The sequence below is a fragment of the Petromyzon marinus genome, chromosome 17 (genome assembly GCF_048934315.1).
Source record: "Petromyzon marinus isolate PM22_M1 ecotype Great Lakes invasive population chromosome 17, UKy_Petmar_22M1.pri1.0, whole genome shotgun sequence".
NCBI lineage: Eukaryota > Metazoa > Chordata > Hyperoartia > Petromyzontiformes > Petromyzontidae > Petromyzon > Petromyzon marinus.
In genome coordinates this window covers 11831966-12317441 of record NC_133683.1, presented here as the reverse complement: position 1 = coordinate 12317441, position 485476 = coordinate 11831966, and the positions used below count along the sequence as shown (strand labels likewise).

The window sequence follows — 485476 nt, the reverse complement described above, 5'->3', positions numbered from 1 at the left end:
GCTGATGTTACTATTGCTGTCCTAGTATGCCTGTTCATTCAGGAAAACTCCATTGGGTCTCAAATATTGTTAAACCCCCCCTCCCCCCCACCCCCTCACAACATAATGCCACTGAATAAACTATTCATGCACACACAGAGGGCGTGTATGGGAACTTGACACCGGGCGAGTTGCTGTTCAGCGAGCAACTACGATGGCCGTCCCGGGCACGCGCAGAGGCGGTGTGACCCCGCACCTGGTCAACGTTTTTGTCTTCCCGGTCCGGATGGTTCACCCACCCACGCCGGGCGCTCGTTTGAGGCCCAGTGATGATCTCGGGAAGGCCGAGGAACCGGTTCAGATCATGAATCGTCACAGGTGTTGACCGTGAACTTGGCGGCGGCGGTGGGGGTGGGGGTGGGGGGGGGTTCGTCGCGCAGTGCGTTAACCGCTGCGCCACCGCTCCCCACTCACACACGCACGCAAAAAATACAAAAGATCCCCCTCGTATGGCGTATCGCAGAGGCTGAGCTGTAACGTGTAACATCATGAACACACACACACGGGCAGTGGCCCCATACTTACAGACTCACACAAAAGATAAAGGTGACCCGTATAGCATTGAACAGGCTTGTTGGGCAAGTGCTCTGAGCGAGCACCTATAGGCCTGCGCTCAGCAATCAAGTTTAACCATTACAACGACAACAGAAATAACAACAGCATTTTATTGCTTTCCCCTCTCCTGACCCAAACCTTCACCCTCAGAAGTTCTGCGCCCTGTAGTTCCTCCATTCGGTCACAGTCCCTATGATCATTGTTACATTGCATTTATGGCTTTATTTTGGTGATTTCGAAAACGTTTCTGGGTTTGGCCATGTGTTTGTTTATTGTAGTACGGAGTGATGGCCTTAATCTTAGCTGTCTTGTGGTTGTTGTTGTTGTTTGACTTGCATCCCACTGGGATTGTTGCACACAGCGTTGGTGTACGGTGCTATTTCAGGAATATTTTGCTGTTTTTTTTTCCTGGATTTTCTGTTTGCACAGTCACACATAGTCACTGTAAGATGTTTTCTTGTTAAATGTTTTTGTTTTTTTGTTTGTTGCGGTTGCACCCGATTCAAGAGCCGAATGGCTCACAGGGCTATACCAAAATAAATGGAACTATGAAACTATGAACCACCAAAGACAAAGATCCTCCCCTCGTGTAGCCTTAACAGCCTGTTGGGGCAAGTGCTGTTCGTGGGCACCTAATGAAGGCCGGAACGGTACACGGTCATGGGTGGTTGTTGGTCCAGAATTCACCACTCTGGTCAGTGCGGATTTGTGAATGCAGGTGGGGGGTGGTTGCACAACTTAGGTTATCATCAGGGCAGATACATATATCACTCGCCGCAGATGTAAGTGAGCCAGGATCCGGGAATCAAACCCAGGTGGCCCATTTCACAGCACAGTGGGCTCACCACTGCGTCACCACTCCCTGCCATGGACGCACGCGGTGATCGTGCAGTATTGGTGTCATCACAGCGCTTCAGGCAGGAGGCTTCATTTGGTGGTGGTGGTTTGTTTTTTAACCGAACCACAGCTGCTGCTGCTGCTGCCCCTACCAGAAGATGTGCGTGTGTTGATGTTCGCCGCTTTGTGTTCACATGTGGAGGTTGTGAGGCGTGGGAGGAGGAAAGGGGTGGGAGGGTGCAGGATGGAGCATTGAGAGAGAGAGAAAAAAAAGCAACTACAAAAAAAGTTCATTGTTTTCACGCGCGGAAGGATATCCATCGTCGGAGGGTTGTGATGGGGCGAGGCTAGCGCGTGTGTGGAATGTGAGATGGTGGGCAGTGTTGGGTGTGTGGCACATTATTATCAGCAGCAGTATTACTACGACCACTGTAATTATCAGCAGCAGCAGCATCACTACTATTACCACCACAATTATCACCAGAATTATCATCAGCAGCAGCATTACTAGCATCATCACAATAATTTTAATAAACACCACAATCATTACCACCACAATTATCATCATCAGCAACAACAGCATCATCAATGCCACACTCATTATCACCACAATAATTAGCATCAGCACCATCATCGCACGCAAAAATGATCATCACCACAAATCATCAGCAGCATAACCATTATCATCAGTAGTCACAGAATCATTACTGCCATCAGTAGCATCACTAAATCCTTAACCACAATCGTCATCACGATCCCAATTTAATTATACAACGGAAATGTGTACAATATCTGTTCCATATGAATTGGTATGACCTTAACAAGTATACAATACACAATCACTTATTGGAACAATGGCAAATGTGAATATAATCCTGTAATAAGCTTATATTTAAACCAAGTGCATCCCTAAATTCATTTTAATATTCCCATTACGAGAAATACATCACAGAAAATTAAAGACACGCGCCAGAGTCGCGTGACCGTGGCCATGCAACCCAAATTGTGGACCGTGCAGTAAACCACTGTAGCCTGCGCCCCTTCAACGGACGAGGAAGAGCAAAACGACACGAACGAACTCTCTCTCTCCCTCCTGAAGCCCTCTCGTCGTGGCAAGCAGACCTCGCCATTGGCATTTGGCTCCTGAACACACAAATATATAACAAATGCGCACGAATACTGTATAATTCACATCCTTTGAATCGTCACCATAGTCGTACAATTTGTTTCATTGGTGTAATGGTAAATCATCAGCATAAGCCATATACCAGGTTCAGTTATCGTTCATATTAATAGTAAAGTACAAACGTGTGCTAACCCACTGTTTGATGAATGGGGACTGTTTTACTATACAGGGTGTTTTAAAGAGATGGACCCAATTTCAAAGCAGTATATTTCACGATGGCAACATGTTACAATTACACAAAAAGTTACAAACGGTTTAATGAGTTACCAAGTTTTACAAACCATTTTATAAATGCTCCATGTGCCTTTCACCTGCTGTAGGACAACATCGAGACGATAGTTTAATTCGTCCCAAACGCCTCTCAAAGTGAAGTCTTCTTCCACTGAAGTCACCGCTGCCGTGATTCTGTTTGAGGTCATCAGGATTAGTCGCTAACGGTGGCACAAAAACACCACGGGTCTTTGACGTATCCCCACAAGGCACAAAAACACCACGGGTCTTTGACGTATCCCCACAATAAAAAGTCGCAGGTGGATCTTGGGGGCCAAGAGTGTAGCGCTAAGTCTTGGGGTCCCATGCGACCTATCCAACGTTGAGGCGGTGTTGTCTTGCGAATGACTGAGGCTAGGGGCTGTTTGTACGCCGGGAGAGGCATCTAGCGGTAATCATGTGAAACTCTATGTCTCGCCCTTTCAAGTGGTAAGAGTTTCATTCATGGGCGGTTCGTGGTTGCAGAGATATAGCGATTTCAAATCGGGTCCATGTCTTTCAAAACACCCTGTACTTCACAACGCCGGTCAGGGGGTGCCCTAGGATTAGTTCAGATATAACTCAGCGTTGATGTTCGCCGTGGCCTGGAATCGAACCCAGATCACTCAATTAATCGTGCATTCAGTCCTACAACCGTCACTTCACTCCTAGAATCCACATACCATCTCTCGAAATCAGTTCAAGCCTCCCGTAAATCACGTGACTCTGCATCGATCATCTTGCTCTCCCTGCCGCCCCCTGTGAAAACAGACGCCGCTCCGTGCAGCAGCGTCGAGGCCCTCACCGCGTCGCCTCCTCTCCCTCCCCATCAACATTCCTCGTTCCTCCCGTGTTTACATTAATTTGCCTCCCATTCCCCACTCTTTTCTCTGCTTTCGTCTCTTTCCCGTTCCCTTTTTCTGTTGTCCATCCATTACATCCTCCACTCCATACTCCCATTCCCGTGGTGCGCCACGGGAATGGGAGTTGCTAGTCATTCACAAAACAGGCCAAAAGATTATATGCAACACATTCGTCAGCAACACTGCCTTATAAAACAAGAAGATATGTCATCGGCGACGTTTCGGGCAATGGCCCTTCTTCACAGCACGTTTGAGAGGGCAGAGAAGATAGCGCGGTTGGTCAAACGTGCCATCTTCAGCATCATCATCCAGGGGCTGTGATTCTATTTCCCACTAGAACATCAATAATCCACATTATAATATTGTTTCATAATTATCATCGTCGTCACCATTGAGGCTCAAGCTTAAATTATTGCCGCCATCATCATCACCGCGTTCGTCAAGCGAGGTCTCATCATCAACATCGTCATCCATCCCTGCGTGTGCTCAAGAAGACGATTATCTGAACTGGTGGTAGGGCTCCCCGTAGGTCCACTCCGCCTCAAACGAGTACCCGGTGCGGTGTGTAGTAAACATCGCCACTGGGGAGACAAAGGCGGCCGGGTGTGCTGTTGGCCACCCACCCCCTTGGTGTGCCGCCCCGGCCTTAATAGGTGCTCGCTAACAGCACTTGCCCCATAAGTCTGTTGAGGCTACACGGGGGATCTTTGTCTTTCTTAAAATTGAAAAAGTTTATTTGTACATACGTTAATGTTAATGGTGGTCAATTTGGACATTTGTCAAAATAAATATCATAACCCTTTGTCATGAGTTTTGGGTCAACCTCTATATATTTAACACAATCCCTGACCACAGGCCCAAAGGTTCAAGCGGCCGGCAACAAACGGCACTATTATTAAAGTTCTAAGAGAGTAGAGTTAACGTGATTATTTAATTGAGCGGGGTTATTACGCGTTCACGAGGCAATTCAGATTTACAAACACAGACACAATTTCAACCGAGAGGATGGTTTCAAATTAAGCAACCATTGGAAAGATGTTCTGAATCAAACCAAACATTAAACAAATTTTCAATGGTACAGTATATTTTTTCAAGTAGTGGTATCCCAAACTTTCGCAGCTGCTTAAATTCCCTTTTCACACCATCAATATGTAAACTCCCCCCTCCCCTCCCCCCCTCGCCGACCTGCACATGTTCACCCCCTCTACACCTTTCATCACGCTAAGTCCGCTAATTAAATGCTAATTTTTATGCTAATTCCTTTGTCAAGGCGCTCTGTTTCTTCTCACACAGCTTAAAGGTCGCGGTCTGAGCTTGGCTGTGTTCACTCCAGCGTTGTCCTCTAGACAGTCTGGTCCCTTCACCTGATAAAGGCCACTTGTGTTGTGGCCGAAACGTCGTAATTTTTGTTGTTTTATTTTTTACCTACGTGACTTTACCGAATAGAACCAAAGAGTATGTTATTACGCGAGGTTGGGTAAACAGAGACGACGGTGGTAGGAGGGAATTCCATAGTGGAGCAGTGCTCGGGGAGAAACAGAGAGAGAGAGAAGTGTTGTGAGCTTGCAGTGTGGTGAGTGAGCGGTTGAGTGAGTGAGTGAATACACTTTTTTAAAGAGTGTGTGTGGGTGAGTGGGCTGAGTCTGTAGGTGGGTGAGTGAGTCTTTGAGTGGGTGAGTGAATACACTTTTTGAAAGAGTGTGTGTGTGGGTTATTGGGGGAATGGGTGGGTGAGTGGGTGGTGAGGGGGTGAGTCTGTAGGTGGGTGAGTGAATCTAAGAGTGGGTGAGTGAATACACTTTTTGAGTGTGTGGGTGATTGGGTGAGTGAGTGGATGGGTGAAGGGGTGAGTCTGTAGGTGGGTGAGTCTTTGTGTGGGTGAGTGAATACACTTTTTGAAAGAGTGTGTGGGTGGGTGAGTGATTGGGTGAGTGGGTGGATACGTGTCTCGGTGGGAATGTGAGTTAGTAAATGAATACATTTTTGAGTAATTGTGTTATTGTGACCTGCAGTATGACGGATCAGACGAAACAGTCAGTGTCTGGTAGGCACCAAGTCCTAAAACATGGGTTCGATACCGACCCTGCGTTTTCCCTCCCCATTTATAAACATGCGTCCAGATTATTTCGATAATGTTGCTGCTATAAATTTCCACGTGATAAGCCACTTCGTTGAGCGATCATTTGTGGACACATTGCTTCTGAAAATAAGCTAATAGCTCAAGATAAAACATTGTTTATTTTTATTTGTATATTTTTGTAAGTGATTTGTTTGGCGTTCCAATAATGTGCACTTCTCTTGTGTATTTGTATTGTTTTTTTTGTTGTTGTAAAGTTCTGACCTGCTCCGACTGGACATCCGTGAAAAAAGAGCTTAATAGCTCATCAGATTTCTCCAGTATAAATATTCTTATTCTGATGGGTTGAGGAATCAACGAGTGAAGTCCACGAGAACAGTAACCATGTTATAAACCACATAAGAGTGATAAAGTATGTGTGTGTGTACGTACGTGTGTGTTCCAAATGATGAGCACAGTGGCTCTGCAAATTAACATAGCGATCCCACGTGTGCATCTGTGTTGTGTCCCACGTGACACATGGAGGGCTGATCGACACGAATCAGCTTAGTCGACGTCGCGCGGAATGCGTTTCGCATCATCAGGCGTGTGCAGCGCGTAACGACCCGACGTGAACCTGAGCGCGGGCCAGTGGCCAACCCCAAAAGCTCACGGGTCGTGAGGAGCAGCAGTTGTAAACGGTAAAGGCGCAGCCCTGCAATATCTCTCTCACGCCACTGCTGGCGGAAGGCCCTCCACGAGAGAGAGCGCTCTAGAGAGAGCCGACTCTTCCACACTGCTCAGACGTCTTGGAAGAAGTAAGAGTACCCACACTTTACCCCACCACACGCGACCAGCCCGTGTATATATAGTGACATTGAATTAGTCACTGTAGCGCGTGCCGCTGGGAGATTGGTAGACAATGGAATTAGGGCGCCAGACAATGGCGGATAAGATGAAGACTGGTGGAAGGGGCCCTGCGGCACATCCCAAACGCCTTTAATATCGGGGGCAGTAGAGGCTATGTGGTCTGTGCGGGGCAGCCCAAGCTCTACAGGAGATGTGGGTGTAGAGGACGCCTGGCCGCAGCATGCGAAGCACGGGTGTGTTAACGCTGCAAGGTGCAGGACCATGTCGTGGAGGACTGCAGCGGCGCCCTGGCACAGTGCAACCTTTGTGGCAGTGGGGACCATTTATATAGAAGCTGCCCAGAGTTCTCAGCGAACATGGTCCGGGCGCACACGGATCGGGAAACGGAGGGCGGCGAGGGAGAGGTGACTGAGACAGAGCCGCAACAAGCGCCGACCAGCCGGGCGACGGATGGCAGTGGCGGAGGGATGGCCAGGCAGGGTGAAAGGGAGGAGGGGGAAATATCAACAGAAGAAGAGGAAACACCCACGAGCCAGTAGCCGTAAGGCCACGGAGACAATGAGGAGGTGGAGGCCCCTGGATCAACCATGGCCGAATGGGCGGAGGAGGTAGAGGCAAGAGAGGGCGGGAAGGAGCAGCGGGGAGCGGAGTATGGGGGACGATGGGAGTGGGACTTTGGAGAAAGTGAGGAAAAGAAAGTGGAGGGCGCCGATGCCCTCGAGGAGATCTACTCCCGCACGTGGTCCGAAACCGGCTGGCTCTTCGCCGGACACAATGACATCGGAGGAGGACGTGGTGGCGGCAAAGGTGGGCCAAGGAAGAGGAACCCCTCCGAAGTTAGGGAACAAGGGATAATTGCTCTACCTAGGGGATCAAAACTGTTACCAAGTACTGGAAGACGTATCGGAATCAGATTAGACACCACAGGGCATGGAACTTACGGTGACGTAAGTAAATGTGAGAGGTATCTGGGGCAGGGCCAGACGACCGGTGGTAATACAATACTTGCAAACCAGGAAAAAGGACATAATATTCCTGCAAGAGTGCCACCTGTCATATTCCCTCGGCCGGGTGGAATTGATAGAGCCCTGGGATGGTCATTGCTTTTGGTCAGTGAGTAACGCAAGTAAAAACATCGGTGTCGTCATACTCCTAGGCAGCAGAAAGGTGGAGATGCTGGAGACCCAAGATGTGGCCCCCGGCCGACTCCACTACGTTGACGTTTCATACGATGGCACAGAACTCCGATTGATCAACGTATACGCCCCTTCACGGTACACTGAGTGGGATGAACTGTTGGATAATGTAGCGGCCCTGCTGGTGACGTGGAGGCCCGTTATCTTGGGCGGGGATTTTAACTGCCCGCTCTGCCTGGCAGATGTCATACAGGCATCCGGAAGCAGGAGACTTGACCCCTCCACCAGGAAACTGAACAAGCTGATTCAGGATTTCAAACTGACTGATATCTTTAGATTGATGCACCCAACACGGGCAGGGTATACTTGGTCTAGCAGCACTGGTACATCGCAATTGAGAATAGATTTTCTTTTCGTTTCCGCCAAAGTCAAGATGGAGAGTGCAGGGATAGAGCCCTTTTCTTTTTCTGATCACAAGTTGACGACCATGAAACTTCGAATCCCGGGTGGCCTGAGGTTGGGGAGGGGGATCTGGAAAATGAATATAAGCCTTCTAAAGGATGGGAAAGTGATCGGGGATTTTGTCAGGAGGTACGAGGAATGGCAGAGCCTGCAGGGTTACTTGGGAGCTGGCACCCAATCACCCTGCTAAACACCAACTACAATATCCTGGCCAAATCCATTGCAGCACGACTAGAGAAAGTGGTGAGGAACTAATACATGCATACCATACATTTGCAGTCCCAGGTAGGCATATTTCGGACAGCCTTGTCTTACTGAAGGAGGTCCTGGAGACCACAATAGATGGGAGGGCCACTGGGGCTCATTAGTTCAGACCAAGAAAAAACCTATCGCATGATTATTTGTTCTCGGTTTTCGCATGCATGGGGATAGGAAAGATTCTGGGTGGGTGCATATAAAAGCTATATAGTAATATCTCCAGCAGGCGTTTGATAAATGGAGTCATTTCCACAGCAATCCCAGTCAGATCGGGCGTGAGACAGGGGTGCCCCATGTCGCCAGTCCTTTTTGTCATGTGCATGGTCCCGTTTGTCCAGGCGGTCAGAGCTAATCATAAAATGCAGGGGGTGCACATTCTGAGGTGTGGAGAACAGGCAAAGATAGCAATGTATATGGATGATATTGTGGTCTTCTGCAGGAATGTCTCCTCGGTTTGGGAGGTACTGGAACTTGCACGACTTTTTTATTTTGCCTCAGGATCCAGGGTTAACCTGCGTAAGAGTGAGATCATGATTTTTGGGGACCCAAGGCTGTTTGAAGGTTGGCCAACACAATTGAGAGTGCAGGTAGAGGGGATCAAGATCCTGGGGGTCCCCTTCTATCGACAGGAATCTGCAGATAATAACTGGGAGGGGAGAATAAAGGATGTGGAGGGCAGGCTGGCCAGATGGTCGGCCAGACGCCTCGCCATGGACGGGAGGGTATTGGTGCTGAAGGCAGAAACCCTACCTGCACTCAGCTATCTGGCGCACATCTTCCCGCCAGATGCGAAATGTTGCATTCTATGGAGACGTTTTTCAAGTTCATTTTGGGAGGCGGGATGGACCGGGTAAAGAGGGAGACCGTCTACAAACACCCGGCGAATGGTGGGAGGGGAGCCCCTAACGCCGCGCGTATCCTGACTATGATCTTTGTCTGTAATGCACTCCGCTTATCTTTTTTCAGATGGGTCCCAGGCAAAGGCCTCATATTTTTTTTTACAATATAGGCTGGCGTGGCTCCTTCGTAGGTTAGGGATGTCTCTGCTGCCTCACAGCAAGCCCATGGCCTGGACGCAAAGGTGGCTGTGTGCCACGGTGGACAAGCACATTGCGGAATACGTGCCGACCCTGGCAAGGGAGTCGTGGCGCCCACGAGAAGTCCTTGTCGAAATGGGCAAGAGGGAAACCTGTGCAGAAGTACCTGGCGAACGGAGTACCCGCCACCATCAAATATGGGAGAACGTAACGTCTGAGGTCTTAACTAAGACGCATAGGGTCATATCTTGGTTAGCGGCCTGGGACAGGTTGCCATGTAGGGCATTTATGCACTCTCGCCGTATGGCCCGCACCCCTAAATTCCCAAAGGGCTGTAATTCGGATGAGTACACAAGCCATATTTTTGTGCAATGTCCCTTTGCACTGGAGGTGTGGGAGATGTGCCGGCCTTTGCTAGCCCGTTTCCATCCAGTCGAGGTCACGATGCCAAATATTATTTGGGGATTCTTTCGGCGGAAAGTGGGAAGGGCTTGGGCCCAGGCACGGACCGTTGTGGGGGCTATAAAAGAAGCCTTGTAGAAGGCGAGGGGTCTGATGCTCCAAGGCACCTACATGACGCTGGCCGAGGATTACCACCAAACCTGTAAGCTGATCGGCCGGGTGGTAGAGGTAGACGGGGCAAAATTGGGCTGCGACACAGCAAGAAAGAAATGGCCTCCACCCCCATGTAGCACGGGTTAACACAAGCAGCACTAGGAAAAGTCCTCACTCGCAGCACCGGGAATTGAGTAATCGAGACTAGGTTCGGTGGCTGCGGACCTTTTACTTTGAAATATAGTGGATGTACCGGCAAAGGTTTTTCTCCACGATCGGTACACTCCATGCACCAAGGTGTTGTAAGTGACCCTGTGTTCGCGGCAATGTCCCTCGTGCGGGTTGTTGTTATTGTTTCGGAAATGGATCGATACAGTGGATCGTACATAGTTGGAATAAACTTTTAAATACCGTCCTGATCTCATCTTGCGAGCCGAGCTTGCCTGCGTACCTGTCTGCATACCTGCCCGAGTACTTGCGAGGGACCCTGGCCATCGGGCAAGAGGTTGCCTCGCCAATTCCGGGGGGTATGGAGACCGACCGTGCTGTCAGGAAGAGCCAAGGTGACCGGGTCGACTGCTGCCAAGGCGGAAACGGCTGCGACGCGACTACCTGGAGGACGGAGGTCAGTGGAGGAGGGCGATGCAGCCCAGGTGGCAACCCCGACCGGTAGGCAGCGGGGGGGGGGGGGGGGGGACGCCTGGAGGCAGCTGCCAGAGAGGACGGAGGCACCGGCACAGAGGGGGTGGTCTCTGACAGGCTGAGCGAGAATGCTCCGGAAACTGAGGCCTCTGCTGGCCAGCGGACGCAAGGCAATCTGAGCGAGGCCATTTAGGTAGATGTTGGACCTGTGGGGGCAGGACGGAACCAGGAACGAGCGGGGCATTGGCGCGGTGGACTGGGGGTGAGCTTCACACCGGTCCATGCTAGGCGGCACAACTGCATATGGGTGGCCTTCAAGGAGAATGTGCCAGATGAAGTGACCATGGGCCGTTCGATTTTTGTACAAACAGTAATGGTGAGGATGCTACAAGTCGAACCAATTGACCTGTTTTGTTTGATAACCTTGCTGGGCGGCAGGGCTTTTGGCGTTAGCTTTTGGACGAGTAACCTATTGCAGAATTTCCTGACTCGTTTTGAGGAAAAGGCAGGAGAGAGTCGCTGCTTAAGCTACAACTATTGCAGAACTGGACACGAAAATAGTGACGGGTTTCCTGTACAATGAGGCACTGCCAAATCACGATGTAGAAGTGTGGTTGCGACAACACTGCCAACTGTTGTCGAGTTGCAAGCGGACACAAGACTCGTTAGGCATCTGGATGGGTGCCAGACAGTGGCGAGTGAGGCTGAAAGCGGCGGACGGGGCCATGCAGCATGTCCCGAACGCCCTTAAATTGGCGGTAGTAGGGGCTACATAGTGTACGAGGGGCAACCCAAACTCTGCAGGAGATGTGGGGGAAGAGGTCATCTGGCAGCAGCGTGCGAGGCGCGGGTGTGCTACCGCTGCAAAGCGCTGGACCACGTAGTGGAAGAGTGTGACGTCCCTCAGTGTAATCTTTGCTTCCGCACAGCACACCCCTCGCTTGTGTGCCGTGGTCAACAAATACATTACAGAATATGAGCCTGCCCGGGTAAGAGAGTCGTGGTGCCCACGAGGAGCCCTTGCTGAGATGGGAAAGAGGGATGCCTGTGCAAAGCTGCCAGGTGCACGAAGTGCCGTACACCAACAAATATGGGAGAACGTTTCTAGATTTAAAGCTTTCGTGACTGCAAGGATCCATACTCTTTGGTTCTATTCGGTAAAGTCACGCAAAAAAAACAACAAAAAATACAAAAATTCACGACGTTTCGGCCACAACACAAGTGGCCTTCATCAGGTGAAGGGAGCAGACTGTCTAGAGGACAGCGCTGGAGTGAACACAGCCAAGCTCAGAACGCAACCTTTAAGCTGCGTGAGAGAGAGATCCTGGTCCGGTTCAATACAGTACACAAAATCCGTGACCTGATCCTTTCCGTGAAGGATGTCATTCCTGACTTACAGTACCCCGGAGTTTACAAATTGATCTGCACCTGTGGTGACTGCTATACCGGGGAGACGAAACGACATGTCTCTGACCGAATTCACGAGCACAAATCAGATTTGAAACACGGCAGAACGAATTCTTCTGCCGTAGCTGATCACTGTTACAACACTGTGGGTGATCACGATATAATTTTCTCTGATACCAAGGTTCTTTGCAAACCCACGGGTTTTTATCAGAGATTTGTTCACGAGGCAATTCAGATTTACAAACACAGACACAATTTCAACCGAGAGGATGGTTTCAAATTAAGCAACCATTGGAAAGATGTTCTGAATCAAACCAAACATTAAACTAATTTTCAATGGTACAGTATATTTTTTGAAGTAGTGGTATCCCAAACTTTTGCAGCTGCTTAAATTCCCTTTTCACACCATCAATATGTAAACTCCCTCCCCCCTCCTCCCCTCGCCGGTCTGCACTTGCTCCCCCCCTATACATCGCTCATCATGCTAAGTCCGCCAATTAAATGCTAATTTTATGCTAATTCCTTTGTCAAGGCGCTCTGCTTCCTCTCACACAGCTTAAAGGTCGCGGTCTGAGCTTGGCTGTGTTCACTCCAGCGCTGTCCTCTAGACAGTCTGCTCCCTTCACCTGATGAAGGCCACTTGTGTTGTGTCCGAAACGTCGTGAATTTTTTTTATTTTTTGTTGTGTTTTTTTTTTTTACGTGACTTTACCGAATAGAACTAAAGAGCATGGGAGAACGTGTCATCTGGGGCCTTAACCAAAAGGCAAAGGGACTTATCCTGGCTGGCAGTCTGGGACAGGTTGGCATGCAGGAAGTTCATGTATTCCAGCAATATGGGCCACACCCCTAAATGCCCGAGAGGCTGCGATTCGGATGAGTGTACGACTCACGTCCTTGTGCAATGCCCCTTTGTGTAGGAGGCGTGTGGGAGCTATGCCAGCCTGTGCTGGCTCGTTTCTATTCGGTCAAGGCTACAATGCCAAATATTATTTGGGGGTTATTCCGATGGAAGGCAGGAGGGGCTTGGGCTCAGACATGAGCCGTCGTAGGGGCCATAAAGGAAGCCCTGTGGAAGGCGCGTGGATGGATGATTAAGGGTGCCTACAGTGAGGGAAAAAAGTATTTGATCCCCTGCTGATTTTGTACGTTTGCCCACTGACAAAGAAATTATCCGTCTATAATTTTAATGGTAGGTTTATTTGAACAGTGAGAGACAGAATAACAACAACAAAATCCAGAAAAACGCATGTCAAAAATGTTATGGATTGATTCGCATTTTAATGAGGGAAATAAGTATTTGACCCCTTTGCAAAACATGACTTAGTACTTGTTGGCAAAAACCATTGTTGGCAATCACAGAGGTCAGACGTTTCTTGTAGTTGGCCACCAGGTTTGCACACATCTCAGGAGGGATTTTGTCCCACTCCTCTTTGCAGATCTTCTCCAAGTCATTAAGGTTTCGAGGCTGACGTTTGGCAACTCGAACCTTCAGCTCCCTCCACAGATTTTCTATGGGATTAAGGTCTGGAGACTGGCTAGGCCACTCCAGGACCTTAATATGCTTCTTCTTGAGCCACTCCTTTGTTGCATTGGCCGTGTGTTTTGGGTCATTGTCATGCTGGAATACCCATCCACGACCCATTTTCAATGCCCTGGCTGAGGGAAGGAGGTTCTCACCAAAGATTTTACGGTACATGGCCCCGTCCATCGTCCCTTTGATGCGGTGAAGTTGTCCTGTTCCCTTAGCAGAAAAACACCCCCAAAGCATAATGTTTCCATCTCCATGTTTGACGGTGGGGATGGTGTTCTTGGGGTCATAGGCAGCATTCCTCCTCCAAACACGGCGAGTTAAGTTGATGCCAAAGAGCTCCATTTTGGTCTCATCTGACCACAACACTTTCACCCAGTTGTCCTCTGAATCATTCAGATGTTCATTGTCAAACTTCAGACGGGCACGTATGTGCTTTCTTGAGCAGGGGGACCTTGCGGGCGCTGCAGGATTTCAGTCCTTCACGGCGTAGTGTGTTACCAATTGTTTTCTTGGTGACTATCGTCCCAGCTGCCTTGAGATCATTGACAAGATCCTCCCGTGTAGTTCTGGGCTGATTCCTCACCGTTCTCATGATCATTGTAACTCCACGAGGTGAGATCTTGCATGGAGCCCCAGGCCGAGGGAGATTGACAGTTCTTTTATGTTTCTTCCATTTGCGAATAATCGCACCAACTGTTGTCACCTTCTCACCAAGCTGCTTGGCAATTGTCTTGTAGCCCATTCCAGCCTTTTTTATGTCTACAATCTTGTCCCTGACATCCTTGGAGAGCTCTTTGGTCTTGGCCATGGTGGAGAGTTTGGAATCTGATTGATTGATTGCTTCTGTGGATAGGTGTCTTTTATACAGGCAACAAGCTGAGATTAGGAGCACTCCCTTTAAGAGTGTGCTCCTAATCTCAGCTCGTTACCTGTATAAAAGACACCTGGAAGCCAGAAATCTTTCTGATTGAGAGGGGGTCAAATACTTATTCCCCTCATTAAAATGCCAATAATTTCATAACATTTTTGACATGCGTTTTTCTGGATATTTGTTGTTATTCTGTCTCTCACTGTTCAAATAAACCTACCATTAAAATTATAGACTGATCATTTCTTTGTCAGTGGGCAAACGTACAAAATCAGCAGGGGATCAAATACTTGTTTCCCTCACTGTATATGACACCATCCGAGGTATACCACCTAGTCTGGAGGCTGATCGACAGGGTGGTGGAGGTTGTAAGAGTAGAAATAGGCAGCAAAGATGCAAAAGCGAAATGGCGGTAACCTCCATCTCCATGTGGCGTGGGGTAAAGTAAGCAGTGCTTGGGAAAGTTCTCCGCCACGGCACTGGGAAGAGGAACGAGTGTTTAATTTATTCGACAGCCGCGGACTCTTGTTTCAAAATGTAGTGGTTGGATCGGCAAAGTTTCGTCTTTTTCAACGGTTTTGCTTAACTTGATTCCTCTGTTTGTCGTGGTCAAATCTTGTAATCAACATTTCGTCCACTTCCCGTTGTCCAATCAATTCCACATTTTGCACACGTACTCAGATCCGGTGACAATGCATGCCTGTATCAAAATCGGCATCAATTAATTCGCTACTTTAAAGCAATTAACATTTTGTATGGACGCCTTATTATTTATATATATTTGTGTAGGTCAAACTGTGGAATCGGCTCGCACAAAAAGCAGGCGCCGCGTGTCTCAGGCGCCACTGACGTACTTCTCGACCGGGAGTTTAACCAAGTTGTTAATAATAAAAGCGTTCATATTCTTAGTTTTTTCGGTAAAGTCACGTTGAAGAGAAACAACAAAATAACAAAATATATATAAAACAATAAAAAAAAAATTCTCACGACGTTTCGACCATAACTCAAACGGTCATCATCAGGTGTGTCGGTTTGCATAAATTTATTTCAAAATAAATTTATGCAAACCGACACACCTGATGATGACCGTTTGAGTTATGGTCGAAACGTCGTGAGAATTTTTTTTTTTTTATTATTGTTTTATATATATTTTGTTATTTTGTTGTTTCTCTTCAACGTGACTTTACCGAAAAAACTAAGAATATGAATTACTGCAGTCACGAAAGCTTTAAATCAAAATAAAAGCGTTGTTTAAAAAAAACACTTTTTTAAAGGCGTTTTTTTTCGTTATCGGTGCACTTGATGTGTGGGGGTTGTGGTATGGGATCCTGATATCGCAGAAAGGTCCCTTGTGCGGGTTGTGGTTGCTGTCACGAGGTTTTTTCGGCTGTCCGTGACAGTGGACTATCCATGGTTGAGACAATAATAAAACTTTTAAATAGTCGTCGTCGTGATCTTCGCCCTCTTCAAGCTGTGTGTCAGGCAGCATGTTGGCTGTCCCGACCCAGCATGTGGTTATCCCCTAAGGCTGTCAAGGCCTGGAATAAAAGAGAGTACCTCCTACACGTGTAGGAGATGCAAGCGAAGCGGTGGATGGCACTTCCGGGCAGGGAGCGAGCGTGAGTTTTTAGGAACCCCCCCCCCCCCCCAAAGGAGCCCCCTCGAAGCTCGGAAGTTTCCAGGAATTTCTCCCGCTGGCTCTCCGCAGTGGGCGAGACTCCAAATAATAATAATGATACAGCAATAATAATAATACTGCTACTGGAATGTCAACTTTGAACGCGCTCGCTCTCCCGGAGATAGTGAGAGAGAGAGAGAGAACGACTTGGAGGCCCGAGGAGGAACCACACACGTGATGCAGGCAGGCGTTGAGCCGGCACCAAATCCCCCTCCGAGCTCCGCGGTCCTGTATATATTAAGATGTTTATCGGACAATTTCTGAAGGCTTGCATGTGAAAGGAAACATGGGCACCTGGAGAAAACCCACACGAGCGTGAGGGGACAACGCTCTATCCCATACTGATGGAACAAACAGGCAGGGGGTCAAACATTTTTGCTGTACCGCGTTCTCCTTGGCAAGTCCAGGGTACTGCACCTCCTGGGTATTAGTCCACATGTGCTGTACAGCATCGTCTTCTCCTGGCAAGTACAGGCAGGGTATGCCACCTCGCCGAAGCCCATGGGAATGACGTTGGAACAGATGGAGATTATGTATGTATGTAGATCTTATTTCGAACCGTACGTAGCCAACCGTGTTAATCAGAGGCGCGGGAGTAAGATAACAAACTAATCAATGAGTCCACATTTATCTTTGGTTTCTTTCGGTAAAGTCACGTAGAAATAGAAAATAATAATTGCATAATATCATACGACGTTTCGACTGCAAAGCAAGCGATCATCATCAGGTATAAATGAAAGAGAAACAAACCTGGCAAACTTAGAAATATAATGCAGTAAGCTCATATAGTCGACTAATATTACAGTTAACACCTTACCTGATTGATTACACTCTTCTAAAGATTGCTAAATTTAAGAGCGAGATAAAAACACAGAACCGGAGACACATATACAGACACATAGCAGAGAGAGTTAACACGGACACAGAGAGAGAGAGACACACAAGCATGGTCACACAGAAAAAACAACGCCTCTGTGTCGTGGCCTTAAATAGGTAGAGAGAGAGGTGGGGTTAGATAAATTAGAGTCCACATTTGCTGTATCGTCTTCTGGCAAGCCCAGGGTACGTCACCTCCCACCCGACGCCACACGGGAAGGGAGCTTCACAACGTCTGTGTGTGATCCACCAACCCCCTCCGCTAGGAAGTGCTCAGCGGCTCCAGCTGAGTCTCCGCGCCCGAGACTCGGGAGGTCATTCATCCGTCCATTGCCTTTGCGAGGAGCGCAGAGCAACGTTGTGGGAATGCCTTCCAGACTATCGCTTGCCCTGCCACACATCGGTTCAATTCGTCAACGGCCAATTGGTGACACGTGTAACAACAACAACAACCACACGCGCGCGCGCCCGCACGATGTATTGAATGTGGTTCGGGTTTTTTTTTTGTAAACCCCTTCCACCCCCACCCACCCACCCCGCCGTCTCTGTATGCGGCTCCTAAATGGTGGAAAACAAACGACATCATTTTCAAATTGCTTGCACAAGGATAAACACGCGCGCAGTTAGTTGGTGACGGCGGTGCTGACGTCTGCTGGCGGCGGAGGAGGAGGAGGGAGGCAGCACGCTTAATTACGCAATTTCATTAATTACCCAAAAATGAGGTCACGCGAATTCCAGAGCAAGTGGCTTCATCTCACGGGCAACGCGCGCGTCGGATGGCTAGTTGAGAAACAGTTGTGCCAGGCAACTTGACACGAAGTGAAACTCCGCTCATTCGGGCTTGCATCGCACGCCACAGATGGCGGGGCTCGCTGCTTTTACAGCTGCTGCATCACCGCGCGCGCAAGTGGTCCAGCAGTCGTGCTTATCAAGTTCCCTTGCTGACTGCGGCAGCGTGTTAGGAGGAGCTAAAATGCCAATGTCCAGAGGGAATGCTGTTGGCGGTGTTGAGTCTCGCCCGCGATTGTGAGACGCGCAATTGTTCCATACGACCCGCGTTTGCCACGGCTATGTGTGTGGTGTTCCCGTTGGGGCGGCTGGGTAAGGGCCCGCGACTTAATTTCGAACACTCAGAATTCGCCTTCCCAATCCATCAGGACCTCAATAACGTCCCCCCCCCCCCCCCACCCTTATATACTTGAAGTCACGCAAGTTTATTTGTTTTTCACGTTTCATTTATTAGGCATAGCCCTGTGAGCCATGCGGCTCTTAAGTCGGGTGCAACCGCAACAAACACAATTTGAACACAGAACATCTTAAAGCGACAACGCGTAACAGAAACATCCTGGAATAAACCAGCAAATATTCCACACACACAAAAAAAACTTATTAAAACGCTGTGTGCAAAAATCACAATGTGGTGCAAGCCAACAACAACAACCATAAGACAATTTAGATTAATCATATGTTTTCGAATCACCAAATAAAGCTATAAAAACAATGTAACAACAGTAATCATAGGAACTGTCATTTTAAATTTAACAATAAACGATATACATAACACGTACGACAAAAACCTGCAGCCATAGCTGGCAGCACGACACTCCAAGACCCAAGTGTATGATGTGTGAGTGAGTCAGCAGCAGAGTGAGTCAGTGTATGATGTGTGAGTGAGTCAGCAGCAGAGTGAGTGAGTGTATGGTGTGTGAGTGAGTCAGCAGCAGTGTGAGTCAGTGTATGATGTGTGAGTCAGTGTATGATGTGTGAGTCAGTGTATGATGTGTGAGCGAGTCAGCGGCAGTGTGAGTGTATGATGTGTGAGTCAGCGCACGATGTGTTAGTCAGCGCATGATGAGTGATTGTATGATATGTGAGCGAGTCAGCGGCAGCGTGAGTCAGTGTATGATGTGCGAGTGAGCCAGCACACGATGAGTGAACCTGTGTATGATGAGTGAATGGGTCAGTGGTTGTGCGAGTGTATGATGTGTGAGTGAGTAAGCGCATGATGAGCGAGTCAGTGCATGGTGTGTGAGTGAGTCAGTGCATGATGTGTGAGTCAGTGCATGGTGTGAGTGAGTCAGTGTATGATGTGTGAGTGAGTGAGTGTATGATGTGTGAGTGAGTCAGTGCATGGTGTGAGTGAGTTAGTGTATGATGTATGAGAAAGTCAGTGTATGATATGTAAGTGAGTCAGTGCATGGTGTGAGTCAGTGTATGATGTGTGAGTGAGTCAGTGTATGATGTGTGAGTGAGTCAGTGCATGATGTGTGAGTGAGTCAGTGCATGGTGTGTGAGTGAGTCAGTGCATGATGTGTGAGTGAGTCAGTGTATGGTGTGTGAGTGAGTCAGTGTATGATGTGTGAGTGAGTCAGTGTATGGTGTGTGAGTGAGTCAGTGTATGATGTGTGAGTGAGTCAGTGTATGATGTGTGAGTGAGTCAGTGTATGATGTGTGAGTGAGTCAGTGTCGGCTTCCTCTGCTCGCGCCGTCGCCCCCCCCCCCCGGCTCCGTCGCCCCCCCCCCGGCTCCGTCGCCCCCCTCCGACTCCATCGGCCCCCCCGCGCAAGCCTCTTTTCAACCCGTGCGCTTAGCTTGCAACAAGGTGCCTTCAACCCCGATGAAGATTGGAGAGCCTAATTGAGTACAAAAGAACTCGCAAGCACCACCTTGTGAAAGACCCAACACAGAAGATCCCTGGGTTTGACCTTCCACAAAGCTCGCGGTCCAACTCTAAACCACTGCCACTGCACAAACCATGGCAGCAGATGCAGATACCTGATGCACAAGTGGAACAATGAAAAACTCTCCAGTAGTAGTGTGCGACTGTGGTCATCCAGAACAGACCATAATACAGGTGTTTTGGGTTAGATGGCGAAAATATAAATGTGTCGTTAAACCCGCCACCACCCGACACAGCCAATTAGTAAGGTTTGTCACGTTAACAAAACGTGCCAATTCGTTACTAGTACAGCACACCGGTGTGTTGGAGAGCAAAGCCACAACATTTACTATCTGAGCACGACGTTTCGCCAGTAATGACAACTAGCATCATTAGGCGGGAGCCGGAACAGACCATAACGTTATAACGACGCCACTTAGTGGCGAATGGCGGCTGTTTTGTGTGTGTGGGGCCCGTCAGTTTGAAGGCATTCGCCTTCCAACAACAACGGAAAGCAGAGGAGCGACGCTCACAACAACGAGTGGAGCGCCGGGCGGCTAAAACGCAGCAAGTTGGCACGGTAGGGGGCACAGCGGGTAGAATTTGCCAGTCATCTCAGTCATACAACCCATGGCACCTGCTGGGTGTGTTCCGTGACCTCCTGTCAGCGAGCCTTCGGACACTTCACGTGGCCTCAAAGTGCACCTGGCCTGGCACAGACAGGCGCCGTGGTGACGTCACCGCCGCTTAGCGGCTGCTGTTGTTGTCGTTGCTGCTGCGTTGCCTGTCGGATGTACTCAACGTCCAAATCGGAGCCTCGGCAAGATCAAGGCGTCCCGCGTCTGCCGCGCGAGCAGACTAATGCCGAGCGCTCTGCTGCCCGGTTTGCTTTGCTGTGGAGAAAGACGCAGCGGGTAAGAGGCGTCCCTTGTAGCTAGGCGTCGAGCTTGTGCGGACACTGCTATGTGGCCCACGCAAGCTTGAGTGGCTGCTTTGATGAGAGAAAATGGACTTAAAATTGACTGCGAGTGCCGCTGTAGGGACGCCGCCCAAGCGCTGCATTGTACGGCTGCAGTAATCGATGCCACGGGGATGTGACTGCAGCACGGATCCTCGAAGTGCGGGCTGTCGACTGCGCAACAGAAGAGGGGGGACCTGGCAGACGGGAGGAAGCGATGGCGAGCTGTGGGTGGCATCAACGGCATTGGACACGGTGGCAACTTGACCTTGACCGGGATGGGCATTGCTCTCATATGCCGGGCGGCTGGGAAAGTGTTGTCTGCCTTCTACCGTGTTGAACCGGAGGTCACTTGAAGGAATCTCAGGGGTAGCTCTGTAGTATCCGCTTACGCGGGCCGTACTCCGACACTGAGGGTTGCACCGCTCTGTGACAGAGATCCGAGTAAATAATTAATCTCACGCCGTGACGCCAAGTGGTACAATCTGGTTACTACCGCAGGGGAAATTACCAAAACGAGTTAATGCTTTAAAAAGTGAATGATTCAAGGAACACAATATAGTGCTTCGTGGACATTCGTGTTCTGAGCTGCACACATTAAGAGTCACGGACACGCACTTTGTCTTTGTGAAGATACTGGTGTCAACTGTCAAGCAAAATCACCTGGAAGTCACGACCAACTAGACACGTAATGATTCATTCCCCTTCGCAATTCAATTAGTTGCCACAATTGTGGAGTCATGGATCGATGTGCGAATCAATTATCTGTGTCCCGTTTGTGCTGTCTCATCTGCGCTATCTCGTCTGTATTGTCTGTCCGCCGTGTGTCGTTATGTCACGTTGACTTACACAATCCGTCTGCAGGTGTCGGTCTTGTCTGCCTCGTCTTAATTCGACACGTCAATTTGTCACGCTCGTGCCGCACGACAACAAAGGCCTTCTTCTAGGGTTCGATTCCCGACTAGGGCATCCCTTTTCCGTGCGGAGTGTGGAGCGTCTCCCTCTTTCCTGCATGGTTTTCCTCCGGCCTCTTTGCTTTCCTGCCAAAGTAAAACGTAAAAAAATGTTCAACAAAATACAACGTAAATGGCATTGGCCAAACATCCCAATGCTGACTTTTTTCACCCGCAAATTACACAGCAGCAGAAGCGTCGCTTCCCTTAGGTGAAAACTTGGCAGGACCGTCCTGAAAAAAGGAGACTCCGTGAGGCTTGCCTTGGGTAAACAAAGCGCGCGTGCCCACAGAGAGGCCCTGAGACGTCAGGTGTGGTCAAAGTAAGACGAATGTGGGCAACAATAATAGAGAGACGTAGTGGCGTGAGAGAAGATAGACCCCAGCCAATGATAGGGAGAGGAGACAGATTTTGAAGTTGGCTATTATCACGGTAATGCTCGCGTTATTGATTGGGTTTTAAAGTCGAGCTGATATTCTGCTAGGCACCTACGATTCTGCAGCGCGTGGCCAGCAATATCCAGACAAAGATTCCCCCGTGTAGCCTTGACAGACATTTATGGGCAAGTGCTGTTAGCGAGCACCTACAAAGGCAGGCGCGGCACACGAGGCGGCGGTTGGCCAACACCACGCCCGGCCGCCTTTGTCTCCCCAGTGGCGATGTTTACCACACACGCGCACCAGGTACACATTTGAGGCTGCGTCAACCTTGGCGGAGGCCCAGGGACCGGTTCGGACAATCGTCACTGGTGGTGTTGGCCGTGGGAGCGGCAATCGAAGTCGCGTCTTAGCGCGGAGCGCTGATCGCTACACTCACGACTGCTGGGACGTCTGCGAAAAAGAGAATCATGGTTCATCGGATTTCTCCAGGGCAGAATAAAAGATTCCGATTCTGAGACGCGCTCTGCGATCAAGGCGGCCGCAGCAGATGCGTGCGTTCTGTTGAACTTCTTTCGCACTGCTCCGTAGGTGCGGGGAAGGACAACAAATGGAACGCGAAAATCGGTTCCAGATCAAACGAGTTTTCGAATCTAGACGCTTCAAAAGTACAACGCTCCGCTCGCGGTGACAATTTACACCTCTCCATTGTAACAGAGGCCCCCCTACTCTTTGGTTCTATTCGGTAAAGTCACGTAAAAGTATAAAACAACAAAAAAAATGAAAAAAAATTCACGACGTTTCGGCCACAACACAAGTGGCCGAAAAGTCGTGAATTTTTTATATTTTTTATTTTCATTTTTTTATTTTTTGTTGTTTTATACTTTTACGTGACTTTACCGAATAGAACAAAAGAGTATGGATCCTTGCAGTCACGAAAGCTTCAAATCTAAAAGAGGCCCCCCTCTCTGCTCGTGCGGTTTCACGTTGAATAAGTCAACACAGAGGGCTTCAGTGGGGCCCACTCCACTCAAGGCACCCAAACATCGGGGGCGACCTTTTGGTGAACTTCGCCGTCGCCTCTGTGCGAGGAGGAGGCTCGTGAAGGACGCTGCTGCTGCTGGGCAGTTGGGAGGCAGTTGCCCCTCCAGCAACAACGGAGGGCAGAGGAGCGACGCTCACAACAACGAGCGGAGCACCCGGTGGCTAAAACGCAGCGAGTTGGCTGGCACAGTGAGGGGGGAAGCGGTGCAGGTGGTGCATCAGCCAGACATCTCAGTCATCTCAGTCATCTCAGTCAGGTGGTGCATCAGCCAGTCATCTCAGTCATCTCAGCCAGTCATCTCAGTCAGGTGGTCCATCAGCCAGTCATCTCAGTCAGGTGGTGTATCAGCCAGTCATCTCAGTCATCTCAGTCAGGTGGTGTATCAGCCAGACATCTCAGTCATCTCAGTCATCTCAGTCAGGTGGTGCATCAGCCAGTCATCTCAGTCATCTTAGTCACCTCAGTCAGATGGTGCATCAGCCAGTCATCTCAGTCATCTCAGCCAGTTATCTCAGTCAGGTGGTGCATCAGCCAGTCATCTCAGTCATCTTAGCCAGTCATCTCAGGTGGTGCATCAGCCAGTCATCTCAGTCAGGTGGTGCATCAGCCAGTGATCTCAGTTAGGTGGTGCATCAGCCAGTCATCTCAGTCATCTCAGCCAGTCGTCTCAGTCAGGTGGTGCATCAGCCAGTCATCTCAGTCATCTCAGCCAGTCGTCTCAGTCAGGTGGTGCATCAGCCAGACATCTCAGTCATCTCAGCCAGTCATCTCAGTCAGGTGGTGCATCAGCCAGTCATCTCAGTCATCTCAGCCAGTCATCTCAGTCAGGTGGTGCATCAGCCAGTCATCTCAGTCATCTCAGCCAGTCATCTCAGTCAGGTGGTGCATCAGCCAGTCATCTCAGTCATCTTAGCCAGTCATCTCAGTCAGGTGGTGCATCAGCCAGACATCTCAGTCATCTCAGCCAGTCATCTCAGTCAGGTGGTGCATCAACCTGTCATCTCAGTCATCTCAGTCAGTCGACCCCTGGCACCTGCTGGGTCTGCCCCGTGACCTCCTGCGAGCGGGCGCTCAACACTTCCCGCGGCCTTAACGTGCACCTAGCTTGGCACAAGCGACGTAGTGACGTCACCCCCAATGTCGGCTGCTGCTGTTGTTGTTGTCGAGGACGCATTGAGAACATCCCTCGCTGAGTGGGGGTGGGACGGGGAGCGCCTGACGGGTGACTGCGACAATGAGCGAAGCGCCTGACAAGTCGCGGCACCCCCCAGGGCGGCTTGGGCCGTGCCGCTGATGGAGTCGGCGGAGGCCCTCGGAGCCGGCGAGGCGCCGTCCACCGCGACCGGCGGGGAGAATCCGCGCCGCGCATTGCGTCCACGTTACCGCCGCCCAGATGCCGCAATCTCCTTTCTTTACCACTCCGTTGCATCATCGTCGCCGGCGTCGTCTTCGTAATCGGCCAAGCTGGGACTCCGTGAGGCTTGCCCAGATACACATCTGTGAAAAAAAAAGCTTTATAGCTCATCAGATTCCTCCAGTATAAATATTCTGATTCTAATGAAACATACATATTCTGAAAGAGCATTACAGTAACACCCCGATTCACGTCTTTAACGTCGCCTTGCAAACCCGTCGTCACTTTATTACGAACACCGCCACCCGATTTGCATTCGCCTCAACCCCACGCTCACGTCGCTGACAGCACCGTCGTTCGTCCTTTCTCGTTATCCGTCGCCTCTCAGCCTTCACCTGCACCACCTGACTACCCTGCGAGTCGCTTCGATTGACGTCGTTTCGATATTCGTCGTCGTCGCACCGTACAGGAACGCATCCCCGGCGCAAACCGGGGCGGTATTGCTAGACTATTATTCCGGAAGTGATGGTGAGCCATGGTGACATCAACTGCATTGCCACGATAAACTGCTGACCTCACCCTTGATAAGTGTTGAACATTGGTAACAACGTTAGACACACGGAGAGCAAACGCACGAGCTCAAGACCAGTGGGTGCAAATTCTGCAGCGAACAAACCGCGCCTCTTGAATGCCATTGTGATGCCAAGTTTCCACATTTCCCATTGACAGAAAAGTCCACAATATCTATTACACCCCCCCCCCCCCCCCCCACTGAGAAAGAACGTCGCTGGTTATGCCCTCGCCACGACTACAATGAGACGCGAGGACCTTCATCCACACCTCTCGTGTTTTTATTGAAAAATCCAACTCCATGCCAAGTTTTATAGACACGTGATCAATCTGGCCACCATCCTGCAGTTCATGAACTAAATTGAACTTGTATGTTACCAAGTAAGGCCAACTGAGCTATACAGCTCTATTGCAGAGCTATATAGCTCAGTGGTTGCCTACGTACGGTGCGACAGAAGTTCAACATACATAGCGCAACGAAGTGGCTTATTTCAATGTGGACATTTATAGCAGTCAAAGACTCTAAACGCCTAATGTCGATTCTACATTTGGAGGGGAAAACCGGGGAACCGGGAGAGAGGTCCGCACGCGACCACGGGGGAGAGAGACATGCAAACCCCAAATGTACAGGCGTCAGGTTCGGGAATTAATCCACGACCTCCTGTATACCAAGCTGCGAGGTAGTTAACATTTCACCACCTGTGGCGCCCTTAAAAAAATGTAAAACTCATCATGCGGCATCTGCACGTCGCGAACCAAGTGACCGCGTGGATGAGTCGCGTCTTGCCCGATGTGTCCTCGTGCTTTTGTCAAGTTTCCACGTTCCCACTCGGCGATGTCCTGCAAATGCCACCACCACCACTATGGTCGGCGGTCCGCGGTGGCTGCGGTCGTCCTTGTAACAAAAACAAAACAACAACAAAAATCTGCTTAGCTCAATGGGGCCTGAACAGTTGAAATGAAGACAGAGTCTGAATCCGAGACGTCGGAAGCTAAGCAGGCTCGAGGCCGGGTAATGCACTGCAACGTTGAACATATTTCGCGCCGTGCCAAATCGGAGGTGCGGGTGGAGGGACAGCAAGCGAATGCGGGCACTGGTTTCCTTATTAGCGTCGTGCAGCCAGTCAGGGCAAACAGTCGGCACACTACGCGTGGACACTGCGGTCACGATCGTGGCGGTCACGGCTCACGCCGCTGGGCCGCTCTCAATCTCCCCCCCCCCCGCCCCACCGGCCCCCCGCAATGCCCCCGTGAGACCGAAGCTTCCTCTCCCCCTGCGTTTCGTCACGGCGAGGTATCACAATGGTCGGAAGGAAGGACCCACAATTGCCAGGAAACTATAGACCGAGCAGGAATGTTCTTCATTCTGAGAACAATAAAAAAAACGCGAGCATCCATGTCAACCCGGGACCTTCCACAATCACAGGCACGCAGTTCCACTGATACCCCTATCTCAATGTTTTTTTTATATATAATTGCGTATTTGTGCTTGCAGATACAATACAAAAAACTACGTGGATTCAGATAGTGCGTGGCGTCAACACGTGACCCGCATCTCGAGATGCTGTACAGAAACGGTGGGCATTTATTTTGTTTTTGTAGAGAAAGGGGCAGAGACATTGATAGGTGGAGGACAACATGAAGGTCTTACGCTGGACATGAATAGGCGGCAGGCAACTGACAGCGCGGATTGCTGCGGGAAGCGAGTTCCACGCTTTTCGTGTGACGACGAACGGCCATTACCCGAAATGTCGCATATATTTTTTTGTATGTTAAGGCCACACACACGCACTGTTATTATTGGGGTGCTATGGTGGCGAGATGTCAACAACCTCGCCTGGTTTACGTGAAGTCGTGATTCGATCCCGACCCCGTAGTCACATTTAAAATCAACGTGCATCTAGAGTATTTGGCTGCTGTAAATTTCCATGTGACAAGCTGCTTCCTTAAGCTATCATTTGTGGCCAGGTCGCTTCTGAAAAAGAGCTATACAGCTCAGTGGACCTTACCTGTTACCAAAGTTTGGTATGAGTTCAGTTTTTTGTTGTTAATTGTGCTTGTGCACCACCGCCAACGCTGCAGCAGCAGCATCACCAACTATGCATTAATTCCACACTCCGGTGATAGATGTTAAATGTTCTATCACTCATTCGAGCAGATTGCGAATCATTAACCATGAACGGGGGGGGGGGGCGGAGGGGGGTTCGTCTAATCAAGGACACACGTGTCCTCTACCAAAATTAACAATTAGGTGGTGTTCACCTCCATGATAAGTCCCCAGCCAGTGGTGGTAATTCCACATTGGCACGACGGAAGGGACCCGTTAATCCGCATCACAATCATTGCCCAGTTTACCACCGATATGTGCAGCCAGACGTTGTCCCCTTCACACGTGCGGGGTTTTCTCTGGGCACTTTGTTTTCCTCCCACATTGAAATGATGAAAGTTGAAATGGCCAAACGTCCCAAAGGAAAACCCTCCTAACAATGGAGTCACGATGCTCGATGCCGGATTAAAAAAAAAAGATTTGTATACGTTGGTGCAATGTTTTTTTGCTGCAATGTTAACGATAACTGTTCGACCATTAGCTAATCACAAATAAGCACGCACGTTATTGTCCAAACATGAACTGCAGGTTCACGCACAAAGATGTGACTCCCTCCATCACAGGCGTCTTGGACGAGCAAGGGGGGGGGGGGGGGGCCTTGTTCACAAAGTGGACCGGGTTCTCGTTGAGGGCTGAGTCCACCTAAAGGAGGTTCAAGACGTCCTGACACAACTCGCCACTGGTGTGATCTATGGCTGCATGTACGCATGTTGAACTTCTTTCGCACCCTACGTATATCAACCGCGGTAATTGGTGGTGCGTCAATCGAACTCCGGTCACCAGGTTGGTAGCACAGTGCTCTAACTTTTACACCACCACACAAAGCTAAAATAATTATGATAAATAAAAATGCACGTGTGGCCTTTATAGACAAGTGCTGTGTCGCGAGCACCTCTGCAGGCCGGCACAGTAAACGAGGCGATGGTGTGGCCAGCACCGCACTCTGTCGACTTGATTGTCTTCACCCCAGAGGCGATGTATCTGCGCCACACCCTTGAAGGCCGAGTCTACCTAGGGGCTGCCCAGAACCGGGAATCGAACTCAGGTCACTGAATTCATAGCAATCACTAACCCCACGGCTCGAAAGGTATCGCACCACCACCACGAGACACGCACACAACAACCGCCATTCGCCACTAAGTGGCGGTGACGTCACCACGGCGCTTGTGCCAGGCTAGGTGCACGTTGAAGCCACGTGGAGTGTCGAACGCCCGCTGACAGGAGGTCACGGGGCAGACCCAGGTGCCACGGGTGTCGACTGACTGAGATGACTGCTGGCCGATGCACCACCTGTGCCCCCTACTGTGCCAACTTGTGATGCTTTAGTCAGCCCGGCGCTCCGCTCGTTGTTGTGAGCGTCGCTACTCCGCCCTCCGTTGTTGCTGGAGGGCGACTGCCTCCAACTGCCCGGCAGCGTCCTTCACGTGCCTCCTCCACAGACGCCGATCTTGACACCGCTGGTACCAGTCATCGGCAAGTCCACTCAGCTCCACGTCCTCCTGTACCACATCACTCCATCTCTTCTCTAGCCTGTGCCGCGCCCGTTTAGCCCCCTCGATCCGGCCGAACAAAAGCTGTTTCGGCATGCGGTGGCTGGGCATGCGTGCTACATGACCCAGCCAACGCAGCCTTGCCTGCCGGAGGAGCTCACCGATGGGACCTTGCCCAGACCTTTCAAAGATTTGTGAGCTCCTCACACAATCCAGCCTGGTTAAACCCAGGAAGGATCGTAGGTAGGCTAGCCTAAATGTTTCTAACAGACACACACACACACAGACACACACACAGACACAACAACAATAACAACCGCCATTCGCCACTAAGTGGCGGTGACGTCACCACGACGCTTGTGCCAGGCTATGTGCACCCTGAGGCCACGTGAAGTGTCGAACGCCCGCTGGCAGGAGGTCACGGGGCAGACCCAGGTGCCACGGGTCGACTGACTGAGATGACTGGCTGATGCACCACCTGTGCCCCCTACTGTGCCAACCTGCTGTGCTTTAGCCACCCGGCGCTCCGCTCGTTGTTCTGAGCGTCGCTCCTCCGCCCTCCGTTGTTGTTGGAGGGCGACTACCTCCAACTGCCCAGTACCATCCTTCACGAGCCTCCTCCACAGAGGCCGATCTTGACACCGCTGGTACCAGTCATCGGCAAGTCCACTCAGCTCCACGTCCTCCTGTACCACATCACTCCATCTCTTCTCTAGCCCGTGCCGCGCCCGCTTAGCCCCCTCAATCCGGCCGAACAAAAGCTGTTTCGGCATGCGGTGGCTGGGCATGCGGGCTACATGACCCAGCCATCGCAGCCTTGCCCGCCGGAGGAGCTCACCGATGGGACCTTGCCCAGATCTTTCAAGGATTTGTGAGCTCCTCACACAATCCAGTCTGGTTAAACCCAGGATGGATCGTAGGCAGGCCAGCCTAAATGTTTCTAACCGGCGAAGATGTTCCATTAGGGGGGTCCACGTTTCGCAAGTGTAGAGAAGGGAGGGAATGACCGTGGCCGAGAAGACCTGAAGCTTAGTGCGGAGCGACAGACCAGGTAGCTTCCACACAGCGTTACGCAACCGATGAAAAGATATTGCCGCTCGACTGATTCGGAGTGAGACCTCTGCTGTTAAACTGGAGCCAGTCATAAGCACACTGCCCAGGTATGGGAAACTCTCCACTCTCTCCACAACTGCCCCATCACCGATTGGGAGTTGTGGGGGTGGAGTGTCCGATGGTACAAAATACCCAGGCAGGGTACACACAGACACACACACACAGACACACACACAGACACACACGCACGGGATATTTGCTGAGACACCCCCCCACCCCCCAAAAATGTCTCTGACAGTTGGAAAATATTTTCAGGAGCTCAGCCCAAGACAGCTCCGGCTGAAGTTAAGTCCTGCGTTCACATCAGACGCATCATCGGTGTTCACCGCGCAAGGGGATGCGATGTTATCAGTGCACGTTGCACGCTCCCTCGCCCACGCTGGGCGTGGTCGTCCTGGGCCGCATTACAGCAAAACGCAGTGTCAGGCGCCTCCTCCGTCAGCCTTGCTCTCCAGCCAGTCACCCACCCACCCAATCATCCACCCACCCACACCCATTCATCCACTCATCCATCCACCCACCCACCCACTCATTCATCCACCCACCCACCCACTCATCCACTCATCCATCCATCCACTCATCCATCCATCCACCCACCTACCCGTTTACCCACCCACTCGTCCACCCACCCACCCACTCATCCACCCAATCATCCACTCGTCCACCCAATCACCCACTCGTCCACCCGCTCACCCACTCGTCCACCCACTCGTCCACCCACCCACCCACTCGTCCACCCACCCATCCAACCACCCATCCACCCACCAACTCATTCACCCACACACTCACCCACCAACTCATTTACCCACCCACTCATCCACACACCCACTCATCCAACCACCCAAACACTCATCCACTCAGTCAACATTTCACCCATTCAGCTATCCACCCATCGAACCACTCCTCCACCCTGCTCGCCAGCCAGCTACATAAACCATCCACCCACCCACCAAACAAATCATCCACCCAGCCAACCATCCACCCACCTAACCATCCACCCACTCATACCCACTGATCCACTCAGTCAGCCAGCCACTCATGCAATCATCCACTTTCCCATCCACACAGCCAGCAATCTACCCAGCTCGCCACTCATCCAGCCAGCCAGCCATCCACCTTACCATCCACCCACCAAAATCATCCACTCACACCCTCTCATCCACCCAGCCAGCCAGCCATCCACCTTACCATCCACCCACCAAAATTATCCACTCACACCCTCTCATCCACCCAGCCAACCAGCCATCCACCTTACCATCCACCCACCAAAATCATCCACTCATACCCTCTCATCTGCCCAGCCAGCCAGGCACCCACCCATTCAATCACTTCTCCACGCAGCCACCCAACAATGCATCCATCTACCCACCCAGCCACCCAGCCAGGCACCCAGCCATCGACTCGTCCACCCCATCATCCGGTGTTCCGCAAAGGGTCACTGCGGTATCGCTGGGACGTTCGCCAGTAAAAATGCGGCGCGGACTTTATTAGCCGGCTGTACGACGGCAATGAGCATCCTAATAATCGCAGGATTGGGCATTAATTATTGACCGCGCGAAGGGACGAAACCGCTGACATCGGCAGGGCGAGTGACTCGCGTTTCGCCGAGCTAAGCGTTTGGAAAGCAAAGGCTCTTACCACGCAGCTTGACGAGCGAGGGAGCGAGCCGGGCGAATGAATGAAAAGGGGTGGGGGGGGGGATGACGGTGAGTTATGCGTCGAGATGGGCACCTTAAGTGAAGGGTAGTGCAGTTCGCTTGCAGTGGGTATAGTCTGGAGCATGCCGAACAGAAAGAGCGGCATCGTCGTGCCTTGTTATATATATCACGTACGCATTCGGCATCAACGGGAGTTAATCTTTTCCCGAGAATCGACGTCACTGCGTCAGAATCTGCAGCAGCAGCAGCAGCAATCGCAGCGAATGCACCAGCAGCATTGGCATCGTCATCAACAGCAGCAGCTTAATAATAATCACATTGGTATCATCAACAACAAAATAATAATCATACAGGCATCGTCATTGTCACCAGCAGCAGTAACAACGTAATCAGGGAAGGCAGCAGCAGCAGTAGTAGCAGCAGTATACTACTTATAGGTATCATCATCACCTGCAGCAAAGTAAACAGTATTGGTATAATGATCATGATCAGCAGGTATAATGATCATGATCAGCAGGAGCAGCATCGAAATAGGCATCCTCATCAATAAAATCTCATTCATTATAGAAGCAGCAGAATCAGCATTCATATATAGGCAACATCATAACAAAAACCAACAGCAGTATGGGGCATCATCAGTATTTACAGCGGCAGGAACATGAGTAATGCATTATCATCACCAGCGCCATCAGCAGCTGCAGGAATGTACTACTGTATATAAATGTATCTGCACAACAATAAGCAACAGCAGAACGGGCATCATGAATGTTAATAGCAGCAGCAGGATTAGTTACTTCAGAATCAGTATCACGAAAAGCAGCATTAATTTCCCGCATCTCCGATAAGCGCGGTTGGCTACGTATGGTGAGAAAGAAGTTCAACAAACATACAGTGCCGGATTAAGCTAGTGCGGGGGCCTGTAGCATATGTTGTTATAAAGGGATCCTAAATTAAAAAAAACATGTACATATTAAAACACAACATTTTTTTACTTGCATAGTAAAGTAATTGTATTTTTTCATTTGCTATACAGCCTTAGATAAATACGACAAATCGCTAACCTTAAACACCCAGTCGTTCGCAAAAGTTGAAGGCGGTATAGTACTATAGTGATAGAGCAAGTGCAGAATCACTGAACCGGAATTGATAGCTCGAAAGCATTTTAGCGCGGGCCCTTGAAAGTGCGGGGCCCGTAGCTACTACTACACGTGTTGTAGTGTTAGCTACTACTACAACATGTGTAGTAGCTACTACATGCGTAGCTACTTTTGCTGCTAGGATGATCCCGCACTTGCCCCGCCCCGGTGCCAGCGCTGACACAACACGTGGGAGAACGTGTCAAACGCACGTGGCACTTTGCAGAGTTCATTTCGCGTTCCCGATCTATCTCGAGTCCCTGAACAAATCGGACGCTCCCTGAGGGGGGGGGGGGGGGGCTTGAAGATTAAGCTCTGGGGAAGAGAATCAACTCCCAGAACGTCATGCAGCTGACGGGTGCTGTAAGAAATACTTTTATTTATTTAATATATATGGAGCGGCAGATATGTGGAGATAAACTGTCTTGTTTTTTAGCCCCTCGAAGAGCGAAACATGATTTCTACACAATTCTGGGTGTCGCCTGATGAGGCTGGTTGTAATTACCGGCGAAACGTCGTACTTGATTTGTAAATATGGTGGGTTTACTTTCCGACACACCCGATGTGCTGAACTAGTAAATCGTTGGCATGTTTTGTTTGCTAGACAATCCTTACTAATTGGCGCTTTCGGGTGGTGGCGGGTTGAACGATACATTTATATTTACGAGATATAACCCGAACAAACGATTATGGATACCATCTGCTTATATATTTTGCTAAATTCAAAGTTCTGTACCACACACGCAGGGCATGTAGCTTGATAGCCACACATAGGGGCCGTCCATGAATGACGTCACGCGATTTTGGACGATTTTTGACCCCCCCCCTCCTTCGTCACACGGCGTCACAAAACGTCAGACTCCCCCCTAAAATGACGTCACAAAGCTCTGCCACCCCCCCCCCCCCTCCAAATTATTGTCATTGTAGTGCGTATTTAATGTGGCGCTGCACTCTGATGTTGTAGGAGAAAACATTTATTAAAAAGTCTATTTAATTAAGTAGAACGTGTTGTCTATATTTGCGCATTTTGATGTGACGTCACATTTCTCAAACACCCCCCCCCCCTCGTCACACATCGTCACAAATGTCTGACCCCCCCCCCCCCCCCCCTAGGTGCATGACGTAATTTATGGACGGCCCCTTACACACTGTGTGTAAGTGCACACAACATACACAGTCCGAACAGCCCATGTATCCAAGGAGAAACTCGGCTCAGACCGTGAGAATAAAAACTAAAATCCGTGTGTAAATGGAAACAACCTCAGGGTCTTGAGATGCAGTTCCATTCGGATGATTTACGCAAGTCCAAACAATGTACTTGGTTGTCAATTTGTTGTCAATATTGTTGACGAAGGGTCCTTAGCATTCCTCGGGTGCGGTAGCACGGAGGCCGGGCAAGGCGGACAGGAGCACGAGTAGGGGGCAGCCACCTGCACGTCCAGCAGCTACGCGTTTGCACGAGGCAGTGCAGCAAGTAGGTCGCCGGCTTATCCGTGCGCGTTTGCTTGGGACACAAATACATACCAATGCGCGTGTGTGTTTCTTTTTGCCGTCTCACCTACATTTGGTGCGTTATGTTTCAGACGTGTGAAAACATTTCCACCGTCTTAAACGTTCAGCCAGTGTCTCGACCTGAACGTGTGCATTTGTGAAATGTATATATCGGACAATTATTTATTGCATTCGCTTTACGTAATAAAGGTCTCCCTGGAAAACGGAGACTCGAAGTCTTAATGAGCTCTCACTTATTGTTGAACTCTCACTTGGTTAATAAGATTGTTGTTTCATCATCGTTAGACCTTCTTTGCCAGTACCAAAATGTAATAATAGGGTTTTTCCCCTTTTTTTTCTGGCAACAAACCTTTTTTACGAGGATTCATGTCTGCATTAACCACAATACCTGCAGTTAAAATGCAAAAAACATACTATGATAATATATGTGGCATTGTCCTTGAAACTGATTGGTCCACACCAAGGGACGGCTTTCTTTTGAGCCTCGACCCAATTGGTGCTCGACCAGATGACGCCAAAAGGCCAAAAGGCGTCATCTGGTCGAGCACCAAATGGGTCGAGGCTCAAAAGAAAGCCGTCCTTTGGTGTGGACCAATCAGTTTCAAGGACAATGACAATATATTATCATAGTATTTTTTTGTTTGCATTTTGACTGCAGGTATTGTGGTTAATGCATACATGAATCCTTGTAAAAAGGTTTCAGCTTTGTTTCCAGAAAAAAGGGGAAAACCCCTATTATTAAAGATTGTTGTTGTTGTTGACGTGGAGGTGCTCTTGCATCGCTCGCCACTGATGTTGGCTATCACCACGAATCAATCTACACTAAACTGAAGCAAAACGAAACACATTTTTATTTTACGAGGTAAGGGCCACTAAGCTATTTCGCTCTTTTTCAGAAGCGACCTGGCCACAAATTATATCTCGACGAAGTGGCTTATCGTGTACAGCAGCCGAATACTCGGATTGCTGATTCTAAATGTGGAGAGGAAAGACGGGTGGACCCGGAGATAAATCCACACGAGGACGGAGAGAGAGAGACATACAAACTCCAACTAGACAGACAGCAGGCGTCAGGATCGGGATCGAACCCACGACCTCCTGTATACCATGCGAGCTGGGTTCATGAGTGCAGCTCCCGAGCCACTGATCCACTGCTCGCTCCCGTGGAACATTAAATGTTGAAGAAAGAAAAAACCTCCCAAGTATCACTCCTCCCAAATCTTACACCCCCCCCCACCCCCAACAAGCACAGATCTGGAAATGACTTGAAGTGGTAGATGTCATAGGGATTGGTTTAGTGGGTTTGTATATTTATTGAAAATAAGTGCAATGTCCTCGGATGGGCAGACACATTTCATACAGTGTACTGTAAAGTTCCCCGGGTAAACGTATCAATAAAAAAAACCGTCAGCTGCCATCATTGCAGACAAAACATGGGCATCTGGAGCCTCGGCAGGCACGGATGCCAGGAATGGGTTTTTTGAGATCCGATGCAATTCACAACGCTCCGAGTGCGTAGTTAATGACACGGGAGACGGCGCAAAACTCCCTATTATTAGAACCCCGTTAAATATTTGGGAAGGACCAAGTGGCACGGGACACCCATTGGGGTGTTGCCCTGCCCCCGAGTTTCTTCTTAGCCGAGATAACGCAACATGGGACGGAGATAACGCACGACAGCTGTTGCATTTCACGGGCCGTGTTTTGCCGTGGTGGAGAAACGAGACTCAAAATACTATTACTGCCACAGCCAATTAAAACAAATTATTCGGCGATGCTGCTGCGTTGGCAGTGGTGTACAAGTACAATTAACAGGAAACACTCATATTCTTCAATAACACCGTGGCCTTAAAAGGAAAAAAAAACAAATATAAGAGGCGAGAGTATGGGCCATGGCTCTTCGTCATAGCACATCAAATAATGCCTCGAGAGATCGAGTGGATTATAAGAGTTGGAGACTGCACTTTCAATAATTGCAAAGGTCAAGAGGTCATCAAAGCTAGATGCTTCCATACGGCGCCTTCACTTCCTTCCTTCCGCTAGGTTCTGAACTTATTGCAGAGTTGGAATCAGCCCTCTTCAGGTATACTCTGACAGTCTCCCGCCACCTCACTTTAAGTCTGTTATCCGTCTATCTATTTATAACAAACACTGCACAAACACTAATTCAGTACTGGAATGTCCGCCTAATAGCTCAACTGGCTGATAATTGCCTAATGAATGAACTGAAATAACCGAATGCAATGGCAACAACGGCCCTTCTGCGGAGCAGAGGGCCGGCCAAAGATTGCGACATCGTTGGAGGCCGATGTCGACATTGTGCCACCTCTGCATTTAAGAAGGGCAATTGCCAATGCACGAGCTTATTGTACGTTTAGAGAATAAAGCAATAGTCATCAATGGCAATGGTGATGAAGACGTTTCACATGTTTGGAAACACCTTTTTTTCCCTCCCTTGCTACATGACGATAGTTTTCCTGCAATGTTTTCAGTAACGCATCTCTCTCTCTCTCTGAACGGGCTTGTTTATTTTCATTCACAAAGGGACAGGGGAAGGGGTGCCGGTGGCAGGGGAAAATGTGGACTCATTTCTGTCACATCTGCATGGGATAGTGTGTTGCCATCTCGCATGCGTATCCTCCCAGATGTAAAAAAAAAATACGTGTAATTGGTGGAACATCTTAATAGAGGACCGCAGAGCTTTGGCAATTGTTGGCAGTGGCCGGCTCACCGCCTGGCTGCTGCCCTTCCAAGTCATCTGTGGTTCCTCGCACCTCGGTGTCGCTCGCTCTCTCGCTCTCGGAGCGCGAGCGGAAACTGTGTGGTGGCGCGCTACAAGTTGACATTATTATTATTACGAATACAACTTGTGGTCGTGTTTCTATTTTAAAGAATTAAAGTAGGAAATGCATAAAACGACACTGCAAAATCGAAACTTTTCTCTTTCTGCCCCTTCCCTCGCACCGCTCGACTCTTTGACATTCGCCACCACCCTCCTCTTTCGCCAAGCTCGTTGAACCCTGCCCAAATCAAGAAACGTGTCACCTCCTGCCTATTACAACTCTGAGTGCTGTATATTCTTGGTTCTTTCGGTAAAGTCACGTAGAAGGGAAACAATAAAGTAATAAAAAAAATATCCCTGCAGTCACGAAAGCTTTAAATCAAAATTTAACTCCGAGTGCTGTTTACTGCCGGCCGCTTGATGGTACAATTGTCGTGGAAAGGTCTGTCCTTGAGCCAATCGCCACTCTTCGTGTGACTATTCACGCGCCAGTTAAACAACCGGTCGTCAGAAATCATAAAAAAAAGAAAAACTGTATTCTCATTTGGCTCCTGATTACCCACCGTCTCCTCTCGCCTATTTGCCATACGCCAACTAGTATGTACATTCCCCCCCCCCCCCTCCTTTCAAGGCCACGGTGTTTTTGACGAATGTGTTGATTTGTTTTGTGAAGTCAAGGGATATATAATATGTACGTGGTAGCGGCGGTGTGGTGTGGTTTGCAAAGGGGGCTATGTCAAGAACCGTGCTTGCTTAGCGCCCCCTAGCGCAGACACGTGCTCGTAACACTGAATGGAAGGTCGAAATCGGACCGGAGAGTTTGCTTGCTTATTATTTGAAAACTAAACTAGATTTTTTTTATTTTACCACGCAAGGCCCACTGAGCTATATAGCTTTTTTTTTTACAGAAGCCACCTGGCTATCACAAATGATAGCTCAACGAAGTGGCTTATCGCGTGAAAATGTATAGCAGTCAAATACTCTAAACGCGTATTTTTCTAAATGTGGAGGGAAAAACCGAAGAACCCGGAGACCATGGGGAGAACATGCAAACTCCAAATATACGGGCATCAAGGTCGGTATCGAACCCACGACCTCCTGCATACAAGGCGAGGGAGTTAACATCTCGCTGCCACCGCTTAAACAAATTCCTCCGGATTTTGATCTGGAAAGGCAATGGGCCAATGGACTATACATTTTTTATTCATGTGGACACAGACGGGAACGCTGCTTGTATCTTTCTTTTACCGGTCCAATCACTCAAGCGACCTCCCATCGCAATTGTCTGTGGGGGGGGGTGATCTCGGCAGTGATGTGCAATCCATTTAAGTGACACTGCGTACCCACATTACCAGGATTGGTCCTTACCTGCAGGCAATCCAATAAAATGCTACCAAAAAGAAAACACTAAGAGCTTTAATACCTTCTAGATACGCAACTGGGCTGTGCGTTTGAATTGTCGTTAATTATAAATATGACGCTGCACTCATTGTTTTTTTAGAGTTGCTGAGCACAAAGCCCAAAAGGAGCAAAACATCAAACGGCCAGCATCAAACAGCACTCTATCGAACGTGTAATAAGAGGTACGTGGGTGACACGTTTGTCATCTGGCCACATGGCCAACCGGCTCTGAACCAATTCCTTAATCACATCAATTCCATCCACCCAGCAATCAAATTCACCATGTTGGTAGAAAAGGATGGAATGCTACCTTTCTTAGATGTCCTTATCAAAGAGACCAGATGGCACAATGAGCCATTCGGTCTACAGGAAAGTAACCCATACTGATGCCTACATAAAACCTGATTCCCACCACCATCCATCCCAGAAGAATCCCCTGATCAAAACGCTACACCATAGAGCTCAATGTATCTGCGACCATGAACACCTAGCCAGTGAACTCAAACACGTACACCATGCTCTCAAGGTGAATGAATATTCTGACTACACAATCCGCAAAGCCATCACCCCAACCGAGAGGAAGGAGCCATCTGAAGATCCAATCAAAACCATCACCTTGCCATACATAGTAGGGGTAACCAAAAATATATCCAAAATCATGAACACACGATCCAGGTCCGATTTAACACAGTGCATAAAATTCGTGATCTGATCCCATCTGTGAAGCACAAGATTGCTGACATGCAATATCCCGGCGTCTACAAACTAAGCTGTATCTGCGGCAGCAGTTACATTGGGGAAACTAAGCGACATGTCTCGGACCGTGTTCGTGAACATAAGGCAGATTTGAAACATGGTAGGACCAATACTTCTGTCGTGGCTGATCATTATTTTAATGCGGCTGGCTCACACGAAATAGATTTTTCTAAGACGATGGTTCTTTGCAAGCCTACTGGCTATCAACAAAGATTCATTCATGATGCCATCCATTTTTACAGACAATTTCAATCGAGAGGATGGTTATAAGTTCAGCAATCATTGGAAATGTCATCAACCACTTTGGGTCATGACTTGATTTGTGTTTTCTTCTCAACCTCCACCGTCAGCAGTGTGGGTGTGTGGAGTGAGGTGCAATGATTGCCTGGTGGCCTTTTGATTGGTGTAGACCCACTGCATTGGCGTTGCTTTCTCCTACATTAACATTAGCTACCCCCCCCCCCCCCCCCATGCTGCTGACACACTTAGGCCACGCCCATCTCTAAACCTTTATAAAGTTTGCTTTTAGAGGCTAACCCCTCTTTTCCTGATGACGACCGCTTGTGTTGCGATCGAAACGCCGTGGTTTTTGTTTGTATTTTTTCACTTAATTTTTTATTATTATTTTTTATCCACGTGACTTTACCGAAAGAACCAAAGAACATGAATTCCTGCAGTCACGAAAGTTAAGTCAAAAATAGTTGGAAGGTTTCTTCAATGCATACAAATTATCTTACAATAAAACTGGGGGGCGGGGGGGGAGAGATAGGGGGAGGGAATTCTTGAGTCGAGCGGTGCGAGGGAATAAGCAGAAAGAGAAGTGAGGTGACTGGTAGCGTGGCGGTTGAACAGTGTGGACGAGATTAAACAGTCAGTCTGCGAGACTGGTTGGTTCCTCAACATGGGTGCGTGCGGGGAATGTGAAGAGATGCAACCATCACGTCAACTTTTATACACTGCCGACGTCAGCATACTTGATAATGAAGCTTCAACGGCCCGGGACGCGCAGCCTAGGCATTTATCTACAATAAAAAAAACATTTTTACACTGAATCTTCCTTTAATAGCACCTACAGATAGTTAGTGAGCAACTATGAATAAGGCCGATCGACAGACACACACCACACATCATCCGTAAGTTAGCAATCTATGCTAACCGTTATGAACCGCAACCACCTTTGACACGATGATCAAGCAATTGTACAAGGATGCACGCGGCCATCCAGGTTTGTATGAAAATTGTCCATTTATTCACCTCTTACCCTCTCTCTCTGTCGCGCTGTCTATTGTACAAACGTCCCCGCTAGCTCGTGCGGACACGAGCGGCATCGCTTTGAATGCTCTCTCAGTGCGCGCGCGCGCACGCCGAATGAAATGCCAAGACAAGAGCTCCAAAAAAAAAGTGGTCACGTAAAAAAATGTTTACACTTATACCGAAAACATTTTTTAACCGCGGCGCTTACGTGCAAAGAACAATTTGACTAAGAGCACCAGCCGAGCGGCAGCTGGAAAAATCCGTGCACTATCAAGTGACACACACACTGGACACGAGTTGGGATATTGAATGCAATAAATTTGAAGTTTAATTTATGCAGCGTCTAAGTAAAGGATGCCGTGCAGGGAAATAATTCAAATAAGCACTGAACGAAAAAGAACAATGAGCAAAAAATAACGAGAGTTTGGCCAATTAATGCAACGGCATCATTTTACTTTTTAAAAGGACGACCACCGCCATAAACTGGTAAATTGGACGCCTAATTTGTAATGACAAATTCGTTCCTTGCATTTCTCGTGATATATTGGAACGAACGATTGGCCGGTCGTGAGTGAGAATTTATCATGACATTGTGCCAGAGTTCAACCAATGAAACAGCCTGTGCAGTGACCTTTCACCCCCCCCATCCCCCACCACCCACATGACCGTCCAGTGGTTTTCGCTGTCAAGTGAACCGGATTGTACCAACTGACGCGTTCAGCCGAATCAGCTCAAGAGTTCCAGTGTAAAACAAAATGACGCGTTCTTTTTGAAACAACGAAACTAAATGAAGTTTACAAAAAAAGAACACCACCTTATAGCTTTTTAATATTTTTTCTTTCATTTTTTTAAACCACAATAGGATGAAAGTAGATTTTACAACGTACGGGCAAAGACAACTGACGCGCACAATCACAACTTTGTACAGCATGTGGAGAGGGAGTGGAGATTAAAAAAATAACGATCGAAAAAAATATTCTCACAACTGACGTCGTTTTACAACTGCACCTGCAACAACAACAAAACAGAACAGCAGTGATGACAACATTCAAGACAGTGAAGTGGTAGTTTCAGCACCCTGGACAAGATCGCACCGAGTAAGCGAGGAAACGTTGAACCCCGCTAGGGAATACAAATGACTGAACGGTGGGATTGGGCATCGTCAGGATCGAGCAGGTGACCGCGGTGGCTCGAAAATCTGACAAGAGAATCAGCGGGTTTTTTTTATGTATTCCCCAAACAATTAATTCGCCGATCACCGTCATGCCGGCGTGAGCCGATTGGCCAAGCAAGATTTCGACTTTTCAAGAAAAACGTTTTTCCCCCCTCTTTTCATCAGCGGTAAACAGAGTTACATTCCAGTTTTGTGTCAGCTTTAAGGGGGGGGGGGGGGGACCCACATCAAATTGTAAACCAATTATGTTCTCCATGCAATTGTAATATCGTAAATATATCTTTATAATCGTAATTTTTGCGTCAATAAATAAGTCCAGTTCAACTACGATATCCGTTAGTTTGCTTACACCTAAATTTATTTTTTTGCAAAAGGATCGTTCTAGAACAATAAGCATCAAGTGCGTATGGTGCGCTCCTGTAATACCCGATAGCTCATACCAAGCGACAATTGGGGGGGGGGGGGGGGTGTTTCAGCCCATCCCCGTGTGTCCCTTTTTGGATGAGCTCGTGAGAGTGGCCATCGCATTGGAAGAGACAAGTTACACAGGCATGGAAGCACCTTCAACGCGATTTTCCAGTGCGCGCACAACATCGACGCGGCGATGCGGACACAAGGGAAGTCGTAACTTTGACGTTGGCAACAAGACAATAACGTTGCACACAATAACAAGTTACTGCAGACAGTCCAGTGTAACTCATTTGCATTAACAGTGCAGCAAAACAAAACGCACCCTCGTAATTTCACTCGTCTCTGGTGGTAGAAGTGAAATTGCACGCATGACATCACGTCGCATCACCGCCCAACCACCCCCAGCTCTTCATACAGCACCATTCAAGGGTCCCCTACCAACCCCCCCCCCCCCTCGCCCCGGACACCCATGTAGGATACGAACACTTGGGAGCATTCGAACAGGGCGCCAAACTCCGCTGGCGGCTGGAGAACTACGATCAGGGACGAGTTCTTCGGCACGCCGGTGATCGCGCGCAGGCAAGCGGTAAAACGAGACGAGCCTATGCATACGCACGTGCGTTCTTACGTCCGTCCGAGCGTGCGTTCCTAAGAGCGTGCGTCCGTGCGTGCATCCATGCGTGCTGCTTGCTAAAAAAATTCACGGAAGCCTGAACTGAGCACGCACGTCGAGTCGCCTCACACGCACGGCCGCTGGCCGAGCTTGGCCCCGTTGGGCAGTAACCACGACACGCCATGACGTACTAAGGTTCTATGACTTTTATCGTACTTCCCCCATCGAAAATGAACACGCGGGGTGCCGCTGTTGTATAGCATCGTGCAGAGGGGATTTTAAGATAATTGGTGGAAGGGGAGAGGATTGGGAGTAGCAGCAGCCGGGCAGCATGGAGAGAGAGAGCCACAAGATGAGTAGGGCTGAAAAGTGACAGCAGAGAGTTTCAGAAATGTAAAAACCCAGCAATATTCTAGGTTAGCATTTGTTGGATGTTGATAAACTTTGTTGATGAAATCTCGTTGCAGGGCTCAAAGCATCTTTAACGCAGAATCGGTCGAGAGTGTATCTGCTGATTAAGACTTGTACCGTAGAGTGCCGTAAATATTTCTAAAGTATAAATCAAAGGAATGTTTTTTTATTGTGCCTTTTGCAAAACAGTCCATGGTATGGTGATGAAGACTTCAACGTACGTGATAACTCCAACAAAATCAACCAATAATTGTACCCGCTCTCATCAGATCTCAGGAACTAAGCAGGTGTGAGAGCCTGGTTAGTAATTGGATGGGTGACCGCCAGGGCTTGTGCCACGTGTTGGGAGGCGTGGAGATGTGACGTGTGGCCAGGAGAGGGGAGTGTTGAGTGTCCCTCGTCTGTGTGCATTTTTTCTGAGCACTTCCGTTTTTTCAGCATAAACACATAAATGGAATTGGCCAAAAAAATCTAAATGCTGGACCCTGAACTTTAAGACTCAAATCAGGCTTTCTTGGATAAATGAGCATTATCATAATCATCATTCACAATAATTATCTTTAAACATTGACGACGAACTGAAAACCAGGTTACAGCCCACCATCGAGACACACTATTTTGCTTGGGAGATCTGCTTCAGGTGAGGGCCAGCAGGCCTGCAAAGCGAAATAGTTCATACAATGCAACTCGACAAAATGTGGTCTTGCTGCTGCTGTATGTAGAGTAATCGTGGTAATTTTTTATTCGAAAAAAATGTCACTCGGACACCGTTACCTTGGTAGCCTACATGTACCAATGAGGATGTGTGGTCTTTAATGTCTGCTCGGCAGCAGCCACTGTGGCTTGCCCCCAAAATATCCAAACACGGTTGTTGGCGAATCGATAGCCGAGAGCACCACGACCCGTAACGCAGAGACACCAAAAGCAAAGGTTCCCAACGGGGACAGCAATCCCGCATGGGAGTGCACGCAACGCGATCTGCGTTCTCGTCGTCACAACCCGCTGAAAATAAAAAAAGCAAAACCGAACGTGGTCAACGGAACACACACGGAGCTCTTTTGCAAACGCAGGCGCGCGTGCTAAAAACCGCAGTACTGCTTGCGACTATCTTTCTACCCTCAATCAACTCAACACGCGGAATAGGACCCCCAAACACCCCCCCCCCCCCTCCTCATTGTAAACGAGCTGTACGCAGCTTTATGGAGCTACAACCCTGCGGAGACTCAATAGCAGCCAACTACGCGTATTGGACGCGTTCGGTTACACGTAGGCCTTGCCATACGCAGTCGTAACACTATGTAATACAATTTTTGTTCCTGGGTAGTGTCATTTCGTAATTGCTTATGCCTAAAAAGTATAGAAAATGGCTATTATTCCCCACAAACTTTGATTTTGTGACCAGGACAGTGATATTTTGAAATGTACATATTTTCAATGAGAAAGCGGGTCTTTTCGTTCACATAAAGTTAGAAAAAAAACTGATTAATCAAAATTAACATGTATTTATAAAGAGTAGAAAAATTACTACAAAAGATTTATAAGTGAATAGTTTATCGAGATTAACGATTATACTGTAAATAACTTTCACGAATCAGCCCCCAAATGTCGTCTCAAATCATGTTTTCGACCTTATGATTTCCCAGGAAGCCACGAACCACTGCGACAAAGCTGTTCCAAGCTGCTTTCTCCTTACTAGTGAGCTTCTTGGGGAATTAATTGCACTCCAGGATCTTCTTTATCCGTGATCCGATGAAAACACCGGCTTTGACCTTGCCTCAGACAGCTTAGGGAAGAAGTCTTGAAGGTACTTGAAGGCTGCCGACTCCTTATCTACAGCTCTGACAAATTGTTTCATAAGGCCCAATTTGATGTGCAGTGGTGGCATCAGCACCTTCCGGGTGTCCACCAGTGGCTCCCCCACTTGACGTTGTTCCTCCCCACAGAGAACTCGGTCCGCTGTGGCCAGTCCCGCCTGTGGTCGTGCGCCTTGGTGTCTAAATCTTTTGTAGTAATTTTTTATTACTTTAGTATAAATACATGTTCATTTTTATTCATGTTGTTTTTTTCTGACTTTATGTAAACAAAAGGACACAAATTCGCCCGTTTTCTCATTGAAAATAGGTAAATTTCCAAATATCACTGTCCTGGTCACAAAAGCAAAGTTTGTGGGAAATAATAGCAATTTTCTGAAACTTTTGAGGCATAAGCAATTAGGAAATAACACAGGAACAAAAAAAATTGTTACAGTGTAATCAACCGAAGCATTGCTCGAATGTTACGTGAACACACAATTGTGCGAAGTCCATCGCACACTCGGGATAAGTTGGGGGCACAATCGTCGGCCAGCATTCATCACGCGGAATAGTTGCCGCAAGATCATACAATTTGTATTATTTGTTTTGCAAATCTGAATAAATCCGATTGCTGCTTTCCCTAAAAGCAAACAGGATGGCAAATTCCAATTATATCTTAGAGATGGGGGAGGGGGGGGGGGAAATCACATGACAACCCAAGGTTGTTCACTGAATATCTACGAACTGTCTTCATTGGCTAGACATAACTTTCATGACTTTGTGCTGTTGTCATATCAAGTTGCCATCGCTGCCCAGTCAATGTATTGCAAGGTCAGATTTATGGCATTAACTGCCACGGCATTTCCCGAGCGTATCACGGTCCGAAAGTTTCAGATGCCAGACTTGAGATGACAGCTAAAAGGTGGATCCAGTTACTAGTGACACACAATCACACTCCACTGTTTAAATACCAGTTTCCCACAGATAACGACGTCTTTCTAACTTTCAAACAATAAACATGAGGTTAACTTTTTTTATCCTCTGGCGGAAAAAAAAAACACAGTTCAAAGACCCGCAGTGCGTAAAAAAATGTAACGTTCCAACTAAACCGCACGTTAAACACACTATATACAACAATATACATTTAAATACAATACTCCATATACTGCTTCCGTTTTATATATATATACACAACGAGGAACACACAAAGTACAGTCCTACAGCTGTGCGTTATATTGAGTATTCTGAAATTTGGCGTGAGCTTGAACCGTTCTGGGTAACGTAAAAGCGCGACGGGAATTTAACCGTTCCACTTCGGCCGTTTCACGAAGATTACAGCCGTAAAAAGGAAAACGCAGGGATTGCAATCAGCCCACTCTTCAACGCAGACTTGAAGTTAACCGAGTGAACATTTTACAAAGTAGACGTTTATTGCTTTTTCAAGGTTTGCGCTGATAACCCCACTCTTGATGCCGCCCCACCCACCCCGCCACCACTCCGTATAATTCCCCGTCTTAGCCGCTCCCCCGCTAATGGTTCTGCCTATGGGTGTATTAACGTAGGCCTGCCCAACAAAAGATGGCTCTTGCAGCATGTCCTGGATAACGCTCATGATGAAAACAAACAAATAAACAATTTGAGTTCTATGGTAAATCAGAACGTACACAAATATTAATTAAATCGGTGGCAACGAAAATACCAAATCGCGAACGTTTCACTGTTGGTCCTATATGGTCAAATTGGGAATGATTGGAGAGTAGCTAACTCTTGCAAGGAGCCACGTTTCTGAACGAGAAACGCTCACTAAAATGTAATATTTATAATATATTTATATAGCGTCCTGAAACACCTGCCCCACCAAACCGATTGGCTACCAGTTGGACTTTACTTAAATACCCATGTGTTGTTAAGACATTGGTCATGTTTAAATAATTCTCCTGCACTATTATGATTGTAACAAATGTATACACTGCGTGCATCGTAACCTTGAGCACAGTATTCTGTAAATTAATTTTTAAAAAAATAACATTTACTGATAATACGACATCCAGCCTCTTCATCTGTCGGACTGGCTCAAAATTTGTTGAATGAGACGAAACGTCGCGTGTTCAAACAGTGGCATGCGTATTGCGTGCACGAGTCAACGGGAACGCCTGACCACCATGTGGTGTAAAACAGGGCGAACGCCGAGGCCGGGCCTGGTGACATTGCACGGGGTCAATTGGGCAACCCGCACATCAACCAGTGAAACGAGACGAAACGATAGAACGAAACATTTGCGCCAATGTTAAAATGTAAGAATGTAAAAAGGAGAGCTTTGCCTCAGCATTACACGTCTTTTTTACACAAAAGCATACGTTTGGAAAACGTATAAGAAGTGTTCAATTGTAGGAAGGGTATTACTCCGCGGTATGACCGCATGGGCTGTATACTAGTGTGTATTAACTGCATAAGTCATACGAATGCAACGACTCAACGGATTAAAGGTGAAGCTTACTCTCACATTACACACAACAAAACTTGCGTAGAAGGATTTTTATAATGTTCCATTAAAATTTTGATCCAACCAAAGATTTACAAAGGTAATATTTTAGAACGTTCGGTGTCCGTGCCATTCTTCTAGAGCAAGGCAATCACGAAGGTGCTATGTTTAACAGTAGTTTCACAGTAGGGGGCGATGCTGCTACGCGCAATCCCGATCGAGTAATTTGCTCTAATTATTTCTATCGGAAAATTTGGACCGTGATGCCGGCACACAATGGCCTCTATTTAAATGACGTTACGGGATTTTTACTGTCCACTGAGAAGCAGACGCCACGTATTGTACGGTTAACACACCGGCGGTATTAACAAGGGCAGTCCGTCAGTCTTGAACTACAAACCTCTGCTATGAGCTACCAACACACACCCCCGCTCGACCATGTAAATCTGCAATGGTTCCGTCCTTCGTACCATTAGATTCTGGAATGTCATACCGCTGTTATAGCCGTGCCGCTATAGAGCGTAGATTGATCAAAATGTCATGTAAAGACAATCAACGCAACAATAAAACTGTGGAGTTGCGTTATCTATAATTCCTCGACTTGTTTAAGAGGTGAATCGTTACATCCGATAACAAATAAGAACACAACCAAACATCGATACAATGCATACGTGCTTGTGTACAGATGTACGCCCACCTATATACTATACTTGTATGCCATATGTACCATTGTTTGCTTTTTAAAAGGGCTGTATGAATGTTAAGATTATATAGAGGGCACTCCCTTTGCTGTCTGTGTCGATATATTACATGCAGAAGCATACGCATGCATACTCCGCATGTACGTATATACAGTATATACATATACACACATCTGCATGTACACATATACAGAAATATACAATTGTACATGTGCACATGCACGGCCACTGCAAAATTAAAAGTTGACGTAAGGTGTTGTTCCATGTGAAAAATAGTTGCATCTTTAAAAACCTCGAGCAACATTTAAAATGCAAACGCATACGTTTCCAAAATTCTACGGAGCAATACGCGGGTGATGCAAAGAATAGGAATGCAATTGGGTATAGTTTTCGTGGTGGGTGTTTTAGTATCGCCACGCCAAGTGGCAACTTGCAAGCCTGGCGCCCCAAGCGCAAAGGCTTGGAATGTTCCATTTAATTTGTATTCTTTTTTTTTCCAAAATGTATTTTCACCTAGGAAATCCCCTCCAGATGGAACATCTCTGCTTGAAAGGGTGTCCAGGGAAATTGTAGGGCATTCCTAAAAAGGGCACAACATCTACTCCTTTCTCTGGCACACAGTACAGGGCAGACCTCGCTTAGAGCTCAAGATGCGTTTCTGGAGAAGTGAACGCTAATCGAATCAGCACTAAAAGGGGCCATTATACCATTGCATATATGGGGATGCGTTCCTGGCGGCATTTTCATTTGTATGAGCAATATATGTGGGCTTCATTGGGGTATCAGTAATAGCGCTATTATGAATACAGATAGTAACCATTATTTAATAAATAAAAATAATTTATAACATCGGTATTACGTAACTGTACTCAAGAGTGCATTCTATTGTACTCCTCCGACAAGGCAGCGGCGGGAGATGAGGTTTGAGGAGCTGCTGTGGCGCTCCAAATGCGGGTCACTCACCAAAAAACTCCAGAACCTCAGTGATCTTAGCGATGCCCTCGGTCTCAATTTCTGTGGCGAGGTTAATTTTACGTGGAGCCTGAGACTCTATCCTGGTCTCGTGAGCTTTCACCCAGCTAACAATATATTTTTTTTACTTACGCAATCGTGATGACGAATCGTGGCAATTGAATCGCAGGGGGAGCGGTTTGGATAGTTCAGAGCCGTACGTCGCTCTCTTTGGCTGAGCGAATAATGGGGGGCGGGTACGTTTCCTCTGACAGCGCTGCATGTTCTCACTCGGAAGGGCTTCGAATATTTTTTTCCCCCACATTTTGTTGTTTTTTTTACAAAATTTCTCCAGAACAAAGAGCACCAAAACGAATCGGCGTTCTCCAGGGTCACGCGAAGCGAGGTCCTGCCTGCACCCTAGCAATTGGTTGGACCCAAATCAGTAACTCGGTGAGTTCAAGAGGAATGAAGACAAATTAAAAAAAATGGAAATGTGACCCTGCGCAGTAATGCTAACGTATGGGATAAGGAAAATGCTGTGGACGCTGGCAACGACAAAAAAAACATTAAACACAATAGGTCTGCATAGTAGTGTTAAGCGACAATGTACGGGCAAGGGTACACTCCTATACTTCACATTTCTTTTTTTTAAGCTGAAAAACCCGAAATATTTTTTGGCAACATCAGGCATGATAACAATTTCACTCTCATGGAACATCCTAATATAATACATTAGTTTTTTTTTTACTATTCAACCATGCATGTCTGGAACATTTATGGCACACAGATGGACCCTAGTTTATTGTGGTAGAATAGGCAGTTTCCCACGAATAATTCGTGGGAAATGGTCAATTTCCACTGCGTTACGACATTCGGAAGTTTTTCAGCCACAAATTGGAATGAAAATTATTTATGCCAAGATACAAATCGGGTCCAACATACGGGACGTATACACACAGTGCGCACTGTCAGCCATCACTCGTCAATCAAGCTGAGAGAGCTCAGAGTGAAGAGTTAAAATCTTTAGTTGGCCAGCCTGAGACAAACGATTAAGTGTACTGGAGCCTCATTGTGAAGGGCATCGATTCACAAAAAAATTACTAAAGGGGAAGCAACTATGACACATTCATAAGATATTTCCGCTGAACACACCTTAGATCCACTCGTCTGAAATTGTTCCACAAACAATACTATTTTAATGAGCCACATTAAAATTACATTTTACACCCCGTGTGGCCAGTGACTGCAGGCAAATATCAAGAGGGGCAGTACTGCATCACTGACTCTCGGCTAACAATGTCAATCTGGGTTAAAACTTGCTAAAACTGTGACAAAAACGACTCTCATACCAATAGTTTGCCCCACCACCTCCTACTGGGCTGACTCACACCCATCTCTGAGCCCAGGTGCTTAGTCACATTTTACCGCACAGGGGCAGCTGTCAAAAAGGGGGTTCCAGGCTCCGAGATGTTTCATTACGTGATAGGGAAAGCGCAACATACATGCAAGCACCATTCATTCACGTTATGCCCATGTCAAATATCTCAAAGAGGGCAATGTAAATGCGAGTTGTTTGTTGTTGTAATTTGTCTCGGTTTTTTTTGGGCATAAACCGTATTTGAAAATATAATGCTTAAAATGTGCTTATGCAGCAAAAATGAACACGACACTTGATATTTTCCCAAACCCATCAACGCAAGTCCATACCCTCTGGGATCTTAAAAAACCCAAAACCAACACCATTGCCGCCAGCTGGTGACAAAATATTTCCCCCATGAGAGAAATCCTTTAAATGTTTCATGGGACCTCCTTTGCCAGTACCAAAATATTGTAGGTTTTCCCCTTTTTTCTGACAACAAAACAGGTGTTAAGATGTTAAAACACCAAACTAAAACATTTTACAAGGAACCATGTCTGCATTAACCACAATGTTTCTGGTCAGAATGCAAACAAAAAACATACTCTGATAATATATGCATTGTCCTTGACGCCTTTTGGCATCCTCCGGTCTAACACCGTTTGAGACGAGGCTCAAAAGAAAGCTGTCTCTCGTGTGGACCAATCAGTTTCAAGGACAATGCATATATTATCACAGTATGTTTTTTGTTTGCATTCTGACCACAATACTTATGGTTCCTTGTAAAAGGTTTCAGTTTGGTGTTTAAACATCTTAACACCTTTGACTTAAAGCTTTCGTGACTGCAGGGATTCATATTCTTGGCTCTTTCGGTAAAGTCACTTTATCGAAAGAACCAAGAAGATCTTAACACCTGTTTTGTTGCCAGAAAAAAGGGGAAAAACCTACCATCTCATTTAAATGATGTGTCATACTGCATTTACAAACAACTGCAATTGTGGTTTTTACTACGTTTTGTAATTCCGTCAATGAGGCAAGGGGATTGTAATGTGTAAAATATGACTTGACGGCGTGACCATCTGGGAAGGTCGCTGCCACGTTCATGGTTGCTTAAATGGGTCTTCGACTATAATCTGCCCCTGTCTCCAATTAAAACTGTCAACACGATCACACACTGCAAAGTGGGTCAAGCCAGGTTCTAAACAACAATTCTAACAAAACGTCCTGGGACGGCAGCTCACAAGCCGTACTGCGTGCGATAATACTGCGATGTATCCCACTGAGTCGAGTGAATGCAGACGGCGGTACACAGGAACAATACAGCTTAAGCGGATTTGGCCATTTGTAATGCCCTGCTATGAGTGGTGTGTGAATTGCTCAAAGGATGAGAGAGTTTTGGGGCTATCTGGGGGTTATGAGAAATGGCAAGATATTCTAATCTGCTCATTTGTTCAACTTTTCCAAATCACATCAATGTGATCTATTTGTAATGCAATTAATTACGCGAAATTCAATTCAAAGTTCAATTCGTTCCTTAATTTAAACCAGGTGAAAGCCCTCCGAGATTTGCACCTTCTTTTGTGAAAGACACCTCAGTAAAATATAGCTGCAAAGGAACGCAACGCAGTAACAAAACCAATGACGGCAGTGCGATTAAAGCCTGTAAACGACACAGCCGACTACTCCCGCAAACGATGCCACAGGATCCTCGATGTCCATCCATAATACTGCATGCGATCCCCACGCTATTCACCGGCAACCAAGTGATTAAGATGTGATAGGTTTCTGGAAGGGAGACAGCACAGATTATGACGACGGGGCACACAAACGCTCGTCCTTAAACCGCCCGTAAGGTCTCCGTCGCGCTCCCTGCATGAGCTGTCGCGGAGTGTGCGTGCGTGCTTTGTCCGGTGTGCGAGTGGTGTTTAAGGAGGGGGCGAGTGGAAGCAGACGGTCAAAGTGGAACACGTGGACGGACATGTGCGTGCAAGTGAGCTGCTGTAAACGCACCACACGGAGTTGCGCCACGCTCCGTGTCTTTCAGAACCCCCGTTCATCGAGCCATCGGTCAGTGCCATCGGAAAAAAACCACATCGGCGATAGGAAAGGTACTGTCAGAATAAACCGGCATTCTTACGAAGGTATTACATCACATGCCCCGTGGGTCTCCTATCTTCTCCTTTAACGAATGCCTTGGCATGCTTCAACAATTATTCGTAAAATTATCACCGCCTATCATGTCTTGTCCGAGAAATACGTAAAACTTAACCTACTTGCGAAGCTATTAATTATCAGTGGGCATCATAATATTTACTTTAACTCATGTCGTACCCATTAAGACGTGAAAATGTCATTTTGACGCAAGCAAAACGAGCAAGTACTGACTATTCTAAATTTGCCTTCAGAACAACAACACCTGAAGCAACGGAGTGCGGGGTTGCGAAGGAGGAAGGAGGCTGCATCGCTAAGAGGAAGGTGTAAACTCTTCAGCATTCTCAGCAAGGTGTACTCCATCGCTTACTTGTTAAAACATTACCCATCGGGGGATTGAACGGGCCCAATAGGTGGGCAGGGAAGGGAATTAAATAAAAACGAAAAATAAATAACATTATCTTTTACGACAGGATCTTACGCACAAACACGTTTTGTCACAGGCTACAGACCCAGTCAGGTTCCTTTTTAGGAATAATTTAGTGTTTCAGTAGTTTAAAATCTGAGCAGGAGAAAATTAAATTAAATTGAACGCAAGCTGCTACAAAGTGCATAGATGCGACTCAGACCAGTTTAAGAATTCTTGAGTAGCATGGGTGACGATGTTGGTTCAAACATTGCCCCATTTCTTAACACGCTGTCCTATGCCACACGACTATGCATAACATCTTACTGTCGGACAGATTAAATGATGAAAGACAATAACAAAACGCTGAAAACAACCTCAACAGACATTTCAACACAGGAATTTGTAATTGACCACTCTATTGGTGGGATCTGGGAAGCACAGCGGAACAGTTCACAGTTGTAGGCAAAACACCCATCGCGATAGTTAGTATTTCAAGCAGTTCCAATCCACAACGAAAATGGGTCCGTTCAAATTCACTATCTTTTTGCTACAGCGAGCTCTTTGAATGGTGAGAGAGCGTGTGGTATAATTCAGCTCAATCAAGTCCGGTTCGAGGCACCAGATAAAAATCCACGGTCCACGCTGCTGCAGTCAAGCGCAAAGTTAGACACGTGACGTTTTGTAGGCCCACCAACGATGGTGCTGCTACGTTCGTGATCAAAACAGGAGGGGGGAGCAGTTGGGGACAAGAACGATCCGAGACATATGCGACAATTATCCAAACTGAAACCACCCAAAACAAACACTTAACACTTGAACTTAAACTTTCAGCATCGACCAGGGGAGCAGTTTAAGACTTTAGAAGAGAGCTGTGCTGGAATGAGTTGGGGGGACTGGGTGAGCAGTGTCACGTGAATGCACGTGTGGAAGCAAGGCTTTTCTGGCATTCGTGGGAAAAGCCTTGTGCGCCTTGCATGGGAGGAAACCTTCACTTTATCTTTGAGCAATGGTCCATTGATAATAACAAAAATATTTAGAACCCAATTTTTGTCTGGTGTAAAGCCTAAAGGCCGTGATCCACTCGGGCAATCGATGCCGGCAATCGCCACCGGCACTGGTTGCACAATCATTTCACAGCGTAAAAATCGAATTGCCCAAAGTCTGAATAATTCTGACCAAGCTGCCCCCTAAAAGCGGGCAGCCGGGGCGGCAATGTCCATTCAGATCAGAGAAAGAGCACACGTGACTGCCGAAGAGTGTCGTGCTTTCTTTGCCTGACAAAACATGGTGGGGCTTCCAAATCCAGCATGAGTGGGATCTGGACAGATTAAAGAGAACGCTTTCTGACCAAATGATTTGATCTGGTATGTAATGCATTGTATTGACGAAGTGAATGGCTAACTGACTAGTAATAATGGACTGCATAAGCTACTGAATGACCAGTTTACATAACTAGTGACGAGTACTAGGCCTACCCCATACACAATCAACAGTTTCATTTACAGTCAGTAGATCAATCATTGTTCGGCGTACACACTTATTATCTAGGCTTGCTTTGATTGGCTAGAGAAAGCTCTGTCACTCCATTCTATTGCCCACCCAAGCTTCCATCGTCGCTCATGGTTAATGTATTGCCGGTGATGATTGCTGGCCACGATCGCCCTGCAATTGCCAGAGTGGTTCATGGGCTTAAAGAAACTGCAAACTATCCCCCTTAACATGTCAAGGAATGCTACCATTGGAAGCGGTCTCGGCAACTTTATTTTCAAACGTTTAGCCAACCCTAAAATGGCCACGGCTAAAATGCTCCCCCCCCTCTGTTTATAGAAATAAAAAGGGGATAAAACCCAAAACAGCAGTGCAAATCAAGCTACCTGTGAGTGCAGCTTGCGCCAGCTAGCCCGGAGTGAGCGTGCGAGAAAGCGCCATCACACGAGACAAGCGGAAGGGGGATCCGCTCGCCGCGTTCCACGCGGGCGCCGCAGCAGCACTTTCAAGGCAAAAAGAATGGCAGTGCAGTCCAACGTTGTGGCCATAACGTAACCCGCTCTTGCAGAATCGACTAAACACGCGCATTGCTTATCATTGGGTTGCGATCAATATCACTGACTTATTATCAGGTTTCTCGTCATTTTATGTTTTGCGCCATTGGCAACGCGGCAACTGAGCGATTCCGTAATTTCCGTGCGGGTCGGCAGAGGGAGTTTGTCGCTTGTTTTGTTTTTAGTTCCCATCACAGTTTTCCAAGGGATGCTAGCAGGGTGCGGCCCCATGGCCGGCAAAACCTCACCGCTCGCTTCGCCCTCACTCCACAGCGACCGCACCTCACGCGCAAACAGTTCTTGCCCAAAGGCCCCTCCTCCCGCCGCTTCGCCCACCCGGCGGGGAAAATTCACAAATTCGGCTCGCACAGCGGCACCGTCCCGTCCTGGCTCTGCCCTTCCACGTCCATGTCGAGCAGGGTGCCCACGCTGCTCGACGTGCAGAAGGGGTCTCCGGCGGCAGGCGATAAGGCGCCGCCACGACCGCCGACACTAAACGCCGGCTCGGTGGAGCGACGCGCCAGCAGCAGGTGTTGCGGAGATACGGCGCCCAACGCACGGAACGGAGAGTGCGCCTCGGCCTCCGTTTCACCCGCTAGCCCGCGATGATGCTGCTGGCGCAACACCACGCCCAAGTGGTGATCGCCGCCGGTGGCGGCACCCAACTGCCAATGCGGCTGGTGCTGGTGGCGATGGCAGTGGTGCTGCGCGTCGCCGTCGAAGCTCGACTGCCGAAAGGTGGGCGGCAGCGCGTGGTGTGCCGGCGAAGAGTAGCTGGCGCGGAGGTGCGCGGGCGCGCCGAAGTCGCCGGCACTGCCTGTCGGTGTGGCCGTCCCGGAGTTGCTGGCCGGGGAGTCGGTGCCGCCGTCATGGCGGCCACCCGGCGACATGAAGCGCCAGGGGTCGATGCGGCTGCGTGCCGTCCCCGCCGCCGCGGGGCCGGCCCCGCCTGACGCCGAGCCGCCGGTGCCGCCGCCGGGCGAGGGTCGGGGCCGCGGCGTGAACTCGAGCGTGCGGGGGCGCTCCAGCGCGGGGTCGTGAGAAGCGTCGTCTGATGGGTGGCGCCGCGGGGCCGGCGCCAGCATCGACCGTGGATCCGGCAGGCGCGGGAGCCCGTGGCATGGGCCCTCGCCCACGCCGTTGGCTACAGGGAAAGGGGCGGCGAAAAGAGCTAGATCGCTACCGTGCCGGTGACGGCGGAGGGGGATTTCTGCTGCGAGGGGATAAATGTTTTGAACAAAGATGGCGCTCAACCATGGGAATGTGGAATTTCCAGCATGGGCCTCATCGAGCCGAACCTAAATTGCTTGAACGTTATGGGAATCACTCTTAACTTTACTTAAAAACAACACCGAGAATGGAATTATGAATAAAGAATCACAAAACTCACCGGAGAATATCATTAATTATTGCCTGAATTAAGCAGTGAAAATTTGCTAAATGCTTTGCACTGCTGAAATTACACAGCAACAACCCTGCATAAGGTTTCAATTAAACTCGCGTAAGTTTGCTTTTCATTTGCTATGTTACTGTGCTGTGCACCAATACTACCGCATTCCACATTTCATGGATGATTCTGTGATTGTCCTTTCAAGGTTTTTCTGCACAATTGACATCACAGAGAAATCTCTGTTCCTTCACTCGAGACATCCTGCTGACGAGAGATACGCACATCTCATTTAACGGAGCACGAACGGATCTGAGGGTTACAAAGAGCATGGGATTGTGGGTCACACTCTCCTTGTGAGAGAGGAGGGAGAGGACTCTAAGAGGAGGGAGGGATTTCAGTAGCCAATAAATTATTTATATTCAGGGAACTGCATTAAAAGTTACAAGGACAGAGAAATTGTGGGTAGGTGGGAGGTTGGAAATGAAATGCGAATGGGACCTTATGAGTAGGGGATCGCGGGGGCAAGAGGAAGTGGAATTGTGGATGAAGGAGTGGAGGAAGGAGGCAGCACTAACTCGTCGGAGGGAAACCCCCATCGCTGCCGTCCGATGGCGTGCGCTGGTGCGCCGGCCCGTTCTGCCCCGGCAGCGCGCCGTCCGACGGAGTCCTCCGGTGCCTCCTGGCCACGGCGCCGGCCGCCGCGGGGAGCAGCACGTGCGTGGGCGTGAGCGACTGGCCCGGCTCGCGCTTGAAGCTCTCCACGCGGCAGTCCACGAGCGGATTACGCGTGCGCGACACCGCCGCGGCCATCCCGGCGTCCTCGTACGGCGACGAAGACGGCGAGCGGGGGGCAGCTGCCGTCACGCGCAGCGCCACGCCGCCGCCCGGCGTCGGCGGAGAGTCGACGCTCGGCGGAGTCTCGATCTCGTCGCTGTCCGAGCGCAGCAGCGAGCGCGTCGAGTTGCACTCGGAGATGGACGACAGCGAGTCGAGCGTGACCGACGCGTGCGGCTCGCCGCCGGGCCCCGACGCGGCCGCCGCCAGCGCCGCTGCCGCCGCCTCCTCCTTCTTGGTGGGCTTGCGGCTCGGCGGGCTGGAGCTGCGGCGGAAGCGGCCCGTGCGCTGGAAGAGGCCCTCCTTCTTTTTGGTGGAGCCTACGCCCACCCCAACGCCGACCCCGACACCGCGGTCCGCCGAGCGGTCCCGTTCCGCTGGTTCAAGGTCATCGGGAAGCCCGCCCAGCACCTGCTGCTTCCACACCTCACGTATGTCCACGCCCAGCACCACCGATGCCAGCACGGCGGCGCAGTCCAGCAGCGCCAGCTCGCAGCGCTTGCGCTGGGTAGGCTGCCGCTTCAGGCTGTTTGTCGGGGTCACCTGTGGAATTGACACGAAGAAAAGTGTCTGTGAACAATATGAAAGACTTGGTGTGTGATCCAAGCTTCGTTTGGACACTGAGTATTCATAATTAGCATTTTTACAAGATGTTTAAGTAAACAACCACATCCCAATCGTGCCATTATGATGTGATACTAATAAATATGCCACTTAAAATTAGTGTGCCGTTCCAGCCGCACTCTCTTTAATGCTTTTGCAACTAAGGTTGAAAACGTTTATGCACTCTGTCCATTCATCCATAGTAGGAGGGGCACTATAACTATCACGAACCAAAATACAATAGGAACGGTACTTTAGGACGACGTCTTGGTGTTTAGGGCCTTACCCTATCGAAAACTGTCAAACCCGACCCAATGGTTTCCCAAAACGAGACACTAACCTGAGCATAATGGAACTAATTGCAAATACGCAGACGCCTTCGGCAGACAGCTTCCCATAGACTTACGTCCCGCTGATTAAATACACTTCCGCGGACAAACGCTCGACGGAATGCATGACACAACAATTCTGCGCGCGACGTTTGTTTCGAGAGGCCAAGCGGGAACCTGCGGCGTGCTGGAGGCCGAGTTAACGGGCGTGGGCTCCTCGGTGGTGTCGCTCCCTTGTCCGCACGCCACGGCGGGGGAGGCGGTGGCGACAGCGGCGGCGACGGCAATGGCGGCAATGGCGCCGTTCCCAGGCCACGAGTTGCGTGCGCCCGTGAGCGGGAGCTCGAGTTGTGCACCCGTCGCCTGAGGCGTGGGGTCCGAGCTGGCCTGGGGCTCGGGCGAGGGCACGGCGTCGCCACTCTCGCCTGTGGTCCCATCAACGTCGCGTCGCCCACACAGCGCGCGCCAGAGTTGGTCAGATCTCAAAAGGCTAAACAGAGTTGAGCCTGGTAAATATTTGTAACTGGGGCCACTTGAAGATCAAACCTCACTCCCTGGGTTTGATCTTCCATGAAGCTCATGATCGAACTCTAAATCGAACCCACTGCACAAACCATGGCAACAGATGCAGATACCTGATGCACAAATTGAATATTAACAACTCACCAGTTGTGTGCGACTGTGGTCACCCGGAACAGACCGTACAACTTACAACAACGAAATGCCCGATACACAATTACGACGGAGACATCACAGCCATACACTCCACTGCTCCTGACACGGTCATCTGACTTGACCACCCACCTGAATGTGAAATTGTAGTTGTTGCTGTGCAACTATATCGGCCATACGAAAGAAGAAAACTGTGGGAATAATACACTTTGTAGGCTCGAGCTGTAAGATGACCAGGCTATGGCAGAACAGCAATGGACTCTTGAAAATATCTGTGCATTGATTTGAGTCCGACCCACTCACATCAGTAGGTATCCTCTGGGTACTCCAGTTTCCTGTCGCAGGCACACCACTTACGACTGGAATTAGGATAAACATCCAATCCCCTGAGGACCCCAGTGAATGGGGTCCTCTGGGACCCTCGATGAGCCACGTAGATTTGACAAACCTATACTTACCAGACCTGAAAGATGGCCAGAAGATGGCAGTACAAGCAAGTGAATTTGTGATCCTACTGTATGGACCTCACAGTGTAATCAAAAATAAATCAAATCAACAAGAATTTGGCACACAATCCTCCTAAACATATATCCAGACACAGTGATGCTCTCTCGAAAACAGATCTATATTCTTATTCAAAGGCAGTGCTCGTCGCCGGTTTACACCCATGAGCCAGTGGGGGAAATTCCACATTTCTATGGTGGGGATAGGTCTAGGCAAAGGACAACTGTTGATAACCCCACAAGGTCACACTCATTTTATCAACTCAGGAGGAGTCTTCTTCTTTTGTATAGCTAATGCAGAGCAATAACTACAATTTCAACAACTACAATTTCCGATCATCCACCTGCTGGTCTCCAGAGCAACAACACAAGCCACGCCAGAGGCCATCTTCAGGGCCAAACAATGTGCCCAGGAGGAGTGATTCGCTCAGTCAACCCTCCCCCCCCCGACCAGAATTTGAACTCGCAACATTCCCATTGTAAGCCGCTCGCTCTATCACCGAGCGCCACCTGGCATATACTATCTATAATTTTGCACGAAATCTGGATGCGTTGACACGCAAGAGGCGGACAGATTGGGGAGCCGCGTCCAACTCAGCCACGCGAAATCAAGGCCCAGTTCCACATGTGGAACGGGGGTGGGGGAGAAGGCACGCACCCGTCTCGTGCAGGCATGAGAAGCCCACAGCCGCGGGCAGACCGGCTCGCTGCGGCGTCTTGCCCAGGTTGGGAGTGCTCGACGACCACTGCTTGTTCTCATCCGACAACGGCGTGAGCCTGTGGGTGGGTGGCAATGGGGACGGGGGGGGGGGAACGACAGGAGGGGGGTGTGCGGGACAAACAGTGGGGATGGTCACGGGCCAAAGGGGCACGCATGGATAGGTTAATACACTTGCGGAATACACAGTTGCGAATTAATACATTTTGAAGGAATCCAAATATAATGTGCGTAAAAGCAGACTGGTGATAGCACCGGAAGTCATGCATCCTGTATCGAGGGGTGTCCCTGAAAACAATAGCCCACGTCCACATTCAAATTCAGTCTCAAGTATCTTTTGTAGGAGGGTCCTGCCAAGTTTTCTCAAGTGGGGGGGGGGGGGGGTGTTAAAGTTGCTGTGTGTGATCTTAATTGAGTAATTTGCAGGTAATTTTTCAGCATTAGGATGTTTGCCCAATATCAGTCGCGTAGTGCATGCGTGTGTTTTTTAAGCTATCGGAGGAAACCGAACAGCTCGGAGCATACCCAGTTTTTACAAACTCCAGATGAAAGGCCAAGCTGCCGCCCAATATAACATTAGTGAGTGAAGAGGCAGTAAGAAAAATACTTTACATTCAGTTTGTTGCTTATCTGCAGACTCTAAGTACATAAAATATATAATACAGGCATACCCCAGTATCCACCCAGAATGCATTCCTAAAAAACACAACGTGGTGGTGAGGCGTTTCCCATCTGTGCTTGTACAGACTTAGGCAAATACACAAGAATTCAGAAGCACACAAAGAATGATTATTTAAGCAAAACAAGACTATTGGAGAAAGGTCTGCGATGGAGCATCTTGTAAGGCGAACAAGACACAAAATAATCAGAGGTGTGGCGTGCACCAAGACAGATATCCCTGCGATAACGTTCATACATTGTACAAGGTGCTAATTTAAAGCAAAATTTACCAAAACGGGACCCAAGTCCGATTTGGATACCATGTGCCATGGATGTAGCCTACGGGTGGAAACTGAACCCAGATTGTCGAGATCCTAAATGCAATCGATAACCAATGCGCCATCTCACCCCACATTAACCGCACACACAAAAGACAAAGAACCCCCACAAAGCCTCAACAGACTGTTGTGGCAAGCACCGTTCGTGAACACCTATGAATGCCTGCACGACACACGACGGGGGTGGATGGACATTACCGCGCCCGGCCGCCTTTATCGCTTCAGTGTTTACACACCGCACCAGGTACTCATTTGAGGCCAAGTCGAACACAAACACACTAAGTCACAAAGATACAAAGACACACACATGAGACACACCACCCGGAAATAAGAGGCAGGAACAAAGCAACAAAATCAAGTTCGGTGAGGAGGTCGCGCCAGCCAGCTGCTCAACTCAGCACGGCGGCATCAGAAAGGAAAGCGGCCGCTGCAGAGAGAAGCAAGAATAAAAGGTGAAAAGGAGGAAAAAAAAAATTTGTTTAAAAAAATTAACCGGGCCAACCTTTCGTCACTGCCATTCAGGCGTTGGGGCTCGGGCGACACCATGAGGGGTTCGGCAGCCGGAACAAACCTATGGTGGGGCGAGCCCGGGGCAAGGCAGCACCACGACGACAACGCAGAGCAAACGTGAATTACAAACACATGGCGACCAGCACCGACGCACACGACCTGTCCAACGATACAACACACACGCAAAACGACAATGCAAAAATGACCGCAAAAGAAAACAATAAAGCCAAATATATATGGTCAATGAAAATTAATACTGATAATGGCATCATTATGGTGTAGGAATTCGTTGGAATTTCAGTCGATCGACTAATCGTACTTGCACAACAAGTTAGCTATTGCTTGCTTCTATTGCAATTAAATCACAAAATTATAACAGAAAACTAAACATTAAATGGGGCACGATATGCTGCAGGTTAGTTGATAGCTAAGCAGGGCTCCCCCATTAATGTCGCACGTGAAATTAAAATCCCAGCTTGCCCTTCATCACCACATAGGGGTGAGTAAAATGGGCAAGCCTGATTAGACTCGACCACTATTTTCCCATTGAAATAAGTCTGAATGCCCCTCTCGATAGTACTTTAATTTCGTCAAGATCAATACCTTTCAAATAAGTTCCAGCTAGGGATGTAACTGTTCACTCATTGAAATATATTCTTACTTTCCCGATTCAGGGTCACGATGCAATGCAAAAATCTATCATATTTTTGGTGGTAACATAGTGGCCTTTAGTTATTACAGGGGTCACAAAGCCATCACACTCGTCCTTACGATTTTTTTAAACTGTCAAAATTGTTAGGCTTTCGCAACCAATATTATCCATAATAAACGTGTATTTTGGGTTACACTAACCCCCCTCTGGTCTTCGCACCTGATAGGCTCACTGTGATGACATTGTCTTTATTCTATTTAAGACCAAAAAAGGAAAAATTCTTCACAATTCTGGCTATCACCTAATCAAGCTGGCTGCAATTACCAGCGAAATGTCGTACTCGAATTGTAAATGTTTATGGGTTTATTCTCCAACACATCGGAGTGCTGAACTAGTGACTAATCGGCATGTTTTGTTTCTTTGACAAACCTTGCTAATTGGCTGTGTCAGGTGGTGGAGGGTTTAACGACATTCATATTCATGCGATCTAACCCAAAAAAACCTGGTATGGATAATTAATGAACGCATATATGTTCATATAAACATGATAAAAGTATGCTGCTTCTGGGCACTACAGAAGCACAAAATGCCAGCGTCAGACTTGCTACTAATTCGGACTGGTTTGGGCAGGGGCCTGTAACATCTTGCTACCTTTTGCAGGGATAGAGACAGGGTCCCTATTTGTCGCACACCTGTCTCTTTATCGGCTTTATAAACAATCATGACGGGTCAAGGGAATCACACGATGGGTTTAAACCATTGTGAGATAAAATCCGGGAGAGCTCAGACCAGGAGAAGAGATTTACGCGACAACTGTCGATTCTACATTCACCAGCACAGAAAGCCATGGAAATAAAAAGAAAAACGATCGATTCGTGAACAAGGTCATGACCCCGAACCATGAAAACTCATGGAATCGTGGAGGGGGTAAATCAGCACACCTCGAAGCTGGATGAATCCCCGTCTCACTGTTTGTGGTGCCACGGTGGCGAGATGTCAACTACCTCGCCTGGTATCCAAGAGATCGTGGGTTGGATCTCAACCCTGCTGTATATTTGAAGTTTGCATGTTCTCTCCCCGTGGTCGCGTGAATTTTCCCGCGGGTCCTCCGGGTTTTTTCCTCCACATTTATAAAAACACGCGTTTAGAGTATTTAGCCGTTAAAAATTTCCACGCGACAATAAGCCACTTCGTGTGAACTATAATTTGTGATAGCCAGGTTGCTTCTGAAAAAGAGCTACCTAGCTCAGTGAGGCCTTAACCTGGCAAAATAAAAAAAAGTTTATTTTTTTTTACAGTTTACCTGTCCTCCCAGGAGCCCCTCTCGCGTGGCTGCTGCATGGTGCTGGGCCCCCACGTGCGACCCTTCTTGCGCTGGCCCTTGCGCTCCGCCTCGTCTTCCTCATGCTGCGAGCGAGGGCGCGAGCACACCGACCCGTGCGCCCACGTCCTGGTCCCCTCGCGCTTCTCCACCGCGGCTGTGTCGTCCGTGCGCACGCACGCACGCACGCAAAAAGACAAAGATCCCCCTCCGTATCACGTTATGGTGATGGGAATTTCAAATCGAGCTGATATTTGATACGGCCTCATTCTTTCATGTGAGTCAGAGGCCCACTCTTGAGCTGCTGGCACCTATGATTCTGCTGTGCGTGGCCACCAACATCCAGACAGATCCCCCGTGTAGCCTTAACAGACGTTTGGAGCAAGTGCTGTTCGCGAGCAGCACCTATAAAGGACGGCACGGTACACGAGGGAGCGAGTGGCCAGCAACACGCACAACCACCTTTATCCCCCCAGTGGCGATATTTTTACACACAGCACCAGGTACTCATTTGAGGCTGAGTCGACCTAGGGGAAGCCCAGAAACGGTTCAGATAATCGTCACTGGTGTTGGCCGTGAGCAGGAATCAAAGTCACCAGGTTCGTAGCACAGCGCGTTAACCGCTACACTACCACTCTCACACACACAAACACACTAGGAGGTGGTGTGTCGCTGTATGTCACAGCTGGGGGTGCGGGTTTAATGGTTCTGGTAATTTTTTTTCCGTGACCAAAAATATACTGACAACTGTCATTGTCCAATCTCATTGGATTGTGGGTAATCAAGAAATATATCAATCACTACATGGGGAAGGAGCGTTTCATTGTATGCAGCACTTTTCTTATTTCACTACTGGATAAAAGTCAGTCCAACGTTTGCCTTTTTGACCCGAGTGCAATGAAGTTGAAATAAAAGCTATCGGAATTATGTCACTAGTGCCACTGCCATGCTTGAATTGAACTCTGGAGTCTATTTTCTCAAGACGCAGAGCCAAGGTACCAAACTAAGTCCTGTTTGTTATTTGTGTTGCATCTTCTATTAAACAAATTCTGCTGGAAAAAAAAAATTGGTCCAGAAGACTCGCTCATTGATGGACTCGTGGCTTTATTTCTTCGACTAAAAATACATTTTCCCTATCAGTTTGCAGTGAGTTTTGTTTTTGTATGGCCCAGCCATTAATTAATTGACGTGCCCTACACACCAACTCTACTTGACGTCGTTGGGACTCAGCTATGAGATGCCTGCACAGAAGTGACCAGAGCGGGGGGGGGCGGGGGGGGGGGGGGGGGGAGATGCAACCGCCACAGAATTCACGTGGTGAGCACGATCAACTAAGGAGGTGCGAGACACGATACCTGAGATGCCGCAGCTGGTGGTAATTAATCATTTCGCGTTCCGATCAGTTTTTCTTCCGATTCCGTTCCAATTCCGAGCATTTATGCCATCAGAACGGAATCAGCCATCATCAAGTGCGATCATGTCGCTACGGTTCTCTGCGGTGAGTACGGTAAAATGTATTTAAAAACAGCAGTGCTACGCCTCTCCAAAAAAAAATCGAAGCAAACTTCTTGCGCGTTCCGAGATTCAGGGACCCACCCTGCAACTTGCAGGCATCTTGGAACGGGAAAGGGTTAAGGTATGGACAACATGGCAACTGCTGTGTGGGGGGGGGCTCACCTTTCGCAGCGCCATCAGACAGAGCGCACTCGCTGGTGATGTCAACGTCCTGCTGGTACACGTAGCTGTTGCGCTGGGGGCTGGGAAACCCTGACTGCCCCTCGGATCCCGTGACTTGAGAAAGCAGAAGGGAATGGTGCGGAATTAGACACGAAGAGAAAAAAAGTAAACGCAATGCAAGTTAATTGATGCATATGCTTGAAACGTATGAATGTACAGATGTTCATCGATTCATATTGATACAAGCAGCGAATCGCGTATGAAAGAATCGCCGCTTTTACATTTTACGCAGATCATATGCTGATGTTACACTAAGGCTCATGGAGTGAACAAAGAGGTGAAAATGAGACTGAGCAAATAATTAAACAATACAATAGAGACAGTGAAAAAGTCAACGTGCAGTCCTTAAATTACTGCTGGTGGAAGGGCCTACCCTTCCGCAATGACCAGTCGTCTTGGAAGACTTAGGAGTACCCACACTTTACCCTACACCACTCGCGACTTATCGATCGATTTCACCGCGATAACAGTTTTTGGGATCACAATCCGGAAGATCAAATCCAACCGGCGGCATCCGGATGCAAGGCCCGGCGTGCAAACGAGGGACTTACATCGCAGAGTAAGAGACAAAAACAATGTGTTCTTTGGTTCTTTCGGTAAAGTCACGGAGAATGAGAATAAAATAATAAATTGATAAAATAAAATAACACAATAATATTTTCACGACGTTTCGGCCACAACACAAGCGGCCTTCATCAGGTCTATTTATTTTATCAATGTATGATTTTATTCTCATTCTACGTGACTTTACCGAAAGAACCAAAGAAGATGAATCCTTGCAGTCACGAAAGCTTTAAATCGAAATAAAAACAATGTGCTTCACGAATCTTACCGAATCCCGAAAATGCTAAGACGACGGGGCAAAACACGGTCGCGGAAGGAAGGCTACTCACGCTGTATGGCCCTGAGCCGCGGCTTGATGGTGGGGCTGCCCGGCGGGCTCGATGAGCTGCTGTTGATGAGGCTGCGGCGCTTCTCGACGGTGGGCGAAGCCTGCACCGTGATCTTGTGCTGGAAGTCGGACGGCAGGCTGATGCGGTTGCAGTCCTTGAGCTTGAGGCGACTGCGCTTGAACTTGCCCTTGCGCTTCTTGACACGCGGCTTCTCCTGGTTAAGCTGGTGGATGAGGATGTTGAGCTCGCGCTCCAGCACGTCGATCTCACGCTCCGCCAGCTCCTGCTCGCGCCGACGCAGGCACTCCTCCTGCGTCTTTTGCTGCACGGCCGCGCGCGTCAGTTCCTCCTCCCAGCTGCGAAGCTCCTGAGGGGCGCGCGAGCAAGCGGCCGTGAACGGTGGGATCCCGCGCCGCGACCTACGTTTACGCGGCGCACGGCGGTAGCCGGCCGAGGCCAGTTGTGCCCTGCCCTGCTCCCCTTCCTCCATTTACTGGACATCTGTGAAAGAGCTTCATTGCTCATCAGATTCTTCCAGCAAAAATAAAGGTCCTACAATCCACCGCGGAGGCGGAGGGGTCGGTGGATCGCACAAATGTTGTGAAACTCCCATCTCGTGGGCGTCAACGAGGTGCCATACCCTAAGGCTTGCCAGAAGGCAGGACAGAAAAATGTATGTTGGCCCCTCGCACGTGTGGGTTTTTTTCAGGGCGCTCCTGTTTCCTCCCACAAGTATGAACACTCATTAATCGTCCGACAGCTCCTCCTACCTAGAGAACCGCAGAGCTTGGCCAATTGTTGGCGCTGCCTCGCCGCGTCGCTGCTGCGGTTCCTCCTTACGGCAGTGAGCGAATACTGAGCGAACACTCTACGGGTCAAAACTCAAGGTCACAATGGCCAGTTCTGTTTATGCCATCCTACCTCGCTTGGTCATCGATTTTGCCAGACAGCTCAGCTTTATTGTTAATACCATTGCCATGCATGCCGGGAGCTGGAAACACAGCCACGTCACGGAGCCGGCACTATGGTTATTTTTGTGACACGCAGGGCACGACAAGAACTGGCATCACAGCGACATCACGAACTGCAGTGCAAGCTGCGAGTCGCACGACAGCCATGTCCCACGTCATGACAAGGTGTAAGTCAGTGCTACAACTATGTCACAATGCATAGTGTACAGCGGGAGTGAAAAATACGGCTACGTTATGATACGTGGACGCCTGGTGGGAGATGGCAGTACAGCTTCGCCAGTACGTGCGGTACATGATAAAAGTCGACCTTCAAACTTGGATATTGGCTCAGAAAATCAGAGGTACCTGGCAAAAGCGATGACAAAGTGAGGTGGGATGGCAGACGCAGAACCGGCCGTGAGGACCTGTCGAGTTTGACTCGATGCCAGTGTTAAATATATTGAAGAACTTTTTTTTTGTCCTCAGCCCATCGGGAAATAATGAATAGCTTTCAGTCAAAATAACGAAATGGGTAAATTCAGTTATCACACGAGGCAGGCAGGCAGGCATGCAGACAAGCTAAGCGACGGGATTAAATGGAACAGGGAAGCCACCTTCTCTTTGGCTCGGAGGTCGTCGAACATGTGCTGGATCTCCACCTTCCAGTCCTCCTGCATGGAGTGGAACGACTCCGGGGGCATCTCGAGCAGAATGGACTCTTCGATGGCTGTGAGCTGCTCCAGGATGGAGGCGAAGGAGGGGCGTGCGTGTGGGTCTGCCTTCCAGCAGTCTGCCGTGGGTGTGTCACAAATAAATGGCCATCATTTGTATCGGATGTGTCAATTTCCTCGTTTCTCTTTCACTTTGAGACACCTTCCAACAGGGTGCCCCTGTTTGGCTCAGAGATTACAGCGACGGGCACAAAAATGCAGGCAGCCACCTGCCATTAAACTGGGTGCTCAAGTCAGGTGATTTTTAGACGGAATCAACCAGCGCACAAAAAAAAACACTTTCAATTTGGTTCTGCACTGCATTCGGCTAGGTTTCAGCTCTGAAAATATTTTTTTAAACATATATGTTTGACTATATTCAGAACCTGTAATATGACGAATTATATCATGTTTTTTTTATATTGTGTAGTCTTTTGCGCAGTTATTGGTGGTCTTTGCCAAATTAGGTTACTAACTTTAATGGCATGGCTCTGATGGTGAACATTGAGGGCTGACAGACAATCGTGTTTCCATTGAATTCTGAGAGTGTTTTTCTGGCTTAATGCATGTAAACACATTGCACAACTTATAACAGTAATGTACAAAATGTGAACTATTGCCAGGCTCCATCATAACCTATGGGACAGACTGTGCAGCTCAGGCCATCGTCAACTCAATGAACTACCTCATCACATAGAAGGAACAAGGGAATTTATGACACAAGTTAATGCAATTAAAGGTATTAAATGGAAGATATGAAATGTGGTAAGAAATGTGGGTGAAAGGGTTGTACACACAAGTGGCTTTGAATGTGCCTACAGCCTGGGATCAGTGTGTGTGTGTGTGTCTATGTACGTACGTGTATAGGACTCGACCTCAAATGAGTACCTGGTGCGGTGCGTTAACATCGCCACCAGGGAGACAAAGGTGGCCGGGCGTGGTGCTGGCCACCCATCTGCTCGTGTGCCGTGCCAGCCTTCATAGGTGATCGCTAACAGCACTTGCCCCAAAAGTCTGTTAAGGGGGATCTTTGTTTGTCACCCATACTTCCTTGTGTACTCCTACTTCAAAGATACATTTCCAACCCAAAGCCACCGCCTTTATTTCCCGACATACGCATGTCCACTTGTATATGTTCAGGTGCTTTGAGGGTGACATTTATAATCTTTATAAATAATTATTCTTAGGTGGCTAAGGCTGCGCTGCACTGCAGTCCAGGTGCAGAGAAGTGAATAATCAATTGAGGGTCACAGCGGTGATAGCTCGTGGGCAGAGTAGGAATTTCAAAATAAACTCTTCTCTTCACTCAGTGCCCATGCTTGCAAGGAATTGAAAATGTATGTACGTATGAACCTTTTCCGCACCGTACGTAGCCAACCGTGTTAATCGGAGGTGCGGGGGAAATACAACAAACTAAAAAGAAAACGCAGTTCTAAAGAAATGCGTTTTCAATCTAGATTATTTAAAAGTGCATACAGCTCCAGCGGCTTCCTAATTTTGAAAAGAACACCGTTCCAGACGGTCGCAGGAGTGCATTTGAAAGCATCCAATCAAATGACCGGATAAAAAGTTGTGCAGGAGCTGATACGGACGGAAAAAATCCGTATTGTGACCAAATGACGTGCCGTGTTGTACTGTGTTGCAATGCCATCTTTACCGGCCATGAGCTTGGCAAATGGCTCTGGGCAGGTGGAGGGGATGGGCAGGGTGAGCTTGTTCACGGCGACGCCGTAAGCCACGGTGAGGCCGTCGATGCCGCGGTACGGCACCTCGCCGGTCAGCAGCTCCCACAGCAGCACACCGTAGCTTGGGGGAGTGACGTGAGCAGGAGAGGCAGACAAAGGGTAGGTGGGCAGTCGGGCATGCGTTAGGAGCTGCTCATTCGCCCATACATACAATCGCCTCGCTCACTCATACGGATGCTCGCCAACTTGCTTGCTTGCTTTCGCACTCACACACATTCCTTGACAAGACAATGATCCCCCCCCCCCCCCGTATAATCTTCAGAGACCTTTTGGGGTGAGTGCTATTCGCGAGCACCTATAAAGGCCAGTAGGGCACAAGAGGGGGTGGGTGGTCACAGCACCACACCCAGCCGCCTTTGTGTTCCTAGTGGCAATGTTTACATACTGCACCAGGTACTGAGGCCGAGTCGACCCAAGGGAGGGCCAGGACCGGTTCAAATATTCGTCACTGGCGTTGACCATGGGTGGGAATCAAACTCGGGTCATCTGGTTCATAGCGCAACGCAGTGCCGGATTAAGCTAGTGCAGGGCCTGTAGCATATGTTATAAAGGGGTCCTAAATAAAGAAATAAAGCACAAATATTAAAAATATCAAAACGCATCGTAAAGTAATTGTATTTTTTCATTACCTATACAACCAGATAATACGGCAAATCGCTAACCTTAAACACCCAGTCGTTCATAAAAGTCTAAGGCAGTATAGTACTATAGCAATTGCAGAATCACTGAACCGGAATTGATAGCTTCAAAGCATTTAGCGCGGGGCCCTTGAAAGTGCGGGGCCCATAGCATATGCTACTATTGCTACTAGGATAATCCGACACTGGCGAAACGTGCTAACCATTATCACAACCGCTCCCTACACGCGCACATTCCTTGAACACACTTGAACACTCACACGTTCAGTCAATTATTGACTCGATAAGAAGTCTGACTCATAAACTGACTCACAAGATGACTCTCCTTCAGTCACGTGCCAATTTGTACACACTCTCACTCACAAGTTAACACTCATTTGCACTCGTTCATCCTTGCTCATTCTTCAACTCACATTCAATCTTGAATACAGCACTCACCGTACATAATGCTAGGGTGGTGAAAGGACAGTAAACCAATTAACTATTATTCCGTCTATGTGGGGTTTTGAGTGCTATCCTCTTGTACGCACGGACATTCACCAGGTACCCAACCTCTGTATCCCACATGCAAAACCCTTATTATTGGGATTCACTCAACATGTCAGCAGTGGCAGAGACCCAGTAGTAGTGAGATGTTAACTACCTCGCATGGTATACAGGAGGTACATGGGTTCAATCCCAACCCTGACGCCTCTATATTTGGAGTTTGCATATTCTCCCAGTGGTCGTGTGAAATTTTCTCCAGGTCCTCCGGTTTCTCCCTCCACACATTTAGAAACATTTGTTTAAGAGTATTTGACTGCTATACATTTCCATGGGATAAACGACTTCGTTGAGCTATCGTCTGGGACCTGGTCACTTCTGAAAAAGAGCTACATAGCTCAGTGGGCCTTAGCTGGTAAAATGTATTTAAAAAATAAGTTTGCCATTCCCAGCGAGCAGCGTGCGCATGCTCACCTCCAAATGTCGCTGCCCTTGGAGAACATTGAAAACTTTATGACCTCGGGCGCCATCCACGCGTACGTGCCGGCCTGGCTCATCTTGGTGGTGCGGTGCCACTCTCGTGCCAGCCCAAAGTCTGTGATCTTCAGCGTCTTCTTGCTGATGTCGTCGTTCTCGATGCGCTCCAGCAGCAGGACTGCGTGCACGGGGGGGGGGGAGACACGAAGGGCGTTCAACTACAGCCATCACCACCGCGCTGAATCGAAATGCTCACGTTTCTGTTTATTTGTATGGCAGCTCGCAGGGGTTTAATGTGTTGAACAAAGTATTGTATTCGCAGGCGGCATCTCGATTAGAGCGGGTGCGCTGCCGATAGGACGAAATATTCACGTGCAATAATATTTTTCTCTTTTGATAATTGGTTTTTTACCCTTTTATCTGGCAACAAAACTGACACCTTTTTTTACAAGGAGTCATGTTTACATTGACCACAACACCTGCGGTCGGAATGCAAACAAAAAACAGCAACTCTGATAATGTATGCACTGTCCTTGAAATTGATTGGTCCACACCCGAGACAGCATTCTTTAGAGCCTCGTCTCACATGGTGTTGGACCAGAAGACGCCAAAAGGCGCACAACTCAAAGACAATGCACAATCAGAGTATGAGAGCTCGGGGTAAGCATTTACACCATTGGAAACCTCATTTGCCAGTAACAAAATATGATAATTGTTTTTTTACCCTTTTATCTGGCAACAAAACTGACACCTTTTTTTACAAGGAGTCATGTTTACATTGACCACAATACCTGCGGTGCCACAACCGCATTCGATCTAAAACATAAAGAATGTGAACATTTTTACCATGGTTAGGTTTGTTGGAAGGATATACATTAAAACTAGATTCTAAGCTTTCGTGACTGTAGGAATTGCTCTTTGATTCTTTCGGTAAAGTCACGTAGAAATAAATTAAATTGTATTCTATTATTATTTAATTTCTTTCTACGTGACTTCACCGAAAGAACCAAAGAAGATATACATTGCTATGCGTCTGAACACGTAAGTCAGTGGCAGCCAGACCTGGCTAGTATGGGTTTACTCCACATTTCTCTGAATGTTATCAGATATTTTTCTCTAGATTTCTTAGGGTTTTCAGACATCCATTTTTTTTCAGTTAACAATGATTTACAACACGCGTAAATCTACAAATATGATATTGGGTCATGTTTAAAAATAACATCATTCCAAAAAATGAACTTTCACTCTGTTCTAGCACCACTGCTTTGGAAGGCCAGGGACTTTTTTTATCACACTGCAAAAAACAACCGTGATAAACGTGGCTTTATAACAACAGATGGCATTCCTGTGATGTTTTCAGAGATCTATAAAATTCAAATCTCAAAGTGCACTAATGCTTGAACGAGTATTCAGCAGTGGCAACTATAGTTGCGAGGCTAAATACGCTGGTGGAAACTCCACATCTATATGGCAGAGACCGGTCCATTCAATATTTATGTCACACTAAGTGGTGCAGCCACAGAAGTTGGCATTCCTTTCACAGACTTTGAAGGAGTGAGGATCACAAAGGTTGGGTAAGTTGACTCTTGCTCGGATGGCCAAATACTCATAGAGAATGCTGTCCATCGCTTGTCAGTAAATCACACGAAACATAAATGGCCAACTGGTGCAATGCAGGGTCAAGATTCAAGCCAACAGTTGGTTCTTTTACATTATGTTTGTACTGTCCATTTATATTGCCTGCCTTGCAAGTGCCATCTCATTTGGTCCATGAGCCTAAAGGTAGCTTATACAAATAATTTGCACAAATCGTTAATACTATTTTAAATGCACGAGTTGAAGCATATATCGTAGGCAAAGATTTGATTTTAATCAATGAATTGTCATATGGCTAATCACAAGTCATAATAACAGGTGCATGTAAAAACATATCATATTCACTGTGATGTTAAACGAATGGATAATAACTGAAGAATTATAGCTCACAAATATTACTGTTAACGGGGAGCGGTAACGCAGTGGTTCACACGCAGAATTATGAACCTGGTGAAAAGAGTTCAATTCCCAGCCGCCGCTAACATCAGCGGTGAGTGAAATCTGAACTGGTCCTACGATACTCCCCACTTGACCAACCTGCACTTGACCAGTGTGGCGAAGTACGGTCAAACAACTCTCATGACTGACACAGCATGAAGAAACCTTCATTCAGCAGTGGATTAACAAAGGGTCACACATTATAATTACTGGAACTAGTAGCCCGCACGTCCTATGGACGTGACCGTCTGTCCGGCCGTCCCTCCCTACATGCAGCTAGCAAAACTTTTTCTGATATAGCATGATAGTACGATAGCTTATCCGGTACATTTGCACGGGATCCACAGCTGGGGTTGGAGGGTGAGTAGAGGGAGGCGTGACGTCGGCACGACGCACGAACCCGGCTCAATGCTGAGATGTAAGCGTGGTAACATCACCATCACGAAACTCGCACTTGCCCATACGCCAGCCATCCAGGCCAGCCAGGGAAGGGTCAGCCAGCCAGCAAAACTTTTTTTTCTAATATAGGATATCTTTCATAAATACAATGACTCACAGGTATACGACACCGTGACAAATTTTAACAAGGAACGCCAACAATAACGGTCACCGTGACACGATGAACAGTGGTGCCAGTGATGCAATGTTTGAAATGACCTGTCCAGGCAGTGACCTGGACCCACTTTGTACACAACAAAGGGTGCGACGAGTCTCGCGCCAGCGCATGTGCACATCGGCGCTTACAGGACGGTGCAACCGCCCAACCCAAAAAATGCCCACGCAGGCACAACTTTCTCAAGGCACAAACGTGCCCTTTGTATCAGACACGTCATTATTCACTCGCTGGCGATTTGAAGAATCGCTGTTGTTGTAATTTTGATTAAAGAATCGATATTTGTTTAACATGGATATTAGTGGTGGGCAGAGATCACAATGAATCCATTACACATAGCATATATTTTCCTAGCCCTTTGTTAATCCACTGTTGGCTGGAGGCCTCCCCACGCCGTGTTGGTCATGGATTGGGGGGGGGAGTTGCATGATCATGTCACCACACTGGGCAGTTTATGATTGGTGAAGAGAACCTGCCCAGGACCCCGGCTCAGATATCAGAATATTTAGTTATACTGAAGCAATCTGATGAGCTATAAACCTCTTTTTCACAGATGTCCAGTATGAGCAGGTCAGAACGTTACAACAACAAACAATACAAAAACACGATAGAAGTGCAGAGTATAGGAAAGGTAAACAAATCACTCAAAAGATTTTACAAAACTAAACTTGTTTTATCTTACCAGGTAAAGCCCACTGAGCTATTAGCTTCTACTTTAGAAGCGACCTGGCAACAATTTATAGCTCAATGAGTGACTTTTTCAAGTGGACATTTAGAGTAGCAAAATAATCTAAATAATATCACTTGCCACCGATGTTAGCCACAGCCTGCAATTGAACTCAGGTGATGAAGTTGATCGTGCAGTGCGTGAACCACTGTACGACCCTGTACAACAAACACAAAATTTTAAACGTATACTCTCTTATCTTAAAAATAAATATTAATCAGTTTTTTCCCATTTTTTCTGGCAACAAAAAAACATTTTACAAGGAATTATCTGTACTCTTTGGTTCTTTCGGTAAAGTCACGTAGGTAGAAACAATAAATCATAGCGATTTATTATTTATTTAGATTTCTGCAGTCACGAAAACTTCAAACAAGATTGAATCATGTCTGCATTAACCACAATACTTGTCAGAATGCAAACAAAAAACATTCTGATAGGATATACATTGTCTTTGAAACTGCAAAGGAGGTCCCATGATGTAGATGCTCACCCCGAGCTCTCATTACTCTGATAGTGCATTGTCTTTGTGCTGTCGACTTTGGTCTAACAACCGTTTGAGACGAGGCTCAAAAGAAAGCTGTCTCTGGTGTGGATCAATCGGTTTCAAAGACAATGCATATAATATTACCAGAGTATGCTTTTTGTTTACATTCTGACCACACGTATTCTGGTTAATGCAGACATGATTCCTTGTAAAAGGTTTTTTTTTTGTTGCCAGAAAAAAGGGGAAAAAAAACCTATTCTCATATTTTGGTACTGGCAAAGGAGGTCCCATGATTAATCAGTGAACTGGTGCATCGGTACACTTCTACTTGACTTTGTTGTGACATCACCATGCTCACTACGGCAGCATCCAAGTCGAAGTGAGAAAAACCACACTCTTAATTAAAGCTGAGCAATTAATTTTGCTAACAAGATTTTAGTCAAATGTAAGACCTTCATGTCACATATTATAAATCCCATCAACCAGCAGAGTGTAAAAAAAAATGGTACTCCAGTAACCGAGCTTACGCCGGGGGTGCGTTCCTGCGTCGAATATCGAAACGACATAGATCAAAGCACAAGTAGTCTGCACACCACGAGAGCTGAAACCAAAATAACGGAGGGTATTGATGAAGCTGTGTTCATCCATGCATCTTCATCCTAGACGTACCCACGACATTACATTAAATTACTAAAAACACTGTACTCATCACTCGTGTACAGCAGTAAACTTTAACACGAATTACGCAGGTACAATAACATACAGTTCATGTACAAAGTAGGTGGAGGCGAAGGCTGAGAGGCGACGGATACGACAAAGACGAATGATGCTGTCAGCGACATAAGTATGGGGTTGAGGCGACGCTAAACAGGTAGCGGTATTAATAATCAAAGTGACGACGTATTTGCGAAACGACGTAAAAGGGGGAGACGTAAATCGGGGAATGACTGTACATGACAAACATACATTTTAGATGGCAAAAGCCGAAATGGAAAGCCCCAGCATGCTTTGCAAGTCAAGATGAAAACATCATATCCTGCACAGCATAGATTGTGATGGCTAAGAGCACAAGAGCTGAAAGTGCAGCGCTTTTATTTTAGTTAACAATAGGATGAGAAAGCCACCTATGGACTGATTGAACTCTTATTAGAACTCATCGTTAGAATACAGCTATCACTTCTCCTCTTGCTGTGTGCAGAACGTGTACAATAATTATATTGTCACCTTGACATGCACAGCATTCTGGGACTTCCTGTTGTGCTTTGACCACCTAAAACATCTTATTATGGGCTGAAACATTCCAGCCGATGTATTCATAGCCGTCAAACAACCTGACGCTAAATATTCAACGCAACAGATTTCTGCGTGTGAATGTCACCTTTGTTATATCACATGTATCTTCTGATTTAAAGCTTTCGTGACTGCAGCAATTAATATTCTTAGCTCTTTCGGTAAAGTCACGTTGAAGGGAAACAATAAAATAATAAAATATATATGAAACAATAAAAATTCTCACGACGTTTCGACCATAATGCAAACGGTCATCATCAGGTGTGAAAAAAACAACTTCTTTCAAATGTTTCTTGCCGTTGGTTTTTCACACCTGATGATGACCGTTTGCGTTATGGTCGAAACGTCGTGAGAATTTTTATTGTTTTATATATATTTTATTGTTTCCCTTCAACGTGACTTTACCGAAAGAGCTAAGAATATGTATCTTCTGATTTACACTTTAGTTTCCCGAAATTGCATTGTAATTTTTAGTTTTTGTTTTAACAAAAACAGGCACATTTTCTCAATCTGATCTCTGCAAGAACCATCCAGGCAGGGCAAGAGGGTAGGCCAACTGAGCCACGAGCCTCAGGCCTACCAGCCTATGATATATTAATGATTAGACACGGACGGTAACAGACTCCCAACGACTCGGTAAAGTGCAGCCGAATAATAAATTTGTGTTGCTTAACGCAGGATGTTGCGTAACATTCAAAGATGGCAACAAAGTTATTTCGAGGAAAGCTGCAAGATTGATCTTCATATTTAAAACTAAACTATAAACTATTTTTAGTTTACCAGGTAAGGCCCACTGAGCTATATAGCTATTTTTCAGAAGCGACCTCACAACAAATTATAGTTCAATGAAGTTACTTATCATTTGGAAATTGATAGCAACCAAATACTCTAAACACACGGTTCTAAATGTGGAGGGAAAAACCGGAAGACCCTGAGAAAAATTCACTCGACCATGGGGAGAACACGCAAACTCCAATTATACAACAGGTGTCAGGGTCCGGGATCGAACCCACAACCTCCTGTATACCTGGCGAGGTAGCTTTCGTCATAAAGTTCAAGTGGCCAAACGAGCATGCAGTGGTGCTCATCTCTTGTCTACAGCCCTGAACCAGTGGCAGAAGTTACACATTACGATGGTGGAGGAAAGTCAATCCATGAGACAGCCACTATATACTTCCCTGAAATTGCACTAAATTTTATTGACCGTGGAGCAATTGAGGGCTGCGTCAGCCCCCAACCAGGATTTGAACTTGGGACCTTCTAACCATGATACCCGATCCAGTGATTCACGCATGGTGTTAAGTAATTTGCTTGCACAAAATTGAGGTCTTTATACTGAAGGAAACTGCCAAAACAGACCATCTGTCTGAATTAAGCAGACGTTAAAGGCCATGTAACATCAGCAATCTCAAGGAAGACCACGAAATACAATTACCAAACCTGCAAAAAGCATCTTTACAAATATATGCATTAATGAAATTGTGAGAAAAAAACACACAATACAGTAACTTATTATATACTTTAAATATATTCAGCCTCTTTTGCCGATAATACAAGGATAGTCAATGGGATGTCACCTGACTAAGCAATAAATATTAAAAAGCACTGCAATGCAACATCCTGCCAAACGCAGTGCTGGCTCTGCCACATTTGATGCAAATGCATTGTTGGCTCTATGGCGACTCAGGTCAAACAATAAATCCAGAGACAAAGCCATCATTCTGGACCCGCAGTTCTGCGCTATGCCCGCCAGCACCCACCTCCCTCCCAGTGCCGCAGTGTGGGACATGCATGATCCGGAGCCCGATTAAAAGCACGGTTGGCTACGTACCGTGTCGAAAAAGTGCAACGTACATGCATACATACAGCCCCCACCTGCCCCGTGATCCTGTTATGTTATTTTTCACCACTCGTGTTGTCCTGTTAGGCCTGCCTAATGAAATGGCTCTTTGTTTTAGTTTGGTTATCACCAGCATTAACAAATAATATGTAACACATTCCACACGCTATACAATCCTTAATCGCCGCATGCCCAATAACTACATCCTGTAACAAAGCTCACCCTAACAGATTCCAATGATCCTCTAGGAACCATTCCAATTTTGAATTGATCGCCACACTAAACAAGTATACAACATATTATTGGTTCTTTCGGTAAAGTCACGTTGAAGGGAAACAATAAAATATATATAAAACAATAAAATTCTCACGACGTTTCGACTGTAACACAAACAGTCATCATCAGGTGTGAAAACCAACGGCAAGAACATTTGAAAGAAGTAGCGGTTAGTATTTATTTATTTATTTTTAAACGTTAGCGCCACGGATAGCGATTTGCCAGTTTGTTTAAAAGGACGAGTTCATCTATGTTCGGAAAAGAGGAGGGGGGAGACGAAAAATTAATGTATGCTGTCTGAAAGCCACCGTAAGCGTGAACAATCAATTAAGACCCGAAATGGTTTTTCAAATCCTTCCAATCATTGCTAAGCCAGAATCCATCTTCTTGGTTGAAATTGTCTCTGTGTTTGTATATGTGGATAACCTCATGTACGAATCTCTCATGGTAGCCCGATGGCTTGTAAAGAACCTCTGTCTTGGAGAAGTCAATGTCATGTGAGCCTACTGAATTATAACAGTGATCTGCCACGGCCGAGGTGTTGGTCCTACCGTGATTTAAGGTCTGCTTTGTGTTCACGAATGCGGTCCGAGACATGTCGTTTGTTTTCTCCAATGTAACTACTATCACAGAGGCAACTTAGTTTGTAGACACCAGGGTACTGTATGTCCGGAATCACATCTTTTAGAGATGGAACCAGATCATGGATTTTATGTAATGTGTATACAAACAACCATGCAACACCACCCAACACTTTGTGCGCTAACTTTCCCAGCAATACTCTTCTCTCATCAGTGCCTTATACTCGATCGGTAGAGACCCCACTCCCAGACTGCCTGGCTTCGACCTCTCATGGGAACAATAGTCAGCACTAAACCAGATGTGCACAGACAACGGAAGACGCAGACACTTTATTCACAAGTGTAAAATAAATATTATCTCTCCGATATGGAGCTGTGGCTACAAACTCCAAACCATGGAGCACAATCTCGCAATGCCCCAAACACACATGTGAACGCGGTGGTTGGGTGGACCTGCAATTCACAAACGACCACACAAAATAAGTTAAATGGCTTAATCATATACAACTGAATCTCTCATTGTTGCACTTAATAGGCCGTACGAAAGAATAATATTGTGTTATTGTGTTATTTTATTTTATCAATTTATTATTTTATTCTCATTCTACATGACTTTACCGAACGAACCAAAGAAGACAGTACCTATGCTTGCAAAGTGAATGCGCCTCATGCAAGTCAGCCCCATGAGCTTAGAAAATGGTAAAAACACATGGGTCTTGGGGGTCAGGCTAATGTCCTTGCAGGGCTATAAACAACAACAAAAATCCGCAACAATAAAAGAAGCAGGCTGTGAAAAAGGGCGTGGGGGAGGAAGTATGTTTGCATGGGTTGAGTCAGTGCACACACTCGGGGTGGGGAACCTATGCCCCATGGGCTGGTTACATCCGTTTCATTTCATCGTGCCACTATGAGGCATGGCAGACAAGGTCACCTCCTTAATCCATGGAAAACGAAGAGCCCTCTGCAATGTGACTGCTGCGGTCGCGAGAGGCAGACCATCAATCGCAGTCTGACTGCCCTCTACACAGCCAATTCACTGAAAGCAAGTACATCGATTCAGAGCCAGCATTGCCCGCACCGCCGATTCACACACCATGGATCACACGTTCCCATACTGCCTGCACCTCCGATTCGCGGGCATTATCACCGACATCCACCAGGCCTCCAGAGGCTATTGAATGGATTAATAATCTCAACACACACAGACAGAATGTTGCAAATTTCACCTTGCCATAAAAAAAGAAGAACGATGAAGCCTACCAATTTGATATGGCTCACAAACATGACTTATCCGTTACCACTGGCATCTCAGCTGCGTAACGGGTACAAAGGGGGAGGCATTTCGACCCTGTAAGGCTATGTTTCTAATGTCAGTGTGCTCAGTCACTGTCACTGCAAGTGTCTCTTCACGTTTAGTCCACACGAACTAAACTAAAACTATTTTATTCATCAGGTAAAGCCCACTGAGATATATAGCTCTTTTTCAAAAGTGACCTTACCACAAATAACAGCTGAATTAACTGCCTTATCATGTGTAAATCTATCGCATACAAATAATCTAAACACGTTTCTAAATGTGAAGGGAAAAACCGTGAGGACCCGGATAAAAATCCATGCGACCACAGGGAGAAAGAACATGCAAACTCCAAATATACAGGTGACAGGGTCGGGATCGAACCCACAACCTCCTGCATACCAGGCGACGGAGATAAAATCTCGTCCCATGTTATTTTTCACATTGTAATTGAATAACGCTCAGGTTTATGTTCACGTGCGTCTCGCGAATGGTAAATTAAAGTCTTCGACATGTCACCACGTGACTAAAAGACTTGTGGTGTTTAAACAAGGGGTGGAAGCGAAGGGAGGTTGCAAGCTGTGTTCCTGTAGTTCTCCATACATCCCATTAACCATTAACCAAACACCTATCCCCCATTACAGATCGTATTTCTCTGAGATGTTCTGTTTGAGAGGAGACCTGATGGCTCACTGGGGCATTCTGTCTACAGGAAACCCACCCACACAGATTCCTACTTGAAACATGATTCCCACCACCACCCAGCTCAAAAGAATTCTCTCATCAAAACGTTATACCACAGGGTAAATTGCATTTCGGACCAACACCACCTGACCAGTGAATTAAAACATGTACACCTGGCACTCAACAGAAAAGGATACTATGACCGTACCATCCGCCAAGCTGTTTCTCCCTCCATACAGAAACAACCACTTGATGCTCCGGTCAAAACCATCACACTACCATATATAGCAGGCGTTACTAAAAAGATCTCCAAAATTCTAAACAAACACAAGATCCTGGTCCGGTTCAATACAGTACACAAAATCTGTGACCTGATCCCATCCGTGAAGGATGTCGTTCCAGACTTACAGTACCCCGGGGTTTACAAATTGAGCTGCACTTGTGGTGATTGCTATATCGGGGAGACGAAGCGACATGTCTCTGACCGAATTAGCGAGCACAAAATCAGATTTGAAACACGGCAGAACGAATTCTTCTGCCGTAGCTGACCACTGTTACAATGCTGTGGGTGATCACAATATAGTTTTCTCCGATACCAAAGTTCTCTGCAAACCCACGGGTTTTTATCAGAGATTTGTCCACGAGGCAATTCAGATTTACAAACACAGACACAATTTCAACCGAGAGCATGGTTTCAAATTAAGCAATCATTGGAAAGTTGTTCTAAACCAAACCAAACATTAAACTAATTTTCAATGGTACAGTAAAAAAAAATTCAAGTAGTGATATCCCAAACTTTCACAGCTGCTTATTTCTCTCCACTCCACTCACTCACTCCACCCACTCACTCCACCCACTCACTCCACCCACTCACTCCACCCACTCACTCCACCCACTCCACTCGCTCACTCCACCCGCTCACTCCACCCGCTCACTCCACCCGCTCACTCCACCCGCTCACTCCACCCGCTCACTCCACCCGCTCACTCCACCCGCTCACTCCACCCGCTCACTCCACCCGCTCACTCCACCCGCTCACTCCACCCGCTCACTCCACCCGCTCACTCCACCCGCTCACTCCACCCGCTCACTCCACCCGCTCACTCCACCCGCTCACTCCACCCGCTCACTCCACCGGCTCACTCACCCCACTCACTCACTCCACTCACTCCACCCGCTGCTGGTCCGTCATGGCCCCCACCCGCTCCTGGTCCATCATGGCCCATGCACCTCCTACGTACATCATGCTCATTTTTATACGAATTCCTTTGTCAAGCGTTTTGCTTCCTCCCACACAGCTTAAAGGACACGACCTGGGCTTGGCTGTTTTCACTCCAACGCTGTCCTCATGACAGCACGGTCCCTTCACCTGATGAAGGCCACTTGTGTTGTGGCCGAAAAGTCGTGATTTTTGTTATTTTATTTTTACCTACGTGACTTTACCGAATAGAACCAAAGAGTATGGATCCTTGCAGTCACGAAAGCTTCAAATCTAGAATTCTCTGAGAGTTGTGAGTGGGCTCATTGAAAGGATGCAAAGAAAAGGTGAACATTTAAACTTTAAATGATGCTGTAATGACAAAAAAACTCCAGGCATTCCATGATTCAAAGCCACAGCACTCGAGTGTGTGTGTGTGTTTTGCTCTTGTGCGATAATTGCATTTGGCTGCTTTGAAGGAAACGTTAGTTATTTTGAATGGCTATCAAACACCACAAAAAGGGAATTCCAGTTATATAGCAGCCAAGTCACTTAGCAGTTAGCGCATTGACGACTGAGCCAAATTATTGGAGTTGAAGGTTTGATTCCCACTGTAAATGCCCAGTTATTTATGCAGGAGTCCACCAAATTGTCAAGTGTGATTAAAGAGGGACATCAACATTTTCAAGAAAGGGTAATTTTAATTGAGGGTGCTGTATCCCATATTCCTAAACTTTGAAAAATATGTCAATAATGTATACCAATTGAATGGATCTCCGTTTGCTGCCAGTTGCTCATAAGTACAGCAAACCCTGGCTGGATGTCAGCTCAGTCTAACATGCCTTTGGGGTCAATAAAATGAGAACCTATTGAAGGCAACAGTAATAGCCTAACAGAGCGACTCACTTCCACCATGGGAATGTGGAATTTCTACCACCGACTCTAAACTGTCAAAAAAGATGAGCAACTACTTCCGCACACACTCACTTGTGTTAGAGATATTTACTTTTGAACCATTACCATCAACCATGACCAATGAATCCACATCTGGATGAAGGTGTCCCCAAAGCCATCGCCAATATCTCACCATCCTGCAACGTTGCAATTTTGAATCAAGTAAATATAAAACAAAAATGCATTTATTCATTTGGGCCCAAGGAGCTTGCTTGCAGAAAATGCTTTTTGCATGCACAGAGCTTACCACCCAGCGCTTTTTTTTCACAAGCGTGTGTCCGCGTGCGTGCGCCGAATGCGGACAGTGTGCCGCAGCTGGCACGAGCAATCGCGCACACGCACGGCGCCGCAACGGCCGCACAGGGCAGCTCACTTCACTAGCCAGAGGAAATGTGTTTTGTTTTTTTATATATATACCAAGGGTACCCCTCCTCCAACTTTCAAAACTATAACGAAATTATCAACGTCACGAGGGAAAGGGTTGCCTCGACCAAAAGACGGTGTGCCACATTGGTTTGCCGTGCCAACATCTTAATAAAGCCTTTATAACCCACCAGGGGCAAAGATTGCTAACATTACGCTTCGATACTTTTATGATCCTATCACAAGACAGGTTGAAGCAAAAAAAAGCCAAGGATCACCCACCAATGTGCAATGAAAACTTGCATCTGATTACGCAAACCCTAAGTAGGCGTGCCCCCTTTTTGGAGGTACAATAAAGCTTCGCATGCGGCAGTAGGAGCCAAGCAGTTTCAGACCTTGGCTCGGAGTTGAAGGGTGGATTTCTGGTCAAAATAAAATAAAGTTACGACACAATGTGCTAACAAAATGTGCCTAAACACAACTGCACCTCAAGAGGCTGCCCTTGAAATGAGACATGGGCATTATGAGACCGGAGAGAAGAGGGTGGATGTTTATTTTTTTGGATGGTAATGGAGGAGAGACCAGAACATAAGGGGGGGGGAGTAAATAAGGGGGCAATGGGAGTAAATGAGGGGGCAATGGCTTTAAGTACGGCTACAATTCAGAGCACGCAAAAAATATACCTCCGTTCCGCTGAAACGCAGCGAATCTCTCGCGCGCACCTATAATGGTGTTCAGTAGAGCAGACATCATACAGCGCTTAAGTCTAACACAAAGCAACGCTCAGAGATTACTGTGTCAATTTCCCCCTAGCCATCTGGCCAGTGCTGCTGGCTGGGCTGAATGAGGAACGAGACTTTAACCGAGCTTAATTCCTGGTGCATGCCCTTTTGAAAGGTGAATGAGTCCGCTCAACCGGGAGCGAAGGCAATCACACGCAACCCACATGACACTCTTGTGATGTTCGAATATAACAGGTGTCTTCACGCTCATCTCCACAAAGACATCCCCGAGCCAGCGGTGTAAATTCCACATTTCTGTGGTGGGAGCCAGACTCTCTGTAGCACAGGCACTGTTGGCCTGTTGGACAACAGTACGAATTTTATCAACCACAGAGAGATGACATGGGCTGAATGTTCCCCTCAAAATTTCGTCCACTACCCGTTGTCCAATCAATTCCACATTTTGCACACGTACTCGGATCCGGTGACAATGCATGCCTGTGTCAACATGGGCATAAATTAATCAATTAATTCGCTACTTTTAAGCAATTAATACTTTTAATGAACGCCTTATTATTTACTAGGACCCTGGGAAAACCCGGACCCAACGTCCTTCTAAGGGCCGCGACTGAGTGGGCCAGTGGCTGGGACCCGAGGACCTTGGATGGGTCGGGTCAGCTAGCATCCCCTAGGTCCCCCTAGCCAGAGGGCTGATATCAAGGAAGTAATCCCAGTGCTTAGGACACGCTAGCCCGGAGGCTATACCTCCCCAGGGACATCGGGTGGAAGGGGCCGATAACCCCTTTGTGTCAGGGACCTTGTGTTACCGTTACAATTGTTATAAATAAACGTGTTGCCTCCAGAGAAGACTGGGTCTCCATCTTTACACTACACTTGTTTCGTCTATCAATCGAGACAAAGAATCAGTGCGAAAATCTCACAATGCAGTGCACCCCATTGTATCAGAAAGAGGCGACAGTGAGCGAGAAAAAAACATGAATTGCCTCCATGGACTCCATCTTTCCTCAGCAACGTCCAAATCAACCAACACAACATGGCCAGCAGTTAAGTCTTGTGCTGCATGTACAGTGAGGGAAAAAAGTATTTGATCCCCTGCTGATTTTGTACGTTTGCCCACTGACAAAGAAATGATCAGTCTATGATTTTAATGGTAGGTTTATTTCAACAGTGAGAGACAGAATAACAATAACAAAATCCAGAAAAACGCATGTCAAAAATGTTATAAATTGATTTGCATTTTAACTAGGGAAATAAGTATTTGACCCCTCTGCAAAACATGACTTAGTACTTGGTGGCAAAACCCTTGTTGGCAATCACAGAGGTCAGACGTTTCTTGTAGTTGGCCACAAGGTTTGCACACATCTCAGGAGGGATTTTGTCCCACTCCTCTTTGCAGATCTTCTCCAAGTCATTAAGGTTTCGAGGCTGACGTTTGGTCACTCGAACCTTCAGCTCCCTCCACATATTTTCTATGGGATTAAGGTCTGGAGACTGGCTAGGCCACTCCAGGACCTTAATGCGCTTCTTCTTGAGCCACTCTTTTGTTGCCTTGGCCATGTGTTTTGGGTGATTGTCATGCTGGAATACCCATCCACGACCCATTTTCAATGCCCTGGCTGAGGGAAGGAGGTTCTCACCCAAGATTTGACGGTACATGGCCACGTCCATCGTCCCTTTGATGCGGTGAAGTTGTCCTATCCCCTTAGCAGAAAAATATCCCCAAAGCATATTGTTTCCACCTCAATGTTTGACGGTGGGGATGGTGTTCTTGGGGTCATAGGCAGTATTCCTCTTCCTCCAAACACGACGAGTTGATGCCAAAGAGCTCCATTTTGGTCTCATCTGACCACAACACTTTCACCCAGATGTCCTCTTCATCATTCAGATGTTCATTGGCAAACTTCAGACGGGCATGTATATGTGCTTTCTTGAGCAGGGGGACCTTGCGGGCGCTGCAGGATTTCAGTCCTTCACGGCGTAGTGTGTTACCAATTGTTTTCTTTGGTGACTATGGTCCCAGCTGCCTTGAGATCATTGACAAGATCCTCCCGTGTAGTTCTGGGCTGATTCCTCACCGTTCTCATGATCATTGCAACTCCACGAGGTGAGATCTTGCATGGAGCCCCAGGCCGAGGGAGATTGACAGTTCTTTTGTGTTTCTTCCATTTGCGAATAATCGCACCAACTGTTGTCACCTTCTTACCAAGCTGCTTGGCAATGGTCTTGTAGCCCATTCCAGCCTTGTGTAGGTCTACAATCTTGTCCCTGACATCCTTGGAGAGCTCTTTGATCTTGGCCATGGTGGAGAGTTTGGAATCTGATTGATTGATTGCTTCTGTGGACAGGTGTCTTTTATACAGGTAACAAGCTGAGATTAGGAGCACTCCCTTTAAGAGTGTGCTCCTAATATCAGCTCATTACCTGTATAAAAGACACCTGGGAGCCAGAAATCTTTCTGATTGAGAGGGGGTCAAATACTTATTTCCCTCATTAAAATGCAAATCAATTTATAACATTTTTGACATGCGTTTTTCTGGATTGTTTTTGTTGTGATTCTGTCTCTCAATGTTCAAACCTACCATTAAAATTATAGACTGATCATTTCTTTGTCAGTGGGCAAACGTACAAAATCAGCAGGGGATCAAATACGTTTTCCCCTCACTGTATGTGAATCATGCATAGAAACTGACAGATTCATTGACACACCCCCACAGGGGAAATACACCGCGTTAAATATCTCCTCCAAAGTTATTTGGCTGCACTTCAGGATCCACATCAAGACTAAATTATGCCCAAAGTCAACGTATTATAGATTGTCAAGAGATTTCCCAAGGCTTTTTTTTTATTGTCACCTCACTAAAACAACGTGGTTGTCTCTGATGGTGGCACGCTGACCATGTGGAAAAAAATGTAAAAGCTCATTCACAATTTTAACACGTAAAAATTTTGGAGATATTATAAAAAGGAGCATGACAGTTTTAACAAGAGTCAGTCAATCTAACCAGTTACGACCAAGTTTGGCAAAATTCCCACAATTACTACTCAACATTTTACATGATAATAATGAACATAAAATGTACACCTGTAGTTGTACTACATTATAACATCAAATTATCAGTTTGAATGGTATGCAGTCAACTGTAATTGCATTGAAATAATGTGAGAAGAGCGCACCAGCACTATGACATCATATCACGTGACATGACAATGAACACACAGTTACATCACAGACATTACTGTGCCATCATTGTGACGTCACATTGCCGTACACACATCGACTGACAACAACCGCCATTCGCCACTAAGTGGCGGTGACGTCACCACGACGCTTGTGCCAGGCCATGTGCACCTTGAGACCACGTGAAGTGTCAAACGCCCGCTGGCAGGAGGTCACGGGGCAGACCCAGGTGCCATGGGTCGACTGACTAAGATGACTGAGATGGCTGGCTGATGCACCACCTATGCCCCCTACTGTGCCAACCTGCTGTGCTTTAGCCACCCGGCACTCCGCTCGTTGTTGTGAGCATCGCTCCTCCGCCCTCCGTTGTTGTTGGAGGGCGACTGCCTCCAACTGCCCAGTAGCGTCCTTCACGAGCCTCCTCCACAGAGGCCGATCTTGACACCGCTGGTACCAGTCATCGGCAAGTCCACTTAGTTCCACGTCCTCCTGTACCACATCATTCCATCTCTTCTCTAGCCCGTGCCGCGCCCGTTTAGCCCCCTCGATCCGGCCGAACAAAAGCTGTTTCGGCATGCGGTGGCTGGGCATGCGGGCTACATGACCCAGCCAACGCAGCCTTGCCTGCCGGAGGAGCTCACCGATGGGACCTTGCCCAGATCTTTCAAGGGATTTGTGAGCTCCTCACACAATCCAGCCTGTTTAAACCCAGGATGGATCGTAGGCAGACTAGCCTAAATGTTTCTAACCGGCGAAGATGTTCCATTAGGGGGGTCCACGTTTCGCAAGCGTAGAGAAGGGAGGGAATGACCGTGGCCGAGAAGACCTGAAGCTTAGTGCAGAGCGACAGACCAGGTAGCTTCCACACAGCTTTACGCAACCAATGAAAAGATATTGCCGCTCGACTGATTCGGAGTGAGACCTCTGCTGTTAAACTGGAGCCGGTCATAAGCACACTGCCCAGGTATGGGAAACTCTCCACTCTCTCCACAACTGCCCTATCACCGATTGGGAGTTGTGGGGGTGGAGTGTCCGATAGTACAAAATACCCAGCCAGGTGCTTAGTTTTTGTGGGGCTGATGGTAAGGCCCCATCTCTTAGTGGCACGCTCCAGTCTCAGCAGCAGCGTCTCCAACTCCTCCTCTGAATGAGCAGCTATTACCAAATCATCGGCATACATAACGTGGTTGAGCAATAGGGAGCCATCCCTTGACCGCACCCGGGCATCGATCAACCTCCCATTATATCTGTACCAAATGGAGTTTCCTCTGGTACAGCTATTGAAGGCTTCACGAACTACGTGGTCAAAATAGATGTTAAATAATGTGGGAGCCAGAGGACACCCTGTCGCACCCCAAGGTGTACAGGGAATGGCTCTGACTCCCGGCCACGTAGTTTTACCCGGGCCTGCTCACCATCATGAAGGTCCTTAATGATCGTGAGCAGAGGGTCAGGGACTCCAAAAGCACGAATAACAACCCAAAGCCCAGGCCTACTGATGGTATCATAGGCCTTGACCAGGTCAATAAAGCAGAGATGTAGGTCTTGCTGGAATTCCCTACACCTCTGCTGTAGCAGACGGACAGAAAATATGGCATCTGTGCAGGACCGCCCTTTCCTGAAACCGCATTGGGGCTCCGCAAGCCTCTCCTCAGCGTGCCTGGCAAGGCGATGTTGAATAATCCTTGCCAGGACCTTTCCCGGCACACTGAGGAGTGAGATGCCCCTGTAGTTGTTACAGTCTGTGCGGTCCCCCTTCTTAAAGAGGGAGACCACCAGGGCATCTTTCCAATCCTGCGGAACCCGTCCAGTGGTCCAGACTGTTGTTATGATGTCATATAGGGCAGTCTGTGCACAAACGCCACCATCCCTCAGCATTTCGCTTAGGAGATCATCTCTGCCCGCTGCCTTTCCTGGTCTCAGACTCCGGATCGCCTTCAGTACTTCCTTAACAGATGGCACCTCAGCCAGCCACTCAGAGGGGGTGACTTCTTCCAATATTTGAGGCACCGCAGCCTCAGCAGGGTCATCCTCACTTTGTGCCACGATGTTTTCCTGGCTGAGGGATTTTACCTCCCCCAGGACCTCACAGAAATGCTCAGCAAATCTGCAAACCTGTTCCTGGGGGTCGGAGATTGGATCACTGTTTTTTCCCCTAATGATGGTAATAGGTTTGGCGCTGCAGGTTACTTTTTTGATGGAGTTAAATAGAGATTTGTGATCGCGGGCCACTGAGGCAGACTCCATCTCCTCAGCAACCCGCGACCACCACCCATCCTTGCAGCGCCTCACGGCTCTCCGAACCTCCGAGCGAAGGTTGCGGTAAGCCTCCTCTTTCTCTGACGTGGGATTCTGTAGCCGATGACAGCGGGCCTGTCGCTATTTCTCAACTATCCTGAACACCTCCTTTGTCAGCCAGGATCCCTGGGGAGGTCTGGACCGCATACCCAAAGCAGCCAATGCAGCTGCATGAGTCACAGTCCTAAACCTCACCCATTTACCCTCGACATCAGGAGGAGTGGGGGACGATGCCAACCCCAGCGGCAAGCGATGATGAAATTCTCGCTTGCAACTTTCATCAGATAACTGAGACCAGGCCACTTTAGGTTGGAATGGGGTCCTGGGTGTACACCCACCACCGGAGTGGAAGAATGGCAGGCGCATCTTACAGATGACAAGTCGATGGTCAGAGGGCAAATCAGTTCCATGGTAGGTCCTGGTGTCAAGGACATGGGCTCGCATCCGCTGGTCCGTCACTATGTAGTCCAGCAGATGTTCTTGCTTGGACCCGGCATGCATCCATGATGTTGTGTGGATGCGCCGATGCCGGAACAGCGTGTTGGTAATTACAAGCCCATGGGCTGCACAAAAATGTAGCAGCCTCCTACCGAGTGACACGCACACATGTATGGACTTACACACACACGTGGACTAATATACACACATATGGACTGACACACACATACACATCGACGTACACACACACATCGACTGACACACAGACACACAAACGCACATTGACTTACACACTCACATGGAGCCATGCACACACATCTACTAAAACACACACATCGACTAACACGCACACATGGACTGACACACACACACACAAACACATCGACGTACACACACATATCGGGGGTTGTCCGTTCGAAAAAGACAGACACACACATCGACTTACAAACACAAATGAACTCAAACACACACACATCGACACACACACACACACATCGACGTGCACAGCAATCCCCGATGATGGCACAGCTATCAGCATCGCAGTACTACGTATCAGTAAATAGCTTGACGTGAGCAATCGAAAAAATTTAAATGCATTGAAGAAATAAGCTGAATTCAGTGTACATTAAAGAGCAGCAGTATGCACGGGTAAGTTAAGCAGGCTACAGTCTAGATTATAGACTGCCAGTACGCCGACTCAATGACATAAGCATTGCTACAGTCAACATAAAAAGCTGGCAATACGGTCAGCAGCTGAAAAAGCAGGATACAGTCGACATGAAAGGCTGGCAAGAGATTATAGACTGGCATACACTCGTAATGGCCAAAAGCAAAATTAGCAGTGTAGATAATAGAGTGCCAGTGCACTGACGTCAATTAATGAGCAGGCAGCAGGCTACAGCACAGACTGGCAGTACACCATCGCAGCGTCATAAACACACACTTAAAAAAGTAAATATTTAGCAACCTAATCATGAAAAATTTGTTTTCTGCACACAAACATTCTTATTATAATATCTGGCAAATTATTTGTTTCATAATAGTAAACAATGAACCTGAGTTGTCATCTGCACACAAACATTATTATTGTAATATTTGCCAACTTATTTGTTTGATAATAGTAATCAATGAACCTGTGTTCTTAGCGAAAAGATTCAATAACATTGTACTTTACACTGCCGTGGTGAGGCCTAGTCCCGTGCAGAGCCCGCGGCCTCGCCTAGATTGCCCAGGCTGGGGGCTGAGCCGCTCTCCCCACCCGCGCTGCAATAATGCTATGTAAGCGCTATAATATTAATATCTACGGCCTTTATATCAATAACTGCACGCATTTGGGTGGGGGGGGACAAGAGGACATAAGACTGTGAAGAATGAACCTCAGCGTTGTGTATATATTTTTTAAGCATTGTTAACGCGAATGAACATTTTTAGCGATTGTGTGTGCGTTGCTAGGGGCAACTACTGTCAGCGTTTCGCGCATGCGCAATTGCGTACTTTGTCCCGCGCCGCGTGGCTAAATTATATAAATAAATAAAGAGAAATCGCTAAAACTCTCTTTTAACAAACTTAAAGGTAATGGATGGCAAAACGGAATAGCGCTGGCTCACCACGGGGCTTACGGCGTGGTACCCGGCTACCTTTTTAAAACGTAAACCCCACGGTTCGCGAGCCAAATCCTTCGCAAGCGCGCGTACGCAGATAGACAGATGGACGGACAGACAGATAGACAAAAAAATACGTTTATAGGTAAGATATATATTTGTGTAGGTCAAAAACGCCGCAGTCCATAAACCGCGGAATCGGCGCGCGCAAAAAGCAGGCGCCGCGTGTCTCAGGCGCCACTGACGTACTTCTCGATCGTGAGCTCAACAAAGTTGTTAATAAAACCGTTGTTTTAGAGGGATGAGGCTCGCACAATACAATTTTCATACTAAACGTGAGTGTGAATTAGTTATATTTACGAAGCTCAAAACTGATGGATATAATTTAAACCCTTTAAGCATTAATTACCCTCTTATGGCCGCCCTGTTCCGTCTTAACCAGCAGCATTTTCATTCCTGCTAACCGACCATTTGCATCCCCAGTGTTCCGACAGCTTTTCAAAAGCTCCAAGCCAAATGAGCACTAGGCACCTTCCCGCATCCAACGATTTGGAGTCGCTGAGGCATAGTTTACGAGCAGCGCAATAAAGTACGATTGCTTTCCAGTTTGCCTTGGGTCCGTGGGATATCACCTGTGATCCTCCATTGTGTGTTCTTCGCAGCTATGCATATATGTGCAGAGTCAGTTTTCACTTGCGCCCTATTTATGTCGGGTGGCCTCCCAGAGGAGCTACAGCCTTCGAGGACACATTTTTTCTTCTCATCTCTTTATCAATCCACTGTTGAAGGGTTCCTCAAGTCAAGTCGAGCACAGGGGGTTGTTTTGATGATGCTTCACCCCACGCTACTCTCTGAAGGGGCCACCTAGGACTGGCTCAGATCGCAGTAGCCACTGATGTTAGCCATGGCCAGGAATTGAATTCAAGTCACTAATTACACAGTGTAGTACACTAACCATTGCAAAACCGCTTCTCCCCATGTACCCACAGCAAACATTACAATGGTGCCATGAACATTAATTATGCTATTGCCAAATACATTTAAAACTATGTGCATATTATGAATTTGTGAATGGAACCAAATGCTTTGAATTCAGACAAAAACAATATTATTAAATGGGAAACAAAATACAGTGGAATCGGCTAGTCTTAATAAGTTAAAACATCCCGCCAAATTATGAAACTGTTTAGCGTTTTGTGTAGGAAGGTTATGAACCAAAATATTGTTTTATATTACCAAACAAGGCACCACTGAGAAATATGTATCTCTTTTTCAGAAGCGACCTGGCCACAAATGATAGCTCAACAAACTGGCTTATCATGTGTAAATGTATAGCAGCCAAATACTCAAAATGCATGTTTCTAAATGTGGAGGAAAAGACCTGGAGAAAGATCCACGTGACTACAGGAAAAACATGCAAACTCCAAATATACAGGTGTCAGGGTCAGGATCAAACCCACGACATCCTGGACACCAGGCGAGGTAGTTAACATCTCCTATGAAATAAAGGAAACAGTTTATTCATGGGCATAAACAAAAGTTGAAAACAGATTGTAGTCAGTTTCAATTTCCTGTTTTGATTTTACAATATTCTGTTCCGAGACAGAGATTAAGCAAGGGCTTTTGGGCACATGCTTTTTTGCAGGGTTTTTTGCATTGCTAACAAACATGAAGATGCAACCAAACAAATACACAAGCTGCACACCCCAAACTGTGTCAACATGAGTCTGAATTCATAATAAAGGTTTTTGGGTTAGATCGCGTTATTTATAAATGTGTCGTAACCCTCCACCACCCGACACGGCCAATCAGCAAAAAAGTGTCACGTTGACAAAAGACAAATAGTTCACTACTTTAGCACACCGGTGTGTTGAAGAGTGAATCCACAACATTTACAGTTTGAGTACGATGTTTCACTGGTAATTACATCCAGCATCATCGGGGAATTCGCCAGAATGGTGAAGCCCTCTCCACTTGCTCCCGGTCTTAAATAGAGCAGCAGCAGCAGGGTGACGTCATCATTGAACTCATTCAGGTGTAGTGATTTGAGGCGGAGGGGGGGTAATTGTAATTATATAATCGATTGGTAATCAGTCAATGGTTATGATTAGTAATGAGTTGTAGATTAGTAACCCAAAAACCTTTATTACGAATAATATTGGTCGCTAAAGCCTACGTGCTAAAATGAGTCTGAATATTGGTGAATGGGAAAAGACATTACAATGAATGCCATGCGAATTAACGCGACACTTTGGTAACGTTACTGCAACGTCTCTCCAATACATTTTAACACGTCAATGCGGGGACGTTACTACACTGCGATGAAAGAGCAAGTGACCATGATTAAAAAATATTTTTTTTTTCCTAACGGAAGCTTCACGCTTTGTAGAACAGCCCGGAACGTTCGGTCGAGGTATATATCTAGAAGATAACAGCTACGCCGGGGTTGGCTCTTCTCCGAAACCTGCGCCGAAACCCTCTCTCTGCCAGCGGCACGGTCTCGCAAACAACTCGCACAAACGCGTGTGAATCGGCGCAACGGCCACGGCTTCCACTTCCCTCGCTTTTGTCGCGACGGCGCTCCTTCCCCAAAAGAATCCCCATTCACGTTCAAGCACGGTGCGAGCACGGGGCAAGCGCGCGCTAGATGCCATAAATACTCCCTTCTTACACGGTGACTTTACGAGCCATTCTCTCCGGATCTTGCGGAAGCCAAGCGTGCACCATCGGCCGAGCTTTAGAATGTGGCCAGCACGGGATAAGGCACGCCGAAAAGCAACAGAGCCGTAGCTTATACGTGAATGAATGGAGGATGTAAAGTTTTACAAGCTTACACTTTAAATATAACTTTTTTTCCTCTACTATAAACTACAGCTGCACGATATTAATGGAATAGCCAAACTGGGCCCGACCACAGGAACATGGAATTTACATCTCGGTTACCAACAGATGTTAGCTCCACCATCCCATTGCTCATTTAAAGAGGAATGTGCTCGTATGTCACGCGTGTGATGATCAACTGATTCATCGGTGATCGCAGATTCTTTTGCTGACAGTGCATGCACCTAATGGTCGGTCGAACAATCAATTATTTCTCATTCATATATCGTGTAGGGTGGAAAGGAAAAGAACAAGAGGAAGGCGAAGTATTGGGATGCTGGAGGTGATGAATGAAAGGGCAAATGTGAAATGAAGGAAAGGGCAGAGAATGTAGGATGGAGAAGATGGCAGCCAATGAACTGTCAAAGAATATATTTCAGATCATGGATTGACATGATCCCTGCAGCCACGAGGTTACTAAACTCAATTAGTTATTTTTTTCAACAGCAAACGCGGGGGGGGGGGGGGGGCACCGTGTCGTGTGCACTGGGAGACGATGCTGCTCGCAGTTCCCACACGGCAGCGGTAGGGACTTTTGGAACTCTCCAGATAACAGATCCAGGGAGGAGAGAGAGCAAGCATGGGCCTTGTAAACGTCTGTGTACGAGATAGCTGGCACCGCCTCACACCAATGCCCTTGAAATGCGACTCCACCGTGAGTGTGGTTACACAACTGCTTTGCGGACTTTACTGGAGGTGAAATGTAAGGAGTGCACAAGGAGTGGCAGCATGGTGGCCGGTGCATACCGATAGCACCAAGAGCAGGGGAATCATTCCTGGGTCAAAACAGGTCAGAGGGCAGTCGGTATCTGTAGAAATTGCTCGAGCTTAAATCAGCATTAGATTTGGCATTAAATGTATCCAATGTCAGAAAGCATGGTGCAAGCTAAAAGTACTTGACAACAGTTCAGACAGGTTTTGTGGGGAGCGGTCGTGCAGTAGTCTGTGCAATGCATTATCAATCTGGCGAGCTGAGATCCATACCATTGCCATGGATAATCTGTTCTGGACATCCCCTCGTTCAACTCAGCCTTAAAAAAGAAACCTAATATGGTGTGTTGACATCAGAACTGGGGAGACAAAGTCAGCTGGATATAATGCTAGCGACACCACCCCTTAGCTCGGTAACAGGACGTGCTCCAACAGTCTTTAAGAATATGGAAAATCTTTGTATTTTAAGTATAATGCAATGCAACGTGGTGGGTTGTTAGTGTGGTTATTTTAAGGAAAATGCATTAATGAATGCATATTAATGAGACTTCCGTTGCGTAAACAAACACAAGGTCAGGACTATTTTATTTTATTTATTTTTATCATTGCAGCTGACAAGCGAACGTGTTTACGCAAGCTTGCAGGTGCATTGATTTCGTGTCCATCAATGATGACAATTTGTGCATTGTGGCACAGGGGTGGCAGGGGAGTGGCATGGGGTGGGTGGGCATAGGCTCCCGTAAGGTCGGGAACGGAGCAAAAATTATCAGCTCTGCATGGCCCCTCGAGCGGACGACGCTAGGCCAGATGAACGAGGCATTGCCTGCTCTTTACCACAGACGCAGGTTGTGCTCCGAACCTGGTCGAGACGGCCCCCCACCATCTATATTTGGATTTGCAGAAGCCGATACCTGAATGCAGGCAGGGTTCATACATCGCACAAGGTTCTTCTGACCGTGGTGCTTGCAGTGTAAAGGTAAAAGGTACACGAGTCGCCACTTGACTTTGCACCCACGTGTATGCCATCACGCTTACACCCAGAGGTAGAACCGCATATGTGTATTCATATTGTGTACATCTGCATAATAAAGTGTAATAATAATGGCTGACATGGTTTAATCAACAAATCTTATGGAATTATATGAGTATTTGCAGAAAATGCTGTACATATATCTGCCAACAATCATTATACGAATTTACTAAAATACCATTGATCAATTCAACTAAAAAGTATTGGAGTCTAAATACTTTTTCAGGAGTCAGTTCTGTTTAAGGAAGTGATTTTGCATGTCGAAGAATACCAAAGTAACTTACCAAGTCCATGCGAATGCATACGGGGGCATAACGCGCAAAGCACCGCACAGATGAATTCATGAACCCACTTGCTGTAATACTATTATCCAACCACCTTACAAGCTCATTGATTTACAGCATTTTATAAACAGACATGATACAAAAACCTTTGCATCCAAAGTGCTGGACCACAAACGTCTGCCATTACACCCGGCCCTTGATAAACAAAACAAATAGCGATCCTCAATCGAACAATTCCCAGGTCTCCCTTGCTGCAAAGATCTTGAAAATCACCTGCTTGAAAAAGAAACGACTGAATGGTCGCGCCATTTGCGTGAAACTGCACGGATACCTGTGTTATGAAAGACTCGGAAGGCCAAGGTCAACAAAGAAAGACACCGGCTGCTTTGAAAACCTCCCTTGTAAAGTAGCAGTAAAACTCACAATGCCAAACATGTCAAGAAGGGCTTGAAATACTCCTGATAACAGCAATGCTACTTTATTATGCTGGGGCAGCAGCTTTAGTCTGACATTGAAAACAAAATACCCCCAGTGGAATTCCAACAAGCCCAGTTCTGGCACGGTTCACCGCTAATGCTTTCCTTTTGCTGGTACAAGTCCAATCATCTGCATGACACACAGAGAGATAAGCCGATTGTGGCTGAAGGGTGCAGCCCTGTTTGTGAAATGTTGGGGACCTTCCTTAACGAATACTACTATCCATATTTTTTTCTGTACTCCAGTTTCCTCCAACATGCAAAAAAACGGTATTTCAGCACCACCAGTATCACTATTATTTTCGAGGTATTGCGATGTTATTATCTATCCCTCTGCGTTCATATTTAGAACTTCCGTTTTTAATCATGAAGTTGCCGATTAAATTCACGCATCCACAAGTTAATTATTGTGCAGGGAATTGCCAATACGGTAAAGTGAACTTTAAACGTAATTTGCTAAACAATGTAATTTTGCTTAAAATGTATCATGGCCAATGTGCACACTAAAATGTATACCCATATCTAAATCACACTAAAAACATACCATCCTTATACAGCCACCACATCCCAGGTCTCACTTGCAAAGTAGATCATAAATCTCATTTGATTATCAAGCATTAAAATATAAGAAAAAAAACATAACTTTTCATCAGTTTAGATAACATTTATGTGCAGGTCCCACATTTTCCCAAACATCATCACCAATTTTGTTCCGTTACGTTACTTCAGAATTTAATTAAAGTCATTCCATACATATGGGTAGGTCATTCTCAGTCTTTGCGTACGTGCAAAAATTGACAAGTTCCCCAGGCTAGTTTTATTACACAAGTTCAATGTCCTTGCCACAGTCGTAGCAGGAAGGCCAAAACTGCATAGGTGTCCGATATATGCACGTGTGTGTATATGTATAACTCGCGTGTTTAAGACCTCTCCATACCCCACCGCCGCCCTCAAAAAGTTTACAAATTGACGTGCACGGCAGCAGATGCTCTGGATCCAGGACGTTTGACCTTTTAATTGCCCAGCTGTGCGCTCTGTAAATTTGCGTCACTCAGCATTTAAACACTGGGGCGCATTAACCTTACAGATTACAGGCACTCAATATCCGAGGTGCCGATGCTTACTTCTGTCCAAGTGCCGTTGTGTTGAACAATACAAATGACCCCAATGCCCGACTGCGATACTTACGCAAAGTAGCAATAAAATACCGATATGCATTTTGGCTGTTAAGACTGTCATTCCTTCAAAGAGTCCGTATCCATAAGAAGCACCGCAATTTGGATCGACTACGCCTGTCCGTCGTTGAGCAAGCATTCATATTTTCCAAATACAACATTTCACATTCAACTTTATTTTGTTTAATCAAGTGAGAACTCGAAAGACCAGGAATAGCCTCATTTGCAAGAGCAGCGACCTGGGCATTGACCACAGACCTGGCACTCAAAAGCCCCTCCCTTGCAAATAGTGTCAAAGGCACTTGTGCATCCACAAGTCAGCAGTGTCTGATGCACAGGACACAATGTTTATTTGATAGTTCCAGCAAGACTTTATTAATGAGACAAGACCTCAAAACACAAACCCTCTCTTTCACATACATCATGGATCTTCAATCATGTTTTCTGGCATGCCACTTCATAAAATTAGCGTGTTCTGGTGAATCATATAACGTAATGTATGTCACGTTTACAGACATTACGATGTTAGTGTTATGATGTCTTAAAGACTACACATGTTACCACAAATCTGTACCTCGTTTCCATATCTTTCATCTCTCCCTTCTTTATCTTGCTTTTATCTCACCAATATGTATTTATTTATCTCTCGGTAAGCCATATCTATCAGCATGCCACTCCAAGAGCCTTGGTGGGGCATACATAATGTTACATGATGCCTTCTAAGCTTTGCGATGTAAATGCCCCAGTCAGAAAAGTGAGCAGTTTGAGACTTAACCAAGCTGCTCAACACAAAGATAATCCACAAATAACACTGCAGCAGGGAACATTGATCAATGTATCCATCCCACACGCATTCTTAATGTCATTATCATTACTGAAGTTTATTGAGTCTTGCACACATGCTGAAAGGAGTACATCCACATGGGTCTTGCTGTACATTTGTGGCCTTTCATCTTTGAATAAACGAAACTATTTTTTATCTTACCAGATAAGGCCCACTGAGCTATATAGCTCTTTTTTTAGAAGCTACCTGGCCAAAAATGATAGAGCAACAAAGTGGCATATCACGTGGAAATGTAAAGCAGCCACATTCTATAAACGCATGTTAAAAAATGTGGAAGGAAAACCCGCAGGACCCGCATAAAAATCTACACAACCACGGGGAGAGATACATACACATTCCAAGTATACAGATGTCAGGGTCGGGATCGAACCCACAACCTCCGGTATACCAGGCAAGGTAGTTAACATCTCGCCACCATGCTTGCTAGCCTATCCACTTTCCTGCCCGTCTGGTTGCCTCCTTGTCTTGCTGCCTGCCTATCTCTTTGCCGTTATGCCTGTCCGCCTGTCCGCCCGCCTGCCATGCTGTTGAGTCATGTATTGCTCTTCATCTGAAATCCAGTCCACACTTGGGTGATAAGTGATGGCCACTGCACTTAGTGATGGCATTCTTGGATCATCCACAAGTCACTTCATTGCTCCCAGTTGTAAAATTGTAGAGAGCTCTTCTGGCAAAAAGCAATTGCACAGACCTGGGTATTGCGCAACAAATCCTGCCCGCCATCTGTCAAGCTCCGACTGCAATATATGAAGGTTTTTGCTACGACAAGCCATGTCTGTATACTGATTAATTAGTTTTGATTAAAGAAGGGATTAATATGAGGGGGATAGGGTCATGGGTATTTAATAACAAGAATACTACTGCAGAACTTAACACAGGGCTTCCTCCTTTTCCCAGGATGCCAGTGCCAAAATGTTCTGTAAAACATCTTGCGAGATTGCATTTAGGTGCCATACAAATTGTATTTTAGTCAGCGGGGAAATGACTGCAACTGGAATCATTATAAATGTACCTGATCTGGTCAGATCTCAGATGTGAATCAGGGTAGACAGCCTACTTCAGGGTTTGCAAGGTGTTTTCGACAAAGAGATACAAAGTGGCCGAGAGATGGCAGCACTGAGTGTCACCGTTTGTATGCAAAGTGCATTGTTTCATCCCCACAATCCAAAGACTCACTCATGGAATTGACCAAACATCTCAATGCAAGTCTGTCCTGAAAAAAAGAGAGTTGAGATGCAACAAGATTCTCCCTGAGAAATACCTTGAATTACCACGTTGAGTAAGTGCAAAATGAGACCATAATCACAGGAACCGGGCTAGTAATGGGATGGCACGCAATTATGCTCACGTGTCTGCTGTTGCAGTCCACTTCAGCACTGACAAAGAGTCCGCGTGAGCGAGCGCGACATCTATGCTGGGCGATGCAATGCGTGACATAGAAGTGAGCAACCAGTCCCCCCCCCATGAGCGACACATCACCCAGGTGCGTCACGGCCTTTTAAAACATCAGCGAGACACACCGAGACACCTTGACCAATCCCCTGCTGCCCCCCCTCCGCTCTTGGGGCTCGAGCACGACACCACCAGGGACCCATCACTCACGCGTATTGCTGCACCCCTCGCTCCCTTTCCCCCACCCTCACTATCACCAACGCCGCCGCCGCCGCCACCGCCACCGCCGCCACCAACCATGCTCAAACGCTGCTTCAGCACAACACGGCGTAAATTCGTGTCACTCAGGGAGCGAGCGTCGCCTACGCCGCCGTCTCCATCGTGGCTGTCTCGGGGCGATGCCTCCCTTTCACGAAGTCTACTTTAGCGCTGGCATGTGCCGCTCATCTCCGGGAGTGCCCCCGAGCACTAATGTTGTGCGCTTGGCAGAGCCGCACGCCACTAAATCAGGCCGGCAGGGCTGCTGGGGCTGGATGGGATAAGTCAACACACTAGCGCTATTGATTCCCTCCCAGGGCACGTAAAACTTGCGTGCCTGCCTCGGTTACAGTTTGCCAATAGTGATCAGCATCACGTGCGCCACAGCACAATTTTAATTGTAAATTTGATTGCTGTTCCAAATTTGTATTTATTTATTATTATTTTCATCGCAGCTCATGCATGTATACAAGTTCTTTGGAGGTATGGAAAATGGCGCAGACCGTGTGAATAACCCAAGCACACTGGGCTGCACTATACCAAATGGGTTTGCGAACACATGAGTGCGGATAGTCCCTAATATGCAAGAGGTTTTCTTCCACCGGAAATCCATTCCCTTCATAAGGAACTAGCCAAACTTCCCAATGAAAACCCTTCCTGAATAAGTGTTCAGCAAAAACGTGCTTTAATAAATGACATTGTCATTCAAATCTGTACCGAATTTTCCCGCATATAGCCCGCACACGCATATAACCCGCAATGTCTATGAAAACATAAAAGCATAAAATAAAAGGGTATCAAGTATTACATACAGTATTTGTAGCCCTATATTGGCTTTGAGGCATTTTGGCCATATGCTTTTGATAATATAGTAATAAATTCATTATAATGAACTACAGTGCAAATACGGAACACACACTGTCTGCATGGAATGTACACATATGGATAAGTGCAGAGTAATCATTTTATACGCACATCTCTTCTGCACACAAACTTCACAAGGCCTCATTATACCAGCCTCGGTGTTCCGATATGATCTGGTTTGTGAAACACAGGCCTACAAGCATATTAAAAGGAAAAAAAAAATATCCCAAACAACCTTTCCGAACGTAACTGCATGAGACGGTAAAGAGTTAAGAGTGAAGCTTGGGCCCCAACTGTAGGAGTCAAGGTGGCCTGGGAACAGAGAGTGTATCCTGCATGTTTGAAACACACTTTTTGCGATAAAAATCGACACGGATGCCAACGCTGACTGGATAAGGCCACCTTTCCAAACGCATCGGCAAGTGTGAAAGCAGGAATATGAGCGTGGGCGTATGTTCTGAGCAACAGCAGAATAACGATTAGCGCTACACTGCGCAGAAAGTAAACAGACCGAGGCGAGATTCCGCGGCATACAAACTAATAACTGCTATCTAAACCACCTTGGACTGAGGCTTTGCTTTGGTTTACACGGCCTAAATCGTGTTCCAAAAACAACAACAGGATGTCAAAGGTGACTGGGGAGTGCAATGCTGCTGGTTTCAATGCCACGTCACATGTGCCAAACAGGCCTTAATAGGTGCTCACCAACAAACTACTTGCCTCAGCTGCCAGCTTAGGCTAAAAACGGGCCATCATTGTGTTTGTGTGTGCAGTGAAAATCACAGGGGCTGTTTGCATAAGAGAATTGCCGTGTGTTTGCACGAGTTGTTTGCACATTCGTTTCTTCAGCCAAGGCTCTGCGACATCAGAGTACAACTGAGATCGGGTTTTTTCCTCTATTTTCCTGATTCGCATGTGGTTTCTCCTGCACCACACCTACTTAGCATTCCCAAAAGAGCAAACAGGGGCAAGAAGCCAGGGCAACTCTTTTTCCCTACATTTTTGAACCAAAGTCAGGAAGGCCAGAAGGGTAAGCATTTGCAATACGGCAGCACTTCCAAAAACTATTTCAGAAGATAACATGTAAATATAGCAATGCATCCATAACAGAGGTTTTTTTGGGGGGTTAGATCATGTAAATATAAATGTGTCGCTAAACCCGCCACCACAGGACACAGCCAATTATCAAGGTTCCCAATGTAAAATAAACATGCCAAATCGTTATTACTTCAGCATAGCGATGCACTTAACAGGTCAAAATTCAAACAATTACATTTCGTTTCAAGGCACACGTTTGTCAGTGACAAACAGTAAATAATAATAATGATGAACCGAGTTACCGTCCAGCTTTTTGTACAGAACCCCACCCCTTTCCATTTCACATCACTGTCACTGGCGACTGCTGCCTTAAGCCCCCGGGACTTTCACAAGGATAAGCCTGCTTATTACGTGACATTTTCTACATGCCATCGCAAGATTTGGACTTGCATGCTTATACACCCCCACCCCTTACGGGACCATTTCCAAAATGTGCTGGTGGAGCATTGTTGGTGCAGCTCATTAACTATAGCCATGGGTACAGATATGAGATAAAAAATGTGTGTATTGAGTCTTCCTCTATTCGTGTGTGTGGCCAATTAAGAGGAACGATTATAAATTCAGTTTTAAGTGAATTAGTCATTCAATTGCTTTGTCTTGAGAGTTGGTGCATCGCAGACATACCAACCGCTTTCAAATTTATATTTGGGGCTGTACGAAGTTGCATGGTCCGTTGTTTGGGAGTTGTCTTCCACCACAACCTCGCTTCCACTGTGAAGTCAACCTCGTTATAAACAGCATAGCTGCTCCGAGTAAGAGTGACCAATTGTGTGCCAGTGTTTGGAACACAGCCAACTTTTAATAAATGCTTGCAGAGGTCCGATTCTTCACTGCTACACTACGCTATGGGGTTACTTTGGGCCAAACTGCCACAAGGCAATAAACAGCACATCACATACAGCAGTGTTTCTTAACTCCAGTCCTCACCATCCATGTCTGCCTTTTCGCAATACCAATCATTTTCTATTCATATGCAAAGTAATTCATGGCACACCGCATGCACGTGATGGATGGTATCCATGGAATGTTATACACCTTGGGGATCACGGTTGATGCATACCGATATATATAGTAATACGCTACGGGCAAACCCTGCGATTACTGATGCATGGGAGGGTCTACCCAAGTGTTTACGAGTACGGTCAATTATAACAATTATAACGAAAAGGCATTAAGCTATAAACGCGGAATTAAATGACCGCTTACTTTGTGTAGCTTTTTATCTAAAGGACAAAATCTAAATTCGAGCATGAAGAAGTTTTATGAAACAGTTATTTAAATTCCCCCAGATGAAGCCCTTTACAAATGAAGGGGTTACAAGCCAGGGGGCTAAGAATATGCGAACTGCATGCTACGCTAACGACCAGTTTCTGGTATTTGAGCACAACCGCAGTTCATATTTCATCATAACAAGACAATACTTTCATCACCAGTGGGATTGAGAGCCATGGATCACTACCAGCTGCCTAAGCAGGATAATTAGGGGGCATTGAAAACATTAAAAACTCAATTAAACAAAGGCGACCTAAAATGTACTGCTAACGGTGAAATTTTGAGCCAGCCAGTTTGACTGCCTTGTAAAGATTGTACGCATTTCAAGATTCCTAAGATAGTTCATTACAAATTAGCATGCGTTTGAAACGCATTCAAGCAGCTGTTACAACAAAATCAATTCAATCAAGAAATCAATTAACCTTGCCAAGAACCAGTGGAAGCAATCTGCGTACAGAGTGAGAAGAGTACTTCCATAAATACATGTGACGCATTAAAACGCGAGGTCAACAACGTGGTCAACACTAAGAGCGTCCCAAGACACAGTGGCACACGCCGTGCACGCACAGCCAAACGCTCAGGGTAAAAGCCCTCCTTTACATAAACACAACCTGGTCACACGACAATTGCGTGGATTACACTCACACTTAAATAAACTTACCATGCCAAATAAATATAAGAGAGAGAGACAGGCCACCGACCCGGTAAAGGCCATTGCATGCCGGGGCAACCGAGCATTGGCGGATTGGCGGTCACGGTTGGCTGCAGTGAGACTTTTAAAGACCGGCTGGTCCAAAGGCATCTGCGTTTAAAGAACATAAAATCCCCAAAAAGGCTGGATAAAGTTACTAAGAAAAAAAGAGAGCTCAATTTGCCTTCATGGGACCTGCAACCGCTCGCTCCCTCGCTCTCTCGTTCAGAAAGTCGCACGCCTAACGAATCCATGTGCGCACGGCGTGGGCACCTTGCACAGTCAACGCAGAGGAGACACAAAGCTGGCAGGGTGGGGGGGGGGGGGTGTGCCTTGGTTTGGGTCGGGAACTTTATATAGCAGAAGACTACTTGCTACCCGCCGTGCCACAATTCGAAGCAGCGCGGCAAACTTACTCAGTCAGCGCAGTTATTAAAAAAAACAAATAAAGAAGCAGAAAAGTTCACTTCATATATATATTCGTCTGAATGAAAAAAAATATATATCAACGTTTTACTTATACGACCCATCAGCCGTGCGGCCTTGTGGGAGTGCATAATTTCAGCAGCAGACATGTCCACTTATTCATTTGGTTATTTATATTCTACGCAAACGACGCCAATTATCATTTAGAATTCTTAAAACATGTCGGTCAGACTGTTTGTCTATCCAGATGACTTGGGGAGTAGACTGCATGGGTTCAATGGCTGGAATTAGGCATGTCACGATTCAGCAATACGTGTCTATTTTTGTGTTCACAATCCCGCAGCCAAGGATAAATTATTTACGAGTTATGCCAATGACATGCTGATGTACTTTTTCGGCGTACAGAACCAATAAGAACAATGGCTGTACGCAAAAGTCAGACAACTGGAGGGCCAGACAAGAAGAATGCAACCATGACACCGAATTGTTGGAATGAATCAAAATCACCAGATGTCTGTTTGGAATCTTACAGGAAAGCCTCATTGAACCTGAAGCCCTTTTCAAGAGGGTCCCCTCCTTCAGGATGTTTAGTCGATTCCGTTGAGCATTTTTTTGTGTGGGGGGAGTGGGAGGGAGGTAAACCATGGCTTTTATTGTGATGTTATTACTCTGAATAGGAGAACTGAGAGATAAGCAAAGTACCAACTCAGCACAAACTTGCGGTGACAATGACGATCAGAAAAAAAAAAACCTCACCCGTTTAGGCTTCGGCTTAAACAAAGTTAACAGCAACAAAAATAAATCGGTGCGATTTCATTTAGTTACTACATCGATGCAAGAAAGCATGGCATTTTTACATCTCACACACTGTAAATAGAAAGAGCACGACAGTGGTGTTCCTGAAAGTCACGTGACTTGTCACTTACAAGTTCTTGCTTCCCACTAATAAAGCTTCATGTGTATGTCGGACAGTCCAATACACATAGGGGGGGCAGGGGCAGCAGCATGGAGCAGCCACATTTGACAATCAATCTCCACCTCCGGGCTCATTAATATTTGATAGCACGAGCCTCCGCTTATACAGTGAGGGAAAAAAGTATTTGATCCCCTGCTGATTTTGTACGTTTGCCCACTGACAAAGAAAAAAATCAGTCTATAATTTTAATGGTAGGTTTATTTGAACAGTGAGAGACAGAATAACAACAAGAAAATCCAGAAAAACGCATCTCAAAAATGTTATAAATTGATTTGCATTTTAATGAGGGAAATAAGTATTTGACCCCCTCTCAATCAGAAAGATTTCTGGCTCCCAGGTGTCTTTTATACAGGTAACGAGCTGAGATTAGAAGCACACTCTTAAAGGGAGTGCTCCTAATCTCAGCTTGTTACCTGTATCAAAGACACCTGTCCACAGAAGCAATGAATCAATCAGATTCCAAACTCTCCACCATGGCCAAGACCAAAGAGCTCTCCAAGGATGTCAGGGACAAGATTGTAGACATACACAAGGCTGGAATGGGCTACAAGATCATTGCCAAGCAGCTTGGTGAGAAGGTGACAACCGTTGGTGCGATTATTCGCAAATGAAAGAAACACAAAAGAACTGTCAATCTCCCTCGGCCTGGGACTCCATGCAAGATCTCACCTCGTGGAGTAGCAATGATCATGAGAACGGTGAGGAATCAGCCCAGAACTACACGGGAGGATCTTGTCAATGATCTCAAGGCAGCTGGGATCATAGTCACCAAGAAAACATTTGGTAACACACTATGCCGTGAAGGACTGAAATCCTGCAGCGCCCGCAAGGTCCCCCTGCTCAAGAAAGCACATATACATGCCCGTCTGAAGTTTGCCAATGAACATCTGAATGATTCAGAGGACAACATGGTGAAAGTGTTGTGGTCAGATGAGACCAAAATGGAGCTCTTTGGCATCAACTCAACTCGCCGTATTTGGAGGAGGAGGAATGCTGCCTATGACCCCAAGAACACCATCCCCACCGTCAAACATGGAGGTGGAAACATGCTTTGGGGGTGTTTTTCTGCTAAGGGGACAGGACAACTTCACCGCATCAAAGGGACGATGGACGGGGCCATGTACCGTCAAATCTTGGGTGAGAACCTCCTTCCCTCAGCCAGGGCATTGAAAATGGGTCGTGGATGGGTATTCCAGCATGACAATGACCCAAAACACACGGCCAAGGCAACAAAGTATTGGCTCAAGAAGAAGCACTTTAAGGTCCTGGAGTGGCCTAGCCAGTCTCCAGACCTTAATCCCATAGACAATCTGTGGAGGGAGATGACGGTTCGAGTTGCCAATCGTCAGCCTCGAAACCTTAATGACTTGGAGAAGATCTCCAAAGAGGAGTGGGACAAAATCCCTCCTGAGATGTGTGCAAACCTGGTGGCCAACTACAAGAAACGTCTGACCTCTGTGATTGCCAACAAGGGTTTTGCCACCAAGTACTAAGTCATATTTTGCAGAGGGGTCAAATACTTATTTCCCTCATTAAAATGCAAATCAATTTATAACATTTTGACATGCGTTTTTCTGGATTTTGTTGTTGTTATTCTGTCTCTCACTGTTTACATAAACCTACCATTAAAATTATAGACTGATCATTTATTTGTAAGTGGGCAAACGTACAAAATCAGCAGGGGATCAAATACTTTTTTCCCTCACTGTAAGCATAGCACGAGCCACTGTCCAAACACGTTCATTAATTTCCTGGACATTGTGCACACGTGCGATGCGGTGTACATTTGTCAAGAACATTATGATTACCAACGATAGCGCAGCATGTGATATCTTACAGTCACCTCTTTGAGTTTCGGTGACAACGTGAAAAATTATCAAGAAAAACCTCTGCGGGAACTGCCCGAGCACAAACACTCACTGTTGCTGGACTTGAGGTCGCGGTGGATGATGGAGACAATGGCCTCGTCGTGCAGGTAGAGCATGCCGCGAGCGATCTGCACCGCCCAGTCGACGAGGATGTGCGGCGGGATGCGCCGCCCTGCCAGAGCACGGTTCAGCGGCCCGCCACGCGCGTACTCCATGATCAGGCACAAGTTGGGCTCCTGCGCGTCCCCACATGAGTGCCACCAAAATATTTCAACTTTCATTTTAGCATCTAAAGGAAGCAAGAGTAAAACACGAGCTCATGAGTGAAATTAGGTACAGGTGAAGACAGAGATAGGTACGGGGGCCTTCATTGAGCAAATATTGTTTGATAATGGTCATGATGGTGGCAGTGATGATGGTGGTGGCGATGATGATGCTAATGATGAGGGTGGTAGTGGTTGTGATGATTGTGATATTAATGATGGCAACGATAATGACAGTGCGATGATGATGATGACTTTGGTTGATAGTTGTGGATGTGATGAAGATGATGAGGTGATGACAATCATGATGATGGCAAGAACAGTGATGTTTTTACTTGGTGGTGGTGCTGACGATGATAATGTAATGATAACGACACCAACGCTATTGGTCGTGAGGGTGGTGGTGGTGATGACAATGATTGGGCAGTTAGTACGGTTGTCTACGTACAGTGCAAAATAAGTTCAACAGTTCAACATACATACATTCAATTAACTTGATTTTGACACTGTGGCAACAATGACGATGATGATAATGCTGCAAGTTGGTAGTGACGGTGGTGGCAAGGCTACAGCAGGGATAGGACATGCCTGCAGGCAGACCCCGCGCAGCGCGATGATGTTGTCATGTCGCAACATGGAGAAGAGTTTTGCCTCCTGCCGCACGCTCTCGGCCGTGGCGCTGATTTCTTCGTCGGGGTCTTGCCGCGCTGCCTTCACTGCCACCTCCTCCTCCTGCCAGAGGCCTCGGTAAACCTGGCACAGGGGGAATCGCATGCAATGTCAGCAGACGCTGCCCAATTCTCAAGCTGCCCGCTCAAGGGATGCCAAGACTACTGGAAATATCTGGGTGGCTTAGATCAACGGTTCCCAACCTTTCTCTGGGCCCGCCGACCATTGACAAGTGCTTAAAAATATCTCGTGGACAACCATGGCCTTGCAAACCACCAGTGGTCAGCAGACCCCAGGTTGAGAATGATTAGCTTAGCTGATATTAATTGACCATACCTTAACATGCTGCTCAGTGCGGTTGGTAAAAGCTGAGAGAAAATCGCTGTGGGAGCATGGGAGCACGATAAAAAATTTACTTTGCTGAACAAGGCCTCTGCTGCCCAGCACACAATCCTACAGCTTGTAATATCTGTTTTGCATGGTGGTCACCAATCTAAGCACTATTCAGGCAAAAAAAAACCTTGCTTAGCTTCCAAGTTCTGCTGATATTGAACACATCCCGGGTGATTTGGTTACAGGCATACTATATATGTAAAGAAATACATAATTCACATTTAAGTGATTTAGCACAAAATGTGCAAACAAAACTTCTCAAATAGGAAAACATTCGACTAACATTATGTGATTTCCTATTGCTCACACAGACAACGGGATAGCAGTACCGTCGACTGCTGCTCCGGGGAGCAAAGACAAAACTTTCATCTTCCCATGGTAGGGGCCAGTATTCCTGGGAACCACGATTGTTTACTTTTCACGTAAAAATAATCATTTAACTCGAACCCAGAAGGATAACGTGCCTACCCCTGATGTGGCTTTAACTGATAAACTTCGTCCTGTAAAAGAGCAAGGTTGCAGGAATTAATATTTGTATATCCTTGGCACCCAATGATTTATCAACTCAACCAAGATTCATACAATCACGATACATGCACTGCATCGTGCATTCAAGTTTCAATTGTGTACAATTTGTGCGAATTATATTCTGATGTTACGTTTAGGGCTGAAGGACCGAACGAGACAGTGTGCGCACAACACGAGAGAGAAAGATAATGAGAAACAATATCTAACGAGAAATTAAAAACAAAAAAAGTAATTGCCGACACGCGGGCACGCCCGTTAAACCGCGACCCGCACACACTGAACATTCCTGGCTGTTGTGGCAATAAAGCAAGGGAGGACGGGCCAGCTTACTCATTAAGATATTTCAGGGAAGGCTGGCAGCTCTAAAAATAGCATAATCACTTTACAGTAGTGAGGGCGCCGCCACCTCCTCTTTCAATGCGGACGACAACAAAAGAAATGCCCAGAAAGGAGCCCTTTTTCCAAAGGTCGTGCAAAACCATGTCCTGTACGGCACATCGTATACCCTCCCCGTCGGCTTCTGCGATCTTCCTCCCAAGTGTATAACCTCGTGCCTGCCCCTCTTTTTGGTCTCGGCTGCATTTGCCGACCACAGAGTATTAGTTAGGGTCATTACGAACGGCCCGTATTGCCTCTCACGTGCACGCACACACGGCACAGTGAAAAGATTATCTGCTCTTGACGCATGCAGATGGGAACCGAACTGCTTTGGAGTGCCAAATCTAAGCCATTTTTTTTTGCAAGCAGTCATTGAGGTAATCATGAAATTCAGGTTGACTGTCAAGGGCAAGAGGTCATCAAGAGTCAAATGCATAATAATTAAAATAATACGGATATTACTTGTTTACATGAGACTTCAATGGAGTCAAGAGTAAGGCTCCTGCATTGGGATGTTTGACCAAATAAATTTACATTCATGTTTAGAACATGGGAGAAGATGCAATACTCACAAGTTCTTCAACGGTTAGTTCAAGAACCCACACTTTAGAGGAGATAACACTGAAAGCTCCACATAGATTAAAAACACCATTGCTGTTTTTCCATCTCCTGGGCACCTCACAGCCCATGCGTACAACATCTGGTATATCCCCAGGAAGTCTCCAATCCAAGTACTAACCCAGGCTGAAGTCCCTACTTAGCTTCTGAGAGTCAAAGAGATCGAGCACATGCAGGGCGATTTGGTCACTACTACCACCAGGGCATCCCTCCTCCTCCTCCTCCTCGCAGTCGTTGTGAAGGTGACACTATACTTCCTTGGATCACGATTACATAGTCTCAAACCATGTGGTTTTGGGCTTTTCATTGGCCGCCAACCTCAGGGTGCCGCCCTATCATCTGCTTCAATAGCATGGCCTCCTAAGTACAGTGGGTTCTGCTATGACGTGTTTTCATAACGAGAACTGGATATAACGCAATTAAGTGAACAGAACTACGTTGCACGAGTAGGAATAAGCCGTTGTACGGCTGCCTCGAGGTAGCATTACACAAGGCGGGATGCTGCTGGATGCTTCTAGATACTACCCACGCGCTTCAGTCTTTGTTCAGCCTGCATACAAATCTCATGTATTATCGTGGACTGTGCTTTACCCTACATTTTATATCATTTCCTATATTATAACGTGGTGTTCTCCAGGAATGCAACAACAGCGTTAACGGAGAACAGGCTGTACTGCTATTAAATGTTTGTGGTTGTGCTGTTAGTTTTCCGATGTATTTTCGGGTTGTATCGCAATTATTGTTCCGAATGAAAGTCTCCACGTGCCGGATGTTTCGTCAGCAACATTTCCCTTCCAGCACATGGCAGCAAAATCACCTCCTGTAAAAGCTCCCAGCACGTGGAGCGAGATATCATACATCATGGCCACAGTCACACTACTGCTGCTGTGTGTTGTGGCTCGTCTCTAATTTTCCATTCGTGAAAACGTGAATGTTAAAGAAGTGCTGCAAATGAACGGTTACAATGATGCAGAAATCAACAGGGCATTGAATGCCAAAACTAACTCAAATAACACAAGCATTGAAACTGCCCAAGTAATGAAAACGATAATTGTAGGAGTAACTGATAAACTAGCCAGATTGTACCTGATGATAGTTGCTTGCATTGCAATCGAAACGTCGTATTCTATTATTATTTTCTTTTCTTTCTATGTGACTTTACCGAATGAACCAAAGATTAGCCAGATGTTTGGAAAAACAAAACATCCGAGTCAGATTTGGCACGGTACATAAAATACAGAATTTAATATCTGGTACAAAAGATGTATTACCGAAACTGTCAACAGAAGGTGTGTACAGGATTAACTGCACGTGTGGTAAATAGCAGAACACGCGTGCCAACAAGGATGCTCAATTGATTTTGATAATGTTGAAGTTTTGTGCAAAACTAGCTCCTACTGGCCAAGACTAATTAGATAATCTATCGAAATTGAAAGAAATCAAAATAACTTTAACGTTCGGATAGCTACCGTCTTAGTGTTGCATGGAAGCGAATCATAAAATAATACATTATTTAAATGCATGCCGACAAAGGGCAGTGTACTTCAATAGGGATTACCATTGGTAGGGCTATTTTAATAAACACAATAGACAGGAAGGACAAGTTCAAAGGGCTCGCATAATGCACATGCATAATGTACGTTGCCTCAGTAATCCCGCCCCCCCCCATCATTGTGCAAGAGCGCAGAAGGGTGGTCAACACATCTACGCCTCTATATAAGGAACGAAACAGTAAGACTTCTCCACAAATCTGGCTGTCGCCTGATGAAGCTAGTTGTAATTACTGGCGAAAGGTCGCACTCAGTTTGTAAATGTTGTGGCTCGGCTCTCCAACACACCGGTGTGCTGTACTAATGACGAATTGGCATATTCTGTTTATGTGACAACCCTTACTAGTTGGCTGTGTCGGGTGGTGGCGGGTTTTAATGACACATTTATATATTTACGCGATCTAACCCAAAAACCTATATTATGGATGATATTGGTCACGAAAGCCTACATGTTAAACTCACTAAGTGAGCGTTTTGCACTTAAATTCAAAGCACCAGATGGAACTGTGGTGTGCACTGTGCCAGTATGTGCTTAAAAACAACAGATTGGAAAGTGTCAAAATGGGTAGAGAGCGTCGGTAGTCCTGCTATAACAAGTGAATGATTACGGAAAAGTATTCAGAAGTAAAGAATGCCACATCTCTACAGGGAGGTGTGCACGATGGGTGCTGTAACTCTTGAGCTGAGCCTCACTGCAGTGACAAGATGGAAGGACATGGTAGTCACTTTCCATCATATCCCCGCTGACAAATGCTTTGTTCACTCGGCAGATGTGATGAGTTTTGGCGAATGGTAATCAATGCCAGCGGAATACACAGCCGCATTGAATGACAAGGTTACTCGGCAGAGAAGTCACCGTTCAAATCGACGCCACCATTGCCAAGTGTTGTCCTGTGGCAGTTTCACCCTAAGATATCACCAAAATATAAGCTTGGCGCCTTCTTTTTAAAGCAGGCTCAGTGAAAGATAGAACCGAGGCAAAGAATGATTCACCCTCGCTATGATTCTTCAAAGTGAAGTTCTATTAATTCCTCTCTCATTTGTAGTCTGCCTTGTGCATTTGTTCTGCATTGCTCACTACATACTTACCGAAAAAGTAACACATGCATGAAATATGCATAAATCTCCAACAGAATCCTCCCACGCAGTTATGTGCTTGGATTGTGAATGTGCATATTGATTTTAACCGATTAATCCACGAATCATCACCAGCTTATAAGCTACACCTGTTCGAATTGCACCTCCGAGGAGCATGGTTGGCTACGTACGGTGCGAAAGAAAATAGATACGTACATACATCCTTCGATTCAGGCGTACGGCTGGAACAAAGTGCCTAAAACTCGCAAAAAAACAAAGATCTATTGTTTTTTTTACCTGAACAAATATTGCACGTTACATGTGGGCCAATTCAAAACAAGTACAATTTTGGGTTAACCGTCACTGGCTCGAGACATGAGGTTATATTGATGGAGCCGTGACAGGGAGTGCAATTTTCAGGAGACGTGTACCTTCGGCAATGCCCATATTATAAATGTAAACAATTATCCATAAAGGACTCTTTAGAAAGATAACTGTTTTAGATTAAGATATATTCACCTCCAATTTTACTCTCTCACTTGAATAAGATCTCGTCTATTGAATCACGTCTGTAGAGCACCGTTAACTTCATTAGCCTAAATGTAACAGAGAAAATATGGCATATAATCTGCATATATCGTTAATTACACATCCAAACACTCACAATTTGATACATGTAATATGAACACAAGTATCATCGTTATTCAATACATCATTACACGATTGATGCCTATGAAACTACAACTATTCGGTACTCCCTCGGAAAAGTATAATCACTCTCACTGAGCTTTCGCCAGGTGAAAGCAGTGACCCACAACCTCTAATAGGCTGAGTTCGTGTATACTAAGGTTTCGAGGACTCTAAACTAAGCTAAACTATTTTTATTTTACCAGGTAAGGCCCATGGAGTTACATAGCTCTTTTTCAGAATCAACCTGACCCCAAATGATAGCCAAATAACGCCGCTTATCATGCGGAAATTAATAGCAGGCAAATATTCTAAACGGACGTTGTTTCTAAATGTGAAGGGGAAAACTGGAGGACCCGGAGAAAAATCCACACGACCACCGTGAGAACATGGAAACCCCAAATATTCAAGCGTCAGGGTCAGAATCGAACCCACGAATCCCCACATACCAGACAAGGGAGTTAAAATCTCGCCACCATAACTCCTTGTCCAAGTCCCCTTGAGACTCCCCAGTAAAGCCCGCCGCAGCAAACAGTGCGGTATGAAAACATGCCTATAGCACTGTGATTTAGGAACAGAGTTGGTGGATGACTAATTGATCATTTATATGGGCACGGAGGAGTCTGCAGATAGCAGTACATCAGAAGCAGGTTACTCGACTAACTATAAAGAGTTTGAACATCCTTCCTTCATATCAGTCAAAAGTGCCCATCAGGACCCTCCTGAAAATAACCTTGAGATACAGTGACACTCTCCAGGCCAAACATCCAAATGTAGCTGAATAGTTATTGATGGCTGTGTCTTACTTTCAGGTGTTTGATGCGACAAGCAACTGATGCAAATCATCCTCCTCCTCCATGCTTTAATGTATCATTGCCACTTTGCAGACCCCTCCAAATAACACCTGCAGACTCCTGATTGAGCAGCCGAAAACCTCCAATTTTTCTGTGCATCTAATTTAAGGCAAAGCCATTGCCAACGTCTCCATTACCAACACTGGAGAAAATTGCCAAAAACTACGTTAAATTTTGATTTAAAGCTTTCGTGACTGCAGTAATTCATATTCTTAGTTCTTTCGGTAAAGTCACGTTGAAGGGAAACAACAAAATAATAATATATATTATTATTATTTTAGTCACGTTGAAGGGAAACAACAAAATAATAATATATATTATTTTATTATTTTGTTGCTTCCCTTCAACGTGACTTTACCGAAAGAACTAAGATTATAATATATAAAAACTACGTTTTTGGTCATTTGGTCAAGATTACAATCCGACCCAGGGAGTACAATTGTGGTGCAGATGGGCAGATGTCGTGCAGAAATGAGGAACGCAAACTGATTTCCAGTGATCACAAGGCTGGATCGTGTAAAAAACGAAGATCTCAGCAAGAAGATGGGAGCGGTGGTAACCATTGCAGACAGGCTGAAAACAAGAGGAAAACAGCATCGTGGAAAAAACGTGATGAAAGTGGAAACATCAGTGGAGCTGGAGAGGCAGGCCGAGAGGTGGTTTGTAGTGGTCAACCAGGTTGTGAAGGACTCAAGCGTACATGGAAATGGGCCAGGATAGGAATTAGTGGATAAAGGAAGGCAGACCAAACCCAACACGGGTGAAAGAAGAAATACATCAGAATGAAGGCGTAGTGTGGATAAGGGAGGGAGGGAGGGAGGCACCTTCCCAAATCCGCCAACGCCAATGATCTCCTCGAGCAGGAGCTGCGTGAAGGCAATCTCCACGGGGGGCACGTAGTCGCAAGGCTTCGTCCTCTGCAGCCTGTTGAAGCTGGGCTTCCGTGTGACGTAGTTGCTGGGGAAGATGCCAACTCGATCCTCGATCTTTCCCGTCCACCAGCCCTCGTCGCCCGACACCTTCGCATCCTGAAAGTGGCACAGGGCATGACGTGCATTTACGTTCAGTGCTTTTCATTTTAAATTTTGCACGACAGAATGTTTGTTTGTTTGTTTAACGCAAAACAATTTGGTTTAATATAGCTCCTAAATGCAAGCACATTTCATTAGATTGTACAAGACGACAGTAAGTACAGTGAGGGAAAAAAGTATTTGATCCCCTGCTGATTTTGTACGTTTGCCAACTGACAAAGAAATGATCAGTCTATAATTTTAATGGTAGGTTTATTTCAACAGTGAGAGACAGAATAACAACAAAATCCAGAAAAACGCATGTCAAAAATGTTATACATTTATTTGCATTTTAATGAGGGAAATAAGTATTTGACCCCTCTGCAAAATGTGACTTAGTACTTGGTGGCAAAACCCTTGTTGGCAATCAGAGGTCAGACGTTTCTTGTAGTTGGCCACCAGCTTTGCACACATCTCAGGAGGGATTTTGTCCCACCCCTCTTTGCAGATCTTCTCCAAGTCATTGTTTCGAGGCTGATGTTTGGCAACTCGAACCTTCAGCTCCCTCCACAGATTTTCTATGGGATTAAGGTCTGGAGACTGGCTAGGCCACTCCAGGACCTTAATGTGCTTCTTCTTGAGCCACTCCTTTGTTGCCTTGGCCATGTGTTTTGGGTCATTGTCATGCTGGAATACCCATCCACGACCCATTTTTAATGCCCTGGCTGAGGGAAGTAGGTTCTCACCCAAGATTTGACGGTCCATGGCCCCGTCCATCATCCCTTTGATGCGGTGAAGTTGTCCTGTCCCCTTAGCAGAAAAACACCCCCAAAGCATAATGTTTGCACCTCCATGCTTGACGGTGGGGATGGTGTTCTTGGGGTCATAGGCAGCATTCCTCCTCCTTCAAACACGGCGAGTTGAGTTGATGCCAAAGAGCTCCATTTTGGTCTCATCTGACCACAACACTTTCACCCAGTTGTCCTCTGAATCATTCAGATGTTCATTAGCAAACTTCAGACGGGAATGTATATGTGTTTTCTTGAGCAGAGGGACCTTGCGGGCACTGCAGGATTTCAGTCCTTCATGGGGTAGTGTGTTACCAATTGTTTTCTTGGTGACTAGGGTCCCAGCTGCCTTGGGATCATTGACAAGATCCTCCCGTGTAGTTCTGGGCTGATTCCTCACCATTCTCATGATCATTGCAACTCCACGAGCTGGGATCTTGCATGGAGCCCCAGGCCGAGGGAGATTGACAGGTTTTTTTGTGTTTCTGCCATTTGCAAATAATTGCACCAACTGTTGTCATATTCTCACCAAGCTGCTTGGCAATGGTCTTGTAGCCCATTCCAGCCTTGTGTAGGTCTACAATCTTGTCCCTGACATCCTTGGAAAGCTCTTTGGTCTTGGCCATGGTGGAGAGTTTGGAATCTAGATTGATTGATTGCTTCTGTGGACAGGTGTCTTTGATACAGGTAACAAGCTGAGATTAGGAGCACTCCCTTTAAGAGTGTGCTCCTAATCTTAGCTCGTTACCTGTATAAAAGACACCTGGGAGCCAGAAATCTTTCTGATTGAGAGGAGGTCAAATACTTATTTCCCTCATTAAAATGAAAATCAATTTATAACATTTTTGACATGCATTTTTCTGGATTTTTTGTTGTTATTCTGTCTCTCACTGTTCAAATAAACCTACCATGAAAATTATAGACTGATCATTTCTTTGTCAGTGGGCAAACGTAGTAAATCAGCAGGGGATCAAATACCTTTTTCCCTCACTGTATGTATGTTTTAATATAGAAAAAGAGTAATTCAGCCACAGCCAGAGGATAAAGTGAGTCTTCACCCTGGAGTTAAACAAGGGCAAGGAGTTCAACAGGATGGGGGAAGGGAGTTCCAGACTATGGGGACAGCAGGGGAACGAGCAACATTTATAAGAGTACCAATGAAGCAACTTTGACGTTTAGAATATAACTTTTGAAGAAAGCGCAGTGCACGGTCAAACCTCATCGATTCAAACAGCAACTATTTGGAAATATTTCGAATCACACATTTTACGTTGGACTTTTTGTAAAAGCTACTTGTGTGCAGAAATATGAAAGCATAATCATGGGGGGGGGGTGGCAATGGCCCAGTGGTTACCACCATCTGCAATAATCCCAACAACCAGAGTCTAAACCTTCACCAGCTTGCAATGACCCTTTAAGACTGCCAAAGGGCTGTCATTATAATTATCATATCCAAAAAATAAGCTGCATCAGCAAATCGTGTCCCCAAATATTATGATTTTTTGGCGTTAAATAAAGGTACACACATTGTTAGTGGAGAATTAGTCATTAATCAGTCATCAATTTGGTATTCGTTAATCATGTGTCCATATGGCTGTGTGACATACATTCAACAAAGTTAAGCAATGAACAATTCTCAGAAAAAGCTCATCAACCTCGTATTTGCTCATGCCCCCCCCCCCCTTGTAGCATTATTCCTAATCGATTAACGAATCAGAAAAAAAACGGTTTGTCACGAGTGGGACAGACAGCATTGGCGGACGGTGGGTTTCAGAGACAGCCGTTTCAGTGGCACTGCAAAGGTGGGTGATCGAGGGGGTCAGATAGTGGAATACTACAATACCTTAACCCTCTCCCGTTCCAATGACGTATGCGTACGTCATCAGTTTTTTTTTCCGATTCCGTTTGGATTACATACGTTTAGGTCATCGCAATAAAATGGGAATCGTATCGATTCCGAACGGAACCGGAAGTAAAAGGCCATGGGGCAGGGCTTATGGCACAGTTTGGCGGTACCTATTGTAGAGTGCCATAGTGTCACGACAGCTCTCTGCGGTGAGCACAACTGAATGTCTTCAAAAACAGCAGCACTATGCCTCTAAATAAGATGAACACCTAACCCCTTGAGCGTTCCGAGATTGAGCGGTGAACGGGACACACCGTGCAAGTTGCAGAAGTCTCGGAACGGGAAAGGGTTAAGAAGCAATCTTTGTAGGTCATGTCAACTGTGCATAAGGAACTGATGTTGTGGTGGCATCATCAGTCTTGGCAGCGATAACCTGATAACCTAAGGACTTAATCTTGGCATTGATACTCCAGTTGTGCTATCAGATGTCTGCAAACATCAAGCGCATTGTCTTGCATTTGGAAATGGCACTGTATGATGGAAACACACGACTACTTCAATGAAAGAGGTGCTCTGCGTAGTTGCCAAACAATGACAATTATTTTCACTATGCCAAGGATTTTCACCAAAATCACGACCTGTGAGGATATTTTGGATATTATTTTAGGAAAATGTGTGAAAATTATATCCCCGATTGCACTGCTACCGTTGGAAGACACCACTTTACCGCGGGACTCACTTCAACAACAGGCCTTTCAACATAATCGTCACCAGCAGGGAAGTCACCACAACCTCAAAGGGTAATGTTATTTACGTGTCCAAATAAGCCCCATGGTTACAAAACTCTCATTAGAAAGGAAGTTGAGGCCATTTATTGTTGAATTAGTTTTTCACTTGTGGGAGGAAACAAGTCTACTCCAAAAAAAAAGTGACCACATACCAAATGTTCCACACAGATAAGTTCATGAATCCACTTGCTGTAATGCCATCTCCTGGCCACCTGACAGCCTACCAGTTTAGGAGATTCACAACTCCGCATTATTTATTCATCCTTGCCTCCAGAGCACTGCATCACAGACGTGCGTCAGAAATTTTCGGATCATGCCTTCGGCGGCACAACCATATCCACAATCAGACATCCATGTTATTTAAACAACATCTCGCCACGGTGGCAAGATGTTCACAACCTTGCCTGGTATACAGGAGGTCGCAGGTTCGATCCCAACCCTGACATCTGTATATTTGGAGTATGCATGTTCTGCCCGTGGTTGCGTGAATGTTTCTCCATGGAGGTTTTTCCTCCACATTTAGAAACATCCGTGTAAAGAGTATTTGGCTGCTATAAATTTCCATGTGATAAGCCACTTCTTTGAGCTATCATCTGTGGCCAAGTCGCTTCTGAAAAACAGCTATATAACTCAGTGGGCCTTACCTGGAAAAATATAAAGTTTTAAATTATAAATAAAGGGGAGCGGTGGCGCAGCGGTTAATGCGCTGTGCTATAAACTCGGCGACCTGAGTTCCGATTCCCAGCTAGGTCTCAAACATTAGTGGCAAGTGATATCTAAACTCGTCCTACTTCTGCACCCCCAAACATCACCAACACGTGACATATCAACAAATGAACCACGGATAAACATGTGTCGCCACAAGTGACAATAAAATGTCACACACATACAAACCCATTTGTTCTGGATTTAATTAACAAGGAGATCGTTAACGGTGCTGGGGACGAGGCAAGCATCGCTATGCAACTCAATGGCTACATTGTAGTGCCTCGTTTATATTGCTTGTAATTTTTCATCTCATTTACTCCACGAGCCAAAAATGTAAACAGTATATCATCTGCCTATAACTCGCATACATTGAAAATATTCGATTCTTCCTCGCATGCTTTGCGAAGGCTTATATTCGTGATTATCGTTCATGCCAACGAGCAGCACAAAGTTTCGATATTGGTTGTGGACCGGAAGGGGGAACTTCGATGGGACATGCAGTCCCTTGAAGATCAGATTAAAATAGGAGAAAAAACACCGAAAGATGAAAATGAAAACATACACACGAATCACACATCTGACGAATGTCAAGAATGCACAACTGCAGAACAAAATGAGCATCACCAAACAAGGCCCCCCCCCCCCTCCCGAAATAAAGGGGCAATAAAAGTTCCCAGCAAGAGTTTATATGCACTTGGCGTTTGCTTGTAAATTATTTTAAAAAGTCCAAGTGCCCCCACGCACGACACTGGGTGGTGTCCATCTCTGTAGCTGGCCCTGAGCCACGGGTGGGAATTTCACATTCTTATGGCAGGGCCAAGTCTTTTCCTACTGTTGCCTTCACACAGCAAATAATAACGCAGCCTCGTCGGAACGCATGTAAAATATACATCGATACATCTGGCCGAGTTGATTCTTACACTCTTGAATCGTACGCATTACAATCGATTATTTTCAGTGTGTATATGTGGTCATGTCAAGAGGAGCAATTCCATTCGGAAACCCCGCACAGCAGCCCCCACGTGTCAGAATGGCTACAGAGAATGTTTACACTACTCCTGAAAAATCACTCAAGTGGCCTTTTAATCCTTCACACACTCTGCTTTTAAATTGCTTGTCACACAACAGCAGATAGTTCACATTCTCAGAGCGCAATTCAGCCAATTTTAATATGGGTTGGGTTTCTTGTATGCAGTCAATGGTGACCGGGCTGAGACCATCAACTCACTGCAATTGAGAACCCGGCTTAATCACAGGGAGCTGCCAGATTCAAACCCAAGATTTTAGTCGGGACAGCTGCCAGAGCCAAATACAAATTTTTTATCAAATTGTGACCTCCAAATAGTGACAATTCATAAAAATGTGACGCGGGCGAATCACTGCGTGCCTAATCACCAGGATATGGTCATTTTACCGACCCCTATACAAACAATTACGCTGAAATTAGCCTTGGCTCGGATGTGAATTCACAATATCACATCAAGGAGCCTCGTTCTGCAAACTTGAGGGTTGTGTGCCAACCATGTTTTGAATGCTGCATGCTATTAAAGACATGCGTTGTCCATATGCATGCTGTATTTGCGTTAAGTTAATTATGTATTTGCATTCAGTTCAGTACACTGTATTTTGTTCATCAGAACATTGTATTTCGTCCAGAATTTTGAGAATTGGTTGAATTTAGACACGATGTAAATATAAATTGTATTGTATATAGGCCACCAATCACACCAATCACTCACTTATAGAGCCAAACATTGTAGTTGCGAGATCGTAGGGAGATAGACGATAAAGAGATGTCAGGCATAGGGCTCCATGGTGTGCAGTGATATTTGGTTTAGGTCTTTAGTGAAACTCAAAAATGAGAATACTCTGTTGGGCGCATACACTCCTGCGATATAAATGTATAATCGGTGATGTCTCAGGCAATTGTCCTTCTTCTAGGCTCATGTGCTGTGAAGAGTGCTGTTTGTTCATTGTGCTTGTGCACCACCTGCTAATGTAGCCTCATCAAATAATTTGCAATATAAATGTAAGTAGAACACTTCAGCAAATTATACTCATTTGCTATTACTTGATCGTGACTCAGCAGAAATTATTAACCCCTTTTTAGCGTTTACCACTTATCTATTATTCTTTTTTTTAATAGGGGGAAATTACTGATCAATGTAAAATGTATCATAGTCAACAGTTGCAAAAATGTAACTCGTGTAGCCAAGTACAATGATGGCCACACCTTCCCCACGATCTTCATTGTGACAGTGACCCTAACGGTTGAATAGCGGAGGGGGGGGTTAGTCCTCCGTGCCTTGCAGCTATAGTATTGTGTTCCACAACCTGTCATATCCCTCGGAATGCGCTGTGCGTTTAAATAAGAAGTGTCGAAAGGTGGCAACTCCATTGTCACTTTCTCTGTCTCTTCAGTCGGTCCAGTTTGGCCAGATACGCCATGCCATAAAGTGCACTTCAATGGAAGGGCCATGTTTCACAGGGCCGCTCGGAATTGCAACGGAAAGAAATGGACTCGCTTTCTGCAGTTGTTTTTTTTTTAGCACTAAACGCGGTTGGCAAGAGAAGCCACATGATAAGCCCCCGCAGTCCACTCACGCAATTATACATTTCCCCCGACAGCCGCGTGGCACCTTCGAGCAATATATCTTTGCAAACTATCCTGGCCTGTGGCGGCGTGTGCGGTTTGTCGACTCGTTTGTCAGTGCCATGGGAACAACTAAAGTATCTCCCTCCCTCCGCCAGTTTCCCACATGGGCCCTGTGCATCATAGCAAGCGAGCATCGATTGTGTTTAACGAAGGCAAGTTGAATTGTGGACTGCTCCAAACAGTGACCATTTTCTTCTTTTTACGCAAAAATGCCACGTTAAATTCACTGTCGCTTTCACGAAATTCAGGAAGGCCCTGTTTTATAACACATCAGCCTTAAGTGCTTCCTGTTACACTGTGCATTGAGCTAACATCGTGCATTTCTGGGTTCAACAGCACCTGAGGCTAACAACGGAAAAGAAAATACATTCCTGCCGTCACCTGGTCATTTGAGCTGGGAATTATCAGTGCATGGCATCTGTGAAAAAGTGGTCGCAGAAGACCTTATGATATGATCATTCACAAGATAATGCCATTGTGTGCTTATACAATGTACTTCCACGGTAGATGAGATGTTTCGTACCATACTTTTTTTTGCACCATAAGTCTACCTTACTGAGCAGAATTATGGAAAATGCTCCACCAACCCCAATGACACAGTGGGGAGTCTTAGATTCACCAGTGGATTAAAAAAGGGCTGTAAAGTATCATTACATTTTAACCCAGGTTTTACTTGTAAAAGATGTTAAATCCGTCATCATGTCTGGCATACACCGACAGCTATATTTAAGTAATGGCCAACTACACTGGTGGCATCGTGGCCATAAAAGTTGTGGACATTGAATTCCTGGCATCTGCAGACTCTTTCCTTCCCTGTGAGTTATATTATTTTGAATGATTGTATTCTGTGGAAATTAATGTTGTCAATCACTACATGTCCAGATATTTACAAAGTAAAACTCACAGGAAAGGAAGGAGTCTAGATTCCAGGACCTCAATGCCAACAACTTTTATGATCATAACACCCACATATCCGACTACACATAACATACGGCCGTCAGCATGTCAAGATATTCTGATTGTTTTATTTCTGTATTGTACCTATTACGCAGTTTGAAAGACGCAGCATAATCGTAAAGTACACATCACGAAGTGTACATTGACACGTACAGCAAACGTGCGCATGTGCCCTCACAGCTATGACCTTGACAGATATGAAAGAGCATTACTCCCCAAGCAATACTAGCTATATTATACATTCTAAGGTATGCAATTACTTGAGCCACACAGCACACAGTATATTAAACAGCGATATACTGTTTAAATATGCACACACACACGTAAAAAGTGCAGGACGTAATAAGTTACATGGTGTCACAATTCACCAACCGCGGGGCTCTCGTTCTGTTTAATGACAAAAAAAAACTTGTGGCAGGTTGATCTGCGTTTTTGCTCTCCTTCACTTTGACTGTAACAAAGACTGACCAATTAACTTGTTAGCTGCGACCTTGGTGGAAGGCAACAAAGCGAGTAAGCGGAACACTAAAATAAACATATAAGCGAAGGCGTGGGTCCCGGACACTCCTAGCGGCATTATTCTACATTCCTGTGCAGCAAAACTCGCCTATATACCGTGTCCCATTTATCACACCCTGGTTAATGTGTTACCCGGTGCACAGGCACGCACGGGCGAGCACGCCAGCCAGCGCATCACCTGGCGCTGGCGGCAGACACGCGTATCACCTGGCAATGCTGCCACAAGACATCCGGCCGTGACAGCGGCGGAGTCACGGCAAAAAAGTGTCCCAACCCCCCCCCCCCACCCTCCAGTGACTTGCATCCCACTGGGATTTTTGCACACAGCATTGATATACGGTGCTTTTTCTTGTAAGACTTTGCTGTTTTTTCCTGGATTTTTCTATTTGCGCGTAGTCACTTTCAGATGTTTCTTGTTCATGTTTTTGTTTGTTGCGGTTGCACCCGATTCAAGAGCCGTATGGCTCGCAGGGCTATACCAAATAAATGAAACTGAAAAACTGAAAGTCACAATCAGGGGGTAGCGAGCAGGCCTGTTAAGAATCAACCTGCCACTCGCACGATCCAATAAACTTTCCCGATTTAGGATCACGATGCGATGCAAGAATCGATTCTATATTTGGCGGTATCATAGTGGCCTTTAGTTATTATAGGGGTCACATGAAGCATTACACTCGTCCTTGCGAATCTATAAACTGTCCAAATTGTCAGGCTTTTGTGACCAATATTAGCCATAATAAAGGTGTTTTTGGGTTACATTAACCCCCGTGTGGTTTTCGCACCTGATAGGCTCACAGTGATGACCTCACCTTTATTCTATTTAAGACCAAATCAGGAAGACTATTTCACAATTCCGGCTATATGCCTCATGAAGCTGGTTGTAAGCACCAGCAAAATGTTGTACTCAAATTGTAAATGTTGTGGGTTTACTCTCCAACACACTGGTGTGCTGAAGTAGTAACTAATTGGCACGTTTTGTTTATGTGATAAACCTTACTAATTGTCTGTGTCGGGTGGTGGCAGGTTTAACAACACATTTATATTTTTGTGATCGAACCCCAAAAAAACCTCATGGCCAAATGCCAGGGTTGCAAATTGATTGAAGAATCGATTATGTATTTGTGGTGAATAGTCATCAGCAGCTACGGGGACCACGTGATGCCAATACGCACATTCTAGTGAATCAAAAATACAGGTGCTCGATTCTAACAAGTACAATACAATGGGCATCTATCGTTGAGTGTAATTATCCATTCGAATTGACCAAATGATACGTTGTTACATGCCTTATTAAACAGATAAATAACTTAAAATTGGTGGGTGGGTTTTGTTAAAACTTCTGCAGTTAGTTAATGCCAAGCACGCACACAAACTGTATATCTTGAAGGTCAAAAGTTGACCAACTATTTTAGTCCTGTCAGGCTTCAAAATGTTACTGTGGTTTGAATCAGACCATTCAGGATTTCGTGGATAAATTAAAACCATCTCCGTACTCTCCTCCAACGGCTCGGGCCTGTTCCGTCCCCAGAGCCAATAGAAATTCGTTGAAAATCAAGTGGTCATCAAGTTATGTAGCAGGTCCCCGCCATGAAAATGTGGAATTTATACCAATGTCCTCTGGGTTGCCAACAGGGGCACTGCAAATTGTACATGATTCTTTTGAGCAGAGGTACCAACGTTCCCCCTCATATATAAATAAGCACGAGGTGCATGCCATAGGAGAAACTAACAAAATGTTTAACGTTTCAAATGAGCATGGAATATGGTGCTTATCTCCAAGAGCTGCCCTGAACCAGTCAGTGGTGGACATTCCACTTTGGCATGGCAGAGGGAAACCTATCCACTGGATGATCACTGATGACGTCCAACAAAGCGATACTCACTTCACAGACCCGAAAGGGACGATGGACTAAGCGAACCACTGACCGGGATTGAACTCGCAACCTTCCGATTGTGAGTCAATCACTCTCACCACTGAGCCAACTGACCACAACGCGCCACAAAAAAAAATCCTGCAAAATTTTAATCGGTTGTAAAATATGCCAAGGTGAATCACTGCCCCAAACACGGCTACAAGCAGTGGGTAAATTTGGCCGCGTCACTGTGGTGGTGCATGCCTCCAAACCAATACTCTGAATGCAAGAGTTGGTAGATCACACGCACATTTGTATCATTCTCAAACCCAATCCACCATGACAGCCGTATAGCAACCACGTTCACGAAACAATCTTTGAGGATCTCCTCAGTTTATGCGCAAGGAAGGGACGTTGTCCAAAACCTCATCTACATTTTTCGCTTTTACAGCAGTGCTGCTGATAAATGTGTTGAGTTCTTTTGTTTTTGAGTGCTGGCTAGATCATGGTTGACGAATTTGGAATTTGCCAAATATCCCAATGCTGAACAAAACCAAAAATAGATTTATATCTTAAATTGTTAATTTCAGGAAGGCTTTTTTGGATAAATAGTAAGAATTATCTGAAATGATCCTCCAGCATTAATGTTATATGTTAACAACATACATTTTATGTAATATTATTTAAAACTTTCCTCTTTAGGCACAACAGTATATCGCTTGTTGTTATAAAGTTTTTCATCAGTGTATGTTTCCTGCAATGACAGATAGCTCGGTAACATTGAAATGGATGAAGATAAAAGAACAGAAGCTGAAAGTACACAGTAGCATGAAGACATTCATGCTTGGAATCGCACTGAGACAGAAAGAGTAACTCATGGATCAAGGGACAAACTTGACTGCTCAGAAGGAGTGCGTGGCCTCGGGCAGGTCATGCCACCACAAGGGGTGATGGCTGATGGACAAGACGAGGGAGTGGCAGCTGAAAGAGGGAGCACGCCTGACTGATATGGAGCGATGAGATTGGTTCGTGTGCTGGAGTTAGGTGGAATGTTGCATCCTGGGAAGATAAAGGATGGCTACAGCTCTTAATCCACCAGTGGCTAGATCATGGCTAATGTTGATGCAATTTTGATTCCAGGAATCTCTTATTTCTGCAATTTCTCCTATAAAAGTCAAATAGGTTTCATTACAGATTTTACAAGGAAGATGTATATTACAAAAAAACACGCAGATAAGCAATAGCAGGGACAGTTGTTTTTACAATTTAGTTCCAAGTAAAAATTTCAATTTGGGATTTTGGTAACGACATAAGCCCACAATGATGTCTTGCAAATTATATCCCAAAGTCTTTTTCGACAAGTGAGTGGCCGAACAAGAGGACTTTCCATCAATATTCCAATTCTCCAGAGGAATAGACATGTGCAGTACAGGACGCTCATATACATATACCGACAGAACTCAATATTGTGAAAAACAACTTAAGAGTTATTACCATGGGCAGACCAGGGCATGACAGTAATTTCTACAGCCTTCATGATATCCTTATCATTGTCCAGCTTCCTATATTCGCCAATAATGTATAATTTCAAAATTACCGGGCTCTTTAATAATATAACAAGGACTATTGCACGTGCATTCATTGAAACATGTAAAAACTAATTTATATGGTTTTAAAAGGAAACACAATTGTGGAAACCAGGAGTTGAGAAATACCTATATTACACGCAGCTCGAGCTAAAAGATACAGACGATCTTAATACCTGGGTTTAAGGCCTATTGTGACAAATGGCACCTATAGCTCTCACAGGTATTATCCTAATATCAATCATTTATTTTTTAACAAATCCATACCTTTCAACCTGTCTATATTGAGCAAAGGCTTATTATATACGGAGTCAAAACCAACAACACAATTTGGATTTGTCGAGCCCTGAAATGCAATCACATCTTAATGATTACCATGGGGATTGGTTCTAAAATATGAAGGTATCGACGTGCTCTACAGTAGTCGTCTTTACTCACCGGTGCAGCAGTGGCAAATACTACCAGTAATGCTGTGCGCCCAAGACAGATGACTCCGTCTCTTGAGTCAACCAACTGCCTGTCACAATCTGTGACAGCAGTCACCGTGATGGACTCCGCTAATGGCTGGTTGACACGGGAAGGAATCCTGTTGGGACTGAGTGGACAGCAGGCGTTGCCCATACCTATAGTAATATCCTATGAGTGTGCTCCCTCGAGACCACACGTTTGTCACGAACCACGTGTTTGTCTTTGTGTGGTAGTATCTTGATTTGTTCTGGCCGACTCAGCCTTAAAGTACTACGTGGCAGTGTGATGATAGCATCAGCACTGGGGAAACCAAGATGGCCAGACATGGTGATAGCCGCACCACCGACTTGTGCCGGCTTTGCAAAGTGCAGCAATTGTCTCAACAGCCTACGTAGCTGCATGCGGGGTTCTTTGCCTTTGTGCCGACATGTGCATGCATCTGTGTGCTTTTATCCGAGTATGTGTCAGGGGAATGATGGGTAGCGGTCCTCACACTGCTGATTACCTGGTTTCATTTCGTGGCCACAATGTACGACACCACTAATTCTTAACCTCTGAACCGATCCCTGCCTTCCACAAATTCACTCAACCGAAAATCAGTAAATGAACACCAGAAATGGCTGAAGGTGTCCAGGCATGAACGCTTGCTGCATGACTTTGTGTACAATTCCAGTCTTTCCAGTACATAACCCTTGTTTCTTGCTGAATATACAATTACGGTACTTTGTTTTTACAATACAGTACATTACTTTATTAAATGTACATGCAATGGCACTGCTGATACGTGGCCAGCTAATATGCAACAATTCTATAGCTGCCCAAATACAATTACCAATGTACCTCTAACCTTGATATTTTTGTCGTGATTGTTTTTTGCTTGCAAGCAAGCCGAAGTGCAGTGGACAACGTACGTCTTGCAAAATATCAAAACCCATAACTTCCTCGTGTACTGCACTGCTAATTGACCTTTCTCGTTCGGCGTTTAAAAGATAAGAGGCAATGCTAGATGTGGCATACAACAGTAACAGCCATGTGGGGGAAGATTTATAACCGACTATGGTGGGAAGCTGTAATAAACACACGTTGCGGGAGTGCACGTACAAATGATATTACTGTAAAATGATACTTAAAACTAGTAGTGGACTGTGACACCTGGGTGAGACAAAGGGAAAAAAGCGAATAAACAAGACGATGAAAAGAGGTGCCAGATATTGGTAATTAAAGTATATTTGTCGCGCATTTACTGCACACAATATACTTCGTGATAGGAGCTAAGGCATAAAGGTCAAACCGTGATCTGGGGGTCAGGTTAAGGTCAAAATGTTAAATAAGCATACTCCTGTTACCAATTCATCAATTTGGTTTCTCTATTTTTACAGGAAGCTGCAGTGCTACAGCTTAGGCCCAATTCAACATTGTAATTGCCAAGATCTCTCGGCTCCTTTATCGGACAGAAAGCCAAGTGAAATACTCTTTGAGTCTTTCGGTAAAGTCACGTAGATAGAAAAATAATAGATCACGACGTTTCGATCGCAACACAAGCAATCGTCTTCAGGTGATGTTGCTCTCACAGTGAATTTTGGGCAAGGGAGTTGAGCCTTGTATGAGTAAGAAGACGGCTGAAATAAGAGAACAGTTCAAAGTATAACCTCTGCTCAATATCATATGTTCTTGCATATGAAATAACAAATATAAAAGCACAACACAACATATATATTTTTTTATATTATCAAAATACGACCATCCTTTGTTTAGTGTGGTTGGTTTGAAATTTACTCTTTGGTTCTATTCGGTAAAGTCACGTAGGTAAAAAATAAACCAAAAATCACGACGTTTCGGCCACAACACAAGCGGCCTTCATCAGGTGAAGGGATCAGGCTGTCTCGAGGACAGCGCTCTCGAGGACAGCGCTCGAGACAGCCTGATCCCTTCACCTGATGAAGGCCGCTTGTGTTGTGGCCGAAACGTCGTGATTTTTGTTTTATTTTTTACCTACGTGACTTTACCGAATAGAACCAAAGAGTATGGATCCTTGCAGTCACGAAAGCTTTAAATCTAGAATTAGTTTGAAATTTATTGAGAAAAACGAAATCTGTTTAAATACATATACAAATCAATAAGGCCTAATACGTCAAATAACGCTCTCCTTGTCTATACAGTTAATGTTAATTATGATGATACTGCCATTCCCACGAACGAGGTTGTATAACGCCAACGGCAGAACCACAGCCCCATAACTCACAAAACTGTAAACACAAACTAGGCTGACATTGTCGGGCCCCAACTACTGGAGGAACCTGACTTGGTCTGTGAACGCCATTGTCATCTCAACAAACAAGAATACAAAACAAATACAACTCTACCGACTTATGCTGGGGGCCACAATAGAGAAGGGATCCTCTCGAACCGCAGTGCGAAACGCAGACGGGACGAGTGGCGGTAGCTGTCGGGTGTGTAGGCGGTGAAACTGCACCGCGGCACCGCGGCTGAGAATGGTCCAGTTGCCAGGCTACTTAAATAAGTTAAATTGAACAGGGGGGAAAGTGGGGGTCACCCATGCCAACCGCACGACTACACCGCTGCTTATGATGCCGGGAACCTTTCACCGGCAGCGCATTCACACACGGGTCTATCCAAATGCACTGATCACCGTAGAGCACAATGTAACAAAAAATCCATCCGAATTTGATGGGGGCCACGTTGGAGAAAACACCTTCACCAGATATCCACACTGCAGTGACAACGTAATAACACTACGACGAGCTGCTCCGGCAATGCTGGGCCCCCCTGTAGAGAAAAAATAAACCTTCAAGGCATGCATTCACCATGTCTCCTAGCTGATGTGTGCCTTTAATGACTCTTGGGACCCAACTTGCAGAGGGCCTTCTTGCTGTCACCATCGCACTGCTACTCCAATACTAGCCCCCACCAAAGAGAGGGCAATCACCTGGTCTCTCATCTGCTGCGTGACCTCGGCCACACCAAACCCAGCTGATGTTGCCGGAGACCTACCTGCAGTTGGACATGGACCCCCCCCCCCCACCATTGCAGGCATCTCAATACCTCGGTACCCGTTGAAAAAGTCTAACGATGTTGTTGTTGCTGGGCGGGGGGGAGTGGTGGCCCACCTTGGAGAGGACTTCAACCTGGTCGCCCCGCCGCAAGGTGAGCTCGTCATCGGCGCTCGCCTCGTAGTCGAAGACCGCGGTCCACAGGAAGGGGTTGGTGCCGCCACGGGGTCTCACAGAGCCCTCGGGTACCCGGCTAGGGGACTCGGCCTGGACCCCCGCGGGCCCCGCCGCGTCCTCCTCCTGCATGGGGGGCGCCCAGGAGGCCTCGCCGCCCGGCCCGGCCGCGGCATCAAAGGGAGGAGGGGACGAGATGGAGGAGGGGACGAGATGGAGGAGGGTGGAGGAATGGGGGGGTAGGGGGGGTGCAGGAGAGAGGTGCAGGAGAGAGGGAATGGGCGCTGGTGGAGGAACCAGTGGCGGGGGGTGAGGTGGAGCGGACCGAGGAGGAATTACGAAGAAAGGTCCGAGGTGGACGGGGCGGAATATCTCCTTTGAAGATTCTCGTTAGTGTTCGTCTATAACGGGGAGCAAATAAAAAAAGGTTGTGGAAAAGACGCGGGTATCAAGTTGCTGCTCTGAGATGTTGGAGAGACGATCGGTGATGTGGCGAGGGTTGGAGTCTCTGGTGCGGGAGGGCTGCTGACGGTGAACCGGTCCCGGACGTTAACGACGACTCAAGAACACGCGAAGTGCAGAAACAAGAGGATGCCAATTAACGGGGAAGGGTGGCGGACTTTAAAGTGATGTGCAAAGAGTTGCCCAAAGACGTCCAGGGGACGACGACGGTGATGACCAAAGGGTTATGAGGAATCCCCAGTCCAGAGATCGCAGCCGGCGTACATAGCCCGTGGCAAACACCGCCACTACTGCCTCCTCCTTCAGCCTCCCCTTGCAGCCCAGAACCTTGCTCGCAGAGGTCCAGCCGTCGGAGGCGATGATGTGGAGGATGATGGAAAAGATGACGATGAGGACAACAGGGGGTATGGAGGTGATGACAGCGGCGGTGATTGAAAGAATGAAGAGACAACGGTCGGGTTGATTCGAGGTGGAGATGATGCCGATGCGAGGTGATGACGGAGATGGACTATACGATGGAGATGCCGTGATGGTGTTACTGATAAGACGATGCTAATGATGATGGTGGCGTTTATTCTTTCACGTCCACAGCCACGGCGCAAAGCAGTAGGCAAGCAAACACGACTATTGTAACGATTGCGGGCTCGATCGACTCTTGTGTTGCCGCTGCCTCTCTTGCTGCTGCTGGTTGCTGCTGCTCGTTGCTGCTGCCGCAACCAACCGCCGGAGTCCTCTTCGTCGTCGTTCTTCGTCGTCGTTCTCCTCGGGAGTCGCCGCGCTTTCTCCGGGGCTCGCCACTCTCAACTCATCCTCACATCGTCGGCCCCACGCACTCCCAGCCGCCGCCGCGATGCCGCCATTACGCGCGTACTCTGACCCACGTGACCCCGAGACCCACAAGCCCCGCCCCTCGCCATTTAAGTCCCGCCTCTCCCACAGCTAAGCCCCCGCCCACTCACCCAAGCCAACCTCTGCACCTCGCCTCACGTTAACCCCGCCCCTCATTAACCCCGCCCCTCGATTCCTAAGCCCCGCCCCTAGAGGCGAATCCCCACCCCCGTTCTCAGCTAAGCACAGCCCCAAGTCTATAGCCTCGGCTCATTGGGCGCAGCGTCCCCGTTTACTCTACAAGCCCCGCCCCCCAACTATCGAAGCCCCGCCTTCCTATAACTGTGCCCCGCCCCCCTTGTCACTCACTTTGCCCAGAGCTTGATAATACCGCTCAGACGCTAACGCGCCGTCAGGTAAATGGGCCGGAACACAGCGGTGGTCGGCAGTGGAAATTTGAACCCGACTGCGTACCCCAAAACAAACCAACAACAAAGTGTAGCGGCAGGTAGCCAATACATATATTTATATATACAGTATACACACCTTCGCAAGTGTACGGTCGTTCACGCTGTGGATCTCCCAAACATACGCGTTCTGAACCAGACGATAAAATGTGATTTTATCCGTCACCCGTGTCGTCTGCTCCCCCTTACGCTCAAGCTCAGTTGGTATGATCCCCCTCTAGTGGGGGTGGTAGTGGTATGATCCCCCTCTAGTGGGGGTGGTAGTGGTATGATCCCCCTCTAGTGGGGGTGGTAGTGGTATGATCCCCCTCTAATGGGGGGTAGTAGTGGTATGATCCCCCTCTAGTGGGGGGTGGTAGTGGTATGATCCCCCTCTACTGGGGGGTGGTAGTGGTTTGATCCCCCTCCAGTGGGGGTTGGTAGTGGTATGATCCAGCTCGAGTGGGGGTGGTAGTGGTGGTATGGTATGGGTCATGTAGCCCGCATGCCCAGCCACCGCATGCCGAAACAGCTTTTGTTCGGCCGGATCGAGGGGGCTAAACGGGCGCGGCACGGGCTAGAGAAGAGATGGAGTGACGTGGTAAAGTAGGACGTGGAGCTGAGTGGACTTGCCGATGACTGGTACCAGCGGTGTCAAGATCGGCCTCTGTGGAGGAGGCTCGTGAAGGACGCTACTGGGCAGTTGGAGGCAGTCGCCCTCCAACAACAACGGAGGGCGGAGGAGCGACGCTCACAACAACGAGCGGAGCGCAGGGTGGCTAAAGCACAGCAGGTTGGCACAGTAGGGGGCACAGGTGGTGCATCAACCAGCCATCTCAGTCATCTCAGTCAGTCGACTTGTGGCACCTGGGTCTGCCCCGTGACCTGCCAGCGGGCGTTCGACACTTTACGTGGCCTCAAGGTGCACATGGCCTGGCACAAGCGTCGTGGTGACGTCACCGCCACTTAGTGGTGAATGGCGGTTGTTGGTATGGTCCGGATCTAGCACAGGGGGGTGGCATTTACATGGCATATTTGTTGTTTTGTTTGATTATATTTGTTTTTTTAAATGATAACATTTCGTAAACTGATTTAATAAATCCTCAATTATTGACAACTCATTTAATAATTTTCAAGAATTACACATAGTGCGTGTGAAAATGTGGATTTCAAATAAATGTAAAGAATTAAAATAGCAACATGTCATGCCACACATGAGCTCCCGCAATGTTATTTTCTCAAATCACTGGCTATGAAGGGCTATTGCCCAAAACGTCGCCCAAACATACATTTGTGTATTTTTCAGACCCACAGCATTTAACGTCGGATGTGTTTGAATGCTGTTGTTGAATTGTTCCCGTGCACCATTTCACGTCAGCGGAGTAGCTTCTCCAAATTGTTGAATCTCTCTTTACGCCTTTCCACTTAAGCCTCGCCTCACCATTTAGAATTGAAGCTCGTCTTCATATACCGCACGTGAATACGCGAGTTTAAAAGATAAAATCAAGAATCATGCACAGTCCTGTATTAATACACTGCTGCACTGAGGTCATTTCCATGTTTTTTGTTGGTCTTCGGGGCTCTCGTTGACCATACTTCACCACGCAGCTCATTGCGGTTTGGCAATGAGGCAATAACGGAGAATAACGAGTAAAACATGTTTCATAAAACTCAACACATTCGTCAATAAACAGTGGGCCTTGAAGGGAAAGTGTGACGTTTTAAGGCAATGGCCCTGAACAAAACTGATTTCGAGGTGCCGTGAAGGACCATTGCCTAAAACGTCGCCTGGTATATATTGTTTTCCTTTTAAGGCCGCACTGGTATTGACGAATGTGTTGAATGTTGTTAATTTCGCTTGTGCATCACTGCTCACACAACTATAACAGCGGCATCACCACGACATTTGTTTAAGGGGCCGTCCATAAATGACGTCACGCGATTTTTGACGACTTTTGACCCTCCCCCCCCCCCCCCTTCGTCACACGGCGTCACAAAAAAGTCAGACTCCCACTCAAATTACTCATTGGTTTTTTCGGTAAAGTCACGTATGTAGAAATACCATAAAATTATATTGAAATAAATCAATCACGACGTATTTCTACATACGTGACTTTACCGAAAAAACCAATGAGTAATTTATGCAGTCACGAAAGCTTTAATTCTTTATTAACACACTTATACGGGCAAGTTACCTTTACAATTCTGTCCTAAACGTATTGCACCCCTTGCTTGCTCCTACCCCTCCCCCCGCCTCTGCTGCTGCCGTGCCCCCTTGCTCTCTCCGGCCCCTCCCCCCCACCTTATTTAAGGCCTCTGTCTGTTCATCCCTCCGGCCCTTTGTCTTTTTCCTTGCTTCTCTGTCCGTCTTTCCTCTCCTTGCCTCTTGGTGTCCCTGTATATGTATTTCTGCTGACTTGTACCTCGTATTTGTTCACTCTGTCTATGCTCGTATGTTCAATCCAGAGGATGAACACGAAATTTAGCACTCTTCTGGAATTCGTGGTCCGCCAGGCAAGTGTCTAACTGTGTTGTTGGCCTGACTGGTTTTGCATCACGTAAATTTTTCTTAGGTGTGTTGAATTCTCGTCTCTCATCTTCTTGTTGTATTTACCTCCGTGCAGTTTAACACTCTCTATGTGTTGCGTTGGTGTCGCCCTATGTGCTCCCTCGCTATTTGTTTTTTACACCTGATGAAGATCGCTTGTGTTGCGGTCAAAATCGTGATTGATTTATTTTAATATAATTTTATGGTATTTCTACATACGTGACTTTACCGAAAAAACCAAGGAGTAATTTATGCAGTCACGAAAGCTTTAATTCTTTATTCCCACTCAAATATGACGTCACAAAGCTCTGCCCCCCTCCCAAAAAATTAAAACATGCTTCAAATCGCTTTAAACTATTGTCATTGTAGTGCGTATTTAATGTGGCGCTGCACTCTGATTTTGTGGGAGAAAACATTTATTAAAAAGTCTATTTAATTAAGTAGAACGTGTTGTGTCTATATTCATTTAAAGTTGCGCATTTTGATGTGACGTCACATTTCTCAAACCCCACCCCCCCCCTCGTCACACATCGTCACAAATGTCTGACCCCCCCCCCCACCCCAGGTGTGTGACGTCATCTATGGACGGCCCCTAATGCCGTAATAACAGGGGCCTTCACTCGGGACTCAGATGATTACAATAATAAGTGTTGGGCGTGTGCGAGGAAACCCGAGTAATTGAACTTGAATCAGAAACTTGGAGATTGACGTAGAAAAAAGTTGAACAAAAGCTGAAATCTGGGATTACAGAGACACCAGGCTGGTTCGGCAGGCAGCTTAATTGCTAGCATGAGCCCGAGAGAAGTAATTCCGAACATTTTGCCTGTCGTGTATCCCCCCCCCCTACCAGACCTATATACTGTCCGCATATCCCTAGAAGCGTACACGATACCGCAAATAAGCAATTGTTATATACGGTATTAAAATCCATGATGCCTTTCAGAACCCGCAATATTTAGACACAATTAGCTAAGCCAGAGTACGATTAAAAATGTTAATATTAAACTGAAAGGCCCTCTAACGCGAGCATTAAATAATGTAATATAACTGATATCTCAACACGGCTGCCCACAGCTGAGAGTGGACGACTCTGCCAAGCTGCCCACAGCCTGCTTGCGTTACAGCCAACGGTAGGGGGGAGTGAAACGACATCTGGACGAAATTCTGTCCCTCCTAACTAAAGGTCCCTTTCAATAAATGCCCCTAACTGCCATTGGGGAAGGTGCATTAAAAATATGTCAGCAATGAGTATGATACCTCATCTATTGACCTCCATAACAATGTAAAATGTCACATTGATGTGTAAGTGACGTTGCAGTGCGTTTTCGTGTGACCAGACTTGAATGACCTCTGTTATGCTCAAGACGTGTTACGTCTACCCAACGACATTCGCCATATTGTCTGATCCACGTGTTCCTCTTCATTATCTCTAATTGCACTTTCAAGTACGCACCACTCCCATACTCGTGTGGGGACTTTTCAGATTTTCTTCCATTCTCTTTGTTAATGTCCACGTGTCTTAATGGTTTCTGATCGATGTTATAGCAGGTACTGTATGTAACCCGAATTAAAGGCTTATGAAAACTAAGAATAAGTTTGCCCATTTCTGGCAATAAAACAGTTTGTGTTAAGATGTTCAAACACCAAATAGAAACCTTTTGCAAAGAATCAAGTCTGCAATAACCGCGCGTACCTATGGTGAACATGCTCTGATAATATATGATGCATTATCTTTGAAACTGATTGGCCTACACCAGAAACAGCCCTCTTCATGGCCTAGTCTTACCAGTGAAGCGCCAGAGAACGCCTCAAGGCAGAGAGTACAAATACAAGATCCCACAGATATGAAGGTGTTCTTGTTTAGATGCGTTGCTTTTGACAAGTTTAGCCTTCCATGGTATCAACAGTAAACGTCATGAATCAACAATGTTGTGCCAATGAAGTACACAATGTTTAAGTTTTATTTGAAACTTTTTTTGACACTCCGTGTAGGACACAGACCTTTACTCACGAGGACGGCATCGCTCATTCAAAATAAAATTAAAACAAACAGTAAGAGGCGTTAACACGTCACACAGCCCATCCGAATTTGAATAAACAATATTTAAATATGATACAAATCTACAGAGGGAAAAACTCAGCAAGTATAAAAAAATAATTTATGTACAAAAACATTTATTTTATCATTTGATTCAGTGGCTTGGGCACCACGCTCAGTCATTGGCAAACAAATATATAACAATAAATTGATTTACATTTAACTCGCCTAAGAACACTTGAACACACACCTCAGTATTCACTGCATCGACACACGCGCACACTCACATCCAGGGGCTTATGCGAGGCATGGCATTTGATTGAGGGAGACAGTGGCCACCTTGCTAGAAACAACATCTCGTCTTGGTGTACGTAGTAGCGTGGGCAGGTCTCCAAAAGATGAGCAACTAGAGTTCAAATCCCAGCCAGGGTTGTACCTTAGCCCCATCATCACACTATCACGATCATCTCTCTCGGGTTTATATGAAAGAGAGGCACCACTTGGTGGGAAGTCAACCATGGTTTAGGCCAAGTGCAGACTTAGACCCGCCAAAGGAATTTGACATTTCCATCAGTGGCGCACAACTTGGTCGAGCTCAGTTGAGCATGAGGACACTCCCCGACTTTTACCGACCACCAGGAAATATCTTTCCAAGTTGAACTCACACTTCTCCACATGATCATGTTCCATGCAATTAACATTGTGCGGAAGTCTGTGCCAGGTATTAAGGCTAGTCTGACCTCATTAGCACTGATAATGATGCCTGCTTTATTGAGGGCGATATTGGCACGTAAAATAAAGATTGATTGATCAGCGTTCCACTATTTATAACTGGTCGTCAGGGGGCTGCAGATTTCCCAGGAGACCATAGTAATACACGTGAAGCAGGATAGTGTAGCTTGCAGGCAATTGTTTTTAAAAATGCTTTGATTGCTTTAAAAATAGCCAAGCTTAACACAAATCCTTGAAACATTCTGCGTCAATGATATTGACACCCATGGATGTGAGTGTGCATGTTTATACAGTAAATGAAAAACTTTTTGGTCATTACTACGATAGATAAACACACAATTGCTACATACTGCTAAAAACTCCAAACGCACCGCATTTGTAAAAAAAAATCGTTGGTTAACACAGGTAGCAGGAACTCTACATTTATTGCATTGCAAATGCAAACTGTCTCCTCACTATCTGGAAAATACCTTGACCAATTCATGCTGTATCTTTACATTGCTGGTGCTGGGTTTTTTTTTCAATTGTATAAATTGTAACAATAGAAACATTTCTTGGAATTCTGAACAAAATATCGCCTGAGGGTACATTAAAATAACAAAAACATTTACGTATTTAAAATTAGTCTAATTTTCAACTTATGGATTCAATCTATAAGCAAGGTTTCTGTATTTATCCACACGTACGTAAGAGTGCTTCTGGTCTTCATTTGAGGCACATATAACAAAGCATCTCCCCACTGTGTATTTATGTTTAACTTCTTTCGCACCGCACGTAGCCAACCGTGATAATCGGGGATGCACTCATGCCCATCCGTAAAATTCTCATGACTTCCTGGATTTTATTCTGACGTCCTGCATTTTGCCCTGAAAATACTTGGCATAGTTTCAAATGAAACGTTGTATTTAATCACAAAATTTGTATTTTGAGTATTTCTATTCAATTCACCAGTGACCTGAAACAATTATATAAGTGGAGTGCTAAACGTTCGTACACCACGTGACAATTTCATTCGTTTGGCTGTGTCAGGTGGTGGAAGGTCTTGTGACAGAAATTTGGTAATAATCAAATATGAACCCATGGAATGGCTACTTTCGTGAACTCCATCTACTCCTTATCCAAGAGTGGTTTCCTCCCATGTAACCTCAACCAAATGGGTCCTTCCCCCCTCCCCATGGAAGCTCATATGCCCATGGTGGCACGTCCCAGCATGTCCACTTAAATGAAGCATTGTCAAGGGCTCAGCAGTTAGCATTTATCCAATGAATCTTTGACAAGTTTTGCTGGGTTTAGCGGCCAAAGTTTGAAGTGAGTTGTGCAACTTGTGTTGTTCAATAAATCGCCTACTAAATGTCGGTAACACAACTACAGTAGATTGTCTTTCACAAAAAGGTTTGAATGCAAAACAATGCCAGCTGCTTTAAAAGTTAATTCGTAAAAAAAACAAGTGCTTTACACCGTACACAAAATCACAGCAGGTGCAATCTGCCAAAATGTAAATAATCATAATTAAATATAAAAACGAAAGCGTAGGTATTTGTGGACAGAAACGAGGATGGAGAGAGCTCCCCGCAGTCAGTAGTTGCAGAGAGACAAGCGAGAAGCTGGAAAACCCAGTGCAATAAACTGGGCCACTTCAGTTCACAATACAACTAGAGGTGTCATGCCTGCCAAAAGTTGGAACGGATCGTGTTAAAATCTGGCTCAATAGGAGAGGGACGTCAAAACTTTTCCATGAAATATTATAAATAGTGAATTAAAATGTTTACATTTTATTCTTTAGGTGTTTAAATGTCTCAATGGTAATTTTATTTTAACCCGGGCCTGTGTTCAAAATAAAACTCGTGGCATCAATCGGCTCCAGCCAGGTCATAACTGTATTACACCTATTAAGGTACATAACCTTTCAATGTCATAAGGCACAGAAGTAAAATCCATACTGCGAGTGTATAAAATACAACGCCGAGCTTCAGTATCTGCGTTGCTTTATTTTAAAGTCGCGATTGGGACTTTTTGACCTCCCAAATGTCCCTTTAATAGAGGTAGTTTGTTTTTAAAAGGTCACTGAAAAATTGTTTTTCTTCTGGTATGTCGAAGAGTGTTAAGGTACAGGTCTCAAGCGGATGAGACATTAACAGTTTATTCAGCCGTTTGGCAGATCAGACGCTGTGCTTACAGATTGGGGCCACTCGGCATGCAGTTGTGCTTTAATTTCACGCCTCTTCTGATAGATGAAGGACGGAGGAGGGTCGGTTACTGAGCCAGGCATTGGAGTGGTCATCTCCACGAGTCCAGTGACCAAGGGGGGAAGACCTAACAGCAGATAGTGGGAGACTATAAGGGCAGGTCTCAGAGGTTGTATGACTATTGTGCAGCAGCAGCTGCGGGAATCTTGCCAACGGTTTGAACGCAATGGTAATGTGTGGTGGCACCAACGGCTTAGTCAATGATGACGTCTTGGTCTGGGAGTTGATGATGATCTCAAAGCGTCTCCCTGCTTAAACGAGCAACGGGGCTGGCACTCGTATTTGTCGGCAGCCCTGAGCCAATGGTGGAAACTCCACATTCACATAGCAGGGAGGGGCCCAGCATCCCCTTAAGACAAGCAAGCACTGGTGACTTCTCACATCGCGGCTCTCGTGTTATCGGCCCCCCGGAGGGATGACAGGCTGATGCGATATGATAATAATAATAATAACGTATCAACTGCTGGAAGTAAAGCAGGATGACAGCGGTGGTTGGTAAACATTTCTACGCGTGGACATTTGAGCACTGCAGGCATGACACCTCTAAGAGTGTTTTGACAACGGCACGCAACCCGAGTAGGCTTCAAGGCAGCGCAAACGGCGGCAGAGCGAACGCACTTGCCCTTGCGCATCTCCCTGCGTCCTTACCCATAAATCCCCTGAGCTCTAACTCTTTAAGTCACCTTTGCGGGTGTTCGCAATTCGGGAACCAACTGCAACGCAGCGGCAGCGTGTGGTCCTCCGACGGAGCGGTGAAAACTAAAGCTGGAATGTAATTCACGTGCGTGTGCGCGTGCGTGGGTGCGTGCGTGCGTGCGTGCGGCAATGTGTATCCGAAAGCAGCCGCCATCTCCACTGGTTTTACTCGGCCTAAAGCGGCGACGTGTAAGCGGTGTATCATCACGAGTTCCAGGGAAGACAAAGGCGGTCAATTGTGAACAGTACTGCCCACACTGTCACGTGATGACTGTCCTGACAGTCTCAAAGGGAGATCCTCACTCTTGTGCGTGTGTGTATGAGAATATTTGTGCAAGAGTGCGTGCATAAGTCTTTGTGAGTGGGTGTGTATATGTACGTGCATCTTGGTGTGGGGAGCGGTGGTGTAGTGGTTAGTGCGCTACAAACCCAGCGACGGCCAACACCGGTGACGATTATCTGAACCGGTCCTGGGCCTCCCCTAGGTCGACTCAGCCTCAAATGAGTACCTGGTGCGGTGTGTAAACATCGCCACTCGGGAGGCAAAGGCAAGTCGGGGTGCTGGCCACCCACCCCCTCGTGTGCCGTGTCAGCGTTCACAGGAGCGACACGCTAACAGCACTTGCCCCAAAAGTCCGCTAAGGCTATATGGGAGATCTTTGTCTTTGTTTGTTCATCTTGGTATGTATTCCACAAGGTTCTGGTGCCACCCCAGGACTAACAGCCGAGCAGCCTGGCCAGGCGGGTGATGCACAACGCTTGCTCTTTGGCTGCCAGGCTGATGACGTGAGCAGGGAGAGCAGGAGCGCCCAAGTCCACCTGAACACACACACACACAAAGACAAAGACCCCCATAATAGTCATTGAGACTGATGGGGCAAGAGCTGTTTGAGGACGGTGCGCGATGGAGGTGGTGTAGCCAGCACTGCTCCTGGCTGCCTTTGTCTTCCCCATGCTGATATTTATACATTGTGCCCTGGTACTCATTTAAGGACGACCTAGGCGAGGCCCAGCAATGGTTCAGATAATCGCCACTGATGTAAGGGGCCGTCCATATATGACGTCACGTGATTTTGGCCGATTTTTTTTACCCCCCCTCGTCACACGGCGTCACAAAAAGTCAGACCCCCCCCTCAAATATGACGTCACAAAGCTCTGCCCCCCTCCCCCAAAACCATATTTCCATTTTGAAAATAAAAAATGATTCAAATCATTTAAACTGTTGTTATTGTAGTGCGTATTTGCACTCTGTTGTAGGAGAAAACATGTATTAAAAAGGAGGCGTTGGAAAGCTGAAATTTAGCATAAAATTTACTTGAAAATATTCAACGTATAACTAAAATTGCAGATGCTCAGAATATTATATTGAAATTCTCATATAATTATTAAATATTAAAAGTAATTATAACGATAAAAAATACTTGAAACTTTGTAGTAGAACGAACCAAAATGCAGAGTCAAATGATAACAATCACATATTCATTCCACGGAATGAGAAGCTTCTCCATTCTCCCATGGAGAGGCAAAATGCTCCTTAATGGAATAAATACATTTAATTAATCAAATAGTTAATAATTAAAATTAATCAAAATTAGTGTTGTTATAACAATTCTAGTTTTATATTTATTTAAAGCTGCGCATTTTTATGTGACGTCACATTTCTTAAACCCCCCCCCTTCCCCCCCTCGTCACATCACAAATGTCTGACCCCCCTCCCCGCCTAGGTGTGTGACGTCATTTATGGACGGCTCCTAAGTCGTGGCTGGGAACCGGAATCGGGTTGCCGGACTTGTGGCACAGTGAGATTGAACAAAGGCAGAATCCTCAGATCATGGCACCTGCCACTCATGAGGCTACTGGACTCACCGACAGATCAATAAGCTCCCTGAAAGCCTGGAGGGTCACTGTGTCAAACACAATGTCAAACACAATGTCAAACACAATGTCGACAAACATAACACAGGCTTGTCTCGTGAGATACCTGGGTGAGGGTGATGATCCTCGTGAGCTCCTGGCCCTGCCTCCTGCACGGCTGAACGAAGCACGCACTGGGCAGCAGCTCGGCCCGTACCATCTCACGCGCTGGGAGGGGGAACGCCTCGTTGTACACGGACTGCGCCACCTTCGCGTAGCCGCTCTCCTGCACCGCAGCGCATCGGGTGAAGGGCGCGCCCACAGAAGCCAAACACAGAGGGCGAGGTTACAGATTATTGGCAATGATAATTCTCACAAACAAATTTAGCTCGTGTGTAGATGACGGCGTTTCACTTGAAACTGCGCCAAGCAACTTCAGGACAGAACCTAGGCAGTTCGAGTCACTGTGTCACCTGACCCAGCTTCTAAAGCGGGTGTCACGACATTTCAGGAACAATGACAATTTTACAGCCAACCAATGGTGATTTTGAAATGCAGTCTATATCGGTAATTAAATGCAGAAAGTTAATGTGTTGCTCCTTTACCTCTTTGAAATCAGCTGCCAGGCAACAGAAATCACGCGGCTGCTTCAAATAGCAGGCGGATGAATCGTGAACAATGTGAACTGGAAACAAAGCAGAAACAAAACAACGAGGCATACGCAAACAAAAAACACAGCACAGACACACACTTTTAAATGTCCAAATCACCAAGAGGATACTCCTAAGCATTGTTAACTTTCGATGCGTCTCTGCGACCGTAAAACAGGTTATATAAAATACTGCGTGTGTCGAGCTGTAACAAAAAAACAACCATGCCTTTCGCCTCATTATCCTAAATCACTCGGAAGCAGATTTTGATGGATAAGGAATGGCCCAGTTCTGGGCTAGGATCAGCAACAGGGCATGTATGTATGTAAGTTGAACTTTCGCACCATACGTAGCCAACCATGCCAACCAGAGGTGCAGCCTGGGTCCATGTGCCCATGCTGCGCTAGCCGTGAGCCTCTTAAGCTAAGCCCTGGCACTCTGTACGCTCCCTACAACTCCTTCATCTATTCTGTCCTTGCCAATGATGGCAATACGTTCAGGAGCTAGATGCCAATGTCGAGGTCTGCTCGTCATGACGAGAGGGCTTCAGGAAAGAGTTCGTATAGTTCTGCTGTTCTTTCTCCTTTGACGGAGCGCAGACTACAGTGGTTTACTATACGGTACACAGTTTGGATTGCGTTGCCGTGATCGCACTTCTGTGGCTTGTGTCTTCAATTTTCCATTCATGAAGGAGATGCGCGCATCGGGTCTGTCGATGTTTTTATGCAGTTGACGGCACATCAGTGTCTCATGCGGGAGTAATTTTCAAAGCCAGGAGGTGCAATGTTTGGGTCTCGAATAAGGTGTTCATTTTTTGTTTTAAAGCTTTCGTGACTGCAGTAATTCATATTCTTTGTTCTTTCGGTAAAGTCACGTTGAAGGGAAACAATAAAATAATAAAATATATATAAAACAATAAAAATTCTCACGACGTTTCGACCATAACACAAACGGTCGTCATCAGGTGTGTCGGTTTGCATAAATTTATTTTTAAACGGTGTATTTATTTATTTATAAAAACCGTCAGCGGCCACGCGCAGCGATTTGGCAGTTTATTTAGAAGGACCAGTCCATCTATGTTCTGAAAAGAGGAGGGGGGAGACGAAAAATGTAATGTATGCTGTCTGAAAGCCACTGTAAGCGTGAACAATCAATTAAGACCTGAAATGGTTTATCAAATCTTTCCAATGATTGCTAAGCCAGAATCCATCTTCTCGGTTGAAATTGTCTCTGTGCTTGTATATGTGGATAGCCTCATGAACGAATCTCTCATGGTAGCCAGATGGCTTACAAAGAACCTCTGTCTTGGAAAAGTCAATGTCATGTGAGCCTACTGAATTATAACAATGATCTGCCATGGCCGAGGTGTTGGTCCTACCGTGTTTAAGGTCTGCTTTGTGTTCACGAATGCGGTCCGAGACATGGCGTTTAGTTTCTCCAATGTAACTACTACCACAGAGGCAACTTAGTTTGTAGACACCAGGGTATTGTATGTCCGGAATCACATCTTTTACAGATGGAACCAGATCACGGATGTTATGTAATGTGTTGAAACGGACCTGGATCTTGTGTTTATTCAAGATTTTGGAGATCTTTTTTGTGATCTCCGCAATGTAGGGTAAAGTGATGGTTTTGAAAGGCTCCTCAAGAGGGTCCTTCTTCATGGTTTGAGTGATAGCTTTGCGGATTGTATAGTCGGAGTAACCATTAGCCTTAAGAGCTTGGTGTACGTGCTTGAGTTCACTGCCTATGTGTTCCTGGTCGGATATGCATTGGGCTCTATGATACAGAGTCTTGATGAGAGCATTCTTCTGTGATGGATGGTGATAGGAATCCGGTTTCAGATAAGCATCCGTATGGGTAGCTTTCCTGTAGACAGAGTGGCTCATTGAACCATCAGGTCTCTTTTTTTATTAGGACATCCAAAAAAGGTAGCTTGCCATCTTTTTCGACTTCCATGATAAATCTGATGGCTGGGTGTATGGAATTGATGTGGTCGAAGAATTGGTCTAGAGCAGGCCGGCCATGTGGCCAGATGACAAAAGTGTCATCCACGTACCTCTTCCATAAGGTTGGGCGCAGAGTGGCAGTCTGGATGGCGTCAGTCTCAAATTTCTCCATGAAAATGTTAGCTATAACCGGAGATAGGGGGGAGCCCATTGGGGTGCCCTCAGTTTGTTTGTAGAAAGTTCCATTCCAAGTGAAGTATGTATTGGTTAAACAGTGTCTCACCAGGGGGGGTACCTCAGTGTTTAGTCCTTGATGAACCAAGTCTTCAATGATTGCGATGGTGTCAGGTACAGGAACCTTGGTGAATAAGGAAACTACATCAAAACTGACAAGCAGGTCGTCTGGGGACATGGAAATACCCTTGATTGTCGAATACCCTTGATTGATCGACAATCAAGGGTATTTCCCTGTCCCCAGACGACCTGCTTGTCAGTTTTGATGCAGTTTCCTTATTCACCAAGGTTCCTGTACCTGACACCATCGCAATCATTGAAGACTTGGTTCATCAAGGACTAAACACTGAGGTACCCCCCCCTGGTGAGACACTGTTTAACCAATACATACTTCACTTGGAATGGAACTTTTAAAAAACAAACTGAGGGAACCCCAATGGGCTCCCCCCTATCTCCGGTTATAGCTAACATTTTCATGGAGAAATTTGAGACTGACGCCATCCAGACTGCCACTCTGCGCCCAACCTTATGGAAGAGGTACGTGGATGACACTTTTGTCATCTGGCCACATGGCCGGCCTGCTCTAGACCAATTCTTCGACCACATCAATTCCATACACCCAGCCATCAGATTTACCGTGGAAGTCGAAAAAGATGGCAAGCTACCTTTTTTGGATGTCCTAATTAAAAAGAGACCTGATGGTTCAATGAGCCACTCTGTCTACAGGAAAGCTACCCATACAGATGCTTATCTGAAACCGGATTCCCACCACCATCCATCACAGAAGAATTCTCTCATCAAGACTGTATCATAGAGCCCAATGCATATCCGACCAGGAACACATAGGCAGTGAACTCAAGCACGTACACCAAGCTCTTAAGGCTAATGGTTACTCCGACTATACAATCCGCAAAGCTATCACTCAAACCATGAAGAAGGACCCTCTTGAGGAGCCTTTCAAAACCATCATTTTACCCTACATTGCGGGGATCACAAAAAAGATCTCCAAAATCTTGAATAAACACAAGATCCAGGTCCGTTTCAACACATTACATAAAATCCGTGATCTGGTTCCGTCTGTAAAAGATGTGATTCCAGACATACAATACCCTGGTGTCTACAAACTAAGGTGCCTCTGTGGTAGTAGTTACATTGGAGAAACCAAACACCATGTCTCGGACCGCATTCGTGAACACAAAGCAGACCTTAAACACGGTAGGACCAACACCTCGGCCGTGGCAGATCATTAATATAATTCAGTAGGCTCACATGACATTGACTTTTCCAAGACGGAGGTTCTTTGTAAGCCATCTGGCTACCATGAGAGATTCATTCACGAGGCTATCCACATATACAAGCACAGAGACAATTTCAACCGAGAAGATGGATTCTGGCTTAGCAATCATTGGAAATATTTGATAAACCATTTCAGGTCTTAATTGATTGTTCACGCTTACAGTGGCTTTCAGACAGCATACATTACATTTTTCGTCTCCCCTCTCCTCTTTTCAGAACATAGATGGACTGGTCCTTCTAAATAAACTGCCAAATCGCTGCGCGTGGCCGCTGACGGTTTTTATAAATAAATAAATACACCGTTTAAAAATAAATTAATTTATGCAAACCGACACACCTGATGACGACCGTTTGTGTTATGGTCGAAACGTCGTGAGAATTTTTATTGTTTTATATATATTTTATTATTTTATTGTTTCCCTTCAACGTGACTTTACCGAAAGAACTAAGATTAAGGTGTTCATTCTGAACGTCTGCGTCGCTCCACTCTGTTCACCGTCGTTCTTCCGGACCTGGGTGGGATTCTAGGATGGTGACAGCATCGCGATCCCGGAAGGAGGGGTGGGGGGGGGGGCGGAAGGATCAGCACTCGAGGCACTGTTGAGTTCTTGTTTCATGGGGAGGTTATCATTGGCAAGAATGTGTATAAACTCCCCCCCTACCCTCCACAGTTCAAGGCGAGGGTCAAGAAGCGATATTAAAATAAAGTTTGATTAGTATTACATTACACACATATATATTAAAAAAAAAACACGAATCTGGTGATCCCCTTACCGAGCTGGGAACCGTCACCCAGGTCCCGGCAGACAGTGACGCGCGTCACTCCCCCGTCGTACAAACTGCGCCGTCCTGGGTTGCGCACCAAGTCCCACACGGCATCGGCCGGCCGTGCCACCACAGCGGCCACCAGGAAGCCCCACCGTGTCGCCGAGGCCAGCGGCTTCACGAACACGAGGACGCCCGACTCCACGCTCGCCCGCCTGTGGCAAACGTCACGTTGCGGGCACGCCGCCGTAGTCATCATCATCATCGTCGTCGTCGTCACCTTCATCATCTTCATCAGACCCGTGGGGATTCACGGAGTTGCCAGTGATTCCTCGCCACGGTCATTATTTATATTATTTGGCTGCGATAAATTTCCACGTGATGATAAGCCACTTCGTTGAGCTGGCGTTTGTGGCCAGGTTGCTTCTGAGAAAGAAGCTAACAGCTCAGTGGGCTTTAGCTGGTAAAATAAAAATGTTTTTCACTTGTTTTTTTTGCTTTTTATTGATTTGTTTACGCTTCTTATACTTTACACTGCTATCATGTTTTTGTATTTCTTGTTATCAATTTCTGACCTGCCCCTACTGGACATCTGTGAAAAAAGAGCTTTATAGGTCATCAGATTCCTCCTGTATAAATAACTGAGTCCGCGGTGCGATGTACAGTTCTGCTCTGTCGTACATTCTTGAACGAAATCGCTGCCTCGCGTTGCTTGGAAGTGCGTTTTAATAAGGTGCTTGATAAATAAGAAGTCAATATGACGATGATGATTGATGATGATGATCATGAATGCCTGCATCATGCCAAAATTCCAGTGACTGATTTTTTCGACACAATACAAAAAAAAAACCTCAATTTAAATATTGAAAAATATTCATCACCGTAGTAGCATGAAGTGGACTCGAGGCAATTGCACAAGACACCATGAGCAAATGCTGATTTCTATTATGAAGATGCATAATAGGAGACGTTTCAGACAATAGCCCTTTTTCATCGGACATAAATTAGTCTTCTTTACGCTGAAGGGCCATTGCCAAAAATGTGACCTATTTAATATAGATATTTTAATTTTAAAGCAGCGTTATTGACGAATATGTTGAGGTTTTTTTTGTTAATTGTGCCTGTGCGCCACTGTCAACGCAAAAGCAACAGCATCACCAATTCATTGTTTAATTCCACACCGTGGCAGTAGATTTACTGTTCTAATTTATAAGAGGAGAATGTGTGCCGTCAACATCGCCACGTAATTTATTATGAAGATGGGGTGTACGGTGGAAGTCATGAACGGGACTCGCATCACAAGCCAGCAATTACAAACCTCAGATGCCTCCGAGGTCACAACAACCCCCGCACCTCCGATTTGCACGGCTGGCTAATCGGAGGTGCGGGGTAAGGACACCAAACTAAACACAATAAAACAGTTCTAAAGAAAAAAAATTCAATCTAGATATAAAAGTTCATAGCTCGAATGGCTTCATAATATCGGAAGAGCGTTCCAGACGGCCGCAGAAGTGCATCTGAAAGTGCACGATGCGGTGACCATCTTTGTTTGATAGCTAGCCAAAAGTCGCTCGGAGGATGACCGGAGGATGACCGTAGTTACGTATGTTTGTATGTTGAACTTCTTTCGCACCATACGTAGCCAACCATGCTCATGGGAGGTGCTCCTTGACGAGATCAGCAAGGTCTTCTGGTTCTATGGGACCTTTTTTTGTCAGTTTCAAAGTATGAAAAATAAGAAATAGGTTTTACCATTTCTGGCAATACAACAGGTGCTAAGATGTTCAAACACCAAAGACACCTTTTGCAAGGAATCAAGTCAGCATTAACCAGACGTACTTGTGGTGAACATGCAAACAAACATGGTCTGATAATTATTCTATATGCATTGTCTTTGAAACTGATTGAAACTCAAAGGTGTCTATTTGGTGTTTGAACATCTTAACCACCTGTTGTATTTCCAGAAAGGGTAAAATCTATTATTACTTTTTTCAAGTCTTGCAGTCCATTTGTGGCAAGCACTTTGTGTGTAAAGTGGCCCACGCAGCCCTCTGCAGTGCAATTCCAGTGGCGAGTGCGTGGGACTTACTGCCATCCTGCAGAGGCGACTCCCTCCAAGAGGCAGTCCACATCTCCGGCCGATGCCGCCTGAACCTGCACAAAAGACATAGATCCCCCGTATCGCTTTAACAGACTGTTTGGGGCAAGTGCTGTTCGTAATAAAGACAAATATCCCCCGTATCACCTTAACAGACTGTTTGGGGCAAGTGCTGTTCGGAATCAAGACAAATATCGCCCGTATCGCCTTAACAGACTGTTGGAGCAAGTGCTTTTACATCATAACCTTAACTCGACTCACCTTCCCGTGGAATTTCTATGGGTACAAAAGTTGCTAATAAGTACAGCAATTAAATAATGCACTTCAGCGCATTACGTAACATATTACACGGTGCACCTAAACATGCACCGCTATATTTCACGAGTCACATAGACATGCAGTGCATAATTACATTACGCAGTGCACATTGGCGTGCAGTGCTAGATTTCACAATTCACACGGGCAGTCAAGAGAGCGCTGACCTCCGCCCTGGTGGTGCTCAGGACGCCGCGAGCGATCGCTTGGTATTCGGCAACGTCCGTGGGCGGCGGCGGCGGCGGCGGCGATGTCGGCAGCGCCAGCCGCTCGTAGCTCCGTCGCCATGGCGATGGGGTACTCTGCGGGTTCATAGTTCAGAGGTCAAGGGTAGGTATGCAATAATTAAGGCACCCCCCCCCCCACCACCGGCAATTAAATGAATTGTCAATTCTACGCGAGAATCAGCCGGGGTTTTTTCATCTTGTCTTTTTTTCGGTCTAATTTTATATAGTTCTAGATTTGAAGCTTTCGTGACTGCAAGGATCCATACTCTTTGGTTCTATTCGGTAAAGTCACGTCTGGTCCTTTCACCTGATGAAGGCCACTTGTGTTGTGGCCGAAACGTCGTGAATTTTTTATATAGTTCGCTGCATAAGTCCACATTTCACATGAGCATACCCATTTAGAACTTAAGGGGGGGAACAAACAAACACAAAAAACACGGAAAGGCGCCTGAGTCAAGAATCGAACACAGGCTCTTCTAGCCGCAAGGCGAACGCGTCTGCGACTGCCCTGCCACCCTGCCGGCCTGCCACCCAAAGGCATCACCAATGCGCGGCCTGAGCGAGTCTCCACCTACAACTAAACGAAATTACTTTTATTTCACCAGGCAAGGCCCACTGAGCTATGTAGCTCTTTTTCAAAAGTGACCTGGCCACAAATGATAGCTCAACAAAGTGGTTCATCACGTGGGAACGTAAAGCATCAGCCAAATACTGGAAACACGTTGATTTTAAATGCGGAGGGAAAAAAACCGGAGGACCCGGAGAAAAATCCACTTGACCACGGGGAGAACACGCAAACACCAAATATACAGCGGGCGTCCGGGTCGGGATTCAATCCACAACCTCCTTCATACCAGGCGAGGCAGTTAACGTCCCGCCACCGGCTCCACGCCCCGTTCAAACCCCCCTCGCCTGCACCGCGGCGCCGATCGCGAACGACGGCCCGAGCCGCGGCGCCACTCACCGCCACGCCGAGACCACGGCGCTGCAGCGGGGGACTGCGGCTGCTGTAGCCGGACGTGGGCAGCGAGGCGAGGCTGCGGCTGCAGCTGGTGCACAGGCTGGCGGTGCTGGCGCTGACGTCGGCGGCGCCGGCAAGCACCGCGCGATGGTGATCCTGCGGGAACGGCGACGGTCGGTGGCGGATCGGTCGGGCCGGGCGAGCACATTTTTTGTAAACAATTGCTTAGCTTTTTTTTTGCCCACGTTCCGAGTTGATTTTGCTCGACCAGGCAAGGACCAGGACAGAGACTTATTTGCAAGAGTGAGTGAGTGAGCAAGCTCAAGTTTATTTTGTTTAACCAGGCGAGAACTCAAGGGTCCAGGATAGAGTCTCGTTTGCGAGAGTGACCGGGAGTTATTAGGCTGCCGGAGGGGGTGTGCGGTGATGTTTGGAGTTTAGAGTCCTTGGCTGCGATCAATTTACACGCGATATGCCACTTCGTTGAGCTATCATTCGTGGCCAGGTCGCTTCTGAAAAAGAGCAACATAACCCAGTGGGCCTTACCTGGTAAAATATTTTTAAAAATGTAAATAGTTCAGTTTATGTATAATGCAAATTGAGTAATTTGCACCATCACACCGGCACACAATGGCCTACTCTTGCGAATGACGTCACGGGAACTTTAACGTCTATCGTGAAGCGCACGCCGCATATTCTTTCGGTTAATACAACTGTGGTATTCACCAGGGCGGCCGGCTGGATTTGAAACGTGAAACTTCTGCAACGGGCGGTGATGTCACTGGCGTAGTAATACATTCCAATTGTGATACAGGGTGTCACGTAGTAGGGACAAAATGAATTGGAGCGCTTGCGGTGAGCAGAGCCTCTTCAACCCTTTGTCTCATTCACATCGAGTCTCGAGTTTTGTATCTCGCTTGTATTATGCGTGCAAGTTTGACAACCCACCTAAATAATTCAATACGTCTATCATGGGCATCAGAAGTGATTTTAACCGCCGACTCTGAGCACTGTTGCACACCTACCAATCAGTATTTCTGTCCGGTCACCCACCCGATCGATCGCCCACTCACCCGCTCGCCCACCCAATCGATCGCCCACTCACCCGCTCGCCCACCCGATCAATCTCCCGCTCACCTGCTCACCGACCTGACCGATCACCCAACTGCCCATTCGACCATTCGCCCAGGTCGCCCGCTAACTCGCTCACCCGCTCGCCCAGTTGGCCGCTCGCCCAACCGAGCGCGCGCCCCACCCACCCAGCCACTCACCGTGGCGGAGGGCGTGGAGCCGCGGTGGTGGCTCAGCCGGCGGCGTTCCTGCAGGGCGCGTTCGCGGAGGCGGTGGCGGGCGCGCTCCATCTGGGCACAGGCTTCGTCGCGCGCGCGCTGGTAGCCCCGCAGCAGCTGCTCCACCTCGGCCGCGCCGCGCGACGATCGGCGCCAGCCTCGCCCGCCGGCCACGCCGCTGCACCACGCCGGACCGCGCGGCAGAAGCGGAGAGCGGAGAGGATTACGCACCGGAGCGAGCGATTGTAGGACAACGACAACAGACACAGATGCCTCATATACAAGCCCACATTGAACCAATGCTGCTGATGATGTGCACTCCCGGAAGGCCATACAGCCAGACAACTATGGGAAGGTGTTATTTAATTCGCTGTACAGACCTGTGCTGTTAGCGAGCACCTATTGCAGCCAGCGTACGATCACGTGGCAGCAAATAGATTCCCCGTGTAGCCTACACCGACTGTTGGGGCAGGTGCTACAAGCGAAGGCCTCTTTAGACAAAGATAGGTTAAAAAACAAATGAAGAGATGGGGAGGAAGAGGGGCGGGCTGGGAAGAAGAAGTGCGGCAAAGACGAGAAGGCAGCTACAGGGCGCCACTGCTGCCATAAAAGTCATGGCCGGGCAATAGGCAGCGAATTTAACCTAGAACTATTTTATTTTAGCAGGTAAAGTCCACTGAGCTATACAGCTCTTTTTCAGAAGTGGGCTGGCCACAAATGATAGCCCAATGAAGTGACATATCATGTGCAAATTTATAGGAGCCAAATGCTCTTAACGCGTGATGTTGATTCTAAATGTGGAGTGAAAAACCGGGGGACCCGGAAAAAATCCACGCGACCACGGGGAGAGAGACACCGCAAACTCCAAATATACAGCAGCAGGCGTCAGGGTCGGGATAAAACTCATGACCTCCTGTATACCAGCCGAGGGAAATAACATCTCGCCACTGCGGCGCCCTAGTGAAGAGAGCATCCTCTACCAGGCTGAGCTGTAGGCATCGGCTTCAAGGCGCGGCACCATCTCGTCACCACCGTCGCCGCCACCGCCGCCGCCGGGGCCGCCACCGCTGGCGCCGCCCAGCCAAGGGATCGGCGACGGCATCCTCGTGGGCGGGCTCCAGCGTTGGGCGCGATCGCCGTCGGAGCCGCGACCGCCGGACGGGGTCTCCGCGGTGACGGGCCGAGGCAGCGCCAGCGGCGGGCTCGGCTTGCGGGGGCTCAGGCTCCGCGAGCGGCGGAAACGGCGGAGGCGCTCCTCACGCTCCCAGCGCAGCCCCTCGATGACGCTCGCGTGCCTGCGGTGGAGGAGAGCACGAGCGCACCGCCATTATTTTACCGCGCTACGTTAATCGTCGTCGTCATCATTGTCATCACCGGCAGCGGAGGCGGCGGCAGCAGCCACGAACGATCGGCCGTTGGGCGAAGGCCTCCCCAACTGAGACGTCGCCATCCGTCAGGCTGCCACGATGCCGCACGGTCCGTCTCGCTCCGGCGCACGGGCCGATCCCGCCGCTACACCTCCGCAGCGGGCGGCCCCTCGAGAGCGTTCCCCTCCTCTGGCTGATCTTTTCATTCCGTGACGTGAGTCTCGCCCCATCGGCCATCGACTCCTCGAGCGATGGGTCCTGCCCGGGCCAGTTTACGTTTCTTGACAGTCAATAACGATCCACCCAGATCATGCGCATGAGCTAATCTCGTTGCCCCGTTTCCACAGTCGAGGTAATCTGTGCTATTAAGAGTAAATGCATATAATATAATATTATTGATTTGCCCATAAAACCCACGGTCGGCCCCGAGACTTTTGTTCTACATTGGCATGTGTGGCCATTTCCATGAATGCATATTTGGCTTTTACGAGATATCCAGAGCACCTGGAGAAACCCCACGCATACTAGGCGATAATAACTCCAACGGATAGATCCACTGCTGTACTGCAATCTCTGAGCCACCTCCCGAGCCAGTAATGCCCAAAGGCCACGATGAGACCACGGGGCTCGGATAGCGGCCCAGTCTGAGAGGGCTTTGCCGAGCTCAGCCGGCAGAGATGGGACACCAAGGGTCCATTTGGTACGAGGTTATGCCTCCAGGTTTGAGGCAGCGCTTTGATCAATTTGTTCAGTTTTCTGTAGAGTAAGTCCTAGATAGCAACACGATTTTATAGAAAAATGTTGTTCACATTACACCATCCTGAGAGTCACCATGCCCACTTGTTACAGACAGATAGGCAAACATACAGTCATCAGGCTGGCAGACAGAGGTAACGTATTACAGTATTCCCTCGTTATAACAATCTTGCAATCCGATATTTCGGCTATCTGCGAATTGCATCTGGAATTCTACACGACTGCATCGAGAGAGAGGCAGAGAAAGAAAGGGTTGAGAGATAAAGTAATGAGAAAGATAGATACAGAGAAAGAACTTCTCGAAGCTTTAGAAACATTATCCGCAAAATTTGCAATTCACGAGCATCTCCGGAACTATTCCTCGCAAATACTGCAACACGTTTAACCTTGGCTGGAAAACGTAAAACATCACGGGCAAAAGCTAAACTATAAAACTAAACTATTTTTATTTTAACCAGGTGAGGCCCACTGAGCTAATACCGCTCTTATTCAAAATAGACCTGGACACAAATGATAGCTCAACGAAGTGGCTTATCATCACGTGGGAATGAATATCAGTCAAAGCCAAATGCGTGATGCTGTTTCTAATTGTGGAGGGGAAAAGCGGACCACGGGCAGAACAGGCAAACTCCAAATAAACAGCAGGCGTCAGGAGTTGGGATTGAACCCATGTCCTCCTGCACACCGGGCGAGGTAGTTAACATCCGGACACTCGGGCGGCGTACCTGCGCAGGAGCTCCTCCGACGCCGTTGGGGGCCGCGTCGCCCGCTCGGAGGGGGGCCCGTCGTCCAGCGCGCGCAGCATGGCGTCCGTCTCGCCCAGGGCGTAGTTGAGTTTGGCCTCGGCCAGCTCGACGCTGAGTGGCCGACGGCTGACGCCCCCCGCTGAGAGCAGCGTGGCCAGCACCATCTTCCGCTCGCGCCTCAGCTCCTCCAGCTCCATGGCTCGCGCCGCCATCTCGTCACCGCCGTCGCCGCCCGCCGGCTTCCCGCAGGCCACGTCTGCCCCCCGTGTCGCCAGCCCTTTGGCCCTGCCTTCTGTCCTCTCCGCTGTTGCTGATTTGTTGTCTTGGTGGTGGTGCTGCTGATGGTTGTTGCGTTGGTCGGTGCTCGATGTCGTCTGGTGTGTCGCATCGCGTTCAAGCGCAGCGTCAATCTTCCCTGCGGTTGGCTGACTGGACGGATTGTCGTCGGGCACGTTTAACTTCTGGACGGATTTGTCGGTAGATTTGGAGGACGGGGGCTTCGAGATTTCGAATCCTGGACTTGATCCTACTTTGTCACTGCCAGCTCCCGACCACGTGAGCTCTGTGTTCACGAGCCGCGGTTCTTCACCGGCTGACAGAGGCACCCTCTGAATGGGACTTGGTGAATCGGAGGAGCGCGTCTCTTGTTTGTGACAAGTTAAAATGACAGGGCTTGCAGAATCACCTTCCGGTTTGAAATTCGAATGCGCAAGCTTGACTTCGCCGTCAGAGTGCCGAGGAACTGGTGTCCAGATCACCCAACGTGGCTCGCCTGAATCAACATGAATTGTCGCATCAGCGTTGGCACCTAAAGCTGACCCGATCGTGACCTTTGTTCCCAACGAAAGCTCGCTAAGGTGCAACGAAGTCTCGTGGGGAACGGGCTTTCCCAGAGCCTCTTCTTCGGAACAGTCCGCAACATTTTCAGCACGGTACACTTCCGCAATCATGGGATTCGCATCACCATCAACCGGCGACTGTGCCGGCCCTGCTAGCAGGCTCACCTGGATGCCCGACCAACCGTGAAACTTGTCGTGCTGTGGCAGGTCTGACGGCAACGGGCTGAATGATTCGGCTCTGCTCGCGCCGCCCCCTTCCACGGCGTCTGCGGCCTCGTGCTCCTGCGGTGGAGAGGCGCCGATGGGCCGAGCATTGAGGAGCTCGTCGGTGTCGCAAGACCCCGTGGAAAGAACGCTTTCAGCCATCCTCTCTGCCTCCTCGTCTGGCGGCCGCGGCGGAACGGCGAGCGGTGGTGCCCCGCTGTGACGACGCGTTCGACCCGGCTCTCCGTCGACGGCGGCAGTACCCGAAGAACGTCCATCATCCGCTGCAGGAAATTCGAGCCGCGCTTCGAACCCGCCGTTGCCGCCGTCGCCGCCGTCTTCTACTCCGACTTCCGTCCTCATCACCGGCGACTCCTTCCGCTCCAGATCAAATGCGTCCGGCTGACAAACGTGGCCCGTGCATCGACCGGCGCTGCGGGCAGGTCTGCCGTCGACGCTGTGGCTCAACGCGTCCCATTCGGTCTCGTCGTTGGGCGAAGCAGATATACCGCGCGATGAAGACTGCCTCGGCTCTCGGCCTGACGAAACACGCTCGGTGAGCAACACGTCGGGCTCGCTCTGCCTCTGCTGCCGGCGTGGATCTGCCGCAGGCGCGGCCACGGAGCCATCGGTCTCCCCGGCGATCCCTGGTCCCTGCCGCTCTCGAGAAACCGGACAGCCCCGCTGGTTTGCGCTGACCACCAAGATGGGCGATGTGGAGCGGTCGACGAGGACTTTGGTTGCGATGGCGTCTGCATGCATCCTTGAGCGGGGGTCGGGCACCGGCACGTTTTCCGCCACTCCCCTCGCGGGCGTTCGTGGGCGGCTCACCCAGTCTCGGCCTCGCACGCTGAAGGTCGTGGGGTCACGGGGCTCTGTTTCCGCGTCCGATCCCGTCACCTTGATGATGACACTGAAGGTTTGGTTCTGAGACGTCTCAGCGAGTATCAGCTGCCGGTCCCCCACATACATGCTGCTGCTGCTACCACCACGACCACTGTCTCCATGACTGTCAAGCGAAGTGCACTTGTCCGTCTGTGTACCGACATCCGCGTGAGTTGTCGCGCCAGCGTCGCTCGCTCTCGGTGGGCGACGGAGAGACGAGGAGTCAGCAGAATTCACCACTAACTCGGACGGGCTGAGCAGGGGTGACTGAAGGCCAATGTTGCCCAGAAGATGAGTGGTGTTGATCAGAAGCTGTGACAGGTGGAGAGATAAATTGTGAAGGCTTCTCCACTGATGGCGGCCTAGGAGTTCAGCAGGTGGCAGAGGTGACGGCCCGGTGTGTTGACATCCTCCCAGTCCGACGTCGGTCACGCCAGCGCCGGCGATCCTCGTCTGCGTGCACCTCTCCACCGTGACGACGAAGTCCGAGGTCCCGGCGTCCGCTGCCGGCGTCACCGCGTCGGTCGACGACCCGCCGTGCCGTGATGGTGCGGTGAGGTCATAGAACCCGTAGCGAGACTTGTGCTTGCGGCGGCCACGATCTTCGGGCAACTCGTCGGGGCTGCAAAGCCACGGCCGCGAAGCGGCGCCGTCCGAGCTCCCCTCGTCACCGCTCCCGAAGGTTTTCAACAGTTCCCGGGACACCTCCCCTGAGCCGGAGCTCGTGCTGCCCCCCGAACTGCTTGACGGCTCACCCCGGTTCACGGCGTACGAGCTCAGGTGAGAATCAAAGGGCAGGCCCGTGCCGTTAAGGTCGTTGTCCACACTGGAGCTGCGGTAGCGTTGCACGGCTCCCTCCCCGAGGTCCCGGCCCGCGGCGGTGACCTCCGAGGAGCTGCCGAACAACGCGCGCCTGCGACCGGCGCTGCGCCTTCCGCGCTGCTCCTCCTGCCACCGCTGGCCGAACGGGTTGACGTCACTCGGCACAAAGGTCACGGCTTGCTGGCCGCATTCCTCACCGAGATCGTTGCCTGCAGAGCGCTGGGCATCGTCAACGCCGCCGCTCGAAACCGCGCCACCCACGACCGTTTGGCCGTTAGCGCCGCCGGTTGCTTCTGCGGGCGATTGCTCTTTCACTGGTACAGTCGCCTGACTATGTGTCATGTGACCATCTCCTGCTGTCTGACTCGGCGTGGCACTGCCTTCAACAAGCTGCTGCTGCTGGTTTCCGTTCTCTCCCTGTGACTCGCTTGTCAGACTCACATCTGCCGTACCATCTGTTTGACAGGACCTTGGCCCCGTGCCGAACTTTGGTTGCGCGTGTTGGCAGAAAGCCTCTGTGCTGCCGTCTTCTTCTTCCGAGGTGCTGGACACCACCGAGTGGAGTCTCGGCTCAAACACTGGCGTCACGATCATCTCGTCCCCACTCTCTGAAAACAAGTACGACCTCCGTTTCAACCATTCACCGCCCACGGGTGAGCCTTCGGACACCTGGGGATACGCCGACAGAAGGTAGTCGAGAGGATGCCCGATGCCCAGCGCTCGTTCCTCGTGTCCGTCAGGCAGAATGCAGCACCTGGATGCCTCGGCAGATCTCGGTCTGGAGCTCTTGGTATGGAATTTCCCTTTGCCCTTTGCGTCGGCTGACCTCGGTCGCTGTTTCAGCACCGAAGGCGGCTTCGACTCGTCCTGATGCCTCTTGCCGAATCTCGGATGCTCCATCGCACTGTCATATGACGCGCGAGCCGCAGCGATGGGCGCGGCGGTTTCACGGTTGCCGCCGGCCTGGCCCGCGTGGCCCGTGAGCACCGCATCTGCGCGCGGCCGTGCCACCAGCGAACACTCCGCGTGGGAGGGCCTGTGGTGAGGCCCGGAGAACGGCCTTCTCCTGTGGACTTGCGGCTCCTTCCTGACCTCCTCACTGGACGACGTCGACTCGGAGGCGCGGTTCCGCCTCGCCTGCTTGACGGGCCAGGCCGTGCCGCCAGCATCATCGTCCGGTAGACGGTGACATCCTACCGACAGCCCCCGCACCCCTCCATCGTTCTCGCTGCTTTCTGTGGAGAGAAGGCCACCGCTTCGGCTTGCCGCTGAGCTCCGCATGGTCTCGCTGCCCGAGTCGCCGCCTGCCACACACCCGTCAGGGCAGAGGCCCCCAACTTCGACCGTCGAAGCGCCCGCATTCGCATCCTCGCCACCGCCGCCGGTGGCTCTCACGGCCGAAGTGGGACTGGCGCCGCCCGCATTCACCGCGATGTCTTCCGGCGCGCTAACCAAAGCAGGGACCATCTCGACGTCGCTTAAGATGTCGATCGACGAGTCGGCCGTTACACTGCGGCTGCTTGACAACCGCCCGCCCGTCCGGCGTGGGAGGGGAAGGGAGGAGCTGCGTCCTTCGTCATCTTCCTCCTCCTTCCGGGCCGGGCTTTCTTCACGGTCGATGGCCCTCCCCTGGTGGTGCCCGATGGCCTGCTCCAGTAGGTGGCGCAGCTGCTCTCGCTTGGCGGGCGTGAGCTCCCCTGAGGACGACGCGAAGTCCTCGTCCCGCGGGTCCGCCATGATGTCGAGCCGCCATTCGGCCTGGGAGCCTCGGTGCTCTTGTTCACCAGCGGCATCTTCGGCAGGATCTTCGGCAGCGCGAGACCGTGCGGCCGTGGCCGGCGTGATCGCGAACGATGGCGCTTGCGTGGCGATTGTCGCCACGTCCGAGCTCCATTCCGCCGCCAGTGTCCGAGCGGAGCCGTCGCTCAGTGCCAAAATTGTTCCCTCGTCTCTTGGATGAACGTGCAGAATTTCCCCCGGCTCTTGCTTCACGTCGGCGCATTGCTGATCCGCACGCTCTGAGCTCGTGATGATGGATTCCATCAAGACACCTCGAGTTCCTTTGATGGGCAACATCTCTCGCTGCCTTTCCCCATTAGCATTAGCCTCTCCTTCGGGATCTGAAAAAGGCTCCTGTCGGGCTGTGTTGATGGATTGATCATCGGCCTCCTGCACCCTCTTCAAGGCTGATTCCTCTAGAGAAATGTTAATTGTACGACACTGCTCTTGTTTTGCCGTCGGTGAAAGGTGTGGACTCGCAGGCTTGACCCCGCCATCTGTAAACACACAGGCCGATCCAGGACCCCCATCGGAAGCAGCATTAAACTCTTCATCCGGCTGTACTGCAACACCATCGGAGGCACGGCCACCCTGAGTTTCGTCGCTGAACGCCAGAGCAGACGTTTCCCCCTCTGTGAGACCACCGCCATCCTTGCCGTCGCTTCCTGCAGGCCCTTGTGATGGAATGGCGGTGTCGTTTCTGCTACCACTGCCATCTGCATCATCAACAGCGCCGGCCAAGCTTCCGACCACTTCGGTGCTCCCTGCCAGCTGCACTGCGTCTGGTCGCGATTGAGCTTCACTGGACGGTGGACGATCTGAATCTGCCACAAGCTTTCCCGTTCTCTGCCGCTGCCCTTCGTCGACGTGAACCTCAGCATTCTCAAATGGAAAACAGAGGTCTCCTGCGACCGCTTCACACCCGCAACTCGCAGTTTCACCGTCGGCACCATCATCGCAAATTATGAAACTATCTTCACTCTCCTCGGGAGACAAGGGCAGGCTCTTTGGAAGCGCGTCAACATTTTCGCCGCTCGGCAAGTTGTCCACTGGTGTAACTTCCCCACCCACGTCGGGACTTTTATCGCCGGGGTCCTCGGAGCCTGAGACTCGTCGTGAAAACTGGACTCCTTCCTGCTCGTCCACCGGGACTGGCGATGGTAAACGCTGGGCCCCTCGCGCTTCAGCGGTGCCGATCATTGCCGCGTTTTCCTGCTGACGGGATTCACGGGTGACGTAGCGTTGGCCGTCTGCGCCGGCGAAATCTGCATGATGTACGTTTTCGCCTCCTGCAGAATTCTGCTTTTGGTTCAAGTCAAGATCTCCATCAGCGACTTCGTGGGGCTTGGGAACGTGGGAAATGTTGTCTTTGAGGCCGCACAAATTAAGAGCTTGCACTGAAGATGTCGAGGTCACATCATCTTCTGTTCCATCCGATACATTCTCATCTTCATTACCCTGAGGTTGGAGCAGGCTAAGGTCCAGTAAAAAGCTTGATTTATCAACATGCCCTTCACTGACGCCGTCATGAAATTGTGCTGCTTCTGTGTCAATTTGCTCAGAACAATCAGTGCAGTATTCCACATGGAGATCCATCTCCGATGGGTGCCTTGCTTCACCATGGGAAAATCCAATTTCTGATCCGGGGGTGCTATCTAGGTCATCTTCCCCATCATATGGATATTCAATAACTTCCATCGAATTATCACGCTTAAGGTCGACGTGCTCTGAAGAAATGCGTTTTTCACTCTCTGCTGAGTAAATGTGCTGCGTTTCTACACCAACGATTATGGTCTGCGTATCTACCCCTTCGTCCAAGAACTCGGCGTTGCCCTCCGTGTCAACAATGGCAAAAGAGCCCTCCTCCTCTTCCTCTTCGGGCCTCAGTCGTTTATCATCGCCGGAGGAGTCTGTCCCTTTGGCCAGTTTACTCGCGAGGACTGCGTCGCCGGCGACTCTCGCGCCGTCTACTTCCTCGACGACATCGTCAAACGAGATGCTCTGCATCCCGAACATGGCATGAAAAGCTTTCTTGAAGGCGGCCGTCATCGCCGGCGAGAGTCTCTTGTCCAGAAAATCGCTTCCCCCCGCCGCCTCCGACTCCTCCTCTCGTTCGCTGGCCCCGTCGCCACCCCCCGCCGTTGAGGACGCCGTGTGAAAGGAATCCACCGAGTATTCGGAACCTCTCGGCGTGTCTTCCTCGTCCCCGCTCACCGCCGCGAACCCGTGTCCATGGTCGACCTCTCCGGCGAGGTCGTACCCCGCGGTGAACGCGTGACGTCCGCCCCGGAGGTCACTCGCAGACGACAGCGAAAGCACGCAGTCGTCGTTCAGGTCGAACGAGCACTGGGAAAAAAGGGGGCTGGCTGCATCGTCGTCATAGTAGCCGCCACCGCCATCCCCGTCTATGCCGTCCACCGTGTGCTCGAACTCCTCCGGCACCGTCTGCAGACCTCGCTCCCAAACGCCGTCCCCCGCGGTTGCGCTGGAGGCCACCTGTGGCTCGTGCATGGAGGGGGCCTTTTTGAGCACCCCCCTCGCGACGACGTGTGGCAGCTCTGGCGCCACGCTCGTCCCTTTGCGGGGATCGTCGAAGCGGGAGCAATAAACGCCACGAGGCTCGGGCGGAACCGCGACAACGTAGATGCTGCACTCAGATTGTTTGGTGCTGTCGAGCGACAACACTTCCGGGCCGACCGCGGGCAGCGACGGTTTTTGGTCCAGATGTCTCGATTCCTCGTCCTCGCCTCGGCCTTTTGACCCATGTTTGTGTTCGCCGGTGCCAATGAGGGCTCGGTGAGGCCCACATTCCGGGCTCTCCAGCAGCGTTTCAGAGGAGGTGTACCCGCTGTCCTTACGGCTCTGCGTTGTCTCCAGCTTGTGATGGATAGCAAGGTGGTACCGAGCCTTCCTCGATGACTGCGAGATCTTGCCGACCTTTGCTTCAACATCCGTCCGATGATCCACGTGCCCACTTTGGTCACTTTGCATCTCGGTGCTCCCCACACTGATCACACCGAACTCATCGCAGACTCCACTGTCCTCGTGAGGCGATGGTAGCTGTGCATTCACGGTCAAGCCCGAAGAACTCCCTGGCCTCCCCGTTTCCTGTCGTGATGAGGCAGGCGGCTCAATGTGGATCGTAATTTCAACGGGGGATTGTGTTTTGCCGTCGGGAGGAGCAGGTGAGCAAATGTCTGTGATCTCAGGCTGAGGTCGGGTTGCAGACTGTCGTGCAAACGCGGTCTCCGGGTCGGATGTCGCTCTCATCGCAGTCCCACCCTGGACCACTATTTCCCCACGCCCTTCAACCCCCGCGTTCTCACACTCGGCAGCGAGCATCAGTGCCGAGCGTGCGTGTGACTCATCGTCCGTCCCCGCATTTTCTTTCGCGACGGCGGTGAAAATGACCCGGCCTTTCTCATCGCCAGGAGCGAGCAGCTCAGCTTCCCCATTGCCTTCGGCGGTAAGTTCCGGGCTCACGCCGTGCACAGCACCGCGGTCTTCTGATTGGCATTCTGGTGAAAGCGCTACTGAAAGCCCAAGAGATTGTGTTTTGCCTTCAGAAGGAGCAGGCGGATGACCCGCAGCGCTCTCGGGCTGAAGCAGGACAATGACAGATTCTGCGTGGTGCAGCGAAGAAACACCCTCCAGGTCGGGCATCACTCTCGTCGCCGTCCCATGCTGGATTACTATTTCCTCACACTCCTTAACCTCTGGGTTCTCACACTCGGTCGCGTACACGAGTATCAGGCGCACGCCTCGCTCACCGTCTGCCGCTACATTTTCTTCTACGGTGAAGCCGACTCGAGCCTCGCCGCCGGCGAGCGGCTCTGCTTCTTCGTTTTCAGCGATGGCGTCTTCAGTCAGACTGCGCGCAACGTTGCCATCTCGCATTCGATGCGCCGATGAACGCGGCGCAGAAAGCCCAAGAGAATCTGTGTGCGGCGGTAGCCCGCCGCACTCTACACCGTAGCCACGATTGCCACACGCCGTCTCACGATTGTTCACGTCGCCGGTTTCTGTTGTGCCATCGCCAAACACCTCGACGCTAATGCCAACGATCGCCTTCGCGTTTTCGTCATCCTCCATTGCACCTTCCGATGATGGAGCCTTTGCTCTTTCCACCGAATGAGAATCTGGTGCTGGCGATTCACTGCAGTGGGGCTGGCAGGTTTCAACGGGGTGGGTCTGAGATTGTGGGTTGTCGAAGTGAAGACCATCGTTTTGGTAGTTCTGAAGTCCTTCAGATGCCTCAGGGTCTTCCGTTAACACCATTCCAGAATCGTCATCGCTACGTTGTTCAGCAGTATTAAATGTTTTCTCCACGTCAGCTAATTCGCGAGTTTCTTTCACTGAGATAGAATCAACTGGTGGTTCCTCTTTAATATTATCTTCATCTTCTGTTGGAGATGCTACAATCATCCCAGCAACTTCATCTTTATCAGCGATGATATTTTCTGAACATGTCGTTTCTGTGTCCACGTCTACATCATCTGTTGTCACCTCCATGTCTGATATCTCACTTGCTTCTGATACACCTACGGTGGTAGCCATGAAGTCTTCTTTTAAAGCAGCGTTTTCTTTTAAAACTTCTGATGTGCTTGCTAAAGACAGCAAATATGTTTCCTCAGAAGTAGCAGCTGCAAGCAGTTGAGATTCATCTGATTGAGAAGTTGGGCATATTCCAAAGTACTCTATCTGAAGTTGGGGGCTGCCTGTGTCAAGGCCAAGGCGTTGGTTGAAATCGGTGTCTTCTGCTGTCCCAAGTTGCGTGGCATCATCTCTTTGTGTTATCACGTTGCTCCTAACATGGTCTTCCATTAACACGGTCACAGAATCCTCATCGCTATGGTGTTCCGCATGTTGTTCTGAATATACTGTTTCCACAGCAGTATTAAATATCTTCTCCTTGTCAGCTAATTCGTGAGCAGGTTTCACTGAGACAGCATCAATTGGTGGTTCCTCTTTAATTATCTCTTCATCTTCTGTTACAGCTGCTACAAATGACACACATCCTGTCGGTGATGAAATTATCTCACGATGTTGGTTCTGGTAGTTATGAAGTCCTTCGGATGGCTCACGTTGAGGAATACTGTCCAATTCTGAAAGTGTACCATGAACAGAAATGTCATCCTCTGTCTGAACCATCCCAGTGTCTTTATCTTTATCAGTGGTGAGATGTTCTGAACGTGTGGTTACGCTGTCCATGTCTACATCAGCTGTTGCCACCTCAATGTCTGATGTCTCACTTGCTTCTGCTATACCTGCCATGGCTGATAACAAAGAAGCCGCTTTTTCATAAGGAGCAACTGCAAGCAGTTGAGGTTCATCTGATTGAGGTTCATCTGATTGAGATGTCAGAAAAAATCTAAGACGTTCTTCCTGAAGTTGGGGGATGCCGGTGTCAAGGCCAAGGCTTTTCTTGACATCGGTGTCTTCCGCTGTCCCAAGTTGTGTGGCATCGTCTGTTAGTGTTATCACGTTCCTCCCAACAACAACAGGGTCTTCCGTGAACACCGTTCGAGAATCATCATCACCATGGTGTTCTGCGTGCTGTTCTGAATATACTGCTTCCACGGCAGTATTATATGTTTTCTCCTCGTCTGCTGATTCATGAATGTGCTTCACTGAGACAAAATCAGTTGCTGATTCCTCTTTCATAATCTCTTCATCTTCTGCTGCAGAATCTACAAATGATGCATATGACACATGCCCTACTGGTGAAAAAATTAGCTCACGATCTTCGTTCTGGTAGTTATCAAGTCCTTCAGATGTCTCATGTTGAGGAATACTGTCTGATTTTGAAAGTACACCATGAGCAGGAATGTCATCCTCTGTCTGAACCATCCCAGTGTCTTCATCTTTATCAGCGGTGAGATGTTCTGAATGCATCGTTTCTGTGTCCACGTCTATATCAGCTGTTGCCACCTCCATCTTTAATGTCTCACTTGCTTCTGCTACACCTATGGTGGTAGCCGTGACGTCATCTTTTGAAGCGGCGTTTTCTTTCAAAGCTTCTGTCGTGGCTGCTAAAGACAGCAAATATGTTTCCTCGGAAGTAGCAGCTGCAAGCAGTTGAGAGTCATCTGATTGAGATGTCGGGCAAATTCCATGGGACTCTTCCAGAAGTTGGAGGCTATCTGTGTCAAGGCCAGTGCTTTGGTTGAAATTGGTGTCTTCTGTTGTCCCAAGTTGCGTGGCGTCGTCTATTTTTGTTATCACGTTGCTACCAACAACATGGTCTTCCGTTAAGACCGTCCCAGAATCATCATCGCTACGGTGTTCTGCGTGTTGTTCTGAATATACTGTTTCTACAGCAGTATTCAATATCTTCTCCTTGTCAGTTGATTTGTGACCATGTTTCACTGAGACAGCATCAATTGGTGGTTCCTCTTCTATTTTCTCTTCATCTTCTGTTGCAGATGCTACAAATGATACACACCCTGCCGGTGATGAAATTGGCTCACGATCTTGGTTCTGGTAGTTGTGAAATCCTTCGGATGCCTCATGTTGAGGAATACTGTCTGATTCTGAAAATGCACCATTAGCAGCAATGTCATCCTCTGTCGGAACCGCGCCAGCATCTTCATCTTCATCAGCAGTGAGATGTTCTGAACGTGTCGTTACTGTGTCCACGTCTACATCTGCTATTACCACCTCCGTGTCTGATATCTCACTTACTTCTGCTACACCTACCGTGGTAGCCATGACATCTTCTTTTGAAGTGTCATTTTCTTTTAAAGCTTCTGCCGTGGCTGCTAAAGACAGAGAAGGCATTTCTTCATAAGTAGCAACTGCAAGCAGTTGAGATCCATCTGATTGAGATGTCAGCCAAATTCCAAGGGGCTCTTCCTGTAGTTGGGGGCTGCCCGTGTCAAGGTCAAGACTTTGTTTGACTGTTTCAAGTTGCGCATCGTCATCTGTTTGTGCTATCATGTTGCTCCCAACAACAGGGTCTTCCATTAACACCATTCCAGAATCCTTATCGCTTCGGTGCTCTGCGTGATGTTCTGAATGAACCGTCGCTGTGCCAGTGTCACATACGCCCTCCTCGTCTGCCGGTTCATGAGCGCGTTTTACTGAAGCCGACTCAGTTGGTGGTTCCTCTTGTACAGTATCATTTATTTCCTCTCCATCTTCCGTCGCGCATTCTAAAGGTGACACGCGGCCTACTGACAAGGAAACAAGCTCGCGAATCTGCGAGTTATCTGCGTGACATGAGCTGACGAATTCCGTTGACAATGAGGCGTTTGTCAATTTGAAACCCGACCTCTGTCCCGAGTTAAATTCTCCCTTCGCCTTCTGGTGGGAAACGTCCGCTTCCGTTACCATATGGGCAAGGACGAGCACTTCACCTGCTGGATCTGATGCCGGGAGTTCACCTCCGTTGGCTTCAATTCGTCGCAATATAGCTGATTCCTCGCCAATACCCAAAACACACGCGATCACTTGCTCAGCTGTTGCTTTGGTTTCTTGTTCCGTTGCACCAGTGTCGATTGGGGCCTCATCATGCACAACCCTCGTCTCAGATTTAAGAGACGAGTCTTGCGAATCGCCATGTTCAAGTAACTGGCATTCACGCTCACGGCACGTGTAGATGTAAAGAGTTTGTGGCAGAGACATTGGCTTATTTTCGAGATCTCGTGCTCCCGCACCAGTGGCATCTGTAACATCCTCTGTTGACGCCAGCCTGCCGTGATCATCTTTCAGAGTTCCTTGATCCTCCAGACGAATCATCCCTGAGACGCCACCCGAAGCATCGCCAACCTCCCCCTTTGCCACTTTAGCTTCCTCTACTGCAGCGGCCTCAATGAGAATTGCTCCAGATAAGGGTGTGTATGTGTCTCTATCGTTGGGTGTGTGTACGCCAATGCAACTTTCTTTTTGTCCTTGGCAACTCGCATTGATCCCCATGTGTAAAGTGGTGTCGTGCAATTCATCCTCTGATATGGCATCACTATTGATCGTTGCCGCCGATGAAACTGCTCCTGAGTCTTCTCCATCTTCCATCGACTTTTCCGAAAGTGCAGCATGACGCACGAGATTAATCATTCCTGAGACGCCACCCAAAACATTGTCAAACCCCTCCTCTGTCACTTTAGGTCCCTCTACTACTACTGCAGTAGTTTCAACGAGAGATTTCCGAGATTGAAAAGTGTCCGTGTCTTTATAATCATTGGCGTTCAGCTCTGAAAGTATGGCGTGACTGCATTCACCAGGATCAGATTCATTTGCTTGAGGTGCTGCTGTACGGGATGTCTGCACTGCAGCATCGCTGCTCTCGTGATGTTCTTGGGAACTCAAATCAAGTCCTGATGGTAGGACACCGTGAAGATCCTCTGCTGTCTTCTCATGTGTGATGTCACATGATGGCTCTGTTGTAATGGTGCCACCAACAGAAATTTCCTCCGATGGAACCGCTGCTGCTGGGTCTTCTAAGCCACCCATTGCCCTTTCTAAGGGAACATTGTGTCCAATTTCTGAGACGTCAGAGTCAATGGTTCGTGTTGTGTTAATGCGGGCAGAGACAATCTCAGGAGATCTTGACTGAAATTGTGGGACACCTGAATCAAGAGCAAATCTTCGGTTGTTCTGAACATCCTCTGCTTCCAACGCTGGCAGATCAAAACTCCCTGCAGCTCGTGTGTCACTGATGCTGCTTTCCGTGGTGTCCGCTTTATCTGATGACACATTCGAAGTCTCATCGTGGAGCTCAGGCAGACTGCGCAGAGCAGTAACCTCTTTAAATTCACTGCCGACCGCAATTGATTTATTGTCCAAAACTGCTTTCTCAACCTCAGGGTTAGCGATTTCCACGTGCATGCTTCTCTCTGCATCGTAATGAGTATTACTCATCTCATCACGCTGCATGCCACACTGCCCTTCACTAATTCCTACAGGACTGTTGGGCAGAACGTTTAAATTGTCTCGGACAGTTTCTTGCATGGCAACATCCTCATCCACACCCTGGTAACTATTCGTAACACATTCCTTGCCAGACAACGATAGCTCTTGGTCTACGGTCACATTTGAACTGCTTATAAACCCTCCATCTTCTTCGCTGAGCTTGATTAATTCACTTTCGATTTCAGTGGAGAGTGGTGCTCTGCTTTCGGAAAGCTCCTGAGAATTTAAATTGCTCTCGGCCTGTGAAGGGTTGTCAACAGATCTTATGCTATAAGTTGGGGAAACACCTCCGAGGTCAGAGTCTGCCACCTGGACATCTGTCACGTCTCCTCGAGGTGTAACATTTTGCTCAGGATCCACGCAAAACACAGATTTGCTTCCAGGCGAAGGCACGCACGTTCGCGATTCACTCGGATGGTCTGGACCGACATCTCCTGAATCTGTGAGATTACTCAACTCAGGTGAACACTTTAAGTCTCCGTGAGCTTTCTCACCGGCCTCCTCCTGTTGAGCAATCTCTACTTCTGCCACCGAGTGGGTAACAGCAGTATCCGTTTCTTTTACTGCCAGCCCAGCGTTTTCACCTCCATCAGACTTACACTGCTGTGGAAGACTCACTTCTGAAACCAGATGCTGATAATTCACCGTCCCCTCTTCCCCTTCTTCACCTTTCGCCATTGCAGTCGACTTTTCTATCACCTCCGCAACAACTGCCGATTCCGGTCTTGGACTATCAGCCTCAGCTATAGTTTCTGAGAGTACAAAACACGCCACTTCAGCAGACCCCAAATCGATTGTTTGTTGCGAAGTTGCAGGAGACGAGTCAGTTTCACTTGATTCGTTGGGAGATATGTTGTGGTGGGGAACATCCAAGTCTGCGCTTGGCTGGGCTGTGCTGTCAACTTCTTTCTGGCCCGGTCTCACCTCTCCTCTCACGGCCACAGCTGAGTCGTCACCTCCTTGTGCCGTCTCATCTGAAGGCGGCGGGTTATTTGATGCCCCTTCGTCTGCGAGTACGCTTGGTTGATTTGCGGGAGGCACGGCGGCTTCACGAGAGTCCGCATTCAAACGCTGATCGCCCAACCTAGGCCCAGGCTCGTGAACATCTGCTTCCTGTACAGTGACGTTAACTCCTCCTGTTGCAGCATCGCCACCACCTGAAGCAACACACTCAGCAGATTTGTCATTCTCAATCACACCTTGTTCTGCGCGCCCTGGCGATGACGTGGCTCGTCGGGCACCTGCGTTGGATTCTTCAAAGCCAAGTGGAATTTCTCCTTGCAGGCTGTCTTTTGAACTTTCACAACTTCCTGTGCCACCTCCTAGAAGCGCGCCACTCCCTGCTCGAGCAGAACGACAGGCGTCACTTCCTTTAGGTGGGTCTGATTGAGGAATGCTGGTTTCAAGTAAGTCTAACGAAATGGTCTCAGATGACTCGGCAATAGGTCTTTGGTGGTCATGGACCTCAACCATTACACGTGGTCGGTCGGCGTCGACATCTGCATCGTCTATGGCATCTACGGCAACTGAAATGTCCTCTGCTGAAACTGGCTCAGAGAGACTGGCCTCAGAGCCTACGGCCACTACACCTTCACGAGAGCTGCCGTCAGTCTGCCCGTAAAGCATTGAAGGGGACGGCTCAATTATTTCCGACTCCGCAGCATCTGCAGGCAGCTGTCGAACAATTTCATATTTCGCACGTGAAGAGCCATCCTCTCGTTCCTTCACACCCGCATCGGCATGGCCATGGAGATGTTGCTGTGCCGCTAAAGCCGGCAAGGAGGGACTTGGAGCGGCTCGATCAGCGACCTCGGCATTGTGCTCGCGGTCACCAAGCAAGCTGGATGGAGGCGTTTGTCCTTCCGTCGGCTTCGGCGTCCAGTAAAACTCTGTGGGCACATCTCCGTGCTGTCCGTCAGCACCATCCCCAGTCAGAGGGGCGTACGGCGAGTGAGGGACTTCAAAATCGACCAGCTCCGTGAAGCAGTCTGGAAGGGATGAGGTGCGCACCCGCGGCCCCTCCCGCATCTGGGGTGGCAGCACCGCCCGGCTCGAATGGCGCAGCGAATCCGGCGACAATGGCCCTTCACTGTCGCTGCCTCTGTCGCACGACCACGAGTGGCGCTCTGCCGCGCACAGGGCGCTCTCCTCTTCATGCAGCCGCTCCTCGAGCACCCTCAAGTAGGCCGAGGACAGCGAGTCCACCGAGTTGAGGCTGTCGTCGGAGAAATCACATTCGTCGTCGTCGTCATTGTCGTCGTCCGTGCCGTCGTCAGGTGCCTCCTCGTCCTCCAGAAGGACCGACGATCGGACGTCGCTCTCCAGCGGATCGGCGCTCTGCCACCGCCTCGGCCTCGGTGCCAGATCCTCGACAGGGCGAAGGTCTTCTTGGGAAACATGGGCGTCGCGGAGACTTGACAGCTCCACCAGGGAGATGGCCGCCTTGAGCGCGCACAGTCGTGCTGTGCCGGTGAGCGCGCGCGCCGGCTCCATGAGCCGCTCGCTCCTCGCCGGGTCGCGCAGCTCTGTGAGCGACACCGCCGCCGCCATAACGCGCGATCCGGCGACCTTCACCCCCCGGCGGGGCGACGAGGCAATCGGCTCCGCCAGGTTTCCCGTGGACCTTAACTTGACAAGGGCGTCGGCGCGGGCGGCCGGGCCACGGGACTCGCCGCGACACCCGCCGTCCCACAGTCTGTCCACGCTCTGTGAAAACGGACGCGGCGGCCTGGCGGGCGACACCCCCACCGGTCGGCCACTTCTCCCCGATGGAGGCTTCCTGTGCAAGGACGGCCCCGCGGAGGCCTTCCCGTCGCCGCCCCTGCGCTCGCCCGGCAGCAGCTTGCGCGAATCCCCCTTCTTCTTCCCTTGCGGCTTCTGCTCCGCAAGGTCATCTTTGCTCGGCTCGGGGGCTTTCCCCAAGCCACCGGCCCTAAGTGGCTGCACGGCCCTTTGCTCGCTGGGTTTCATCGAGCCCTTCATGGGCCTCATTTTGGGATTGACCGTCGGCACGAGTGGCGCCCTGCCCAGAGCTTCGCACGGGCTCTTTGGCACGCCGTCGGCCGGCGCCTCCGCCTCTCTCTCGCCGCGATCCTTCAAGCTGTGCTCCTGTCCGCCAGACCAGGACTTCGCCACCCGTGAATCTGGCCTTCCCTTGGGGCCGCGAATGGGCGACACCGCTCTCGGGAGGAATTCCTCGGAGCGAGCTTTTCGCGGGAGAGTCATGAAGTGCGGGCTCGGACGTGCTGCTTCCGGAGGCAACTTCCTCTTCAGATAGCTGTGAGTACAGAGCGGGAAAATAGCAGCACAAAACTGCACTTTAGTTCAACTCATGCACTCCTTAAGCCAAACGAAAAAACAGCAACAGTAAAGGTACAGCCCTGCGATTGCTTCCCCAAGCCACTGCTGGCGCAAGGGTCTCCCAGAGGGAGCTCAAGCGAGCCTCTCTAGAGGGAATTCAGCCTCCTTTTACATGTTGACCAGGCGACTTGAAAGAGACAGTACTCACCACCACTTTACCCCAGCACACGTGACCTGCCCATCGATAAAACTGTGGTGTACCCCTTTTAATACCGTCATTGTCAAGGGCGCACCATCATTTTTGTTTTTACAGACGAGTGCAGGCGCCCACCCGCCCTTTCTCCATACCTGTGCAGCGGCGAGTTGTGCGGATACAGCCGGGCTGTCACTTCGGCCGCGCGGCCAGCACCCCGCGTGCCCTTGGAGGCACCAGCGGGCCCCGAGGGGCGGCATGGGGAGCCTCTGCGGGCGGCGCGGGCCAAGCGGTTGCGCGCGAGCCGCCCCGCCGCCTCCAGCCGCCGCAGCTTCTTCTCCTCCTCCAGGATGTGCTGGCGCTCGGCCAGGCGGTCCAGCCGGTACTGCACCCGTCTGTGCGGCAAATGTGGAGGACGTCAACGACGATTCGTCGTGTTTATACGCGGAAAGCGCGGAGCTGAATGACGGCGGTAGATTCTAAAACGCCAGTCACCAGCGAAAGATATTTTGCACGGGACTTTAAAAAAATCCTTCACGTGACCTTTTGCTCCTTTGGAGAGGTGGGGCCGCTTATATTCCCTTACACTCTCCTTTGAGGTATGTTGTTGTCGCATGGCAAGGACGAAGCTCGAATTTAGCCAAATTATATGCAGAACTAAATTAATATGATGTTTTTTTGTGCAGTCATCGGTGACCAGGCTGAGACCATAAACTCCCCACACACAAGGAGCTGCCCACATTCAAACCCAGAATTTCAACTTTATTTTTGTTATATTTTATAAACTAAATACTATTTTTACATGGTTGGTTGGCACTTCGAATAACTCAGCCAATCCTCTCTCCAGGCTCATTTAAATTAGTACCACTCTGTAAAAACTAAAACAATTTTATTTTACCAGGTAAGGCCCCGCTGAGTTGCATAGCTCTTTTTCATAAGCAACCTGGCCATAAATGATAGCTCAACGAAGTGGTTTATCACGTGGAAATTTATAGCAGCCAAATACTCTAAGCTCAACAAGTTGGTAAGTGAACAAGTGGTTATCCTACGAATTCAGGACTGCCGACGGCGACGAACGGCCGACCCCATCGCTCGTTCGACACGGACGACGGAGGCGTTTCGAGCCACCTTCGGTTTTGTTTTGAGTGCGATGACGCTCCACGGTCACTCGACCCCAGCACCTGTGAGCAATGGTCCTCTTGACGCACTGCGCCGAGTCGAGCTGCAGCAGCTCCAGGTGCACCATCCTCTGCCGCTCCTTGTCCGGCGGCGCTAGCGGCGACGTGCGGGCGCTGACAGTGGCACAGACGGCGGCAGGCCGGGCCTCCCCGTCCACCCGCGCCATCAGATCCGGCTCGCGCGCCTCATCGCTGTCCGCCAGCCCAACGGCCCGCTCGGCCGTCGCCGCGATGCCGCCGCCGCCGCGACCGGTCGCTGCTTCTCGCTCGTCGCGCGCGGTCCCCTCGCGAACCATCCGGCATTCTCCATGGAACGAAGCCAAAGGCCGAGCGGCCGCCGCTGCCGCCGCCGCCACGACACCGCCTCCAAGGGCTGGAGGGGCGACGCTGTCGCCGCAAGCTCGAGAGCGGTCGGCCGCGTTTGTCGCCATCGCGGTGTCGGTGTCCTCGTCAGGAATCTCCGTCGTGGCTGAGCCGAAGTCGGTGCAAGCATTGTCCGTCTCGCCCTGACCAGCCGTTGTATGCTGCGCGTGGAAACAGTGGAAACAAACCTACTATAATCACCCAGGAATGTCTGTCTTTAATGCTCGTGACGTCACTCTGCATCGACCACCCCCCCCCTAATTAATATTCATGAGCAGGTGACGTCACTCCACATCGAACAGCCCCCCTCATTAATAATAATTATAAGGTGACGTCCTCCAAATAAACACCCCCCCCATTCATAATAATAAGCGGCTGACGTCACTCCACATGGGGGGGCGAGGCGCCTCCTCCCCCCTCCTCGGCCTCAACTTACAACCCTCACTGCAAAGGCAGAACCCTCATCACGTCACGTGATCTCCGTAACGCTGTTGTTGAGACATCGAAGTAAAAAGGACGTCATGATGAACGAGGGATTATAACCTTAAAATGAGATAGGTCTGTGTCACCGCGCCCTTACAAATTGCACACGAATGGATGCAATTAATATATCACGTCGCGGTCTGATTTTCGCTTTGCAAGTTTCAGATTTACTGCGATACACCCGTCCTTGGATGGGCAAAAGGCTAGTTCAAGAATATTTAATGAAATTACACGACATGAGAACAAATGTGTCCTTCAGGTATCATGATCATTATTATTAAAAACGCATTTACCGAATATGCCCATGAAGGTGGAGCGGCAATGCCGCTACGGCCGGCTAACCAATCGAGCGCTACATGAACTGCTTCCCCTCTTCATCGACCCACGCTGACCAACGGCGATGGAAGAAGAACGATCAACCAACCCCTCCGACTCGCGCGGCATTGCGAACACTTCATCCAGAAGCAGATTGGCACAGGGCTGTTACATGATGTATTTATGTATGTTGAACTTCTTTCGCACCGTACGAAACCCAACCGTGTTAATCGGAGGAGCAGGGGAAGGACAACAAAATAAACACAAAAAGCATTTTTAAGAAATTAGTTTTTAATCCAGCGCATGACTCCGGTGGGAGTGCGCTGGGTGAGATGTTAAGAGGCAGCGTCTGCACCCTCCACTGACCACACCCCGATCTCCCCCCACTGATCCCGCCCACCCCACTCCACCAGGCTTACCCCATTCAATTCGACCGCTCTTCATGAAGAATTCGATTTCTCAATGATTTATAAACGTTTTGCTCCCTTGTATTATGATTCCGTTCCATTATTGCGTATGGCAGCAATGATGATCAGGCGCTAACATCGAATGCCGTGGTCCGATTTGCCACTGCGAGAGGGCTTCAGGATAGAGAGAGTTCCTGTAGTTGTTCTGTTCCCTCCTTTAAAGGAGCGTAGACTACAGTGGTTAATGATCATGATGAAAGGAATAAGTGAATTCTCTGCTGTATGTAAGTTGAACTTCTTTCGCACCGTACGAAGCCAATCGTGTTAATCGGATTTGCAGGGAAGGACAACAAACTAAATACAAAAAGCAGCTCAATCTGGATAATTAAAAAGTGCATTTCCTAATATCGGAAGGAAGAGCGTTCCAGACGGCCGCAGAAGTGCATCTGAAAATGCGCGATGCGGCGACCGTCTTTGTTTGATGGCCGAGCCAAAAGCCGCTGCTGCGTAGGATGACCGGAGTGAAGCGTAAAATGGCAGAGAAAAAAACACACGAGAAATTATAGCTTGAGCGACGGCACACACATCGGAACATGGGGGACACTCTATGAGAGCCGGATTGGCAAATTGGCTAAACGGCCGAAACGCATCGCCCTGCTCCTTTGCCCCCCGTTGCTGGCAACGTACAAGAACGCTCGCCTTTACAGTTCTTTCACTTCCTTTGAATTCGACCGGACAAATCGATACAACTGCACACCGACTGGGCTGTTCGCGCCCACGTCAGAAAATTTTGATTAAAAAAATCTGGCAAGGCCGAGCCGTGCACTTGCGTGCGTGCGTGCCGGCAGTGACCTCTGTCGATTCGTCGCCGCCCTCTGCGAGCCGCTGCCCCCCGTACGGCGCTGGCCCGGTCCACGCGGCCGTGACGCCGCACGCTCCCGTCGTCGCCGCCGCTCCCGCCGTCGTCGCCACGCGTCGCCCGTGGCCGCCCGTGCCCGCCCCGGCCCGCACGGAGGCCTCGGCCGGGTCGGTGAGCGGCTCCGTCTGGATGGCCGACTCGCGCCGGTCCGGCGACCCAAGCTGCTGCAGGTGATGCGACTCATCCTCCATGCAGCGCTGGCCTAGGGGGAGCAACGGATCAATCGTTATTTTTGTTGTCATAACCGTGATCATCACCACTGCCATCAACACTGTACATGCGAGTCTGACTGCTGGACGAGGATTCCGCCGGCGCCACGTGGGTTGCTTAAGGCAGGGAGCGTGGATGTGAGAGCAAACAAATACGGCACAATAATGGCGTTCAGATCACTGGCCTCCGCTTCTCACAACGCAGTCCCACTGGAGCGCTGGTCACCCTCTCCAGGTTTAAATTCCTGCTTAGCTTCCAATTGATGATGAGATCAGGTGCATCCTGAGTGTAACTTGCTGACCCGCCCCGACTGGACATCCGTGACAAATGAGCTTTATAGCTCATCGGATTCCTCCAGTCTAAATAAAGATTTCAGATTCTGATCCTGACCATTGTCGCCGCCACTGTCACGATCATCGCGGCCGCGCGCGCGTGCGTGCGTGCGTGCGTGTGTGCGTGTGTGTGTGCGTGTGTGCGTGTGTGTGTGTGTGCGTGTGTGTGTGTGTGCGTGTGTGCGTGCCGCTCACTCTCGCGCAGCTGCGTGTGGAGCAGCTCCTCGTCGATGCGGAGCTGGCGTGCGGCGCGGCGTCCGGCCTCCTCGCTCTCGCGGCGCAGGCGCTCCAGCAGCCGCCGCTGGCGAGCCACCTCCTGCTCGTACGCGCGCAGGGCCGCCACCTCTTCCTCCTCCTCCATCCCCACCGCGCCCACCAACCCCTCCGCCAGCCCTGCCGCCGAACCCGACGTCTCCTGCTGCTGCTGCTGCTGCTGCATGCGGGCGGCATGGCACGCCGGCTTTAACTACCCGAGAAGGATGATATGAGTCGCGGTTACGTATGTATGATGTTGAACTTATTTCGCACCGTATGTAGCACAATGTGCTAATCGGAGGTAGCAGGGGTAAGGACAAACAAACGAAACAGAGAAAACAGTTCTCGAGAAATTATTTTTCAATCTTGATGTAAAGTACATAGCTCCAGTGGCTTCCTAATATCGGAAAGATGATTACTGATCACATTACGGTTGTGTGTTTGCTGAAAATTTATTTTTGTCCGCATCATAATACGTCGTCCTATATATATGTTTTTAAATGTATGTTATATGTTCAGTCAAGAAAAGTGTTCAAGGAGTTCTAATGTTTGGGAATATGCCATGATGAATGAGGGTTTGTCCATTACCTGGGACATCGCCTATTATGGATTTATTTTATTTTTCGATTGTGGCGGTGTTATTGACAAACAGGGTTTCAATCCCAGCCCTAACGCCTGCTGTATATTTGGAGTTTGCATGTCCCTCTCTCTCCCAGTAGTCGTGTGGATTTTTTTCCGGGTCCTCCAGCTTTTTCCCTCCACATTTAGAAACAACGTGGCGTTTTAGAGTATTTGGCTGCGACAGATTTCCGCACGACATAAGCCACTTCGTTGAGCTATCGTGTGCGGCAAAAGTCGCTTCTGAAAATTAGCTCTACAGCTCAGTTGGGGGTCTTACCTGGTCAAATAAAACATAGTTTAGTTAAAATAGTTTATAGAGTTTGTTGTTGTCTGTGCGCCACTGCCAATGCAGCAGCAGCATCGCCAAATAATGTTTGAGTCTGAAGACAACCGAGAAAGATTTAATAATAAGCACCAACGACGGATGAAGGGACACGCAAAACAAACATGACCCCACCGGCTCACATTACAGCGACAATACCTGCTCCCGGGAGAGACTACGATCCGTGCGCGAGCGATCCTGTGCGGCCGTTCGATATGGATTCCGGCTCCGGTCCGGGCCTTGCTCGTTGCCGGAAGTCTCTGCTGGAAGTCTACGCCTGTAAACAACAAACACCTGGGCTTAAACCTCCGAGTCACCGGGAGCCCAGCGGCAGCCACCGCCTCTCAAGCAACTTGAACCTGAGCAGCTGAACTTGTTATTCATCACGATGCTAACGCAGTCATTAGGGGTGCAGAGATGAAATATGGGCTCATTGATAAATAATTATTCTTAAGCTGAAGGCCTCCCAAGCCGTCGCCATCTATGTATGTTGAACTTCTTTCGTACCATACGTAGCCAGACGTGCTGATCGGAAATTATGTCCAACCAATGTACTGAAAATTACACGTGCAAAATCGATTTTTAAAAAAAAAAATAATGATTATTATTACGCTCGTTTATCCAGAAAAGCATCACTGAGTCTCAAGACTATTTTTCAGGAGGGTCCTGCCAAGCTTTTGCAGTCGTGAGCAATGTGTTTTTGCAGGAGGGAGAGATGTTTTTTTTTGCAGAAAGGGGGTGACATGTTATCCCAATTGGGTAATTTGCTGGTGATTTTGTGGCATTGGGATGTTTGACCAAATCCGGTGACATTGCACATTGTTGTTGTATTTTCATCTATGGGAGGAAACCCATGCCTAAGAGGGCGCGTAAAAATGCAAACTCCACCGCAGTAATGTGCAGGAGGAGGGAATCAAACCCTGTGAGAGGCACAAGGTCTACCACCGTGGCACCCTGCCCGCCAGACTGTGAGTCGCAGTGTTCATGTATGTCACAGGTTCACATTGCCCCTTCCAGCCAGGAGAGACCGCTACATTCACCACAATGTTAAAACAAGAAATTATTCCTCAATCAGTAGTAATAGGTTTTTACCCTTTTATCTGGCACCAAAACTGACACCTTTATACAAGGCATCATGTTTGCAATAACCACAACACAAGCAGTCAAAATGCAAACAAAAAAGAGACAACTCTGATAATGATATGCACTGTCCTTGAAATTGATTGGTCCACACCAGAGACGGCTTTTCTTAGAGCCTAGTCTCCACTGGTGTTGGACCAGATGACGCCAAAAGGCATATAACTCAAAAACAGCGCACTATCAGAGCATTGAGAGCTCGGGATAAGCATTTACATTATGAGACCTCCCTTGCCAGTAGCAAGATATAGTAATAGGTTTTTACCCTTTTATCTGGCACCAAAACTGACACCTTTATACAAGGGATCATGTTTGCAATAACCACAACACAAGCAGTCAAAATGCAAACACAAAAGAGACAACTCTGATAATGATATGCACTGTCCTTGAAATATTCTTCAATGATTACGGTCGCCGCATCCTCCCCCCCCCCAGCCCTCCCCTTCCCCTGCCCCTCCCGCCAGAAATAGAACATGCAAAAGTCAAAGTCTTCCTCCTCGGATGGCTACCGAAGTGCCACTCACCTGATCAGCGCTGGTTCTGAGTTAGTGGTGTAAATTCCACATTTGTATCGCGGGGGGCGGGGGGGGGGGGTGAGGGCAGTTTATCCACGGGACGAGGGATAAAATCCGTAAGACAAATATAACGAGCGACAAATAACGAACATAGAACGGCATTTATTAAAGCGAGACGATACGGTTGTCGTGGACCTCACTCTGTCCGATGCAACGCGGCGTCGCCGTACCGCAGCGACGCCGCATTCGCAGCCCTCTTCGGCAACCTGTCACAGTCGGAAGGCACGCACGTTGACGGCACGCGCATTCCACGCAAATCCCACCTTGCGTTTCCCCTCCTCCCCCCCCCCAAAAACTAAAACATTTGCCGACCGTACAAAACACACCAAGTCGCAGCGCCGCCGCTGACAGGCGCGCGCTCGTCAACCCACCCATGGTGTTTGCCCAGAGAGGGACCGGTGCTGTGCACACAAGCGGACGCCGTGCCCCGACACGCTCGCTGGCACGGCCTGCGCAAGCCCGGGCTTGCCAGCTCTCTCCGCTCGTCCAAACCCTCGAGCCTCCGGAGGACTCGCTCGTGCCAAGGGCTCCCTGAGCCGTAGTATTTACCCCCCTCCCCAGCCCCCCCCCCCCCCCTCCGGCTCACGGAGGTGAAGAGGTCAGTGACGACAGCCCGAGAGCGAGCCTCATCGCTAGGAACCCAGCGAACCGCGGGAAGCCGCTGACACATGACGACGACGACGCGGTCCGATTTGGAAGTTTGACACAGCCGAGCGGTAGCGCGATTTGCCGCTCGTTCGTTGTAGGGGTTTGTGCTTCGAGCTCGGCGGCCGTCGCGGTCAATACTGCGGGTGAATAAAACGAGAAAGGCCACGAGCCGTCTGCCTCAAGTGGCCGTTATTAAAGGGTAGGCCACGTGCGTGAGTGTCACAGTCCAAAAATATGAAAATTTGAGAAAACACGCGCTTGACCACAAATTGATAAAAGCCATACGGCAACATGGCCTGCAAAAATACAGCGCCTTCGTGATATAACCTCGCGGCTACGAGAATGGCACGGTCACCAAGTGTATTAACTGTTATTATCATTATTAGTATTCGAGCTTTGATTTAAAGCTTTCGTGACTGCAGGGATTCATATTCTTGGTTCTTTCGGTAAAGTCACGTAGAACGGAAACAATAAAGTAATGCAAATAAAAAACAATAAAATTATCACGATGTTTCGACTGCAATACAAGCAATCATCATCAGGTGTGAAAACCACAGCAAGAAAATTATTTTAAACAATTAATTATGAAAATATTTTTTTTTATTTTCATGCTGCGGTTTTCACACCTGATGATGATTGCTTGTGTTGCAGTCGAAACGTCGCGAGACATTTATTGTTTTATATTTTAATCATTTTATTGTTTCCCTTCTACGTGACTTTACCGTAAGAACCAAGAACATAGTTTTCGAGCTGCGCCGACCGGACAGAAGCGGCGGTTCGGCCGGCGACGTGAGAAATCACTCCGGTGACAAGTCGCGGCGGGGTCAAGTTTACGGCCAAACCCAGCGCGGAGAACAGAGAGCTCTCCAGAGCGAGGGCCCTCGTGTTTCCCCGAGTGGCACTCGCACAGCTGCTTCTCGTCGCTCTGCTGCGCGCTAAGCATGAACAAGTGAAAAACTAATATATATAAATAAAAATCGAGTGCTCTACACTTGGCCAGGTAAGCGTTGTACGTGTGATGTTGTAGATACGATTGGCAAAAAAACGGCGGCGCTTGCGGGTCGGGACAAGTGTGCAGAATGCAGGAGGGCACGTACAGAAGGTCACTGAATTGCGCACTTTCAGATGCGCTTCTGTGACCGTCTGGAATGCTCTTCCTTCCGATATTAGGAAACCACTGGAGCTATACGCTTTTAAATAATCTAGATGGAAAGCGCATTTATTTAGAACTGCTTTTTGTTTCGTCGTCATATCCTAGCCCCCGCACCTCAGATTAGCACGGTTGGCTACGCACGGTGTGAAAGAAGTTCACCGTGCATACATACACCTTGCCGAGACCAGCATTAGAGTGGTCTCCACAAGTCCGGTGAGACACTGTTGGGGCAGAGTTTGGAGGCCGTGTGATTATTGCGCGCTAGCTGTGGAGATCTGGCGGAGGGTACGGAGCGCTGGCAAAGTGCGGCGCCATCAGCGGTGACACAGCCGTTCGCGCGTTCACCGCTTGTTTGCGGAGGCTCACGGTTCGATTCCGGTGGCCGCCCCTGGTTAATACTGCGGTGTGTAATACCGATGATACCACTACTACTACGTGCCAGTTGTGTGCCGGCGTTAGGGTCCAAATAATACAAATAAAAAATTACACCCCCTACAAGCAGACGAATGCCCCAGGTCACTCTTGTAAGTGAGACAATACTGGTCTCTTGAAGGTTCACCTGGTTAAATAAGATCAACGTGAAACTTTAACTTGCTCACTCACCCACTCATTCACTCACTCACCCACGATGACATCTTGTTGATCTTGCCATACCTGTCAACCCCTTATAAGTGCCCTACCTTATTGCAGACCAATTCAGACCGTATTGGTCCAATCACAAGGGAGAAACACAAGCAAATAGACAATTCTCCCCCCCCCCCTCCCGTATTAAAACGTGTGAACGCTGTACAAGAATACGGGGTAAACCATATGGGTTGACAGTATGCCTTACACTAGGGCAGTGATGGGCAGTGATGGGTAGTTTGTCTTTCAAATATGATCATGGACATGCAGATTCATAAATCTGTGTAACGTCCCTTTCCAAGCGATGCTTGGCGCTCAGCAACATTGCTGGTCCTGGAAGAGTGAAGGGCATTCCACATTTCTATGGCAGGAGGCCAATCTAGGCGTAGCACAATAATCACGAATGAGACCACTCAATAGCTCACTCGAGATATTGTTTCATTCTTCTGTTCAATATAAAAGTTCAGATTCTCCCCCGAATTGAATTCCTTAAATATACAGGAATACCTCGATATGCGTATATTCAATAAACGAAGTTTCGGTATGAATGTACGTGCATGTTGAACGTAGCCAACCGTGCTAAAGGTGCGAGATAACGGACGTTGGATTATATTTGCATCGTTATTTTACACAGAAAGCAAAAAAGTAAGTAAAATAATCAATAATGACATTCATATTGATAAAGAATACATTCGTCGATATACGGTACTATATATAAATAAGAACAACATTTACTTTTCTTCACTGTTTCTTTTATTCACGTCAGTTTTTTAATACTTTGCAGTATAAAATACAGCTTTTTCAATATAAATTGTCTTTGTTTACATTATGCAATTGCAAAGTCATTAAGTGCTTAGAGTAGTATTACATGGTAAGTCACGAAGCCTGAGAACGCAATCTCACAGTAACCAACGTGACAAGTGATTCAATGTACGAAGTCCCAATGTAGGAAACGCTGCTCCAGGAACGCATCCACTTCGTTGACCGAGGTATTATTTAGTTTGAAAGCTTTCGCGTGACTGCCCGGGATTCATATTCTTGGTTCTTTCGGTAAAGTCACACCTGATGATGATGATGATTGCTTGTGTTGCAATAGAAACGTCGTGAGAATTGTATTGTTTTAAATTTGTATCACTTTATTATTTCCCTTCTACGTGACTTTACCGAAAGAACCAAGAATACGAGATATTATTGTCATCAACTAAGGGGCCATCCATTGAATACGCATGGAGGGGGACGGGGGGGGGGTAATCCAAATGCGTTCGCTTCCGTATGGGGGGGGTCTACTGACAATGTATGGATAGGAAACAGGGGGGGGGGGGGTGAAGCCTCGATAATAATTTGTCTACATTGGCCTTCAAATGAGTTAGATAGTCCGGCGGTGGACTGTTTGGCGGTGGGCTGTTTGCTTAAACAAGTTAATATTATTGATCCTTGATCGTTTCTGCGTGAATTAAATATGGGCCGTTCTATAAGATTCGGGGGGGGGGGGAGCCATATTGAGGTACGCAGGTGGGGGGGGGGGTAAAAAGTTCGCGTGCGTACAGGGAGTGGGGGGGGGGAGTCAAGTAGATGTTTGTGTACCGACTAAATGGATGGCCCCTAATGGGAGGGGGTTTTAAAATTCCATTTTTACAATTTGCCGCGTTAGTTCTACAGAAGGGGAGGGGGTGGCAGAAATAACATGGGAGGGGGTCACCTGCGTTTGCTTCGGGAAGGGACGGAGGCAAAGGGGATGGGGTGGGGGGGATAGCGAAGGAGGCGGCTAAGGGGGGAGGGGGGAGCGAGGGGGAGGGGGGAGCGAGGGGGAGGGGGGAGCGGGGGGGAGGGGGGAGCGGGGGGAGCGGGGGGGAGCGAGGGGGAGGGGGGGAGCGAGGGGGAGGGGGGGGCGAGGGGGAGCAGGGGGTAGCGAGGGGGAGGGGAGAGCGGGGGGGAGCGAGGCGGGGGGGGGAGCGGGGGAAGGGGGAGCGGGGGGGCGAGGGGGTAGCGAGGGGGAGGGGAGAGCGGGGAGCGGGGGGAGTTTCCGCGGATTTCACTTCGCCACCTCCCACCGCTGCCGACGCTAATCGCGGCACGGCAGCAGCGAGCGGTGGCCGCCGGCTTTGCTGTGGACGTCGCTCGGGCGGGCGAGCGATAAGGCGCTTTTGTCGACGACCGCAGCCATGACAACAGCCGCGCCCTTTCAACAAGGGCCATCGGTGCGGGGGGGGGGGCAGAGTGGCCGATATAACGAGGTGACGAAGGGTGCCCCGATAACGGCGCTCAAAACAAATACAAAAAATCGTGGAAGCGTTCGACACCCCCCCCCCCCCCCCACAGGGCACAATAGAAATCGGCGGAAGCGTTAGACCCCCCCCCCCTAACCACAGGACACAATAGAAATCCGCGGAAGCGTTGGACCCCCCTCCCCCCAGGACCTAATAGAAATCGGCGGTGGGCGTAGTGGTTAGCGCGCCCGCGCTGCCGAAAGTCACACCAAGGGGTACGATCGTCTGAACGGGTCCTGGGGCCTCCCCCCCCCCCAGGTCTACTCGGCCTCAAACCAGTACTGGGAAGACAAAGGCGGCCGGGCGTGGTGCTGTGCACCCACCCCCTCGTGTGCCGTGCCGGCCTTCATAGGTGCTCGCTAACAGCACTTGCCCCCTACAGTCTGTTTAGGCTATACGGGGATCTTTGTATTTGTATTTTTTTTATCACAGCTGTCAACCCCTTATCAGTGCCCTTACCTTATTACAGAACAATTCAGACCTTATTGGTCACCCCGTGCCCCTTAGAAATCTCAACGTTCATCCTACAAAGTCCCATCACAAGGGAGAAACACAAAAAAATAGACAAAAACTATGTTAATCAAATAACGAAAACTATGTTAATCAAATAACGACGTTTCGGAGGCAACACAAGCTTCCGTCACCAGGTGTAACTAGCACAGCAAAATTACTGGTCAGTCATTTTGTTACACCTGATGACGGACGCTTGTGTTGCCTCCGAAACGTCGTGATTTGATTAACTTTATTTTTCATTTTTACCTACGTGACTTTACCGAAAGAACCAAAGAGTACGGATCATTGCAGTCACGAACACTTCAAATCTAGAAAAAAAACTATGTTCCTTATTAATTTCTATTTTTGCCCGTATTGAAACGGCTGTACGCCGTATGGTCCTGTCAACTCAATTTCCCGGTTCAATTTCCCTGTACAAGAATACGGGTAAACCGTATGGGTTGACAGGTATTACTGGCGAAACGTCGTACTCGGATTGTAAATCTTGATTTGAAGCTTTCGTGACTGCCGGAATCTACACTGTTTGTTTTTTTCGGTAAAGTCACGTGGGTAAAATAAAATAAATGAAAACAACTAATTTCATTTTATTTTACCTACGTGACTTTACCGAAAAAAATATCAAAGAGTATGAATCCTTGCAGGCACGAAAGCTTCAAATCTAGAATCTTTCGGTAGAGTCACGTATTTTATTTTATACCTACGTGACTTTACCGAAAGAATCAAAGAGTTCAGATTGTAAATGTTGTAAGCTTTGCTCTCCAACACACGGGTGTTGCTGTACTAGTAACGAAGTGGCACGTTCTGTTTATGCGACAAACCTTCCCGGCTGTGGCGGCTTTAACGACACAATTATATTGTGGGCCCGTTTTAGTTCTGGTTCCGTGGGGGGTTGAGAGGGTCGTGGGGGGCTATTGGCAACCGAGGTTATTTTGTCTCGGCAGAGAGTTGCGTGCTCACAAACCGACGAATGGGTTACAAAGCGAGGAAGTTGCTCCCCCAGGGTTTGGAACGCATAGTCAAGAGAGACCTTTTTTTTAAAAAAAAAGAATTATCATTGTTGTTGTGTGTGTTTTGGTTGTACGTGTGTGTGTGTGTGTCTGAGCGGTAGTGAAGCGGTTAGCATGCTGCGCTTACGAAACCAGCAGAAGCATGCGTATAGATTCATGCGATTCATTTGCTGCTATACATTTCCACGTGATGAAGCAAACGTTGTTGAGCTATCATCATTTGTGGCCAGGTGACTTCTGGCAAATACGGTAATAAGCTCAGCAGGGTTTTACCTGCTAAGATAAAACATTGCTTAGTTTTATTGATATATTTTCAGTGATTTGTTTACCTTTCCGATACTTAGCACTCCTACCCGGTGTTTATGTTATTGTAACGTTTTGACCCGTCCCAACTGGACATCTGTAAAAAAAGAAGAGCTTTATAGCTCATCGGATTCCTCCAGTATAAATACAGATTCTGATTCAGAGACCCCAATTCGATTGCCGCTCACGGCCAACATCGGTGACGATTATCTGAACCAGTCCTGGGCCTCCCCTAAGTCGACTCAGCCTCAAATGAGTACCTGGTGCGGTGTGTGAACATCAGCAATGGGGAGACAAAGGCGGCCGGGCGTGGCGCTGGCTTCTCATCCCCTCGTGTGCCGTTCCGGCCTTCATAGGTGCTCGCTAACAGTACTTGCCCCAACAGTCTGTTGAGGCTATGTGGGGGTTCTTTGTTGTGTTTGTGTAGTTGTGGAGAGAGGTTTGTGCATTAACAACATCCCACTACAAACCCGGCAACCAGAGTACGACTTCCAGCCACGGAGAGCATCAATGGCAAGTGGCATTTGAACCTGTACTGGGCCTTTTCCAGGTCAACTCAGCCTTAAATAATTATTAACTGCATATCGGAATGCGTCCGACCGCATCAGATCTCGAATGCTAAGCAGATTATAGTCTGGATAATGCTCGGATGGGCGACTATCATGTTTCAGACTGCTACGTTTTGAGAAGTTCAGCCAAACCCACGGCTTTACTGTAATTCTATGCTCCCCACCTTCAACCCGCACTGACCAGCGCGGTGAAGTAGGATCAAACCCGCACGACAAACGACACTGCGTGGGGGAGGCCTTCATCCAGCAGTGGATTCATAGAGGGCTGTACGTGTCACTATAACCACTGGGGAAGACAAAGATGGCCAGGCATTCTGCCGACCACAACAACCCTTCAACTTCTTTCACACCGTACGTAGCCAACCGTGCTCATCAGAGGTGCGGGGGAAGGACAACAAACGAAACACAAAAAGCTGTTCTAGAGAAACGAGTTCTCAATCGAAATGATGATTTAAAAGCGCATAGCTCCAGTGGCTTTCTAATATCGGAAGGAAGAGCGTTCCAGACGGCCACAGAAGCGCACCTCAAAGCGTGATGCAATAGCCGTCTTTGTTTTATGGCTCGCCAAAAAAACAACAACAACAACGTTGGACCAACGTCAACAAAACGTTTACTGGGATGCGCTGCGCTGGTCTGGAATCGGCGTTCGCTCACAGCGCCTGGCCGCAGCAGGCAAGAGGGCACGAGCGGTGGAGGCCACGGGATTCCCTGGCGTGCATCACACTCGCCACCAGAACTCGGCCTCGTGACGAGAGCAAGAGAATCGATCAAAGCTGGCCGCCACGTGTGCCCCGCGCTAAACCTGCGCTGGAGAAAGTAGGCGTCGCCACGGTCTTCGTTGTATAAAACGAACGCAACGAATTTCTGTCGTCAAACTGCGTTGGCAGCGCAGTGCCACACGGTTTCGTAATCAACAACCTCTTCATCACGATGCAATGTCACCTGACTTTTCAAAGTGCTTTCGTAAACGCGGTGCGTTGAGCTCGCGGACCACCTTCAACATTTACCAGTTTTCTTTTACTTAAAAATCTTGAAATTAAAATTCTTAAGCCTCGAATGACATGAAATGCAGCACAAACACAAAGATTGGCTGGATAGCGTTCAGCAGACGGTTGGGGCAAGCGCTGTTAAGCGACCACCTATGAAGCCCAGCACGGTGGCAAGCACCACGCCCGGCCACCTTTGTCTCCCCGGTGCTGATGTTTACGAAACACGCGAGCTCAGTTCATTTTGATTTGTTACAACGGATGATGGTTCCCGTTTAACCAGTTGCACGGGCTCTTGTACACGGGAAATCCGTGGTGCTGCGTGAGCACAGCAACAGCAAAACAAAGACAAAAACATCAACATTGCAGAGCACGAGCACAGCAGGGTCCTTAAGAGACATTGCATAACTGACAAACGAGGTGTTACACAGTCGCAAACAAAACTAGCTACTCGTTTATAGCAGTCGGCCTCGAAAAGGCCTAGTGCAGGTTTAAATATTCGCTGCCACTGAGCGGGAATTGAGCTCGGGTCGCCGGTTTCGCAGCGCTGTGCGTGAACCACTGCGCCACCGCTCCTGTAAACAACTACACCGGTCATCCTCGCAGCAGCGGCTTTTGGCTCACCATCGAACAAAGACGGTCAAAGCGTCGCGCGCTCTCGGGTCCGCTTCCGCGGCCGTCTGGAACGCTCTTCCGATATTAGGAAGCCACTCGACCTATGCATTTGGTGCTTTCGGTAAAGTGACTTTACCGAAAGAACCAAAGAGTATGAACACTCATTTCTTTATAACTGCTTTTTGTGCAGTAACTCATGCAGCGAAACCTTTACGCGGAAAAGGCCCAATTGGGAACCCACACAGGCTAAGGAGAGAAGCGCTAGGGCTGTTCGTTTCATAACATGCCAAATAATCCTCGTTATCTTTAGAATAACACAGTAGATCACCGTTTTATTCCCACTTACAAGTTCATCTCCCTTGAAAGAGGGACTCCTCTCTGCCTCAAAGGGCTCTATCTACCCTTCTTTCAAACTCCAGTGACCAACAGATAAGCTACGCGTCCCACGGAGCTTCAACACACATACATACAAACACAGGTCTCCCTTTAAAAAAAAAAGGTGACTTAGTCTCACTGGGCTCAAACCTGCCTACCGATTAATCCTCCAGTGCAATGTCCTGGGCGCATGAGCGAGTGAGCGAGTGTGCGAGTGTGCGTGGAGTCTACGTGAAGTCCACGTGCTTTTCAGAGCCAATCACCCAACACTGCATAGCTCCGGACTAGCAGCCCGTGACCTGAGAACAAATCAGTTATTTGCAGTGGCCAACAATCTCACGATGTGACCGAGAAAACATTTTCCCCAACATCTCAAAGTCACGGAAGAGCAGCAACTGCGGGAACTCTCCCCCGAAGCCCTCTCGTCGTGGCCTCAAGACCTCGGGCATTGGAATTTAGCTCCAGAACAGATTGCCACGCGCAAGAACAGACTGAACAAAGTCGACAAGATCATCAATAACTCTTGCTCACGATTGGCTGAACACGACCGCGTGTCGACCAATCAACCTCCCTTGTGCTTCTGATCAATACAGGGAAAAGCAAATAGCAAGGCGGCAGTGGCAATCTGAGCAAGTTAAATAAAAAAAAGAGTCTCACACTGAATCAATTATTTATGACAATACATAAGGGCAATGACCTTTGAACTGTTTGGCGAAATCATTATTTTGATAATCAGAAGTTTAAACAAAAGTCACGATAAAATCCGGCGGTTAGCGAACAACTGCGCGCAGAGAGGCTGCAGCGGCATGCGTCGCGGCGGCATCGCGAAGGTCAAGGGGGATCATTCACCTGAAGTGTGACAGCCAGTCCTGAAAGTGCAGCATTCCCGGGATGAGCCACTTTGATCCCAACTTCACGAACCGCCGTGGAGAAGACATGGTCACATCCGCGGCCGAGAACATCCCCCTAACTCGGCCGCTCGTCAGTGGCGCCCGCAGTCTCCTTCCTCTGCCTCTCTCCTTTTCCGACCCCACGCCGTGTCCCCGATCGTCCACGCGTCAAACTCTCGTCGCGGTCGCGATCTCTCCGTGCCGCGCTCTGCGACGCTGAGCAGCCTTTCCCCCTCGTCGCTCGGCCTTTGTGTCGCTATCCGTCTCGGCGCCTTACACTGCTCCGCATCATTTGCATTCTCTCCGTTTAGCGCTCTGGCCCCCCACTGACACCACCCCCCCCCCCCCTCCGCTAGGCCTGCAACTCATTGTCACTCGCTCCGCACCGCATTCTGTTTCTCTTGAGCGGCGTCTGCCTCCTGCGCTTAATCCGTCGTTTCTCAAGCTATGAGCCAACTCGCCAAGTTGTCGCTGCAACGTATTTGCAAACTTACACGAGCCGTAAAACGTTTTTTTTTATATATACATATATGAACGCCGTGAAATTACTTTTAATTGAAAAAAACATAACACACCGATGCTAATCATCGAAAAGATAACCAATCACACCTAGGCTAAATAAAGCACAGCTTTATGGGAACGACATCGACAGGCGGGCGATCACTAAGCTATCACTCAACACGATAAAAAAAACACCCGGGCCGAAGGGGGAAAAGTACACGACAACAGAGCAACCGCTAACCGCAGCTCGGCATCTACGCACAACGCGACAGAGATTCTCTACGGCAACGCAGGGGGAAATGACGGCATGGGGCCGCGCACGCAAGAGACAAACAAGGGGGCCCGCAGCACGGAGAAGCCCCCTGCCCCGGGAGAAGGCCCTCTCGCTCCCCCCTCTCTCACCTGCCACCGCCGTTCAGCGCTCGCTGCTCCGGCCGCTCCTCCTCTTCCCCGCCCTCCTCTCCGCTCCGCGCGCACACCGGCCCACGCTCTCCTCCTCCGCCTCCTCCTCCTCCTCCCCTCTCGGCCCCCGCGCTGTCGTCCGGGGCGATGGGACAACACAGCGGCGAGTTATTCATCGAAGCGAGCGCGGCACGCACGCACGCGCGCACGCCGCCGTCGCGAGTGCCGTGGCTGCCGTGGCCGAGGCAGCTGCCGCGGGGGTCTCGCCGCCCTCCCTCCCGGGGCATCGGGCTTAACCCTCCCCCGCACGTGATCCGCATTCACGGCCGCCAGATTTGCCCGCGTCCGTCAGCCCGCGTCCGTCAGCCCGGTCGCGTGTTTGTTCCGTCTAATCCGACGCGCCCAACACCTTGGTTCAACCGTTCTGAGTTAATACCCGAGCGAACGACCTCGGCGGGAGGTCCGTGCAACGTCGCTCGTTCTACGGTGCTGCCCCCGTGGCCTGGAACTGTCACCCCCCCCCCGCCAGCCGTGCGTGCTATCGACCCCCTGCCTCCTCTTCTCCTCTGCCGACGAGCGACTGCCTCTTTTCCACAAAATACATCCGCCCACAGTTGCTGCGTAGCTTCTCGGGGCGCGATCGCACCGAGCCGCCGAGTAAATCCAGCGTCTCCCGCGCACGTTGCACGCAAACATCCCAATCTTAACGGCGACGAACACCGGCGCATAACAGCCGCCGGCCATTGTTCGTGCGCTCCCGAGGTTGTACCCGAGCACACCGACCTCCGCACCCCCACAGGCAAGGGAAAGCGCGCTGCCCGCTAGGCCGTGAAATCACTCGGGGAAAACAAATCGGCGCGTCGTGCGACGAGCGGAGCATTTCGCCGTGAACACAAACCCGCCCCCCCCTCCCTGGAAACGAACAAAAAACCGAACGGAGCCACACTCTGTGAAAGGTAACCTGGGCTACCGCTGGAGACACGCGGAGCCTTATTGTTTTAGTTTTTTTAGAAATATGATATAATTAAAGAGAACAGATGACGCGTAACAGTAATGTCAAGGGGGGGGGGGGGGGGGGCTTTAGTAATATTCACCTGCAATGCACCTCCAATGCACCTGCACTGCATCTGCAATGCACTTGCAATGCACGTGCAATGCGAATCTGCATGGAATTGCATGCACCCGCAATGCGAATCGAACCCAAATGCACAAATTACAACTCCCTTTGATTTCACAGAGCAGATCAATGCAACTGCATATTGCACTGTACAATAATCTAGACGTATGTACCACTGGTTTTCCCAGGATTGTTCTGAGAAGTATGTACATCTTCCACTGGACATCAAATGCCCCGGTTGTTTTTGTCACTTGCATGAAAATACAGCACTCAAGACGACGTATTGACATGCAGTCTCCAATTCCGGAATTGTGCGATATCTTTCTGCGATACGTCCCAGTTCGATGTACCATAGAAGTGGTAACCCTATGTACCACGCAGGTGCAGGCAAGGGAGGTATTTATATATTTAATTTAGGTGGGATTTTCAATCACATTACAGACAGGAGGCAGTCAATCACAGGCAGAGGAGAAGGCCCTCAGCCTGGACTTGAGCAGGGGCAGGGTGTCCGGCAGCACCGATAGCGGCCACGGGAGGGAATTCTTCCAGACAACGGGCCCAGCAGCAGGGATGAGTGACCTCCCTTTGAGCAGAGGGTGGTTGAGGGTTTTGGCACAAGGCCTTGGTTGCTGGAGCAGAGAACACGCGGAGTGAAGGAGAGCGAGACGAGAGGGGAGCGGTAGGCAGGGCGAGTGTACAGACTCCTCATCTTTAAACGCCTCATTGCAAAGCAGTCAACTTCAAAGAGTCAACGTGTCTACCCGCTCCAACAAGCCCCGTGGTGGTGCTTATTCACACCGAGCCATTGGTGTAAATTCCACATTCCCATGGTGGAGGCCAGTGTGTCCATAGGACAACCAATGTCCTTCGTGTAACCTCAGAGCACCTGAGACGCATACACTTATTTATTTAAACTTATTTAAACATTTAAAAAGATATTTATACAAACTCATTACCTTAAACAATATTGTTTAAGACTTGAAGGGAGCGAGTGGTGCTTTGGATGTTGTGCCAAATTCCCGATTGTGACGTTTTGAATGTGGAAGAAAACTGCTATGCCCCATGCATGCAAAGGGAGAACACTCGACCACTCACTCACACAGACGCCTTCTTAGCAATCTACTTGCTGTACTGCCACGTGAACCATCTCATCTCACTGCCCAGCAGATTAATGTCTCACACCCACTGTGTCCACGTGTTGCCGTCTCCGACTTCATAGGATGGAATAAACTTGACCAAGTCTCAGGACTTTATTTTTCAGGAGGGCCCTGCATTGTTGATGTTTGGCCATTGCGATGAACGAGGAAACAGAATGCCCAGAGAAAACCCTCACGTGTGAGGGTGACACTCAAACGTTTCTCAAGTTCTGCGCCATATTCATGAATCCTTTTGTGTACTCTAATCTCCTGGCCAGCTCGCAGCCTGATATCCACTAAGGCCATCTCGCCCCGACTGGACATCTGCGAAAAAAGATGTGAAAGATATTTTACTGCAAGATCTGACCATGTCCATCCAGTGCTCGCCAAGCTGCTTTGGCTTCGGGTTGCCCAACAAACACATTATAAGGTCGCACTCATTACACACAAAAAGTGCTTGCCACGAATGAACCACAATGCCTTGCTGATCTCGTCAAGGAGCATAAGCCATCACGTGAACTCCGGTCATCCTTGCAGTGACTTTTGGCTAGCCATAGAACAAAGACGGTCACCGCATCGCGCGCTTTCAGATGCGCTTCTGCGGCCATCTGGAACGCTCTTCCTTCCGATATTAGGAAGCCACTGGAGCTATGCACTTTTCAATCTAAATTTAAATTAATTTCTTTAGAACTGCTTTTTGTGTTTAGTTTGTTGTCCTTCCCCAACACCTCAGATTAGTACGATTGGCTACGTACGGTGCGAAAGAAGTTCACTTACATACACACATAGATACATACAGAGAGCTTCATAGCCCACCAGATTCCTCCAGTCTAAATAAAGATTCTGATCTCCAACCCAAGTACCAACGAGGCTCAACCCTGCCTCGCTTCGGCGAGCCGACGACATCGGGCACGTTTAGGGTGGCCTGGCCCTTGGGCTTGGGGAGAACGGTTTCGGCTTCGCGGCGCTAAGAAGCGTTAAATCCTGGGGTGTCCACCCCTCCCACAGGGCCCTGACCACCTCCCCTTTATCCCCTCCACCAACTTCATCCTCTGTTTAAAATAGCGAAAAGGCGGCATCACAGGGAATCACAGGCAAAACCGCAGCGACCTCACTCCCACCCGCCGGCACACAGGACAAGCAGCGCTCGCACGTCCAGGTCAGAGTCCCGACAGAAAGAGAGGTCCGCCGTTACCAATTGTGTATATATATACAATTGTATAATTGTATATATATGTTTGTTTTAGAAGTAAAGATGCAGACCTGTGATTGATTCCTCACGCTACCACTGGCGGGAGGGCGAGGGAGCTGAGCCCCCCCTCCAAGAGCACTGGGCCTACTCTTCCACGCTGGCGAGATGTTAACTGCCTCGCCTGGTATGAAGGAGGTCGTGGGTTCGATCCCAACCCTGACGCCTGCTGCTGTATATTTGGAGCTTGCATGTTCTCCCCGTGGTCGTGCGAATTTTTCTCCGGGTCCTCCGGTTTTTCACTCCACATTTAGACGCGTGCGTTTCGAGTGTTCAGCTGCTATAAATTTCCACGTGATAAGCCACTTCGTTGAGCCATCATTTGGGATGGCCAGGTCGCTTCTGACAAAAAGCTTGTATGGCAGAGTGGGCCTTACCTGGTAAAATTAAAAATTATAATTAACAACGAGTTAGTCTTGAAGCAGGTGGGAGTCCTCACAACCGCACTGAACGCGACCTGCCGATCGACTGCGGTGAAACCATTCACACCGCTGGGTGGACAGAAGCGGTATTGGAGCGGATTGAAGAAACTTCCACCATTGTTTCAACTGCCACGCCGGAAGATCAAATTGAACTGGCTACCTCTGAATTGCAAGTCGAGAGGGCTCACCGTTACACCACGGCGACATGCCCTGAAGGTATATTGATTTTTACGTCTTAATCATGTTCAGAGATACAAGTCACTTGGTTCAGATCACGGCCTGATACTTTATGGATCACCAACTGGGAATGGAACTCAAGTCGCCAGGGTTATGGTGCCGTGCGTGAGCTTCTGTGCCACCGCTCCACTTGATTTTTTTCAAATGAAAGATCAATTAATGCTTAGACTAATCCCGACAAAAAAGCTCACATTCGTCAATAACACTGCCTGAAAATGAAATATGAGCACTGCCTCAATGCTCATTTGAGCAAGAAACGAAGCAATCAGCTGCATCCATAAGAGGTTTTTTGTGTTAGATCGCGTAAATATAAATGCATCGTTAAACCCTCAACCACCCAACACAGCCAATTAGTAAGATTTGTCACGTAAACAGAACATGCGAGTTCGTTACTAGTACAGCGCAAATCTACAACATTTACAATCAATTACTGGTCGAAACGTTGTACTCAGATTGTAAATGTTGTGGATTTGCTCTCCAACACAACGGCTGTATGTTTAAGCAATGGCGCCCCTTCAGAGATACAAGTTACAATCTGCTTTGAAGGATTTTTACGTGCTATGAACAAGGGCCTATTGCCCGAAACGTCACCTAAGAGAAAACATCATCTTAAGGCTGTTGACGATCGTGTTGAGTTGTTTTTGTTATTTACATTCACGCAGCACCTGCCAACGGTAGCAACGTCGCCAAATAATTTATTTAACCCCGATCGGGGGGGAGGGGCGTGTCCTCTGGAGAGAATGTGGAATTTCACACCACCGTTTCGGGGACCTTCAACGGAGTTGAGCTCCACCCAAGGCGCGTTTGCCTTTTCACGTCCCCTTGACGTAACCCCAGTGGTCCAGCTTCCGGATGATTAAACTAAAACTGAACTTTTTCTTGGTTCTTTTGGTAAAGTCACGTAGAAGGGAAACAATAAAATAATAAAATATATATAAACCAATAAAATTCTCACGACGTTTCGACTGCATCATCAGGTGTGAAAACCACAGCAAGAAAATTTGAAAAAAGTGGCGGTTATTTTTAACGTCAGCACCACGGAGAGCGATTTGACAGTTTGTTCAGATGGATGAGTCCATCTATGTTCGGAAAAGAGGAGGGGGGAGACGAAAAATAATGGATGCGGTCTGAAAGCCACCGTAAGCGTGATCAATCAATTAAGACCCGAAATGGTTTATCAAAAAAAAAGTGTCACGTTGACAAAAGACAAATAATTCACTACTTTAGCCCACCGGTGTGTTGAAGAGTGAATCCACATTTACAGTTTGAGTACGACGTTTCGCTGGTAAATACATCCAGCATCATCGGGCAATTCGCCAGAATGGTAAAGCCCTCGCTTGCTCCCGGTTTTATATAGAGCAGCAGGGTGACGTCATCACTTAACTCATATCATGTGCAGTGATTAGAGGTGGAGGGGGGGTATTGTAATTATATAATCGATTAGTAATCAGTCATTGGTTATGATTAGTAATGAGTTGTAGATTAGTAATTCTTTAAATCAAAATGTAATGTGTATTATTTAATAATACGCTTCCAGGCCGCACTAAGCCGGTAGCTGTCAGAGCGATTAAAGTTATTCTTGTTCCTCTCAATTTCAATGGATTCTCTAATTAGTCTTTGCCAGTAATAATTAGTTTTACACACCACTGCAACATTGTCAAAATCAATTGAGTGTCCTTGTTGACAAGCATGTTCTGCCACTGCCGACAGTTGTGTTTGAGATAATTTAATATTTCTCTGATGTTCTTTTAGTCTTACGCTGATGTTACGTCCCGTCTGCCCAATGTAGCAGCTGCCACATGAACAATTAATCCGATATACACCTTCTGTTGATAGTTTAGGTAATGCGCCTTTAGTGCAAGATACTAGTTTTTGAATTTTGTGTACTGTACCAAATCTTACTGTAATGTTTTGCTTTTGCAAAACACGGGCTAATTTGTCAGTTACTCCTGAGATATATGGAATTTTTATTGTTTTAACAATCTGGTCGCTTTCAGCAGTATTGCTTTGCGATCGTGATTTGGCATTCAACAGAAGGTGTATATCGGATTAATTGTTCATGTGGCAGCTGCTACATTGGGCAGACGGGACGTAACATCAGCGTAAGACTAAAAGAACATCAGAGAAATATTAAATTATCTCAAACACAACTGTCGGCAGTGGCAGAACATGCTTGTCAACAAGGACACTCAATTGATTTTGACAATGTTGCAGTGGTGTGTAAAACTAATTATACTGGCAAAGACTAATTAGAGAATCCATTGAAATTGAGAGGAACAAGAATAACTTTAATCGCTCTGAAAGCTACCGGCTTAGTGCGGCCTGGAAGCGTATTATTAAATAATACACATTACATTTTGATTTAAAAAATTACTAATCTACAACTCATTACTAATCATAACCAATTACTGATTACTAATCGATTATATAATTACAATACCCCCCCCCTCCGCCTCTAATCACTGCACCTGATATGAGTTAAGTGATGACGTCACCCTGCTGCTCTATATAAAACCGAGAGCAAGCGAGGGCTTTACCATTCTGGCGAATTGCCCGATGATGCTGGATGTATTTACCAGCGAAACGTCGTACTCAAACTGTAAATGTGGATTCACTCTTCAAAACACCGGTGGGCTAAAGTAGTGAATTATTTGTCTTTTGTCAACGTGACACTTTTTTTTTGCTGATTGGCCGTGTCGGGTGGTGGAGGGTTACGACACATTTATAAATAAACACGATCTAACCCAAAAACCTTTATTATGAATAATATTGGTCGCGAAAGCCTACGTGTTAAACTGGTTTATCAAATCCTTCCAATGATTGCTAAGCCAGAATCCATCTTCTCGGTTGAAATTGTCTCTGTGTTTGTATATGTGGATAGCCTCATGAAACTTCGTGACAATTTTATTGTTTTATATATTTTTTTTATTTTATTGTTTCCCTTCTATGTTACTTCACCGAAAGAACCAAGAATATGAGTCCCTGCAGTCACAAAAGCTTTAAATCAAAATTGAACTCTTTTTGTTTTACCAGGTAAGCACCCGCCAAGCTGCATCGCTCATTTCTTTCACGAGCGACCACCTGGCCGTCACAAACGATGGCTTCAACGAAGCGGCATTTCGTCGTGTGGAAATTCGTAGCAGGATGAAAGCCTTGGGGCGGTCGTTTGACCATACTTCACCGTGCTGGACAGTGCGGGTCGGCGAAGTACTCCCAGGTGAGGGTTTCAATCGGCGGTTAAACGGCGCGCGTTTTTCACCGTCGGCGAAATTATCTAAAAGGCGAACGGGCGCTCGGCGCGTGGAAACACGCGCCGCGGCGGTAGCGTGTGTGCCGTCGGCCTTCCCAGTGTCGTAATTAAAGTGGCTCGGTGTTTATCGCTAAGAGGCTCAGTGGCTCTGCCCATCCCCCTGCCACTCACATTACCTGGTTAATTCCGCGCGGCTAAACCCCCACGCGCGCTCGTACCGCGATTCAGTAGCTCTGGGGGTCGCTGCCCTGTGAATGCGTAAGGTCACATTTGTACGTACTGCCCGTTACCAATCCCCTGCTAGATGGAGGCCTCCCAGCACCGCGTGGGTTATTGGGGGTTGTTTGACCGTACTTCACCACGCCGGTCAGTGTGCGTTGGTGATGGGTGGTGGCGGACACGAGGACCCATTCAGATATCCCTTGTTGGTACACTGTTCGCCGTGGCCAGGAATCGAACTCAGGTAGCCAGGTTTTTCGTGTCGTGCTCTGACCACTATGCTAACGCATCACCCATGAAAGGATTTGGTTATTCACCCATGACCCCGTGTGTATTGTATTGCTTTGCTTTACGCGGGTCATGGGGAGTGTTTGACCATACTTCACCACACCAGTCAGGGACAGGTTGGTGAGGGGACCAAGGGGAGATAGACTAGTTTAGATGTCGCTTGCCACGGACGTTAGCTGTGGCCGGGAATCTAACTCAGGTAGCCGGGTTAATAGTGCAGTACACTGACCACCTTGATGTGATCGTATACCGATGTAACACTGACATCGTTGTAATATTATTATTCAATTACCCAGAAACGTCTGAACTAAGTCTCAAGATGTTTGCAGGAGGGTTTTGCGTTAAAATGTTTGACCTACTTGCATTGGCTCCGTGTGGGAGGGAAGCCGGTGTACCGGAGAAACCCAGCACATCAGAGGAGATACTCCTAATAAAGGTCCATACGGATACACCCATTACAAGATTTGCTCTACTGCCATCTCCTGGGCCACCAGATTCCCCCGCCAGAAAATTAACCGAAATCACAAATCCACCCCCCCACCCCCCCGTGTTCTCTCGATGCTTGCAACAGTGACGAGTGCCGGCCGGGAGGGGACCCACGGCCGACGCTGGCCGGGATTGCCAAATGCTTTGCCAAACGCAATTAACCAGGGAGAAGTTGAGTTTCCGTCGGCAGAGAACGTTTGACCCCAGCGCAAGAGGCGGCGACACAACCAGCAGCAACCAGCAGCAACCAGCAGCATCTTCGGGCAGCAGAAACTCATGCTCCGTGAGCTGGTTTAGAGCCTCTTCTGCGAAGCGCTCTTGTCGTTGCAAGCCCGTGAACACTCCCGCCTTCACGCAGGATCGGTGTTGCTACCGAGTTGTTGCGATGTCAGCTGAAGCCACCGCCCCTCCAGTTTGCAAGACCATTCTCTTCATTGCCTTTTGCTTCACATCATAATTATTACGTCTGCATCATAACAGACGTCATTTGTCCATCTCTGAGAGAGTCTCAGGACTTACTTTCATCGTACGGAGGCGAGGTCGGGCCCAATCCAACCAGAAAGAGTCACAGGACCAATGGTACTGATGATGACCTCATGATGAGCTTTGACTTAGGTCAGAAAAATCATCACCAAACATTTTTACCATCCTAATCTTTATTTTTTTTTATTTGAAACTCTCTTCTGCGTCCTTGAATTTTAGCTTGGATAAAGCATAGGAAAAGTTGTATAAACTTAAACAAAATGTTACAGATAATATGTGGGAGAGAGGGGGTGGGGGGGGGCAAATCTAGGGGTGTTTGTCAGATTGAAGAAGCGCCATTGCACGAAATATTGCCAATCATTTGTTTTTTATTTTACGGGCCACAGTGTTGGTGACGAAAGCTTTGAGCCGTGTTGTGAACTCTGCTTGTGTACCACAGCCAATGCAACAGCATCACAGAGTAATTTGTTAATTTTGAAGAAAATGGGTCATCAACAGAATCAGAATATTCATTTATACTGGATGCATCTGATGAGCTATAAACCCTTTTTTTCTCACAGATATCCGGCATCACAGGTCATCATCACCACCATCAACCATGATCAATGCACTGCTGGTTCATGAGTCCCCCAAACCCTTCGTCTCATCTCTCGCGGCCACGCGATGCCAGAATCCAGCGAGCGCCTTGCAAGGCGGGCCCCCGACTTCGTCGCTCCGGTGGAGCGAACGAGTCGCGAACGGCTCGCGAGCGTCGCGACGCGCCGACGCCGGGTCCATTGGCCACCGACGAGCAACAACCTCGCCATCAAAAATTGCCCCAGTGGGCTTCGGGGGAGGAGCGGCGGCAACGGGGGGGGGGGGGATATTAAAACAGCCCCGGTATGAAAGCTGACGACAGCCGCCCCCCACCGCGGCGGCTAGAGCGACCTCCCCCATTCCTGAACGCAACGCAAAGTCCAAGGGCCAAATTAAAATCGGAAAGGGCTGGGGCGAGGGGAGGGGAGGGGGGGGGAGTTCAACCGTTTGGCATTGCGAACGCTTCGCCAGAAAACGGCGCGTTTTAATCTGGGGCCGGGATAGGGCCCCCCCGCTCCGGGTGGGGGGGCGTCGCGCCGCTCACGGGCACGAACGCCGCCATTCTGGCGTTGTGCCTGTTGCTGAGAACGCCGTGGCGTTACGAGGGCACGGCACGCATCTTAAACCTCGCCGCTAATTGGCTAGGAGATGTTAACTCCCTCGCCTGCTAAACAGGAGAGCGTGGGTTCTATCCCCACCCTGACGATGACTGAATATTTTGGAGTTTGCGGTGTCTCTCTATCCCTGTTGCTGGCATGGATTTTTCCCCAGGTCCTCCGGTTTTTCCCTCCCCATAAAGAAACATGCGCTTAGAGTGTTTGGCTGCTATAATCTTGACATGATAAACCACTCCACTGAGCTATAATTTGGGGCGAAATTGCTTCTGAAAAAGACCTATATAGCTCAGTGGGCCTTACCTGGTAAAAAAAAAAAACAAATTTTGAAGTTTATGGGTTTTTAGTTTTTTACAATTTATGCTCGCTTTCACCCCGTTGTGCTATCTCCATCAACAGGGGCGGAGCCAGGATTTTCAGCCCGGGGTGACATTCAACAAATTTTTATTTCAAGAATGATTAGAGAGTCAGGCTGTTGAACTAGACGCCAGACCGAGTGTCGTACACTTATACGCAGAATGTTTCAGATTTTCGATTTTTTATTTTTTTTCGGGGGTGACAATTGTCTACCCTGTCACCCCCCTGGCTCCGCCCCTGTCCATCAATCACACAATGGGACAGAGTATACACTCGGATCTCTCGCACAGCAGCACAATGCTTCGTCTTCGACAATGGCCCACAGCAGCGGATGTCAAAGAGCTACCTCTGAGATCCCTTACAGCGACCCCTGCTCCGCACAGTTAGAGGGCAACACTTTCCCACAACCTGCTCTGCGTAGGACAGCAATATCTGCCGCATGACTGCCAAACCGATATTGTAAGCCTCAGCGCTGGAATCTGGCCAAATTGAGCGCAAAACCACGCTTAATGTGATGGGAGAGGGAGGGGGGGATTTGCTGTACAATCATTGGTGACGAGAGCTGAGACCATTCCACTCAGTGAACCGGAGAACCCGATTTCACTCACAGGCGAACCCGGGGCCCTCAGCGTGGGCTGCTCAGCACTCTGAGCTACCCAGCTGCCTCCCCCCCCCCACCCCCACCGTGATGCTCTTCTTATTACAATCTTCGCCAAGGTTTTGTCCCGGATACGAGTCGTGAAAATGCCGTTGCCGGACCTCGAACAAAAAAAATCTAAGAGAGGTGCCAAGGTTATTCCAGCCCTGGCCTCGCCGTGCCGTCTCCGAGTTCAACATCTTTGCGCATTTCAAGGTTTTTGCTTTCACCTTATCCACATACTGTACCACACAGCCCCCCTTTGTCCAGCACACTGCTGGCTCGGGGTTTCGCGACGCCACGTGTGCTTGCTTGACCATAATTAAACCACGCTGGCAACGCGTAGCTCGGTTGAAGGCTGAGTTGCAGGAGACACGGCAGGCATTGGCAGTCGCAATGCAACAAAGGATTTTGCTGCACTGGCCTCTGCTATCCACCACACGGAGCCCGCCGAGCCTGCCGAGCCCGCGATGCCCGTTTATGCCCGACGGCTAAACACGTCAGAAGCCACCCGGGCTCAGTCCCACGTCGGCTTTGGAGATGCGATGAGACCGGGGCATATTCCGGGTGATTTGGACGCGGCCGCCTTCGGCCTATGAGGGAGGCTTCTTCGCTCGCGACCTCTCTGAACGAGCCTGAGCTTCTCTGCCCGCGTGTCCCGGGTCGCTCGCTCCGTGCACGGAGACAAACGGGGACGTGGTGCGGTTTCAAAGGCAATGCAGGGGGCGGTGGAACCTTCCTGTATCACGCAACCGCACGTTGGGAACTCCTCGCTGCCCTCGGGAAGATTTGCTAAGATGTACGTTTGAGTCACGCCAGAGAGATGCGCTCGGCATTCGAAGCGGCGTTTAACAACTTTTCATCTAGATTTGAAGTTTCTCTCTATCTCTCCTCCCTGGCTCCGCCCCCCCCCCCCCTCTCTTACCTATATAGCCTCTTGATACAAGCACCCCTTTTGCCCACTTCAGCAATTGTTTCTTGCTGTGGTTGTCACACCTGATGACGAACACTTGTGTAGCACCCGAAACGTCGTGATTTAATTAATTTTATTTTTATTTTATAAAAAATGTTATACCTACGTGACTTTACCGAAAGAACCAAAGAGTATGTAACAACTTACACTTTGGCAGCGGAGAGCTGTGCTTCATTGTAGCAGTTTTTAATCTCTTTTACCCTTTTATAGTAACTCGGGGCAATTGATCCGGCCGGGTGGCTGAGCGGTTTGACTCAGCGGTTTGGCTCAGCCCATCATCCCTAAGGGGTTGATAAAATAGGTATCGCTTTGTGGGTGGTTGTCCCACGGATAAATTTTACCTCCCCCCCCATCATAGCAATGTGGAATTGCCACCCATGGGCTCAAGGGCTGTAAACAGGATTTGGGCACTCCCCCAGTGCTCATTTGGGCAACAAAAAACGAAGCAAGCAGCCAAATCACTCAGCGATTACGCCCCTTCAGGTGAGACGAGTTGCTCTCTGCCTTGAAGCCTGTTTATGTGCTATGAAGAAGGGCCATCGCCCGAATCGTCGGGCAATGGCCACTGACACTCGAGGACATGAGTCGACGGGTAAGCGTTTCGCGAGCGTGCCAATCGGTCGTAATCGACGAACCGACACAGCCGTAACCACCGGCCGAAGAAGCACAGACACCACATTCTATAGCACACTTAACACATCCAGTAACCTACGCAAACACAGACTAAGATCCCCCGTGTAGCCTTTAACAGACTGCTGGGACAATTCGCAAGCGCCTATGAAGGGCGCACGGCACACAGGCGCGTAATGCTGTCCAGCACCAAGCCCAACCGGCCACCTTTGTCTCCCCAGTGCTCGTGTTGACACACCGCACCAGGTGCTCGCTTAGGGCCGAGTCGACCGAAGGGAAGCACGGAACGGGTTCGGATATCCACCACTGATGGTAACGGCATCCGGTAATGGAACTTGGGGTGCCGGACCCATCGCGCAGCGTGCTAAGCGCCACGCTACCGCTCCCCCTAAAAATTGGCGTAGACAAATGGCAAAGATTCCCCATATAGCATTTAACACCCAAAAGCAAGTGCTGTTAGCGAGCACCGATGAAGGCGAGCATGGCACACGATGGGGGTGCGTGGCCAACACCACACCCGTCCACCTTTGTCTCCCCAGTGGCGATGTTTACACATCGCACCAGGTACTCATTTGAGGCTGAGTCGACCGAGAAGAGGCCCGGGACCGGTTCAAATCATCGTCGCTGGTGTTGGCCGTGAGCGGAAATGGAACCCGTGTCGCCGGGTTTGTAGCGCAGCACGCTAACCGCGACACTACTACAGCAACAACAACCACCATCCGCCACTAAGTGGTGGTGACGTCACCATGACGCTTGTGCCAGGCCATGTGCACCTTGAGGCCACGTGAAGTGTCGAACGCCTGCTGGCAGGAGGTCACGGGGCAGACCCAGGTGCCACGGGTCGACTGACTGAGATGACTGAGATGACTGGCTGATGCACCACCTGTGCCCCCTACTGTGCCAACCTGCTGTGCTTTAGCCACCCGGCGCTCCGCTCGTTGTTGTGAGCGTCGCTCCTCCGCCCTCCGTTGTTGTTGGAGGGCGACTGCCTCCAACTGCCCAGTAGCGTCCTTCACGAGCCTCCTCCACAGAGGCCGATCTTGACACTGCTGGTACCAGTCATCAGCAATTCCACTCAGCTCCACGTCCTACTGCACCACATCACTCCATCTCTTCTCTAGCCCGTGCCGCGCCCGTTTAGACCCCTCGATCCAGCCGAACAAAAGCTGTTTCGGCATGCGGTGGCTGGGCATGCGGGCTACATGACCCAGCCAACGCAGCCTTGCCTGCCGGAGGAGCTCACCAATGGGACCTTGCCCAGATCTTTCAAGGGATTTGTGAGCTCCTCACACAATCCAGCCTGGTTAAACCCAGGATGGATCATAGGCAGGCTAGCCTAAATGTTTCTAGCCGGCAAAGATGTTCCATTAGGGGGGTCCACGTTTTGCAAGCGTAGATAAGGGAGGGAATGACTGTGGCCGAGAAGACCTGAAGCTTAGTGCGGAGCGACAGACCAGGTAGCTTCCACACAACGTTACGAAACCGATGAAAAGATATTGCCGCTCGACTGATTCGGAGCGAGACCTCTGCTGTTAAACTGGAGCCGGTCATAAGCACACTGCCCAGGTATGTGAAACTCTCCACTCTCTCCACAACTGCCCCATCACCGATTGGGAGTTGTGGGGGTGGAGTGTCCGATGGTACAAAATACCCAGGCAGGTGCTTAGTTTTGGTGGGGCTGATGGTAAGGCCCCATCTCTTAGTGGCACGCTCCAGTCTCAGCAGCAGCATCTCCAACTCCTCCTCTGAATGAGCAGCTATTACCAAATCATCGGCATACATAACGTGGTTGAGCAATAGGGAGCCATCCCTTGACCGCACCCGGGCATCGATCAGCCTTCCATTATATCTGTACCAAATGGAGATTCCCCCGGTACAGCTATTGAAGGCTTCACGAACTGCGTGGTCAAAATAGAGGTTAAATAATGTGGGAGCCAGAGGACATCCCTGTCGCACCCCAAGGTGTACAGGGAATGGCTCTGACTCCCAGCCACTTAGTTTTACCCGGGCCCGCTCACCATCATGAAGGTCCTTAAAAGCACGAATAACAACCCAGAGCCCAGGCCTACTGATGGTATCATAGGCAGGACCGCCCTTTCCTGAAACCGCATTGGGGCTCCGCAAGCCTCTCCTCTGCGTGCCTGGCAAGGCGATGTTGAATAATCCTTGCCAGGACCTTTCCCGGCACACTGAGGAGTGAGATGCCCCTGTAGTTGCTACAGTCTGTGCGGTCCCCCTTCATAAAGAGGGGTACCACCAGGGCATCCTTCCAATCCTGCGGAACCTGTCTAGTGGTCCAGACTTGTTATGATGTCATATAGGGCAGTCTGTCCCTCAGTATTTCGCTTGAGGGATCATCTCTGCCTGGTGCCTTTCCTGGTCTCTAGACTCTGGATCGCCTTCAGTACTTCCTCAACAGATGGCACCTCAGCCAGCCACTCACAGGGGGTGACTTCTTCCAATATTTGAGGCACTGCAGCCTCAGCAGGGTCATCCCCACTTTGTGCCACGATGTTTTCCTGGCTGAGGGATTTCCCCTCCCCCAGGACCTCACAGAAATGCTCAGCAAATCTCCACCCATCACGCGTGCGCACCGTGCACCACACACCTGGCGATGAGGCTGGGGGAAGACAAGTTGGAGTCTGAAGCGGGGCTACCCGGCCACCCGTCCCAGGTGTCTCCAGAGCCCGAGCTGATGAGCGAGAGCCAGCTGCCTTGCGGGAACTCTCCCACCTGCACACCAAGACAAAGATCCCCCTGTAGCGCTAACAAACTGTTGGGGCAAGTGTTGTAAGCGAGTTGCACATATACAGGGTGGCACGGCACACGACAGGGTGGGTCGCCAGATCCACGCCCTGTCGCCCATGTCTCCTCCAGTGGCGATGTTTAAACAGCGCACTGGGTACAATATTTAGTCCATCTAGGGGAGGGGGCCCAGGAATGGTTCAGATATTCGTTACCGATTTTGGCTCCGAGCCGGAATCCAATTTGGGTTGACGGGTTTGGACCGGATTGCGCTAAACCACTGCGCTGCCGCTCCCCACGACACATACACACAACAAAGATCCCCCCTGTAGCCTTAATAGACTGTTGGGGCAAGTGCTGTTCGCGAGCAGCACCTCTGAAGGCCGGCACAGCACCACAGGGGGTGGGCAACAACATACACACCACCGTGTCCAGGAGCAATCTCAGTGCCAAAGCATTGCTGGACCAGGACCTCCCCACACCGTCTGGGTCGCTGGTTGGTCGTTTGACCATACTTCACCACAATGGCAAGCGTGGATTTGTGAAGGGGAGTTCCCAGGACCGGTTCAGATATCATTGGACACTGGTGTTAGCCGTGGCTGGGAATTGAACTCAAGGCCAGCATGTTCAGAACTCAAGGCCAGCATGTTCACAGCGCACCAATGCTCCACCCATCATTAAGAACTCTGGGTAATGAAATAATGGTAGCGAAGCAAACGCTTGTTTCTCCGCATTCGCTCATTTCAGTCGGTGGGGCCTCCGGCGCCTTCCGGGACAGCAAATTCCAGAAAAAACAAATAACGTGAGCAGAAAATGTTTTTTGTCTGAAAACATCGCGACCCTACCACGGTCCATCAAACGGTACTCGTTAAAATATCAACCGCGGAATGTAAGATGGACCCGAGTCGGCCCGCCAATTCCGACCCGAGATGTGAACCTGCAAAAAAACCCTCCCTTCCCCTCTTCCGGGATGCTGGGCCGAGCTCTGGGATCGCGGTCCACTGTGGAACACTGCTTGCGTGTCGCTTGCACGCGGCCGTTGAATTAAAACAAAGCGGTGGCCATGTGAGCCAAGCGGTGTGGGGAGTGGCCCGGGGGGGGAGCTCGTAAAGATTGATGCGTGCGATAAGTGCGTCGAATCGCCTCGCGTTACAATTGACCGTTATTCGTGTCCAGGATATCGCTTATAAGCAGATGTCGCCATCTGAGGCGACTGCAAGGAACAGGCGTGCTAATCGGAGGGGTTCAGTGCGTAGGTGAGTGGGTGAGTGAGTGATGCTGCTGCTGTAGACCCGGTCACACACCCTCACGCATGATCACAGCCCCCTCCCTGCCTGGCCCTCTCCTCCACCGCCTTCACAGTGGTGGGGGTGAGTGGTGATTTGTTTATGTGGGGAGCGGTGGTGTCGGGGTTAGCGCGCTGCGCTACGAACCCGGCGACCCGAGTTCGATTCCCGCTCACAGCCAACACCGGTGACGATTATCTGAACCGGTCCTGGGCCTCCCCTAGGTCGACTCGGCCTCAAATGAGTACCCGGTGCGGTGTGTAAACATCGCCACTGGGGAGACAAAGGCGGCCGGGCGTGGTGCTGGCCACCCACCCCCTCGTGTGCCGTGCCGGCCTTCACAGGTGCTGCTACTCGCTAACAGCAACAGTCTATTGAAGCTCTACGGGGGATCTTTGTCTTTGTGACTTATTTCTGGTATTCAAAGCTGGCGGGGGTGGGGGGGGTCAGTGGAGTGGCTATCGAGGGTGCTGGCGGTGCGTGACCCGTGGGAGCGCCACGCGTAAGCGAACCAAGCGCAGCAGGGCACCCCCTCCCTAGCAGCTCAAGGGGGGCCCCCGGGGATTCGTGAAACAAATATATGGGCGCATCATCAAACGTCGGCTCAAATTCAAATCCCGCAAAAAAAATAAGCTGATAGTCACTCAAAAAAAACAATGAACGTCTCTCGTATCTACATTGTCTGCATCTCTCTCTCTTGTCACTCAGTCTCACCACATTTCCTATCTTCTCGACTATGTGATGATAATTTCAACTTGAAATGAGCACAGCATTTCTTCCCTCTCGAAGGGAGACGACGACTCAGGAGGCGCGAGGAGCCGGCGCTATCGACACTCGTCCAAGCTCTACAGTCCCCTATATAGTGGGGCTGTTATTGGCCAATTAATGACAAACCTTACTGGCTGTGTCCGGTGGTGGAGGGTTACGACACATTTGTTCTTACGCGATCTAACCCAAAAAAGATCTTGATTATGAATATGGGAGGAAACCGGAAGAAAAAAATCCGCGCACACAGATGGGACAGGTGGAATCCACTTTTGTTTGCTCTACTGCCCTCCGCTGGCGAGCCTTGGTACACGTGGCACCTCGATGCTCACGGGATGAGGAGTTTCACAACATTTGTGTGATCCACCAACCCTGGCTGCTGCCTCCTCAATGCTGTACTACAGGCCACGTGCAGCAGCAGCAGCAGCATAGTCACCACTGGACTTTACGAAGTGAAAGGAGAGCCGCTAAAAAATTTATTTCTGCTCAGGGCCCCCGAGGAATGGCACGTGTCGTGACAGGTACTGCGAGTTCTGGCCGCACCTCCGGTTAGCACGGTTGGCTACGTACGGAGCGAAAGAAGTTCAACATACACAGAAGGAACCAGCACCACCGCTGGGCCCAAATGCAGCGGAGGGGCCCAGGCACCGCGCTACAAAGAGGTAGAGGAGGGGAATTCGAGACGGGGCCCACGACAGCCCCCGCGAGGAGTGTGGTGGTGGTGGTGGTGGGGGGGGGGCAGCTGTGGGGTAGTGGGGGGCTCACGCTGCGTCGCTGCCGCAGCTTGGCCGCTTGCGCCGGGTGATTGAAGCGGAACATGTGGGTCCTGCCCAGCAGGATCACGGAGCCTGAGTGAACAACAACAGCAACAACAACAAGACATTACGAAGCAAGGACGCAAGATGACGTGACGCAATGGGGAACGATTCGCAGCGGCACGCCGCCGTAATGCAACACGACAAAACGCGGTGCAACATGACGCAACAATACAACGTAACACATTGTAGCACAGCGCAACACAATCGGACGAGACACAACACAATGCAACGGAACATCACACGGCAACATAACACAATGTAAGACAACATATGCATGTTGAACTTCTTTCGCACCATACTTAGCCAACCGCGGAAATCGGAGGTGCCGGCGAAGGATAAGAAACTAAACCACACGACAGACCGCAGCACAGTATCAAAGTGACACCACGATGGAACACAGCGCACCACACGATGCAACACAGCGCAGTACACAATGTAACACAGCGCACCACACAATGCAACACAGCGCAGTACACAATGCAACACAGCGCACCACACGATGCAACACAGCGCAGTACACAATGTAACACAGCGCACCACACAATGTAACACAGCGCAGTACACAATGCAACACAGCGCACCACACGATGCAACACAGCGCAGTACACAATGTAACACAGCGCACCACACAGTGTAACACAGCGCACCACACTATGCAACACAGCGCACCACACAATGTAACACAGCGCACAACACAATGTAACACAGCGCACCACACAATGTAACACAGTGCACCACACAATGTAACACAGCGCACCACACTATGCAACACAGCGCACCACACAATGTAACACAGCGCACCACACAATGTAACACAGTGCACCACACAGTGCAACACAGCGCACCACACAATGTAACACAGCGCAGTACACAATGTAACACAGCGCACCACACAATGTAACACAGCGCACCACACAATGCAACACAGCGCACCACACAATGTAACACAGCACACCACACAATGTAACACAGCGCACCACACAATGTAACACAGCGCACCACACAGTGCAACACAGCACACCACACAAAGTAACACAGCGCAGTACACAGTGCAACACAGCACACCACACAATGTAACACAGCGCAGTACACAATGTAACACAGCGCACCACACAGTGCAACACAGCGCAGTACACAGTGCAACACAGCGCACCACACAATGTAACACAGCGCAGTACACAATGTAACACAGCGCACCACACAGTGCAACACAGCGCAGTACACAATGTAACACAGCGCACCACACAATGCAACACAGCGCACCACACAATGTAACACAGCGCAGTACACAATGTAACACAGCGCACCACACAATGCAACACAGCGCACCACACAATGTAACACAGCGCACCACACAATGCAACACAGCGCACCACACAATGTAACACAGCGCAGTACACAATGTAACACAGCGCACCACACAGTGCAACACAGCGCACCACACAATGTAACACAGCGCACCACACAATGTAACACAGCGCACCACACAATGTAACACAGCACACCACGCAATGCAACACAGCACACCACACAATGCAACACAGCGCACCACACAATGCAACACAGCGCACCACAAAATGCAACACAGCGCACCACACAATGTAACACAGCGCAGTACACAGTGCACCACACAATGTAACACAATGCAACACAGCGCACCACACAATGCAACACAGCGCACCACACAATGCAACACAGCGCACCACACAATGCAACACACAATGTAAAACAGTGCAACACAGCGCACCACACAATGTAACACAGCGCAGTACACAATGTAACACAGCGCACCACACAATGCAACACAGCGCACCACACAATGTAACACAGCGCAGTACACAATGTAACACAGCGCACCACACAATGCAACACAGCGCACCACACAATGTAACACAGCGCACCACACAATGCAACACAGCGCACCACACAATGTAACACAGCGCACCACACAATGTAACACAGCGCACCACACAGTGCAACACAGCGCACCACACAATGTAACACAGCGCACCACACAATGTAACACAGCGCACCACACAATGTAACACAGCACACCACACAATGCAACACAGCGCACCACACAATGCAACACAGCGCACCACACAATGCAACACAGCGCACCACAAAATGCAACACAGCGCACCACACAATGTAACACAGCGCAGTACACAGTGCACCACACAATGTAACACAATGCAACACAGCGCACCACACAATGCAACACAGCGCACCACACAATGCAACACAGCGCACCACACAATGCAACACACAATGTAAAACAGTGCAACACAGCGCAGTATACAATGTAACACAGCGCACCACACAGTGCAACACAGCGCACCACACAATGTAACACAGCGCAGTACACAATGTAACACAGCGCACCACACAATGCAACACAGCGCACCACACAATGTAACACAGCGCAGTACACAATGTAACACAGCGCACCACACAATGCAACACAGCGCACCACACAATGTAACACAGCGCACCACACAATGCAACACAGCGCACCACACAATGTAACACAGCGCAGTACACAATGTAACACAGCGCACCACACAGTGCAACACAGCGCACCACACAATGTAACACAGCGCACCACACAATGTAACACAGCGCAGTACACAGTGCACCACACAATGTAACACAATGCAACACAGCGCACCACACAATGCAACACAGCGCACCCCACAATGCAACACAGCGCACCACACAATGCAACACACAATGTAAAACAGTGCAACACAGCGCAGTATACAATGTAACACAGCGCACCACACAGTGCAACACAGCGCACCACACAATGCAACACAGCGCACCACACAATGCAACAGCGCACCACACAATGTAACACAACACACCACACAATGTAACACAGCGCACCACACAATGCAACACAGCGCACCACACAATGTAACACAGCGCACCACACAATGCAACACAGCGCACCACACAATGTAACACAGCGCACTACACAATGTAACACAGCGCACCACACAATGTAACACAGCACACCACACAATGCAACACAGCACACCACACAATGTACCACAGCACACCACACAATGCAACACAGCACACCACACAATGCAACACAGCACACCACGCAATGCAACACAGCACACCACACAATGTAACACAGCACACCACACAATGTAACACAGCACACCACACAATGCAACACAGCACACCACACAATGTAACACAGCACACCACACAATGCAACACAGCACACCACACAATGCAACACAGCGCACCACACAATGCAACACAGCGCACCACACAATGTAACACAGCACACCACACAATGCAACACAGCACACCACACAATGTAACACAGCACACCACACAATGCAACACAGCACACCACACAATGCAACACAGCGCACCACACAATGCAACACAGCACACCACACAATGTAACACAGCACACCACACAATGTAACACAGCGCACCACACAATGCAACACAGCACACCACACAATGCAACACAGCGCACCACACAATGCAACACAGCACACCACACAGTGCAACACAGCGCACCACACAATGTAACACAGCGCACCACACAATGCAACACAGTGCACCACACAGTGCAACACAGCGCACCACACAATGCAACACAGCGCACCACACAATGTAACACAGCGCACCACACAATGCAACACAGCGCACCACAAAATGCAACACAGCGCACCACACAATGTAACACAGCGCAGTACACAGTGCACCACACAATGTAACACAATGCAACACAGCGCACCACACAATGCAACACAGCGCACCACACAATGCAACACAGCGCACCACACAATGCAACACACAATGTAAAACAGTGCAACACAGCGCAGTATACAATGTAACACAGCGCACCACACAGTGCAACACAGCGCACCACACAATGTAACACAGCGCAGTACACAATGTAACACAGCGCACCACACAATGCAACACAGCGCACCACACAATGTAACACAGCGCAGTACACAATGTAACACAGCGCACCACACAATGCAACACAGCGCACCACACAATGTAACACAGCGCACCACACAATGCAACACAGCGCACCACACAATGTAACACAGCGCAGTACACAATGTAACACAGCGCACCACACAGTGCAACACAGCGCACCACACAATGTAACACAGCACACCACACAATGCAACACAGCGCACCACACAATGCAACACAGCGCACCACAAAATGCAACACAGCGCACCACACAATGTAACACAGCGCAGTACACAGTGCACCACACAATGTAACACAATGCAACACAGCGCACCACACAATGCAACACAGCGCACCACACAATGCAACACAGCGCACCACACAATGCAACACACAATGTAAAACAGTGCAACACAGCGCAGTATACAATGTAACACAGCGCACCACACAGTGCAACACAGCGCACCACACAATGTAACACAGCGCAGTACACAATGTAACACAGCGCACCACACAATGCAACACAGCGCACCACACAATGTAACACAGCGCAGTACACAATGTAACACAGCGCACCACACAATGCAACACAGCGCACCACACAATGTAACACAGCGCACCACACAATGCAACACAGCGCACCACACAATGTAACACAGCGCAGTACACAATGTAACACAGCGCACCACACAGTGCAACACAGCGCACCACACAATGTAACACAGCGCACCACACAATGTAACACAGCGCACCACACAATGTAACACAGCACACCACACAATGCAACACAGCACACCACACAATGCAACACAGCGCACCACACAATGCAACACAGCGCACCACAAAATGCAACACAGCGCACCACACAATGTAACACAGCGCAGTACACAGTGCACCACACAATGTAACACAATGCAACACAGCGCACCACACAATGCAACACAGCGCACCACACAATGCAACACAGCGCACCACACAATGCAACACACAATGTAAAACAGTGCAACACAGCGCAGTATACAATGTAACACAGCGCACCACACAGTGCAACACAGCGCACCACACAATGCAACACAGCGCACCACACAATGCAACAGCGCACCACACAATGTAACACAGCACACCACACAATGTAACACAGCGCACCACACAATGCAACACAGCGCACCACACAATGTAACACAGCGCACTACACAATGTAACACAGCGCACCACACAATGTAACACAGCACACCACACAATGCAACACAGCACACCACACAATGTACCACAGCACACCACACAATGCAACACAGCACACCACACAATGCAACACAGCACACCACACAATGCAACACAGCACACCACACAATGTAACACAGCACACCACACAATGTAACACAGCACACCACACAATGCAACACAGCACACCACACAATGCAACACAGCACACCACACAATGCAACACAGCACACCACACAATGCAACACAGCGCACCACACAATGCAACACAGCGCACCACACAATGTAACACAGCACACCACACAATGCAACACAGCACACCACACAATGTAACACAGCACACCACACAATGCAACACAGCACACCACACAATGCAACACAGCGCACCACACAATGCAACACAGCACACCACACAATGTAACACAGCACACCACACAATGTAACACAGCGCACCACACAATGCAACACAGCACACCACACAATGCAACACAGCGCACCACACAATGCAACACAGCACACCACACAGTGCAACACAGCGCACCACACAATGTAACACAGCGCACCACACAATGCAACACAGTGCACCACACAGTGCAACACAGCGCACCACACAATGCAACACAGCGCACCACACAATGTAACACAGCACAGTACACAATGTAACACAGCGCACCACACAATGTAACACAGCGCACCACACAATGTAACACAGCGCACCACACAATGCAACACAGCGCACCACACAGTGTAACACAGCGCACCACACAATGTAACACAGCGCACCACACAATGTAACACAGCACAGTACACAATGTAACACAGCGCACCACACAATGTAACACAGCACACCACACAATGCCACACAATGTAACACAGCGCACCACACAATGTAACACAGCACACCACACAATGTAACACAGTGCAACACAGCGCACCACACAATGCAACACAGCACCACCGGGCACGGCAAGGCGACGCGGCGCAATGCAGCAGGGCGGGGTTGGGGCCCAGCAGGGCCGAGCGGCGGCGCGCACCCTGGTGAAGGCGGCAGGGCTGGGAGACGTCGCGTCCGTTGACGCAGCACGTGGCGCCAGCCATGGGGAGCAGCGTGACTTCGCCGGCCGTGTTCTCGATCACACAGTGCTCCCTCTCCATCCAGGGCCCGCACAGCACTGCGTGGCACACACACACACACACAGACAAAGATCCCCCATGTAGCCTTAACAGACTGTTGAGACAAGTACTATGAGCGAGTACCAATGAAGGCCGGCAACGGTACACAGGGGGTGGGTGGCCAGCGCCACGTCCGACTCACTTTGTCACCTCAGTGGTACACACCGCACCAGACTCGGTACTCATTTGAGGCTGAGTCGACCGAGGCGAGACCCTGGACCAATTCAAATAATTGTCACGAGTGTTGGCCGTGAGCAGGAATCCAACTAGGGCCGCCGGGTTTGTGGTGCAACGCGCTAACCGCTACACTTCCACTTCCATAGACCATGACTCGCCCCACCTTTGTCTCACCAGTCCTGAGGTTTACATAACGCAACTGTTACTCATTTCAGGCTGAGCCGTCCGACGGCGTGGCCAGGACAGGTTCAGAAATGTCACCAGTGGCTGGGAATCCAATCAATGCACATTGCCGGAACAAGCGCTGTACAATCTATCTTAAGTAGCCCAAGAGTTCGGACTCCAATTAGACTCCCACAGCTGCTCCAGATTGTACTACAAATATCTACGGAACGCAACGATAGCAGCAGAGCGTAGTCAGTCTGTCCATCAGTTGATTTTCGGCAGGGCCCACGGAGCTAAAACGGTTGATGCAGTAGCAAGCGCGTTACACGGTAAGGGTTTACAGGGGCTGCTTAGAACAACAGCATGGGAAATAGTGTAAGCGTGGCAAATAAGCAAACCAGCAATGTGGGTACTTGTGCATGGCCACGAGTGAGAGGAACTCGCATGTGGCCTTTAAACGGAGCATGAATCACAGCGGCATTTCCTATTTTGAATGAGCAGTCCTTCCCAAGGCGGGCGCTCTTCTCGAACAGTGCAGCGGGCGGCACGTGTGCGCATCGTCTTACCAATGTCCTGCTCGGTGGGCGCATCGCTCCTCCCGATCGTTGTCCTTCCCTCCTGAAACAACAACGACGAGCCGGTCAGAGTTGTTGTCGTCGTACGTACAGCGAGGGAAAAAAGTATTTGATCCCCTGCTGATTTTGTACGTTTGCCCACTGACAAAGAAATGATCAGTCTATCATTTTAATGGTAGGTTTATTTGAACAGTGAGAGAAAGAACAACAACAGGAAAATCCAGAAAAACGCATGTCAAAAATGTTATAAATTGATTTGCATTTTAATGAGGGAAATAAGTATTTGGCCCCGTCTCAATCAGAAAGATTTCTGGCTCCCAGGTGTCTTTAATACAGGTAACGAGCTGAGATTAGGAGCACACTCTTAAAGGAAGTGCTCCTAATCTCAGCTTGTTACCTGTATAAAAGACACCTGTCCACAGAAGCAATCAGTCAATCAGATTACAAACTCTCCACCATGGCCAAGGCCAAAGAGCTCTCCAAGGATGTCAGGGACAAGATTGTAGACCTACACAAGGCTGGAATGGGCTACAAGACCATTGCCAAGCAGCTTGGTGAGAAGGTGACAACAGTTGGTGCGATTATTCGCAAATGGAAGAAACACAAAAAGAACTGTCAATCTCCCTCGGCCTGGGGCTCCATGCAATGATCATGAGAACGGTGAGGAATCAGCCCAGAACTACACGGGAGGATCTTGTCAATGATCTCAAGGCAGCTGGGACCATAGTTACCAAGAAAACAATTTGTAACACACTACGCCGTGAAGGACTGAAATCCTGCAGCGCCGGCAAGGTCCCCCTGCTCAAGAAAGCACATATACATGCCCGTCTGAAGTTTGCCAATGAACATCTGAATGATTCAGAGGACAACTGGGTGAAAGTGTTGTGGTCAGATGAGACCAAAATGGAGCTCTTTGGCATCAACTCAACTCGCCGTGTTTGGAGGAGGAGGAATGCTGCCTATGACCCCAAGAACACCATCCCCACCGTCAAACATGGAGGTGGAAACATTATGCTTTGGGGGTGTTTTTATGCTAAGAGGACAGGACAACTTCACCGCATCAAAGGGACGATGGACGGGGCCATGTACCATCAAATCTTAGGTGAGAACCTCCTTCCCTCAGCCAGGGCATAGAAAATGGGTCGTGGATGGGTATTCCAGCATGACAATGACCCAAAACACACGGCCAAGGCAACAAAGGAGTGGCTCAAGAAGAAGCACATTAAGGTCCTGGAGTGGCCTAGCCAGTCTCCAGACCTTAATCCCATAGAAAATCTGTGGAGGGAGCTGAAGGTTCGAGTTGCCAAACGTCAGCCTCGAAACCTTAATGACTTGGAGAAGATCTGCAAAGAGGAGTGGGACAAAATCCCTCCTGAGATGTGTGCAAACCTGGTGGCCAACTACAAGAAACGTCTGACATCTGTGATTGCCCACAAGGGTTTTGCCACCAAGTACTAAGTCATGTTTTGCAGAAGGGTCAAATACTTATTTCCCTCATTAAAATGCAAATCAATTTATAACATTTTTGACATGCGTTTTTCTGGATTTTTTTGTAGACTGATAATTTCTTTGTCAGTGGGCAAACGTACAAAATCAGCAGGGGATCAAATACTTTTTCCCTCACTGTATGTATGTAGGCGAACTTCTTTCGCACCGTACGTAACCAACCGTGCTCGTCATGTTTGTGCCCGAGTACCCATGTGTGCATACGTATACGTGTCTGCGTATATGTGTCTGCGTATATGTGTGTGTGTACACTTGCACACGCGTGTGTGTGTGTATGTGAGGCCAATATCAGTGACCATTATCTGAACCAATCCCGGGCCTCTCCTAGGTCGGCTCAGCCTCAAATGAGTACCCGGTGGTATGTGTAAACATCGCCACTGGGGAGACAAAGGCGGCGGGGAGTGCTGCTGGCCACCCACCCCTTCATGCGCCATTCCGGCCTTCGTAGGCGCTCGCTAACAGCACTTGCCCCCAAGAACACGTCGAGGCTACACGCGCGGAGTTATCTCTGCGTTTCCGCGTGCGTGCGTGCGTGCGTGCGTGCGCGCAAGCACCCGCAGACGGTTGATGGTGACGCCCGTGCTCAGCACGTCCCCGTCCGTGGAGAGGAGGTGCGGGAGCTGGGACGCCACCTCCACGCCGGCACGCAGGCGGTTGATCCCCAGCGTGTGCTCCTCAAGCAGGGCCCGCGTGTCGCGCCAGCCGTCCGACCAGTCGCGCGTCAGCCGCTCCACCTGCGCCCAGCCCCGGAGGGGGGCGATTAGACTTTGAAAAGTAGATCCATGACGTCGGCTCCTGAACGCACGAGCGTGCGTGCGTGCGTGCGGGTGTGCGTGGGGAGCTCTGGCCAGTCATCTCAGTCAGTCGACCCGTGGCACCTGGGTCTGTCCCGTGACCTCCTGCCGGCGGGTGTTCCGACACTTCACGTGGCCTTAACGTGCACCTTGCCTGGCACAGGCGCCGTAGTGACGCGACCGCCACTTAGTGGCGAATGGTGGTTGTTGTTGTGTATGGGGAGCGGTAGTGTAGCGAGCAGCGCGTTGTGCTACGAAGCCGGAGACACGAGTTCGATTCCCGCTCACGGCCAACGCCAATGACGATAATCTGAGCCGGTTCTGGGCCTCCCTTATATCGACTCAGCCTCAAATGAGTAACCTGGTGCGGTGTGTAAACATCGCCAATAGGGAGACAAAGGCGGCCAGGCGTGGTGCTGGCCACCTACCCCCTTCGTGTGCCGTGCCGACCTTCACAGGTGCTCGCTAACAGCACTTGCCCCCTACAGTCTGTTAAGGCTACACGGGGGATCTTTGTCTTCTTTTTGTATGTTGAACTTCTTTCGTACCGTACGTAGCCAACCCCTGCTAATCAGAGGCCTTCGTCCAGCAGTGGCTTAACAATGCTATTCTCTGACGCGAGGTTGCTGCGAAAATAAAATAAATATATATAACATCTTATATAGTCTGTACGTCATGGAATTGTCGTCATTTTCGTCTTGAGGGCTCATTCTGATTGGTGGAACCAATCACCTATGGTGTTGATGGTGAACTATGTACGTCCAATAACGTTTGACCTAGGTTAAAAAAAAAAATTACTGGATAGAAAGTATTATTATATCGGCGGTGATCACACTGTGCGAAGAACCCTAATAATTGAGCTCCATTCCTGGCCACGGCTAACCCCAGCGGTGCGCGATATCTGAACCGGTCCTGTGCTCCCCCCTTCACAAACCCGCACAGAACGGCGTGCACAGGGCCAGGCCTTCATCCAGCAGTGGATTACCAAATGGGCTAATAATTTACTACTATTATTACATCACCGCTAGAGGGCAGGAGCAGCATACGTTTCAACCGTTTACAAATCTAATGCAAGCCGGTGGCATCCTGTCTTAAAAACTATTAAACTATTTTTTTTATTTTAACCAGGTAAGGCACTACTGAGCTATGAAGCTCTTTTTCAGAAAGTTACTCGACTATCACGAATGAGAGCTCAACGAAGTGGCTTATCGCGTGGATATTTATAGCAGCCAAATACTCTAAACGCGTGATGTTGATTCTAAATGTGGGGGTGAAAAACCTGAGGACCCGGAGAGAAAATCCACGCGACCACGGAGAGAGAGACGCCCAAATTCCAAACATAGAGGCATCGTCAGGATTGGGATCGAACCCACGAACGACCTCTTGTATACCAGGCGAGGGCGTTAACATCTCGCCACCGCGGCGCCCCGCCGAGAAGCCTGAACGAGGCCCATTCGGGGCTGCGGCACAGAAACAGACTGGGTCCCGTGCAAGTGGGGTGAGCTGGTGACAAGGGGGGGGTGGTGGTGGTGGGGGCTCGTCTTGAGAGACAGGCGGGGGGGGGGGAGGAGGAGGGGGGAGGGTGGACCCCGTCCCCGCTCGCCTTCATCTCGTTCTCGTGCAGCATCTCGGCCAGGTTGCTGTCGCGCTCTCCCTCGCTCAGCAACGGCGCCAGGTCCCTCTAAGGGCAAAGGGGGTCGGGCAAAACCAAAGTCGCAAGGAAAGCCGCGATTCTGTAAGAACACATTTCAAGAGCCGCAATGCACTGTGGTGGACACGTGAAGGTGGTGGTCCTTAATAAATAATGGGGTCACGCAGCCCCAGAGCCGCCGCGGGTTGCCGAGCCCTGGGCTACGGTGGGAGTGAGAGGCAGCCTGCTGGGCCCGGTTTCAAACTCTCGCTCTGCTCAGGTGACGACGTCGACGATCGTGATGACGATCGTGACGCTGCAGCATGCTGCTCCTGCTGCGGTAGCCGATGATGATGGTGACGATGGTGATGCCGATGATGATTTTATTGCCGTTTCCAATAAAGAAGAGACAACACTTACTGCGGCAGCTGGCGATAATGATGATGATTATTATTATTGTGCTGCTGCTGTTGCCAATGATGATAATGCAGTTACTATGGCTACTGCTGCTCATCATCACGATGGTGATCTTGCCGCCGTTGCCCGTGATAGCGATGATGACAGTGCTACTGGTGATGATGATGACAATAACAACGCTGCTGCTCGAAGTGGTGGCAGTAGCGCCGTCACACGCTTATTGCACAGGTCCGCGGTTCTAATCCAGCAGGCTGCCCTGGTTATTACTGCGGTGTGTATTATCAAGTAAAATACTTTGCGTCGTCTGCTTCAACGTGGACGTTAAAGATCCCCTGACGTCATTCGAACCGGGTAGGCAACTGTGGGCCAGCGCTATGGTCCATACTTTCCCAATTCGTAACGTCAGAGTATTCCCCCGTTAGTCAAGAACTTGTGATCCACAATTTTGGCTATCTGCGAATAGCATCTGGAGAACGCCACACGACTGCATCGAGAGAGAAAGTGATGAGATCAAGTGATTATTTACGTATTTATTTAAGGTAAAAAAAAAATTAAAGATGCCTTTTCGTAGGCCAACATCGTTATCTGTGAGGATTTCCTGAACGTATCCCTCACGAATAACGAGAGAATACTGTATACCACAAATGACTAAAATTCCGGATTACAGATAGCAATCATCGCCCCCTAGTGGCAGGCTAATGGCCACTCACAGGCCAGGCGCTGAGTCGCCTTGGGCCACACAGGGACAGCTGCCACTGGGGGTGGCCCTTTCAAGTGTGCCGAGATGCAATGCGAGTCACTCATCGCGTGCGAAGCCCTCCGAGATGCCACCGGCGTCAATGAGCGTGGTAACATTTAAATAAAACGTTATTATTATCGTTATAATATTCTGCGGCCATCTGGAACGCTCTTCTTTCTGAGTTTCTGAGGTTAGGAAGCCACTGGAGCTATGCACTTTTACATAATTTAGATTGAAAACTAACTTCTTTAGAACAGCTTGTTGTGTTTAGTTTGTTGTCCTTCCCCCGCACCTCTGATGAGCACGGTTGGCTACGTACGGTGCGAAAGAAGTTCAACATACATACTGCTGTCGCCAATGACAATGATGATGGTGATGCGTGCCAAAAACACGCACTGACCGGTTCCACACTCAGCAGCATGGCCTTGAGCCGGTCCACCTCCTGTCGGAGCTCGCGGATGATCCGCACGTTGGGATCCTGCACAGCGCGAGGGCACACGCGCGTCGCAGCCACGTACATTCACACACGCACAAAGACAAGGATCCCCTGTAAAGCCTAAACAGATAACAGACTGTTGGGGCAAGTAGCACCTATGAAGGCCGGGACGACACACGAAGGGGGTGGGTATGCAACACCATCCCCGGCTGCCTTTGACTCCCCAGTGGTGATATTTACACACCGCACCAGGTACTCATTTAAGGCTGAGTCGACCTAGGGGAGGTCCACGGCCGGTTCAGATAATCCTCATTGGTGTTGGCCGTGAGCGGGAATCGAACTCGGGTCGCCAGGTTCATAGCGCAGTGGGGTTCCAAACCGCTAGACCACCGCTCCCCACGCACACACGCACGCACGCACATACGCACGCACATACGCAACTTCAGGTCCAAGTGCTTGACTGGATGGCTAAAGGGGCCGGTGAATCACTACAAGTTCTTTCCATAGGACAACCGCCATTGACTTCACCTGTCCAGTGTCGATTTGAATCGGCACTGGACAGGTGGGTGATGGACCACCAAATCAACCGCCAAGCAGAACTTGAAATCGCCGCTTCCGATGGTGAGCTTACACACCCACGACTGCCGTACCGCACGGGGGAGGGTCTCAACAAATGTCCACGTCACAGCAGGAGATACTAAACAAACACTTTTGTTGTTTGTTTAACCAGGTAAGGCCCACTGAGCTGTATAGCTCTTCTTCGGAAGCGAACTGGCGATCACAGATGGTAGCTCGACAAAGTAGCTATTCAGTAGCGAAATACCCTAAACGCGTGTTGATAATTGCGTAGGGGAATAACCGGAGGACCCGGAGAAAAATCCACACGACCACGGGGAGAACACGCAAAATTCAAATATACAGCAGGCGTCAAGAGTCTGGATCAAACCCACGACCTCCTGCACACCGGGCGAGGTAGTTAACATCTCGCCACCGTGACGCCCAGGTAGGTAACAGCGGGCAGGAAAGCTTTTTTCCACGTTTTGTCGGAGTCTTTTTCCTTAATTTTATCCCAATTGTGTGACCGGTGTCATGTCACGGCCTGCACAAGTGGACACCATAGAGCCACCTCTTGAGATCCCTTCAAGCAAACCACTGGTCCACACAGCAAGCAGCAGCAACACTTTCTCACCCGCCCGCTCAGCCACTGCGATTACTCAGAGATAAAATTCATCTCAATGAAGGAATGCTCCAAACTGAATGCCATGGGCTGTTCGTGTCATCGTTGATGACCAGGCTGGGACCATCAACTCGGGTTACGCGAGAACCCGGTTCGACCATGGGCAGTGGCCGAAACGCCGTAATGGAACCCAGGATCTCGGTGGTGCCGGGTTGGCACGGTGAGAGGGATCGCACCTCGTTGATCTTGGGTCGGTTGACGATGTTCTTGGCGCGCGCTGCGTAGCGCAGGACGCTCATCGTCTCCCCGTACGAGCTGCACGCCGGGGACACAGCTGCAACGAGCAGAGGTGGACACTGAGGCCCCGGGAGTGCACAACCACCACCACTGCCAACACCACCAACACCACCAACACTGCCGCCGCCACCACCAACACCAATGCCACAACCAACACGACCGCCACCACCACTACCAGCACCACCTTCAACGCCACCACCGCTGCCTCCACCACCACCAACACGACCACAACCAACACCGCCACCACCATGAACACCGCCACCACCAACACCGCCACTGCCACCACAGCAACCAAACCACTACCGCTGCTGCAGCTACCTCCACTGCCAGGACCACTGCTGGCACCGTCATAAACACACACACACCACTACCACATACACACACACCACTACTACAAAGACAAAGATACCCCGTATAGCCTTAGCAGACTGTAGGGGCAAGTGCTGTTAGCGAGCACCTACAAAGGCCGGCATGGCACACGAGGGGGTGGGTGGCCAACACACGCCCGGCCGCCTTTGTCTCCCAAGCGGCGATATTTACACATAGCACCGGGTACTCATTTGAGGCTGAGCCGACCTAGGGGAGGCCCAGGACCGGTTCAGCAAATCGTCACTGATATTGGCCGTGAGCGGGAATCGAATCTGGGTCACCAGGTCTGTAGCGCAGCGCGCTACTCACACTCACAAACACACACCACTACTACACACACACCACTACTACACATACACCACTACCACACACACCACTACCACACACACCACTACCACACACACCACCACACACCACTACCACACACACCACTACCACACACACCACTACCACACACACACCACTACCACACACACACACCACACACACCACTACTACACACACACCACTACTACATACACACACCACTACTACACACACACACCACTACTACACACACACCACTACTACATACACACACCACTACACACTACTACACACCACTACACACTACTACACACCACTACCACTCACACACACCACTACTACACACACACCACTACTACATACACACACTACACACACACACCACTACCACTCACACACCACTACTACACACACACCACTACCACACACACATCACTACCACACACACACACCACTACTACACACACACTACCACACACACCACTACTACACACACACCACTACCACTCACACACACCACTACTACACACACACCACTACTACATACACACACTACACACACACACCACTACCACTCACACACCACTACCACACACACACCACTACTACACACACACCACTACTACACACACACACCACTACTACACACACACACACACCACTACTACACACACACACACCACTACTACACACACACACCACTACTACACACACCACTACTACATACACACACTACACACACACACCACTACTACACACTACACACACACACCACTACTACACACACACCACTACTACACACACACTGCTACACACACCCCTACCACTCACACACACCCCACTACTACACACACACCACTACTACATACACACACTACACACACACCACTACTACACACACACACACACACCACTACTACACACACACTGCTACACACACCACTACCACTCACACACACCCCACTACTACTCACACACACCACTACTACACATACACACACTACACACACACACCACTACTACACACACACACACACACCACTACTACACACACACACCACTACTACACACACACACACACACCACTACCACACACACACCACTACTACACACACACACACACACCACTACTACACACTCACACACCACTACCACACACACACACCACTACTACACACACACACACCACTACCACACACACACACACACCACTACCACACACACACACACACCACGACCACTCACTGGCGATCATGACGGTGCGCGAGTTCCCGCCGAGGCTGTCCTTGAGCAGTCGCGTGAGCACCGAGTCCCGGTAGGGCACGTGGCACAGGCGGCCCCCCCTCCGCGCGGGGCCCCCCGTCCTGGATCGCCCCCCACTGGCGGACGGCCCCCTCAGCTTGCCCGACTCCGGCTCGCTCAGCGCCGTCCCCCACGCGTCGCCTCCGGCGCCGGCGCCGACGCCGGAGCCGCCACCCAAAGCTGCGTTCTCCGCTGTGCCGGGAGGGCATTTGGGGGGAGACGGAGGCGGCGGCGCTGTTAGAATCAGAATATTGTTTTTTACGCTGGAGGAACCCGATGAGCTATAAAGCTCCTTTTCACACACGTCCAGGAGGGTCGGGTAAGAACGTTACAACAACAACAACAATACAAAACCATGATAATAGTGCAAAGTACAAGAAAGGTAAAGAAATCACACAAACACGTACAAATTAAACTAAACCATCCCCAACTTATATTTCAGAAGCGACCTGGCCACAAATGATAGCTCAATAAAGTGGCCCATCATTTGGACATGTATAGCAGCAAAATTATCTAAATATTCTCACTGCAATGTTTCTAAATGTGGAGGGAAAAACCGGAGGTCTACGGAGAAAAAAAATGCACGCGACCACCGAGAGAACATGTAAACTCCAAATATACAGCGGGCGTCAGGGTCGGGATTGAACCCCCGACCTCCTGCATACCAGTCGAGGAGGATAACATCACACCCGAATCAGCCCGCACACAGCATGTCCTCGAAAAGGCCGCTTGCCCGTGACGTACCGTGCATCTGCTTTCCTAACTCAATCCCCGTTATCGCCATGCACAATTAACGCTATTGACGATAAACACCATTTACAAAGCGCTCAAAGTTTCACGATGCAGACGCAATGTCCAATGGAGAATTCGGAGTTGCGGAGCCAGAGCTCACAGTCATTCGTGTGCTGGCCTGGACAGGTGAGGACCTGCACAGATCAGAGCCTGGATAGGTGAGAGCGTGGATGGGTGAGGGCCTGGATGGGTGAGAGACTGATGACTGAACAGGTGAGGACCTGCACAGATCAGAGCCTGGATAGGTGAGAGCGTGGATGGGTGAGGGCCTGGATGGGTGAGAGACTGATGACTGAACAGGTGAGGACCTGCACAGATCAGAGCCTGGATAGGTGAGAGCGTGGATGGGTGAGGGCCTGGATGGGTGAGAGACTGATGACTGAACAGGTGAGGACCTGCACAGATCAGAGCCTGGATAGGTGAGAGCGTGGATGGGTGAGGGCCTGGATGGGTGAGAGACTGATGACTGAACAGGTGAGGACCTGCACAGATCAGAGCCTGGATAGGTGAGAGCGTGGATGGGTGAGGGCCTGGTTGGGTGAGAGACTGATGACTGAACAGGTGAGGACCTGAATAGATCAGAGCCTGGATAGGTGAGCGCGTGGATGGGTGAGGGCCTGGATGGGTGAGAGACTGATGACTGAACAGGTGAGGACCGGCACAGATCAGAGCCTGGATAGGTGAGAGCGTGGATGGGTGAGGGCCTGGATGGGTGAGAGACTGATGACTGAACAGGTGAGGGCCTGAATAGATCAGAGCCTGGATAGGTGAGAGCGTGGATGGGTGAGGGCCTGGATGGGTGAGAGACTGATGACTGAACAGGTGAGGACCTGCACAGATCAGAGCCTGGATAGGTGAGAGCGTGGATGGGTGAGGGCCTGGATGGGTGAGAGACTGATGACTGAACAGGTGAGGACCTGAATAGATCAGAGCCTGGATAGGTGAGAGCGTGGATGGGTGAGGGCCTGGATGGGTGAGAGACTGATGACTGAACAGGTGAGGGCCTGAACAGGTGAGAGCCTCGACAGGTGAGGGCGTGGATGGGTGAGGGCCTGGATGGGTGAGAGACTGATGACTGAACAGGTGAGGGCCTGAACAGGTGAGAGCCGCGACAGGTAAGGGCCTGGACAGGTGAGGGCCAGGACGGGCGGGAGACTGATGCCTGGACAGGTGAGGGCCTGAACAGGTGAGAGCCTGGATGGGCGAGGGCCTGGACAGGTGAGGGCCAGGACGGGCGAGAGCTTGCACAGGCGAGAGCCTAGGTGGGTGAGAGACTGATGCCTGGACAGGTGAGGGACTGGATGGGTGAGGGCCTGGACGGGCGAGGGCCTGGACGGGCGAGAGACTGATCAGGTGAGGGCCTGGAGCTGCTGCTTGAAGGTGGATGGTGCTTGGGAGCTGGCTCCGCGCCCTTTGTGCTGTCTCTGCGCGGTAAGTCACAGACCCAGGGCAGAGATGACGCTGCCCAGGGTGACGAGCGAGCGGTTGATGTTGCTGCCCTCGGTGATGCGGTCCTTGTTGTAGTTGGGGTCCGCTCTCTCGCTGTCAATGCACACCAACACACAAAGACAAAGATCCCACCGTGTAGCCTTAACAGACTGTTGGGGCAAGTGCTGTTAGTGAGCAGCGCCTACGAAGGCCCGAACGGCACACGAGGTGGTGGGTGGCCAGCACGGTGTTTACGCTATGCGCCGCTGCAGGCATTGTCACGAGTTGAACGGGTGGGGGGGCAATCTACAGGAACTCGGTTCAGCGTTGTGAATATGGCCCCCGTGCACAGGTTGTGCGATACGGTAGAGAACCCTTGTCCCGTCTCATTGAGGGGACCACGTGCTGCGCAGAGGCCGCTCCGAGTGCATATTTATTGAGCGACACTTGGGCCAGCTGATGAGCGACTCTGTCACCGCTGAGACTCGCAAGGCAAGTTGTGACAACAGAGCCACCTCAACCCACGTGTTGGTATTGGTGCCAATTCCCAGCATTGACCACTAGAGGCCAGTGCAACACAGGCACCGTCAACTCAAAGCGCCTTAAATCTGTGAAAGGGGAGGAAAAAAAACACTCAACGCATTGGTCAAGAACACTGTGTGTGGCATGAAAAGGAACAATAAATATTTAATAGGCGAAGTTTCGGGAAATGGCCCTTCTTCATAGTGCATAAATTATTCATTTCGCAGATAATTCAAGTGCTACGAAGAAGGGCCATTGCCCAAAACGTCGCCTATTATATATTCTTATGTCAAGGCCACACAGCGTTAGCGATGAATGTGCTGAGTTTTTGCTATTATCATTCATCGGTGATTGTGTGCACCAACTGTCAAAGCAACAACAGCAGCACCAAATAATTTCTTTTTAAAAAAATCTGTGCACGTTACTCCAACGACACGCTGGATCGAACACGTACTTTCAACAAACACTCGACGGATCCCTAAGAGCGGATGCCAATGAAGTGGCGGCGATGCCGCATTTGCAATGGGCTGGTGGGGTCGGTTGGTGGTCGCATCTCTCAGTAGATTTCAACGTAAAAACGGTCGGGCCCTCAAAGTGCATTAATCGTTGACACTAAAAGGTAAATTAATGTGCGTTAAATGCCGGTTTGGTGAGCTGGCACGCGTGCGTTAAGTTTACGTGTATGCTGCGTGCATACTTTTACACCGACTATGTATCTGTCACCCAGCGATGCATGGACCCATCGATTGTTAAATATCATCGATTCTCGCACTCGCGACAGACGCTTTCGTATTCCACGCTTTTGTGGAAATTTTCCGCTAAAACGGAGCAAATAAAATGGAGAGACGAGATGTAAATAATGACAAATGATACAAATGAGAAGGCAAACATCAAAGCAAGAACAGATCGCCGGGTTGCTATCACAGCTTTCCGAACACATGGCAATGGAACCGCTGGGGAGCGAGCCGTTACGAGCCTAATATACAGCACAAAATTAATATTCATTTACATCCCTTCGTCAATCCACTGCTGGACGAAGGCCTCCAATGACAAAGGTCACCCGTTTGGCCTTAACAGACTGTTGGGGCAAGTGCCGCTGAAGGTCGGCACGGGATGAGATGGGGCCACCTTTGTCTCCCTCGTGGCCTCGTAAGCGAGTGAGCATCTCTCATCACACACTCTAATGAGTCCTGTCCATCACAAATGCGCAGGTGCTAACTTCGAGGTTGAGTCGACCTAGGGGAGGCCCAGGAATGGTTCGGATAATCGTCACTGGTGTTGGCCGTGAGCAGGAATCGAACTGAGGTGCTAACTACTACTATCTTCTTCTTTGGTTCTTTCGGTAAAGTCACGTAGAATGAGAATAAAATAATAAATTGATAAAATAAAATAACAATAATATTCTCATGACGTTTCGGCCACAACACAAGCGGCCTTCATCATCACTCCAGCGCTGTCCTCCAGACAGTCTCGTCCCTTCACCTGATGAAAGCCGCTTGTGTTGTGGCCGAAACGTCGTGAGAATATTATTGTGTTATTTTATTTTATAAATTTATTATTTTATTCTCATTCTACGTGACTTTACCGAAAGAACCAAAGAAGATGAATCCTTGCAGTCACGAAAGCTTTAAATCGAAACTACTACTATGTTAATTTTACCGGGTAAGACCCACTGAGAGCTTTTAGCTCTTTTTCAGAAGTGACCTGGCCAACAAATGATGGCTCAACGAAGTGGCTCAGCACGTGGAAATGTAGAGCAGCCAAATACTCCGAACGCACGTGGATTCTGAATGTGGAGAGAAATACTGGAGGACCTGGAAAAGATCTACGCAACCACGGGGAGAGAGACATGCCAAACTCCAAATATACAGGCATCAGGGTCGGGATCGAACCCACGACCTCCTGTATACCAGGCGAGGGAGTTAGCATCTCACCACTGTGGTGCCCGGGTTCGTATTGCATGACGGTCACTTTGGTTATTCGACCATACTTCACCACGCAGGTCAGTGTGGGTTTACCGCAGGGGGACATCTTAAGACCAGATCACAGGTATCCCTTCTCTACGTCAGCTGTGGCCTGGATTCAATGTAATTCAAGATTCAGCTCCTGTCTCGCTTTGACCGTCTCATTTGCAGTGTTTCTTGTTTGATCTTGTCTGTACAGGCATTATCGCCGATACCAGTAGCCTGACAGGAACATTCACGTCTCAGTTTGCACAACCCACGAAGCATACTGATTGTCCCACATGGTAGACGTAACAGACGCATGTGTCTGTGAATGTGGGAATCCATTTGGACCGACGAACCAATCGATGCTGAACTACCCGTACAAGCGTCGTGACGGGAGTGGAAACCGCCACCTCGCGAACGCGCGAGAGAACCAGGTCCAGCCACAGCTGGCCGAAAACCCGGACTCAAACCTAGGCCTCTTGGCAGTGAGTGCAGGTCCGGCTCTCCAACACAAGCAATTGCTCGACCCAAGCCACCCTCATCCTCATCCCTCCCTCCCTCTCTCCTCCTCCTCCTCCCAGAACTTTCAACTCCAGGCAAGTTTTACTGCCCCGGCACCTAACAGAATTACCGCGTCTGTTTGCACAGTTGGTGGGTGCCGGGCGATTGGGGTCGAAGCTTTCGGTTGCTAAGGCGCGATGTGTGGAGGAGGAGGAGGAGGAGGTGGTGGTGGTCGGGGGGTGGGGGGGGACGCTACCGAGTCTGTAAGCAAATGCCTTCGACAAACAAGAAGCAAACCAATATTGATTGTTACGCCAGTCGGCCATGTAATTTACGATGCACTCCCCAGCGGCATGCATCCCACGTAACAACCGGGACGCTGGCAAAGGCACGGCCATCCATTGCCTTCAGCGCTCTTTCAGTTGTTCGGGGGTGGGGGGGGGGGTTCTTGTCACCTCTGAAAAGTATTTAACCACGATTTGCTAAATTGCTGTGGTTTGTCCGTTCCTAAACGTCTTGTCCCTGGAACAAGCGATTGCGGTGCTTCGGCTGTGTTAACTGGGAATCGCTCTTCGGAATCATTTCTGAAAGGGATGATGCTGCTGATGATTCGTTTGCTGATGATTATTCTGCTGCTAAGCTGCTGCTGCTGCTGCTGCTGCATCTGCTGATGATGCTGTTGCTGCTGCAGATGATGATGATGCCGATTCCATACTAATGGTGCTGCGAATGACGATGCCGATAAATATGTTTCCGTTCTTAAAACATAAGTCTGGATGTGGCATTTTTTTCCTATCGTGCTTGTGGCAGCGTTGAACCAAGGCCAGCGTTGCGCCCCGGTGTGAGGATCAATCAACCGCAGGCTTGCGTTTGGCGGCGTCTTCTCGGCATTGCATTTTGCTGGCGGAGGAGTTCTGCCAACGCTATGTCCGGGTGGATTCGCGAGCTACGGGACTTCCAGCTTCTTCATGGTCTCCGCAATGCGGAATACTTTCCATGGAAAGCGACTTGATGTTGCGGCCGTCTCAGTTGACAGACGCAGCGACGGTCAAAGCAACGGACGAAGCGGACGCTTGAAATGTAGCGTCCACGTTGCCTTCACAGACTGTTGGGGCAAGTGCTGTAAAGCGAGCGCCTATGAAGGCCGGCACGGCATACGAGGGGGGTGGGTAGCACCAGGTCCTGGTCGCCTTCGCCATCCCCGGTGACGATGCTTAATCGACTTCGGGGAGGCCCAGAACCGGTTCCGATAATCGTCACTGGACTTGGCCGCGAGCGGGAATCTAACTTGGGTCGCCGGGTTCGTATCGTTACAGCCGTCTGGTTGATAGACGCAGCGACGGACAAATCGGACGTGGAACGACCACTGCCAGGGGACGGCAGTGAAGGGAACGTGGAGTCCCCCAGCAGAGGCACGCACTCCGCTGGCTGCAGAGGATCACGGTTCGAATCCACGGGCCACCCTGATTAATACCGTAATATTCATAATAACCACAGGCGTTAGAGATCCCTCGACGTATCATGGGACCTCCCCCCTTTGCCACATTCTCCAAATTCGAAAACGACGCAGCAAATTTACTCCACTGGAGTTTACCCAGCAACCATTTCTCCCCCACTGTGAAAACTTGGCAGGACCCTCCTGTGAAGTGAGGTTGTCCTGGGTAAACAAGCGGAGAGAGAAAAAAACGATTGTGGCCCAACGGCCTAAAAGGACTGGAAAAAATAATACAAATAAAATGTTCCTGTAAGGAAGGAGGCATTCGCGAGTATTAATCGCATATTTAGCAGGGGGAATCGGAATTGGACGCAGTTTACTGACCTTCCCGCCAGGTCAATGAGGTTGATCTTGCTGACGATCTCCGAAGGCAGGTTGTTGTGCAAGCTGGCCTGCATTTACACACAAACAAAAGACAAAGGTCACCCCCCCCCCATATAACCTTAACAGACTGTTGGGGCAAGTGCTGTTAGCGAGCGACTATGGAGGCCGGCACGGCACACGAGGGGGTGGGTGGCCAGCACCACGCCCGGCCGCCTTTGTCTCCCCAGTGGCGATGTTTACACATCGCACCAGGTACTCATTTGAGGCTGAGTCAACCTATGGGAGGCCCAGGACCGGTTCAGATAATCATCACCGGTATTGGCCGTGGTGAGCGGTAATCAAACTCGGGTCGCCGGGTTCGTAGCGCAGCGTGCTAACCATTGCGCAACCGCTTTCCGTTGCAATTACACACATAGACACACTCACAAGTAGACCCATGCACACTTAACAATCAAGACAACGACCCCCCCCCCCGCCACCTCCCTCGGCACAGCGTTTGAGCGACTCTCGGGGACAAACACCGTTAGCCAAAGGGGTGGCGGTGTAGCCAGAACAACGTCTGGTTGCCTTCTTCCCCCCCCCCAACGCCGATGTCTCCGCACCACGCCGGCCTCAGGAGGCGCTCGTTACCGGCGCTTGCTCCCATGGTCTACAGAGGCTACATGGGAAATGCTTGTTGAATACACACGCACATTGGGTGTCACTCATCATTCAAGCCATTTTGAAGGTCACGCCGCCTGGTTTGATTATTGTCCCCTGTTAAACTGAAGCTCCGTGAGTTTAAAGACAATCTCAACACACGATAAATGAGCACGAGAAAGAGATTGAGCTCCTGCACACGTAGCCTTACACAGGCCTGCACACACCCTCGTGAAGGTCCTTGTACCTTCAGTCTTCAAGCATGAAGACTGAAGGTACATAAAGCGAGACCCGAAGTCCTGGCCTCTCCGTGGTATGGACAGCGACCCATGCCAATACCCGCCGCCATTCGCCACTAAGTGACGGTGACATCGCCACGACGCCTGTGCCGCACACACAGAGACGTGGGGAATAGCCCCTGCAGCTCGACGGCAGGGGTGATACAGGGACGTGCGGTCAGGGGAGGCAGAGCCTCACCTGTCATACTCCAATGAAAATAGCTGTTACAAAAAGTAAAAAAAAAAGGATAATAAAATAAAATAAATATTAAGATTTTTCCACTGATCTGTGTTATGTCATTTCTGTACGATTCCAATCATTTTTAGAGTCAAAATCGCCAAATTTGCGGAGCTCCGCTGCAAATACAGGAAGAGACGAGAGGTGAGGCAGTGACGAGCTCAGCCTCCCCTCTGATTGCGCAACCCCTCAGTAACTGGATGGAGCACGGGCAATAAGCGCGTGTCTGTTACTATCTCAGTGTCACCAATGTCATGTTTGTAGACCCCTTCATTACATGTCCTCACCTTCCATACTCCAGGTAACGTATTTCATGTATGTGTATAAAGATATTTAGGCTCGCTGGTCTCGTCATGAAACTGCAATGAAAAAGCACCAGGGGAGGCAGCTATCACATCTGCCTCACTGAGGGGGACGTGTCTAACACGCCCTCCTCAGTGAGGCCACGCCCCCTCAGTGAGGCCACGCCTCCCTCCGTGAGGCCACACCCCCCTCAGAGTGTGAATCTGGCTCTGATACTAGCCAGTGCCTCCCCAGCCATTGACCTCACCGCACGTCACTGGAGTGATGGATCTTTAAGACTCCATCAGACACCGGTGCGTCGAGGCTATTGTCCAGAAACCTCATCATCTATTCCGTCTTGTAAGCGCCGTCTCATCTGAACCATCTCATTTGCCCCAAGTAGCGTCGTCTCATTCATCCCGAACATTGCTCTGAATTAAAACGGTTGCATCGATTTTGCACGGAGAGGTAGTCGATTCTCACAGCCCCGATACGACTGCAAGGTACTGCAGCGTTCGCGTCGAGGATTCGTTTTTACTGGGCTACTCGCCGCACGCCCGCTATTAGCGAGGCTTCTCGGCCGAGGCCCGGTAACCGCATGCCAGCTTTTACATTAAAATCGTGGTCCACGCATCCTGTCATTAGGGCAAACGGGGGGGGTGGGGGCGGGGTGGGTGGGGCGGTGGTGGGGGGGGCGGTGTTTGGGATGGGCGATGGTTGGGTGGGGGCGGTGGTGGGGTGGGGGGGCGGTGGTGGGGTGGGGGGGGGCGGAGGTGGGGTGGGGGTGGGGGTGGTGGTGGGTGGGGGGGCACTCGGCTCATTACTTCCCTGATCCCCATCGTTTAGGCTCAGATGAAGAGGATCTCCACCCAAGCCCTAGGGTCGCCAACTCCCCGCTCATTAACAATTGGCTCCGTACACCAGCCACCCAGCCGGGGGGGGGGGGGGGGCCCACTCACGTGCCGCCCAGGAAATAAAGGAACCTGCGGCAGCAACAGCTCCTTTGGCTTGAGACCCCATTGCACAGCGGGGCACAACGGGACTACGGAGGCATTCCACGGAGTTCGGGACTAGTTTGGCCAGGCTCGGTTTAATGAGCCCGAGGGATGGGAAACAAAGCAGCCCGGCACGCTGGGCCATCGTGTTTACTTCCGCCGCCCTTAGGGACACTGATTAGTTTACTCTTAAATTGTCTCCATAAAGTACAGGATGTTTCCATCAAATGCTCGGTGCCGAGCTCTACGATGCGTCTCGGATTGAGTAGGCCGCGGCACTGAACGGTTCTTAAATTCACGATCCTTACGGGCAGAGGAGAGGAGGGCGGTGGAGGAGGAGCAGAATAGATGGCCGGGGGGAAAAGATGTTCCAGACAATGGGGGGGCAGCAGCATAAGAGCATAAGTGACCCCCCACTGAATGAAGGTTGACTGGGAACTCCGACAGAGAAAACCTTGGCTGCTGGAGCGGACACAGTGTGGAGGGGAGCACAGAGCGGGATGAGAGGCAGGCAGCGGCGAGTCCATGGAGGATCTTGAAGACGGTTAAACCGACCGACGGACAGACGGACTGATAAGACGGCCTAGACTATCAGGCAGCTCTAGCTATCGGGATGTACGCAGGAATGTGCACATACACCGCAGTGAACACCTCCGGGCGTGCGCCCTTTTGTTCTCAGGGGCCCTTTAAAGCACGAGGGTGGCGGCCATCGGCGCCCCAGTGCCAGGTGCCTCCGCTGCTGAGGCCGCCCTCATTGTGTGCCGAGAGGGTGGGGCCCCGTGTGCCTCCCGCTGTCTCATTTCCCGACTTTCACAAATTCGTCATTTACGCTAGACAGCAGCATCGCCCAGGCAAGGGCAGTCAGCAACGGCGGTCACCGATCTTCATCGTCGTCGTCGCCGCTGCGGGGCCATGGTCTATCCCCTGCTGGATGAAGGCCTCGCCAAGGTGTCGTCACCGCGAACGATCCTGCAATCGGGCTGAGCTCATCGCTCCACCCTCTCTTTGGCCACCACTCCGTCATTAGTTTAAGCACGTGATTTGCTTTTTCCTTCCCTACACTTTGCACTCCGATCGTTTTCGTTGTTGTTGTACTGTTTGTTCTTGTAACTTTCTGACCCGCCCCGACTGGACGTCCGTGAAAAAGAGCTTCGTAGCCCATCGGATTTCTCCAGGAGAAATAAAGATTCAGATTCAGATTCAGAGCCTCACCCACTGATCATAATCCCTTCTCTGTGGACGTGTCCTGCCGCACGCCCGCCTACCATTCCTTAACGGTCAGTACCCATTTGCATCCAAACTGCGTGTGGTTCTCCGAATCCATGCTTCTTCACGCACCGATCCGGAGGGCCTCGGGCTACTGTCAACAGGTGCCTCTTCCAATCTGCCTCTGAGGCCGGCACATAAATTGCGAACAAGGACAATGGGACCATTCCCAAGGGGATGGAGGGGGTCTGGGAGGGCCAGATGAAATCTCGAAGTGAAAATTCTTGAGTACGATAACAAACCGATCTCATGAGACCTCGAAAGTTGAAACCGGTGCAGGGTTTTTTGCCGCTTAATAAGGAAATGCTACTGGAAAGCATTGGTCCAGACGGCCCAGAAGTCGATGAACTAAAGCATAATTCTTTTTAGCAATGAAGCATCCCATTATCTGTTTATTAAGTTGTTTATTTGTTAGCTGATGGCAGTTCACCAGCTTTACATACCATAATCAAGTCAAATGCCAAACAGAGTGTCATATATTTTCATCTTGTGTGCTCCGGCCTGTTCGTTGCAGTAGCCTCAAATAGTGACTTCTACACATAAGCGATATCCTTCACACGAATTACAATCAATTGTAATGCGCGGCGATTCGACGCACGAATCGCACTCATCAACCTTAACACTGCCCGCTCGAACCCCCACGCTTGTTTCCCGCAAGTGGGGCCCGGTCAACGGCGGGGGGTAGGGAGGAAGGGGCTCTACCCTCCTCTCTCTCGCGCGCGCGAAGTGCAAGCCCGAAGTGCAAGCCCGGGCTTGTCAGGGGCCGTGGGGCGGCACTGATAAGAGGGAGCAGCCGCCGCCTATCGAGTTGCCACTCAGCGCAACGGATCCTCAGCTGCGGGCGATCGCGCCCGCCCTGGCGCTAGCTCAACAGCCGTCGGCCGCCGGCGCTGTGGAGGGCGCCCCTCCAGTTGAAGGCACTCGGGAGGCCCCCGCGCACCTCGTGTGGCTCCGCGTGCTGGCGCTGCAGCGGCCAGGGGAGGAAAAACAGGGCATCCTGCGGGGGCTGGCGCAAGCCGTTTCTCCCGCCCGCCCCCCCCCCCCCCCCGAATTCCTTGATGATGTTATTCAGTTGCGTTTTTGGTTGCTCGAGCCTTGGACGTTTCATGAATCCTGGGCACGTCAGGGGCGCCACGGTGGCGAGATGTTAACTACCTCGCCTGGTATGAAAGAGGTCGTGGGTTCGATTCCGGCCCTGACGCCTGCTGTATAATTGTAGTTTGCGTGTCTCTCTCTCCGTGGTCGTGTGGATTTTTATCTGCGTCCTCTGGTTTTTCCCCTCCACATTTCGAATCAACATCACGCGTTTAAGAGTATTTTGGCCGCTGTAAATTTCCATGCGATAAGCCACCTCGTCGAGCTATCATTTGTGGCAGCAAGGTCACTTCTAAAAAATAGCTACATAGCGGCTCATTGGGCCTTACCTGGTATATTAAAATAGTTTACACCATTGGAACCTCCTTTGCCAGCAGCAAAATATGAGAATTGGTGTTTTACCCTTTTATCTGGCAACAAAACTGACACCTTTTTTTACAAGGAGTCATGTTTGCATTGACCACAATACCTGCGGTCGGAATGCAAACAAAAAACACAACTCTGATAATGTATGTGGCACTGTCCTTGAAATTGATTGGTCCACACCCGAGACAGCTTTTAGAGCCTCGTCTCACGTGGTGTTGGACCAGATGACGCCAACAGGTGCACAACTCAAAGACAATGCACCATCAGAGTATGAGAGCTCGGGGTAAGCATTTACACCATTGGAAACCTCATTTGCCAGTAACAAAATATGATAATTGGTTTTTTACCCTTTTATCCGGCAACAAAACTGACACCTTTTTTGCGCCTTTTGGCGTCATCTGGTCCAACACCACGTGAGACGAGGCTCTAAGAAAAGCTGTCTCGGGTGTGGACCAATCAATTTCAAGGACAGTGCATACATTATCAGAGTTGTGTTTTTTGTTTGCATTCCGACCGCAGGTATTGTGGTCGATGCAAACACGCCTCCTTGTAAAAAAAGTGTCAGTTTTGTTGCCAGATAAAAGGGTAAAAAACAATTATTATTATTATTATATAAAATAGTTTAGTTTATCATTTTGTTTTATTTGGGTCTGGCGCAAGCCGTTCCTCCCACTCGCCCAGTAGATTCTTTGGGCTTCTTTAAATGTGGTTGCTTGTTCATAATTGAATCACGACATCCTATAGGTATCACTTTGGTTATCCGAGTCCTAAGTGTTGCCAATGAATCCTAAGAACGTTGAAAATGTCATTTCAGTTATCTTGAGTTTTGAGTATTTCGACAGAATTCCAAGGACACTATCTATACATGGCTTAATTTTGCTTTTTGAGTTCTGGATATTTCTAACAAACTCCTATAAGAATATCACGACGCATCTGATTTGTCTGTTTTAATGTTTGCCAAGCCAAAAATTTGACGGTTTTTTTTTAGTGGAGTCATTCGGCTGCTTGGCTGAGACCATCGACCGAGTGAACATGCCCGAGCGAGAACCCGGGGTGATCGGCGATCTCCACTTACAATGGGAAAAACTAAAGCAGCACACAAGGGCGGAGGCGGGGAGGTGCGGACACGGATCCAGCATCGCCGTCAAATCCGTCCCCGCCGCTAAAACTTGCCCGCGTCCCAGTGGCACGCTTTCAACCGCCGCTGCAACAAAGGCACGCCGTGAGAATCTCCCAGCGCCACCCGCGGCGCTGGCGCGGTTGGCATGGGCCCTGCCTGCCAGGAATTAAAGGGGGCCTCCTCCGCCCCCCCCCCCCAACCATGGTCCACCGCTGCCCCCCTCTCACCGCTCGTCTCCGCGTGCTGCACGCGCCATCGGCCGAGTCGTCTCTGTGTCACGTGAGCAAGTCGCGTGACGCGCGCCCTCCGACCGCGGCCGCCCGACCGCAGGACTTGACCCTCCCGAGTTTCAACTTTGACCTGCCACCAGACTCGGCAGATTCCTACACTGCCTACGCCAAAGCCGGCGCACCTCCAGCCCCCACCGCCGGTGCTCGCCCCCCCCCCGGCCTTCCCTGCACTTCGTAGCCCCGGGGCCTGAGAACCTCCGAGCCGCGGGCCCCGGTGCAGTCGCGCCGCCAATGCACTCGACAGCCACCGCCACTGGGCGCGATGCGAGGCTTCCCGGGAGCAGCGGGCGCGCCTGTGTCTACGCTGAACTTCTTTCGCACCGTACACGGACAACCGCGCTAACCTGGGTGAAGTGGAGGGTGAAGATGGCGTGGGAGCGGCTGCTGGCTTCGTGCACGTGGGTGCTCGCGATCATCCTGAGGCAGACAAAGACAAAGATCCCCCCGTATAGCCTTGACAGACTGTTGGGGCAAGTGCTGTTAGCGAGCACCTCTGAAGGCCGGCACGGCACACGAGGGGGCGGGTGGCCAACACCACACCCAGCCGCCTTTGTCTCCCTAGTTGTTATATTTACACACTGCACTAGGTACTTATTTGAGGCTGAGCCAACCTAGAGGAGGTCCAGGACCAGTTCAGATAATCGTCCTTGGTGGTGGCCGTGAGCGGAAATCGAACTCGGGTCACCAGGTTCGTAGCGCAGCGCGCTAACAATTACACTACCACTCCTCATATACACACACACACACACGCACACAGAGATCCCCCGTATAGCCTTAACAAACTGTTAGTATGGGTGCCCAGTACCATATCATGCCTGGCTGTGTTTGTATCCTTAGTTGTGATGTTTACACATCAAGCCCAGGTACTCATTTGAGGCCAAGTCGACCTGGGGGATGCCCAGGACCAGGAATCAAACTTCGGGTGGCTGGGTTCATAGCGCAGCACTCTAACCACTACACTACCGCTCCCCATGCGCACACAAAGGCAAAGATCCCCCATACAGCCATAACAGACTTCTTGGGGAAAGAAGTGCTGTTGGCGAGCATCAAATTATGAAGTGCCCGGCACGGCACACGAGGGGGTGGGTGGCTTGCACCACAAGCGCACAAGCAAACACACGCACTCAATAACCTTCCTCTACAGCGCGTGGTGTGACGCTCACGGTCCGTGCCGTTCGGTCTGCAGCACCTTAGGTGCTCTGCGTGGTGTACAGTGTGCACGGTCCATGGTTCGCGCTCTCGAAGGCATTCAAATTTATTATTTTATTCACGTGCAACCCACCTGCGAGCAAGCCACCCGACCTCGCAACACCTCGGAAGCCAAGCGGGAATGAGTCTGCATGATCTATACTTGGAGTGTGAGTGTTCGCCCCCCGCGGTCTGTTTGTATTTTTCTCTGGGTCCTCCGGTTTTCCCCTCCACATATAGAATCGACGTCACGTGTTCAGAGCATTTGGCCACTGCTATACATTTCCACACGGTGATAACCCGCTTCGTTGAGCTGTCATTCGTTGACGGGTGACTTCTGAAAAAATAACTGTACAGCTCAGTGGGCCTTACCTGGTAAAATCTAAATGTTAAAATAAAAAGTTAACAATGGTTGGGTGGACGACCACCAAGCCACAACATCCACACCGCTTTCGACCACCTACGCAGCGGGTGGCAAGCACACACTCCTCACCTACTCACTCATCCCGCTCGTCCACTCACTCGCCACTCTGCAGATCACGACACTTCCCGATTCTGCTTCTTGCCTCACACTGCCCCACTTTGGAATTCGCTGCCCCCATCGTTCCCATTCCCCAATCTCTTTCAATAGTAATAATAACCGCGCTCGATTCAATGCACGCGCTAACACTCCTTTGTCACTTCCAACTTCGATTGTGCCGTCCTTTGCTTGCGTTTAGACAATTCCGTACGAAGAAATGTTTTTTTGTAAATAGCAATAACAGGTGCTATAGGTTACTACCGGTAGGCGTGTGAGAGCGACCTCTGACCTGTTGGCGTTGCCGTCGCCGATGAGTTTGGCCACGGGGTCGTAGGAGGACACGAGGTGACGTGAGAGACCTGGCGAGGGAGCAGCACGCACGCAACGAAGCAGGGACAGCGTCAACCCCGCGGGGGCTTCCAATCAGCGGGTCGGGGCATTGCGTCATTACACGTCGTGCGGTCTCTCTTCTGGATGACCACAAGTCGCACCACTACTGCCGGAGAGTTTTTAATTTTACATTTGTGCATCAGGTATCCGCATCTGCCACGGGTTTGTGCAGCCGATGCGGTTTAGTGTCGACCATGAGCGAAGACCTGAACCACCGTCAGCAACTGCCTGCGAGGCGCTGCAATCAATTGCGAAATGTCCATGACAGGTAAACCAACAAACACCGCGAGTGAGGATCCTTCCCGCCGGCCGTGGGACATCCTCAACGCTGTGGAGAACAACCACGAGCCTCAACGGTGACGATGGCTGAGAACTCGACGTGTTTCGACCGAGTTGGCGGCACTGGGCGCCACTGCGGGCTAGGCAGGCGACCGCTCAGAATGCTGCATGGGGGCCGTAGAGACGGAACGGGAGACGGGCGACGGACGGCCAAAGACAAGGAGACGCCACCCAGGAGCTTGGAGTGACGAGAGACGGCAGACAGGAGACGGGGAATGAAGACGGATACCAACGCAGCAGACAGGGGACAGGGGACAGACCCAGGAGACAAAACATGGGTGAGAGGAAACAGGAGACGGGAGATGGGAGGTGGAGACAGAAGGCGAGGAGGGCAGAAGAATGTGTCAGAGAGAGAAAATGGGAGACCTGCTGACGAGGAGACGAGATGGCAGACAGGACGATCAGCAGGCACGGAAGGCCAGAGACGGGAGGAGAGGTGAGAGGCGCGAGGCCGCGGGGCCTGCTCACCCTGCACGTAGGGCCCTCGCTCGGGGTGCTCGCGAACGCGCAGGTTCGACCCCGCTCTCCGCCGCGTCGGCCGCTTGAGCAGGTCGCGCACGGCCTCGTTGTAGATCTCCACGAAGCTGAGGGGCAGGGCGGGGAACGCGTGCGGTCAACGATCACGCAACAGGTCGGCCCGGCGTTGCGATCCATTACTGAGTTTCTGGGCGAGGCCGCGCAGTGATCTGGCCAAAGTTCTGTCACGAGATCCTTCGACCCGACATAGCACGAACTAACGCCGTCACACGCACGAGCGTTTAACGCGCTAGTTGTTATTGTTGTTATTGGGGACGCCACGGTGGCGAGATGTTAACTCCCTCATCTGGTATGCAAGAGGTTGTGGATTTAATCCCGACATTGACGCCTGTATATTTGGAGTTTGCATGTTCTCCCCGTGGTCGCGTGGATTTCTCCGTTTTTTCCATCCACATTTAGAATCATGCGTTTAGAGTCTTTGGCTACTATAAATTTCCACATGATAACAAGTCACTTCGTTGAGTTATAATTTGTGGCCAGGTTACTTCTGAAAAATAGCGACATAGCTCAGTGGGCCTTTCCTGGTAAAATAAAAATAGCTAGAATAGTTTCGGCTCACCAGTAAGTTGAAAGAGCAATTTTCACAAACAAATTTGGCTCGGATGTAATTGCTAAATTTGGTTATTGCATTGTATGCTATTTTATTTGTTTCGCTTTGGCACGAAACTGAATAACCCAACAATAAACCCACTCAGAACAGGTGGAGAACAAACCAACTTCACACAGACAAACACCGGAGTCGGGAATAGAACCCCCCAGGCTCTCCTTGTTGTCAGGCACGTGTGCAACCACTGCACTATCATGCTGCCCTACGTCTGTGTGTGTGTGTACTGTATACGGTATGTAAGTATTTCGGGGAGCAAGAGTGCCGTGGTGAGCACGCTGCGCGATGAACCGGTCAACACCAATTTGATTCCTGCTCACGGCCAACATCGGTGAGACGCATCTGATTCCGTCTTAGGTCTCTCCGAGGTCTACTCAGCCTGAAATAAGTACTCCACCAGGCACGGCGTGTAAAACATCAGCATTAGGGAGACAAAAGCGGCCGAGCGTGGTGCTGGACATACCATCCTCTTTTGTGCCGTAAAGGCCTTCAAAGGTGCCCGCTAACAGTCCTTGGGCGCCATGGTGGCTAGGAGATGTTAACTACCTCGCCTGGTATACAGGAGGTCGTGGGTTCGATCCCGACCCTGACGCCTGCTGTATATTTAGAGTTTTCATGTCTCACTTCCCGTGGTCGCGTGGATTTTTCTCCGGCCCCTCTGGTTTCTTCGCCCCACGTTTAGAAGCATGCTTATAGAGAATTAGGCTGCTATAAATTTCCACATGACGACAAGCCACTTCGTTGAGCTATCATTTGTGGACAGGTCGCTTCTGAAGAACAGCTATATAGCTCAGCGGGGGCTTACCTGGTAAAATAAGCATAGCTTACAGTCGCATAAGGCTCTACGGCGGAAATTTGTCTCGTTTAGATACGAGTGAGTGCGTGTGTGCACATACAGTATTTACAAAACCCAGTACCTCACTTCCACTTTGTAGGTGGTTGTGGCTCTGGTGTCGCGCTCGATGCGAGTGAAGAGGCCCTACACGGGGATCACAGATGCTGATTAAACCGACGGTCGCGGTCAACAGACACAAACACGGCCCAGAATGCAATGGAACAGGAAGATGCTCTGAGATCGATTCGAAGCTGTACAATGCATAAGCTATAATGTATAAACTATTTTTTAATTTACCAGGAAAAGCCCACCGAGCTATGTAGCTCTTGTTCCGAACCCACGTGGCCACAAATGATAGCTCAACGAAGTGGCTTATCATCGTGCGGAAATGTAGAGCAGCCAAATACTTTAAATGCATGCTTCTAAATGTGGAAGGAAAAATCGGAGGACCCGGAGAAAAATCCATGCGACCACCGGGAGAACATGCAAACTCCAATATACAGGCATCAGGGTCAGGATCGAACCCATGACCTCCTGTATACCAGGCAAGGCAATTAACATCTCGCCACAATTTAGAACGTGCACATTTTCACAAATCATCAAATACCCAGTGACGATTCGGAGGCTCTGCGGAGCTAGGCTCAGGGTTCCTCATAGGCCCGACGAAACAGCTGAGCTTCCCAACGATAATTATCATTGCTGTAGTTTTAGAAGCAATATCATCGCGCATTGATGTCAATAATAGCCATAGCAGCTGTAGTCCCATCATCATCAGCGGTAGCAGCGATAGTTACGATATTGGCAGTAGCAGTTCATTAAGTATTTGAATGCATAGGGCCAGTATGAGACCAGGGGTCTTGCAATGGCTTGCATTGTTATGGTGCTTTCGAAAATTGCATTATTATTACTCTTTGGTTCTTTCACGAAAACTTCAAATCTAGTCATTATTATTATTCTAATTAATAGATTCATGCTCAATATAACTGCAGGGGCAGTGTTAAGTTCACAATAATCGATTAGAATTTATAGCATTCGCTACGCGAAATATAAATCCAGGTTTATTATACCTTCGGCGTTGACGTTTTTCTAAATATTATGAGCAAACTGAACACTTTGATTCTTTTTTTAAACCCAACGCATTCGTCAATAACACAGCGTGTGGCCTTAAAAGGACAAGCATATAATAGGCAACGTTTTAGGCAATGGCCCTTCCCATGTGCTATGAAGAAGGTCGATTGCCCAAATACGTTGCCTGTTAGAAATTGTTTTAATGTTGTTTTGTTAATTGTCCTTGTGCAGCACCACCACCACCATCAACGCAGCAGCAGTGTCACCAAATAATTTGTTCTCGTTGAGTTTCCTCATTCATCTTTGCCGACGTGTGGGACACTCCAACATGGCACACTCCAACAATGAACACGCTTGCCCCACGTTTCAAGCCGTACGCGTCAGACCGAATTAAAAGTGGTTTGTTTAATTTCGACAGTTGAAACAATCACCTCGCAAATGCGCGGAATCAGGCCCAGCGACTCCTGTAAAATAAACGGAGCACAGAATGGATGAATAAAACATCCGCAATCCGTTTCTGTCCCGAAACAAAACTCGCGACACAAAAACTTTCGACGTGAAATTAACCACCAGTGGGCCTTTACAATAACAAAGTGTGAATTATATAATACCGTACTAATTTCCAGGAAGATCATTTTCACTGATGAAATAGCAATTACAATCATAATGAAGCCTCGCAACAAACCTAACTCTCACTATACAATCTCACCGGGCAGGGATTGTTTTTAAATATAAGACACATTCAATATTGTTACCACGTACGATGAACATCCGAGTAAAAGCAAACAATTTCCAAAAATTCAGCATCTACTTTGGGGACGTAACGCAATTGCGTTATAATAATAGGGTGTTTCCCCTTTTTTCTGGCAACAAAACTGCAACCTTATTGCAAGGATTCATGTCTGCATTAACCACAATACGTGCGGTCAGAATGCAAACAAAAAACATACCATGATAATATGATGCATTGGCCTTGAAACTGATTGGTCCACACCAAGGGACGGCTTTCTTTTGAGCCTCCACCCAATTGCGCGAATTTATGCGAGGCAGGAAGAAGAACGCGTGGATTCAGGGAGCGCACACGGGTCAGGAGACGGCAATTATTGACCGTCAGGAAAACTCCGAGGCGGGGGCTCGGGCGGGGACACGTCACGGCTACCCAAGGGGACAGCTGCCGGAGGGCGACAAATTCACGATGGAGCCGCGGCCAAGCGAGAGAGAACGTGCCGTAGGAGACGGAGCGATTGAATCAGCTCGTGCGCGGGTGCCCGGCTCAATTGCCGCGTCGCAGAAGTGTGCCACGGGCGAGGGCTCGGCGAGTCCTTCGTCCAGCAGTGGATTGATCGCGTCACAGGCTAAGGCTACGATATCGCAGCGGAGGTCACGGTCACGGAAATCGTGGATTTAAATCAAGTCTGCCGGGGAAATCTTGGAACTGGCTTAGGAAACGCATTAAATGTAGGCGCTTTCTTTACTTCCTTTCAAACATTCCGTAGGTCATGATGTGGGACGGTGTGAGCGCCACGGGGATGGTGGGGGGTGAGGGGGAGGGGTGAGGCTGGGAGGGGCCTACGGCTGTTCCTACACACACCGGGCGCCCTGAATATGTTTGAGAGGAGGTGAGTTGTAAGGCACTTCCAGTTGCCGAGGTAAGTAGGCAATCCAGATATCAAACAACGGTGTGTCTGTCTCGCGAAATTTGCACACGATACAACTCATTCTATTATTACGAGATTATTATTATTATTGTTTTTTTCCACACACCTCGGCCGAACACTTCACCAAATAATTACCATGCCAAAAATCGCAGCCTTAGCTATGCTTGTTGATCACGATCATGATGATAATTATTTCGTGTGAATCAATATCATGGAGGAATGATCTCACCGGTGTTCCCATCATGGTGTAGGTCTTCCCGGAGCCCGTCTGCCCGTAGGCAAAGAGGCTGGCGTTGTAGCCAGTCACGGCGGCCTCCACCACCGGCAGGCCCAGCTCCTGGAACATCTGCCTCGCACACCAAACACGCGCACAGACAAAGATCCCCCAGGTGGACGTGAACAGAATGTTGATGGCAAGTGCAGGCCGCAATGTCACACGAGGGGGGGTTTGGTGGCCAACACTCCCACGCCTGGCCACCTTTGCCTCCCCAAGTGCTGAGTCGACCATTTCAAGTTGAGTTGACCAGACACACACGCACGCGTGCACTTTAAGCCTTGTAGCCGCAGGGCCAAGTGTTGCTAGTAACGGTGGAATGATTCAATCGCCTCCACGAGGATTTTGGCGAAGCGTCACAGTTCGGGCGTTGCAATTAGATTCAAGAATCGCTCATTCTCTGAAACATCTTGCTGCTGACGTGCGTCCATCTCTGTTCTTAAACCAGCTGGAGCCTCCCGTAAACCACGCGGCTAGTGCGTGGCCACCCCCACTCCAAACCCCTCCCCGCCGCCCGCTGTGAAAACAGACGCCGCTCCTCCTCCTCCGTGCAGCATCGTTGAGGCGCTGATGTCGCCTCTTCCTCCCCATCCTCACCTCTCCTGACCCTTTGCTTCCGTTATCCCATTCATTTTCCATCCTTTGGCTCTCATTTCCCAATCTTTCTTTTCTCTCTTCCCTTTCCCCATCCTTGACTCTACTCCCCATCCCGTGGTGGTGCTGTGCCACGGGTACAACGTTGCAAGTTACGTACAACAGACGTGCACACGTACAGCCCCCTCTGCCAAATCACTGCTGGATGAGGGTCTGCCCATGCCGTATGGATGGTGGAGGTTATTTTATCATTCTTCACTGGTCAGTGTGGGTTGGTGAAGGCAGCGTGTACGGATGCTGAACTTATTTCGCACCATACGGAGCCAACCGTGCTCATCGGAGGTGCGGGTGGAAGGACAGCAAAGTAAACGCAAAAAAGCGGTTCTTAAGAAATTCGTTTTTCAATCTGGATATTCCAGACGGCCGCAGAAGCGCATCTGAAAGCGCCGTGTGATGCCGTGACCGTCTTTGTTCGATGGCTAGCAGGCAAAGGGGGAAGTGGCAGAGTAGAATTCAGCCGATAACTCTTACATTTATTTGGGATGAAAGGTCACCAGGAGATGGTAATACAGCAATGGATTATTTAATCTAGCCGTGTAGAGCACACGCTATATCCACTCGTATTTGATGAAGGAGGTGGTGCGCCATGACCAGGAATCGAACTTGTATCACTGGGTTCATAGCAGAGCGCGCTTACCACAATACAGCACTGCTCCACCCACACTTAAAAACATGCACTGGAGCTATGCACTTTTAAATCCAGGTTGGCTACGTAACGGTGCGAAAGAAGTTCAACATACATGCACTACAATACACTACACACTACACTATATAATACACCACACCATTAAACTAAATTGAAAACTCATTTTTTTAGAGCTTTTTTGTGTTTAGTTTGTTGTCCTTCCCCCATCCCCCCGCACCTCCGGTTAGCATGGCTGGCTACGTAAGACGCGAAAGAAGTTCAACATGTACGTACAGACATACACACATGTACGTACAGACATACAAACATGTACGTACGGACATACAAAGATTTGTGGGTTTTCTCCTGGTACTCTTGCTTCCTCTCACACGACAACAAAAAAACTCACTCATGGAATTGGACAAAACATTCCTAATGCCGGACCCTACAGCGTATTCCTTCAGTACGGCCAATGAAGAGCAACTACGAGAGACAGATTTGGAAGCGATTGAGCAATTCAATTTGCTTTGTCTGAGAGTTTTGAATGGCAGATGCGCCAACGCACCCACCCACCCACCCACCACGCTCACACGTGTATATTTGGGCCAGTGCGAGGTTATGTGGTCCGTGGTTTGGAGTTCATAGCCCCGGGTCGCACACGGGAAGAGAGACTTTGATTTGCTCACAGAGCGCGTTGAGACTCGCTGATGATTTCCAGGGTAAAGGGAATCAGTATTTTTTTTTAAACGCCCTTGACCAGGAATCAAACGCCCTTGACCAGGAATCAAACTTGTTGCTGTGGCTTACACAGGTTATGTCTGCTTGTATTTACAATCGACTTGAGAGCATTTATTCGCGCGATTATCGACGAACTAAACGTGTGGATGGATGGATTGGGGTTCATGTACACACACAGCGAGGAGCGCCAGAACCACAATAAAGGTGAACGCTCGGGTAATTATTTCGCTATCCTTCCTCCTTTTGTTGGATTCCTCACCGCCGCCGCCACCACCTCCTCCTCGTGTGGTCCCCCCTGCAAAGTGCTTCAGCTATTGATGAAGGTGGCTCAACAGGCTGGGCTGGCCGGTGTCTCATTCCTCCAGCCCCAGCGCTTTCACGAGCAAGAACACACAAAGGCGGGGAGGACGCACGGACGGATGGACGGACGAAATGGACGGCCGAACGGACGGACATACAGACATACAGACAGACAGACAAACGAACAAACGAACGGACGGACGGACGCACACACGGACGGACGAAACAGACGGCCGAACGGACGGACATACAGACAAACAGACAAACGGACAAACGAACGGACACACGGACAAACGAACGGACAGACGGACAAAACAGACGAACGAACGGACGAACGGACGAACAGAACAAACAGACGGCCGGACGCACATCCCAGAGGAAAAATCTCCCTCCTAATCCGACATTCCAACGGATCCGGTTTTTCAAGGGCTCATAGCTCAGGTGGAATCCTGTTCCTAAAATGTCATCGTAACAAAAGAGAGGGGGAGAGAGAGACAGAGAGAGAATAGCCACACAGCCATACCTTAAATGCCATTTGCCGCAAAGGGCGTGCCGCCGTTGTGAGGAATCGAGTTAAAGTGCAGGTCCCATAGCAGGTGGCTGTTTTGTAACAAATATTCTGGCCGTTACTTTTAACAGCCTCGAATTTATGAGATCCCACGTTCAATTGTGAAGCCCACAATCCTGGACTACACCTCTTCTTCGTATGGAAAATGTTGATGTACAGCAACCACTATCCTTTTATCCACAATGGAGGGTTTTTTTGGGTTACATCGCGTAAATAAATATATAAAAGCGTCGCTAAACCCGCCACCACCTGACACAGCCAATTGGTAAGGTTTGTCACGTAAATAAAACATGCCGATTCGTTATTAGTTCAGCACACGGGTGTGTTGGACAGTAAACCCACGTTTACAATTCGAGTGCATGTTGTGGGTTTTGCTCTCCAACACACCGGTGTGCTGTACTAGTATCCAATTAGCATGTTTATTTGCATGACAAACCTTACTAATCAGCTGTGTCGGGTGGTGGCGGGTTTAACGACACATTTATATTTATGCCATCTAACTCCCCCCCCTACTACGTGTTTCAACAAAAGCAGTATATACACTGTGCCTCAACTATAAAAAGGAGCACAGCAAAGGCCCTGTGTGACGAGGTCACCAACACAAACTGGAGATGCCTTGCCAGGAGGTCACACAACTGGAGGACGCAGCAGTGAATCTGTGCACCGACCTGGGTCAACTGTTGCAGGCCTGGGACTGGCATCTGGGGCGCCACGATCTAACCTAAAAAAAAAACCTCTATTATGGAGAATATCGGTCGCAAAAGGCCTACTACTACTACTACGTGTTAAACTAACTCTAATTATACACGGAGGTGGCTAAGCCGGAGTTGTATTGCCACGACGATGCCTCCTTCGTGTTTGTGAATCGGGCACCGAGTCCTTCCACGTTTCGCGGTGTGTTCTGGGTGACTCCACAGCGTTTGTAAATTTTCATTCACGCATCAAGCATCCGCGTCTACCACGGTGTGCGGCAGAAGAACACCGAATGGCATTTAATCGAATAAAATGAGGTATTTTTTTTTTCCCCTACCGGGAGTTAAAGCAAAATTTTTAGAAAAGCATGTCACTAACTTTGTATTTTCTTAGTCCACTGCTGGACGAAGGCATTCCCATGGAGGGTTATCTGACCGCACTTCACCACACCGGGTGTGGATTTGTGAATGGGTGGCTCGGGACCACCTCGGATATCACCCGCCACTCGCGTCAGCTGGCGACCTGGGAATCGAACTCGGCTCGTCAGGGTTCACGAGTGGCGATACGCTAACCACTGCACCACCGCTCCACCCAGATGCATTCAAGTGCCACACCAATCTTTCTGTTTTGCCGGCCCCGACTCGGTACTTTAAAATCACGATGGGACCTTTGCCCCGTGACAAATTCACCAAACAAAAGGGACGAATTTGTCGATAACGTTTTCCTGCCACCTTCCTTGATATCCGCGCGCAGGAGTCGCGAGCACACGCGCGCGCGTGCGGGCGCATTAAGGGGAACCTATTGAGCCCGAAATTGTTCTCAAATGGAACGCGCTGTAGTTTTACAGCACGACCGCGCACACAAAGGTATCTGAGGATGCTGCTAAATAAACTAAATAATGCGAATAGGGGGGGGGGGGGGGGGGCTGATATTCAGAACCGGCGGTAGTTCACTGAGGACAGCCAGGGCTTCAGTGAGTGAATTGAAACATCTTGGCAATCAAAAAAATGGGCACAAATTTAACATTTACTGCAGGATAATAATAATAATAAAGATATGGCCATTTCACAAGCTTGTTTCGTACATTTTTATGAACATCTAAAAACGTCAACACATTCGTGAATACCGCTATAGTCTGTGCCCCTTCATCGAAGGAGGAATAGCAAAACGACACGAACTCTCTCTCTCGCTCTCGCTCTCTGCTGAACCCCTCTCGCCGTGGCCAGCAGCAGCAGCAGACCTCGACATTGGCATCGAGCTCCCGAGCCGTATTGCTGCTGCCACGCGCAAGAACAGAACCGCATTATAATCCAACTGGGAAGGTTCGTAGCTACACTACTTGCTTACGTACGTCTAAGTATGTGGGGGGGGAGTGGTGGCGCCGTGGACAAGGGGCTTTCGCTCGAGTGTTTTTGTAAGTTGGATTTGTGCACCACTGCCAAAGGCTGCACCACCGAATAAATAGTTTTCACTTTATCTAAATCTAGTTAAGGCAAAATCAAGAGCGTAAGATAGACTTTGTGGCGGTACTTCAGCGGTTAGCGTGATGTGCTGTGAACCCAGTGACCCGAGTTCAATTTCCAGCGAACGACGATCGATATTCGAACCAGTCTTGGGCACCCCAATCCACCACCCACCGCCTACCCAACTCGCGATGGCCCGAGTGGTGAAGTATGGTCATAAAACCCCCCCATCACCCGAACGTGGCATGGGGAAGCCTTCATCCGGCAGTGGATTCAGCGAGAGCTGTAAAAAAGAAAAAGTAACGATTTCAATATTTTATGTCGGTTAACAGTGAACATGAAAACTGTTCTAACTTAAACAAAAATATCGCAAACACAGCCGATTAAAACTCAACACGCTGCTTTACTCGATTGTGCCCTTCACGCGATAGCCCCGGGATCATCTCGTATTCACTTTTCCTAAACGGTTTTATCTTTTTCTGGAAATGTTTGTTTTTTATTTACACACGTGTGTGTATGTGTGTATATTCGCGTTTCCGTGCGTTGCCGCGCCCGCGTTATTCCTTTCAACAAATTGACGTCAATCCTTGAATATCAGAGCGGGGGGGGGGGGGGTCGCCTCGACAACTCTGGGCTATGCGCCCACAACGACCAGGACCCCCAAACAAAAACACAAACGAGGAGCTGGGATTCGGTGGCGGGGTCTGGGGGTGGCGCGTCGGTGGTAATTTACGGGCGAACGCGGTGGGCGGGGAGCGTGGCCCAAGGCGGAGGTTTTTTGTGGCGGCGGATAGCGGGAGATCGATTCGCGGTTGCGCTGACCCCGCCGCGGCCAAACCACCCCCCCCCCCTCTCGCGCCGCAAATCTGCCGCTCGTGAATCGTCGCTCACAATCGCCGCCGTGACATTTAGTGGCGCCGCTGACACCGGTAGCGGGCATTTCGAAAAAGTCCGCCGCCCGACCCCCCCCCGCCCGTGCCTTTTGGACTGCCGAGGGCTTCGCGGGCCACACCGAAAGTAAACTAAAGAGGAGATTTCTGGAGAGGTAAATAAGATTTAGAAGAAAAATAAAGGAAATTGCAAACGGTTAGGGAGGTTTTGTTTGTTTTGTTTTCCCTGTCGAGGGTTGTCGCCGCTCGTGGCTCCGGGGTTTGCGGTTTACAGGATGAGGTTCATGAAACGTTGCGGATTTCTACCCTGAGGGACTCCCAACGTTGGAGGCAAGCAATCGAGAGAGGGGTGGGGGGAGGGGGGGGGGAAGCGAGCTGCTCGAATTAGTTCCTGAAGAAGCTCCCAACACCTGGGAGCGAAACGTCGAACATGGTGCTGCACAACGCACGGCGGGCACTGCCCCGACAACACGCCGGAGAGCTGCACGGCGCAGCCGCGAAATCCCACTCGGCGGCAAATACAGCCGGGGACGAGGTCATCGCGCATCGCTATCACAGACGCCACAAGTCCCACGGGGGATCGTGGGACACCGTGTGGCCAGGCAGGCACGGTGTCCGCAAGTCGGACAGCTTTCTCCAGCCACGGTCGTGACGGTGACGCGCGACTTGCCGCAACGACGAGGCCGTGCGGTTTGTTGAAGGTGCCGTACGGCAGCTGCTTTGGTGAAGGACCCCGCAGGCTTTTCGCGGAGGGTTCTTGCCCGCTCCCCCCCCCTCTCTCCTCTCCACACCAAGGGCCGGAGGGGGGGGACCCGTCACTGCCGGGCGTAGTTTCTCCGTAAGCAGCGCTTCTGCGGCCGCCCGGAACGATCTTCTTCCTTCCGATGTTAGGAAGCCACTGGAGCGATCCACTTGCGAATCTCGATTGAAAACGAATTTCTCCAGAACTGCTTCTTGTGTTTAGTTTGTTTGTCCTGTCCGCCGCACCTCCGATTAGCCACGGTTGGCTACGTACGGTGCGAAGGAAGTTCAGCGTACATCTCTTTCGCCAAGCTTTCGAGTGACACTGAGCTTGGCTCCTCGGTCATTTATGTCTGTGAAATAGTGTGCTTTATTATTATTGCATTATTATTGTTATTGGTATAACAGGCCTGCCTCTGCCGATGAGACTCAGAAAGTCTAAACCAATTCAGAGTTTGCGAGCTTAAAATACCACGGTTGGAAAACTTTGGTCCAGAGGCATCAGGAGCTGATGCACTATAACGTTATGTAATCTTTACGTATAAAGATAGACCCGTGCCTGTATCAATCTCAATCATAATAATAACCATCATCATAACTCAAGGATGCAGGCTTCCCCCACACCTTTAAGGCATGGGGGAGTTTTGACCATACTTCACCACACTGGTGAGTGCGGTTTGACGAGGAATGAGGTCAGAACCGGTTCAGACACCACTCGCCATTGATGTCAGCTATCGAACTTAGGTCACCGGGTTCAAAGTTGAATTGCTCGAACAACCACATCACCACGCCAACGCACTTATTAATTTATTGCTCGTTAAAACACCCTTCACAGGATGCTTGTAAAGAGCTATCTGTCATTGTTATGACCCCTCCTGTCCATAACATTAAGCTATCTTGTAGAAATCATTCATGAGAACACACCTTGCTGATGAGACTTAGTCAACCGAAACCAGTCCAACGTTGTCTTTCTCAATCCTTTCCCATTCTGATGACGGGCGTGTACGTCAACGGGTTTTCTTCCGATTCCGTTCCGCTAAAATAATATAACTTTATCCGTACGCCTTCTCGTCGGAAGGAGAACCGAGGCTCACAAAAGGCCACGCGCAGGAGGGCGTGTGGCTCAGTCTGTCGCCAGCTATCGCAGAGTGCGGTCGTGTCGCTACAGTTCTTTGCTGTGAGTACAACGTCTTTAAAAACAACAGCAGTACGCCTCTTCAAATAAAATTAACGCTAACCTTGTAGCTTGCAGACGTCTCGGAACGGAAAAGGGTTAAAAAACAACAGTCAATGGCTAAACATTATCCTTTAAGTTGACCGTAACCTCATGGCATAAATGTCATTTGGTTTCCACACACGCGCGGCCTACACAAGGACCTCCTTGTGAATGAAGCTGCGTGCGGCTCAACGGAGAGAACCTGGCCTATAAAACAAATAATAAAAATTTGCAAAAAAATTAACGCCAACCCACGCGTAGGAATGGCTGACATTCAGAACACAATCTGGCTCTGTGCAGGACAGGGCTCTATCACTTCACGGGCACAACTGCCTCCCCACTCCGCCCGCATCGTCGCCCACACGGGAGCCCGTCCGTCGCGCGTGCGGGGCGTGGAACTCGCGCTGGCCAGGCCCGCGACGGGGAGGCATATCCTAGTCCAGCGTAACACAGGAAGACTTAGCACGGCCGCGCTCAAGTTGGCCCTCACCACTGCACCTTTCCAGCTGGCGCCCTCTTGACCTTGACCTCGAGTGATTGCTCGTTTTAATTGAACGTTAACAAAAGGTTTTCCCAAGATTACATTGTGAGGACATCTTGAGACGCAATGCATTGGTTTCGGTTCAAAAGTGTGTGACAGTTTCCGTGCTGCGACATGAGCTTTGCTGACTGGATATCGCCACTGGGCCACACAAACAATGAGTATAACCCGAGATGGCAAGACGTCACCGGTCCTGATTTCCTTCCGTTAGGATGAGGTTACCTGTTCGTAAGTTATCGCATGCATACGTCACGTTAATTGTTAAATTGTACGTAGAAGAAAACAATTCGGTTCTGCCTTCCCAAGCGGTACCTACGGCAGGCTATAAACACCGTAATTCCTCGCTTAAGGCGGCAGATGCGTTCCTGAAAGAGTGTCGCGTTAAGCGCAAACGCGTGAAGCGAAGACTATTTCCCTGTGAGAAAGAATGTAAAAGGTGGGGGTTGCAAGATACGAAGAAGGACGCGCACGCAGTGAGATGGCGGGATGAAGAACCGAGTTGAGGGTACACTCCGTCCTGAATCCCCGTTATAACGGTGCGGGTTCCCCGTTACAACGGTGCGGGTTCCCCGTTACAACGGTGCGGGTTCCCCGTTATAACGGTGAGGGTTCCCCGTTATAACGGTGCGGGTTCCCCGTTACAACGGTGCGGGTTCCCCGTTATAACGGTGCGGGTTCCCCGTTATAACGGTGCACGTTCCCCGTTACAACGGTGCGGGTTCCCCCGTTACAACGGTGCGCGTTCCCCCGTTACAACGGTGCGGGTTCCCCCGTTATAACGGTGTGGGTTCCCCGTTACAACGGTGCGGGTTCCCCCGTTACAACGGTGCACGTTCCCCCGTTAGAACGGTGCGGGTTCCCCCGTTACAACGGTGCGGGTTCCCCCGTTAGAACAAAAAGTGTTCCCGAATAGAAGAACCGCGTTGTTGTAGCGACAACGGTTTGTGTGAACACGCGTCACGCGACGACTCGCTGCACGTGATCGGGACGGACCTTTTGGGCAGCGTTTACTACCGGGCTATTGGCGGCAATTACGACCTGTTCGCGATATAAAGCAATTGTGCTTAAACCTCACACGTAGGACGCCTTTGCGTTTGATACATTGAAGATAGGGCACTTGACGAGGCCTCTTGTGTGGAACTGCTACCGAGGACCGATGTCTGACACTCAAGTTAAAGGGCATGTGCATTAGCCTGGCAGGCACTTCACGTCACTTGAATACAACACTTGGGGGAGAGACACTTGGTTTCTTTTCTAGGGTCAGCAGCTCCAGGAGACCATGGATGTCGGTCACATGGACTTGTCACGATCTATACTGTACAGGATAGCAGCGACGGGTCTGCGGAGCGGTGGTGCAGTGGTTAGCGCACTGCGCTGCTATGAATCCGGCGACCCGAGTTCGATTCCCGGCCACGGCTATAACGTCCGTGGCGAGTGACATCTAAACTAGTCTGTCTTCCCTTGGGCCCTCCTGGCCAACCTGTCCTGACTGGTGTGGTGTCATGGTGTGGTCTGAGACTGTTCTTGCTGTTGCTTTGCCGTCTTACCCCAAGCTTGTGAATTGGGTGTACTTAAAGCCCGCATGCTTTATCTACTTTAAGAATAACAATTTACACGTGTAAAGGGCGTTTCACCTAGAGGTCGCAAGGCGCTGCACAGAGTTAAAGCAAGCAAGTATATAACTAAACGCAATTCTCAAACCTAGCATAAGCACGCGGGCTCATGATTTAACCACGGATACAAATAACCCCCCCCCATCCCCTCCACAGACACACTCCCAAACCCCATGACCGAATGAACATGGAGAAAAGGCCTTTGAGGAAAAAAAAAAAGTCCGAAGGTGGGGATTTAAATAAAATATTGGATGGGAGTGAATTCCACACCTCGGGAGCCACGCGGATTTATTTGTACTGATTTGCTTTGTTTCCTGTACGTTGCACTGCGATCGATTTCTTCTTCTACCCACTGTTAGCTCTCGTAACTTTCTGACCCCGCCGCTTGCCGGACATCTGTGATAAAGAGCTTCGCAGCCCATCGGATTTCTCCGGAATAAAACAAAGATTCTGAATCAGTTCAACCGCCAACCTTCTTTCTGGTCTTTTTTTTTTAAGCGAGAGAAAACGCGGCAGCTCGTTTTCGTTCGGGTTTAACGGGAGCCGCACCACGGGCTGTCCGTGCTTTACGCAGTTGTGAAAACTAGAAAACAAAGAGCCTCACTTTCTGCAAGCAAGCGCGCGCCGGGGCGCGTTGGAGAGCGCCTGCTGCTGCTGCTGCTGCCGCCACAGCAGCAGCAGGGGGTGGCGAGCTGCAGCTAACGCCATACACGCTCAGCCGTCTTTGTCTCCCCAGAGCTGATCTTCGCACCCACGCTGCAGCTCAAGTTCATACGCGATCTCTGGGCCTTCACTCACGTGACACCCGCACTGTGGGACTCTCTGGGCCTTCACTCCCGTGACACCCGCACTGTGGGACTCTCTGGGCCTTCACTCACGTGACACCCGCACTGTGGAACTCTCTGGGCCTTCGCTCCCGTGACACCCGCACTGTGGGACTCTCTGGGCCTTCACTCACGTGACACCCGCACTGTGAGACTCTCTGGGCCTTCACTCACGTGACACCCACACTGTGGAACTCTCTGGGCCTTCACTCACGTGGCACCCGCACTGTGGAACTCTCTGGGCCTTCACTCACGTGACACTTGGACTGTGGAACTCTCTGGGCCTTCACTCACGTGACACCCACACTGTGGAACTCTCTGGGCCTTCACTCACGTGTCACCCGCACTGTGACTCTCTAGGCCTTCACTCACATGACACCCGCACTGTGAGACTCTCTGGGCCTTCACTCACGTGACACCCACACTGTGAGACTCTCTGGGCCTTCACTCACGTGACACCCGCACTGTGGAACTCTCTGGGCCTTCACTCACGTGACACCCGCACTGTGGGACTCTCTGGGCCTTCACTCACGTGACACCCGCACTGTGGGACTCTCTGGGCCTTCACTCACGTGACACCCGCACTGTGAGACTCTCTGGGCCTTCACTCACGTGACACCCGCACTGTGGGACTCTCTGGGCCTTCACTCACGTGACACCCGCACTGTGGGACTCTCTGGGCCTTCACTCACGTGACACCCGCACTGTGGAACTCTCTGCGCCTTCACTCACGTGACACTCGCACGGTGGAACTCTATGGGCCTTCACTCACGTGACACCCGCACTGTGGGACTCTCTGGGCCTTCACTCACGTGACACCCACACTGTGGAACTCTCTGGGCCTTCACTCACGTGACACCCGCATTGTGGAACTCCCTGGGCCTTCACTCTCTTGTCACCCGCACTGTGGAACTATCTGGGCCTTCGCTCACGTGACACCCGCACTGTGTGACTCTCTGGGCCTTCACTCACGTGACACCCAGACTGTGAGACTCTCTGGGCCTTCGCTCACGTGACACCCACACTGTGAGACTCTCTGGGCCTTCGCTCACGTGACACCCGCACTGTGGAACTCTCTGGGCCTTCACTCACGTGACACCCGCACTGTGGGACTCTCTGGGCCTTCGCTCACGTGACACCCGCACTGTGGGACTCTCTGGGCCTTCACTCCCTTGTCACCTGCACTGTAGGACTCTCTGGGCCTTCGCTCACGTGACACCCGCACTGTGGAACTCTCTGGGCCTTCACTCACGTGACACCCGCACTGTGAGACTCTCTGGGCCTTCACTCCCGTGACACCCGCATTACTGTGGGACTCTCTGGGCCTTCACTCACGTGACACCCGCACTGTGGAACTCTCTGGGCCTTCACTCCCGTGACACCCGCACTGTGGGACTCTCTGGGCCTTCACTCACGTGACACCCGCACTGTGGAACTCTCTGGGCCTTCACTCACGTGACCCCCGCACTATGGGACTCTCTGGGCCTTCACTCACGTGACACCCGCACTGTGGGCCTCTCTGGGCCTTCACTCACGTGACACCCGCACTGTGGAACTCTCTGGGCCTTCACTCACGTGACACCCGCATTGTGGGACTCTCTGGGCCTTCACTCACGTGACACCCGCACTGTGGAACTCTCTGGGCCTTCACTCACGTGACACCCGCACTGTGGGAGTCCTTCCACCTAAAGACATTTCTCTTTCAGTCGGCGTTTTATATTTAAACTCTGAGCCACTTCTTCTTACCCAACCCCACACCCCCAATTGTCATTGATATAAAGCGCCCTGAGATATTATGAAAGGCCCTTTACTGTATTATCTGAAATCATTTATTATTGCTGCCGCACTCGTGCAAACACATAGCAAACAGGGGGCTGGAATTGAACCCAGCTGCCCAGGAAGGTGGCACGGTTGCATTCAAAGCTATGCCACTCGTCACCATCGTCGTCGTCGTCATCGGCGGCCATCCACTGTTGAGTGAAGACCTTCAGACACTACAACCGTCGATCAAACGCACCGCTCCGCATGAAGCCGACGATCCCCAATGTAGCCATCGCAGAGACACCCCCCCCCCCCCCCGCCGCTGGGGCCTGTGTCGTTAGCGAGCACCGATTAACGTCGACGAGGCACACGACGGAGATGGCGTAGCCCAGGAGGTTTCGGCTCCCTAAGGGTCACCGTCTCTTAATAAAGCATTGCCGCTCTTGAAAAATCGAATTAGAAAGAAATGTCTCCTCTTCTTCTTGGGTTATTTCGGTAAAGTCACGTAAAATGAGAATAAAATAATAAATTGATAAAATAAAATAACACAATAATATTCTCCAGCACTGTCCTACCAGACAGTCTCGTCCCTTCACCTGATGAAGGCCGCTTGTGTTGTGGCCGAAACGTCGTGAGAATATTATTGTGTTATTTTATTTTATCAATTTATAATTTTATTCTCATTTTACGTGACTTTACCGAAAGAACCAAAGAAGATGAATCATTGCAGTCACGAAAGCTTTAAATCGAAATGTCTCCTATTGTTATTTTGGTTTGTCGACCTCCCCCCCCCCCCCCCCCCCAGAACAGCTACCAGCCACGTTGTCTCCCCGAGTGCTTAGCTGGTAATAATGATATTATCCATCTCGTGTCGCTGGGCTTGGGTGATCGGCGCGTGGACAAACGTGCACGCGCACACACAGACGACGCTCCGCTCCCTCCGTCGATCGCCACGTGGGCAGGTACGGGCAGGGGCAGGTACGGGCTGGTGCTGTTCGCGAGCAGCCGACCGAGGGCAGCGCACAACACCCACGGCTGCCTTTGTCTCCCCAGAGCTTGATGTTTACACGCCGCGCCCGGCATTCACCGAAGGGCACGTTTGGACGCCACGTTGCCAGTGCATGGCCGGGAATTGAACCCATGTCGCCAGGATGTTACCAGAGCACAAACCATGAGTACGCCTCAACAGGCTGTTGGGACAAGCGCTGTTCGCGAGGAGCACCTATGAAAGCCGGAACGGCACACGAGGGGGTGGGTGGCCAGCACCACACTCAGCCTTTTGTCTCCCGAGTGGCGATGTTTACACATTGAACCAGGTGTTCATTTGAGGCTGAGTCGACCTAGGGGAGGCCCAGGACAGCTTCAGGTAGTTATCCCTGGTGTTGTCCATGAACGGGAATCAAACTCGGGACGCCGGGTTCAAGATGCAGCGCGCTAACCGTTCCGCCACCGCTCCCCACATGCACACACCCACATAGATACACACACTCACATCCGGGCACATACAGAGGCAGATAAGCTTGCAAATACAGGCCAACATCTCTGAACATATCCCTATACACATATTAAAGAGATGCACACATGTCCACAGGCCTCTTTAAACACAGGGAACAATGATTCTGTAAAGTCACGTAGAATGAGAATAAAATAATAAATTAATACAATAAAATAACACAGTAAAATTCTCACGACGTTTCGGCCACAACACAAGCGGCCTTCATCAGGTGAAGGGACGAGACTGTCTGGACGAGACTGTCTGGAGGACAGTCTCGTCTGGAGGACAGTCTCGTCCAGACAGTCTCGTCCCTTCACCTGATGAAGGCTGCTTGTGTTGTGGCCGAAACGTCGTGAGAATTTTATTGTGTTATTTTATTTTATTAATTTATTATTTTATTCTCATTCTACGTGACTTTACCGAAAGAACCAAAGAAGATGAATCCTTGCAGTCACGAAAGCTTTAAATCGAAAAACGATTCTGTATATCTGTGTCTGTTCCTTGGTTCTCTCGGTAAAGTCACATAGATAAAATAAAGTAGTAAAAAACACAAATAACCACTAATGTAGACTGTAGCCTGGTTCTTAATCGGAGTGAGTGTATAGCCTGGTTATTAAGTTTGGCGAGTGTACTGGCAGTCTATAAAGTAGACTGTAGCACTTTATTTTTATTATAAATTTTTCTATCGACGTGACTTTACCGAAAGAACCAAAGCATATGAATTCCTGCGGCCACGAAAGTTTTTCAGTCAAAATCTGTGTGTTGCAAATGCCCCATCACCCCCATTCGTATAACTTGTGTTGACCTAAACACGTGATCACGAGCACAAGCCCATACGAGCTCAAATCCAAATCTCCGTGAACATGCACGCAACGATAACGCCGGCTGCTGATGCTGCTGCTGCTGCTGCGTCCGCACGGCAATGGGATTTGCCGGCGGCGAACGGACGCGTATTTATTAACACCTCCGTAAATGTGAGTGACCCGAGCCTCCCTAACAAACAAACAAAAACAAGTTTCAACGATGGAATTAAACGCAGGGTATTTGCTCGGCCCGCCGTCGTCGACACAAGCAACTCCGCTCGTTTGCGTTCGCCGCCCAAAGGGTTTTTCCACGCCGATTTGAACGCCGCGCGCGGCCGGGGTTTATCCCTTTTCTTTTGTGAACCTCGGGATTACCTCGCGGGCACGCGAACAGCGGCGACGGCGAGCTGAACGCCACGGCGGCCTGGCACAGGGGACCTGTTTGTTTTTAAAAGGATCGGGGGTGGTGGTGGTGGTGGTGGTGGAGGGGGGGTGGAGGCTGCGTTGAACAAAAATTGCCACGGCAAGCCACACAAGTCCGCCCGCTCGTAGGGCGGCCGGCTGAAGCGACGGGTTTACCCGGTAAACGTCCCTTTGATTAAAGGAACAAAAAAAAACACCACCCTAAAATGCTATCGTTTCAATTTTTTTCACGGACTCCAGAGGCAATTATTATTAGGCTCGGGTAATATTATGTCCACCCGTCCGTCCGTTCGAGGTCACTTCGCATCATCATCATCATCATCATCCACACCTCCGATTAACGCGGTTGGCTACATATGGTGCGAAAGAGGTCCAACACATCACAATAAATCAGTCATGTTCAATCCACTGCTAGACGAAGTCTTCCAAAAGCCGTCGCCGCTGCTGCTGCTGCAACTGCCCGCGGTGGCAGCGATGTTGGTGAGGCACGGAGCGGACTGCCGCGCCGTGGCGACCGCGCTTCTTCATGACGCACGCTCCCGTCGCTTCTTCACGACGCACGCTCCCATCGCTTCTTCACGACGCACGCTCCCGTCGCTTCTTCACGACGCACGCTCCCATCGCTTCTTCACGACGCACGCTCCCGTCGCTTCTTCACGACGCACGCTCCCGTCGCTTCTTCACGACGCACGCTCCCGTCGCTTCTTCACGACGCACGCTCCCGTCGCTTCTTCACGACGCACGCTCCCATCGCTTCTTCACGACGCACGCTCCCGTCGCTTCTTCACGACGCACGCTCCCGTCGCTTCTTCACGACGCACGCTCCCGTCGCTTCTTCACGACGCACGCTCCCGTCGCTTCTTCACGACGCACGCTCCCGTCGCTTCTTCACGACGCACGCTCCCGTCGCTTCTTCACGACGCACGCTCCCGTCGCTTCTTCACGACGCACGCTCCCGTCGCTTCTTCACGACGCACGCTCCCGTCGCTTCTTCACGACGCACGCTCCCGTCGCTTCTTCACGACGCACGCTCCCGTCGCTTCTTCACGACGCACGCTCCCGTCGCTTCTTCACGACGCACGCTCCCGTCGCTTCTTCACGACGCATGCTCCCGTCGCGTGGACCGAGGCCTCCCGGCGTCGCCTGGGGTCACTTGGGGGAATTGTTTGACCGTGCTTCAGAAGCGACCTGGCTGTCACAAACTATAGCTTAACGAAGTGGCTTATGATCACGTGGAAATGTATAGCAGCCGAATACTCTGATCGCATGTTGATTCTATAATGTGGAGGGGAAAAACCGGAGGACCCGGAGAAAAATCTACGCGATCACGGGGAAGAACATGCAAACTCCAAATATACAACAGGCGTCAGGGTCAGGATCGAACCCACGACTTCCTGTATACCAGGTAAGGCAGTTAACATCTTTCCACTGTGGTGAGATGTGAACTACTAAACCCCTCCCACTCACCCTGAGACTCACTGCTTTAAACTCCAACCAATGTTCGTGGCCAGACCTATGTGGTTTTTACACAATCTTGCCGATTCAATTATTTCAAGAAAGGTTGTCTCTGTCAGCCAACTCCTAACCGCAATCCCTCCGCGTGCACAGCAGCAGCAGCAGCATCTGCCTCTCTCCCTTCGCTCACACGCCCCCTCCGCTTTCCCTCGAGTGTCTCCAGGAGCGAGTTTCAAGCAAAAATCGAACCGCGGATAAAATTACGTGACGGCGCTACGGGCGGTGCGCACGTGACTCGCAGCTGCCAGCCTCTGCCCAAGGAGGGGAAGTCGTTCCATCTCTCGTCTGGAACTCCCTTCTCCGTGGTCGTTCACAGTCGACTCACTCGCCCTACTTAAGGCAGCATTCTCCCCTGCACCACCGGCTTTTCTTTTCCCCGTCTTGTCGCGCGCCCTCCCACCCCATACCCTGGGGCACAGCGTGTTTGGCACGGGTCCTGCTTGCAAGGAATGAAATGAGCATCGCCCTGTCCAATTCCCCCCCCCCTCTCTCTTCGTAACCGTTCGGCCCGAGGATCGCGGTGCAGTTGCACTGCCTGCACACTCCGTAACTATCCCAAATGCCCGGTGCCCTCCTCCCCAACAACACAACATCGCCGCCTTCCCCATCTCCAAAGACGCACGCAAACCTCAGGCTTCGTAAACCTCGGTAGAAAACTTGTTTTCTTCTTGTTGTCGCCAGCATCGCCTTCCGCTGGACTTCTTGAACGTTTAGCTCTCGCCCCAAAGGGAATTTCAAAATGTCAGTTGTTAATGAATCGCAACGGATGGTGGCGACACCGATGATCAAAAACTGGTGCATGCGGCTGTATTTATACGCCGTATAAATCCACCGTATGTGTGCTGAACTTCTTTCGCACCGTACGTGGGCGACCGCGCTAATCGGAGGGCGATCTCACAACGCAACACGGCTCCTGCTCCCAAACTCCGCGGGTCCACCTCCGCCCCCGCCTCCAGCTCGTGTGTTTTTATTTGTCCTTCCCGGAGTTCAAGTTGAGTTGTGTTCCCAAATAGACGAGTTGGGCCCTCTCGGGATCTCAGAAGTGGTGGGGGGGAGGGCGGCTGAGAGAAATCGGCGGAAACGGCGACTTCCACACGAGAAACAATCATCGGCGTGTCCGTTTTTGGGAACGCGGAGGGATGCACGGAGTTTAAAGGGAACGCGTCGTCGTTTCTCAGGACCTGTGATGATAAACGCTCCACGCACAGCCGAAGCGACGGCGTGAAATACCTGAAACGGAGCCCTAAGGGGCTCGCGACACGCTCGGGAAAACGTGAGGGCAGCGATAGCCGGCAATGCGCCGTCGGCGGCCGCGGCAGCGTGTCGCACGAGCGCTATGAAACGACAAGAGTTGTGTCTCGAGAACAAGGGGCGGTGATTCTCGACCTTGTTGTGAAGGTGCCTCCCCCGGCCCCCCCCTCCACCCCCCAATCCCAAGTTAGCTTAGGAAGGCCGCAATCCACAGGGAGAACGTCACGTGCCTACGTCTCCAGTCAACGCATAGTTGGCAAAGGCATTCGTTTCGTGCTGTGTACGTTTTGTGTCAGTCGGGCATTTTGTTTGATCTCGTGTGCGCGTGTTCCGCGTTAGTTGGGGGGTATTTGTTACGCGTTGCGTGGTCGCGCTGTTCGACGTAGCGCTGACGTTCCCCGTAACGCGTGTTCAAAAAAAAAAACATTATCCTGCACAGTGTCCACGCCGCAGCCTCTGATCCCCCCCCCCGCCCCATTCACCCGCGTTGAAAAGCACGAGTGCGGGTCGAGAAACAGGAAACGCAATGGTCACCATTAGTCACACTTACACGTTGCGCCACTTTATTCATTCTGATAATTCGATGCCAGGTTGCAAAGAGAACATTTTAAAGTATTTTTTTTTTCCTAAAGATATTTGAATTTTTTTTGCACGGCACGCAGTTTTCTGGGAATTGAGTTCCAGGCCTTTGGACCGCAGCGTACGAGAAGATGAACAGGGGGCCGCTCACCCCACACACACTTTTTTTGTTTTAAGAGAGAGAGAGAGCGAATAAACGTCGCGGCAACTAAATTGTCGGCGACTCGTGGGGGCTTGAGACAGTTCTTTTTACTTCCCACAACCCACCGCGGCGGTCTCCACATTCCTCCGGCGATGGAGCCTCCGATGAAATCACCGCTATCTGTTCATGTCGCACAAAGGCGTACTCGTTTGTTTTTTTATCAAACCTGGAGAGCTGATGATGATGGTGATGATAATGATGATAATGGGCTGAGTAGCCCCCCACACAATGGGATTAGAACTCAAGGCAGTACCACGGGGCCAGATAACTGGTATTTCATTTTATACGGTTCAATATTTTAAACACTGGCATTTGGGAAATGCCAGTTTTTAAAAATAAAAACCTGCATGACACAATACTACTATTGGTGGAACACTGCACTCATAATAAAGGGGGTCTTTTTTGGTGAGATCGCGTAAAAATAAACTGCACTCAGTCGGTAGTAAACAAGTTCAATCCCAGTCAAGAGTCGACTCAAGTTCATAGTCCCTCTCCTCTAGGAGCCAATACAATTGGGACAACTTTCCCTCACTCTATGCGGGTGCGATTTGTGCCATTTCGGGTATAAATATACGGCTCACCTAATTATACCCAACATTCACTCGACAATGCGGCTTGAATTCACTCCACACGCGGCTAAGTAGGTATGTTGGACTTCTTTCGCACCGTACGTAGGCAACCGTGCTAATCGGAGGTGCTGATATGTAGTCGGACGTGGTACAACATTGTGTGTGTACCGTGTGTGGACCACGTGTGTACCCTGACTGTACCGCGTGTACCACGTGTGTACCGTGTGTGTACCGCGTGTGTACCACGTGTGTCACGTGTGTACCACGTGTACCACGTGTGTACTGTGTGTGTACTGCGTGTACCGTGTGTGTACCATGTGTGTACCACGTGTGTACTGTGTGTGTACCGCGTGTACCACGTGTGTACCACGTGTGTACCGAGTGCGTTACTCGGCGGGCAGCTGTCTCCTCGTGCGGTTTCGCTTTATTGCCGCCCCCTTTCTTAGAAGGCATCGAAATCGACTTCCACTACGACCACTTGATTTTTTACCTCGGGCAGCCAACAGCGCTTATCTTACAGAAGGGAGGACTGCATCAACCCCCCCCCCCCCCCCATCATGGGAATGTGGAATTTTGTTTCAACCACCGTCTCAGGGCCGCGCGTTAAAACGGATGAGCAACCGCCACCATCGCTCGCTCGCCTGTAAGAGAGAGAGAGCGAGAGACTCCACGCCTGTGAGTGAGAGAGAGAGACTCCACACCTGTGAGTGTGAGAGAGCGAGACTCCACGCCTGTGAGTGAGAGAGAGAGAGCGAGAGCCTCCACGCCTGTGAGTGAGAGAGAGCGATGGACTCCACGCCTGTGAGAGAGTGAGAGCGATGGACTCCACGCCTGTGAGAGAGTGAGAGAGAGAGACTCCACGCCTGTGAGTGTGTAAGTGAGAGAGAGAGAGACTCCACGCCTGTGAGTGAGAGAGACTCCACGCCTGTGAGTGAGAGAGAGCGATGGACTCCACGCCTGTGAGAGAGTGAGAGAGAGAGCGAGATACTCCACGCCTGTGAGAGAGTGAGAGAGAGCGAGAGACTCCACGCCTGTGAGTGAGAGAGAGAGACTCCACGCCTGTGAGTGTGTAAGTGAGAGAGAGAGTGAGAGACTCCACGCCTGTGACAGAGAGAGAGAGGGAGAGACTCCACGCCTGTGACAGAGAGAGAGAGAGCGAGAGACTCCACGCCTCTGACCGCTCCACAAACGCAGCCTTCGATTTAAAAGTTTAAGCAGCCCCCCCCCCTCCCCCCCCCCATAGCTGCAGCGCCACCACTGCACATGACTTCCTGCCGCCGCAGTTCACAGCCACCCACTTTGTTTATTCCAAGTCGAAGGGGTGGTGGTGGTGGTGGGGGGGAGTGGACGTGCGGCCGAATTGTCAGCCACGGTCACCCCCCCCCCACCAAACCCAGCCGAACCAGCCGGGGGTCCCTGGCTCCGCGCGGATCGAATCAGCCGCCCGGGCGAGCGAGGGCCTCGCAGCGTCTAACAAGCTCGCGCTTTGTGAGCGTGTGGGCAGATGCAAGAGGAGACCTCGTGAGAGACAGTGTACGCGCTTGTGCGCGTGAATGTGTGTGGTAGTGTGGGTGGGTCAGCGCGTGTGTGTGCGTGGATGTGTGTGGTGGTGTGGGTGGGTCAGCGCGTGTGTGTGCGTGGATGTGTGTGGGGAGCGGTGGTGCAGCGGTTAGCGCGTGTGTGTGTGTGGATGCGTGTGGGGAGCGGTGGTGTAGTGGTTAGCGCGTGTGTGTGCGTGGATGTGTGTGGGGAGCGGTGGTGTAGTGGTTAGCGCGTGTGTGTGCGTGGATGCGTGTGGGGAGCGGTGGTGTAGTGGTTAGCGCGTGTGTGCGTGGATGCGTGTGGGGGGCGGTGGTGTAGTGGTTAGCGCGCGTGTGTGAATGTGTGTGGTAGTGTGGGTGGGGCAGCGCGTGTGTGTGCGTGGATGCGTGTGGGGAGCGGTGGTGCAGCAGTTAGCGCGTGTGTGTGCGTGGATGCGTGTGGGGAGCGGTGGTGCAGCGGTTAGCGCGCTTCGCAAAAAGAGAGCGACGGTCGTTTTTTTTTTCTCGAGCGGCAAGTCGACTTCGAGAAAGAGAGGGAGAAAGAGAGGGGGAAAGCGAGTGAGTTTAAATGATGGAGGGGGGGGGGGGGTCGTCACAAACCCAGCCTGAAAAATGTGAACAGGAAACAACTTCTGTGCTCATACAGCAGCCTGGGAGCATGTCAGGGTTACAAGTCCCATATCCGCTCTCATCGCAAGGCGCACCATAACTTGAATACATTTCCCAAAGAAAATTACAAGCCGCCGACTTTGCAAACAAGCCGGAAAAAAACCACGCAGTCGCGTCAAATAATAATCTCTTGCAAAGCGCGCAATATATCTGGCATCGCGAAAGTGCCACAGCGATTGACCTGGCAATGCCACCGTGTGATGCGGGGCAAAGGGTGGTTTTCCACGCTGCGCTCTTGAATCCGGTAATGCGAGGACGTTCGATCACCGGCCACGCAATCACGGCTAACGTCAGTGGCGAGTGACATCTGAACACGGTCCAGGGATCACAGCGCATTGCGCTAACCACTGCGCCACCACTCACCCCTCCGCTCACCCCTCCTTGGATAAACATTATCAAGGGGTGAAAACATTTTTACCACGTATAATTATTTTAAGTTGATTCCCAACCGGAAGCCGCGAGGTGTGGTTCCACCGAGCGTGACCTTGCACCGGCTCAATTATTGGAACGTCACAATGCCAGCTGTGACTCCGAGGTGAGCACGCGTGTGTATGTGTGTGTGAGCATGTGTGTATGTGTGTGTGAGCATGTGTGTATGTGTGTGTGAGCATGTGTGTATGTGTGTGTGAGCATGTGTGTATGTGTGTGTGAGCACGCGTGTGTATGTGTGTGTGAGCACGCGTGAGTGTGTGTGCGCGAAGCCTGGATTTCGTTAGTTTCTCGCTCTCCCCCGTTGGGCGCTGGCTGGCGGCTTGCAGACGTTTAAATTCCGGGCTCTCCATGCCGGATACCCCCGGCCAGAAAGCGGCCATTGTGTAACGGCCTCCCCGACCACTGACGCTCCCCACTCCCTCCCTGGCCCACTCCCTCTCTCTATCCCTCCATCCACTCCACGTCTCTCCCTCCCTGCCTGCTCCCTCCATCCACTCCACGTCTCTCCCTCCCTGCCTGCTCCCTCCATCCACTCCACGTCTCTCCCTCCCTGCCTGCTCCCTCCATCCTCTCCACGTCTCTCCCTCCCTGCCTGCTCCCTCCATCCATTCCACGTCTCTCCCTCTCTGCCTGCTCCCTCCATCCACTCCACGTCTCTCCCTCCCTGCCTGCTCCCTCCATCCACTCCACGTTTCTCCATCCCTGCCTGCTCCCTCCATTCTCTCAACGTCTCTCCCTCCCCGCCTGCTCCCTCCATCCACTCCACGTCTCTATTTCTCCCTTGCTCCCTCTATCCCTCCCTCCTCTCTACATGCCTCCCTTGTTGCTCCCCATTCTTCTCCACATCTCTCACTCGCTCTCTCCATTATTCCCTCGCTCTCCACATCCCTCTCCACATCTCTCTCTCGCTCTCGTTCTCGCTTCTCATCCCCGCTGTCCCTCCATCCATACCGTCCCTGTTTTCCACCTCGTCTTCCTCTCTGCTTCTCCTTCGTTCCCACGTCCCTTCCCTCCTCTCTCGTGCTCTCTCCTCTCTCTCTCTCTCCTCCAGGAATCCCCCCTCAACCCAAACACGCGCAGGAAGCCAGACTCACACGAGACGAGCTCCCCGACCGCAGAGAGAGATGTAAAATTCTAAACCGATATCCTTGTGTTTACACCCCCAACTCTGGCCGCCAGGTGTGTTTTAAAATAAATATTTTGGCCGTGCGCAAAGCCACGGCCTTCGCGGCACACAACCGGCGGGGGGCCATCGCTCAAGTGGGGCAACGCGCCACTTGGAGACGTCTCACGATCTTGACGGAGCGTAAACAGCGCTCGCGGTCAGCGGTGGCGGTTCGGGTCCGCGGCTCCGGGGTCGAGGAGGCCACAAACTCAACCGCAGGTTTTACCCACTGTCAGGCGACGGCGCGGCACGGATTCATTGAGAAACTGGAACGCGCTGGCCGGTGGCTTCTCACGCAGAGGGCCCACTGAGCGATAGAGCACTTTTTCGCAAGCGACCTGGCCACAAACGATTGCTCAGCGAAGTGGCTTATCGCGTGGAAATTTAACGCAGCAAAATACTCGAAACGCAACCACTTAGAGATAGATAGTATCACACAGAATCCAACAGGCTCACAACATCAAAATACACAACGTCGAAATAGCCCTCCAATCAAAACAAGACATTCGACAATTAAACAACAAAGCAGTCAAGATCACAATGTCACCGTTTCCAAAGCCGTTGATGCCGCCACCACCACCACCTCACCGCCAACGCTTTCCACCCTCTGCCAAATCCCACAGCTGATGCGGAGTGGACACACAGCCACCTCCAAGATCTCCCCTGACAGTCTCCCAGCTCTCTAGGTCATCCCTCCCCCCGCGGGCACGATTCGATTCACGAATCCATTCATTCATTGCCCCCTCGTGGTTCACCATTAGTCTCTGTTCGGGTTAGACCATCGTGTGGGTACAATGCCAATGGCAGCGATGTGCCCTCCACCATCCGACACGGCCAAACAAACCGAGTCGTCTCGTGGGAAAATGTTCCACCGGATTTTTAGTTTAACAGCAAAAAACCGCTTCCGCTAGAAAAGCGAGCAAAATATAAATTAAGTTTACACGACGTTTCGCTGGAGACTACACCCAGCATCGTCAGGTGCCGCGAACGTTCAGGGCTAGTAGCTCCTCGAGTGAATGAGCTTCCTGATCCAGGTCCCAGTGAATAATGAGCATCCTAAACCGGACGAAACTATTTCTCGCGAGGACAGTCGGGCGAATGTTTCACGAGCGCACGAAAAAAAGAATCGGAATCGATGGTTAGAGTTACATCGCAGATAGCAACGTCCGTCGAAATTTCACCGGCTGCCAGTTGTGGGTATCGAACCGCTGACCGCTCATCGGCGAGCGTGCCGACCGCAGACCTAGCCCGCACGCCGCCGCCGCCCAATTTCATTTTGCTGCCCGACCTTCGGCAATAAGATGCCGTACATCGCCTCTGTTACCGACGGGGGAGGCAATCACAAAAGCCGGCCTTTGTTTTTCGCTTCCACACAAACGGCGCCAGCCGTCGACGCGGCCAGCAACCGCTTAGGAGGAGACCATCTGAAAATGATTAGCGGACAAATTGTGCCACGCCTGCCAGCCCCCCCCCCCCCCCCCGTGTGCTGTAACCGCACGCCGACACCAGCGGTGATAATTCTGCGAGGTTCAGTTCGGATGGAGGTCCAAGTCTAAGTGTGATGCTCAGTTGATTCATCCGGGGCCTGCGTGGCTGTCTCCTGGGTAGAAGATCAAATCCACGCCTGGCTTGGGCAAGTCGGGTGGGGGAAGTGGCGGTGGGGGGGGTGAGGGGGGGGTGAAATGGGAGGTGAATAGGAGCGAGGTCGGGAGGAGTCGGGGGCCCAGACCTCACTGACACTAACAGGAAACAGCTGCCTCCAGCCGTTCCATAGGCGGGCGCGTGGAGGAGAGGCTGTGTCAGAGAATTAGGGCACTGGGCCATTGCACTCGGGTCTTGATTGGAAACAAATCTATTTTAGTTTGTGTGCGATTGTGTCCTGTGTGGGTGCGGTGTTTGGAACTCGCAAACAGCGCTTGCCCCAACAGTGCTTGTCATCTTTGTATTAGTTTCTGTTGTGCGTTGGTTGGGAAGCGGTGGCGTAGCGGGATACCAACACGCGTACACGAGCCTTGAGTTCGATTCCTGGCCATGGCTAACACGTCAGTGGTGAGTGATATTGGAACCGATCCTGAGTCTGACCCTAGGCTAGGAATCACATCAGCTACGATTATACCAACCGGTTAATAGAAGATGGAATGTGAGGGGTGGCGACGGTTTGGGGAGGCCTTAATCCAGCTGAACCGAGCTGAACCGCTGCGCCACCACTCCTCCGTGCATGCACAAAAAGACAAAGATCCACCAAACAGCCTGAACAGGCTGTTGGGGCAAGTGCTGTTAGCGAGCACCAATGAAGGCCAGAACGGCACACGAGGGGGTGGGTGGCCAGCACCACGCCCGGCCGCCTTTGTCTCCCCAGTGGCGATGTTTACACACCGCACCAGGTAATCAAATTGAGGCTGAGTCGACCTAGGGGAGGCCCAGAACCGCTTCAGATAATCTTCAGTGGTGTTGGCCGTGAGCAGGAATCGAACTTGGGTGACCAGGTTTGTTGCGCAGCGCGCTAACCGCTGCGCCACCGCTCCCCCCACACACACACGCACACAAACACAGAGATACGCACGTGCACACGAAACACAGGGCTCCCCTACTGGTTCTCCCCCTGACCAGGAGAAGCATGCGCAGCTGTGCAGACTCGCAAGCCAATTTGTGAGATTACAGATAAGGGGTTTTACGGGGCACGGGGAGCGAAGAAGAATAATAAAGAACCAGCAGAGGCCGAAACAAACGGCCGCACACATAACCTGAGACGCACAGACTCAACTCCATGCACAGGTTCCCACCATTCCCGACGATGAAACTAAACAATGGCCACTTACAGGCGCGTAGAGAGCGAGAGAGGTGATAGCAAAGTCCACGGCCCGGTGTCATTGTGATGGCGAGGCACGCGCGATGTACAACAGCAACGTACACGCGACGTATACTTGCGGCGTATGCACCGTGCTGGTCTGTGGGGGGGTCGTTTGACTATACTTCCCCATTCTGGTCATGGTGGGTATGTGAGGGTGGGCAGCATAGTAGGGTGCAAGCATTGGTTCATGTTCACGATATGTGCGCCGTATCGTGCACGTGAGAATCGACGATGTATTTATGATTCGTGATCATAACGTGCATAATGAGATGCTAATATGACATCTAGACTGGTGGAGTAACGATGGGGGGGGGGGGGGTTTGAAGAGAATCAACTCCAGAATCAAATCGCGACCCAGAAGCATAAGAACCGACCAGGACTCCCATTGGGCAAGGCCGTTAACGGCCAACCAACCACCCCCTTCACAAATGAACACCTCTGACCCCGTGAAAATTAGGTAGGGCATCGTGAACCGCCGTCGCAAAACCAGGTTGAGAAACTCAACTCCAACGAAAAAGTCAGCGGCCACCCAGATTATTGCCACGGTCGTGACACCCACGATAATGCCACGCGTAATACCACGCATAATACCGCTCGCAATATGGCGCGCGATACGGCACGTAATACCGCTCTTAATGCCCACTCACCGCCTGCTGCGTCGCGAACGTGAAAGATCCGCTGATGTCATTCGCGCGAGTCGGACACTGGGTGCCAGCGTCAGAATCCACATTTTTGCCGAATTCTACAATTACACCGCAAATGACTAAATTGGGATTGTGCATAGCAGCAATAGCCCCACCCCCTCCCCCCCCTACTACTGCTGGTAAACTAATGCCCCATTGTTGTCAATGAGACTCATCCTGGTCTCTAAGAGGTCTCACTTGGTTTAACAAAATAGAATAAACTAAACACATTTTTATTTGACCGAGTAAGGCTTCACTGGGCCATAGAGCTCTTTTTCAGAAGCGACCTGGCTATCACAAGTGATAATTCAACGAAGTGACTTATCACATGGACATTTAAAGCAGCCAAATACTCAATGCACGCTAATTCTAAAGGTGGAGGGAAAAAAAACAGAGGACCTGGAGAAAAATATCCATGCGACCACAGCTTCCTGCATACCAGGCGAGGTAGTTAACATCGCGCCCCTTGAACGTCAGCAAGACCAGAACAATAACAACAATACTCCCACAGTTTACCCAACTTTGAGTTGCGATGTCTCACTTGCAGGGTGGGGGAGACGAGGAAACCTCTCCGAGTCTCCACTGCGTAAAGCAAAAGAGACTTTAGCACTGAGCTCAAGCGAGTTGGCTCGCGGGCGCTGCTTCGTCGCCTGTGCTGTTGGGGGGGAGCAAGGCGGCCATGCACCGCGCAAACCTGCGCTGGTCGGGGTCCAAGGAAGGCTGTCGTCTTGGCTGGGAAACAGAGTTGGCGGGGGAGGGGTGGGGAATGAGCGTGGGGCAAGGGGAGCCATTAATTATATATTTTTCTTTGCCCTACATTCGCTCTCGGGGTAGTCGACCGGGTTCGTTCACAGCCGCACGCCGCCGCAGCGAACAAACGCACTTTCAAAAAAGAAAAAATATATATACTATGAAAGCGCGACAGACACACGAGCCAGCTTGCACCGGTTCTTCGATAGGTTCTCGATACGATGTCAAATATTCCCCTTTCCACTGGCACACCAGAGCCACGCCAGCACAGGGCCATCACGGAGATGGGTGGTTTCCCACTAGCACACCAGAGCCACACCAGCACGGGGCCAACACGGAGATGGGTGGTTTTCCACTGGCACACCAGAGCCACACCAGCACGGGGCCATCACGGAGATGGGTGGTTTTCCACTGGCACACCAGAGCCACACCAACACGGGGCCATCACGGAGATGGGTGGTTTTCCACTGGCACACCAGAGCCACACCAGCACGGGGCCATCACGGAGATGGGTGGTTTTCCACTGGCACACCAGAGCCACACCAACACGGGGCCATGACGGAGATGGGTTGTTTCTTCCTGGCTATGTTTGCAGAGCCTGGTCGGGCGTGATGCTGGCCACCCTCCCCCTCGTGTGCATTATCAGCCTTCATAGATACTTGCTAACAGCACTTTCCCCAACGGCCTGTAAAGGCTATACCAGGCGATCTTTGTCTTTGTGTGTGTATAGAGTTCACTGCAAACTCTGCAACAAGAGATGAACTCCCGGCCAAAACTAACATCATTGGCAAGTGGTGTTTGTTGAACCTTTTCAGGTCAGGCCGCTTCGAGGTCAACTTAGCCTCAAATGAGTATTGGGTGTGGCGTGCACACATCATCATTGTGGGAGACAAAGGCGGCCAAAGGCGTGTTGCTAACCACCCCACCACCCACATCACGCGTCGTGCCACAGCCCTCGCCCGGTGCTCGCTAACAGCAATCACTTTCACAGTCTACAAGACAAAATGGGGATCTATGTCGACTTGTGTGCAATGTGTGTCTGTATGTATGTGCGGGGGTTGTGTATGTGGTTGTGTGCGGGGGGAGCGGTAGTGTAGCGGTTTGGGCGCTACGCTACGAACCCGGCGACCGGAGTTCAATTCCCACTCACGGCCAACACCAGTGACGAATATCTGAACCGGTCCCGAGCCTCCCCTAGGTCGACTCAGCCTCAAATGAGTACCTGGTGCAATGTGTAAACATCGCCACTGAGGAGACAAAGGCGGCCGGGCGTGGTGCTGGCCATCCACCCCCTTTTGGGCCGTTTCGGCCTTCATAGGTGCTGTTCGCTAACAGCACTTGCCCCAACAGTCTGTTAAGGCTATACGGGGGATCTTTGTCTGTGTGTGTATCTTGGTCTTTGTGTGAATTCCTTCACGGAGATCATGAAGAGGGCCGCTGTCCTGCGCGTTTGAGGACATGAAGAGCTCATTGTAGGCCATCTCAACCGCTCTGTCTGTTGTGATTGAATGAGTATCTGGTGCAGTTTACATCGGGTTACTCATTTGAGACTGATCTGACCTACGGGGGGAAGGGGGGGGAGAGTGGCAGAACCAGTTCAGATGACCGCCACTGATGTTAGCCGTAGTCAGGAAGGAGACGTCGCAGCGATGCCACTGGCGCAGCTATCTCGGCTCGACCACCCTGAACGTCAAATTGTAGTCGTCGCTCTGCGTCTAACATCATCAACATCAGCAGCCGTACGTAAGAAAACGAGGGAATTTAACTCGCTGGGTATGCAGCAGAGTGCACTCGCAGAGTGCACCAGCAGAGTGCACTAGCAGAGTGCACTAGCAGAGTGCACTAGCAGAGTGCACTAGCAGAGTGCACTAGCAGAGTGCACCACCACACAAAGGGTTCACACACGGCGGCGCTGCATGCTCACAGAGCCCCGCTAGGGCAAGTGCTGTTAGCGAGCACCTATTAAGCCAAGTGCTGTTAGCGAGCACCTATTAAGCCAAGTGCTGTTAGCGAGTGCATGATAGGATGGGTGAAAAACACCACACCCGGCCGCCTTAGTTTCACCAGTGGTGATGTTTACCCGCTGTACCCCAGGGACTCATTTAAGGCAATCACAAACGCGGTTTGCCGGCTTTGGCAGCGCCAACCACTGCGCCACCGCTCCCCCGCGCACTGCGACACGAGACCCACGGCGGCCCGAGGCTACGAGGCGGGGGGGGGGAGGGGGTCCGGGGGGATCCGAGGCGGCCGAAGACGGCGGCCACCTCCACACCTGGAGACGGACGCTCGGAGGGGGAGGAGAGGGGGAGGGAGAGGGGTGGGAGAGGGGGTAGACGAGGGGGAGAGAGAGGGGGGGAGGCGGCGGGAGGGGGGAAGAGGGGGAGGAGAGGCGGAGGGAGAGGCGGGGCGGGGGGGTTTAGAGGAGGGGGGGTTAGAGGGGGGGGGGAGGTTCGACACCTTGAGCGGTCGCCACCCGCCAAGTCAACACCGCCGCCTCGACCTTGACACGGGCGGACAAAGACGGCGCTGTCGCCCCGCATTGCCAGCGACGCGGCACCACCAACAGCCACCACCAACAGCCACCACCAACCACCACCAACAGCCACCACCAAACATCACCACCACCACCAACAGCCACCACCACCAACCACCACCAACAGCCACCACCAAACATCACCACCAACAGCCACCACCACCAACCACCACCAACAGCCACCACCACCAACCACCACCAACAGCCACCACCAACAGCCACCACCACCAAACATCACCACCACCACCAAACATCACCACCACTCACGGGCGGCCGCGTGCTCGTGAAGCAGCTGCTACTGCTGCTGCGACGAACCATCACAGCTGTAGCACAAGACTCCTGGTCCAGCCCGACCCCCACGACCCCCCATGCCCCCCCCTCCCTCCTTTATCCCCCCTCTATCTCCCCTCCCCCCAACCCGCACACACACAGAGAGAGGGGGGGGGTCGACTCAGAGGCACGAGCAACGTGGCCCACCATGCCCATCGGTGCAGGCGGCGAGGGACAACCAAGTGTGGCAGGCGGCAGCAGCGGCAAACTGACGAAGCCAACTTGTGTGGAGGAAAGTGAAGCGCAGCGGAGAAAATCCGCACGTGCGAGGGTGCAACACTCTATCCCGTGCGGAGTGAACGAATGAAGACGAGTCCACACTCGCTGTCCGCCGCCTTCTGCCGGCCAGCCAGGGCGCACGGCACCTCCTCGTACACCCACGGGACGGAGAGTTTCGCAAAAATAAAACGAAAACTACTTTTTTTTTTAATTTCGCCACGTGTGGGCCCACTGAGCTTCATAGCTCTCTTTCAGAAGCGACCCTGGCCATCAACCAATGACAGCTCGCCGAAGTGGCTCATCACGTGGGACATTCATAGCAGCAGTCAAATACTCTCAGCGAGTGTTGGGGGCCGTCCATAAATGACGTCACGCGATTTTGGACCCCCCCTCAAATATGACGTCACAAAGCTCTGCTCCCCCCCCCCCAAAAAAAATATATAAAACATGCTTCAAATCGCTTTAAACTATTGGCATTGTAGCGCGTATTTAATGTGGCGCTGCACTCTGATGTTGTAGGAGAAAACGTTTATTAAAAAGTCTATTTAATTCAGTAGAACGAGTTGTCTACGTTCATTTAAAGTTGCGCATGTTGATGTGACTTAACATTTCTCAACCCCCCACCTCGTCACACATCGCCACAAATGTCTGACCCCCCCGCCCCGCCCACCCCCTAGGTGCGTCATTTATGGACGGCCCCCCTTGATTCTAAATGTGCAGGGGAAACTGGAGGACTGCAGCTCGCGTGCATAGCCAGCGCCGCCAGGCAAAACCTCGTGGAAATCACCAGGGACACAGACCGGGCCTTGTGATCATCACGTGCCCGATACTGGATAAACATTTGGACCGCGGAGGCAGGACAGGGATCATTTAAACAAAAAAATGTATTACGCGCATGACCCTGACGTCAGGGCCGAACCAACCAGACTTAAAAGACGGGGCTATCCTGGTATATAACGGATGTCGCCAACAGCGGGAAAATTGTGGCTCAGAAAATAAGATGCTCAACGATATGCAGCAGAGTCACGTGTGCACGAGAATCTCTCGCTTGTTAGAACGAGATGTTAACCGAGGGAGGGAAGCGGTCAGCTGCTTTTCAACTCCTACATAGCTTCACCTCGGGCTATGTGATCGCTTATGATCCGTACTGGACTCTGTTCCCCGTGTTCATTGTTGTCATTCACCACCGTTAAATCAGACATGTGTTTTTTTTCTCTCCCCCTCTGTAATATTTTCCATCTGCCTGTAATTTACCCCGGGTCTCCCTTGAGAAGAAGAGAATCATTGGAGCTGAAGCGCACTTAAATATAATGGAGGTATTGATCGTCGACAAGAACCAAGCGGTGACACCGCCGCTCTGCGGCTGTGCAACCTAACCTGGTTATACATAGAAACAAATATAAACATCGCTCGTGAATAATGGGATGTGTATGCATGTTGAACTTCTTTCGCACCATACGTAGCCAACCGTGCTACGGGAGGACAACAAACGGAACACAATAAGCAGTTCTAAATAAATGTTTTTGTTAATGTAGATGTAAACGCATGGCGACATCCAAAGGCTGTCTACGACAGGCTTGGTGTACAGAGAGCCCTGGCATGCGCTTGGACACAGACACAATCCTAAGTTAACGCGTAGGTTTTTGCAGACAATATCCGATCGACTCGTAGTAGATTGTTGGGTTCGACCGTGAAATGATCTGGCTTCTTGGATTTTATTCCGACTTCCTGGATTTGAATTCCTACTACCTGGGTTCTGTCCTGAAGATGCTTGGCGCAGTTGCAAGCGGAACGTCGAGTATCCGAGTGCTAAACTTGGCCGTGAGAATTTGCCGTTCGACTCGGCGGCAAGCCGAAAGACCGAGAATCGACTCGCCGCTTAACGCCAGTGCGCGTGAAAAATACATTTTGTGAGACGTCGACACGGGCTGCGACTGAGTTTAACGACTCCAGAAATTTACAACTGCACTGTAAAGCAAGCAACAAAGTTGCAGTTCAACAAGTAGGCGTTCATGACCAATGTTATCCATAATATACGGTTTTTTTTTGGGTTGGATCGCATGAATATAACTGTGCCTTTAAGCAAGCCACCACCCGACACAGCTATTTAGTAAGGTTCGTCACGCAGACAAAGCATGCCCAAATAGTTACGAGTTCTGCACACCGGAGTTTTGGAGAGTAAACCTACCGACGTTTCGCCGCCGGTAATTACAACCAGCCTCATCAGGCGACAGCCAGCAAGTTGCAGCGTTGAATGGAGGAGGATGTTACGCAACATTCGACTGATGCAACAAGGTCACGTGCAGGGCAGTCGCGTCGCCCGTTGAGGGTCGAGTTTCATGTTGACGTCGGAGGGCGGCAAGCAGCAGCTGCCACTCACAACAAACCTCGTGCACGGCGCAGAGGGCCGACACGGGCACCTCTGCTGCTTGCAGACCGGTGCAAGGTGGCACTAAGCTCCAGGTCATCCCGAGCAACGCCATCGACGTCATCACATTTGGAGTTTGCGTGTCTCTCTTCCCGTGGTCGTGTGGATTTTCTTTTCCTCTCCGGGTCCTACGGTTTTTTTTTTCCTCCACATTTAGAAACATGCATTGAGGTTAATTTCCACGTGGTAAGCCACTTTGTTGCGCTATCATTTGTGGCCAGGTCACTTCTGAAAAATAAGTTAATACCTTCAGTGGACTCTACCTGGTAAGATAAAAAAAATAGATCAGTTTTACTTGTATGTTTTTTAAGTAATTTGTTTACCTTTCCCATACTTTGCACTCCTATCGTGTTTTTGTATTGTATGTTGTCGTGACGTTCTTACCCGCCCCCTATAGCTCAACGTATTACTCCAGTATAAATAAATATTGTGATTCTGAGCATTGGCCATGAACCATCCACTGCTGGATGAAGGCCTCCCAAACAGCTGTCGCCATCTCTCTCACTCCTACGATGTGAAGAGTCCCCCCCCCCCCCCCCCCATCCGGTATAGCCTTTAACAGACTACGATGTGACAAATAATCCATCCGGCACGAGCTAATTTCATCGCTCCGTCTCCACGGTGGACGTTCCGTCGCGCGCGTCGCCCCTCCTTTCGCGTGCCGCTCCCGTCGTCACGTCTCGCCCGCCGACCGACGTCCCGTCTCGCGAGGTGTCCTGCCGTCGCCCGCTTACACATCGCAACTCGTCCGCGCGACCTCTCTGAGCGTGCGGAGTTTTTTTTTCGTTTTTGGTCTCTCAATGTAATTCGCAGCAACACTGACGTCAATTCTTTTTTTTTGCTTTGCAGTTGCACGCCGGAATCGGCGCAGCAGCGGCAGCCGCCGCGGCCACATGGCCATCTCCAACGGCAACGGCAACACCACAAAGCACTTTTCAAACGCGGGCACGGACCGGTCCCCTTCTGGGACTCAACCGTCACAAATCTCATCCCAGCGGTGCATTCCCTCCCCCCCTCCCCGTCCCTCTTCCACCCCCTCCCCTCCCGGTCCACGCCTCCCTCCCCGACGACGCTAAACATCAATAGAAGCCCCGGCGCTTGGCTCCGGAGACCTTGAGCTTGCCACCTGCGTCTCTGCTTTACCCAGCATCGTCTGCGAGTTGTCCCGGGACATTCACAGATCAACGGTTGTTTTGTTGTTGTTGTTGCAAGTTGTGCAAAGAATATAAAGCACTCCGCGGACGACGCGTTTACATGCAGCTCCTCCCCTCTTCCAGTATCTATCGTCAGATGGTCTTCTTCGTCCCACGATGTGTCCCGTGTACCTTATTTTACTTCAGCCAAACGACGCCGTGCAGTCGGTGACCATCAAGCGATGACTGAGACGGGGCGTGCTCGCGATGATGCCGCCTTGCCCACTGTCAAATGACCGTCGTGCCCTCATCCGACGGCGTCGAGATGTTCTACTCATTCTTCCTCGCCGCGATAACCCTGTACATTTGGAGCTTGAGTGCCTCTCTCCCCGTGGTCGCGTGGCATTTTCCTCCGGAGTATTTGGGCACGTGATGAGCCACTTCGTTGAACTGACCAAAGAGGTATACAGTGTAGCTCAGTGGGGCTTAACGGGTAAAAATGTAAACAAATTGTTTACTTCAATGTCCCAGGTATTTGTTGTTGTTGTTGTGGCACCTCAGGGGTGGTTATCCCGACTCCCACCACCCGCCAGCCGACCGCCGACACGAAGCACTGCCGGCCGGCGCCATCGGTCAGAAAACTCGGCCACCACTTTACCACGACCGGTCTTACACGGCGATGGCCAACAACCATTCCAAAGGTGAAGCCGCTCGGGAGAAGGGCCGTGTGGAGGGAGGTGGGGGGCTGCGGGGGGAGCATTGTGGGAACGTGGCACGCGTCCAGGCGCTCCTCGTTGCCTGCCATTGTTATTTACCGTTGTGTTGTGCAAAAGAACGCCGAATGTAAACTGTACATATACACAACGTAACTTTTAAAAGTGAGTTGTCTTGGTGTGGTCTGGGACTGTTTTGTTGTTGTTTTTGCTACCTTGCTAAATCTCACTTAATAAATATATGTTTTTGTTTATATTTAGTGACCTGCTTAACGTTTTCTCTATTTCGCACTCCTATCGTTGTATTCGTTTGCTGTTGTAACTTTTTGTCCCGTCCATACTGGACATCTGTGAGTAAAGAGCTTCATAGCTCATCGGATTCCTCCTCCAGTCTAAATAAAGACTCTGATTCTCATTCCATATGACGCAACTGCGATAGGAGAGCGTGGGAATAAACCGCGTGGCTCTTAAGATGAGACTGGGCCTTGTCGTGGGAATGTGGAAGGCACTATTAGCGTGGGAACAGCTTTAGAGTTTGACTGACAGAGGCCCTATCCTCACTCCTCTTGGTGGCCGCATTGCGCGTGGCAAACGAAACACAGCAGCCAAGAAACTTACGGCATACCCCCTCGTTTCTACGTTTAAAACTACATTTTAACAATATACATGGCAGTTCAAACTGTCCTGTGTTTATACAGAAAAGCTGCGGTGATTTTTTTTTTAAAGTCCCATTTTGACGAGGATCGTGCACTGCAATCTTTGGCCAATCCCTTTGTGCAGGCGCCTGTCGTATGCGCGAGGAAACCGGAGAACCGGGACAAGTCCCAAAAAATACACGAGGGGATAACGCTCGCAGGTGTGCACAGGCAGAATTAACGATGCTCGGCACACAGGGGATCACAGGGCTTACCCTCAATGAATGAACGGTGATTTCAGAAAACCAAAATATTGGTTGGACAGCTTAACATTCCAACCGTGGCGCTGAAAATAAAAAGTCCGCATTATGATCCACCGGACCAATCCGCGTGACCAACGGCTTACTTTGTTCAAGCGAGACGGGTTTCAAGTCAAGCTCCTGCCTCCAGCGTGGAGGAGAGAGTCCCTTCATAGAAGAGATCTTGTCGAATAACTGCGGAGGGCGCGACGAGACGGGCAGGTGAAGGGCGCGAGGGTAAACCCATCACGGCACTCGAGACATCGCCGTCAAGAGGGCGTCGAGTACAGCGGCGCGAGAGGGAGCAGAGGAAACTTCCCCGGTCCGGGAGACGCGCGGCGATCTCGCGCGCCGATCGTTACCGTGTGCTGGGAGGCGAAGTCCGGCGCCGCCGGTTCCACGGACCAGAAGCAGCGGTCGAAGGGGAACTCCGTGACGAGGTCTCGGCCCCCACCATTGCCGACGGCGCTCCACCGGGAAGTCTGAGCCACGGTCGCCGATGATCGCGACGCGCCGGGCGGGGAGAGCAAAGGAACACGAGGATAAACCGCGGGGATCTCGGATTTTGAAATCCTAACAAAAGGTGAACAAATTGGTTGGTGGTGCTCCTGCTGTTGCTGCTTTGTCAGTAGTGCGCGAGCACAATTGACAAAAAAAAAAATCTGAACACGCGAGTCAATAATACTGTGGCCTTAAAAGAAAATATACGTATGTAAAATCGGCGACATTTTGGGTAACGGACCTTCTTCAAAGCATATTCAAATAAAATTGAGCTCATATCGAGGGGTTTACTTTTGCGCCATTGCTCCAAGTCCGAATGTCAAACACACATCATCAACGGCGAGTGCCCAAATAAATACTTAAAACAACCCCCAGCATCTTCAAGATTTCAAAATCAAATAAAATACTTTGTTTATATCGAGGGCTTATATTTTGTGCTATCCCTGGTCCTCACGATGAGAACGTGGAATTTCCACCACTGGCTCAAGTGCCGCCGCATTGCTCGTTTGAGCGACTTTTTTTTACTTCTCGCTGAAGCAGCGCAAGCACAACGCATGACCCCACAAAGGCCGAGACGAAATTAAACTTTTTAAATATTACCAGGTAAGGCCCACCGAGCTATATAGCTCTTTTTTAGAAGCAACCTGGCCACAAATGACAGCTCAAAAAAGTGGCCTATCACGTGGGAATTCATAGCTGCAAAATACTCTAAACGCACACGTTGTTGATTCTAAATGTGGGGGGAAAAACCGGAGGACCCGGAGAAAAATCCACGCGACCACATGGAGAGAGAACACGCAAACTCCAAATATACAGCAGGCGTCAGGGTCGGGATCGAACGCACGACCTCCTGCGTACCAGGCGAGGTGGCCAACATCTCCTAGCCACCGTGGCGCCCCCTCGCCACCGCGACAAATGATGGAGCGGCAACCAAAGGAGGGGACATGCCCGAGATGATTCCAGCTCGTGTGCAGGCGCAGGCTGGATTGTCGCATCGTGGGACCACTCGAGAGCGGCAACGGCTCGGTCGGCGGCCGAGACTTAAAGACGGAGCGGCGAGCAAAGGAGGGAATTGCGCGTGGCAGCGCGTCCATCGCGGAGCTGGAGCGATGGATTTAGCTTGTGCAGGATGGATCATTAACCCCGCGGTCTGTTTAAGACTATACGGAATGGGGGAACTATTCACATCGCAGGACCGAGATGGCCGACAGCTTGGGGAGGCCTTCACGCAGCAGTGGATAGATCATGACCGATGGTGATGACGGGGTACGTATGTTGAACCTCACTCGCACCATACGTAGCCAAACTGTGCTAATCGGGGTGCGGAGGAAGGACAACAAACTAAACAAAAAAAAGCACTTCTGAACAAATGAGTTTTCCATCTCGACGATGTAAAAGTGCATAGCTCCATTGGCTTCCTAATATCAAAAGAGCGTTCTGGACGGCCACAGCAAGGACGCGATGCGGTGATGGCCAGCCAGACGCCGCTGCTGTGAGGTAGACCGGGAGCTCGCGTGATGATCGGCGAGGCGCTGCCGTTTATTTGCGGCAAGTGCTCTGTGTGCACCGAGTGCGACCTCATCACGTTGTTGAAAGATGGTGATGAAAGATGCGGCGTGGCGCACCTTGACATTTCTGATGGACAGCACGTTCTCTTTCACGTCCACGATCACCTCCTCTGTGCACTGCACCTCCCTGTCAACAGGAACAACAGGGAAGGGACAACAGCAGCATCTCTCAGGGATAAGTAAAAAAAAACATTTTAACTAAACTAAAAAGTAAAAAAAACATTGAAACTGAACTAAAAAAAAGTTTTAAAAACACATTTAAACTAAACTAAAAAGTTTAAAAAAGTAAAAAAAACACATTTTAACCGAACTAAAAAGTGTAAAACAAAAACCACATTTAAACTGAACTAATAAGAAAAAAGTTTAAAAGACACATTTAAACTAAACTAAAAAGTTTAAAAAAGTAAAAAAAACACATTTAAACTGAACTAAAAAGTAAAAAACACATTTAAACTAAACTAAAAAGTAAAAAAACTTTTAAAAACACATTTAAACTAAACTAAAAAGTTTAAATAAAGTAAAACAAAACACATTTAAACTAAACTAAAAAGAAAAAAAGTTTAAAAAACACATTTAAACTTAACTAAAAAGTAAAAAAAGAAGTAAAAAACCATTTAAACTAAACAAAAACGTAAAAAAAAGGTTAAAAGAGCACATTTCAACTAAAAAGTAAAAAAAAAATTTAAACTAAAATAAAAAGTAAAAAAACATTTAAACTTAACTAAAACGTAAAAAATAAGTAAAAAGAAACACATTTCAACTAAACTAAAAAGTAAAAAAAAGTTTTAAAAAACACATTTAAACTAAACAAAAATGTACAAAAAAAACATATTTAAACTAAACTAAAAAGTAAGCATTTTTTATTTGACCAGGTAAGGCCCACTGAGCTATATAGCTCTCTTTCAGAAGCAACCGGCTATCACAAATGATAGCCCAATAAAGTGGCTTATCACGTGTACATTTACAACAGCCAAATACTCTAAACTCATTTAGATTCTAAATGTGGAGGAGGGAAACTGAGGACCCAGAGAAAAATCCACGCGACCACGGGGAGAGAGACACGCAAACTGCAAATATACAGCAGGCGTCAGGTCGTGGGGATCAAACCCCACGACCTCCTGCATACCAGAAAAGGAAGTTAACAGCTCGCCACTGTATGACACGCTTACATGTATGGAACAACCAATTAGATTGAAAACTCATTATAGATTAAAAACTCATTTCCTTAGAACTGCTTTATGTGTTCAGTTTGTTGTCCTTCCCCCGCACCTCCGATTAGCACGGTTGGCTACGTACGGTGCGAAAGTTCAACGTACATTAGGTGGGCAGATAAGTGGATGGGTGAGTAGGTGAGTGAGTGGGTGAGTCGGTGAGTGGGTGAGCATTTAGGTAAGTGAGTAGGTAAGTGATTGATTGGTTTGTTGTCCTTTCCCCGCACCTCCGCTTAGCACGGTTGGCTACGTACGGTGCGAAAGAAGTTTAACGTGCATACGGCACAACAGGAACTTGCCCCAACAGTGTGACAACGTCAACATAGGGGATCTCTTGTCTTTGTTAAGTTCGAATCAGCATCAGCGGTCGACTCCTCTCATCATCTCTCCAGGGTAGCATAACATAACGAGAGCATCACCTTGTGAGAATTTAGTCAAAAGTGGTTCTGTGGCATGCCTAGTCCCCCGTCATAGCAACGTGGAATTTCCACAACTGCCACGGAACCGGCATTGGAACTGCGCACCGCGCGCCGAGCACAACGAAAAACATCTAAACATGGACACGATGATGTTTAACTCGGGTGATCTTGATGTTGACTCCATGTCATCTTATAAGAATCGTGCTCAATCCGCAATCATGCCGAGCACCTTTGTCAATCCACTGCTGGATGAGGGCCTCCCAGCGCCCGACGAGTCGTGGGGGTTACCCGACCATACTTCACCACACTGGTGTCAACGCGCGTTTATGAAGGCGGGGAGCGTACATATGACGCGGCACCATAATGCAGTACAGCACTGCACAGTGAGATACAAATATCAGCTTATAAATGCCCAAGCGAGTATTGGAGAGGCGCTCATTATCAATGAAGAGCCCTTAGCCAGTGTTGGGAATTCCACGTTCCTGTGACGGGTACCAGGCTATCCACAGAACAACACAACCACTCTTTACTTTCCCACCCCCCCGCATCACTAAGTGATGCTTATTGCTTATTGCATCACTTAGTGATGATTCAGCTCATACGTGCTGCTGAAACAACTGATGATTCGATAACAATGATAGTTATGAGTTGAGCTCAACTCTGTTGGTTAGACAAATGACGATGGCAACTGGATTGATGCCGATGCTGATTACGAAGTTTGGAACACTGATCGTCTCAGCTCATCTGCGCCGATTGAGCAAACCGATGACGAGGTGATGAAATGGAATCTGCTTTTTCTTCCCCCTCCCGGCAAGAAACACAGGCGTTAAAGATGTTCAAACACCAAACAGAGACACCTATCACGAGGCACCTGCATGGTGATGTCTGGATGATGACGTTGAGGAAGTTTGAAACATTCTCATCAATCCAGCATAATGTTCATACTTAAGCAATTGCATTTTAAGGATGATGATGATGACAACGTTGACTTAGAAAGTTTTGAACGCACAATTCAAGCTCGGCCTGTGCTGCTGGAGCAACCCGACCATCATCGGCCGACTCCGGCTGATGAATGGTGCGGTCTGGAACATTGGATGATGATGATGATGATCCTAAATTAAAGCTCAACTGCGCTGGTTACAACAACCGACAGAAGATGGTGATGGCAAACGGGTGACGGTGACGAGCGTGAAGTTTCCAACAATCAATTCAACTCAAATTGTTGCTGCTCGAGCAGGCGATGGCGATTTAAGATGATGATGATGAGTTTCGGGACCACGATGCTCTCACCACGCGGCTTCAAGTGCGCCGCTGACGATGATTGATCGCTGACGATGATTGATCGCTGCAATGAGTGAAAGGCGATTGATCAACTCAGATCCAACTGTGATGGCACTACAACAATCACGAACTCACACGCACAAAAGACTTTACCGGAAGACCCAAACAATATAAAGATCCCCCGTATAGCCTCAACAGACTGCAGGGGCAGGTGCTCTTCAGCGAACATCTTTGAAGGCCGGCACGGCACACGAAGAGGGTGGGTGGCCAGCAGCACGCCCGGCCGCCTTTGTCTCTCCGGTGGCGATGATTACTACACACCGCTACGCCAGGTACGACCTAGCAGGCCGGGTTCGCAGACTCACATAGACACAGACTCACACAGACAGAGACTCACATAGACACAGACTCACACAGACACAGACTCACATAGACACAGACTCACACAGACACAGACTCACACAGACACAGACTCACATAGACACACATAGACACAGACAGAGACTCACACAGACAGAGACTCACACAGACACAGACTCACACAGACAGAGACTCACACAGACAGAGACTCACACAGACACAGACTCACACAGACACAGACTCACATAGACAGAGACTCACACAGACAGAGACTCACACAGACACAGACTCACATAGACACACAGACACAGACTCACACAGACACAGACTCACACAGACACAGACTCACATAGACACACATAGACACAGACTCACACAGACACAGACTCACACAGACACAGACTCACATAGACACACAGACACAGACACACATAGACACAGACTCACACAGACACAGACTCACACAGACAGAGACTCACACAGACACAGACTCACACAGACACAGACTCACATAGACACACATAGACACAGACTCACACAGACACAGACTCACACAGACAGAGACTCACACAGACAGAGACTCACACAGACACAGACTCACACAGACACAGACTCACATAGACAGAGACTCACACAGACACAGACTCACACAGACAGAGACTCACACAGACAGAGACTCACACAGACACAGACTCACACAGACACAGACTCACACAGACAGAGACTCACACAGACACAGACTGACACAGACACAGACTCACATAGACACACATAGACACAGACTCACACAGACACAGACTCACACAGACACAGACTCACATAGACACACATAGACACAGACACACATAGACACAGACTCACACAGACACAGACTCACACAGACAGAGACTCACACAGACACAGACTCACATAGACACAGACTCACACAGACACAGACTCACATAGACACAGACTCACATAGACACAGACTCACACAGACACAGACTCACACAGACAGAGACTCACACAGACACAGACTCACACAGACACACATAGACACAGACTCACACAGACACAGACTCACACAGACACAGACTCACATAGACACACATAGACACAGACTCACACAGACAGAGACTCACACAGACAGAGACTCACACAGACACAGACTCACATAGACACAGACTCACACAGACACAGACTCACATAGACACAGACTCACATAGACACAGACTCACACAGACACAGACTCACACAGACAGAGACTCACACAGACACAGACTCACACAGACACACATAGACACAGACTCACACAGACACAGACTCACACAGACACACATAGACACAGACTCACACAGACAGAGACTCACACAGACAGAGACTCACACAGACAGAGACTCACACAGACACAGACTCACATAGACACAGACTCACACAGACACAGACTCACACAGACACAGACTCACATAGACACACATAGACACAGACTCACACAGACAGAGACTCACACAGACAGAGACTCACACAGACACAGACTCACATAGACACAGACTCACACAGACACAGACTCACATAGACACAGACTCACATAGACACAGACTCACACAGACACAGACTCACACAGACAGAGACTCACACAGACACAGATTCACACAGACACAGACTCACATAGACACAGACTCACACAGACACAGACTCACACAGACACAGACTCACATAGACACACATAGACACAGACTCACACAGACAGAGACTCACACAGACAGAGACTCACACAGACACAGACTCACATAGACACAGACTCACACAGACACAGACTCACATAGACACAGACTCACATAGACACAGACTCACACAGACACAGACTCACACAGACAGAGACTCACACAGACACAGATTCACACAGACAGAGACTCACACAGACACAGATTCACACAGACACAGACTCACATAGACACAGACTCACACAGACACAGACTCACACAGACAGAGACTCACACAGACACAGACTCACACAGACAGAGACTCACACAGACACAGATTCACACAGACACAGACTCACACAGACACAGACTCACATAGACACACATAGACACAGACTCACACAGACAGAGACTCACACAGACAGAGACTCACATAGACACAGACTCACATAGACACACATAGACACAGACACAGACTCACACAGACACAGACTCACACAGACACAGACTCACACAGACACAGACTCACACAGAGACTCACACAGACACAGACTCACATAGACACAGACTCACATAGACACACATAGACACAGACTCACACAGACAGAGACTCACACAGACACAGACTCACACAGACACAGACTCACATAGACACAGACTCACATAGACACACATAGAGACAGACTCACACAGACAGAGACTCACACAGACAGAGACTCACACAGACAGAGACTCACACAGACACAGATTCACACAGACACAGACTCACACAGACACAGACTCACATAGACAGAGACTCACATAGACACACATAGACAGAGACTCACACAGAGACTCACACAGACACAGACTCACGCAGACACAGACTCACAGACACAGACTCACATAGACACAGACTCACGTAGACACACATAGACACAGACACACATAGACAGAGACTCACACAGACAGAGAAACACACAGACTCAGACTCACACAGACACAGACTCACACAGACACAGACTCACATAGAAACACATAGACAGAGACTCACACAGACAGAGACTCACACAGACAGAGACTCACACAGACACAGACTCACATAGACACAGATTCACACAGACACAGACTCACACAGACACAGACTCACATAGACACAGACTCACATAGACTCACACAGACACAGACTCACACAGACAGAGACTCACACAGACAGAGACTCACACAGACACAGACTCACACAGACACAGACTCACATAGACACAGACTCATATAGACACACATAGACACAGACTCACACAGACAGAGACTCACACAGACAGAGACTCACACAGACACAGACGACTCACACAGACACAGACTCACACAGACACAGACTCACATAGACACACACAGACACAGACACACACAGACAGAGCCTCACACAGACACAGACTCACACAGACACAAACTCACACAGACACAGACTCACACAGTCACAGACTCACACAGACACAGACTCACACGGACACAGACTCACATAGACACAGACTCACGTAGACACAGACTCACACAGACACAGACTCACACAGACACAGACTCACATAGACACAGACTCACACAGACACAGACTCACACAGACTTACACAGACTCACACAGACTTACACAGACACAGAATCACACGGACACAAACTCACACAGACAGACTCACACAGACTTACACAGACACACACCCACACAGACACAGACAGACACATACTCACACAGACACAGACTCACACAGACAGACTCACACAGACACAGGCTCACACAGACACAGACTCACACAGACACAGACCCACACAGACACAGACTCACACAGACACAGACCCACACAGACTCACACAGACACAGACTCACACAGACACAGACCCACACAGACACAGACTGACACAGACCCACACAGACACAGACTCACACAGACACAGACTCACACAGACTCACACAGACACAGACTCACACAGACGCAGACTCACACAGACACAGACCCACACAGACACAGACTCACACAGACACAGACTCACGCAGACTCACGCAGACTCACACAGACACAGACTCACACAGACACAGACTCACACAGATACAGACCCACACAGACACAGACTCACACAGACACAGACTCACACAGACACAGACTCACGTAGACACAGACTCACACAGACACAGACTCACATAGACACAGACTCACACAGACACAGACTCACACAGACACAGACTCACATAGACACAGACTCACATAGACACAGACTCACACAGACACAGACTCACACAGACTTACACAGACTCACACAGACTTACACAGACACAGAATCACACGGACACAAACTCACACAGACAGACTCACACAGACTTACACAGACACACACCCACACAGACACAGACAGACACATACTCACACAGACACAGACTCACACAGACAGACTCACACAGACACAGGCTCACACAGACACAGACTCGCACAGACACAGACCCATACAGACACAGACTCATACAGACACAGACTCACACAGACACAGACCCACACAGACTCACACAGACACAGACTCACACAGACACAGACCCACACAGACACAGACTGACACAGACCCACACAGACACAGACTCACACAGACACAGACTCACACAGACTCACACAGACACAGACTCACACAGACGCAGACTCACACAGACACAGACCCACACAGACACAGACTCACACAGACACAGACTCACGCAGACTCACGCAGACTCACACAGACACAGACTCACACAGACACAGACTCACATAGACACAGACTCACACAGACACAGACTCACACAGACACAGACTCACATAGACACAGACTCACATAGACACAGACTCACATAGACACAGACTCACACAGACACAGACTCACACAGACTTACACAGACTCACACAGACTTACACAGACACAGAATCACACGGACACAAACTCACACAGACAGACTCACACAGACTTACACAGACACACACCCACACAGACACAGACAGACACATACTCACACAGACACAGACTCACACAGACAGACTCACACAGACACAGGCTCACACAGACACAGACTCACACAGACACAGACCCACACAGACACAGACTCACACAGACACAGACCCACACAGACTCACACAGACACAGACTCACACAGACACACACAGACACAGACTGACACAGACCCACACAGACACAGACTCACACAGACACAGACTCACACAGACTCACACAGACACAGACTCACACAGACGCAGACTCACACAGACACAGACCCACACAGACACAGACTCACACAGACACAGACTCACGCAGACTCACGCAGACTCACACAGACACAGACTCACACAGATACAGACCCACACAGACACAGACTCACACAGACACAGACTCACACAGACACAGACTCACACAGACACAGAATAATACAGACACACTCACACAGACTCACAGAGACACAGACCCACACAGACACAGACCCACACAGACACAGACTCACACAGACTTACACAGACACAGACTCACACAGACACAGACCCACACAGACACAGACTCACACAGACACAGACTCGCACAGACCCACACAGATACAGACTCACACAGACTTACACAGACACAGACTCACACAGACACAGACTCACACAGACACAGACGCACACTGACTCAGAATTATACAGACACAGAATCACACAGACACAGCCCCACACAGCCACAGATTCATGCAGACACACTCACACAGACACACACAGACACAGACCCACACTGACTTGAACTCACACAGACACACACAGACACAGACCCACACAGATACAGACCCACACAGACTCAGACTCACACAGACACACACAGACACAGACCCACACAGACACAGACCCACACAGACACACACAGACACAGACCCACACAGACACAGACTCACACAGACACAGACCCACACAGACTCACACAGACACAGACTCACACAGACTCACACAGACACAGACTCACACACAGAGACTCAGACCCACACAGACTCACACAGACACAGACTCACACAGACTCACACAGACACAGACTCACACACAGAGACTCAGACCCACACAGACTCACACAGACACAGACTCACACACAGAGACTCAGACCCACACAGACTCACACAGACACACACGGGACACAGACTCACACAGACACAGACCCACACAGACTCACACAGACACAGACCCACACAGACTCACACAGACACAGACTCACACAGACACAGACTCACATACACACAGACTCACATAGACACACAGACACAGACTCACACAGACTCACACAGACACAGACTCACACAGACACAGACTCACACAGACACAGACTCACACAGACACAGACTCACACAGACACAGACGTGACACAGACTCACACAGACACAGACTCATACAGACACAGACTCACATAGACACAGACTCACATAGACACAGACACAGACTCACACAGACACAGAATCATACAGACACACTCACACAGACTCACAGAGACACAGACCCACACAGACACAGACCCACACAGATACAGACCCACACAGACTCAGACTCACACAGACTTACACAGACACAGACTCACACAGACACAGACTCACACAGACGCACACAGACTCAGAATTATACAGACACAGAATCACACAGACACAGCCCCACACAGCCACAGAATCATGCAGACACACTCACACAGACACACACAGACACAGACCCACACTGACTTGAACTCACACAGACACAGACACACACAGACACAGACTGACACAGACCCACACAGACACAGACTCACACAGACACAGACTCACACAGACTCACACAGACACAGACTCACACAGACGCAGACTCACACAGACACAGACCCACACAGACACAGACTCACACAGACACAGACTCACGCAGACTCACGCAGACTCACACAGACACAGACTCACACAGACACAGACTCACACAGATACAGACCCACACGGACACAGACTCACACAGACACAGACTCACACAGACACAGACTCACACAGACACAGAATAATACAGACACACTCACACAGACTCACAGAGACACAGACCCACACAGACACAGACCCACACAGACACAGACTCATACAGACTTACACAGACACAGACTCACACAGACACAGACCCACACAGACACAGACTCACACAGACACAGACTCGCACAGACCCACACAGATACAGACTCACACAGACTTACACAGACACAGACTCACACAGACACAGACTCACACAGACACAGACGCACACTGACTCAGAATTATACAGACACAGAATCACACAGACACAGCCCCACACAGCCACAGATTCATGCAGACACACTCACACAGACACACACAGACACAGACCCACACTGACTTGAACTCACACAGACACACACAGACACAGACCCACACAGATACAGACCCACACAGACTCAGACTCACACAGACACACACAGACACAGACCCACACAGACACAGACCCACACAGACACACACAGACACAGACCCACACAGACACAGACTCACACAGACACAGACCCACACAGACTCACACAGACACAGACTCACACAGACTCACACAGACACAGACTCACACACAGAGACTCAGACCCACACAGACTCACACAGACACAGACTCACACAGACTCACACAGACACAGACTCACACACAGAGACTCAGACCCACACAGACTCACACAGACTCACACAGACACAGACTCACACACAGAGACTCAGACCCACACAGACTCACACAGACACACACGGGACACAGACTCACATAGACACAGACCCACACAGACTCACACAGACACAGACCCACACAGACTCACACAGACACAGACTCACACAGACACAGACTCACATAGACACAGACTCACATAGACACACAGACACAGACTCACACAGACTCACACAGACACAGACTCACACAGACACAGACTCACACAGACACAGACTCACACAGACACAGACTCACACAGACACAGACGTGACACAGACTCACACAGACACAGACTCATACAGACACAGACTCACATAGACACAGACTCACATAGACACAGACACAGACTCACACAGACACAGAATCATACAGACACACTCACACAGACTCACAGAGACACAGACCCACACAGACACAGACCCACACAGATACAGACCCACACAGACTCAGACTCACACAGACTTACACAGACACAGACTCACACAGACACAGACTCACACAGACGCACACAGACTCAGAATTATACAGACACAGAATCACACAGACACAGCCCCACACAGCCACAGAATCATGCAGACACACTCACACAGACACACACAGACACAGACCCACACTGACTTGAACTCACACAGACACAGACCCACACAGATACAGACCCACACAGACTCAGACTCACACAGACACACACAGACACAGACTCACACAGACTTACACAGACACAGACTCACACAGACACAGACCCACACAGACACAGAATCACACAGACACAGACCTACACTGACTTGAACTCACACAGACTCAGACTCGCACAGACTAATACGGACACAGACTCACACAGACGTGACACAGACTCATACATACACAGACTCACGCAGGCACAGACTCACACAGACACACACAGACACAGACCCATACAGACACAGAATCACACAGACACAGACTCACGCAGACACAGACTCACACAGACACACACAGACACAGACCCATACAGACACAGACTCACACAGACACAGACTCACACAGACTCACACAGACACAGACTCACACACAGAGACTCAGACCCACACAGACTCACACAGACACAGACCCACACAGACTCACACAGACACAGACTCACACAGACACACTGACACAGACACACACAGACACACAGACACACACAGACCCACACTCACACAGACACACACGGGACACACACGGGACACACAGACACACACACAGACACACACAGACACAGACTCACACAGACACACACACAGACCCACACAGACACACACGGGACACACACGCACGTGTTCCTCCACAACTCACTTCTTGCTGCGAGGCCTCACCCTGACGACCACCCTGACGCTCGTCATGGCCGTGCCGGGCTGCGCTCCACCTGGCTCATGTCCCCCCTCGTGTCCCGTCCCCCCCCCCCCCAAACGGAGACGGGGACAGCTCCCGGGGTCGCGGGACCCGCTCGCTCCTCCGGACTCGCCTTGCTCCGGGAGTCTCCGTTGCCTCCCTCCCTCCCTCCTCCTCGTCCCGTACGGGCGGATGAGGACCCACGACCTCCCCCTCTGCGCTGATGATGCGGCCCCGCCTACCACCCACCCCCCACGATCCTCGTGGCCACGCCCTCCTCACTCCGGTTGGAGGGGGGGGGTGCAAGGGATGATTTAAAGATTTATTATTTTTTAGCTTTAAATCGGAGCTACAATTTCGATTCTCTGTCCGAGAAACGCCTTACCGAGTCCATACTAACGCGTCAACCCATGCGGTTTGACCACCCGATTCCTGTGCAGGGAAATTGAGTTTTGAGGTCCACGCGCCTTTTCAATATGGGCAAATGTTTTTTTTATTTTTGTCGATTTTTTGTGTTTCTCTCTTGCGATGGGACTTTGTATGATGAGCGTTGAGATTTATAAGGGGCACCACGGGGTGACCAATAAAGTCTGAGTTGGTCTGTAATAAGGTAGGGTACTGATAAGGGGTTGACAGATATGCGAGTCACAAGACTATAATTTTTGTATTTCAATCGGATCCTAAGTTGTTGTTGTTTTCCAGTGATGATGTCGCTGCTTCTGCTGTGTATAATGTCATTCGAGTGATTTGCAGGTATGTTTGCCTCGCCTTGGGATTTATGTGAAATGTTTAGTACATTGTCGAGCTGTGTTGGCCTGCGGTTGCCGAACCCAATGCATTATAATAAGGTCGCACTCGTTACACACACAAAGTGCTTGCCACAAATGAGCCGCAATACCTCGCTGCTGATCTCGTCAAAAAGCATAAACCATCGTCACTGCAAACTCCGGTCATCCTGGCAGCAGTGGCTTCTGGCTGGGCCATCGAACAAAGACGATCTCACCGCATCGCGCGCTTTCAGATGCGCTTCTGCGGCCGTCTGGAACGCTCTTCCTTCCGATATTAGGAAGCCACTGAGAGCTATGCACTTTTAAATCATCATCTAGATTGTCAAACTCATGTCTTTATAACTGATTTTTTGTGTTTGGTTTGTTGTCCTTCCCCCGCACCTCCGATCAGCACGGTTGTGCTTCGTATGGTGCGAAAGGGCCATTGCCCTAAACGTCACCTATTATTATTTAGTTTTTAATTTAAGGCCGAGTAGGGTGTGGAACATCGGTTGACTTGCTAGGAGGCACAAGTGTCACCACTGGGCCACCTTGCGATCCTGTCTCTCATTTACTAAAGCTGTAAACAATTAAATCTTGACTTAAAAAGCTTTCGTGACTGCAGGAATTCATATTCTTTGGGTCTTTCGGTAAAGTCACGTGGATAGGTTAAAAGACGTCCGCTTGTGTTGAGACCGAAACGTCGGAGTTTTTTTGTTATTTTCTTTGAACCTATCTATGTGACTTTACCGAAAGACCCAAAGAAAAACTATACACAACCTAAATTTTGATTTGAAGCTTTCGTGACTGCAGTGATTCATATATATAAAACAGGTGTGAAAACCAACGGTTGGTTTTCACACCTGATGATGACTGCTTGTGTTGCAGTCGAAACGTGAGAATTTTATTGTTTTATATATATATTTTATTATTTTATAGTTTCCCTTCAACGTGACTTTACCGAAAGAACCAAGAATATAAACAACTTGTTTTTATTTTACCAGGTAAGGTCCGCTGGAGCTATCAACCTCTTTTTTTCAGAAGCGACCTGGCCACAATTTGATAGCTCAACGCCGTGGCTTATCACCACGTCGAAATTCATAGCAGCCAAATCGACTGAACGCGTGATGTTGATTCTAAATGTGGAGGGGAAAACTCGGAGGACGCGAAGAAAAATCCACGCGACCACGGTGAGACCACGCAAACAACTCCCTGGACCTCCTGCATACCAGGCGAGGGAGTTAACATCTCGTCACAAGCGGCATGCTCTAAGTGTGGTCCCGTCGATGACAATAGCCCCAAGTCTGATTGTGCTCACCAGGTGGGAAAACTCAAGAGACCAGGTCGAGCCTCGTTTGCAAGAAAGAGTCACCTGGAGGAGGCAGCGGGCACGGGGGGTTGGGGGGGGGCATTTGTCTGCCAGGGAGCAAAGATTGCTGCTATGTTACAATCCAGAACCGATAAAGAGTCACCCGGGCCACCGAAACGACAAAAGCACAAACAAAACACACAGGGACTCCTCTACTTACGAACGCCCGACTTACGAACTGTCAGAGATACGAACAAACCCGTCTGTATCTCGAGTTGCCTTGTCGGACACCTAGAGTCGCCCTAAGTTAAAATCGCCGCGCAAATAGATGGCGGTGGTTGTTCCGGTGACAGGAGCCGAACAGCAAGGAAGCGAATAGAAATGAGAACATAGCACACGATAGCATGCATGTCAACCCCTTATCGGTGCCGTACTTTATTACAGACCAATTCAGAACTTATTGGTCACCCCGTGCCCCTTATAAATCTCAACGTTCATCCTGCAACGTCTCATCGCAAGGGAGAACCACAAACAAATAGACATGATCATTTTTTTTTGCCCGTATTGAAACGGCTGTACGCCGTATGGACCTGAAAACTGAATTTCCCTGTGTGAGAATAAATACGGCGTTAAACCATGCGGGTTGACAGGTTTGCAATATTTTTTTTATTTAAAGCTTTCGTGACTGCGGCGATTCATATTCTGGGTTTTTTTCGGTAAAGTCACGTAGAAGGGGAAACAATAAAATAATAAAAAAATATATGTGAAACAATAAAATTCTCACGACGTTTCGACTGCCAACACAAGCACCTGAGGGTTGCAATAGTCGCACGAGAAATCGACAATATTGCGCAACAATACTGTCACCGCCCACCAGCGCTGTAGCCACGCCTACGAGGAGACCGTCAGCCAATAGGAGCGCTGGTTTTCAGAGAGCTATTAACATATTGACATGGGGGGGGGGGGGGTGTAGGCGCCCGCTACGCGATGTAGGCCAATGGGATGACAGCCTCATGTTTATTAAGTAGGTTCGTGTGAAATCGGCCAATCGGAACCAACCGTTCGAGGCCGGCTCACGTTTATTAATTAGACAAGCCGAGCACGCGTTCAACTTTGATACTACGTTAACAGGTGACGGTTCGGGCGATGGCCCTTCTTCATAGCAAATACATTAAGGGCGATTGCCCGAAACGTTGCCAGTTGTTTATTTTCGCTCTTAAGATGAAGACTCCTGTTATTGACGAGCGTTACAAAATGTGCACCACCGGTAACTTGTCACGAGGCAAGTCACGCGCGGTGGGGTAAAGTGTGGGCGCTCGGGCCTCTTCCCGAGGCGTACGGTCAGCGTGGAAGAGTAGGCCAACGACGCTCTTTCGAGTGGCGTCTGTCGGTGTTGTGTTTGGGCCAACAGCGCCACCTGCCGTGCCACAGCGCGAGATGCAGCGGCGTCTCTGGCGCCCAAATTCTGTTCGCGTTTGCAGAAAAACCCCTTGCGGCAAAATCCACGACTCGGCAGGGGGCCGGGAACAGTGTTTTTTTTTCTGCCGAGGACAAAAACAGGTCCCCGCAGGGTGGGCTGGTAGGAACATTGGAATTTTGCGCAATTTTATTTTTACACCCCAACAGCACGAGATTTCACTTCGTTAAAGTATTGAAAGGGGACGGACGGACACAATCTATTGCAGGCTGGTACACTCAGTTTACAACTTCGTTCCTACCAGTATGATCAACTTTAAATAAAAAAATTTGCCTGTTATATTTGGCCAAACATTTAATGAGCTCGCCCCTAATGCGATGGGCTGGAACTGCTTCTCTTTGCGCGAGGCGTGTGGTGATGATGTTAGCTTGGTACTGACGATGATGTCGCTACTCGCAACTGCTTTTTTCCAGGTTTGCTCCTAGATTGATTGAATTTCGAGTCTCGCCTGCGGTTGCCTTGGCAGGGCCAGAGACTCAAAATGATTTCGCGGTGCCTTGGACGGCCCGCGTGCCGGACGTTCCCCACCCGTGCGACTGCTGGATGAAGGCCCTCTGTGCGAACCCACGAGGAGCTATTGAACCATACTTCACCAGGCTGGTCAACGCGGTCTGGTGAAAGGCGGGTAGTGGGAATGTGCGGGCGTTGGTAGCAGAGAAAGTGCAGAATAAGGGGCCGTCCATAAATGACGTCACGCACCTAGGGGGTGGGGGTCAGACAGTTGTGACGATCTTGATTTGAAGCTTTCGCGACTGCAGGAATCCATAACTCTCTGGTTCTTTCGGTAAAGTCTCGTAGGTAGACTTTATCGAAAGAACCACAGAGTATTTGTGACGATGTGTGACGAGGGGGGGGGGGGTTAAGAAATGTAACGTCACATTAAAATGCGCAACTTTAAATAAATATAGACACGTTCTACTTAAATAAACAGACTTTTTAGTAAATGTTTTCTCCTACAACATCAGAGTGCAGCGCCACATTAAATATGCACTACAATGACAATAGTTTAAAGCGATTTGAAGCATGTTTAATTTTAGGGGGGGGGGCAGAGCTTTGTGACGTCATATTTGAGGGGGGGTCTGACTTTTTGTGACGATGGGGGGGGGGGGTCAAAAAAAATCGTCCAATATCGCGTGACGTCATTTATGGGCGGCCCCTAATTAATTTAGCAATTCTTACGTACGGCGCTGCTGTGGGATTTCTATGCCGATGCCGAGTTCTGCTCGCCACAAAGAGGGCTTCGGGAAGCCTGTTAATTTTTTGCGGAATGCTCCTCGGTCGAAAAAAGCGCAGACTACAGTTGCTTTACTACTGCATGGTCCAGAGTGGACACGGCCACAGCTGCACTGCGGCTTGCGCCTTGAACATCACATTCGTGGGGGCTGACAATCTCTCGAGTCGTCTTCGAGGAATCGCGTCAAAGGCAGGGGAGTGCGATGTGTGTGGGTCTCGAACCACGTGCTCATTCACGGACTTTCACTCTTACGGACCTCTGGAACAAATTGCAAACGATTTTGTACATTGTTTTGTTTGTTCTTACAATCCAACTTGGGAGGTTACATTGCAATTCGGAATAAAAGACGAAACTTCTGCGACGGGGCCAAGGGGGGATCTCACAAGATCCTCCCACTTGGCAAAATCACCTCCGCTTTTAATGTCGACCATCAACTGAGAATAATGTTCACGACCCGAGATCCACATCACCATTGACACACAACAACCCAACCTCCTCGCTGTCCACTTTCTTCCTGCTCTGATGCGGTATCATCTGGGATTGGATCTTATATTCATGAGGTTTTTATTTGGATTAGATCGCGTAAATGTGTGTCGTTAAACCTGCCACATTTAACAAAAGAAACCCCTCTTATGGATATTGGTCACGAAAGCCTACGTGTTAAACTGGGTCTTATAATATTATTTGGGTATTTCGGTAAAGTCACGTAGAGAGAACAATAAAATAATACAAATAAAAAATGAAATTAAAGTGAATACAAAATAATAAGAAAATATCACGTTTGGATCACTTTATTTTCATTTATTATTTTTATTATTTTATTGTTTTATCTACGTGACTTTACCGAAAGACCCAAAGAATATGAATTCCTGCAGTCACGAAAGCTTTAAGTCAAGATGGGTCTTATAATATACATAAATCTTGACTTAAAGCTTTCGTGACTGCAGGAATTAATATTCTTTGGGTCTTTCGGTAAAGTCACGTTGAAGGGAAACAATAAAATAATAATATATATAAAACAATACAATTCTCACGACGTTTCGACTGTAACACAGTCATCAGGTTGGTTTTCACACCTGATGATGACTTTGTGTTTTGACACCTGATGATGACTGCTTGTGTTACAGTCGAAACGTCGTGAGAATTTTATTGTTTTATATATATTTTATTGCTTCCCTTCAACGTGACTTTACCGAAAGAACCAAGAATATCACGTAGATAGGTTAAAAAAAAATAACAAAACACTACGTTTTCTCCAGCTGATTACGACTGCTTGTGTTCCGATCTAAACGTCGGAGTTTTTTGTTATTGTTTTTAACTTATCTACGTGACTTTACCGAAAGACCCAAATAATATACATAGTTTTAGTTTGTATATATCGTCATTAATGCAAATCGCATCTCACAATTGCTGATAATTCACAAGCTGTAAGCCAGCCGAGCAGTGAGGCAGCGCCAACAATTGTCCAAGCTCTGCAGTCCCCTATATATTAGGATGTTTTCTGCTAATTATTGCTTAAGTTGAAGCCAGAGCACCCAGAGAAAATCCACGCACACGAGCAACGCTATCCAATACAGAAGGTATGTATGTTGAACGTCTTCCGCATCATACGTAACCAACCGTGATAAGTATCGGGGATGCAGACAGTTAATAGTCTTCATAATGCAGGTTTTTGGTTAATCGCGATTGTGTCGAAACCCTCCACCACCCGACACAGCCAGTAAGGGTTGTCACGTAAACAACGCATCAATTATATTCTTAGCTCTTTCGGTAAAGAGCTAAGAATATGAATTACTGCAGTCACGAAAGCTTTAAATCAAAATGTAACGCATCAATTAGTTACTTCAGCCCACCGGTGTGTTGGAGAGTAATTCCACAACAGTCCAGGGGTCCATATTCTTTGGTTCTTTCTGTAAAGTCACGTAGATAGAAAAATATTAAAAGTGAATTAAAAACATTTTCAATGAAAAAACAAAAAACCGAATGTACACTTTAGCCTGGTTCTTAATCGGAGTGTACTGGCAGTCTATAATGTAGACTGATTCTTGAAAAAGCATTTTTTTTTAATAATCACGTCTCGTATTCACATTACATTGCGGCTCTTGAAATTTTGAGTTTTTTTTTTAAACCAAATTTTGAAAAAAAATGGCTCGTTATTTTGGTTGCCGACCCCCAGGTCTGAGTAGTACTTTGCTGTATTGTACAGCCTTCTCCTGGCAAGCGAGGGTATGGCACCTCGACACCTCGGGGGGAGTTTCACAATATCCGTGCGATCTACCAACCCTCACCTCCATAGTGCTGGATAACAGGCGAGCGTCCTGTTACCAAAGCAGAAGTACCCGTACTCCTCATTGGCAAGTCCACTCTCGGCAAACTCCGTGCACCTTCTAAACTGGCATACTGAGCGTGTGTGAAAGCTTGAAGCTGTTATTTTTTCTTTCTCTCTGTGAAATTTTACACTTAACTTGAAATTTAGCAATCTTTGGAGATCGTAATCAACTAGGCTATGCGTTAACTGTGTGTTAGCCGACTTGGTGTTGCATTACATTACATTTCCAAAATATTTCTCTCTCTAAAAATGTACCAGGCTCTCTCATACGGCCATTCGACCTTCTTTTTTCCCTCGGTCGCTTCGAGGTGGATTCATTGACATGCTAATCAGCAGACCCACCTCTCTCTCTGCCCAACCCCCCTCTCTCTATTTAAGGCCTCGACACAGGCATTGGGTCTCTGTGTCTATGTTGTGTCTCTCTCTGCTGTGTGCGCGTCTCCGTGTCTGTTTTGTCTCTCTCAAATTTATACTCTTTGGTTCTATTCGGTAAAGTCACGTAGGTAAAAAAATAAAACAAAAATCACGACGTTTCGGCCACAACACAAGCGGCCTTCATCAGGTGCTTGTGTTGTGGCCGAAACGTCGTGATTTTTGTTTTATTTTTTTACCTACATGACTTTACCGAATAGAACCAGAGTATGGATCCTTGCAGTCACGAAAGCTTCAAATCTAGAATCTCTCAAATTTAGTTCTAACTGATGACGGTTGCTTGTGTTGCAATCGAAACGTTGCACTCTATGATTTAATTTATTTTCTTTCTACGTGACTTTACCGAAAGAAACAAAGAGTGCTCCGGAGCTTTCATTCTCTTCACATTTCTCAATTCAACAGGTGCTCATGACCTCCTACGCAACATCTCCCAATCCCAGTCGCCGGGGCGTTCATCAATGTCTTCATTGCATCACTATTCAACAAACTGCAAAAGCGCTCCTATACAGCACGATCCAAAATGCAACTTCTAGTCCATGCCTGTGCATTATACATCACCCTAATACAATATTCAGAACCCTCTCCTGGCTCCCGATCCAATTATGTAACATATTTAAGATCCTCTATAGATTCACACCCCGCTCATCTCACTACTCCCCTCCACACACGCGTCTCAATTAACTACGGTTGTAAATGGCTTCGAACAGCCTTCTATGAGTGGGAGACCGCTTATTCTCCTCTGCTACCCCCGTTGTCTGAAAGGTCCCTTCTAAGAGGCACTCGTGCTCTTGACTCTCTCCGTGACTGTTCAAGGTGCCAAATCTTCATTTTCCCCTCTGCCAGTATAAAACAAACGTGCGGTATAGAAACATGCCCAGATTCTATACAGCGTTTTGTTATTTGGTCGCGTTTACACGCTATATAATTCCAACTCTATTGAATTGTATCATTTCATTGGAAGACATGTAACTTACAAAGTACTCAATGATAGTGAATGGTAATTGTCGCAAGCGTTCAATTAAAATGAATACATTGGTTAACTCCAAAATTAGTGTTTTTCTTTCCAATGATGTCATGTGTTTGGTTGGTTGGTGCATCCCACAAACCAAAAAAAGGCACAAAGAGCAATCGCATCCATCAAGAATTAAATCTTATTTCATAGTACAGCATAAATAAAAAAGTCATTTTTATTACAAAAACATGTCTCTCATAAATACTGGTCTCAGTAAAAATGTGTACAAAACATGTTTGATCTGCCCAGAGAAGTGAACGGTCACAAGTAATGTTACAAACATATAGATTAACCCTCTGTATAACTATAATGAGACGCTTCGCATATGAACAATTTAAAACACAGACACAACAAAAGGCCTCAAAAATGAAAGCTATCACCAGGCAGACCTGCTATGTACAAGCAGGCTCTAAGTCAACCTAGTTATGTACAGCATTGCCACAGGCTTGACAGTTCAGACGCAACGACACACACTTTTAGCTGATGGCTTAAAACACGCACGAAAAGCGCGCTTTTTAATTTTTATTTTCTATTTTTTTTATTTTCCTGCCGCCCCTCGGACGTTCAACGGAAAATGGGCTCAGTAGCCAACATTTTAAGAGAACGGTGAAACAAACATTTTTTTAGTGTTTCGTAGCTACGACAATCAAGTACAATCTAACCGGAGAAAATAAAGAGTTTACACAGCGTTTGCCTGTACATACGCTCGTCAAGTAGGCCAGAACAACCGTACCGGCTCAATGAACCTACATCTCTCAACGCCTCAAATCGCGTCACTTCCACGAGGTCTCCGCTGTCGTCGTTAACCATCATCACCATCATGGGTGCAAGATTTAGTACACAAGTACAGTTAATGTCACTCTTTAGCCCACCATTGCTTGTTTGTTCATTTGTGTTTTCAGCAGTGTTTTAGCTTACTATTTCATGTTAATTTATCAATGAAAATGAGGACTGTGCTTGGGTGGTGGGAAAAGCACTCGGGGCTCCCGTGAGAATGACGATACTTACGAATTATCTGTGAATTGAAGCAGGTGTAATGATGAAAACAGCTGATATTACTGCACATTAGTATCAAACTCTGGCAAATTAAATTAAGGTAACAAAAAGCATTGCTAAAAAAATCGGGTAAAACAAAAAACATTCAAAGACAAAGAGATACAAATATGGCACAATTCAGCCAAAGTAAAAGTGAATGCTCACAATGTGCATTGGGCCAGTTAAACCAGATTCATAAATGAAGCCATTCGGTGAGATTCTCCCAAGACAACAGTGAAGATGCCCAAGAGACTGGAGTGAGGGGCACAACCATATAGCCCCATAAAGTCGGCTCTATGTATATTTCACAGGATGCAGCACATTAGGGACACTACAACCAAATGCACAGCTTCTCAGGACAATCCAATTAAGCAATTTTACGTAAAACAATTACAATGTTTGCAATCGATCAAGGCTAATGATAGTAGACCACAACTTGAATCCTTAAAAGTATTTGAATCTTGTTATTTCTTAGAAAATATATATACACATCAGGACGTTAAATGTTATAATCCGATTTGGCATTCACTATGGCGGAATAACGGTTAGTGACTGAATTTTTTTTGCGAACCTAAGTTATTTTAAACAAGAGCAAAAGTGGTCACGCAAATATATTACCATATACATCTTTTATGGGCGGATAAAAATAACCAAATATGAGGACTATGTCCCAACAGTCCCTTCCGTTTCCTTGAACATCCAGTTTTAATAATTCTATGACCAACAAAATGGCTTTTCACGTTGATTTCATATCGACCAATTTCACATGAGAATGAGTCTCCCACCATCACTTGTGCTTCTGCACTGAGGTTGTCTCGAAAAAGGAACTGGTTAAAACACCAATTAGTGGCGTAGGCAGTCTTAACTCTAGGATAAAGGTTATACATACTTTCAATATCATTGTCTGAAGGCCAGGCAGCCAAACTAGTGAGATGTTTTTCCTCCCAGTTGCAAATGTTTTATTATTTTAACTAACCCGTTATTCATTGTACAAGTTCAATGAAGCCACTTGACAATATAAGCTTTAACTCGTGTATACAGCAGCTACACAGACTAAAAGATTATTTAATGTTACGGCAGCTGTAGTGAGAAGCCAATCCTATTAATTTTTACAGGCGTAATGAGCACAATTCAACAGTGATGTGCAACCCCAATATTTCAGGGTTACAGTGGTGGCTTCTTGATTGAATTAACTGTTAACGTGCACAAGAGATAATGGAGTCTAGGTGAAAAAAATCAAATGAGACATCGGGACTAAGACTGTTTACCTTAACTAGTTACACCTCCGATTTAAAGCTTTCATGACTGCAGGGATTCATCTTCTTGGTTCTTTCGGTAAAGTCAAGTAGAATTGAAATAAAATAATAAAAATGAAAACATAATAAAATAAAAATTCTCACGACGTTTTGGCCACAACACAAGTAGCCTTCCTCAGGTGAAGAGACAGAACTGTCGGGAAGACAGCGCTTCAGTGCCGAAAGAACCAAGATGATAGTTAGACCTCGCCACAGCTACAATCATAGCGTTTCCTGTTCCGAGGCATGAAGTAGGATAATTTTGGTCAATTCAATTCAACAATTTTGATAGGTAAAGTCCAAATTTTAACATTCATCCATGAAAGAATACATTTCTGTTATTTGCTCCGAAGGGTAGGTATTAAGAGATTGAAGAGTTACAAATAGATTTGAGATTAGGACTTGGGATTTGAAGTTTGGATTACATCAGATGCAGGCTTCTTCGAAAGGACCAAATTTATTACGATGCATGCCTATAATTCTGCAATTTGGAGGCAAGGATTGGTGGATCACGTCGAATTGTAAGACTCTTAATCCTGCTGTGCTAAAAGGCCATAAGATGGCAGTTGAACTAGATTTTGTTAACACATCTGTATGACACTTTGCTTTCTCCTATTTGATTAATGTCTCTGGGAACTCCAGTTGCCTTCCACATTCAAAATACTCCAAAAAATAGAACTGGCCAAATATCCCAATGTAGAAACCTATTGTGGGGGGGGGGGGACTAACTTAAAATTCAGCGAGGAATTTCTTGAAATATTACTTAACATAGCTTCCAATTATCCAACCTCCCATTGCGGCAGTAAGACGTACATTTCCTATATATTCTGCATATATAGCGGATACAACTAAACAGTACAATTCAGGATGTCACAATAACAAAGGCCCAAATGTATGAATTTGCTACGGGGGGGAGGGGGGTAGCGAGGCTGTGATGGGCATGCAGCACAGGATTAAATAAATGCTGGCCTCAGTTAGCAAGCCAAGTTGATGAAGACGACTTCATGACCATCAATTTCCCATTTACAGAACATCTCGGCACTGGAGGACGCCACGCTATAACAAATGTTGTCCTTTGACGTCTTTTTCACATTACACTTTTGCTTATTCAACGTCTCTTAATAGCTTCTGTAAATATTGTTGAGATTATTTAGCATTAAATTGATATATAAATTTGAACTGTATTCGTCAATTAACTTTTCCTGTGGCATCACCGCCAAGGTTTGCCAAATCTGCCAAAATCCTTGCAAGTGTCAACAAATATTTAAACTTATGCATTTTTTTAAAAGCAAGACAGTTAATTGGCAAATATTAATTTGTCATACAATATAGTATATTTAATTGTTGCTTGTTTTATGCAGCTTCTAAAAAAGTGTTTATGTAAACTTTTCCACCAACACAAGACACTACCAGGTAAATATATTTTCAGCTGCAGATATTTCACTTCAGGAAAACCTTCAAGTTATTCTTCAACAGCCACTGACGTAGGCTTTCGAGCTCAAATTGTAAATGACGGAGACAAGAGGTGCCCAAATTTTTTGAGGATGACGATTGATAGGGGTAGGGACTTACATAGGTGATCTTCGAGTCACTCACTCGACAACCTACACCAAAGCATACACCGATTCGATACTGTCCATTAGTTACGCTAATAGCGACACTTTTCATTACACTCCACGCTCATTCACAATCAATGCTCTTGGCAATACTTCATAGCTCCTACATTTCTTAGTTGCTTTAAAGAAGCACATTTGAGGGAGCTGATCATTTGAAACCATTTCACCGATATATTTTTCTGATGATGTGGAATCCCTGACAGTCCAAGAAAGTGAAGTACCCATGTGGAGCCGTGCAAAAAACAACCACCAGAAACAGATACACATACACTCAGAGCACAGTGAAGAGATACCCAGTGGGGCAGGCGCATAACAAAATACAAATATGTTCTCGTAAATTTTGGCCAATACACATTGCTTCAGATCTGCTTCAACCAGAGAAGCACAAGCAGATGTTGTGTATGAGATATCATGGTCAAAGCACTCGCAAATGTTGCGTTCAAAGCAAGTTCTCTTCTGGGAAGACGGTATTCTCTGCCCTGTGCTTTATTGTCCACAAGCATGCAAGGGCTACCCAAATTCGTCCAGCACGTTAAGCAACGGTTGGAGCACATTGCAAATAAAACAAGATACAGGCGGTACTGTACCCCCCCCCCCACTCGCGAGTGATGAACAAAAAACCCAACCCGACGTGGAGAAGAGACGTCCATGAGGAAAGTGTTCGGCTCCACCACGCGGTCAGCAAACAGAAATGCAATTTCAAAACGAATGTCTCTAGCTTTTGGTATTATACCTGATTACTGCATTACATTGTAAGTAACAATGCAACATTACACTGTATTTATACATGAATCATATTCATAACCATTTTTGCCATATGTATACTCTGGTAGTGCCTCAACAACACTTAAATTGTAAGATACATTAAGTTAATTCGAAAAAAAACAATTAAATTTGTACGTGTCATTGCTAAATGATACGTACAATTAACCAAAATAGAGCATCACCTAGTTGCTTGTGGTCGTAATAATCTCACAGAGGTGCCATATCAAAGGCTTTTTGGGGGTTTGGAGTCAAAGCTAACCTTAAAAATATCTGCACTAGGTCATGTACCAAATCAGACACTTCACGATTCCATGAACTTTTATGATTTTGGGTCAAACTGATTCAAGGATACATTGCAAAACATGTAGTCTGGTTTGCACTCTCATTAACCTCCATCTTATCTGCACAATTGCAATTATAACAAGTGCATATCATTTTCATGAATCGAAAAATCCATGCTTACCAAGGTGAGCATAAGCTGTTTCCAGAAATTATTACATGCCCAGTCTGTCCCTTCAGCAGAGTAAATTAGACCATACATGCTATGTTTATACGAATCAACTGCACACGCCATGGCCTCCTCAACAAAATGCTGCAGGCATCTGAGAAACTACATATCACATACTAGTGTTATAATTACTTGATGCTCCTCAGCTAAGTGCACAGGCAGCCAAGAGTGTATCACACGTGAGCGCAAGCTGCAGAATTATTTACCTATAGGTATTGTATCAAAACAATTACCTTTTTAGTTACTAAAATTTGCCTTTTCTATATTAATACGCATGTTTCTACATTAATACGCATGTTTCTACATTTTAGTTTTTAAACTTGCTTGGTTTGTTGGTGGTAAATGGTACACTTTTTAACCTGGGAGAGTGTATTAGTGAATTTAGAAATTGTGATGTTATGGTACTTTTACACACCATGTGGTTGGGAAAAAAATCAGTACATTCTGAAGAGCCATATTATAGATTACGTTAGTTATCATATGGTACTCTTTGGATCTTTCAGTAAAGTCACGTAGAAATAAAATAATAGAATACGACGTTTCGATTGCAACACAGTCATCATCAGGTAGAACTAAATTTGAGAGCGAGACAAAACACAGATACGGAGACACACAAACAGACAGAGACAACACAGAGACACACAGAGAGAGACACAACAGACACACAGCGACTGTGTCTATGTGTGTCTGTCTGTGTCTCCGTGTCGGTGTTTTGTCTCTCAAATTTAGTTCTACCTGATGACGACTGCTTGTGTTGCAATAGAAACGTCGTATTCTATTATTTAATTTATTTTCTTTCTACGTGACTTTACCAAAAGAACCAATGAGCAATTCCTGCGGTCACGAAAGCTTCAAATCAAGTTCTTATCATATGGTACTTTTACAGACACCATGTGGTCGGAAAAAAAGTCAGTACATTCTGAAGAGCCATATTATAGATTATGTTAAATGTAATTTCTATTTCTGTAAAAGCAAACTTGTGCACACAATGCTGTGTAAGGCACAAATGTGTGCACACACAGGAGTACATGTTAATTTGCTTAAACCAAATGTCTTGCCAATACGTTTAGTTTTGTGGTCAAGATGTGTAATATTCCAGGAAGCCTAGAGATGTATGCATCACATGGGCAAAAAATGTTAGCGGGCAAAAAAAAATCGCAACACAGGCTAATTCACAACCTTCTCGTAATCTCTCGTCAAATGGGATGTTAACATTGTTTCATAACCGAACCAGCTTTTGTTACATAAATATTTTTGCATGATGTTTTAAAGATGGGAATTTGGAATGTGCAATGAGAAATAAGAACATTGAAAACAGGCAAAAAACAGACAATTCCTAATTATATTGGCATCATGGAAATGTACTACGTGCCAAATCCGTGCCACCTTGGCATGATTTGCTGTGAATAAAACTGAAACATAAATGCAACTTTATTAAGAAATAAAATTTACAGCTTTTATGATACTTGACATTCGTAAGAAAATGTACGGATAAGCTGACTTAAGGTCAGATCTGTTTTCTTTAAAAGACACTTTCCTATTGCCTAGACTCCCTAGTTTATAAACATCCAAATGAGCACTCGTGCACACTCGCGCACCACTGCGCACACAAAAGAAGTAGAGTAAAAGTGGCTCATGGCAAATCGTCTGCTCAAGTTCTACTCCATTCATCTTGCAAACCGCATTACGCGTTACAACAAATCATCATTGGGCACCACGACAAGTAACTCAACGCCCTCGCAACGCTTCTGCACCTCGCGACGCTGCTGCACCTCTCCCCGCCTTCCCATCTCTCGGTTGACCATTGCAAGGGCCCAGCCCCTCACCACCACCACCACCTCCCGAAGAAAAACTCGCAGGCTGGTTTTAACGTGATTGCGAAGAGAGAACGAGACCGACGGACACGAGTGTTGAAATTTGACCACATGTGCCATCCCCTACTGCCTTGTATGCCGCGCATTCCGCCCCATTTCTCCACGGGGCTCTGCGGCACCGGGCGGACGGCGGTGGCTGCACAAAACATTTCTCACCAACCTCGGTTGGTGGGATTCGTCAGCTGTCCAGGATGCTGTTAACAGCCTCTTCCAGTGCCGAGTCCAAGGGTCCACCGGGTGCGGGGCCCGGCGAGAATTGTGGGAAGTCCACGGGGAAGGGTTTGTGGGGCAGCCCGTGCGGCGGTTTGGGCACGATGGCTGGCAGTGGCCGTAGGTGCGGGGGCGGCCTGGGCACACCACCACCGCCGCTTACGCCACCGCCAACACCGGTGGGCCCACCTCCGCCTCGGTCCTGTGGCCTCTGCAGGTCGAGGATGCTGTTGATTGCGCTCTGCAGGTGCTCTGTCAGTCCATCGTCCTGCGAGCTGTCGCTCGAAAAGCTGGCGTCACCATCGTCCTCGTCGCCCAGGCTCGGTGCAACGGCCGCCACGGCCGCCATCTTCACGGCCTCGTCCGCCACCTTAAGGCGGAGGCGCGCTGGCAACTCCCACGGGAGCTGCAGCACCGTGCGCTCCAAAGAGCGTTCAGGTACCGTGTCCGGCTTGGGCTTGGCCACCGCGGGCGGCGTGTGCTCGGTGTTCATGCCATTGCCGGGCTTGAATGTCAGCATACTGCTTGCACCGCTGCCACTTCCGAGGGTTGGTTTGGAGGCGTCCACGGTCGCTGGCACAGCGTGAAACGCTCCGATGGGTTTGACGATGGCCAGGCCGTCCTTGGCGCCGCCCATAGTAGAGTTGAAGGCGCCAGCAGGTAGACTGGCAATGCTACCCTTGGCCGTCTCGGAGGAGGAAGTGAACGTTGAGTTAATGACACCTCCCCTCTGCCCGCTCGCCACCTTCAGCAGCGTGTCGGTCTGGCCAGGGCGGCCGCGCCCCTCCTCGGACGGCAACGACAGGCGAGCCAGCTTGTGCCCGCTTGCGCCTCTCGCCCCTAGCCGTACCTCAGGCAACAACAGTGGGGAGAGGTCTGCCGAGCCGTTCACCTGCCCACTACTTGCAATGGGCAGAATCGGTTCGGACGGCCTCTTTGCGGGTGGCGTTGGTTGAAGAGAGGGCAGGGCTGGGGCTGCCATCGAATGCTGTTGTTGTGGCGGCGGCGGAGGCAGTGGTGGTTGCACCGTGGCTGTTGTCTCTGTTTTTACTGCGGTGTTTTTGATCACCACCCCGTATCCGTCGCCTTGTTTTATCTTCAGCTTGAGGCCGCCGCTGCTGCTGGCTACGTACGTCCGGTTGGCCGCTGGCACGGATGTGGAGGCTCGATCGGCTGCACTGGCGACAGCCCGATCAGGCGAGCCCACCATGCGCTCTTGCTTGATGACAATGCGAATGGGTGTCACTTGAGTGGAGCTTCGCTCCGTAACAGCACTCGCTGAGGTGACGGCGCTGGCCACACTGGGGGCCTGCGACGGGGCCTGGGCCGGGGCCTGCGCCGGGGCCTGCGCCGGGGCCTGTGCCGGGGCCTGCGACGGGGTTGAGGGGGTCGTCGTCGTCGTCGTCGTCATGGTCGAACTCGTCGCGCGTGAGAGAGAGGCCAGGTATGCAGCTGTGGAGAAAACAGTTATAAGTGTCCAAATAATCAGCTTGGCGTCTTGTACAGACTTACATGGAGGAATTGAACAAGCATACATACAACTAACATTCAAAATATACACACTGATATATACATAACTTACCCATATACATTCAAACCACCATACTAAACACTCATACATTAACTAAATACACACCACACAAATTGACAATACATGTAGAGACTAAAAAAAACTGTTCCCAACATGAAAATCTTACCCAAAACTTTCCAAATCCTGTTTGGCTACCATGATGCAAACACGATCTGGGCTATATGTACGTAGAACCACGCTAATCGGAGGTGCGGGAAGCTATCCCTCCTCTCCTCTACTAACGTACATACCAGGGTTATCCAGGGCCAGCCGCTTGTCGCTCATGAGCTCGGCCTTCTCCTCCTGGATGAACATCCGGTCCATCATGACCATCTCTGCAGACGGGCTCTCTCTCTGTCAGGGTAATACAAGAACTCGATGAGACGCGATGTTTTCTATAACATGCTTAAATGTGAATAACCATTGTACTGAGGGACAGGTTCCTCAGTGTATTCTACTCGACTCATGAGGAAAATACAGATAGGCCAAAGTTACTTAAAAATATATTTTTCATGCACGCAATATTTTGCAAGGAAATCGTTGGTAACTGTTGACAAGTCAAGATTACAAAGAGAGAATTAAGTTTGTAAAATAATAATTTGCTTGCAGTTTTTTTTCTTCCGAATTGGGATGTAGGCCATTACACCAGCATGCAATAAATTATTAATTCATAAATTAAATATAAAAATATTGGCAAAGCATTAAAACATTCAAAACCATGGCTGTAGCGCAGACGCTCAAAGGCAAGACAAACAGAATGATAACCAACCACCAACCTAGCCGACACCAAAAACGATTGTGCGAGACAGGATTTTCAATATTTTGCTATCTACAGCATGCTTTAATATAGGTTTTGTGTGTAGACACTTCCAGCGATGTACTGTAATGTGCTGACTTATCATTTAATGCAAGACTAGTGGACAGCTAGAGTGGTGCGATCGTGCCAATATGTCGTGCACAGATGCAGGATTTTTTCACCGAAATTCTTCTGTGTAAATTTCACAACCATTCACCGACAAGCCTGCAAACCCCCTAATTAAGAAGCCCTCATTTGAGAAACAGATCCTAGCTGCACACTGGGTCCTTGTTAATCCTGAAGCTTTCTTACCCGTGCTTCCTCGAACAACAGCAGCCGGTACTTGTTGAGCATGGTCTGTGTACGATGCAGCAGTTCAGTGGAGACCGTCTCAAATTCCTCGTCCACTGCGGTTGCGAACATTGACAGTCAATAATTACACACAGCAAAATTCAATGTACAAATATGAACACAAATATCCCCGTTGTCGGCTTGATGGACTACTCAAGGCGGTTTTGTGAGAAATGATTTGGCTTAACAAGGCACAAGAGGGGATTCCAAGTATTCAATATTCTTGGCAATCTGTCTCCCCAATACTTATGTTGATCATACCCTTTAAGGCCAAATAAACCTGAGGCAAGGCCAGACGAGGTTCTGATACCACTTACCACCCAATATTATGTGATCGAGAAATGAATAAAGATTTAAAGTACAATGCGTGAACCACAGCAAGACCAAGTCCCCACTACCCTTCAGCTGTGTGTGTTAGTATAACCTACCCATAAAGACAAAGGCCACGCCCGTGTACAGCCTATACAATTTAGGAAGGTGCTGTTGGTAAAGACAGCACACAAGGGTGTGGTGTAACCAGCACCATATCTAGCCGCCTTTGTCTCGCCAGTGCCAATGCAAAAGACAAATAACTCCCATACAGGCGTAACAGTTGGGGCAAGTGCTGTTCGTGACATGGTACACCAGGGGTGGGGTGGCCAGCACCACGGCCTCAAAGGCCGATTCGACCTCGGGGAGGCCCAGGACCGGTTCAGATAATCGTCACTGGTGTTGGCCTTGAATGGGAATCGAACTCGGGTGGCCAGGTTTATAGCGCAGCGATCTAACCGCTGCACTACCGCTCCCCAGTGCGCACACACACACACACAAAACTCGTGCCTCACCTTTGCTGAACTCATGCACAGAGGGCATGGTGCCACGGTACAGGTGGTAGGGCAGCAGGCGGCGCACGGCGTCGTGGTACGAGCCGAATGGCCGCCGGTACTCGGGTTGCAGCACAGCCTCCTGGTCTTTACGCAGCTGCTCCAGGAAGCTGTGGGAAAGCGTGCCCAGCAATGTCAGTCAACGAGCCGTGAAGAGACACAGGGCCAGGAAAACGTTACAACGTTCTGCCACCTGCTTTCCCATCTCTTCTTGATTTACTCTCCTTCCTGTGCCCTCTGCTCCAGCAAAATGTTTTTGTTATAGTGGGGCCAGACCAGATATATCACTTGTTGTTACCACCTGAGGTAGTAACATTTTATTCGGTACTAAACTCTCTTTATACGTCCAATAAAGGTAGTTAGAAGATAACCTTTTCAAAATAGTGGGTTATATAAAGCACATTTATAGATCACAAAAAAAATTGTCCAGCAATAATCAATTTCTGTTGTAACATCAACTAAGATTATCCATACACTGTTAAACGTTGGAACTGTCGACTCCCTTAAGTTCAAATCCAAAATGTAGTCTTTATTTTCGTCTACAATTATGACTTCATGTCGCTGTGGTACATTTCACTATTTAGTTTAATACTTTTTTTGTTCTCTCCAAAATCAAAGGGAAAAAAAAACACTCCTCTTTCTTGGTCAATCCCTCCCTCATAATTAAGTCTTTCCCTCAAGCATTGTTACCCCATAATATTTAGATGCTTCAACAAGTCAAATTGTATCATATTCTGCTGTGTAAGTACAAGACGTGTATATTGATGTGAAGTATACAGTGAGGGAAAAAAGTATTTGATCCCCTGCTGATTTTGTATGCTTGCCCACTGACAAAGAAATGATCAGTCTATAATTTTAATGGTAGGTTTATTTAAACAGTGAGAGACAGAATAACAACAAAATCCAGAAAAACGCATGTCAAAAATGTTATAAATTGATTTGCATTTTAATGAGGGACATAAGTATTTGACCCCCTCTCAATCAGAAAGATTTCTGGCTCCCAGGTGTCTTTTATACAGGTAACGAGCTGAGATTAGGAGCACACTCTTAAAGGGAGTGCTCCTAATCTCAGCTTGTTACCTGTATAAAAGACACCTGCCCACAGAAGCAATCACTCAGATTCCAAACTCTCCACCATGGCCAAGACCAAATAGTTCTCCAAGGATGTCAGGGACAAGATTGTAGACCTACACAAGGCTGGAATGGGCTACAAGACCACTGCCAAGCAGCTTGGTGAGAAGGTGACAACAGTTGGTGCGATTATTCGCAAATGGAAGAAACACAAAAGAACTGTCAATCTCCCTCGGCCTGGGGCTCCATGCAAAATCTCACCTCGTGGAGTTGCAATGATCATGAGAACGGTGAGGAATCAGCCCAGAACTACACGGGATCATCTTGTCAATGATCTCAAGGCAGCTGGGACCATAGTCACCAAGAAAACAATTGGTAACACACTACGCCGTGAAGGACTGAAATCCTGCAGCGCCAGCAAGGTCCCCATGCTCAAGAAAGCACATATACATGCCCGTCTGAAGTTTGCCAATGAACATCTGAATGATTCAGAGGACAACTGGGTGAAAGTGGTGTGGTCAGATGAGACCAAAATGGAGCTCTTTGGCATCAACTCAACTCGCCGTGTTTGGAGGAGGAGGAATGCTGCCTATGACCCCAAGAACACCATCCCCACCATAAAACATGGTGGAAACATTATGCTTTGGGGTGTTTTTCTGCTAAGGGGACAGGACAACTTCACAACATCAAAGGGACGATGGACGGGGCCATGTACCGTCAAATCTTGGGTGAGAACCTCCTTCCCTCAGCCAGGGCATTGAAAATGGGTTGTCGATGGGTATTCCAGCATGACAATGACCCAAAACACATGGCCAAGGCAACAAAGGAGTGGCTCAAGAAGAAGCACATTAAGGTCCTGGAGTGACCTAGCCAGTCTCCAGACCTTAATCCCATAGAAACTCTGTGGAGGGAGCTGAAGGTTCGAGTTGCCAAACGTCAGCCTCGAAACCTTTATGCCTTGGAGAAGATCTGCAAAGAGGAGTGGGACAAAATCCCTCCTGAGATGTGTGAAAACCTGGTGGCCAACTACAAGAAATGTCTGACCTCTGTGATTGCCAACAAGGGTTTTGCCACCAAGTACTAAGTCATGTTTTGCAAAGGGGTCAAATACTTATTTCTCTCATTAAAATGCAAATCAATTTATAACATTTTTGACATGCGTTTTTCTGGATTTTGTTGTTATTCTGTCTCTCACTGTTCAAATAAACCTATCATTAAAATTATAGACTGATCATTTCTTTGTCAGTGGGCAAACGTACAAAATCAGCAGGGCATCAAATACTTTTTTCCCTCACTGTATTGAGCCTGAAAGTGAATACGTACAGGCTCTCTTTGGTGAGCTGCACAGGGGCTGTCCGCTTCACTCCTCCCATGTGAACCTCCTGCTGCAGACAGACACGATTCATTAAATTACGATGACAACCAACAAGTGGGTCTCAACCGATCGAGCTACAAACGATCTTCGTATTTACAAATAGCAGATCTTTCCAAGGTGGAGGGAAATGGAGCACAATGCGCAAGTCCACTGACTGGTTTAAAGGTGTTCAATGATTCAAGGACTGTGCAAAGGTTGGCAGAAGCACTGAACTGAGCCACACCCTTGCTCAACATGTGGATCTGTATGGGTCCCTTCCTCGGCCCTAGGGGCAGCCGGGCAATAGTGCCAGATTTCACCTGTCCATCGTGTCAACACCAGAGTCAGCTTTCACAAGTGGCCTGGCCAGATCTCACACCAAAGTTGAAATGCTCAGCTGGGAATATGCCCAACAAATGCGAGCAATTTGTAGTTTATTGGAAGGATACTACTTATTGAGTAACAGACTAATGCAACATAGCATATTGCATAATCATAAGTGTAGCAGTAAAATTTAGAGGAAACTGTCACTCAAGGTGTTTAATGTAATTCAGGTGTTGATATTTAGTGCAATACGCATTGCAATGCAAATTGTAATAAATTATAACAAAGCACTGAAACCATGCACTCTCATAGTGAAGTGCACCACATTAGACAGCAATAATAACATTTTGCTTTTGGTGTTTAGTTTGCTGTCCTTCACCCGCACCGCCGATTAGCACAGTTGGCTACGTACAGTGCGAAAGAAATACAACGTACATACATAAATTTTATTCTGGATACCGAATTTCACAAAGCATGGTGCCATGTTGGCCCATTCTGGAAAATGAAATATACACTCGAGTTAGGAAGCCACTGGAGCGATGCACTTTTAAATCTAAATTGAAAACGAATTTCGCTATAACTGTTGTGTTTAGTTTGTTCTTCCCCCGCACCTCCGATTAGCACGTTTGGCTACATACAGTGCAAAAGTACAACATGTATATATAACAAATACACTTTTAGGTCAAAAACAAGGGTCCTAATTAATTGTATCGGCAAAAAAGTTTTTACTAATAATGGCAAAATGCTAAACTATGCTGCTCTTTAACAAAGTAGAAGTACATAAAATACAGTGATCTAAAATCATGGGTGGATAAAACACGTGCATTTTTTTAAACCCTCAAACATACGAGGCTGAAAAGTATGGCAGCTGATAGCAATAAAGTCAGTTACTCTCTATATGCATGGATTTTATCTGGGTACCTTAGCTCTCCCACAAGCAAGATACTTTTTGAAAGAAAATTACAGGATCCTTATAGAAATCTCGGGACTGAGTCATTGCTATAAAAACAAATAAAGAATGGCATTACATCGAGTATTTTTTGTGCAAAAAAATGCAGAAAAGCTAAATCCCTTATGCAAATATGCTACTTTACCATTAAGTACTGATCACAGGTGCTTTGTCTGAGCACAAGTTGAATGCAGCTAAGTATTGCTCACATCCTGAGATGTCTGCTGTGGAGCCAGAGGCTTGAGCAGCATGGGCTGGCCCTTTCCCGACTGGCTCGTCCCCAAAGTCCCCAGCAGCATCGTTTTTCCATCCATGGACATCTGGCCAGGCTGGGTTGCTGTACACAAGGCAACGCACAGCACGGGTCACAATAGGCACCATCATGCTGCTATATCACATCCAATGACTGAAACATCCTGTTTAAAACATGCAAGTACACATTCTGACGCAGTGGTTCTTTCGGCACTTGGGTTACATTAGGAAACAGAGTATTCATATTGTTTGAAGGCACAGAGCTGAAGCTGTAAGGTATTTTCCAGTGTGCCAGAGTATGCAAGACAAATTGTTTGTTTGCTTAGTAGAGCTCTCTTTTGTCTAATATGGTCAGACTGCTTTTCTTATCCGATTCCACAATCACAATGGATGATTTCACTGCTCAATTAACACTGCTCAATGAGCTGTGAATTTAAGTGCATTTGTCAGATTAAATTATACCAGTAACAAACATGGAATACATTTTCAGGTAAAAAAATAAACACATAAAAAATGATATTCCTTCCCCCCTCCACCACATGAGTATCTTACCCATGATAACAGTTTTGCCGATTTGTGTTCCCTGCTGCATCTCTGGCCTGACAGCCAGCCCAGGGGCAGTGGGGGCCTGTGCGATCGCCTGCATTTGACCACCCGACATGATGGTAGGCGCCTGCTGATGTTGATGTGCCATTGGGCTGCTGAGGATGATAGTCTGTTGGTGGGGCTGTGCGTTGGTCTGGGCAGCCATGCCTGGGTTCATCATCCCCGGCGTAGGCTGCAGCAGGGCCTGTTGCCGCCCCTGAAGAATTATCTTTTGTTGTTCCTGGAGTATCAGAAAGAGAGTGGAGGATTAGATGGAGAGATGTTTCATTATGCTGCTACAGGAGAGGTGACATGAAAGCATATTTGTGCAATCTCCAAGGGATTCACAAACACACTTGGGCAAAACTGCATAAATAACACATTTTGTTCTTCGTTAAACCTGGTTTGTGTAGGTGCCCAACAGCACTTCCTCAAAGTCTTAAACACCATCCCGTAACCAGCACGCCATAGTAACCAAATGAAATGTTCTCATCGTTCCAGAAGATGGCACTTTCTGGGCCCTGTGCTCTACTATAATGGGGACCCCCCCAGCATCACATCCATTCATGTGACCCACTAGTCAAGAGCACCTCAGTATTTTATGTACTCGAGATTTTTTGTTACAGAACAATTGCTGCCTCAGAGGTTGTCACGTAAAATAACCCCATCGAGAAAGGTAGTTCCTCCCCAAGAGCACCACAGCTCCCTTGAAGTAACTAAATTCCTTGGGCCCAGGACACAAGCAGCGTGAAGAAACCAACACCATGCCCCAGTATGATGAAGTACCGAGGAACTCAGGGCTGCGGGTGACGTGCATAGACATGATGCCAGGGCCCCAGTGTGGTAGAGTCAAGGCCCTCGAGGTAAATTTCTTGGTGCTCTCGTTTTAATTCTAATGCTCTATGGTGTGCTGGTTACGGCATGGTGCTCAAGACTGTGAGAAACATGCCGACAGCCATCGTAAGAAAAGCAATGGTTGCGCCACAATCTTGTGAAAAGCATTGCAAAGATAACGTTTTAAGTACATAGCTTAAATAAATAAACTTTTAATGTCGACATAAATATATATATAAACCACAAGGCCACATAACACAAAAGCATGACCCCATAAGTGGACAGTGTGAATCAATGGCGGAGCCAGGATTTTCAGGTGGGGGGTAACCCCTCCAGCAATGAAAAATAATAGTTGTAAGTAAGGACTTGTCCCGTGCTTTTTATTCGACGCGTGTGCGGCGATGGCGCAGCCATCGATCGAGGGTCGAATTCGAACCGTGTGTGATCGGCATCGCGCTCGCTGAAGGTGTGATGCCTTCAGGGAAGTCGTGTACTGTATACGCAATTGCGCACAATTCTGAGTCACTTATAACTGCTTTGCCATTACTTGTTGCCAATTATAGACTCAGACTATTGTCCTATCATCTCAGAGTCCCTGGCACGTAATAATATGCTACACAGTGGCAGTGGGGGTCGCAAAATGGCGATTTATTACTAATAAACCCCAATGATCATTGAGGGGGCACGTGCCACCCCCCCCACTGGCTCCGCCAGTGGTGTGAATGCATAGTCCTACTAAGGTTAGGCACACTAGACCAAATCAATGCAGTCGGAAAAACTCCCAAGTTTTCAAGCTTTATATAGTTTTCCACATTTAATTCCTTGATACATTCACTTATTACACAATAACATAATGGACACTAATCAAAGTAGTAGTAGTATACATTTTCAACTGGAAGCAGGTTTATATAATTTTAAGGCCACCTTCCAGCTTTTAAGCCACATTTTTTTTAAGATTCCCGAAATTATATTCATTTCCAAGACAAGTATTGTTTAACATCTAGGCTTCAGTTGCCGGCAGGAAGCAGCCCCAATCCCAATCAGACCAATACTATACAGACTATCTACTATTAGCCAATGGGTTGCTTCCTGCAGGCTCTCGTCTCATTACTGTGCATAACCAGAAAAAAAACGTGCTAGAAGCCACTTAAATGTGGACCTCGTGCCTCCAAGTGATGCCACATACTGACCTGCTGAATGTGCTGCATGATAATCTTCTGCTGTTGGTTCGGGTTGGGCACGCCACTCAGGTTCTTCAGCTGCAGTATCAAGTTTTGCAGTCTCTGCTGCTGCTCTGGCGTCAACCTTAGCTGCAGCGTGGCTTGCGCCTGCGGCGGATGACTCATCACCTGCTGCTGCGCTATTACGTGCTGCTGGCCCATCACATGCGATTGTCCCAAGATTTGTTGCTGCTGCTGCTGCACCTGTTGTTGCTGTCCCAACACTTGAGATTGACTCAGAACCTGCTGCTGTTGGGCCATCACCTGAGATTGCTGTCCCATCACTTGCTGCTGCTGTTGCACCATCAACTGAGGCTGCCCACCAGCCACTTGTGCCACCATTGTGTGTGATTGTACCATCATGTGCTGCTGCTGTTGCAACTGCAGTTGCTGGGCAATGGCAGCTTGAGCGTGTAAGCTCTGCTCGGTGGCCGACTGGAGGCCTGGCTGGCACAACACTCCCTGCGACGGCGGCTGGCCTCCCATCATTGGGGCGGCAGAAGCTGGGCCCATCATGGCCTGCGTCACCACTGCCTGGGGCTGGCAGAGTGTCTGGCCGGAGACCGGTTGCGGTGGTGCCAGAGGTTGCCCCCCCTGTTGAGGTAGAGAAGAACCCTGCGAGGTCACAATCACCGGCTTCTGCTGGCTGGTCACAGTCTGTGGAAACGCATCGAAATGAAAACGCAATGTGACAACCTCGTTATATATGCACAAGTGAGTAAATTGTTACAACTAAAATAAGCATATTGACACACATGGTCTTGCTAAAACCCAGAATAACCATCCCAAGGTGAACTTACAAGTTTGGTTGACCTTGAGACTTTTGAGGAACAAAAATCTCAGTAAACACAGATTTTACCAATTTCAGATATGACAAGAAAGCTCTTTGTGACCACTTAGGACGCAACTTTAAAACACAATTAAACCGAAAAACAAACCTCATATTTTACAAATAAGTACATAGGACGTTTTCCCAGGACTGCCTTAAGTTTGAAGCCTCGTTAATACTAAAAAAATCCTTTAAAACTACACTCACATGGAAGAAACAGTTTATGTAGGTCGACTTCAGGGCTGTTTTTACACAATAAAAAAGGGGCAACAATGTATAAAATAGATTTTTGTTTGGGATAGTGTAAGTGAACCCACACATGCATCAATTTTTTTATAAGATCGCTTTTCTCCAGTTGCAGATAAAATGGAGAAAGGGAAGGGAGGGTGAGCCCACATTTATCGGCTCACCCCCCTTCGCAAACCATGTTAGGCCAATCCAGGTAAGTGAAATGTTTTTCTCATCTGAGGCAGCCGTCGGCTTGTTCTGTACATCATGATGCTGTCCCTCACCCTCCAGTTGCTCCTGTACCTGTCTGTGTCTCGAAAACCTCCTGCACCCACTTCCAGGTATAAAACCCTTTGCAATTCCATTAGTGAATGTCGAATAAGAGACAGAACTCATCCAAGACTACAGCAAGAGCCTCCCAAACAAGAGGACCTGAGCCCAGCTTCTCCAATATGCTGGTCACCCTTCAGGCCATCTCAAAAAAACATTACACGCCCCCCCTCCTACCTCTATTTCTGCCCTGCACAGTGGAAGGGATGTGAAGGGGGCAGGTCACACCTACATTCAGTCTGTGAAGCAGGGATCACTATTGGAAGGAAACCCTAGACTCATGAATTGAGATTATTTTATTGAGCTTCTATAAATTTCCACAAAAGGCACTTCATTGAGCTATCATTTGTGGCCAGGTCACTTCTGAAAAATAAGTTAACACCTCAGCAGGCTTTGCCTGGTACAATGTGGATGGTTTAGTTTCATTTGAATGTTTTGGGGTGATTTGTTTACCTTACTTGTACTTTGTACAACTATCGTGTTATTATATTGTGTTGTTGTAACATTCTTATCAACCACCACCGGACATCTGTGAAAAAGAGCGTTATAGCTCATCGGATTCCTCGTTTAAATTAATATTTTGATTCTGTCCCTGCCTGCCAGGTCTGTCCCAGAAAGGTTTGCTCCTCATGACAGCATTGCCTGCTCAAGCAAGGCTGTTCGATGCTCGTGGAGCCTTGCCCTCTAAAGCAGCGGTCCCTAACCTTTTTGGCACCAGGGACCGGTTTCGTGGAAGACAATTTTTTCACGGACCGGGGGGGGGGGTCATCATTGGGTCTTCCCCCCTTTTCAAAGAAGCTCTCCAGCAATGTTTTTTAACTCATGTTGGCTACTAGGGGTTAGAGCTTGTGGGCTTACCAAAACTGTGACTGAGACAAGTGCGCAGTGCGGGAAAGAGGCGCGGACGGAAGTGGTAAATAAAATAATGGGCGGGCCACGCGCGGACTCACCACTCACCTCCTACTGTACTGTGCGGCCCGGTTCCTAACAGGCCGGTACCGGTCCGCGGTTGGGGACCCCTGCTCTAAAGGGCCAACATGGGGCTACCAAGAGGTGCCCGCCAGTTCACAGTTATCCTTGGCTTCTTTTGGAGTAATCACCTGACACTTTACAGTCTCCTAAGGCTCCCTATTTGAATTAAATATTCAAAACGTAACAGAATAACCTCACTATCAATGAGCTGTACTCTCTTGAAACAAACATGAAAGGGCTTCAGATCCTGTATAAACGCTAAGAGAGGCTACTACACCAAATTCAGACTCATTCGTGCACAGATCGGGCTAAAAATATTAAGTGCAGTTTTGAGTTCAGGTGCCACTGCTGTCATGTACACGACACAGAACTCATTCATAACGACAATTCCTACAACACCTTACTCATATTTAATTAAAGCCAACATACATTTTCCATATTACAAATGGTAACCACATTAAAACCACACAGGCCCCTGAAAAACGGGGACCCTAAAGTGTAGCACCTTCAGACACAACAATTCATGATGTCAACACCCACCAAGATTTGAGTTTGCAAGAATGCTTTCCTGCATACGTGTAAGATGATCCCTTACCTGTTCGTATCGATGCTGGACAGAGTCTGGGCTTGGAGCCGGGGGAACGGGCCCAGCTAAGGAGCCGCCCTGAGGGGTCATCCTCTCCTGCGCTGGAGTCATTCGATCCGACACAGGAGTAATCCGGCCCGAGCTCTGGGACATCCCCACCGGGGACATGGAGACTTGCCTCAAGCCCACCGATGCCACCGGTGTTAGTCCTGGATGCTGTTGCTGAGATAACGATGCAGGCGATCCCAACATCCCGTCACTGCCAACAGGTCCAGTTGTAGACATTGAAACAGGAGCCTGATTAGCTATGGGCACTGACAGTTGCTGCTGCTGTGGCGAAACCAATGCTTGCGCTTGTGACGACGCTACAGTGGGCACGGTTATTTGGGGGCCTCCAGTGGCAAGGTTGCCACCGCCAAGCAACGTCAGCTGCCCAGGCACGCTCGTACACCCTCCACCGATGCCCGAAACGACCGTTTGCTGCGCTGAAAACGTAGGCAGTGTGGCGAACTGGGACACAGCACCCACCATGCCAGGCTGATGAGCGGGGATCTGGAAGGCCACCTGGCCATGCTGCAGCTGTATCGAGCTGGTAGCCAGCAACTGCGCCGCTCCCTGCTGCGTCAAGATGTGCCCACCAAGCACCTGGCCAAGACCGCCGTGCGCCGAGATGAGTTGCCCGGCCGCCATCGGTGCCCCCGACAGCGCTGCTGGGTTGGAGAGTAACTGCGAAACGGTGGGGTTGCCGAGTAGCTGGCTCACAGTGGTCTGGCTGAGCAGCTGGTTCATGGCTTGCGTGTTGAACAGCTGCCCGTTAACACCAAGTGTCTGCCCCGCAGCTGACACGGGCATGAGGAATTGGCCCTGGGTGCCACCAGGCTGTTGGATGACAAAACTTCCTGCCTGGTTCACAATCTGAAGACTAATGGGGGGACGGATGGCTGACGCTTGCTGCTGCTGCTGTTGCTGCTGTTGTTGCTGCTGAGTGGTACTCTGGTGATTTTGCAGCACAGTACTCTGTCCGGCCTTTGTTTGCAAGAACTGCTGCTGCTGTTGTTGTTGCTGCTGTTGATGTTGCTGTTGTTGCTGCTGCTGAGCAGTCACATCCTTCTGACCCTTGCCGGGCATCTGTAGCGCAGGGCTGCCTGGCACCGGTGGTCTCTTGGGACTGATCTGCACCAGCTTTGGTTGGATGGTGACGGGGCCCGGCTTGGGCTGGATGGGCGTCTGCGGCCTTTGCAAAACCACAGCCTGGGGTGCCACAGAAGTGGGCACCACCGCGACGTGCCCGCCGAATGCTGGGCGCACAGCCCCCGCAGTCGCCGCCGTGGCAGCAGCCTGGTGGCCACCGGGGGCGCCCACTGGGCCGGGGCTGGTTCCAAACAACGCTGGGCTGCCATTCACGGTGGGGATCTGCACCGACAGGCCCTTCTGAAGCACCAGGCCCCCCTGCACACAGGACACACGGAGACAAAGGGTCCCTCTTTTGGCATGCAGAGAAACCACAAGGGTGAGCGCATAATCGCCTCTTGAAACCAACATGGTAAATGAGGTGGTTGAACCTGGAACCCCACCTGGCTGCCTTCAACTGGTACGTTTGAGGCAAGGGTCAGTGGCTAAAAATTTAGTGATACTCCCAGACCTGATGACCTGCGACATAGCCAAACTGCAATTCAGAAGCCAGGTTCAAGAACCTGTCTGTGTTTGGACTATTAGAGTGTTATCCCATACTTAGGTTTTTTCCTGCTGAATACTATTTCCTCCAACATTCAAAACACTGCTTAAAAGGAATTTGCCAAACATACAAATGTAGAAAGATTACTATTGAGACTAAGGCTTTCCTGAATTTAAATAGATTTGCATATGTAATCAGTATTATTTGGCCTCTGAAGCAGAGATGGATTAGAAGATGAGTCACCTATGGGAGGCCCAAGCTAAGTCATGAGGTCATGATAATACACAGAAATTATATATTTTCATTTGCTTCATCGCATTAGGGGTATTTCTCTCACATACCCGGTTATAAAGGTGTTAATTATTCATCACATAGCAATAAAAAAAGTGAAATGTTTATGCCAAAATTGAGTAGAAACGTAATTTAACAGTAGGAAAGTCAAAATCATTAGCAACCCCCCCCCCGCCGCCCATGTAAAAACACGGGATATATCATGGGCATAAGAGTATCTCATAATAGTGGAATGAGAGCTACATGTAAAAGCATTGTCTTGAGTGGTGTATTATTTTATAACTGACAAAAACCAGGACTATTCATGCCTAGGGAAGACTTAAAGATGTCCAAGGACAAAAACCCCTAAATTATGAAAATGCTTTGAAAACTAGGACTGGTGGAAACCCTAAGCACTCGCGAGTTTGTGTCTGTGACTGAACAGCAAAGCTCCCCCTGACATGCTGATGACAATGCAATAACACAGCAAGAAGGGCAGGTTCACAGACCAATTTTATGAACCGATATCGTCCAGCCACCTCACAGCCAAACGAATTCATGAGTTTCCCAAATCTACATGATTCATGAACCAGTGACTCCAAATCGCGACTCCAATTAACACGTACGGTGCGAAAGAAGTTCAACATACAAACAAACAGGCGTGTGCTACGATGAACAGATTCTAGTGGGAAATTCCTACCTACCCCCCTCCAAATTCTTTGACAGGGAGACCCACCTGTTGCTGTGCTTGCTGGGGGCTGGCACAGGGTGGCGGTACAGGTGGGACAGCCGGTTGGCCCAGCGCCACCACAGAGGGACCCAGCACCTGGATGGGCGCAGCGGGCGAGGCACCAGCCTGCAGGGCCACGTTGCCTATGCCCAGCTGATGGATGAACTGAGGTACACCACCTGGAAAAGGCAGGGTCAGACAAGGCAATGTACAGGTGAAGCACAGGCAGACAAGTAGCAGAAATACGCAGAAAAAAGTGAACAGGTGTAAGCTATGACAATTTATAGATGAATGCACAGTAGACTCCGAATGACGCATCACATTGTCCATGATTCATCACATTGTCAATGTTCCATGAACATTAATGTATGGATGAATTATATTAAGAGGCGTTTTCTTTGAACATTCATCAATAATATTTCGTTTTAATTAATTAAGTGTTCTTGCTTGACTTTTGTAATCGACGGATTTGAGGTAACTCAACAGGACGAAGAAAAATAGATATGAATAATAGATTAAATATTGACTTAAACAACAAATAATTAAAATGTGTAATGCCAGTGTTAAAATAATGAAATAACAACAGTTGGGGACACCCTGTATCTTGTGTTCTTGAAATGTGGGCAAATATCATGGGGTGGGGGGGGGGATGCTTTTGGCTGGGACAACCTAAAAATGTCAGAAGAAATTCAAGCATTTTGAAAACTGCACTCGCAAAGCTCAACAGTAGAAAGCAATGTCGACTTGCTATTTGCATCTCCACGCCGTGCAGCAATGTTACTTGTAAGCCAGTCCCAGTTTAGAAGCGTACTACATATCATCAGCTATCGATTGCACCTTCCAGAATGGGCTTATGATTTTTGGCAGTTCATGGTTTTTCACCTTTATCGGCTTTTTTATATTTCTGTTGTATAAAAAAACACGCAATATAAGCTACAAATGGAGCTTCAACGAGTATCATGGAAATAACGTTTTATTTTGCATAGAAAACGGACCACCTGGGAAGCCCCCCCACCACCGCTGAGTTAGCCTGGTACTTTGACGACACAGTTAATCACTGGAGAAGTAAACCAATTCTAACTGCTCTTCTTTTATAGCTAAAAATAACAATCAACCCATATTTCCCCACGTGTCATTTTACAGCAAAAGTTGGCGGTGCACCTTGTAAATTCGGCGAGTGTGTGACCAGATTTGTATAACTTTATTGACACCGAGGACAAAATTTACTCTCCGGAGAGACGTATGAATAATACGAGGAATTCAGTAGGGTAATTGTGTTGCACCTGTGAACGCGCCGGGCTGGGGTTGTTGCTGCTGCACCAGGCTGATGGTCGCCTGCGGTCCGAGCCCGCCCAGGTCAACAGCTGCACCCGGAGCAAAGATCTGAGCGCCGTCAGGTGGGTGCGCCGTGGCAACAAACGGCTGCACGGGTGGCACGGCAGCAGCGGCGGCTGCGGGCGTGTGTGGTGCCATCCCTGCTGGGTCCCCGCCGCCGGCCACAACCCCATCGCCCTGGCTCTCCACCGAAGCGGACGGCGCCAGCGTTGCTTCCTGAGCGGGGCAGGAAAGCAAAGTTTTAACTCAAAAGCACAACGACTTTGAAATGTGGCTGGCTTTGAAGGGCGCGTATTTTTTCAGGCATGTCAAGCAAATGAACTGCAGTCGTGTAAATGCTGCAAACTCAAAGAGCATGGCTAGTGGGTGCGAAGGGTATTGAAACAGTCAAATCGCATATTTATGCGATTTGCAGGTTATTTTTCTGGTAGAAAATAATGCCTTGGTACTGACACTTTAGAAACACATTGTTTCCTTTTTTTATTTTATGTTTTTCAATCTTCTGGACATTTAGTACGATCCTTTCAAGATTTTTGTGTTTAGTTTGTTGTCCTTCCCCCCGCACCTCCGATTAGCATGGATGGCGATGTACGGTGCGAAAGAAGTTCAACATACATACATTAAAAGGCTGAGAGTTTAGTCCCAGTTAGAATTCTCCTCAGACGTTTGTTCTGATGGAGACTACAAAATGAGTATCACATTGTGGGATAGTCACCAGTAGTTATCCTATGGAAAGGCTCTTCCCTACCATATATGCACTCTCCACCACCATCTCAGAAACACCAAGATAAGCGAGCACTACCCACTGCTTGTGTGAGCAAGGCGAGATGGATTATTTATTTGTAACGTAATGGGCTGCTGAATGCTATGTAACATCTCAGCAAGCCTATTACATTAATTGCAGTGGGAGTTGATCCATTTCCCTCAACTCGTGTTTCCACTGAAAACTGAACTTTCAAATGTTAAATTTTGATTTAAAGCTTTCATGACTGCAGGGATTCATATTCTTGGTTCTTTCGGTAAAGTCACGTAGAAGGGAAACAATAAAATAATAAAAATATAAAACAATACAATTCTCACGACGTTTCGACTGCAACACAAGCAATCATCATCTGGTGTGAAAATTTTCTTGCTGGTATCAGGTGTGAAAACCACAGCAAGAAAATGTTATTGCTGTGGTTTTCACACCTGATGATGATTGCTGTGTTGCAGTCGAAACATCGTGAGAATTTGATTGTTTATATTTTTATTCTTTTATTGTTTCCCTTCTACGTGACTTTACCAAAAGAACCAATAATATTTTAAATGTTACTCAAAATGACGTATATACGTCACAGAAAATTCAATGAGCATAATTGTGAGCATTTTTTTCAGTAATCAAAGGGTGGTATATTTAACGATGTGCGTGTTTATGTTGCACAAAGGCCAGTGATGTGTAACGTTGTCAATGTAGACCCAACCAGCGACCCATGAGCCCTTTTCCAACAAAGAGCTGTCGTAAGTGGTAATGGATATCTGTATGGCCACACTATGAATTATTCAAAAAGGAAGCCATCCAAGCCTGTTTATTAAATATATGCCCCTTTGGGTATATGTTGCTGAAACAGAAATAGCAAAAAATACTGCACATGCAATAAAGGCACAAATAAATTTCAACACAGCAGAATCCTAGATGTGATAAAAGCATGCGACCAAGTAAGGTCTGTATAATACAAATGCTTTACATGCGTGTTAAAATGTTTATATATTTATTTAGAGGCATGTAACAATTCATTCAGAAGACCAGGAATGATATTTACTGGCCATAATTGTGAATAAACATTTCCCGAATGAAACATTTTTTTACGTCAAAAGATTCACCAGTAGACTTTCGCATATTGGCCAATGAAATTCCACAGCTTAGCCAGATACAATGTAATTTTCAAAACAGTGTGGGTTCATCGTGTCCAAATGCGATCATACCACCGTCTTGTCAGCCAAGCTGTCAAAAGAAAATGGCGTCTGCAGCATGATATAGACAATAAACACTGCATGGGCTTCATAAATAGCGAGACAGCCCGAGTTGATTACAGATTGTCATTTGTTAACTATCATCCCTTCAGCGCAAGTAAATATGTGTGGCTTTGTAGCAAGCCCAAAGTAGTTGTCTCATGAAGAGACCAGCCCCTGCCACGGGAATGTGTAATTTCTACACCTGGTTCAAGGCAACCTAAGGGTAGGAGTGCAACTCCCCGCTACTCATCGGAGCAGCGAGAAGCTTTAATTTTTCTACTATTCTTTATTAGTAACTCGTAAATTTTTAGAATAATTTCAAGACAGATGCATGCAAATATAGGTTTCTCTCTACAAGAATGAACCAACTTTAAGGTGCACTATAAGGACATGATTCACTCACTAAAATTATTATGCGGAGGACACAGATTTCAATGAAGAGCTGCAATTATTAACTACCTAATTCATTATTCTATTATAGCTCAAAACATTTGGGCACAAGATGGATATCATTTGCATAATAAACATGTTTCACACACAAGGCTCAAAATGGGTTTTTAGCATAGAGTTTAATGAAAATTTGTATCACTGGTAATTTTACCAACTACCACATTAACTACGAGTACATTACTCTATATGTTGTTGACCTTGTAATAACACTGAAAGATTGTTGAAATAATGCACTCTGAAACTAACAACATTTTTTTTTACTTTTTGTTCCAGTTGATAGGTCGGTTACAACTATTTCTTTAAGGCTGATGTAAATTGTCTATTAGAAGCACAATACAACAAAATTAGCTTTGACAGTGCCAGCGTTGTCACTATTGTGTCACGCTGGCCATGCACTGCGCTGACATTTCCACGTCGGGGAGACTGGATTTCCAGCGTCTTCCAGTTTAAAATGGGTGCCGATCAATAGATGTTTTTTTTTTCATTTCAGCACCAATTCAATTATATTGAAGAATGGATTATTTCCAATTCATGCGGGATTTGCTTCATGGAAACCTTTGCAGATACTACAAGAGTCGACATGCATCACAAGGGCAAACAATATATATACATACATTTGTTAATGAATTCGTAAATTTCATTAGAATTCATCAAATCGTTACATTTTTAGTGAAGTGGGACAGTCAACCAAAGTACAAAGTCCGTTCTCATCAACACAACCAAACTTGCGAGCCACACAGCGCAAGAGTCGGCAACGCATGTGTGCACCTGCAGCGTCTGCTGGGTGATGTTGGCCTCCTGCAGGGATTGCTGCAGGATGTCGCACGGCTGGCCGGACGTGTGCTGCGCCAGCGGCACGGAGCTGGGGTCAAAGTCGTCGTCGGAATCCTCGAGGAAGCGCAGGGTGCTGGCAAAGGGGTCCTCTCCCCCACCTCCCGCAGCCTCCCCCAGCCCATTGTTCACGTGGTTCCCAGGGGAGCCCGACGTCTGTGTTTGACGAAACAGAAGAAAAAAAGAGAGAGAAAAAAACATCACGGTAGAGTCTGTGTATATGGTGCGCAGCCGCAGAAGTCAGTGGAGGTTACCAGTTTGATATAAGGTCAGCGATGGTTTTTTGTACGTAGTCACTTTAACCTCTCTCACAAGTATAATTTCCTTTTTTCCAGTGGCCACATTTGCTAGACATTACATAACAGCATTGACATCGCACCTCTGATAAGCACGGTTGGGTATGAACGGTGTGACAGAAGTTCAACGTATATTTCATCTGGTAGTCACACCCATATTTTCAACAGGATGTGAGGGAGGTTCTTTCAGTTTCTTTAGTTACAGTATATGAATTTTACAATATTTCAATTGTTACCATTGTGGTAAACGTCTTCCCATTGCGAATGTTTTCTATGTTCCTTGCTGCTGGAGCACTGCTAATGACTACAAGCACCACATTTGCATTTTTTGTCTCGATTGAAGGCAAATTACCTACATTTGAAAATACCCAAGACAACGAGCGTGGGATCCTATTCAAATAAAAAAAATAAAGTTGCTCCGAAAATCCGCAAGAATCGATGTAAAGGGAGGCACAACAAACAACACATCCATAGAATAAAGCACCTCAACCTATAAAAGACGGTTTAGACAGACACTGCTCCTATCACTCAGTCCCATAATTGCGACAACAAGACTTTAACTCAATGAGCACAAAGAGAATAATTCGTCTAAAATGAAAAAGGTACAAAAAAACAAACTATTTTAATAGTGCAGCGTACACTGAGCAACACATCTCCTTGATGGGGCCGCATTAGCTTTGCGAGGCGAGGAACAAGACTGCGTGAAACGCGATGCTAACAGCCCGCAAAATGTATAAATGCACAAGCGCAAGTGTTTGTGTCATTTAAACGGTCGTCAGGTCAGAATGGAAAAAATCATTAATGGCGTTACAGGGGACAAAAGCGCTCTCCGCGCGGGCGAGACAATCCACCTAATGTGCTAAATGGAGTAAACGAGGTCGGGCGCACTCACGAGTTCGGCGAAAAGACCGGCCCCGTCACCCCCTAGCAGATCATCATGGTCCAGCTCCTGCCGAAACACAGCAGCAATGTTGTCCGTTACACACGCCGCTTACTCCGCTCTACCGTACGTGCGTAACGTCGCGGGGAGCGCGGTGCCACCCATTGTGCTGTGGCGTTGTCTGTCAAATGAGCACACGCTGGGATGCAGAGTGAACTGTCAATACTAAATGCATTTGCCCATTAAGGTCGTTATAGACAAATGTATTCGGAAACAAAGCACTACTTGTTGCAGCAGAGCAGCAGTAGATTGCGGTAGAGTTGAAATGCTACATCAACTCCTAGGCTACCAGTACGCACACTTATAAAGTGAATGTAAGAATTGGTTATTTCCAAATCATGTCGATAATATTTATACCACTATAGGTACATACTGTTCTATATACGACATCCACAAGGGGGTTAAAAATCATTTTATTTCTGAGAATCGAATTTCGTCCACAAATCGTAAAATCCAGTATGGATAAAATAGTCAATGTATTTAACTGCGGCATTGCTTGTTACACAAAAGTACACAAAGGGACACAACACTACCTGCTACAACTTGACAATTCTCATGAATGTAGGGTGCAGCAATGATTAGCGCCCTATGCTTTGAACAAACGACCCGAGCATGATTCTCGGCCACAGCTAACATCATTGGCTTATAATATCTGAACTAGTCCTACCGCCCACCCCCCAAAGAAACCTTCGGGACTAAACGTGGTACAGCCTGGCCAGTGGAAACTCTTTCTACAAATAATGTAACGAGGTGGCCTTATAGGTGGCTGTCACAGGATGCATTCTCATTGACAGGTTGTCCATCATTCTCCAGAGGGAACTTCTATTCTACTTGAGAAGACAGATACAATCCCATACCTTTACAAAAATGATCAAAAACATATAACTTGGGTGGGATACATCCTCAAAGGTAAAAAAGCAGACTTTAAAAAGAACATGGGACCCATTCTTAAATAACCATTGTAAGCACCCCTCACGTCTGTGCCCATCGGGCCCAGGGTCACCAGGACAGGTACCCTTGTTAATTATGCGAGATCCCCCTCCACCACCACACGAGCCAACATGCTCAGCTCCTTGCCTTCCCATATTAGCGACTCCTCACACCGCTCCAACACCCCTTTTTTCCCCACCCCACGCATGTTTATTTTGAGAAAAGAACGGCCAACCCTGTAAAATCCCAACAATGAGTCTTGTAAATAGGGATGGGTATGACCTGTAACGCCGGACAATACGTGTATTACTTTAATGTACCATGCATCCTAAATGTAAATAAAGGAAATCTTCAAAAAAACATAACTTGGGTTATTTGCCCTACCTTTTGGAATGGAGACATCAAAAAAATATAATAAATGGGTATTTGCTGACACTTGAATCAAAGTGTGGTTTATAATATGAACATTAACACTCATACTTTCATATACGGAGTTAATATCCCATTTTAGGTCAACAGAACATATGTCCTAGCCAAATTTAACCACATCTGCGATTTACATGACACAATTTATAGCCGAGTGAATTATACATCAGACGTCAAAAGAACAAGGGAAAAACATGTGCGCGATCATGGAATTGTGATTTCCACTGTAAACTGCTTCACTACTACTTCGACTGCTTCCAGTTGGATCCCCCACTCATGGGTGGGTAGTTCTCCATATTCTCACCAGACAGCTAGCTTCAAATCCAAAAACCAGAGATCAAGATGTCAATTCTGCTAAGTTAATGCAAATATCACACCAACGCCAGTGCACAGGCTAATGCAAATTGCAATGAACGTGACAAATGTAGAAAATTGTTTGGAAATGTGGTTATCAAGCTGACGACTACAGAAACAAGGCTTTACAGTATCAACATGACTGTGTTCGCCATTGCCCCAGATTCCATGAATCACTACCCTGCCAAGGGCACTACACACTCCTGTTTAAGGTGTAAGAAGTGCAGAGTTGGCGATCATTTAACAGGGCAATGCGAGTTAAAGACGCTCCTGCTGAGCAAAGTACTGAAACTCACCGGGTGTTCAGAGCCGTGCAAAAAGTCATTCAGGGCCTGTGGATCCCTGCAAGAGAAATCAAAGGAGCAAAAATTATTCAGGTAAGGTGAAATGTGCTGGTACCAAAGTTGAAGTGAAATAAAAGTAAAGTGTAAGTAATGTCTGTAGGCCTCAGTTATGTGTTGTCACTGAACATCCTCACAGTGGCTTTTGGCTAACCATCGAACAAAGCCAGTCACTGCATCGCATGCTTTCAGACGCGCTTCTGCGGCCATCTGGAACGCACTTCCTTCTGATATTAGGAAGCCACTGGAGCAATGCACTTTTAAACCATCCTGTTTGAAAATTAATTTCTTTAGAATTGATTTTTACGTTTAGTTTGTTGTCCTTCCCCCGCACCTTCAATTAGCACAGTTGGCTACGTACGGTGCAAACAAGTTCAACATATATATATATAAGTTACATGTAAAACAACATCGCATTTTTATAGGCACAATTTTGTAGGTGGTTGCGTATATGGTAGAAGTAGCAGATAACGTCTAGAAATGTTTGCTTCTGTCAGAGAACTACAAAAAAACTGCAATGTGGAACCTGCCTTGTTTACAAATCTATAATCATAGGAACACAGTGCAATCTAAACTGCACTTCTGACATTGTTGGATGTAGTCACACTAGTTACATGCAGAGATGGGTACCGAGTAAAGGCTTCAGAACATTTGTAATGGAGAAAGTGACACACTGGGAAAACTGGAAAACTGCATGCTGTTGTATCCAAACACATTTCCAAAGAGATATCACCACATGCACTATATTAGCAATCAACTTTAACAAGTCATGACTTCGGATTCGTCGTAACGATACAATAGCACTCAGTGTCGATTGCAATGATGTATTACACTAAAAAAGGTTTGAACAGAAAGAGGCTATTTTTTTTTCGAAATGATGGCGAATAAAATGGTAGAAATGGCCAACAAGATGGTGGAAACAATACTGTTACTTAGGTTATGCAACGTTCAAAATCTGGGGCGATCTCCTAGCCACCAGGAATGATTAAGCCTGATCATTAAGTTACCTCTCTTTGATCCACCCAGGCAAAACGAGATTGACATTTGCAACTCGACAACAGGCCTGGACTACGATTTATACTTGAAAACTATTTATATTTTAATTAGCAGGTCGTGTTTAATTATTTTATCACACAACAGCTGCTGTCACCGGCCGATGAAAAACAATCTTCCTTTGTGTTAAATTAATTATACATATGGGATATCTGTAAAGAAAAATATACCATTGCGCAGTTTTACACCAAACACTATCAAATACGAGCTGATAAACAGACCCAATCTGTTCTATCTGTTATATGCATTCATGAATGCAATGTTCCATTCAGATATCTTATTTCATACAGTACATGAAAATACAAGGTTTCCAGACTGAAACAATACATTACAGTAATCACCTACCAGGCATAACTTTGACGGTCAACCATTGTGCACATTAATAAGGTGTTTTGTGTTGTTATATGACGAAAGGATATAACATTTCCACGAGCCGTCTAGTTTTAAGCCGTATGGTTAATTTATAAAATATGGGTACTTATATCGTGTACTGTATGTGACCCGGAAGCAATAGGCACAGTAGTTAGCAGACTCAACTATACACACAATGTCCAATGTTAGAACTTCTGGCTGTGCCAAATAATCAGTGACGAGTGACATCAGAACCAGTCCTGGGCCTTCCCGAAGTTGACTCGGCCTCAAATGATTAGCTAGTGCGGTGTATAAACATTAGTCCTGGGGAGACAAAGGGGGTGCACGTTTTGTATTGGCCACACCACCCCCTCTGTACCCTATGCCAGTCTTAATAGGTGATCACTAACAGCATTTGCCCCAACACCAGAGACCCTAAATGCAGACATTATTGTGACATGATTAACAGTACTGATGGTGTGTCAATCATTCCAGCAACTTGGAAGGAAAAAAATAGTTTAACAAAAAAGCTGTCAATCCAGGCTGGGGAAGTGCAGATATAAAAAAGCACATTTTTAAAGTTCCACTCTGCCTTGTTAGAATGCCGTATACGTAGCTTGTAATGCGGGGGGGGGGGGGTGCTTACAAGGGCCATTATAGCACTGCACTGTATGTACCATTTAAGCCAGGCAAGAGCTTTCTTGTGTCCTCTAAATACTGCGCGACAAACGCCTCGCGTGACCAAAATCCAGACACTGGGCCCACAGACAGAACCTAATGTACCCAGATATAAAAAAAAACTATTGAAAGAAAAAACAGGAAGTGGGAGGGAGGGAGCGAGGGGGGTGGCGGTGGTGGTGGTAAGAGGTAAAAATCAAGTCACAGAGGCCAAAGCAAACGGGAGCCTGGGTGCGGATCTGCTTGGCAAGCCTCCAGGCCTAGCCGTGGACTGTACGCCTCGATGACGTCACATCACCTCATTTCACTGCGCACACTGCAGCCCCACGCGCACCGCCATTCGCAGCAGCAGCAACAACAACAACAAAAAAATAATCATCGCCCAAACGCACTTTGGCTCATTGGGGTCAAGCGAATTAATGCTCACCGAGCCCAAAAACTCTTCTATCTCCACCCACACCCCCCCCGTGCCGCCGCCTCCGCTGCCGCCGCCACCTCCGCACTCACCACCCCCCCTGCGCCTACGCTAAGCCCACGTCACGCTCGGGGTCATAATTGTGCGAGTGTCCAGCCGCGGTCTGGACGTTGTGGCCTGACATTTTCTCACTACACACTGGAAGAAGCAATGCATTTCGTTTCCCCTCCCCGTAACCACTCGCTCAACACCACCACCCCCCCCGCCCCCCCCCCCCCACGTTAAACCTCAAGCGGTGAAAGTTCATAAATAAATCCCCCTCCCCCCCTTCACTTCTTCCCCCCCCCCGCCCCATGTGCAGTACCGAGTAGACAACAATGTATACGGATGTTTGCGTGCGAACAGCAATAAAAAACCCAAGAGCTTACAAATGGCCAAACAAGCGGGTCAAGGCAAGCTCAAGTTACGGTACAGTACTTAAAAAAAAATAGGAAAAGACGGCCGATGCAGCTGCCTCGCCCGCTGCGTGTCGCAATACATCACGCAAAGTGCGCAACCCCGTAACACTAAACATAGGCACAGTCGCAGAGTCGTTTTATTTCTGGTTACTTACCCGATCACGTCGAGCAGACACCGCCCATCGTCATCATCCATGACAACTGCGAAAGGGAAGAGGGAGGGGTCAGGTGTAAGACGTCACAATCCGTGCGGGTGGGAGGGGGATGGGAGAGTTGGTAAAGAGGTGGGGGTGGGTGAGTGGTTCGGTATGGTGGTGGTGGTGATGGTGGAGGTGGGGTCGTCGTGGGGGGGATGGGCTTAGAGGGGGATGGGCTTAGAGGGGGAGGGAGGGGGGAAACAACGAGGAGGGGGAGGGGAAACAACGAGGAGGAGGAGGGCGGTCGCTGCGTGCCGTGGCTCGGCCTGAGCCACGGCACGGCGTGGGACGACACAGCGAGCAAGCCCCCCGAAGCTTGCGCCGAATAAAAATCCTGCGGCGGCCATTAACCCGTTTGCTTGCAAGGGGTCTCTCTCTCTCTCTCCGGTCTTTGACAAGTCGGCGTCGTGGGAATGGGGTTGTTTTTTTTGTTGCACTCGTTTTGCGTGCAAATAATGAATATTGCCACGAACGCTCACAATTTTGTCCGTTCACTTTTTTTTGCGCCGGCGTTAAAAGGTCCACTGTAGAGTGAATGAGCTACTGCACTGTTGTTAAATGCATTGCCCATGGGTTAGAGTAAAGAAAAGCGATATGGCCCAATAGAAAAATGGCAAAACTTCACAAGTTCAGTCAGGAAAAAAAAGATTTTAAAATCATCAGAAGCTCTAACCTCCAGAACAAAACCTCGCTGTTTCATTAACTGAGTAACAACTCATGTTCATGATTACTAAAATAAAAAATATATTTAAATGCCATTGTCAGTCCAAAAATGTCAATCTTTTGTAACAGCTGAAAACTCACTTGACAATGTACATTTACATTACTGTATTATTTATACACTCAGGCATTAATACCAAATATGACTTTCATGACAAAATTACTACTTGTTTGACTACCATCTTTTAATTTTAAAAGACTTTTTGTTCATGAACCAGACAAGGGATTTTTATTTATTCTGTATTTCTAAAAATCAACCGATAACAAAGCTCACTTTCCGTGACGTATGAGCAGAATAACCAGACGTAAAAAAATGCAGTTTATCCAGTTAATAGACTGCATTCCTAGTTTTAAGTCTTAGACTTTGGTCATTCATGCCAATTTAAGGCTCAAAATCAGGATATATGACAGGATCAACAATGTGGCTTTTGCATGTTTAGCATGCCCAACAATGTTTTACAGTTACCATACCCCAAGCCAACATCATGTTAGTGGCCTCATCCATTACATTGGTGCTACAGCCAGGATACAAGTTCCAGTTTGGTGAAGCTCACTTGGCGTATAGATGCACCATTTGAGAGAGAACGGAACACTCCAAATACACTTGTGAATTCTGTGGCTCATTCACTATCAACGGTTACATTGTGACTTTGTAACCATTATCATTTAATTGTGCTTGTTAATTATAAAGCATAAAGAAACAACACAAAACTGTCAAGGGCCTCAAAGTTGAATTAAAAAATGAGCACACACACCACGTATATTTAGCAAGTGCATGTTGAAAGTAACAGTCAACAGATCGTGCAATATTTCAAGGATGCTACCAGAGAAATAGGTGATGTACATTATCATACGCACAACAATAAACTGTCCTAATGGGAGAGACAAACAGCTTGTCTAGCTTTAAAAAAAACTGATTGCATAATGTTTTCGACAAACAATTTTCATGAAGTGCATCAAAGGGCCAATGAAAACTCTATAGCAAAACATGAGACAGCATGCATATCCAAGAAATATTGGCCAACACATTTTAAGAATGTCCATGCTCGTTTAGCTATCTGTATTGCCAAGGCCAGCTAAACAAAGGCGTATTGAAAAATGTCAACAAGCAGATGGCAGAGGTTTCAGTCTTAACGTTGCCACTCTCTTAATTAACCTATTAAGCATTTTGCCTGAGACACTACTCTCTCAATCTAGTACTGTCACATCTCACGAAAGTGTTAGGTCATCATATTACTTTCAAAACTACTGAGCAGAAAATCAAAAATTGCTCAAACTTGAGCAGTTTTGTGAAAATTACTGGTTCTAGATATGTCCACAGGTTACATTTCTTGCCATGCCCCCAATAGACTACCAAACCTCAAAATATCTGCAAATTGTAATAAAGACAAACGTTAATATTGTGAAATTCTATTTACTATTGAGGCTTTAGCATCCATATATGGCTTGCAATTTCAAACAACCAGAACATTTTATTTTCAAACTGTGCAGTGTACGCAAACTATGTCTCGTCGAGTTTCCAAAAACTCCATCAATGTCAAGCATAAGCCATATGGAATGCATTACACGTTAACATGTTGCGGGTGTGATGTTTTAAAACCCAATTTCGAAAATGCACACCATTTAAGATATCATACCCACAGGCATGCAAAATGTTAAAAAATTTAGGCTGAGGGGCAGCAGCATTCAGTACCTTCATAAAAAAAACATCCTGCCATGGGAATCCCTCAATTAAAAACTTTTAACAAAGATAAAGGTTGATTTGAATTCAGCAAGCTTTTCACTTACAAGGCTTAATTACTGTTGCTATTCCAACATGAGACGTAATTAAATGTGGAGTACTTTTATGGATTTGATTAGGTATTGGTCTTTATGCATAATTTTATCATGCTTGCTGAATAAACACAATTTAATCTTAACAATGTTAAATTTTTAAATCCACCTGTAGATCCAAATTGAAAGCATCTCTCAACACATTAAGTTACTCATGAAAATAATGGGAAATAAGTTGGTCAAAAGATGTACTTCTGAAAATACACAAAAGATGTAAACAAGTCTAGCCTATTCCGAGGTTGGTTGTTTTCCCTCTATGTATAACAGTTTCCCATGTCATTCAGTCATATGCAGAGTTAGAAGTATAATTTTTTTGAAAAGTGCATTATGCTTGAGAGGCCTTTACTATAAGTAAAAATATTAACTAGAAGTGTCAATCTTAGCCCTCACAATGACACCAAAAGGAACCGCTGATAGTGACCAAATTAAGAGATGACTTTAATAATTAGACATTTAAAGAACGTGCTGTCTTTCAAAACACCTCTCAAAACTCTCCAGTACCGCAATGAACATTTAAAATATTGTCACTTACCATCACCTAGCCTTTATTCATAACCATAAATTTAAACAGAGGATATTTAATCATAAACGGCAATAGTTTTCATTGTGTTATTTGTCAGAGTATTTACATCAAGGTTATTGAGCAAAAGACCAAAAGGCCCTAAATGCCAAACAGCCAAGAACATCCCTATCGATTTATAATTACTGCGTTCGGCCACAAGCTGATGTGGCCAGATTTGTGCCAAAAGACCCTTCACCACCCGACATAGTGAAAAACATTAATTTGTGAGATGTATAAGCAATTAAAGTGCCAATTATTATTGTTTCGGTCCACCGGTTTAGAAATTAGATATGACCTTGAGCTTGAAACTATGCCAAGCACTCGGAAAAATCCATCAAGGACAACAAAATCCAGTCAGAGTAATCGTGTCACCTGACCCACCTTCTTAATTAATATGCCAAATGGTGACAACTTTACAATGTACTTTTAAGAGCCAATTTGCATCGTTGAGTATACTTTAAATTTAATGTGTAGCAAAATAAATGTTTCACGCTTGAGAAGAGTTAATGTTTTAAAAAAAAGCTTCCAGGGTTTAAATTTTTTAAACCACACTCGTGGTGCTCAAGACATCACAGGTATTAAATAGGGAAGTGACTACCTGTCCCTGCAGATGGGAGAGAAAAAAAGAAGTCTCGGGAACTACTGTACTGTTTCTGCTGATTCGTATACCATCATGGATCAAGTGGTTTTCGTTAAAATCTCACCTTCCTGAGATTTCAGTTTATAAAATATTGAGACACCACTTCTTTGATTTTTGTGTAGGATTCAGGGCATTAGTTTATAGGTTATGGTTAGGATTTAGAGTTAGTAGTCATGGTTTGGTTTACGGGGTTAGGATTTATAAAAAAAAGATTATGGCTTTGGGGTTAGAGGTTCGGGAAAATGGTTAGGACAGCAGTTCTCAACCCACGCATCATGCCCACCCAGGATAACACAAACGTCTCTCGGGAAGGGGTGAGCATACTGCAGAATGGATGCCGTGCTAAAGAATAATCAATTGCACGGCGTAGCCTTATTTAGGCTAATGGTGTGTCACGACATTACAGCTACACTAGATCAAAATTGAGCTGCATGTGGAGTTTATCAGAGGGACATCTCAACACTTGTAGTTCTGTATACAGCCTGCGTCACTATTGTAATATAATTTATGGACTTATGAATAATACCTACAGTATAAGTTTTCATATATGATAGTTGGCTCTTGGCAAATACTGCCTCAAAGCAATAAATGGCAGAGGTGCCTCCTTCCAACAGTTAACTTCTTTAAAAAAAATTGGTATCATCTTAAGCTAGTATAGTGGACATAAAGGGATGTTAATATTGAACGATAATAATAAAAAGTGGGGTTGAGTAGGTCACATTGCCAGCAATCGAGACAAATTTTAGAGTTGCAGCCAGAGGAAGAAACACTAAAATAATGTCCGCTGTAGTCCAAGTCATAAAGCGGCTTGGGGGTCAGGTGGCATGGTTGTTGCCATCTCAAATAGTTCGACAACCACTGGGTTAGGGTGTTTAAGGTTATGGTTTAAGGTTTAGGATTAGAGACAAAGGTTTAGAGGCTAGGATTATGGAAATTATTACACAATAATTATTTTCTTGCCACAAATTTAGGCGGACAGTAATCTCAGCTTTAAAATTTAAAAAGTTAAGTTATTTTGCTTTTAAAATCAAGTATATTTATGGGTTAGAAAGCTATAGAACAAAGTTGTATTCTTACACATTTAAGAGAAACTGCTTCATAAGTGAGCTTTCTAAAATGAACATAAGAACTGTAATGTCTTGTCCAAAAAAATTCCACTAGCATAAGCTCAGCACCTGAAATGACCCAATGAAAACTATCTCTGCAGCAAGTGCACTGCAGTGTGCCAATTACAATTTTTAAAGAGCATTCACCGACGACTTTTTCATTAGTGAAACACAGGTAACAGTTGGGAAGCCAGTGCTATAAATTTCAGTTTGTTGTTTTAAAGATGCAACTTTGTGCGCCCATCAAGGTGGATAGCTCACACAGCGGGATAATGACCTCATTATGAGTGCTGAGCAAGCTCCCTTGAGATGATGGGTTTGAAACCAAGGCATCAAAATTTTATGAATCCATGTTACCACGTATGTTGTGTAGTCTTAATCGGCTCACCTATACCTGGCCTAACCAATTTTTACTTAAATTAAGATAAATACAATACTAAATACTGTATACACTATAGCGTGAGATATGCTAAGATGCATTTGCTATCTTGTGGTTGTTGAGGGCCTCACACAAATACTTTATTAGGTTTTGTATGGTCACTACTCAATGACAATGGGAGCTTTTTTGTCGACTTACATTTTTTATTGGTTAAATAAAACAAAAAGTAGATAATTTTTTCTACATCGGGGTTGGGAAACCCATTGCTGAGGGGTAAATATGGCAGGTAACACAATTACACACCTTGATATCCAAAAATAACAGTGGCCTTTAGTGATTTTGCTAAAATTAGAAGCACATTAGGTTGAAAATATCCACGAGTCCAGTACCTGAAATGTGCTGCTAAAATGCTTGCAGTGCCAGATACGTAGGCTATTCTATAGTGGTACGTCTCAAGTGGCAGCAGGAAGCCGTGGGCCATTCTACATCTCAAATGGGCTCATACAGTAATGTGAATACTGTACATGCACCTAGCAGCACACTCTCCAAAGTAAAGACTTTACAAAAAGTTGGACATGACCTTAAAATTAAAGAAAACTGTCGGATGTTTTTCCCCCCCATGCAATATGGAAGTCTGAGGTGGAAGTCTGATGCATCCAGAGGTCCTCTATCAGAACATCTACTAAAATTGCAACCAAACTCCAAACATTCCCATCCCGTGAACCATACTGTTAAAACCGGCTACAAATTCACAGAGCCTCATATCATGCATACATGTAAAAATCAGTCCTATCCATTTTGGCACATATTGAAGAGCCAATAACCAAAATCACAAAATTCACTGTTGGACCAAAACATTTTGACTATTTGGATATTAACAAAATAACTAATACTGAATAGGATTTCTTCAGCAAATGTGTTGGTGTGCTTTAATGCAGGTTTGGACCCTCAGTACAGTAGCTGCATTTTATGTTCAACGTTCCATTCCTAACAACTTGAAAGTTACCTAATTTATTTTAAACATTGATGCGTTTCACATAAATTCATGCACCACACACAAAATAAAGGGGATTTCCCTTTAAAACGTTTGCAAAATATTGTTTGGCCATGCGCTTACAACACCAAAGAAACATCCTGCGTGAAATGGACAGCGCTATCTCCCTAAAAAGAAAGATCCCCTTGCTGTTGAATGGCTTTAATCACGCGCGAAGTCAAACAGAACACAAGGCTTTAATAAGAGTTAAGAGGAACGCAGACAAAGGCCCTCTCTATATTCACTGCCACAGCAGCCAAAGATGGCCTCCACCCACAACCGCATTCGATGCTTAACAACCAAACTTAGAAGCATTTACAAGCGCAACTTTATCGTTCCAAAACATTAAATAAGTCAACTCTTTCTCCCTCATCTTTATTTAAACCCCATGGGTCGGACCGACTGTTTTGTATTTCTGCACAAGCACGCGCCAAAAAATATATATACGTTTTTAGCTCAATAACTTTGTCCGAGTCTATTGACCCGTAGAGCGGGTAAATTGTCACGAGGCTCGGTTACATAACGTGCATTAAATGCGATTACAGCTCAACGAGACGTTAGGGCTCGCGACAGTGGTAACGAATTGTTAAAACGTGAACGTTTACGCGTTGTTGCGTTGTGTTCCCACGTCTCGCGTGCATGTCGCCTGCCCTCGTCGTTTCACAGCCGACATGTAATGGAGGGCGACACGTCGCCGACGGCCTTGCGCGTTGCGCTCGGGACCTTTCCATGGCTCTGCTATAAACACGAACCGATTTTTTTTATATATAAAACTACGTCCTCGCACGTTCGTGCGAATTCGACGCACTTGTCGCGGCTAATGACGGTGCATCCAAAGCCATTTTTTTGTGTGTGTCAAGACAATTCGAAACAAGGAAACGAACCCGCTCAGTCGGCGAGACTCCATAAGGAGACAACGGGGGCCCCCCCTCTCCGTAGCGTTTTTAAAAACGCATTATTTTTTTTTAAACGTGCACCGTGAAAATTACACAAAACGTACACTTTGCTCAATATCACGCACTAACAGACGCGGCATGTGTAAAAAAAATTAAACAGCGTTGAAAAAAAATACACGTTACAATTCGCCTCGGGAGGCGACGCGGCGCTTTATTTAATTAACTCGACGAGAATTCTTAACGTGTATATACGGTGAGGGGGGGGGTCGTTTAAAGAGTGTTTTCTGCGTGGGAAGCCTTCCCTTTAAGTTTATTTTTATTTGCCGTCATCTGCCCGCCCCTCTCGCCACCTCGTCTACACCACACCGCTATTATAATTATTTTAAACAGAAGCCGTCTATCGGGCTCTCTTCTCGACCACCGCCTCCTCTCCTCCTCCCCCCCCACACCGACCACACGGCCAGCAGCCTCCCCCATCGTTTATATAATTATATTATTTTTTGTTGTTGTTAAAACGCCGCTTCTCTTCGTCAGTCCTCGTCGTTCCTCTCCTCCTCCTCCTCCTCCCGCCGCTTCTCCCTCGTACGTGTGCAACACATAAGAGAGAGAGAGAACCCAGCCCTTTTTTTTCCCCTCCTCCTCCTCCTTGAAAATTTTATCACAAAATTATAATCGGGCCGCTGTGAGGGACTCACCGTCATGTAGTTCGCGTGCCTCGTCCAAGGGGTTTCCTCGCCATCACGGCAGGGGCCGAGGGGCGGGGCCTCCTCGTCTGTCTCGCGCGCTCACCCCCTCCCTCCCTCCCTCCCCCCCTCTTCGCCCCCCCCCCTCTACCTCCTCCTCCACCCCCCTCTCTCGCTCGCTCACTTTGGCCACGCGCGCGCCGCAGCCGTCGTCGCCACCGCCACCGCTCTCAGCTCCCCCCCCCCTTGCCCGCCCGCCGCTGTCCTCCTCCTCCACCACCCCCCCCCTCATCAACCACCCTCCCCCTTAGCGCGCCGAGCGGTCCGCCCGCTTACTGTAGTATGGGGGAAGGGTTGGGCGAGGGGAGGGGGTGGGAGTTGGTGATGGGGGGGAGGTGTGGTGGTGGTGGTTGAAGCTCCTTTTGGTGAGCCGTTTCACGCACGCGCGTCGCTCTCACAGCTAACGTGCGGCGCAACAACCTCCGGGTCTCGTGCGCAACGAAATCCCGCCAAAAATAAACCGCCCCCCTCCATCACCACCCTCTCCAACACCCCCCCCCCACACACACTCACCCCGGTGCCCCCTTGTACCCACCCCCCCCCACCCCTCGAATCGTCAACGACATCTACAACAGCCCCGCCCACTAACCCCACGCGCCCCGCCCACTAACCCCACGCGCCCCGCCCCCTCCGCTACAGCCACATCCCTCTTGACCCCCTTCCCCCGACCCCAATCATTAAACCCAATACCCTGGAGGAGCACCGCGGCCCACGGGGACTGCCGATACAACAGTCAACCACTCGACAAATACCAATTAATCGATTACATTGATTATTAAGCGAGCGGTAAGGACGGACCCGTGAGTATTGGTAATCGATTATCTTACATTAATTAGACCACGTGTGAAACAAGTCGGTCGAACGTAGCCATGAGACAATGGTGGGGAATTCCGCGTTCCCGTCGGGAGCGAGTCTATCCATAGGACAACCACAAAGGAAAACAATAAACAATGCAAATGAGACATTCATAAGCAAGGCTAAAATCTAAAATACAGAACTTACTCGCGCATGTACCTAACTCAAGTCTGGCCCAGCTTGCTCTGCTGTATTTGTAAAAAATATATATTGTTTTGTTTACGATAGTCAAATACATCGTTTGTTTGATGTGCACCATTCCTTAAGGACTCTCAATACACAGTGACATTGTGCCATGTGTCAAGTAAATAGGGTTTCCTATTTGGCAGACTGGAATATAAAATCCAAAAATAATCAGAGCCCTTCCTCTCCAAACTCAAACTTACATAATCATTCAGATTCCCCTCCATCCAACACCGATTAGCACGGTTGGCTACGTACGGTGCAAAATAAATTCAACATCACTAGTTGATAGTTACGTAAATACTGTACATAATCAATTAGACATACTTTCATGGGTTTGCAGATCTAAAAAAATCGAATGTTATGTACTGTACCTCACCATCCACAAACTGCTTCATTGCACAAAGCGCACGGCAGTAATATGTATTGAATGCTAAATTAGCGTTTGTTATACGTGTACTAATGCGGCTCTATTGCACATTGTTTACACGTTATAACTATTACACAGCTATATACATTGTAAATGTCATACATATTGACATGTATACAGTACTTACAATACATAACAGTACATTTAAAATAGCAATTTAACAGCCATTGTTCAATGATTGCGTAACATTATGAACTACAGTAAACAGCACATTTCATAAAGCATACATGATATACAGTGTAGACATTGAACGTTCCAGGTAGGGTTGCCACTACGGTATGTCATTCGTAAAGAAGCTGTTGATTATATTTTTGTACGGATCAGCAAATATAAATACAGTATCCTGGAATTACCCCCCGCCCTCACCCCCATATGTAGAGAACCCCCAGTTTTAAAACGCATACATTATTCATCATAAAAAAGCCGCATGTCTTAAAAGCCCCAAGCGAATACGAAACATCGACTTGCGCCACCGGTATGCCGTCAATACAATACACTATACCTTGCGTGCCACCTCCTTCCTACACGTGCGCCGCCGTCTCCAACTCTTTACTTTACCATTTGCACTGCGTGACACATTTAGCACCGTCTTGGTTTACGAGAATGTTTTAAACGAAGCCCTCTTCCATACCGCGGGCCGGGCGCATTCGCCATTCTTAGCCACGGCCTGAAAGCTCGCTCGTTACGTTAATACTGTGCCACCGTGTATACATATATATTTTTTTTAACACGCGCGCGCGCTCCAGTTATATTTCACTGCGACATTAACGAAAATTTCGGCGTTCTTTAAATCTACGACTTTGTTATTATTGATACACGTGACAACGGTGGAACGCGCTTCCGGGAACGCTTCCTCATGTTCGTGTGCATTTTTCCCGCCACTTTCCCCCCCCTCTGCGCTTGCTCCCGTCCGTCTCGATCGCACAATGCGCAACACACGGTGTGTGAGGGGGGGGTGGCTACAACACGTGCGCCTGAGCTCCATTAGGACAGGGGTCAGCGAGAGGGGACGCGACACCCATCCGGCTTTTCCCCCCCACCGTCTCCCACGCACTTTAATAATAAATAAAATAATAATCGTTCGCGCAGGCGGGCGCGACGGGCACTCCCCGCCAGGCTAGTGGGGTCCTTAAGATAACCTCCCCCCCCCCCCGTTAAAGCCCCCCACGTCACCGCACGCTATTGGCTGGTTTTAGCCCCGCCCCCTCTTATCAAGCCCCGCCTATCAACCCCTCGCCACCTCGTCTATTCCACGCCCCCCCTCGTTTCCCCCCCCCTCCACGCCGCCGCCGCGCCCCCCGCCGTGCCAACCGGGGCGTTGCTACGGGTGACGTCACCGCACAACATCACGGGTCGTGCTAATTGGGCGTCGCCCGCTATGACGTGCGGTGTGGCGGTGACGTCACCCTAACGATCCTCCAGCCTGATGGGCGGTGTCGGAAGGGCGACGTCATATGCCCGGCGGCGGCACCGCGAGGTGGGGGGGCGATCGAGTACCGCGACCGACGTGACGTCACGAGGGCGGGTTACGTTGGTGGGGGCGTGGCTACTGGGCGTGGCTACACGGGCGGGGCGGTGGTTTCGGACGGGGGGCTGCCCAGCACGTGGTGTTTTGTGCACAAGGCGTGGGCACTGAGCTTCTTCATTAGCGGAGTTGTTTGGTGGCCGTGAGATGCTCCTGATGATGTTGCCGCTGCTGTAAGTCGCGTTTATAGGCTTGTTCCTCCCCGCTGCGTGCATTCTTCTACTCGGCGTTGTTTCCCTCGCCCCGGACGGCTGAGGTTGTGTCTTCTATAGAGAGGCTACTGCGCTGGTACACGCTGGACGACCCTGCTTTGTAGGGTTCGAGATTGAATTGTGGCTTCAATGGTGGTGGCGGTGGTGATGGATTTAAAGGCTCCACCAACTTGGTGTCCTCGGGAGGCGCGCGTTGGGTTGGCTGCTGCTGCTGAGCCCATGGAACCAAAGGATGTTGCCACTGCTGTTGCCTAGTGGCACAACGTACTGATTGAAGCAGTCGCCTACTACAAAGAACGGAGTTGTTCGCGCTGTGGAAGACTGCGTCTCCTACCCCCGTCGGCGAACTGACCCAGGCGTGGAGAGAAAGGCAATGTGGATGAGAACTTTAAATTGCGACAGGGATTGACTGGCGAAACCAACTGGACCGCGACGAGGACTCGTAAGGTTTTGAAAGGCTCAACTTGTATTGTGATGACAGTTTTGTTTTATTGTGTACGGTGCTACAGTGTTTACGCGTGGTGGTCACGAATAAAAGCGTTCGCCTTGCTTGCTGTGATGTGCCGCTTCGATAACCCTGCTGCCTGAGGATTGTTAGAGGGTGTGTGTGTGTGCGCGCGCACACGGGTTTAAAGGTTTAAATGTTACGTTCTGTTAAGTCAATCATCTTCCACGACCGTCATCCCGCTGCGGTCGCTGTTCAGAGCCGCACCCCTCCTGTGCAGACAGCCAAAGGCGTTAACAGTAGCGGGTGACGATGCCCAGTTTGTGTTTGAGCCATAGGAAGTTGAATTTTTAACGGCACACGCCCGGTTACCAAGACACGTTCAACGCAGCCAGACAGGGCAAAGCTAATTTGCTTACCGGTGGATCAAAGGATTTGTCCTAAGACGTCCGTCAAAGTAAACGCGTTTTACATAATAAACGACGTTCCGGGCAATGGCCCTTCCAGAGCAGAAAGGGACATTGCCCAACACGCAACAGTATTGACGTTTGAGCGCTTTATTTTATCAGTGTGCTTCTGCACTACTGCTGATGTAGCGTCACAAAACGATATTTATTTAACAGGTAAAAATAAGATGTTCGCTTTAAAGAAAATCTAGGTCGAGTAACTATATTTAGACAATACCCAGGAGAGCACGTTTGTTAATTAAACCTACGACAATCACTCGTAATGCGTTTAACACGTAGGCTTTCGCGACCAATAACGTTTTTTTAGGTTCGATCGCGTTAAATATAAATGTGTCGTTAAACCCGCTACCACCCGACACAGCCAATTAGTTACTACTTCAGCACATCTGTGTGTTGGAGAGTAGACCCACACGATTTACTGCCAGCACTGACCTTGGCTTTATAAATTTGTGCTCAAAGTGTAAATGTTGTGGGTTTACTCTCCAACACACCGGTGTGCTGAAGTAATACATTGGAACGTTTTGTTTACGTGACGCCTTACTGATTGGCTGTCGGGCGGTGGTGGGTTAACGACACATTTTATATTTACGTGACATAACCAAAAACAAACACCTCTATTATGGACATTGAATTATATAACGAACATGGTAATGTATAGCGCATTAACAGCTGGGGTGGGGGGTAGTTGAGATTATAACAAATTGCCTGAAATATTCAGGAATTTTTTTAAAAAATTGCGTGAAAAGAAGCGAACGGGATACACAGAACTCTAATAATATTAGGAGAAAAATTAGAAATCACAATAACCGCCGAAGACGCCTTAAGAAATTGTAATATTTAAATAACTCGTCGACATTCGTCCATGACACTGTGGCTTTAAAAATAACCAACACTAGGCGACGTTTCGGGCAATGTCCCTTGTACATTTTGTGCTATGAAGGACCATTGGCCCAAACGTCGCACGTATATTTGTTTATTTTAAGGACTCATTGTTATTGAAGGATGTTGTAGAGTTTGTAAATTGTGCTTGTGCGACACTGCCAACGCAACTGCAGCATCACCGAATAACGTTTAATATGGAACGTATAATACACAGGTTAATGGCCAATTAACACCCGATCGAGATAGAACGGTTAAATCAGTTGTGGAATTGTATGCAGATCTCACAATCATTTTTTAAAATATATTCTAAGAATCGAACCGTTTCTCAGATGAAGTTCCTGCTGTCACTTGCAGCCAGCACTGCCATTGACAGTATGAAACAATGGAAAAGTTTCTGGACCAGATGGTACAACTCTGTACATCATAACAAACAATAGGAACCGGTTGTGAAATGTTAACGTTGAGATTAAATAGCTCAATCGTGAAATTATGCCTCAATTATTCTTCCATTAAAAAACGAGTAATACAACCGACTTAAACAATTGCAGACCTATTCCCCTCTTTATACCATTTCCTGCAGAAATGGGATACATTGTCCTTGAGATTATAACCTAATGTCTAAATGCCAGCGAATCACATGAGCAAGCTCGGTTTTACTAAATATTTCGGTACCATGGATCATATGCATATGTAGTGACAACGCTGGATGTCACTATGCTGTGGGTGCAGTACCGGCCCTAGAGGAGCACGGCGTGTGGTGGAGCGACATCGCCGGATACCACAATGTTGTGGGTGTAGTACTGACCCTAGAGGGCCACGGTGTGCGCTAAATAATAGCGCTGGATGGCACCACGATTGAAGTGCAGTGCCGACCCGACAGGGTGTGTGGGTGCCGACCGAAGGATAGGGTTGTGTGAGGCCATGGCACTCTGGTTGACCCGGGAGGACACGTGACCGATTAAGTTGAGGGGCCCCAAGAGGGGGCTAGCGGGGTCACGTGATTGGGACCCAGATCCTTCCCGAGGATTCTGGATGGTGGGCGTGTCCAAGGGCAGAGCCGGCCATGCCACAGAGAATATAAGCCGGGTCCCGAGAGGGACCGGGGGTTGTTGTTCATCCTGGAAGAAGCCCTTCGTCTACGCTCTCCGTTCAACGAGTCTCCAACACGTGGACCCGGGCCGAAGTCGTTGGTCCCGGTCCGTAGTAGCAGTTACATTGTAACTAGTGACGTTAGCTTGGTGGTCACCACCAGGCTAACTACACCAGTCACGTTGTAACTAGTGTAACTAGTGTAGTAACTAGTGTAGTTAGCCTGGTGGTCACCACCTTACGTTGTTATTCTGTTAAGGAGAAGTTACCCCGTGTGTTGGAACTGAATAAATGTGTTGCCTCCAAAGTCTATGTCTGCGACTCAGTTGAACCCATTACACATATCTTCTATCTATCCCAGTGTTCTTCATTGCAAGGCCCGCGGGTCACTGGCGGCCCCTTGTGGCCTTTAATGCGGCCCCCGGTGGTCTTTAGTGCGGCCCCTGACGTGCGGCCCCCCGACAATACACATGTGAAAACACCCCCCTTATCATCACACTGTCAAACCCAACAATGGTTTCAAATGTGTGGCGGCCCTCGCACACTGTCTTATCGGCGAAAGTGCCCCCCCCGAAAATGAGTGAAGAACACTGCTCAATATATCATTCAATGTTCTGTGGGGTGCCGGCATGTTCCCAGCGTTGTGATTGGCTGGAGGTTACACGCCGCCTATCTCGACTTCTCGTTGCCCCCCCCACCTCTTCACGTGAAGACATCAGAGGGAGGGGGGGCAATGGAAGGGGGGGGGGTCCGGTGCACGGGCGCGGTGCAACAGGTACATTTGTGAGAAAAAGTTTCACAGGTCATTGGATTCCTCCAGTCTAAAGATTCATATCCAAATGAGCTCAAACCTCCCATCAGTCACGTGACTTCTGTGTGGCCACTCTTACTGTGAAGACAGACACTCCCCCGTGCAGGAGCATCGATGCCCTTATGCAGGAAATCTTTGATATTTTTAATTAAAAAAACATTGTCAAGTGGAGCTCAAGATAAATGAGTACAACAGGTGTCACGTGTATTTCACCCACCCCTCTTGGACATGTGTAAAATAGCTTAATAGCTCATCTGATTCCTCCAGCGTAAATACAAATGTTGATTATGATTTGAAGACACCTGTCTTCATAACCCATCAGTGTATATCTAGTGCAGTAATCGAAGGCATACCAGGATCAGGGTGCTGCGGTGGCAACGTATTAACTACCTCGCCTGGTATATGAGGGTATGGGTTCGATTCCGACCCTGAGGTCCTGTATATTTGGTCTCCCTGTAGGTGTGTGGATTTTTTCTCTAGGTCTTCTAGTTTTTACCCTCCACTTTTAGAAACATGCATTTGCAGTATTTTGGTTGCTATTAATTCCCACATGAGAAGCCACTTTGGATAAATTATTTGTGGTCAAGTCGCTTCTGGAAAAGAGCGATATAGTTCAGTGGGCATTACTTGGGAAAAAACTGAAAGGAGCAGATGAGAGGACGTTGCTTTGGGAAATCTTCATAATTAAATGCAAACATCGCCTAAAAAAGTGTCTGTCCAGTTGATGTCATAAATAAATGTGGATATAAAAAAGTTAAATGCACAAAGAAGCATGGAGAGATGCATTCTTGGGATTACACTGAGAGAGGAAGAGGAACACGTGATGAGAGAACATGTGCAATTTATACGCATTGACTGCTAAGAAAAGCAAAGTGGTTTGGGCAGGATGCTTCACGAGATGAGATTTTGGCCAGTGGTGGCGAGACACGATGGAGTGGGAGAAGGGAATGCCCAAGGGCATCCACCAGATATGGAGTGATGAAATCAGCTTGAGTACAAGAGCCAGATGGATTTATGCATGGGGAAGCCTCATCCAATAGTTGATCAATCATAGCTGATAGTAACAGGCGCCAAAAAATCATGGAAAAGCAGAAACGCGGTGAGCCAGTTCCAAATTAACCCCATAAACTCTACGGTCCTCACATTAATTGCTATCGGCGAATTAATGTGCACCTCCATTTAACGCGGTTAGCTTCGTGCAGTGCAAAAGAAGTTCAACATATACACCAATGTGGGAGGAAACCTGGAGAAACCACAAACGGTGTGAAGTTGTAACACTATCCCTTACAGATGGAACAGGTGGGGTCCACATTTTGCTGTACCGCATTCTCCTGGCAAGCCAGGGTATGGGACCTTGACGCCCACGAGATTGGTTTCACAACACGTGTGTGATCCACCAATTCGCCTCCGCAGTGCTCAATGTACAGGCCATGTGCATAGCCACCCCATGAATAGTTATAAGACATGACTGACATGATGGCACACATCTTAATGCAATCACGTCTCATAACTTATTCATTATGGCAGTCAGGAATTGGTTTTAAAGCCATTTTTTCTTTCAATAATTTTTTTTGCAGTGTGCATGCAGAACAAAAAGCTAAAATGCAAAAAAACGCAATATAATATCCGCTATACCGTCTCAATGGTGCATCTCTGTATGATGCACCTTCAGGGAATGCGATACTTCCATTTAACATTTAAAGCAGGAAAATACAATTTTATGTATCTGATGCAGGATCTACGATTTTCCTGTACTTTTTTTTCACGATGATACAAAACTAATATGTAATGCACATGTCCCCAAGCCTTCGTCAAGCCACTACTGATTGAGGGCCTCCCCACACTGTGTGGGTCGTTGGGGTGATTAGACCACACTGCATGGCAACGTTGCATCTATGCTCTCACACTTTCAAACAAGACCTGTAATGTTGGTTCAAATGCATTTTATTTTCAAACAAGCAGACGGGTATGAATATTTACAGCTTCAATTCATAAAACGGCTCTCACGGACAAACTGCTTTACCACATCATCAAATCGTTCATCCTCACGAGCAAAGCGGTGTCACCACTTAACCATACCGAATCCCAATCAGGTTATTCTCTTTTTCTGCCAAGGACATGCTGCTCCTGACCAGCTGCAATTATTTTTACACCGGCTTGTTTATCGGTTGGATTGCCATCTACTTAGATCTAACCTATAAAACACCTTGTTGCTTTGTAACACGGGAATGCGGGAGCATTGGTCGATGAAGCCGTGCGTGGCCGATAAGACTAACTGAATTCAAAACCAATCGGGGGTAGCTTTGTTGATAAAGTTGCTACTGGAAAACATGAATGTTCAAGCCCACAGGGCCAAGGTTTTCAATGCCCCTTCAGCAATTTCCCACAAACCTGCTTCTCTCATTGTACCGTATATAGCGTACAACATATACCCCAGAGGTTAGGCTTGTTGACCTGTCAGCTTCTGAAGGCACACGCACAATGACCATACTGTTTGCCTGACTGCGCATTGCTGGGTGTATGAACACGCAACCTGGATTCTGAAGAACAACTTCTGGGCCCAAGAAAGCGGGCACTCGGTCACACTCGCGCGAGTGCCACTCACGCTTGATCGATATTGTGTTGCTGAGGCTCAGGGGCAGTGGAGCCGTGCAACAACGAACGATTGCCACGCGAGAAGCCCGACTTTTGTTTCTGAAGGGTCGGCGGGTTGTTGACTGCCGTTGAGCTGTTTGCATACCCATTTATACAACTTCATTATTCCTACACTGTGCTTCCCCACCGCCCCTCCTTCCCCAATTGCATTTCAATTGTGCCGCACGCCGAGAGCTGTCCACTTGGAACTCTTACGGCGAGTCCCGTCGGAGAACGCCTTGTGTGTCGCTGAACTACTTCTGAAAACCCTTCGATAGACTTCTATGCGCACGCTGCACGTCCTTACAAAGAGCGCTCGTATCAAGGCAATGGCATTTTATGTTATTTAACTCTCGAAGCTGCTGTAATCCTAAGAAAAAACTAATCAGTAGGTTATTTTGTGCATTCAATGGCGACTAGCACCACGCCCATACACTCGATACACTTGAGAACACGGTTATCATCACACAAGTGACTGCCTGGATTTGAATCAAGGATCGAGGCAGTGCTGGTTAAGTGCTCTCAATCGCATTAGCCCACTGAACTATCTGGCCACTTCATGTCGTTTAAAAAAAACATTTAATAATAAACGTTCCACACTGTAAAATGCCACGCGCGGCAGGTGGTGTGGGTGTGGATTACTATGAGATCTAACGACTTTACATTATTAGGGGCAATTGGGACAGTTCAACCATAATATATTACTGCCCGCACAAATTGTGCTTGGTCTGCTGCATTGGGAACAACACTCTCACAAACTAGAGCCCATCGTATAGGAAAAAAATCATGCATACGCATGGATTATGTACTCCACTTTCTAACATGCGTTTCATCTCAGAAATATGTAATTAACAGTACGAAAGCCAATGATTAGCTGTCAGGGTAAAATATGTTTACATAGTTCCAACAGGTCAGGTTAAAATACATTTGCATCTGAATAAATTTGTGTCTCCAAGATTTGGGCAACCAATTTTGACCAATACGGTAAGTCCAGTCTTTAATAAGTCTCTAAGAGCAACACACGTTTAAAATGTATGTGTTCAAATTGGATCTTTACTAGAGTCATAGTGACCCTCTGTTATGGATGGCTGGACAGTGGACAAATAATGCATAAACTCTTTCAATCTTAGTTGGAGAGCAGTCAAGAGGAATGAGCACAGCCTGAATGCTTGTATAATGAACCCAATGTCTTCTCCTGCCAATGATAATCCTACTCATGACAAACACACATGCAGGCCCAGGTTCAGACTACGGTACCCGGGCAACCGGGCATTTCCAAATAAGCCAGTCCCAGAGTTGGGCCATCACACACTTGACCGAAACTTAAACCTCGACTTCATATTAAGTTGGCAAAGACAAAACATGTAAGAAGGTATCCTCAACACAAACCGTCGATTCTGTGCCAACTAGCTCAGTGGCCAGCACACTGACCGTTAGGTTTAACACGGTTACGACAAATGAAGCCAAAAATATCTTTACCTGAAAACTGTAATTTAATCGCAACCCCCAAAGAAAGATGTTTGGGTTGAACCAGTCACGTGGTCAACAAATGGAGGGCACTTGCTACTTTAAAGACAACGGTGTAACGCGTGTTCACCCAAGGGCAACGAGCCAGAAATGAAATTGATGTGTGGCACCAGTCATTTTCATCAAGACTGTTTTTACATCAATCTGTTTTAATGCGAGTGTATGACACTCAATAAGCAGACCGGCTTTCCCAACTTGTAACGTTAGTGTCGGGTGGTGAAATCTCAAGTGTATGACACTCACAATGCGACCAGCATTCCCAGCTTGGAAATGCTGATAGATCGATATAAGCATTACGCATACGAGGCTCGATAAGGGTTTTTTTTCCCCAGCTTGTTAATGCCCGTGGAATAGGTGAACGTGTAGCATGCATAATGACTGAATGTAATGGCTTGGCCAGCTTGCTGTCTTGAATCTGGGACCATGGTAAATGCAGGTGTTAAAGGCTCTATAGACCAATAGGCCTGCATGGATTGTTTTGATGAGTTTCCAGGATCATTAGACATCCTCGGAGGTGCCTAGGTTTTTAAAACAAAATCTACTTTTATTGTGGAGCACAGACGTGGCACACAGTAGCCAGGCACGCCATAGCTTTTCCTAACTTTCCAAGCATACTTTTGTTATCGTGATGGTATATTGTATTTTAAAAAAACGAGTCACGTGGATTTCTAATGGCCTTCATTGCCACCTGTTGACAGAATGATTAAGTCACTTCTTGGGCCGTTCCAGGATATTGAGAAACTTCCCTCGTGTCATCTCTCGCGCTGCTAGCACAAACACACAAAAAGACACAAAAGAAATACCCACGTTTAGCCTTTGCAGGCTGCTGGAGCGGGTGCTGTTAATGATCATCACAGACACTTAAGCATTATTGCAGGCACAAGCTCACCCGGGTCTGTCAATTGTCAGACACACAGCCGGCTCAGCGGTTTTTTTTTGCTGCGCTTTGAGATGGGCTTTAACAACAACAGATCGATCTCAGTAATCTCCCAAAGCAGTGCCACGTAGGGTCAATGGACATTAGTGATTGCTTTGCTTTGTTCATCAGGGCTCAGCTGGTCTCCATCCACAGCTCCCTCAACTCCTTACCTGCATCTATCAGCCCCATTCAACCTCGACAGTTAACCCCACTGACCCAAAAGGAGGCGAAAGAGTTGTGCTCACTTATCTGAATACAGCTACCAAATCACAATATTTCCATTGGCCCCGTGACATAAACAACCAACTGTGGCCCCCAAAGTAGGTTTGTGTAAGAACTACTATTCCCCCCCCTCTACGTTAAAGAGATATACAGAAGTGATATATTTTCTGCGGTATTGTTTGGATCCATGTTTGAGATCAAGCTACTGAAACGAATCCTGTTATCCTGTATCGATGATAACTTTGGCGAGTTTTGACAAAAATACGTCATTATTTTTACGTATTTGTTTCTTCCAACAGTCAGCAAGCTAGCGCTGTACATTGTATAACTATGCCATACATATTATTGGTTCTTTCGGTAAAGTCACGTAGAAGGGAAACAATAAAATAATAAAATATAAAACAATTAAATTATCACGACGTTTCGACTGCAACACAAGCAATCATCATCAGGTGTGAAAACCACAACAAGAAATTTTGAAAAAAATGTCTTGCTGTGGTTTTGAAAAAAATGTCTTGCCACTCTATGAACAAGGCCTGAGCCTCCCCTAGCTTGACTTGGCCTAAAATAGGTAATTGGAGCACTAGTAGTGTGGTAAGAACATGAGAAATAACAGAGATAAAGGTAGCTAGACATGCAGTGGTACTATATCACGTTCCTCTACATTGTCATGCCAATCGAAACACATGCTTGCCAATCAAGGGGTAACAGTTCCTTGATTAAATGCGTTATTCACACTCATGATGACATGCGTAGAATCACGAGTGTAAGAAATGTTTCGATTGTTTTTTTTGTAATTAGTTCATGGAAACTTTGCAGCCTGTTTATGATACTTGTGCCAAACGCATTCATGAATAAAATCGTGACCTCAAACATCAAGGTGTTAATTGTGGTTGGGTCAAGGCTGTTAGTGAGCATCTGTTCAGGCTGGCATGGTGCCCAAGGTAGCGTTGCCCAGCACCACACTGCCTTTTCACCAGTCATAATGTTTACACACAGCACCAAGTAACTAATTGAAGGCTCAGCTGATCTAGAAGAGGCTCAGGAATACTCTTTGGTTCTATTCGGTAAAGTCACGTAGGTAAAAAATAAAACAACTACATGACTTTACCGAATAGAACCAAAGAGTATGGATCCTTGCAGTCACGAAAGCTTTAAATCTAGGCTCAGGAATGGTTCAGATAAACATCCCCAACGTTGGCTCTGAGAGCCTCTTTGGTTCTTTCGGTAAAGTCACGTAGAAAATAAAATAATAATAGAATACGACGTTTCGGTTGCAACACAAGCAACCATCATCAGGTAAGAATGAATGATAAAACAGACACGGAAACAACACAGGCAGACACACATGTAGCGAGAGACACACACAAAGACACACCGACCGTGACACACACCAAGGAAACACAGACACGGAAATAAAAGTCAAACACACATGCAGAGAGAGACACACACAAAGACACACCGAGCGTGAAACACACCAGGGAAACAGACACGGAAACAACATAGGCAGACACACAAGTAGCGAGAGACACGCACAAAGACACACACCAAGACAAACAGAAGGACAACGAATCTGTGCCGAGGCCTTAAAAAGAGAGGGGGGGAGAGGCCGCGGCAGAGAGAGGACTGCGGAGTGGAGCAGTGTGGAATTCCGGACCACAGTGGCCGGAAGAGACAATGGTTTAGAGCAAGAAAATCGAAAGTTTGAGAAAGCAAATTTTGTCAAATTAAGAAGTGTAATGCAATGCAACACAGAGGGTCGGTTAACACACAGTTAACGCATAGCCTGGTTGATTAACGTTCTTACAAAGATTGCTAATTTAGAAGTTAAGTGTGGAACAGACAAGCAAGGAGAGATTTAGAGAGAGAAGTAGGAAGTTTGACAACAAATTTAGTAAAATTAGACAGTGTAATGTGATGCAACGCAGAGAGTCGGCTAACACACAGTTAACACATTGCCTGGTTGATTAACGTTCTCCCAGAGATTGCTAAAGTAGAAGTAAAGTGTGAGTTGTGAGTGGTAAAGTGTGAGTTGTGAGTAGTAAAGTGTGAGTTGAGTAAACCCTCCCTCCGTAGAGGTGGTTCAAACTAGATTAGAAGCTTTCGTGACTGCAGGAATAACTCTTTGGTTCTTTCGGTAAAGTCACGTATAAAATAAAATAATAATAGAATACGACGTTTCGGTTGCAACACAAGCACCCATCATCAGGTAAGAATGAATGATAAAACACAGACACGGAAACAACAGTCAGACACACATGTAGAGAGACACACACAAAGACACACCGAGCGTGACACACACCAAGATGAAACACAGACACGGCAACAATACAGGCAGACACATGCAGAGAGAGACACACAGAAAGACACACACCAAGACAAACACTTCTTAATTTGACTAAATTTGCTTTCTCAAACTTTCGATTTTCTTGCTCTAAACCATTTTCTCCTCTGGCCACTGTAGTCCGGAATTCCACACTGCTCCACTCATTTGTCCTCCGCAGTCCTCTCTCTGCCCCAGCCCCTCCCCCCCTCTCTCTATTTAAGGCCTCGGCACAGAGTCGGTGTCCTTCTGTTTGGCCCTGAGAGGTTAAAAGCAGCGCTTACACTCGTCGAGGCCCAGCTGGTAGGCCAAGTTCTGCAGCCCTCGCACCTTCTCCATGAGGTTGGCCATGGTGAGACTCCCAAACTCTGCAGGCATAAACAGGGCCACACAGGTGAGCAGGGGGCTCAAGGTGAGCACGGGGCTCAAGGCAACAGGTTGCCGAAGAGGTAATTATAATAACTTTCGTTTTATATAGCGTCATTCATGCGAATAGCGTCCCATAACGCCGTACATTAATTTATATATAAGGACCACAATCGCATTTGCAGCCACTACCAAGCAAATTAAAAACCCTACTACTAAGCAAAATCAAAAATGAATAAACAAATTAAGAAATAGCGCAAAAACTAAAAAGCATAAACTAAAAAAGTAATTACAACAAAGAAGTGCGCAGAGAACGTTGATTCGTGGGAGCGAACGCGAGACAGCACAAAGCAAGTCTAAAATCCTTCCGCTTGTTCCTTCCTTGAGATGCGGGCACATTCAGCCGCTCAACCAAGGCTAAGCTATAGTGTTAGAGTAGAGGTGACGGTGGGAGAGGCGTTTGAAATAATTTAGCCAGTTACTCAAGTAGATTTTATGTGGTTATGATTCAGAGGAATTGGCTACAAATAAGTTGATTTCGATTTCTGTCACAGAGAACAGTTGAACAAAATAGTACGGTGAAACTAGCAGCGTCAAGACTTCCAACACAACCCTCAAACCATTCAAAATAAAGCCACCGTCTCGTTATGGCGCCAAAGTTTGTTTCACAAAGTGCCCGTTAATTTCAGTGTTGATTTGAAGCTTTCGTAACTGCAGGAATTCATACTCTCTGGTTCTTTCGGTAAAGTCACGTAGATAGAAAAAATAACTAAAGAAAACATGACGTTTCGGTCGCAACACAAGCATCCGTCTTCAGGTGATAAAATGATCTGCTGTTGTGGCTTTATATAGGCACGCGAGGGGGGGAAGGGGGGGGGAATTTTGTCGAGTCGTGGCTGCAGGAGTTCACGGGGAAGAGGGGGTGAGGGTTTGTATCGTGCAGGGATGGGTGGGAGCTGGCACAGGGGGGAGAGGGGGTGGGTTTATAGTTTAACAAATCAACAGAATCTTGCAGCATTTAAAAAAAGACTTAGTCCCTAATGTTTGTGTTTGTAGAAACCACATATCAACAAACAAACGTCAGTAAATTTGCACATTTGAAGATTTTTTTGCCCATTTCCAAATATCAACAGAAACAGCCCATCCAACAACAAATAAAAAAAACTCAATTTCTGGCCTCTATGTGCTGTTGTTGTGCCGTGTGATGGTCACCTATGATATACGCTTTCCTTTTAAGGCCACAGTATCATTAACAAATGTGTTGCGTTCTTTTTATTATCTGTGCTTGTACACCACTTACGAGTATCTCTAAATAATTTGCTTAGCGCATGAAACAGGCCCTTAACACAAATTCAAATGAGCAATATTGGTTCAAGTGAAGGGTGGCATTATTATGGAGGGGCACGGCTCGTAATTTGTGAAACACCGCAGTGATCGATGATTGGCTGTTATTCATGACCAACAGTCCTTGTAGGCCGCGGGCTGTGGACATCAAGACGCACGGCGCGGAAACTAACGCGCATTGCAATCCCAGGTCACCTTGCAGCATGTCCAGGTCGTCCTTCTCGAGGTCAGCCATCCATTTCGGAGGGGAACTCGCGATGGGCTGCACTCGTCCACGTGAGCACGCACACACAGGCAACAAAGAGGCACGTTTGCCGATCACGCAGAACTGATTGCAAACCCCATAAAAATTAGTTTTTTTTTTAAAAACTCATACCTTTTAGAACTGCTTTTGTGTTTAGTTTGCTGTCCTTCCACCAGCATCTACGATTAGCACGGTTGGCTACATACGGTGCGCAAGGTCAAAATACACACATACGCCGCACACAGCTTGGCCGGCCAAAGTGTGACGCTCGTGAACCCAACCACGTCTTCCTATAATACACGCAGTTTTCACTTATGGTCTTCTGCCAGAGACAACAGGCAATTCTGATATCATATGTTTACAAACGTCCACGTGATGTCAAATGCATTTCGAATTTTAAGTATTTTTTTTTTAATCTGTGGATTGAAACTCAAATGTCACCGCTCAGAACAAGCATCTGCAATTGCAGCGCTGAGCCAGAGGAGTAAACTCTACATTTCATTGGAAGGGATCAGTTTATCCATGGGACAACCATTGTTATCTTTCCACCGAGGCAATAACTTTATCAGCCTCAGACTGATGAAAGTCCGAGTCAACCCTTGACCGAGATTTGAACTCCTTACCTCGTTTTTAAGTGAACATCTTTAACCACAGCGCCACCTGGCTGAATGATGCAGTTGTAACTCAGGAAAAATATAACTGCTCGGAACAAGGATCATCACCTAACATATGAAATTTATACATACGTAGTAAATGTTTCTGATGTAATGATGATGGTGCCGAGGTGTTATTTTTTTCCTTTACTGATAACTCATACTTACGCTTTTAAACGAAGCCGCAAACTCCGCCACACCAGGAACTAAAGGGTTAGGTACACACGCACAGCCACGCACGTACATGAGCACACACACAACCACGTATGAATGCAACACCAAGACAAAGATCCCCCTATAGGCTTTAACAAAATGGTGGGCAAGTGCTGTTACCGAGCAACTATTAAGACAGGCATGGGACACGATGGGGTGAATGGCCAGCACCACACACGCCCACTTTTGTCTCCCCAATGCTGATGCTTACACACCGCAGCATTTAAGGCTAAGTTGATCTCATGGAGATTCATGACCGGTTAATATATTCGTCACTGATATTGGCTGTGAGCAGGAATCGAACTCGGGTCACCAGATTCTTAGTGCAGCACGCTAACCGAGACACGACCGCTCCCCACAATATGAATGCAGCACCACACACACAATTGGGATCTACGGATGAAGTGTACATTACAAATATCAATTGTTATTACAAAAGGACACATGAGCAGAAGCACAAACACACAAAACGCATGCACACAGGAGCTGCCACATGAGCACACAAAGGGACAAACGCGCACGTGCACACACACGTACGCACAAACATGTATGCACGCTCAAACATCACACACACATCCAAGTATACATGAATTCGTACAAAGACCCTCTGTAAAGCCTTAACAGACTGTTGGGCAAGTGCTGTTAGTAAGCACCTATGAGTGCCAGCACGGCACACGAGGGGGTGGATGGCCAACATCACGCCCAGCCACCATTGTCTCAATCGTGGCGATGTTTACACACCGCATTAGGTACTAATTTGAGGCTGAGTCGACCTAGGGGAGGCCCAGGACCAGTTCAGATAATCCTTACTGGTGTTGACCGTAAGCGGGAATCTAACTCGGGTCACCGGGTTGGTAGTGCAGTGCACGGACCACTACACTACCGCTCCCCACAAGTATACATACACAAGCACACGTAAATATAGACGTAAGTATATGCATACAAAAGCACACGTACAACAAAATTACAGATGAACGGAAACACATACGCACACATAAAACACAACCGAGTACACAATAGTGACAGTGTGATTGCACACTGTTGCTCATTGCACAATCCTCCTCCCCAGCAGTTCTAAACTGCACAGACACTCGAGAACCATGGCAAAACGCAACTGTGGCGTCCAAGTGTGACTATGGAAACCTCAACAACACAAGCGGCACCACTTCATAGCTGTCAACCCATACGGTTTAGCGGTATTCTTGTACAAAGAAATTGAGTTTTCAGGTCAATACAGCGTACAGTAAAACCTTGGATTGCGAGCATAATTCGTTCCGGAAACGTGTTTGTAATCCAAAGCACTCGTATATCAAAGCACTCGTATATCAGTTGTGATCACGTGACGCTTGGCAGACAAAGCGTATACGTACTGCTCGTATTGCAAGACCTCGTTCGTTTATCAAATTAATATTTATTTTGCTCGTCTTGCAAAACACTCGCAGACCAAGTTACTCGCAATCCAAGGTTTTACTGTACAGCTATTTAAATGTGGGCAATTTGTTTTGTCTATTTGTTTGCGTTTCTCCCTTGTGATTGGACTTTGTAGGATGAACGTTGAGATTTTTAAAGGTACGGGGGTGACCAATGTGGTCTGAACTGGTCTGTAATAAGGTAGGCAGCACTGATAAGGGGTTGACAGCGATGCCACTTCTTTAGTTCTCTTGAGGGCTTCACACGTGTGCGTCTTTGTGTTTGCCTTACTCTGCTCTGGCCACAGCTCTGGAGATGACCTGTCCAGCTTCTCGAAACTCAACAGCGATTGTTCCATGTCTGCGACGACACACACATGCGACACACGAAACATGACAAGCAACATACTCTACCAATGTGCCCAAACAATAACGTTTTTAATCAGTGCGTATTATCCGCTATGATGTACGGACCACATCCGTGGATATTAAATAGAAAAAAAAAACACAGAAATGGCTGTGCAAAAATATAACGGAGAGGAACCTGCGTGGAATTACACAAAGACAGAGACACATGTATTCGAGAATATAAACTGGTTAAGGACGTAACGTTGACTGTCAAGAAAATAATCGGAATATGCATATATAAAGGAAGAATCCGATGCGCTATAAAGCTCTTTTTCACAGATGAGCTTGGGCAGGATATGCAACTTGAAGGGCCGGTGGGGTGGTCGAAACTAACAACGGAGTTGCAGCAAAGGCAGAGAATGCACTCTGAGGGCACATTGACCACAGAGACAGAGCGATGAAATCAACTCATGTGCAGGTCCTTGATGGATTAAAACTTCGCAGGCCCGTGAGAGATGGCGACGGCCTGGGCAGGCTTTCATCCAACCGTGGACTGATCATGGCTGGCTGATGATTTTTAAAGTTTGAGACTTACATTTGTCTTAAATGAAGTCACGTGAGCACATTATATAATAATTGCCAAGCATGGTAATTTAAATACATTCCAGTAATGTGGTGGCTTGGGAGGCAGAATTTGTGGATGATGCAGAGAAGCAGCGTGCACTAAAAATAGAAATGACTCGTGTAGAATTCAATATGCCAGGTACGTTTATTAAGTGGGCCAGGTATATATATTCTTGGTTCTTTCGGTAGAGTCACGTAGAAGGGGGACAATAAAATAATAAAAATATAAAACAATAACATTTTCACGACGTTTCGACTGCAACACAAGCAGTCATCATCAGGTGTGAAAACCACAGCAAGAACATTTTCTTGCTTGTGTTGCAGTCGAAACGTCGTGAGAATTTTATTGTTTTATATTTATATTATTTTAGTGTTTCCCTTCTACGTGACTTTACCGAAAGAACCAAGAATATGAATCCCTGCAGTCAGGAAAGCTTTAAATCAAAATTTTGGGCCAGGTATGTGCATTTGCGAAATGCAGTTTTAATGTGTGTTGAACTTCTTTCGCACCGTACGTCGCCAACCGTCTTAATCGGAGGTGTGAGGGGATATATGACAAACTAAACACAAAAGAGCAGCCTTAAAGCAATGAGTTTTCAATCGAGATGACTCAAAGATGCATAACTTCCCGTGGTTTCCCAATATGCGAAGAGCGTTCCAGACGGCCGCAGGAGCGCATCCGAAAGCGCCTTTGTCCGATGGCTAGCCAAAAGCAGCTGCCGTGAGGATGGCCTGGGCTCTCTCTCTGGACTATGTTTACACGCAGCTAAGAGAAGTATCTCCCTCCTCTCGTGCGTAATGGGGCACAGCACGTGGGTTTGAGTCATGGCCACGGCCAACATCGGCGGCGAGCAACATCTGAACCCGGTACTTGGGACACCCGTTTCACCAAACCGCCATCGATCAGCGTGGCGAAAGTACGGTCAAGTAAAACACGCTCACCTCATCGAATAGTGGAATAGACCGTAATTAATTTCACTTCTTTCGGAATCTCAATGGTGGAAATTCCACATTCATTGACGGGAACCGGGGTTGAATGCAACCGACTATTTTATAGAGGCACGACAAAGTCCTGGGTTTTCCTCGACCCCCGTTTGGGGTGACGACGACCACCAGGAATTGAAACAACAACTCTCTTAAGAGCGCAGAGAAAGCCCAAACAAAATGCCCTCTTGGGAGGGGTCTACCCGAGGCCTTTCCGAGAGCCAGGGGACTTCGACGTCAATTTTTGCGGGTTCGGCGCGCCTCGAACGTTCAACTCGCCACGGGCAAAGTTGCCCAAAATGTACCCGGAACGAGAAAACTTTATATAAAAAAAAGTTTCTCGCGAAACCTGGCTGGCGTCAGAACAAACACGCAAAGCAGGGGAAAGAAAAACAAATAATCTATCGGCATTAAAACCACAGCAACGGTGATCGAGAGTCTGACCCGAGTTATCGGGGTCACTGGGTCATAGCCCACCGACCGCTCGCTCGCAAATCCCTGAGGCGGCACTCGTGCACGAAAGAGTTACCTCGAAACCAAAAAAGCCGTGCGCTTCACTAAGCCATCATTGGGTTGTCAATTGCAGCTTCTTGTTATTGTTTTGCCGGCGCACAGAGTCCCGCGCCCCTGCCTTGAACCGTAAACGCGAGACGCCGCCGTTCAGAATTAAACGACAACAACAACAAAACAAAACCGGCGCCGGAGTCTCGGCGCTCATAGCTGGTGGCGTGGTGAACGCGCGGTCGGGGACGAGCGAGGGGAGCGAGGGAACGAGGGGACGAGCGAGGGGAGCGAGCGAGGGAGCGAGGGGACGAGCGAGGAGCCTCGCGGCACCGCCGCCAATTTTGGAATTTACCCGCACTCGAGGCCGCCATCTTGAACAGCGGAGGCACGTGACGCGACGGCGAAGACACGCCCGCTCAATACCTATCCAGTGTGGGGTTTACAATAATTTTACTGCCTATCCAGTGTGGGGTTTACAATAGCCTGCCGCTACCTATCCAGTGTGGGATTTACAATAGTCCCCACTGCCTGTCCAGTGTGGGGTTTGCAATAGCCCCACTGATTGTGTAATACAGGCGTGTCTCGCTTAACGAGCGAGATACGTTCCGCGAAAATTTCTCGGCAAGCAAAAACATGTTAAACGATCACCGTTTTGTCCCACTGACTCCCACGTTAAAAGCTCAGTTATGTTTCTGCCACAAAATGTTCCACTTTTTAAAAACTTTATTAACGTGAGAAAATTTGTTTGTGTTAAAATAAAGAAAACATCAAATGTAATACCGCACGAAGAATCATAGCGCTTGAAGGGTATTAGATGTTATTGGGCATGGGGAGCAGCAGGGGCCGTGCAGGACCGCTGGTTCAAATATCACTCACCACTGATGTGAGCCATGGCTCGGAATCAAACCAGGGTTGCTGGTTTCATAGCCACAATGCGGACATGCGAGATGAAGCGTGACTTGGATATCTGTTAAAAAAATAACTTCATAGCTAATCTAATTCCTCCAGTCTAAATAAAGATTCCGTTCTATACGCCTGTCCTCACACGACTACCGGTAATCACGTGGCCACACAACAGCTGTGTGCCGTCGTGCGCCCCCTGCTGCCACAGAACGCAGATTGGTCGAGCGGTTTCTGCTCGCTAAACAAACATTTTGCTCGGTTTCCGAACAAATGGGTCTAAATTCAAATTGCTCGTTATAGCGAATTGTCATAGAAATAATGCTCGTTAAGCAAGACATACCTGTATCCCTATTGCCTATGCATTGTAGGGTTTATATCCATATTGTATATGCAGTGTAGGGTGTACAATGCCCATATTTCCTATAAAGTATAGGGTTTGCAATGGTCCTGTGTTACCTATGCAGTGTAGGTCAAGATGTAATTCTGTTGCCAAAGGTGTTGACGCTCCCACACCTCGCCAGTGTTCCACCTTCGGCTAGATCCCACAGCTGCTGCATAGTGGACACAGCGACTTCCAAGATCTGCCCAAGCACAGTTGTCCCCCCGAGGTCTTCCCCTTGGTTGCTGGGCTTGTGCAGACAACCACTCAGGTGACTGTCTTTGTTAGCAGACCCTCCTCCATCATGCGGACGTCACAATGAGCGCAACCGTTTTTGCCTCTCCTAAGCATAGGAGACTACCTCGCCTGGTATACATGAGGTCGTCGGTTCGACCCCGACGCCTGTATAATTGGAGTTTGTATGTTGTCCCCGTGGTCACGTGGATTTTTCTCTGGCTCCTTCCTCCGGTTTCCCTCCACAATTACAATTAGAACATGCGTTTATAGCATTTGGCTGCTATAAATTTCCACATAAGCCACTTCGTTGGGATAACATGTGGCCAGGTCACTTCTGAAAAAGAGCGATATAGAGCTACAGACTCACCTGCCATGTTCCCTTCAGGAATTCTTGCATTGCTCATTCTCTCTTGCTGTAACATTACTAGCAACTGTCTCAAGACATGCGTGCTCAAATTCCAGCAACTTACCTTCGAACCGATTGATTAGCACCCAGCTCTGTTCCACAGTAATTGCAGAGGTCATCCATGCCTCAAATACCCTCCTGATTTCCCTATTAAACCAAAACACACAACCAAAACTCAACAGTAACAAACAAAAAACCATGCATATGCATGGAATCGGCAACGTTTTCAAAACGCTTTTGTCCTTAGGAGCATATTAACTAACAATAATTCACTGCACAGCAGGTTAACTCTATTAGTGCTGGTTTTTGTCCAAGTTTTGGCGAATCTTTTGATCAATAGTAATTTTTTCATAGACTTAAAGCATATAATAGCAAAACAACTTTACACGTGCTAGCATTTAGTTAACATTTATCGTTCTGAGCATTACCATGCTCCACTGTTGCAGTCAGTCATGGAAAAAACAGAGCTTACGCATAAAGGTTTCAACTTTTTATTTCATCTGTTGACACTGAGAAGAGATTCCTTCACATGTGCCACGACAGTTGAGTGTACACACATACATCGGGGTGTCCCTTAATGCACAAGGGCAGGAGAGCGGATGGTAATGCCCCACTTAATTTGTGGCATTCAACGTATTCCATCCATTCTTTATCCAGAGAGAAGGGGGGGGGGGAAACACACACACAGATTCTCAGAAGAAATTAAATAAAACTAATTTCTCTTCAATCTTTTGGATAAAATTATTAATTCAATTGAAAATAATTTCGGGTTGACATTCTATAAAATGTCGAGTCAAAAACAACAGACCACCTCTGCCAGTGCTGTTAATGCCACCACCGCACATCACAGTTGCTTCCTCCCTTCATCCAGATACCACAGCTGTTGTTTCTTTAAGGGAGGCTATGAGAATCTCTGATTTTAGCGCTTCCCCCTCCCCATTGGTCGGTTTCCTTTTGGTGCCACGACAATTACATTTCACAAATATTTCTGCGAGGCTCAATAAGGGGGTGTGCGCGCATTCAACTGAGCTCCAAAGGGCTTTTCTATTGAACGACCTGTTAGCCCACAGCGCATCGCAACGGGAAGCTAACGGTCTGTGTAGCTGCAAGGCTCAGCATAAGGGTCGGCATGCCAAAATCCAGCCAATCGGAGGCACCGTACGTACCTTCCTTCCAACTCTGGGTTCACGAACACAACGTGTGTGCGCGCTCATTGGCGGAGCAGGTGCGTGACGTCCCTTATTGCGAGGTGCTCGCCGTCCGAACGCACCGTTCAATAAGCACTAACCACAGACTTCCATCACGTGGCATTACGGAAAAGCTCTCTACCATTTGAATGCACCTCAGGACACATGGCGAGTTGGCAGCCCCGCCTGCTTTTACATAACCACGCCTACTCAACCACTGGCCCTGCCCACAGAGTGTGGATTTGCTCTTCATAACATTGTCCATCTACTCCTCTGCCAACCATGCCCACTGCTCGGGCGTTGTCCTTATAAGTCAAGGAGGAGGCCAGAAAATATTAAACTGGGAATGAATCCCGACTTCCAGAAATTCTTCGGGACACCAGGACAGCTCTTCTGCAACTGCAAAGCTACCAATTTGGAATGTTCGATAGCTTTACACTCCAATGCCCGTCTTGATAACCTGCCTTCCTCCATCCTGCACGTGTAGCACCCATCACAACCATCTCTTGAACATTACATCTACAATGCCTTCCTGGCACATTCTGGTATCTAAAGAGGGTAAACATAAATCTTGACTTAAAGCTTTCGTGACTGCAGCAATTAATATTCTTTGGGTCTTTCGGTAAAGTCACGTAGATAGTTTCAAAGATGACGAACGCTTGTGTTGCGATCGAAACGTCGTAGTTTTTGTTGTTATTTTTTGCTATTTTATTTGAACCTGTCTACGCGACTTTACCGAAAGATCCAAAGAATAGGGTAAACATACTTGGTGAGTAACCTGTGAAGGGGTTCGTGGAGACAATTTCAGCATTGCTAAACAACAAATGTCAACGCACCTTGATGAAAATAATGTTAAGTAAACAGTGAGCCTGTAGTGACCACCCCACTTTTTTGACGTGTGGGCAACAGCTTAAAACAGAGCACAGCTGCTATGAGATGTCGCATACAGTCTCGCGTGTGTTGAATCTCAAAAGTAATTTCTTAGGAAATCCCCATCTGAGACTCAATACTTTGTATTCAAGCAGATGCTGCTTGATATGTATTTCTTTACAAGTGAGAGTTAACCAGACTACAGTACACCTGGAGAAAACTCCATGCATGGGGAGAGATAACACTCAATTGTATACGCAAATAGGACAGCAGCCTACTTGCTGCACTGCCTCCCGCTGGCCACTTCGTATCCCCATAGCAGGGTTGTCCGATGGACGTGTTTATCTATCTCATCACGACCCACCAACCTTGCCTTCTCAGGCTGTTAGGACAACACGACACACATGTATAAGGCCAGAAAATCGGGGTGGGAAAGCAGAGGAAGGAACGGAGCATCTATTTAAAAAAAAAATTGCAGTGTGCAGTGTTCGCTCTGTGTAAATGCACGCATTAACCGCAGCTCACACAGTGTACTCATGACAGGCCACCTCTCCACGCTTCTGCCTCTGCGCCTGCTGCTGCTGTTGTGGTGTCAGTGGCGGAGAAGGATACCCAGCTCCATCCCCCACGCTCTTCGCTGCCCCAGTACAGGGTGGGGACGATGCCGACAATGGAGGAGGAGGCAGTGGTGGCGGTGGTGGCGGCGGCGGAGGCGGTGGGGACGAGGGAGGCGGTGATGTGGCCGTCGCGTTCGCTGGCGGGTTTTTCCGTCGTGACAGGACACCCTCGAATGGGACCTTCTTTCTGACACCGATGCCCGAATCGCAGTCCTCCTCGTCACCTCTCCTCTTCCCGTCAGGTGACTTCAAGGGACTCCCCTCGCCGGCGTGCCGCTGCTTGCCCTCGTCGGTGGCCGCCCCTCTTGGCGCCAAGCCTAACCCCCCGACGTCCGGCGCGGTCGTTCCGGCTCGCGCACCGCCAGCGGTGGCGGCAGCGGCAGTGCATGCCGCGCGGCCCTCCTGCACCGACGGTCCCCCGAGGCCACCGGGCCGCTGCGGCAGCCTCACATCGTGGCCGCCGTCATAGTAACACCTCGCCGCGGCAGAGCCCGGAGTCGCGCCGGAGGTGCCAGAGAGCGCCAGGCGCTTGGTCTGCTTGGCCCTGCCGTCGCTACCGTCCGGGGCAGGGAGCGCCGCCGAGCCGTGCCGTCCACCGCCGCCGCCGGCACCGTTGACGTCGCTCGGCGAGAACTCCCTACTGCCGGCGCCGTCTTGCGCGAGCCGCAGCCTCGGCCCACCGACTCCACCCTCGGCGCCAAACCTCACCATCATGCCCCCGCCGCCGCCGTCGCGGTGAGGGTGCTGGTTCTGTTGCTGCTGTTGCTGCTGCGGCGTGTGGCGTAGAGGTAGGTGCTGCTCTCCGCTGACCGGGCGGCTCGGGCAGTCGGCGGTGGAGAAGTCGCGAGTGCTGTGGAAGCTCTCAGTGCGTCTGGCACGGGTCGTGAGTGGACTGTCGCGCGTGGCGCGTAGGCTGCCGTACGGGCTGCAGTCGGCCGTGCTCCACAGGCGGTCGCTGTAGAAGCGGTCACGGAACGCGTCGCTGGGCTGGAGCTGGAGGCTGCAGTGGCACGAGGGAAGGGGGGAGCGAGAGGTCACCTTCAATTTACCGCAAAACGTCATCTATCGGCGTGCGTCTATCGATGGCAAATCTGAGTATTTACATTTGTGTTAGAAAATTACAAATATGCTACATTGTGTCAAATTAGAAACATAGCTTTTACAGGTTGAAATAGTATCCTTGAGTGACAGATATTGTTTGTGGGCCATTTCTAAGTAGGCCACTGATAGCACGGTGGTGAGATATTAACTAACTCGCCTGATACACAGGGGGTCGTGGGTTCGATCCCGACCCAGACCCCAATGCCTGAATATTTGGAGTTTGCGTGTCTCTCTCCCCGTGGTCACGTGGATTTTTCTCCGGGTCCTGCAGTTTTTCCCTCCGCATTTCAAAGCATGCAATTCGAGTATTCAGTTGCTATAGATTTCTGCACAATAAGTCACTTTATTAAGCAATTATTTGTGGCCAGATCGCTTCTATATAGCTCAGTGGGCTTTATCTGGTAAAATAAAAAAAAAGTTTATAGTTTTAGCATATGGCCATACATACATACAGAACACTTTACACGCAATTCGCTTGACATTACATCTCATCCCAAAACTTTTGAAAGGGCACCGACAGTGCCATCCATCCCTCTGCAGCCACAATGTGACGCAAAACACCTAGCCTACAAGCGGGCAATCGTCTGCCTGTCTGTGGAGGTGATCTTTACGTGTAATTCCAATTGAGTAATTTGTGGGGAACTTATAGAATACGGCATCGTTGGACCGTGATGCCAGCACACAATGGCCTAATCAACACAATTTATTTACACAACGGTACGTAACATAACACAATCTTACACTCGGGTCTCGGATGCCCATCTAACCACGCTACGGCAGGACTAGACACGGTTCGCTATCTCGGCCTGGACCACAAGCTGGGTCCCGGACCGCGTGGCTAGAGGCTTCTTCTCCCCGACGTGGATCTTCGTAACACCGGCACACGAAGAACCCCGAGCTCTTCACGGGGCCCTCGTGATATCCCCCCGGGCTGGGGCTGGCTCCGCCCTTCACTCCGCCCTTCACTCCGCCCTTCACTCCGCCCACCTTCCAGGTCCCTCGAGCTCCTTCTCGAAGGTTCCCGAGAGCTCCTTTGCACCACGTGACCACCCCATGGCCCCCGTCCACCGGTGGCCCCCCTCCAATATCATCCGGTCACGTGTCGACAGGTCAACCGGCATATCATGTCCCAACGTAACCCTGGCTGGCTGACGCTACCTCTCGCTCCCTCTCGCTCCCTCACCGGGAGCCCGCACCGCAGACTGCTCGCAGTGCCTCCACGCTAACCAGCGCTCACCCAAACCCCGCCAGGGCTGGTACTACATCCCGTAACCCGGGCTGCCCACAATGACACCACATTATCCGCCGTGGCTTCGTAAGCCCCGGCACCATACGGTGACAGCCACGGTCACCGCACATACATAAGATTTAAAATAACGTCTGGGGAACGTTTAACATCCACTGCAAAGCAGACGATGCACACATTATGGTCATTACATCCGCAGTAAAAACCCGTCCCGTTTCAAATTCCGAACCAACGCAACGAGCGACGAATGCGCTACCGCTGGGCAACGCCACCGCCGCCCCAAGCAGTGGCGCATGAGGCAGCCCTGACTGAAATGGGAGGTGGGCAGGAGGCGGGAAGGGGTGGGGGGGGGTGGGGGTGGGGGGGTGGTGGTGGGGGCGAAACGACGAAATGGCGGCGGCTGCGGCACGAGCACCTTGACGTGGAGGCGCGCAGGCGGGTGGGCTGCACGAGCGAGGACGCGGGGCTCACGTTGGGCGTGGCGCAGCGCGACGCACTCAGGTCGCACTGGTCAAGCAGCCGCAGCAGCTCCACTTCGGAGGGGCTGCCAACCTCTGTTTGCGAGAGCACAGCCCACGCGCGGGTCAACTCAACTCACGCGGCTCCCCTCGAGTGGTGTCTCCTCCCCCCCCCCCCGTCTCTCTCTCTCTCGAGGACAACTGAGAATCATCATCTCATCAGGCGACAGCCAGAGTTGTGGAGAGATCCTCCCGTTTCGGTCTTGAATAGAGGGATAAATGGTACGGCCGGAATGGCGCGGCACTCACCGTCACGCTCCTCGGTGCGGCTGGCCACCTCCATGGCGGTGGTGAGGTCCCACATCTGGATGCTGCCGTTGGCGTGGCCCGTGAAGAGGTAGCGGCGTGGGCGCGAGCCCATGCGGCTTGAGCCCTCGCACTCGTGCACAGTGAAGCACGTTATGGTGGTGGCGTCCACCGAGCGGATCTCGCAGATCCTGGGGGGCGAGCGGGGCCACGGGGCAAGGGTCAGGGGTGGTAACAACAGGGGCAACTGGTCAGCAATGGAAATGGTGGGGGGCGGGGGGGGGGGGGGGGGCGGCCGCGTGGTGCTGTGTCTCGTGCGTGTTGGGGAGGAATTGAGGGATGCTAGGGCACCGAGACAGCACCACTGGGGATTGCTGAGGTGGGTTTTTTTATTTTATTGCACGACATTAGCTTGAAATTCTTCTGGTTAAGCCAATGCTGTGCAGAGGCTGGTCTACGAGTCTCACCGCCGCCCCGTGGAGGAGAGGCGCACGAGCAGCTGGTCCGTGACGGGCACCACCTTCTGGATGAACACCTGCTGGTCGTCACGCTCGCCGTAGGGGCCTGCGCGCCGCGGCACGGTGAAGAGGTCAACAATTGAATCATTTGGCGGGACCCCCGGGGTCCCGCAAAAATCAGGTCAATAATTATTATTTTTCAGTCCGCCCACTCGTGACCCCGACAGCAACGCGCCGCCCGCCCAGACTCGCCGTGCCAACAAGCGCCAGCAGCAGCAGGCGGCGATCGACACGATGGGCGCCACCCCACCGGCCAAACGCAAGCCCCGGGGGGCGTCCGCCGCAGTCGCGTGCGGCGACGACCCCCTCCGGTTAGCCGTCGATCCTCAGCTTCTTTGCCAAGGCGAGCCCGCCCCCCAGGCAGTGAATTTAACGTGTTTATGTAATTTTTCAACTTTTTACGAAACTTAGTGCCCCGTGTAGCTCTCGACGAGGCCAATCGATTGACACTAGTTTTGTTGTCGGTAAGGCAAGACTCGTGTCGCTACGCGGTTTTTCCCACCCCGGGGCAGTGATGGGACCCCGGGGTCCCGCCAATTGCTTCAATTGACGATTTGGCCTCGCTGGGCCTCATCTGGCCACCCTGCTCTATGTTCACGAGGATTCCAGTCTCTCGATACATCCTTGTGAATCACACGGACCGCGTTGTGACGACGTGTGTGCGTGTGTTTGAGTGTCTGTGTGGGGAACGGTACTGCGCTTTGAACCCAGCTATCCAAATTCGATTCCTGCTCAAAGCCAAACTCGGTGACAAATATCTGAACTAGTCCTGGGTCTCTGCTAGGTCGACTCAGCCTTAAATTAGTTACTTGAAGGTAGTGTGCTGAGCACACTACTTTCTTGTGCACCGTGCCGGCCTGAACAGATGCTCGCCAACAGCCTCTACCCAACCAGTCCATCAGGCATGTAGGGGCTTAACAATTTACTACCTCCATGGGTAACACCTTGATGTTTAGGGTCATGATTTAAGAAACCAATTTGTTTGTTTTTCATTGTTGCACACATACTATACACAGAGGCTGCAGAGTTTTCGTGAACTAATTCCGAAAAAACTATAGAAACATTTCTGACACGTGCGAGTATCTGGTGCAGTGTGTAAACATCAGCCTTTGGGAGACAAAGGCGGCTGGGTGGGGTGCTGCCCACACAATCCCCTCATGTGCCATGCCAGCCTTCATAGGTGCTCCCGAACAGCACTAGCCCATAATTCTGTTATAGGCTACACGGGGTCTCCGTCTTTGTTGTTGTGAATGCGGTGGGTCGGGCCATCTCACCGATGTCGTTGCCGGCGCCGTAGCAGAGGCTACTGCTCCCTCCCTCCTCGAGCGCGAGGATCTTGAAGGACGCGAGCGGCGTGGATCCGGGCTGCGTGGAGATCATACCTCGGAACCGCGTCACCGTCCACGTGCGAACGTGGTTGTTGTCGGCGCAGACTGCGGGGGGGAAGGGTCATCGGTGACAGATGGTGAGGGTTATGGGTTAAAGATTGAGGAAGTCCTGGGAGCGTGATCATGAGGGTCATTGGTAAGAGATTGTGAGGGTCATAGGTTAGAGATCATTAGGCTCGTCAGGGTTGTTGTAAGAGACCATGAGGGTCATAGGTTAGAGATGATCACGATCATGGGTGAGAGATCGTGAGGATCATGGGTGAGGGATCATGAGGGTCGTGGTTGAGTGGTCAGCATGGGCCGAGAAGTGCGGCGGTGTACCCGACACGAGGTGCTTCTCGGAGAGCATGGTCTTGATGATGGGGCTGCGGTGCACCGTGAACGTCTGAAAGAGCTGTGGGCCCGAGCCCACGGTCTCCGGGTGCTGGACGATGACGCGCACGGCGCCCGAGCTCGTCCCGTACGAGATCTCGATCCAGTTCCCGCTCACGCCTACGGTATGGGGGTCAGCAGGGGCGGTGGGATGGTGCAGAGTGGTTGGGAAGGGTGATCAAATTCGGGTAAAAGCACGTTACTACGTAAAAAGATGACATGGTCATCATCGTGGCCAATGTAAAAAAAAGCTAAAACACCCTGCCAACGCTTCCTTGCTTCTACTCAAATTCAAAGTGAATTCCTGCTCAATGAGCATTGAGGGAATGCGAATCTCCTATTTACAGCCCTGAGCCATTGGTGAAAATTCCATCCTCAGGACAGCGACTTTTTACTTCCCTAGAAAGTGATACTCATCATTTGATAAACCCCTGAGGAATGAAGGGCTGAGTCAACCCCCAACCAGGATTTGAACTTGCAACCTTCCGAATGTGAGCCGCTCAGTCTACCGAAGAGCCTTCTGCTAGATCCTACAAAATAAAAACTGGTCCTTAAAGATGTTGTTTAAATTATTCCATAATCTGGCTTTGAATTTTCTCTCCTTGGTGGAAAACCCCTGGGATGCCACTCTAATGCCCATCTTGGTACATGCCCACCCCCTTTCTACACACACTCAACCCATCACAACCTCTTTTCAAAACGATCCTTAAATTTGCAGACATTGGCGGCCCTGTTTTGTATCCCATGGCCTGAGTATCCCATGTGCTCCACGTGTCCCATTTCCGTTTGTTCCATGCCCATGTCTCCCATCTGATCCATGCACCCCCTCCCCCGCTCCGATGTGGTCTATTCTTTCCACGTGCTCTGTATGTCCCGTTCTCTTCTCGGAGGAGGTCCGTGCTCCCAGGTTGTCCCAGGCTGCCCGTGGGGGTGTCTCACTCGTTTTCGGGGTGAGGTAGACGCTGAGCGCGGTGATGGCGTCGTTGGACGGGTCGTGGTAGAGCTCCGTTACCAGAAGGTCGTTGTCCTTCATGCGCAGCGGGAACTTCTGCATGTCTGCAGGCAAAACGAGAATGATCGCTAAGGACGGTTTTGGAATACGCAGACCCGCCAACTGAACAGAGTCGCTGCGGGGAGTGCTAACAGGGCTCCAGTGCAGCCCCCACGCGGCTGCCAGGGCTCTGACCGATATAGTAGATGGAGCCATTGTTGCAGCCGAGCAGGAGGAAGGAGCCGGCCGTGTCGTGGCTCGTCACGGGAACCACGTCCTGCACCTACAGAGCAGCAACGATGAGCAGGGGGGGGCAATGAGGATCGGCCCCCCAACCAGGGAGGTTATTAGGAACGGCCGAACAGGGCGTGAAATAACAGCAAAATAATGGTGGTTAAAGAACAGATGAACTCGGGGACAATACAGATTAGCAGAACAGGGACGGTCGACGCTGCAAAGTAATGTTACACGAGTCCGACATCAACTGATGAAACAAGGAAGAAAATAAAGAATATGCGTGAATTCTCGAACAAGGGCCACAAAAGTAAGCAGCCATGCGTGCACACATTCACGGGATGTCATTGGCGCCACGTGATATCACAACATCCGCAGGCATGACGTACCATGTCATGTAGCAAGCGCCAGAATTCGTCATGTGGCCCGCCGGAAAAATATCGGTGAAGAACCCTGGCCGTGTGTGAGGTGTGAGCCCCGAGGCCGCCCCTTCACCTGCCAGTGCTGCGTGACGGCGTTCCACACGCCCACCTTCCCCGTGTGGCTGGTGGCCACCAGCTGATTGCCGATGAAGAAGAGAGCGTCCACGGACACGCCGAGGCTGAACACTCCTGCAACAGCAACACAAACACCATGCTCCACTGGGCACGGGGCAGCCGGGGGGGGAGAACAAGGTCAGGGATAAACTGAGAGGAGTTCATGTAAAAGCAGAAGTGGGGAAGCTTTTCCTTACCGGCTTTCGAATACCTTTGGTGGGCCCCGCATTAACACGCACCACAGCGTTATCAAATAACAAGGTGAAAAATAATCAGGGTCCACCTTTACAGGTAACTGAGCTTGCCAAAATTATAAACACAAGCCAAAAATATTCCCCTTTAGTACCCAATTAGTGAAGCTAGGATACTTTGCAATTATAAAAAATTGCAGGTTGTTTTCGAAGTGGTAGGCCTCGCGTAGCTGCAGGGCCGAGTGTAAGGACACCGTGGGCTGGATGTGGCCCACAGGCCGTAAGGTTCCCCACCCCTGATGTAAGGTCAGAGGTGGCTGAGAATGGTCGTGGAAGGTCAGGGGAAGGTCAGGCATGATCACGCAGTTTGAGAAGATATAGTAAAGGTCATTTGAAGTTGTATAGTCAGAGAAGGTCAGGTAATGTCACGGCAAAGTGGGGCATGGTCGGGAAAAATCAGTAAAGGTCTTGGTGATTGTCATTGAAAGTTGAAGGTCAAGAAAATAAAATGCTGTCAGAAAATGGCCATGTCCTCTATTTGATCACGCAACATTAATAAAGATCAGGCAAGGTGAATGATTCATCATAGATTTTTTTTTGGTGAGGGCACAATGATCTGGCCAAATCTGTCGTGAATACCCACCCAACATAGCCAAATTAATAAAATTGTGACGTGTACGAGCAATTAACATGCCAATTCTCACAATCAAATTTGGCAATTAAACACGACGTTTTGCTCGAGACTACGTCAAGTATAATTAAGCCAACATCTAGGAAGTCAGATTAAGAATTCGGTGCAGTCAAAACTGTACAACTTCCTGGAGTTTTATCCTCACCAAATCAACCAGAAATAAAATGGGGCGCGAAAATCTACACGCTAAGTTACGATATAGGATGGTCAGGGAAGGTATGTATTTATGTGTGTTGAACTTCTTTGACACTGTACGTAGCCAATTGTTCTAATCAGAGGTTGCGGGTGAAGGCCAATAAACTAAACAAAAAAAGCAGTTGTAGAGAAATACGTTTTCAATCTAGATTATTTAAAAGTGCATAGCTCCAGTGGCTTCCTAATTTCGGAAAGAAGATTGATCTGGGAAGGTCAGGGAAGGTCAGGGAAGGTCGGTGGTGGTGGGGGGGGGGGAGGCAGAAGGGGGCGGGGAGGGGAGGAGCGGGGGCGGGGAGGGTCGACGCCACGATCGGGCCCTCGCGCACCGATCTCGTTGCCGCTGCTGCCGTCCTGGATGCTCCACAGCACGATCTTGTGCCCTCCGGCCACGGCCACCATCTTGTCCTTGTCGCCGAGCGGGGCTCCCACCACCTGTGGGCACGGGGCGCGGGGGGCATCTCACCGGGCTGGCACCGCGGCACGCGCTCAGGCCGGACCACCTACTCGGCACGTCGCGTCTCACCCCCCGCGCCCTCCGCCCTCACCTCCTCCCCCACGACCACCACAACGATCGAGCAAGCCACCGTCACGATTTCGGGTTGCGACTCGCTTAACGGAAACAATCGCTTTTGGTCTCACCATTATTGTATCGTCTCCCGTTTGCTACATCTCATTGGTACAATTTTGTTTTCTCCATTCATCTAAATGTAACCTTAACGTATCAAATTACGCACCACCTGAATGAAATATGAAGAATTCACTATCATGTGCACAATTCGGTGGGTGAATTGTTCAGTCGAGGAACTGATTTTACGTGAACAATCACCGACACTAAATGAAAATCACATCTGTAATGCATCCGGCTATTTACTTACGTCTAACACCGCATTCAATTCTGGGATCTTTTTTGTTTGGTGCATGAGATCATCAACTCGGTACACTTGGAAACCCAGTTACATCATTGGTGGGTGGCTGTGCAGATTCACACCTACTCTCAGGCTTATTGCCAGCTTAGTTCTGACAAGGAATTACCCCCGGTGTGGGCAACAGAGGGCAATGCTGCAAAATCAATCGTTGTACTGTACTTCATGCTCCGCGACTATGCTTCCTGCCTTCATCAACCCGCACGGCATTGGGAAGCGCTCACCCAAGAGTGGGCTGGCAAAGGGCTGCAAAGTAAAATGATTTGATTCTCATACCACACCAATACAAATTGACAACTCGTTCAGTGATAGGATTATTGTGTTTTAGTGATTACACTGAAAAAAAAAATAAACTCAACCAGCCCAGCCATTGTCATGGAATGCATCATTAGATTACGCTATGCAATACAATTTTTGTTCCTGGGTAGTAAGTGTTATTTCGTAATTGCTTATACCTAAAAAGTATAGAAAATGGCTATTATTCCCCACAAACTTTGCTTTTGTAACCAGGACAGTGATATTTAGAAATGTACCTATTTTCAATGAGAAAACGGGCGAATTTGTGTCTTTTCGTTCGCATAAAGTCAGAAAAAAATATATGAATAAAAATTAACATGTATTTATAAAGTAATACAACATTTTCTACAAAAGATTTAGAAGTGAGTAGTTTTTCGAGATTTACGATAATACTGTAAATCACTTTCATGAATCAGCCCCCAAATGTAGTCTCCCATCATGTTTTCGTTATACTGTCCTTGGTAGCGGCATTCAAAGTCCAGTATATCCTGGTGGAAGCAATCGCCTTGCTCCTCCGAGTACGCTCCCATGTTCTTATCAAACGGAGCATCAAGGATATGGACTTTGAGGTGCATCCTACAGCCAATTGTGCCGTAGTTCTTCACCAGTCTCAACCAACTCCACATATTTTACATTATGAGACCTCCTTTGCCAGTAGCAAGATATAGTAATAGGTGTTTACCCTTTTATCTGGCACCAAAACTGACACCTTTATACAAGGGATGATGTTTGCAATAACCACAATACAAGCAGTCAAAATTCATACAAAAGAGACAACTCTGATAATGATATGCACTGTCCTTGAAATTGATTGGTCCACACCAGAGGCGGCTTTTCTTAGAGCCTAGTCTCCACTGGTGTTGGACCAGATGATGCCAAAAGGCATACAACTCAAAAAACAGTGCACTCTCAGAGTATTGAGAGCTCGGGATAAGCATTTACATTGAGACCTCCTTTGCAAGTAGCAAGATATAGTAATAGGTTTTCACCCTTTTATCTGGCACCAAAACTGACACCTTTATACAAGGGATCATGTTTGCAATAACCGCAACACAAGCAGTCAAAATGCAAACTAAAAAGAGACAACTCTGATAATGATATGCACTGCCCTTGAAATTGAAATCAAATCAAAACTAAATGTCGTGCTCTGCACAAGCCGTGCTTGCTGCTTGCTGTTCCCGACGTGCATCCTGTGCGAAGGCGGAGAGCTGAGCGAGCAAGCGCTTCGTTTGTCCGTCAGAGGCCTCACTGGATGCAAGTGGAGTGTAACGCGCGCTCACCTTGGCATTGAGGGCGACGCGCTCCACCGTCCACTCCAGATAGGGGCTGCTGAACACCTGTTGCCAGCCCGATGACTCCTTCACTCTGCGCAAAACAACGCGGTACCCCCCAGCGATAATGACGGGAATATTATTGTGTTATTTTATTTTATCAATTTATTATTTTATTCTCATTCTACGTGACTTTACCGAAAGAACCAAAGAAGAATAATAATGCACACACGTGTTGAACTTCTTCCGCACCGTACGTAGCCAACCATGCGAATCAGAGGTGCGGGGAAGGACAACAAAACCAAACACGAAAAACACAAAATTAGCTTTCAATCTCGATTTACAATTGCATAGCTCCGGTGGCGTCCTGATATCGGAAGGAAGAGCGTTTCGGACGGCCAGAGAAAAGCGCATCTGAAAGCGCATGATGCGGTAACCGTCTTTATTCGCTGTCTAGCCAAAAGCCGCTGCGAGGATAATCAGAATTCACGTGATAATTGAATGCATTTTGTATTTTTCGCTGTTCTTATTGCGCTATGTTTCACAAGCAGTTGTGGTATTACTCAGTAGGGTTCAATGGATGCTGTGCATAATCCCGTTTGAGTAATCTGAGAGCAATTTTCCAATACTTGACAAATCTGCAACACGACACCGGCAAACAGCGAATGGAATAATCGTTTCCAACAGCGTCACGGGATCATTGTCTGTACTGTATTATGCTGAACTCCTTTTGCACCATACGTAGCCAACCATGCTAATCAGAGGTCCGCCGTACCGCCGCGCCACGAAGCAGACGGGGCGTCTATTAAGGTCAATATGTCCACGTCACTTCCTGATCGCACAGATATTTTTGGCTGTCAAAATTGACAGCAGTAAGGCTGAGCTTGATACAACGGGATAAAACCATGCATACGCATCGATTCTGTAGCGATGTCCAACACTTTTGTATGCCCTCAGAAGTATTTCATCGGTGATAACGACATTACATTTGAAGCCGTGCAAGATGACATTGCATGGACCGAGTGACGCCATTTGGGAGCCGAGGAACGTGCACTACGAGTTATGTCATCACCTTGGCTGAAAAGACTTATCAGTTTATCGCTGGATATTCATGGCCTAGTTTTTGGCAACCCTGTTTATCAATTTGGCCGAATTTACACAAATCTGAAGTAAAACTGTATTTATATTGGATCACCTATACAAAACCTATACGAATGTGACCCAATGTTACAGACAGACGTATAGAGGGAATGCAATAATGTCTTTGACCTTCGTTAGAAAGCATTAGAAATGTGCTTTATTGCGAATAAACATAAATTAGTGCATAGAAACGAATTGACTGCATACCTGTCAACCCCTTATTAGTGCCTACCTTATTACAGACCAATTCAGACCTTATTGGTCACCCCCGTGCCCTCATAAATCTCAACGTTCATCCAACAAAGTCCCATCACAAGGGAGAAACACAAACAAATAGACAAAAACATTTTGTCCGTATTGAAACGGCTGTACGCTGTATGGACCTTAAAACTCAAGTTCCCTGTATAAGAATATGGGTACACCGTATGGGTTGACAGGTATGTGACTGAAAACAACTTTATACATAGAGGACTGCAGAGCTTGGACAATTGTTGGTAGCGCCGGCTCACCGTCTGCCTGCCTTCTAGCTCATCTGTGGTTTCTCAGCGACTGTGAGATACAATCTGACTGAACGACGATGCTAAATAAAACCAAAACTTTATTATTCTTATTTGTCCAGGAAAGCCTCACTAAGCCTTAAGACTCTTTTTTCAGGAGGACCATGAACCTTTATGTTGAGCCACGTGCATACAAATCCACGCAAATGAGAAAACACTCAAAAGCAACACATAGGTAGATTCAAGAATCCAAGCGGCCTACTCACAGAGTTTCATTTCGCTTTAATGTTATCACAAAATATATTCTATCACGGCCACGTGAAGAAATATCATCTGAAACTCATCCATCTCTAAGCCATCGTAGCATACCACTACATTTGGGAACAGCTCTAGAAGATACGACTTGAGTATAACCCAATTCCATAAGCTTCTCTTACTCAATACAGGATGGACGGCCTCTGTTACATTGTAAAGATTTGTTAAAAACACGCCAATAATCTGATGTTTGGAACATATCACCCCTTAAAATGCTGGGATAATTGTGCCTTCAATGCTGTTGCTGAGTACAGGCCCAAAGGCCCAAAATGTCGAATGGCCAGCAACAAACAGCACCGTCAAAGATGTAATAGATACAGAGTTGACACGTTTCTCGAATTGAGCGAGTTTATTCGGAGAGCTTGGAGGGAAAAAATAGATGGGAGGGAATTCCAAAGTCGAGCAGTGCGGGGGATGCATAAAGAGAAGGGAAGTACAGTACCAAATTGGTGGAACAAAAACAAAAAAAACAGGATTAATAATATATATAAAATATAAACCACTCATGATTGATAAGAGGAGTTATTGGTATAAGGCTGTAAGTAACCATTAACTTTCTGGACTTAGAACCCAGCATAATTCGGGATATGAGAGCTGCAAGGCGGCCAGGAGGCGGCAGTATCGAAATGCAACTCCCGCGTTTTCGGAGAACAGACTGTATGTGTCTTCCTTTTAAGGCCATTGACGAATGTGCCGAGTTTTTTGGTTATTTGTGCACCACTGCCAAAACACAGCAGCAACAGCATCACCAACTACGTCGTATAATAGGTAGGGTCGTTCAAATACAACACACTCCCTTTAAAGAGGGCAATTTCAAATTTGTCTGGAAAGTTTGACAATGCAAAAAAAAACACAATTGGGCGCAATTTAACGATGCCATCATCGGCGCACAAAACCCGCGGCTACAGGTGGAAGGGAAAAGCACGGCTGCTGCGGGTTTGATATTTCCTGCTGTGTCCGCCTTTAGCAGCTTACAAGGAAAAAAAATATATAATAGGTGATTGGCCCTTCTTTGTAGCACATAAATGGTGACAAAGTGAAAAATATATTTCAATGCGATTGTTATTCATGTGCTATGGACAAGGGCCATTCCCTGCAATGTCACCTCTATTGTATATTTTTCCTTAAGTCAGTGTTATTGATTAATGTTTTTTTTTACACCTAGTAACATTATTGCTTAGTATGTGCAGTTGTCACTCTAACCCGCATGCCGTGACAAGCAGTACAACACGTCACGACCTTAAAACGCAGTACCACCTCCTACGCCCTGTACCAAAAGGCACAGCAGTCACACCCGAGTGACGCCATTAAACGGGGCTAAGGAGGGGCGATTGAAAGTCAAACGACTTTTAATTCTTTTTTTCTCATTAACAAAGCTTCAGCCTCGTGTTGGACAGCAATGGACTATTAAAGACTGTAAACTCTTATTTTATTAGGGAAGACCCACTGAGCTATATAGCTCTTTTTCAGCAGTGACTTCGCCATCACAAATGATAGTCCAACGAATTGGCCTATCATGTGGAAATGTATAGCAGCCAAATTACTCTAAACGCACGTTTCTAAATGTGGAGGCAAAAATCGGAGGACCAGGAGAAAAATCCACGTGACCACGGAAGAGACACGTACACACTCAAAATATACAGGCGTCAGGGTTGGGATCGAACCCACGACCTCCTGTATACCAGCTGAGGTAGCTAACATCTCACCACCGTGGCAACCCCACGCGTTACCTAGGCCTCTATCGACAAATTAACACAGCAGTGAATCGGCACTGCCGAGACCCTGGGCTTAAACTGAGACAAACAACCTCAATGATACACGTGACTGCACAAAAAAACACGACCACATGAAATTTGTTTCTTCACTTATTTTGGCAAAATTCCAGCTCTAAAAATCAACATTTTGGCTTGATTGACATGTAACAAACACCCCAAAGATCAGCAGAGAATACACACAGTGTTACCCCATTGTGGATAAAGAGGACCATTGAAATGACTCAGATGCAGTTATGCGATGTCACCTTCGGCTTGTCTCGAACAGGGTGATGCACTGCTCGCTATAGAGTTCCGAAAGAAAATGCGTTCATCTCATAACATGATGCCGACAGCACAATCGGAATGTTTGTTTGTCTCTAGCCTTCCTCAATTTCATAATTCACCGTTTAGATGCAGTTCTTGCGAGTTGTCTCATACCGGGCCCTCTCCAAGCAACTCGCGTCATCAATCCCAGCCCTTCTAGGTCAGCCTCGGCCAAATAAATATAACCATAATCGTTACTATATTTATAATAACAGAGCGCGACCTATTTGTATTTGATTAAGCAATTAGAACATCGGTTCGCAACCCAGGCACTGGGATCGCTGCGTAGCCGCAAGTAATTGTAATCAAATCATTGACTGTGCAAGCACGCGTGCATCCACGCGTATGCCCGGAGACCGCAATTACAAATATCGCAGCCCCGCCACTTCAAGCGTGACCTGAAAACGCATTTGACGATGCACCGCGCGATGAGAAAGGCACTACCGGACATTTCAGAGTCGCTCTCAGACCGATTTTCAGTTGTTTTTTTTTCAAACAAAATCATTGACATTGCGTTCCGCGGACCCACCTGTAGCAGACAACGGCATGTGCGTACGCCACCGCGATCCAGTTGTGGTGGCCGCACACAATGAGGACCCTGCGCGGATCCAGCAGCGAGCTCACTATTTGCACGATGCACGGGGGGGGGGGGGGGGTGGGGTGGAGGCGGGGGGGGACGCACGCACGATGCACGCCGGTGTTAGTCAAGTCTTCAGTTCAAACCTAGCGGTTCCCCCCCGCTGCGCTACAGCTGCACGTTGCCACGACCGAGAACCTCCACCAGCGATGTAAATCTGGCCAGGTCATTACGCAGCACTCCCCCAAAATAAAATACAAATCTATTAGGAATCGTAGCACTGGCTGCGAAAACTTACGAGTTAAGATTACAACTGCAAAGATATTTTTGAAAAACGGGCGACATGATTATTACGGATCTATATATCGTACGACAGCATCACGGTATCGCCATGCCGTGACCGCTCCGGGCTCATCGTCTCACCGGCCGCCTCGCACGCGTCCATGCCCGCGGCGCCAGGGGGCGACGTCCGCTGGGCCACCGCGCCTGCGGGGGGCGCCCGGGTGGAGCAGTGATCCCAGGTCCTGGTGGGTGCCGGCATCCCCAGCGCAGGCATGGATGTCTCCCGCGACAGGCTGCTCGCGCAGTGACTGGGGAAGACTGCGCAGGGCGGGGGAAGAAAATTATGACCGCGGCGGCGAGATGTTAACTCCCGCCACCTTGTACGCAGGAGGTCGTGGGTTCGATCCCGACCCTGACGCCTGCTGCTGCTGTATATTTGGAGTTTGCGTGTTCTCCCTGTAGTCGAGTGGATTTTTCTCCGGGTCCCCCGGTTTTTCCCTCCACATTTGGAATTAACGTGAGTTTAGAGTTTTTGGCTGCTATAAATTTCCACATGATAGGCCACTCCGTTGAGCTATCATTTGTGACCAGGTCACTTCTCTAAAAGAGTGATAGAGCTCAGTGGGTAAAATAAAAATAAAAATTTTAGTTTATCACAATCATCACCATCACCCTCCCCCTAGGTTACTGCTGTTACCGGCATCCTTACCGCTGTCACTGTGATACTGTCAGCGTTGTGAGTGTGACCGTCATTTTTATTTAATTTGAATTTAATTGTAAACTTGTAACGTGTGCAGTTTTCACTCACTCTTGGAAAGGGGGAATGATCAGAGGCGCCGGAAACCACAGTCACCCGCACTGACCGGCTCGGTGAAGTGTGGTCAATCAGAATCAGAAAGGGTTTTATTCGCCATGAAAGTTCACACCGACACGGAATTTACTTTGGCAGGATGGTGCATACATTCAACATATAGGAATCTAAAATCTTAAATAAGTTTTAAACAAGTCTTACTATAATAAGGGTTAAAAGTCTAACACCAAGGGGCTGAAGTATATAAAATTGAATAAATATCGAATATAAAATAGCTTTAAGATATAATTTAAAAATAAAAAATACAAATAGGTTAACATAGTTAATATCGGCAAGGTGTCATTATGTAGATAAAATGTTAAAAACAGTGTAAGCCCTTGGCCTTGTTTAACAGGCCAGCAGCAGATGGGAAGAAACTGTTTTTATGGCGTGAGGTTTTGGTCCTGATGGACCGAAGCCTTCTGCCAGAGGGGAGTAGCTGAAACAGAGAGTGTCCAGGGTGGGAGAAATCGGCCATAATCTTCCTCGCTCGCCTCAAACCATCCTCATGACCCGCACGGCGTGGGGGAAACCCTAATCCAGGAGTGAATTGACAAAAGTTATGTACGTGTGCACGTAATTGAAAGGGAAGAGCATTCAAGAAGAAAATAATCCATGATAGAAGATCAATATATTACACTGGAAGAGGGAAAACCATACAGGAGACCTGCTGGGAACGCAAGCCGGTGTGTGGGGCATGTCAGGTGAGCATGTCGGGCGAACGTGCTGGGTGAGCGTGTCAGGTGAATGCGTCGGGTGAGCGTGCTGGGTGTGGCAGGTCAGCGTGCTGGGTGAGCGTGCTGGGTGTGGCAGGTCAGCGTGCTGGGTGAGCGTGCTGGGTCAGCGTGCTGGGTGAGCGTGCTGGGTGAGCGTGCTGGGTGAGCGTGCTGGGTGTGGCAGGTCAGCGTGCTGGGTGAGCGTACTGGGTGTGGCAGGTCAGCGTACTGGGTGAGCGTGCTGGGTGAGCGTGCTGGGTGAGCGTGCTGGGTGAGCGTGCTGGGTGAGCGTGTGGAGCACCCTGCGTGCTCACCGGGCGTGGGGAGGTAGCCGTGGAAGAGGACGTTCCCACAGGATGACCTCTCCAGCTCCTCGCAGAGCTGCAGCCTCCGCACTGTACGGCATCACACCACAGCAGCTCACACAAACATCCGCCGTGTTGCCCATACAGGACTGCCGGGGCAAGCGCCGTTAGCGAGTGCCTATTAAGTCGGTACGTCGCACGAGGAGGGGGGGGGTGAGGGGGTGGTGGCCAGCCCCACGCACGGCTGCCATTGCTTTTTGCGTTTAGTTTGTCGTCCTTTCCACGCACCTCCAATTAGCACGGTTGGCTACATACAGTGTGAAAGAAGTTCAACATACATATGTAGTGGGTACGAACGGAGACTCAGGCTTCTATTGGAGGCAACACGTTTATTTAACATCGACGCGCTAACACAAAGGGGTAACTGCTCCTTCACCGGATAACACGCTGTGGTGGTGGACCACCAGGCTATCTACGCTAACCACTGTAGCGATAGCGGGCTCGACCCTAGCTCGGGTTCGAATCTCCGTGTTGTAGAGCGTGGAGCATGGACGACGTCTTCTTCAGGATCCCGTAACAACCAACCCCGGTCCCACTCAGGGACCCGGCTTAGATTCCTGTGGCGGGGCTCGCCCCGTCCCTGGCCACGCTCCCCTTCTGGAATCCTCGAGGAGGCTCTCCACCTTGACACGTGGTCCCCCCCAGCCCCCCTTTTGGGGGTACCCCCCAGCCCCCCTTTTGGGGGTCCCTGGGTGGACACCTCCGGTCACGTGTCCTCAAGGGGTCAACCCGAGTGCCGTGGCCCCTTGGTACCCTGTTCCGAGGCTGGCACCCCCCCCCCCACACTCTATTCTGTAGGGGCAGACATCCCGTGCTGCGTGCAGTCATCCATAGCTGTCAGGCAGCGTTCCCCGAGCCCCGATTGCGCCGGGACTGCATCCACCTTCAGCGCTGTCTGCGACGCCAAAGTATCGCGCGCCGTGTCTCTCCCAGGCCAACCTCACATCGTGACATCCAACGATGTCGCTACGCATACATAATCTCCCCATTGCTATGGATTACACACCGCCACTTGGTACTCATTTATGACTGAGCCAACCTACGGGAGGTCCAGAACCTGTTCAGATTTTTCTCACCACCTGCACTGGGGGACCCTTTGATGTGAGCCCACATCGGGGGGCCCTTTGATGTGAGCTTTGAGAAGTGGGTGTTACCCGCAGCATTCTATCAAAAGGCTGCTTAGCCCAGCCCTCCCACCCACCCACGCCCCCTTATTGACTCCTCCCCCCTCCCTTAACCTGTATATAACCCAAGGCCGTCTCTGAACTGTGCTCCTGACACAGATATTCTGCGTTGACTTTTCCACCTGAAGACGGAAGCTTGTGTTGCCTCCGAAACGTCGTGATTTAATTGTTTTATTTTGTTTTATTTTATCTACGTGACTTTACCGAATAAAACCAAAGAGTATGAATATTGATGTTTTTTGTCCTTGTTTTGTTGTTGCCGTGCTCACACACCACGGGATCTCTCTTCTGAAATAGCCGGGCAACTGGATAAACGGGATCATCCATGGAAACAATTTTTTTTTTACTTAAGTAGGCGTGTACCCAATTGATCACGAGTATATGACTGTCGCAGTCACTATCATGTGTTGCAAAATAAGAATACGTACTTTTAATTTTACACAAATTTTTGAAAATTTTTATTTTTCGGTTTATGGTTTGAACAAATGAGGCAATGAGACACGACAAAGAGACAGTAGATGACACAGACAGAACAACCACGGTAGGCAGGACAAATAGGGACAGACAGAATAATAAACAGACAACAAGACAATGGGGGGAAAAAAAGAGATGGACAGAGCCGCCGGGATGGCACAAACAATAGACAAAAGAAATGATTCAGTCAAACAATGGCTACAAATGGTGACAATTTGTCAAATAGTGGAGGGAGGGCAACTGTGGTAAACCATCACATGTCCAGCATCAAGGCCAGGATAGGGCGAAGAATTACTAATCTCGAGCCAAGGTCAGGGTAAATCAACGGTTGAGAGTTGAACGAACAGAGACATAGAGACAGACACACAGACACGGAAGTGCAGAGATATAAGACAAAGATCCCCTGTATAACCTTTAATAGACAGATGTGGAAATTGTTGTAAGCGTACACCGATGAAATCTAGCAGTGCACACGAGGGGGTGATGTGGTAAGAAACATGCTCAGCTATCTTTGTCTCCTCAGTGCTGATGTTTATCCACCGCACCAGGTACTCATTTAAGGCCCAGCCGATCTAAGAGAGGTTCAAATATTCGGCACTGTTATTGGTCGTGATCGAGAATTGAAGTGGAGTTGGCAGGTTCGTATTGCGATGCGCTAACCACTAAACGACCATCATCATTATGAGACCTCCTTTGCCAGCAGCAAAATATGATCATAGGTTTTTTACCCTTTTATCTGGCAACAAAACTGACACCTTTTCACAAGGGATCATGTTTGCATTAACCACAAATGCTTGCGGTCAAAATGCAAACAAAAAAAACAGCACTCTGATAATGTATGTGGCATTGTCCTTGAAATTGATTGGTTCACACCAGAGACAGCTTTTGTTAGAGCCCAGTCTCACATGGTGTCCGATCAGATAACGCCAAAAGGCGCATTCATACATTATCAGTGCTGTTTTTTTGTTTGCATTTTGATTGCAAGTATTGTGGTTAATGCAAACATGATCCCTCGTAAAAAGGTGTCAGTTTTGTTGCCAGATAAAAGGGTAAAAACCTATTATCACTACACGACCGCTCCCCACACAGAGACACATTCAGAGACACGAGAGACCGAGACGCAAACAATGAATGCAATGACGGGTTACACACGGGGTCTTACCCAGTGGGGTGATGCCGTAAAATTCCGCCTCGTGCCTCAAAACGCTGATGCCAACGCCCCTGCAGGACGACAAACAACGCATCCGTGGGCAGAGCGGTTGGTTGGTGTGACAAATGGGTACGAATGATCCCCCTCTCACGGTAATTAACGAGGGTTATTTTGGAAAAGAGCTGTCGTGTGAGGTCAGATTTAAAGCAATGGCAGCATGCCAATGCTCAATATAAATACTTTTTATGATAATCATGAGTGCATTTTGTAAATTTGCGCAATTTCAAAGGTGCTACGCTTCAAAGACGGGTATCGTCTGGCAGGTTTAAGAAAGTAATTAGTGAGTTTCTTGTTTTACTTTATTCCCGCTTCCGAAGCATGGTACACTACGACAATAATACACACACGGCCCCAAGTAACAGGTCCTACGCATCGTTATTTACAGAGCCTATTGTTGGAGTGTTACAGGGTTGCCTGTTATGTTGTTTTAATAAACACGTGAGGGGCTGGGGGCGAACAAAACAAGGGGGGGGAGGGAGGGATGAGGGCAAGTGGCTAACCGATGTAGGAGAGGAAAGAACTGCCCATGCTTGTAAGTCAATTTAAATTTGGCAAATTTGGACCGTGACCCTGCAACACAGGGCCTCACTTTGTTTCAAATGACGTACGTATGTATGTTTAACGTCTTTCGTATCGTACGTAGCCAACCGCGCTAATCGGCGGTGCGGCGGGGAAAAGGACAACAAACTCCACACAAAAGACCGTTCTAAAGAAATGAGCTTTCAACATAGATTATTTAAAAGTGCACAGCTCCAGTGGCTTCTAATATCGGAAGCGCATTCCAGACGGCCGCAAAAGTGCATCTGAAAGTGCGCGATGGAGTGACTGACTCTGTTCGATGGCTAAAAGCTTCACCACAAAGAGGATGGCGTTGGGTTCACGATGATTGACCAGGATGTCCGTCGGGCTCTTCTGCAACAAGCGACGAATGTGCTACCATGCTCAGCCACATCAACGCCCTCAGGTAATCTAAACGCACGTTTGGAAACATGTGTATAGATGACTTTGCTTCTATAAATCTCCACAATAAGCCACTTTGTTGAGCTATGATTAGTGGCCAGGTCGCTAATGAAAAATAAGCTAACAGCTCAGTGGGCTTTACCTGCAAAAATTTGTATTTGTATTTGCATATATTTTTTTAAGTGGTATGTTTACATTTTCTATACTTGGCACTCCTATCGTGTTTTTGTATTGTGTGTTGTTCTAACGTTCTGACCTGCCCCTACTGTACATCTATAAAAAAAAATAGCTTAATAGCTTGTCGAATTCCTCCCGTATAAATAAATATTGTGATGTCTGATGCTCACCTGATGTCTGACACCCAACCACCTCTACCGGTGCTCCTCAGTGGTAGAAATTCCAAGATACAATTTTTCTCGAGCCCAGACGAAAACAGGCTAAGGTGACCCCTGAACCTAGTGGTCGCACGAGTCACGTGAACCCATTACACTTGAGAACTCGGTTTAATCATATCCGGCGGAAATCTGGATTGGAACCCAGATTCTCAAGTGTGCCAGCTCGTTGCTCGAACACGGCCATTACGGGCCTCCCGAGCCGTCCCGTCATCTTAACCCTTTCACATTCTGACGACGTACGTGTACATCTTACGATTCAGTTCCAATAATGTACACACAGGGGCGGAGCCAGGGGGGGTGACAGGGGTGACATTCTGTGTAGAAGTGTACGACACTCGGTCTGGCGGACTCCGTGCAACTGCATTGTCAGAGCGTGTCGCCAACCGATGGCGTCTAGTTCAACAGCCTGACTCTCTAAATCATTCTTGAAATTAAAATTTGTTGAATGTCACCCCGGCCTGAAATCCTGGCTCCGCCCCTGCGTACACATATGTATGTACGTCATCGGAAAGGAAAAGGCATTAACACTAAATAAAAATTACTTTATCGGTATCGAGGCTACGGTAAAGCCATGCGGGACGGCGTGTGGCACAGTTTGGCGCCAGCTATCATAGAGTGCTGTCGTGTCGCTACAGTTCTCTGTGGTGAGTACAATGTCTTTAAAAACAACGCTAAACCCCGCTTTGCGCGTTCCGCAATTCAGCAGTGAACGGGACACTCACCCTGCAGCTTGCAGATCTCGGAACGGGAAAAGGGTGAAATGCTCTCGCTCGATGTCAACTGAAAGCGTTCAACTCACCTCAGGTCCAGCTCCTTGGTGCGCAGGAAGTTGAGGATTGGCACAAAAGCCATGGGGTCTCGATCAATGAAGATCTGGGCACGAGGAGACGCAACACATGCAGTGATGTCAGCTTCTCCAGCCAATAATTTTCCTGTTTTTTTCATGCACTGTAATTTCAATGTGACCGTTCCATTTTTGTGAATAAGTTTGATCATTTATTTTAAAAAAAATATTTCTTCTCCAGCTTATATGATCTCATTCATGCATATAGGTGTCTCTACCACGGTTACGCATGAATCCGCTGCTGCCCTGCTTGGCTACTTTGTGCTGTGTGGCCATACCCCGAGAGCTTATAACACTCCCCCCGCATTGTAGCCTTTCAGCCGAGAAGCTAGGTGCCCAATGAAGGCTGCGAGCTCCTTGCGCCCATTCTCAAAAGAACACAAAAACGGCTGTTACAACTTGCAGATCTCTGCCAAGAGCACCCCAGTACCAAACGAAGGGCACAAGAGAGTTACAGGGTATGTAGCACCCTCTACCTATTAGAATGCAATGGCACTGGGAAGATGCTCAGGACGTTGAAGCTCTTATGCTCCCTCCAGAATGTTGACGCAACCTTTGGAAGGAAGCTAGGATCGAGGAGTAATCCTATGCACTACCCTATCCTGCCCAAAAAATATGGCAGGGGGGCAAAGAGAAATGTAGAGGTCAGGGTCTCTGGCACACAGGCTCCACTGAGAAAGCAGGGACCAATGAATGGGTTCCATATTTAACCTGGAGAATACAACTGCTTCTACTGAAGCCACCATGTGGCAGAGAGCCCTCAAACACCAACTTGGTCCAAGTCCCACACGGATGTTGGAGTAACCGAACAGACTCCGAGAGACTGGTCCTCTTTTGACACGCTTTTATTTAACTCACTCTGTCGTTGTCGTATCCTCAAAAAATCTTGTAACTCAATTTTTACCCACCGCCCAATGTGCTATCGACTGCAAACTTGGTATACGTATGTCGTACTGGTGACAATGCTATATTCTATTATTAAAAATTAAAATACATATTTTTAAACAATCTTTTTTATATGTTATGTTTCGGCTTGGGTATAATTGTCCACACTCAACTGACGTTGGCTGTAAATCACCACGGTCCCTTACGTTATGGCAAGCCTCGGGGCCACTTCCTGGAGTTCTGCCATTAGTCGTACGGTACATTTCATTAAAGCGTGTTTAAAAATAAAGTTTTTTTTTTAATATTACTTATAACTGCACCAGTTGCCAGATCTGCTAGAAGGAAAGAAGCCGCACCTTTTAAAGTTGATTTTGAGGAAGTAGGGCTATTGTATCACGAAAAGTCGTGGTAAATGAGACTTTGCAATGCTTCCGAGATAAGAACACCTATCTATATATATTCTGCAATGGCCCACGCTTTGCTCGGTATAACCGACATATGAGACAGACGGGTAAACTGGGCGTCAATTGACAGCTTATAACTTCTGGATTGCGCAAAAAATACCAGTTTGTGAAAAAACTACTTCTTAATAAGATAGTCTTCTTCATTTGCACGGCTGCTGATGTAGGATGCAGAGCAACAACTACAATTTCACATTCAGGTGATAAGATAATGAAAACATGTAATTGCGTGAACCTGTCTTCCAGAAGAGGATTAAAAAGTCACCTCGAATGCACACCAACTTGCATAAGTGGAAAAAATGTTGCCTAAGATGACGAAATTAGGGGAGAGGGAGGGGACAGTGGGGAGAGGAGATGGGGGGGGGAGATAGGAAGAGGTGTATGGGGGGCAGGGACGGCTCCCCACCAGATCGTGGACTTTTGTTAATATTTCACGATGGAGGACGACGGGGTGTGAACACTTACAGCTCCGGTTTCATCCCTCAGCGTTGAGATTCTTCCACTTAGAAGGCTGTAAGGGCAATTTGTGAGGGGGGAGGGGGGTGAGAACACAGAAAGTCAAACACAACCAATATCACTGCCACCATCATCGTGACACAGCAAGCACGGTGCTACTTTGCAACGACTTTGAGGTTTTACTTTAGACATCATCCTCATGAAAAGAGACCGCAAGTCGGAATGACCACAACGAGAATGAGAGGACTTGCTTAAGTGTAGCAGCAGCACAACGGGAACGAGGGGAAAGCCTCTGTGACGCCAGAAGTAACGGCTCTGACACGGGGAAGGTAAAGCAGTACTACCACACTACATACTACCAGGTAAAGCAGTACTACCACACTACATACTACCAGGTAAAGCAGTACTACCACACTACATACTACAAGGTAAAGCAGTACTACCACACTACATACTACCAGGTAAAGCAGTACTACCACACTACATACTACCAGGTAAAGCAGTACTACCACACTACATACTACCAGGTAAAGCAGTACTACTACAGTACATACTACCAGGTAAAGCAGTACTACCACACTACATACTACCAGATAAAGCAGTACTACTATACTACATACTACCAGGGAAAGCATTACTACCACACTACATACTACCAGGTAAAGCTGTACTACCACACTACATACTACCAGGTAAAGCAGTACTACCACACTACATACTACCAGGTAAAGCTGTACTACCACACTACATACTACCAGGTAAAGCTGTACTACCACACTACATACTACCAGGTAAAGCTGTACTACCACACTACATACTACCAGGTAAAGCAGTACTACCACAGTACATACTACCAGGTAAAGCTGTGCTACTACACTACATACTACCAGGTAAAGCAGTACTACCACAGTACATACTGCCAGTGCTGGCATTTTGAGCCAAGTATCGCACGTCAATAGATAATGCAGATTAATAGACCCCCCCAGTAATTTCTCCTGTCCCAGATAAACGAACCAGGGTATGAAATTGGATGGACCCAGAATTTAAATTGGTTATGGTCATGATTTATGGACTGAATAATCCATGTAATCAATACTTTTGGTTAATGTTCAGTTACAGAATCATATATTACATTTATCTTCTATATATATCAAAGTCTACATTTGTCTGTGGGTTTGTGTGTGTTTGTAGCCTCAGGTGCACATGGCCTGGCACAAGCGTCCTGGTGACGTCACCACCACTTAGTGGCGAATGGCGGTTGTTGTTGTGTTTGTGTGTTCGCGCGCTTGCCAAGTATTTAGCTCTCCAACTGTGGGGTTTACGTTAAATAAAAATAGCCAGGTAGCACGCCGTAAGCCCTGCCGTGAGCAAGCGCTATTCCTCTTTCACATCCGTCAACTGTTAATTAGTTTAATTAGCGATTTCGTGCGATTTGTGTGCTTTCTCTTTATTTATTTATGACGCGTGCACGACCATACCAACTCACGCGCCTTTGGTGGGGGGAACGGCCCATGCCAAGTCGCACGCCTTCGGTGGGAGTGAGGTAAATTCTTCACTGTGTGATGTCCCCCCCACCCCGATGCGTACAATTACTACTATACAGTCGGTAGATGCTACCACTATAGGCCGTAGATATTATTGCAGAGCGGCCGGGGAGATCGTGCTTGGGGGGGAGGGGTCAGGCGTAGCAGCCCAGCCCCAGCCTGCCAAGGTGCCACCTCGGCCGGCTGGACAATCTAGGCGAGGGACTAGGCCTCACCACGCCACTCTGTCAGGCGAGTACTTTGTGCTATAGAGTCGATGAATACTGCTATAGAGTCAGCATGTACTACTGTAGTGATATCAGGTACCACCACAGTCGGTATGCACTGTTGTAATCATAGCAGGTACAACCACAGTCAGTATGCACTGCTGTTAGATTTTTAAGAGTAGTTTTGAAATATTTTTTGGCCCGGGCAATGCCGGGTACTTCCCGCTCGTTTTATATAAAAAAAAAACTATCATACTACGATGGATGCTATGAATTCACATCACTGTAGATTCCACATATTAATTCTGCGATAGGTTAACATACAAAATATATTACACGTGATCCAATCGTAAGAAAGAATCGTGAGAATTCATTACATTGTGGGAGGGGTGAATCGTTACATCCATATGTAAGTATTTAATGTGAACTTCACACTTTATGTAGCGAACCGTGCTAATTAGAGGTGCGGGGGAAGGACAACAAACTAAACACACAAAAAGCAGTTCTCAGGAAATAAGTTTTCAATCTAGTGGCTTCCTAATATCAGAAGGAAGAGCGTTCCAGACGGCCGCAGAAGCGCATGTGAAAGTGCACGATGCAGTGACCGCATAGAAAGGAAGAGCATTCCAGACGGCCACAGAAGCGCATGTGAAAGTATGCGATGCAGTGACGGTATAGAAAGAGCATTCCAGACGGTCGCAGAAGCGCATGTGAAAGTACGCGATGCAGTGACCGTATAAAAAGGAAGAGCGTTCCAGACGGCCGCAGAAGCCCATGTCAAAGTACACGATGCAGTGACCGTATAGAGAGAGCGTTCCAGACGGCCGTAGAAGCACATGTGAAAGTGCACGATGCAGTGACCGTATAGAAAGGAAGAGCAATCCAGACGGCCGCAGAAGCCCATGTGAAAGTACACGATGCAGTGACCGTATAGAAAGAGCGTTCCAGACGGCCGCAGAAGCGCATGTGAAAGTACGCGATTCAGTGACCGTATAGAAAGGAAGAGCGTTCCAGACGGCCGCAGAAGCGCATGTGAAAGTGCACGATGCAGTGACCGTATAGAAATCATGCAGCCACAAGGCCTCATCCAGGAGTGGGCACCTGGAGAAGAAGGAGTCAGGGACCCAGGTAAGCGTCTGCCTGGAAGTGCTGAACCTGCAAAATAAGAACAGATGGTGAGCGACACAATTGTTCCAACATGCACCTGTCATCTAAATAATTGTCTATCAGGGTGTTATGACCACTGCAAGTAGTTAACCGCTCAGAAACTGCATTAGAATGGTGCGCGTTCCACGTTAAAACTGTGTGCGTTCCGCATTATAACGCTGTGTGTTCCGCATTGTGTGAAAAGTGTTCCAAATGGAAGAACCTTGTTCCAGAGAAAATGCATTATGTCAACACACGTTAAGCGAGGACGTACCATTTATTATTTTATTCCATAATGCACTGTGCACTATAAAGACTGTAGCCAGAGTCGAGGGGGCCTGAATATGGAAGAGCTGCATGAATGCTGTTAATTTTCAAGTTTTGTCGTTCTCGTTGTGAATATATTTTGTGATTGTGTGGGTGCCTTACTGTCCATCTGTAAACCACAGCAAGATGCCCATGCTTATAAATACCAGAAATAATTCAACTGTACCTTAAGACATCTTCAGAAGTATCCGTCTTAAGTGAGTGTATTCACCACATTGCACTGATCAGCATGGTGAAGTATGATCATTTTTCCCGCTCCAACACGTGCGGTGTGGGAAGGCCCTCGGCTAGCAGTAGATTGACAAAAAGGGGCTGTTACGTGCTCATGCACATCCCCTCTGATGCGGTGAAACACCACTGCCCCTGCCCACAAGGTCGCCTTTATCTCACAAATTCCGAAGGTCACTGAAGGTGCGAATTGGCCAGCACATTGTACCCTCCACCACAGCGCCCACCACCCACCTGGTGCCCCCCACGTTGAGCTGAATGATGTCCCCTGACCCGGGAGCAGCAGCCGCCATGGCTGGAGTCGCTTGCTTTAGTGTGGCTCAACGAGTCTCGAGGCAAGCACCGCAATCCTGTGGGCAAAGGGAGATTGTTACAGCATCACTTATCATCAAAATTATTACCCTGTGCTATGAAAAAGGGATATTGCCTGAGACACCGACTATACTCTATATCAGGGGTGGGGAACGCCCGGCCCGCGGGCCGTATAAGGCTCGCAAAATCATTTGGCAGTTCCAGCCATCTCATTAGGGGTGAGTTAATTAAATGTTTGACCAAATATAACAGGCTAATCTTTAAGATGATACTTTTGTATGGCCCGCGAATGATGTTATTAATGTCCAAATGGCCCTTGGCAGAAGAAAGGTTCCCCTCCCCTGCTCTATATGAACCCAATGGCAGTACACCGGTTCATGGTATAAAAAAGCAGCAAATTTTTCGCAAAAATATCAATTTTCCAATAATTCGCAATCCCAGTAAAAATATCTTGCGGGGTGCGTCAAAATCAGTTTTCATGATATCGAAGCAGTCGGAGGACGATTGTCAGCTCAAGTTTAGATTTTAGACTATTTTATGACCGGTGTGTTATGCTCCACCAGTGTACCGCCAATACCTCCATATGTTTTAATTTTAAGGCAGCGTTATTAATTAATGTGTTGAGTTTCTTCATAAAGTATTACAGGAGGTTATTTTAACTCCCAAAAGCTGATACGTGTGATCCCTGTATGACCAGTAGTGTTTCAGCACATCGGTGTGTTGAAGCAGGAATACATGTTGCACATCTGTTCATGTGACACTTTTTTTTGGCTGTCGGGCCAAAATACTGGTCGTAAAAGCCTACATGTAAAATTCAGATGTTGTAATGCAACACGAGGCAGATGGATAACTCTCAGATGCTCATCTCCTGCTTATACCTCTGAGATAGTGATGGTACATACACATTCCTATGGCAAAGACCAGTCCAGTATAGGGCAAATCATTATTTTCAACATTTAAAAGTTAAACTCAAAAGTCTGTACAGTATTTGCTCAAACAGGAGTGGTGCTTATCTTCAGTTAGCCTTGAGCCAGAAGTGGTATTACCACATTACTTTCAAGGGGATAAATGTGTACGTAACAAAGTTTGTAAATTATACAGTAATTGTCATTAAATGAATTACTAACATTGTGTAATATACATCTATTACAGTAAGGACTGTTTTGTATTGTATTGTCATTCAAGGCAATGAACAAATCAACCAGAAGCTATGCAGGATTGGGCCTGCATAGTGATTGGATAGGTGGCCACCATGTACAAAACAGATGTTATAGGCTGCTGCGGGGCTAAAATTATTTTGTGATGCTGTGTTGTTGGCCGGTGGTGCACAAGCAAACTTAACAAAAAAAAACTTCAAAACAAGTACATACGTCAAAAACACTGGCCTTAGAAAGGCACAATATATAATAGGCGACCTTTCCGGCAATGGCCCTTCTACATCGAACGTGAATAGTCACAGCGGAGATCCCATCAATGCACCTCTTGTATTCGCGCAGCTCCGAAAGACCGCACTTTCCAACACGTGCTGTCACACATCGGGTATGTTGCACGGCAGCCAAACACAGTGGCATTTCACCCCGACCCGAATTTAGCCAAATTGAGTGCAGGACCGATATTAACCCGTCTTAACGTCACAAACCATTGCGAGGTCTAACAATACGTATTCGATCATGAACCGAAGTTAAAATGCAATGGCTTTTTTTGTTGTTGTTTAGAGCGGTTACCGGTGGTGAGGCCCATCGACTTTCTACGCTTGAGATCCTCCCGTTTAAAGCCACTCGCGTACGCTAACCGGGTCTCAAACCGGTCGTCGTTAACGTTGCCGGCTCGGCCCTCCGACCACCCCCCCCCCCCCGTGCTATCTGGACATCTCCACGAGCTTGGCCCTGATCCCTGGATTATAAGACGAAATCTCATTCCATCACCGCCCGCCCCCAGGTGGGATTACAACAAAAAGTTGGGGTGCGTCTTATAATCCAGTGTGATCCCGTGTGATCGAATGTGCGCGCGACTGTTATTGACCGATGGAGCAACGCATTTGTGCGGGCGCGTCTTACTGTTTCCGCAGCGTTCGTCTAATCTTTGACATATGACTGAGCTGCAGCCAACATCCCCCGTGCTGCTTACGATGTGACACGGGTTACGTGGGCAGAAGCGGGTGGGCGTGCGGCAAGAGACCTCGGGCAAGGCCGTTCAGGCAAGAGCGGGGGGCCCGACTTGAGGCCTACAGAACCTGGGCTCCTCTGCGATCGCCTGCCGCGTCTCAGCCTCCCCGATCCCTCGAGCCACGGGAGCCCCCGTCCCCTTGTGGGCGGCGAACCCCTCGGGAATCCCGGCGGCGGAGGGGGGAGGCTCCGTGGGGTAACACGCGAGGCAGCCGCCACCACCACCGTTCCCGTAGCCACCACCACCGCCGCGTCTCGTTCACTCACATCGCGTCCGTGTGCGGGGGGGCTTTGGGGGGTGGAGGGGGGGAAGGAATCGATCCCAACGATTTAGTGGATTGATCCACAACGAACCTGAGAATCGATCCATCGCAGAGAATCTAATCGGCATTCCAGAATCGTTTCTTTTTTGTTTCAATAACGGGTCCGTAGATGTGAGGATAATGCAGAAATAAGAATTCTGATAAAGGCCACTTGTGTTATGGCCGAAACGTCGTGAATTTTTTATTTTTATTTTTTGTTGTTTGTTACGTTACTTTACCGAATAGAACCAAAGAGTATAAAAATAAGAATGTTATTTTACCCTTTATGGCAATGCAATAGGTGTCAAGATGTTCCAACGTCAAATATAAACCTTTTTCAAGGATTTTTTTTATACTTTTAAACTGGCAAAAAAGGTCCCAGATTTTGATTTAAAGCTTTCGTGACTGCAGGGATTCATATTCTTAGTTCTTTCGGTAAAGTCACGAAGAAGGGAAACAATAAAATAATACAAATATAAAACAATAAAATTCTCACGACGTTTCGACTGCAACACAAGCAATCATCATCAGGTGTGAAAACCACAACAATTTTGTTGAACCAAGAATATAAGGTCCCAGATCTATAGGAATCTATTGAAATCTGTTTAGTGAATAGGGGGGCATAATTATGATGGACTATTAATTTATCCAGGAAATCCTCACGGAATATTAAGACTCATCTTTCAAGAGGTTCCTGTCAAGTTTTAGCAGTAAGGGGGGGGGGGGGGGGGGTGTAATATAGAACTATTTAACCACCTGCTTATGACTTATGATTCAGAGACGTGGTGGTTGAAGAAAATGTGAACATAACCTGAAAAGTGCGCAAAGACTCACACACACATCGACCTACACACACACACACACATCGACCTACACACACACACATCGACCTACACACACACACATCGACCTACACACATACACATCGACCTACACACACACACATCGACCTACACACACACACATCGACCTACACACACACATCGACCTACACACACACATCGACATACACACACACATCGACCTACACACACACACATCGACATACACACACACATCGACCTACACACACACACACATCGACCTACACACACACACATCGACCTACACACACACACATCGACCTACACACACACACATCGACCTACACACACACATCGACCTACACACACACATCAACCTACACACACACACTTCGACCTACACACACACACATCGACCTACACACACATCAACCTACACACACACACATCGACCTACACACACACACATCGACCTACACACACACACACATCGACCTACACACACACACATCAACCTACACACACACACATCGACCTACACACACACACATCGACCTACACACACACATCGACCTACACACACACACATCGACCTACACACACACACACATTGACCTACACACACATCGACCTACACACATCGGCTTTGCATCCTACTATCGCCGTTTCATTTCCGGGTTCGTGTCACTTGCAAAACCTCTCCACGCGTTATCGGCTAAGGGTCATAAGTTTTATTGGGGGGAGGAGGAGGCTGCATTTCGTACCATCCGCGATGGATTGGTGAATGCCCCTCCCCTGCATTATCCTGATTTTTCATTGCCGTTCATCCTTGATACGGATGCTAGCCATACCGGAATTGGAGCTGTCTTGTTGCAGGTTGTCAACGGGGTGGAGAGCGTTGTTGCGTACGGCAGTAGGGTGCTGACTCCGGCCGAACAGAAGTACTGTCTTACGCGCCGTGAATTGCTGGCCATTGTAGTTTTTGTGCAGCAATATCGCCCCCCCCTCGTACGATATACGATTTGGGGTGCGCTCCAATCATGCAGCGCTCCAATATGCACTGCGTGTAGACCAGCCATCATGCTGGCTGGAGATCCTGCAGGACTTCTTGTTCCATGTTACGTACCGCAAGGGTTCTCGCCATACAAACGCCGATGCCCTGTCGCGATCGCCAACGACTGGAGGGTGTGCATGTTTTTCGGGTTTCGGGCGCTGTAAACCGACTGATGTGACCTCGCTCCCTTTTCTCACGGCATCTGCCGATGCGGCGACAGGCCGCATCAGCGCCGGTCTAGTCGCACGGGATGCGGTCATTGGCCTGGATTACGAGAAATGGGGACACCTTCATGCGGAGGACGCTTTGCTGCTCAAATTGCGGCGTCGTGTTGGGAAGCTGATGGGGGCACGGATTGATGCGGCATCGCCTCAGTCGTTCTGCGGTGCGACTTTCTCATGCATCTGGACGGGGGGCTGCACCGTTATACCATTGTCGTCCCCACCGCCCTGCGAGGCGAGATTGTTTGGGCTGTGCATGAGCATCTCTTGCACCTGCGCATACAAAAGATGCTGGCTACGCTCAAACTGGATTTCTATTGGCCGGCCATGTCTGCAGATGTCTACAATTTGCTCAAAGGGTGCGTGCAGTGTGCACAACGGAAGCCGTGCCAGAACCCGGATAGGAGATCGAGGGCATTTGCTCGAGGGAACAAATATCTGATTGTGGGTGTCGAGTATTTTTCACGATGGCCTGTTGCCTGGCCACTCCCTAATCAATCAGCTGTGACTATTACTGAGGCATTCCTCAATGGTTATGTAATGGACAAGGGTGCTCCTGAACACCTTTCGACCGATCAGGGCAATAATTTCTCTTCTAAATTGTTGCGTGAGGTCTGCGATTTCTTGGGGACAAAGAATGTGCACACGTCACCGTACCACCTGCAGACGGATGGCATGGTCGAACGGCTACATAGAACTCTGACCTCCATGTTGAGCCACAAGGTCAGTGAGTCACAACTAGATTGGGACTTACACATCCCTATGGTCCTTGCCGCTTACAGGATGGCCCTGCACGCATCCACCGGCTACTCACCTTTTTATGTATGAAAGGGAAGACGACTCCCTGATCGATGTGCAGTTACAGGCCACACCCAAAATGTCTAAATCCAAGATTTCGAATTCTATTCGATTCACTCTTCAAAAGCTTTCCGAGGCACGGGAAGCTTCTAGGGTTAATTCCGAGTCGCGACAATTGGCCAACGAACGGCTTAAGGGAGTGCGTGCTTCTCTGTATGAATGGACACCTGGGGACAAGGCCTGATTGCACTGTCCGCAGGTGCCGGTGGGTACATCGCCTAAGTTACTCCAGCTCTGGCGGGGGCCGGTCGAAGTTGTTCGGGTTGTTCCACCACAGTGTGTCCAGATCCGCTTGGGTCGGCGGAGTTGATTCATGCATCCCTCTCTCCTGAAACCGTTTGTCGCGCTGTGCGAATTCGCTTCATCTCCATATCGCAGGGGCCGAGTGTCGAATGTGTCCGACGAGGGGCCGGGGTGTGTGCCAGCTGAGGTTGGCCCTGAGCGGAGCGATTCTGTTCCACCCCCAGGTGCCGTGCGACTGACATCTCCCGAACGGCCACGCATGCTGGCTTTGCAGGCTTCGAGCGCAGAGGACCCGTCGACCCGACCTACTGCTCTCCATGAGGAGCTGGGTTCAGCGGAACATTTGCACATTCCCCCCGGGACCTCCAGGGTGAGCGAGCCCATCTCCCCTGGGGGCCCGGCATCACGGACTCGCTCAAAGACTCGTTTTTCATGATCCCCATATACACACGCTCCCACGCTGTCAGTTGCTTGTCGCGCTCGTTGAGTCGTGGCAGTTATTGGCTGATTCTGGCCGCTAGTGAGTTCATGAGCGTCGTTACATAGTGAGGGTGGGAGGTGTGGTGATAGAGGGGATCCCGAGAGTTCGCCTGTTTTTCATTGTTGTGTGGTTTTGTTGTGGGTTAGTTGGTTTACACCCTTCTCCCTGTGGGGTTTTGTACATTTGTGGGGTATTTATTGCTGTTCTTGATGTTGTTGAGGCACACTGTTTTTTTTTCTCTAGCATTTCACGAATTTGTTCGTTTGGAGGGGGAGTTGACAGCCGGGACGGCTGAATGCTATGAAGGGGGGGGGGGGGTGGGAGGGTGATGTAGTGATATCAGGGATGTCACTGTATGGTGCCGGCCCGGGAGGGCCGTGGCGTGCGATGTACTTATGTCGTGGACAGCACCGTGTGTGTTGCTGAGTGAGGCCGGCTCTAGCATAGCATAGCGTACAATGCACCGTCTACACCCCGTAGGTGGGTGTAGTACCAGCCCTAGCAGGGCTTGGTCAGCGCTGGGATAGCGCGGGCACCACGCATGGCATGCAGTGCGGGCTCCCACAAGGGGGAGCGACAGAGTGTTGAGAGGTATCGAGAGGAAGCTAGAATGCTCGCGAAGGTGGGCGGGGCCAGGGGCAGAGCCGGCCCCGACCTGGGAGGATATAAGGTGGGTCCCTGAGAGGGACCGGGTCACTTCGTTCTACAAGCTGGAAGCTCTACATTCTACGTCCTACGTCTAAAGAGGCACCAACACGTGGCCGGGGACCCGAGTGAGGGTCTGACCCATCATAGCCGTAACTTCTATGTATATTGTACTTAGCTGGGTGGTCACCACCCTAGGCTGTATTTGGTAAAGGGGCAGTTACCCCTTTGTATATACGTGTTGCGAATAAATGTGTTGCCTCTGAAGAATAACGTCTGCAACTCAGTTGGACTCACCACAGTAATATTAGTTGTCTGCACACAAACTTGATTAGTGTAATATTTGCAAGGTGATTATTTAAATGAAAGGTTTCTATGTACGTGAGTTAAGAAGCAAAAAATAGTAATATTAGGTGTCAGCACACAAACAGGATTAGTGTAATATTTGCAAGGTGATTATTTAAATAATAGGTTTTTATAAACATGAGTTTAGCGAAAGAAGCAAGAAATATAAATATTAGTTGTCTACACACAAACATTATAAATGTAATATTTGAAAGGTGATTATTGTAATAATTATATTAATATTTACCAAGTGAAATTAAAAATATTAATAGTCAGCACACAAACGAAAATATTGTAATATTTCCAAGGTGAATATTAAAATGGGTTTTTATGTACGTTAGTTTAGCGAAAGAAGCAAGAAATAGACAGATTAGTTGTCTGCAAACAAACATTATTAATGTAATATTTGCAAGGTGATTTTTAAAATAATGATTCTATCAACGTGAGTCTAGCGAAAGAAGCAAGTAAAAAGTACTTAACATTGGTGAGGCCTAGTCCCGTGCAGAGCGCCCGGCCTCGCCTAGATTGCCCAGCCGTCCGAGGTGGCACCTCAGCAGGCTGGGGCTGGGCCGCTACCCCCGCCCCCCCCAACCATCCCCCTGCCCGCGCTACAGTAATACTATGTAAGCGCTATAATATTAGTATCTACGGACTCTATAGTAGTAAGTGCACACATTGGGGTGGGAGGGGGTGAAGAAGAGGACATGACACTTTGATGAATTTACCTCAGCGTTGTGTGTGTTTTTTTTGCATTTTGAACGCGAATGAGAATCCCCCCCGCTCCACCGATGACGCATATGCATTGCTAGGGGCAACCCCCGGGCAGCTATAGCAGTGCGAGGAAATAATTCAATCATAAAAATTGCACTAAATTGTAAATTTAACTACTTTAAAGTTGATGGATGGGAAAAAGGAATAGCGCTGGCTCACCACGCGACTTACGGCGTGGTACTCGACGATTTTCTTCAAACGTAAACCCGACGGTTTGCTAGACAAATCCTTCGCAAGTTGCGTCCACAGACACACGTACAGACAGACAGACAAAAATGATGTTTATAGGTAATAAAAGCCGGCATTGTATGCAATGGCCCATCTTCACATCACATAGAGAGGCCAGAGAGGTAGAGTGGATAACAGTTGAGGACACTATATACCATGGGGCTTGATGAGAATTAAATTATTAAACGTTTCCTTATTAACAGTTTTTACAAAATCCACTTAATGATTAATTATTGGTTTAAATTCTCATTTTCATAGGATTACAATTCGCACAATGTATTTAGTGATGATTGCCTGGGCTCAATTATAATTTCCATATGATGTATTGGAATAGAGTGATGTACTTTGTGACCCATTCCAATACTCAGTTCTTATATCAATATAATTTAAAATGTAGGGATCGAACCTATCAAAGGGACGTGCAAATGTTTTACATTCCTGAACCTTCCAAGCAGGATGGAGGAAGCAAATTAGATTTTTGCCCGTGTTACCTAGACAAATGTTCCAATGGGCGGTACACTATACTGTGTATGGTTAGTTTGTCCCCTTGGATGGACAGTCTGATATCCAGAGAGGAGAGGATTGTCTTGTGTTCTTAACCAAGTGAATGCTATTGCTGGATGAAAACTGTAAAAAATACACATCGATGCGTGCATTCATAGGCCGCATGTCACTGGTTCACACATTTATCATGAAAAGCCTCTTTGTAAATAGCCCATTCACCTGATGGTTTATTTTGATTGTTTATATTTGCACGCTACTTTTGATTCACTGCAACGCTTTTCCAAAATAAGCTTATTCTTGGGTTATTTCGGTAAAGTCCCGTAGAAAGAAATTTAATTAAATAATAATAGAATACGACGTTTCGATTGCAACACAAGCAACCATCATCAGGTACAAATGAATGAGAAAGCAAACCTAGTAAACTTGGAACTATAATGCGATACAGCACAGAGAGTCGGCCAACACAACAGTCAACACCCCACCTGGTTGATTACCTTCCTCCAAAGATTGCTACATTTTAGAGAGAGACAAAACATAAACACACAGACAGACAGACACAAGCAGAGAGAGAGACTCACACAGAGACAGAGAGAGACACACACATAGGCACACAGAAAGACAACGTCTCTGTGTCGAGGCCTTAAATAGAGAGAGGGGGGGGGAGGCAGAGGGGGAGCTGTGTGGAATTCCTGCCCATAGCGGCCGGAGAAGAGAATGGACTCATAAACAAGCACGAGACAAGCGCGGTAGAAATAAAATTTAGTAAAATTAGGAAGTGTAATGCAATGCAACACAGAGAGTCGGTTAGCACACAGTCAACGCATAGCCCGGTTGATTAATTGCATTATATTTCCAAGTTTACCGTTTGTTTTCTCATTCATTTGTACCTGATGATGGCTGCTTGTGTTGCAATCGAAACGTCGTATTCTATTATTATCATTTAATTTATTTTATTTCTACGTGACTTTACCAAAAGAACTAAACAATAATCCCTGCAGTCCCGAAAGCTTCGAATCTCGTTTAAAATAAGCTTGTTTTGATAACAATAATTATTATTTCCTGCATATGTCTGTTATGCCACGTGAACATATTTTACACATCCCATCAGCCACGTGGCTTTCTGGGAGTTCATGGCTGATGGGATTTGTAAAAAAAAAAAATTGATATTGTACTTGTATTATTTGTGTGCAAGGACGGATATACAGTACAAAGGGGCCGTATTTTCAGCTAATTTATTTCGTGATATCATCCACAAATACGCTAATTATATTGTTTTGGCTTTCGTGTTACCCGCCATGGGAGAATGTTAAGAGAAGTAAATGGGCTGAAGCACCACATATGGCAAGAAGGGAAGATGGCCAATTGTCCACTGATGATGGGGACTATATATTTGTAGGCATTTAATACAACATTTAAAGTAATGCTTAAATAAAAACCAAAATAAGGGTGTAGATATGTTTTACTTTGGTTCAAGTTGCAGATTTCCATCCTTTCTAGAATATCCTTAGCATTTACATCAACCACTCACAATTTTCTATATGTTCGAGATAAGGATGAGACATTTTTGGAACAACTGGCCGCTTGGTAATTTCCTGTTTAGATTACTGCAGATCTACTGCTCCTGCTGCTGTAATAGCAATGACAGCTGGCCCATGCTGACAACTGATCTATTGGACCACAAGGTTGCGGAACAGCTTAAGTACATGCATGTCCTGTGCCCATACCGTACACATTTTTTTTTATATATACAGCTTCAGACCAGTGTGTAAATCTTGCCCAACTGTGTACTAAGTTGAACTTCTCCGTGTGTGTAAATATGGGGTGTGCAGCGATTAACACGCTGTGCTATGAAGTCAACGACCCGAGTTCGATTCACGCTCACGGCCAACACCGGTGACGATTATCTGAATTGGTTCTGGGCCTCCCATAGGTCGGCTCAGCCTCAAATGAATGCCTGGTGCGGTGTGTAAACATCGCCACTGGGGAGAAAAAAGGCGGCCGGGCGTGGTGCTGGCCACTCACCCCCTCGTGTGCTGTGCCGGCCTTCATAGGTGGTGCTCGCTAACAGCACTTGCCCCCAACAGTCTGTTGAGGCTACACGGGGGATCTTTGTCTTCGTGATGGACCGTACTGTGAACTCGGTGACCTGGTTTGGGTTTATGGTCACGCATAGCATAGGTGGTATGTTGGAAATGAGTTTGCTCTTGACCTTCCCTAGTTGACTGGTGTAGAAGCAGCCTCACTGGACAGAAAAAAAGGTAGCCAGGATAGTTAACAATAAAAGCAGACGGAAACGTGTACAAAAATCACTCAGCATTCGTGCACTAATGCAAAAAAAAACACACACCAGCAGCTCCTGACGAAGAGCACTGCGATCCTCTTGTCTTACTGCCACCATCAAAATAAATTCGTAAAAAATTATGACCGAAGTGACAGCAAAGGCGGGTGGTGGCCACTCCGCTCGGTCCCAAGTTGGTGCATCAGGGCCCCCCAGCTCTGTTTGGGACGTATTGGCAAGTGACGGTGGTGAGTGAAGAATTATAAGGTACGGTTTATACGTCGCATCTAATCTGGTGTTAGACAATTTTTGGAACGACGAGGTTTATCCACAGCTGGACCGCAGTGGTGACTTTTTTTGTTATATATTTGTGGGATTCCACAAAACTTTATGTACTGCCAGGCAATGGGAGTACAGAAAGCGGGTCCATGAACACACATTGGCAGACCTTGAAGATCCCCTTGCTGGCCTGGTGGGTTTTCTCTGGGTACCTCAAGGGATTGGTCAAAATCCCAATTAAGGCCCCCTTCGAAAGTGTCAACTTTTAATTGGTGATGCTGCGATTGGCAGTGGTGCACAAGCCCAAATAAAAAATAACGCATTCATCAATAGCACTGACATCATAGGATATATTATAAGTGGCATATCTGGCAATGGGCTTTCATAATCACAAAATGCGTTTCTCCACGACCTTCTATTGTCGAGTTCTGGGCACAAAACAAACAAAAAAGCGCTTATATGGACTACAAAATTCCAGCACTCGGAACTGTAACGCGCTTATGTGCACTACAGAATCAAATACGCCTCTGATGGCCGCGAGGACAAACCGCCAGCCTAGCAACTGGCGTCCCTAGCAACGTCGCCTTAGCAACGTCGTCGCCAGCAACGGCCGTCCCTAGCAACGTCGCCCCACGCAACGTCGTCGCACGCAACGGCTGTCCCTAGCAACGTCGCCCCTAGCAACGTCGTCCCCAGCAACGGCTGTCCCTAGCAACGTCGCCCCTCGCAAGGTCGTCGCACGCAACGGCTGTCCCTAGCAACGTCGTCCCTAGCAACGTCGTCCCTAGTAACGGCTGTCTCTGCAGGAAGTCATTGAAGAGCATCAGGGAGCCGGGTTATTGATCGGGGCGCCGTGGTAGGGAGATGTCAACTTCCTCGCTTGGTAAGCAGGAGGTCCGACGGTTCGATCCCGACCCCTGACACCTGTATATTTGAGTTTGCGTGTCTCTCTCCCTGTAGTTGTGTGGATTTTTCTCGGGGTCCTCCGGTTTTCCCCATCCACATTTTGAAACAACGCGCGTTTAAAGTATTTGGCTGCTATACATTTCCACACGATAACCGACTACGTTGAGCAATACAGAAAAAATAGCTATATAGCTCAGTGGTCCTTACCTGGTAAAATAAAAAAAGTCAATAGTTTAATTTGATGATGAAAACTAATGAGAAGATTGAGTGATTGAATGAGGTAAGAATGAAAATTGGAGGAATGAGTGATTGTATGAGGAAAGAATTCAATACATTTTAAGTCAAAAGCATACAAAATTTCTCCCTCAATGGATCAGCGTTCATGTCGTACCCCCCGTCAGTACCCAGGTCCGCCTGGGGAAATGAATGATCCTACAAGCCAAGGCCGTAGCCATGGAATCAACATTGGGGGGGGGGGGACCAAATCTTCCAGGGGGTCTGGGGTCCCCCCCCAAAAAAAAATCTAAATTAGAAAACTAATTTCCTGCCATTTCCTGCCTAAAATATATATAAAAATTTAACTAACACATGGGATGGACTTTATTTTTTTACAATAATGTCTAATAGTGTTATTGTATTATACTGCTGTTTTTTTTTATTTTTTACCTTGTTTCATTGTGTGCAATGGCAGAGATTAGGGATTAATAAAGTACAACCATAACCACAATCATATAAACAGAAATCTATGCATTGTTATATGAAGACAAGTCCAGATATTGTGGCCAAGGTTTAGCAAATTGTTGTTTTTATTTACATAGCATCGCAATTATTATTTTAAAAATATTTTATAGCAATATATTGGGGGGGGGACATTTTGGGCATATTTGATTATTGGGGGGGGTGTGCCCCCCCAATATATCATAATTACGGCCTTGCTACAAGCAGACTAAATTCTAAAAAAAGTTTCGTGAGAAGAGCCTCAACGAATCCTCGTTAACGTCCCAAAGCCGAGAAGAAACCGCCTCAAGATCACATTGCAGGCGGATCAGCCCTCCGAATCCTCCAACTCAATGTCGAAGACCTGTCGGCAGCCAAGCGCAGCCTCATTGAAGTCCTTGCTGTCCAACACACTGCTGATATCGTTTGCCTGCAAGAAACCCACATTGGAATGGAAGAGGCCAGCAGCTACTCCATCAAAGCCTACGACCTCCTGTGCTACCACCGACACCGCCCAAGGAAACCACCTGGCAACAACCACCTTCACAGACACCCTGGCATTTGGTGGTGGACTTTGAAGCTATCACGTGAAGTGTCGAAGGCTCAATAACAGGAGGTCTCGGGACAGACCCAGGTGCCATGGGTTGGCTGATGGAGATGACTGGCTGATGCACCACCTGTGCCCCCTACTGTGCCAACTTGCTGTGCTTTAGTCACCCGGCGCTCTGCTCGTTGTTGTGAGCGTCGCTCCTCCGCCCTCCTTTGATGTTGGAGGGGCGACTGCCTCCAACTGCCCAGTAGCGTCCTTCACGAGCCTCCTCCACAGAGGCAGATCTTGACACCGCTGGTACCAGTCATCGGCAAGTCCACTCAGCTCCACGTCCTCCTGTACCACATCACTCCATCTCTTCACCAGCTCGTGTCGTGTCCGATATTGCCTGGTGGCTGGTGAGTGAGTGGAGGCCGACTCACTCTGAACACAGCAGGATCGGTGGCAACAGCTTGGCTTAGGGACTGTGCATTCGTTAAATAAATAAAAACTCTCACAATTCTGCTCATATGTACTGTGAAATTCAACGCGTGCTTATGCGCATTCCACAATCGAATGTGTTGCGGCTGTTCGCCAGAACGCAGTGTGTGTGCAAATGAGAAAATTAGTGACTGAGAGACTAATGATAATGAGAGGTTTGAGTATTTGAATGAGGGAGGATTGAGTGAATGAGGCATAAGTGAGAGAATGAGGAAATAATTCATAATTCACTAGTACAGCACACCGTGACGAATTGCCAAGTTCTGTTTACGTAACAACCCTCACTAGTTGGCTGTGTCGGGTGGTGGCGGGTTTTAACGACACATTTATATATTTACGCGATCTAACCCAAAAAAACCTCTCTTACGGATATCACATTTGGTGTAAATTGACAACCATCTCCCAAAAGTGTTGCTTGCGACGAATTTTGTTGAATCGGCACTTTCATGTTGACAAAGCAACACAATAAAGTTGTTCATGGAGAGAAACAGGTTTGTTGAGATAAGGTGCAACATACTTTAACGGTTGTCCTTGTGACTTAATGACAGTGATAGCAAATGCAGGAATGATAACTAAATCGGTTATTATTTATTATTGTTCTTTAATGGCGTGCAAAACGACAAAAAATAATACAAAAACAGGGGCGCACTTAGCTTTTATCAAATGCAGCGCTGGCATGTTTTGTGGATGAAATCGATTATTCTTGGAACAAACTACTAAGTAGTTACAATTTTAATAATAACCCTTTCATGAAAAACAAAAATAAATATTTTGCATTGCATGACAACCCCACGTAGCCGACCCATCGTTACACCCAGCGTGCAGAGTGCCAGGCGTTAGGCACAGATCACCAAAACTATTTGTATAATACACACCATGCACGCATGCAGATGTGGCTGCTTTGGTTAAATCTGCCCCTATCGCATAGTGACTTATAAGAAGCTCACTTTCGTCATGAAAGGTTCCATGACTCGTGAATTTTATACTGTGGTCTGCGGGTTGCTGCACACATTTCTGCTTTCCTTGCTGTTTCAATGTAACCTCGTCACTGGTTCCTCCCGGTCATATAAGTCCTCCTTCATGACCCGCACCTTTTGAGGGCATTGTTTCGACTTGTGCGACACCGCTTCCAAAACGCTACATCAGTGGTAGATAGACTTTTTTTTGTTTTAAAGTACCTCTTCATTTTCATATTTAACTGTGAGCTGTATTTAAATATAGAAGGCGTGAAAACTAAACAATACCTCAATACATGCATGCACGTCAACTGCCAGGTATAGGTAATGAAAACAGCAAATCGTTGCATGATAGTGTTATTTATCGAGAGCTCGCAGTAAATCGCAAAATTTTGCCGGACGAGTGGAGATGGGCCATCAGATGATGCTCGAGGCCGTGCAGTCGGCAAGACTCTGCAAGCTGCTGGAATCGTGGACAGGCGAGGAGTCTTTGCTGCAGCCGCTGTGGGACGTTCTGCGCCTGAACTACGGGCACACGCTGCGTTCGTCCATCTTCCCCGCCGTCCTGTCCGTGACGGCTTACTACGTGTTCTGCCTGCTCTTCACCGCCGTGGGCCTTGTGACTCGCCGGCTGGCTCCTCACTTGCGCCACTACAAGATTCAAGCGAGCAAAGAGGAACCGAGCCTGAGGGCCGTCTGCGACTGCGTGGCGCTCACGATCTACAACAATGTCGTGTTCGTCTTCCCAGCCACGGTGGCTCAGTGGTATTGGCGGCCGGCCATCGACCTGCCAGAGAAGGCGCCCAGCCTCTTTGAGCTTTGCCACGGCGTTCTGGCCTGCCTGCTGCTGTTCGATTTTCAGTACTTTGCCTGGCACCTACTGCACCACCGCGTGCGCTGGCTGTACAGGACTTTCCATGCTGTGCACCATGAGTGTACCGTGCCCTTTGCGTGGAGCACGCAGTACATGGGCGGCTGGGAGCTCATAAGCGTGGGCATCTGGACCACCATCGATCCCATCGTGCTACACTGCCACCTTCTCACCACGTGGACGTTCATGCTGCTCAATGTCTACCTCTCCATCGAGGATCATTCGGGGTACGACCTGCCCTGGGGGCTTCATCATCTGCTGCCCAGAGGCCTCTACGGAGGGGCACCGCACCACGACCTTCACCACCAGAAGCCGACGAAAAACTTCGCGCCTTACTTCTGCCACTGGGACAAGATCTTTGGGACGTCCGTGGAAGTCAAACCAATGGACAAGTCTCCGCAAGGGTCACGCTGATGCTACGAACGCAGAGATGAGTGCCTGTGCGTGGCACAAATTCGTCTAGCCCTCGGCTACAGCCCTACACTGTTGGTGGGCCGCAACGCAATCCACCTCACTACTTTGCAAGAGCGAAGTTCCATCAGCAAATGACGCTAGCTGGGATGCGTTTCAGTTACCAGGATTTGTTCTCTTCTTTCGTGGCAAAACGCGACGAGAGCCACGTGCAGCGATGTCTTATTTTAAACGCTAAAAAGGGGAGTAAATTGTCCCTTAATATATGTGACAAGAAGTTATCATGCTTGAGCTGTCCGTCACGCTGGCTGCTCGAAGTCAGTGTTCTCATCAAGTGGCAGAGACGGTAACTTTTTGAAGCTGAATTTGCAATGGAAATAATAATAAAAATGTGAGCAATGATTGTATATCTTTACAACGGAATTGCCGTCGCAAATATGGTCTCTATCACAAGTAAATGTTAGTTATAAATGGACAGATTTTTTTTTTATCCTTCATATATGTATGTTGTATTTCGTTCGCACCGTACATAACCAACCGTGCTAATCGGGGGTGTGAGCGTAAGGACCACAAACTAAATACAAAAAAGCAGTTCCATGGAAATTCGTTTTCAATCTCGAATTAAAAGTGCATAGCTGATGTTAGTCTATCAGAAAGCAGGTTGCACTTGGTAGTGGAATAAAGTGTGGGTATGCCCATCTCTAGAGTCACCTGAAAGCAAGTGCAAGAACTGCATTATTTATATTTTATTGTTAACACAGGCGCTCGTACTTACAAGTTTAGCGACTGCATTGATGCTCCTAATTTGTTTTAAACTTTAGTCCGTGCCATCGTTTATCTCACATTTTAGATTTTAATTTCCCAATGAATTGACAGGCGGGGGCCGAGTTTGATGTGGAATTCACACGTCGATGCCTGCTTCTCCTGTCAAACGAAATTTTACAGAGGAAGTTGGGACAGTGGGTGGTTCATAATCAACTCGTATAGATCGATTATTTATTTATTTGGACATTACATGACAACCAAAATCAAACATTGTAATAATACTCTGTCATATAATGAGCCCAAGTTTTAACATATTTGGTTTTATTATGCAAAGTCTCAGAATTACTGGGTTGGAATGTCATCTACATTGAAATAATTATTCGTATTTCCATTAGGCACTTGGGTTGGACCGGTAGGTCGCATAGCGGTTAGTGACATCGGTGGTGATTACTGAAACGGCCCTGGACCAGCTGTTCGCTAAACCACTACCAGCGTGGTGTTGTATAGTCAAACAGCCTCCACGACTGACACGGTGTGGGGAAGCCTTCACCCAGCAGTAGATTGACAAAGGGCTGTAAATTATTATTTGTAGATACTTGGTGCCTGATTGAAATATCGCAACGTATTTTAACGAAATAATTTTTTTTACAATCAACGGTAGTGTGAAAATTATTTTTTATAATGAATATGCAGTAGTAGATTGTAGACTGATATCATTTTGCCAATCTGGCCTCAGATGTAATATGCATGTGAACACTCATTAATAAGTCGATAACACCTTAATATAAAGAGGACCGCAGACCTTTTTAACGATGAAACTATAAAGAAAATGTACCAGGTAAAGCCTACTGAGAAATATAGCTCTTTTTCATAAGCGACCTGGCCACAAAGGATAGCTCAGCAAAGTGGCTTATCATGTGGACATTTATAGCAGCCAAACACTCTAAACGCATGTTCCTAAATGTCGAGGGGAATACCGGAGGACCCGGAGAAAAATCTACATGACCACGAGGAGAACACGCAAACTCCAAATATACAACAGGCGTCAGGGTCGGGATCGAATCCACAACCTCCTATATACAAGGCGAGGTAGTTAACATCTCGCCACCGTGGCGTCCTTGGGCAATTGTTGGTAGCACCAGGTCACCGCGTGCCCTCCCAGTTTTCTGTGGTTCTTCCTTGCGCCCTCTGAGTTGCTTTCTCTCTCTCTCTACGACGGCGAGCGAACACTTTGCGGCGCATTACAGGCTGAAATTATTATAATGAAATCACATTCGCCGCTTTTTGCAGAGGTTTGCGGTTCGATTCCAGCGGCCACACTGGTTAATACTGCAGTGTGTATTCACCAAATAATACATGCCATGTGCTTCACAGTGGATGTTGAAGATCCCCTGATGGCCGTTGTGTACTGGAGAACGGGCTCCAAATGTGCCGAATTCGAAATTGACGCAGTAAATTACTCAATTGAGATTACACACAGCAGAAATCATCTCCCCCTACTGGCAGACTAATACCCCAGTTTGCTCCTGCAAATGCGACTCATCCTGGTCTTTTGAGGTCTCGCCTAGTTATATAATAATGTACTTGGATTATATAATAGACGTGTGATGGAATGTTACATAATGATCGCAACAAATGTTATTTATAATGTCGTTACGGTTGTTGTTTAGGGGCGGAAAAAAAGCTTGCTAGGAACTATTTTCATGACGGGCACCTTTGTACGGCCTACGATGTGCCACGGTGCAGCGTGCAGAGAGGGGGGCCCAGGTCTGGCCACACGTTGGGCCAATGGGCCAAACCCAGCCTAAAAAACTCACCTAGCCTGGGCACGTCGCATCACTCCAAGTCGCCATTCAAAAAAGGCCCGGCGGAGTTGTGAAGCTAAAATAAATAAATGTCACGCTTTTGTTAAGACGACGGTGTGAAATAGTTGAGTGACTCTCGGGGCCACTGTGTGTATGTGGGCTCTGTAGAGGCTTGCCATGGCGGTGGGAAATTTGGTGGTGGTTACAGCCTGCGGAGTGAGGAATGCAATGTGGTGGCATAAGTGCTGTACGGATTAATCTCTCCTACATCTTGTATCTCTGATTATATCTTTCTCCTATCGGACATCTGTCTTCTGCCGCCAAACTCCTGGTTCATTGTCTGATCTTCACCCATCTGGGCTAGTGTAATTATCTTCTTGTCTCCCTGCCTCTGCCCTCCACTCCCCTCCAACAAAAGCAAAATGATTCCGCACGAGTTATTTCCAATCTCCCCTTTGATTTAGCACACTTCGCCTCTCCTCATTCAACTCCATTTCCTACATCGGTCTTTTCAAATACCTGACGCTAATCAACAAATATCTTCATGTCCTTGCCCCCACCTCATCTTGCCTCTCTTATCTCCGTCCATGTCCCCTCCGCTCGTCCTCTTCATTCCCAATCTGCTCTCTGTATATCTCTCTGTCCCTCCGAACTCCTTGTGCACAATCCCGTTTTCGATCCTTCTCCCTCCTTGCACCCCTCCACGGGAATTAACTTCCCCTGTACATTGAGCAACACTGCTCATAGACTCAACACTGCGACCCATAGATTCAACACTGCTACCCATAGACTCAACACTGCTCATAGACTCAACACTGCTCATAGACTCAACACTGCTCATAGACTCAACACTGCCCATAGACTCAACACTGCTCATAGACTCAACACTGCTCATAGACTCAACACTGCTGATAGACTCAACACAGCAACCCATAGATTCAACACTGCCCATAGACTCAACACTGCAACCCATAGACTCAACAGTGTCCATAGACTCAACACTGCAACCCATAGACTCAACACTGCTACCCATAGACTCAACACTGCCCCTTACATTAAAGTACCCGTCCTGAACCTCCTTCCATTCCTCTCTTAAAACGTACTTCTTCGCTATTCCCATTCTCTCCCTCCCCTCGCCCCTCCACTCCTTCTCGTCCATCCCGTACCCTCTCGTGATCCCTAAGTACCCTCTAGCACTGTTTTCTACGGCTCATCACTCTTTTTAATACAACTTCCTCTTATCAGTCAGTTTATATCGGGTATGGTCCACTGAGCTAAGATGCCCTTTTACATTCCCTGTCAATGTCCATGTTTATATTTAATCGTGTATTTATTTATATGGGATATTTTTTGCCATTATCAAAGAATGTGAAAAATAGATTCGGTTTTACCCTTTATGACAATACAACAGGCGTTAAGATGTTAAAACATTAAATAGATACCTTTTTGCAAGGCATCAAGTCTGCATTAACCACACGTACTTGTGGCAAAACATGCAAACATGCCCTGATAGTATACGTGTTGTCTTTGAAACTAATTGGCCTACACCAGAGACAGCCTTCTTTATTTCTTTGTCTCAGCAGTGTCAGTCCAGAGAACGCCAACAGGCGAACGGGACAGAGACAATCCAAATATCAAGAGTATTTATAGCTCGGGTTGAGCAGTTATAGCTCTTTGTTTTTATTTTATATCGGTGCCCCACGGCGCTCAGCATCTAAGTTAATACGGGCCACAACTCATGAAGTCTGGATGCCCCACAAGTAAGTCGTTTTTGTTATTTTGAATTGGAACATTTGCTCAGCGTCACCTTTCGTCGTGGGGAGGGGGTGGTTAACGTTTTTCGGTTGCTTGTATAATGATTGTAAAGTACACGACTCCCTTCCGCAATTGTTCGAGTGTTGGTGCTGTCGAACACGACTCGCTGTTCGTAACTGACGCGTGTTTAAAAATGCAGTGGCTACATGTGTCAAGGGCACGATGCAACTAAAATAATTATGCCCATGCATACTTGACATTTGCAACTCAATCGTTTTCTATTGCAAGGTCAAGTCAAGGGTAACGTATTATATATTTTTAAGTGGGTTGGAAAGCTCACGGTGTGTGAAATACCCATGTCAAGGAAGTGGCTTAGCGGTCAGAATGCTGAGCTGTGACTGCTGAGGTCTTGGGGTTGAATTCTGGAAGCTGCCTGTGACTCAAGACCGACTGAAAAGTGTAGGTAGTTAACACTCACCAGTGAATTTACACACATATACAAACTAACTTTTGTTTTACAATTGATTTGGCAAAATTACACTTCTTAGAATTATATATATATAAATACCCGTGATAAGTTTGACTGAAATACGACAGTCTTTTAGCATGTGGGGAAGTGGGCCCTCTCTCTACTGTATGTGAGTGGTAGTGTAGCAGGTAGCGCTCTGCGCTGCAAATCCGGCGAGCCAAAATAGATTCCCGCTAAGGCCCAACATCAGTGACGATTATCTGAACCGGTTCTGGGCCTGCCCTAAATCAACTCAGCCTCAAATGAGTACCTGGTGCGGTGCGTCAACATCGCCACTGGGGAGACAAAGATGGCCAGGCGTGGTGCTGGCCACCCGCCCCCTCGTGTACCATGCCGGCCGTCATAGGTGCTCGCTAACAGCACTTACCCCAACAATCTGTTAAGGCAATATGGGGGATCTTTGTCTTCATTCAGCTATGAAGGACAATTTATGAAAAACGTCACCAATTTTTTTATTTTACGTCCACACAGTGTTATTGACGAATGCGTTGAGTTCGTAGGCCAATATCGTTAGCCACGAAATTTCATTTTAACGAGCATATCAGGAACGTATTCCACGCACGTTTCATATTACTGACATACAGCACCTTCACGATATCTGATGAATAATTGACATCACCGAGTTAAACCGTTTCACATTTTTCGTTCAATGGATATTTTTGCTTAAATTTGAGATTGTTTATTAATTCGATTGGGCCAAAAAATGGAGTTTAGTGAAACTAAAATGAAATGTTTTAAATTTTACATATAAACCTGAATGTCTCCCTCATGTCGTAATGCAAATACAGTAACGATGTATATACATGCCACCTCTTAATTTTGACAGCATTTGATTATAAAAGTTTTTGCCTCTGCGTCGATTTACTTGCTGCATGTTGTTTCTAGAAGTCTTCTTGACGAGATGCTCAGCTTGGATCGGATGTAGGCACCATTGATCGATACCTGTGTAGTGCTAATACTTACGCGATCCGGGAGTAGAAATGCCCACGGGATCCCAGGTTACGTTAAAGATGACGTCACAAAGGAAAGGCAGGGCGTGAGAGGGAACGCCCAGGAGGAGTGTTGACGTCACCGGATGAGGCGGGGCGATCGGGGCACATCCTGGTGGGATTGGGAGTGGAGTGGTCGAAGGCGCCGTGACCCCGTGGAAAAGAGTGTGTCGTCTCAATCTTCGTCTGGTGGACTCGTTACGCCTGTATATATATATTTTTATTCTCATAAAATTGTCAAAACGTTGTTTGATTTTCAACGCAGCCCAACGAGGCGACTCAGTTTGTTTGGCTGTGTCGGGTGGTGAAGGGTTAACAAGCTCGAATCGACGTTATACCCACATGATCTAACTCAAAATAAACCGATTATGATTTACCATTGCTGTTTCGTTATTTTTCGCATTCTACCGATGTTCTATTTGTGCCAACGTCACTTTCTATTAATAAATAAAATGCGTCATAGAATCGAGAGGAATTTACTCCGCAGTCGTGTACATTCTATGAACCGACTCTAGTTCTAAACACAAGTCAACATTTCCCATAACAAGGCGATGGCTGTTTCAATTTCCAGTGCTTTTCAAAGTATAGTGCCCTTCATACCTCTCGGATCTCCTGATGCCCTAGCTCCAAAACCACCACCAGAACTCTCTGCAGCTCTACCCAGGAGTTAATCTCGACACCGAGAGTCAGGGCCACGTCCGCCATGCATCATTTCTCTATTGTCGGACCCTCCACCTGGAACGCCATACCTTCAAGCGCCTTTTCAAAACTGAGACGATCCGTGAGCTGGGCTCTGCACATGAGGGTCGCTGCCTTCGGGCAAGTGCAAATTGTGCGCATTTCAAATTAGCATTATTAGAGTTAATTGTATCTAGAAACATGCGTAGAAGAGTCCAGCACACGTGGGTAGAGTTGCTTGAAGGATGCATCACTGGAGGGTTCCAGTGGTGCATGCTGAAAAACTGAGAGTACACAACGAAGTAACTTAGCAATACCCTTGACCGTTTAAGTTACCATTTACATTGTCCTGCACAAAAAAACACGTTGCATGTCAAGGCTTGCCATGATCTACATCATTTTGTCCCCCCCCCCCCCCCACACTGTAAAAATCTACACAACCAAGGGGAGAACATGCAAACTCCAAATATACAGGCGTCAGGGTCGGGATTTAAGCCACAACCTCCTGTATACCAGGCAAGGTAGTTAACAGCTCTCTCCCGGTGCGTGATGTTGGGCCGCCTTCAAATGTAATTGCTCTCGGTCTACATTCATCTTCTGTGCTTTCCAGTTGTGTCCCTTCGAAAGAGATATTCGCTCGTTCAGAGAACTTGCCATTGGTGATTACATTTTTTTTGCTGTTTTTCTTGGGCCCTAACTCTGCAGTCTTCTAAGTTCCTCTATGGTATCCTGCCATCCATTGCCATTGATTGGTGCAATGACGGCGGCATCATAAAATCTAAGATGGGTCTAATAGAGCTGAAAAGTGCGCGAAGAAGCGTAGGTAGGTGCATGCTTCGAATTACGCTAGTGTGACAGAAAGAATAATCTAACTCTTAATTATATTTATATAGAGCGATTTTACTCAAGGCACTTGACGCAGCTTACAAAACGGCGGCAGAATATAATTAATCAGATTGCAGGGGTGTACAAGGATTTAGGAATGAGTGACAGTGATAGTGGTTACTTCGGGATCACGAAAGGGTAGGGGAGGCACGTGAAGGAATGGACGGGCGAGGGAAGAGGAAGAGAATGGGCGATGGAGAAGTGGCGAGGATTTCAGAGAGGATTAGAAGGAATTGATGTGGTTGAAAAATTGGTTCAGTGCTGGCAGGCCATGTGGCCAGATGACGAACGTGTTATCTACGTATCTCTTCCACAAGGAAGGACGTAGGGTGGATGTCAGGATGGCTCCTATTTCAAATTTCTCCATGAAGACATTCGCTACCACTGGTGATAAGGGAGAACCCATAGGGGTATCTTCATTTTGTTTGTAGAATGTCCCATTCCACCTGTAATGGTACATTCTACACACATGGCCTGCCAGCACTGAACCAATTTTTCAACCACATAAATTCCATACACCCATCCATCAAATTCACCATGGAAGTGGAAAATGATGGCAAGCTACCATTCCTGAATGTTGTGATTGGGAAGAGACCTGATGACTCGTTGGGACATTCTGTCTACAGGAAAGCCACCCACACGGATTCCTATCTAAAGCCTGATTCCCACCACCATCCAGCCCAGAAGAATTCCCTCATCAAAACACGACACCATAGGGCCTGTTGCATCTCCGACCAGCACCACCTAGTCAGTGAGCTTGAGCACGTACACCAAGCCCAAGATGAATGGATATTCAGACCGCACAATCTGCAAAGCTGTAGCCCCAACCATGGGGAGACAACCATCTGAGGACCCAATCAAAACCATCACCTTGCCATACATAGCAGGTGTTACCAAAAATATTTCCAAAATATTGAACAAACACAACATCCAGGTTCGATTCAACACAGTACAAAAATCCGTGATTTGATCCCATCTGTGAAGGATGTGATTCCTGACATGCAATACCGTGGTGTCTACAAACTAAGTTGTGTCTGCGGCAGCAATTACATTGAGGAAACGAAACGACGTCTCGGACCGTGTTCGCAAACACAAGGCAGATTTCAAACACGGCAGAATCAACACCTCTGCCGTGGCTGATCACTGTTTTAACACGGTGGGCTCACATGATATTTTTTTTCCGAGACCAAGGTACTCCGCAAACCTTCGGGCTACCATCAAAGATTTGTCCATGAAGCCATCCAGACATACAAACACAGACATGTACCCATATTCTCAACCGAGAAGATGGGTACAAACTAAGCAATTATTGGAAGGACGTTATTAACCAGTTTCGGTCATAACTGGCTGCAATGTCCCCTTCCTGCCCGCCTATGTTAGCAGCTTCTCTCAACTCTCTGAGTCACATTCACTAACACAGCTTCTCTTTCCCCCTGTCACCGATTATCTATGACCCAACCCCTCTCTCTCCTCCCTCTCTTCCTGCTGCCCCCCCCTCTCTCTCCCCCTGGCGCTCGCGCAGCTCCCTTCCTCTCTCACCCCCTTACCTCACGCGCAGCCCCGTCTTGCTCTGCCCCACCACCCCTCTCTCTCCTCCTGCCGCCGATCCCTCTGTAAATTGCATCCCCACCCACTCGCCCGTTATGGCAGCCCCTCACCTCCCTACCCCCCTCGGATTAGCTGACGTTTGCGAGCCTTCTGTTTGCTAGCCTTACATTTACTGTTAATGGGAGATTAACTAATCTCCCATTAACACTGCTGTTGTGCGCAGATGCGGGGATGATACTCTTATGCGGCGACGGAAGCTCATTTCATGTTAATCTCTCCCCCATTAACACAACTGACGTGCTTGCGTCTGGGGATGGAATTCCTTTCCAGCTCAGACCCCGCTTGCTTGCCCATCGCCACATATACAGCCTCTTGCTGTAACAGCTCTCTCGCTGGTTCAGCAGTTCCACTGCTGGATTATTTTTTCTGCCTGAGGACGACCGCTTGTGTTGCGATCGAAACGTCGTGATATATCATTTTAATTTTAATTAAATTTTTCTACCTACGTGACTTTATCGAAAGAACCAAAAAGTATGATAGGAGTGTTAAGTACAAGATAAACAAATCACCCAAACACATACAAATACAACTAAACCATTCTATGCATTGCTTTCACTCGACATGGAAGTGCAAAATTAAGGTATGGCAGGGAAGAGGCATATCACAAAACTTGGAGCCCATTTCACGGCTTCTCTTGCAGTGTGCATTGGTTTTCAAGATCATTCATTTAGGCATTAAGGCACCCCCACCCCCGCTTTTCTTTCTCCCCCTCCTTCCCCACCTCCCCCACCCTCCCTGTCCTTCCCCCGAGAGGATTATCCGAGTTAAGGAAGTAGCCACCAGGGACGTAGAGTGTATTTAAACAGACAGGTTAAAAATATATATATAAAACGTTGGTAAAAATCATATTTTGCAGTCTATACTGTTGTCAAATTCCCATACATGCCCTGTGTACCTGAATCGTTTGGTTAATACAATTTATTTTATTTTATACCTACGTGACTTTACCGAAAGAACCAAAGAGAATTGATCCCTGGAGTCACGAAAACTTCAAATATAGATTTAATAAAATATTTTTTGCAAAAAAATATTGCTCTTGCTCTCCGATCCGTGTGTATCTATCTGTGCCTCTTTGTAGAATTCCCAGCGTGGATCTCTCCGTGCTTCTTTTAGGTACCTTTGAACATTTGTTCCTAAACTCCTTTCTCGCTATCCACGTTGTCCGATTCATATCTGATGGCAGCAACAAAACGAAAGAGCCAGACTTAAATTGTACGAATAGAAAACTGCCCACAGTATGAGAAGGGGAGTCATATAAGCTTTCGCTCAAGTCGTAAAAAATTGGTGCAATAATGCCTCTTACTCATACAAGTCTCAAGGCTTTCAGGAAGGTTCTGCATTTGGATGTTATGCACAGGTCCATTCACAAATGTTTTGTTTGTGGGAGGAAACCAGTGTATGCTGGAGACAACCCACATATAAGAGGGTATAACATTCAAATGTCCACACAAATTAATAATAATTTCAATTTGTAACACACCGCACAGTATTCACTCACTCTCGACCGGACAGCATGACTCTGGTGCAAGAAGGAGCCATCAGACAAGTGTGAAAGGCAGCCAGGCGGTGAGCCAGCACCAACAATCGCCCGAGCTCTGCAGCTCTCTATATATTAAGGCGCTTTCTTCCAATTCGTGATTGTTTTGTAGGTATGTGTTTACTGCCATCTCATTGCTACCTCGCAGTACCACCTGGTTTGGGAGTTTCACAAATCTCTGCGTGATCCACAAAGCCTTGCCTCTAATGCACTGGATGGCACGAGTGATGGCACGAGTGAGTCACCACGCCTGGATCCAAACATTCGCGCACGGTGATGGTAAGGAAGCTGCAGGTTGCGCACATCTCTTCCCAAAACCAACATTTCTACACACACCACATATCCACTTTGTGAAATAGTGCCCTACGTCCACTTGCTGGGTTTATCTTGAGTCACGTTTCGTGTGACGCAATAGACAGGCGCGGGGAAATGGCAAATCCATGAACATGCTACGTGGGCTGTGGAGCGTCCAGCGTTGGCTCGGGGCTACCAATGTAAAGTATAGGAAAAACGTAAGGAATCACCGACTCTTTTTTTTATTCAAACTAATTCTTGAACGACCGAGATTCCCCCCTCCCCACCCCCCGTGTAGCCCCCACACTCTGGGACGCTCTCCCACCTAATTTCATGATTTCCGAGTCTGGAACTTTAAAAGCGTAATCTCGTGTATGCATGGGGTTTTTTTAAGGGTAAACTAAACATCTAATTCATGTAATTGGCCAAACGCAGTACAGTATAGCAGTGAAGGGCACTTGAAGCTCGGTGAGTTTGTGCTGGATATATAATGAGCATTACTACGACCACAAAAGTTAACGATGTTTTAGTTTAATTACTGGCAGAGATTGGCATCATCTAAAATTACCTCCAACTTAAATATGCTATTTGATCAAATTCGCCATTTGTAATTGGTACTTAAGTGATGCACTTCAAATTTATTGGGAATTTGCACAGAAATTAAATGAAGCATAGCAAATCGGTAATGGATATCTACATTACATTACTCCAGTAATTATCAATGTGTCTTGGTCAATGCACCACTTTTAAATATGTACAAATGGCATATTTGTAGATTGCGATTGGCACATAAAAGACATTTAATAGATCATTGGTGATTTGCTTTTTCATGACACACGCTGAACCGAATCGCAGCCTCGTGCAACCGAGGAATACATTCAACCTCCCAATGTAGGACGTCTCTCTGGTCCCAATGTTTAGTGATGTTAACGTATTACATAAGGGATGCCTTTATTTTTTTATAGTGTAGCGGTGAGCATATCTCGCTGGGACCTATGATGACATTTCCAAGCCCCAACGGATTCCGCACATTCCAGGAAGTGTCAACATTAATGGGGAGGTTGCTCCAATGTGACCCAACAGCAAAGAGGCACCACAAAAGACTTATGTAGCGTGCAGATAGGAGTCCACGTCTACATGCGGTCAATGCGCTGCTCACCGGTTACAAGCCTGTATCAGCTGTATCCAACACATGCATTTGTTTAGCAGGACAATTAAGCACGCAATGCATTACTTATAAGGGCGGTGACGTCGCTTTGCAGTGGCGTGTTCACCGCCTGTTGCAGTTCACGCGATTCGTGGTTTGAATCCAGCGTCCGCTCCGGTCAATACTGCAGGTGTGTTCGCCATACAACTGCCACACGCTGTCTACTGCAAAGTGGATGTTAAATACCCCGTGCTGTAATTCGCAAGAACAGGCCCTGTGTGCCGGCGTCATAGTGCAAATTTGCCAGACAGGTACCTCTCAAGTACTGCTGTAAATCAGTACATACAGGAGGTGCCTCTGGCCTCTGTGTCCTGTGAAGAATGACCATTGCCCTAACACCTTGTGGATTAAACACTTTTAATTTTTAAGGCAATGTTATTGACAGATGCATGTTGAGTTGAAACTAGATTTGATGCTTTCGTGACTGCAGGAATTAATCTTTGTTTTTTTCGGTAAAGTCACGTAGAAATAAGATAAATAAAATTACATAATATACACAGTATATTATGTAATTACGTAATATACATAGTATATATAATTACATAACATACATAGTATATTGTGTAATTTTCTTTTTCTTATTTCTACGTGACTTTACCGAAAAAAACAGATTTATGCATGTTGAGTTGTTAACTAAACAATTTTTATTTTATTTTACCAGCCACGCTCCATTAAGCTGTATAGCTCTTTTTCAGGAGCGAGATTGCTCACCAAAGTGGCTTATCATCATGTGGAAACTTATACCAGTCAAATATTCTAAACGCATGATTCTAAATGAGGGGAAAAAAAAACGAAGGACCCTGAGGAAAATCCACGTGATCTCAGGGAGACATGCAAACTCCAAATATACAGGCGTCAGGGTCGGGATTGACCCCACAACCTCCTGTATACCAGGCGAGGGAGTTAAGATGTCGCCACTACGGCGAGATGTTATGTGTGCTTGTGGACCACGGCCAACGCAGCAGCACCAAATAATTTGAGTAAATGTATGGTTCATTTCTGCAGAGCACATTTATTCCACGGCTTTTCTCCCTCTTACAAACCATTAATAATACACACCTGTGGAGAGAAAAGCACAGTCCAGTGGACGTTTGCAAACACCCACGTGTAATCGTGTATACATTCATGGCTTTGCAAGCACACACGGAGTCACGCATGTTTACGTACAAACAGTGCAAACAAGTATGGCAGCAGCGCTTAAGGCTTCCACGCATGTAAGGCTACGACATCCCCAATTATACCGTCGTGTGATCGTGTAAACAGGAGCCTGTTGCTATAAGAGAACAAATAAACGTCACACATTGTAGAAATAAAAAAAAACTCATTGTCGAGATGATATTTTCCCATTGTTCGCAACTTGACTGGTGACATCAACTTTAAAGAAATTAATCCACCTTGGTTGGTTTGGTTGTTACAGCAGGTTTAAAATATTTGTGCTTAAGAAAACATGAACACAGGCCCTTTGCAGTGACCCATCCAATAATCATCATTGGCCACGATCAATACAATGCTGGATGGATGAAGGCTTTGCCAAGTTGTCCTGTGATGTAACATTCCATCTAGCACCTACACACGAGTTAAATTGATCACTCCGTCTTCAAAGTGCCTTGAGCCGAATGCGTTGGACAATTTTGCTTAAGTCGTAACATTGTATCACATCAGTATACGCCTCAAGTAACATGACATTGTACGTGCTATTCGAATCACCTCTGACTGAAAAAGCCCGAAGTGTCACCTGACTCAAACGAGTAAGGGGGCAGTGCTCATCTTCATTTACAATTCAAAACCAATGCTGCAAATTTCACGTTACTTTGGTGGGGGACAGTTGAACCATGGGTTAAACCACCTAACTTTTCAACAAAAAAAGCAGTACTCATTGTTAACACCCAGATTAATGCAATGCTGAGTTTGCACCCCCAATAACCCCTGCGGGGATTTTAAACCCTCACAACCTTTTGCTTGAGTCGGGCACTCTAAGCCACAGTGTCACTGGCCTGGTGGCTGTTGACTCCAACCAAAACGTCAGCAGAAAACGCACACGTAGTCAGCGGACTGCAGGGGACTTTTTGCTGCATCCAAATTCAAATAAAAAGCCAGGTTTTCACAAACGAGGTTTCGTTCCAAGCATCCAGAGACTCACAAAGGGTCAACAATCAACTCGCTAAAACAAGTACCCTCAAGTGTATAGCCGTAAGTGGCAGACAAAAATGTAGGATCAGGTGGAAGATTAGAGAAGTATTTTGAGCCTTTTGACGTAGCTGTGCAAGACAATGAATTAGCCGTGCGGCACTTTTAAGCGCAGTACATATTTTAGGACAGGAGTGTGCCACCTTCACGTCGGGTTTAAAGGATAACACAGAACATGAAACGGGCTTCTTCTTCTTCTCTGGAAAAACAACTCCGCTGTGTGCTCCGGGCTGTCCAACATGAATTTGAGAAACGAAGAGTTTAAGTCGACTTTGGAGGTGTGCCCAAAGTGATGTCAATAGTGACGCTGTACCAAAAAGTACGGCGACATTAATGGTGGATACTTCATGGCCTCCATCTGTGTCTGTCACAGGAGAGGGGTTTGTGTTTTTTTGCGGAGGGGTTCACAATAGTTGTCCTATACAGGATCCAATTTAAATAACATTCCATAATAAAGTTATATTGTTATGACAAACTTTTCCAGAAAAAAACGATCAAAATTGATCAAAAGGGTTGCAATAAACTTGGCATTAAAGATCCAGCGCTGAATAGACGAGGCGACGATGTCACACACAGACCTCAACTACCCACGACGTCATCTCACAGCGATGTCTCACACCACGCTAGTCAGTGTGGAATTAAATACACCTGAGGACAATCATATGTTGGAGAGCATTACAGAAATCCACGAGTATGGTTCCTCGCTTCTCATTAACAAAACTTCCAACTCATGTTGGACAGCCTAGCGCAACCTGTTTTTTTGTGTAGGTACAAGAGAGATGTTTTGGGCTGTGCTTCATTCAACATGTTAACTCTGCTTTGCCTTGGGCAACTTCGTCAAAGCCGTTTTTACACAAACCTCAACGATAACTTGCTTTATCGCCTTAAAACCAAGATGCCATGATCAGTAAAATATCAAGATGTTAAACAGCATCTTTGGTCAACACTGGGTCACATATCTGCTAGTCTTAGCCATAATCTTTAAGGAGTGGCTTTGTTTTGCACAAATGAGCAAAAACGTATTGGTAGTACTTTGTGAAAAAGATGTCTGTCCTAATTAAAACTATTGAAGGAAAGAATTACCAAACATGTAGAAATTTACTCAAATCTGAATATGAATGAACAGATGAAAAATTACTTGACGGTAGATTGTCAATTACCCATGCTTCAGTCAACCACGCGTGCTAAACCACATACACACACATCCAAACACACAAGCGTTTTTGCAGTCAATCGTTCGTAAATGCATTCCACCATTCAGGCTGTCAACCGTACATGCATCCAACCGCACGTGCACTGAAACACGCACATGACCAACCCCACGCACAACCCGATCACAAACTACGCAAACCCAGTAGTACATTTATTTTTCACCGTATCAAACCATTCATACATACCCATCACCGGCAACCCCCCTCTCTCACTCCCTGCCCCGCTCTCATCCTCTATGGCCAATCTTATATCCGCTAAGAGAATCGCTAAAAAATGCCCATCTGTGCAAGTTCCCGGAAGTAGTGCGGTTAATGGGGAAGGGGGTCTACCGCAAAAGAAAAAAAAAATACTAGAACTTGATTAATAACTTAAACCTTAAATCGACACTTCCAGCGAGGCTGCTATAACACAATACACTCGACGTGTAACTGGCAGAATTCTGTCCGAGATGGTCACAATCGGCGCGAACCACGCCAATCCAAAACAAACACAGCGCATGGCATCACCTGCAATGACCGACCGAAGCGGAGCCACATCGTTTCCCAGCGACGACGACGACGACGACACTGTGGTGGAATGTCATCACTGGGAACGTGAATCATAACAAATGAAGGGGGGGGGGGGGTCGCGTAGTTTACTGCCGCTCAGAGGATTTCCGTAGCGAATGCGTAGCAGGCCCGCAGGCCTTCAGGAAATGTAGTGGGTCTGAGGGGTGAAGAGGTCGACCTTGTGGTCGGCTGGATTGGCCGAGGCCTCGTATGTGCACAGGGTCACCTTGTGCTGGTGAGCCTGATGGGAAAAAAAACGTGTTAGATTAGAAGCCAACAATCCGGATACGTTGAACCTCTTTCGCATCATACGCAGCCAACCGTGCTAATCGGAGGTACTTGCGTGCGTACACTATCATGCTGCATTAATTCCGTACATTGAGGTGGTTGTGACAACTGTTGAGAGGTCAGCTCGACGAAGTGGCGGCGTACCCGACAAATTGTTCGTCACCGACATTGTGAGCCAAGTAGCGAACACAAACCTGCATCCACTCTCCCCGCAGCCCGATGTAGTAGATCCGCGTGGCTTCCGCGCCAAAGTTGCGGGAGATGTGTATGGAGAGGTGGTAGACGCTGGAGAAGCGCGCGATCCTGCCACGCAGCAACGGGGTGTGATTTGGCAGCGGGGAGAGCAGGAATGAAGGGAAACATTAGGCGAAACGTTTCTGCACAGCATCTGTCAAGTGGCGGATGGACGTACTTACTCATTGCTATCCTTCCCCCGCACATCTGATTAGCGCAGTTGGCTAAGGTAGAAAAGAAACTCAACATTCACTCATAACTGTATTAACATTACTGGTTTATTGCCTACTAGCGGGAAGTCCCCGGCGTTGCCCAGGTGAAAAAAACACACACATGGACTCACACACACACATATTGCCGAACACACACACATCGACGCACACACACACACACATCGACTGACACACACACACACATCGACTGACGCACACATCGACTGACGCACACACACACATCGACTGACGCGCACACACACACACATCGACTGACGCACACACAGACTCACACACACATCGACCTACACACATACATATGGACAGGTTCATAGCGCAGCGAGCTAAGCAATACACTACCGCTAACCACTATGCTAACAGTGCACGCATGAAATAATGTAACCAAAAAACATGCATTCTTGAATTAAACCACAGTCATTCAATATATTGTGGGCTGATGGGTAAATCATTAACATGCCTAGCACTGACATACAGGCTCACCTGTGAGATACGACTATACACCAATTACATGTATTATATGGTAAAAATATATCATTCACAAATAGGCTGCTGTGTAGTAATAACAATAACAACTTCTATCGTGCCGTAACACCACAAGCCGTTACCATGTCTCAATATCAAGAAACTCGATGCCTGTCAAACTAATGTTAAAACCAATGTGGACAATACAGACATGACACTACACTATACACGACACATTGGGCTCTATGGAGGCACGTCGTTAAGTAATTAGTCGTTAACAGGGGTGGTCGTTAAGAGGCGTTCTACTTTAAATGCAATCTCCACTATTGTCTTTGATGAGTACTCGGAGGTAACATACATAATTATTTATTTAATCTTGCTGCATTACATCTTTTGTTAAATAATTATATAAGTTATCTCCAAGTACTCACCAAAGATAATAGTGGAGATTGCATTTACACACATGACAAAACAATATGGCGAGTCATCCATTTACGTTGGTGATGCGTCCCTGGAAAACGCAACGGTAGGCGAAACAACGTAAATCAAAAGCTTCTATACCCTTTACTTAATTATATAAAGTTAGGATACTTTCCTGGGGGTGATTTTTTTTGGGTAAAAATTCGCATAAGAAATATTACGTAAAAAACTACAAATATAACAAAATATGTAATGTAGCAAGTTTAAACAAATAATTATATAAGTTTACTCCTCGTACTCACCAAAGATAATAGTGGAGATTGCATTTACAGTAGAACGCCTCGATTTACGATGATCCGATTTATGACGCGTTTCCTGGAACCCATTGTGTCATAAAAGCGGGGACCGCCCGGTATTGCGTTTTTTTTCAATTAATTTTCTTCAAAACAACGTTTTGGTGAATCAATGCGTTTTAAAATCGAATTACGTTCCCCAATTCATTGGCGAGGCGATTGAGACAATGTAAACAGGAACAACATAGGGGACCTTACTGCGTTACATTTCAGATTAAGACAGCGTCTAACTGTAACCGCGTCTTGAGAAACCGAATGAAACGTGGGACAAGTTTAGGTTTAGGAGAACGGAGGTATCATTATTTTTTTTGCTAAAGAAAAAAAACACACTTGATCACTCATAGGCAGAGAAAAGTCTTTGCTCTAAACTTAAACAGGAGACAACAAGTCGACAGTGTGGATGAGGCTGGTGCGAGAGAATTTCAAACTACGGGGACGACAAAGGAAGGAGCGACACCCACAAAGCCTAGGTTAACTGGGGCCTTCGACTAAGATACCACGATTGCTGGAGCTGAGCGCTCAGGGACAAGAAGTGGGACAAGGCAGGCGGGGAGGGGGGGTGAATCCATGCTGAATCGTGAAGATGATGAGGGTAATGTAGCACTGTAGTTCATCTGGGACTGCATTGGGAGCTGGTGGATGAATCGAGGTATTGGGGTGATGTGCTCTGTTATGGGCACGGGTTGGTTATAACTGTATGCGGCAGAAAAGTGACCTAATTCACATGTTATCTGACGAGCCAGTGCTGCAAATTCAGTAAAAGGCTGAAATCCTAAACTCGACTGCCTATTTCTCGGACCTCTTAACAATTTGGATACATGATGATTGGTTATTAGCGCCCTCTGCTGACCAAACTATAAAAGGCACATGTAACGCAGCTTCTCAGAAGGTTCCAGTTTTGACGTTGGAATTTCTGACGTTCTATTATAGTCTGGCAGAAACCGTTTCTCCACCAACAATTTAATTCGGCCGTATTTGCGATTCCCTATGACCAAACCACCTGGATCGCGTCCAAACTCGTCGCATCTCCTACGTTTAGCAAAATGGAGCCTGCATAGAGACGAATGGGTGACCACCATACATAAAAGTGTGCGATTAATAGGGCTACGTTGTGGGCAGTATTGCAACATTCATTGCAGTTTTGCACTGTTCCCACGTCTATGCTCCCCGACCAAAGGTGAAAAAACTCTCACGACCCGCACTGAGTGGGGAGACCCTTATCCAGCAGTGGATGAACAAGACGGCTGTACATATGTACACAATCATGAATGGCAGCATAGGGCTTTGCGTGCGCAAGCACAAAACACGATGCCTGCCGATTTTACTGCAGGACGACATGCCCCAGGAGGAGCGCGTTCACCACACTCTTGATTAGCACGGTTGGCTACGTACGGTGCGAAGAAAGTTCGACATGCATACCTACATGTTGCAGAGGTTACTGCAAGGGTAAGAACAATATGACATGCTGTCTGCTTCACTGTGGATAAGAGTAGGCCATCGTGTGCCAGCTCCGGGGCCCATATTCTGCCCAACTCGAAAATCGGAATCGTACAAAGCAAACATCTGCCCCTACTTGCAGACAAATGCCCCAGGTCACTCTTGCAGGCCCTTCATACGAGACTCCCCCCTGGTTCTCACCCAGTTAAAACAAAATAAATAACTAAAATTTAGCTCGTCAACGGTGGACCGCACTCTGGCGGAGCTCGTGAAAGGTGCACAGCCCCTTACTTGGTGGGGTACTCCAGCAGGCCCGTGTCGTCGTGCTGGAGGCCGAACACCTGGTCGGGTTCCCGTGTCGTATCATCAAACGACATGTGTGGCAGGTTCTTGAAACTGTGGGGTACGCGCGCCACGCACACACACACTGCCAGGTCACAAGCGAGGCCCTCCTCTGTGTGGCATCTGTGACATGTGTTGTGTTTAAAAAACGCCCAACAGTCATCTTCAGTAATCTTTCCATCTGATCGTAAAACTAAATAATTTTTATTTACCAGGCAAGGCCTGCTGAAATATATAACTCTTTTTCAGAAACGACCTGGCCACAAATGATAGCTCAACACAATGGCTTATCGTGGAAATATATAGCAGCCAAATACTCTAAAAGCATGTTTCTACATGTGGAGGAAAAATTGGAGGACCCAGAGAAAAATCAACATAATCACGGGGAGAATATGCAAACTCCAAATATACAGGCTTTAGGGTCAGCATCGAACCGACCGTCTGTATACCAAGCGAGGTAGTTAATATCTCGCTACTACGGCACCCCTGAATGTGTTATTCCCACAATTTGATCCCGAATGTTAAACCGGTGTCGTGTCATGAGAAGTATGTGTTCATATCTCTCGTACAGCAGTGTTCGATGACAGCCCATGGAAGAGGATACCGCAAAGCTACCTTTGAGATCCCATCAAGTTACGCACGGTCCAGTAGGGGGCAGCACTTGCCTAACCACTCCACTACCAAGAGTATGAAGAGTCACCGTGTCCATAGTACGGGCTACCCATCGACTACAAAATTATCGTGGCTCTCTCACGTCACCTATCCTTGGAATGCCCTAAAGAGACGCGAGGCAAAAAAAACATTTCTGCATTCTGAGAATAGGTTTTCCCCTTTTTTCTGGCAACAAAACAGGTGTTAAGATGTTAAAACACCAAACTGAACCTTTTACAAGGAATCATGTCTGCATTAACTACAAAACTTGTGGTCAGCAAACAAAAAGCACTCGGATAAGAAACGCATTGTCTTTGAAACTGATTGGTCCACACCAGAGCCTAGTCTCAAACGGTGTTAGACCAGAGGACGCCAAAAGGTGCCTAGTCTCAAACGATGTTAGACCAGAGGATGCCAAAAGGCGCCAAGTCTCAAATGGTGTTAGACCAGAGGACGCCAAAAGGCGCCTAGTCTCAAACGGTGTTAGACCAGAAGACGCCAAAAGGCTTGACCGATAGACCCAAAGAATATCTTAACACAGCTGTTTTGTTGCCAGAAAAAAGGGGAAAACCTATTCTCATATTTTGGTACTGGCAAAGGAGGCCCCATGAGATATTTCTGCATTACCCACATAAACTGCCGATGTGTATAGGTGGCCACAATGAACCTGCAATCCAGAGATCACAATTTCGACCTCCCGGCATAGCAGTTTACAAAATTATCAAGTTTCTAATAACCCTCCCCTGCCTCTGTCCACCCAGCCTTATAAATGGGTAACACCAATCACAATTAAGTCGCTCGAAAGGTTGCATTTGATGGGGTAAAGTGTGGGTGCTGCCACCTATATCTATAAAGCATGGCCAGCGTCGAACAGGTAAAATAATAATACAGGAACTCCTCTACTTACGAACGAGATGGATTCCAGGTCTGTTCGCAAATAGATTTGTTCATCCTGCCGATTCCAGACATGCTGTATGGCATCTACTCATACAAGGGAAATGGCTTTAAAAGTTGTATAATCTCCTGTAGATGTAGATGCAACTGGTTCGTCATGTTCTGCAGATGTAGATGCCACCACCACCATCTATTGTGCGGTGGTTGAACTTATGGCTCTCGGTCCAAACAGGCAAATGGACATAGGGACAGGTTTGCTCGTATCTCTGAAAGTTCGTAAGTTGAACGTTCGTAAGTAGTGGAGTCCCTGTATACGGGCTCTCTAGAGCCCCCTATAGTGGGAGGCCCCTTCCGCCAGCAGTGGTATCAGCAAGCAATTGCAGGGCTGCACCTTTATCTGCCTTTATACCGAGGCACTGCAGCTAAGGAAACGCGATGCGCATGCCAAGTGCCTTACAGTCTCATCTCCGCAGGGTGAGACTCATCTTCTCCCCCGATCAGCACAATCCCCTTCAGCTTCACATTCCCAGTGAACCTGGGCGACAGCAGCAGCAACAGATGGGCAGAGTGCTGTATGGTAAATTCGGTGGAGTGTACAACACTGATGGTAAATCAACACAAGACAAGGGAGGGGGGGTCTAAGGGAGACGGTGAAGGAATTGGATGGCTGGCCCGGGGCGGGCTAAAACCATGTCAGAAATTAATGGAGCGATTGGATAAATTATTACGTTTCAGGGTCATAATTTAATAAGTTTTACCATCCGATTTTTATAGTTTGCAAGTGTTGCGTCTCCGTTGTACAGTATAGTGTTGTTCACTACATTAGCCCAAGCAGAACTGGAGCGTTATTTGCATATACTTTGCATGAACGTAAATATTTTTTCAAAATTGAAATGTCTTAATCTCATGGCTCAGTGCAGAGAGCTAAGTTAGAATGTAATTAAGATCGGGATAACAAACCAAAATGGAGGTGAATGCGATTGAAACAGACCTCTACTTACGGGATGTTGAATAGCAGCTCCTCATCCGCATCGCTTTCAACAAACTAAAGTGAAATAAAAATGGCGTGTTATTATTACTTGATAACTGCGGTCATTACCATAGAGTCATAATTTCCTTGTGGTAGTAGACAAACAGTATTGTATGGAGAAAAATACACACTAAATATCTATAACTGAAAATAATGTACTCTTTCCTTTGACCAAATCACACAGATTGCGGCCCTTCTCATCAAATCTCAGAATCCAAACCAACCAGGGTTGAGCCTGGAGAGTGCTTGTATGGGTGACCACCATGCATAATAAGTTGTTACGGGCGCTGCATGGTCGTGTTGTGGCAAGCAGAGGGCAGTGAAGTTTTTACTACCATGCAGTCTTAGCAGCTTCATAGACTCACGTGGATGAGCGTGAAGGTATGGTAATATAACTGCCACAAACTACACAGTGTGGGGAGGCCCTCATCCAGCAGTGGACTGACAAAACATATCTGGACATGTAATTTACTTTCGAATATACATTATTTTGCCGATCATACACAGCATGAGCCAGGCTGGGATGTAATACAGCGTTTGCTATCACACACAGCATGGGCCAGGCTGCGTTATAATGCAGTTTTCACCATCACCTCCGATTGGCGTGGTTGGATACGTACGGTGCAAAAGAAGTTCAACACACACACACTCTCCATACAAAACATGAGCCAGGCTACGGTAACAATGCAGCTTTCACAGTCATACAAACAAAAGTGCAGAGTTGCGTCCGAGCATCGCCTACTCTGCTCCGGTCGTTCCGCTCATCCCAGGGCCGGAAGACCTGCTTCCCCGAGCCGTCAAGCTGCTCGTTGAGGCACTCGAGCCGGTCGCGGTCGATCTTCAGGAAGAGTCCGTACTGCACGCCTCTCTCCGCATCCTCCTCGTGGCTCTCCGCCTCGCAGTGCCCACCACCGGGGCCGTGGCCGTGTCCGTGTCCGTGTCCTGCCATCACTGCGCAAACGCAACGGACGCAACATCTAAAATAACGAGTCATTTACAATGTCAGTTTAACACGTAGGAGGCACTTGCGACCAATGTTAATGTTACCCATAATAAAGGTATATTTTGGGTAAGAGCGTGTAAATATAAACGTGTAGTTAATGTAAATTAGAGGTAAGGGGTGGGACAAACAAACTAAACATAAAAGCATTCCACTGTATGTTGGTTAACTGTGAATAACCCAACCAATAATAGGTACTGCATATTGTCAGATTAGCATGATCCATTGAAATTTATATGACATTAACCCTCCTCTGAATGTTGCTCCTGACAGGCTCACTGCGACGACATCACCTTAACTCTATTTAAAACCGAAACAGGACTCCTTCACAATTCTGGATACTCGCCTGATGAAGCTGTTTGCCATCACCAGCGAAACAATCTGTAAATGATGTTGGTTTACTCTCCAACGCATAGGTGTGTGCTGAAGTAGTAACTATTTGGTAAGTTTTGTTAGCGTGACAAACATTACTAATTGGCTAGTGTTGGTGGGTTTAACGAGATGTTTATATTTATGCGATCTAACCCAAAAAACACACTGATGATGGATAATTTATAACGCTTTGCCAAAACACTTCTGGATGAAGGCCTCCCCACGCTGTGCTGATCACGGGTGTTGTTTGACTGTTACTCTTCCGGTAGTAGAATGGTCAGGGGGCACTGCACTACAAACCCGGCGCGCCGAGTTCGGTTTCCGCTCACCAACCAATAGCTGCCGAATATTTCAACCGGTCCTGGGTCTCCCTTAGGTCGACTCAGCCTTGAACGAGTACCTGGTGTGGGCGTGTAAACATCGCCACGGCGCGGTAGTGTTTGGCCACCCCACTGCTTTGCGCGCATGGTGCGCGCCGGCCTTTTTTAGGCGCTCGCTGGCAGCACTTGCCCCAAAAGTCTGTTCTAATTCCATACGGGGGATCTTTGTCTTGTCTTTGTGTTGACCATGTGTCTGTCGTGGCACGCTGGTCAGTGTAGGTTAGTGGTGGGGCGGGCGGGCGGGGTGCAGGACCATTTCAGATGTCACTCCACTGAAATTCGTGGTAGAGGCAGACCGAAATTCGGTTTCGGCGCCGAAAGTTGGCAAATGGCCTCTTTCGGCATAGTTTAGGTTACGGCCGAAAGTAAATTTTTAACTTTCGGTCTGGTTTCGTTTTCGGCCGAAACCAGAAATTCAGTTTCGGTCGGCCTCTAATTCGCAGTGGTCGGGAATCGAACTCGGGTTCATAGTGCAGGGCGTGAAGTCAACGCTCCACCAGCAACCCCCCGTAACTACACAGCGCGAATACAACACCGAACACTAAAGCACTGTTAATCAAGTGAATCATACAATACTGATGAATGTTACACGTATTATTCACATCGAAAACTATGATTAATCCATTTGCTGTACAAAGGCCTCCCTTCTCTCCAAACCAATAACACAGGAATGCAACAGGAATACAGTACAGTATCGTAATACAATAACGATTATCGCTTCGATACGATTTAGACATCGCCATTAATGTTGTTTCAGTTTATTTATTTTGGTATAGCCCTGTGAGCCATTCGGCTCTTGAATCGGGTGCAACCACAACAAACAAAAAAACAAAAAACACGAACAAGAAAACATCTTAAAGTGACTATGTGACTGTGCAAACAGAAAATCCATGAAAAAACAGCAAAATATTCCTGAAAAAAGCACCGCACACCAACGCTGTGTGCAAAAAAAGTCCCAGTGGGATGCAAGTCAAACAACAACAACCAGAAGAAAACTTAGATTAAGGCCATCAGTCTAACTCCGTACTACAACAAAACAAACATGTCCAAACCAAAAAACGTGTTCGAAATCACCAAAAAATAAAACCATAATTGCAACGTAACAGTGATCACAGGGACTGTGACCGAATTTTTACAATAAACTACATAAATAACATGTAACACCAAATCCTAGAGCCATAGCTGGCTGCATGAGTTACTCTACAACAACAGAAGCATCAGTTGGAGTATCACATTTTTCAATGCACCTTTAAGATCAGCACGCTAAATCAAAATACAGATAATACTTTGCAGCGTCATCCGGAGCGAAACATTTTATTTTATTTTACGCCAATGAATAGCAGTGGCAGCTAGGGGTGTACAACTCCTCTAGAGCAGTTTGAGAGAAGATCTCATTGGTAGCGATTCAAGTTGCAGTTTATTGGCAAAAGCATTCCAGACCCTGGGGGCATCAATAGCAAAGGCCCTTCCTCCAGTTTTTGTAGGGCAATAGGGAATGTGTAGTAGTTACATTGGAGAAACCAAACGCCATGTCTCGGACCGCATTCATGAACACAAAGCAGACCTTAAACACGGAAGGACCAAAACCTCGGCCGTGGCAGATCATTGTTATAATTCAGTAGGCTCACATGACATTGACTTTTCCAAGACAGAGGTTCTTTGTAAGCCATCTGGCTACCATGAGAGATTCGTTCATGAGGCTATCCACATATACAAGCACAGAGACAATTTCAACCGAGAAGATGGATTCTGGCTTAGCGATCATTAGAAAGATTTGATAAACCATTTCAGGTCTTAATTGATTGTTCACGCTTACAGTGGCTTTCAGACAGCATACATTAATTTTTTCGTCTCCCCCCTCCTCTTTTCAGAACATAGATGACTCGTCCTTCTAAATAAACTGCCAAATCGCTGCGCGTGGCGCTGACGTTTTTATAAATAAATAAACCGTTTAAAAATAAATACATTTATGCAAACCGGCACACCTGATGACGACCGTTTGTGTTATGGTCGAAACGGCGTGAGAAATTTTTATTGTTTTATATATATATTTTATTATTTTATTGTTTCCCTTCAACGTGACTTTACCGAAAGAGCTAAGAATATGAATTACTGCAGTCACGAAAGCTTTAAATCAAAATGTGAAGCTGTTCACGTGGTACAGGAGTTACTGTATTATTATCATTGTTATACAGCACAATGCGCATGTGATTGTTGTTGAATCAGGTTAAAGTACAGTACTGTATTGCTGTACGATTAAAATCCATTGTTTAAATTAGAGTATAGTATACCTCTTTTAAAGGTTAATACCGATACTATTTTTACTGGCTAATATCAACATTAAACGTCGTAGTTACGAGCAACACTAATACATTAACGTAGTTACCGGCAATGTTAATACATTAACGTAGTTACTGGCAATGTTAATACATTAACGTAGGGCAATGTTAATACATTAAAGTAGGGCAATGTTAATACATTAACGTAGGGCAATGTTAATACATTAAAGTAGGGCAATGTTAATACATTAACGTAGGGCAATGTTAATACATTAACGTAGGGCAATGTTAATACATTAACGTAGTTACTGGAAATGTTAATACATTAACGTAGCTACTGGCAATGTTAACACATTAACGTAGTTACTGGTAATGTTAATACACTAACGTAGGGCAATGTTAATACACTAACGTAGTTACTGGCAATGTTAATACATTAACGTAGTTATTGGCAATGTTAATACATTAACGTAGTTACTGGCAATACACTAACGTAGGGCAATGTTAATACACTAACGTAGTTACTGACAATGTTAATACACTAACGTAGGGCAATGTTAATACACTAACGTAGGGCAATGTTAATACATTAACGTAGTTACTGGCAATGTTAATACACTAACGTAGGGCAATGTTAATACAATAACGTAGTTACTGGCAATGTTAATCCACTAACGTAGGGCAATGTTAATACATTAACGTAGTTACTGACAATGTTATTACATTAACGTAGTTACTGACAATATTAATAAAATTAACGTAGGGCAATGTTAATACATTAACGTAGTTACTGACAATGTTAATACATTAACGTAGTTACTGGCAATATTAATACATTAACGTAGGGCAATGTTAATACATTAACATAGTTACTGGCAATGTTAATACATTAACGTAGTTACTGGTAATGTTAATACACTAACGTAGTTACTGGCAATGTTAATACGATAACGTAGTTACTGACAATGTTAATACACTAACGTAGGGCAATGTTAATACACTAACGTAGTTACTGGCAATGGTAATACATTAACGTAGGGCAATGTTAATACATTAACGTAGTTACTGGCAATGTTAATACACTAACGTAGGGCAATGTTAATACATTAACGTAGTTACTGACAATGTTAATACATTAACGTAAGGCAATGTTAATACATTAACGTAGTTACTGGCAATGTTAATACATTAACGTAAGGCAATGTTAATACATTAACGTAGTTACTGGCAATGTTAATACATTAACGTAGTTACTGGCAATGTTAATACGATAACGTAGGGCAAAGTTAATACATTAACGTAGTTACTGACAATGTTAATACAATAACGTAGTTACTGACAATGTTAATACGTTAACGTAAGGCAATGTTAATACACTAACGTAGTTACTGACAATGTTAATACACTAACGTAGGGCAATGTTAATACACTAACATAGGGCAATGTTAATACACTAACGTAGGGCAATGTTAATACATTAACGTAGTTACTGGCAATGTTAATACACTAACGTAGGGGAATGTTAATACAATAACGTAGTTACTGGCAATGTTAATCCACTAACGTAGGGCAATGTTAATACATTAACGTAGTTACTGACAATGTTATTACATTAACGTAGTTACTGACAATATTAATAAAATTAACGTAGGGCAATGTTAATACATTAACGTAGTTACTGACAATGTTAATACATTAACGTAGTTACTGGCAATATTAATACATTAACGTAGGGCAATGTTAATACATTAACATAGTTACTGGCAATGTTAATACATTAACGTAGTTACTGGTAATGTTAATACACTAACGTAGTTACTGGCAATGTTAATACGATAACGTAGTTACTGACAATGTTAATACACTAACGTAGGGCAATGTTAATACACTAACGTAGTTACTGGCAATGGTAATACATTAACGTAGGGCAATGTTAATACATTAACGTAGTTACTGGCAATGTTAATACACTAACGTAGGGCAATGTTAATACATTAACGTAGTTACTGACAATGTTAATACGTTAACCTAAGGCAATGTTAATACACTAACGTAGTTACTGACAATGTTAATAAGTTAACGTAAGGCAATGTTAATACACTAACGTAGTTACTGACAATGTTAATACACTAACGTAGGGCAATGTTAATACACTAACGTAGTTACTGGCAATGTTAATACACTAACGTAGGGCAATGTTAATACATTAACGTAGTTACTGACAATGTTAATACATTAACGTAAGGCAATGTTAATACATTAACGTAGTTACTGGCAATGTTAATACATTAACGTAAGGCAATGTTAATACATTAACGTAGTTACTGGCAATGTTAATACATTAACGTAGTTACTGACAATGTTAATACATTAACGTAAGGCAATGTTAATACATTAACGTAGTTACTGGCAATGTTAATACATTAACGTAGTTACTGGCAATGTTAATACGATAACGTAGGGCAATGTTAATACATTAACGTAGTTACTGACAATGTTAATACAATAACGTAGTTACTGACAATGTTAATACGTTAACGTAAGGCAATGTTAATACACTAACGTAGTTACTGACAATGTTAATACGATAACGTAAGGCAATGTTAAAACACTAACGTAGTTACTGGCAATGTTAATACACTAACGTAGGGCAATGTTAATACAATAACGTAGTTACTGGCAATGTTAATACGTTAACGTAAGGCAATGTTAATACATTAACGAAGTTACTGGCAATGTTAATACGTTAACGTAAGGCAATGTTAATACATTAACGTAGTTACTGGCAATGTTAATACGATAACGTAGGGCAATGTTAATACATTAACGTAGTTACTGACAATGTTAATACACTAACGTAGTTACTGACAATATTAATACATTAACGTAGGGCAATGTTAATACATTAACGTAGTTACTGACAATGTTAATACACTAACGTAGTTACGCGGATCCGCCGTGTCAAATGTTTGTCCCTTCGCAACACGGCGTTATTACCGCCGTCCATGCGTTGTTTAAAGCGTGTCTACATTATTATTACCGTGTTTAATAACGAAGGTTAACAACAATAATAATAACAATAACAACAATCGCGGTGTTTAAGTTGGTGCGAGTGTTCGCCGTCACCTGAGGAGCCCAGCGAATGAGGTGGGGGTCAGGGACCGCGGCGAACTACTCCGACAAAGGCAAAGACAAAGACGCCCCGTACAGTGTTAACAGACTGCAAGGGCAAGTGCTGTTATCCTGCAGCTCCTATGAGGGCTACCGGCAGTGGCACACGGGGGGGGGGGGGGGAGGTTGGCCAGCAACCACGCCCGGCCGCCTTTGTCTTCCCCAGTGGCGACGTTTACACACCTCACCGGGTACTCGTTTGAGGCAGAGTCGACCTAGGGGAGGCTTCAGGACCGTGTCAGCTAATCGTCACCGGTGTTGATCACCACCACCACCACCACAACAACCACAACAACCACCACAACAACAACAATTACCGCAACCACCTCCTGCAGCGCGCGCACCCTCTCAGTTTGACTCCCCCCCACGAACCCGGCCTAAGGGAGCGCGGTGAATTTAAAACCGCACTCGACCCCCCGCCCCTTCGGGGGGCCGACGTCACACGCGGGTGTTTGTCATTAGAGGGGAGCGGTGGCGCAGCGGTTTGGTTGAAGGGGAAAGTGCAGTGAATAGGGTCGTGAATTGACCTGGTCAAGGCCTATGATACCATCAGTAGGCCTGGGCTCTGGGTCGTTCTTCGTGCTTTTGGAGTACCTGACCCTCTGCTCACGATCATTAAGGATCTTCATGATGGTGAGCGGGCCCGGGTAAAACTACGTGGCCGGGAGTCAGAGCCATTCCCTGTACACCTTGGGGTGCGACAGGGATGTCCTCTGGCTCCCACATTATTTAACATCTATTTTGACCACGTAGTTCGTGAAGCCTTCAATAGCTGTACCGGGGGAATTTCCATCTGGTAGATACAATGGGAGGCTGATCGATGCCCGGGTCCGGTCAATGGATGGCTCCCTATTGCTCAACCACGTTATGTATGCTGATGATCTGGTAATTGCTGCTCATTCAGAGGAGTTGGGAGGCGCTGCTGCTGAACCTGGAGCTTGCCACTAAGAGATGGGGCCTTACCATCAGCCCCACCAAAACTAAGCACCTACCTGGGTATTTTGTACCATCGGACAATCCACCCACACAACTCCCAATTGGTGATGGGGCAGTTGTGGAGGGAGTGGAGAGTTTCCCATACCTGGGCAGTGTGCTCATGACCGGCTCCGGTTTAATAGTTTTTTTTATTTTATTTTGGTATAGCCCTGTGAGCCATTCGGCTCTTGAATCGGGTGCAACTGCAACAAAAAAAACACGAACAAGAAAACATCTTAAAGTGACTGTGACTGTGCAAACAGAAAATACATGAAAAACCAGCAAAATATTCCTGAAAAAAGCACCGTACACCAACGCTGTGTGCAAAAAATCCCAGTGGGATGCAAGTCAAACAATAACCACAAAGAAAACTTAGATTAAGGCCATCAGTCTAACTCCGTACTACAACAAAACAAACATGTCCAAAAAAAAAAACATTTTCGAAATCAAAAAATAAAGCCATAATTGCAACGTAACAGTGATCACAGGGACTGTGACCGAATTTTTACAATAAACTACATAAATAACATGTAACACCAAATCCTAGAGCCATAGCTGGCTGCATGAGTTACTCCACAACAACAGAAGCATCAGTTGGAGTATCAAATTTTTCAATGCACCTTTAAGATCAGCATGCTAAATCAAAATACAGAATACTTTGCAGCGTCATCCGGAGCGAAACATTTTATTTTATTTTACGCCAATGAATAGCAGTGGCAGCTAGGGGTGTGCAGCTCCTCTAGAGCAGTTTTGAGAGAAGATCTCATTGGTAGCGATTCAAATTTCAGTTTATTGGCAATAGCATTCCAGACCCTGGGGGCATCAATAGCAAAGGCCCTTCCTCCAGTTTTTGTACGGCAAAAGGGAATGTGAAGCTGGTAAATGAGCGAAGACCTGAGGTCAAATTTGTTCTTTGAAACAGAGAGGAGATCCAGCAGGTAGTCTGCGGATTTTTTTGTAAGTACATCGTGAATAAATAAGATCTGGTGCACAAGCCGTCGAACATTAAGATATGTTAAGTTTGACCCAATGTAGAGATCACAGTGGTGAGTCCTATATGGGCAGTTCAATGTAAATCTTAAGGCTGAGTGATAGATGGAATCAAGCTTCTTCAGTACAGTACTTGGGGCTGATTTATACACGATGTCACAGTAGTCAAGTAGAGGCAGTATGGTAGCTTTTATCAATTCCAAACGGAACATTGGGGGGAAGCAGTGCTTGTGTCGATACAGAAAACCAATTTTTATTTTTGTCTTTTTACCAATATAATCAATGTGATCTTCAAAATTCAGTATTGAATCCAGGATGACCCCAAGATACGTATAGATCTTGACTTGCTCTATTTGATAATTATTTAAGGAATGTAATTGGGGGAAAATAACTTCCTGCTTTAGTCCTGGTGAGAAGCATAGCACCTTGGTTTTGGAGGTATTCAGGACTAGTTTAAGAGCAACTAGCTGATGTTGTAGATTGTTGAAATCACCCTGTAGCTTAGCAATCACGTCATCCGGAGAGCGGCCAGCAGTAATCAGTATCGTGTCATCTGCAAAAAGATTTACCCTGGAATGATCCAGGTCAGTGCCCAAGTCATTGACATAAAGAGAGAACAAAAGGGGGAACCCTGTGGAACCCCTTTTGTTATCTTAACACCAAGATTATATGGCCTTCCAAAGATACACAAAGAAGATACACCCCTTCGTCCCATCGTCTCTACTATCAGCTCCCCCACCTACAAACTGGCACGTTTTCTGGCTGATATACTGCGACCTTTCACTGGAAAAACCACCTCTACGGTACTAAATTTTACTCACCTGGTATCGACAATCAAAGACATTTCCCTGTCCCCAAACGACCTGCTTGTCAGTTTTGATGTGGTGTCCTTGTTCACCAAAGTCCCGGTACCTGACACCATCGCTATCATTGAAGACCTGGTTCATCAAGGACTGCATACTGATGTACCCCCCCTGGTGAGACATTGCTTAACCAACACATACTTCACCTGGAATGGAACTTTCTACAAACAAACTGAGGGCACCCCAATGGGCTCCCCCCTATCTCCGGTTGTAGCCAACGTATTCATGGAAAAATTTGAAACTGACGCCATCCAGACTGCCACTCTACGCCCGACCTTATGGAAGAGGTACGTTGATGACACCTTTGTCATCTGGCCACATGGCCAGCCTGCTCTAGACCAATTCCGCGACCACATCAATTCCATACACCCAGCCATCAGATTTACCATGGAGGTCGAAAAAGATGGCAAACTACCCTTTTTGGATGTCTTAATTAAAAGGAGACATGATGGTTCAATGAGCCACTCTGTCTACAGGAAAGCTACCCATACAGATGCTTACTTGAAACCGGATTCCCACCACCATCCATCCCAGAAGAACTCCCTCATCAAGACTCTATACCATAGAGCCCAATGCATTTCCGACCAGGAACACATTACCAGTGAACTCAAGCACGTACACCAGGCTCTCAGGGCTAATGGCTACTCCGACTACACAATCCGCAAAGCCATCACTCCAGTCATGAAGAAGGATCCTCTTGTGGAGCCACTCAAAACCATCACCTTACCCTACATTGCAGGGGTCACTAAAAAGATCTCCAAAATCCTGAATAAACACAAGATCCAGGTCCGATTCAACACAGTACATAAAATCCGTGATTTAGTTCCATCTGTAAAAGATGCTCTTCCAGACATACAGTACCCGGGCGTTTACAAACTAAAGTGCCTCTGTGGTAGTAGCTACATTGGAGAAACCAAAAGACATATCTCGGACCGCATCCGCGAACATAAAGCAGACTTGAAACACGGTAGGACGAACTCCTCTGCCGTGGCAGATCACTGTTACAATTCAGTGGGCTCACATGACATTGACTTCTCCAAGACGGAGGTTCTTTGCAAACCAACCGGCTACCATGAGAGATTTGTTCATGAGGCCATTCACATATACAAGCACAGAGACAATTTCAACTGAGAAGATGGATTCAGGCTTAGTAACCACTGGAAAGATGTTTTAAATCATTTCTGTTCTTAATTAATTGTATTTTTACGATGACCTTCAGACCGCAGCTCTTTCACCAGCATTGCCTCCTAATACCTCTCACACCACGGTTAATGGTATAGTTTTACAACATGGAGTATACTAGGGCCTCGCAGCTGTCTCTCTCCCCCTCCTCTGTTCCGACCATGGACGAACTCGTCCGTCTGAACGGGGCCCGTAGCTATCCGTGGTGCAGAAATTTGAGGGTAAGAATCCACCCATTTTTTCGCCATATAGCATTGTGATATATAACGACTTATTGTTGGTAGCTTAGCTGATTGGAGAATATAGAGTTTATTGATAACATGAAGGTAATTTATATTTTAGTTTTTATTGGTTCACTATATAGTACTGTGAATAGCTCAGATGTCTAGTCATTTCTGTGACCAGTCACTAGCAAATCACTCAGTTATTTCAATGCTAAATTCGCCTAGTTATTTCAATGCTAAATTCTCCTGTTTGATTTGTACTAAGTGCCTCGGTGAATGTGTATGCTTTGACTTCAACGTAGCTATTTCTGTAGCAGTTACAAGCGAATCACTCAGCTATTTCAATGCTAAATTCTATGCTAATTCCATTGTCAAGGGGTGCCTCTGCGGATGTGTATGCCTTAACTTAGCTATTTCAATGCTAAATTCTATGCTAATTCCTTTTAACAATGGGTGCCTCTGCGGATGTGTATGCTTTAACTTTTAACATAGCTATTTCTGTGACCAGTCACAAGCTAATCATTCAGCCATTTCAATGCTAAATTACATGCTAATTCCTTTGTCAAGGCTCTTTGTTCCTCTCACACAGCTTAAAAGCCGTGATCTGAACGTGGCTCTCTCACTCCAGCGCTGTCCTACCAGACAGTTTCGCCCCTTCACCTGATGAAGGCCGCTTGTGTTGTGGCCGAAACGTCGTGAGAATATTATTGTGTTATTTTATTTTATCAATTTATTATTTTATTCTCATTCTACGTGACTTTACCGAAAGAACCAAAGAAGATTATCTTAACACTGTTTGACCTCCAACCATCTGTGAATACAGTTTGGGTGCGAGAAAAGAGATAACTTTGTAACCATTTTACTGCGTTTTCGGAAAAACCGGGGCAACTCAGTTTACTAAGCAGGGTGTTGTGGTCTACTCTATCAAAAGCTTTCTAGACAGGTCTAGAAAAAGACAGGCAGAGTGCTGCTTATTATCAAGGCTACTGTAAATGTGATTCAGAGAGTCTAATGCAGTAGATATGGTGCTGTATTTTTTTCGGAACCCAGATTGTTTTAGATGTAGTAGATTGTTGGTGGACAGGAAACTGCTAATTTGGTAGGTCAATAATTTTTCATAAATTTTCATCAACGGGGACAAAATTGAGATAGGTCGGTAGTTATTTGGATCATCTTTAGGGCCCCCTTTGTGAAGTGGACGGACATAGGAATGTTTCCACTCTAGAGGAACTGATGCTTGTTTGATGGACAGGTTGAAAATATGGGCTATAGGTTTGTATATTAGGTGACCAACAGTTAGTAGAGCAAATATGGGAATACTATCTGCTCTGGTAGAGGAGGACTCTTTGAGGTAGGACAGTTGTTTCAGAACATTACTTTCGTGGATTGGCTGGAAACTAAATTCGTTTAATGTTTGGACAGGGGTGTAGGAATTTGCATGAGCAGAGGTGATTCCCAATACGCTACCAAAAAGATTACCAGCAGAAAAATGAAGGTTAAAATTGTCAACTATTATTTTGGGATCTGAAAAATATTCCCCATTTTTGGTTAAGCTCAACGGGCAGATTGTCTGTTTTGGATGCCTTTTCGATACATTTGATTGTTTTTCAGAAAATCCTGGCATTTCCATGTGATTCCAGGAGAGTGGAGGAAAAGTAGGCATTTTTTGCATGCGTATTTTTTTGGCACATCTATTCCTTAAAATCCTGTAATCTAGCCAGTCATTGACCAAATTACTTTTCTGAGCACATGCCCAAGCCTTGTCCCTAGTTTTCATGAGCTTTGCAATCAAAGGATCAAACCATGGTGGGCAGTTGCCTTTAGTTTTAAATCTAACCAACGGAGCATGTTTGTTAAGAATTTGGAGAAACGTGTACCTGAAGGTCTCCCAAGCCGTAGTCAGGTTGGGGATATCACAGACCTTGTCAATATCCGAGTGAAGCACATCATTAGTAAATGCCTGAGTGCTGAAGTGTCTCATAGAGTGCTTCTCAACCAATTTAGGGGGGGCTTTGGGTCTGGCTGATGATCTCACCCCAAAAATGAAGGAGTGATCACTAAGGTCATTACCCAGAACACCAGTCAGTATGATATTGTGAGGGGCATTTGTCAATAGGATGTCAAGCAGAGATGACTGTCCCGGATTTTTTAGGTTGGGTCTTGTGGGGCCATTTATTAATTGAAACAGATTTAATTAATCTGCAAAATTTGTGGTCACAGCCGGCGGGTTTAGCCAATTCCAATTTAGATCACCCACTAAAACTATTTCACCTTTAGGGAGGCCACCAAAAAGCTCTCTCAGTGCAGATGCAGCTTCAACATCCTTCCCACTAGGCGGTCGATAGCAGCACACTACCAATATATGTTGATTATTTGGGAGAGTTGTTTTTAGAGCCAGACCTTCAAAGTAAAAGTTTTTAAACAAGGAGTGAGCTACATCATTAGACCTCCTTTGCCAGTACCAAAATGTAATAATAGGGTTTTTCCCCTTATTTCTGGCAACAAAACTGAAACCTTTTTACAAGGATTCATGTTTGCATTAACCACAATACCTGCAGTCTAAATGCAAACAAAAAAACATACTATGATAATATATGCATTGTCCTTGAAACTGATTGGTCCACACCAAGGGACGGCTTTCTTTTGCGCCTCGACCCAATTGGTGCTCGACCAGATGACGCCAGAAGGCATACAGCTCAAAGATAATGCACTATCAAAGTGATGAGGGCTCGGGGTGAGCATCTACATCATTAGACCTCCTTTGCCAGTACCAAAAAATAATAATAGGGTTTTTCCCCTTTTTTCTGGCAACAAAACTGTAGGCCGAGCGCGGGAAACGTCTTGCCGCACTCGTCACATATGCACGGCTTCTCGCCCATGTGCTAGGGTTGAACAGTGCCCCCCCCAGACAGGGACAGCAGATTTTTGGCTGTTGTGGGCTCGGCTGAACCGCTTGCACCACCTCCTTTCCCCACCGCAGGATGGTGCTCGAGCTAGCCCTCCTTGAGCTCAGCCCACGACTGGAATGTCGTTTCTTGGCCTCTCGTGTCTCTGCTGCACGACCAGATGGCCCCACTGAAGCCCACACAGGGGACTCTTCATTCACGACCCTTGGCCGTCTTGACGATCTCCGTGAAGTTTTCCAGGAACATAGCTTGGGGTCCGTGGCAATGTTGCCTTGGCAGGGACACAGCTTGGAGTCCGTGGCAATGTTGCCTTGGCAGGCACACAGCTTGGGGTCTGTCGCACTATTAACTAGGCCTCACTCATGCTGCGCCATGGGCGCGATCAACCAGGCGTCACTCAAGCTGCGCCAGGTGCACGATTTACTAGGCCTCACTCAGGCTGCGCCAGGTGCATTGTCAACTAGGCCTCACTCAGGCTGCGCCTTGTGCATGATTAACTAGGCCCCACTCAGGTTGCGCCAGGTACACGATCCGCCAGGCCTCACCCAGGCAGTGTTATGTGCACAACCAGGCCTCACTCAAGCCGTGCCACGTCTATGACCAACTAAGCCTCACTCAGGCTGCGCGATGTGCACGATTAACTAGGCCTCACTCAGGCTGTGCCAGGTGCATGTTTTACTAGGCCTCACTCAGGCTGTGTCAGGTGCAGTACTATCTAAGCCTCACTCAGGCTGCACCAGGTGCACGATCAGCTAGGTCTCACTCAGGCTGTGTCATGTGCAGTACTACCTAAGCCTCAGGCCGTGCCACGTGCACGATTAACTAGGCCTCACTCAGGCGGTGCCACGTGCACGATCAACCAGGCCTCACTCAGGCTGCGCCAGGTACACACACGAGTGCACATCACCACACCATCACACACGAGCGCACATCACCACACCATCACTCACACACACTCACGCGCAGCTCATACACAGCTCATTCTCACTCACATTTTCACACACTGACGCACAGTTTACACTCACGCAAAACAACTCCCAAAAACAACTCACACGCTGCTACACACGCCGCCGCCATCTTGTGAGATAACTCACTCCGAATCAGTCGAGCGGCATTATCTTTTCATCGGCTGTGTAACGCTGTGTGGAAGTTACAGTGAGGGAAACAAGTATTTGATCCCCTGCTGATTTTGTACGTTTGCCCACTGACAAAGACATTATCAGTCTATCATTTTAATGGTAGGTTTATTTGAACAGTGAGAGACAGAATAACAACAAAAGTCCAGAAAAACGCATGTCAAAAATGTTATAAATTGATTGCATTTTAATGAGGGAAATAAGTATTTGACCCCTCTGCAAAACATGACTTAGTACTTGGTGGCAAAACCTTTGTTGGAAATCACAGAGGTCAGACGTTTATTGTAGTTGGCCACCAGGTTTGCACACATCTCAGGATAAATTTTGTCCCACTCCTCTTTGCAGATCTTCTCCAAGTCATTAAGGTTTCGAGGCTGACGTTTGGCAACTCGAACCTTCAGCTCCCTCCACAGATTTTTTATGGGATTAAGGTCTGGAGACTGGCTAGGCCACTCCAGGACCTTAATGTGCTTCTTCTTGAGCCACTCCTTTGTTGCCTTGGCCGTGTGTTTTGGGTCATTGTCATGCTGGAATACCCATCCACGACCCATTTTCAATACCCTGGCTGAGGGAAGGAGGTTCTGTCCCCTTAGCAGAAAAACACCCCCAAAGCATAATGTTTCCACCTCCATGTTTGACGGTGGGGATGGTGTTCTTTGGGTCATAGGCAGCATTCCTCCTCCTCCAAACACGGCGAGTTGAGTTGATGCCAAAGAGCTCCATTTTGGTCTCATCTGATCACAACACTTTCACCCAGTTGTCCTCTGAATCATTCAGATGTTAATTGGCAAACTTCAGACGGGCATGTATATGTGCTTTCTTGAGCAGGGGGACCTTGCGGGCGCTGCAGGATTTCAGTCCTTAACGGCGTAGTGTGGTACCAATTGTTTTCTTGGCGACTATGATCCCAGCTGCCTTGAGAACATTGATAAGATCCTCCCGTGTAGTTCTGGGCTGATTCCTCACCGTTCTCATGATCATTGCAATTCCACGAGGTGAGATCTTGCATGGAGCCCCAGGCCGAGGGAGATTGACAGGTCTTCTGTGTTTCTTCCATTTGCGAATAATCGCACCAATTGTTGTCACCTTCTCACCAAGCTGCTTGGCAATGGTCTTGTAGCCCATTCCAGCCTTGTGTAGGTCTACAATCTTGTCCCTGATCACATCCTTGGAGAGCTCTTTGGTCTTGGCCATGGTGGAGAGTTTGGAATCTGATTGGTTGATTGCTTCTGTGGACAGATGTCTTTTATACAGGTAACAAGCTGAGATTAGGAGCACTCCCTTTAAGAGTGTGCTCCCTTTCTCAGCTCCTTAAGGGGGAAATTACGTGGATCAGCAGGTGGCGAGTGCTGCAAGTGGCAGGAAAGAGATGAAGAGGAAGGCAGAGGAAGTGGTGGTGGGGTGATGTGGTGCGATCAGACAAGGTGGCCCTAGGAGACAAAAGAGATATGGCGCAGGACAGGGCAGCATGGAGGTTGGAAAAGGACAGCGGAATACCCCCACGTGAGTGCAACAAACGCGTGGAGGAAGAAGAAGAACGTGGCGCAGTGGTTAGCGCTCCACTGCGCTACGAACCTGACGACCTGGGTTTGTAACGCATTGGAGCCACCAACACCGGTGACGATCATGATACAAACCGCTCCTGTGCTTCCAAGACGTCGACTCGGCCTCATTTGAGCACCTGGTGCGGCGTGTAAACGTCGCCACTGGGGGATACAAAGGCGGCCGGGCGTGGGTCCTTGGCCACCCACTCCCCTCGTGTGCCACAGTGCCAAACTTCATAGGTGTTGCTCGCTAACAGCACTTGCCCCAACAGTTTGTTACAGGCCACACGGGGGAGGGGATCTTTTTCTTTGGAGATACATTTTCAACGCGCACACACTTCTGTTCGCACTCAAAAGGGAGAAAAGAAATTCTATAGATACCAAAATGAATAAAATTAGATGTGCTGAATCAAAGTGGGTGGCTTCCTTTGGGGATGTTTAATTTTCTTGACGCAAGCCACCAACTTGTATTCAGCGCATCAAATTTGATTAATTCTGGAGTCAAAATCATTTATTTCCTCCTTTTGAGTGCACTCCTTTTGAGTGCAAATAATTGAACATTTTGCTTTAAAAAAATAAATTTTGTCTGCTCTTGATAGTCTCACCAAGACTTAATTTAAATTCGTAACGCATTGCTACATGGTATTCGTTCAATCTTGACGAGAGAAAGAGAGAACACACAAAGTGGGAAAGGCAGAGTCACCACACGGTGCGCCAGCATCAACAATTTCCCAGGCTCTGTGGTCCTCTATAAATGAAGGCGTTATAATACTGCAGCAGTAATTGAAACTTGTAACGCGCCCAACAGTAATCGCTCTCGGATAGAGAGAGGCGCGACGAGGAGCCATAGACCCACGGGAAGGCAGCAGCAGCCAGGCAGTGAGCTGGTACCAACGATTATCCAAGCTCTGTGGTCCTCTATGTGTAAAGGTGTTTTCGGCCTTAGTAAATTAGTGTTTATATGTGGGAGGAAACCGGATCACCCCGAGAAACCCCACGCGTGCGCAAAAAGGGGCATCACTATTATCCCATGCAGATGGAAGAGATTGAGATTAGTCCACACTTGCTGTACCGCCTGCCCCTGGCAAGCCAGGGTATGGCTCTTCCTCCACGCCCACGGGGGAGTTTTTCAACTTTTCTGTGATCTACCAACCCTTGCTTTCTCCACAACAGTGCTGGATTACAGGCCACATTAATAGCCAACACCGTCTGGCATATTCTCCATAACGCAAATTATTATTTCATTCTGTGCATGACAGTATGTGCCGTGATGAAGGGCCATTAGCCAAAACGTCACCGATTATATATATTTTATTTTAAGGTATTATTGTTTACGAGTGTGTCTAGTTTATTTTTATTTCGGTATAGTTTTGTATGTATGTGTAGTAGCATAGTGCTGGCTGCTGGCGAAAAAGTGGAGCTGCGGTGTACGGCAGTATTGAAGTCAGCAGGCCATGACAGACACGACAGGGGGACATCTAGGGGGGAAAGGTCATAGAGGGTGGCCCATCGGGAAGCCTCGGGAACCCGCTAGTAGGTTCCAGAGAGGGGGCGTGGCCAGGGCGGAGCGAGGCCACGCTGAGAGTATAAGAAGGGCCCCTGTGAGGGACCCCGGGGCTGTTGTTGGAGTGGGATCCCCGTTGTGCTGCTCAAGATCGTCACCATCGTCGCTGTCTCGTCGCCATCATCGCTGTCGTCTTCACTCGATATCGCGCTGCTAGATAGTTATTAGCTTCTCGGTTCAGCGCCATCAGTGTTAGACGGTTAGTGTTATGTTTAGGTGAGCAACAGTAATAGTGTGTACCCACGTAGAGTTGTGTATTATACCAATGGTTCTCGTTAATAAAAGAAGTGCCTCCAAGTCTTATCGTCTCAGAGTTAGTCACTGCATATGTATGAACTTCTTTCACAACGTATGTAGCCAACCATGCCAATTGGAGGTGCGGGGGAAGGACTACAACACACAAAAAGCCGTTCTAAAGAAATTCGTTTTCAATCTAGATTATTTAAAAGTGCATAGCCCCAGTGGCTTTCTCATATCGGAAGGAAGAGCATTCCAGATGGCCGCAGAGGCACAACTGAAAAGCGCACGATGCGGTAACCATCTTTGTTCGATGGCTCGCCAAAAGTCGCTGCGAGGGTGCCCAGAGTTTGCGTGATGGTTTATGCTCCTTGACGAGATCAGCGAGGTGTCGTAGTTCATTTATGGCTAGTACTTTGTGTGTAGCAATGAATGCGAGCTGAGAATGTATTCGTTCGGCAACCGGAGGCCAATGCAGTTTGGCGAACACTGGACGGACATGATTGGATCTTGCAGTACCCGTCACGAGTTTGTACTTGCTGGAGCTTGGAAATGTTTCTTGTCAGACGTCCCGTAGAGTAGTGAGTTGCAATAATCGAGCCTTATCAATACTATGCTACATGCCACCTTGTTGGCCATGTCATGACTTAAGTGGTCGAATGCAGTACCGGATTATGCGGGTAGCAAAGTAGCTACAGTGAGGGAAAAAAGTATTTGATCCCCTGCTGATTTTGTACGTTTGCCCACTGACAAAGAAATGATCAGTCTATAATTTTAATGGTAGGTTTATTTGAACAGTGAGAGACAGAATAACAACAAAAAATATCCAGAAAAATGCATGTCAAAAATGTTATAAATTGATTTGCATTTTTATGAGGGAAATAAGTATTTGACCCCCTCTCAATCAGAAATATTTCTGGCTCCCAGGTGTCATTTATACAGGTAACAAGCTGAGATTAGGAGTACACTCTTAAAGGGAGTGCTCCTAATCTCAGCTTGTTACATGTATAAGACACCTGTCCACAGAAGCAATCAATCAATCAGATTCCAAACTCTCCACCATGGCCAAGACCAAAGAGCTCTCCAAGGATGTCAGGGACAAGATTGTAGACCTACACAAGGCTGGAATAGGCTACACGACCATTGCCAAGCAGCTTGGTGAGAAGGTGACAACAGTTGGTGCTACTATTCGCAAATGGAAGAAACACAAAATAACTGTCAATCTCCCTCGGCCTGGGGCTCCATACAAGACCTCACCTCGTGGAGTTGCAATGATCATGAGAACGGTGAGGAATCAGCCCAGAACTACACGGGAGGATCTTGTCAATGATATCAAGGCAGCTGGAACCATAGTCACCAAGAAAACAATTGGTAACACACTACGCCGTTAAGGACTGAAATCCTGCAACGCCCGCAAGGTCCCCCTGCTCAAGAAAGCACATATACATGCCCGTCTGAAGTTTGCCAATGAACATCTGATGATTCAGAGGACAACTGGGTGAAAGTGTTGTGGTCAGATGAGACCAAAATGGAGCTCTTTGGCATCAACTCAACTCGCCATGTTTGGAGGAGGAATGATGCCTATGACCCCAAGAACACCATCCCCACAGTCAAACATGGAGGTGGAAACATGCTTTGGGGGTGTTTTTCTGCTAAGGGGACAGGACAACTTCACCGCATCAAAGGGACGATGGACGGGGCCATGTACCGTCAAATCTTGGGTGAGAACCTCCTTCCCTCAGCCAGGGCATTGAAAATGGGTCGTGGATGGGTATTCCAGCATGACAATTACCCAAAACACACAGCCAAGGCAACAAAGGAGTGGCTCAAGAAGAAGCACATTAAGGTCCTGGAGTGGCCTAGCCAGTCTCCACACCTTAATTCCATAGAAAATCTGTGGAGGGAGCTGAAGGTTCGAGTTGCCAAACGTCAGCCTCGAAACCTTACTGACTTGGAGAAGATCTGCAAAGAGGAGTGGGACAAAATCCCTCCTGAGATGTGTGCAAACCTGGTGGCCAACGACAAGAAACGTCTGACCTCTGTGATTGCCAACAAGGGTTTTGCCACCAAGTACTAAGTCATGTTTTGCAGAGGGGTCACATACTTATTTCCCTCATTAAAATGCAAATCAATTTATAACATTTTTGACATGCGTTTTTCTGGATTTTATTGTTGTTATTCTGTCTCTCACTGTTCAAATAAACCTACCATTAAAATTATAGACTGATCATTTGTCAGTGGGAAAACGTACAAAATCAGCAGGGGATCAAATACTTTTTTCCCTCACTGTACATATGCTACGGGCCCCACACTTTCAAGGGCCCCGCACTAAAGGATTTCAAGCTATCAATTCCGGTTCAGTGATTCTGCACTTGCTCTATTACTGTAGTACTATACTGCCTTCAACTTTTACGAGTGACTGGGTGCTTAAGGTTAGCGATTTGTCGTATTGTCTGGCCGTATAGCAAATGAAAAAATACAATTACTTTACTATGCAAGTTTAAAATTTGTTTTCATATTTGTGTTTTTTTAAATGTATGGCCCCTTTATAACATATGCTACAGGTCCCGCACTAGCTTAATCCCGCACTGGTCATATGATATATTCTGGTCGACCACCATCACCTGATCCTCCCACAATTAATTTTCCACTGACTCAGAGTGCCAACCAGCAGAACCTCGGATTTTTAGGGATAAAGCAGCATTCTGTTTCATGCAAACCTCACGTGCCACGCTCACGATGATGGCTGTTGATTGAGACTAACAGTGGCTGCGAAAGGAGAACACACACCTGACAAGTCGTCAACCGTGGAGATAAGGTGATCAAATTAGCTTGTGCACAGGTGCTAGATGGATTGTTGCATAACTGGACCATGATAGATGGCACCCAGATTTCCGTCTCCCCCTTTCACGTCAATTTCGCAAATGCCTCACTTCATTAATACCATGACCTGATTTGCGTTGCCTCAATGCACAGTTACGTCGCCGACAGCATCCGTATTTTATTGTATCTATCGCCTTGGCCTTCGCCTCCACGTACCCTGTAAATGTCTTTGACTTTTGTTGTTTCGATATTCGTCATCACTCCTTTCAGCCAGGCATCCCCCACGTAAACCGGGGGGTGTTACTGTAATGGTTTTGGAGAATTTTAGCCAACAGTGGATTGATCTTGGCTGATGATGAAATTTAATACAGTAGTTGCTTTCTGTGTCGTGTGTGATGCACATCAACTCACGCGAGATCTCAACAGTAATAGCGTGTCAGCACCCTTTAAGTCACGTGGTATGTGTTTACCAATCATTAGGTAAGTGCAGCCAGAACTTAATTCATTTGCATTTGAACAGAGAATAAATGTGTAAAGTAAGACTGTGGTGGCCCTTGAGGGGTAATGTTTGGAAAACCCTGTTGTCGATCAATCCACAAATACACACCGAGTAAGAACACTGCTGAGATAGCAAGTGTTTATTTTAGCAGCATATATTGCAGTAGGCATATTCGTACTCACTCATTTGATGACAAATGTGTAAAGCAGCAACATTCGCACCTCAACTATGGCCCATGTGTTTAATTTTGATATCTGCGAACAATGGACAAAGTGCTCTTTCTTTGAAGAAGAAAAAAAACACTTTACAACGTTCGTTAACTGCTCTAAATCTGAACACATTATCACGCGAGATTACTGCAAGTGGAAATGCCAAAACCTGCCAAATGCCATACATTCAACTGACCATATATGCATTGATTTGACCCTATCTGCATTGCACAGCCAGCCTTATACCCTCACTTTAGTCAATTAAATCATTAAGTATTGCTCAAGTTAATACAATCACGCACAAGCTTCAGACAACACAGCCATGCACGTCATTGGTTACACCTTCGGGTGATATTGGTAAAGGTGAATTGTTTACGCCTAGCAGCATCCGCTTATCAATTTATCATAATTTCCTTTGTGTTTCAGCAAAACCAGTAGTACACACTTAAACACTCAAAACTACTCAGCTACGGTGCTAATATGAACTAATGTTGAAATCCAAACCACACTGTGTATGACCTGAAAATGTAGATTAAAAAAATAAGTGGAATATGCGTGCTTTGCACAATTCATAGGGTTACTAATTTAAAGACAAAATGTCATTTGCGGCGCGACAAAATATTTACATTACTTGCAGAATATACATTTACATTTGGAAACACTTTTACAATGCGTTTTGGTAATTCTAACCATGCTTACAAAAAGGTGGATCAAGGTAGCAATATTAAAGATTTACATTGACAGTCATACGATTGCAATTCACAATCGGGAAAAGTGTGCGAATTCAAACCCAGTTGGGGTGGAGTTAACTTGACCCCTCAACCACTGGGGTCTACAAGTACCATTGTGTGATTGTGTCACAACATCGGAAAACATAGGACATGAACCAAGGTGGTAATCCTAAGGAAGGACTCATGTCCTCCATGGTAATACGGAATTTCCACCACTGGCTATTTCTCATGGATTTTTATTGGTTGGGGGCGGGGGGGGTTAGGCAAGGAGGGCAGGGATATATTTACTAGAGTTTGTTTAGCCCGAGACAGCTCCGGCTAAACTTATAAATGAATATGAGCACACCCTCAAACTCACTTGAGTGGGGAGGACATTCCACTTTAATTACAAAGACCTCTGTGCTTTGTTTAGCATGGCGGACCGCCAAGTCTGCAGACACCACCTTCGATGGCAACAGAGCGGCCGGAGACGGCAGCCGGAGGCAGCCTGGAGATGGAGGTCTTTGGCTTGCTGTCCTCTGTCGACATGTATCCGACGCACATGCTGTCAGTCGTGTGCGTCCACAGAAACTCCACCAGCATCGGCGGCGGGGGCTGCGACTCGCCCCCCGGATCTTTGCAGCTCTGGTGCCGGAGCACGATGGCCCCGCCCATGACACAGTCCTCTCCGGCCAGGAAGGGAGAGTTGATGAACTTGTGCTGCATGGTGTGCAGCAGGGCCTGGTGGGCGTCCTCGGCTTGCATGGCGAGGGCGCACTCGCGGGACAGCATGGTTTTCATGAGGTGCTCCCCGCAGCCCGACGTGCTCACGGCCGTGGCGTGCGAGTTCGCGGCGCTCGCGTCCTCCGCCCAGCAACCGCACGCGTACATGGCCGCCTGGCCGATGCGGCCCGGGTGCTTCATGGCCAGGCCGCCGCTCGACACGGCCGCCGCCACGTGCCCGCTGGCGTCGATCACGACCGCCCCGACCGTGTCGAGCGGCGCCGCTGCCGCCGCGGCCTCCGCCTGCGCCGACAGCCTCCTTCGCTTGTGCAGAGTCTGCGATTCCTCTGCCATCTCCAGCTTGCGCTTGTTCCTCTTGAAGACGGAGACGCTCAGCTTCGTCACCAGCGACTCCTCGGCGCACGTCGGGATGCTGTGCGCCAGCGCCCAGGCCAGCGCGCCCTCGCCCACGAGGAAGCATGGTGGGACCCGGCCGGCCGATAGCTTGCCCTTGCTCCCCTCCAGCAGCAGCTTGTTGGCCACCAGAACGGGGTTCTTGATACGCTTCAGGGCCCCCACGGCGGCAAAGTGCAGCGCCTCGCCGTCCATGATGCTGGCGTCGCACTCCACCTCGCCCGCGATGTTCAGGTTCGAGCCCGTCCCCGCGTTGGTGAGCGGGGAGTTCTCCAGCTCCACCAGCGCGGCCGTCACCGCCCTGAGGGAGCCCGCGCCGGCGCGCAGCTCCTCAGCCGCCCTGCGGCAGGCCCTGCGGCACACCTGCTTGTACTCCCTGGCTTTGGCCTCCGAGTGGAAGCCTGCTCCTGCGTGCACGAGGACAAATCCGGTGGCGCGGGGCCGTGCGGCGGGCGGGGCAGGAGCCTCCTGCATGGCGCTGGGCGGCCCGGGGACACGGAGGCATGCTGCTGTAACGCCCAGTCTGTGGCAAGAAGAGAATGTAGAGACAGGGCGTGGTCTCACACAGTCTGTCTACCTCTGCCTGAGGTTTCACCTAGGATGCAAATCATTAAGTTTCTATCCACTAAGTCATCCGGAAGATGATGACTGGACATAATTACGATGTGGACTTAAAAAACAATCAATTCTCAAATTAAGTAGAGTTTGTCTGTAAATACAATCTGTAGATTGCAAAAGATACTTAATTTGTGATGCACGTTCTATAATAATGTCAAGATCAAGATGTCATTATGGCCAAAGCCATTGATACCACTGCACTTTGCCAACACTTTCTACACTCTACCAGATCCTGTAGCTGCTGCCCAGTAGAAAAAACAGCGACCTCTTAGATCTCTACCTTAAGTCTCCCACCATCTGCTCTAAGGTCTCCTCTCCCCTTGGCCGTCAGATTCGTGGCGACCACTCCAATTGTTGTATCAGCAACTAGCCCTCTTCCATTCAATAAATTAAAACCATTCACTGCCCTCTATCAATGTACTACTCTGGATGCTACAGGCATCTACATGAAAACGTAATTCCTGTACATTTGTATCCAAGTCATGAGTAAATTATTTTTTGTGGAGGAACACGTATACTTTCATCCCTCCTCGTGAATTCTTAATCTCATGCCACTTTTACAATATCACTTAACTGGAAACCAAATGCGAATTTCCGAATATGAAAAGCATGTGATCACATGCACCGCTTCCCAAAGCAACTTTTTAAAAAAATATTTCTGGTTTACAGTATACAGTAATATATTTTCCCAAGGTAGTCTTCGCCGACCTGTAATCACTATGCCAAGCACGTGCCAAAGTGTTCATCCAGCGGTGGATAGACAAAGGGGAGAACATTATTTTTTTGTATCCTTCTGTGAATGGCTTCTTCCAACACTTGGTATAATATTTATTACCACATCACTGAAAAGGTATAAAACCTAAGATTGCAATGTCGTTTGGGAAATTCCACCCAAACATACGCAGGTCTGGTGGTCTCTGCAGGTCAGGCTACTTCAATTCATAATTAAACTGCCGAGTTAAATTCACCGTGGTCGATTCACTACATTCACGGGTCGATACAATTCCCTACCACTGTTGGAAGTGACCAATCTATGAAACATGTGGTTGAACGCTAATCTCCACTGGTAGACCGGAGCCAGTTGCGGACATTCTAATCCCATGAAGGCATCCACTTTCATACCGTACTGTATTTCAAAACTCTTCAACAATAGCAGCATTCACTAGCGTGGCTCAACGAGACTGGCTAAAAAAACACCCAGGGTTTCAGATATTGTACGTGCGTTGAACTTCTTTCGCACCATACGTAGTCAGCCGTGCTAATTGGAGGTGCAGAAATATATGTAGAAATGCACAATTCTTGATTATACATAACAGGTTTTTTGAGGGGTTAGATTGCATACATTTAAATGTTTTTAAACCCACCACCACCCGACACAGCCAACTATTAGTAAGGTTTGCCGCGTAAATAAAACGTGCCAATTAGTTACTACTTCAGCATACCGGTGCGTTGGACAGTAAACCCACAACATTTACAATTCGAGTATGACGTTTCGCTGGTCATTACAGCCAGCTTCATCAGGTGATAGCCAGAATTGTGAAGAAGTCATCCTCTTGTTTCAGTCTTAAACGGAGGGAGTAAAGTGATGTTATAAATACAGAATAGTCATAGACGTTACAATGGATCGTGTTAATCTGAGAATATGCCGTACATATTATCAATGTCACACATTACTGTTCTGTATTCATACACACAGGGAGGAAGCAGTGGCCGGAGTGGTTATGAACCCAGCTTCCAGAGTACACGATTCCCGATCACGGCTGTCACCAGCGGCGAGTAACATCAAAACTTAAAATCTAGATTGAGTAACATCTCGTTACCAAGTCCTGGGCCTCTCCCGATTCACCAACCCGCATTGATAAAGCGTGTTGATGTATTGTACGGTCAAACACCAAACAGATACCTTTTGCAAGGCATCAGTACTTATGGCTAAACATGCAAACAATGTCGATGCATATATACGGGCATTGTTTGTTTTCATGTTTTTTCACAAGTATGTGTGATTAATGCACACGTGGTGGTGCCTTGCAAAATGTATCTATCTGGTGTTTGACCACATTAACACCCCCTGTTTGATTGCCAGAAAGGGTAAAACCGAATCTTATTTCACATAGTTTTGCATACTGGCAATAAAAGGTCCCACTGATATGGTCAAACAACTCGCAGATGAGTCACGGCAGATTAACCAGGGCGGGGTGGGCTGAACCGCATGAAAGTAAACCAAGTCTCACACTCTCAGGGACGCGTCTTAAACACTAAAGCAGTGTAGCCACAGACAATGTTAACATTTCGATTTAAAGCTTTCGTGACTGCAAGGATTCATCTTCTTTGGTTCTTTCGGTAAAGTCACGTAGAATGAGAATAAAATAATACATTGATAAGATAAAATAACACAATATTCTCACGACGTTTCGGCCACAACACAAGCGGCCTTCACCTGATGAATTTATTATTTTATTCTCATTCTACGTGACTTTACCGAAAGAACCAAAGAAAATGTTAACATTGACGATGTTTAGCCCCTTGGCACACATGAATTTGCCTTCATCCAGCAGTTATAGCCCGACAAGACAGTCCAGCGTGCTAATATTATTGACAACGCTGCATTTCACAAGAGCGCTGCTGCGCGTGGATATTGACAATATTTATTTACTATCGAACAATATTCTGTCGACGAAGCAAACGCTGCGACGTTGACCACGGCACGCCTCTCGCTTCAAAATGCGTTTACTTTCGCGAGAAGACGACACCGACACACACACACGCACATAAAAAACACGTTTCTTCATTCAACCAAAAAAAACCACACGCACGGTCGTGGCCAAATAACAATAAACGTTAAAGAGGGGAGGTGAACGAACACAGAGAGAGGAAAGCCGTGTGCTTGACGTGGCCGGGGCCTGGCGAGTCGGCGGGCCTCCGATCCAAACAGGTGTGTGGAGGGGAGGGTGCTGGGGGAAGAATTAAAAAAACCCCGCACAAAACGAACCTTTAGCGAGGTTCGGATTGCCCGTGGAACGTTGCGACGCCCTGGATTGGGAGCCAAATCATTCCCAAGGGGGACCAGGCCCTGCCCGCCCGCCCGTTCAACCCGACTCGTCAGCCAGGCGGCTGCTACGACGACATCGCGGGCTGCCGAGCGAGGCGGACGGTGGAGCGAGCGAGCCAGAGAGAGAGGGGCCGACAGCCTCCTCGCGCCCGGACACCCTCGGGGAGGGCGCGGGGAGGGCGCGGGCAGCGGCAGGGACGCGGCGCGGCGCCTCTCCCACGGTGCCAGCAGCGCCGGGAGGGGAGCCGGGGCTGGGGCGGGCTGTGACCCGGAAGTAAAGAAAGTCGGAAATTGAAGATCCCCCACCCCGCTCACCCCCACCCCGCTCACCCCCACCCCGCTCACCCCCACCCCGCTCACCCCATTCACCCCCACCCCATGCACCCCCACCCCATTCACCCCCACCCCATTCACCCCCACCCCATTCACCCCCACCCCATTCACCCCCACCCCATTCACCCCCACCCCATTCACCCCCACCCCATTCACCCCCACCCCATTCACCCCCACCCCATTCACCCCCACCCCATTCACCCCCACCCCATTCACCCCCACCCCATTCACCCCCACCCCATTCACCCCCACCCCATTCACCCCCACCCCATTCACCCACCCACCCCACCCCACTCACCCACCTCACCCACCCCACCCACCTCACCCACCCCACCCACCCCACCCACCCCACTCACCCACTCACTTACCCCACTCACCCACCCCACCCACCCCACTCACCCACTCACCCCACCCCACTCACCCACCCCACCCACCCCACTCACTTACCCCACTCACCCACCCCACCCACCCCACTCACGCACTCACCCCACCCCACTCACCCACCCCACCCACCCCACTCACTTACCCCACTCACCCACCCCACCCCACTCAGTCAACCTCACTCATCCACCCCACCCCACTCAACCCACCCCACCCCACTCACCCCAATCACCCATCCCACCCCACCCTACCCACTCACCCGACCCCACTCACCCATCCCACCCCACCCCACTCACCCACCCCACTCCACCCCACTCACCCCACCCCACCCCACTCATGCACCGCCCCCCATTCACCCACCCCACCCCACTAACTCACCCCACTCACCCCACCCCACTCATCCACCCCACCCCACTCATCCACCCCACCCCACCCCACTCACGCACCCCACCCCACTCACCCACCCCACCCCACTCACTCACCCACCCAACTCCACCCCACCCCACTCACTTACCCCACTCACCCACCCCACCCCACCCCACTCACCCACCCCACCCCACCTCACTCACCCACCCCACTCCACCTCACTCACCCACCCCACTCACCCCACCCCACTCATCCACCCCACCCCACTCACCCACCCCACCCCACTCACCCCACTCACCCTCCCCACTCACCCACCCCACTCAACCCACCCCACCCCACTCACCCCACTCACCATACCCACCCCACCCACCCCACTCACCCCACTCACCCGACCCCACCCCACTCACCTACCCCACCCAACCCCACTCACCCCACCCCACCCACCCACCCCACCCCACTCACCCACCCCACCCCACTCGCTTACCCCACTCACCCCAACCCACCCAACTCACCCCACCCCACTCACCCACCCCACTCACCCACCCCACTCACCCACCCCACCCCACCCCACTCACTTACCCCACTCACCCCACCCCACTCACCCACCCCATCCCACTCACCCACCCCACCCCATTCACTCACCCCACCCCACTCACCCCACCCCACTCACCCCACTCACCCACCCCACTCACTCACCCCACTCACCCACACCACTCACCCACCCCACTCACCCACCCCACTCACCCACCCCACCCCACTCACCCACCTCACTCACCCACCCCACCCCACTCATCCACTCACCCACCCCACCCCACTCACCCACCCCACCCCACCCCACTCACCCACCCACCCCACTCACCCACCCCACCCCACTCACCCCACTCACCCACCACACTTACCCACCCCATTCAATTACGCCACCAACCCAACTCACCCTACCCCACTCACCCCACCCCACTCACCCCACCCCACTCACCCACCCCACACACCCCACTCACCCAACCCACCCCACTCACCCACCCCACCCCACCTCACTCACCCACCCACCCCACTCACCCACCCACCCACCCCACCTCACTCACCCACCCCACTCACTCACCCACCCCACTCACTCACCCCACCCACCCCACTCACCCCACTCACCCACCCCACTCACCCACCCCACCCACCTCACTCACCCACCTCACTCATCCACCCCACCCCACTCACCCACCCCACCCCACTCACTCACCCACCCAACTCCACCCCACCCCACTCACTTACCCCACTCACCCATCCCACCCCACTCACCCACCCCACCCCACTCACCCACTCCACCCCACCCAGTCCACCTCACTCACCCCACCTTACTCACCCACCCCAACCCACTCACCCACCCCACCCCACTCAACCCACCCCACCCCACTCACCCCACTCACCCTACCCACCCCACCCACCCCACTCACCCCACTCCACTCACCCCACCCCACCCACTCACCCGACCCCACCCCACTCACCATCCCACCCCACTCACCCCACTCCACCCCACTCACCCACCCCACCCCACCTCACTCACCCACCCCACTCACCCCACCCCACTCATCCACCCCACCCCACTCACGCACCCCACCCCACTCACCCACCCCACCCCACTCACCCACCCCACTCACCCACCCCACTCAACCCACCCCACCCCACTCACCCCACTCACCATACCCACCCCACCCACCCCACTCACCCCACTCACCCGACCCCACCTCACTCACCCACCCCACCCCACCTCACTCACCCACCCACCCCACTCACCCACCCCACTCCACTCGCTTACCCCACTCACCCCAACCCACCCAACTCACTCCACCCCACTCACCCACCCCACTCACCCACCCCACCCCACCCCACTCACTTACCCCACTCACCCCACCCCACTCACCCACCCCATCCCACTCACCCACCCCACCCCATTCACTCACCCCACCCCACTCACCCCACCCCACTCACCCCACTCACCCACCCCACTCACTCACCCCACTCACCCACACCACTCACCCACCCCACTCACCCACCCCACTCACCCACCCCACCCCACTCACCCACCTCACTCACCCACCCCACCCCACTCATCCACTCACCCACCCCACCCCACTCACCCACCCCACCCCACCCCACTCACCCACCCACCCCACTCACCCACCCCACCCCACTCACCCCACTCACCCACCACACTTACCCACCCCATTCAATTACGCCACCAACCCAACTCACCCTACCCCACTCACCCCACCCCACTCACCCCACCCCACTCACCCACCCCACACACCCCACTCACCCAACCCACCCCACTCACCCACCCCACCCCACCTCACTCACCCACCCACCCCACTCACCCACCCACCCACCCCACTCACCCACCCCACCTCACTCACCCACCCCACTCCCCCACCCCACTCACCCACCCCACTCACTCACCCCACCCACCCCACTCACCCCACTCACCCACCCCACTCACCCACCCCACCCACCTCACTCACCCACCTCACTCATCCACCCCACCCCACTCACCCACCCCACCCCACTCACTCACCCACCCAACTCCACCCCACCCCACTCACTTACCCCACTCACCCATCCCACCCCACCCCACTCACCCACCCCACCCCACCCCACTCACCCACTCCACCCCACCCAGTCCACCTCACTCACCCCACCTTACTCACCCACCCCAACCCACTCACCCACCCCACTCAACCCACCCCACTCACCCCACTCACCCTACCCACCCCACCCACCCCACTCACCCCACTCACCCCACCCCACTCCACTCACCCCACCCCACCCACTCACCCGACCCCACCCCACTCACCATCCCACCCCACTCACCCCACTCCACCCCACTCACCCACCCCACCCCACCTCACTCACCCACCCCACTCACCCCACCCCACTCATCCACCCCACCCCACTCACGCACCCCACCCCACTCACCCACCCCACCCCACTCACCCACCCCACTCACCCACCCCACTCAACCCACCCCACCCCACTCACCCCACTCACCATACCCACCCCACCCACCCCACTCACCCCACTCACCCGACCCCACCTCACTCACCCACCCCACCCCACCTCACTCACCCACCCACCCCACTCACCCACCCACCCACCCCACTCACCCACCCCACTCACCCACCCACCCACCCCACTCACCCACCCACCCACCCCACTCACCCACCCCACCTCACTCACCCACCCCACCTCACTCACCCACCCCACTCACCCACCCCACTCACCCACCCCACTCACTCACCCCACCCACCCCACTCACCCCACTCACTGCACAAACTTCCACTCCGTGTAGACCTTCATAGACTGCTGCGGCAAGTGCTGTTAGCGAGCAGCGCATATGAAGGCCCCCCATATCGTGGCAACCCATACGGTTTAACCACGTATTCTTAAGCCCGTATTCTTGTAGACGGATATTGGATTTTCAGGTCCACACGGCGTACAGCCGCCATTTCAATACGGGCAAAAATATATTGATTTTGTCATATTTATTTGTGTTTCTCCCTTGTGATAGGACTTTGTAGGATGAACGTTGAGATTTATAAGGGGCACGGGCTGAGCTGGATCAAGGCACGGGCTTTAGGGGCTGCAGCCCAGGGGGCCTCTGCCAGCTGGAGGGCCTCCAGAGATGAAGTGAAAAGTTATTTCACTCGTGAATGCTGAATCAAAGTATAAGTACTGTATTTTCCGGCATATAAGTCGTACTTTATTTCTCTAAAAACTGTTCCAAAAATATACATGCGACCTATATGGCGAAGGTAGGCTCAATTTTTGACCTAGGCCAAAGACAGACATCGACTTTTAGCATTGACATTGGAAAATCAACTTGAAAGCGCCCACAATTCTACTACTAATATAATTCCATGGCTTTTTAAAATTAAATTAACAATCTTGATTTGAAGCTTTCGTGACTATCCATATTCTTTTGTTCTTTCGGTAAAGTCACGTAGGTATAAAATAAAAATAAATCACCACGTTTCAGGCGCAACTCAAGCGTCCGCCATCAGGTGGGAAAGCATTGCTTATTTTATTTTATACCTACGTGACTTTACAGAAAGAACCAAAGAGTATAAAATAACAATGTTTACCAATTGTTTCACGCTTTCAGGTTAATCGTGCCGGAGAAGAAAATGTTTGAGAGTGGAGCAAGCAAAAGAAAAAGACAACAAGAGAAGATGCGGAAGCATGAAGAACTGCTCAGTAAATCTCGAAACTTATTTGATCTTGGGTTCAAACGCAAGGGAGCACCAGAACAGCAAACACAACAAACAACGAATGCATCCAATGATGGCAAAATGACTGAGGCACTAGAAGTTCAAGTTGTCTGTGATGACGCCAATGCCACAGGAGTTGACGCTGAGATTGTCCACCAGAAGAAAGATTACCTGGGATCTGAGTATCAAGATGACATTGGTTTGTGGGCAAACTCAAATATAACAAAGAAGGTACGTGACTTTTGGTGCATACAAGGTCCCGTGGAATGCCAGCACCATGATGACGACTTTTCTCTAAATCCGAAAGACAAGACTCTGATCAGAAAAGAACATTTTCTCGTTCGTTGATGTTGAGAAAACATACAACTGGAGATACAATTTAAAAGGAATGGCTGACACGCTTTGGTTCTTTCGGTAAAGTCACGTAGATAGAAAAATAAAGAATAGATCACGATTTTTCGATCGCAACAACAAGGAATCAAAGAGAAACAAGCCGCTGTGACGGGGCATTGTGTGATCCGCCCGCTACGTCAGCCCCTCCTTGCCCCTCTCGGATCTATATAATGCCCCGTCACAGTGGCTTGTTTCTCTTTCTCACCTGAAGACGATTGCTTGTTGTTGCGATCGAAACGTCGTCATCTATTATTTATTTTTCTATCTACTGTGACTTTACCGAAAAAACCAAAGAGTATGGATTCCTACAGTCACGAAAGCTTCAAATCAATATTCATATCTATCTTCATCAATATGTGAGGAAGTCATCGAGATGATGGGAAATAAAGTATTTAAAACCATTTTAGAAGAAATCAAGGAAGCCAAATACTTTTCTCTAAGTGTTGATTCAACACCAGACATATCTTACACTGATCAGCTGACTGTAGTTATTCGTTATGTTGGAATATCAGATAATAAGGTTGTTGAACGTTTGCTCACTTTCATTCCCATTGCAAGTCACACTGGAGAAGCTCTTGTCAACATTGTCTTGAAATTCTTTGAACAAATTGGAATTGGTGTAGCTAATCTACGAGGACAGTCTTGTGACAACACATCAAACATGTCAGGAGCATCAGATACGAGATGGTCTGCAAGGGCCGATGCCACAAAAGCATTGTCTAAAGGCTACAGCTGTTTTCAAGAAGCTTTAAAGTTAATCTCAGAAGATGGAAATCAGAAGGCTGACACGTTATGAAGCAAACACTATACTCAAGCAGCTATTAAAGTTGGAAACAGTTATCTTGGCAGACGTCTGGGCTGTCATACTAAAGAGGTTCAATCAAGTCAGCAAATTACTTCAACATGAAACACTGGAGCTTCAATCAGCTATTAAACTTCTTAAATCTCGACTGCATTTTTTTTATGTCGCAGCGGGATCAAAGTAGAAAATACGGAATACTGTAAGGTTCAAAAACGAGAGCATTGGAAAAGAAAACGAATCAATGATGGTAATGCTGAAGATGTTGCTTTGCGAGGAGGACAGAAGTTTAAGGTGGAAACATATCTATCCGTCATAGACACGTTATACTCAGCTCTTTCTCATCTCATTGAAGCATGTAAAAATGCTCATTCATTATTTGGTTTCTTGATCGAATTTCCAACGATGAATGATGAAGACATTTCAACAGCAGCAAACAAGTTTCATAAGATTTACTCGGATGACATCGAGCCTGAATTTGTGCAAGAAATTCTTCACTTCATGAACTTTGTTGGGCAATTTGATGAATTCAGGCACATGCATGAAACATTACAAGCTTCTGATATCTACACCCTTGTAGAATACAATGGATTAACTTATTAATTCCCGAATGGTGAAATAGCACAACGGATTTACTTGTGTTTAATGATAACTAATGCGACTGGAGAAAGGAGTTTCTCCAAGATGAAACATCTAAAGAATGTACACAGATCGACAATGGCACAAGAACGACTAAACAGACGTGCTATCATGGCAATTGAAAACGATGTTCTCAATAACTTACAATTTACTGATGTTTTGGAGAATTTATTTTCCAAGAAATTACGCAAAGCAAATGTTTTAATTTTATTTGTTGTTAGCCTTGTAAAAATAAATGCTATTTTTCGTTAACGTTGTTTTCCTTTTGAAAATATTACTGGGGTCTCACAGTACCTGTTGCCCAGGGGCCTACAAAATCTTAATCCGGCCCTGGGCACGGGGTGACCAATAAGGTCTTAATTGGTCTGTAATAAGATAGGGCTATGATAAGGGGTTGTTTGGTATGAGGCCGGGAACGGTACAACACGAGTGGGGGTTGGTGGCCAACACCACGCCCGGCCGCCTTTGTCTCCCCCAGTGGTGGGGTTTACTCGTTCGAGGCTGAGTGGACCCAGGCGGAGGCCCAGGACCGGTGCAGATAATCGTCACTGTTGCTGGCCGTGAGCGGGAATCTAACTCGGGGGGGGGGGGGGTCACTGGGTTCGCGGTGCAGTGCGCTAACGGCTACACTACGAAAACCACCGTCACATCGAGGAAAACGAGCAACGGTGGCTGTGTTAGTGAGACATTTAGCCTGTTAATGTAAAGACATTTAACCAGTGGTAGCGAATGTTTTCATGGATAAATTTGAGACAGATGCCACCCAGACATCCACCCTACGTCCTTCCTTGTGGAAGACATACATAGATGACACGTTCGTCATCTGGCCACATGGCCTGCCAGCACTGAACGAATTTCTCAACCACATAGGGGAGAACCCATTGGGGTACCTTCAACGTGTTTGTAGAATGTTCCATTCCAGGTGAAGTAAGTATTGGTGAGGCAGTGTCTAACCAGGGCAGGTACATCAGCATTCAATTCTTGTTGGACCAAATCTTCAATGATTGCAATGGTGTCAGGCACAGGAACTTTGGTAAACAAAGATACTACATCGAAACTGACAAGCAAATCACCTGGAGATAGTGACATGCCCTTAATGAAAGATACCAAGTGAGCTGAGTTAAGTACAGCTGAGGTGGTCTTACCAGTGAATGGTTGTAAGGTCTCAGACAGAAATCGGGCCAGTTTGTAGGTGGGTGAGTCAATGGTGGAGACGATAGGACGAAGTGGTGTACCTTCTTTATTTATTGCTGATAAGCCATAACATCTGGGTGGTCTAGCAGCAGAGGGTTTTAAGGAAAGCCGCTTGGTTGGTTCGAATAAAGATGTTGAATCAGTGATGATGTTGTTGGTTTTCGTAACCCGGCGGTTGGTAGGATCTCTATTGATTTTGGTATAGCTGCCATCATTAAGTAGGTCCTGAATTTTGTTATTGTATGTGGTTTTGTCCATGATGACAGTGGCATTGCCCTTGTCGGCTGAGTGGTTGACTATGTCATCGCTCTTTTTTAGTTGAGAAAGCTCAAAGCGCTCATCCTTGCCTCAGTAGTTCTTCCGCTATATTTTTTCACCTGATGACGATTTGTATTATTTTTCTATCTACGTGGCTTTACTGAGAGACCCAAAGAATATGAATTCCTGCAGTCACGAAAGCTTTAAGTCAAGATTCAAAGTTTGCCAATTCGTTACTAGTTCAGCACACCAGTGTGTTGCAGAGTAGACCCGCAACATTTACAATTTGAGTACTCTCCAATACACCCGTGTGCTATGGCATGTTTTGTTTACGTGACAACCCTTACTTATTGGCTGTGTCGGGTGGCGGCGGGTTTATCGACACAAGTATATATTTAAGCGATCGAACCAAAAAAACCTCTTATGAATAAACACCACCTTGTTAAAGATCCAACAAAGAAGATCCCTGGGTTTGATCTTCCACGAAGCTCGCGGTCCAACTCTAAACCGCATCCACTGCACAAACCATGGCAGCGGATGCAGATACCTGATGTACAAGTGGAACATTAAGAACTCTCAAGCAGCAGTGTGCCTAATGTGGTAATCCAGAACAGACCGTAACAACGTTATAAAAACGCAATGCCCAAATCCACAAATCTGAAGGAGACATCGCAGCGATGTCACTTCGCTGCTTCTGACACAGTTGTCTGGTTTGACCACCCTCAATGTGAAATTATAGTTGTAGCTCTGCATCTACTGAACAACAGCAGCCATACGAAAGGAGAAGATGTAATCAAAACGTGAATGTGCTATGAAGGGCCATTGTCCAAAACGTCGCCTATTATTTGTGTGTATTATTTTGTATTTTTTATTAAGTGAGTGTTTTCAAAATACGTGTTAATAAGCAGGCCTTATGTTTGTTTTCCTAGACCTACCACGTGGCCTGGGGGGTACGTGCTATACAGATGTAGTGACATAGAATTAGCTACGTAGCAGCATAGCGCCGGCTGCTGGCGGGGAAGGAGATCTGCAGCTTACAGCAGCCCTGACGTCAGCAGGCCACGTGATACACCAGAGGGGGATCTAGGGGAAAGGTCACGGAACCCTAGGGTAGGTTCGAGAAAGGGGGCGTGGCCGGGGGCGGAGCCAGGCCACGCTGACAGTATAAGTGGGGCCCCGAGTCTTCACCGTCGTCTCTGTCTTCACCGTATCGGCGTCGCCAAGTCAGGCAGTCTACCAACTGTCCTGACTGGGAACCGTTGTCGACTATAGACGGATTATTTGGAAGTGTTTACCCGTTGGTATGTGTTAATAAACAGAGTGCCTCCAACTCTTAGTATCTCCGATTCAGTCACTACATAGGTACAGTGTTGTTATTTCGAGGCTCCACATATTTGCCTGTCACCTACTACACAGTATAAGCTGTACCTTACAAAGCTGCAATACATCTGTTTGGAAGCCTACATCATATGTAATTGTTTTGTTATAAGCGCTGTGTTATTGCAGCTGTTTTCAAGTTTTACTGCGTAACTTTTGTAACCCGGGTCTCACTTGAAAAGAAGACTTAAGTTTTAATGGCCCCTCGCAAATCATAGCCGATGAGTGAATGGATGAAACATCAATAGTCCTAATTGAATTAAATCACAGTCTACATCAGCATGGTTTCATTGGAGTGAATCAATCCGCTTGCGGGTGGGCGTGGTGGTGACCACCCACCTCCTCGTGTGCCGTGCCGGCTTTCATAGGTGCTCGCTAAAAGCACTTGTCCTACCAGTCTGTTAAGGCTATACGGGGGATCTTTTCTTTGGTGTATGTACTATGTAGGGTATGTTGAACGTCTTTGGCACCATACGTAGTAGCCAACCGTGCTAATCGGAGGCGCTAAGAAAGGACAAACTAAAAGTTCATTACTCTTTGGTTCTATTCGGTAAAGTCACGTAGGTAACAATAAAATAACAAAAATCACGACGTTTCGGCCACAATACAAGTGGCCTTCATCAGGTGAAGGGACCGGACTGTCCAGAGGACACCGTTCGAGTGAAGACAGCCAAGCCCAGGTCGCGTCCTTTAAGCTGTGTGGGAGGAAACAAAAAACGCCTTGACAAAGAAATTAGCATAACAATGATGTACTGGACCGGCACGGTGGGGGGGGGGGGAGTTTACATAATGTTGGTGTGAAGGGAAATAAGCTGCTGTGAAAGTTTGGGATACCACTACTTGAAAAAATATACTGTACCATTGAAAATTAGTTTAATGTTTGGTTTGATTTAGAAATTATTTCCAATGATTGCTTAATTTGAAACCATCCTCTCGGTTGAAATTGTGTCTGTGTTTGTAAATCTGAATTGCCTCGTGGACAAATCTCTGATAAAAAACCCGTGCGTTTGCAGAGAACCTTGGTATCGGAGAAAACTATATCGTGATCACCCACAGCGTTGTAACAGTGATCTGATTTGTGCTCGCGAATTCGGTCAGAGACATGTCGTTTCGTCTCCCCGATATAGCAGTCACCACAGGTGCAGCTCAATTTGTAAACCCCGGGGTACTGTAAGTCAGGAACGATATCCTTCACGGATGGGATCAGGTCACGGATTTTGTGTACTGTATTGAAGTTCATTGTTGGGGAGGTTTATCCAGCAGTGGATTGACCATGGCTGGCTGATGTTCCGTGGTCTCCAGCATGTGGACCACATTCTGTTGTCTTTGCAAACCCATTTCAAGTCTACTACGACTTTTTTTTATTTTACCAGGTATGTCCCGCACTGAGCTAGATAGCACTTTTTCAGAAGCGACCTGGTCACAAATGACCGACCAACGCAGTGGCTTGTCAAGTGGAAATGTACAGCAGTAGTCAAACACTCTAAACGCGTGTTTCTAAATGTGGAGGGAAACCCCAGAGGACCCGAAGAAAAATCGACGCGACCACTGGGAGAGAAAACACGCAAACTCCAAATATACAGCAGCAGGCATCAGGGTCGGGATCGAACCCACGACCTCCTGTAAAAGGCGAGGTAGTTAACATCTCGCTACCATGGTGTGTGTAATCTCACCTTACGATTAACATTAACGGCAGACAGTCCACACAACATTCCAGATAAAGGGCGTGAAGGAAGGCAACCCCGGTTTTCCACATTCCTCACGTCAGGTGTGTCCAGATGAAGTAACAGAAGACAATCAAAAGCAGTGTTTGCTGGCACAACACCTGCTGTGAACAGCAGCGCAGTAGCATTTGGCGTCCAGTCACTCTGCAAGTACATTGTCCTAAAAATCGATTTCTTGTGATAACTCTTCTGTTGTTTGTGTTTTTTGTGTTGGTGCCTTTTCTTTATTTGTTTATTACATTTTTTTGTAGCAGGGTTTCCATTTGCTTGGTCGTGGCTGTAGTATAGGATTTGGTCATTCTATACAGGGTTTACATATTGTCCCTATGGCCACCCTGTATAATTCATGTACAGCGTTGTGGGATGTTATTAGCATGAATGACGCTGTATAAAATGAAAGTGTTGTATTATTGTGTCTGGATTGCAAGGCTGCTTGGGCCACACCAGACCCATCAGAATCACTCAAGAGACTAGAACCACTGTCAGCATCTAAAGCTTTGGTTCATGTCCGAAAATGGCATGGGACATCGACTCATTGTCGGCACGCAATGATTCATCTATTAAAATGAAGCATTATTTCGTGATGCTGCTGCTGCGTTAGCAGTGGTGCACCAGTACCAATTAACAACAACAACATCTACACCTTCGTCCATAACAATGCATTAAAAGGCAAATATATAATAGGCGACGTTTCCTAACACATATTCATTCAAGGAAGTGTTATTGATGAATGTGTTACGATTTTCTCCGCCCACCCCGCCATTGATGAGAATTTAGTCTTACACCCACCCCATCCCCCCATGCGAGGATGACACCTTACGTGGACAGATGCCCTTCGAACCGGTCACCTGCATGCATTGTACAGGAACACATTACGTTGTTTTGCAAATTTAAAAAAAATGCAGTGATCTGTTGTTAAATGATTGTTGGTTCACCAGCACATGCGTGACATTTGCAAAAGTATATATCGGGCCCTTTTGTATGGGCTACCAGTTAAAACTGGATCCGTTTGGTTGAACCCAAAAAATTATTTCCGAGTGGGTGGGGATCCTGTGACATGGGTGACGATAGCATATTGTCGCCATCTCATTCTGGAATGTAAAATGTTTGCATCTCATGAAAAGACACAGATGCAAGGATGCAACACTTGCCAAATGCTCAATGCTTTTAGCTGCAACATTGACAACAATACAGCATTTGGTTTATAATAGGTTTTGTTATGCGTTAAGTGCAGTGTGCATTTTGGTTTTTGATTTTGGTAGCATCAACCTTTTCACAGCATCACCTTTGTGTCCTCTCACAAAACCCATCACACCATCATCATCGACCATTCCCTTAACCCCCCCCCCCCCATCACTTTGACGCGAGCAAGTTACCCTTACCATTATTGAAATGTCACGATTCAGGTTGCGATTGCATTCAATAATCTATTGTTGTATTTGCACTGTGGTGAATGTCGCAACCTCGTATTGGTGTAGAGGTCACGTGAACCCATGACACCTGCCAGTGTTACTTGAGTGGTGCATGACTTTAATGTTTTCTTCGAATGCGTTTAATTGCTGGAACGTCCTTTTTTTCACCAAGGCCCTCCGTGGGTCATTTTTGTAACTCAGCTTTTGGGCTGAATGTCTCATACCCACGTACACAAATGCAATCAATGAAAAAAGATTACTCTCATCACAAACAGATCAATTCTTATACACGCTGCTTTGTGCGTGTATCGCGAGCTTAAACTAGAGTGAATTGATGGAATGTTACAACCCATAACCAACAGCAGACACGACTTACTCGCAATATAACAATGCATAGATCCATCGATTGCATTTGATTATTACGCTCATGACACATGCATCATATAATGTGTGGAAAATCTTGTTATTTTGGATTTGAATGAGGGGTAGGACGTGGCAGTCGGGAGAGAGTGAGGTGGTCACCCACCTACCCCGATAGAACCCTTTGCTACAAAGGGGTTCTTTGGCATATTTTTTACTTAAAACTTTCGTGACGGCAGGAATCCATATTCTATGGTTCTTTCGGTAAAGTCACGTAGATAGAAAAAATAAAAATAAAGTGATAAAAAATTAAAAATAAGTGATAAAAAACAAGGTTTTCTTTAAAACCTTCTGCTGCTAGACCACCCAGATTATATGGTTGACAAAAAATCTATAAAGAAGATACACCACTTCGTCCCATCGTCTCCACCATTGGCTCACCCACCTACAAACTGGCCCGATATCTGTCTGAGACCTTGCAGCCATTCACTGATAAGACCACCTCTTCTGTTCTTAACTCAGCTCACCTGGTATCGTCAATTAAAGACATCTCACTGTCCTCAGGTGATTTGCTCGTTAGTTTCGATGTAGTTTCTTTGTTCACCAAAGTTCCTGTGCCCGATACCATTGCAATCATTGAAGATTTGGTCCAACAAGGATTGAATGCTGATGTACCGGCCCTGGTGAGACACTGCCTCACCAATACATACTTCACCTGGAAAGGAACATTCTACGAACAAACTGAAGGCACCCCCATGGGTTATCCCTTATCTCCGGTTATCGCCAATATTTTAATGGAAAAATTTGAGACGGACGCCATCCAGGCATCCACTCTACACCCGTCCTTGTGGAAGAGGTACGTGGATGACACATTCGTCATCTGGCCACATGGCCGACCGGCTCTGAACCAATCCCTCAACCACATCAATTCCATCCACCCAGCCATCAAATTCACCATGGAGGTAGAAAAGGATGGCATGCTACCTTTCTTGGATGTCCTAATCAAAAAGAGACCTGATGGCTCAATGAGCCATTCTGTCTACAGGAAAGTAACCCATACTGACGCTTACCTAAAACATGATTCACACCACCACCCATTCCAGAAGAATTCCCTCATCAAAACGCGACACCATAGAGCTCAATGTATCTCCGACCATGAACACCTAACTAGTGAACTCAAACACGTACACCAAGCTCTCAAGGCGAATGGATACTCCGGCTACACAATCCGCAAAGCCATCACCCCAACCGTGAGAAAGGAGCCATCTGAGGATCTATTCAAAACCATCACCTTGCCATACATAGCAGGGGTAACCAAAACGAGTTCCAAAATAATGAACAAACACAAGATCCAGGTACGATTTAACACAGTACATACAATTCGTGATCTGATCCCATCTGTGAAGGACACGATTCCTGAAATGCAATATCCCGGTGTCTACAAACTAAGCTGTACCTGTGGCAGCAGTTACATTGGGGAAACTAAGCGACATGTCTCGGACCGTGTTCGTGAGCATAAGGCAGATTTGAAACACGGTAGGACCAATACTTCTGCCGTGGCTGATCATTATTTTTATGCAGCTGGCTCACGAAATTGATTTCTCTAAGACAATTGTAATTTGCAAGCCTACTGGCTATCAACAAAGATCCATTCATGAAGCCATCCATATATACAGACACAGACACAATTTCAACCGAGAGGATGGTTATAAGCTCAGCAATCATTGCAAAGATGTCATCAACCACTTTGGGTCATGACTTTATTTGTGTTTTCTTGTCAACCTCCACGGTCAGCAGTGTGGGTGTGTGGAGCGAGGTGCAATCCTTTGATTGGTGTAGACCTACTGCCGGTGTGAGAGCCCTCTCGCGCATTAACATTAGCTGCCCCGCCCATTTCTAAACCTTTATAAACAGCTTTTTGATTGGTGTAGACCTACTGTCGGTGTCGGAGCCCTCTCCTACATTAACATTAGCTGCCCCGCCCATCTCTAAACCTTTATAAAGTTTGCCTTCAGAGGCTAATCTGCCTGTTCCTGATGACGACTGCTTGTGTTGAGATCGAAACGTCGTGATATTTTTAATCACTTTATTTTTCTATCGACGTGACTTTACCGGAAGAATCATAGAATGTAGGGTTCCTTGGCAGTTTGCCGGCATTGGTTCAAGCAAGCCTGACTCTACCGGCACGTGTCCAGAGTTTTTCTTGCTAATTAAATTATGCACTCACAAAGTATCGTGTGCCTCATAGGATGTGTAAAATATATACTTCGTTTATTTTAATGCGAAGGGACGTATGTGGGAATGAGGCATATTGTCTGCTTATTTATTCATGGCTATTGTGAGATTTTGTAAAAGCAGTGTGACCTCCACTGTGAAAAAGTCGAAGAGATCTATCAAAGCATGTAGCGAGGACGTATTTTTTTTTGTCAGTGTGAGCAACGAAGTTGATGCATTCCCACTCCGCAGATGCGGGGTTCCCTCTCTGCTGCAGTGCACGTGGCCTGCTATTCCACTCTCCACGGGACAGAGGGCAGCACAACCCAAAGGCTTCAAAAATCCATGGCAAAAATGCTGAGCACCCACCAAATAAGACTACTACTACCTAGTTGTGGGTTGTCACTGGCAACCACACGTGACATTGACAAATACTGTAACTTTTTGAATTCCAACAATGACGATGTCACAGGTTATGACATGCGTCCCAAATAAGCTTTAATCTTCAAATGGCCACGATAATTGAAGACATTTCAGAAAATTTGCGTGGTGTTGGAAAACTCGACCATAAATTTTGTAGGATGAACGTTGGAGGGTGATAAATGCCTTTCCTCCTTCAGACAAACAACCTTGTACCCATAAAGGAAGTCATACTGCGATAAAAGACTACGCAAGGCAAATGGACTGTCAGAAATTCTGACATTAAAAAGGCATCAGCCTTAGACGATTATTAAATTGACCCACTAATTAAGTTTTCGACGCAGAAGGTGGCGTTCTGTTGGTATAGCCGTGTCGATTGTGGGCATTGGCTTTCATGTGAAAAACCACGGCATATGGGGGACCTGTTCCTCGTTACCAGATGTGTTTACCCCCAACTGCTTGTGGCAACAATCGTGGCCAATTTTAATATGGCCCTGGTCGTTTGCCGGTGTCTAATTAGAGAGGGCTTGCGGTTTACAGCTCAAACAGGCGATTCGTCACGACACGTTACCTCCTCCAAGGCTGTGGCGACCACGGGTTGGGAAGGGACATACTTTGGCTGTTGACTTTTACTAGTTTAGACTTTTGCTACCTTATAGCTCGCTGTTTGACATGGCCTTTGGTGGACAATTAAACTGCTTATTAAAATTGGATACCCATCACAGGTGAATACAATTAAGAGGCACTGAAGCATAGGTGGGAATTCCACATGCCCATGACGGAGATCAGCCCATCAATAAAGCGACCCACTGAACACGTCCTCCACGTGATACTTTATGAATATCGAACGATGATGGGAAAAATCGTCTGCTAACCGAGATTGAACTCGCAACCTCCCAATTATGAATGGAGCGCTATAAGCCCGTAAACACGGAATGTTTCGCCATCAACGTTGCATGTTTACTGGGTTACATCCAAACAGAATAGGCGGAAATTCAAACCATCGGCATAATTCCACAGCTCTATGGCGAGGGCCAGTCCGCTCATAGGATGACCACATTCAGGATTTGTTTTCAACACAGTGAGCAGTGAGCTGTGTTGTGTATCCATCACTGTGGAGGCAGGGAAGGTGTGGCCGCCCGTGGTCATTCGCACGGCATGGCCACGTGTGTGTGAAGCGGGGCTGAACCCACGTGTATGTGTGTGTATGAACGTCTGTACCCAGTGTGTGTGCTCGCGAACAGCACTTGCCCCAGCAGTCTTTGGGTATTTTTGTCGTTGCGTGGACCAGTCTCTGTTGTGGCGAGTGAGAGTGCAGTGGTTAGCACGCTGCAATACAAAGTCGGTGACCTTAGTTCGATTCTCAGTGACAAATATCCGAGCCGTTCTTGCGCCTCTCCTAGATCGACTCAGTCTCAAACGAGTATCTGGTGCGGTGTAGTAAACATCGCCACTGGGGAGACAAAGGCGGTCGGGCGTGGTGTTGGCCACCCACCCCCTCGTGTACCGTCCCGGCCTTCACAGTTGCTCGCTAACAGCACTCGTCCCAACAGTCTGTAAAGGCTACACGGGTGATCTTTGTCTTACCTGTGTGTGTGTCACTACCTGTGTGTCGCTACCTGTGTGTCACTACCTGTGTGTGTCACTACCTGTGTGTCACTACCTGTGTGTGTCACTACCTGTGTGTGTGTGTCGCTATCTGTGTGTATGTCGCTACCTGTGTCTGTGTCACTACCTGTGTGTGTTACTACCTGTGTGTGTCACTACCTGTGTGTGTGTGTCACTACCTGTGTGTGTCACTACCTGTGTGCGTGTGTCACTACCTGTGCGTGTGTCACTATCTGTGTGTGTCACTACCTGTGTGTGTGTCACTACCTGTGTGTGTGTCGCTACCTGTGTGTGTCGCTACCTGTGTGTGTCACTACCTGTGTGTGCGTGTCGCTACCTGTGTGTGTCACTACCTGTGTGTGTCACTACCTGTGTGTGTCACTACCTGTGTGTGTGTCACTACCTGTGTGTGTGTGTCACTATCTGTGTGTGTGTCACTACCTGTGTGTGTGTCGCTACCTGTGTGTGTGTCGCTACCTGTGTGTGTCGCTACCTGTGTGTGTCACTACCTGTGTGTGCGTGTCGCTACCTGTGTGTGCGTGTCGCTACCTGTGTGCGTGTCGCTACCTGTGTGCGTGTCACTACCTGTGTGTGTGTCACTACCTGTGTGTGTGTGTCACTACCTGTGTGTGTGTGTCACTACCTGTGTGCGTGTCGCTACCTGTGTGTGTCGCTACCTGTGTGTGTCGCTACCTGTGTGTGTCGCTACCTGTGTGTGTCACTACCTGTGTGTGTGTCACTACCTGTGTGTGTGTCGCTACCTGTGTGTGTCGCTACCTGTGTGTGTCACTACCTGTGTGTGTGTGTCGCTATCTGTGTGTATGTCGCTACCTGTGTCTGTGTGTCACTACCTGTGTCTGTGTCACTACCTGTGTGTGTCGCTACCTGTGTGTGTGTGTCACTACC

At 48.1% G+C, this 485476-nt stretch overlaps 8 protein-coding genes and 1 long non-coding RNA gene across 34 annotated transcripts; 2 read left to right on the top strand and 7 right to left on the bottom strand.

Annotated features, from left to right (window-relative positions):
• Nucleotides 1-40204: 40204 nt before the first annotated feature.
• Nucleotides 40205-132461, bottom strand: LOC116943327 (mitogen-activated protein kinase kinase kinase 9-like). Of its 2 annotated transcripts, XM_032956120.2 has the most exons (15): nt 131059-132461; nt 115576-115779; nt 108586-108750; nt 107787-107970; nt 70891-71071; nt 69208-69356; nt 67455-67630; nt 65891-66257; nt 64938-65051; nt 63243-63417; nt 61280-61348; nt 59720-59838; nt 58064-58311; nt 56696-57497; nt 40205-55874 (listed from the first exon to the last, which is right to left on the bottom strand). In XM_032956120.2, exons 1-15 carry the CDS (start codon nt 131245-131247, stop codon nt 55081-55083), a joined length of 3936 nt encoding a protein of 1311 aa, XP_032812011.2. In that variant the 5' UTR covers nt 131248-132461; the 3' UTR covers nt 40205-55080. The 2 variants fall into 2 exon arrangements, with proteins under 2 accessions (XP_032812011.2, XP_032812012.2); XM_032956121.2 differs by lacking the exon at nt 61280-61348.
• A 4876-nt stretch (nt 132462-137337) lies between these two features.
• On the bottom strand, nt 137338-296143 carry LOC116943328 (uncharacterized). 4 transcript variants are annotated; one of them, XM_032956122.2, is made up of 36 exons: nt 295929-296143; nt 284020-284089; nt 282256-282375; nt 246004-246120; nt 244548-244580; nt 243131-243192; nt 241541-241656; nt 240633-240702; nt 238980-239052; nt 232067-232134; nt 227292-227389; nt 224999-225247; nt 223018-223115; nt 221569-221646; nt 219986-220063; nt 218143-218322; nt 216074-216125; nt 215027-215164; nt 208756-208838; nt 205803-205927; nt 190521-190652; nt 178115-178232; nt 176953-177223; nt 176149-176417; nt 173732-174252; nt 172706-172945; nt 155598-172334; nt 153730-154044; nt 152732-152927; nt 151464-151616; nt 150440-150574; nt 149949-150013; nt 147869-148074; nt 143571-143650; nt 143093-143251; nt 137338-141930 (listed from the first exon to the last, which is right to left on the bottom strand). In XM_032956122.2, exons 1-36 carry the CDS (start codon nt 295973-295975, stop codon nt 141829-141831), a joined length of 21654 nt encoding a protein of 7217 aa, XP_032812013.2. In that variant the 5' UTR covers nt 295976-296143; the 3' UTR covers nt 137338-141828. The 4 variants fall into 4 exon arrangements, with proteins under 4 accessions (XP_032812013.2, XP_075923745.1, XP_032812014.2 ...); XM_076067630.1 differs by having other exon boundaries at nt 176953-177190; nt 295929-296142; XM_032956123.2 differs by having other exon boundaries at nt 176953-177187; nt 295929-296142.
• An 8502-nt stretch (nt 296144-304645) lies between these two features.
• On the bottom strand, nt 304646-349065 carry BICRA (BRD4 interacting chromatin remodeling complex associated protein). Of its 7 annotated transcripts, none has more exons than XM_076067623.1 (17): nt 348546-349065; nt 338622-338667; nt 335467-335512; nt 333413-333469; nt 332162-332380; nt 330914-330952; nt 328900-329167; nt 327623-327795; nt 324951-326390; nt 321967-322653; nt 319910-320183; nt 319315-319442; nt 317802-317863; nt 315369-315517; nt 314506-314600; nt 313649-313751; nt 304646-313279 (listed from the first exon to the last, which is right to left on the bottom strand). In XM_076067623.1, the coding sequence occupies exons 2-17, from the start codon at nt 338660-338662 to the stop codon at nt 311796-311798; spliced, it is 5265 nt and encodes a 1754-aa protein (XP_075923738.1). In that variant the 5' UTR covers nt 338663-338667; nt 348546-349065; the 3' UTR covers nt 304646-311795. The 7 variants fall into 7 exon arrangements, with proteins under 7 accessions (XP_075923738.1, XP_075923737.1, XP_075923740.1 ...); XM_076067622.1 differs by lacking the exon at nt 348546-349065 and adding an exon at nt 346528-346629; XM_076067625.1 differs by lacking the exon at nt 348546-349065 and adding an exon at nt 346528-346629 and having other exon boundaries at nt 317802-317860.
• Nucleotides 349066-355402: 6337 nt separating this feature from the next.
• On the bottom strand, nt 355403-368249 carry LIN52 (lin-52 DREAM MuvB core complex component). 3 transcript variants are annotated; one of them, XM_032956142.2, is made up of 6 exons: nt 368141-368249; nt 365621-365689; nt 363875-363912; nt 363005-363071; nt 361384-361467; nt 355403-358402 (listed from the first exon to the last, which is right to left on the bottom strand). In XM_032956142.2, exons 1-6 carry the CDS (start codon nt 368157-368159, stop codon nt 358344-358346), a joined length of 336 nt encoding a protein of 111 aa, XP_032812033.1. In that variant the 5' UTR covers nt 368160-368249; the 3' UTR covers nt 355403-358343. The 3 variants fall into 3 exon arrangements, with proteins under 3 accessions (XP_032812033.1, XP_032812034.1, XP_032812035.1); XM_032956143.2 differs by having other exon boundaries at nt 355403-358399; nt 368141-368248; XM_032956144.2 differs by lacking the exon at nt 368141-368249 and adding an exon at nt 367814-368053.
• Nucleotides 368250-370190: 1941 nt separating this feature from the next.
• Nucleotides 370191-403066, bottom strand: LOC116943331 (BTB/POZ domain-containing protein KCTD3). 8 transcript variants are annotated; one of them, XM_032956139.2, is made up of 20 exons: nt 402990-403066; nt 400480-400595; nt 399646-399699; nt 396804-396849; nt 394948-395021; nt 392746-392804; nt 389875-389955; nt 388136-388312; nt 387665-387758; nt 383115-383199; nt 380941-381046; nt 379497-379642; nt 378963-379050; nt 378716-378832; nt 377726-377911; nt 377291-377449; nt 375966-376062; nt 375502-375689; nt 375150-375288; nt 370191-373387 (listed from the first exon to the last, which is right to left on the bottom strand). In XM_032956139.2, exons 2-20 carry the CDS (start codon nt 400536-400538, stop codon nt 372292-372294), a joined length of 3051 nt encoding a protein of 1016 aa, XP_032812030.2. In that variant the 5' UTR covers nt 400539-400595; nt 402990-403066; the 3' UTR covers nt 370191-372291. The 8 variants fall into 8 exon arrangements, with proteins under 8 accessions (XP_032812030.2, XP_032812028.2, XP_032812027.2 ...); XM_032956137.2 differs by having other exon boundaries at nt 402685-403039; XM_032956136.2 differs by having other exon boundaries at nt 402736-403039.
• Nucleotides 403067-412433: 9367 nt separating this feature from the next.
• On the top strand, nt 412434-422844 carry LOC142924826 (uncharacterized). Its single transcript, XR_012941907.1, has 2 exons — nt 412434-412617; nt 421315-422844. It is a non-coding gene; the product is annotated as an uncharacterized LOC142924826 (long non-coding RNA).
• LOC116943335 (cholesterol 25-hydroxylase-like protein 1, member 2) lies at nt 415412-422844 on the top strand. Of its 2 annotated transcripts, none has more exons than XM_076067621.1 (2): nt 415412-421409; nt 422368-422844. In XM_076067621.1, the coding sequence occupies exon 1, from the start codon at nt 415753-415755 to the stop codon at nt 416626-416628; it is 876 nt and encodes a 291-aa protein (XP_075923736.1). In that variant the 5' UTR covers nt 415412-415752; the 3' UTR covers nt 416629-421409; nt 422368-422844. The 2 variants fall into 2 exon arrangements, with proteins under 2 accessions (XP_075923736.1, XP_075923735.1); XM_076067620.1 differs by having other exon boundaries at nt 422365-422844.
• A 6825-nt stretch (nt 422845-429669) lies between these two features.
• PITHD1 (PITH domain containing 1) lies at nt 429670-446615 on the bottom strand. 6 transcript variants are annotated; one of them, XM_032956148.2, is made up of 7 exons: nt 446515-446615; nt 439711-439919; nt 438940-438983; nt 438396-438473; nt 436343-436447; nt 433107-433215; nt 429670-432865 (listed from the first exon to the last, which is right to left on the bottom strand). In XM_032956148.2, exons 2-7 carry the CDS (start codon nt 439915-439917, stop codon nt 432764-432766), a joined length of 645 nt encoding a protein of 214 aa, XP_032812039.1. In that variant the 5' UTR covers nt 439918-439919; nt 446515-446615; the 3' UTR covers nt 429670-432763. The 6 variants fall into 6 exon arrangements, with proteins under 6 accessions (XP_032812039.1, XP_032812038.1, XP_032812040.1 ...); XM_032956147.2 differs by having other exon boundaries at nt 446488-446588; XM_032956149.2 differs by having other exon boundaries at nt 446497-446549.
• A 14610-nt stretch (nt 446616-461225) lies between these two features.
• TASP1 (taspase 1) lies at nt 461226-467119 on the bottom strand. Its single transcript, XM_032956152.2, has 2 exons — nt 466777-467119; nt 461226-463692 (listed from the first exon to the last, which is right to left on the bottom strand). Exon 2 carries the CDS (start codon nt 463641-463643, stop codon nt 462462-462464), a length of 1182 nt encoding a protein of 393 aa, XP_032812043.1. The 5' UTR covers nt 463644-463692; nt 466777-467119; the 3' UTR covers nt 461226-462461.
• Between the last annotated feature and the right edge of the window lie 18357 nt (nt 467120-485476).

Coding starts and splice junctions, on each gene's coding strand:
- LOC116943327 (XM_032956120.2), bottom strand. CDS start 131,247: ATGCAGGAGGAGGACGCGGCGGGGCCCGCGGGGGTCCAGGCCGAGTCC. Junction 115,780..131,058: donor AGGTTGAAGTCCTCTCCAAG/GTGGGCCACCAC, acceptor TGCCACTTTCAG/GATGCGAAGGTGTCGGGCGA. Junction 69,357..70,890: donor AAGGGCAGCGACATTTGGAG/GTGAGCATGCGC, acceptor CACTCCCCCAAG/CTACGGTGTGCTGCTGTGGG.
- LOC116943328 (XM_032956122.2), bottom strand. CDS start 295,975: ATGACGAGCGTCAGGGTGGTCGTCAGGGTGAGGCCTCGCAGCAAGAA. Junction 218,323..219,985: donor TGCACGAGAACGAGATGAAG/GCGAGCGGGGAC, acceptor GGCTGGGCGCAG/GTGGAGCGGCTGACGCGCGA. Junction 172,946..173,731: donor AAGAGGACCATTGCTCACAG/GTGCTGGGGTCG, acceptor TTTGCCGCACAG/ACGGGTGCAGTACCGGCTGG.
- BICRA (XM_076067623.1), bottom strand. CDS start 338,662: ATGGATGATGACGATGGGCGGTGTCTGCTCGACGTGATCGG. Junction 333,470..335,466: donor TGCACGGCTCTGAACACCCG/GTGAGTTTCAGT, acceptor GTGTTTCGGCAG/GAGCTGGACCATGATGATCT. Junction 332,381..333,412: donor CCGGTCTTTTCGCCGAACTC/GTGAGTGCGCCC, acceptor CGTCAAACACAG/ACGTCGGGCTCCCCTGGGAA.
- LIN52 (XM_032956142.2), bottom strand. Junction 363,913..365,620: donor AGAGCTGTGGCCAGAGCAGA/GTAAGGCAAACA, acceptor CTAACCCTTTAG/TTCCTGGTGTGGCGGAGTTT. Junction 358,403..361,383: donor CCAGCTGGGCCTCGACGAGT/GTAAGCGCTGCT, acceptor TGTTTGTGCTAG/CAGCGCGAGAGATGACACGA.
- LOC116943331 (XM_032956139.2), bottom strand. CDS start 400,538: ATGGCGGCTGCTGCTCCCGGGTCAGGGGACATCATTCAGCTCAACGTG. Junction 388,313..389,874: donor CGGCTACCTCCCCACGCCCG/GTGAGCACGCAG, acceptor CGCCCTGCGCAG/TCTTCCCCAGTCACTGCGCG. Junction 376,063..377,290: donor CGGCGCCGGCAACGACATCG/GTGAGATGGCCC, acceptor CGCGGCGCGCAG/GCCCCTACGGCGAGCGTGAC.
- LOC116943335 (XM_076067621.1), top strand. CDS start 415,753: ATGGGCCATCAGATGATGCTCGAGGCCGTGCAGTCGGCAAGACTCTGC.
- PITHD1 (XM_032956148.2), bottom strand. CDS start 439,917: ATGGCAGGACACGGACACGGACACGGCCACGGCCCCGGTGGTGGGCAC. Junction 438,474..438,939: donor GAGCTGCTATTCAACATCCC/GTAAGTAGAGGT, acceptor GCTGTCGCCCAG/GTTCACTGGGAATGTGAAGC. Junction 436,448..438,395: donor CACCCTGCGGAGATGAGACT/GTAAGGCACTTG, acceptor CGTACCCCACAG/TTTCAAGAACCTGCCACACA.
- TASP1 (XM_032956152.2), bottom strand. CDS start 463,643: ATGCAGGAGGCTCCTGCCCCGCCCGCCGCACGGCCCCGCGCCACCGGA.